The sequence below is a fragment of the Phyllopteryx taeniolatus genome, chromosome 13 (assembly GCF_024500385.1).
Source record: "Phyllopteryx taeniolatus isolate TA_2022b chromosome 13, UOR_Ptae_1.2, whole genome shotgun sequence".
Classification (NCBI taxonomy): Eukaryota; Metazoa; Chordata; class Actinopteri; order Syngnathiformes; family Syngnathidae; genus Phyllopteryx; species Phyllopteryx taeniolatus.
In genome coordinates this window covers 5,207,166-5,747,500 of record NC_084514.1, presented here as the reverse complement: position 1 = coordinate 5,747,500, position 540,335 = coordinate 5,207,166, and the positions used below count along the sequence as shown (strand labels likewise).

Here is a 540,335-nt window from a genome sequence, read left to right as displayed (position 1 = left end):
AATTCATACGCGGCGAAGACTCGAGTAAAATGTCTTGTGCGGAGCCGATTGATGACGTCATTGATCGGATCGGCGACATATGACATGAAAGCCGATCAGCATAATATGCTAATTATCGGCCGATACCGATAACACCGATCAAATCGGCGTTAAGTCTAGTAATATTTCACAAAGTATGACACCAAAACACTACCATTTCAAAGTCATCTTACAGCATTACCATTAAAAACAAATGGATTACAAGATGATTTGATTTTAGAAAAAACTCACCCAATGTGTGTACATGCTGTGAACCCTCTATGTAACTTCCACTAACAATCAAGGCTAAACTTGTTTCTCTCTGACATACAAATATCATATTTCAGTTGATGCATCAACTATTACTACCAATTACTACTTTCAGGGCTTTGAAACCATCTTGAGGTATCCAACAGGATTATAGAATTGAGTTTTTCAGCAAATACTGTAGCTGACGATAGATTCCTCACACACATTAAAAACAAATGGATTACAAGATGATTTGATTTTGGAAAAAACTCACCCAATGTGTGTACATGCTGTGAACCCTCTATGTAACTTCCACTAACAATCAAGGCTAAACTTGTTTCTCTCTGACATACAAAGCTCATATTTCAGTTGATGCATCAACTATTACTACCAATTACTACTTTCAGGGCTTTGAAACCATCTTGAGGTATCCAAGAGGATTATAGAATAGAGTTTTTCAGCGGATACTGTAGCTGACGATAGATTCCCCACACATTAAAAATGAAACAAAAAAACGAATACGATGATTGAATAACAAAATAAATTACACACCGATTCTACTCAATTATGAATGACTGCTCAAACGATTAACAAGTACTGTTTAGCGGTTACTAAATAACATACTACACCTGCACATGCCTGCCTCTAAGATCCAAGCTTCAACTTAAGTAAAAGTTTAAGCGCCTCTCGGTGTTCGTTACCTTTTTCACACACTCCTCCTCCTCCTGACGCTTCTCGTAGTGCGAAAAATCGTCAAAGATGGAGGTGGTGTGTTTGTAGCCGGCGATGATCTTGAGCACCTGCCGGGCCTTGTCCAGCGGCACCTCCTGCGTGTCCCGAGAGTTGGTCACCGGCTTGTTCTCGTTGTTCTCCAGCCGGATGTGTCTCAGCTGACTGTTGGGAACGTCTTTGACAAAGATCCAGCGCACGTCAAAGCGCCCCTTCCACTTGTCCTGTGACCACACGCCGGCAGACGTGTTGTAGTCCACGGCCGAGCGCATCTCGGCCACGCCGCAGAAGTGCCCGCTGCCGTTGACGCTGAACAGGAGGTAGAGCGGCCCCTTGGCGCCCAGCGAGCGGTATGCGGCGTCCAGCCTCTTGTTGCCGTGCTCCGTGCTGCACCAGATGTTGTACTTGATGGAGCGGTGGATGTCGTCCTCCGAGTAGCTCTTGATGATGAACACGCGGCCTTGCTTGGGGTTCCAGTCAAAGTCCTTGGGGTTGTAGTTGTTGACCATACGCAACTTCTCTAAGACTGGGTGGGGCTCAGAGGGCACCCCGGGAACCATGCCCACCCCGGAGGAGGCAGGGGGCGACTGGCCCGCACCGGTCCCGCCACCATCCCCAAATCCATTGGCCCGGTTCCGAGGGGGCACCCAGCGGGTGGGCTGGGCAGCCTGCTGCTGTTGACTAGGCAGAGGCAGGGGGCCCTGAGACGGAGGCGGCTGGGGCATTTGAGCCATGCCGGGCTGCCCACTCGGCGGTAGCTGATGCTGCCCCATCTGGGAGACTGGGGGTACCAGCTGTCCATTGCTGAGGGGCATCTGTGGGTTCCCTGCCGCCATACTTCCAGGCTGGGGGGACGCCTGATTGGGTGGCTGCCCATTGCTGGGATTTGGGGGCACCTGCTGAGGCGTGACCGCTTTGGGCACGGTCCCCTTGTTGTCCCAGGTGCCGATGTCCATGTTGTGTTTAATGGGCGGAGGTGGCAAATTGGCCCCGGCCATGCCACCCTTGGTTTTCAGCTTGGGCTGAGGCTTAGCTGGCTTGCTGGCGATGTCTGCCCACGAGGCAGGCTTGGCGGGGGCAATTGAGACAGGGGGCATGCTCGGGGGTCCTACAGAAGACACTGGGCCAAGAGGACCCCCTCCAGGTAAGCCAGAGCCGACCACCTTAGGAGCCATATCCCCGCTTCCCCCAGGAGATGCAGCCCCGATCTTTAAACCAGCCATGCCCTGGTCCAGGCTGTTCATACCGGGCGCCTTGTTTAGGGGTTCATTGGCAGCGGGCGCAAAGGGGGACTGTCCATCAATCATGGCACCTCCCAGGGAGCTGGGAGCGTATGCGTAGCTGCTGCTGTAGCCGGAGCTCTGCGGCGTGCCCGACTGTCCCTGAGAGCTGCTGTTCCCCCATGCCGAGAAGTCGATGCCGCTGGGGAAGAAGTTGAAGCCGTGCTGGCCTAAGAAGGGGTTGCTTCCCAAGGGGCCCGGCTGCCCAAACATGGCATCCGGGAGGTAGTGGGGCTCCCCGTTGCTTAGCTGTCCATAGGAGGCCAGGTAAGGCATAGGAGGGTCCCCGCCGGTGGACCATGCTGCCTCGTTGAGGGAGTAGGAAAATCCTATGGAGGGGCTGTAATAGCTGGGCATGTAGGAGTCCGACATGGCCGTATAGGCATTGCTCTAGAGGGAGAAACAAGGTGTTTCAGTTACATTTGCTCATCGCAATAAGTCATTGGGGTTGACGTGAAGACTTGCTGTACAAATAAAATGTTTGTACAGTATGCCACAATACTTAAATTCCCAATACTACAGAACTACAGACAAAAACTAAGAACTGGGGTTAATCCAAGCCTGATAATTAAGTACACCTTTAGAATGCTAATCAGTAGGCATGAATTTCAATGAAGTGAGTCTCCAACACACACTGTCATTTGCAAGTAGCAAATAAAAACTTCAATAGGTTCCTTATGCCACCTCAGATAATGCATGTTTAATGCTACTTTCCAGGCTTCTGGGAAGTCTGAAATATTCCACCTCAAAGCGTTCCAGTCAAAAGTAAACAAAAAATAATAATCTGACAACCTAGATGAACATGTCATTTTGAACTGTCATGGTGGAAACACAAAGTTGAAATACAATATATTGTATTGTATTGCCATACATCCGTTATGCAATTGCTAGTATGTATATCATCGCTGTCGGACGGAAACCTTGTATGTCCAAATATGGTCAATTTCTTTTTTTATCCATAAATGGATACTATTAGTCTGTCCCCACTTCATCAGTTATTAAGTCCATGAGCCATGGAGGTAAGTTTTGTGGTCAAAGTGCAGAGGTTCATATTCACCCATTCACACACACATTCATACAACAATGGGCAGCTGGTGCCATGCAAGGCGCTGCCAGGCCCAATGGGCGCAATCAGACTATCGTTATATTGTCTGTCTACACCATTTGAGTTTAAATATGTTGCTTAAAGATGTGATTCTCAACAAGTGGGTTGGGACCCAAAAGTGGGTCGCAGAGACATTTTTTGCTGGACAGTTAAAACTCATTGTTTGGTCTGCAGACTACATTTCCTAAAAGATGATTGATGTTGGATTTTCCTAAAAATTAGAGATCAATGCCAATATATTTTTTTGTACATGCAGTTATGTTCATCCTCAGTTTCTTAAGAAGGTGCTTTGAAAGGCACTTTAAACATCTAAGCATGAGTATTATTTAAAAAAAATATATAATATTCATATGGGTGGCACGGTGACCGGTTAGCATATCTGCCTCACAGTTCTGAGGACCCAGGTTCAAATCCGGCCTCACCTGTGTGGAGTTGGCATGTTCTCCCTGTGCCTGTGTGAGTTTTCTCCGGGTACTCCAGTTTCCTCCCACATCCCAAGACATGCAGGATAGGTTTATTGAAGACTCTAAATTGCCCATAGGTGTGAATGTGAGTGTGAACGGTTGTTTGTTTAAATGTGCCCTGCGATTGGCTGGCGACCCACTTCAGGGTGTACCCTGCCTCTCACCCAAAGATAGCGCAGATGGGATCCAGCACGCCCGCGACCCTAGTGAGGATAAGCGGTACAGAATATGGATGGATATTCATGTTTTTTAAGGCTATTTTTCAACAACATCCTTCTTTATTGTTCCTATTGTCTGTAATAGTGGGTCATGACTTAGCAACAATGGAAAAATGCAGGTCCCATGGTGACAACAGTTGAGAACCAATAGCTTAAAGGGTTATAACTACCGCATTGTATGTTTGCAATAAGGTTTGGTTAAATACAAAACATGTTATTCTTTGTTTTATGGTAAATTTCACCAAGCACTAGACCTCTTTTTTGAAATAATTGTTTACTATCTGCCATTCTTGTGCAATGTCAGCTTCCCACAGTTGAGTTATTGGTGATGTTGGATTTTCAGTAGAAACCCAAAGCAAATGCATTAGGTTGCTCCTGAAAATAGTATTGTAATAGTATCCATGTTTCTTAAATAAGTTATCAAGTCTCAACAAGGACCAACAGTGCTTACCTGTCTGGCCTGAGTGCTCAGATAAGGCTCAAACTCATCATCATTCAAGGAATCCTTTTGGGTCACAGCTCCGTTTTGCACTGCAAACAAAAAAGGTAAAAATCAACATAAGAGTCTAAATTACATTGTTAATATTAGCATGACGGGACATTACAAAAAACTTTTCCTGTGGTAGTCACAATCTTAAAAGCTCGATTTTTGTGCATGGCTTACGTGACACAATCAGGATGTGAGTCATGTCATGAGAAGGAGGAAAAAAACAACATGGAATTGGATTTCTTCAGATCAGAACGGGGCATTTTCCAAATGTGGATAAAGATCAGATAGAAATTTCTGATATCTAACAATGTGAGTGCAGCATAAATGCACGGATCAAATATATCAGGATCAGATACACACCGTGGACCAGAGATTGGCATCATCATAATACACCTAATGGTGTCGTATACACAAGCCTGCGTCTGCCTCAAGCGCACAAATAAACAAAAAACACCCACTGTAAATCTAAACTACAGCAAAAGCAGAGGCAATTAAACATGGTCTATATATAGTACATTAAAGATGTGCCCATCATTTAATAAGCAAAATGATTGCTGACTGCGACTAGTGGAGTAATGTGGAGGTAGTCCTCATTTAAATTAATGGAGGGGAAGAGTCAGCCCAGGCAAACTAAACACTATATAGCCATTAAAATTTGTAGTACAGTATATAATCTACAATGAACAATTATTTAATTAACATTGGCCGACTCACGAGCAAATTTTACTGTTGTTAAAGATTCACATTTCAGCTGTATTGAAAATTTGGAAAACTATTTACTGTAGAAAGCTTTAGAAAGCCATTTCTTTAACTTTATGACATGCTGTTGGAAGCTCCCTGCACTTTTTGTTAGGATTTCAAAACAAAGATTTTTTTATATAATTATTTTAAAGACATTTTATATTTCCTTTTTGTTTTCTTTGTGCAGCCGGAGCTGGGCTTTGAACCGCCTTCGGTCAGTGGATGACCTGGTCTGCCAACTAAGACGCCCTACTGCTTACTACTTGGGTCACCAAACATGGTGCCCGCGGGCACCAGGTAGCCCCGAAGGAACACAGAAGGAGACCGCGGGCCTGCTCTTAAAAATAGCTCACCATGAATGGAACATTGTAATTGCCAAGAAATTTTGTCGAAGTGACCATTTGAAAATGTAAACACCAAGAGCTTTACAGAAATAAAGTGTTGTTGTTGTTTACGTCTTATACCTTGTTAAATCATCAGTTGATAGTTATTGTGCGAAATCATTAACATGATCAGTCTTCACAGAGCTGAGTTTCCATCCATCCATTTTCTGTAGTTTACCCTCAATAGGGTCGCAGCATTAAATAATAAAATATCATTAAAAGTTCAGCAAACTTATTTGAAAAGTATGCATCAAACTGGTAGCCCTTCGTATTAATCAGTACCCAAAAAGTAGCACTCAGTGTAAAAAAGGCTGCTGATCCATTGTCGAAAATGATTAAAAAACAGACATGTTCCAAATCTGAAAAGCTGTTCAATAAACATGTTTAAAGGCATTTAACCTTAGTTAGGTGTTGGGAGTTTGTATTCCAAATTTTGATGCCAATATTTCATTTTTAGGCAAATGAATAACATGTATATTATATTTGAATAGCTTCAAATATTGGTTATCGGCCTCCTTGACTACCAATAATCGGTTTCCGCCCTGAAATATTTATTACTTAACACCAACATTCAATATCTTAATTATCAAGGTTTTTGTCTTCTAGCATCTATTAGGTTTAAATGTCTTGATACCTCCTCGTTACTGCGCTGGTTGGTTGTTTCTATAGTATTAATACGAGCGTCTGTGGGTGTGTAATGCCGCTGTAAAGTATCGATCTGTCCATCTATAGATCAATCTAAAGTGCCACTTGAAGCCAATGTCTGGAAGACGTGTCATTCGGGGTTAACCTAGCAACCGGCTAGCAGGCTAAGCAAACAAGTGTCCCGAATGAGCGCCAAGGCAGGCTGCTTTTCGCATGCACTTCGCCAACCAGGCGTCCTGAGAGTTCTGTCACCTGGAGATTTTAAAACTACATGAATGTTATAAATGTGAGCTGCGGATTGGGAACGGTGTGGGAGACGAGTCACTCGCACACGTGTCATCGCGATACAAAGCCGAGTTGGATGCAAACGTGCATCATGTAGCAAACTTTCGGGGCTAAACGTTTAAAGTCGACTGGCCGTAGGCCTCATTTATTACTCCCAACGTTTGTAGCAGGCGTGTTGGTCAAGAATCCGGGGGGTGGGGGGATACGGCGCTTCAAAGCGACGAGCACACGTTAACCCGAGCTTTCAAGTCCATATAAGTGAACGTCTTACCTTTACTTGCTTGGCCTTTCGGTCTCTGGATTGGGTCCAGGTGATTCATGAAGGTTTGATTTATGAGAAGAGAGGAAGGGGAAAAATAGATGAAGAGATACTAGGTTGAGCAGTCAGTTCCGTTTAGCAGGTGGTCAAGGCCTACTTGCTGCTGCACTACTTCGCCACAGCCGCTTTTTTGCCTCTCGAGCTGCTGCTGCTGCTGCTGCTAAGCTATCCCTCGCCTCGCTAGCCGTAGCCGCCGCGCGATGCTGCCGACAAATTGCTTCACAAAATACCTCTCTTTACCTGTTCGAGGAGGCTGCTGGCTGACATGTCTTTTTATCCCCTCGTATATTACGAGCGGCAGGCTGGAGAATTTGGCGTAGCTAAGGGTGATTTGTTGAGCCGAGCGCCCCTGTCTCCCTCCAGAGCCTGCTTGCTTGGTGTCTACACAATGGCGGGCTGCACTTTGCTTGACAGACTTCTCAACATGGCTGGGCGGCCTCGTCAGCCTCGAGATGACGTTGAGCCAAAACGAACGAGCGCCCCCTACACTCTCGGAGGAACTATTAACAGGCGCAACCTTCACTCCAAGATGGCTGACCTCCTGTGGAAAATTCTGGAAAACATTGGATTTCAGATTTTTGGATGACATTCCAAATTACAAAATACAATTAAAACATGCCCATGTTTTATTTATTGATGCAAGAACACGCCTATTCGCCTGTAGCTGCAGAGGAACTAGTAAAGTAGCGGCCTTCATTCCATGATGGTCTCCAGTGGAAAATTCTGGACAACATAATTGTCTTTTCGATTATTTGATAACATTTTAAATTATAAAACAAAATAAATGTAACTAATGGTGTAGTGGTGCATTCACCTGACTTTGGCCCAGGTAGAGTGATGTCAGTTCCCACTCAGTGATGGTGTGAGTGTGAATGGGTATCTGTCTCTGTATGTGCCCTGCAACTGACTGGCGACCAGTTCAGGGTGTAGTCTGCCTTTCACCCGAAGTCAGCTGGGCTAGGCTCCAGCTCCCCAAGACCCTGAACAGGACAAGCGGTGTACAAAATGGATGGATTCATGGTTTTGAACACTCCCTTTTAATGACCTTTTTCTCTTTTCCCTCCCTAGTTTTGATGACCATTTTGCATATCAAATGCAACAGATAAAATAAGTTTATATATATATGTTATAGCATTAAATAATAGTCATACTTTATCCTTCCCACAACACAGAAATCCCCACACTGTAGTATTTTTATATTTATTATATTATTTATATATTAGTTGGGCACCATACATCCATCCATCCATTTTCTGAGCCGCTTCTCCTCACTAGGGTCGCGGGCGTGCTGGAGCCTATCCCAGCTGTCATCGGGCAGGCGGCGGGGTACACCCTGAACTGGTTGCCAGCCAATCGCAGGGCACATAGGAACAAACAACCATTCGCACTCACAGTCATGCCTACGGGCAATTTAGAGTCTCCAATTCATGCATGTTTTTGGGATGTGGGAGGAAACCGGAGTGCCCGGAGAAAACCCACGCAGGCACGGGAGAACATGCAAACTCCACACAGGCGGGGCCGGGGATTGAACCAGGGTCCTCAGAACTGTGAGGCTGACGCTTTAACCAGTCGTCCACCATGCCGCCGGCACCATACATATTTTTAGAAAAATAATTGTCAAGTGATATACTATGTCATAATGATCACAGTTTCTTTTTTCTTTTATACTGTTATAATACGCAAATGCATACATAAGATTGAAAACCAATGTCATTTATATATTGCTTCTTAAAATAGAAAAAACACATTTTACTTTGGGCTTCTTAATTTTTCCCCTTTCTTTTAAATCTTACAAAATGATTGTCAAGGTCAAATGATACAAAACTTCATATGTGAGGTCATATAATTTTTGTGAGGCTGTTGTCTTTGGGTTCTGTTAATTTAAAAGCCAACCATTTATGTATGAACTAACCAGACACTTCATTAGGTACACCAAAAAAGACGACTTCTTGTAACGACACGCCCTTGCCACAAGGTGGAACGCTTCCGTCATTATGATGGTAGCACTGCATGTCATTATGTTTCACCTCAATTTGTTCTTGCGCGTTATTGATAAGGGTGTATCCAGGCAACATATTCAGTTGCACTGATAATCTTACTGATATGGCATTCCTACAATTGTTAAACATGATGACAGATGTTCTCCATCCAGTCTGGCTGAGCTTTAGCTATTTTGCAAAAAGAATGGGCAAAAAAAAATTATACGCGCACAGCTGGGAAAGACAGACCCCAATAGACTTGCAGTTTTAATTGCAGCGAAAGGTGGCTGTACAAAGTATTGGGGCAGGGGGGCTGAATACAAATGTACACCACATTTTCAGATTTATATTTTCTTAAAATTTTAAAAAACATGTATCATTTGCATTCCACTTTACAATTGTCTGCTACTTTGTGTTGGTCGATCACATAAAATCTCAAGAAAATACATTAAAGTTTGTGTAAATTGTGTAATATCTGTAACTCTGAGTGTGGCCTGTTAAGGTTGGTGGTTGTGATGTCAGCAAAGATGAAGAAAAAAAAGAACAGTTCAGCTTGAACAATACCTCAAGTTAGTCGCCTTCGTGTGGCGTGACTGGGCGCGAGTTGTAGCCGATAGCGGCTCTTGTTTGAATGTATATTGCATCCATTGCAATTAAGCGGCAGTAATATTATTTGTTTTTGTAAAGGATGAAGAATATATGCCTGTGAGTATTGTTGTATGCTGTCTGTATGTGTTACTCCCATTTTTGTTCAAAGGTCTATGAGTACCATGATATCATGCTAGTTACGTGACTATGGCATTTTGCATTGTGTGTTAGTATTAAGCAAGTAGATTTTTGTGAGCCAAAGTTACGTGGTTTTGGTCGAACACACTTGTAATGTTTTATGTTAAGTTTTCCAGTAAACACCGACTAGGGAGTGGCAACAAACAATTCGAAGCAAGCACTTATCCTCTTCTTTTAACTCATTCACTGCCAGCCGTTTCCTGAGCAGGGAACCCCTCGACTGCCAGGCATTTTGTAGCAATTTCACTCATTTTTCAAGCCCCACAGAATATCGTGTACTATGACTATGTACACACCAAAAACCACCAAAAGAAAGATCAGACTCTCTTTTTTCATCAGAAAAAAACATTTGTCTCTAGCTTAGACCGTTCTTTAGTAATCAGGAGTCAAATATAGGCTAATTTCAGCCAAATCTGTTTCTGGAGGAAAAAAACTGAGAAAACAGCCTTTTTGTGAAAACAGAGAGATCAATCAGAGCAATGACTTTGACACCAATATTTTTTTTCTTTAGTGAAAATCTCAAACATCTGAACATAAAACAACACTGAAAAAGTACTTTTGAAAGTATAACTGTACAGAATTTACATTAGACAAAAATGCATGAACAAATGGGGCTCCCACACTTGTCCTTTTTTCCTCCAAATTCTCCTCTACCGTTTGTGCAATAGTCCTGGTTTTTATTACTTTGCGCATAAAATCTAGCTCAATGTTTTATCCACATCTAGATTTTATTCTTCTGTTGGCAGTGAATGGGATCTTGTGTGGTTGTCACTCTCCTTGAAACCAGTCGCAATCGTAAAGGACGTGCGACTTGCGGGTGTTGAATTCCTGCAAGATGGACGAAATGGAAAATTCAAATCAGTACTGGCAACAGATGTTACATTGTAATGTAAAATAGTGTGACTAAATTATGCTTTTACATAACAAGGATTGAAGGAGCGTGTTTGCGCGCTAAATGTAGCTAACGCAAGCTACAAACAAGTTACCTTCGTCTCCATATCACCCGGAGAAAGCTCCGAATGGAGCTCAGCTGCTTTCAGGCGATCCAGAGGCAGTTCACTCATCTAACGATTCCGGATCACATTCACTCAAATGCTGGTCGGCAGACGATCAGCTGGCAAGCCGCCGAGGAAGTGGCCATTTGGCCCGGCATTTTGCCCAATAGCGTTGCTACAAAGCGATCGCTCGGAGCATCATTCTGGCTCGGCGCATCATCCTTTATTCCCCCGCATGATCTAAGGCGTCATTCCTGTCAGTCGCAGGAATATTTTTCTTGCCTTCACGCAATAAATCTCTAGTACCGAAAGCTTTTTTGTTAGATTTTTTTTCATTTTGTCTTTTCTTTTTTCTGCCATTATGTTTGCCTTCTCTCATTGTCTCTTCGACCCCGCCGGCTCGCCCCCTCCTTCTTCTTCTTCTTCCTCTGCGGGAGGGACGTTTACCTTAAGGCATTGTTGCCATCTACAGGGTTCCAATCCTCATTGCAGTTATCCAGAGGCTCGACGATCACACATAAACTGTACAAGACCCTCCCCCACCCATCCCGTTAAAAAACACCATTGACATCTTTAGAGGCATTGTCAGGGAATAGATGGAGTCTGAATGACGTCTTTGGACGCCATTGGCAGGGAATGAGTTAAGAACAGTTCACTATCTTGCCAAACTGCTGCTTGTTGTGAAGTTTGCTGCCACCATGTAGCGCTCACAACTCAGAACAAAAAATTGTCTGAGTGATGGCTCCTTCCTTGAAAAACTCCTAAGTCGGGTCACTCATAAGTCGAGGTACCACTGTATATACAACTACAGGTCACAGCGTTCATAAAATGATGATGAATTACGCTGCTGTCGTCGGCATCATCAAAGGTGAAAATGTGGGACAAAATGTTGTTGCTGTAACGTTTCTTTACCCCCCCTCGTAGCTTCTGTATTAAGCGCTGCCCGAGGCCAAAGGTTGGTCAGATGGCATGCGACGAAAGTGCACCTAAGAACACATGACACAGGCCAGGAATAATCCCAGTCTTAGAGTCACACAAACACACGCTTCAAACCGCGTAGGGGTGAACAAGTGTGCACGTTTGAAAATTACATTGTACAACAGGTGGGGCTATTGGTTTTAGTTTGGAAAAAAGGTATGACATTGTATTCGCATGGAGCTAGCGCTGTTGCCCGGTAGCAGCAGCAAGACATTTGGACTTTGTGAACACGCTCAGAAGCACAAGCACGGCATGCATGTATCATATTCAGCCTTTCAACTCTCAATCACTTTCGAGAGCTCGACTTGTCCTCTCCCCCCAGAGGGCAGCTGCCTGCCTGCCTGCCGCGCAGCGGGACAGGTGACATAGCCCGGAGAAGAGCTGGCTCGCCACCGGCCAATAAAAATAACTGCAGGGCTCCATGATGTCACCCATGAGCAAACCATAGCTACGGCTAACTAAATACATTATTATTATTTTTTTTAATGTTCATACTTGCATAGCATCAACGCCTATAATAGACAGCGTGGCCCAATTACTCATGGGGTTTGTCATCAACTAGTGCCTGACTGTCAGCAACTAGTTTTACTGTGTTTCTGTCACAACACGGCTATTGTTTTACCTGTGTGCGCTCAGTGTTTTTCAATTCACTTCCCCACAGCTCCACACTGTCAGTCAGTCATACCCACTTCATTTGCTACTCTGCTCACCTGGGCACACAGGTGCTTCGAATCAGCAATCGGCCACTATTTAAGCCTCTCCAGTGCTTGCTCTTTGTCAGATTGTTCTTTTGTTTTCATGCAAGACTCTTCAGCGCTGTTCTTTGGATTGTTTTTCTTTTGTTGACTCATCATACATTTTACTTGTAATCACCTCAGCCTTCTGTCCCCAACTACTATTTTGGCTCTTCCTGGTTTCTGCCTGTCCCCTTGGCTGTTTGGTGTTGTGCAATGACATTGTAGTGCGAGTTTCCCTATTGTGCTACCAGCGGATTGTGAAACATTGCATGTCCAAGCCTCAGAACCATTCCCAAGTCTACAGAGACACTTGGTTTGCACTTGTTGTTATTGAACTGTATTACTACTCGCCTGTTTTTCTCTCAAACGGTCACAGCGGACATTAAAACACATTCACGGCCACTGACGGCCTTAGAAGTCAAATATCCATGTTAACTGGGAGAGCTGGCAGTGAATGAGTCTTATTGGTGACAGATGAGAAATTTAAATTGCGTGTAAACAGTGTCACAACATTGCATATGTCATGCCAAACGTAAATGCCATGTTTTATCACATGAATTTTAATAACAAAAATCTACCTTCTGGGTATGTACTGTACCTGTGGAGTCTGTTGCCGAAATACACAAGTGCAGTCAATGAATGGGGCTAATATTTCCAATAGTCTCTCAAATATCCACCTTCTCTCCTTTCTTCTCACCCATTGCCTGTCTTTGTATTATGAAAATATTGCTACAGTGCTCAGGGTAATCCGTTTCTTCCACGACAATTGTGTCATGTTTTTTGTGGTTCAATAAAATACTGTAACATACTATACGTGGTGCCTCATTGTAACACTTGGGTCGCAGTTTTTCCGTTGCACCGAATCGGTATGTGTGCAAGGATCAGTCGCATGCAACTGTAATTTGTTCAGGATTCTCCAGTTCAGTCACGTCCAGTCACATCACTTGGTGTGCAGCGGGCCCAAGACAATTAAATGCCTTGCCTCAAATGGGCATCTCATTTTCCCATCAGGAAAAGACAACTGAAATTACCTCGGTTAATACACACTATTGTTCACACATTGACATCAAAGATTAACAGTGCACCCCATTTAAATTCTGCTATTAACCAATGCAGCAGAACCTACACAGCCATGTAAATAAGTAATAAATGTGGTGCCTTGTGTTGTAAACACATCTGTCAGATGAATTAAAGTGTGTACTCTCATCACGTTGTATACGAGTTCCATGCGCAGTATAAAAAGATTGTCTTATTTTATGTGGAGACATCTTTAATGACAATTAGCGTTGCAGTAGAACTGTTTTGGATGTGATCGCTCCACAATGTGTGCATTCATGTTTACATGGAGCATTGTGGGCTATTTGTTCTACTCCTATTTGTTCCAACACCTCTAACAGTGCAGCAATCAGTGTGTAACATTGTGCGTCACAGTACTGCTTTTGTAGTATTTTCTTAGTGTCTGATGTCTTGTTCATGCTCACTAGATATGGATAAGACAGAGCTTTACATTATGGCGGTACATTATACAAATTGACAGACAGTTGTGCAACTCGACAAACTAACCGTGATAAGGGTGTACCGGTCTACAGGGATACAGTAAGCCTCCAGTTTGTGTTTCAAACAACCTAGTATTTTTTGACTGGCATATGACAAATTCTGAGGGCAGCCGTGGCCCAATGGTTAAGATCATCGCCTGCCACCATGGGGGACCTTGGTTCAAAACCCCGACTGGACCATCCGCCAACATCCCCCGGACTCATGGCTGTGGTGTCCTTGAGCAAGACACTGATACCCCAAAATGCTCCCCGGGCGCTTCAGCTGCCCCCTGCTCCAGTGTGTTCCACTAACATGTGTATGTGTTCACTGTGATGGGTTAAATGCAGAGAACAAATTTCGTGTGCATGCATGCATGTTCATGACAATAAAAGATGATTCTTCTTCATAGGCCTATTAGGAAGTTATCATTGAGCCCTATGGACTCTGCCTAGCAACAGGTGGCCATGGTATAGGGCAGTTAAGATTGAGCCCTATGAACCCTGCTTCGCAAAATGTGGCTGTGCAAAAGTGCAATGTGAAACATTGGCTGTAAATGAAAAATGGCCTTGGATCCTTCATTTTTGTTAGGTAACACTCCCTGTAAAAGGTGGCATTTTTTCACTGTTCTGTATGGCACGAACGCGTAGTGGAAAGACCAAGTGAACCTGGTGACTTTCCAGGTTCAGAGGTAGTAATAGAGCCATGCAGCGCCGCAATGCCAGGACAGGGTTGTCAAGTTTACCACCTGAAACACACTTCTCCTGACGAGTTGTCTTGGAAGCAATTGTCATTGTCCAACAAATATTTTATATGTCACACTAGTCATATACTAGCAGTGGTGGTGTGGTGATGCTGGTTTGGTTCTCCAGTCAATGCCCCGATACAGAGGTTCCACCAGTTCAAGCCTGGATAAAAGATTGTGGGGGTTGTGTCAAGAAGGGCATCCGGCGTAACAACTGTGCTAAATAAGTCATGTGATAGACTTGCTGTGGCAACTCATGATGGGACAAGCGCAAATAAACACCAGTCATATAGACTACTAATTATCTGATCTTATGGGATGCCTTGCTACAAACAGTAGTAGCATTATACCGCTATAAGTGAATAAAAAACTGATTTCATTTAGCTTTGACGCAATTTTGCAGAATCTCTGCGTGAAAGAGGCTATTGATTGACGAGTGGTGCCCTGCTTCTTTCACCTAAATAGGCTCCAGAAAGCCCTGCGATCCTGCAACAGGTAAGTGTCTGGAAAACCGCCGGCTGGATTGCTTTTACTTGATAGGACAATCTGAGTTGCGTTTTCTCCCCAAATCGGAGTTACTTTTCTTAACATTGTGCTGTCCACCAACGACTTCATTGAAAAGACTGTAGAGACCGCTTTGGCCACTTGCGCCCTCAGCCAGTTACCAGAGAGCGTGTGCAAACTAAAGCCGGAGTCTGATCTCACTGCCATACCTGGAATTCTGAGGCCACAACACCATGCTGCCCATGTGGAACCCGATCTGTCGTAAATCTTCCCTCTTTGACCATGTGACATGCCGGATTTGTGATTTCACCCCCCGTCAAACCCACCCCGCCCTCCCCCGGCACACGAAGCACAAATGTCAGGCAGGAGGGCGACAATTCCACGTCTTGAGTGCTCTTTCTGTGCACGTCGTCCATGTGCCTGAATATATTCCCCCTGGCCATGTAGCCATGATATCCTGGTGTGCATTTGTGTGAATTTGCAATTGTGTGTGTGCATAACTGGAGTGACCCAGGTCCGCTTTGGCGGCGGGACACTTTCAGTAAGGGGATGTCAGGAATGTGGCACTTGTCAGCCTCCCCTGAGGATGCTGTTAATTCACATTCTGTCCATTTCAAAGGGTTCGCCTTTAATAAACTGCAAGCATTCAGGGTATTTAACGAGGACCGGATTTCTTGTCTATGTCTTTAGCGTCCCTAACAACCTATTCCTCACAAAGGACACTAGAAAACAGTTATTTTGGCATTACTGTCTAATTAGCTTCTAATGCTAACAGTAACGGTATTTTACTAAAGCTGTCCAATTGGATGTTGAAGATGTATAAGTGCAGATTTATAAAACTCCTTTTGATAACAAGTGACAAACATATGGCAGCTAACCATATTCTTGTACGAGAAGCTCAAGTAGCAGCCTACATCTTCACTCAGTGTTCTTTCCAGGGAAACAAAAAGCAGCTAACTTTGGGCGAGAGGCGGGATACACCCTGAACCGATCGCCAGCCAATCGCAGGGCACATATAGACAAACAACCATTCACTCACATCCACAGCTATAGAAAGACTTCACTTAACCATATTTACATGCTTTCAAAAAGTGGAAGCAAGCCGGAGTACCCGGCAGTAAAGCCGAAAGAGAGATACGAAACCTGAACCTCAGAACGGTGAGGCAGATGTGACACCAGGCACAGAACAACTTAATAATAACCACAAAAAGAACTGGTCAATAAAGACTCAATCTTTGTATCCTATCAAGCCAAATGGAATGGGAACTAGACCATTTGAATAACACTTTTGCTCACTCAACCACATGGGCATGACATGGCAATGTTTTGGCTTCAGAGGTAGTCACAGATCCATAACAGAGGCACAGCAGTATTCCGTAATGCCGCGATAGGGCATGACACTTCTTCTGCCCTGTTGTGTTGAAAGCAACTAATAGTATAATAATATACATTGTGTGAGGGCGCACACAGTTGCGATTATATCCTGTTTCTGTGCAAAAGGCACAGATGATCATATGCCGGATCTTCTGTTAAGGCTCTCCTTCAATAATTTTGTGGGTTCTCTGTGTTCAAGAGATTTATGACTAAGCTCTGCTGTGTACACTCCACTGACCTTCTTTTATTTTTATTCAGCCATATTGTACTGAGCAGCCAGAGCACTAGTTGCCATAATTTCTATTTCTGTTTCCATGGTCATCATCACACTTTTCCATCTTTCCATAATATGCTTAACGATCAAAAGAATTAGGACAAAATAAAAAAAAATGAGTATTGCAGAAATCCTTTGCAGAGAATTCTTTGCAACAAGATTCAACAATCCCTTTTGTTAAAGAGGAGTCATTCAATGTTAATTCACTAATTCATTGTATGGAGTTTATAGTGGACTACATGGACGCTGGTGTCCTTGGTAAAATGTCCTCTAAAATGCATGCTAAATTTAAAGCAGGCAAACACAATTACAGTTACATATTTCTATAGCTCTTTATTAAAGCCCCCGTCTTCCCAATCTCCTGCTTGTCAGTCTGTGTGGACAATGGGGGAGTTGTCTTGGGAAGAAAATACCCGCACACTTGCCCATCACGGAGGATTTATCACCAACATTTGTGTATAACCATGAGAGAGGCCAGACCTGTCCATATGTGGTGGCCTGCATGTGTGTGCGCGTCTGTGTTTCCGATGACACAGCGGAGATGATTTTGAACAGCTGAAATGAGTTTGTGTGGACGCGGGCAGCTGTACATCTCTGTCTTGGACATATATATACACACACACACACACACACACACACACACACACACACACAAACAGCAGTGGAATCCCAAGGTCCGACCCCCTTGAGACTAAGCCAGACTGAGACCTTAATAAAGGCCTTGTTGTTTCAGGAGCTAGCTGGTTGGTTTCGAGTTCAGGCCTCTTCAAACACATCTCTCCAGTGTACTAGCATTTAGTTTTATTTTAACTTCGGATTTACAGTATTCTTATGATGATTGTACATGTTCTATAACTGTATTGTAAATATATTTTACACAGTCCGGTATTTCTAGTATGAACTATTAATGGTGGTTTCGCGACGAGAATGGAGGTCTAAATAAAACCGGGTTGCCATTAGTGTGTTGGCTGGCCTGCAATCCGCTGGATCCATCAGCCAATGGGAGCGTTTGCTCGTTCAGACTACTTTTACGAGGGGCGGGGCCTAGATGTGCAACAGGGTCACAGGGAGTGACGTAACCGCTGTTTATTTTCAGCATATAGGTGTAAATGTAGACACACGCACAAGCAAGCACACACTCAGCCAGACTATTGAACATAGTGTTCTTCATTAGCAAAAGCAGCTGATGCAATTACCTCAGCCAAGCTTTGTGCAAAGGCAAAAGTCATTGTTTTGGTTGTTGTTTGTTCATTTCATAGCAAGATTATGCAAAAATTACACTTATGATTTCCACCAAACTTTGTGGTGGGGTGGTGTATGCGGCAAGGAAGGATAACATTTTGGTGTCAATCCAAACAAAACTGTAGATTTTTTTAGATTTACATTTCAAAAAGGAACTTGCTCATGGAAAAACAGAGAGGCAAGCAAACAAAAACCTTTTTTTCCAAATACTTTTTTTCAACTTGCTGGATGATTTTCAATTTTTGCCATTTGAGTCACGAGGGCTTGGTTCCCCCAATGAGGGAGTTTGTCTTCGTATGACAACGACATGACAAGGTTTTTTAGGTAAGTCGGACGGCACTGTAACCAATGCATTAGTAAAGTCATACTAAATACTAAATATTTGCATGAAAAACACTTGGAGTCCATACATATATATATATATTTTTAAAAAATCAAATGGAAAAAAAGTGAGCATTGTCCTAACTGAGCATGCCGTGTGTGCGCTACTTATGTACTTTCCTAACCTCGAAACGTATGTCGGTACCATCATAAACCGAGAACCACATGTATTCTTAACCGCAAACAAAACATGTCCGTGGATCGACCTTGGTGAGTAGCATTCTGGTTTGGGATCTTTTGACAACAAACATAGCAAAGACGCAAACAAATGAGTGAAAGGTGTCTCGTTGGTGTAATGAGGGACCATCTAAACACGAGGTCTGTTGGTAACAAGGACCAGGTCAGGAAGTGGCAGTGAGAGACATAGGCAGTAATACACTCATTGCCACAAATACTATTAGTGGTGTCTCTTGCCTTCCGTCAGCTGCAGCTGTTGATCACGCTGGTGCAACATTGAGCGTTTTAGCATTGCATCACTCCCCCCTGACTTTAGCGCCATGCCCTCACTTAGTTTGCTCTTATATGGAGCCCCTTTTGCACACTAAGGTGGGCAAAATTTAGCTGATGGAACGACGCACAGCAAAATGGGATTCGGATGCACGATCGGTCTCAGGAGCACGTTCTGCTTCCTTAGCGTGGTGACAACCTGGCACCAGCTATTCATACAATGCATGTCACAGGCATAGCGAGATGTTGGTCATGTTCTCCAATGCGGGGGACGCAAGCAGGGGGACGATGTAACTTCCCAAGGAAGCTTGTCCACTGGCATACATCAGAGACATTCCACCTAATTTGACACTCGTCCATGGAATTCTGCACATTTTCCGCACTGTTCTCCAAGGCATTCTAAAGTGCCTGTCAAATAGACTGGCGTGCTCAAACGGCGGTGTTAAAACAAGGGCGATGGGACACTATTTATTAAAGCTGTCTTTTCCATGAAAACAAATCAGCAGTTGACCTTTTTTTTTTGTATGATTTTTATAATTGAGCGGTAAATGTCAACACTTGTATAAAATGTACAAAGGGCTTACGTGTACTTCATGTGTGTCATCAAACTCATTCTGTTTGCTCTGCTAATGGGTGATAATTTGCCATACATTGGTGCAGGCTGCCTTTCTCTTTCGTGTTGGTACAGTATGAGCAGTGTATGCAACCTATAGTTGACACCTACATGTCGTTCCGGGAGCACACTAAATACTTGAGATGGCTCAAAGGTTTACTTGGCAACCAATGGCTGTTTTAAGAGCGTGGATACACTTTCAGCTTGGACCGAGCGCAAAGAAGTGGCCGCAGTACACGGAGGGAAATAATGGGCTTGATCCGCGCAGTCCTCAGCTTATTCGATGTTGAGAACGTGACCATTGTGCTGGTATGAATCACCGGCTTAAGACAAGTGAGGATCAAGGTTATTATACAGGTAGTTAACGAAAACAAACCAAATTATGAAAACTAAAATTGAAAAATTTGCTATTTGGGCCCAAATGAACTCTAATTATAGTGAAAATGCCCATTGTTTAAGTATTTGTCAATCAATTCCATACATAATCTTTTAAGGTTAATTTTAAATGTATTTATTTTGGCTCGGATGGTTTTACGACAGCTGTATGGTCATACAGCACACCAAGGTTTGAACAGTCGTTTGGGAATTGTAGTTCACTTATTGTGTGTCACTTAGAAGCAATGGCATTGGGAAGCGCCATTGCCGCCCGGCGTGCGGTGCCCGTCAGTTGAAACACTCTTTCACTCACTTCAATCAACTGTCTATCGATCAATCAAATGAAATCATGAAATCAGCTGGAATAGGCTCCAGCACACCTGTGACGCTAGTCAGGATAAGTGGTATAAGATGGATGGATGGCTGGCTGGATGGAATTGAACACATTCAAGTTGAGATATAATTAAGTAGACATTTTTTGTTGACAACACATATTTTTCATTTATAAGTAATGTATGCCCTAATCCACCAATTAGGTAAATGTGGTCCCACTTAGTCATTTTTGTATAATTTTACAGTTTTATGAAATATTCTAAAGGAAAGCTATAAAGGTACTTTGATAAAATCCAGCAAAATAATATGTAAAATTGCCAACCGTAATTTTCACATTGGATTTCACACTGTTATCATAACCAATTGGCATTACAGTACATATTAAATATGAACAGAAGGGATTCATATGCAATCCGATGAGTGTTGGTTGGTTGGTGGTCCACAAAGTGGGAGGAGTTGACACAGAGATGTACAGGACAGTGCTACGTACCCTCAGCACCCAACACATATTGCTTCCGCAGCTGTTGTGGCACCCACACACACACTTGCACACACTTAAGTGTGCTCCTTGTGCAGTAACTGCATGTCCATTCAGGCTGCTGCTTTCTGCTCGACCACCGTCTACTCCGGTTGCCTCTCCAGTCTGCACACACGCACACAAACACACGCACACAACACACACAAAGTGGAATGTTGTCACCGTCTTGCTGGGAAAAGTGGCATTCAGAAGAAGAGTGAAGAAGACTGTGCTCATTTACCATGAGCTGTTTGGATTTTATGTACCCAGCCTATGGACATTACACCACATATGCAGCCAACGCTCCTGCTTTCATCAACACGCTACAGGTAGGACTAATTCTCATCACATTGGATTATTATTATCATTATTATTATTATACAGTAGATGTTATCTCTATTTATCTCTGGTGTGCACAGTGCATAAAAAAGTATTTGCAGGTTGTGCAGCAAGACTGTTGATTGTTAACAAAATACACTTCAGAGTTAATACTAATATATCAAGAAAATATACACAATACACCGAATGTGTGTGTGTCTATATATATATATATATATATATATATATAGACACACACACACACACACAGTGGGTACGGAAAGTTTTCAGACCCCTCTAAAATTTTTCACACTTTGTTATGTTGCAGCCATTTGTTAAAATCATTTAAGTTAATTTTTTCCTCATGAATGTACACACAGCACTCCATAAAACAGCAAAAAAAATTAATTGTTGACATTTTTTCTGATTTATTAAAAAAGAAAAACTGAAATATCACACAGCCATAGGTATTCAGACCCTTTGCTGGGACACTCATATATTTAACTCAGGTGCTGTCCATTTCTTCTGATCATCCTTAAGATAGTTCTAGTCTAGGTGTGTTTGATTATACTGATTGGACTTGATTAGAAAAGCCACACCCCTGTCTATATAATACCTTACAGCTCACAGTGCATGTCAGAGCAAATGAGAATCATGAGGTCAAAGGAACTGCCTGAAGAGCTCAGAGACAGAATTGTGGCAAGGCACACATCTGGCCAAGGTTACAAAAAAATTTATGCTGCACTGAATGTTCCTAAGAGCACAGTGGGCGCCATAATCCTGAAATGGAAGATGTTTGGGACGATCAGAACCCTTCCTAGAGTTGGTCATCCGGCCAAACTGAGCAATCGGGGGAGAAGAGCCTTGGTGAGAGAGGTAAAGAAGAACCCAAAGATCACTGTGGCCTGAGCTCCAGAGATGCAGTCAGGAGATGGGAGAAAGTTCTAGAAAGTCAACCATCACTGCAGCCCTCCACCAGTCGGGACTTTATGGCAGAGTGGCCCGATGGAAGCCTCTCTTCAGTGCAAGACACATGAAAGCCCGCACGGAGTTTGCTAAAAAAAACACCTGAAGGACTTCAAGATTGTGAGAAATAAGATTCTCTGGTCTGGTGAGACCAAGATAGAAATTGTTGGCCTTAATTCTACGTGGCATGTGTGGAGAAAACCAGGCACAGCTCATCACCTGTCCAATACAGTCCCAACAGTGAAGCATGGTGGTGGCAGCATCATGCTGTGGGGGTGGTTTTCAGCTGCAGGGACAGGATGACTTGTTGCAATCGAAGGAAAGATGAATGCGGCCAAGTACAGGGATATCCTGGACGATAACCTGCTCAGAACCTCAGACTGGGCCGAAGGTTCACCTTCAAACAAGACAATGACCCTAAGCACACAGCTAAAATACCGAATGAGTGGCTTCAGAACAACTCCGTGACTATTTTTGAATGGCCCAACCAGAGCCCTGACTTAAACCCAATTGAGCATCTCTGGAAAGACCTGAAAATGGCTGCCCACCAACGTTCACAATCCAACCTGACAGAACTGGTGAGGATCTGCAAGGAGGAATGGCAGAGGATTCCCAAATCCAATTGCATCATTCCCCAAAAGACTCATGGCTATATTAGCTCAAAAGGGTGCTTCTATTAAATACTGAGCAAAGGGTCTGAATACTTATGGCTGTGTGATATTTCAGTTTTTTCTTTTTGAATGAATCTGCAAAGATTTCAACAATTTAGTTTTTTTTCTGTCAATATGGGGTGCTGTGTGTACATTAATGTGAAAAAAATGAACATAAAATGATTTTAGCAAATGGCTGCAATATAAAAAGGAGTAAAAAATTTAAGCGGGTCCGTACCCACTGTATATTCACATCAACAGCACATCTGCATACAAACTGTATCAATTGTTATCTTCCTGGTCATGGGAAACTCAAAACATAATTTGATTCAAGCCTCCCCAGTCTTTCCACTCCTTAGTAAGGCCAGTGTCACCAAAAACACAATACATCTAGCTACAAATACAGGTATATCTTCCTACATTTGCCTATATAGCTATAGCTTTATACTTACAGACATCTCGAGATATATCTTCTACATACATCTCCATATCTTTTTTGCAACAAACATCTGCAGTTATACATCTTATCTACATATACGGTATAGCTATTTATCGTCAGACAACCTATGTACACACATGTATCTATACTGTATATATATCTAGTTACAAATGCCTGTATCTACATGTCTGTAGCGCGATATACAGTTTATCTAGCTGCCTACATGCTGTAAATATATCTTTGGATCTATCTAGTTATCAACATCTATATATCAAGCTTTCTCTCAAATATATCGACATATGTATTGAGCTATCTATGCATTATATAACTACACATCATTAGATCTACATTACAATGTCAATACCTAGCAGCCTTCATCCAGTATCGATCAGCCTACCTCTACACATATGTATACTGTACATAAATCTAGCTACAAATGTCTAAAAAAAAAAATCTATGACACCTGTCTCAACCCTCTTCCTTGATGCCAGACTCCTGCTGGTGTGAGCAGCACCTCACCTCCGTGCCGGGATTTTATGGACACTCCCAGGGGTCCTGAGGGAATGTCCGCCGTCCAGAGCACCGTCGGCAGATCGACGACCTCGTCCTCTTCGTCCGCATCGTCGTCTTCTTCTTCCTCTTCCTCCTCGTCTTCCTCCTATACGCCGGCAGCCCCGCGGCCCGACGAGGGGCCAAAGGACAAGCAGGAGGGCCCCGAGGCCGAGTACCTGAGCTCGCGCTGCGTGCTCTTCACCTACTACCAGGGGGACATCAGCAGCGTGGTGGACGAGCACTTCTCCCGGGCCCTCAGCTCCTACATGGACGGGGAGGGCAAGCGGCGGGCTTCAGAGCAACAGGTCGCCGGTACGCCAGGTATGGATGAGCGTTTGCTACATGTGGATTATACATTAATTGCAAAACGCTAGGGATCATAGTCAGGTTTTGGGTTAAATTTCAGGAAGCACAATAAAAATGAATACATTAAAATGCACTTACAAGTGAATTTAACTCCATGTAGAATAAATTCATATATTTATTTCTAAATACATTACACGTTTGAAGATAATAGCTGAAAATGTGTGCAAAGACTGAGAACTATGTAGAACAGTGGAGATATAGCATTAAACATTTTTCACCATTTCTGCATTCCTGATTTTCTGGGCGCAGCTAAAACGGCTGCGCAGTGACGTATTTGGACCCCCGGCATTAGTCCCCCCTCCCCACTATATAAGAACATGATGGCTGCTAGTTTAATTTGTGACTTTGATGACAAAACTATCTCAAAGAAGTGACAAAATATGTTTGCTATGTTTATTGACAGCTGCTAACCTATAAATGTGAGGGTGGGGGGGGGGGGGGAATACAATTCTACTGCGCCTTCTGGCTCAGAGCTGAATTATGGCTTTGGGGCCTCAACCATGTAGGAATGTCTAATCATAAGAAAGATGCTAGACAAAGTATCATTCATATTTTAGGTCATAGTAGTGGTATTTGATTGAAAGGTAACGGCTGAGCAGGGTGTAGTTTCAGCGTATTCAGTGGAGACGCCCACAGAGTTCGTGAGTGGAGACAAAGGTGGCCGCTGAGCGTCACCATCTGGTTGCAACAGAGATACAGAGAGACCGGAAGAGTCACAGAAAGGCATATAAATGGACGTCTTTGGAAATTTTCATGGATCAGATGGCTGAATGTTTCCATTCAGCTCCTTGCAAGTTGTGCATAAAGTGCAGAAACAAGCAGTGAGAGACATAGAAAAGTTTAGAGAAGGTCAGATTGCTCTACGTTTAGCTCCAAATGTTATAATGCATTTTAAGTTCATACTCATAATTCATCTCTAACTATAAAATATCCCTAACTAATAAATATCCATGTTGAATACTTTAACCTCATACGAGTTTTTCTGAAAATGTTGGCCCGTTTACAAATTGCACATCTTCCGGGGCGTGTTTTTGTCTATCTGTAAGGTGAGTCTCCTCTCATCAAGACGAAACCTTGCTGACTTTGCGGTGTGCATTCTGCTCTTCTGTAATCATTCTTGGACTTTCATCATTACGTTCTGTTAATTCACAATAATTCGATTTCCTATTCAAGGGTTGCCATCGTATGTACCCTTTTGTGGTGACAACAAGATTTGCTGAAATCATCTTATTTTGAGTGTCTGTGCAAATTCTTCCCCAAAAATTTCATCCATTTCCAATTTGTAGAACCTTAGGGGTTTGTTTTCATGTGCCTGGGAGGTGAGTCTCTTCCCATGAGGACAAAACCTAGCTGACTTTGCAGTATACATTCTGTACTTTTTTAATCCTACGGTTTCTCATCACAGGTACTCTGCTGTAGTGGCTCCCTGAGCCGAAGTCTCACACAATATGCTGAAATCTTGCCTACAATAGTTTTAACCCTAAATGTTCAAAATTTTGAGCTATCTTAAAAACGTTAGTCCCGCTGTTGTATCATTGGTGCAATGTTAAAAAGCCGGTCAGTCTGCATGCTGTCTTTCTGACCTCACTTTTGTAACGCGTAATATCAGCAGATTCTGCATTTGTAAGGTGGCAGAGTCTTCTATGTGGCATCTTTTGGGCCACACAGGATGAACATCAGACAGGTGACTCCTTTGGGGGGAATCTGCTTTTTGTAACTGTTGTGCCTTGGAAAGAATAGGGTGTCAGGGGTCAGAGGTAATGAGGGTCAGGGGAGCTGTAAGCAGTCCAAGGGTGACCTCAGTGACTTGATTGACTTGAAATCACAGCTGGACCCCCAAAACAATTTTTACACAATGTCAAGTTCCAGAGTCAAACTGTTGCCTTCCTTGAGCCTACAATAAACACAATACTTATCCTACTATATAAAACTAAAATAAACCAAAGGTACTCCCCCTTTGATGGTACCTGACAGAAGCATTGTTTTTAAGGAAGTCGATAGGCTGGCTGAAGCAATTCATTGTGCTTTTTTTGACGTCCTTAACTGTCATGCAAGTAGGACTGTAAAGATACACCAAAGTTAAGATTTGATTCGTATCTAGATTTCTGACCCACGATTCAATGCATGATTACATTGTTTAAATAAATAAATTCATATAATAAATATAAACTTACGAAAGACTCGCTCTTGACTTTGACTTGGTATTCATGAGACTTGATTTAAGTGACATTTCTTGCTTGTTTAATTTTGCAAATCGTCATTTTCAAAGTAATGTGCCATTCATTTTATCTTTGAAAGAATGTTATGTTTGTGTAGTGCGAGCGAAGCTGACAACCCACCAGCAGGCTATCATGCGGAGTGCAGAGGCCACCTAATATAGGTTGGTATAAATATAGGTTGAAAAGAATCACTGTATTCTGTTTCTATTTACGTATTACACCAAGTCCCAACTTCATTGGAATTGGGGTTTGTACCTTTTTAAAAACATATAGTTTAACATAGCTAAATAGAATGTTGAATATTAAACAGTTTTTGCATCATGATTAATTAATTGTGACTCCTTCCATTATGTGTACGTGCAGTATAATACAATCATGCAGACACAAACAAACGAGAGTTTCACAACTACTGGAAGTAGTAATAGTTTGTAATTGACAGTAATAGTTGTTGTTTTTTTCCACAGAAAAGGCCTGTGAGTATTGTTATATTACTTGTCTACAATGTGTTGATGCACCTGTAGTGTTCAAATATCCTTTGATTAAAGCGTTTGACGCTATTTGTTAGCCTCTATGGCAATTTGCATTGTTAGTTTGCACTAAGCTAAGCAAATTTTCCCAAGGTAAAACAACAACTACATTGTTTAAAATACACGACGTGTAATTCTCTTTGTTTTATGTTTACTTTGACAGTGAACTTCAACTGGGAACGGTGTTTAATTGCTTGAATCCTCTTTTAAGAATGGTTCAATATTTGCAAAAAATTGCTTATTGTGAAGTGAATTGAATTAAATTCTATGCCACCATACAGTGCTCCAATCTCAAAAAGTAAAAAAAAAATAATAATTAAAAAAGATTATTGCCCATACGACGGCTTGTATCTCGAAAAGCTCATAAGTCAAGTCACTCGTGTCTAAAGGCATCACTGCATCTTAAAAACATTAAAATGTTTAAAATTACAAAAAAATGTCGCAATGTTTCTGACCACACTTTTGTGACGCATCATGTCAGTATGCCTCACAACAGATGCTATGTTTGTACACAGCGCTCAGCACCCAGCCTCGCGGCGGGCGTATCCTCCTTCAAAGACGTCGCCCCCCACAATGGCCGCTGTCAGATTTATACACCGTGTGATCGGACACTACCCCTTGCCGTGCCACGCGGTGTCTCTTTTCCAGAGGAATATCTAAATATAAAAGTCTACTGGTTGAAACGTATAATGGCCCGCTGACATTCTGTCAAGGGCGAGGAGGAGGAGGAGGACAGGAGTGGCGAGGGGGACACAGAAAAAACAACAGGTGGGGGTGCAGGGGACTGAAGAGAGGGGCAGCCGGCGCTCGCACAGGGTCACTAGTGTATGCGCATATGAGTGTGTTTTAAAGCTTTCACGAGGGCCGAGTTGACATGGGTGTGAGAGATGTCACCGCAGACAGCGATTTAAGACTCTTTGGGCAGCCTCTAGGTCACAGTGTCTGCCTTATATAGATGGCATTCTGGGATATAGGGTCTCTCACTATCTCTCTACCCCACTCTCTTGCTCTCTCTCTCTACATTACATGTGGTTGTGTTTATTTCTGTGCCTTGCTGGAGCTAGCACAGTGTGACAGTATGATCCAATGGGGAAGATATCTGGGCAAGAGGGCTAAGCCGTCATGTGACTGCCATCTACAATTCGCCATGCGCCCGCTCCTCTTTTTAAGCCCCGTTTCCACCAGCCGCTGTAGTTCAGTTTGGACCTCTGCTATTTTACACGTTTCCGCTGTCAGTGAATGATTAGACAATAACTGGCTGTGGTTCAAATATAAAGACTTGGCTTATATAACAGTTGAGACTGCTTGTTCAAGAGATGTGCCCTTGAGCAAGGCATCAAACGCCGAAACCGTGGGTGGGTAACCTTTTTCGTATCCAATCCTCACGTCAGCTGTCAATTGCCAAACTCAACAAAGGCCCTCCTGTAAGAGAGAAAAGACAAGGAATATTCTGGAATTTCTGCTTGGACAAGGAAACGAAGGGGAGCAGTGGTGGATCAACAACCTCTTCATGGTGAAAATGAACTGTTAATGTCGCTTGTAATCCATTCAGCCATCCATTTTCTGTACCGCTCATCCTCACTAGGGTCGCGGGCGTGCTGGAGCCTATCTCAGCTATCTTCAGGCGGGAGGCGGGGTACTGGTCGCCAGCCAATCGCAGGGCACATAGAAACAAACAACCATTCGAGGCCTGGATTTGAACCCCAGTCCTCAGAACTGTGAGGCAGATGTGCTAACCAGTCGTCCACCGTCCCGCCTCGTTTGTAATCATGGAAAGGGAAGAAAAAAAAAACATCGAACCCGTGTTTCGCTCAGACCTCATCCTCCACACACACATTCTTCTTCCTTGTTTCACTCGCCTAAAACCGCCCGAGTCATCCAATCTCGACCCATCCAATCACAAATCACACTTGGACACCTTCATGGCTTCACAAACAGTCGGAACTTATAGAACTCTAGCAACAGACATGTAACATAACTGCATTCATTATTGCAAAACATCCCCTTCTCCTGGGATTTTTTTTTCAGAATTATATTACTGTAGTGAGTAGCGACCCTGCAGTCGTGTTATGCGAATTGGTGTAAGAGTTACTGTTGCTGTATAAGTTCTGCGAATCCGTGTCTGAATATGATTGGATGACCAATTTGAGGGGGTGCGCTTGGGGATGACATGGAGAGTGATCTTATGTTTGCAGGCAGAAGGCAAACAGCTACGTGGACAGCATTTCAACGACGTCATCGATTAGTCGACCTCAACTTGACTATTATTACCTTAGCATCGATGTCAACAAAAAATCTGAAGTCGTTCAACCTTAACTAAATATATGAGAGTCGGTTATTTATTCAACAGAGAATCGTCACTTTTGTACGGTAATTAGAATGGATTACAAAGACGTCCTTTAACATTCTTTGTTTAATTCACTGGTGGGTTATGCCGTCTTGCATTGTTATGAAGTCAAATCAGTTTACCATTTCCTATCATAGGAAGCTGATCTGAATTGTGTCACTTCGTACATAAATGTGACTTTATAAATGGTAAATGGGCTACAACTTGTTCTGTACAGTTCTTGGTCCTTAAAGCAATTTTACATGGTGACCTCATTCACCCCCATAGAATGATGAAAAGGAATACTATATAGCAGGATATATAGCACTGTAAAGTTTTGGTCAGTAAGACGACCACTATACCACCCAAGCCATGTTACCCTATATAAAGATAAACTAAGCTCCATAAGCTAAGTGAGCCATTGTACTGTACAGTAAGTTGTTCACAAGTATTCCACTGTGTTCCCTCCATCAGACACGCCTTCACCGAGCAGCCGACGAAGCTTCCCTCCATCCTTCTGGGACAGTAACTACTCGTCGCCTCAAAGCCGCGCACACTGCGAGACGGCGGCTCCTTCCTATTCCATGGACCCCTACGCCTCAGGGCTACACCCGGGTCTGCCGCACCCGCATGCGCACCCTCATCCGCACGCTCACCCTCACGCTCACCCTCACCCTCACTCCCACCCACACCCGCACCCGGCGGAGAGCTGGGGATACACCCAGGCTCAGGCCTACGGGCCCCCGAGGCCTCTACATGAACTGTACTCACCCTCCGCACTGGAGCCCCACTACGGGCCCCTGCTCATGCCCACCGTGCGGCCGGCCCACCTGCCCACCTTGCCGAGCCACTACGAAGTAAGCAAGCTGGAGCCCACGGCCTCCTGGCCCGGCCTGCTTCCCCCGGGGGACGTCAGCCAGACACTGGCCCTCAACATGGATGCGGGTAAATGAAATAGACAGTTTTTCTCTTTTAACGTAGCCCTTTACGGGGGTCCTTGGCTTACGAAGGCGTTCCGTTCCGACAGAGGCGATGTCACTTAAAGTCGAAAGGCATCGTAATCTACCACTAACACAGTAGTAGTCATAATTACAGTCAATATTTGTATGAAAATCTAGGAAATAAATATAAAACAATGAAACATGAAAAACAGTAAGTACGGCGGTAAGTGTGCGTGCCTTCTTGTGACGCTACACAAATTAGTTCATTGCGTGCATTCGGAACTTCGAAACATGATATGTCAGTACCGCCATACACGAGGACCCGCTGTATTGGGGAAGGAACCATATTTAGTGACTTTTGTGAGTCTTCAAAAGGGACCAAACACACTGAACTAATAATGCTTGCAGAACTACGTAACTAGTCTAGCATATTTTTCCCAACAATGTTGGCCGTGTTCCCAATTTGTACATCCTCATGGGCCTTCCGACTTTAGAGGTTGCACTGTATTTAAATAAGTGCCCTAAACGGTGTAAGAGAAAATCCTTGATTAGACATCATAATAGCAAGTAGCCTCTCATGTATATTAAAGCTGAAAGGTCCCATAGAACTTGTGAGAGCACACGTGTTCGTTATGTTGACAGCGCTGGCTCGGGAGCGGAAAGGGAAGCAGGAGATCTTCGCTAGTGACGTAGATAAGCTCGAGAAATTTGAATCACCTGATTAACTGAAAAATGTCTGGAATTCAGGAAGGGACGATTTTAATTCATATTTCACATGTTTACTGAGGCACAATAGAGACAATATTAAATCCCAAATACTAGAAAAAGTTGGTTTGGTCAAATATGGGGCCTTTAATGTATATAAGTGTGTACACGTGTAGTGGTTATTGGAGAGCAAGTCGTGGTAAAATATTTATGTGATATTTCACTGACAATATTGATTGTATCACAATACAGCAATAAACGATAATCGACAAATGCGGGGGAAAAAAGTAACGCTTCATCTTGACAACGTTGTTACTGTAGCCTCTTTTCCCGAAACAATCAATCATGAGCCTGCAATGGTGAAGAATCAACACAGTAAGACACGTTTTCATTGGTTGTTGAGCTGTGTTCACAGTACACGGAGAAGAATAAAGGGGGTCCTCGGTTTATGATGGAGTTCCGTTCCATTCCTGAGGACCGATGTAATCCTATTTTTTTGTTTGAAAAACACTTATAAGCCATAAATATAAAACAATCCAATGAAAAACAGTAAGTATGTATCGTAATAACTGAGCATGCCTCATGTGTTGCCGCTGTGCAAAATAGGTAAAAAAAAAGAAAAAAAAAAGTTGTGCCAACAGTAAAAACATTGGTAATAGAGTTTACCTTCATATGCTGCCTGATGACCAATGCCGGTTAGTTGCAAAACAAGAAGCCCCTGTAAAGAAATGTACTAACATGTCAAAACTATCTCGGCTTATAGTGCTTGGAAGATGGACAGTGATCATATCGATATTCTATTGATACTTTATCGCATAGGTCTCAAAGGCCCAGCCAATGGGAGAGGGATGTTTTGATTGGCCAGCGTCTTATTCTAACCATAAAATGAAACGAGGACAACAATAGAACATTACCAAAGAGGATTATAAGAAAATAAGTCATTTTGTGAAATGTATTCCAATGGTCTTGTGCTGGAATAGCAGATCACATTTGCCAGAAGTTGGCGGACTCCATGCAACACTGATGTGAAGCAGTTCTCAGTGGTTATACAAGTTTTTAGTTCAAATACTTTGATAGCACAAATGTTTGAGTTTGTAAAGAAAAATGCAGACACTACTACTTTAAAAAAATGTCTACTATTCATTTTTCTCAGAAATAACAAATTGGATTCATTTTCCTACATGCTTTCATTTGAAATAAACTGTTCAGTGTTGCCAATGCATTTGCATGTCTGGAAATATGAGCGCCCATAAGAGTTTTGAGCTTTACTCACTTTTTTTTCCCTTTAAACCGATGTACATATCGCTATATTGATATTTGTTAGCGTGCACTCTTGCGTATGCATTGACTGTCCATCCCCCACGCACCATTGTGGACTAACACATGCACCTTCAATGCACCAGCCAACACTTCTTAAAGAGAATGCTTGTCTTAAATAAGCTCCATGACAACGTGTGCACTGCTGTTTGCTGACATACTTCTAATCACTGTTTCTCTATTTTTCTTTCTCAGGCCTGCAGCAGCACAAGAAAGGCAAGGAGCTCTACTGGTTCTAATTAGGCCCACAGTCACACTGACCACAGCCAATTAGTCCCTGGACCTTTTCTGTTATTGAACAACCGTTTTATCCCATGCATTAAAACACACACACAAACACACACACACACACACACACACGCATATGAACGCATGCACACACACTCTCCTGGCCTCCCCTTACAGGATGCAGCCTGGCTCCAGGTGGATACGAATGCACCATGGAGATAACACATAATCTGGCCCGCCTTCGCCATGTCCTTCTCCCGGGGCAGACCCTGGCATGGGGGGTACGCCATGTTGGACCCAGAAAAACAGACTTGAGCTGATCGAGGGATGGACCTGGGGGGGAGGAGTCGTTCCAATGTGCCTGGTTATCTCCATTTCATGCCTTTTGTTTGTCACTGTACCCATCCAAAAAGTCATACGAGAAGATGGAAATTTTTACTTTGTGACTGACGGGATGGTGATTCTATTTATTGGTTTTTTGTTGTTGTTGTTGCATTGTTTGCTTTATAGGCCAGTGCTTCTGCAATGATTGCGGTTGGGTTTCTTGTGTTTTTCCAAAGAGATGTGACAGAAGTGACCACACACAGTGTCGTTGTTGTTTTTGTGGCCTTTGCGATCCACTTGAGGGAAAAATCATGACAACAGTTTTCATCCATCCATTTTCAACACGGCCCATCCTGGTTAGGGCCACGGGGCGCTGGAGCCTATCCCAGCCGACTTCGGGCGAAAGGCGGACTACACCCTGAACTGGTCGCCAGTCAGTCACAGGGCACATATAGACATGGACAACCATTCGCACTCCCATTCACACGGTCACTGAGTGGGAACTGAACCCACCCTGCCCGCACCAAAGTCAGGCGAGTGTACCACTACACCATCAGTGACTGACAACAGTTTTTTTGGGGTAAATTTTGTTCCTTGAATTTGTCACTTTTGATTCTCCATATTTTTAATCAGGACCCTCTCTTGTGTGTGTTGTTTCTTTCTCAATTTATTTTGTGTTCAAAAAGATTGTGATGTCAATAAATATTTTTAAGGTAAAGCGGCACATTTCTCAAGTGTGTTCAATAGGGGAAGGGGTATAATAAGCAATTAATTGATCATTAAGAATTATGTAAATTGTGTAGAATTGATGATTGATAAATTGCGAGCAGGGTTATAATATTTTAGTATTTTGCATTATAGTTAGTTTCTATTCCATTTGGACTTTTTTTCAAATTCAGTTAGTTTTAACTGTTTTTGAAGAATTTCTTTGTCTTTTATTCGTAATTTATAAGCTTCATGTTAATTTATGCGGCACGGTGGGCGACTGGTTAGCACATCTGCCTCACAGTTCTGAGGACTGGGGTCCAAATCCCAGCCCCGCCTGTGTGGAGTTTGCAAGTTCTCCTCGTGCCTGTGTGGGTTTTCTCCGGGTACTCCGGTTTCCTCCCACGTCCCATAAACATGCGTGGTAGATTAATTGAAGACTCTAAATTGCCCGTAGGTGTCAATGTGCGTGCGAATGGATGTTTGTGCCCTGCGATTGGCTGGCGACCAGTTCAGGGTGTACCCCGCCTCTCGCTCGACGATAGCTGGGATAGGCTCCAGCATGCCCGCGACTCTCGTGAGGATAAACGGTACAGAAAATGGATGGATGGATGTTAATTTAGTTTTTATTGTATTTTTTGCACGGGGTGTTTGTGGAGATAAAAAAAGGTCACAGTAAATATTGTGTAATAAAAACTCAAGACTCCACTGCAGCACATGCAACAACACTATATTATATCGCAATATTTTCACCTCAGCTTTAATAAAAAAAAAATGTTCAATACATATTCCATGCGTGGGTTTAAATCCGGCATCGCCTGTGTTGAGTTTGCATGGTCTCCCCCTACTTGCGTGGGTTTTCTCCGGGTACTCCGGTTCCCTACAACATCCCCAAAACATGCGTGGTAGGTTAATTGAAGATGAATGTGAGTGTAAATGGTTGTTTTTTTTTATATGTGCCCTGCGATTGGCTGGCGACCAGTTCAGGATGTACCCCGCCTCTCGCCCAAAAGATAGCTGGGATAGGCTCCAGCACACCCTCGCCCCTTGTGAGGATAAGCGGTACAGAAAATGGATGGATGGACATATTTCATGCTTTTATTAGATGCTGGAGGTGTACCTCACGTTGTGGACATTTCCAATACTCCATCTGCAAAATACAAAACACTTGTTGTATGAATTACAGTTGTCCTAATACAAAATGTAACAGCAGTAAAGTTTATTCCTAAATTTTATTCAAAATACAAAATATTGTAGTTCTTGAGCACCCCTTAAAATGACTTTTTTTGTCTTGTCCCATCCACTTGGTGACCAACCTACATAAATAAAAGATACAAGTTCGAAAAGTAGATTTTAAATCATGATTTTGTTGATCTCTTATGATTGTAAATTAAAACATGTTGTTTTAAATAGTAGTAATTGTGCTCTGAAGTTGTGTCTGTCAACACTGTCTAAAACCTCGGCAGCTATTTAGACTGAGGAAGAGGGGAAAAAAATGATCTACATGACTCAGCATCCTCAAGCTAATCCTACGGTAACTCTTCCTTTTTTCACTGATTTCAGCTGAAATGTATTTCACTCAAACCAACATGACCGTGTTAATCATATTATCAGAAAGAGACATATTGAAAAAAGTTGTATTTCAATTATAACATAGCTAAGTTTGTACTTGACCAGCTAGCATAGTAGGTAACACAGCTAGCATGTATTCTTGATTAAGGACTCTTAATATTAGCACTGACTTGAAACCCCGATACAGCAATTACAGTGATATTGAAATTAAATTAGAAGCCAAATAAAATTTAAAGTTCATTTATTTAATTGTAAAGGATTTATTCAGCAATATTTTCTGTAACAGGGTCGCGCCAAACACAGCACAACAAATAATACCTCATAAAAAGTATGCTGTTGGTGGTTCAGCAAGACAAATCAAATTACGTGATGGTTTATTACCAGTTTTTCTTGAAAACACAACCCAAAAAAAAATCAAATAAATGGTTAATATTTCAAAAATGCTGTTGCCTAAATTGGCCTCCAATTGCGGAATGACCGTGCCTATAGAGGAGCGACAACAGCTCGCAACACAGAATTGGCACAGGTGCCTCTGATGAAGGCTGCCATGTGACTGGTCCCGCTTCAAAAGGCCTTCCATTTTGAATTCCTGCTTGCATTCGCACTTTGTCACCTATAAAGTGGCAACGAGCGCCGAATGCCAGCTATGCGCAACCGGAGAAGACGCCGTGCATGCCAGCTATGCGCCCAATGTTGTTGTGTTATTGATCCGATAATCAGATTATGCACTGAGGTATGCCCGCCTGGACCACTGTCACAATTTAGCGGCTGTTATGTGTGAATCCTACCCCGCTCACCAGCATGCATTTAGATGCAGCCAATTATGTGATTCGCTCTAAGCTGGGGAAATACGTACAGTAATGACATTAAAAGAGTTTACCATCACGGGCCAAGCATCTTTTTAGGCTTGACACGGGGCTTGAGGTTTGTACTTTTCACACCGGATCCACCAGGATGTACTTTGCTGTTACAATGCCCTCACAGCTATTATCACATTATAGCAATAAACACAACATGGCATCCATAACAGCTATGTTTATTATGTAACCCAGTGGAAACTAAATGAGTACAACATATTTTTGGATTGAGATTGTCCTGCAAACACACAGAAGATGATGTGTCCTAATCATTTGCAATTAAATAATGAATGTGGTATTATTCAATTATGACTTATTAACACCAAACCAAAACTGTACAATTCTGCCCTCTACTGCTCGATTTGTGCAATTACAATAGTACATCTCGCGCTATATATACCAATGTTTGAGAAACAACAACTCCTATTAATGATCATGTAAATCGGTAATAATATGTATATCTACGGCTATACATTTGAATACCCGATTGCATATGGGGCTAGAGCAACGTTGTTAAATTATAAATTTGAAAATATACTTTTCCATTCTTTAAAAAAGATGTATTGACAAATAAAATTGTATTGGCGCTTAAATAGATTGTATTGAAGAATAAAATATTTGTAATATTATTTGGTCTTCAATGCCAGTCTTTCCCCCTTCTTCTCAACTCTTTTTCAGTCACACTGCTAATTCTTTTCTTCCTCTGTCATTATGTTTTGATTTTAGCTTTAAGTTTGTACTTTTTCCTACCCCTTTTTTGGGTGAGTGCAATAGAACAATTTTTTTTTAATTACATTTTTAATTTTGTTTGTTTTGTTTGGTCTTTTGATCTCAACATGGAGTTGACTCTCATGTCAACAGTTCGGAGCACACTAAACTGAATGTCTGAGGTTTTAATAGGGCTAAGTCTCATTCAAAATGCTGAGTAACATTGCTGTCATCACGTGCACTTGATGTGGTACAACTGCGTGTGATTTCAGCCAATTTAAGTGTGAGTGGAAAAATGTGGGGTGTCCTAATTTATTCCTCATCACATATTGCACTTTTTATTTTATTGCTTTTTTTTCAAAATGTTTATATATATATATATATATATATATATATATATATATATATATATATATATATATATATATATATATATATTTGTTTATTTTCTCCAGTTTTACTTGTTAGATTTCTTGAATCTCTCAGTGTCTTGATTTTTTTTAAATGAAATATCCATATGATTCAATTTGTTTAAAAAAAGAAAAGAAAAAGGACATGTTTTCGTAGGGTGTCCTAAAATGTTCACATGTCTGTAAGTGTACAGTATAAGGCAAGAAAACGAGACAAAGCTGGTTTAATTTGCTGCTTTCAATTCTGGGAAGAAGGATTAGTACATAATAGTTGCATGCTTGAAGCTTGAAACCCACAAAGTTAATGTTTCATTTTCACATTTACGATCCAGTTCTCGTGACTGTCATGTGGATTTGGGAAGAAACATATACTATTAAAAAAAAAAAAAAAAAAAATGTATTTTGCACACCAGTAAGCATTTTGTTGGAAGATTTTGTGAATCCTGCAATTTTTCAACATAACCTAAACTCTATACTGTAAATGTTCTTTTTTTTCCCAGCTGACAGAAAAGCTTTTACTATTCTACTTGACCCAATTCAATAGATGATCTGCCTTTTCCATTGATTGTAAAGTCTTTATAATGTGGCATCACAAATAAAGTTAACTATATATACTATATTGCAGACCGCCCTTTAATTTGCCTCTTACGTGTTCTATGGTCTATTTAATGTTGTCAGATGTACGCAAAAGAATTTATATATATATATATATATATATATATATATTTGTTTGTTCTACTGGACGTGCCCTAAATTAATATCCCCATAGAGTCGTACAATTCAGAATTTGACCAAATTTTTATAGAGAAAATACACCTCTAAAATTGCTCAAAAATTGCACAAATTGTTGTCAAGCATTCCTCACTGCACATCTCAAGTATGTTTTTCTTTTTTTCTTCTTTTTCTTTTTGTTTAGTCATTGAATTAGTGATGAACTGTGATTATAAAACATTTACTAACTGTAATGTAACTAAATTCTCAAATGTCATATAACTATATGAGAGCCATTCCACTGAATCGGTCCCCAGGACATAAAATGGATAAATGAATGAAAAATGTAACTACAATTGTTTTTTTTTTTTTATTAAGCAAAGTGTTCTGTACATTCATCTGTTTGCATAATGAATAAATACAATTTAAAATATTAATATAAACTACCTTGAACATTGGAAAAAATAGCATTTGTTGCCTGCCAGGAAGTTGCAACACTTAGATCTTCTGCAGGCCATGGAAGGCCAAAATATGTTGACTTATATGACTCTGTGGTTGATACATGGAAAGGAAGTGAATGATAGTCAGCGAACTGACTGAAGAAGACAGAAGCATTAACGGATAATGGCAACCAGCAACAGAGGAAGACGGAGGACTATCTTGTTGAGTTTAGAGTTAATATAATGTGTCCAAGTCTTGCCACAAAATACAGTAATTGCTAAAAACCGCACACCTGGGTACCCAGACTAGCCAATCAACGGTCATGGTGAATGGTCATCCGTAGTCAGGCACACTAATGCACTTGAAGTATCGGTAAAGGTAAAAGTAAAGGTATGCCATTGTCATTAACAAAAATGGTAACATCGTGCTACTAATGTGAGGGCTACAGACGATCTGTGGCGTGAGCAATACTAGCCAGATAAGCCAACGAGCCTAGCTACACACATACTTTGGAGTTGGACTTTTATGCCAATTTGCAACTTAATGATTTAAATGGGCGGCACGGGGACCGACTGGTTAGCACATCCGCCACACAGTTCCAAGGGCCCGGGTTCCGCAACTAATATTTGCTCAGAAGCAATACAAATATAGACGCCGATTATTATTATTATTATTTTTTTTCTGCCGTTCATTGGTTCTCAATTCTGAAAGCGTTTCATGGGAACAATGGGGAAATTACAACTGCTTTTACAAAAACTGAACATTTTTGCGGTTAAAGAGTCACACGTAGCCGTAATGAGCTAAAGTTCTGCTGACTAACTAGCTTCCCAAAAGAATTGCATCATAAAAAAATAAAATAAAATCAGTTATGAAGCACCATTTCCCCATTTCAATGATTGACTGTGCAACATTTTACAGGCTGCTGACAGCCACCTGACTGGACGTGCTGGAGGTCATATAGGGAGTCAGCTATATAAGAAAAAATAGCTGCGATCAAGTCCTGCAGTGCCTACAGCCTTCGACTCACTCACTCACACACACACCGATACTGAAGCAGGTAAGTAGCTGCAAAAACACATACGCAAACATGCAAATACACAACTTCTGTGCTGTAAATCACATCGATGAGACGAACATGAGATGATTCAACGTCTTGATTTAAATTTATGGCATGGCTCGTCAACTAAATTTAGAAGGCTTTGCTGCAAAAGATATTTACAATCAGGAGAAACATACTGTATAATTTTTATTTTATGATTCATGTTATGAAAATAATGTGTCGTAACACAGGGCTTATCCACTCTTTTGAAACTGAGAGCTACTTTCTTGGGCGCTGATTAATGCGAATCGCTACCAGTTTGATACACCCTTCTGAAATAACAAATTTGCTCAATTACCTGTAATTATATGTTATTAATAATTATATTCATTTATGTGAAGACACTAATCATGTTAATGATTCATCACGATAATTATTAAGGATGTACCGATACCTGTATTGGTATTGGTGCTGAGACTGTATGTCTGTACTGTACTCAGAATTGAAAAAAAAATGCTTTAATACTATCGATACACCGATAACCTTTTACTAAACTGACATCAAGCGGATGTGGACATACCGCAACTCGCAGTCCCCGTCGCCGCCCCAACGGGAGTTCATCATCCACTTCGCGGGCCGACTGATAATTATGCTCTGCAAAATGGATGATGAACTTTGGGAGCAACACATTGTGAGTTTGTGTTTGAATTTCATGACAGACGAGATGAAACTGCTGCTGCTTGCGGCTGCTTTTCTGGCTGTGGCCAGCTGTGCGAGCATCTCTCTGGAGGATCTGGAGTTCCATGCATGGAAGCTCAAGTTTGGTGAGGCACCAATTTCACTTTGTTTGATGTTCAGCAACCTTGTTTTTTTTAATGAATTTTGAAAAATAAAAACAAATAAAAAATGAATGAACGCCAAAATAAATTTCCCTAATGTTAAGATATGGGGTCCTCAGAACTGATTATAGGAACTCTTCATCTTGGCCGAAGATTAGGAAATTAGAAAAGTCAAAGGACCAAAGATGATTTGCAAAAGACAAATTAATCATTCGAATAACTGGATATGATTAGTTTACCGGAAAAAGCGGTCCCAAAGCCAAACAAGAACAAGATTGTGCTCCTTCCCAATCCATAATTTTTAATGCTTTCTGTATTTTTATGTTTATACCAATTCACAAGGGTATCTACAATACGGTATACCAAAATTGTACAATAGAACCAAAACAGGAAGTTATCGCCTGCAAAAGGTACTCTTAAAGTAAGATTTTCTACATTTACTGTAAAAAAAAAAAAATAATTTGAAATCAGTACAAAGCAGCAGTTGGGCAGCACCCCGGAATACAATATGGTCAAGTTCCAAGAGTCCACTGTATAAGGCTTTAAAAATACCCATGTTCCTCATGGAAACGGCTAGATTCATCAGTAAGTTTTTCTTGTTCTAATTGGCAGGTAAGTACTACAGCTCTCCGTCGGAGGAGTCTGTACGCAAGACCATCTGGCTGAGCAATCGTCGACTGGTCCTTGTGCACAACATCATGGCCGATCAGGGCATCAAGTCCTACCGCCTAGGCATGACCTTCTTTGCCGATCTGGTAGGAAAAACTAGCTAACAGTTTCAAATGGCGTATCGTCTTTACTGAATTCTTATGACTAAATGACTGCTAAAAGTGTCCCTCCTGATCAGGAAAACGAGGAGTACAAGCGGCAGGTTTCCCAGAGATGTCTGCTGCACTTCAACAAGACTATCCCTCGGGGCGGTTCCACATTCCTGCCACTGCCCCATGGAGCTGACCTACCACGCACTGTGGACTGGAGGAACAAGGGATATGTCACTGACGTCAAGGATCAGAAGCAGTGCGGCTCTTGTTGGGCCTTCAGCACAGTACGTACTATACCTCCCATATTGCCTTCTGATGAACCATTGAGGATTAACTTTATTCTGAAATGTTTGTCGCCTTGTTCAGACGGGGTCTTTGGAGGGTCAGACCTTCAGGAAGACAGGGAAGCTGGTGTCTCTGAGCGAGCAGCAGTTGGTCGACTGCTCTGGCGACTTTGGCAACACGGGATGCATGGGAGGCCTCATGGATGACGCCTTCCAGTACATCCGGAGTAATGGGGGGATTGACACGGAAGAGTCCTATCCTTATCAGGCTGAGGTAAACAAAGCAGCTACATTAGCCAGTATCCGAGACGCAACAGTAGTGCCAGGATTTAGTCACCTCCACCTTTCATACACCAAAGTGGGACATTGCTGTGTCTGCTTTCCACTATTTTCTTTCACACAGCCAACATCCCACCTCAGTTATGCCTCTGTTACTACCTCGGATGCTTTGAAATTCGTGGGTCTACTTTAACACCCCATTTCGTCTCTGTATCTCTTACACATAAAGGAAACTTCAGAGTGACGTTCTTGATGAAAACACACCTTAATGCCATCTTGTGGACTTCCAAAGACATAGCAGCAAAGGTTTCTTCATTTAAAACTCATGCAACATGAAGTTACAGTAGATAACTCCTCGGGATTTCCCAAACTATTTGTTTTTATTGGGTCACCGATTATCAGAGGAAACCTTGGCTCATACCAATTTGAAGGCAAGATACTCATCACGCCTAGTCATAGGAAAGTAATAGTAGGACTCTTCACCAATGTTTCTTGAGACAGCAAATGTCCCTTAATGATTCAGATCTTTAGATTTATAAGTCTCCCAGTTTAGATGTTCTGGGCACTGAAGTCCTACCAACAGTATTTCTCACAGCTGGCCTAGGAATGCCTTGGTAACCCTCGGTTGAATTTGAGGAGGTGGCCGGAGCCAGAGATGTCTGGGATTCCCTACATTGCTATTTCCCCCCCCCCCCCGCAACCTGGACCCAGATAAGCCGAAGAAAATGGATGGATGATTTAGATAATGAAAATGTTATTTTGTTTTTCGATTATCAACAAATTGTCCCTTGTCGGCTTTGGGTCAATTTTCGATTCATACATCATTGATCAAGCATGTGTCCCTCGTGCTGTGGGCAGTAACTGAATGCAGTCATTGGTTCCCTCTCTTAAATAGGATGGAGAGTGTCACTACAACCCAGCCAATATCGGCGCCACATGCACAGGTTATGTTGACGTGAAAGAAGGTGACGAGGGCGCATTGAAGGAGGCTGTGGCTACAGTCGGCCCTGTGTCGGTCGCCATTGATGCTTCACATGAATCTTTCCAGCTTTATGAATCAGGTGAGAGACACTCATGTTATCAAAATGATTAATAAAAAATACTTACAGTCGATCTTTGCGTTTGTTGACAGGTCTGTATGACGAGCCAGAGTGCAGCAGCTCTGAGTTAGACCACGGAGTGCTGGCTGTAGGTTACGGCACTGACAATGGACGTGACTACTGGCTGGTCAAGAACAGGTAAACTCCTCGACAACATTATTGTTACGTTGAAAAAGGCTGTTTGAGACAATGGAAGTGTGTTAAATGTTCAGCGAATGTACAGTACATACTTCACAACCAAAAGAATGACAGCGGACAAGAGCGCTGTTTTTGCATTTGTGTTGCTTTTATTACACTGTCCATGAATATGGATCATTTCAAAAATGTAATCATTCGTCTGTCAGGGCAAAGACACATTGAACGTTTTCGTCTTGCGTCTTAATGGAAGTTGCAAAAACGAGCAAATCCTTGTTAATATCCATCCATTATCTACAGTACACTGTTTATCCTGTTCAGGACTCATGTAAAAGACAGTCAATCAAACGATGTTTATCGTAAAACATTTGTAGTAAAATGCATCGCAAACCTTACCTTTGATGAGTACCCGTTTCAGCGACTAGTAGTGTGAAATGCTTTTTTTTTATCCTTGCCCTGTTATAGTTCGGTTTCTGGACCCCACTTTTTTATAAATGTTTCTTGAAATTATAGGTTGTATAAGTTTTTTTTGTCGTTTCTGCTGCACAATTCGTAAATGCTGCTAAAATTACCGCAAACTCAATTTGGATGTTGGTCTTCAAATATTTTATTAGAGTTTTAAACATTTACAAACTGCATATAATTTCGCCTTGGAACCAATGTGAAATCAATATTATGATTATGATCCTGTTTTGCCTACGATAGCAGCATTGTTAATTGTGTATTGTTTTCTAGCTGGGGTCTACAATGGGGCGACAAGGGCTACATCATGATGAGCAGGAACAAACACAACCAGTGTGGAATTGCTACTGCAGCTAGCTACCCCTTAGTGTGAACAGGTTAGGAGGAAAACCAATCCCCTTTCATCTACTCTTAAGAGGTTGCACGGAATTCATTCGTTCATTGACTGTGTTTTGCATGTTGGATTCACAGGGCCAGCCAGAGCCAGAGGACGAGGAAAAACTATGGCATTAGACAATATTAATTTTGATACCAAACTGGTATTTTTCTATTTCTGACCTTTTTTAAAGGAAGAATGTAGGTAGACAGAATCCAAAAGATAATGTATCAAAATAAAGGAATGTGGTTCATAAACATGTTTTTTTTTTTCATATTACAAAATATCAAACTGATTACCAGATGACCTCATGCAGTTGCGATTTTTGTTAAATATCCAGATCTGTTCAATGATTTGTGTTTCAGTCCATTTTTATATTTCAGTCAAGATAAGCTATGACTAGTTTTTTTTATGGGTAATTCAACCAAACAGCGTCAATAAAAGTCCTTATTCTCATGGTACATCCCGCCTGGCATCACTCATCTGTGCCCTGTTAAGTTTCTACAAATAAAACTGCAAAGCCTGAATCATTTGTGATGGCCAATTGAGCTTAAGTGCCTTTGATTTTACTGCCTGCCAGCAAAGTCAAGTGATTATCAGACGACGCACACGATGTTGCATTTTTGAAAGGCTGAAGTGAAAAAAATAATTACCTACCAAGTAGGAGAGGTTTTTCTTCCAAGTAATGACACATAAATATATAAGTTACAATCAAAAATAACTCTGTTCCCCCTAAAAAGGCATTTTTTTTTCTTATGAAAGCATAATTTCTCAACTTGTGACCATCACAAATCAGCTAACATGACATAGAGTTTGCCTGCCCATGACCTGGCAGCGAGGCTGTGCAAAGATCCACCATTTTCAAGCAATGGGTGGACTACACTAGGGCTGTCACTATTGAATCTTTTTTAAAATCGATTATCTTATAGATAATTCGTCAGTACTCGAGTAGATGCCGCCTCACCAAAAAAAAAAAAGAAATTCTGCATTTTATTCTCATTTATGAGGGCTGGGCTATCCTTAAACTGCATATGTTGGTACTGAGTATATGGTATAAACTTCATACAGAATTTGAGACTACAAAATCAACCTTTGCTAAACGTTTAGAATTTGCGATTAGTATTAGTGCGCTAGCGATTACCATATTATATTTAAAAAAAAAAGCTATCTACCATTCATCTCACTCATACATCATGTTATATATACATTATACATCTCAAAGTGTCTTAAAAATCACTTACAGATGCTCCTCTGTCGTTTTTGACAATGTTTTTCACTGGTCAAACAGTGCGTCCGTCTGTAACAAACGTCAGTGCGGTAAACACGGAAAGGGGCTAAATGGTTCCGGGGGGTGAAATTAGTTCCAGGCGGCGCAAATATGCTTTTGTTAATACTTTTTACTGCTTCGAGGCAGAGATGTTTGCGTCTACCATTTATTGTGGTCGACTCAGCGGATTTTTATTTTTTTCACAGCCTTAGACTACACGGAAACACGCAGCAGAAATTAAGTGTTGGAAGCAAAGATTAGTTTTAGCTACCAGTGTTATTTTCCGATAAGCAGCATGTACTTGATTGTTCAGTGAAGTTGTCGAAGTGGGGGCTGGGGGGAGGGTGTGTATTTGTGCTTGGTGTGCATACGCCACATGTGCAGATCTGCACACAAATTCACAAGTATACTTGTGGCGGCTTGGTGAGGAAGTGCTGCCGCCACGAGTGAAAATCAATCAATCAATGCTTTTGTTGTCTTTATGAGGGCAGTTCCCACTTGCATTTTCACACTCTGGGCTCAACAAGTATCCACCACCTAGCTCCGTCCATAGTTATCATTCTCCATTCTCCTGTTGGCACACTCTGCTATAGAGGGGGACATGCACCGGACAATGTGCCCCCTTAAAACTGACTTTCAGCAAGGCTCTAAAAAAGGGTCGAAAGTCTTCTATAATTCTTGATCCTTGGAATATGGCGGCAAAGCATAACTTGTGTCTCAGTGAGGCGCCTCAGTTCCTTGGCAACAAGATGGCAGTAAAGCAGTGCTTTCATAAAATGAAGAAAGTTTTTCAGCGAATAATGAAGGATAGGTTTCAGAAAAAAAAATCTGTGCGCTAATGTTGAACCGCAAATATGCAGTGGTTCATTGTATATCATTTTTTACTCTGTAGCCCGAAAACTGCTTCTTAATTTTCGCAATTTATTTTAATGACCAAATTTCGGCATATGCAGGAAGTGCTTGTCTACAAAGTTTGACGATGATTTAGCTTTGGATTGTTTGGCCTTGGTAGAGGTCTACATTCTACTGAGCTCTATTCTAGTTTTGTCATCTTATATTAGGTGGGTGACATCTTTAATGACACAATAAAGTCATTACTGAACTCACTTCAAAATGTCACGTCACGTCTGCTTGCGATATGATTGTAATGAAAGTGGAGGCAATGAAAGTGACAAACGAGGATGTAAAATGAATTTAAGCAGCTTATTTGACAAAAACTGTTTTACCTTGACACCTCACTGTGGCTTCAACCTGGATGAGCCAAACAAAACAGAGCTCATCGGGGTCATTTTGGGGGTAACTCTTGTCAGTCAAGTGTCTTAAAAGCAGACCTAATCATATTTTTTTTCAGCAGCCAATTAGGCATTAAGGAGGGTGTCACTGATCAGCGGTTTATTTTGGGAGAGCAGAATGGATGACATTAGATCGTAACTGTGAAAGGAGGCAAAGACAGGAGGACAGAAGGAGGGAGAAAGGCAACCACCAGGCGAGGCTAATGAGTCAGTCTTTCTAAATCTTTGTCAAACCACAAAAGCCAGGTTGGTCTCATAAAAAAAAAAAATACAAAAAATCCTCAATTTGAATCACTTCAGGCTTTCACAAAGAAAGCCAATTCGATGTGGTTCTTTTGATTCAGAGAATAACCATGCGGCGGCAGAGTGGAATTGACCCCCAGCACAGGGGAACACAAGGTGGGGTTTGTAAACAAAGCCACTGATCAGAGATCAGAGGGAGGAGCACTGATGGATACATAACTGGAACCAAAGGCCATTTTATAATGCCAGTAAAATATATTATTTTCCATCTATTTTCCGGCTTCAGAGGTGAGTCATTATTATCCTCATTTAACACCCCCCCCAAAATTGAGATTTTCACATTTTTCATTTCACTTCATATTCATTGTATGAAGTTTTGTTGTGAGAAATGCACATTCATCAAGCTTCCACACTTTTTTTTTTTTTTTACTCAAATAACTTAAAGCAAACAATGTACATGGAAATAGCAAAATATGTGAACTTGCTGACAGGCTGGACCTTTTTGGCTAATGTTAACATTTAATGAGCACACGTGAGACTTTCACATACAGTAGTGGTGTATGTATATATATATATATATATATAATTTTAATTCTTAAATATTTTTTTATCTAACACTATACTTTAGCTCCCCACAAAGTGCAATAAACCAATGTTTCCGTTAGATGGCGCCACGTGACTGCTAATAAGGAGCTGTTGTCTCTTGGCTTGGCTATCATCATTGAAAGTGCAAAGTCAGACAGTTTGCACCAAAGGCACCTTCTTGACTCATATTCTGACATCATGGATGACGCAGGTCAGAAAACAGAATATATGTCTGATTTTCGAGGCATACATGTATTTATTTTTGGGGGAATGTGGAATTGTACTGCTGCAATGGTCCTCAATTTTTTCCTATTATTGTCCAATGTTGTTTTTCATTCCTATTTTGCTGTGTGAACAAGTAAAATCCTGCTGCTGAATCAATCTATCAATTCCGTTGTCCCTCGCCTGCTTGATCTCTCCATCCTCTTCCTTTAGCCAGTTACATTTCTGGGGCAGTACACCTGCCTCTGAGAGGTGAGAGAAATGGGCACAGTCTGAGAAAAAAAAAAAAAAAAAAAAAAAGAAAAATCAGCTCTGGAAAGGCCAATTCCACCCCGACAAAGCACTTTGCATGTCATTGTGTTGGAGATTCACGCTTGATTGACAGAATGGCTTGTAACGAGCGCTGGCGAACAACATGTGGGCAAAATGGAGACGCCGGCTGACTCACCCTGATGGGTTGAATCACCGGCGAGCCAAACAAATAGACGCACACACACAGACACACACACACACACATATATATTAAAGTACAAAAACACTCTCTGGTGAGCCTTTAACAGTGCAAAGGTGTGCAATCACATTAGCATGCATGCAATGTCCATAGATATTCACATCTTCAAAGTCGTGCCCCCCCCCCCTCCTCACCCCCATTTTATGACATTCTGACTTGTCTATGAAAGTCACAGACTAATCATGAAAAGAGCCAATTCTGTGTGTGTGACACGCTTCGTGAGATCACTGTCAGTAAAACGTACGGCGAAAACTAGAACAGTGCTTGATGCAGGCCCAAAGCACCCTATCGCTAACTGAAACAATCACTGTTCGGAAAACACACATTTTCCCTTCTTTTCTCCATTTCACTGTTCTGTATAAACAGTTCCGACATGACAAATAGTTGAGGCTGCAATTTTCCACCTTTGGAGGTACTATCAGAGACATAACAGAGCAGGGACAGCACCGGTGTGTAATGGAATTCAGCTGGGCCGACATTCCAATTACCCGATAAAAGATGCCATATTTTTAGACTTACACATATTGTCATACAGTACACAATTGGATGTTGATAGTGTCACGTATCTTAGACAATTCTCCATTCAAAATCAACATATGATTGACCCCGACAGATTCTGTAACTAAAGGCGTCGTCCTAGTGTTTTGTATCACCAGACAACTGTTTCTCTCAAGACATGACCTTTCCTTGTGCAGCTGCAACCCTTGAACAGATGTGTTTGCATTGCATGCGTTTGACCTTGTTGCCGACTGACTTTCCTCCATTGCCTGACCCATTTTCTCACCTCCCTCTGCCATCGATAGCATGAGCTAATAAGGCAATTAAAGCCTAATTAAAGGAGTCTTCAGACGACGCTGTTTGTTTGTGTATCTTGCAAGGTCTCCCTAAATCTCCACGGACCGACACAACAACGTAAACATCAGGAAAGGCTTGAAAGTTCATTCTTCCTTGCCTCTCACTTCAAGGTTACTGCGTGTGTGTGTGTGTTTATCCAAGCAGCCCACTTGTTGTTGTCCAAAATCAAAGAGCTCGGTGCATGATGTCAGACAGGTTACCACTGCTCGCCATACTGAATCAAAGTTGCAGATTAAAATGCTGATCATTTGTTGAGGAGAAAGATTTGTCTATGGATTTATGCATGTCGTTTTCATCGTGTCGTGTACTATCACAAAGTGCATTTGTACACCGAAACAAAATCTTTACCCCAGAATTAGAAGGCCCTTACAATCCATTAGCCTTGTGATAATTACAAGAAACTCAATTAGGAGGAAGACCACGGCCAAACTGGAGGACTTAAGCTGCAATGCTGGTAAATGGATTGAGAGTTAATTTAGTGAGCCGTCAGTGAATGCGGACGCTCTACCGTTTGCAGTCCCGATGCCCTCGCTTTGCTTTTTAAGCGTTTCAATTAAATAGATGTGAGAGTGGAGTAACATTAACAACTGTTCATTTCTGTCTTTTCTTGTATGCCAGTTGTCGGTGAAACAAGTATCAGGAGCTCCATTTATGACTATGAGCAGCCGCCGCTGATACATTGTCGGTATTCGCTATCTGAGCATTCGCGTCTTTTTGGTGGGATTTACGTAGATCATAGCAGGGTACAGAGAAAAGAATGAATGGAATTGAATATCCACAGATCTGAATCAGACCTTTTCCAAATGCGGGTGGAAATCAGCTCCACAAATTCAAATTCTGATCAGACAGTCAAAGTTATGCTGTTATGCCATAACAATCGGAGAATTTCACATTCAGAAGAAAGGGACAAATGAGCTGTCTCAGAAACTTCTAGTAAGGAAGAAATGCAGCGTGATACACAAGGAAACGATTACATCATCTCAACTAAGATCGGGGACATACAAACTGAAGTGGCGGTAATGGTGATATAACTCAACAATCGGTCGACGCGATCATAGAGGAAAGGAAAGAGTCCTGCAGTTGATTGAGAAAATTACAGATGCTCTGTTTCAGAGGAACAAATGGTATATAAGAGTAGGGCAAATGATTACAAAAGAATACATTTGCAAGGAGAGAAAAGGGAGGTACAGTTGCTGGCTGAAAAACGCGAGATGCTATTGCTAGGTGAGGCAAGAGAAAAAGTAATGTGCGCTGAAAAAAAGAGAAATGCGAGCAAGAGAGGCCCCAATACGAGCAGAAATGGAATTTAAAAAAAAATGAATTTGAATAGAAATTAAGGGAAGCTCGATTACTCAAAGAAACACCACCCTACACAGTCTAATGGCAAAGCAAATTGAAGCACCCATCTGAAAACGTCTCGCCTGTTCATTGAGCTAATGGACAGCTACATATACAATTACCCCGACTGAGGATGATGCATTATCTTTTCTTTCATTATTGTTTACTTTTAACATTTGTGGGTTTGTTTGTTTTTTGCTTTTTTTTTAACGTGCCTTTTGCGTACATAAAGCACCATCCGTGAGGTAGATCAAACAATCCAACCTCAAATTTCAAGGACAATTTGGCCCACAAGTGAAGCTGAACCTGAAGGAAAACAAGCAATACATGACGGGAAAACTAAGCAGCCAAGCAGAAAGAGTAACATGTTACGTTTTTTTATTTTTTGTGGTGAAGTTGTTCCCTGAGTTTCTTTGTTACTTTGAACTTTGCTTCTCCGGACTTTGCTGATTTAGTGTTTTGATTCTATTAGATACTCCTGCCTTGCCCTGCTTCTTTGCAATTGGGTCCTCCACCTTCTCCCTCAGCACCACATAAACCTGCAAATTGTGACAGATGAACCTAAAAAGGAATTTGAAGCCCAAAGCAGTAAAACCTCAAAAGTAGACATGCTTTACTGTGTTTAAATTTAATGAAAAACAGCAGGTCCTTGTCTAAAGGATTGAAATCAAATTATTTTTCAACTAATTTCAACTAACTGATCAAGCTTAGGTTTAGCCAAGGCTTGCACTGGAACACTTCCAGTACATTTGAGTGAAGATATAAGCTAGTGCGAGTTTGTTCGTGACTGTGTGTGTGCGGCGGGAGGCGAGCGTGGGTGTGCACCGTGAGACCTGCTGCTGTGACTCCTTCGTCCGGGTGCCCGTTGGAGATGGAGCGAGCCTCTATGCCTGACTCTTCTTGACATTTCTGTGAACCAGAGCGCTCAAGCAGTCCTAATTTTTTTTTACAAATCATACAGAGCTACAGCTGGGCACTCGACTTTATCACCTTGATTGGCAATTAGCTAGTAAATGATCCAATGATCAATTCATTACATGGAGAATCTCTCTGAATGTTCTGTCCCAAGTTCTGTAACTGACATTGTTAACGTCTTCAGACCGCGATCTAGTTGAGACTGAAAGGACAGCGCTTCTCCTGGTTGCAGTCTCGCAGTGCTCTCCATTTGACCTTAATTGCTTCAGCTCTTTAAAAATTCCATCCAATAGACACAATTCTTAAGTATCAATTAGGGCTGCAACTAATAATTATCTGTCAATTAATTGAAGAATTGGATTAAAAAAAACCGTTTTATTTGATTTATCTTTATTTTAAAAAAGGACTACTTCTAATTGACTGCAGAAAATGCACAAACATAAATTGATTATGATTCAGTTAATGGTTTAGTCTGTAACGTCAGAAAATGGGCAATATTGTTGATCATTGTTTTCCAGCGTAAAAACAGATGTTTGCAAATGTCTTCTTTAGATTAAACACAAAGATAATCAGTCTGCTTTGATGGAGGATAAGTTAAATAATGTCTCTAAAATGATTCACCGATTATCAAAATAGTTGGCTATTAATCGATTAATTCTTACACCTCTGCTATTGATTAATCGATTACAATGCTCATCCTTATACAGAACTAAAGTGGAAGCCCTGTAGTCACTCCCAAGGTCTTACAATTTCGAATTCAATGCAAAGTTTCAAGAAAAGTACACGTCTAAGGTGAGGTGTACTTCTGTACTTTGCACGTAGAACCTCCAAATATCAAGCTTCAAAGATAACAATTTTTGGAGTTTGACACTGATAGTGTAGTGGTCCACTTACCTGACGCGCCTGACAGGCAGCGTGGGTTCATTTACCACTCAGTCACGGTGTGAATGTAATATCAACTCTCAATTCTTCTATCAAACCTTGACTTTCCATAAACGTTAAATGTGAGCACATATCTGCTTGTTTGTAGCCATCGCACACAAGTACCCCAAGTGACGCAAGTAGCAGGTTTTGAAGATGTGGTTGAGGCAGAGTAGCTCACATTCATGTTGATATTGTCAAATATTTGCGTTAAAAACAGGCTAAGTGCTAACAGGCCGCCTGAGAAGTAACAGATGCTGGACAAATTGTTACCATCAAGCGAAGCTTTAAGAAATGACGTGCTCATAAATCTGGGAATCGACTTTCCGGGACATTCCCATTAACCATAAAAACAGCTACGAACCCTTACTAATCAATATTTCATGCTTGTATATAAACAAGAATTAGACTCCTTTTGCGCACCGCTGGTGATAAGTAGTCACTGAGAATTGCCTCGTTATTTTACAATCATTCCTACATCACCTGGCATTTATGTGTCTGCTCCAATCCTGCTGAGTAGGTATTAGCGTGTTCCTCATTACTTTATAATTGCTGACTTTTTTTTTGCTCCCTCAACAGGAAATGAAAAATGCTGAGTAGTCGCCTAAGCGTGGATTAAGTGTCACTCCTGGAAGTCCGATAGCCGGCCCTCCCTTGGGTCTTTTTTTTAACTCTCAATCTCTGTTTGAGCTCTCAATTAAAGGACATACTGTATGCGGCTCTTTAGTAGCGACATTCTTAGCTGTGTTGACAAGATTGCTTATTATTCTGTGTCCGGGCAAAGAACCTATCAATTTTAATCATACTTGATCCTGTATGATCAAGTGCACCTGGGTCAAATGGGCAAATTTGTTTGTCATGAAGGCAATTAATTTACATATAATGGGGAATGGAGACATGTTGATATATGATGATTGGCTCAGTTATTACATTTGCAAAGATATTTTATTTTTATTTTTTTAACCAGATCAATAACGTAATAACCAGCCAATAACGTTTTGGGCCAAAAGTTATTACATTATAGGTTCAGGGCTTTTATTACATTGTTAGCCAGTTATTACGTTATGGGCTTCTACTTGTTATTACGTTTTTGACTCAGTGACACAGAGACTTTCATTTTTTAAATATAAAATGTTGACCCGCTATATCACGGTTTGTTATTCGCACACTCTCGCTTTTCTGCAGATTTCTTTTCCTTGACAGCTACTATATCAATCTAAACCCTTATTATGTATTACTACATTTAAGGTATAAACTATTCATATAGGCGATTCTAAAGATTTTGTAGGTTCCTAACCATGCAAATAGGGTCTATATATGTATATTTGACATCAAATACTGGACCAATCAAATAAAATGGTATCCATCTCCAAAATATTTCAGCGTAAATCTGCAGCATCACTTAATCAATGTGTGCTAACCACTCGTACACCGTGCCGGATGATTTTGACTGACATGATAAAAACATGTCAGATTAATTGTTTTTATTGGCACTAGCAACACATCTAAGTATAACTGACCCTAATACAAATGAGAATTACTTCTCTTGTACGTAAAGGTCATATGTGTATATTAATGAGGAATTTTAATGAGCTCTCTGGTGCTTGCTAATTAAGCCAAGTCAATGCATGTGAGGAGGGACAGATGCAAAAAAAAAGTGTTAATAATTGTTCATATATATATATATATATATATACATATAAACTCTCGCTGTGATCACATAAGCCTCCAGGCAGGCCTGGTGCGTTCAGCAAAGGCCAATCAAGCCCTCACACAAAAGGGCGCAAATTAGCATATTCACAGGAACAAAATGGCTGCCTTAATTGCAGCCGCATTGAGGCTGCGTTCTTCACGCCTCCTCGGCAACCTTTTTCCCTCCATCATCAGCCTTCTTTTTTTGTGTGTTATTCTTTCGCATTTCACTTTATTCCTCCTCCAATCACTCAGTCATCAGATGGCTATTGTGTGGACGTGGGTGGGGGTGCGAGAGCTTTTCGGGCTCAAACGGAGGCTGTCATCATCATACCGCAGCACACAATGACAAAAATATCAGGCTGGCACTTTTAGCTTGTCAGTCTTTCTTTTTTGTCGCTACTCCACTTTGTACATTATCATCGTGACGCTTTTGTTTGTGCGTTGATGGCTTTTGTGCAAAAATTCGTCTTTCAGACCACTCGCATGTCAGTCTACAGTTTTTTCCTAATTTGTTCTCCTGTGAGCCAAGGAAACATAGCAGTAATTTATATTTGAATCCAAATGGACAAACCAACTTTGGTAGCCTTTCTACTTTATGCATGTGTTCTCAAAAATGTTTCAAATAGTAATTTTCTGAGTTTAATGTCATAATATATTATACATACATACATTTCACGTTAACAAGTAGCTTAGCCACCAGTCGCTGTGTCTGCACCGACTTGAGCAGTCAGACATCTTACTGTGCGTCGTACTGTGCGTTCGCTGCCATCATTGCAAACAATGTCAGCGCCACTGTACACTGTCACCGTTTCTCGTCTGCCATTGTTGCTTGCAGTTTGTCTCCCCTTGCAGTCGCTGAGGTGTCGCCGACGTTCGCATCGTGCCGAAGATGTGACGGCATCAGTCACACTTGTGTTGTAAAGGGGGAAGCACAAGGAGGGAAGGAGGCAGAATGGGAGGAGGGGGAGGGGGGTGGGGGGGGGGGGGGGTTGTAAAATAGTCCCAGGAGGCTTACACAGTTGTGCGTCGGAGATAAGCCGAAGCCTTGACTGCTTTGAGGCGGAATTTCCATACAGTCGGAATACTCGATGCGGAGGGTTCTCTGTAAGCTTAAACCACTCCGTACATTCATTCATTCATCTTCCGTTCCGCTTATCCCCACTAGGGTCACGGGGGTGTTGGAGCCTATCCCAGCTATCTTCGGGCGAGAGGCGGGGTACACCCTGAACTGGTCGCCAGCCAATCGCAGGGCACATATAAACAAACAACCACTTGCACTCACATTCACACCTATGGGCAATTTAGAGTCTTCAATTAACCTACCATGCATGTTTTGGGAATGTGGGAGGAAACTGGAGTGCCCGGAGAAAACCCACGCAGGCATGGGGAGAACATGCAAACTCCACACAAACGGGGCCGAGATTTGAACCCCGGTCCGCAGAACTTCGAGGCAGATGTGCTAACCAGTCATCCACCGTGCCGCCACTCCGTACAGTTACCCAAAAATTACAATAGTTGGTATTATTATTTTACTTCCTAAACTAGAACCTTTCACCACGACGTATCACGTGTTTACCGGGTAAATGGCTTGAATGATGATTTTAGCCTTCTTCACTATCACCGTAGTTTAAATGCGTGAAGTGACAGTCGAATAGAAGATGTTATGGGCACTAAATTGCTTGGAAGGGAGACAGATTCAAACATACACTCACCTTAGGACAACAAGGAATGAAATTTAGCCACCGGCAAGTGTTTGCATAAGAGACAGTGGACTCGATCGGCCAGCTGTTTGGAGGGGGGGAAGCAAGCACCCCTAAAGACAAAATAATTGTAACTCATAAGGCAGCAGTACATACATGACACTAACGCTAATCTGTCCATTTTACAAAAACTCAGTGCTGCTCTGCTTACCTTTTGGTTTCGACATGACAGCTAGGGATTGAGGAATGCGATTGTTTCTGCATGTCAGTGTTTCAGACAGTGTAGTTTGGCCTTCGCTTAAAAGTGGCTGTGGAGCGAGCTGATCTGGTCGTTGGCTGAGAAACCTGGTGTGGGTGTGGTTATTATGTAAATTAGCCCTACTGTTATGTAAAAGTAGGATGTGCAGATCGGTTTGCGCACAGACGCATTTCATGTCATTTAGGCAGATAAAATATTGATTTGGTTGTTTCATTTAACACTTTAACAGTCAACTGTTTGCAGGGGATATGGACCGAGCCCAGCTGCAAAGAGCGAAAAGTGATGCCCACTCAAAAAAGGTTTGTAATTGCTTTTAGATGCCACAAGACGATATCAAAGATATTTTTTTTCCTATGAGACACGGCTATGTCCTGATCAAATGAAGCTCCTCTACTCACTTCAATACAGAATACAAAGTGAAGTTCTTTGACCCCAAGATGTTACAAGGATGGCGCTGAATGGACATTGCTTTGACCTGAGCAAAACAGCGAATAGGTGAGTTTTCAGCAAATAAGCAAATTTGCTTATAACAACCCATGAATATCCATATTATATTTGTATACAAACAATTAAAAAGTACATTTTCCAAAGTATGTCCCTTTTAATCAATTGTAGTGCATTCTACTGAGTTTACTCACTTGCAGGAGGTACTGTATTTGGCGCCTCAAGCAAATATTTAGATCTGCATTGATTTGTTGGCTGATGTGCCTTGTACCACTTGGGCCCTATTTGTGTTTTTAATTTTAAAAAAAAATGACTTCCTGCTCCTTTCTCCCCGCCGCCATCGCTTTGTTCCCGCAATCGCAAACTCCTGCGCTAATTAAAGCGACATGTCACATTTTTTTCCCGCTAATGTCATACAGCCGATGCTCAAACGTGGATTTCGGTGGTGCGTTGACTGAGTGCTAAATATGCTCCCTCTGCTTGCCTCATAAAGAATAAGCGATTCAGTGTGCTTTGTTCCCTCTGACACTTTAATAGTGTGATAAATTTGGTTAGGAAGATGTGATTTTTAAAAACAGCCCGAGGATATTTACAGCGTTCTGCAGCAACGCGAGTTATTATTATGGATTGCAAAGAGATTTAGTGGAAAACAACAACAAACGTGCCGTAGCTGTATTAAATATGAGGCTGAATTAACAGCGGTGCACTTCATACATCTTGCAGATACATCTCAATGTGTTCAGATTGGAAGGTCTGCACAAATAATGGCCTCTTAATTAATAATGCTTGACGGGTCTTCTGGTGGCAATCTGAAGGCTCATTAGAAGACGCTAACTAGTCCCTAGCAGCGGAAGATGTTGCTCTCTAATAAAGAACGTACTAATTGGCTGATTACATTCATAGGCAAAGCTCACCAGCACCCAGCACGTCGACCTCGTTTAAGAAGGCCGCCGTTTAGAATGCGGGTCGTCAAACTGGGGTCACGCTATGGGAGGCCTGTTGTATTAGGCTGCAGGTCGAAGTGCCCCAATTGAAATTTGGGGTCTACAGGGAAGAGTGAATGGGCAGATCTAATTTGTACGTTTTTGCTGCCCTCACGTCGGCACATATCTGATTTTTATGCACATTTGAAAAAGGCCTTATTCCAATCTGAAGTTACCTGATTCGATGCATTTTGTTTTTTGTATTCACGTTACCGAGACGCATATTCCAATTGTGCCACTCGAGAGCAAAAAATGAGAATTGTGTCACTTGAGCCTTGAGATAACCACAAGCTGGCAGACGTTTTGAGAATTTATTCATCGAGAAAAAGCTTCATTGCTATAGAACAGGGTGTCCCCTCAAAAGTCACTATGCTGTTCTTTTTTTCCCATTTTGTTTCAGATATCATTTGGACGGACTTGTGGCAATCAACATTTGGCAACTTAGACTTTGCAGTTTTTTGTAAGCATGACATTCCCTTGCCCATGCCTCGCCAATTGAACAGTGTTGCAAATTTATCGCATGGCAAGATGTTTTTCTGTCCCCGGCTGTAGTTCAGCGCCAGTTTGAGAAGCTTTATGGCCATCACACTGCTCCAACGCGTACAATTCACACAAAATGCCAAGTTTTTTTTTAAAACAGGACAGATCTGTTCTTGACAAACCTGCTGAGGAAAAACACCGAACTACTGGAGCAGGTGTTCGCGCAGCATCAACAAAAGATCACTTCATGCTTTGGAGAGTGATAAAGCTTTACCCATAAAAGTTTTTGAGCATCATAAACCTCCGCTTGAAGACACTCCAAACGTCACTGTGAAGGAGTAAAGTCGACGAGAATAGAAAAAAATTGAAACTGGATCTTCTGACTGAGAGGCAGACAAACTAAACCACTAGGGAACCGTGCTCCCCGTTTGTAACCAAATGGTGCCAAAACATAGAAAATGGGATATCATTTTTGGTCTGGTCCACTTTAGCGGAATTTCAACACTCTTCTCCAACTGCTCCTAGTTGCAAGCTAAATAAAGGAGAAATGGGATGAAGAGGTAAACTACATACAAACAAAAGAAGAGAAAAAGGGAGAGAGGAGTGCGGCTGACCTGAAAGGAAGTCTTTGACAGGGACCCACGCGGCAGTCAGCAGAGGTGTACGACTCTGACACCAGAACTGAGCGCACGGTCATCCATCACCATGGCAACCCAGCCTGTCAGCGCCACAAGCTTGGGGGATGTGGCGGTGGTGCCGGGGCAGATGGGAAGGGAGGACAGGACCCAGTATCCTCCTTCAGCGCCGGTTTTGAGGCGGGGAGGCGAGACGCAGGCCAGCATGAGAGTGCACGCACACACACGCACACACACACACACACAAGGTAAAATAGGGGCTAAAATGTGTGGTGACCCGCGACCTTCACTGTTTCTGTGTCCACTCCACAGACACGCCTGTCTAGAGGAAGAAGTGCAGCACATCCATCATCAGAGGCCTCATGACTCTGCTGGCGACCAAAGTTTGGCTCATGTGCATGTGTACGTGTGTCCGTGCACATGTGCAGTGCTGGGAAGTGCTGAAGTAAAAATACTTCCTTACTGTACTTTATTTTTTCAGGTACTGAGGATTCATTTATCTGACAGCGTTTTACTTTTGCTCCCTACATTTTAAAACTGATATCTGTACTTTCCTCCGCGGATTGCTCCTTTACTGTAATCATGGGATTCATCATTTTTTTTGTAACAACATATTAGTGTGAAGTTCAAATATTTGTGCGATTAAGAAAATATATATAAAGTATAAAATAATAATTTATATATATATATATATATATATATATATATATATATATATATACACTATATTTGAAATGGAAAACAATTTTCTATGTGTATACAGAGCCAAAAGCCCTCATTAAAAAGTTGTCCATGGCGAAGCGATGACTGTATATATACAGTACTAGTCGCTATACTGTTCTTGGAAATCCATTTGGTCATTGTTTTTGTTTGTTAACATTTTTTGGTGTCCCTTTTATATGTAAAATTTTATTTTTTTCAATATTTACATTTGTATTCATTTGTATATATTAAAATAATAGTTATTTATTTAATAGTTTTTTTTCTAGTTTAGAAACTTGCATTGTAGTGTCCAGTATTTGTACTCACAAATTGTCAGAATATCCTACATGAGGTTTTAATTATCTTTCTGTTTTGGAAAAACAGTTGACTTGTTTGAAGGTAGGTCGGTTGAGCCTTCTGTCTGTATCCAGAAAGCAATTATAGTGCAATCCATGTTTTTTTTTTTTGTTTTTTTTTTACTAGGATAACTATTTCAAATGTTTTAATCATTACCATGACATTTGTATTGATGTATTAGTATAATATACTTCTATTTTCTCTTATAGTTTAAAATTGTGACTTTTCTTATTGTTATTGTGATGATCTTTATCCGTTGTATTGACTAACACAAGCTCATTCACAAAGTTATATACAGAGCGCACACATGAGTGAATCTCAAACTATTTCAAAAATCCCATTAAATGACTATGGAGAATTTGCTCATGAAATACGCAAACAAATGTAAACAGTTAGTGAGTAGACAATTCAGTACTGTACTGCAGAGTAAATAAGCAGAAATGGCATCACATGCAATTAGTAAATAACACCTTATCTGTGATTCAACTGTTCATGAAACGTTATTGTGGTTATGGCCACGTCTCTCAGGTGCATCACTTGTTTAGTTTTTTTGTTTTATTCTTTTTTTTTTTTTTTTGCTCATGAGTAATTGCATTTGTTTCATACAGAATAAACAACCCCGCACAGCATTCAATTACTCCTGTGTCAGATGTGCTTCTGTCACAGTAGTGGAAGGGCAACACTTCATTTCATTTAGATGCAGTAAGTCAGTGCCGTTAGATTGCAAAGGGAGATTAAAATGTAACTCAGTTTGTAGTCTGTGTGGGAAAAGGCAATCATCCTAGTGTAGTGCAACACTGTGATATTGATATTGCAAGAGAGCAGCATTCACGTCATCCTCCGGGATGGTTAATATACTGGATGTGCTGTTCCAGTCAAGGATCACTTTCAGGACCCCGTTCTCAAGGTCCCGCCGGACCGGATTAAAGTAATTGATGGAGGCCACTGGCCAGCGGATGCCGTGGAAGACAACAAAATGAGATCATTACTATAATTATCTATAATTAATTCATGGAATTCAAGGGCTGTATCAAAATTGTCTTACTGTGTCACTCTAATGTAGCTAATTAAATTAACGCAAATATTATAAATAGGGAAACATGTTAGAATGTTGTAAAACAGGGTGTGAAAACATATTTGGTGAGTTGCAAATTGAATGTAAATACTATCATGAGCCTAATAGCATAATTGCCACCATCAGATTTTTAACATTTTCAGAAATGCATACAAACCACAATAAATTCAGCAAAGAAGAAGAGTCAACTTGCCCCAATTCAACCTTTGCGGGTTACTATGGTCTGGATGACTGAGAATATATACCAACCTAAAAAAAAACAACAACATCATTTTTAGCCAGCACCAGGGGCGATTGTAGGATCAAAGCTTTAGGATTCCTGTTAGGGGTACTTCAGCACCCCTAAAAATAGGCTAGAAATGCTTATGGTAAGCACGTATTTCTTTTTGAATGATACTGTGACAGGAAGTTAAAGATGACTTGGGCAGTTATACTATTAGGCAACCGATATACAGTGCTTAACAAATGTATTAGACCCAGAGGTAGGTAAGTAGCTCAAATTTGTGATCAAGTAACAGTAGTTATTTTAGAATAATAAGACTCAAGTAAAAGTCAAAAGTAGTCCTCCAAATAATTACTTGAAGAAGTAGTAAAAGTCAGTGAAAAACAAAAAATACTTAAATATTGAGTAACTGGTGACTTTTCTCTTGATTTTTTTTTATTTTTTTTTTATCAGAATATAAGTATAAAATAGGAATGCAAGATATTACCCAACAATATCACTTTAACTAAAACAATAACAAATCAAATCTTTATACAATAACATTGATTCAGGCAAATTCTTTCTTCCTTTCTTTTTACACTTGTGAAACAGCACAATAACTCACGAAAATTTTGCAGGCAATAACAAAGATAACAGTAGCGAGCAGAATGTAGCGCTACATAATGGAGTCAAAGCGGCATTTCTTTTTAGCAGCAATACTCAAGTAAAAGTAAATGTGGCATTAAAATTACTCGGAACGATCCTAAACTGCTTGTTATTGAAATGGAAGAGGAAGCCGTAATGATAAATGCTTTCGCTAAATGAATGGTGAGAAACACAGCTGAAAAGTATTTCTTTTGTACTTACTGTAAGGGCACACATTTTGCTTTTCCTTTGTCTTTTTGTGGCCTTTTTTCCAAACTACAGAGCAGGCTCAACAACAAACAGAAGAACAAGATATGTGCTTAACCTTTAAGTCAAGAAGAGCTATTTATCGCTTGCAATTCAATGAGGGAATTGCTTATTGTAGACCTATCGTTGGGAGAAATAAAGGGAATGGGGATTGTTGCTATCGGTTGAGTTGAGTCACCGATACTACAATCGGACGGGAGGGGGGAAGGTGGAGATAAACGAGAGAAAGAAAAGAGTTTGGAAGTTAAACACGCTGCAAAAGTAGATCACAAGCCCTGTGGAGATCCTCCCAGCAACATCTAATGATAGACTAAATGGCTCTTCTGGAACACTGCTTGTTCCAGCACATTTCAACCTGCGTCTGCGACTAGAGCAGTGATGCAATCGCAACCATACAGAAGTGTCCTTTTTATCTGTACTTTTTAAGTTTTTTTTTTTGTTCTTGTTTTTTTGTGTCCCTGTGACCATTGCACTTTGACACACTTTGAATTGCAGGATCTTGACAAGTCTATCATACTTGAGTTAACTGTTCAGAGCACATTGTAGCGCATTTTCCTAACAGAGCAGGAGAAATACTTGACAGTCCATTAAAACTCTTCACAAACTCAACAGGCACCAATGAGGCTCCATTACTGCAAAACCAGACTAAAGGCCGCCGCTAATTTTGCCTTTCTGGGCGCTGCTCGGGGATGCCAAGTAGCACATTGCTGATTGGCAGGCTAATAAATACAACTTTGGAAACCAGGGGTGGCCAATTAATTTTCCATGGGGGCCACATGAAAAACTAGAACGGTTGTCAAGGGCCACGCCAACATGCTAATGTTTTTATGTAAAGCATTACATTTTTTTCATTTTAATAAGCTGCTACTCGCGTAGACATGGTATGTATTTTTTTTTTTTACAATTAGGAAACATAAATTTTCAACAAAATTAAAAGCAATCATCAAAATCACATAAACACACATAATTGCATTTTAAAACTATTTAAACAACACTTACAAAAATAATGTCTAATATGTGCATATTTTTATCCAACATTTTTAGAGTGATGATGTTTTGAGCACCAACCTATCTCATATTAAGCATTTGGAGTCGGAACTTGACAGTGATATACAGTGCATCCTCGATTTAACATGCTAATGGGTGGAGGGGTCGTCCGTTAAATCAGATTGTCTGTTAAATTGAAGCATTTTTTGTGTGGAATAAAAACTTCATTACATTAGAAAAGTATTGGTTTGTACCTTTTTCGTGGGCTGAAAACACCCAGTACTGTTCAAAATTATTGTAAATAAATATTTTTTAAAAAAGCTTTAAAATTGCTTGAAAAGTTTTAATATTTATCCAAACTCACTGGTGCAGGAAAGGGGTCATTTCGCGTTTTAACTGAACAGTATTTTCTGTTCGTTAAATCCGAAGTCCGTTAAATTGGGGTCCGTTAAATCGAGGTTCCACTGTACCGTACAATGAGGAATTATAATACACCGATATGTACTTTCTAGGCATAGTGCCCTGCACTGTTCAGGAAATAAGAATGTTGCTCGCATTCTGTTGCCATTGTTGCGAGTCTCTTCTTTTGAACAACAGCCGCTAGAAGTCACTAAATATAGCACAAATTTGTAGTTAGACCACTCTTTTCTGAAAGATCTGCCTCAAGGATCAAATAGAAGCTTCAAACGGTTGTCACATTTGTGACGTCGGCAAATTTTGTGAGAAACATGGTTGTAAACCGCGTATTTCCGCGCTACAACTGTGATTTTCATGATAGACCACCTTAAAACCCTGATACAATACACATACATAATGAGATTGATTGATTGCTCTCGTTGATAATTGCAACCAAAATTAAAACCACCTCTGACTATTCCTGGGAGTGATTATAATTCTTTTGGTATCAGCATCGTGGGCTAGGTGCTGGCTGAAAAGCTGCGAAGAAAGTATACTGTTATTGCTGCATTAGTATGGTGCTCACATCCTGCTGATACACTGCTAATTAGCCTCAAGCTCAGAATGGGCACGCTTCCAATTAGTGGTCGATGTGCCCTTTTCAGTACACAACAGTCATTCCCGCATGCGCGTGTGTGTGTGTGGGTGTGGGTGTGTGTGCGTGCAGTGACAAGCGGCCAGAGTGGTGATAATTTGTTTTTGCTTTTTGTTTTTCTGGACAGTACAGGAATAAGAGTGTCTGGGTAGCAGATTTAAAATAAATAATGATAATACAGTGAGTGGCTCTAAGACAAGGCCCATGCAAACCATGCAAATCTTTTTCCAAACTATTTTAAAAATAGTGGGGAAAATTGTTCTTAGGCTACTCATTTAGAATTTTTCAAGTGTTGATTATCCATCCATTTTCAGAGCCGCTTATCCTCACAAGGGTTACGGGAGTGCTGAAGCCTATCCCAGCTATCTTCGGGCAGGAGGCGGGGTACACCCTGAACCAGTTGCCAGCCAATCGCAGGTGTTGATTAATTCAATTGATTGTTATTTTTTTTTTACTTTTTTTTTTTTTTTTTTATTAAGATAACATTCCTTTAAAAACTGAAACTTGGCGGTGCCACAGCTTGATAAACAATAAAGTTAGGACACATTTTTTAAATAATTAAATAATTTGAGCTGAGTTCATCATATAATATAGCATTTTTCTTTTTAAATCTGAGAATATTTTTCCACAAAAATGAATAAATAAATAAATACTAATGCAAGAAAGCATTGAATGTCTCATGCTGTAGGCTTGAGAGCACCAAATGCTAATTAAAACACTGCCGGTACTGTTAATAAGGGTTAACGATGACAACGCGTTTAACTGTGGAATGTTAAAGTATTCCAAATATAATTGATCTCAATGGGAAAGTTTGCTTTTAAAGAAAGAAACACCGCCGCGACCCAAAACCTCCAAGGTTTTCCGAGGTTTGCGCCTCTTCTTCTCTTTTCTCTTTCTCATAGGTCAGCTCATTCGTCTTGAGGCCTTCTGAGATGTCAGAGCAGCGCGTGGCTCAATCGATCAGGGAGTCCAACTGCCCTTTATGTGTGTGTGCGTGTGTGTGTGTGTGTGTGTGTGTGTGCGTTAACGCGCATGCAAGAGATCTAAAGGATTTTCTTACTCGAACAGACTTCACATCACTTCTTATGCTCGTCTATTGTATTGAACGTTCTGATTCTTTTCCAGTCCCATCATCATCATAATCATCATCATCATCCCATAATTCCTGGCTTCCTTTTCCTGGGCTGTGGTTACATATCTGCCTTATGTTGCTTTTACTTTGCTGTCAGCTATTTATCTACAATGCATATACAGTAAACCAAAAATATGACTGTTCGCCTATTGCAGATGCAGTGCATCGCGGATTTTTTCTCATCATATTTACATTGCTGATAATTCGCCATAGCATGGGATTTATATTTATATATGGATAAAAAGCGCATTCTAGCCTAAAACATGTAAAAAAACAAACGGTAAAAAAAAATCATTAAAACACATGGCAAAAGACCTGTAACAGGAGAGTTAAAAAACTCAGTTGTGCTGAGCACTCAGATTTCCGAGTGACTTTGAAAGCGTCGCTCCTCGTTGTGTGCGTACAAGCCGAGTGAAAGTTTGTTGATGGCGGACATCTCGCACAATAACCGTGTTTCGTTACTTCATCCATAATTATCAGATAAATAGGCTAACGTCTCACCGTGTATTATTGGAAGACGTTACAAAACTTAATGCCAAGCTCTACAAAGCCGTCCAAACAAGGTACCTGCCGACTGGCAGTTAGCGGCGGAGGAACATGTTAGCATTAGCAGCTAGCAATACAATCGGCATCAATTTTAATGGTGAGTACCTTACTTTTATTTATTCATAATATTGTGTATGTTTAAGAGTATAGGAAATATTTATGAGTATAGTAGAGGTTAATAAGAATGTAGGGAAGATTAATAAGTGTTGGGAATGGGGGAAATTTGGACAGCTTAAAAATATTTAAAAGAAAAAAAAGGACATGGGTGCTACATCACGGAATTCACTTTTTGCAGGGGTGGTCCGGAAGCTAACGCCCCTCCGTGATAAACGAGGGTTCAAAGGTCCGAGCTTATCGAGACAGAATTTCATGTTTTCCATGAAAATACACTGGTGTGTAGCCTGGTGACGCTGCCCGTCAAAAGTTTTTGAAATACTGAAACAACTTTTTCTTGTCTAAACTATAGTTCTGATTAATTAATTTAATATTATCTTAATTTTTTTTTTTAATAAAGACATTTCCAAGTGACCCCAATCTTTTGAACGGTAGTGTATATATATCAATGGTAGACCGTCAAGGCCAGAAAGACCTTATCTGCTGTCCGACATTTACAACCTACATTGTAATTTGTCCCATATATTCATTTTTTTACAACGCACTATTGTCTTCATTTCGTAGCAATTTTCTTGGCTGGACTGCAATCATCTCCGACTATCATAACACTGGAACATTTCAAGCCTGAAAGCAGCACTGGTTCTTACCACAGCCTAACTGCCAATTCATACAATCAGAACGTTTACCTGGTTGTTTGAGTTCACTCTTGATGCACGAGCACACACTCAAGGGATTTGTTGGTGTAGAAGTCATTAAATAGTCTGTTTTTCAATACATGTTCCCTTTAAAATGTTGCAGTACAGTTTGCTTAATTTAGCCACTTATAAAGACATCGTGATGGAGATCTGAAATGTCACTGTGGGTTTATTTTATCACCATTTTGGGTGAGTAAGGAATATTCATGTTACGATGAATCAAAAATTGTTGCCATGCTCTTTAGTTTGTGCTTCGACTTTTCTTAATTTTGTTTGCATGTAATTACAGCAGGGAGGCTTACAGATTAGGCAGGCAATATTTCCATTTCCCTCTTGCGTCACTGTGTTTAATGAACATTGCAAATGTTTAAGATATTCATTATAATAATGCACACTCATTCGCTGTCTGGTTGTGTGTGGCTCATGTTGGTCTGCTTATCCCTTCTGCAACCTTATACAGTAATACCGTAAGACAAGCATACTGCACACACACTGTAGCTTCTGTCACAGCCTTCTTTGTAATATGATAAATAGATGAGATCGAGCATTTTGACGTTAATGCATATTGATGATGATACATGTGAGGTATAACTAATCATAATAGTACAACTGAGCTTTAAGACTACAGTAGAGTTGAATATCTTAAAGCTTGTTTAATTTGAAGGTTAACATTTTCAATAAAGATACGCCTTGAAACGTGGTACAGATTTTTGGAAGAGATGTATGTTTGACATCACAGCACACCTCACGACACCTCATTTCAGCCAGCATCGAAGGTTGTCACTACTTTCAGTGTATGATCGTTGGAGGTGATGGTCAGTAGTCACGTAGCAGAAGCGTTGGTTCTGCTGGTTTTCTTCATCTTAATTCTTATTTTTCTTGACTTAAACTTATAAACAAAAAGACAAGTGTATGACTTCAGCTTACTTCCTTGACAACAATCCATTAAGATGCGGATTTGGTGGCATGTTGTGGTGTATAAGAACATTTCAGAAAGGCTTAAAAAAAAAAAAAGTGTAAGGAGGTGGGTTTTTTAGTGAATAGCTGGAAAAGGGTACTGCAAAAGATGCCGATAATGAGCAACCTTTTGTGAATACAGGACTTTGATTTGCATATTCTGCAACTGGTGTCTTACATTTAAGTCCATCTGTTTGTGTTGTTTGGCAAGAAGAAGCACTGAGTGAAGATGTCGACTGTAACGTGCAGCTGTGCACCTTGGTAATGTTTTTACACTAAATTAATGATGGATTTCATGTTATACTTGTGTTTAACAAAATGATTGCAAATATAATTGAGCTCATTGGGAGATTTTGCTTTGAAAGTCGACCAGTTTGACGGACAAAGCTGAAGTACTGTAAAATGAATGTTTTGGAATCCTTGCACGGCGGGTCATGTTTGTACATTGTCACCAACTGTCATAAGAACAACTCTCTGGCAACACGTTGAGCTGATTGCCTCTCATTGTGTCGATTTGAAGCCCATCCAGCAGCAGATGCACAGTAAAACAAACAAACAAAAAACTAACTTGAAATAACTGATTTGAGTGATTCTGGCGCCTTGGCAAAAGCTAGGCTGCCACTGAGTGCTTCCCAGATTAGAAATGGGGCAGGTGATGAGGCGGCAGGCAGCTTTTTCACCCAGCAAATCAGTCTGAGAGGTGCAGAAAATCAGTGTGTGTGTGAGTCTCGTGGCGTAAATCACCACCGCAAATGAGAGCTGCTGACAAAGCGCCCGCTGGATAGTCAACAATAATAACACGAGAGAGAGAGAGAGAAAATGAGAGGCTACAAGAGAACAACAGAAACTATAAAACATGCTCCAGTATTTCACTAAATGCAGTTCAATATTTTTGCTAAGACACATGAAGAAATGCAGTCTGGCCAGTCACAGGACAGAACAATGCTCTAGAATTTGATTTTATGGTTCTTAAATTAGATATATTTTTGCTCTTTTAAAAGATCACCTGACATTATTAACTGAGTACGCTGCTGGCTTGTTTTATCCCCCAAAAAATGGTCAACGAAGTGATCTTAACGCTATTTTAAAAAAAAAAAAAAAAAAAAAGAAAAAAAAAAATCCTGTTACTGTAAATTACCAGTTGGTATTTAAAATTGTAATTTCTCAGTTGTGGATGCAACCTTCAGAAGCACACTGTTACTTTCTGCCCCCCCAAAAAAAACGACACGTCAGGCATAACCAAACCTAGCCCTAACCTGCTAGATATTTGAAAATTCCACGTTTTCTGGGAAAAGGGGCAAAAGCACTTATTCACAGGACATTTTCGGACCCTTTCAGTCAAGCAAAAAAGTCCAGGTAGACATTTTGAGGCTTAGGTGTTAAAGAGGTGTTAAAGAGGTGTTAATATTTCTCCGCCTCACGTAGCGTAGCAGCAGTCACCAAGGGGTGGGGTCTTAAAGGCCAATTAAAGCAGATGACCGCCGCCCTCAAACCGTCCATCTTGTGGTGCCTGTCCGTTGTCCATTTGCTTTTTGCTGCAACTCCAGCATGATGACAATAGAGGCACACTCCTGCCAATCACGGTCAATCAAACTTACCGTAATTTCTCGTGTATAATGTGCACCCATGTATAATACGCACCCCCAAAGTTGACCGCAAAATTCTGGAAAACCCTTCTACCTATGTATATTGCATTTTTACAATGCATGATTTTGCTTCTACCCATATGATCGAAACATGAAGTATTATCTGTATTTTGTTACTTTTTCAAATAATTATTCTGAAGTTAAGCTCTGTATTTGAACACGTAATACTTGATTTTTATTTACTTGCTGTTATTTAGAAATTCACAGCCCTACTTTTATTTAGTAAATGAGAAAACACACAGCTGTGCTCATATGTTTGATTACCCAGGCAGAATTTGTAAGATGGGTACAATTCTTTAAAGAAAACCTGAAGGGCCAAGCGAAACACACTTAATTTTATTTTAACGGGATTCAAATTAAACTGTCAAGCATCTCATAAAAGCATTATCATTGAACAAAACATAACCATCCATGCATCCATTTTCTACCGCTTATCCGAGGTCTGGTCGCGGGGGCAGTAGCTTTAGCAGGGATGCCCAGACTTCCCTCTCCCCAGCCACTTCATCCAGTTCTTCCAGGGGGATCCCGAGACGTTCCCAGGCCAGCCGAAGGATGTAGTCTCTCCAGCGTGTCCTGGGACGTCCCCGGGTTTTCCTTTCGGTCGGACGTGCCCGGAACACCTCACCAGGCAGGCGTCCGGGAGGCATCCGAATCAGATGCCCCAGCCACCTTATCTGGCTCCTCTCGATGTGTAGGAGCAGCGGCTCTCCTCTGAGATCCTCCCGGATGACCGACCTTCTCACCCTATCTCTAAGGGATAGCCCGGACACCCTGCAGAGGAAACTCATTTCGGCCGCTTGTATCCGGAATCTTGTTCTTTCGGTCACGACCCACAGCTTGTGACCATAGGTGAGGGTAGCAACGTAAATCGACCGGTAAATCGAGAGCTTCGCCTTTCGGCTTAGCTCCTTCTTTACCACAACAGATCGATACAAAGTCCGCATCACTGCAGACGCTGCACCGATCCACCTGTCGATCTCCAAAACATAACCATAAATAAATTTAATGATGGTTGTTGTTAAGTCATCAGTTGTATTCAAAACAACAATATTTCACAAATTCTGCCTGGGTATGTAAACTTATGAACACAACTTTACATATATGCACTCATGCGTACCCCTGTCATATTGGAATGAAAGTGTAGACTACACTTTTTTCATAACCTCTAGGTGGCGGTGGCATATTAGAATGAAAGTGTACACCTTTCTCATAACCTATAGGTGACGGTGGCAGATTGGAATGAAAGGGAACACCTTTCTCATAACCTCTAGGTGGTGGTGGCGGCATATTGGAATGAAAGTGTACAGCTTTTTCATAACCTCTTGACGGCGGCATACATTTATACAATGTGAAAAGTTCCCCCCCCCCCATTTTCCTCTATACCCATGTATAATGCGCACTATTGACTTTTGACAATTTTTGGGGGGGAGAAATGCACATTATACACGAGAAATTACGGTAATTGACTTTCCCACGATAAGACAGCTTTTCAGGTGAACATTATTTCACCGTCTGTTATTGTTAGAAAGAAGAGGAGGAGTGAGGAAAAAAATCCAGTCGAAATGTTTAACCTTTCCAAACACTTGCCTGACTCTGGAGCGGATTGCACCTCTACTCTAGCTTTTGTTTATTCTCGTCTTCTTTCTGTGACTGTTGGTGGGGGGTGGGAGAAATGTACTTTTTTTCTTTGACAGGAACCCCACAACAACTGTCAGAGACATTCAGCAGCAAAAAAGAAAAATGCAATGTCTGGAGTTGAGGGAGAATAAAAACAAAATATATTTTGTTTTCTCTTGCTGACTTGGGTATGGACGAGGCATAAAACAGGAAGCTGTGACAGAACTGGGCTGATTGAAGGTTTGGGGAAAAGGCATTTCTTGGAAAGCTCCCAAATAATATTTTAAAATAACATTTAACAAGGGATTTGAAAATACATTTAAACTTTTAACCCCAGCTTAGTCTCGTCTGGTTGCCCTAACATTTGCTCACCTCTCATTAGAAACAAAACATTATCACACCATATGGTTCTTTTAGAGCAGTGTTTCCCAACCTTTATTGAGCCAAGGCACATATTGTATATTAGAAAAATCTCAGAGAGAACACAACCAAACAAAAATGTCACAAAGTTTATATCGGTCGTTTTCATATAATTTCATTGAAAAAAGAAGACATGGCCGACTGAATTTCCTTTTGAAAGTCAATTACTTTTATTGATGTGTATTTGAATTATTAGCAGTTGTTGTCCATCAAAAGGTCATAATTGTTTCTAAGAAAAAGAAATTTCTAAATATTTTTCAAACATTTAATGCCAAAATGTCTTTATCGTCAGGTGTCTGAAATGAAGTTTTATGATTTGAAACATGTTTTCTGAAGATGCTAATTACATTTTGGGATAAATCAGATTTCCTTTTACAAACAGTCCTTCTTTGTCACTCAAGCGGTCTTTACTGTTAATGCCACTGGAGAGAGCCTCATTATGTTATTGCAATACACCAGAGGGATCTGTGAGCTGAAGTGCCAGGATGAGGCAACCATTTTGCATTCACCATTTTCTTGCATTTTTGCACCAAAAGTAATGGTTATTTCTGAGATATGAATGAGTATGTATGAATTTGTAAAGTGTTGGGGCTATTGCATGTCTTGACCATTATCAAAATTGTGTAAAGACAAACGTGTAATGGGTTTAATGAGTTAAGATAATGTATGGACTTGTATCAGCAGAAAGGCAACGCATGTAAATTGTGAAACTCACACGGTTTTTACGAAGCGGTTTGTCTTTACCGTTACGCACTTTTGTCTTCACCATTATAAAAAGTGTATTTCAATGGACCACGTCTATTTGCCCTGTGAATAAGGATTGCCTTTACTACGAATCCCTAAAATTTGGAATCATCAATAACTTTTTAAAAATAGGACATGGGTGCATTTCACATGTGCGTGTGAGCGCATTCGACAAGCGTGTGTATGACATTGAGTCGTGCGTATGAGAGCGTTTCACTAGTGTTTATGACAAAAAAGTAGTTATGAGGGAAAAACTTAAGCTTTCTTTAGTTCAATATTGTGTATGACAGCCTTGTAGTAGTCTGCCACCTAGTGGCATTTAATTGTTCTGCCTTTCACTGTATGTCACTGTTATAGAGGAACAAAGATATATCAAGTGAAGAAGATAAATCATTTTGAAATGTTTTTGAAACGTGAAATTGGATAATTTCCTGCTGTGCACTGGTTGCGAATCACTGTTTTAGAGGTTTTCTGGAAAATTAGGTTTCAAAAGTCAAACAAAATTGTCATTCAAAACCTGTCAGACTTCAGCTCTGTGACAACAACAGCAATTAAGGGAAAACGGATTATGTAAAAATATTAAAGCTATTAAGTAAAACCAAACTTTGTATGTATCTTTTTTCCTGGGGTGGCAGCAAAATAATGGCATATGATTTAAATAGCATGTATGTAAAACCACAATGGCTAATATCTTGTATAAAAAAACATCACCTATACAGTTATTTAAAGTTTTATGATGGGGACAAAGCCTGGAACAAATAAATTCACTTTATATTATTTCCTGTGGGAAAAATTGGTGTTAAAATGAGAACAACTTGAAGTCAAACAGCATCACAAGCATTGGTTACGTCCCACTTCAGAGGTTCCACTGTGATTTTGCTGCAAGACTTTAGACATGGTGCTACAATGCAGATTAAATCTAAAGTTTGGTTCCTTTTCACAAGTGCAAACTTGTTGGGCCCGTTACGGGAAGCTGATCCATGCGGGCCTATCATGAATGACAACAGAAAAAGAAGATGATGATGAAACAACACGAGGAGACGTTGTGGCACAGTGGGAGACAATGAGATGAAGACGAGGCAAAGAAATCAAAAGTCGACTTGTTTTTATTATGTATGAGAAAATATGTGGCACAGAGCTGCATTTTGAGGGCTCATATTTCCCCAAAATGGTACAGAAGACATTGTTTCTCCATTGCCACGATTCCATCATGCCGTAAAGTTCAGTTTGAATCATCACAGTATGGAAATGGAGAAGGCGACATAAATACAGTGGGGCCTTTTTTAGTGTCCCCCTACGTCCCTCTTCGGGATGCATCAAGGTTGAAGGCTGGTTCTGACAATGGTGAGGAGTCAGGGCCAGGAAGGCCTTCACTGCTAGCCTGAGCAATATCAGAAGCACTGACCTGCATTTACAACCTGAATTTCTTCCATGTAATTGCAATAATTCATTACCAACAGTCTGTTCTGTTCATTTCGGAGCTTGGATGTTCTGCTTCCAGTGTGCCTCTATGAGCTGCCATGTCAATCTAATCTGCCCAAGGCCTTAACCAATCAGATTTCAAATTCATCCTCACAGGGCCAGATCGCTGGCTCTTGACATCAGCATTTTCCCATTCTCTGATTGGTTGGTCCGAGCAAGTCAAGTTGGACTACCTAAACGCCTGTAACGATCTGTACACATTACATTTAATAATCGGTTATAATGTGTGTGTGTGTGTGTGTGTGTATGAAGTTATTTACCTTAATGTTGATTCAGAAATGCCCCAGATGATGTACGTGGCATTTAATTGCGTTTTTGTATAGTATTGTTTTCTATACTTGCGATCTAATAGTGGTGGTATCGACCATTTCGTAATGTTTGGGAAGAGGAAGCACCAGGGTACTTCCAGGTGGGAGAGAAACGAGAAGCTCCCGCTGACCTGAACTGAAATAACGACAGCAGCTTGTGTTTGGAGCTGGGCCGCCAGATATACCCCAAAAGGTTGAGTTTCATTTTTGTTTTTTCAATTCAATTTCACAAAATCTAACAGCGGAACCTGTGGAGATTCAATTGAGTGGATGTAAATAGTTGCACAGAGACGATCGCAAACCTATCCAGGGACAGACTGGGAACCGTACCTACATCATCGAGTTTGTGGAAGGAATTTTCTCACAGCAGCAGGTATGTATAAAATGCTTAGTTGGGTTGTCTTTGAGTCATTTAGCAAAACAAAATGGTTAGCCTGCTAGCTAACGGCAGCTCTTCAGTGCTCCTTCCATTTCACTGTCAAAAAGAGCATCTGTGCCATTAATTAAAAAAAATACAAAAGTCAATTAGTCTGTATGTCTTGAATTTCTACCATGTCTATTGTTTAATCGTTTTGAAATGTTCATTACAGCTGGCGTGCCGTCTACTTTCCAAGCAGTTTAAATCATGTCAAATCTTTTCGACTGACGCTTCACACATGCAAACTACGGCAGTAGAGAAGAAGAATCATCATACAAACCATTCACCCTTTTTTTTGCAATCGCTCTGTCTGTAAGGTTTTGTTTGCGAGAGGTGCCATCGTCATGGGTACCATATGCACGGCCCTCCACTGGTTTCTGATCAAGTGACAAAAGCCATATTTAATGAAATAGCCCGAGAAAAGGAAGCGTGTATTGTGTATTGCACTCTTCAGGTGTGGCGGGTAACCTGCAGATGGAGTCGGACCATACCAGCCTGCAGACCAGCTGCTCATCCACTGCGGGGAGGCCTCTCAATCCCTCTGCCGGTTCGCTCATGCCCTTTCCACCACTTTCAGTGGTAGATACAACCTCACCAGTCCCTTGTCGCTACAACCAGAGAGAAGAAATGTCTCAGAAAAGGAAGGGGTAGTGTATAGGTGGGGGTAGCAGAAGGTTGGCGGATAAGGCGCAGGTAGGAGATGGCGATGTGATTTGTGACAGCGTGATACTCCCTAACACGATTTCGCCTCCACCGGCCTCCTGCTGCGTCAACAATAAGCTCCTGCCGGTTTCGATACGGCATCGTGAGATTTTCTGCTTTACCTTTCCTCCACGTACACCTCCTCGCTCACCACTTCTTCACGCATAACACCTGCCTTCATGTCGCTTTGTTATTTTGGTCTCGTTAATACACTTGTCTGTCCGCCTGTTTCTTTTCACCCGCAGCCTTGAATTGCAATCTACTGCTCGGAGATACAGCATCAAATAGAAAATAAAAGTGCAGAAGAAGAGATGAAACAGAAGAGAAATGAGTCTGGAAGAAGTCTTGCCTCATGGATTTTTAAAAATTCATTGCAAAGTGATGACAGGCTAATATTCCTGGTGGTAAATTGATCAAACTGGTCGCCTGAGAAATGTGGCGTGCTTGCAGAACAACTGTAGCCAAACAAAATGATATTTTAAGGCAGACTCACACTTCGGCTCCCTGAGAATGTCACGCCAAAGGTGCTGAAACAACAAAAATTGCACTATGTTGAATCCTCATGAAAAAGTCCCTGACTCTGAACATCTTTTGTAGAGAGTTAGTAATCGGTGAAGAGTGGTGACATTTTCAAGACAAACATTTTTTTTTAGGTCATCATAACATTGTAACAAAACATCTGTAAATCTTCAAAACCCCTCATCAAGAACTTGAATTAGGAGTCTTACTCAATGGGCTTTGTTGCTAATTAAATTTTGACCTTATTACTTGTTGCGTTTAGGTCAGTTGCCACCAAAAACTAGATGAGCTGCTCACAAAAAATAAGAGAAAAGTTAGGGTAAACCTAAAATGCAATTTAACAGGTGAACCTCATTTGACCCACTCCCCTCATGCAGGAGGCTACGGAGCAGCCCATGTTGGACCACAAAGCTGAGGAAAGCTTCATCCCGGAATCTGTGAGACCATAAAACTCAACCAGTCGTTTGTAGCCCCAACATCAGCATTAATTGCATGTGCTTTGACAACTCTCGTTTTCTATCAACTAATCTCAACCACTACTTGTAATCAAATCCCTAATGTTTCATCTAAATATAAAGGAGTCATGTCAGTGCCCATTAACAGCAAGGAGTGGCAACTATTTAGCCTCTGGTTAAATGTGTCTCGAAGCAAAGTTGAATGCAACTAGAGGCCGCGCATCGCCTGACTGACCAGTCGGGTTTAGCCGACCGTGAATGACGAGCCATCAGCGTGAGGCCCTCTAGACTGGCAGATGCTAATTTAGGTCCATAATGATGCACGCGCGCAAGCAACATTTTAAAATGTTTTCATTTTTGGGCATTTTGCATCACTTCAGGAAAAGACATCAAATTTCAGGGTTGAGAAATGACATTCATCGCTGGTCAGGTCAAATTTGATTCCAACAGTATGTAAGCGTTTAAGACGCTAAGTGAAGCTTATGCAGGGATGAGATGCTCATCTCTCCATATTTGCGAGACGTGAGTGGACGGATGGTTGCACGCCTCCTCATTTGAGCCTCGCGTGTCTCAGGATAACAGCGGACCACAAGACCTTGATTAAGAAAAAATAAATCGGTCAATAGCATTGCTTGAAAAGCCGCTTGCAACCTTTTGTTTAATGACTCGTAAAAGTCGTCGTGACACCAGCTTTCTAAGGCTGCATTTATATTGATTTGCATTTCCAATTTAGTGCCTATATACGATTTATTTGACCATTTACTTAACATCAACATATTCAATATGTTAACCCTCAGGCCTTGTTTGATTTTACCACCCTTTCAGCTTGTTCATTTCTGACCATGGACAGATGTCATTTTTAAGATTTCAGAGGATGTTTTTGTTCTTGTCATTAGTATAAAATATTTTTTTAAATAACTTCAATTTTCAGTTTGTTTGTACAATGCAGAGATTATAAAAATACCTCAAAGATGAAATGTGTATATATTCTCTCCACCGTTTTTTTTGTCCCTGTTGCTAATAGTACAGTCTTTCCACAGCCAGCAGAGGGAGCTTCCACTTCTTAAATTCAAATGTAACTCTTCTTCATTGTCAGCAGAGAGCTCCACTTCTAATCAAAATTGCCTCATTGCATTGGATTGCAGTAAACCATATAACACAGAGAAACAAAGAACATCACATGACATTGCTTTGTCCAAAAAAAATGGAAAACACTAATCTGTTGCAAAATACCCAAATTGTATGATTCAATCCAATAATTAACTAGACATTAAAAAGTCAATTTTGCAAAATTTATCAGAGATTAAACTGACTTGTTGTAATTTACGCTCACCTTAAACCACCCAAAGCACAACTCTTGCAAGTCATTTGGAGGAGTTCACATTGGCACTGCACTCTTCACCTTCAAGCGGGAGAGCCTTTGAAATGAGAGGCTACTCAACCATGAACACACGCTCACCTCCAACCCATTAACAAGTCCATTTAATTCATAACACAGGTGAACAGTGAGGCACTTCTATTAAAATTGGAAATGGCATTGGTGGAGGGGAAAAAACAAAATCGCATTGAGCCGCCAGTGGCGAGAGAGAGAATGTGAGAGACATTTGGTGAAGCATAGCGAGGGTTTTCAGATGAGGGGGGACTTCACAGGTAAAAAGAAGTAGAAATGTAATTTTTAATTTTTTTTTCAGATGCAAAAGGTCACACGGCGAGCGGTACAATGAATGCGCCACCGTTGGTGATTGCTTCACATTCATTCATTAACAAGCCTACCGTGCTTCGAGGCACAAAACTGAAGATTAGGAACCTTTTCCTCTGCCCGCCTTCTGCTCACCGCTTCTATTTTTTATGCTCGAGGCACACGCCATCCTGTTTCATTATTTAGTTTCTAATTAAAGCACCTGCAGTTATGCCTGGACTGGCTTCAGTGTTCACTGGACATCATATCTCCCTGTGGTGGCACTCAGCGGCACAAGTCAGTCTTCATCTGTCTTTGCCCGAAACTTTAAATTCTCTGCCCGAATGTCATCTTTGTAATAACCATTCTTTTTCTCTCGGAAGTGCCATTAATCCGTTATAACCGCCCAATTACAACCGACAATCTTTTGAACATGTTTTAAAGTAAGAAAAATAGCGCTCTATTGTATTGTAAAGTACTGTATGAAAACATACACTAACAGTAATTCATAGAATGTCAAGAATTGAGGGAGCAGTCTAATGCATACATATAATACACTTCGATTTGATGATGAAACACGAAAAAGACGGTCGCAATTAAGCTGCAGTAATAGTCTTTTTTTTTTATTTTTTTTTTTTTTATACAAAGCATGATAACGAATATATGCCTGTGATTATTGTTATTTGCTTTGTATGTCTTGTACTCTGCATTCCAATTACCAGTTGTTTAAGGGTTTATAACTACCACATCCCTGCTGCTGTGACTTAGCTCTGGGCACTGGATGGAGTCAATGTAGTCCACATTCCACACTTGGCTGATGCGGCCCAGTTTCTCATTGCCCTCAATCTCCACTTGAAACAAATGTGACAAAGTGAATACAGAACACCGGTCTTTCTCCTAAATTGTTGCTGTTTGTTAGATAGAATCGCGGTTTGAACTGAGACGTTCAATGCGCTGTGACTTTTGCAGTTTCTATGCAGAAAAGGGGACAAACCAAAGAAAGTAGAGCTCAGCCAAGATCGTACTCCGTAGTGGAAAAGCTTTCTCCCAACACGTTCAAGGTAGCGAAACTTTGTGTCTTTTGTTCAGTCCTTTTAGACCACACTTTTACTCTTAACACTTGAGTCAGCCATTCTAATAGTCCTTAATAATTGTCCTTTATTGAACAATGTCAAAACTTAATGTTGCTTTCCGAAATTGCACTCTTTAAGTAAACTCCGATTGAAATGACAAATACATTTAATTGTACAACTACTGAAATACAGCGGTATATATTTCTAAATTATTCCTATAAGTTAAAAAAAACTTTGTTTCAACCATAATTTGATACACTGTCGCCGCCATGTTTAGCGTGCGCAAAGAATTCTGGGAATGATGACGTAGAATGGCTGTTGTAAAATTGTTATGTTGCTGCTCTCTGCGGAGCTAAGCTAGCCACTTGCGAACAACTTTTATGGTCAGTGAAAAGAGTTAAAAATGCCCTACTGCGCCGCTTTGGGATGCAATTTCCAATCATGGCGGAATGCAAAAATGGAGGTAAGCCTTCATAGCTTTCCCAAAAAGATCAAGTTGAGGAAACGGTGGGAGGATGTTGCCGGAAGATTGTTCGAAGCCCTTGATCGCCCCCAGCTCACGAGCGAGCTCACCGGTGTGTCTGGGTATAAACAACGGCAAATAAGTGTTTGATCAGCATTCCTCAACTTTCTCAGTCTTTTTTTGCCACCTGTCCCAGCTTTTTTGGAACATGTTGCATAAAATTCTAAGTTAATGATTATTTGCTAAAAACAATAACGTTTATCAGTTTGAACATTAAATATCTTGTAGTGTATTCAATTAAATATAGGTTGATTTGCAAATCATTGTATTCTGTTTTTATTTATGTTTCACACAACGTCCCAAGGCAGCACGGTGGACGACTGGTTAGAGCATCTGCCTCACAGTTCTGAGGACCGGGGTTCTAATCCCAGCCCCGCCTGTGTGGAGTTTGCATGTTCTCCCCGTGCCTGCGTGGGTTTTCTCCGGGCACTCCGGTTTCCTCCCACATCCCAATAACATGCATTAATTGCACATAGGTGTGAGTGTGAGTGTGAATGTTTTTTTTTTTTTTTTACTGTGAAGAGCAACATACAGTAGGGGTCAAGAAACAATCCATTCAGGATAGAAACATGAAATTCTCAGAGACGATTGACTTATCGGCATTTGTTTGAACCAACCAACTGGCCAGTGGGCACAGTTTCACAAAGCGCGACACATTCACGGATCAATGCATCATGTTTGGATCGTGCCGAGTGTTAAATGCTGACAATGTATCCATCGATTTGGCTCGTTCTGTCGGCATCGATGAGTTGAGCAATGGGAAAGGCAGCAGTAACCTTTAGATCAGGGAACGGGAACCTTATTCCTGTCAGTTTTTATAAAGTCACCCAATACATATATATATATATATATATATATATATATAATGAGTATTAAATGTGTTTGGGGCTTCTTAAGGGTTACTCTGAGATTTGATTTAGGACCCGTTACTGCGGTGCAAAATCTTGGTTGAAAGTGGCTCGGAAGTCTGTCATGCAAGTCTCAAGATCCCAAACCCGAAAAGACACATTTTGGTTTGGAGCAGTCATTTTACAGTAAGTTTGCCAATTTGAAATTGCTTTCTTATTATTCTTCAGCCAAATAAAGGCTGTCTGGTTTAATGATAATAGTGGCCACATCATCCCTCAAAGCAATGTTAGCTACAGCCTTATGCAAATATGCAAACAGAAGATCCAGGTTTCTGTGGTGACGCTTAGAAAAATGATAATCGGGCGCCTCAATAGATGACAAATGATTGCTAAAATGAGTAGTATGTGTCGAAAAAGAAGGACAATGTGTTTGCATGTTAATCCAACAGACAACGCTTCTTGAGCCACATATGACCGATTACCGGTAAACAACATTATAATGGACTGTAATTAGAATACAAACAATCTGCTGAGTTGACGAAACACAGATGACTTGAGCCGAGCGCGTTTCCGTCGTGCCGTCCTGGCATTTAATGTGCTGTCGCATCACCTTCCGCTAATGAACTTAAGCATTACCGCCGGGGACGTGACCAAACTTGATAGCCAGCTCCAAACGAGCACAACCGCAGAGGAGGTGGAAAGGTCACATGCTGTCCAAGAAGCTCACTAATGATGCCACTAACTGCCTAAATAAAGGCGAACGGGGGAAAAGTGCTGATGTGGATGGTGGAATAAAACAACAACACAAACTTGCCATAGCCTCCAACTGGGTCATCTTATACGCTGACTCTCACCCCTAATTTTCACTTCCAGTAAAGCTTCATTGTATTTTCTTGCACTGTAGTTTTCCTCCCACATCCCCAAAAACATGCGTGGTAGGTTGATTGAAGACTCTAAATTTCACGTAGGTGTGAATGTGAGCGCGAATGGTTGTTTGTTTCTATGTGCCCTGCGATTGGCTGGCGACCGGTTCAGGGTGTATCCCGCCTCCCGCCCGAAGATAGCTCGGATAGGCTCCAGCAACCCGCGACCCTAGTGAGGATAAGCGGTAAAAGAAATTGGATGGATGGATGTAGTTTGTCTGCAGAAATGACAAATGCTTCATAAGTGACAGCTAGTTCATATAATATGGCGGTGAAGTGCATGCCAACTCAACAATGGTCACAAAACCCCCACATTTTAAAGCCATTTAAGCCAATCAGGAGCCTCGAGAAGGTCGTCCCATAAAGACCTTTTCCCCGCGTTGTCTCAACCTTTGGCAATTGCGCTGATGCGACCTCTAGGAAACAAACAGTTCCATGTCGTTTGAGCAAGGCAGAGCGATTGAGAAAACAGGGTAAATGGCCTTTTTTTGGTTTGTTTTTATATATATATATATATATATATATAAAAGAAATAAACCACAAACTACATGGCATGACTGTCAAGGAACAATGGGATTGCCCCTATTGGTACGCATGGTACAGGGAAAACGTAATTTTACTTCTGAAAGCCCATGCGACATGACATGGCATTTTCGATTGCCTGTTACATCGGGGACGTGGCGCTGTTGTTCACCTGCAATTCAAATTTAAAATTGCAACAAAACGAGTTGCTGACTCAGGAGTCACTAAACTAACCAATTTGCAGAACCCCGCACGCTGTGCGGCAGTTCAGTCATGTTCAGACAAATGGCAATCAAAAGCCATACATGAAGTGATGTTTGGGGAAGGTAACAAACAATGCTGCATTAATGAGCAAAGAAATTTGCAGCAAAAAAAATCTGTGAAAAGGATCTTTTTTAAGAATCTAATCGAGAGCGCATTTTCCCATCAATGGCCAGTCAGTGCTATGGGAGCTTTTGTTTCTGTCGTCCTGGCAAAGCGTCCTGCCGGCGGCGCCTGATGGGTTTGTTCCGCCGCGCATTCATTACCCCAATAGCACTACCCTCCGTCTGCGCACCCCTCTGACCTCCTTCCGTTCTTCCTCTTGGCTCCCGTTTGCTTCGGCTGGTGTGAAACAGGAAGCGAGGCGCCATGCGATGCGGGCGAATGTGATGCCAGCTTGTACGCACACACACCCACACGCACACAATGAAATGGGCGCCTGCAGGGATCTGAATGGCCTCTCAGATGCCCACAAAAAGAGACATGGACCCTCAAAAACACAACGGCCTTCTCTATTCAAACATGCATGACATGCCAGCAGTGGCCACCTGCCCGTTTTACACACACACACACACACAGACACACACAGATTAACAACATTTCCATTCATTTCAGTGTGGAAAGTAGATTTGAGTAAAAGTTGAAACCACTCTAGTCGCAAGGGTAGGCCACATGCCTGTTGTCATGGTAACAAAAGCAGGACTCACCATTGGGCCACTTGCATGAGACGGGCTCAACCCCTAAAAATGGGCTAATTTCAACAAGACAAGAAATGTGGTGTACGATAATTCTATACCCTTGGGGTATTTTGACAAAAGCATGTCACAGAGATTTTAAATTGTAGGGGGACGGATGCAAAATATGTCTCAGTTAAAAAGATGCTAATCGATTTTTCCGAGCCGCTTCAGTGGCACACAAAGCGCATCTCAATTTGCACAGCATTTAAAATGTCAAGTTGTTTGTACGTTTTCAAAGCGAAGCAAACCATTTGCTTAATTTGCTGCATGCTCTTTTGGACACGTCGAGGAAAAAAATAAATAATAAATCAGGCTGCAAATATGAAGCATATCTCTCTATATCCATTTGTGTCAACCTCTGCTTGATCCTTACACTGTGTGTGTGTTTGTGTGTTTGTGTGCGTGCGTGTTTATCCAGCATTTGTCAGGTCCAAAAAGCAGACTCGTGAAGATTGATAGGGGTTATATTTTGAGAACACGTCATTCATCAGAACTTGACAAATCCATATCTGACACAAAAACAAAAAAAAAACCACCATCGCCACAAGCAGCCGTGTCGACCCTGGATGAGTGTGTTTTGTTTCTGATGAAATCTGAGGCCCGTTCGCGTGTGTTTGTGTGTGAGAAGACAGGCTGCCAGTGTGGTCGGGTCTCCGTTTGGACGCCAAGGCGGATTGACAGCGGTGGATAGGACAATATTTATCTACAACTCGACTGAGGAAAATAGTTTGTCCCCGGAGACATTTTCATCGATTGCAACATAGATCCTCCTACCCCCACTCCTCCTCTAAACAACCCCCACCCTAATCCTATCCACTGAAAAATGACTAATCTCATGACGGGTGTTCTCCGTCTGGGTCAGGATGTCATTTCGACTGAACAAGATATTCTTACTTTCACACAAAGATGCATTTTTACAGTTTGGAGTCAGTCCCAAAATCCAATTATTATTATTTTTTTAATCACATAAGTCCTCCGTTAAAACTAACCAAAACAGCAGCACCGACCAAGGCACACAATGAATCTCTCACACTTCACAGGGGATAAGAAACGAGCTGTGCAACGACTAGCAAAAATCTGCGAGTATTTGTTTCCCATCCTGAGAAGGTTTGTAATTGTCTATAAATTCCACAAGATTGCGGCAAAGCACTACATATGTCCAAATGAAACTCCTCAACTCACTTCAGCATACTACCTTAACACCAAGAGGCCACCAGATGGGGCACAAAAACAGTGATTATTTCAGTATATAGAATACATTCCCAAACAAATCTGGGAATTTGTGAACTTCGAATATGCGAGGGTTCACCGTATACTGCTACAAGTAATTTCATATTACAGTTGTGACTTCCGATACAACTCCAAAAACTTACCTCCCACGTATCCCCATTTCCCCATCGATTTGAATGGAAATGTCATCAATCCTTTTTAGCAACAGGTGTTGCATAAATATTGATGTTTTGGGGCGCGACACCACTTCTTTGTTCCACGCAGTTCATAATAGCTCATTTTATGTCCTTTTAAACTCCGCTTTCACTTGAAATATATTTGAAAGTACCTGATAGTATTCAAAAAATGCATTCGTACAAATAAAGGCCTCTGCTCAATAGCCTTGAGTAAATATCCCCCTCCCAAATGAATAGTATTGCAGCATCTCTGGAAAAATAAAAATTGTGCGTACAAATGTTAATTGGGCATATTTTCACGTCAACGCCATTGCTTATTGTAGATGTGTCAGTCTCGTGTTAGGCTTAGACACATCTGTTCGTCGAGTCGATACCTCCCCAGGAGGAACGTATCTCCCTGGACTTAAAGGTAAATTCCAAACAGATGTGGCCGTGGTCGTGTGAACATAAACCGGTTTGATGAGACAATTCTGCAAAAACGTTTAGGGCGAAATTCTCCAAACAGTTGAATGAATTCATCTGTAGCCTCAGTAGATTTGCTATGGTTCCAATGTTCTATTCCTTTGAAGTGTATTGAAATCCGGATTTTGTTTGCCAAAAACCTAATGTTTCTTCAGTGACTCATGGGGAAGTATCTCAGGGTAGAGGTGTTGTTGTTTTTGCCGCTACCGGGGGGATTCCCAACAAGCACCACTGCAGGCCCATCTGTTCTCCATTGGTACGCTGACCCGCACCGCAGCTGCCCTGTCACGACGTTGTTATTTAAAAGGTACAACGCGACCCGCCATCTGCGCATCCGTCACCCGTGGCGCTTGACTAAAACGACGGCAGTGTAATAAATGTTACATATATTAGTAGACAAAATACGTCTTGAACCGAAGCTTCTGGTCGCTTCCTGATTGGCTCGGGTTCCGTTTGACGACACAATCACGGAGTCCGAGGCTCGGCCCGACTCTGTGTTGACCGCGCCCGAGGATTTGCCAACGTAAATACTGAACAGCTTGAACATTTATGCTTATCCTCTGACTCTTATTGTACGCCACACCGCAGGATAATCGCTCAGGGTAATCTTTCAGAGACATCAGATAATCGAGCCTCTGGTGGTTTTGATCAGAAGTCGGGGAAAATGCTCCAATATGCCCCCATTATCAGTGTGTGTGTGTGTGTGTGTGTGTGTACCCCGCTTAACTGTGAACAAAAGTACTTGGACACCGCCACAACGGTCTTTGGACTTCTCTGACCAACGTCACCGTTTCGAAAAACAACAGGACAAAATCACACGCAGAGTTAATGATTTGATGCTAGCCGAAATGAAGTCTAGTGAGGTCACACTCGACGGCAGTTTGGAGCATATTATTCTGCGAGAGTTTTCCTCCGACTCGAAATTGTACAACTTTTGAAGCGTTGTGACTTCGAGGCAGCTTTGTACAAAGTATCTGGAATGTGAATGTCATGGCCTCATTTGACTTCAATGCAACACTCACTTCGTCTCTGGATGAATCGCCACAAAAATGTCCTCATCCGGGGGGGGGGGGGAACAGATGGAATAAAAATGAGGCACTGTTTTCAATGTGCTTTTCCTTTCCTTTTTCTCCACCCTGTAACAAATGATTGCTTTTTATTGTCTTTCTCACACCATTTCCCTTCTTGCCTCCAAGTCATTGCTGAACTAAACTACCCTAAACGTCATTGGACTCAAATAATCAGTGACTGATTAGTGAGCTGTGAGGTGAACGCGCCTGCCCTTGGGGGGGTCTCCTGTCTGCTTATTTAAGGCAGCTTTTTTATGTTTTATTGAAAGGTCACTGGCGGCGTGGAGACGACTCTGAAAAGGAGCCGTTGTGGTTATCTGTGGAACATTAGAGGGCATGAATATAGATTTTATTTTCATTCTTTCCACCTCGCTTTGTGTGTGTTTGTGTGGGTGCGGGAGTTGCTGTGTCTGTGTGTGTTTTGCTCTGGCTCACCTTCTCTTTCTTTCTGCGTCCGCCCTTGCAATCATCACAGCCATTCATATCGGATTTCGCTATTCTCTCAAGGTGACGAGGGCAGGGCACAAAGAATAAAAGGCAAAAACAAGGAAACACAAACAACAACAAAAACGATATTGGCTGTCTACTGGTAAAAGAGAGACAGCGGTGGCAAAGAATCGACGATTCTTTTTCCCGCATTGATTTCTGACGACAAAGGTGGCGAGTCGAGGAATACAAGGTGAAAATAGAGACATTTTCGAGCGAAACGTGACGACGGCAGTGGAGCGAAACCTCAGCGGGCAAGGGGGGACCAGGGTCGAGAACATGTCGAAAGAAAATTCACTGCACTGAATACCCAAGAGAAGCCATTGTGTGTTTGTGCATTCTTCAAACCGACTGGAGGCCTTCTGCGAAGGGCTCAATAAGGAGTGGGAATCGATAGACGCGTCTTCACAAAAAGAAGAACCTCGCAATGCCACCTTAGGTTTTGCTGTACCTTAACATTTGAAGAGTCATCCAGAATATCGGTCATCAATATGCCCCAAGGTTCAAACAAAGACCAAAGCGTAACTCACACCACCAATTGAACAGGGAAATAATACGCATTTTTTAAATTATTATTATTCTTGCTTGTACATACATTTAATTTCAATTTGCAGATTTTTTTATTTTTTTTTAACCTACCTTGAGTGTGTAATTTGCTGAAAACTCACCTCTTTGCTCTTTTGATGCCAGGCCAATGCAATAAAAGTAGTGCTTTGCCGCCCTCTCTGTGGCATCTACCTATTGAGGCAGGGTGCCAATTACTGACCGATTTCTCATTCGCGGTAGGGCTGGGGAACACTTTATACATGCAGTTGGGGCTCTGGTAGGGCTAAATCTGGTAAATTCTGCCTGTATTTCTGACTAATTGGTATATTTCTCATAAGATTCCCAAAAATCATTCTCGTAAAAGTTTGACAGTTTTTCTCCATACATTATGATTTTATTCTCACAAAATTAATATTTTTCTTGTTGTTGTAATATTCAAACTTTGTTTGTCTCATAACAATATAGCTTTCTTTTGTCTTTCTGCTTTTATTTTCTTTACAGGCACCTGCTTCCCCCCATGTGCTGGGCTTTGCTTCCACAAGTAGAAGCCACTTGCCTAGCCACAACGCCCTAGCTTCACACCTGTTCTTCAGGAGCAGTCGTTTGCAAATTCAATAATAATAACAAATAATGTATTTCTTTTAAAGAACAAAAATATGGAAGCTGAAGAAATTTGATCTCAATTTCTTGTTTACATTTTTAATGCACAACAGGGTTAACACTCCTGTTATGTTGTGGATCCATCATGGAAAAATAGAAACTATCAAGGCTTTCTCTTGACTAATTTTAAATCCATCAGTAGACAATTTGTTCAGGGCATGTTTTACTTTTGTGAGCCAAAACATCTTTTGGTTTTAAATATTGGCTTTTTTTTTTTTTTTCACAGATGAGATCATGGAGAAAAAAATCAGTGACTTCTCGATGCACTTGGACTGCTTTGATGTCGTCGTTACTGGTGATGAAAATTGGCCCGTTTCTCCGTGAGTTGCTCCGCTCACTTTCACTGGGAGCTCCCCAGTTTAATTGCAACCGTGCCTACGCTTCGAGCGCAAAGCCATCAATAACCATCCTTGTAACACGAAGACAGCCCAGATACAAATCACATTTGGACAAGAGGAGTGAAGGTACATGACATTTGGTTAAATATGCTGCATTTACTAGATGGAACACATGTTAATGTTTACTCAGAAACAGGTGGGGAGGAAATGGAGTCCGGGGGAGTCATTTCCCATCATGTCCAAGTTATTGATGACCCTCAGCCTGACTGGGAAGCCTGCTAGCTGCTTTCCATTCAGATTCTCGATTCCACATTCAATTGAAAGCCTGGCGCAGTTCTTCCTGGTGATTGGGGTTGTTTTTACAGCGTCTACCTGCATCAAACCTTTTTAGTCCAACATTTTCGAGGCAGTACATTTGCATTTCGATGCTTTGTCAGAAAAGAGCCAGGACGGGTGTCACAAAAGATATATTTCAAACACAAACTACAAGTTTTCCCCTTCAATGTAACACCTGTAAAATATTTAAGCGTGACCTCATCACGATGCAGCCATTCAACGTTTTCCACATTTCACGTATATTCATGTCCTCCGTCCATTCATTAATCACTGCCTGCCTTCCCAGTTAACATGGATATTTGACTACTAAAGCCGTCAATGGCAGTGAATGTGTTAAGCAATGAGGAAAATGATGAGACTGAATTTACAGTGTTGACATATGGGGCAATACATATAAAACCAACAATTACCCTATTTTCAAGTTACAGAAAAGAGATATAAGAATTATGAATCCAATTTAAATATATAGAACCAACAAATTCATTATTTATCAAATGAAATACTTGATATTTAGTTTAATTTTAAACAGCACAAATAATGTGCAAAGTACACAATGATATACTTTGCCACAGTATTCAAAAGCTGTTTGAAATTAGAGTTGTTGTGCATTTCTGTTAGAGGTGTTATTTTGTGGAACGATTACGAAAATGATCTGAAAATGTGTGGTTCATTTACACTTTTTTAAAGTATGTTTAAAACTAAAGTACCGGTACTAGAAAAATATAGGAATTAGTCATAAACAAAAGAAATTGTAATATATATATATATATATATATATATATATATATATATATAGTCACTGTGTTAACTTGACTATTGGGACAACTTTGTGCATTGAGTCTGTTTTTCCTTTATTAATTTAGTTGTGAAATGTATATAGTGAAATGTTGAAACTTGTCTGGGATTACAATTCAATAAGATTACAATTCTTTGTGTTATTCCCATATTATTCTTTATTCCAAAACTTTGTGCTCATCAAGTTTTAACCGTCAAGCATACAAGCTCACCTCCATCCACTGCACTTTTTCTCCAATGGAAGCCATTACAGTGACTTTCTCTAAGCGCTTTAGGCTAATTAATTTATGGCGCAGCACTGTGACATCCTTTCAGCACTTACAATGTGGTCAAGTCGCTTCATAACTCAGTTCATTCAGTTTTTTTTTTTTTGTATGCCTCTGTGGGTAACCACAAAGCGGCGTTTGCTAATGTGTGCAGGATGACGGTTTGAGCAGCATAACTTCTCTCGCGAGTAGTCTTGAATCATATCGCATCCAGGCAACTGAAGTGTACTTCCAATTGATCCGATCTTGTAATAGTGTTTATCGTGAAATTATTATTTACTACAAAGAACGTATCTTTGTTCTTTTATTTAGAGATTTTTGTTTGGTGGTGTAGTGTCAGATTTGTGAAATGTAAAATATGTGCCTTGTTTGAATAAAGGTTGGGAAACGCTGGATTAATTTATATTAGCAAAACAATCATATCAGTGTATAGAATTTGGCTGACCCCAGGTAACAAGCTAAAGGCTGAAGGTTTATCCTCACACTCAAAGGTACCTCACAAATCTGAGGTTATGAAAATGTTTAAATCATGAAAGAAAGATTTTAAAATCAGATTATTTCCCATAAAATGTATTTATTTCTCATAATATATTTTTTTAAGAAGCATATTCTAACACTATTCTGGTCAAATTGAATTTTTCCCTCACTTCACTGTAAATGAAAACTTTATTCCATACTATTATAACTTTATTTCAGTAAAATAAATGTTCTTCATTCTCATCAAATAGTGAATTTACTTCCATACAATTACATTTTTCTCCAATTATTGCATGTTTTATTTTTCTTGTAAAATTGAGACTTTTCACCGAATACAACTTCATTCCCATAAAATGACAACTTCTTTTCATGTAACCTTATTCCCTATCTTCATGGCCGGCGTAAATCCGGCACAGCGAGCAGCGCAACTATGCGCCAGAGGTGAATTGAGCAATTTTGGTAATTTTGAGGAGAGTGGGCAGGCTTTACCACTGCAGGGGTGTTTCCAGCTGATTTCAGTCACTGCCAATCAAAATGGCTCCTCTCATTCCCTTTAATGTGGCACATCTGACAGTCTCAACGGAAACATCTCTGTGCGCAAGAGGACAATGCGTAAGCGCATTGTCACTTCCCTAGCTATGGTGTGGCAAAAGATGTAACTATTCGCTGCCTTGGACCACTTGCTGCTTTTGTAGCTAGCTCTCGCCATCTTTGTTGTATTAATTTGCGTTATAGAAACTTTCTCCCATTTATTCTGCGGCAGTCGCTGTCCACCTCAGCGATGGTTCCTTTTCGGCTTGGGTTGTGGCGTTGCCATGAATATCCGTGCAGCTCCTCGGGGCTAGGCTAATGGTCGCCTCCTTCCGTGAAGAGCCCTACTAACTACAAACTGTAATTGGTGAGTTTCTGCACTGTCAAACCATGTGAGAAGGTGGGACCTCGAGGAGAAACAAGAGTCTCAGTGTAATGGACAAATGCATGGCGACTGAGGTAATGATATTTTGAAATCACGGCCTGTGAAATAATCAGAGCATGTTCTTTTAATGTTATAGTTGCCATATTGGGATCATGTATCCCATCATGCGGACGTTTGCCTTGTTTGTTGTGCAGAGCGCCGTCCGCAGACTCTGCGGTAATTAAACCTAGATGGAGCCCTATCACGTAAAGCTGCTTATGTTTAATGCAGTCGGCCACGCAGACGGACAACGGGGACGGTGGCAGGGGGCGGGGTGGGGAGGGCGACATGGCATGCAGCCTTTGCACATATAATCCCTCCACCCTTCCCCCGCTCATGTGTCCACATGACGGAAGGATGGAAAGTAGGTGTGGGCTTGTGGAGGGGAAGTTGTCACGCTGTGGCATTCAGAGAAGTTAAAAAGCATTTGATCGTGTGTGTATGCGTGTGCGTGTGTGTGTAATTTCCAAGAGGGATTTGGTTCATGGCAGATAGACTTCACTGGGCAAGACCATTGTGTAAAACGCTCTGTGTTGTGCAGATCAGCTACAGGAAGTAGCGGGACACACGCCACTTAACTGACTATCCACACACACACGCACGCACACACAGAATGGTGTGTCAAATACAAAAACAGGTTGCAAGAGTAGGCGCCTTCATGTGATAAAATATTTGGTTTACATTTGATGAAGCAGCATGTGGTTCATCACCAGAGGGTATTTCATACGCCAGTGGTTCTCAAACATTTGACCCGTTTTTAGGTCACGGTTAGAGTTACATTGAGTACAGTAAGGCAACAAAATGTAAAATATGAATTGGTGTCAAGAAAGTATGTTGAAGTGATCCATCTCGACTGAGAAACGAGCTTTTTATGTTGGGAGGGGGTTACGTTCAGCCTGGGTTGTTTGTGGAAGTTACAGAGAATCTTTTCTGCATGTATATCTTTGTGCACATTTCTGGTTCATTTCTTTTTACGCAAAACTGTCAACCATTTTTTTCAAAGAGTAATGTAGGATGCGTTTGAAGTGACAATAAAGGGAAATCTCACTAATCCATTCCAGCCTCCCCCACCCCAAAAAAGAAAACATTTTTGTAATGTATTTTTTAAAGGAGTCTTCTATATCCGAAAGCAATTGAAATCTAATGCTTGAGAGGAATGTGATTTTCTGTGCATAACACAAGCTGGAGTGAAGCTGAAGCTCCTGTTATACTTTAACATACTTTAAAAATAACATTTTTTTTTTTTTACTGAGGTGTCTTTGATGCTGTGACCTTCTTTCACTTTTTAGGTGGAATATTTGATATTCCTTCCCCAATGCGTTTGATCTGTGAGCTCAGTGCGGGGGTTATTAGACTACCCCAGGGATCAATAACACCCCGCCTGGTCAATTCATTAGAGGCGGGCAGTCATTAATGAAGCTGTCCTGGCCGTCGGAAGACAAGAATTAACAGTTAAAAAGAGCGGTGGGAAAATGAAGGCGGGCGGCTCGTGGTGGCGAAACGTGAAGCTCGTCGGCGAGCTGACGCATCCTCGAAAGGGGCAAGGATGAGGAGGCTCTGACAGGTTAGCCATTAGCGAGCCCTTACCCTCTACGTGTGTGTTGTGTGTGCGTGTTGCTCTCTAGCATGTCCTTATTGTCTTCTGTCGTTCTTTGATGCCACATGGAGAAAGAAAAGCGCTGATCATGATCAATAACCTCTGCAGCCTTTCCGCCGCTGACACTGCAGTGATCTTAACCTGCTGTAATTGGTCCGAAGCCATGAGAAGTGCGTGTAAAAATGTGCAGCAGCTTTCTTGACACTTCTACACGAGAGCTCCAAATATTGTTGGAAAATCCATCGCAGACGTTGTGCAGAGGTCATAGGTTGCTTTAACAGAGGTGCGAGAATCTGCTTATGCAAAAAGCAATTAACTTATGTTTTCTCCGGAACACTAATTAAGGATTTATTAAATTCACTCAGACAGGCTATTGATACAGTTAAAACATCTTTAGTTCCTAATTTGATGGAGACAATTATTATGAGGATATTCCTGGCCCAGGTCAAATTGTACCCAGAACATACTATACAGAGACGCCTTGCCTTGAGATACGGATGATTTTTGGCTTTGACTTGTGAGCACAACCTTGAGACATGAGCGCTGTATGGTGGCAGTGACCTCATCTCACTTCACAATAATCAGCAGTTTGGCAAATAAAATAATCATCAAAAAAGAGCCCTCGAGCTGTTTAACGACACTAGTTACTGTGAAACTAAACATAAAACATAGAGAATTACACGTCGTGTATTTAAAACAACCACAGCGTGACTTGAGGAATGTCCACTTAGCCTAATGCTAACAACTAATGCAAAACGCCATTGACACGCTAGCATCAATAGTCAGGGTTTTAGACGTTTTTCTTCGTTTGTGTACGCATGACTGTATTATACTGCCTCCTGTTGGCCGAGGAGCATCACAATGAATCGGATTGCTGCATTAAATCATGATGCGCAAACTGCTTACTTCTTTACATTCTATTTAATTATGTTATTACTCTGTTTTTATTAAGTGCAACATTATAGAATGCTATTTTTTCTTATTTAAAAAAAACAACAACTGTTTGGGAGCATTGGAAATTGATGCAGCGTGCCAATGTTTAAATAGAACTTATTGAACTGTTGAATCAAAAGGGGGGGGGGAAAAGCATCACTGCTGTGCACCAAGCATTGTGCATCATTCATTGACGTCAACACGGCCACGCATCTCCTAAACACGTGCTGGTTTTATGTTAGCACAAAGGTGCGCGCGTCAATGCTAATACATTAGCATAAAGCTGAAGGGATCCAAATTACAGGCCCTTTCAAAGCCTCCCCAGCCAAACTGGGGAGAAATTACGAGGTGGCTGTCGCAGAGGGCTGACGCCTGCATAATTGCAGCGCGCAGCGTCGCTTGGCACGCCGAGGAAGAAGAAGAAGAGGAGGAGGAGGAGGAGGCTGCGATGCGTCTCCGCTGATTGCTGCTATTTAGCACCTCCATCGTGATTGCGCTCACGCCGCCCGGGTGACAGGTAGCGGTTAATCCTTTCACGTGGCTCGTTTATCTTTCCTACGAGGCGGCCGCATCTTGTCAAGTCGACGCAAAGTCAAAGTGCTTCATTTGGGCTGTGACAAAAGGAGTTGAGCCACTACACGAGACTATGGCTGCACACGGGTAAGCCCACTGGTGGCAAGTAGCAAAGTACAAATGCATGTCCATTTTGTTCATTATCCGTGTACGCATACAGTACTATGTTCCAGGTCAATTTTGACCTGGGCCAAGCATATCTTCATAATAATTGTCTCTATCAAATTATGTACTACAGATATTTTCTAAATGCCTGAGTGAGATTAATCAATGGATGATGAGTGTTTTAGAGGAAACATAGCAGGTACTTGTTTTTGCAAGTGCAGATCTCGCGCCAGTGTCAAGGCACCCTTTGACCTCTGTATGACTTCTGTTCCTTATGTTTAGTATGTACGATCATTCTCATGCTGTTTCACTCCGAGTGTTCCGAGTCCCTAATGACCTTTCCAAGACCAACCGGCGCATGATTCTGCAGCAAATGTGGTGGAAACACAGACAGTTCTTAGGACTGTTTCGTACTCCTTCTTGAATGCTGTTACCCATTTAAAAAAAAAAAAAAAATTAAAAATGTACAGTTTCATGATTCCCACCATTGACACCATTTTTTTTTTTGATTTAACACACAGTAGTAAATGTAAAATCCATTTTAGTAGACACGGGTCTAATTTGTTCATCAAATTAGTTTTGTTTGTACAAAGACAATGACATTTTTAAAATGTTGTTTGTGTGTGTGTGTATTTTAGGTCACTTTATGAAAAGTCAAATTTCAGTTTTCAGTAAATATCTTCCAATATATGTAATATATTGAGAAACAAATTTACTGGTTCTTTAAGTAGATTCTTCAGGTTTCTGTACTTGAGTATTTATTTTTTGCCAACTTTTTACTTTTACTCCCTACATTCGAAAACAGAATCATGTACTTTCTACTCCTCATTTTGTCAAAATGGGCTTGTTGAGTTTTTTTTTCTCTCTATTTTTATGCAAAATATAAAAAGTAAATTTTCCATATTATGTCCCCTAAGATTCAACCAAATTGATTGGGAGATTGTTCATCATTGCTGCAAGATAATGACACGAAACCCACAGTTCATCAGGGACAAGAAGTGGAACACGCTAAGCCAATCCCCAGACTTAAACCCAATAGAGCATGCATTTTCATTATACAAATGATGCAATCTTCAAAGTTGCCTGTCAGATCCAGATGAAAATACCTTGAGATAAAAGCGGAAATGTTCATCTCCTGTCTCATATTTTAATGTCCCAATTTTGTTCAATAAAGAAACGATTCAGGTAACAACACTCTACGAGCTCAGTGGTTGGTTTCTGTGACGGCCATGACGCCAGGTACAGACTTGAACTTGAAGACATAATCCCCCACGACGGGATAAAGATGACCGTATTTCCATCCACTGATACCCTCGGGAGGGTCTCATCAGTATTACACAAATAGGACGATTCGGGCTTGTGTGGATGGAAGGGACCATTGGAGGATGGCAGCACAATGAGACAGGATGGAGCTCTAAGTGCTGGCAGAATGTTTTAAATAATAAAGGCACAAGGGCCCTCATGAATAGACTATTATGGGGCTTTTTCACTCTGTGCCTTTTGCCGGTGATAAAATCTTTTTTTCCCCTGAGGAAATGAAAGGAGACAGAAGTCTGTAGGAATGGGAGCAGTACGGGCTCGTCGAACTTGCACTTTTGGAATCTGAGGCCAATTATGTGACTGAATTGAGCAACTGCTTCCAATTTAAAGGGTATACAACAAATGCAATGTTTACAATTGTTGAAGATTTGGAAATTTTGCCAATGTTTTGAGTACAATATTTACCACGTTTGTGCATGTGTGTTTGCATCGGCAAACTGAATGTGACCGACAAAAACGTGGACAACTTTACTATTAGACTTTTTTCGTTTTTTTTTTTATTTATTTTTTTTTTATAAATAATATCCACTTACAGCCCATCAGTATTCCATTCGAACCCCCGTGAAGACGGCAGTTGGAATGAGACCTTTACTGTGTGAACATCAAATTTGAATGTTTTTTTTTAACCTCGTTAAAGATAATAATAGTAATTGATGATGAAAATAAGAGTAGAGACGCTTGGATGCTTAAATGTCCTTTCAGAGTTTTAGCAGAATTGCTCGAATGAAAAAAGAAAAAAAATAGAAATAGGGAAAGAACTACCCAGCTCCCAAATAAATCTATTAGTTTCAAGTAAATAAATAGCAAAACAAAAGCAGATGCAGATGCACACATTATATATATATAAAAAAAAAAAAAAAAGATTTAAAAAAATGGATTTGGAAAACCTCAAACAAACAACAACAAAACAAACAAATTAAACGACAAATAAAAAAGATAAAATAATAAATGAAAAAAATATTTTACATTTATTTTCTTTTTAATTTCAGAAATGTATATCGAAATATATGTATATATATATATATACTGAAATGAAATATATACTGTGTATATATATATATTATATAGATACATAGATAGATAGAATTATTGACTAATTTAAGGATATACAGTAATATAGTAAATGGGGAAAATCATGTGTATCCAGTATGTAGCAAGCATTGCAATCGGCCTGAGTCTCCATTCCAAAAGTTGTCCTTCCGCTCACCTCCACCCGCACTAAAGTTCAACATTTGCCGACTTGATAAGCAGCCATGATGGACTGTGCGGCGTGGCGGCTCGCCAAAGCAGCCTGTTTATTTATAGCCATCAATATTTAATTGAGTTTACTCTAATCTTCCGTTAGCGCCCGCACACGACTCTCCGCTCGCCCCTTCAACTAGGAAAATTAATTGGAGTGCAGATACTGTAAGGAGGCTGGTTCTTTAATTGTTCTGGGGGAGCAGGTAGCGTCTTGAGTGTGGATGTGCGCGTGACACAAGCCCACGCACACACACACACACACACACACACACACACACACACACAGTATATAACATTCCTTATTTGAGGGAGTCCCTCATTAATGCATACACAAACTCTTGTGACTCGGTTCGTTTTTTTCCTGCATAATTTCTACTACAATTGTACACAAAAGCTAACTGGCCGTCTGTTCAAAATAAAAATAAAAATAATTATGATTATTGTTTTATTATCGTAATTGTGAAGCATCAAAAAGTAATTGAAGGAATAAAACTTTTTTTTTTAATAGCTTCATTAAAAATACATAGAACAAAAAAGCAATTGAATGAAAAAGATATTTTAAAAATATGTAGAACATGAATAAGAATTATTGTATAAAAAGTAATTATACATTATAAAAATATAAAACTATTTAAAAATAATAATAGAGTACATACATTTTAAAATTAACATTTTCATTTATCGTGGTCTCATTTGAACAGGGGTGTGTAGACTTTTATTATCCACTCTAGCTCCCCTTTATCTAGTAGGAGGGGAAAAAAACAGCGTTCAGACATACGGACATTAAAGACTTACATGCTGAGTCCGTTTGAGCCCTGTCGCTAACCAAAACAGCAACACGTAAACAGTCTTTAGGGTGAATTCAAGTGTGGCATCGATGAGCATCATGTAAACAGTGTTAATGATCTAACATTCTTGTCTATTTTCCCTCTTTAACGACGAGCGTGGTTGCGCCACAATGTTGTGTGCGTCCACGTTGCGTAAAGCGACGCACGGGTTTTTGTTCTACCCATTCTGCCTCAATGCTTGCTGCTTCTCCATAAGATTCCTTTTATAAATGCTGTTTTTAACGCCACTGTCAGCACATACAAACACTTGCAGCTGCCACAGAGTCAAATAAACAATTAGGGCTGTCACTATTGAATATTTTTTTTTCGAATCGATTAGTCTATCAATTATTCCAACGAACAATCTGATCCAATTTTATTTTGCAAGCGAGTGGAGTCACCTGCCACCATACACTCGTATCTTAAGGCAGCAGCTTTTATTCAGAAATAGGGCATACGTACACGGAGCTTTGTGCATTTAAATTGATGTTTTCCTACTTTTATTCAATCAGCGAATGACTGTGAGAAGTCCCGTTTTGAAGCTTTGGTCTCCAGCTTATAAAGATAATAACGGTTTGCCTTTTCAAGTGTTGAAAATCAATCTTATTTGGAATACTTTTGGGGATAACACATCCGCAAAGACTCTCCTGATGGAAAGTATACAAGAAGCCAAGAAGCTTTGTGTGCGGTGATGATCGCATTCACGTTGTTAACCCGGAGGCCTCGCAGACGCCAGACTTATGCGACATGTTTTTTGTGCGTCGCTTTAAGGCGGATAACAATCCATTAAGGCGACAAGAATGGAGGATGTGAGTGGGAAGAAAAGAGATGAGAGAAGAAGATACGTGCAGATTTACAATCCGAGATGGTGTGCGTGAAGATGTTTATTTTATTTTTTTTTAATTAGAATTGTATTAAGAGTCTTTATATCGTCTGCTCTAAGCTGCCACGATCAGCATAATCCCTGTCCAAACAACACATCATCAATCTGCACCTCTCTCTCACACACGCACACACGCACACACAAAAGCCTGATGCCAGCGAAAGGAGGGAAAAGTGCACAAATGATTGAATTTAGATTAGCGTGGCTCTATTTTAATGGCTTTCAAGTAATACCACAACGCAGCCCAAGGCTTTTACAACATTCTGTGCGTGTGTGTGTGTGTGAGAGAGAGAGAGGGAGAGAGAGAATTATTATTATTATGGCATTCATTTTTTCTTTTATTATTATTATTATTTTGACTATTATCATCATCATTTTACTTACCTATTAATTAATTAATTATTCCGATTTTATCTTTATTTTTAGCATCCGAGTGCTTAATATATTGTATTTTTTTTATTTTAATATTTGATTTGTCTTTTTGACTCATATTTTTGATTTTCTACATTTTTCTGTACAGATTACAAAAAAAATATTATTTTCTATTGATATTTATTCAGTAATTGTTTCTAAATATTTGATATCTTGTATTTTCTAACATTGTGTGCATGTCAATTTTGAAGAACTTAAAAACTATCCATCCATCCATTTTCTGTACCGCTTAGTGAGCTAAGGTCGCGAGCGTGCTGGACTCTATCCCAGCTATCGTCGGCTTCATTCATTCATCTTCCGTTCCAATTATCCTCACTAGGCTTACAAACTAGATTCTGATTATGATTATTATTATCCATTTTCTGTACCACTTATCCTCACTAGGGTCGCAGCTTTATAATTCTTATTCTTATTATTAAATGCGTTACATTTCTGAAAACACCAAAATTAGATTCCTCACAGCAAAACGTCCCATTTATAGTTATAGTAAGAAATGGAATACAAACTATTTAAATGGAATTTTAGCTCTGATGCACACACACACACACACACACACGACAATAAACCTTTTTTTTATTTCACCAGAAGGTCAGTGAACAAGTTCTCTGCATGCACTGTAAAGGCCACTTTAGTGTCCAACCCACTTCCGTCACAGCTTGGTTACTCCCCTTAAAGGGCATTTCACGTGCATACAAACAAAGAAGAGTTTGCAGTTCAGTAATAAACGAGGAAAACGTTCGGTACGTCCTTATGGACCAGGATCGCTGTCTTTCGGTTTATCAATTCACTTTGAATTGATGCTGTGTGTGATTGTGTGCAGGCAGAAGTGAGGTAATATCCAATCAATGTTGTGCGCCGCCCACTCACAGTTGTAATTGTATCCGGGTTCAAAGTGCAGCTCACCGACCTGGTAAAAACATGTCCAGCGCCTCCTGCCATTTGATTGTTCTGCCTGGCATAGATAGAAGTAAAAAGATAAACTATTTGAAGCATATGGGTCATTTTCATATAATTTGATTAATAACGGTAAAGAAATGAAATTGTCCTGACACTTTCACAAATTATTACATACCTCAGAAATAACAACATCTAATTTGCTGTCTGCTATTGCATTAATGCATAATGGCTGCCACATTCTGACACTTATGATCACAGAGCCCTCTGGTGTATTGCAACAACAAAGAGGCTCCCTCTGGTGGCATCAAATGGTAACGACAGCTTGAGTGACAAACAAGGACCATTTGTAAAAGAACAACAGCAGCAAAAAGGACCTCTGAACACACTAAGATGCATTTGTGTTTTCATGGAAATTAAGCAAATTATTATAAAGCAATAGGGGGTAAAAAAATCCTACTGTACATATTCAAAAATGCAACTTGCATCTTCAGAAAACATTCATTTGCAATACATAACAAAGGCACGGCCTGAAAAGTGCGAAAAATACTTAAAAAAAAAGATGAATACACATATCAGTAACATTGATTTTCAAATATTCAAAATTCTGTGGGCTATGTATTGACTGTTATTTCTCAAATTATGTAAATGAGCCATCGAAATAATTTTGGGACCAATGAAGCAAGCGCTAGTAATTTCCCTCAGTACAGTGGTTAGGAACCACTAGCGCAGACAACAGAGTTGACGGGAGATGTTGAGCAGAGTACAAGTTGAAGTCGAGTGTGATAAGAGGTGGCATGAACAAGTCCTCTGTGGCCTCTTTCTCGCCGCGAGCAACGATCTCTTTTTGCCCTCACGGAAGAAACAGGAAGAACGTTTGTGACCATTAAAAGGACAAACAAACGATAACCACACACTTTTATCTCTGGGTATTTACCGGAGCTAAAATGGATGCAAAAATGTAATGTGAAGCGAATTAGTCGGATGAGTGTACAAAACTGTGGCCATCGTAAAACCTTTACCTTAACAGTTTGAAGTTACACATTCAGAGTGTGGAAAGAACGTACCCAATGTTCATGAAAAAAGATGAAAGCCACTCACTCACACTAGGGTACAATTTAACTTACACTCACTGACACTCTCTCTCACTCTTTCCCATCCAGTTGTTCCTCACCTTCTTGTCGTTCTCGCCCGAGTGGGAGCTCATCAGCCAAGTGCAGCAGTGACGTTACCCACTGACAAGGCAGCTGCTGCTCTTAATTACTGCACAATCTCCCCTCACTCGGCTAACGCCATTGCTGAGTTCCAATTGACGGGGCCGCCGGCTTCAACTCGACGGCTAATGTTTTGCATCAGCGAGGGGATGGGGATGGGTGGGCGTGTAGGTGGGCTGGGCAGGGTGGCGGTCGGATGGGGGTTGGGTGCGACAGCAAAAGAAGAAAGAGAAAAGGGAAAAAAACACACAAAAAAGTGCATAACTCTCTCCCAGATGGAGTGTGTTTGCCAGATCACTTGTTGCTAGGCAGAATTCAAGGGGCTCAACCATAACTACCTCACAGACCGATGGAAGATGGCTGTTTGAATGACAAATACGTACAAAAACAGCACTGTATGTCAGATGAAACAATAACTCCTCTGTATTAAATATAAAACACGTGTTGGAAAGAAAACAAAAGGCTATATTGTTGTTAATTGTTTGTATATATTACGGATATTTTTTTGGGGAACATATAAATCTGTCTGTCACGGAAACCTGTGGTTTATACTGTAGCGATAGTTTTGATGCGTTTTTACAGTATGCAGTGGTGCCTTGAGATACAAGTGACCCGACCTGGAAGTTTTTGGAGATAAAGCCATTGTTCTGACGATTGTTTTGCTTTGACTTGTGAGCACAAACTTCAGATATGAGCAAGAGTATGGTGGCAGATGACTCAATTCAACGCACTTCACAGTAAGCCGCAATTTGGCAAATATTCTCCCAAAAATGAGGCTTCAAGCTGTTTGATGCCACTCCCAGTGAACGTTAACTGTCAAACGAAGCATAAAACTCGAATTACACATTGTGTATTTAAAACAGCATAGCCTTGCTGCCTTTTGATAAAGTATGCTAACAGAAAATACAAAATGCCATTGACAGTTAGCATCAACAGTCACAGTTTTAGAAGCAATAGATATTTGAAGTGTTATACTATGTGTGCTGTATAAATAAAGGTTTGCTTAAATGATTGAAAATGTGCTTGCAGAAAAAAAAAAAAAAAAAAAGTCCCAGCATTAAAGGTGGTATGCAAATGGTGGTGCCACACAAAGACAGAAAGAAACAGCTGCACTGTGATGAATGCCCTACATTCATTCCACAGGAAGCTGGTTCATCTGTCACCACTGATGCAACCCTCCCAAACACACACGCGCACACACAGCTGGTCTCGGCAACAAACGCTCCTTTGATGCGACTTCCTGGAGGCCAAACCAGCCATCAACATCACTTCCTCTCGACTTTCTGCTCTCCCTCAGTTCTACCCCCCAATTCATACATGACATTAACCACCCCCTTCGTAAGACATGTATTAAATATAAAGTGTGGAGAAAGTCAACACACGCCGACCAAAATATCAGGAAAAAAACCCAGCAACAACAAGAAAAAAACTAGAAATTATGTTAAATATATTACCCTGTTCAGGAAATTAAATTACATTTTTAATTAAAATAAAAAAATATAAGTCACTTGCAGGAATGATCCAAATGTGTGTTTTTTTTTTTTTTTCTTTGCAAGTGCACTTGCTGTGCATCAACCCCATTAAGGCCACCTCATAGATTTAAAAATAATCAAAAATAAATAAAATAAGTTTTTCTTCGATATGTTTCCTCAACTCTCTCTCTCTCTCTCTATTGGACACCCTACCCTAATTAGTGGCCAGTTAAAGGCTTCCCCCATCTGGAGTTAAGTAAATAAACAGCCACAAACTTGAGCATAGGTGCTTGGCCATAGCCTGATGTAATTTATAATGAGCCTGTGTCATAAATAGAACTTTTAAGAAAGATGTTCTCTCATTTCGTGTTTTGTGTAGATGACTCACTTGGTACTTCCAGACCCCAACTCCAAAATCTTCCCAGAAGAGAACGCCTTGGTGTCCCAATCCTCTTTTTTTCCCTTTCTCATCAAAATCCAAGGAACAGCTGTTACAGATATTATCATTTGTATTATTGTATATAAGAATACAGATGTGTTCATATGAATATTTCGGACTTACTATTATTATATTATTATAGTACTATATTGATGTTAAGGTTAGCATGCATTAGAGATAGGAGTAGGTTACGTTTTGCTCCTTACTACTGCTTTTCAAATATGTAGAATTTTACTTTATTTTTTGGTCAAATCTTTTTTTGTTGTTTTTTCACGTTCAAAAATAGAACTCACTTCAATTCAGTAGTTTTGCCCTTGTCATGTATGATAGCTTAACTTCTATTGGTAAAAGGGGGGGGGGGGGGGGAAAAAAAAAAAAACTTACATTTTTGAGTCTTATTTTTTATCCAAAACAACTTTACATTAATTTCACAACTATATACTCTATTAGAGTTGCACGACATATCGTTTTGACATCATCAGCGCAATGCACAATAGTCACATTGCAGGTTCAGCAATGTAGGAGACAAATGAACTCAACGCATTCTCATCCAAATTCAAGTGTACCAGTACTTGAATTGTACCACTCTACCTCACCTTCAAAGACAATACAAATGTTTTATTTTTCCACAGTGGGTGTGTGCAGTTTGATAAATAGCAAACAATTCTTCAAATTAGAGGCAAAACGTTTCTGCTTCAAGCTGTTCATTTGTCACTCCCAGTTGCAGTTTACTATAAAACTGACACGTAACAAGTTTAACAAATGTCTGCTATCTTAATGCTAACTTACACAAACGTGAAAAGCTATAGACACGCTAACGGACATTAGCACAGATGTTATGGTAATTATAAACCAAACAACACACGAGGACACGGGAAACAATTGGACGCCTGCATGTATCAGAATGCAATGAATGTAGGTTGGAACAGATTACTTTTGTGGAGACTTCCGGTATATTTTGTTAAAATGCATAAAATAATGAAAAAACAATGGACAGTGTTAGGAATGTGCTAATGGCTATACACAGTACAGTATAACTGGGCATGAAAATAAACAACTATAAGTCTGGCAGGACTATAAACCTGCTCAACACATTTAGATAATGGTAGAGTTCACACAGGCGGCACGGTGGACGACTGGTTAGAGCGTCAGCCTCACAGTTCTGAGGACCCGGGTTCAATGTGGAGTTTGCATGTTCTCCCCGTGCCTGCGTGGGTTTTCTCCGGGCACTCCGGTTTCCTCCCACATCCCAAAAACATGCATTCATTGGAGATTCTAAATTGCCCGTAGGCATGAGTGCGAATGGTTGTTTGTTTCTATGTGCCCTGCGATTGGCTGGCAACCTGTTCAGGGTGTACCCCGCCTCCTGCCCGATGACAGCTGGGATAGGCTCCAGCACGCCCGCGACCCTAGTGAGGAGAAGCGGCTCAGAAAATGGATGGATGGATAGAGTTCACACAAATGACTCAGTATACCTCTGTGCTTAACTGAGCAGTTTTTTTTAAAATTATAAACTGTCCAAACAATGAATCGGAGCGGGAAAAAAAATGCCTGATGGTTTTCTAACATCACGAGTATGTTATACTGTCGGGCAAAATAAAAAAAGTGCTTTGAATTGACTTAATTTGAACATGTACATCGGTCGCACACGATTAAAATACGTCAAAATGACAACTTTTTTTTTTTTTGCAGAAGTGGGGTAAATTACATCGCTTTACCCCTTTTCAATCATGTGCAACCGATTGACGTATGTTCAAATTAAGTAAATTCAAAAGGGACCCCCCCCCCTGTATGCTTCATATTAAAATATTAATTTGTTTTTAATTTTTAATTGAAAAAGAATTTTTATTCGCATTGGCCAATGATTTGATGGTCCCAAATGCACATCGCTGTAAGATCAAAAGTATGCATCTCAAAATGTATATTTTAGCCAAAACCCCGGGGGAGGGGGCTTTATTCGAATAGATTTTGCCAATGACTATATTCTGTATTGAAAATAAAAATGCAATGTTGTGTATTGATCTTCAAACAAGTTTTTTATTTTTTGTATTTGTTTGAAAAGCACCACTAATTAGTTTTTGTAATTTTTGCTAAAACACTTTATAAAGCTTTATTTTGCCAATGATGAGCCTCACTACTAAACTTCTCTGTAAAATAAAATACATGCATCCTCAAATTGTGTTTTTCTATTTCGGCCAAAGCTCAAATTATTCGAATGTTTTTTTGCCAAATACTCTTTAGTCTGTATTAAAAATAAAATGCATTACATGAAAAATGCATGTTTAGTTCAGATTTTAATTTTTTTGTCTGAAACAAAAAACAATTTATGCACATTCATTTTTGCCAAATATCATAAGTACTAAATATAAAATACATATGGTCACTGCCAAATGAAAAGCATGTATTTACGAATGTAGATTTTGCTTTTATTTTTTATTTTTGCAGCTAAAATTAAAATCTAACTTGACTTGCTAGCACTGCACACTTATTTCTGCAGCAGTGAACTTTAACATTTGATTTCCTGCTGGTTGCAGGAAATAAAATGACCTACCTCTGAAGGCCAAAATGTCACCACGGCGTCACAGAAAGACAAAAAATTAAAAAAGCAAGCAGTCCAGTTGAGCAGTCAGACGTAAGTCACACATGATTCTTTATTGCACACATTTTTTTCCCTTTTTAGTTGTTTTTTTTGGAAGGGGGGGGGGGGGGGGGGCTTGAGGAACAAAGTGTCATTACATGTTTACCTCCTCAAAATTCCCAGATTAACCCTTCTACGGTCAAAACAACAAAAACAAAATGCACTACACAACTCAGAAAAAAAGATTTTAGTGCACCGCTATATGGATAAGGAACTTACAGTAAATACAGTATATATCATACTAGTATAATAGTCAATTCTACTTTTAATGCATATTAACACAGTTGAAAAATTAGGAAAAAAATCCAGTGGGGCAATTTCTTTTCACAATTTCATAGCATTATTATTATTTTTTTTTTTGTCGCGTGCGACCAACCTGCCGTTGAACTCAGTGAAGGAATGTTTGTTAGCCAGGCACAAGGCAAGATGGACAGGTGGGAAACGTTAGTACGTCAAAAAGACACTCAATGCGCTGAGACGCGTCTTTTTTTTTTGCAAAGAAATAGCGGCGGTACCCCATTGGCCGATGACGGCATACCGTGGTCCAATCAGAGAGAAAGTTTAAAAAAGATAACTTCTGTGCGCGTCATTTAAAAAAAATAAAAATGTGTCATACCCCACGAAAACCTTTCGATGAGTTAAAGGGAGAGAAAGGTAGCACTTGAGCAATTTGGCAGGAACAAGAAAACATCAGGAAAAAGGCACTTTAGCAATACTTTTGAAGAATAAGGCAGCTTTTCAAACATTTTGTGCTTTGGAGGACAATTTGATGCTTAAACGTAACAACAGTGACTGGACGGAAACCTTTAACATTCAAGGTCAAAGTTCTGCAAAAGAAATACCATATTTCCTCCAATAGCGGCATTTATTTGTAGAAACAAACATGCTGCCCAACATAAAGTTTAAATCCACCTCTTTTGTTTGTTTATTGACAACAGTACTGCACTGTGGCATGAGTTTCCGCCACAGGGTGTCCGGGTTCTCCCTTAGAGATAGGGTGAGAAGCTCAGTCATCCGGGAGGATCTCAGAGTAGAGCCGCTGCTCCTCCACACCGAGTGGAGCCAGATGAGATGACTGGGGCATCTGATTCGCATGCCTCCCTGGTGAGGTGTTCAGGGCACGTCCCACCGGGAGGAGACCCCGGGGACGACCCAGAACACGCTGGAGAGACTACATCCTTCGGCTGGCCTGGGAATGCCTCGGGATCCCCTCCGAAAGAGCCGGAGGAAGTGGCTGGGGAGAGGGAAGTCTGGGCGTTCCCGCTAAACCGACTGACCCCGCGACCCGACCTCGGATAAGCGGTAGAAAATGGATGGATGGATGGAGTACTGCACTGTGGCATGTTTTTTGGTCAATTTTCTATGACAATTTACACACTGTGCGTCGATGAAGCTACACTGTTTACTGAGTTCAGTGTCCAGCCTACACACCATGTGTTGGGAAATTGGGGGGTTGGGTGATGTTTCCCGTCAAAGGCCCAAAATTTGGGGTTATTGCCTCACCTATTGTACTTTTTCTTTTTTTGGTAATGAGAAAATAAAGAGGCCAACTATGTCTGCCCCACAGTTGTGGGGTTCAGGGTTCGAATCACAGCTCCTGTGTCGAGTTTGGAGTTTCTCTCCATGCTTGCCTGGGTTTTCTGCGGGTACTCCGGCTTCCTCCCGCATTCCAAATACATGCATGCATACATTGTGCCCTGCCATTGGCTGATGAAATATTTCAGGGTGTACTCCACTTCTTGCCCAGAGTCAGCTGATAGAGACTCCAGCTCATTCTGGACCCTAATTAGAACAAAGGTTATAAAAAATGGATGGACTGCAGGAACAAAAGGTGTTAGCTAGTTAATAGTGGTCAAGCCACTATTTGAGGAAATATGGCATTTAAAAAAACAGTAGCAGGTTCGTGCTTACTGCCACAAATCCAGTTCTTAATAATTCACTTAATTTTGCAGATGTTATACATGTAATCCCTGTTGTGCGCTTGAGGAGGACAAACTAAGCAATCTTTTTTTTTTTTTTGTCGTGAGGATTTAACCCAAAAAGTAAAATGAGGTAACAAAATCTGTAGGCGTCCCTGGCAATGATAATAAGGATTAATAATGAAGTTAATCTTTTCCCGTGTGACTCGGTGACAATACGTAGAGTGGTGGAGGAGGAGGAGGAAGAATTAAAAAGCTAGGGATGACACAGCAGTAGAATGACACACTGGCAGTGTTTGAGACAAAAAAGAAAGAACAAAAAAACTTCCACTGAACAATAAATACAAGCTGGAATCCATAGTGGGATTTTACAATGGAAGAAAAAAAAAAATGGTCGTTTTGTTCCCAAAGTACTTCATATACTGGCACATTGGTTGAAAGCTGGGATTGGGGAACCTACAGCCTACATTTATAATGTATATTTGTCTATAAAGAGTTTTTATCTTCAGGAGTCATTTCTGGTCAAGCTCTGACCTCGTAGAGCTGAATCATTTAGCACTTTGGCTTTCATGGTGATTCAAACCTGCTGCCATGCTCTGCCAACACGCAATGGCAAAAACTCAATTTCATCCATCTGTCGAGTATATGCGGCTGAAATTTGGTAGCAATGGGACAAAGTTCTCTAGAGCAAAATTGTCTTGGAAGGACTGCTGGAAATGGCCAAAATGACCCTACAATGGTCCCTTCGAAACCACATCGCTGACTTCTAGTGTCTTTTAGGGCATGGGTTCTTGAGACTTCTTTTTCTGGGTCGACTCATGATAGACACGTTGACCAACTTGCACGTTCCGAAGGGAAAGTGGCTTTAGGGGCCACTGGTCTGAATCATGTGGATCCCGACCACCACCTGAACTGAGTTATTACAGTTAACACAAACTCAAATTCTTCACAATTTAGCTTCGTCCCTCTGTCTAGTATACGTGATTCAAATTTGGTAGCAATCTGACTAAATCTTTAATGTAAATCCGTCCTTGAAGGACCCAGGAAATGGCCAAAATGACCCGGAAATGGTCACTTGAAAGCAAATTGGTACTCCTTCTGTCTTTTCAAGTATTGGTTTTTGAGACGTTTTTTCTGTGTTGACTCATGATAAACATGCCTACCAAATTGAATGTTCCTTAGGAAAACTGGATCCAGGGGCTTAATTTCCCAAAATTCCAAAGAACGCGAGGCTCCCTAAAGGTATTAGCTCTTCTTTCAAGAATGCGAATGATGCAAAGTGTTCAACGGACAGAAAACAGCTGCAACGCCGGCATAACAAAACTCCTTTTTAATAGTTTCAACACCGATGACGAGCTGTTCTGCTATGTGAAAATAAATTCTTTGGAGATGACTGTTTCAGGTTCGGGGCTATGCGGTGTTTGAGAGTTTTAGAACAGAGAGAGTTACTAGCGAGCTAGTCACTGTCTTGCCGCCTCCGCAGGATTGTGTGAGACACAGAAGGACAAAAAACCCCCCCCAAAAAAACCCCCACAAAAACAAAAAAACAAGAGTGGTCTCGAGTAGAGAGACAGCAGCGGTGCTGTTGGCAAGGGCAAAGGTATGAAGAGTGTCAGCAGATTTCACGTTTCAGCACAGAGGTGAGAAAATGCGTGAGCAGGAATGAGGGACGCTTATCAACTCGTGCACTTTCCAGTTAGATGGCATTGCTGTCTTGGTGAGTGAAACCTGTTCTCATGGCAATTTAGTAGGATTTCTTTTGGATTACAAATTTCCCCATGCGTAATAATGGAAACGCAACAAAAAGCGATACTGTACCTTCACTTACGACTGCCCCAACATGTAGCCAATGAAATAAAACTTTTAAGTCAAGGTGCCACTGTATCATGAAATCAGTCTCAACTTTGGCCATTCTAAAACTTGGAATCACTGTCTAATGCATTGAGTAGTTAAATAAAATAAAATAAGGTTAAACAGGGAGATCTGAAATAAAACATGGAGAATCCTTAGAGGAATGCTTCTTTTGCTGTTGTGTTAAATCTTTTGGGGTCATTTTTAACATTTTACCTATTCATCAATGAGGATGACCGTGTCAATAATGTTTGGCAAAGAACATTTTTTGGTCGAGTTAAGTGTCAAAATACATAAGTCTACTGTATATACAATTAACCTTTAGAAATAGTGACAGTTAACAAAAAAAAACTACATAAACATTACCATCGATGAGGTCCTCTTCGTCATTACCATTTCCCCCTCATCATTAATCATATGTATATTGTACCATATCCGACAAATATTTTGGTACAGTTATATCTCAAAGACGTTATACAATGAATTGCTAGACATTGTAAAACTTGACCGATGAAATACGCATCAAGCTTGCCCTCTGGTTCTAGTAACTGTATATGACAACATCATGAAAGGGATTCTTTTTCCGCTGGTGTGTTAGGGATGCTTGTTTGACTTTCGGACTATATTATTAAAAAAATTCAAAATAATAATTCATCACCACATCCTTGCTGGATTTATTTCTGTGTATTCGATTCTTGTGTGTTGAATTCAAAGTTATAGTAAAGCGCTTGCATTCCGAGGGTCAACTTCACAACTAATTTCCTCTCGTCTTGCCTATTTTACCCCCCCTAAATTCAGGATTTGGGCTGATTACAGTATATTAACAACTGTGTGGTAGGGTAACAAAAAACATTTGTCGCACATATTTTAGGTCAAATTCCGAAACGCTTTGTTGTTTAACTTTGTATATTTTGCTTCTTCTTGGAATTTGAGTTTGACTTTCCTGTAATTCTAACCTTCCTCTTGTCTCGCCTAATTTATTTTTCTCGGATTGGCGAATCTTGAGTTTTGCACCAAATGACGCTTTTTTGCAGTTGGATTCTGAATTGTCCAACCAGCAAAGGATTCAAAGTGTGGCGCTTTCGGGGCAAAATATAGCATGGGGTCGAAAACAGTCCAGATCATAAAGTAACATTATATCGTTTCATAAAATTTCCTACAAAAAATTCATGAGAACACGTCAGTGTGTGTGCACGTGTGTGTAGCGTCCATGAGTCACCAGTTGTAATTAATTCTGTTAGTCCATGAACCAGACCGAGTCAATACATTCATGAGACTTGGTTAAAAACACAAGACAAAAATATCAGCGCATTAGTAAAATTCTTACTAAGAATGTTTTATTAAAATAAATGCCAAGAGGTTAATAAGGAGAAAAAAAATAATAGCATACACCATGTAAAACTAAATGGCAAGCATGTAAAAATACTTATGACAAGAGAAACTAATAAAAGTAGCTCATGAGTTAAACAAGCTGGGCATGAAAAGAAAATATAACACTTCCCGATTTGTAAAAGTGAAGGGGGGGTGCAGAAGGGAGGGGAGTAGGGTGGGGGCGGGGTCATAAAAAAAGCACTCAGAAACATGATTAATATACAGTACATATAAAATGAGATTAGAAAAATACATTATAAACCTGTAACAATGGCTGTTAATTACATTATCATACATGTATAGTAGGCAGGCCAGAGAGAGTATGTTTTGTTTTGTTTTTTTCCCAAGCTTTTCACCACCTGAATGTAGCACGTAACATTGCAGAGGGACTTCTCATAATACTGTCAAATGCTGTACAGCCATCTCCACTTATATTGCATTTCTTTTTCCCCCCTAAATAATAATATAAGAGTAACAATAATAAGAGTAACACTGAAAACAAAAGAAGAATTTTCATTGACCTTTTCGGCATGATGAGAAAGCCATGAACGAAATCGCTAAATAGCTGTTTCGTCCTTCTTTTATTGTTGTCAAATCGCAGTTGGTTAAACAAATGCTGCTGAACTTGAACTTATCATAAATGTATTTTTCTCAGCTCATGATGCATACTGCTGCATTGCTACTATATCGACAGCGCCGTTTTGTTCTATAGAAAGTTATGGCGCGCACACAAAAAAAAAGGCAAGAAAATACAAATAAAATTATTCCGATTCTGAAAAATCAAGGAGATCAAAGCCTGCTCGCACAGCAGAGTAAAGGGCCATCGAGTAAAAACAAAATCTCAGGAAGACCAAAAAAAAAAAAAAAAAAAACATGGCACATATTTAGCTGAGTCAGCTAATTAGGGTTGCATAGAGTTAACGCGGGCTACCGACGCCACGCCACGCTCCGCGCCATCTTGGGTGGGTGCTGGAATTTTTTTGAGATGTTTTATTTAATTTTTTTAAACGGAACACTTTTCGGAAAAAAACTAAAACCACTCTCGATAAGGCACTTTGTTTTTATTTGAATCCTTCCTTTATTTTTTTTCTTTTAAACACGCCTTTCCAGTCAAATCCAGGCCAACAGCACTTCCTCACCCACTTGTTTTTTTTTTGTTTTATTGTCTTTTTTTTTAAATCAGATTCTGTATCTGCAAAGTATCAAAAGCTAAAATTGACAAAAATAGATAAAATTTTTTCCTCTACTCCAGCACCCTGTACTGTAAAATTATCAATTATTTTTGTTCGCTGCTGTATTTATTTATATATGTAATGGTGTTATATACATTTGTGTGTGTGTGTGTGTATATATATATATATATATATATATATATATATATATATATATATATATATATAAAAAGACGCATGTATAAAGCAATTTGAACAGGCAGGCATGGCTTTCACATCCTATTTTTTTTGTTCTTGAGAGAGTTCAACGAAAGCGCTCAGAAGGTATGCGAGAGATGTGACACATTGTGGATGCGCTTTCACGTTGGCGTGACACAAAATGGCCAACTGTTGAATAAAAAAAAATAAAATAGGCGGGGAGAGGCCCTTCATTCCTATGAAAATCCAAGGAGTCGTTTTAGTGTTTTTTTTCCCTCCTCTGGAATGAAAAACAAAGGTAAAATAAAGTCAAAATGCTAACTGACTGGCTTTGAAGGCAGGCACCACAAACTCAAACCTTCCAAACTTTTTAAAACAGCCGTCTGTGTGAGGCAGATGCATAATGGCAGATACTGTATATCATCATAATAGTAGTAATACATCATCAGAAAAACCTTTGGCTAAATATGCACACATAATACTTTTTTTTTTGTTTTTCTTTTTGATCACAGCTCAGTGAACTCATTGAGATCTAGTTTGTTCTAAATGCATCAGGCACTGTATTGTGGCTGCAGTGTGGATGGCAAAAGCCCCCTAAACACCCGCCTTTCAATGTAGCATTTCAAGAAATACAACCATTTAAAAACAAAAACAATAAAATCAAAAACAAAAAAGCACACGCGCATACGTAAACCCTTCATCCCAATTTACGCCCATCCCCGCCTTAGGTTTAGTAGCCTGCTTCTTTCTGCGTCAATTTAGTAAAACAAAACAAAAAAGTGTGAACAGAAGAAACAAAAAACAGAAATTGTAACCCAAAAAAAAAAAAAAAAAACCCCAACAAAAACAAAAGCGCATTGTTTGCAATCCTTACAGCCATGCGGTTTTAAAACAAATCAAGACAGAAAAGCTGTTTGTTGGGCTGGGCCAGGGTAAAAGGGCAGCACACCCAGAATGTGTCATAATTACAAATCATGATGACAAATTAAACAAAGTTAAGGTGAGTGTTTATGTTCTCGTTCCTTCTGTTTCTTTTTCTTTGGGGTGGGTGAGTACTGGGGAAACCACCCCACCGACTATTTTTCTTCTTCTTCGAGGGGCATTGTCATTCTAAAATCAAATGTTTAGTGTCCACGTGTGACATAAAATAGTGGGGTGGGTGGGCCGGTGGGTTCTCTGGTTGGCATCTTATTGCTATTTAACATCAGTGCACATGTATGATTTAACACCATAAATATCCCACCTGCGATGTATGACTGGTGAAGAAAAAGAAAGAGAAAGAATGGGAACGGAACTCAATGAACAGAAGAAAAATGAGTAGTATACAACTTTATGTCGGTGAAGTTTTTGTTCGTTTTTGTTGACGTGTTAGGGTTGGCGCCTCCCTTCTCTTTCTTTCTCTCTCTTTAGTCACTGGGTGAGAGAGGCTAGCGAAAGGCAAATTACCAGTTAACTGATCAGCAGGCAGGCTGGGGGCGGCTCGTCATTGGGTGAAGAGTTCAGAGGTCAGAAGGTTCATGTTAGTTGCCGGTGGCGGCTATAGGTGGTTAGGAACAAAAACAAAAACAAACAGAAAAAACAAAGATAGAAGGGTATTAGTGTCAGCAGGAAGAGACTGGAATGACATCATTTTGAACAATAAAAATGAATGCAATCTCTGATGTGTGGACCCCCTCCCCACTCCCCCCCCACAGCCTCAACCCCATAAGCAGCGGTTGGTTGTATTTAGCGCCCAATGCCCCGCAAAACCAAAACATAGAAGCAAAAGAGATGGACAGACAAACAGAAAATAAACATCTAGTGTATGAGGCCATGTCCACACGCAAACGGGAAAATTGGCATGTGTCATTTCAAATGTGCGCCTTGAAAACGTGTTAATTCTGATTAATAACGTCACAATGAAAGAAGCGACACTGCACTGCGTGGCCAGCTGTTCGTTTTGAAGACAGAAAATGCCCGATGGAGGGATGGAGGAAGATTGTGTTGCACACCAATAAGGCATTTCATGTCAACCATCTCGCAGCGAGCACAGAAACCAGCGCTAACGTTAGCGTCAAGCGTTCAGAGGATGAGCAAGGCTAGTTTGTCTCAATAACTGGCTGAAAGGAGAGACGAGAGACTTAGACTGAACAAAAATATAAATGCAGCAATTTTGTTTTTGCTACCATTCTATGTACACAAAATGGCATTTTTCTCTCAAATATTGTTCACAAATCTGTCTAAATCTTTGTTAGCAAGCACTTCTCCTTTGCAGAGATAATCCTGATTAGACAGCGTGAACATTGCACAGGTGTGCCTTAGGCTGCCCACAATAAAAGGCCACTCTAAAATGTGCAGTTTTACTTTTTCGGGCGGGTTCCCGAAAACCAGCCAGTATCTGGTGTGACCACCATTTGCCTCGTGCAGTGCAACACACCTCATTCACATAGAGGTGATCAGGTTGTGTTGGTCCACTGCTCTTCAATGGCTTTGCAAAGTAGATATAGAATAGTGTATAATACTTAATTTAAGCTAAATTACGTGCCAATAGAACAGGAACATTTAACTTTCTTGTAAGAAGTAAACATAGCAAGCCTCAACCCCCCCTCGATGTCTTAAAACTAGTCTATTTATACTACTTCCACCTACAGAATTATGGCATTGCATTTTTTAAGCTTAGTCATAACCAGTTTAAAAAAATAAAAAGTTATAATAGCTTACTATGATTTTTAAGGGGGAAAAAATGCTTGAAGCAAGTCAAATGCTCCGACACAAAATCTGCCTGGTGAGAACAAATATCTTGGGAGACAAACAAGAGGCATATTTGGCCTTGATTTGAAACATTTCATCTTCATGTTCTCAAAATATCTGTGGACATGTGGACATGGCCTCAGTATATTGTTTTTGTTTTGTTTTGTGTGATTAGTGGAGTAATAAACTAAGGTTACGAGACTAGTGTTAAAAGTGCAATAAAAGCCAATCGACCTTTTATCCGATTTGTTCTTTTCCTCTTTATTTAGCAGTATACTTTTATATAATATAAATATACACAAGAAACATAAATACATTTTGATATAAAAAAATGTTCCAATATAAAATGACAGTACCTCGTGTACAGGTGAAATATTAACATTATATCTCACGGTACACTGGAGGGAATGCAAGCGACCTAAAGCTATAGGGCGTCTGTGTGACTTGTACTTCTGTAGAAAAATAAATTCCTCCCCCAAAAATAAAAAGCTCATATTTCAGAGGAGCATGGCTACATTGCTCTCTGGGACGCAGTAAGGAATTACTTCCTTTGCTCCTAGTGAGGCCCGGAGATGCATTTTAGGTGCCAATCTCCCAATCAGAGGAATGTCTCATATCATTGCTTGCAAAGTACAACCTGTACTGGCTTCACAGCTGCATGAACCAAAAGCTGCTACGATCACTTTTTGCCTGAGCTTTGAAATATACACAGTGCACATATCATTTAGTAAAGGGCTCATTTGCAATATAAAGGCATTTTTAATAGGGCTGAACAATCAAGTCACATTTCCTCATACGAGTCATTGTTTACGTGCTTCAGTACGTGCTGATGTTTTGGTTAGCAACCGAGCTTGGAAAATTTGTGTGAGAATTGATCTAGTAACTGCTATGTGGTGTACTACGTAGGCAGGAGACATCCTGAGAAGGGACAAAAAAAAAGGCATCTGCAGAGGGCGAAGGTGCTCATGACGAGCGGGGCCTTTGTATGTATAAATACATTTTCACAAGAATATATGCAGTATTTTCATAAGATCTATAACATACATATATTTTTCTCTAGAAATAGTGCTACTCAAATAAAATTACAATAAAATGTAAATTAAAAAACATACATACAGTGTGTGTATATATATATATATATATATACACACACACACACACACACACACATTGACCCATTTATCAAGCCAAACTTGAATTTAAAATAAAATTAAAGCACTATTAAGACGGGGAAAAGGCAAGCTGGGCGGAACGAATACCCTACAATGGCCGTGCACAACACTGTGGAGAGTCCACACGTCAGTCAGGTGCAACGCTAATTATTGAAGAGGTACGATGTAAACCTTGGTGGGTGCTCCCATTTGGATTAGCAACGGAGTAAAAAGAACGGCTATTTATTGTCCATGTGTAAACAAGAGTCAATGAACTCGGATTGAAAACGCTACGGTAAAGGTAGGCCGTGGAGGCAATTATAGGAGGAGTCTATTTAGAGCAGTGATTCCAACCTTTATGGAGCCAAGGCACAATTGAAAAATCTCACGGCACACCAACAAACAAAAATGTCGTTAAAAGTGGATACATGAATTACTGTATGTACGTCCTGCCATCTAATAGAAGAGCAGTTATTTGTTCTGTCTGTCACCATGCCTCACTGGCATAAATAGGTAAACAAAGATACATTCTTTCTTGTAAATAAATAATTTTTTGAGGAATTAAGTAAAATTTGATATTTTCCCACAGCACACCTGAAGAGAACACATGGCACACTAATGTGCCCGACACACTGGTTGGGAATCACTGATTTAGAGTGAGCGGTCATTTTTTTTTATGAATAAAATATTTTTGAGACAGGGCGTCACTAGTTGAGGAAATGTATCTGTCTGATTTAGCCATCTTAAAAATGTCTTGTGTTTTTGCACGAGCTCTTTGTAAGCTAAGTACTGAATGTAAACAAAACGTGCACGCCACAACGCACCATGTAGCTGGTGTGTGGACATATATGGGTGCGGAGGGGGGGAGGGAGAGAAAAAAAAACATATACAATAATACAGACAATACAATAGAGATTCCCAACTAAGGCATCATCATCAATGAAATGCATCAATTGATAGCAGAGTGTTGCTAAGAGACTAAACTGACCTCTGTCAGCGGTCACAATCCTTTGGTAAGGATGGACCCGCGTGTCATGCCGTCTCACTTTAGTAGCCATTGCACCTAGATTGTAACAGGTCCACAAGGTTAGAAACCATTCACTTTCAAAATTCACATTATTCATTTAACCGTTAGCATAATGTTGGGATAATACAACAATACACCGGATAATAGCACATATGCACATCACACAGCTTGCACAGAAAATACAGTAGAACAAAAATACACCTATTTTGAGATAGTATTCAAATATGCATAAGTTAAGTCATTAAATTCCACAGTGCTCAGAATTCTTGAGGGGAACCCCCTCCCCCTAAAAAAAAAAAACAGGGGTAGGTGAGGGGTAATGGCTGCCAGGCTGTCTGGGGAAAATAATGTGATTCTTCCCGTGGGGTCCGGAGAGGGGATTTGGAGAATTTTGTCTCCTTATTTTCAGAGGTGGGCAAATCCAATACAGCTCTGATGGTAATTGAATAGCGCCAGACGCCACCTGCCTCTTGCCGCATGCATTCATTCCTATGCCGCCATTTTCTCGCGAGCCAATCAGCCCAACTGGGGGCTGTTTCTTCCTGTGCCTCGTCTAACAAACAATGTTTGTGAGGCGCTTTATGCTCAAATACAGTGGAAACTCTTAAGGCGTACTATTAGTAATTCAACGATTTTTGATACAAATGCATGCAAAACTTTGGATTCTGACCATTTTGTTTTTACTTTGTCCTTATATGGATTTTTTTTCATTTAAAAAAGATGGACCAACATCTTGGATGATGTCACAGGAGATGCCACCATATCACGAGACCTCAGCTGGTGGCTGGTGCTGCTTCTTCAGGTAACAACAATTTAAAAGAACCTAATGTCTGCATGTGAACAATAAATTTTACATCAAGCAAAACTTTGACGTCACGCAAGACATCGGCATGCATCACTTAACCTCAGCTCAGAAAGCGTCAAAGGATATGGTCCAGATTGCTTTTTCTGTTTTTTTTTTTGTTCTTTTTGAAAAGCTTCACAAATAATAGCTTCACAAGACCTCAGTTCAGTGAGCATACAAGGTTCTACACCAGTGTTTTGCTTTTTATTTGTCTTTTTGGCAACACAAAATATGTTTATCTGTAAGCCATTTATTCTTAGGGGTATTGTAGGAGGGGTTTGAAATGATAAATTGTTTTGGGATCATAGTTTCTGGTATATTTTCAGTTTGAACTACTGATATAGGCAAGTAAATATTTTGGAGGGCGCGTCAATCCGTCGCATTTTCTTGCTATGCGCAGCGGGGATCTGTCAGATTACTGTACTTGTGTATGGAAGTTAATTTTTTACCCATTAGAAAATTGGTTTCGAACTTCCAACAAATTAGGTTGACCACCATCCCTGAAGCAATTGAGTTGAACTTGAGAGCTTCCACTGTATTACAAAATGTAACGCATGCAGGGCTTAAAACACACACAAAAGGCAGGGTGTGTGTGTGTAAAGAAATTAAGTGTGGTGAGTACTGGCAAATATCTTTGCGGCCACCTACACGACTCTGAAGCGCCAGATGGCCTTGTATTTCCCTGCTGTCCAGGAAGCCAATGGCGGCAAGATAAAGTAGTGGCAGGAGGCGGGCACATGGAAATGTGTGAGAAAGGCAGTGAGCGCCTTCCACAGGGTCCCCGTTTTGCTGAAGGCACCGATCGATAGAGTGAGTAAATAAAATGCACTAAGTCGGTGTAACCCTGCACGTTAAAAGAGAGAGATGCTGCACGTGACTACCAGAGGCTGGCGCAGCATGCACAGGTTAGCTAACATCACGCTCTCACAACATCACAAGTGTGTCAAATTAAAGCAAGGAAAAAAAAAAAAAAAAAGACTGGGGATTTGTCATAAGGTTTTTGTTAGCATTCGGTGTTGTGATTATTTAACGGATGCTCACTTGTCTCTGGTCAGTTAAAAGCACCAAAGAGAATGCATGTAATATATAGGCCCTCGTAGTGAACTGGACTACCAGCACTGAATCGAGGGGAAGCTCTGGGATTCACGCAAACCCCAGGTTCACCAGGGGTGAAGCTGAGACAACAAAGGAAGGCAGAGGGAGAAAAAGAAAATAAAGGACGACTGGAGGAATTTAATGAACATCCCCAGTGGGAGTGACAGAGGGACTATCTGCAGGCATCAAGGCCTGCCTGCAGCACAGAAAAATCATTTCAGAAGCTGCAGAAATCCGAAGGGATCTACTGCCAAACTGAATATGCCTCCAGGCCAGTGCATGAAAGGGTTAGAGAGCGAACTGCGTGTACGCGAGCTTGTTTCTGTCGGGCTGCCTCATTTCAGACTCTGCTGAGTCCACCTGTGTAAACCTTGCAGAGTCGAGGCAGTGTGTACCTGGAAGCGTGGAGAGAAATTTAACTGTAAAGTAACCTGCTAGTCAAGAGGCTAGCCATTCCCCTCTCCTTCATGTTTAATCAAAATATCCACATTAGCCACAGAGCTTCACCACATTCATCCACCCTGACAGTGTGTTTCGTTCCTCAGGTGGACACCACATATTTACCTTTCAAAAAGTCCTGACTGTGGCTCATGGAAGCAGTGTCCAGCACCCCGAGACCAGGGTAAAACAAGCTGCCCTCCTGTCCGGGCTGGCCAAAGTGGGCCGTCGTACCTGCCGTAGTCATGCTCCCCCAGGCTCGCTTACCTAGAACCCCACTGTGCTCGATGGGGTACTCCAGCAGGGAGGTGGGTGCCAGGGCGTACGGGTAATCGTAAGGGGTGGTGTAGATGAGCCCGGCGTCCGGCGTGGGCGGCACCAGAGTGGGGGTGCCATTGGGCAGCATGGCGGCCATCTGAGTGGGCCGGATGAGGTTCATGATAGGGGCCCCGGCAGGAGTCTGGGGCCGGAGCGCCTGGGGCGGCAACACCTGACCTGTGGGTGTCGCTATGAGGCGGGGTCCCTGAGCGGCCGCTGCCGCCGCTGCAAGAGAGAACGCAAGGGTGGCTGCCATAAGCGAAGAGAGCGAAGGACAGAAGTGGAAAGAAGACAGAGGACAAGAGGTCAAGCCAAGTGGCGTTGATGGTTATCACAGGTGAACAGTGAAGAGTGAAAATACAAAAGGAGGAAAAAAAGAGAGTTGGCAGGTAGAGAGGGGGGGAGGGGGTGGGGGGCAAAAGGTAAAATTAGTCCATGCAATGATCATGGTGGTGAACCACAAAGCAAAAAACAATAAAAAAAAAAAAAAAAAAAAAACACCCTCATACTAAAACAAGCTTGCCGTCATCCCAAAGCAAAGCATAAAATTACCTTGGCAGCAGCTCAAACATTTACTGGAAATGGCACAAGGAGTGACGTGAACAACAACCATTTGAATTGGTAACTTCGCAGAGGTGACACACCAACACCACAAGGACTGATAATTACGTATAAACTCTTGGGGATTGATTGAATGTTCACCGCCGGGGGTGTCAAACTCATTTTTTTGCACGGACCGCATTGTAGTTATGGTCAAAGGGCCAATTATGGCTGTGAACCATATAAAAGTATTGCCTCATCATGTACACAACAAATTAATTGATAACTATTTTGGAAATGTGAAGTCATATTTAATAATAATTAGTTCAACTATTGCTCAATTTATTTTAAAAAGGGGTTTGGTAATATCCACTTGCAATATGTCAACATTAATAAAAGTGAAGACAATTTACAATTTTGCTCCAGATTTTTGTGAGAAACGAAGAAAACGCACATGATTTGCTTTAGCAAGCCACATAAAATTATGTGGCCGCCTGGATCTGTGCTCTACACAGTTCATTTTAGCGCTGGCGTGTTGAATTGGGATGCACCCAACCCTATACATGCAATCACATAATGACCACTGAAACATTTTTATACATTTGACACATACAAACACCAAATGCCATACAAAGTCTGAATTTGTATGTCAAATTTGGCTGGAGTTAATTGGTGCATCCCTAATAAAATGCTAAGAATCGTCACATTTTGCAAGTTTCTGTGTGCTACATCGCATAAGCGTCCCACAGACAAGTCAATCGAACGATACAGATTGCGTCTGTGTTACTACTAACGACGGGGAAATGAATCGATTCATTGCTCGTTCTGTCAATTCTGTGAAATTGGTTGTTGACTAATCGTGACTTAAAGCAATTGAGGCAAAAACATGTTGGCTGTGACCAGCAGAGATGCTGTTGATTAGTCTCAACTAGTAGTAGGAAGTTGAGCTATGTCCACGCAGCAAGGAAGGAGAAGTTCAGAACATTCAGTGTTTGATTATCCCATCCCATTAAAAGTGATATTTAAAAAAATAACAACTGATTGAAGGAAATTCAGTAAAAGTTCCCTAATTACAGTATAATTTTTTATCCATCCAAACATTTGGTTAAATTTAACACTGAAATTATTTGAACAGAGGTTGCGATCACAGTGACAATGAACACAATCAAAGCTGAATGCCAAGTGCACATTTTCGTTGTTAGACTGGTTATTTGATCTATGGATGCTTCTTCCTTGAGCAGATGTCTGAACTAGATGTCAACATGCAGAGCTTGAGCAAAGTGAGCTCCAGCGGTGTGCTGCAAAGTTAAGAGCAAGTGGATACCAAGCAACCGTGGCTGGAGGAAGAGGATGGATGTAGAAAGGATGGATTGATGGGAAAGTAACATGGAGGACAAAATGGAGGTTCTCCTACTACTCGTGGTGGAGTAGGTAAACAAATTATTTGGTCAGCTTGAAAGGTGTGTGCTCGTGGATACATATATGATGAAACAGCCCATCGGACTAAACACTGATTACATGGTGGTAAACACTGTTAATTAATAAGAAGTCAATTGCGTTAATGGTCTTAATTAAATGTGTAGCATGCAGTTAAAAATATGTGTCCTATAATGAAATGTGCTATGTACGTTAGTGGTGTTAATCGTAGTTCACTTACGCGCTTTGATGTTGTTGTCTCGGTATGTCCCGTTGAGAATGGCCAACTCCATCAGCTGGATCTTCTTCAAATTGTCTTCGCCCTCCGCCTAAGGAAAAAGCACATATCAATCAATACCCGTCGACTATAACACATCATCGATTCACTGACTGTTAGGAATTCTGTCAGTTCTTCCTAGTTTGCCGTCTAAATAAGAACAACATGGCGTCAGCTCTTGGGAAGCTGAGGTACCCTGACGCAGACCTCCACTTTGGCAAAACATCATTCGGCTCATGGTAACACTGATGTCAAAACAGGAGTTCAGAACAGTCAGAGACTCACCCATACCATTAAAAAAAGAGCAATTAATTGATTAAGAATGATTTGGTACTGATTGTTGATTCGTGTTGTTTTTGATAAGAAAATGTGGCAAAATGGAGTGCACTGCTTGGCTTCAACCAGCAGAGGTCTTGTTGATTCAGCCTCAACTAGTTCACCATCTAAAGAACAACAAAATGAAGTCAGCTCAGAAGGTTCAATGCTCAGAGATTCTCCTACACCATTAAAAATGTTCCAAAAAAACAAAACAAAAGATGTATTAAAATCAGCAACTTTCCCCACAGTCCTTCAAAGAAATTTTGTCAAACACTTATTCCTGTAACACGGCAATTTCAGCAGAGGCTACATTGCAGGCAAAGCAAAACATTTACCATAGCAACAATTTTACCAGCTTGCATGTGTGGGGGTGGTGTTTTTATAAAAAAAAAAAAAGAAAGAAGAAAAGCTAGCCGATGTCACCTATTCTCAAGAATAGGATTGATGAAATGAAATGAAGATGGGTTAAATGTTGCGTGCTTTGTACTGTAGTGAAAATGCCAAGAAAGGCATCAAATTGTATAAATGCATATTCATATCCGCATATCAGAAGGATAATTGCAGGCATTTTCTTGACTCCCCTGTGTGCAATCAAATGCGCAATAACCAGCCTGGCAAACGTCATCCCCGTCAATTAATATTTGGATAAATAAATACAAAAGTGGCAGCCACTTTCATTACGGCTAAATTAGGCGGCCCAAATTATTCACAGAAAGAAATTAAGAAATTAAGATAGCGCCCCCCTCCTCCATCCCTGAAAGATCCCACGCACACCGCCTGTTCCCCCATCAAAACTCAATTTCCCCTCAAGCTGCTGTACAGTACTCAATAACCGTGTTGACACACAAGGCTCAGGCAGGTAGTACATCTTCATTTAAGCAGGGGTCAGGGTAAATTACTCGCCAAAATGGAGGGTGTGGTGGCACTTGGCTGACCCCTGGGGTGATGTATTGATACATCGTGACTTCTTTAACAAATGCGTCATCGTTTAAACTTCTTTAAAAGGGAGGCAATAAGCGAGAAAGCATAAACAGTCAAGAGTAATCATCATTTAATCCCACATCTAAATGCAATTGCATGCTGTGAAACTGGTGTGAGTGAATGCATTCATGACTGTGCTTATTCATTTGCATGTAAAAACATCACGTGCCGTCGCAGTAACACTCTTGACGTGAAAGAAGCGGAGACAAGCAAGCAGACTTAATTCTTGGACTCGCTAACACTTGGGCAACAGTCTGCTGCTCTAGTGAGGCGCCGATAAGGAAAGATGGGGAATAAAAGGAGGAGGGTGAAGAGTTAAGCTTTCCCCTGAGACTCCTCTTGAATGCAGCAACACTGAGTGTGAGCAAGTGAGTGTGTGCAAGGTTAAGAAAGAGGAAAAAGTGACATGTTGGTCTCTCGACTAAATATAAGGGAGTGAGTAGTCACAGTTGTGTGTGTGTGTGTGTGTGTTTAGTGGAGCAGCACTTCCAATTAACAAGACAAGAAAGTTCCAGTACAGACGACGACTCACTCATTACCCATTTCGTTCCCCAAGGGCTACAACTTTTTAAATTCTGCAACACTTTTCCCTTTAAAGGTAAAGCGAACAACAGGAAACATACATTAGCAGCATACATTAGTTGAATTTAATTACGATCGAACGCATCACAAAGTGGAGGCATGCGTGTCAGTTTTAAATGTGGATGGCAAAAAAGTTGGCACTGGATTAATCAAAAATAAGGGGTGTACCGGGCGGCACGGTGACCGACTGGTTAGAGCGTCAGCCTCACAGTTCTGAGGACCCTGGTTCAATCCCCGGCCCAACCTGTGTGGAATTTGCATGTTCTCCCCGTGCCTGCGTGGGTTTTCTCCGGGCACTCCGGTTTCCTCCCACATCCCAAAAACATGCATTAATTGGAGACTCTAAATTGCCCGTAGGCATGACTGTGAGTGCGAATAGTTGTTTGTTTCTATGTGCCCTGCGATTGGCTGGCAACCAGTTCAGGGCCTCCTGCCCGATGACAGCTGGGATAGGCTCCAGCACGCCCGCGACCCTAGTGAGGAGAAGCGGCTCAGAAAATGGATGGATGGAACCCTAACCCTAACCGGTTCAAACTGAAATAATAGGTATTGGACAGATAAACCTAGGCTCAGGCTATGTACTTTCCAGTTGAGAACACAAAACAGGCCGCAATAGAAAGAACAAACACATGTAATCGGTTTTACAATAAATATGCAGAAATAATTCAAACAAACTGGTACAAACTTTTCTACGAGGTGTGTCAGAAAACCTCCAGGACTGACTACAAAAGTCATATTTCAAACTCAAACTACATGTTTTCCCCTTCAACGTGATGATGATCAACTAGCACGTCTACAAAGAGATCTTGCGGCGTTTGCTTCATTCAGCACACGAGAAGAGGCAAGAGTCATCTCAGGACAACTGGTGTTTGCTTCATCATGAAAACGCGCCTGCTCACAATACCCTGAGCATCCAACATTTCCTGGATGAGAAGAACATCACCATGCTGGAGCAACCACCCTACTCAACCTCCCTACTCACAAGACCTGGCTCCATGTGATTTTTTCCTCTTTCCCGGGGTCATCCAGGAGATCTGTTTTGAAGACGTGGACATCAAGAAGGCTGTGACGACAGAGTTGCGGAGGAGTACATGAAGGCGTGGCAGAGATGGCTGGGACAGGGTGTTACTCCAGGGGGATAACTTCGGAGGGGAAACCTCGTAGTTTTGGTTTGAAATATATGTTTTGTCAAACCAGTCATGGAACTTTCTGTGGTTTCCTTCGTTTTCCTTGTATAGACATCACTCATGGTACAGTATCAATACACCAGCATCAAGTATCAATACCACTGCTGTCTAGGGACGGTGGATCGTCTCCCGAGAGCCAAATATAATCTTGCCCAGGGCGCCACATGGGCCATTCTGGCCATTCATAACCTTTAACCATTGTATGTTGGTACAGTCATAAACCTATAGAGTTAATCGTACCAAATAGGCATGTACAATTGATGCCAACATGGACATAGTGCCAGCTACAGTATGTTTCCTAGTTATCAGCATTCTACTCAGAGACTAAGAGGTGGTGTTTTACATGCATTGTTGACAATAATAAACACAGCGGAGTAATTGAACAAGGATCAGGTCATTTGCTAACAAAGTAAACCCTCAATGAAGAGCACCCCAGCCCACCAAAGAATCATTACTAATTACTTTTTGTAACCCTTGAAGTGCACATATTAATTAACAAGCCCAAACAACCGCAGCCTAGAACACCTGGAAGACTGCAAAGTAGACACCATTTAATCAAAATTCATTATCTTTGCACAACCTCGAAGACTAAACCACAAATTATAGCAGCTGCTTTTATGTCTCTTTTAAGATGTATGCGAGTGTTTAAGCGAGCTCAGTGACAGGCTGCAGCTTTGAATCAACTCACGCTGGGATATGGATGTTTGGACTGCTAGTATATGTGTGGTGTTAAACGGGCACAGATGAAAACAAGGGTGGCACCATTTGCTCTACTTTGCATAGGTGACTCCTGACACTTAATAGAAGCGTGTCTAGGATAAGGCGGGTTTCCTGCTGCATGTACACCCAGAGCAATGCTGCTGATTGAAGCCCATCCTCACACAAAGGCAAGTTTGTTAGTTAAATCCCCCAACCACCTTCTTTCTTTCTTTTCTTTTTTTAAACATAATTTGACCCATTCACCACTGCAACATTCACATACCTCTTAAAAATGGTCTTTTCAGCGGTATTCCTTGAAAGCTCGGTGAGTACACCTGGGAATGTAAATCTTTCAGTTTGCTCGAGACAAGAAAGATGACAGCTCGGCAATGTCTGCAGACATCGACTGTAAGATGTGAGTGAAAAGCACAGAGATAATACCAGCATGGACTGTTGGGAGCGGAGTTGGATCGTTTTAAATCATGTTGCGAATGCTTCCCGACCACAGATGCCGCTTGGATCAATGTTTGATGAACGCCATCAGGGAGCACAGTTTAACACTTTAATCTTGCCACAATTAAGAGACTCCTCGCCGTAGATTCACCAGCTATAAAACATTAATGCAAAAAGGAGTGTGTGTCTGTAATGATCTGCAAGTGGGAATGCCCAAGAGAGCAGTAATGAATAGCAGCTAGCGAGACAGACAGATTAGAGGAGGAAGTTTTCCTTTCGTATTCCTTACATGCACACATGTATGCATGTATAAGCAACCCTCTCTCTTCCCTCTCCTGTCCATCACTGGAAAAAAACACCACTCAATAAAGCTGCTCTATCCACGAGAATCAGATTCAATCAATGAGGCCTATTTGTGCGATCAGCAGAGCGGTAAAAGCTATCAGGGAGGAGGAGCAAGACACACGGAGGAGGAAGAGGAGAGGGAAGAGGAAACTGAAGGTAGACAGCAGTGTGATCAGATAAAGTAGGTTAGCAATGTCCCACTGCCTTCCTGACAACCTTGCAATGAGGTCACACCATGCATGCTAAATTGTCATTGTGACTCCTTCGCACTTGTGTTTTTTGGACATACTTGGCAAATAAAGATGATTCTGATTCTGAAAGATACCTTTGTTTGAATCAATCAAAAAAAAAACTATAGCAGACAAATTGAGCTTATCGTCGTGGTCTGATGACAACCATGTGTGTCACCTTTATTACAAAGTGATAGCTATTATTACAACGACTTGGCACCAGAAACATTCATCTCTTTCTTCATAGCATTATGTTGGTACGTGGACTTGTCTGGAATGTTCAGAGGGGCTCAGGTTTAGGAGTAACGAGACTATTTCACACAGAGATCCTGAAAAGCTGCCACATCAGAGCTTGGCATTTATCCGTCTTTGCCTTTTATACAAAACCTGGCGAAAAGCAATATTGACGCAACGGTGTGCTTCCCACAGCAATCAGATAATTACATGATGTCTGATTTGATTTCCGGTTGCCCTTGCAAACAAGCCCGATTCCGCCTGTGTTAAGGGCATGACACAACAGCCGAAGGTGGACTATTTACCCTTTTTTCAATTGCCCTGTCATTGTTCATACATAACACTCCAAGGAAAATGTGCAATTGGCTTTTGTCTTTAAAGCCTTGAGTCATCTTTGTTAAAGTAAATTGGGGGGAGTATGTGTTTTGAAGGACCGTTTGGGCATCCAATGGAGATGCTTACAAAAAAAACATAACACTATACATAATACACAATGACCAAGATTTTCATTAGTTGTTTAGCTAATTAATTTTAACAGTACATGCATGAGAACATTGAGAATCTCAACAGTACAAGGTTTCACTAGACAGCAACAGTACGTCGTTGTCAAATAACTACACGACAGAAATACTAACCCCTTTACCTCTCAGTAAACATTCTGAATATTTGCCAGTATGTCAGTAACGTTTTGATTTTGTCAGGAACTCAGCCAATCGATTCAATGCAACTGTTACACAAATGTAACAGTTGGATAGTGTAGCAACAGGCCTAAGACAATACCCTACACATCAGAATAACGATAGAAATGATAGATGGTTATATATCGTATGGTAGATGTTTTTATGTTACGTTACAATATACTGTATATTGTGATATCATACAGCTCTAGGCCCAAGTGAACTTGGTGTGCAAAATTTCCTCTCCCGAACATTTTCGACTTAGCCGTACCAGTGAAACATACGGCAAAATACAGCGAAATCGGAACAAAATGGAACAGATTGCTGGCTGTCTTTTGAGTGTTTATAGAGTTGCAGTCTCTTTCGCGACAGGAGACCAAGGGTCCAAGGGGGTGTTATTTTTTTAATTATACAACCGAAACAACAGTTCTATACGGCAGCACATCTTGGAGAGATTAAATAACGGGTGTGGAGAGAAATGCCTTGGCTGGAGTAGAAAAACAGTGAGAAAGTGAAAATGATGGAGGAGACAATGCAGGAGGAGAGTGATACCTGAAGAGAGTACAAGACAGCGCAGTGAAAACCAATTTGTCTGCTCCCTCGTGGTCTGACACTGGCGGAGGCTTGCTTTCCGTCACTGGCCTTGCTGCCAGTCACTGCCAATCCACACACACTTGACTGCATGCACGTAATCTTGGGCCTTAGCAGGGACAGGGTCAGCCTCTCCAAACCGGGACAATTACCTTAGAGGTAAACACAGCCTGCCCCGTGTGCCTCCTGGGATGCAGAGTGAGGTGGAATATGGGAATGTGTGGGGAGGGATGGTTCTACAGGAGGGAGGAGTGGATGACTTCATGTGCTGCTGATGGGTGGAACCGGTAGCGATAACAGCTGTTCCCCCCACCACCCCAACCCACCCACAAACACTCACACACCCCTGTTTCCCATTTCGATTTGGTCTCTTCCCAAACTAACATCTGGAGGAAAATGATTACTCCCATCACGCTGCCAAGACGACTAATCAACAATTCTACATTCCACAGGAAAAGTGGCATGCTAAAGGGGGAAGGAAGAAATGAGCACTTGTAATGGGCCTCAAAACATCTCAACACCAAAATAAACAAAACGACGAGGCTAATCAATTTGAGGCGGCTCAAGAAAACTCGCAGGATGTCTCGTGGTAGAAACAAAAACTGGAAGTGTCTAACAAACCAGACCCCTATTTTTTTTTTAATTATTATTAAACTTTCACTGAAACCAAAGTACAAATACAGTGGAATAACATAAAAAAAGACTGGTATTATGTAATCAATGAGGGTCCTCTATTTACGAGGGAGTTTCATTTCAACGTCAGCAATGTAACCCGAATTTGGCACATTATAGTCTATTACAAACCTACGCTAATGCAGGAGTAAAATCATAATTTTAGTAGGGCTGAACGATTTGGGAAAATAATCTAATTATGATTATCTTCCTCAAAATTGCGATTGTAATTTAATATGCAGTTATTTTTTCCAGGTCTTCTCGTATTTTTCAACAAACAAACAAATAAATCTGCATTAAAATAAACAATAACAGATTTATTATAAATTGTTCTTATAGGTTAGGCCAGAGTTTGACAACATGCAGCTCCAGGGGCACATGTGACTTTCACTCGAGTATTTAATTTAAATATGCTTTTACTTGAGTTTGTTCATTTTTCAAATGTAATTCTAAATTTGAAGATTATGGTGATCTTGTTATATAAAAATAAAAACATTTCATTTGCTTTCACTGCTGATGAGTTTGCCTATGCCTAATATGTGATCTTGTGGTAGAATTGTCCAACATCGGCGACAAATATACGTATATGGGAGCACTGTCCAAATCCGAATTCGAATCAATATGGTTTATTTAACATGTTTTAACATGGCCAACCTTTCATGTTTCATGAAACATGATATGTAAACGTGGACTGCACTTCTTAAACACTGAACTGATGCATTTTGACTGACCACCGCTCGAGTAGCGCTTACACTGAGTTTTTAACCTTGCCAGGCGCAAAACGTCAAACACAATAGATATTCGCCTCAATGTCGCTACCCACACCTAGCATGGTAGTGTGTGGCAGGCTTCAGAGGTTTTGACGCTTTGATGTTTAGTGGAGGCCCGCACTTCTCTTGCAAAGCTGTGAGCTGGATTGAATCATATCTGCATGACTGAACACAATCTGTATCAGTTAACAACTGCAGATCAGAGTCTCTTAGGCTAAACTCTGGAGTCCCTCAGGGATCAATATTAGGCCCCCTTTTATTTAGTCTTTATATCAACGATTTGCCCACTGTTTGTTCTGAAGCAGAGTGGGTAATGTATGCAGACGACACGGTTTTCTTTGTTCATGGTCGCTCCAAAGATACCGTTGCTGCTAAACTCACTAATACAATGTCCTGTGTCACAACTTGGTTGCAGGAGTGCTGTCTACAGCTAAACGTTTCTAAAACTGTAGGCATGTATTTCACTAAAACAAATAGAGATCACTGTGACCCCGACATAAAAATGCAAATTGTCAGCCAATACAAATATCTTGGGTTAATAAGAGATTCACAGCTTTCCTTTAAAGCCCATATTGACAAATTGTGTAAAAATATCAAATTAAACCTCGCAAATTTTCATGCAATTTGAAATGAAATGTCAACTGAAGCCGCAAAAATGTACTTGCATTCAATGATTCTTAGTCACTTTAACTATTGCATAACCAGTTGGTCCTAGGCTGGTCAGAATGCAAAAAAAACATTGGAAGTTTTGTACAAACAAGTAATTAAAGTGATGGATAAAAAACCAAGGCACTATCATCACTGTGCAATTTTTAAAAAATACAGTCGTTTAAACTGGGACAGTTTAAATTTGATTTATAAAGTACTGCATGATTTGGCTCCAGCTCCTCTGGCTGAGTTCATCAGCCAAAGAAACAGCTCTGAGCGTGTCACTCGAGGCCCTGTCAGAGGTGACTGTCTCATTCCTCTGCGCAGGAGCACTTTCAGTAAGTCAGCCTGGTCAGTGAGGAGCGCTGGTGAGTGGAACTCAGTACCTGAGGAGCTTAAACTGCTTAGAACATACAAGGCCTTCACAAAAAAACTGAAAATGTGGTTAGTTAACACCTATAGCTGCCAAAACTAAAAGACAAGTATGTTATGATGTTTTTTTGTTGTTATGATCAAATGATTTATGGTTTTAATCTCTCTTAATAGTAGGGTAAGTCTTTGATTATGTATCCTGTATTATATTGTCTTGTAGATGTATTTTACGGCTTTTTTACATCATGGCCAGGGGACTACAGATGAAAACTAGCCTTCTGGCTAATTCTGGCTTTTCTAACCATGTGTATTTCATGTGTTTTATGAAATTGCATTATCCCCTTTCAAATAAACTGATTAATAATAATAATGGATGTAGCTCAGCTTCCATTTGTTGATACCATGCTGTACTTCTTTAGACAGCAAACTTGTTGAGTGAGCGCCTATTCCTTGCAGTCAAGTAGTGCACTACGAATTGCCTCCATGGCTTCAAGACAAATTAAACATCCAATTCCAAACAATCCACAAAATTCTTAATCAATGAATCTATTATGTTAAAATCAAGTGCTTTACTTACACTGCATTCCAAATGATATTGTTCTCTGATTTTTGTAAATGGTTGATACAAATGGCAGATATTGTGCAAATGTCATTTGCATAATAATTAGGAACCCAGTGTATATTACCTCGCATTTAACCATTGACATCAACAAATGAATGGCTTAGGGGTGGCTACCAGCAGCTGGGGGATTACAGTCTTGTTCAAGGACATTTTCACACACAATTACCACACAGATTAACAGACAACATGCTTTATCTCATCACACCGACACATTTCTATTACACTAAATGTACCCTTCAAGAGTCAGTGCAAGAATATGCCTTTTAAGGCCAAGAAAATTGACTGAATTGCTCTCCCAAAAGTCACCGCAATCTTGGGCAACTCTTGGCCGTGACTTCCTTCAAATCGTCACAACGTTCCCTGGCAAAGCCTCTTTATTTCCCCTTCGCACCTTTTGCTCGCTTCCTCAGTCCGAGACAGCTCTGTTAGCGACGAGTCATGCTAAACCGCCAACACCCTCGCTCATTAGCATAGACGCAAACCTGACTCCAGTCAGATTATTACAAACACTTTGTGGCTGCTCCTCCCCATTACAGTCAATCAAATGGCTTAGTGAAGTACTGTTGAAATTCAGGAGTTAGCTCTCATGGTAATACTTTAGTTCCTGCTAAATTACAAAGCTTACGAGGTCCAAGGCATTTAGCAAAATATCTGTCTGATGCAGAATCTTTCATCTAATAGAAGTGCCTTGCCTCGCCTTCCACAGTTTTGTTTGCAAAAATATACTAGATGTGGCTTTCATCAAAAATATTCCCAGGACTAAAAGGGGAAAAGCAGAAATTCTGAGTGATGTTGTTTATTCTCAAAGCGGGCTGGCATTTCATGTAACATAACAGCATTAAGAGTGGATTAAAGTCCACATAAATAACCTTGAAAAATATATACAGATTTAACATCGAGATTATTAAAGCTTGTGGAAATGCATCGGCTTTGACAGATGTAGCGGACTAAGAGCAGGCAGGATGATGCAGTTGTACAACCGTGTGTTACAGTGTGTTGTACAACCCAACAAGCAACTGTCTCTCGTCTTTTGTTCCTTGTTGACCCCTTCTACCCCTTACACCAAATTCGTACCCTCATGCGCTCCCTGATTTTTTTCTCTCCCCTCCCTTCCCATTTATCCCTTATTCGACCAGGCTGCCAGACGGTGTATTGTTCTGTCACTCGCGATCCTTTAATGCCCTCCAATCGAGCGGGGAATATCTTGAGGGGATTTGGCTAGGGATGATTTGGGGGGAGCTTTAAATACTGGCAGAGGATTTGCATCAGATTGTGAGATTCTGACTCAGAGATGATCACCGTAGCTTTAGCGAAGGACAGAAATAAAAAGTACCTCTGGCAAGATGTGAGACTTGAATATGGAACCTGGTCCTGTACAGTCAAATCAAAAAATGAAGTCTCAACTAAAATTTTTGAGACACTTTCCTGAGACGCTTAGTGATACATGGTACAGTAAAATACATTAGGCGCAACCTTTGATTAAAAAAACAAAAAAAAAAACCGTAGAACTTGAACATTCATGACTTCAAGAATACCATTTATCTGTTAAATGCTGATATTTCATTGACAGACAAACGCCTCAAAACCAGTTAACACAACTGTATGCATTACACAAAATCTTCAAATAACAAAACTTTGCCTTACATGATTATGGAAATGAAAGGACAGTAAATGGTGGTTAGCACGTATGGCTCAGATCCAGGTTCAAATCTCAATTGGAACATTACGTTATTGAAGACTAAATTGCCCATAGACGTGAATGGTTGCTGAATGGCGAGCAGTCAAGGGTGTACCGTATTTTCACGACCATAAGGCGCACCGTATTAAGTTATGGGGTCTATTTCTGTATTTAACACATGCATAAGGCGCACCGTATTATTGGGCGCAGGCATGGTAAAACATATGCTAGCTTAAAACATACAGTAGCATGCATGCACGCTAAAACATGTTTTTAAAAAGGCAGCGGGAGCAAAACTGAGTTCGGTTGTATTATTTAACAATGTACTCACGTTATTTTTTGATCAATCCTCTTCCACAAATCCATCAACTTCCTCATGTTCTGTATCCGAAATGAACAGCTGGGCAAGTTCTCCATCAAACATGCCAGGTTCCATCTGGTCATTGTCAGAGTCAGTTTCGTTGCCGTGCGGCTCCTCAGAAATGATGCTGGCTTTTACGAAAGTTCGAACAACAGTGCAAGCAGACACGTTAGCCCAAGCATCCACATTCCATTCACAAATTGTGGCGTAACTCGCCCGGCGCTGCCTCCTAGTCTTAGTAAAGCTGTGTTTGCCATCTGTCATCCATTGATCCCACGCCACTCGCAACTTCCCTTTGAACGCCCTGTTTACACCGATGTCCAGCGGTTGGAGTTCATTAATCCATTGCTCAAGTTGGTCTTCCAACTCGGGCAAACTCGCGGAAACTCAGCTTCGTCTTCTTGACTTGGCGAAGCTTCTTCCACTTGCGAACCATGGATTCGTTGATCTTGAATTCTCTCGCGGCTGCTCGATTCCCATGTGCCTGTTCCCAAATAAGGCACCCCGTCCATTTTGGAGAAAATTTAAGACTTTAAGGGTGGCATGCCCTCTCAAGGTCGGTGATGAGATCCTGCCCCAAGTGGAGGAGTTCAAGTGTCTTGGGGTCTTGTTCACGAGTGAGGGAAGACTGGAACGGGAGATCGACAGGCGGATCAGTGCAGCGTCTGCAGTGATGCGGACTTTGTATCGGTCCATTGTGGTAAAGAAGGAGCTAAGCCGAAAGTCGAAGCTCTCAATTTACCGGTCGATCTATGTTCCTACCCTCACAGATGGTCACGAGCTGTGGGTCGTGACCGAAAGAACAAGATCCCAGATACAAGCGGCCGAAATAAGTTTCCTCCGCAGGGTGTCCGGGCTCTCCCTTAGCGATACGGTGAGAAGCTCGGTCATCCGGGAGGATCTCAGAGTAGAGTCGCTGCTCCTCCACATCGAGAGGAGCCAGATGGGGTGGCTGGGGCATCTGATTTGGATGCCTCCCTGGTGAGGTGTTCCGGGCATGTCCCACCGGGAGGAGACCCCCGGGACGACCCAGGACACGCTGGAGAGACTACGTCCTTCGGCTGGCCTGGGAACGCCTCGGGATCCCCCCGGAAGAGCTGGATGAAGTGGCTGGGGAGAGGGAAGTCTGGGGGTCCCTGCTAAAGATACTGCCCCCGCGACCCGACCCGGATAAGCGGTAGAAAATGCATGGATGGATTTAAGACTTTTAAGTGCGTCTTATGGTCGTGAAAATACGGTACCCAACCTCTCACTCCTTTGCTGGGAGAGGCTGCAGTTACCCGCAACCATAATGAGTAAAAGCGCGATAGAAAAATGGTTGGATAGACCAATAAATGAACATCTTTTTTTAGTAGGGATTATTGTTTCTTGATGGGAAAGATTATGCAAATAAACAATTTAAAATTAACCATTTAACTTTAACAATGTTAAGTGTTTAAAATTAAAACCCAAGACTCCTGATTCAGACTGGCAGTTTGCACGGACGTGTGAGCATGTGTAGACCTGTGGTCTTATTACTTATAATAATAAAATAATAAAATATATAATCATAAAATATTCCAATAATTTGTGGTAAAGTTTTTTTAAACTTGTAAACTACATGTAAACTACATGACCTAGAAGAAGTTTGGTTACATGCTAGATTTATCAAGGAAGAAGGTAAAGTAGAATCTTGTATTTCTTGGGAGTCCCTCAACACTGAGGTGCCCAGACTTGGACAAGAATGGAGTTTATCATCTTTTAGCAAGGCACTTGGATTTACTGTAGGAGCTGAATTATATCAGCAGACTTTAGGTCACCCAATGCTAAGCTCACGAATCCTATTTCCTTGCGTGAACACTGCTAAACACAGTTACTGCGGGTGCAGAGATCAAAGTGTGCTTCCATGTGTGTGTTTACACATTGCAGATGTTAAAGCTTGGCCTTGCTAAAACAAGCTACCCTGCACGGACAATCTGAGCTAAAGAGACCATGGTTATTGCTGTGCCTGTGAGGATTCATTGCCCAAATTATGATTCCTTACAATGAGTGTGTTCATATATATATATAAAATGTGTGCAAATACTGTATATATTCACACACCAGCTTTTCGTTGACTCTCTGTAAAAGGGATTAGGAGGACCTTCAAAGCGAGGCAAAGAGATTGGCTAAGGGGCTCACAGGGTCCCCTCTCATGACCCCTGGAGGACCGTGGCAGATTAAAACAGCCCTGGCTTGTTACCAGCTTCCTCTAACTGATATTTGTATTGCGGCACTTCAGAAGGCCTCTGAAAGACAAGCAGGCCAGGTGGATTAGGAACTTTTTTTTCTCTTTCTTTTTTACCATGATGGAAGGCACCGGTTTGTGGTTCGGGGCTCAGAGAAGGAGTGTGTGAAGAGAAATTAAGGGGACAGTGCGGCAGGCGAAGACAATTTTGCCTCCGGTGCTGAGGGTTTGTGTACATAGAGCACATACATATTCACTGGGGGAATCGTAGCTGACTTGAAAATCTGAGTGAAAGAAATGGGGAAAAGAAGCAGGACTAATTCCCTTGGAGACCTGATGGGAAAGATCAATTTGCTACTCAATGACAGTTCAAGGAAAAACAAGGAGCAAGAGGAAGTATTAACTGCTTGGATTTTGAGTATGCTTCATCACCGAATAAATGATTGTGTTGGAGTGACATAAATACATAGATTTCTGGGAGATATTTGTGGATGTTTTGCATCTGGAGATGTGGTTCACTTTCCTACAAATTGGTTCACCACTCATAAGAAGAATGAGTGATGATGACGCATTTTGGCACTAAAACCCCATTTTCCAGATTTACACTAGTTCATGAGCGGACTCTAGATCACGTCAAAAAACAAGTGCCCCCTAAGGGAGATGCTTATGAATGGTTATGGCCTGTTTGTGGTTGCAGTAAATAATTAAGATTTTCCAAACAAAATATACATACTGTATGAAGCAAAGTGGCTAAACATAATCAGATTTCGAATGGAAAGGTGTTCAGGGTTATCGCCACAGGGGTACAGTCTCTTAAGGGTGGGAGCCACCTGTCTGCACCTCAGGAGGCCATTAAAGCTCGATACAAGCAGGAATGGGCAGATGGAGAGTATGGTGGGAGAAATAGCAGGAACCATTCCATAAGCCAAGACCACATCAAGTCCCTCCTGTTGGATGTGGGCTGGCAACAAGGTATTGGCCAACATGCAACTAATAAACTCTGAAAAACATGTTTGTAGTTATGTTTTTTTTCCCCCCACACTAAATAAATGAGTTGGGCAGGCCGCCCAGGTATACCTGTATTAAGGGCTTCGCCAAGTACGCTTGGCTAAATTGATGTAAAAAATGTACTCTTGGGCATCAGTTCTTATTTCCAGGTATTGATTTAAAAAAACAAAAAGTAAATAAAAGTAAATAATCACCAAACACTACTCACATGCTTACCTTTTAAAATTTACACTTCAATTATTACTGGCAAAGTTTAACTTGCAGAAATGCTAATGAAGTGCAACCTGCAAAGATGAAGCCCCCCCCCCAAACTGATACAGTTCAGAGAACCAACGTTTTGGGGGAAAATACTGTATGCCTAACAACTTAAAAGCATCATCATGCTTGATGTTACGTGATACTTCAGCAAATCTCGTGAGACTTCAGTGTTTTGCTTTTTCTTGGACTTTTTTTTTGATGGGGAAAAGTGTGATAGAAACTCAATAGGAACTTATGATTTAGGGATAAAATATTGTTCTTCCTTGTCCCTTCAAGTTTAGTTTTATCATTCAGTTGGTAACTGCTTCATACAGTTGTTTGACAGGAATGGGAAATATTTCTTTAAAACGTTGCCTTAAGGTTTTACAATGGTGACACTGAGGCCAGAAAAAAATATTACATTTCCTATGGCAATATTTGTTTTAAATGGCAACAACTTGGAGGTTCCAGTGTTCTACATTTGTGGCTAATTCATATTATTAAAACAAGACAAGATCTTGGTGTTTAACATTGCGTTTCAATCACAATAGAAGATTTCAACGCATGGCTCGTCTCATATATGACCTCTAATGGGAAGGCTGGATAAATGAGTATCATAATGGAAAGAGGGATGAGGGTTAAAGACAAGAGGGTGGCTGGGGGGTAAAAAGATTGCGCTGCCTACGACCGTTCGAGACAAAAAGGCCGCAACAAACAACTACACACTAGGATGTCACCGTGACTACGCCGTGGTTAGTATAAAAGGAGGAACACTTCATGAGAGGTCTCAGAACCGAGAAGGCAAATTAAAAACATAATTAGTGCGCGCGTGCACGCATACATGTCTACTGTGCCTTACCCATAGCCTGTTGCTATCCAGGGAGGTATAAATCACCTTAGGTTAATATGATCCAGCACAACTCTTATTAGCCTGATGAAGGTTAATAAAAGTCTGGAGGGAAATGTGCTGCCAAGTTGGCAGAAAAAACACCAACCCGCAGTTTTGGTCTACTTGAGGTCTCCATAGTCATCAAAATGGGATATTAAAATGCATTTCAACGTGTTCTATATTACTGTAATAAACAATGGGAAACACTAAGAGTTGTCCTTTCAGTTTATTCCTTGGCAAGATTGCATAGAACAGACTGCAGAACGCAGTATACAAGGTCTTCTGACTACCACTGACGTTAACATATAATTGTTTACAGTTCGGCGCCACAGTAGTTGAGTGGTTAGCACATCTGCATCACAGATCTGAGGTTGGGGGTGTGAATCTGGGCTCCGGCCTTCCTGTGTGGAGTTTGCATGTTCTCTGTGTGCTTGCGTGGGTTTTCCCCGGGTACTCTGGTTTCCTCCCACATGCCAAAAAACATGGATGTTAAGTCTCATCTAAGACTCTAAATTGTCCTTAACTATGAATTTGAATGGTTGTTAGTCTATGTGCTCCCTGCAATTGGCTGGCTACCAGTCCAGGGTGTACCCACCTCTTGCCCAAAGTCAGCTGGGATAGGCTCCAGTTCACTCGAGACCATAATGAGGGTAAAGCGCTATAGAAAATGGATGGATGAATGTTCATATTTATGTGGAACACAGAAAACAGCTTTGGGCGGTGAACCACATGCTTTATGATTAATCGACAATTCCACAAAAAAACTCATACTTTTTAATTATTTAGTTTTTGTAGTCAGTTAAGGCTGATACACCTACGGTATATGAATTTTACGGCAGAACAATACACAAGACCGTCACCCAATTGACAGTTATCTTTGATTCGACTGATCAGGGGTTTACAAGGTGAACAATGCTTTGCGTTATTTGATGTGATTCATTGCACTTGTGGAAAGGTACTGCGAAATATACACAGCCTAGCTTTTATTCAATTGGATCCCGTTGGGTTATAGGTAACGAGCGAGAGGGCCTTTCCCAAAGATTTCCCATTATCATTTATCATCAAACAAGCATAAACCTTGACGTTAGCTCAAGTACACTGTGGTGTATAAAAAAGCATCTTCACATTGAGGTAGGGATAAGCTAGAAAATACTTTAGCTTCAATGGGACCTGATGGGTTTTCCCTCCTTCTTATGGATAAGACAATAAATATCATGCATGAGGTACATTAAGAGTAAATATGGGAGAATGACAGTGATGGCTTGGACCTAAGAAAATAAACCTCATTAACTGGGGAGGCACACATGGATGGATGCGGCCAGATGGTGTTGTGTACTCATTTGTCATACACCGCTGACAGAGGAGGAGGAGAGAATGAGAGTTGAAACAGAATAAAGACAAAACCCGATTATTGAATAAGAATGATCAGTGCGGACTTGTCCGTCTAAATGGGGAGCTATCTATTTTGTAGTATTTACTTTATGAGACCATGTCTGTGATGCTAATAATTCAGTAGATGTACTACTCAAGCATATTTGCAAGTACAAACACACATTTACAGTATCTTAAACTGAGGCTATTTGGGCTACTGAAACACTTGAAATTCTGAACGACACTGATTTATCTCCAAAGCGTAACAATTTAAATCTGTCAGTGTGCAAAATATGCTGCACTGTGAAATTGTCTCCAGGGCAACATGTTTATATTTACATTTGGGGATTTATGCTCTGTTCCTTTACAAAGCAAATGATATGCTTTATTCTTCATATCAACATTAGACATGAACATAATGCAAGGGCCAATGGCACACATTGATGATTTCAGTTTAGGTGTAATGTGATATTATACTTAACCATGTTTTTTTTATTTTTATTTTTTAAAATGCCTTTATTTTAGTGTTTTACCACTGGAAGCAGAGCACATCTATCCCAAAACAGTGGAAGCTCTGAAATTGAATACCCCTGTAAATGCTCCCAAAATCTGGGGATCAGACTTGAATTACAGACAAAAAAGATAAGACGTTTGCAAAAAAGCCAATGAAACAGCATACTATGCAGAGTTCATTCTTTTTATGCTAAGGTCTTTACAAAAGAAGCAGCAGGCTCGACAAGACGTGTAGAAGACGACAAATTTTACCAGCTCCGCTGCCACTGATTCGCGAAAGTTAACGTGGAGTGTTTTGTTGTTGTTATGCTTTACAGGTTTTCTTTTATTTTTACACTGATATCACTATTCCTCAAGAGGGTTTTGTTGTTTTTAAGTTTTACATTAACATTACATAATGCCTTTTTACACATATGTGAGCGTTAAGAATGTTATCGTTGTCGCTGTTGTGTGGAAAGCTATGTCTATATTAGCTCAATTTCATCTTTTTTCAAAAATAGATGCTATTGTCAGTCCCTCCCCAAAAAATGAACCAATTGATAGTGTTTTCTCTTTAACTACACAATAACCCCAAAAAAGTCCAATTTTTTAATTTTCTGAAAAATAATGTATCTGGAATGCAAGGATTCCACCCGACAGAGACAATATTAGTTACTAGAGTACCTAAACAATTAAAAGGTCCAGCATGCTCACGACCCTAGTGAGGATAAGCGGTACAGAAAATAGATGGATGGATGAGTGTGACAGTTCATTTTCCATTAATTCTTTGGGAATTTTTGCGTTTAAAATCTGAACATCAGCGACCTAAGAGTGTTCCACTGTAATTCACCTACTTACCCAAATGAAAGTTTCCGTACATTTTTGTCTGTACTTTAAAAGTACAGAATGGCCTCAGGCTATTATTCATCCACTTGCTATAGCATTTGTCCTCTTTGGGGTCTCTGGTGAGCTGGATCCTAATCCCAGCTGAGTTTGGGCAAGACCTGGGGAACACCCTGGACTGGTTGCCAGCCATTCAATGACAGGGTACGTACCGACAACAATTCACACCTATGGAAAATTTTGTCTTCTATGAGCCTAACATGCATGTTTTTGGAATGTGGGAAGAAGTAACCAAAGAAAACCTACATAAGCATGGGGAGAACATGAAACCCACATCAGAACTGCACCCCACACTGTGCATCTACTGGTCCACTGGGCTGCCTTCAGCTACCATTAGTTCAAATTTAGGGGTAAGGTACTCCATCGACTGCCTCATTTTAGACTCTGAGTCTGTCCTGTTGTTTTATATAAGCATTTGAGTGGAGGTTACCCAAAGTGCAGTGTGCCTCTGGTTTGTATGAGGGCCTCAACCAAAGACTCAAATGATGAGCAGGGTAATTTAGTCTAGTGTGTAAGAGGGTGTGTCTGTTTGCATGTACACGGATGCAGGTTGAGCGCCTGCACAGTGTGTGTGTGTGTGAGGGCTGGATCAGTCGAGGAAATCCATACTTGAAAGAGTGGCTGTAACCATGCTCTCCCACCCATCTCCGACTGCTCCCGTGTGTGTCTCATCTCGCAGATGTTATCCCGACTCCAAGTTAATGTGGGGGAGAGGTTCCAAAGTTTACAGGACCGAAGGAGCAAAAGACCTCGACACAGGGGAGGCTCTACCAACATACAATCAGAGTTCTCCTGCGCCGTGAGACTTACTGATTGACAGGGTGTTAAACAACTGTCAATGTAATGTACATTCATTTGGTTAATGTACCCTGATAACATTCTTACTTTGGCTGCAACGATCAAGTATTTTTAGAACTGTGTATTCTACTTAATATCCCGTCGATTAATCAAGTAATCAACTAAAAATTGACTTTACATTAATAAACAAAAAAATGTGCACATGAGGTGCAGGTACTATTTTTGTCTACTTGTGGTCGCCATAATCACGTTCTACAGTTCTATCTGTACTTTAAGTGTGTATGGCTTTAAAAGACAGGACCTTGCCTGGTGAGCGACGTGGGAGCTAGCGAATGAGAGAGTAGAGTTGGCTGCCTGTTAACTGGTTAACACCACAGCCAGTCTGCATGGTGAGTGGCTCACGTGAGTTGTGGTCAACAGCAGCTCATGTATGAATTTTCTTATTACTTGTCCGTTATCTGTGTCTAACCTTGACCACCTGCGGGAGCATTACATTACGTTATAAGGAACTAGGGCAGGCTTGATTGAATCTAACAATCTAACAATATGTATCCTTACGTTGGCAATCGTACATGTGCTGCTGTGGTACACATTAGTTTCCCTGTTAAGTGTGAACCGATCCCAAACTTCAGACATTGTCTTTTACGGACTCTTGCCTTCTGGCTTGCCGCCATCGCGCCAATTAAGTTCTACACGAGTGGTGCTTGCAGCAAGAGTAACATTAGTCCGTGTGGGAAAGTGCTTCATGTGAAGCTTCAAGTAAGAGATTTTACTTGGACCTTTATTTGAAATCAATGAATCTAGTTATTCAATTAATCGTCACAGCCCCACATTTTTTGTTTTAAAGTAGGTAAAAGACGTTTTGCATACATCAGGTGATCCATTTACATTGGGCATTGAAGAACTTGCTTAAAAAAATTATCTTTATGGCCGGTATCTTCGGACAAAAGTTCAAATAGATGTACATCATTAATTTAGATAAATATGACATGATATGTGAACGTGAACAAAGCCTAAACATTTGCTATTGTCATCTTTGGTGGCTCTATGGTGACATCTTGCATTAAAGACGTAGCTGTTTAAAGGTCCTACGTGTGCCATGTCACGGTGCCCTTCGCCGTTCACCCGATGTGAGCAGGAAGCGCTTTGACCTGTTTTGCCAAATGTGGAAGTAGGTTGCGCATATACCAGATTCCTCCTGAATGGGTACAGAAGGAGTGACGATTCTTTTTTATTCCATCTTAATTTTAGCTCAAGCATTGACTAAAAAAACTACAGGGAAACAGGAGGACAATGTATTTTTTGTTGTTCACTGAAAGGGAATAAAAACACCACCTCATTTTGCTTCTAGTCTGATTTTCCTAAAGGGGATTTTTACACTGCCAGATGTGGGGAAGATGCCCTTCATTAGTATAACGACTATGTCCCAATGCTGCCCTTAAATCCAATTCAGTTCGGCCTGAAAACCCCCTTGTGACGTGTGTGAATTGCCTTGACAAAAATGTGGTAAACCGGGTGCATGGGGGGGGGTTGCAAGTGGGGATAAAACACACCAAGTGAACATACAGGGACATACAGACACTTATTCTGAGTTAATAAAAGAGCAATTTACATTTGACACAGTGTGGGCTTATGGGGTAACATTCATTAGGAGCCAATCATATATCTTTAATATGGATTCATAAGACAGGTTTACAGCAGCGTTAGTATTTGGATAAGGGCTGGATAAAAAACAAAAACATTCTAATGCACTATGTACTGTTTGGCTCATAGTCATATGTCATTGGAAAAATTAGATTTCATAATATCTTATGTTATCATTTTTAATACAAGATTAATGTATATTTTTCCATTAAATTAGTAAATTTTTTGGGATAAAGCATTTCATTAACATCTGAAAGAGAAAGAAGCGACTTGTCTTTTGTGGAACATACATTTTAAAATTAGATCCAAAAATGTTAAATGCTTTATTTAATTTAGAAAAATATATTTGAAATTTAGAAATATATCATTAATGTCTAAAAAGAACTAAAAATGCAAGATTTCATTCATGTTGGATGACTGTGATGTACCAGTAAATACACTGAACAAAAATATAAACGCAACACTTTTGTTTTTGCTCTCATTTTTTTGTGAGCTGGACTCCAAGATCTTTTTCTACATACACAAAAGGCAATTTCCCTCAAATATTGTTCACAAGTCTGTCTCAATCTGTGTTAGTGAGCATTTCTCCTTTGTCGAGATAATCCATCGCACCTCACAAGTGTGGCAAATCAAGATGCTGATTAGACAGCATGATTATTGCACAGGTGTGCCACAGGCTGGCCACAATAAAAGGCCACTCTGAAATGTGCAGTTTTATCACACAGCACAATGCCACAGATGTCGCAAGTTCTGAGGGAGCGTGCAATTGGCATGCGGACTGCAAGAATGTACACCAGAGCTGTTGCCCGTGAATGTTCATTTCTCTACCATAAGCCGTCTCCAAAGGCGTTTCAGACAATTTGGCAGTACAACCGCAGACCATGTGTAACCACGCCAGCTCAGGACCGCCACATCCAGCATGTTCACCTGCAAGATCGTCTGAGACCAGCCACCCGGACAGCTGCTGCAACAATCGGTTTGCATAACCAAAGAATTTCTGCACAAACTGTCAGAAACAGTCTCAGGGAAGCCTATTTGCATACTTGTCATCCTCATCGGTGTCTCGACCTGACTGTAGTTTGTCGTCCTAACCGACTTGAGTGGGCGAATGCTCGCATTCGATGGCGTCTGGCACGTTGGAGAGGTGTTCTGTTCACGGATGAATCCCGGTTTTCACTGTTCAGGGCAGATGGCAGACAGCGTGTGTGGCGTCGTGTGGGTGAGCGGTTTGCTGATGTCAATGTTGTGGATCGAGTGGGCCCATGGTGGTGGTGGGGTTATGGTATGGTCAGGCGTATGTTATGGGCAACGAACACAAGTGCATTTTATTGATGGTATTTTGAATGCACAGAGATACCGTGACAAGATCCTGAGGCCCATTGTTGTGCCAGTCATCCACAACCATCACATCACTGCAGCATGATAATGCATGGCCCCATGTTGCAAGGATCTGTACACAATTCCTGGAAGCTGAAAACATCCCAGTTCTTGCATGGCCAGCATACTCCCCGGACATGTCACCCCTTGAGCATGTTAGGAATGCTCTGGATTGGCGTATACGAAAGCTTGTTCCAATTCCTGCCAATATCCAGCAACTTCGCACGGCCATTGAAGAGGAGTGGACCAACATTCCACAAGCCACAATCAACAACCTGATCAACTCTATGCAAAGTAGATGTGTTGCACTGCGTGAGGCAAATGGTGGTCACACCAGATACTGACTGGTTTTCTGACCCCCCCAGACTCCTACAATAAAGCAAAACTGCACATTGAGTTCCTTTGTGGCGTCCTGAATGAGTCATTGATGTTCTCTTGTGGTAATCTTTGTAGGCCAGCCACTCCTAGGAAGGTTCCCCACTGTTCCATATTTTCTCTATTTGATGTTAATGGCTCTCCCTATGGTTTGCTGGAATCTTAAAGCTTTAGAAATGGCTTTGTAACCCTTTCCAGACTGATAAATGTCAATTTATTTCTTGACTGTTCCTGAATTTGTTTGGATCATGTCATTTTGTTGCAGCTTTATTCGATCTTTTGTCCGATTTGATTCTGTCATACAAATTTCGAATGATTTCTTAATTGAACAGGTCTGGAGGTAATCAAGCTTGGGTGTGATCAGTTAAAATTAACCAAAAGTTGTGATGAGCCACAATTAATTCATGATTTAACAAGCGGGTAAATACATTTTCACACAGGGCTCGGTAACTTTGGAATAGTTTTTTTTTAAACTGAATTTTCCATTCACTTGGGTTATATTTGTCTAATATTTACATTTATTTGATTATCTTAAACATTAAAGTGGGGACACTATGCAAAAATATAAGAATTTGAGAAGGGGGCCAATACTTTTTCACGGCAGTGCACATCTTCAATGCCTTTGTCAAGCTGTAAAATACAAAAAGTGCATTTGCTAGAAAAATGCCAGCTATTTTTGTCATACTTCATCTAGATAAGTGTTATGTTTGGAGAGCCGTCATTAACTTAAAGGGTCACCAACGGGGGATTTTTGTGTGTGTGTGTGCGCTGTGCATACACATGTATGTGTGAGTTTGCAGTGACTCATACAGCAGTCAACTGTCACCGCAGAGGATTGCTTCATTGTTGCATTTGTGTAGGCACACACACATTTGGTAGTGTGCGCACGTGACAATGTTCAACTGTGTCAACATCTTGTGTGTGCATACAGGCTGAGGAAACAAAACAAGTGCCTAAAGAAATAACTGGCGGTCAGGATGCAGACAAGGAGTACTGACAAGAAAAAGCACATGAGGTGACTTACATGCTGTCAGGGATAAAGGGAGGGGATAAACACCACGGGAGCTTTTGTGCACTCAAGCAAAAAAACAAACAAACAAAAAAAAACAATAGTAGAGCCTACTAAAGGTTTATTAAAGTCAAATCAATTATGCTACCTAACTGTAATAGGTGTTGATGTGCACAATGCATCCTAATGGGCATCCTGCAATTGTTTTATGATAGTGTATACTGTATGTACCATTCAGTTTCCAATAATAGTCATCTTAATTGTAACTATCCATTGAATGATTTTGAATATATGTCATCAGAATGGGGGAAAAAGGGACAATTTTTGGTTCATGTTTACATCAAGCAATGTATTTGTACTAATACACAAAATCAGATTGTGATCCAAATAAAACTGACTGAAAGTGACCAAACACGAGTTCATTGTGACCTTTTCTCTTAGTCTCTTCTCTTGCACTTAGCGCAGTAACAAAAAGATCTTAAATGGTCAATGAATCAATTTCACACAGTGCAACGTAGAAGTAAAACTAGAGCGCTTAACTCCACTCCTAACAATGAATACCTTTGTTACTGTAACAATCTTTTGGGTAATGTAGTTCTCTGTGTGTTGCCTAGAAGCAATGTCATCGGGCAGTGCCTTTGTATTGCTGCTTGATGAGCATGGAGGCATTTGGTGTAGCTCCTCTTTTGTCAATCAACTCACCCCGAAACAATAGGTAACTGTCTCTTTTTTTGATTCATGTATGAACAAATAAGTGCTATACCACTGGGCTTAAAAGGTTTTAGTCCCCCCCCCCCCCCCCCCCTATTCTGCATTTTTGCAGAATCTCAGCACGTCTTTTTCACACCGCCAAACAAATACAAAAAATAATAATTGTGTAATAAAAAACTGAGCTATTGCTGCTCCATTTGCTAATCTTTGTACCTCAGGATTATTTTGCCTCAGTGACATTGAAAAATTTATAAAACAATTATGATCTTTTTCACCCAGTACTGATCAGCTGAACATTACGTGATCGGCCCTAATTTCTGATCACATGATTGGATGGGGACAACGCTGCTCTCCACTAGTGGTTCTTGGTTTATGACCACTCCGACATACATTATGTAACAATGAACTAGTTATCGCCGTACTTACTGTTTTTCATTCTTGTTTAATATTTAAGGCCTACGAGTGTTTTTCATGAAAATATTTACTGTAATTATGACTTTACTACTGCGTTAGCGTAGGTTAAAGACTTGGCGCATTCCAACTTGGGTACAAATTCCCCATCAGTCTGATAGACGAACGGCAATTAATCCAATATATCTTGCTCTGCCATAAAATAAAAAAATAAAAACATTCTATACAAGTTAGATGCCTTTGCCTTCCTATAAAGCAGAAAAATGTCTAAAATCCAAATTTCTTCACTGCATCAACCTTGTCATCCTGGCACTGACTAGTCCCCGGCTTCCCGAGACCGCCAAGCCCCCAGTGTGGTGCCACCTGATGAGAAATCTGGGCCTTCAGCTGCCCCGTCCACCTGGTCACCGCAGTCAGCAAGGAAAACACTCGACGCCTGCCAGAATAGCGGCGGCAGCTATCGGGGGAAGTGGAGATGGAATGTGGCAGTCATAGCGGGCGACTGCCGCTAGCGTTGCTCCCCCCCCCCCCACACGGCCAAGCTGTTTCCATGGTCTATGTACTCGTATGCTCGTAAACAGGATGATAACAGTGAGCGGTGTACCATATGTAGTTCTGTTTTTCAGACCAAGATAGCTAAGAATAGAAGAGTGTTCTACTCAGCATTGTGTCACCTTGACCACAGCTCTTGATCTTTAATGAACCCAACAGGCCCCAAAAAAAACACGTGTACTTACAGCTGGTACGAGGAGCTTCTTCACCTCCTCCACGGCTCTCCTCATCTTGATCTCGGCTCTGGTCTGCGTGTCTTCCACTGTGATCAGGACATGAAGGTCTTCATTGAGGTGCTCCCAGTTTGGCTTTCCTCTGTTCTGCTCCTCCTGGAAAGAGACAAAATGCGTAAGTGAATATGACAGTGCGGTGCTGGAGCACCACGGCGGCGACAAACACATCACAGGACGACGTGGTCCTGTGAAGAGAGGTGGGATGACAGGAGTACTCCTTCAGTCAGCCATTAAGACTTTGCTTTTAAGCGACACCCTTCTTTAGTAGAACACTCACTTAACGGAGACAAAAAAAAAAAAAAAAAAGAAAACGAAAGACGCGATGCCCCGCAGCAATTAATACCCGTGAAAAATTAACGGGTCGAGATCTGAAAGATGGGTGAAGCCTTTTTATTTTATTTCTTTATTTTTTTAACTTAATGTCATCGAAATTCACGGACTGCTCATTGTGCATCAGTTTTTTTTTTTTTGCGAACAATGGTTGCTCCCATGAGTATCCATGTAACTCCTTGGGGGCTAGGTTTATAGACACCTCATTCTGCAGACTGGACATTCTTCGACTTTTACACACTATATCCTCCTGGCTTGTTGCCATCACAGCAACTTATTTCTACACAGAACGGTGAGTGAGTCTGTAGTGCGAAAATGTGAAGCATCAAGGCAGAGATTTTGCTTCGTTTTTTGTAATCGACTTATTCAAGTTACTTGATTAATTGTTTCAGGCCTAGTCGCGATTACTCCAACAGCATAGTTAATTTGGTCAAGTGTAAACCCGATCATCCAAACACTAGTGTGTACTAAACAAGCAGATCGAGGTAGGTCTACAAATAAAGTAGAATGCAGTTGGGTGCAAACAGTGTAAGGAAGGAATTCACAAACGTTAAGTAGCAAATTGGAAAAAATATGTGCACTATGTATCTTCATTTTTGATTGAACCAGAGTAACAAACTACAACTTGACAGGTTTGAATCGGTTAAAACGAAAAACGGTATGTTTCGCCAACTTTCAATTACCCTAATGCTGTTTTAGTCTAGCCCGATGGCAAAATTTCCCGAGAGCAGTTCGGTTCACTTTAGCTTTACTCTATGTGTGAATACTCCACAGACTAAAGATACAGTACCGCCGTAAAATGATGAGTGAAGAGGGAAATAAACTATAAAGTAAATATAGAAACCAAACAGTGTGAACACATGCACGTGTTACTCTATGACGCTGTGTAAAATTCAGATGCTATCAAGAATAGGAGCAGCTCACCCAGTCAATCTCTAATTGTAACAATTATCGCCCCAATCAATCCAAAGCAGCATCACTGATCGCGGCTATTTTTCACCATTGTGCACCCCACAATCCATTTTGGCAGTGGCGCCCTGACGTGATTTCAATTGAGTCGTGGAGCGCCAAGGAGAGACGCTTGGAGCCGAGTGCCACCCACCTGCTTTCTACTCCACCGAGAGCTGTTGCCATGGCAATGCTCTTTACCACTCACGCTGGCACGTACGCACAGAAAAAGTTCAATATCCTGCTCTCGTTTTCCCCTTTTCCACACATGGTCTGTTTCTGCGCTCAGGCCAATATTCCACCATGTCTGTTTGCTTATGGACCATTAGGGGATAAAGGGGCAAAGGAGACTCAGCATCTTCTAGACCAGACAAGGAAAAGCACAAGAGCGTACTGCAATTACTCTCCATCAAATACAGTCCTCGCGCACAAAGTCAACTACAATCTTGAGTGCTGTGAGTGTGTATATGTCAACCAAGGCAATGTCACAATGTGCCTTCTGACAGAACGTCACAAATGTGGTTGGTCGATTCAAAGGAAGAACTTTCGACCCACTGGGGAGACGCTGTACACTACGTGGTGACAATTCTTCACTTTGGAGTTTGGTTGGTAATGCTCGAGAACACACAAGAGCGTGCAATTCAGCCCTTGCTATTACGAGCGAAGGTTAATCCTACAATGGATTTTGGACTATGTGGCCATAGCAGACATGCGCCATTGGATGAATGCAATGGTTCAACTCTGAACAGTACTTTCCCCCCATTGAGCCAAGCGGCTGCTCTAAATTGGGGCTAAATGTCAACGGTCTAAACAGGAGTAGTACAAAGCTGAAGGGTACATGGAAGGACAATAACAAGCCAAAACCTTCATGTTAACAAAGGAAAATACATATTACAAAGACTGAACTTTCCAAGAAAACAAATATTTTTTTGACAAAATTAATCACATCGGTCATTAAAGGTCAGGGTGCAAGGATTTTATGGCGGTCAGTTAAAATTCATATTTACATGCAAATATATTTTGTAATACATACACGTAATTTCCAATAAGTTGTCAACCATAGACTGGCTAAAAATTTGGTTTTATTGCACGCTCTTGAACATTACTGATTTTGAGACAGCCTGGGTGTAGTTACTCTATACACCACAAGGGCTACCGGAAGTGATGTAACGTTTGTCAATCATTAGCGTGATGGACTTACTCTGAATGGGGAGCTATATTTTGAAATACGAGCAGGAAGAGGATTGAATACATAGGAGCAGGCTGAAAGTGGAATACAGCAGGGTGAATGATGCCCCATTCTGATATTGTTTATAATAAAATACACAACAGCCTTCCTTCATTCGGCAGGACCAATGCGACCGCCAATCCACTAATGAGGCGCATTGGGCGGCTTCGCTCAGCACCAACACTCCCCCTGCCCCCGGCAGTTTTCAGCCACAAATTTAAATGTCTTTATTGTGACAATAAAAAGGCGTTCTATTATAGGACCAGTTTAATATAAAACACAATTATGTATGTACAATATGCATAAGTAAGGGGTCCCTGCTCCAGCTTTCTATCAGTTTGGCAGTCTGGAAAACATTGAAGACCCGATATGAACCATTAAAAAATGATGTCGGTATCGATTTGGAGAAGCAGCAAGATAATGGTTATTGGTGGAAAAAAACAAAAAAACCTAGTTATCATGCATCCCTGTATTGAACTGGGTGTTTTTAGCCCACAAAAAAAACGACCCCTCCCTACTATTTGTCTTTTCATTTGATTTTCTAATATACTACTATTTTCGCTTATTGTCTGGAAAAAAAAAAAAAACATCAAGACGTTCAATCTTGAGGTGACAATGTTGCACGACTCCCACAGAATGAGGAAAAGCTGGAGTTTTAAGATACTTATTAGACAGTTCAAGTGTCCAAGAGAGTTTATGAATTTGTTCTTGAGACATTTTCATCACTTTAAACTGGTTACTCATGCAACAAAATAACAGAGCAATAGCATTAATTTGTGAAAAAATATGAAATTGAAGATATTTAGACATAAGGGGTTTCCCCCCCGACAGTGACAATTTTCTATTTTGGTCCCTTTTCACACAGTCCAATGACCGGTAAAAAGCAGTGAACAATCCGGTTTGGCAATGTCAAAGGGGCTTGCAAATAGCTGTAACAGCCCCTATCCCAGTGTACATCCAGGGAAACAAATCAGAATCAGAATCATCTTTATTTGCCAACTATGTCCAAAAAACACACAAGGAATTTGAAACAAAGCTTCAATTTGAGAATTGTTTTCACATAAGCGGTGGAAGTGGTCGATTAAATAAAACATGAAATTCAATTGCAGTTGTAACTGTTTGTTTGCATCAAGTGAAAACTGGAAGACGTAACTTTTACCTTGCTGTTGTTTGGACACCAATGATAAAAAACGACTTGGCGCGCTAGCTTCCTCCCTTTGGGCAGCTTCTAAGCACATGACAAGAATCACCAGCAACAACAACCTAAGAAGAGTAAGCTATCACATACAAGAGACTACCGTGTTGGTTGCAAAGTGACCGCTCTCTTAGGAATTGGTGTGTCACGCGTCCTGTCTGAACAAATGTGTCACACAGAAAAAGGTTGCAAGGGGCATTTGATCAGTGTTAAGTGTAATCTGCGGCTGGGTTATTATCCTTTAATATCTTCTGCCTCCTCCTATTTAAGGTGGACTTGACTATTTTACCAACAACGGCAAGTCAATTAACACATGCGCACATCCTAATCACTTGATTAATGAGTTCTGATCTAGACTCCCTAGGCTGTATTTACATTGCATGTGCCGTACTCTAACTTGGGTCCAGTTCAAAACTCACCATAGAAATGATAATGTCCGAATGCAGTGGCAATTATACAATATGACGGGAGAATATTAGGGTTCCCACACCGGACATATTAGGTCAGGGACAAGAAGGGTAACTGTCTTGCACACTAGCCACACGTCTAGCCTGGAAACAAAAACAGTGCACCTCAGCTTCTGACTAGCAGACGCTGAAATAAAATACTAAAATACCAAACTGTGACTTTTTGGCATCCACTTACACCCCTGCCAATTATTCATTTCACCGCTATAACTAGCTTTCAGAGGGCAACCCTTAGTACAATGTTGCCTACGATGAAAACAAGTCTGACCCACCTGGTCTGTGCTTTCGCTGTAGTTTGATTTAGCACAGGTAGGCTGATTTTGAAGATGCATGTTGATATGTCACTAATCGCCGTATTTCGATAATGTCACGCTGAAAGCGTACATGCAATGTGTTCGTTTACACTGCGCGGCAGACACTTTTAAGTCACCCAGTCTTCAAAATTCCTACGGAGTTGGCACATCCTCACACCTTAAAGAAAATTAAGAACAAAGGGTGTTCATAGCCAATACAGCTGGTCCTTGGTTCACGATGAAGTTTCGTTTTCAGGGCAGTGATGTAAGCCAAATTGTTCGTATTGTCCTGTAATGTATCACAAACCAATGCTAACAAAGTAGTACAGTCATTATTTATAAATATTTATACCTTTAGGCCTACTAATAAAAAAAGTAAGTACAGCGATAACTAAGCTTGCCTTTTTTTTGCCAAATGATAAAATATTCTTACACCACTTTTTGCACTGTTCATAACCTTGAAACCTCGTAGGTCAGGCTTGTCGTAAAGGAGGCGGTCCTTAACGTCAACTTAAGTCCTTTTCTTCACATTGTGTAAACAGCTTGAATAAAATTGAGAACGATTTAATCAAAACCAACTATAAAGTGACACTTACAAATGCTAAAGAAATATGGCTTAAGACAAGAACATTTCATTTGTATTTGGCAGGCAAGACAGATAGTATGGGTGGAAGGTGGGAGCCAAAATTGTGGCTTAAGAGAAATTGGCGAAATAGCCAACTTAACAAAGGTGTAATATTTCAACATTTGTTTGTTGGAAAACTAAAGTGAAGACAGTCCTATCCCATTAAGTGACTTTCATCAGAAGGAAAACAAGCAATCGTGGAATCCAGAAAAGTACGCATAACCGCATTTTCCCCTTCATCCCCATTTTCTACCCGAACTGTTTTTCCATCTCTCGCCATTGTTCTCCACTTGCCCATGATTCACTGCCTTCCTATCTCTCTCTCTCTCTCTCTCTCACTCATACACACACACACACACACACACACACACACACACACACACACCCGTGCAAGATTCAGTGAACCCGACTGCCGTCAGCCGGCGTGGCCCAGGAGCAACCAGCTGAATTATTGAGAGCATAAAAGTGCTACCGCTAATGGATCCTGAATAAACACGCTGGCTAAAGCTGCTGCCACGGCTTCCTGAGTTGCCACGGGGCATGAACCGAACAATACGGGAGGGTTGAGGATGCGGCTATAGGAGGTAACTGGCGGCCGTGGTTTCGTCAGAGACTGAGTCGTAATTATGTGACAACTTCAAAGACTCTTGTGGTTTTACTGACAAAACCCCTCTGAAAAAACGGATCAAATAAAAATCTGGCAGACCTTTGAAAGTTTAAGCCATTCTCGTGTCAAGAGACGACACGGTTGTCCAGGCGCTAATTCAGTCAAGCCCAAAATTTCAGAATCACAGAGTAACTTAAAATAACGGTAAAATTCCAATATTATCCAGACAATGATGATATCATGATAAAGCGGTTGAACGATAATTAAATGGAAATTCTCGGTAGAAATTGTGGTAATTACAGTTGGTAGTTGACAGGTTGGGTTGCTAATACAGGAGGTCCTTGGTTTTCAAAGTAAGACATTTGCAAACATCAGCTTTTAGTTTGGAAAACAATGATCAACTTTTTTGCCCATTTTCTGACATGTTACGGACCAAACCAGTAACCTAATGAATCTAGGGCTTCGGCGGGGTCGGGGGGGGAACCCTGCTAAGTCAACTTAAAAAATAGGTTGATGCAGAATTTCTGCCTCGAAGCTCCACCGGGACCAAAAAGAAAATAAATAAAAAATAAAAATAATAAAGGGTCCGCCCGAAACCAGTGTTTCACAAGAACATTTATTGCAAACGGACGCAGTGTTGGGCCACACATAAACAAACAAAAAAAAAAGCATTGCCAAAAACGACAGAGGAGCATTAGTAAGGGATTTTTAAGATACTATTACGTGTGAAAAGTACATATAACATGATGGATGAATGACCTGAATAGTAGTTATGTTTTTTAACCTAAAATGGTAATCCTAGCATGCTAATGCTAATCACGAATGCTAAACGTTTAGGAAAGGCTATTTTTGTTTATGCCATACACTAAGTACCAACATATGTGGTTTAAGGATAGAAATCCAGCCCTCATAAATAAGAATAAAATGCATGTTAGTAGTAGAAAAAAAAGTTTGTATTTTGTATCTTGGTGGTAATTACTCGAGTACTTCAAGATATAGCTATATACTCGGTACAAAAAGATTTGATCGTGACAGCCTTACCTGAATCGTAATCAATTTATGTTCTGGCATTTTCTGCACTGTCAATTTATAATGATGTCCTGTTTTTTAATCAATAGCGATTTAAATATGTTTTGTATCCATTCATTGATTGAAGGAAATTATCGAGAGATTAATCATTATTAACAGTTGTTAGTTGCAGTCCCAGTTTTGTCCAATCTTAGGTTCACCCTTTTGCTGTTTACTAATATCAATATTGTTGTCCATATGGGGCTCTGTTGTCTCTCATGAATGTAAGAGGTGCTCTCCTAAACTTGATAATTAAAAAATGTGTGGAGTCTAAATAAATTGAAAGAATTTTGCGATATTGCCTTACAGTGTAGCAGGTGTGTTGTATGATCCCACGTTGAAAAAGATATGCAAGTTCAACTAACAATGATGGATTGGTGGGTTCAGTCGGTTTTAATGGGATGGAAGATTGTCTCTTTAAATTTGCCAGTGCTGTATTGAGTGTAATAAAGTTGCTAAAATGGCCTTTGCAAAGGCTGTATCTCAACCTTCCATAACTTACATCCTATGTTGATGATGTTTAGACGGAAAACTACAGGAGGTACTCGGTGACCGAGTACCATTCCTACGGTGACGACAACCTCAATTTCTACCTAGGTTGGAATGTGCCTCAGGCTACCACTAATGGATCTATTAATTAGCAATCAATTCCACAAATACACAACAGAATTAGAGACGATCAATTAATCGTTTATCATACTCAAAATGACAAGTGAAATTCTTAGTGCTTAGTTCTATGTGAATGTAGAGTTGGAAAGGATCTTGCCTGCCAGTAATTCTTCTATAATTCTAAAGAAAGCCTAACATGTGACTTGCGAAATCCATACACATCATAAACCAAAATCGTAAGACACAGAAGGGCAACGAGAAGTTAGTTTAATTAGATAAGACAGGGATCCAGGAATGTGGTGCGCACTGGGAATTGTGTATGCGCCAGAATATGTTCACTCCACTCAAACTACTTGTGGATCTAATTGTGACGAGAAAGCAGAGTGCCCTTATTGTCTCCTCTTCTAATGAACATACTCCATGGGAAATGAACAGAGAGAGAGAATTTAAAATAAGAATAGGAGGTTTTCATGAAAATAAAAGAACAAGGGAGCGAGAGAGAGAAAATGTTTGCCGGGAGCTTCTAAGATTGTGACTCAGCCTAAAATGTGCTCGTCTGCAAGCATGAATTGTTTGTGTAACGATGCACTGTGGACTTTGTGTGTGCAGATAAGTTGTATTCCCACAATGAAAAGGGATAAAATACATTTCCTTATGTAAATGTAATACAATAAATAATCCCTGGCTGACAGCTGCAGACCAAAGAAAGAAGACAGATAAAATGCAGGAGAAGTCTAGAATGGATGTATCTGATCATAGCACGGTATTTACTAATCCCAGCGGAAAGATTTTTTCCATCACAAATACCGACATGACTCCTTCTAATAAATGGATATGATGCTGATACCACATCATTATGGTGAGGTATTGTCAGGTCGTTTGCCTCTGGTCGAAGAAGTGAATGGGTAGAGTACATTACTTTTTAGAAAAAATTGTGGGGAAATAGACTTTAGGAGCGGTATTCCCCCAAAACCTGAGGAATATTTTACATCTTGCAGATTGTCAATCACGACCCTCTCCTAAAATCCGTGTACTCAGCATTAAAGCTGGAGTATGTAACATTTTTTTTCTTTAAAAAAAAAAAAAAAAAAACGGCAGTTCCACCCAAGCTCTACGAGAGATGACACAATGCTGATTAAACCTATCAGCTCCTCAAACACCGGTGACATTCCTTGCTTTGGTCTTAACTCAACTCACTTATATCTCAAATTAACTTTCCCCATTGAAATGAATCGAAATGCCATTAATCCGTTCCCCCAAAATTTGCAATATGTTTTTCAGCAATAAAAATAGCACGCTATTGTATTGCACTTAATAAAGATAAACAGTAAGAAGAAGCATTATGTCCAGCACTGGGATGCAAAGACGTAAGCACACATGGCATTAGCCTTTTGTGCCTCCAACCTCAACTCAGTGGCTCCAGAAATAGAGGCTGCCCCTGGCCTTGGCCGTCTGCCTGCTTGCCTTACTACGACTGCCTCCTTTTACCTTCCACTGCACAGCATTTTGCAAACAGATCACATGTCAGCATCCAGCCATCAGGCATCCAAATGCGGAGTGGAGTTTCCACACAGCAACGAGGATGCTTTCGTGTGAGAACAGACCGGGGGAACTTTGAAATTATTGCATCATACCTCAAGGAATCGTGACCTCAAGCGCCTGCACAGAGCAATAATTAACGCAACATACATTTTTTTTTGGGCGTAACAGATGCGGCGAGGGAGTGTGCCATGAAACAATAATGGGGTTAAAATATACTGTACCAGTATGTGCTTACCTTCTTTTTGTCTCTCATTGAGCTCTTGCCTCGCACCATGATTTTACATCCCGTTTCTGCTTCCAACTGTTTGGCCGTGAGTCCCCGCGGGCCGAGGATTCTACCCACAAAGTTATACTGCGAAAGAAACAGAGTGGGAGAGAGCAAAATGTATAAAAATATGGAACAAACCTCAGAAACCGCGAGAAAATAGATAACTAATCACACTTCGGCACATCTCGCATTGTACAACGTAGAATGCTCTACACCTTGTATACGATGAAACCCTGTTCGTTTATCGAGGGAACTACGTTCCCGATACACTCTCTATAGGGGAAAATCCGCAAAATACAGAGACAATATAACAGTTTTTGAAACATAATTCCCCCCCCCCCCCCCCAAGCGCTTTCAACACATTTAAACTCATTTAAATATGCTCTTAAAACACACAGTAAATGTATTCAAACACATACAAATGGAAGCATAAAATGTATAAAAATACTGTATGTATTGTAGCGTCCGTTTTACATAAGTGCCTCTAAGAGGTGGGGCTTGGTGGGTGGCGCGTGACGTCGGCGAGTCTGCGTGTGAGTGTCTGGGCTTGAGCAGTGACCGACAGCAGCTCCTGCTCCAGGCTCTCCTTTCCCACATGCGAGTGCATAATAGCAAGTAAGTATACAGTAAAAAGCCATAAAATTATCACAATGAACTGCAGGATTCCACGGTATAGCGGGGACAAAAGTAGACGAGTTCCGCAAAAAAATCTGCAATATAGCAAGGGCTCAGTAGGTGAACCACAATATAGCAGGGGACATTTTGTCAGATTCCCATTAAACATCATAGCTTTATTATAACACCTGGCCCTCAATTTATGGCTGTACTGGTTTTCCGAGGTAATGAACGATGCACAATGAAGGAGTTTGCACAGTGGTTATGCAGCACAAGAAGGCACGCTCACTTACTGCCGTACTTGGTGTTTTTCATTTGATTCTTTTATGTGGCCGAGAAGTGTCTTCATATAAATATTTACTTTATGTATTTATTAATGTGTTAGCATTGGGTAGCGATAGACTGTACAAACAATGATCCACATACAAATTGGATGACGTCACAGCTATCGGAACAGAACTCAGTCATAAACCGAGAACCCCCTGTATATTCACTCAACCAAACGCAATACATGCACAAATTCAAGAAAAGGTGACCAAGGAGTCTAGTTTTGCCACGATCGGGCGGGAGAAGTGAGTGTCTTTAAATCCAGGTTACAAAATTGTGGAATTCCCTTAAGCACAAGCAACATCCAACATCTGCCATGTCGACTTTGTCACCCGTTTAGCAGGAAAATGTCAGCTTTTACAGGCAGTGTAAAGGGGGCTTGTGACGGAAACCTGCACAGGGGTTGTAGCTGCAGAGGAGTTCGGAGGTTAGCTGAGGTTGTGTGCAAATAAAATGTCTTATCAAGGACTCCTTTTGTTTTTTTGAATTGCTTTGTGACTGTACGAAAAGGAAAAGGGATAAACGGAGGTAATCCCCTCCACTTGGAACTGCCTTCCAATGGGATAAAGGGAAAATGTGTTGAAATAATCCTACAGGGTTGTCTTCCAAAATTAAACGGAAAGAAAGTAGTGGAGAGGGATGCGCTGTGATGCATAAAGATAAGATTAAAATTACGATATGTGAGGCGCACATGTTCAAATGTGATGATATTGCTTTTAGCGCACAACTGCGGCTCGAGGAGTGTAAGTTTGCCAGGACAAAGACGCCAGTGTTCATCTCCAACTACGACGATGAGCCTTGACACAGACGCATTAAAATCGTAAAACACAAGTCACATGCGCTTACTCACTCCGCTGCACCAGTGCCTCTGCAAAGTACGAGAGGGCCATCAACGAAATCACGTTTAATTACACGGGGATTACACATTTAAAAGGACCATGTAAACAAACACAAGGACAGGGGGACAGTCAGGAACTCCAGGCTGCCATTTTGAATGGGTCTGGCTGGAAAGACGCGCCCCACGGTATAAGACATTCCCTATTTTAATCGTCGTGGTGACTAATGTAATGGGATATTTATGAGCGGAACTGCCTGCTGCAGGATGCATGGGCACACTGCCGAAAATGTACAGTGGCCCCCACTGGAGTCTTTGGAAGAAACATGCAGGCACAAAACATGACTCAAACAACATGAGAGATCAGTCTGGATCATAAATTACCTTAAACACGGGTTGATTCTTTTGGTTGACTGACACATAAATGCTCTGCAAAGTACTGTTTGTTGACAGTTTATGAATTAAAAATGTAAATTGATCTTTGTTGTACATGTATGTTTTAGTGGTCCACACAAGGCCATACGCGTCAATGTGATAATGGTTTCCTACGACAGACGGTTACAAGTTGTTCATGCACATCAAGCTTGTAACGATGTACCGTATTTTCACAACCATAAGGCGCACTTAAAAGTCTTACATTTTCTCCAAAATGGACGGGGCGCCTTATAATGTGGCAAGCCTTATGTGTGCACCGAGTTCCAACATCTATAAATGTTGTTGTGTGATGAGCACTCCGCTTGACTTTTTTTTTTTTTTTTGCATTTCCTGCCGACACGCTCCTTACACAGAGGAAAAGCGGACATGGCTGAGGACAGGGGAAGGGTGCGTGAAGGAGGATGCTAAAGCCACACCCCCAGTAGGTATATAGCGCCGGGCTGTGTATTGTGCAAAACAACATCAGTGTGGCTAAAGACCCCCGAAAATGGCGCCTACAAAGAGACACGCTTACGAAGCACAGTTTAAGCTGCAAGCGGTCAGTTACGCGGAGGAACATCGTTATCGAGCAGCCGCAAGAGAATTCAAGATCAACGAATCCATGGTTCGCAAGGAAGCAGGAAAACAAGCTTCGCCAAGTCAAGACGACGAAGCTGAGTTTCCGCGGGAAAAAAAGAAAACCAAAACACGGAAACAAGGCGAGGTGACCAGAGTTGGAAGACCAACACGAGGAAGCAGGAAAACGAGCTTCGCCAAGTCAAGATGAAGCTGAGTTTCCACGGGAAAAAAAGAAAAACAAAACGCGGAAACAAGGCGAGGTGGCCCGAGTTGGCCCGAGTTGGCTGCTCAAAAACATTACGTTTCTTATGAAAGGATTTCAGTACTCTTTTCATCAAACAAAATAATGGTGCTCGGCTGTTGTCTTCACCGCCAAGTGAGTTTTTGCCTATGAAGGTTTGTTCTGAATCAAAATACGCGTTTTGAAGGACAGTTTTGGTGCCCTTCGAAGATACTCGTAAAAAAACATGACGTTATAAAACATGTTTTCATTATTTGTTGGGCTACATGGTTTTAGCTTAATTTTATAACATTGTAAAGACATTCAGCTTTTGTCCTCAGAGTCTTGGCTTGCGAAGCTGTGTTCAGGAGTGGAAGTCTGTATTTTGCAGGACATCTCTGGCATCCAATGGAGGTGTTTGTTCAAAACATGGGGTAATAGAACACATGTTCATTGGTGGTTTAATTACACGGGTTGAACTTGGTTTATTCATAAAAAAAATAACCACATCCTAAGCACCTTATGATGGGTCTTTGCCTGAGAAGTTTTGGTGACAAGTGGAAGTATGTCTTGCCAATGGAGATACTTGGTAAAAACACACAGTTACAAAACACATTTTGGTTTATCATTGTTTTAACTTGGCTGATAGATTATTGAAATAACAGCAATCATCTCTTGTCTTCAACGCTTTGAATCTTTGCTTGAAAAGCTGTAGTCTGAAGCAGAAGTACGCATTTTGAAGGACATTTCTGGTGGCCAAAGGAGATACAAACGTGTCAAAATAATAATAAACATTTTAATTGGTTGTTTTTCTACATTGCTTTAGCTTGGTTTATTAAAACAAAAATAAGTGAAAATCAGCTTTTTGAGTCTTTGTGTTGTGGTCTGAAGTAGACGTTATTTGAAGGAGAGTTCTGGTTGGGATTTGAGATACTCAGAAACATGGCATTACAAAACCCGACTTTGTTGGATGTTTAGCTACATGGTATTAACGGTACATGCAGGAGCACAGAAATCATCTATTAACGTCAAAAAGGTGGAGAGGAAGTAATTATATTCCCTATCCATTCGTGATAAAACAAATTTCCTTGTAGGATGTAGATGGCTGTATCGATGGCGAATTTATTTATTTTTTTTAAAAACATACAAAACACGAATATATTTATTATCGGAATCACATTCGCAGACCACAATATGGATAAACTATGTGTTGATAGGAGTATAAACTGGAAACAGTTCAACAGATTAACGTGCCAAAAATCAAAGTCACAATGAAAGAGCAATTCAATATTTTTTTTATGGCAGCTCCTCTTGCTCCCAATGACAATCGCCGCTCTCCGAGGACACGGATATGTTGATGACAATTGTAGTTGACAGTAAGCCTGTCGCTCTCATTAACATATTCATGAATGAGAAGAGCCGAGACAAATAAAGAGTGAAAAGGTTAAGGAGTGGATGACATGCAAGTGCTAAGGTAAAAGACACTAATATCTTTGTCACAAGCAGTGGAGAACTGTTGGAAGGAAGGAAGAAAGGGGGGGGAAAAAAGAAAGAAAGAAAAAAAGAATGTTAGCCCAAAGCCACCGCTCCATTCTTTCTGGCGGGTGTGGGCCAGTGTGTCACGTGTGTTTTTATGGAAACACATACTTGCTTGAGACATGAAACCAACCACAGATGGTGGAAAAATCCCTCAAATGATAGATTCTTCTTGAGACATCTGAATACAAATTTTAGAACACTCTCAATCAATCTTTGCGATGGAATAAAACGTAATTTCGCCTTCAATGATCAGTCTCCCCGAACCAAAGCCTTGACAATTTGCTATAAAAGGTGCTTTCCACTATATTAAAAAAAACAAGGAGGAGACATTGGAGAAGCTTGACCTTGCCAGGAAATCCCCTCATTGCAGGCAGAAGAAATATGATGGATGCAGCTCCCTCTTTATTACATATCAACCTTTAACGATTAGCATGACCTGGATGACTTACAATCTACACATTAAAGTCTACTTGGTACTGAGCAGGTTAACCTCAATCAAGTAAACCAGATTTCAAGTAAAAAAAAAAAAAAAAAAAAAGTATTTTCATGCCCAGTTATAGTGTAGTACATCCAGCCATCAGCACATCCCACGATAATTACTGGCCCAATACCAAGAGCTGTATCATTCAGAGGCACGCTGGTCGCCATTGGCCACCAGCCAAACAGCTGATGTTGCCTTACGCCTCGTGACAGTCATGGATCTTTTTTCAAATATTCTTCGCATACGACACCAAAAATACCCAATATCCGCAGTAAATTAGCATATAATGTAATAGCTAAACTTTACACGATCAGGACTTTTGGGGCCGATCACAGAGTTTAAAAAACGATAACCGATCACCGATCTGATCACAAGATGGAGCGATGTGTCTATTTAAATGACCTGTTCATTTACTGTATATACTTGTGTACTTAATTGCTCAAAAAAAAATATTTACAATAAATAATGGATCTTTGTTAATCTATTTATGCCAGTGAGGCATAGTGATAGAACAAATGAATGGTCTTCTATTACATGGCAGGAAGTACATACAGTAATTAATGTATTCAATTTGCGTGACATTTTTGTTTGTTGGTGTGCTGTGAGATTTTTCAATTGTAAAATATGTGCCTTGGCTCCATAAAGGTTGGAAATCACTGCTCTAGTCAGGTCATGTATTCTAATCAGTCAGGTCAAACCAACATTACAACATGACAGAAATAATGGGTGCTAACTTACTTTAATGAAATTATTTTATTGTAATTAAATTACTTCACCCACACCGAAACTTTAGAGCATGAGTCGACAGAACGGCAGCATGTTTACGCACAACCGTTAGTGCTACGCTACATAACGTTCTGTAATGATATTTTATTTTTCCAAATTAGAAAGACTTCCGTGAACTTCAGATGAAACTGGTGGGGTTCCGTACCGCCAACAAGGCTAAGAACCACTTATTTAGAGGGTAAAAAAACAAGTCTATTTGAGTAGACGCAAGTGGGAGACACACCTGGGGATGAATTGATCCACGGCGTCTATCCTAGCAAAGGCCACTATTTGAGGAACTACATCAAACCAAAGTAAGCCAATCCCAAAGTCATTTAGTCACATGTAGACGGTTGTTTTTTTCCATTTCGAACAAAATGTTTTTATTCATCCACATAAAAATGCATTTTGTTAAAAGCAATAGGTGGCACAATTGCGGTCATTTAAGGACATCAGAAGCATTTGTTGAAAATTAATTTAGGCAAATTGACGAAAAATGGGATTATATACAAGCATATCCTGCATTGTGCCCTGAAATTGACTTGACCAGTCCAAGGGTATACCCCGCCACTTGTCTTAAGTCAGTTGAGACCAAAAAAAAAAAAAGGATGGATGCATCTAGAATATCACCTAACAGGGAGTTTTCCCAAAAAGTATGGTTTCAGTGCCCTAAAATGCAGTTTACATACCAAACCGTTTATAAAGAGGTTTTGAAGAAATGCCAGGTTTTGTGGTGTGCAGAAGCCCAAAAGTGTATTTTTCCAACACACACTCACAGTTTCAGCTCTTCTATACACGTATAACACCAGGATCATAGTGGACCAACGCTTCCCCTGTGCGCCTTATCGTGAGTTCAAAGTTTTCATTGTTTTCCAAAACATACAAATACAGAAAAGCGCCTTGGTGTGCATCTAAAAACCACGGGTGTGTGTGTGTGAGACACAGTCAGACAACACACACCAGCACACAAAGCCCCCTTCAGGACAAGGGCTTACAATGACATTAAAGGGACTTCTTTTTGGAGCCCCAGTTATCGCTACACCACAGGCGGGTTATGTTGTGTGCATATCTATGCTTGTGCCGCTGTGTGTTTGTATGTGAAACCACAATGTGGCATGAACTCTTGCAGACATCTACAGCCGACTGTCACTCGTGCATGTGTGTGTGATGAAACAATAGCAGTTGCATCAACAATGTCCGGAGACGCAGGACAATTGTTGCGTTTGTTTGTGGCGGTGTGGAGACAGGAAATGAGATCAAGCTGAGGGCTCTGGGTATGTGCGTGTAAGGCTTAAGGGGCCGTGCGGAGAATACCAATGACATATTAGCTGGCCTTGTGGGTTTATGGAAATGAGGACTGCTTCATCAATGTATCAGAGCAAGGTAAGATTGACACTTATTCCCGAAAATGCCACCTCTCTTCCTTTGTTTCTTGTCTTAATTAGGGCTGCAGCTATCGAACATTTTTAGAATCAAGTATTCTACCGATTATCCCAGCGATTAATCCCATAAAAGCAGATTTTGCATCATTAAAGACAAACAACTGTGCATTTAGTTTTGTCCACTTGAGGTTGCCAGCCTCACATTCTACTGTCGTATCTCTAACTTTATGGCTTTAAAGGCGGGTCCTGGCCTAGTGGGTGATGTAGACCTCAGTGATTGAGAGTGACGAGTTAACTATTTTACCTGTAAACCAGTCTGCGTGTTGACAGACAAGGGGTGAGCTATGGCCGCCAGTGTGCTTATTACGTGTTTGTTTTTCTTAGTTTGTTCAATAAAACGATTGAACGTGCATCTGCAAATATGTCGATCTTTGACCAGTTGCATTCTAACCTTTATACATTCTCTTGTGGTACAGATTGCGCTTATCTTCCTTGCTACGTTAAAACTGATCCCAAACTTTGGAAAGTCTGTCTTTTACTGACTTTCCTCCTGGCTCGTCGACATCTCGCCAACTTATTTCTACACAGAGTGGTGCGTGCGACTGCAGTAACAGTCTGTGACGAAACATTTTCCCTGCGAAGCTCTGAGGCAGAGATTTAGCTTCGACTTTTTTTTGTTAGTCAAATTATTTGAGTTGTTTGATTAATCGGTATTCTTTACGTAATCATTTGGCGAAAGCAACATTTCTGAAGAGGCCACTGACGTAACATTTACAGTATTAAGCTAGTCTTATTTTATTTGCGCAATTCATGGATTTAGTCATTTTAAACTGTATAACCTTTTGGGCGATTACCAGTAGTCTTACTTTTAACCTGCAAGTGGAGTGACTGGGTGTGTCTGAGGTTCAAAGTTTTTTCTTTAGCTGTCTTTAATATTTACTGTTTTTAAAGCAGAATTTTATTTTTGTATGGCCCATTGCGTTGCACACAAAATGCAGTGAACGGTCATCCCCTCAATTACGTTCAGCGCTGTAGATTCCAGCCCAAAAGTTCCTGAACCTACCCCACTAAATGGGTTTTGTTTTGGTCTCAGAAAATAACCCAGCAACTAGATAAAGACAATATTGCTTGTGGTCCAAACCAATATTGGTCCTCCAAAAGTTTCTAGCTCTAGGGGTAAAGTTCATGCCGTCAAAAGTTCGTTATTCAAAAATACTACTATATTTGATGCATTACTTCTGCCAGTTCTGTGTAAAAATCAACCAGTGTTGTTGGAATTCTATCAAACTGTTTTATTTTATTTTAATTGCCATTTAGTTGGTGACGCCAAAATATTGAATTATAATGCATGATGCTATATATTATTATGTTCCAGCCATCTTTAACTATAATTGATGACCCCTCATCAAAGGAATCTCTTTTACTGATGCCGCCAATCTATAGTTCAAGGTGGAGAACAGTGTTGGAGTCAATACCTGGAGTCATCTAAACACTCACACCACAGAAGCTCACACGCCACCTGCTGGCTGCTTGCCTTCGGTCGCGCATTCATCTTTTGAGGCACGAAACCCAAAATGCACAGCGACTGGCACATTTCAATAGGACAGAGAGGAAAATGGAGATGAGATATGGGCAAAAACTGCAGCAGTGTGCCCTATATGAAAGGTCTAAGGGCACGAGGACCTGTATGATGGTACAAGGTACAAGGTAAATTTTGTTTTGATTCCACCGGTGACATTTTAGCCTGAAAGCCCTGTAGACTTCAAAGCTCTCTTTTTTAGCACATCCAGCATTTAGCACCTAATCCGTGGCCTCCTTTGATAATTCTGTTTGGATTTATTGTGGGGTTGCAGGCAGAGTGGAAATAGGCAGGAAAAATGGAAAGTGTTCAAGATTGACATCGGCTCAGGGTTCAGAGCGAAGAAGCGAGCAGAGTTCACCCGCTTAGCAAACATTGACACTAAAGGAAGAGTGGGAAAAAATATGAAGTAAGAGAACTAATGTTGAACCTTTCAAAAGTCAAAACTGTATTAGACGTTTTTTCTATTTTAAAGATGGGCATATGCTTAAATGTGACTTAATTCAAACTCTTCTTCGTGTCTGTACTGGACAGCCAGGCCACATTATTGTCTTTCTCATCAGATTTCTGATGAACCAGAAATCTTCATCGGGAGTGACCAATCCTCCGTATAAATTGCTCAATTTACGACTCATGCTCAGACATGGAATCACCTCGGCTCAAATCTTAGTCGACTATCCAGATCATTCTATCCAAATTGAGTGAAAGGCGGATTACACCCTGGACTGGTCGCTGGTCATCGTGAATAGGTTATTCATCCCACAGCACCTGCTTGAAAGTCAACTATCTGCCATAGAAATTCTGCAGCCTCTCTGGCATTGTGCAGAGGTGAGATGTTAGGCAGTACATTTGGAAGCCTGGTAATGACTTAAGGGGGGGGTCAGAAGGATACCAGGTGCCAGTATGATAAGAGATGACACCCCCCATGGGAATGAGCTTAATGACTCTCTCTTTCCTGGGATGTGGCTGAGTAATTTCGCAGCAGAGACGCAACAAGGTGCAGGACATCCAGTCTTCTACAACCAGGCTTCTTATGTTCCCCCCCACTTTGTGCAATGCGGTACAAAACGACTTTTGAGGCACCTCAGCTGAGTTTCCACAATCTAAACACTGACAGACCACTTAAATTTAATGCAACTCTAGTTATTTCAATTGGTGGATACTGTATGTTAGCATTATTAACAGCACATATTCTATTTTAACTGATATTTTAAGGTTTTGTGTCCCACAATCTTTTGTTAGGAAAACCCAATACAGGAGGTCAATGGTAGTGTCGTCACAATACCAAAATTCTGACTTTGACACCCGTTTAAAGTACAGTGAACCCCTGTTATTCGTAGGCGATAAGGACCAGGCAATATCGCAAACAGCAAAAATAAAACAACGCTAATAATTGTACTTAGTGTTATCCATTGAATTGATTTATGGTGTTTTTCATACAAATATGTAATTATGACTTTACTACTTTGTCACTTACATATTATGGTATGTTCCGATTTGCATACAAATTACTCCGCCATCGGAACGGAACTCTGCCATAAAACGAAATCCCCCTGACCTAACATTTCTGTCATCAAATTTGAATGATTTTGAGGGGAAGCACTAAATCCTGGGATATTGTCAGCCTTCGAAGGATGCAGGCATTGAATTGGCGCTCTTATTTGTGTATTATTTTCACCATTTGGACAAGGATAATTTAGTCAAGACGCCCCCCCTTCAAGTGTACTCAGTTATTTGCTGCTTTAGATTGTTACACTACTGCTAAGGTGATCAGTGTATGTGTACTATAACTGCGAAGGACGGAACGCAGTGGAGTCTGCACAGTATTTTGAACCAAGGCGACCTGTCTTCAATCCAGCTTGACATTCAGTGATCGGTTAATACATATACAAAGGGAATAAACGGGTGCCATTTTTAAAGATGCCCATCCTTTCTGATGCCTGAAGGTCAACGTAAATAACGTGCCGATCTGTCATCCGGTTTGCCCGTGTGCACGCGAGTGTGCGCTTGGAAGAGAAGCGGCACCACAGCACCAGATAGCATTTAATTGAAGGTGGACGCTATCAGATAGCCTGTGACTGAGCTGTCAGTCAAGATGCAGTCGCCACGGTGATGCTCGACAGAGCTCTGTGCACTGCTGACGGCACTGGCAAACGGCTGCCTTTTAAGTATGGGAGATGAGAGAGATGCATGACCAGACACAAACAGGCAGACTAGGACATTTTAATTACGTACAATTAAATGATATGCAGGTGGGAAGCACAATATTATATGTATGGTGTAAAACGGACATTCAGTAGAATCTCCAAATTTTGTATTTTTCCAAAAGTAAATACTGTAAAATTAATTGATTCATTCCAGGCTCAGAATGTTGCCGTCATAAAACATTTGGTCAATGTTTTAGATATCATTTTGACATTCCTGACTGTCTGACAAGTATAAAAGAGAATTTAATTATTATGTAATGTAATAAATAAAGCTAAACTAACATTTTCTGATGCACCGAAAGTTCAGCGGCCGAAATGTTTCACCTGAAAATAGCCCAAAAGTGCATTTTCTGTTTCGGACTGAAAGAATTTTAACATCGAAACACACATTCAGAACAAAAATAAATGTCTATATAACAACAATAATTCAAATTTGCATGTTGCAATGGGAACCGCGTGGCTTTATCGTCATCATCCTAGCGGCTAGACCAACCTGCAGCATCGCTTTGGTCGTCTAACCTTGCTGCTTTCCGCTGTTCGGCTGCTAATGTAGAATGCTTGTTGCAAGCTATGTATATGCGCCGCCCCAGCTAACCTACAAGCTACAGCTAACGTGGCTAAATATGATGCCAAGACGCAGATGCGAACGTGGCTAAATATGATGCCGAGCTGCGGAGACGAGCCGATCAGATCGGTGTAAAGTCTTGTGTTGAATGAGCGATACTGTTACCTAAGTGGTGTTTTACAGGTATTGTATAAATGTTACATGTTGTATAATTAGTGTATTTATGTTTTGAACTGCATTTTAAATGTATTTGTCTAATTTGAATCAATTGCTCATTTGGTTATGGGAAACCACACCCTTTCCTATATTCCATTTTCAGACCTTTATCACACGTTTCCATGGTGGCATTGAGATTTGCTGACATTTCGTGTGACATCACAGGCAAGGGTGGTTTTGTGGACTTTTCATCATATTTTCACAGAAAATGTATTTTGACCTGCAAATTGTTCGACTTAAGAGTTTTTGACATATACTGTAGAAGTCCTGTACAGCACTCAGGCCCTACTATGACATTGGAAGCGAGGACACATGGAAAAGATGGAAAAACAACGACGACGAAGCTTTAATTTAATGTGAGTGAGACGTCATAAATTGGCGTACTTATTCCCCAGTGTTTTTCCCCCAACGGGCCTTTAAGGAGGGGAAATCTGGTGAATCAGATGGAAATTTGAGAGGTAGAAAATGTTCCCTGGTCCAGGCCCAATCATCATTACCATTTCCTCAAGCACTGGCCAGATGGAGATAAGAATTTTCTGCTTTTTCTCCACCATTTCGGACCTCTTAATTTTCACCCTGATCCATAACAAAACAGAACAAAACAAAAAAATTCGAGAATACTGTACATGGCTAGTGCACCTGTGGAAGCTCAAGTTTTTTTCCCCCTCTAAGAATAGAGACTAGAATTCCATTAAGACCTACCGCTGATTTCCCCTGGTTCCAATCACCACACCTATTTATAACAAAGCTATCTGTCATTTTCTCTGTTCTTGCAGACATAACGACCACACGCGAGAACTAAAATAACTGTGACAAAGTATCCGAGATATACATGTGCCATTCCTGCCGAGTTGTCTGTCCTTTTGAATAAATGTGCATGTCTGGTAAGGTCATCACTGAATCATCTCAGCCACCAGGGGGGAGCCTAATTAATTTAGTAGCTTTCCTGGCAGCTTGTAAACACAATGCTAACTTTACGGGCCCTGCTCAGTGCAGTGCAGCAAAGGGGAAACGCATGACGGTCAGCTGAGGACCCGAAGCATTTAAATAGTCACCTCTGTGTGAAAGTCACGCAACGTGCTTTTAAACCTCCCCTTCCATTAAAGCACAAAGTCACAGTCTCAACCCAACTCAACAACAGAGAACCCCCACTATTTGCATGGGGATAAGGACTGACCCCTGCCACTAATGGCGAAAATCTGCCCGTAACGCCCAACCCAAAAAGGTTCATAATTGCATATTGATGCCACCAGATGCCACTTTTTCTAGTAGACAAGACTATGGCCCGACTAAATTAAGCGCCTACCCTCACTTCGACATAGTTGCTTGTCCCCAAGATGGCGTCAAAGCAATAAAAGCAAAGCAATATTTTTTTGAGATGTGGCTTTGGCTATAGCACAAAAACTGGGTATAGGTGGGATTTTTTTTTTGTGAATTACAGAGGGTAGCCCCCCATCCATCCATCCATCCATCCATTGTCTTCCGCTAATCAGAGGTCGGGTCGCGGGGGCAGCAGCCTCAGCAGGGAAGCCCAGACATCCCTCTCCCCAGCCACTTCCTCTAGCTCTTCCGAGGGGATCCCGAGACGTTCCCAGGCAATCAGAGAGACGTAGTCTCTCCAGCGTATCCTGGGTCGTCCCCAGGGACTCCTCCCGGTGGGACGTGCCCGTAACACCTCACCGGGGAGGCGTCCAGGAGGCATCCTAAACAGATGCCCGAGGCACCTCATCTGGCTCCTCTCAATGCGGAGGAGCAGCGGCTCTACTCTGAGCCCCTCCCGGTTGACCGAGCTTCTCACCTTAACGGTAGCGCCCCCCCCAAAAAAATTAATTGCATAAGCAAACTCCAGAATGCCAAGCTGCAAATATGTGGCGGCTCATTGTATAAATTATTACACACACACACAGTACATTATTACATTATGGTAGATTGAATTACATTATAGTGTATTATAACTCTTCATGGGGGACTTTGATGACCAGTGCCAGTAGAACCTCCAAATTTCAATGTCCTAAACAGGTAAAATTTGTTGGGGAAAAAGCCAAATAAATATTGGATGTTTAACCGTCGGCGAGTGAGCATCTTAAGATTTTGTTCGACTTTTTATTCAGCTTTTAATTGTTGATATTGTCACGCTAGTATAACAGTATAACAGGCAGACTGACAATAAACTGAATGTACATTGCTAAGTCGGCTGTGTTTAGTCTTTTTATGAGGGGGCTCGCTTCGTAGGCAAATGCAATAATCAAACATCCAGCCATCCATTATCTGAGCCGCTTATCCTCACAAGGGTCGCGGGAGTGCTGGAGCCTATCCCAGCAGTTTTGGTTGATTATTTTTTAACTTGACAGTAAAGAGTAGTTTTTGTTGTTGTTGTCTTATAAGATAGATAGCAGTTAACATATTAAACTTATAAATATCCCAATCCAATCCAATTTATAAGCCACATTAAAAAGTTGCTCAAAGTGCTGTACATCAGAGGATCTAGAATATAAAAAGTAATAAAAATATAACAATAATGTTAACAACTTGCAGTGACCGTACTCTTGATAAAGGTTTGACAATGAAGTCACTTTGGAATTCCATTGTTTCCTATGGGAATAATTGGTGACATAATCGGCGGCATAATCAGAGGACAACCAGCATTCCTACACCTTTAAGGTTCTACGTTATATTCTATGGCGGGTCCAGAGGCTAAACTAATTCAAGCCAATCCTCAGGTATGCCTTTATCAAATCTCTCAATAGAATAACGCTGCCCATGCCTGGCTGAGGCCATGCGTTTCTCTCCTTAATGCTTTTTGTCCTTCATCAACTCTGCGTTTATTCATTTCCTGGAGCAAGCTGCTGGGATTACAAAGAAAAACATGGCACCACCTCTCGATGCATACGCCCAAAATTTGATGGATACACATTGCAGACATTCCTAAACAGCACCACCAACAATTCGATCCCCCCATTCTCATCAACAGCCTCAGCTGGTGGACGGCTTAGCCCCAAACCACAATACAAAAGATGTCGGTACTTACGTCTGGGTACTCTTTGACAGGCACAAACAGTTTTTCCTGCAGGTAGACCATGGGTCCCATAGGCTCGGGCAGCTCCAGGGGGTGTCTGTCCACAAGGCCATTGACTGTGTCGCTGTACATCTGTTTGCGTACTCTGTTGATCTCTGAAAAAAAAACAACACACACAAAAAGAACACCCCATGGTCAGTCAATGGGGGAAATTTTTTTTACAAGTGTCTATTTTTTAAATTGGTAATTGATGTGTCACTCGTATTGATTTTTAATTTTTTGCTTTGAGGCAAAGTGTTAGGTAAAGCTTGTTGAAACAAAAGAAAAACAGTTTGACAGGAGAATAACCAAAGTTGGCCTGGTTTTAACAGCTAGCAATTATTTAGAGAAGCAGCTGTACATAGTGGAGACAAGAGTTGCTGCATAATGAGAGGGTAAAAGGCCACGCAGTCCAATAGCAATCTGCAGGGACAGGGGGCAGTTTATGTGAGCGGGTCACAGCAGGGCGGAGGATCAATGTCTGCGGTTGCAACACCCATTACTAAGTGACACAAATTTTGGTCACATGCGCTAACTTGTTGTGCCGCCATTTAAGCATAGGTGTCAAACCCAAGGTCTGGGGGCCAGATGCGGCCCACCACATCATTTTATGTGGCCCGCGAAAACAAATCATGCTCATCAACTTCCGTGATTTTTGCTAAAATCTGTACCCAAATTCCAAATTGTCATAATAAATTGTCCTGTTGAGATATTGCATTTTTCTGTTACCAAACCCTTCTTCTACAGTAACTTAAACAATACTTGAACAAACTATTATCCTTGTATTTTGATTTCAAAACTTGTTATCCCTCAATTTGTTGTGTAATGATAATAATATGTTTTGGTGACGATTAAACATTTGTATGGTTTCACTGTTCTAACGGCCCTCTGAGGGAAATCATAACTACAGTGCGGCCCGGGACAAAAAAAAACATAAAAAAATTTGAGCTGAACCATCAAGGATGTATGCAGGATTCTACATAGACTTGAATTATCACATGGAATCACATTAGGGCGGTTGGGAGAGCTCTATATTAAAACACCACCAGGGGAACTTGACACTTGGCTATAGATAACATTTTAAAAGTACCTCCTAGTGGCCTCCAAGTCTTAACCTTGCACTGGAACACATTTAGATGGTGGGTCAGATCTATATACAGTACAGTAATTATCCCATAAGCAGGGGGACACACGGGGAAAATGTTTAAAATAATTTTTTTAGAACTCCTTTGTATGGATGCAATTATATAGCTCAATAATTCCCCAACAACTAGAGGAATTACCCACTGAGTTACTTTACGGGGGGAATTCCTGCTTCGGACTGTGTGATTGATGGGCTTGTCGACACACGACGTGAACATCTGGCCTACAGTTCTGGCAGACAACACCTTTGGGACACATCAGTTTTGTGGCTCGGACCCTCCCATAGAGCTCATCACTCAAGTACACCAATTCGCTCAGTCATTAAAAAAAATTAAAAATGAAATTGAAAAAAATTTAAAAAGTCATTATTGTAGAACTAATACAGTGCAGACCTCGATTAAGCCCCAGGTATCCTACCTCTACAAGGTAACTTAACTTCAATTATCTTTTTTTCCAGGGAATTTTTTTTTTGTTTTGGTTCAGTTGAAATAATGCAGATTTATAGCTAACTTTCTGCACCTGCTGACTAATTTCAGAGCCTGGGTTACCTCAGTTTTCACTTTCCTGTCGTCTGTAGCAAAGTCCTATATAAAGAAATACTGGACACTGTAAACTCCTCGCAGTGCTCTGTCATTGATTAAATCGCCGTCACGTGGTTCATGAGCACCATTTTGTTACCCAGCGTTTCCACTTTTATATAGCCTACCATCGCTAGTAAGAAAATATTGTAATGCACTTGCAAGTGATCAAGGACAGATGCACTTGGTGCATTTTCATTCGCTTTATTGAACAAACAGTACAGTAACAACAACAACAAACGCGTAATACTGTACGTGCATATACAAGCAGCCATGGCCACAACTGGCCATAATCACGCTAACAACCTGTTGATTGCCGGGTTATTAACCCGGCAAGCAACATGCACACTGGCTAACCGGAGCTAACAACAGCCAACAACACTCAATCGCTGACGCACATCACTCACCAGGCCAGGTCCAACCTTTTAAAGCAACACCCAATAAAAGTCATAGATCCTACAGTGTAGAATGTGAGGATGGCAACCCAAAGGGGACAAAAATAATACCTGCACCTCACATGCACATTTTATATTGGTATTGTTGTTTAATAACGCAAAATACATTTTTACCTGATTAATCAGGATAATTGGTAGAATACTCGATTCTAAAAATATTCGATCGCTAGAGGTAGAAAACTAGTTGAGTCTGAATTAATAGGACATCTTTTCTAGTTGCGTTCTCGTAGTGGACACATTCTAATGCGATTAACAATTAATTCCACTGAAAGACCAGAATTCAGTTTCAGTTAATGGACTAATTGCACTTACTGTTTTTAATGTGATTATTTTATATTTGCAGCTGAGAAGTGTTTTTAATACAAATATTTACTGTAATAATGACTTTATTATCGTGTCAGTGAAAGTTAGTGATTGACGACTGCGCGTTCTGAAATTCAGATTCCGTTGACATTGTAAACCAAGGACCCCCGGGCATATGTTCATCTTCAGGACAAAATTCTATGGTTTACAATTGGGTACCAGTCCAAGGTTTGCAAAATTATGGACGTCCTTGTTGAACAGATTTACGACAGGCCTTTCCATAAAACAGTCGATTGCAGAGTGGCGAAATGACAAAGCTTTTGGTGGCTGTTATGATTGATCGGCGCTGTGCACACGATGGGACAGATGTTCATTCGGCGCTGCATGTTTGTAAAAGGCGGCCCACTGCTTCTTCCTGAAATAAAACGATTCAAAAATATTGGCAAAGAGGAAGCAAAGCAGATGTAAATAAAGTGATCTGTAAAATTGATCATAAGCAGGAACATTTTAAAATGGTTTTATATGAACCTAGAAAAAGCAAAGTGTGAAAACAACCACTGGCACCCCTTTCCCATCCTCCCTCCGCCCCCTATTTCTATTTCCCCTTGCTGAAATGCCACATTAACATAAGGGGCCGTGCTAGGCTATCAGTGGGGACGTGTAGCATTTGACAACCACTAATTTCAATGCAGGGAGTCCTTTCTGAAGCTCACCGAAAAATTGCCCCACACCTCGCCAGAGTGACAAAATCATTTGTCTAGCTGTCCGGTGTGGCAGAAAAGGCTGATTGTGCGAGAGAGATAAGGGAGGGGAGGGCCGAAAGCCGCTATCTTGGGAGAAGAAGTGACAAACAAGAGACAAAAGGAATATTAACAGACAAGGGCAGGCCAACGAATGTTCTTAAAACGATGGCAGCAGACGGCAAGATTCAGTGATACCTCAATTCTCAAACACCTTAAAGCATTAAAGCAGGGGTTTCAACTCATTTCCTTTCCTCAGAGGACTGTTATGACTGTGAAACCATAAAAATATTTAATCATCTCATCGTACTACATTTGCGCAACAAATTAATGGATAACTAATTTTGAAATCAGAAGTCAAGGATAATAGTTTGTTGAACTATGGTTCAGATTACTGTAAGGGGTTTGACAATAAAAAGAAATGCTTGCAACATCTAAACATTATTTATTACATGACAATTTCAAATTTTCTGAGTGAAAATGTAGACTGCCACTGTTAGCTTCACACCTTGGCTAACTGCCGATTGCATCTAATCTAAAGTTCTCAGTGGTTTGTGTGTGTGTTACGTTTACGTTTACTTTAGCGGTACATTTTATATACAGTTGTACCTCGACTTAGAAGCTGTTGCTTGGCTGATTTTTTTTGCCTTGTTTTGCTGGTGTTGATTTCAGTGAATGAGTGACAAGCAGCAATTTGGGAGATAGCAACCAGTTCTTCAAAAACAAACAAAAAAAAAGGTGACGTGAGCTTGCTTCAAGCTGTTTATTTCCACTCCCAGTTGAGGTTTACTCTCAAACTATACGTAAAAAAAACAAGAATTACACAATGTATGTAACCAAACCGCACAACGTTGCTTTATGACGGTCCGGTAGCTTAAATCTAACAGACAATGTAAAACGCCATAGACAGGCTAGCGAAACTAGCATGAATGTCGTTGTAATTATAAGCCTTTAACAACAGATATTTGAACACAAATGGTGAAGCAGCAAATGCAAGCAATAAATTTAACAATACTCACGTGTATATTTCTTATGCTTTGCGAAAAACAAATAGTACTGCAGCTTGGATGCGACAGTCAGTGTGAGCACCCTCAATTCTATAGGTCTTGTATGTACGTATGCGTGTTTTATACTGCCCCCTGGTGGTCAATGGGCACACACCAACAGGAGCAGCATAATGTCCATTTAATTAAAGCATGAAATTATGATGCAAAAACGTTGTAAATTCTTTATATTGTATTTAATTGTTAAAAATGTAAGTTTTATTAGGTACAATACTTCAAAAAACAGTTTTTATTGTTGCTGTTTGTGGGCGGGAGGAGGGCGGGGGACAACATTTCAGTAATTTAAAAGGGGAAAGTTGATTTGCGATACAAGTGATTTGAGTTTCAAGCGTGGTCACAGAACGAATTCAACTCGTAAGTCAAGGCACAAGTATATGTGCAACAATGTTTAAAACAACTACCCCTCAATCTTCATTAACAGTGTGTTACATCTATTACTGTCTGTACGGTAAATAGAGGTTTTATAAGGAACAGGTTTGGACTTGAACTAATTATTCCAAATATAATTGATCTCAATGAGAATTAGTTTACAATGCAAACTAATTGGAAGCAGGACAAATACTGTTCCTAGTTCCTACTTTGGAAGTTCTACTGTACCATTATGTTACTGACCGGTTATTCCACTCAGCAATGTGCCACCGTCATCTGCAAGCTGACTTGGCAAACACATTCGTATACATACTGCTTTCCTGTCAAGAGTTGACTGTTTAGGTAAAAAGAGGGATGCAAAATGCATACAAAGTCCTAATTGTCCACTTTTCCTCAGACAAAAGGAGAGGAAGAAGGGAAATGAAAATCGTCCTTGAGAGTGGGTGAAGGGTAGAGAGGAAGAAGAAAAGAACTGCTGAGCAAGCAGATTGCAGCTGTATTCACACTTCATTCCCCCCACACCCCTCAACGTCTGCTAAAACTGCTCATTTTATTCTTATCTTTTTGTTTCTCTCAATTACTGCCCTATCGCCTCTAATCTGCAGTGACAAAAAGGACGTGCCAGTCTGTGGATTCAATCTTCAATGATGCGGTTTTATTTTCTTAAAACCGCATCATTAAAAGCACTTGTACGCCTGTGTGTAAAGTGATTTTTGGCAGTCAACCATTGTGAGTATAAAGTATTTTGTTTAATCTTGTGATAATAAACATGGCCACGTGGGTGAAAAAAATTTGAGAGGCTGCAATGAGGATGGAAAAAGGAATGAGGAGAGAGAGAGAAAATGGGTTAGGGATACTGCGTTGTGATAGAATTGGCGGAGGAGAGATCAAAGATGGAGCAAGTGAAAAAGTATTACAAAGGTAAACAAATTAAGTCAGCTACACTTGAATAAATGTGACTTCCAATTTAGAGCACAGCTTTCATTAAGACTAAATTAAACCCTAGCAGTGCACGTCTGTCCATTCTATTGCAGTACGATTAAAGCATTTTAAACATCTATCCATCCATTGTCAGTCTTCAATAACCTACCATGCATGTTTTTGGGATGTGGGAGGAAACCGGAGTGCCCGGAGAAAACCTACGGAGGCAGAAGATGCAAACTCCACACAGGCGGGGCCGGGGATTGAACCGCAGTCCTCAGAACTGTGAGGCAGATGCTCTAACCAGTCACCACCGTGCCGCCATTTTTAAACAACTTTTTAAATTGTTCTCCATTGTCTCCTGTGCTGTTGGACCTTTGCAATTAAAAAAGTAATAGAAAAAAGCATCTCCATTCAGCAGTAGAACCCTTTAAACGTGTACTTCCTCTTCAGATCATACTTCCTCCATTCATTTTTATTTTTGAAGCCACGGGACTCAGAAGACTATCAGAAACCACAGTGTTTTTTTGTTTTGTTTTTGATAAACCAAGTGTTGACAATCTTGGATAATGAACTTAGATGATTGAGGATAACCAAGTCTGATTGATTCTTCCAGGTCAAAAACCGATGGCTAAATTAGGCATTCAACTACGAATTATGCTGATGTTAAGATGAACTTTGTGCCGTTCTACCTTGCTACCCATCATTACAAGCTGAGAGGAACACAAATGACGCAAAGTATCAGTTTGTAAAAAGCTACTGCAAACATGACCAAGTGCTGTATGGCCTCATTCGAACAGATTTTACGCAAAAAGTTTTCGATACAAACAAAAAAAAAACACAGTGATGGCTGTAAAAAGATCACAATTATGTTTCTGGTGGTAAAGCTGTCTAATAACTGCCTGCGGTGTGTTTTTTATGACATTCTTGGCTATGAAACACGTTTTTACGACGCCTGAAAAAATAATGGCATTGTCATACAAACATCTGTCATCTTCTGAAATTTCTGAAAAAGAGCCAAAAGCTATAAAACGCTTTTTGTGCGCTTATGCTTGAGCTTCAGATATCTTGTGAAACTGATGGCATGGAAAACAGTCTGAGGTCAACACTTCAAAGTCAGAATGCTGGAATTAGTGTACTCTCAAGACTCAAATCTAGGGACGGGCAAATTAATAGGTTAATTGATCGTGTAAGAACAGGGTCAATTGTATGAACTGATTATTAATCGTGTCTTGAAGCAACTAAGCAAAATAGTGCTGTTGTTTGAAAAGAGACTAAAGAGATAAACCGATTTTAAAGTGTAATTACTTTACGTACTGTAGTATTTGTGTGTTGCCTTCGGGGGCATAGCCTCGTGAGTGACAGTGGGGGCTGGAGCGGGTTAGTTCAGTGTGTGTCAGCATGAGTTATGGTCTCCAGCAGTTCCTTGCAAGTGTTCTAATTTTGTATTTGTGTGGTTGACTATTTGTCCCATTCAATAAACGGCTAAAAGTGGATTGGCGGCTCTGGCTCTCCTTGCCCACATACGAGGGCTTTACCGTTCCTTAACTGCTCTATTTCTTTTCACTTCACTCAAGCGGCGGCATCTCTGAGGCTCACTCGTAATTAAAATTTTGGCCCGAAACAAAAAACAAAATAATCGACCACGAGACAGCTTTTAACTCGAAATCCCCGTATGTCAAGGTAACACGATGCAAGCCCTCAGTTTATGACAGTTCCGACACGCGGTATCGCATGGCTCCTAATTAATTAGTTTGCGCAGAAGCATATGAGTACGTCCTCATGCGGCACAAAGATTGTATTTATTGTTTAACAAATGTCTTTGCTATACAAACATCAACTGTAATTATGACATTACTCCTGTATTAGTGTATGTTAGACTATGTCATGTTCTGACTTGCATACAAATTCGTGTGGCCACTGTAGAAACAGTTCTGTTGTAAATCAATAGATCATTGATTTTGTGAGGTAAAATGTAGTCAAATGCCCATCCAGAGTTGAAACTATTTTGCCATGCCTATACTCATGCTTTAAAAGGGTAACGGTACAGTGGAAAGGTTTGAGACACGCCTGTTTAAAAAAAAAAAAAATCTAGTCAATCACAGACACTAGTGAGGAACAAGCCTTTTCACTTAGAAGTTGCGCACTTTCACCGCCACAAGTCTGGCTACGAGAGGATTGGGATGTTTAATGCATTGCCGCGCTGTTATTCGTGGCAGGGACGACTATATCCCAGACAACGCTCTACTTGAACAGTTTATGGGTTTGACGGGCCGGGCGTGTGAAAGACGGGATGTTTCTTTCTTTAATGCAAAGAGCAGAAAGGGTAGTGTATGCACTGGTGGAAGTGACTGAGCCATGAAAACGTATGTATTTCTGGGGCTTATCATCCAGTCACAGCTGCCTCTTTCTCTCTCCATCCAGCCTCTCTTTATAAGGTTTTCTCCCACCCTCGTGCCTGTGTCTTATTTTTACTTGCCAATCTTTGATTTAACAGTAGACCAGACGCAAGCCTTTGATGTTCACACACAAACTATTTCAGGGCCCTTAATGAGTGTGATGTACCATCGGCGTCGTTAAGATCAGCATATGTATTGCTGCTCTTACAAGGAAAATCCTGTATTAGGTTGGAAAGTTTACATCCCTGAATTTTGCCTTCAGAAAAGTTTGCGTTCGCGAACTCTGATGCCAACATACTGTGCTAAAAGACTGTATTTTAGCGAGCAAAGGCTTTGTTGACACACATGACATCAGTTATGTGAAGTTGAACTACATCCACGTTAACTCCTCGGGGAGGCGTTTGTTTGCTCAATATGTCACTGGTTTCAAAAGTCCAGAACATTCAGCAAGATTCTCCCACCCTATCAAAAGTAATATGTAAAAGTATAATGAATGATGGAACGCATGTAAGGTTGTACCATTCGGAATTCAACCAAAATCTTGGGCAATATGTCCCTCCAAGTTGCCCCCAAACTTTGGATTTCAAACTGCTGTCATGCAAAATCGCAGGCTACCTCAAATGATTAACACGGATTAACATGGAAAAGGTTCTGCCTCAACAACGAGCAGACTTCATCATCCACTTTGCATAATATAACAGTTACCATCCGTGTTCACTTTAAAGTCTCCACACGGCTGACGGGGCGCCTACTTCACCTGCCTGAAACGTTTATGTCAGGCCAGTAAAGTGGTAGCTGTGTTGCAGTATCGAAGCATGTTTTCCACCGAGTACAGATGCACAGTATCAACACTATCCAGTTTCAGTTTCATACCAGTATCAGTGCATCCCGAATTACTACTAATTGTACGAATCTGAAAGTCAAACAAATGCTCGACCAGAACGGATTGTATTAGGCCGTAGGAGGTTCCGCTGTACTTATTTCAGTGAACATACACAAGTATGACTGTGACAGACGCAGCTTTGCTATACTGATTCATCCGCAGAGTTCATGAATTCAGACATGATGTGGGTAGAAGTGCTATCCCCTCTCCAGATGGAAAGGTCTAAACGCCTCTAGACTGAAATGACAGTGCACTTTGTTGGCATATACGCGGAGAGATTTATGATGCGTGTGCATGCAACTGTGTGTCAGGGATTCTCCAAAGTCATGCTGGGTGAAAAGCTCCAACGTCAGGTCTTTAAGTACATAGGCCACTAAATAAAAGACTTGAGTAACAAGGTTTCCGTATGCGCTCCTCTGGGAGCAAGGTGAAGAAAGTAATAACGTGGGTGGGACACAGCAAACAAGACAAAGAGGAAGTGCTCTCATCTGGCCTCCCTTGGTAATAAATGGACGCTTTGGAAGAATAATGCCAATAGCAATCAGATGTAGCTTCATTTTTGTGAAACTATATAACGGAATTTGCATTGAGTGTATACAAAGCGGGTGTGTGCATGCATATTGCAGCCAACTAGTCCCAGAAAGCAGCACGTTACGCTCAGTGATCATCAATAATGAGGCTGAAGCAGGCCGAAAACACACACGCAAACACAAACACACACCGACGTACAAAACACTCCACTTTGGTTCAGCTACAGTTCAAGCAATGCACTGGAATGTGCACCGTGGTACCAAATTAACTAAATGTAATATATATAAAAGCAAACACCCAGCTTAACATTAAAACACCCACATATACCAGCTAATGAGCTGTTGTGTTTGAAGGCTGGAATCCCCCGGGACCGAAGCCAACAAAAAAAGTGCCTGAGAGAAATATCTGTTAAACAAATATTGCAGCAAACGGGCAGGAAATAAAGAGTCACACCTCATTTCTTACTCGCCTCACTAAGCCAGGCCTCATTGTGAGTCTGGTGACACAGAAACTGAAGGAAAACAGATCAAGACAAGGACACCCATCTGATTTCTATTATAGCCTCTTTCTCACAGAGATCCGGCAAAATTATCGCACTTTTTACACAGAATATTGTAACACAGCAATCATAACCATCGTGCACAGTATATTTGAATCTAAAAAGCTAGTTTATTTTTAGCCTTGTCGCGTGTCTTTTGACACGTAGTACTGTAAATATTTGACGGCCAATAAAGTTATTTTTAAAAAAAATTATAATAAACATGTCGGCGGTGTGGAACAGACAACACGTCTGAGACAGACAACACGCAATGCCCGGATCAGACTACAAGTCAAATTTGCTCTTTCACGATTGCACTATTCTGATAACACCGCATCCCGTTTTTTCATCGATCATTGGGCTTTATCTTGTCAACTCAAATGCGACCGGATACACTCGTTACCGTGGCGACGACAACAACAGTGAATCGTGCCGACTGAATTATAAGAAAAAAATGGGGGGAAACGTGTGCTCGTGGCTAGTAGAGGCTTGCTTGAGGTATGTTCCCGTACTTTTAATACGATACGGCTCGCAAGCAGGCAAACAAAACGTTATGTAGCCTAGCCTAGTAATTTAATTACATTAAGTTAGCACCCATTATTTCTGTCATGTTGTAATGTTGGTTTGACCTGACTGATTAGAATACATGACCTGACCAGAGCAGTGATTTCCAACCTTTATGGAGCCAAGGAACATATTTTACAATTGAAAAATCTCACAGCCCACCAACAAACAAAAATGTCACAAAACGTGGATACATTACTGGATGTACTTCCTGCCGTCTAATAGAAGACCGTTATTTTTTTCTGTCTGTCACTATGTCTCACTGGCATAAATAGATGAAAAAGGACATTATTTTTCCATCCATCCATTTTCTGAGCCGCTTATCCTCACAAGGGTCGCGGGCGTGCTGGAGCCTATCAGCTATCTTCGGGCAGGAGGCGGGGTACACCCTGAACTGGTTGCCAGCCAATCGGAGGGCACATACAAACAATTGTAAATATATATTTTTTTTAGCAATTAAGTACAGTAAATGAACAGGTCATTTAAATAGACACGTTGGTCCATCTTGTGATCGGTTATTGTTTTTTGAAACTCGCTGACCGGCCCTAAAAATCATGATGGTGTAAAGCCTAAAGGCCTCTTTATACCCCCGCACCCGCATTGCATCACGTGACCGACGAATTGGCCCGCGCGGCCCCTCTGCGCCACTTGATGCGCACACGGCAAAAATTGTTGCTGCACGTAGAATGCCGCGTAGATCATTTCTCGTGATTGGTCCGTTTTAGTCACATGCTGTGATGACATACTCAGCGTGCGTCTTGGTTCTACCTACCATCTACGCCCGCGCCTTCTTGATCGATTTTGCAGCATAATTAAACGTATCATCTGGTCATCTAGGTCCATTTGTTCGAGCAGACGCTGTTCCACGGTCGCCATTGTTGTTGCTTTGTTCGTTGTTACGGAAAGGAAAGTAAAAACAGCTACTGGAAATGACCAAAAAATGCAGAGGAAACTCCACCATGTGGCCTCCTAGGCAATACCAGCTGTAGCGACACCCCCGACTTGGAGGAGAACTGCAGTACTTTTTCAAAACTGTGCGCGTGGGTTGCGCTCGAGTATAAAGGCAAACTGCGTGCAGGATAGCCGCAGTGACGTCAGCACGGTCGCCGTCCGCGCGAGTATAAAGAAGCCTTAATGGTGACAACTACAGGTAGGAAACAGATGAAGCTGTTGACTTTGCAAAACACTTTTGCAGTTAGCATGTTGTCATAAATAATGAAGCAGAATCATCAAGATATCCGCCTAAAAGGTCAGCGGTCTGCTGAAAGACTACCCTGGTTGCGTATCCAGACAACTATTCAAGTTATCAACAAATCCCAGTTTTGTTTAGCACTGTTTTAGGGCTGTAGCTATCAAATATTTCTGGAATCCATTATTCTACCGATTATCCCATTGATTATTCGAGTAATTGGATAAAGAGAGATTTTGCGTAATTAAACATACTGACATATGCATCTGAGGTGCAGTTATTTTTGACCACTTGGAGAGTTCGCTGGCTGTTAAGTGGCTAACCAATAAGTCAGTCTGCATATTGATTGCATAGCTGTCCCTCGTGTATGAATGCGTTTGTTTTTTTACCATTTGTTCAATAAATCGATTGAAAGTGCACAGTCGGCTGTGTCTATCCTTGACCACATGCTTGGGTATTAAAGTGTTTTACCTAGCGATGGTAGGGTATATCAAATTAGCTAATATCGATACGTTATCTTGTGTTAGCGATTATAGGCATGTTCTGCCACATATTCCAGAGAAAATTATCCCAAACTATGAAAATTCTGTCTTTTACGGACTCTTTCTTCTTGGCTTGTTGCCATCGGCCCAACTTCTCTTTCGACAAATTACAAAGTAGTTTCTACACAGAGAGGTGCATGAGTCTGAGTAATAGTCCATGTGGACAAATTATCAGTACGAAGCTTCGAGGCAGAGATTTTGCTTTGACTTTAGTCTGTCAGTAAAATCGAGTTATTCGATTCACCGTTTCAGCCCCATTGGCTGTTTAAATCATGATTATAAACCAAACCTTCCCGTTTACAGTCTTGCGACCCATAAGAGAAGAAAACAATCTCACATGGTTTGTTGTGACGCATTTTGGTCGTTTGGATTTTCTACATAATGTGTGAAATGAAACCAAATCAGGTAACGCTCGGTTGGAATACTCATCCATCAAAGTCTATGTGAAATTGGATGAATTGGATTGAGTTGTAAACATCAAGACGTCGGGCGTCGACAATTTGTTCGCCTGTGACTGGCCCGCAGAGAGAACGTCTTCGAAAAGCAGTGTAGTGTGTGGGTGTGATGGCCTGGCCCAGAAGAGCAATCTGCAAAGTCATTAATCATAGGCTGTAGTAAATGCACAATTTCTGTGGGTGTCAGTGTGAATGCATGCGGGATGAGAAGGTGAAAAGGCACCCGGATTGTCAGATTGCGACTGCGCTACAGCAGTGTGCCATGGCTTTGTCGGTGTGCTGATTAAACAAAGCCAAGCAGACAGACAAGGAGAGGCACTGGAGGCAAGGCAAAGATGATGAAAGACAAACACGACATGGTGAAATACAGCAAGGATAGCGCTGAAAAAAACGACATTTAAGAGCAGTGGAAACTGAAAACAATGTGTATTCCTCAAGAAACTGCACAAATGAGCCTTTATTGGAAATAAGTGCATGTCTTGTGTATATAATATTTCCAATGCCTCTAAAAATAATTTAAAAAAAAAACACTCTCCTTGCCACTCACATTACTGTTCTCAGCAACAAAACAAGAGCCTTGCCATCAAGACCCCACACTAAAATTAGCACTCATCACATTTGATGATGTGCACACTCTCTATGGGGGTTGAGTTCTGGCAATGAAGGAGGCAGGCAGCTCAATGAGCCATAGGAATGCCAGTTTCATGGACTCAGTTGGGGTCTACCATAGACTGAGGTAAAACTGTCAGGGAAAGCCGTCTCAACACTGAAGTGTGACATCATACTATCTGCCGAGAAAGGCGACAACCATTATTTCCCGTTGCAGGAGGGACGAGGGTGTTGGGTTCGACGTTTTAAGCCTCCCAGAATTACACGCCCCTACAGTTCTTTGACCTTTACATTCTCATACAATTATAGTGGAATTTGAAGTTGAATTTTGAATCCAACCGAAATCTTCTTGAGATGTATGCCTCTAAAGTTGCATTTAAACTTTTAAGTATGAAAATACTCAAGCCCTAACAAATACCAGCGTAAAGTAAGCCTCAAAACATTTATTTGGGGTGTGCCTTTTGTTTTTTCTCTGGCTTTTTTTAACTGCAAAAGATGGACCGCCATAATTTCTTCATTCGTCAAACAAGAAAACGTGAGACGTGTGAAGAACATTTGCAAAAAAAAAAATCCCCTTTGGACTACGCTACCGTTTAACACTAATTAATATTAGCATTAACATAACAGATTGGCCACCAACTGATTATTTCCTATGGGAAAATAGTTTCAAAATCCAAACAATCAGAGGACGAGGAGCTTCCAGGACTTCCCTTTCACGTTTCCTGAAAAATTGCTACTCTTACTTCCTTCATAATTACACTGTAAATTTGAACAGAACTAATTCAGTTCAGGCTGACGTGTTCAGAAAATGCAGCACATACTGTATATCCTCGGTGCACCTTTATCAGTTGCCAAAACACGCAGCTCAGCTCAAACGGTAACGCACAACAAATGCAAACTCAGGCCTCCTCCTGAAAAATATAGATCATTTATTTCTATGCGAGTCAGCTACAGGGGAATTGTATGTAGTCTGTAAGACTTGTAACTAGAGTAGTTGTCATTTCACCTCAGACACATGTAAAATCATAGTGCTTTTGAATTGTTACTACTCGGCTTTCCACAATCAGGATTTTTTGGGCCGATCAGAGAGTTTTAAAAAAACATAACCGATCACAAGATGGAGCAATGTGTCTATTTAAATGACTCGTTCATTTACTGTATACACTTGTGTACTTAATTGCTCCAAAATTATATTTGCAATCAGTGATGTATCTTTGTTCATCTGTTCATGCCAGTGAGGCATAGTGACATTACAAATAAATGCTCTTCTATTAGATGGCAGGAAGTACATAGAGTAATTAATGTATCCACTTTTTGTGACATTTTTGTTTGTTGGTGTGCCGTGAGATTTTTCAATTGTAAAATATGTGCCTTGGCTCAATAAATGTTGGAAATCACTGCTCTAGTCAGGTCATGTATTCTAATCAGTCAGGTCAAACCAACATTAAAACATGACAGAAATAATGGGAGCTAACTTACTGTAATTAAATTACTTTATTGTAATTAATTTACTTGCACACCAAAACTTTCGACAGAACGTCTGCATATTCGCTTACAACCGTTAGTGCTCGCACTAGCTTGCTAGGCTACATAAAGGTTTTGTTGCCTGCTCTGGAGGCATATCATATTAAAAGTACGTGAACATACCTCAAGCCTTAAATGAACGTCCTCTCCCGAGCACTGGTCACCACCAACACACGTTTTCCCCATTTTGTTCTTATAATACACACGACGCGATCGAATGTTGTCGTCGTAGCCAGGGTAACGAGTGTATCCGGTCGCGTTTCAGTTGCCCAGTGATCATAAAAGACGGGATGCGGTGGTATCGGAATACAAGATTTTATTGCAGTAGTCTGACATAGAGCAATCGTGAATGACCAAATTTGTCTCGTAGTCTGATCCCGGGCATTATGTGTGGTCTGTCTCAGACGTGTTGTCTGTCCCACACTGCCAACGTTTTTTTTTTTAAATAACTTTATTGGCGGTCAGATATTGACAGTACTACATCAAGGCTAAAAAGAAACTAGCTTTTGGATTCAAATATACCGTACACGATGGCGACGCGGAGTAAATGTCTTTTGCGGAACTGATCAATGACGTCATTGATTGGATCGGCAAATTATGACATTAAAGCCGATCGGCATAAAATGCTAATTATCAGCCGATACCGATCAGGCCGATCAGATCGGTGTAAAGTCTAGTTACTACTCCAAAATGATATTCACTAACTTTACCTGCCAGTTGAAATAGGAAGACAAACAAAAGTGAGGCTAAAGTTGAGAAGCTCTACACACACATTTTCTTGTTTGAACCCACTTCTACTGTCAATGCTCTTGTTGATGTACACACAAAGCAAAAGCAACTAGAAACAAACCTGCAGCCTCGGGCATTTCCACTTTGAAAAAGACCACAATGGCTATGTTAAATAAAGCACAGGATGCAAGCAGTAAGCCCCGCCATGTGATGTGACAATGTGTGATAAGGAACAGGAAGAATAACAGGATGAAGACTCAGGATGCACGGTGATGGGATTGGAAGAGCAAACTGTGGTTACATTTTCTGTAGGCTGAACTAAAGCAGCAAACATTGTTTTCTGACCTGTGGCACAAACACGGAGAGGGCCCGCTGAAAATGGAGACTTCCTTTCACTAGGCCAGGGGTTGGAAAGCCGTGCGCCATATGGACCCCGTAAGAGTATTTGGTGTGGCGTGGTGTGCAATTCTAAGGCCGAGCTACTAGATGCATCCCAGTTGTAACAAAGACTGGACATGGTTTGGGCCCCTTGGTCGAACAACAATGGCCGGAAGGGTCGAGCAGTCAAAGGGAGAAACGAGAAGGGGGGGAGGAAGGAAAAGCTCAGACTGTGGATGCAGGTGGCGAAGATAACAACTCTGCTTCCTGTCCGCACCCCAGCAACAACTGAAACCACCGTCCTCACAATGACGTGCAATGGGGAGCATCTTTTCACATTCGCCACCGCAGCCTACATTTTAAAAAGCTGTCGTCTATACTGTGCAACTCCAGACTTCTCGGTGGCTGTAATGAAGATTACAAAGTGGGAATCTGCCAGAGAAGTCATGTTCATGAGTTTTTCTTTGAATCCATACCCTTCGTTTGGATTTACACCTAACAAAGTTTTGGAGAAATTAGTTTGGTAGTTGTCGCAAAATCTGGTTGACACAAAGAAAAGTTTGTCTAGGTATCTGCAACTAATTCACCAGTTTTCCATTCAAGAGGCACTAGTGTTTAATAGATTGTACAAACCCCAATTCCAATGAAGTTGGGACAGTGAGTACAATGTAAATAAAAACAGAATACAATGATTTGCAAATCCTTTTCAACCTATATTCAATTGAATACACTACAAAGTCAAGTTATTTAATGTTCAAACTGATGAATTTTGTTTTTTTGCAAGTATTCAACTAATTTTGAATTTGATGCCTGCGTTTGGGAACCCAGGACACAAATTGTTGAAGCTTTTTAGGTGGAATTCTTTCCCATTCTTGCTTGATGTACAACTTCAGTTGCTTAACCATCCGGGGTCTCCGCATTTTGCGCTTCATTTTTTTTGTCACAAGGCTGAGGCTTTTTTTTTTTTAATAAGTACTGAAGGTTTTTTTTTTTAAACGAGTAAGAGTGCAGACGTAGAGTATCGGCGGCAACACCTATACTGGTATCCCTAGCTACAACCATACACATTCAACACTTGCATCAAAACAGGGGTTCAAAACATTCAGAGATTGTCCGATCACAACAAATGTTCTCTAGTGTCTAGTGACACTATACTGTATTCCATTGTAGCATAAATGTGGTATCACTGAGACAGCGGTTGGTAACATTTAATTGTAATGCTTCGACAAATAACGTGAGCAGCCTGCCAAAAAGTGCAGCACTGAGAATGTGAGCAAACATGACGGAATGAGGAACGAGTGCATTCCCTTCATCCCCTCTTATTACGAGGGAATGAGGTCACTTGATTACTACGCGAAAGCTTTGATGCCAGAAAACCGAGACAAAAAGCGAGCGATGCTGCTTGCACCTCTAACTTGTTTCGTTTTAAGTCTTGTGTTTTGTGACGGATACAAAGCAGCACGATATAGCAAGGGGAGACATTTGTTCCTGATTAGCGATGTGAACCGCCACCCAGTGACATATGAAAGGATGCTGACGTTTTTGTGGCCCCAATCAGACAGAAGACAAACAGGGTACATCACAAGTGTCTGCTAGCTCTGTGTTTTGCCCTCCCACACCCCACATACGCATGGCCTCTTGAGGCCTGAAGCTCCTGTCTTTAAGTTCCAGTGTAACAGCTAGTTGTCCTGGGGCGTCAAAACACGCATTACAGCCTTTGTTCGTGTCCTTACACATTATGATACAGAGAACCAAATAATGTCGCCATAATTCTACATTGACACACTACATAATAATATGAAATGCTACGTCTTAAAAACTAAGTATGGTGGTAACTGAGTGTGCCTTCTTGTGCCAGTGATGACGTATTCTTACGCAACTGTGCAAACGAGCTTATTCTGTTCCAGTCGTAGCTCTAAAACCTTGTTTGTCGGGGACTGTTGCTAACAGAGGACCCCTCTATTTATTACCTTTTTACGGCCCCCAAACTTAAGCCTTAGACAAAAATATCCCCAAAATAAATGAACCTAAACACAGTGAAGAATAATTTCATCTGAGAGAAGACTGAGGGCACCAAGACAGAGACTAATACTAAAGTATAGTACAGCAGCTTTCAGAGCTAATGCGTAAGCTAATGTTAGCATGTGTGTTGACTATGATAATATGCTCAGCCAATTAGTAGTGCGGTACTAAGACAGTAGCTGGAAAAGTGTAAATTTGGGATGCCCCAGTCACATTTTTATGCACCTGAGTCTGAGTCTTTGATTTTAAGTATCTGCCGATACCGTTCTATTCATTTATTTATTTATTCAACTACCAAAACGCAACTTAACCGGAAAGAACAACTCAAAAATTAATTAGTAACAAGTAAAATAATATAAAAAATTAGGGGGGGGGGGAATAATAATAATCAATAAATATTTAGCATTTAGCAAATATAAATAATTTTGGAAATCCTAATTGATGTAAAACAGGAAAAAAATATGTCTGATTTCATGTCAGACAGTCAAGGGGAAAATGACAGTATATGTTGTTCGTGCTGAGCGCGCCTTAGGAGCAGTGTGGTGCGATGCATGCATGGCGCTACACATTTGCAGTACGCTAAAAAACAATTGAAAAAGAACGTCATGTTAAAACAATTTAAGTCGTTTTTAATAGATTAGGAAGAATATATGCCTGTGAGTGTTCTTATATTACCTGTCTGTGTGTGTTACAACACACTAAAAATACCCCGAAAAGTTACATTGTTTAATATAAGGTAAAGCTATTACTGCTCCATTTGGCAAGACCTTTGTACCTTTGGATTATTTTGTCAGTTTGTGACATTTAAAATGTCAGAAAATTAATAAAACCGATTATTTTCACCCGATTTTGAGCAACTGAACTGTGATCGACCCAGATTTTAGATCACGTGAAAGGATCGGGACATCCCTAATGCTAATAAGCAAGTAGCGCAGTGTCTAGACTAGGAGATAACACACATTGGAACTAGGGTATAATATCCTAGAACAGGGTCACTAACATGGTCCACGCGGGTACCAGGTAGCCCCAATGGACCAAATGAGTAGCCCATGGGGCTGTTCTAAAAATAGTTCAGTGTTTGGACATTGTAATTTCCTTCGAATGTAGAAGTCATCATCGTCGCTTGTCCCTGCTCTTCTCTCTCTACACGAACGACTGCACCTCAACGCACCCGGCTGTCAAACTCCTGAAGTTTGCAGATGACACCATTGTCATCGGCCTCATCAAGGTCGGTGACGAGTCTGCATATCGACAGGTGGTGGAGCGACTGGAGCTGTGGTGCGGCCGATAAAACCTGGATCTGAACACGCTCAAGACTGTAGAGATGATCGTGGACTTCAGGAGGGATCCTTCGCCACAGCTGCCCCTCACGCTGTCCAGCTGCCTTGTGTCAACCGTCGAGACCTTCAAGTTCCTGGGAATTACAGTCTCTCAGTACCTGAAGTGGGCGATCAACACCAACTCCGTCCTCAAAAAGGCCCAGCAGAGGATGTACTTCCTGCGGCTTCTGAGAAAGCACAGCCTGCCACGGGAGCTGCTGAAGCAGTTCTACACAGCGGTCATCGAATCAGTCCTGTGTTCTTCCATCACAGTCTGGTTTGGTGCTGCTACAATGAAGGACAAACTCCGACTGCAACGGACAATCAAAACTGCTGAAAGGATTGTCGGTACCCCCCTACCCACCCTTGAGGACTTGCACACTGCCAGAACTAAGACAAGAGCGTGCAAAATCCTCTCGGATCCTCCACATCCCGGTCACCGGCTCTTCCGGCTCCTTCCCTCGGGTAGGCGCTACCGATCAATGCAAACTAGAACTAGCAGACATTCCAACAGCTTCCTCGTGCCCTTTGCACAATGGTCATTGCACCGGACTATTGCGAGATTAGCCATTCGAACTGCTCTAAGTGCTAGAGGACGGCATCTTTTTGCACAATTGTCAAAAAAAAAATTGTCCCGGCATTACCAGATAACTAGCAACCCTTTATTGCTCATTGACTGTTTTTCTCAATGTCTTTATATCTCAAAATTGTTCTCATTCAATTGACTCAGTTTTGTCTTGTAGAAGGGGTCAAAAGTACAGTTATAAAGTCAAAAAAAAGACACGATGAAAAAAGAATCATTTTTCATGCTGAAGCTTTCACCAAGTATTTGCACACAAGGGCTTTGCAAATCCGAGAAGGAGCCTGCACACAAGATAGCAGACAGCGTGTTGTTCTCGAGCAACATTTAAGCCTGCGAGTGAATGTGTCAAGAGCCACGCGCATCCCTAGCATCCCGGAGCACAGGCGGGCGAGCGCTTGGGCTGATGCGAAACGACAGGCCACGTTGCGGGCCTTTAACGTCACCACTGGTCCTCACATGGACATGGCGAAGGCGCCTCAGGGCGAAATATCTCGCACACAAGTGGAGAAAAGGGGGTTGCAAAAATAAAACATATGGAAGGAAGAGGGCAAAATGAAATGCAGAAGAAGAGATGAAGAGACAGAGGAAGGAAGAGGGGATGCAAGCCATTATGGTTAACGTATACATTTTAAAACAAAGACAAAGCCAGGAAAATTAGTCATCTTCTTGGGACTGTGATTGTCTGAATTGGAAAATATGATGACAAGGACAGAACATGCCATGTGTGGAGTGGTACTGTGCCCATCAACAGGTTCTAGAAAGTAAAGGCATGGGAGGCATGTCAACATGACAGGGTAAATACAATCTAGAAGAAGGTGATGGGGGAGAAAGACGGATAAGAGGTGACAGCAAGACAAAGAGACAAGTCCATTTCCAGAAAGACTTTAGCACCTTAAGGTGTCGACAGCATCTGGCACCTTGACAGCTTGCACCAGCAAGACCTGTCCAGCCTTTAGCTAGGCGCCATCACTGGCTGCATGTACCTCTCTCTTGACAACAGTTTTTTTTGTGTCGCTACAGTGGAATCTCGACGCAAAATTGTTTCAAAATGTGCCTTAAATGTCATCAAAATGTGACATTAGCACATCAAATGTGCTGACAGCTCACAACGCAAAAACCTCATTTCTGCTAGCACCAAAGGATTAACCTGCGTTTTGTCTTTTAATTTGGCTTTTTACAACATTTTGTCCGAGGCAAATAGACACCGTATGAAGTAAACAGGCTCATGTAAGGCAGGACCCCTTTTGTTACAGACTCTTTCAGTGTCATGAAAAAGTAAACATTTAAATTGTATATGACAGAATCGTTTAACTATAGCTTTTCCTAACATGCATCTCCAAGGAAATATTTACAGTAGACAGTCTGGAACAGATGTAATCAAAGGCAGTCTGAACTAGACCTGCCAAAAGTTTTGTTTTTCCAGCGCCTTTCAACTGCCCTCCCCCATGAAGCAGGGTGAACATTAGGGGTTAGCATGGGACAGCGAACCCTCGTTTTGTGACATTTTTAGTGCGTTTTTGTGCATAAAGAGAACAACTTTTTTTTCCTTTCTCCAAATTCTCCCTTGTCAGCAAAAATTTACTTTAGTAGTGTACTGAACAATAACTTAATTCAAGTTAAACAACTCTTTTTAATGGTTAACTGCCTGTTATTCTTTAATTGTACACAGATGGCAATACAGTAGTATAAAATATGAACAACAATTCAACTTTATTTATCGAGCACTAACAAGTTAAAACATACAAACTTGTTTAAAAAAATAAGTGACAACATCAACCACGGGAAAGGGTTGCAAACGTTCCCCAATAAATTCCCCACTGTTTTGCCGAGTCATATTGCATCCCTAGTGTCTGAGTACTTTTGTCCAGCTCTGCAGAAATCTGTGTCATAAAAAATAAACCCACCACTTTTATCCGACAGAATAACTTTATATGTAGCTTGTCCTAACATGCACCTCCAAGGAAGTATTTACACCAAACAGTCTGGAGGAGATACAATCAAGGGGAGCCCATACTATCCATCCATCCATCCATTTTCTGAGCCGCTTCTCCTCACTAGGGCCGCGGGCGTGCTGGAGCCTATCCCAGCTATCATCGGGCAGGAGGCGGGGTACACCCTGAACTGGTTGCCAGCCAATCGCAGGGCACATACAAACAAACAACATTCGCACTCACATTCACACCTACGGGCAATTTAGAGTCCCCAATTAATGCAGGTTTTTGGGATGTGGGAGGAAACCGGAGTGCCCGGAGAAAACCCACGCAGGCACGGGGAGAACATGCAAACTCCACACAGGCGGGACCGGGGATTGAACCCTGCTCCTCAGAACTGTGAGGCTGACGCTCTAACCAGTCGCCCACCGTGCCGCCACAGTCCATACTAAAGTTTGTCTTTTCTGGTGTTTTCCAGCAGTCTGGATGCCATGTGGCACCACGCTGCCACTCACAGGTCAGCCTTGGTACTATACCAGATCTCTGGTTTGTGGGAGGAGACTCGCAATTGTCGGAGGAGATATGTATGTGTGCTGTGTTGGTCATCGCGTATACAACCTACGAAAAGAGCAGCAAGCACACACTCATAACCCTAATGCTATTTTTTCCCCCTTAACACGTGTGGTGTCTAAAAATCTGCACGTGTGTACCCCGCTTTTGGAGACGTGAACTGGTGATGGTTCAACTGAGTTGCGCAGTGACGTGCCGGGCTCTGGTAGATAGACATCACTTGTGTGCAGGGACCCACTGCAGTGTGTGTCTGTCCCAGTAATACACAAAAAAGTCCATTGTGTCTCTGTCATTGGTAGAGGGGAGGAAGGCTGGGACTAGGGGGTGGCGTGTGGAGCTGAGCATGGGGTCAATAACCTTCCCCATAGCTAACAAGATGACCTCATTCACATCACATGGGAGGAATTCTTCCCCCCTCAACAACCACAACCAGCACCACCACCACCCCACTGTTCTTTATAATACTGACTATCTTCCTTCCCCTGACACGCCCTTCCTCCTTTCAGTGAGAACAACCCATCAACTGAGTAACTTGGGCTAACTAACCCTTTCATAAAGAGTAGCAGAAGTTGGCTTTTCTTTCGACGTCACAAACGGTGCTAAATACGCTCTTTGTTTTTCCAATTAATGCCTCATCGTACAAAACCTTCCTTTGTTTTTTCTGGCACTATAACACCCCACCACCCTCAACTACTGCGTTGATAAGGACGGGCAGACCTCATGACGACAACCAGCGAGACGCAACAGCAGCTCAGAGATAAAACTGCCATCTTGGCAGTTTTTAACCGATAACGGATGGAAAATGCTTTCTGTTTTTTGGGAGCCTGAAAACAGAATTTGAAAACGACAGTGTGATGTGCATGTGTGTTAAGCATCGTGTGAGAGTCCCTCAGGTAAACCATGGTACAAATGGGAACACTTTTATAGTATTTCTCCTGCAAAATGTACATTAATGGCACCACTACTTCGACAACGTATTTAAACGATATCTTCCAGGAAGCAACTGGTGTCCATGTCAACAGTGAATATTTTGTCATCTTCAGTTCAAACTACTCAACAACGCAAATGGAGAAAAAAAACGTATTATTTAGGTGTAAATCTACCTTGCGTGGTCAGTTTTGGAACGTGTCATACACAAATTTTAATGATATGAGCATGATGTTTAGCACGGGGCGCAATAAGAACTGGTGTAAAACATAACATGCCTGTGCTTTGCTGCCATCGCTGAGGCAGAGAAGACCCTGTGTTGCTGCCACTGAAACATTGCTGACTAAGTACTGTACGGGCGGGACAGTGGATTAATGACCTAAGTGAACAAAGTGTGTGCAATGGGAGAAAATCTGCACACGCTTCCCTCTGGCGACCACTGTAAGCGGTGTGTGGTGGTGCAGGTGTTACACTGCCACAAATCTAGAAATAAATGCTGGACTATTTAACAAGCATCTTAATCAAAGCCTTGCAGATGAATTACATGGGCCAAAGCATTGGGAATCCTGACCATTACACCGACAGTGCATGAACTTTTTGAGCATGTCTAATAGAATGTTTGTCCAGTGACCCAGGAACATTTTAGAAGCTCTTGCATTCAAAACCATACCTTTTATGACCTTGCTTATTTTTATAAGCACAGCATTATCCAAAATGAACATGGGTATCTAGTCCAATCCCAAGAGATACTACTACAGCACTACAGTGAAGAAGAAAAAAGCAACAACTCCACCATCATGCTGACTGGCTCCTTGGCCTGGACTGAACCAAACAATACTGTCAATTCCTGGCTTTCTAAGAACCGCGGGTAGTCAGTCAGTCGTCCTCGACGCTGAAGAGCCATTTCCAAGGTGGCAGTTATGCTAGAAAGACTTTCACACACTATGTCAATTTCATTCAGAACAACACTAGGGAAATCTAAACAGACGATGCCGAGATGCAGTCATTGCTGAAACAAAGGCTGTTAAATGGAGACTGCCTGTGGTAAAGTTAAAGAAATAAAAAAAAAATGTTTAAATTCCATTTTCAACAACACAGTTTGAGTTGGAGATGCAAGACTATTGTTTGGAAACAACTCAAAAACAATTGCAATGGGGTCTGAGGGTTTTGGGTTAATCCAAGCATGGAATGTTATTAGTAAATCCAAACACAGTCAAAGAAACCAGGACAGGCTTTGATTAAAGCAAAAACATATAGTATTGACTGAGTTTATGATCTTGATTGATGGCAAAATTGGACTGACAGCGGTACCAATTGCATCGAAAGTAAAGCAACGGATAGCCCCGAGCAGAAAAACATGAGATGTGACGCAGTCTCACAGATTTGAGACAAACAGCTGACAGCAAGGTTAGAGTGTGCAGCGCTTCATATTCGGATGACAGCGAGCTTCAGAGGAATCAAACTGATGCACGTTCAGTGGCCCCCATGGAAGAAGGTGACTTCAGCCCTGCATGCTCTCACCAGGCCTCAAAGAAACAACACGAGCGGCAGAGGACAGGTAAATTATTCATCTTTGATTTATCGGCCAGCTGAAAGCAAGTGAGACGCCACAGCAAAGGCTTCCAAACCACAGAGAGGCCAAAGTAATAAAGGGTCAGGACCGGGATGAAGTGAGATTCACATCGAAAGTATCTGCCAATGTAAAAATTTAGAACCATTAGTGGACTTTTAAGTAGCTAGGAGTTGACATGCTGTGAAACAACACACATATATTTCAGCGTACATTAAAAATCCAAAGAGAAACCTGTCACGAAAGAGAGCGCAGCTGTGCAAAACAAACAAATATGCACGAGGTTAAGCAGAAATTCCTTAGCTGGTTGCCAAAACCCGTTTCCTAGTCCTCCACCGAAAGGACACGGAGAAAATTAATGCAGCCAGTGTGGGCGGGTAACAACGAGACAAGAGTGAGCATTCAGTTATTTTTTCCCCCATGCCTCGTTTCTGGGATAAAAGGGGAGGAGGCAGGAAGCAGGGCCAAATAGTGTGATTCATGTTTTACTGAATTGTTACACACTAGTCTCTTTGTGACTTAAAAAGAAACAATGTTATATGAAGATTTTAGGGGAGTGACTATAATGAAATGAAGGTGGGAAGGTGGTCCCAGTAGTTCCAAGAATAAACAACTTGAACACCAGATAGCATAGACAAACAAACCGGTGGAGGAGGGGTCGCTTCATTATGAAATCTTAATGACTCAAAAAGAAAATCCTAGCGACGACACCGCCTCGGTGCGAGTGGGCGGGCGGAGAACAGGAGTCGCTTGTCACACAGCTGGCTGTCTCCAGCCCATCTTGAAAGAGGGAAAACAAACCACAACTTATTCTGAGTCTCACATTGTGTAATTTCCTGTAGGTGTTTTTGCAATGAGACGCAAATAAAAACGGAACAATATTTATTTATTTATTTTTATTTTTTTAAATCATGCTGACATAACGTGAGCCAGGGGCAGAGGGTGGATCTGGGGATTGTGGTGAAGGCGTAAATACAAGTTGTACTCTTGTAGCAATATTAGACAGACGGATGATCACAACATTTACTTCAAATTCCTGTGCAGAGAGTTAGCCTGATAGTTGCTACGCTTAAAGCAGGACAAAGTTAGATGACGGCGACGCTAGATAGTAAGCCAGGCAGTCTGAATGACGCTCAGAGACAGGAGGCGGCCGAGCAGAGGCGGCGGTGATAAGGAGGCCCCGGCACTCGTGGGATTGAAGCCCGAGATAAGAGCCCGGAGCTGATGTCGGATGACTTTATCACATAGCACCCGCTGGGAGGTGCCATTGCTGATGCCGGGGCTGAGGGTGCAACTGGGGCCAGGGTTTAGGGTCAGGGATGACGGGCCGGAGCTCAACCGGGCCATGTGGTGAAGCTCAGACCCCGAAGGCGAGGGCAAAATGCAGTCCTGTCTTTACCAGTACCAACTATATTTTAATTACACTAAATCGTAGCAAATGTGTCATATAGATTTTCTGTTTCAGAAAACAGAACTCCTGCTCTTGTTTTGTGCATGGTTTCCAAATAGGCAAAGAAACAACAGGCCCTGCTTAGTACTCAACAGCATACTGTTATCCAACTGAACTTGGAATGGTTTAGAAATCCTATAATGCGGAGAATTGACCTGAAATTCCAAGGGAAATGGAGTCCTAAAGCAGAAAGAGAGACCAGAATCTGGGATGACAATTGCTGTCTTTCTTTCTAGTCAATATATTCTTTTTTTGGGTTTACTTTGGTTTTATGTATACACGCTTCCACAAGGGAAACATTGAAAAGCAAAAAAGGAAAACAGAAACCATGATAGAAGAACTTAAAAAGGAAGTCAAAGCAAAGATTTGCTACATGTTTTTTTTACTATTAACAATCATACTTGTGTGCTAGAATGTTACCCAATGTATTAACTTTACGGTGCATTAAAGTCTGCAGCTTTTTACAATCCAACTTACGAACTACTTGGGGTTAGGAAGGCCACTAAGGTTTTCTTGTGGACCACACTTTGAGAAATACTGGTAACAAGGCAACACAAGCAGCCAGAACGAGAGCAGCACAAAGCCTCCATATTCGACTTCCTCAATGGCAGCTCCGGCTCAGCAAACCGGCGCACAGAATGGCTCTCGTTAATTAAATCCCATCTTATAAAGTGGTGCTTGGGGAAAGGATGCGGGGGAGGGGGAAAGGGGGCTTGATGGCGGATAAAACAGGTTTCAACTTTGCGATGACGGCAAGGCAAAACACCCCCGATTGACTCATTTTGTCAGCGTCTACCGATGCACTAAGCAGCGCAGTGCTCTATCATAATAGATACTGCATTGATTGTGTGTCAGAGGTCAGAGCAGGTCTCGTCCTGTGCCGAATACACACAGTTAACCTAGAAAATGTGCTCACTCAATCGAGATGTAGAAAACAACAACGAGGTTGGAGCCAGATGATGGGACTAAGGGACAAGTTTATAACACTAAAGTACTGGATGAAGTAGAACATTGTCCCGTTTGTCCAAGTCTCAAAACAAACATTCCCGAAGGAACAGTCTCCATCAAAAGGCTTCATGGTGGACAGGGGACCCTTTGTCCTCTAATTGCTGACAGCTCCCCTAGGGAAAGTCAGAAAAAAAACAAGCAGACACAAAAGTGGAAATGCAAAGGCGAACATTGCGCTGCAGCGGCCTGTTGTGCGAGTTGACAATGGCCTGTACAATCTATTAAACAAACAAATCTAAAAAAAAAAAAGCCCCTGGGGTGTGGTTCGCTTTGATTAAACAAATCAATATCAATGTGAGTCTTCTCCCTTATGTTTTGCTAACTTACAGCATCCTGCTCTTCCCAACATTTCTGCCTGTTATATGGGCTGTCTTCTCCTGCCAAGTGAAAATATAGTGAATTGAAGCTGCTTCTTGGCTGGCAGGCTGTAATGATAAATAAAAAAAACTTCCATAGCAGGTGTCACCTTGGGGAGATGAACAACTGAAACGCAGGGAGAAGGGGGCCCTTTCAAAGGGGGAACACGGGGCTGTCAATCTGCCACAATGACCTTGAGGCATCACATACATGTCAGCAACAAAATGGGTGCGCATGGACGAGCGTCCGCTAGAGCGGGATAGGAGGGACACCAAAGCGGGGTCTGCTTTCCTCCCCTCGTCATAGTAGCAGCTGTGGAGGCATGCACTAAAAAAATTGGCCGGGCGAGGCAGGGGAATTCACGCAGCTGTCAGCCAAGCATACATTCAGACTTACACTTTCAGAAAAAATATCCATAGGATTTAGCTGTAAGTGGTGAACTGGTTGGTGCTCGAATATTAAAAAAAATACCTAATCGTTTCACCATGGGCGGGGTCCTCCTTACATCATAGCCGTGGCTTGTGAGCGAATCCCTGCAAGTCACACCAGGCCGGCAAGCCCCCCGCCCCGACGACGGGGGCAAGAAAAGCAAACAACCCCTAACGGGATCCAGACGCTCCGGCCTCCTCAGCAGTGGGGTGACTTTCATAGCGTGCACACGCAATTTCTGGCGCTGGGGTAATATTTGGCCCGGTGCTGTGGAAACCCCTCGTAAACTTCAGCACGGATCCAGGGGGGTGAAAGTAAGGCTTGGGAGTCACAAATGTGGCATCATTTATTTCTTGAACATGGTTGAGGAAAACTTTTGGTGCATTTTGTTCCTCTAACAATATAATCGGGTTGTAAAACTCAGATCAAACTTGTATGCTTAGCTGCTCAACTACCAGCAGACACCAATACTTCAAAGTTGTTCAAGAGGACAGGGTCAAGACCAAAGAAGAACTCTTTTCAACAACTACCTGACGGATTTGGGAGGTTTTAGATTCTTGGTAGGAGGCTGAGTCCGGGAAATTATGAGCCACATCTGGACATAGTCATCTGTTTCTCGAGAAATAGGACATGGGAGGTCCGCACCCCTCCACGTGCTAACTGCCTGAGAGTGATCCAGATTGTTCATGGTACTTGTTTTTTTTTTGGGGGGGGGGGGGGGGGGGGGGGGGTCAGATAACAGGTTATGCTATTTGGGCCACAGTAGGAACAACTGGGGACACTAGGCCAACTTCATACAACAACAACACCATGTACAGACAACTTTCTGTTGTTTTAGTCGCCAACAACAACAATAATAATAATAATAATAATAATAATAATAATAATAATAATTGGAATGGAGCATAAACATTTCCAAGTATCACTATACTAATAAAATGGTCAAAGTATAGCCAGTAGTTCTTGATTTGAGTAAAAGTAGGTTTGTTTTTGTATTTTTTATTTTTTTTTGCCAAAATCCAAAAGTGTGCATCTGGAAGCCAATATCTTGAGTCATTCTTTAGGCTCATACTGTAACTCGTTGGCAAACTGAATCAAATCCGTAGACAATTTATCAAGAGTTATGTGCGGGTTTCGGCTCATCGCCACAAGTTTACCGATTCGACGCTTGATTCTCTCTCAATGGTAACTTTCTAAGTAAACTTGGTAACAAACCACACAAGATCATCCATCTATTCTCCATAACACTTATCCTGTTCTGGATCATTGGGAGCTCGAGCCTATCCCGGCTGACTACGGGACTGCACTGATCAGCAGTCAATCGCAGGGCACATAGAGAAAGACAACCATTCATGCTGCCGAAATGTGAGTCAGGCAAGTGGACCACGACTCCATCAATGACTCCCAAAAAAATAATAATAATCATACTTGCAGGTAAGAAAAACGCAAAACAACTAAGCTTATACCTTTGTCTCTGAACATTTTAGGACTGCAGTGATAACTTATACTTCCTAATGCATAATATGTAATTTTGTTTGTGCATGAGACCGTAGAAAGTTTTTTAATTTCGAGGGTCGTGGCCAAAAACATTTAGGTAAAGTCAAGCCTTTCTATGCTGTCGTACTTTGAAGGCAGGCAGTATTAACCTTGTTACATTGCACAACACATGCATTCAAGCATTACCCCCCCCCCCAGAAGGTCCACTTCTGTAAGTTTTGCTTATCATCCGTCTTTCAGGGAGACGAGAAATCTGTGCAGACCGGTTTAGCAGCAACATACTCCGGCACCTGCGCAATCCGAAACTACGAAAATATGGTGTGTGGTTTCTGTGCTTGGTGGCGTACACAATAAAAGGAAGAAAACACTAAAACGATTTTGTGTATTTATATCGTGCGAGAACGTGAAGCAGTTCTAATTCCAAGTATCAAAGTCCAGCGTTGTGCTTCACTCACGAGGCGGCTGTGGCGCTCTCTAGTGTCCCCAGCTCGGTTACATAAAACCCGCGCCGCCCTGCCTCTCACACCGGCTTAGGTTGTTGATACTAACGACATTGAGGGGGCAATGATCCCAAAAAAAATAAATAACAGAAAATAGCACAACAACTAGCCAAGATAGCAGCCAGGCATGTTTTAGTACGACACACGCGGGGAAAAAAAGCGACGTAAGGGGGGTAATTTTTATTTCGACAACCAGCGTAACGAAATGGAAGAAATAAAAACAGAAGTGAAAGCCTTGCTTGCTTTCATTTGACGTCGTAGTTAGAGGACGAAGGAGGGTAGATAGACAAAGGAGAAGTTATGGAGGCTTGGACTGGCCATTGTTTGGCCAAGACGCACACAACATTCCTCCGCGGCTGGAGCTCGCCCGCTGGGCAACAACTCTACCGGCCTTCCGAACAACTCCGAAGAACAAGTAGAACACTTGGGGCCCAATGTGGCTCGCATTGCCTGTTGTAACGAGTTTCATTAAAAAAATTTAACTAAATTAAAAAAAAAAAAAAAAAAAAGTAGCTAAGTTTAGGGAGACTGGTCGAGTGTCGTGGTTAGCTTGAAAATGTGGCTAGTCCCCCAAAAGCTAAAACTAGTGGAACATGTGCAAGCAGGGCCCCGGCTCAATCAGTACCACCATCTTCTTAAGCGGCCCAAACTTCACGTTAAACTAACTCTGGAGGCCTTGTTGAGTCACAACACGCGGAGGGTGGCGTGTTTTTTTAAAAGTCTTTCAACCCGAGTGAGAGAAAGTTTTGGTCTAGTCACAAAGTCAACAGTACTCATCTCAGCCTCTCGGATAAAGACCACACACTGGCGATATTTCTTTAGAACGTGTTGCAATTCTGGTATTAAAAAATAAAAATAAACGGGGGGGACGTATGGTTAATATGAGGTGAGTGTACGCTGCGTGGTCACCCGGCCGAAGAGGTGCGGACCCCGGACGTCGCCTGCCTTCCTCCCCGGTAGCACAACCACCACCACCACGCCGCTTACCTTCATCGAGAAGCCGCTCGAGGTGCGTGAAGATGCCGCAGAGATTGGGCAGACTGGTCATGAGCTTCTTCTCGTTCAACAATTGCATCAAATAGTCGGGACTCGGCCTCGGTCGCTCCTTCACTTCGACCTCTCCGACCATCATCTTTGCGGCGGGGAGAGCGGAACACGAAGCACCGCCGAAAACAGAATCCTTCTTTTCGGGGGCGGGTAAGGGGGTGAAACGAAGAAAAGACAGAAAGGGAAAAAGAAAAAAAAAAAAGAAAAAAAAACTTGCGGCTCCCGAGCCTTCGCTTCCCTCCTCTCCTCGTGAGCACAACACTCTGGAATAGCCCCCCGGTTCCCGAATTGTTGAAGGTTCGGTGTGTTCGTCTCGTTTGAGCGGCGGAGGAGGCAAAAAAAAAATCAAAACAAAACCCAAAGCGTTATTTCCTTTGGCTCGTGGAGACTGTGTGCGCTCTCTCGCTCGGGGACGTTCGATTCCTCCACTGTCGGCGCGAGGGACTGTTCCGCCGGAACGGGTCCGTCCTTCCTCGCCGACGATTGGTCAGTGTACTTTCATTGGGCTAATGGGACAGCCAATGAGGATCCGCAGCTGGGTCCATAAAGGCGGGACTTGATCTTGGTGAGGAATGATTGATAGGAACGAGGGCCAATCGCGCGTGCTGCGCAGGAATGCACAGCATGCCCCTGAAGTGTCAACAAAAAAATATAAAGGAGGGGCCAAAATTTGGTACTGTTTACCCTTTAAAAACGTTTTATTACATTTACACTTATTCCTTACAATTACACTTATTTAACAAAATGGTATCTCCTACTTTCCTACTTAAACATTGCAACATTCCTCAAAACTTTCCAGAATACTGTGACACCCAGCACCACAATATTTCCCATCTGCATCAATTTCAATGAATTCTCCCCAAATGAACTCTGTTAGTTTATAGCAGTAGTCAAGCATAGGTTGGGGTTCCAAAATAGGTTTGGTGGAAGGTTCAGAGTTTCAAAATAAAGTTTTCAAGGTACTAGTACTTTTAATACGTAAAATGTCAATTAACACAATGACAGATAATTGTGAAGAAATACTTTTCTTTCTTTCTTGATGCACATGAGGAGTCACCATATGCGTCAAACCGCCACAATGTAGCGCCAACTACTGGCGAGGAGGACTTGCTCAACGTCAGATATATATATTTTGCCTTAAATTTCGGTAGCTGGTATCAACAGCCTTCACGAGTACAAATACCTTGAAAAAAAGGCCTCTATCGGCCCAATACTGATACAAAATAGGATGCGTAAATACTGATACCTGGTATCAGTATTTACGCATCCTATTTTTGAGACAGGATGAAGGCAGTATTAGGGTTTCAAAGCTAGGTTTTTAGTCAGGGTGCAAGTTAGGGTCTAGCCTGGGTTATAGTTTGAAGTTAGGGTTCAGGTTAGGGTTTCTAGCCAGGGTTAGTGGTTTTAGCCAGGTTTCAGGTTTCAATTTAGGGTGTCTAGTCTGGGTTAGGGTTTCTAGCCAGGGTTTAGGTTTCAAGTAGAGTTTCTAACCCAGGTGAAGATTTGTAGTTAGGGTTTCAAATAATGGTTTCAAGCCAGAGTAAGGGTTCCAAAATAAGGTTTCAAGGCAAGTGTTGGGATTTTTATGGGATGTTGAGGCTTTTAAAGAAGGGTTTCAAGACAGGATTAGGGTTTCAAAGATGGGTTTCAAAACATTCAAGCCAGGGTTAATCTTTCTAAGTAAGGTTTCAAAATATGGTTTGTGGTTAAGATTTCGAATCATGGTTTCAAGCCAGCGTTAGGGTTTAAAACAAGGGTTAAGCTTTCAAATTCGGATTTCAAGTTTGTGTGTGTGTTGACCTGGTGAATACCCTAAAAGTGGCAGTGAGCCTCTTCCCGCTTATTTCCTTCCTTCCAAATTAATTGAAAAAAATTAAATTTAAAAAAAAAAAAAAACACACACATATATATATATATATATATATAGACATAGATATGTACCGGTACCTACTTTTGGCCCACCCTGTACTTCTCTGCACTTTGTTTGCCTAGAGGAGCAAACAAAGACATGCTTAAAAACAATTTTGCCAACATAACTACTGTTAAACATTCTAAACGTTATAAAACAATCATGAAACATTATCTTTTGTTATCCTATGTTTCTTGTGTTATCTTATCACTTCAGTTGGCTACATACAAGGAAAACTACAGTAATATAACTGTTATCTGTGTTTTTGTTTTTTTTAAGCCTCCAATTTGTCTTCGAAGACAATGTAATAAACCGTGCTTGCAATTCGTAGTCTTGGACAGCCATTAGAAAATATCGCCGAAGAAATTAAGCTTTGGCTCGCAGACAGCGCAATATCCATGATCTATGATTTATTTTCTCAACACAAGATGTCACCACAGAGCCACCAAAGATGACAATAGTGTGTTCAGGCTTCGCTCATGTTCACATACATAATATCATATTTGTATAAATGAATTAAATTTTGTCCTAAGACACCAGCCACAAAGAAAACAACATTTCTGCAAGTTCGGCTTCAAACAATCATTTTATCAAACCGTAGTCATGCTTGTTAGCTTAGCATAAACAGGAAGTCCACTAACCTGTTTTCCAGATTTGGTCACGTGACGTTCCACATATAGCGGGTTCATATGGAAACAACCTTTTTTTTTGCCAAGTAAAAAACAAAACATTTGCCTTTGGTGATGTGTCCATGCACTACATACACACACTGGCATTATTAAGCTAAAAATGCTTTTGTTGTCTTCATGGGCGCATACTTTTTTTCCCCCCACTATAGGCTCTGCCTACTCTTGCAGTAGAAGCCGCTGCAGTTGGGGCTCTGCCCCTGGTCGTCATGGTAACAAAAGCTAGACTCGCCATTGGCCAAGTAGTAAATGGGCCAAAGTATACGGTCACCTACTTGCACGCCACAAGGGCAGGCTGATTTCAGCAAGAAGAGAAATACGATGTAAAGTGGCTATGATTCTCGATCCCTGGTGTATTTTGACCCCCCCCCCCCCCAAAAAAAGCATACAACTCCTTTAAGACTTTCTTTGTAACCGAATTGTAATTTAGTTTGTCTGTGGATTGAAGTCTTATTGCATGCGTTGAAGGATTGCCGAGAATCCCACTCCGTCAATGTGGTTGACCCGACGAGGCCCAATCAGGAGAGTGTTGCGTCACACCATGCGAGCTGTCAAAGTGCTCCCTCAGCGTGATCGTAAAAACACATTAACGCGATTGTGAGCTGTTATGTCTTGGCATGAACTTTTACTTAATGCCGAGAGCCTAGCCGTCGCGCAAGGTCACCCGCGCTGTCCTCCGAGTAGCCGATCCGGCGCGATAACGCTTACGACTTGGCAGCGCCACGTGCCCATTTGGCACTCCATTACATCTTTTTTTTTTTTTTTGTAGAAATAAATCTGTTTCCATTGATTTGGATGGAGACGTTACAGGTGGCCATTGCGTTAGGTCGAATTACGAGGACAAATATGACATCGGCATGTGCGGTCCACGTCCTAACGCGACGCCTATTGTTACCCAAGACTTGTACATCTTGTTATCTGTCTTGGGACCCATTGATCAGCACTGCCGTAATCAATAGAAACCTTTTCATCGTCCTGTCCTTGGGAGCACCTTTCTACATATCCGCGGAAGATTAACATGCCTGATCAATGGGACACACGTGAAAAGAAACACCGGGTACCTCTAGTTTCTCACACTGGAAAGAAACCATAAGTGGTAAGATGGCTTTCATTTACGTTTCTTAGATGACATACTGCATTTGATCTGACTTTCTTTGTTACTGTTTACATGCATAGAGGAAAAATAAATATTTTGGGCCAAAAACATGCCGCAAATAGTGGCCAGTCACCTGTCGATGGTTAGAGGCGTCTATTAGGAGGGGAAGGTCTTGATTTGTACACATTTAAAAAATAATATTAAACAATATAGTGCCTTGACTTGGAAGTGCTCTAATTTCTGAGTTTTTTGAGTTGCAAGTTTGATTTATTGGCTAGCGTTGCGAGCCACAAAAGCTTTAGATACACTGGTGCTTGGGTGGAAGTCAAAAAAAAAAAAAAAGTATCTCAGGTAATGTAATTTTCTCACATATGGGCAAGGAGAGTCACAGTCACTGATGAACTTTCAGCTCTTTATTCAATGGGACAAACAGTCAAACACACAAATACAAAATAAGAACGCTCACAAGGAGCTGCTGTAGGCCACAACTCATGCCTAGACGCTCACACGCAGACTAACCGGCCAACACGACTCCAGCTACTCACTAGGCCACGCCCCTTATAGAAGCAGAGACAACACATGAATATAGTGTTCCCTTGTTATATCACAGTTTACCTATTGTGGATTCAGTGCATTGCAGTTTTTTGTTTTTTTTTAGATTCATATCATGCATAATTTGCCATATCGCGGGATTTTAGGTGTATTCTGTAAATATTTATGTGCTAAAATATATGCTTCCTGGCATAAAACATTAAAAGTGGAAAAAAAAAGAAAAAATCATGAATACACATATTAGAAGGAATTAAATGTACGTAGTGTACTGTACTACTGTGCATTAACCAGAAGAGTTTTAAAGGTGTTTAAGAGTATAGAAAGTGTTGGTAAGAGTATTGTGGAGGTTAATAGGAGTGTGGATAAACGAGGGATTACTGTACTACAACAGTACGCAGAGTGATTACACTTTATAAAATCAATGTCTCTGTTTCTTTACATTCACTTTTATTGCATTTTATGATGTTTTTAACACAATACAGTGCTTTTTTTTTTTCTTATTAAAAATGTGACCAGAAAATTGTGTTGGGGGGGACTGGAATGGATCAATGGCATTTTACTTCATTTCAATGGGGAAAACAGATTACATATACGAGTAAATTGAGTGACAAACTTGGTCACGGAATGAATTAAACTCGTAAGTCAATGTACCACTGTATTGTGCGTTTACCTTGGGAGGACCTTTCTACATTATCCCCTGAATATTAGCGTGCCTGATCGGCATAATAAAATAAAACACTAACTACCTCCAGTTTCTCACACTGCGTGTAGAAATAAAGCACACCGATGGTTTTCATTTAAGCAGCTGTTGGCCGCCTAAAAAAAAAAAAGGTGGGTAGGATCTGGTTAAATCCGAGCTCCCTGCTCTTAGGCCTCATTCAATTCGTCCGCTTGCTGCTCGCCTGCTCGCATTTTTGTGAGCGTGAGCCTCTGCGCCACCTCCGTGAGTGCTCCAACAGCTGCACTCTGACCCTTCTGGCTTCAGCTTGTCGCCATTGTGTTGATGGAGGCTAAGTTTGAACCAGAGTGGCGCTAAAGTCATCGAACAAATGAAGGGATTCGGGCGGCACGTTTGGATAGGTTTGTTCTGAATCAAACTGAACGGGCCGCAATGTTGTTACAAAGTTGCCTTAACGACCGTGCCGGTACTGCTACGACGCCCTTTAACCAGTGTCTGCATATAGCCAAGGTATGTTATTGCTGTAATTACCACTGAGCTTTATTTAAGCCGATATGAACAAGCCTGGCTAGAAAATGATCACACGCTTTCTAAAAGGCTACACAAATCGTACAAACCTGTGAATATACAGTAGTATACACCCCTAAGTGAGAACGTCTAAATTGTCCCTGAAGTATCCTTATTATTTTCCAACACTGCTAGCACTAACCCTCTTTGGATGCCCCACAGATGTCCAGTCGTGTTTAGGTCTGGAGACATGCTTGGCCAGTCCTTCACCTTTATCCTGTGGGGAGCTGCAGTTTATTGACGGAACCATGCATGCCACCATGTACTGTGACACACCGAAGCAGATTACGATCCCCTCCGTTCGGAAACTGGGCCACAGGGCAGTTTTCCAACATGATGATGACCCCAAACACACCTCCAAGACCACCACTGCCTTTCTATCGAAGTTGCTGATAAAGGTTATGACTGGGCAAGCATGTCTCCAATTTCACACTTGATGGGTGGGAAGGCACTCCAGAGACCAAACTATTTTTATACAAGCAATTAAAAAAAGCTTTTTCCATACTATTTCTCTTCTAAGTGGAGATAACACAGCCGATAACTATAAACTATAATGATTAGTGTATTGTTAAGAACCTCACGGTTTGATTCGATTACATTCAATTCGATATTGATTCAAATGTGTTGATGTCGATACAGTAAGATTTTTTTTCATGCCCAGTTGAACATGCCATAGGTTACCACACAATTTTGAGGAATAAAACATCTGGGGGGAAAAAAAATTGCACAATATGAACTTATTTGTGCATATGGAGTACAAAAGCAAAACACATAGCAGTTCTATACAAACAGTGAAAAAGTAAATTTCCCTCTGGACATTGTGATGAAAATAAAAAATTCAGCCTGGCACATCTTACAAAAGATCGTATTTGTGTCTCTTTCCTGTGTTCCTGATTAAGATTAACGCAAAATGACCCCAATGGTCAGATTTAAAAGTTGAAGGTCCTGACTTTCCGCCTCTCGGATGTGAATCGATTCACATGATTTGCTGAATCGATAATGAATTGGGGAGGGGAATATTGCGACGCATCGACTAACTGATGATTCTCCCTACGCCTAAAAATTATAAGTTTACACGTACCTTTTGTACTCTTGACATCCAGCCTGACATCCCCCAATCCGTACTTCTGTGCAAAAACAGTGTCAAACGATTGAAGTCAGTCAAGAAACAAATCGAAAAGTTCTTGCAGACACCCGAATGCTTCGTGTGTGTGTGTATGTTAATTTCTTTTTCTCAATTTTAAAAGCAGCACATAAAGTCACAGACACATTGCATCAAACGGAAGCTGACATTTATTGCGGGCTTTGAAAATGGTTTTGGTTCATATCTCTAACGTTCCGCGTGGTCATTTGAACCTTGACACGTGCAGGTATGAGCTGAGACTCATACATCTTCACTGTGTGTGTGAATACACAGTGACAGGCTGACAAACTTAAATGTGTGCGTGTGTGTAAACAGAAGTGATATTTATCCCCACTCCTGCCTTTGTGGCTTCGTCATTTTTAATAAGACCCTTTCTATGCAACGATTAATCCAATTAAGATCCAGATAATTAAGGAACATGCGTTGAGGCTGTTAGCTCCCTCACAATGAGCTGACTAAAGTGCCCTGCGTTCTCCACTGGAAGCGTGCCAACGGTCCTGGTTGGCTGGCTGTGGCATGCCTCGCGGTACCAGCCAGTGCTGCGGGACTCGAGTCTGTGACGACGCTTCTGATGTGACGCTAGAAGAGCCCAACAGGCACATTTATGAAAAACAAAAACAACAGCTTTTTGTTCTTTTCAGCTAAGTCGTTCTGCAACAGGATGAGGCAGAACAGTCCCAGGCCAGACGATCAGGTACACACAGCTCAGTAAACTCAGAAACGCAATGGAATTGATTGACTTGACAGATTGCGTTTGCATTGGATATACTTGTTTTTAACAGAACATTTTAACATTTTGTTGCATGGTTGCTGCTAGTTTACAATAATATAACAATAATCCTAAGCGAGGGCCCATTTACAAGACCTAACCAAAAACATGTCTCAAAAATGTGTGTTTTTTTTTGTCTTCATTGTACGTCACATGTAAAGGGTACTTAAAAAAAAGTGCAGAGTATCTTTAAAAAGGGCCAAAATGGCCAAGTACTTGCCTGTCATACATATAAGATTGTTTCCAGTGGATTTGGAAGATTTTGTGTTAAATGCAGTTTCTCTTGAACATAAATGTTAATGTACTGTAAAGATTGCCTCAGCTTTTGTATGCGAACTGGCTCTCCAGAAGCAAAAGCTGCCACTTCCATTCGCGGGTTGGAGCGGGTGGTGCCGAGCGTAGTCTCGAGGAGAGAAAGAGAGTGGGCTGGGAGGCTTCTATCCATCACGTTACATTTGACACTTACCCGCCGACTGGATTACAGCGTTGAGGAAGGCCACATATGTTTTCAAGTTGTTGTTGGAGGGGGAAATCTCCCCAAAATATAGCCTTAAATTAAGTAACATACTCCTCATTTTATTACTATCTTTTTTTTTAAGACCAGCTTTTGCAGTGAAGCGATTCAGCAAAAAAAGGTCTTTATTTCAGTTTGTTTGTGCACCCGTTTGGCACTCCCAAAGACGTGACACAACAGGGTGTTTGTGAGTGATAAGACCTGGAAGAGGGAGCTTCCTCATTGATCACGCATGTCCAGGGGAAGATTGACCCGGCCGTGTGCTCTGCAATCGAAACACACACAAACACACACACACACACACAGATAAAAGAGGCATTCACAAACACTGAGTTTGTGAATTTGTGCATTTATTGATATCTACGAACAAAGTCCCCAAATAGTTTCCATGGTGATGAGACGGCGAGAATCTCGGACAGAGAGCGAAAGCTGCAGAACAAGAAAGAAAAGGGAAGGAAGCGATAAATGGGAAGACTTTAGTTGCTGACTCTGCTTCTTCTTTCTGCAACTGACGCCTTCTAAATCCCAGCTCTGGCTGCACCACATAAACAACAACAACAACAACCATGTTGCGTTAGTTGTCGCCCGCTGCCGGACTTGCCTCCATAGAGAACCGCCATCCATCTGACTTACTACCTCAGACAAGGAGGTTTTGTGCTTGTCCATTTTTAGGTTGCATTTACATGCCTATTATGTTTTTAAAAACTTACATACAGATTCCATCTTGTCAGTAGTATCAGAAAAATTCTGTCACATTGAACCCATCCTTCTTAAGTCCCGCATTCCTTCATGGAGTGATTGGCCACCATTTCAGGCCCGGGCCGTGCCATCTTTGGCCACTTCAATTATTGTAGTAGCACAAATAATCTTTCAAAGCAGGATTTCGTACAATATATATATATTCAGAATATATGCAGTATTTTTATATAACACATTTTCTTTTTCTAGAAATAAAGTGATACTCAAATTAAAACATAAAATAAAATTTAAATTAAAAAATGTATATTATATTATTATATATACATTATTTTATATTATATAATATTTATTATATAATATTTAATAATATTATTTTATATTATATAATATTTATTTCTAGATGGATATATAGTGAACATTATTATTAGATATTGTTCGATGTTTTCGATGGATTCTCATTGAATGATTTCGGCAAGGGCCACATCCAAACTGTTTTTTTTTTACATTTTACATTAACATTTAGTGAATGATCGCAGCAAGGGCTAAGCGCTTTTAAAAAAAATTATTATTATATTTTAATTTTAATTATGTTTATGTAAAGTGGGGATGCACGTTTTTTCTCTTGCTAACATATTTTATATGTATTTAAAAAATATATTTTCTATTGTTAAAAGTGGAAATGCACGATTTCAGTTTTTTTTTTTGGTGACATTTTCCTTAATTTCTCAATGAAGGATTTATAGACGGACCAAGAGAAAAAAAACCCATTAATAATTGGTGTGGAAATTGATGATATGATATTTATGCATTATCGTATGCTTTCTTTATTAGTGGGACAGCAACATTTCTTTTCAATTTGCTAACATTGGGCCATTATTATTATTTCTTTCGAACATTTTCCCTCTCAGTATATTTCTGTGAACACTGTAGGAAACTTAGATGCAAAATTCCAACCCAAAAGTTTGTCCTTGGCAGAGGTCTGCAGTGTAGCGAGCGCTATTCCAGTAGTTTGTTCACTCTGCTGAACACACACACCAGACAAATATTATATTAGCGCTCTCTCTCCTCTCGTGTGATTATATTCTCTCGCCTTCTTTGTCTTTTCTCTACTTTTTCCTCAATCTCATTTTCTCCTGCGTCAACACAACGTTATCAACGTGTTTGGACAGCTTTGGCGTCTCCGCCGGCCTGTGACGACGGAGAAGGATAAACTTGAGCTTTCAGGAAGTTTGCCGCGTCTTCATTCCCGAATGACTCCCGTCAAGGGGATTCGGGGGGCAGTGGCAGCTGTCGCGAGTGCTGGGCTCGCCACGCTAATAATAACCCCCCCCCCCCCCAGCTAAGTGAGGGGCCCCTGCGTCGTCTCGGCTCGACCCCCGGAGTCCGGTTACAATGAGGAGTGAGGATTAGGCCAGGTTGTGGATTAGGGAAAGCTATTTTACCCTTGAAAGGACAAATAGGTGCACTCGCTGATTGGAGGCAACTCTTGGAAGTGACTGGACACGAAGCTCCTGGAAAACAGTCATGTGATTTTCCTCTCCCCCGGAATCCAGCGAGTGGTCACTGGCGCTCCCACACGTAATACTTCCGCTATTTTTAACTGCACCAATGTATGTATGTTAGAGTGTGAACGGATTTGGATGACATTTGGTGTGTACTTTCAGTGTGGCCCAAGGACGAATTTATTTTGGATTCAGATTGTTTTTGTATGCACCTAATCCACAAACTGGAAATTTGGAGCGCAGCTTCGGTGTGACCCAAAGACGAATTGATTCCTTTTCAATGAGGATCTGGAACGGGATCTGGATAATCTGTATTTAGATCATTTTTCTACGGAATAATCTAAAAAAGTTGAGAATGGATCAGGATGACATTTGGTGTGTCGCTTTAATGTGACCAAAGGACAAATTAATTTAAGGGTTTGGATTGAGAAATTTGTGCGGACACCAAAATCTGGATGCATTCCGATGAAATTTGGGGTGTAGATTCGGTGTCACCTAAAATAAAAATAGGATCTGAATAAGATGGATTCACATATTTATATATTTCATCAAGATAACTGCAAATTTGGGGTATACTTTGGGTGTGTAGCCCAAAGACATAGACTTACTTTAGATCAGGATCTAGATCAAGATTTGGATTCAAATAATGTTTTTGTAAGGACATAATGCAAAATGTTGTACCGGTTTTGATCAGATTTGATGTGTAACTTTGTGTGACACAAGGACGACTAGACTAACTTTTGATCAAGATCTGGCATCTGTTAATTTTTGTATGGACGTAACTTAAAACATTGGACAAATTTTAATAACATTTGGTGTCTGCTTTGGTGCGACCCAAGGGCAGATATTCATTTTTAGATACGGATCATCTGGATTCAGATTATTTTATATGGACATAAATCAAACATAAAGATGGATCATACTACGGATAGAATCATAGTCTGTATCCATGTTTTTGTACAATGTAACACAAAAGGTTGTATTTAATTCAATGTCATTTAGTGTGTAGCTTTGTTGTGTCCCAAGGACAATATATATATATTTTTTTTTAATGGAACCTGGTTAATCTGGAGATCACATTTTGTTTGTATGGAAATAACTAAAAAAGATTTGGATGACATTTGATGTTTAGCTTCCGTGTGATTGACTTTGGATCAGAATCAGGATTAGAACCGCAATTTAAGCATTTCAATAGCATTCAGTGTGTAGCTTTGGTGCGACCCAAGGACATACAGAATTACCAAAGGATCGAGATTCAGATTGTTTTTCAAAGGAGACACAAAAAAAAACAACATGTTGAATCAAGAGTTTTTATGCTGATTTCAAGATCATACAAAGCCATGCTCCAACCCCACTAATGGCACCGGGCCTGTCACGAAAACAAAAACAAAAACAAAAAACCTTCAACTGAGATAATAATGTCTCATCTCCAACAGATATCATGCGCTGTTAGGCAGCAGAGCGTAATGCTAACCCCTCAAAGCTGGAGGAATCGTGCACACTGTATAGGAAACGCATTCAATTCCTGGAGTATGCTAGGCCACCCGCAGTCCAGAAATGATACATCGCTCATTATGACTTAAAAAAAAAAGAGGTCACAGTATTTTATGAGGCGTCCTGATTCGCATGCTAACTTTGTTTAGCGGATAGACAACACTTTGTGACTCACTGGTTGTTTTTGCGTCAGTGCTCTTTCGAGTCTGCAGGTTTGGACCAATCATGCATCGATGCCTCTCGTGGCCAACTAACCTCATTGGCTGCTCATTTCACTCTGGTTACTTGCATGAGCAACTACAGCTCGCTGATGTTGTTAGGTGCTGTTTGACACGAACGTGTGTGTACGTGTGCGTGCAGGCATGTATGTAAAAGCGTGTGCATGCTCGTGATGCGTGGGGAGCTTATCCGCCGTTGTCCCTTTTCCAGGCGGCCACCTTCTCGTAATGAGCCGCACTGGCCTCCGCGAGAGGTCGAAACGGACACAATTCAGCATTTAATGCCCATTAGTGCCTGTGATGTAACCTAATTGAGCCATCAGACTACCTGGCCCTTTAAGTGGACGACACTGGAGGCAGTATCTGTACATTATGGCTCTTGTGACATTGAAAGCTAGCAGATGGAGTAACTTTAAGATGTTAACTGTGAACAAAACTGCCTTTTTTTTGTGAGGTCTACAACATGTCCACCCTCTCCCCTTTACTGACCAGACAAGCCTGTGGCTCACTCAAGTTGGACGGGTGAAGAGGGACGTCATTGATACAGTTCCATGCAACCGCAGGCTAGTCAAAGTTCGACCCGCCAATCAAGTGAGACACTGCAAGCCTACCAAGCGGTACCCTTCAGTTTGGTAGTGTATGTATATTTCGGCATTTTCATTCTTTTCTGCAGTTCTTGGAATTTTTGGGCCGCAAACTGACACGTGGCAAATGGGTGTACTGGTTATGATCCAAGTTTGTGCAATGGCTCTGACTGATTTCCAACATCTTCACAATTGCTTGTTTTACTACTGTAGACAGGTCTCCTGTCTGTGATGTAGTACACCAGTGGGTCCCTTCTTTTTCAAGGTATTTCAAATGGTTCGACTGGCTCCAGCAAAACTGATTGGCCATCTATTGCCAGCTTCAGAATCGCTTGTTTTTCCAGATTGGTTACACCTTCACACTCGTCCTGATGTTGTCTTCATAGTCAAAACCCAAATTCAAAACTGAACATAGACATTCAGCACAATTAATTTGTTTTGTCAAATTCCAGAGTGGCCTTCTTTATGATCTTGCATAGTCTTATCCTAATCGTCTTGCTAATCAGTGTTTTGCATCTTACTGCGTCTGTACTTTTGTTCATGACCTTCTCTACTTCCCTCCTTCCCTCGGGAGGTTGTTGATGATGTCAGTCTTTCTTTAAAGCTTTCAAAAAGGTTCCTTTTATCAACAGTAGTTGTGGTTTCTTTCTTCTTCACGGCATACTAAATGGTCGCATTGCCCAATGTTTGCGCAATGGCTCGGATTGATTTTCGATCTTTGCTTCCAATTGCTTTTTTCCCCACTCATAGACAGCTCTCTGTTTTTCATGTTTAATATATAGACATGTAGTCGTCACAAGCAAAACCCAAAATTGAGTGAAGACATTCAGGACTATTTATTTTGGGTAAATTCCAGCCTGTTTTTTCTTAATCTACTTGCTAAGGATCTTCTGGCTATTCCAATTGTTTTTGTTTTTGTTTTGCAAAAGTGCTGATTGATTTTCCATCGTCTCTCAACTTCACAACTGCTTGTTTCTCAACCATAGGAAATCCTGTTTTTCATGCTGGCTATAGTGCTCATTAGTATAAATTTAGTGTTCACAGACAAAACCCAAATCTGAAACTCAGCGCTATTAATTGTCTGAATAGTCAGTGTAATTATTTCATATTCATCTTTTGATGTCAAACCCAAATGCTTTCAACCCGCAGTACACTGTTACAGTACTTTTAGAAGGGAATGTATGCGCACATACTATAAGAGTGTGTGTTGAAAATCTTCCAGGAAACTTCCACTGACATTGTACAACGGTAGAAAAGATAGTAATTGTAATTCTTTAGAAAAAAGGCTGTGGCGTGTGAAGTTGAGAGGAAGTCTCCAACAAACTGTTGTTTTTATGAGCGCGAGTTTGTCTCGGAATGCTGAGGGCCTTCCCAGGCCTGCTGTGACAGGCTCCGTCTCCACCTGGCTGAGTGACAGAATGAGCGCAGTTGAGACAGCACAGTACGGCAAAAGAATAGTGTATAAAATGTATAAATGCATGCACAGTACATGAATGAAGTGAAATCACCATGACATGATCTGGCCCACTGAATGTGAAAAAACATTTTAATAACATTTTTGTATGTATAGACCTACAGAGATAAGGCCTTTATATGGTTATTGCATAGGTTCAGGACTGTATAAAAATCAGGTGCATAATCTGAATTGGGAATGTTCAATTCTTTTGTATGATAATGTAGTAGGATATTGCATGAAAAAAGGATGCGCGTTCATTACTGGACCACAGGACAGCTGCCTTCACAAAAACTGTAACAACATACATAAAAAAAAGAAATAAGGTCAACATATGCTGACAATGCCCAATTTTCACCATAAGAATTTCAAAAAGTACGAACTTGGTATTTTACATTTAGTGCATGTTATTGTCATTTAAATCAATCAGTGGGGGGGGGGGGGGGGGAGTAAAGTAACCCTGAAAATATGTCATTCTCCCCTAAATTCAATGTATCAGGTTTTTGTACAAAATGCAGTGGTACCTTGAGATACGAGTGATTCAAGATACGACCCATCATTCTGCTGAATTTTTGCTTTGACTTGCGAGTGCAAACTTGAGATATGAGCGATTTATGGTAGCAGTAAACTTAATTCGCCTCACTTCACAATAAGCAGCACTTTAACAAATGGCGAACATTTCACACAAAAAAAAAGATTTCAAGCTGTTTAATGCCAACCCCAGTTGAATTTTACAGTCAACCTAAGCATAAAATAAAGACAGTTAATTACATATTTATGTAAAACTACCACAGGTTTGTCTTAAGAAAGTCCGCTAGCTTAATGCTAACAAACAGCGACCAGTCAGCATTGACAGTCGCAGTTTTAGGACCCCTTAGGAAATGGATATTTGAACGCATATGGTGGAATAACACATATAGACAGATAATATAACATTACTCACAGGCATATATTCTTCATCCTTGACAAAATATTACTAATATTACAGCAATTCACTGAGTGGTAGAACAGCAGAAGAATAAGTCTATTCTTCTTCGTTTGTTAATATGACTGTATTGTACAGTAGTGCCATCCAGTGGCCAAGGCGGGCACACCAGAAGGCGAAGCACACTGATGGATGAATCATTAGATCATGAGGCACAAACTGCTTATTTTATTACCCTGTGTTTTTATAAAGTAAAATAGAATGGAGTGCTATTTTTCCATTCGAAAAAAAAAAAAAAACCCCAAAAAATTCCAGGAGGGTTACGGTTGAGGCTGGAACTGATTAATGTCATTTCCATGCATTGCATTTGGCAAAGATGAATTGCGATAAGAGTGCTCTAAATTAAGAGCATGGACACAGAACAAATTAACACCGATGTACTACAAAATAATTCTCAAAGTCTGCTAATGAAAAAATAGATTTGAATAAAAATAAAAGAAAATTGTGCCCATTTTACACAGCATGGTGCCTACTCAGTTTGCAATGTACTCCATTATCTACACTTGCAGCGGTCCGTTTTTTTTTTTTTTACTACCCACAATCTCCTCTTGAACAACATTTGTCTCCCGAGAAGTATATACAGAAGACCCTTGTTCCCCTCCATTGTCGTTCATTGTACTAGCAGGTACTATTTTAAAGTAGAAAACCGATTGCTCCAGACCGAGCTGAGTTGGTATTGTGCAGTGGAAAAGTGTCAGGCCCACCTAATCCCGCCCCCAACCCGGTCACCCTCAGTTAATCATGCAGGACTCATAGGTGGGCACCATGTACTTGATGTTGATGAATGCGTCCTCTCCACCGTAACGCTCCAACACCTCCAGAGTCTCCTGAATGAGGTCGCCAACGTTCTCTCTCTTCTGCTGGCTGTAGTCGATGCCGTCTCCAGAGTTGACTACGGAAAAGAGAGTCACACACGTGACACACTAAAACATGGGCATAACCTGCTACCTGAATATCCACATTTGGAAAAACTGACATATATCATAGAAGACAATATCACCCTTTTTGTCACATTGGCAGTGATATATGCCCACGCTATGGCATTACCACCACTATCCTTCACCTCAAAAACAGCAGAGCCAGATTAGAGTTTGCTGATCAACAACTAAAAAAGTCCAATTCTATGGACAGATGAGACCAAGATCAACTTGTAGAGTGATGGAAACAGAAGCGTATGGAGAATGAAAGGAACTGCTCACGATCCAAAACATACCACCTCATCAGTGAAGCATGGTGGTGGTAGCATCATGGCGTTATGTATTTACTTTATTGATGATGTGATCCGAAAAATATCATTACAGGTTAAAGAGGCTCTACATACTGCTGCATTAACCATTGCAGAAACATGAGGGTGGGAATTGTGTGAATCCACCATACAAATATTATTCTGCTTACTTTTTTTTATTTTTTTTTGACATTGTACTGCTTGCACAATTATTCAACAGATTCAAAACATTCTAACTTTAAAGGGGCCATATTTAACCAAACCAACTTGTTCTAGTATTTGGGATGTAATATTGTCTCTATGGTGCCTCAGTAAATGTGAAATATTAATTAAAATCGTCCCCACATTCCTAACTTCCTGATGTTTTTCTGCTGAGAGGCCTGAAATCAAGTCATCAGAATTTCTCAAGCTTATCTATGTCACTAGCAAAGATCTCCGACTTGCCTCTCCGCTCCCGAGCCAACGATATCAACATAACAAACACGTTTGCTCTCACAAGTGAGTCTTCTACACGTAGACGACCAATCAGAGGAAAGGGGGCGGTCTTAGCCAAATATGGACAAAGTGGATACAAAACTGGGTCAAACAGAAGTAGCTGTCAGAGGGGCTTTTTCTGGACACGTATGACAAAACCACGATGTTTTTTTTTTTTTTTTTTTTATGAAATTGACCCTTTTATACGAAGCCCATTTTAGAGAGTCACTTTTCGGGGGTCTAAACAGTCAAAATACTTTCTTTTCAAAAACATTCGAGTGAAAGAGACATTCAGCAAAAACGTTCCGCATCGTTCCAATTCAAATTTGAAATTGTTCAGCTCATTCTGGACATCTCGGGTGCTAGTTTTCACATTTCCCAAATTCCCACATGATTTATTATTCCACATTTTCTATCACAAGATTCCAAAATGAATGCAGATCCATCCATCCATCCATCCATCCATTATCTGTACCACTTTATCCTCACAAGGGTCACGGGTGTGCTGGAGCCTCTCCCAGCTATCTTCGGGCGAGAGGCGGGGTACACCCTGAACTGGTCGCCAGCCAATCGCAGGGCACATACTTTATATATTTACCTTCCCCATCCACATTTCATGATCGATTCAACCCATTCCAACTTCCTTTCCAACAAATCTTGGGAACTATTTATCACATTCTCAATCATTTCAAAATTTCACAATCAAATTCCCAATGTTACATATTCACCTCCTCCTTCCACATTTCTCAACCGATTCCCACTTCAAGTCTCACATTTTACATTTCAACAATTCATTTAATTCCACAGCATTTGAGTTCAGCATTCACACACCATTTCCAAAGAAATTGTATTCTCTAGCTACCAGTGCTGTTCATTTGGGGCAGCTGTAGCATAAATCCTACTTTGGGTTACATTTGTTGTGTCAGGTTTTCTGTCACTGCTGGATCTCTGTATGAAAGAGATTTGAAACTAAAATCCAAGTCTACTTTCACTCCCTCCATCCACTTTGCTACTTTTATTGCTGTGGCCTGCTTGGATTGTTTTGATGCTATTTCAGATTGCGCTAACTAGCGGGGCGCCTCCAGTTCAAAAACACACACCACCGCGTCTGAGTCGGGGAGTTGAACGACAGCCCTTCCTTAAGAATGCGTGGCCGCTCGGTTCTCCGAGAGCAGGTGGAGTCATCTGGCAACAAAGGGGGGGGGGGGGGGGGGGGGGGGGGTTGAACGTGTCAATGAGGATTCACGTGGCGATGCAGAGTTAAAAAAAAAAAAAAGGAAAGGAAAAAGCCATGTGGTTTCATGTTCGCTCTTCAGTGAAGTCTAATTAGGAGCGGCTCCTTTTTCCACATAACAGGTGTTTTTCATCTCTGTCTGTTTTTCCTCTCACTTGGGAAAGATATCACTTTTACTGCAAAAAAAAAAGGGAGATTAGCATGGGAAAGATGCTTTTTGACTGGGATGAATGAGTGTGTGTGTGTCGATTCGTCTCTATAGAAACGTCAGTGTTTCTTTTGTTTTGAGGCCCAGCACAGTTGCATGAGATTGGCATTTTACTATGCTGATAAGGACACTGTGTGCATGCGTGTGTGTGTGTGTCTGTCTGTGTGTGGTGCGTGCGAGTGCGTGTTACTGAAAATGAGGAAAGAGTGGTGAGTAGCCTAGGCTGGATACCTCTGGAATGTTTTTCGATAACAAGTTCCCCCAGCGCAGTAGAACTCTGTTGTGTGTTTAACTAGTGTGTGTGTGTGTTTGTGTGTTCTGTGTACGTATCCCAAGGGAGGGACGCTTCCTTGCTGTGTTGTGATTGGCCGGAAGCAGTGTATCGTGTTCCTGCCCAGCCCACAAACACTCTCGACCAGTAGTGTGTGCGTGTGTCTGTGTGTGTATATATATATATATATATATATATATATATATATATATATATATATATATATATAGGAAATAGGATAGGATACACACACACACCCACACACACAGTCCCCTACAAAAGTATTGGAACGGCAAGGTCAATTTCTTTGTTTTTGTTGTATACTGAAGACATTTGGGTTCCAGATCAAAAGATGAATATGAGACAAAAGTTCAGAATTCCAGCTTTTATTTCATATGGTATTTGCATCTAGATGTGTTAAACAAGTCAGGACAGAGCACCTTTTATTTGGAGCCACCCACTTTTCAAGTGAACAAATGTTTTGGAACAGACATTATTAAATTGATTTAAAGTGAAAAATATTTCGGCGGCACGGTGACTGACCGGTTAGCACGTCCGCCTCACAGTTCTGAGGACCCGGGTTCGAATCTGTCCTCGCCTGTGTGGAGTTTGCATGTTCTCCCCGTGCCTGCGTGGGTTTTCTCCGGCTTCCTCCCACATCCCAAAAACATGCATGGTAGGTTAATTGAAGACTCTAAATTGCCCATAGGTGTGAATGTGAGCGCGAATGGTTGTTTTGTTTATATGTGCCCTGCGATTGGCTGGTGACCAGGTCAGGGTGTACCCCGCCTCTCGCATGAAGATAGCTGGGATAGGCTCCAGCACGCCCGCGACCCTAGCGAGGATAAGCGGTACGGGAGATGAATGAATGAATAATATTTCATATTTTGTGGCAACATTCCAGTTTGGGGAGGCTGGAACGGATCAATGGCATTTCCATTCATTTCAACGGGGAAAGATCATTTCAGATATGAGTGTCTTGAGTTACGAGCGTGGTCATGGAACAAATTGAACTCGTATTTCAAGGCACCACTGTACATTTTACACGACAAATTATAAACAAAAGTCATGGAAAATAGCGACAACTATAAACCCTGTTGCTACAGACCGACTTCTTTTCTTGAGTGGACATCTATTTTTGGAGGCTTGTATGTTGTTAGCGTCCACAGGCTAACAGCTGAACTGCCGCGTCCTTTGTACGCCGGGTGTAGATGTACTCGTATCTGCAGGAGACCTCATTAAACTCCTCTGTCGCTGACTCCCGGCTAACACCAGAGCGCTAAATTGAACCCAGCCGGTCCTTTCGGGAGCCATTTACACGACATGGTAGAAAACAGGGGAAAAGGGTGTCGTTTTTGTTTATATGATGTTTGAAAAGAATGTCTCAAAGTAGACAATATTGAAGACACTATAATCAGCCCCTCGCACATCCTGCCCATAAAAGTCATCTTTTTTTCCCTTTTATCAGTTCTGTATTCAGCAATTATCCTGTGTGTTAAGAGTGATTTTTTTTTTCTTCCTGAGCTGCTTGGAAAATATCTCGACTTACAATCTGAATTTTTGCGGTATACATGTACAAATAAACTAGCAGCTACTAGCCAGGCATGAATATTGTAGCGATTTACTTACTTTGGCAGGTCTTTGTATTATTTGTATCGTTTTGTCAATGCTGTCAACTGTACGTGAAACATTTTCCTGTTTTATTAAATCATTGCGTAAATCGACACGTTGTCAAATGTTTTAAAGAGCAGAAACTAGAGGAATGCGTGAGGAATGTGAGAGGAGGGTTTCTTCAGAAAGTGTACTTCAGCTAAATAACCTGTCATTCTCCCTTTTAGTCTTCTCACAAAGCAAATTTTTTCGACCGCTGTTCGTCTTTTCTCTTCTTTTTCAACTAGGAGAGAAAGTAAAGGATGGGGGTCCGGTCCAACTGCAGCGATGTCACCTCGGATTGGTACGTCAACCGGAATGTGTCATAATACATTACTAACCTTCGCTAACAAAGTAGAGTAAAGCCCTAATTACAGTACATATTTGTATGGCAACCACTGATAGGCCATAAATATAAAACAATCAAATGAAAAACAATAAGTATGGCTATAACTGAGCCTTCCTGTGCCACGTGACCATGTAGTCTTATGCCAACCAACAAATGAGGTCATTGTGTACCATTCGTACCCTCGAAACGTCCTGTGTCAGTGACTTTATTAAACCGAGGACCCACTGTAATCTGTATAAACTGATATTAATAAAATCTCCCACCATGTAAAGTAAGGAAAAACGCCTGGACAGGAGTCCTGTGAGGAAGACGAACCGGTCGATGCCGACGAGGAAGAAGGATCCTGCGCTCTGTGACATTTGCGGCGCGAAAAGCAGTCGTTTTGTTTTCGTCTTTGGCGATAATCCCTGGGATTCCCGCGTCTTTAGCTCGTCGATACAGCGAGACAGAGAGAGGAAGGTTTCGCGTGACATTTGGCTGTTAATTTCACTCCACTGACGAAAAGCATCAAAGCCAAGGTCTTTGGGAATGGACGACATGCAAAACTCCAGGCAGTGCTCCTCTTGAATCCTATTTGGTCATGTCAAGACTCTGAACAAGGCCTTGGTGATTATACCACTGTTTCCCAACCTGTATTGAGCCAACGCACGTATTTAACAAAATATCATGGAACACTACCGAACAAAAATGTCATGAAAAGTAGATACGGTGAACCCATGAGTACAAAAATAGAAAGAACCGACGAATAATTGATGGAGACCCAAAAAGGGAAGTAACTGCATATAGATGCCACAAGTTGGCAGTAACGCACATTAGTTTCTAGTAGACAAGACTAAATGAAGCGCCTGCCCTCACTTTAACATAGCATGATGCCACAAGATGGCGCCAAAGCCCAATTTTATATGCGACATGAGGTTGGACCGAGTGCTAAAACAGCGAATAGGTGACTGTCGAACAACGAATATGCGTGGGTTCACTGCACACAGGTTTATTTTGTACCTTCTGCTGTCTAGTAGAAGAGCATTTCATTGTTCTGCCTGTCACTAAATGTCGCTGGCACAGAGAGAGATGAACAAAGAATTTATTGGCAGAAATTAAAAATTAATCTACCGACCACTTAAGTGAATTGATAACTTGCCAGGTTAGTGTGGGTGTGCATGCGGTTAAAGTAAGCGTGACATTAAAGCATGGCTTCAAAACAAACGTCCGACGTGCAAAATAGATAATGTTTTATTGTTTTATTGCCATGCAACAAGTGCAAACTTGCTCTCCCTCCACATGTGGTGGACACATAAATAGAAACCAATGTGAAGAATTATGCATTCCATTCCCAGTCTAACACGAAAGTAACAGACATCGGTAACTAGAGCTGCACACTTACACACGCATTTGTACAAAAAAAAAAGGCCTCTTAAATTGAAGTCTTCTTCATGTACACACCTGGTATTCTCTTGAAAAAAATGAACAAATATAACAGCTGAGTTTGATTTGGGGTTAGTCAGAAGTTCAAATGGGGGCAAGGTGTGTGCTGACTCTCAATTTTAGTTTAAATGTGATTGGTTAATTCGAACAGAGCAGCATCCCCAGTTATCCGAGGGTCTGCACACGACTCTTTATCTCAGTTGTTTATTTTGAATTCCCCCCCGGAAAAGATTTTTTTTGTATTTATACGTTCATGTAATAGGTCACAATAATGGTGGAACAAGTATAGAAGTGATTTAGTCAAACGTTTTTTGATATCACAGAAAAACTGGCATTTAAACATCCAGGAACTTCACCCAACCATCTTCCAGATCTTCGACTAGCTCCTGCCAGAGATGAAGCTGGGTTTATTAGTCACGTGCGGTTCTCCTCCAAGGGACTCAGGTGACATGCACACCGCACAGGATTTGGCGAGTTCAGCTCCGAATTCCCGAGCTGCTTCATCGTGGTGTCAGCCAAGCGGGCCATTGTTTCTAATCAACTTAGCCTCGACTGTGGAAGTTGCGGCTGGAAGCAGCTTAGGGCGGAGGCCTTCTCATACAATAGCCTCTTTGATGCCGCAGAGAATCGCTGATTGCCAAGAGCTTTGCGCATTTCTGCTCGGGGTTCGGTCTCGGAAACGAGGAATGCAGATTGCGAGAGGACGGACCAGTCGGAGTTCCAAGAATACTTTGAGCAGGAGGCGGGTTTGGCCGAGGAACAGCAGTTGTGTTCTTATCGCCAGAAAACACTGTGATAGCTCAGCATGTCTCCGCACTGCTCAAGTCGTGCTCTTAATACTGTTTATCAACCACACTGGCCCATCCAACATGCAGCTTCGACTCCCGTTTGTAATGTTTTCATTTGAATCTTTTGGTCATTCTTTTTCACGTTTGTTTGTTTGTTCTTGTTTCCCATTGATGAACAACAAACAGATAGTAGATTGTCACACTACAGGAAAAATAAAAACTCTGGACCTCCGAATGCAAATGTGAGGGGAGCTATTGTTGTATCATTTAATTCTTCATCTTCTTCTTCTTCTTATTATTATTATTTTACAGGTATTCCTATGTTTTTATTTATTATTTAAAATATATATTTCTTTAGAATATTTTTGGGTTGGTATTTAACACTTATAAGACTTCTTTTTTGAAGGCTTTGGAAATATATCATCATTATCCTGATTATTTTCTTTTTGAAACAAACATTGATTATATTACATAATAAAAACAATTCCCCATTTATTTATTCTTGCGATAAAGTGCTTTGAGCTGGGACTTTTGTTTGATTTTTCTTTTAATATTTAGAATGCTCTGCAATTATGTCGTTAATATTCAGATTTATTCCCAGAACAACAAATGTATTTATTTATTATTAAACGTAGAGTACAATTTTATTCATCATTTAGTTATTTTTTACATTTTTTTAAAATGTTTGTTTGATAAAAAAGGGCAACTTCATATCTTTATAACTGCTACTGTATCATAAATTAAACATATTTATTTAAGTAATAATTCATTGTCATAGTAATACCATATTAAAAATAGGGATATTTATGATGATAATTTCATTTAAAAGCCCTGATGTTGCACGTGCGTACATCCAGGTTTATAGATTAACTAGGGCACTTTCTTCATCCCGTCAAGGACATCAACAAAATTAATTATTGAACTTGTCCTGATATTTCCTTTTTTCCTCCCACTGTTATTTCCAATATTGTATCCCAAAATGACTTTTTTAAATATACATTTTAGGGCAGGAAGTAATTTCAATTTATTTCAAATTAAAAAGCATTCAGTGAGTGTTTTCAAGTGATCCAATCTGAGATATTGTTGATTCATGCCAGGCACAGTTTGGAATTACAGCACATACTTTAAAAAAAAAAAAAAAAAAAGCCAAACTGATGTGAGCGCAAGCAGGAGCACTTCAGAATCCAGCAGGTCAGAGCGGCTGGAAAGGTGGATGGACAAAACAGTCCTGTGTGGAACTTTTTTTTTTTTTCCATTCCACCAGCAATACTGATGGAATCAATGATATTAAGTATAGAGGAGAAATGCACAATGCTTTATGAGTTGAATTCATGCCAAAAATTCGTTCCAGCCCCCAAAAAACACAAATAAATTGTTTTTTAATGAGAAAAAAAACAAAAAACAAAAAGAAACACTATACAATTTTAGCGGCGTTTGTAATTGAAAGACAAAAAGTTGCAGCGGAATGCGCGGCAAATTTCAATGTGACAATGTCAGAAACCGGTGACCAGAAAGTGTGAACACAATCCTCCCATCGTGCACCCAGATACAGTGGATATAAAAAGTCTACACACCCCTGTTCAAACACCAGGTTTTTTGTGGTGTACAAAAAGGACACCAAGATCCTTTCAAAACTTTTTCCACAACTAATGTGACCTATAACATGTACAATTTAATTTAAAAAAAGAAGAAGAAATATTTACAAGAGGACATCGTAAAAATGACTGAGATAATGTGGTTGCAAAACTGTGCACACCCTCATAACTGGCAATGTGGCTGCCTTCAGAATTAACCAGTCACAGTTAAACTCATGTTAAATGAAAGTAAGTACACAGCTGTCGCCATTTAAAGTGCCTCTGATTAACTCCACATGAAGTTCAGCTGTTCTGGTAGTAGTAGTAGTATTTTTCTATTCAAATCTTATAGCACGAGCCATGGTCCGCAGAGAACTTCCAGAGGGATCTCATTGTTCAAAAAATATCAGTAAGAAGAGTAAAACAAGAATTTCCAATACCTTAAATATACAACACCAAACATGTTAATGGTGGAAAAGGTTTTGAAATATTTATCTTGGTCTCATTTTATTACACACAATTCCATCCATCCATTGTCAAGCCCGCTTATCCCTGTTAGGGTCGCAGGGTGCTGGAGCCTATCGCAGCTGACTTCGGGCGAAAGGCGGACTACACCCTGAACCGGTCGCCAGTCACCCGCAGGCCACAGTTTCACACAATTAATTTGATTTATTTTACTTCAAACAAAAACCTGGCATTTTAACAGGGGTGTTTAGACTTTTTAAATGCACTGTATATGCAGCCTCTGGATAAAGCTCTGTGGTCATGGATGGATGGATGAATACATATCACGAGTCCACGCAAAAAAAAGTAGAGCTCAAGAAGCCATAAATAGAAAGACATGGGAAGTCTGCCATTTTGGTTACGAAGCGGCCATTTGAGGCTCCATTTGGTTGTTAATTAATGTGAAAACAACCGACGGCAACCAGTGGTGGAGCTCGCCTTTCCCGCTGTCTGTCGGCGTCCATCCCAAGCCCGGGAGGATGGTGGGTGCCTTCTTGTTGTCAGCGCTGTCACATGTGAGTCAATGCCGTCAGATGCGATCTCATTACGCCAGCTAACCTCAAGGTTAGCAGTGGGCTTGCGGGCGAGTCACAAAATCAATTGCCGCACGGGGGGACGGGCGCTAAAGGCCACTGCTGCGTTGCCGTGCGCACCCCCCAGACACGGGCCAAACAAATGGTGGGTGCGCTACGAAATGCTAAGGGCTAACGCAAACATATTTACACAAAGTGTAGATAGAAGGGCGTCAAATACTCGTGCATAATTAAATATAGCTTTAGAGATATTTGGAGGGGGATTTACACTAGGTGTGGTAATTCACTATACTATATACTATAGTTTGCCATAACCATTTTGATAGCATCACAAAGTTCACAAAATATAGAACAAATTACTATTTAAACCAAAATATGAAATAATGACGGGCCCTTGCGCAGCTTTTTTCATTGGCAAATCCTCGAAAGGATCGAACTTCGATCCCGTTCTCCGTTCACATTAGACGGCGGAGGAAAAAAAAAACCTAAGAATTAGCTCAGCAATTTCATCACCCATCTGTCTCGCATAGTTGCTCTCGATTGGAGCTGATTTGGGCGAATTCTCTAGTTGGAGTTCATCCAAGTTCAAACCCAGGGAATTTGGCCAAAATGGCTGCTTCAAACCAAAATACAAGTAGCTGACTTCCTGTTCAATTTCAGGCATGGGTCCTTGAGACTTTTTTTCTGGATCCTGTTATGGCATTCAACACCTACAACTGATAGACTACAGCGACCTAGGAAGGGAACTCGGCGGTAAATGGAGAACCCCCCTGTATACCGCTTATGTTGTTTAAGGCTTACATACTGTCCATTTTCCATGTACGCACAGTCTCTCCCACGTTAATTTTGACTCGGGCCAAGAATATCCTGAATATAATTCTCTGTATCAGAGTACGGACTACAAATCTTTTCAAAATGTATTAATAACCTGTCTGACATTAATAAATGGATGATTCATCAATAATCAATGTTTCAGAGAAAAGGGAATGTGTATTTTTCACAGATCAAGGCAACCGCTGACCTCTGTATGACTGCTGTTTCTTGTATGACCATTTTTTTTATGCTGTTTTACTCTTTCACAGTTTCAAGGTTTCCCCCGTCACCCTTCAAAGACCAACAGGGACATGATTTTGTGCAAAATGTGGTGGAGACAGTTCTCGGGAATGTTTCAAGCTCCCTCTTGAACACCATGAACTCCAGCTCATGGAAAATACACAATACTCACACTTCGTAGCACCTGTACAAAATGATATTTTTAAATATGTAAATTTCTGCGTATTTTGTCCTGACATTTAGGTTATTTGTATTGTTGACAAAAAGTGCGGAAAGAGACACATACGGTGAATAGAAAAGAAGAAATGCAGAGAATGTGATGAAGGTTCTTCTAAAAAGGAGTGGGGAAGCGAGCTTTGGATGACACCTGTAAGGAAATGCAGAAAGCAGATGGCTGAAGGCGGACTGACCCCGACAGGCGCTCATCATCGTCGTGGCGGGGTACGTCTCGCCAGGCAATCACGCTCCTCTTCTTGGAAAAACTGACCGAGGAAGACAAAGAGGAGCCGGACGAGTGACGCAAACCCACCGTGCGATCCCGTTAGACGAATGATTGGAAGTGACACGCGCGTTTAAATCAAAGCGGAGCGCTGATGTCGGCCTTGAGCGAGGTCGGCGTCCTCGCGCTTTCTTTTAAAATCATTCAAGTAACGAGATGGCGGAAACATCAACGCAGCGAGATGCGCCGATTTAGCTCCTCGCGTTTCCCAAAATGAGGTTTAGGGTTAGGTTGGAGTGAGGGTGCGGATAGGGGGCTGGCTGACTGGAAGGTGGTTCATTTGTTAAACCACTTTCTCTTTCCCAGTGTGGTTCTTGTACGAAGTGTGTCTGGAAAGTTCCAGGATTGGCATCACAAAAGATTTCAAACCCAAACTACGAGTTTCACTAGATCCTGTTGCGCTCGATTTGTTTAATATGTGATAAGCGGCACGAGTTGTGGCATGACAACTCCTGCCTGCTTCAACATGACAATGCAACTGCTCACAGTGCCCTGAGCATCTGACAGTTCCTTTCCAAGAAGGACATCACCTTACTGGATCAAGCTCCCAACTCACCTGACCTGGCTATGTCTGATTTTTTTTCCCTCGTTCCCAAATTCATGGCGGAAATATATATGAAATATATCTTTTGTGACACCAGTCGCAGATCGTTTCTGATACACCTCACATGCCTTTAGCCTAGTAAAGTAAAATAAGAGAGCTTCAACTAAATCATTGGTTGTGGTGAAGGAGATGGGGTTAGGTGTGCCATGGAAAGAATCGGGTGTGGGTTTGGGGGGTTAAATGTGAGACTACAGGAGCAGACAAACAGAAAAAGGGCCAAATATCAAAAGAAAACCGAAGAAAAAATTCCAATGTTTAGGGTTAATGTTCTAAATAGATTAGATTTGAGCTAGGGTTAGATTCTGGGTTCGTTGGGTGATGGTCAAGGTTAGGGTTAGGGTACAGTTAGGTTGAGGTTTGGGTGTCAGGGGTTAGGGTTTTGCCATTGGATATTTTGCTGTTGGAATAATTACGAGTGTCCCGGAGACTTTTTCTAAGTGGAAATTGTGTCGTTTAAGCTGCTTGTTTACATGCGGATGGATGGGTTAGGGTACGGCTAGGTTTAGGTTAGGGTGTCAGGAGTTAGGGTTTGATTATCTTTAGGGGGTTAGGGTTAGGCTATGGTTAGGATTGGGGGATTATGGTTAAGAGTTACGGTTAGGATTAGGTTAGCCGAAAGCGATGGCCTGCATTTAAAATCAAAGTGGGACATCGGCCTCGAGTTAGGTGAGCGTCCTCACTTCTTTTCAAAGTCATTCGAGTAACCGGACAGCAGGAACATCAAAGCAAAGCGGTGCGCTGCTTTAGCTTCTCCCACCCAACCAACCCCCCCACCCTCCAAAACGATATCATTACTGCACACTCTCTCTTACTCACACACATGCATGCGCGCGCACACACACACACACACACACACAGTTACGTCCATTGGCAGATATGGGCCTTGTGCCTGGCTAATAAAATCACTTAAGTCTTCATAACCACTTTAGCCTTGGAGGCTACTGTCAGTGTGCACACACACACGCGCACACACACATAGCCCACCCCTTCCATTAGCTTAATGAAGTGGCCGTAAGATGGATGACATGACATCACAGCCACCAATTACCATTTCACTCCTTTAAAAATAAAACCCCAAAAAAAAATAATAATAATTCCACTAAAAGCTGCACCTCCCCCCTTCCCCCAACCATCCAGGACTCTCTGCACCAAAATGGCTGATGACTATTCCAGACGCAAACCCACCCCACCCTTCAAAGACTTTTATTGGTCTGGTTATTTATCCCTGTAATGCAATTGGCTGGAGTGGATGCCTATGGACGTGCAGGCATACTAAATCATAGCAGGCAGAGGAGGAAAAGCGGTGGGCTTCAGGGAGAGGGGCATCCGTGTGATTAGCACAAGTTGTGTTCCACAATGACAAAGGCACACAGAGACTCTGTCTGCATTTAGAGCAGGAGGTTTTCACATGACAAGTGCATTTGCAAATCAGTTGGAATTAAATCGTTCTCCATATTTTGCACTTGGAATAATTACGAGTGTCCCAGTGGAATGTTCCCAAGTGAAAATTGTGTCATTTAAGCTACTTGTTTACAATGGCATGTCGTTTGTCACCCTTTAGAAGGCAAGGAACATTTTTGATAACTTAAACGTCGGTAGAAATGGACACCACACGTCTCATTAAGGACGTTTTCACAATGATTGTTAAGCAGTGAGCCTCAGGGTATTCCGCATGGCAGAAAATGATTGACTGCTGCTGACTTGAACTTGAAAACCACGACAACAATTTGTTGTGTTTAAGGGTTGCACCACAAGATAGATCCCAAAGGTTTTTTTTTTTTTTTTTTAATTTAGGTTAAAAAGAAAAATAAATAAATAAATAAAAAGGAATCAAACACAACTTGTGGTTGAGGAGGATAAATCAACTGGATGTTGTCAATTGTTGTGCGGCGAAAATCGCATATACTGCCCGGTGGCGTAGGAGCTGCTTCGAAAGGGATATACTGGGAACCAAACCTTCATCACCCGGTCTGTGAAAGACATTTTCTCACAGATGAGTATGAAATGTTTGGTTTGGTTGGGTTTGAGTAATTTAGCAAAACTGAATGGCTAGCATGCTAGTCAATGACAGTGCACTATCCATTTGACCATCAAAAGTACACAATCACTGGACTTTCGCTATGAAACACTCTTTGGCAAGACCTCTTTTCTGCTCACCATGCATACCATCACCCGCACTCTCCGTTCCAGCAGTTTTATTAACCCCTTCGTTCCCAAAGTCCGCAATAATTTTGATCAATTTTCCGCCCCAAAAGACTGGAACAGTCTACAATAATAAAGCTCACCTATCACCTGAATAAATAAAGGCTAAGACAGTAAAAACATCTGTGCAACAGCAAAGTCAATCACCAATTGCCAGTCCCTAAATGACCATATTCGCTATGTCCTCATTTCCACCACATTTAATTCTGAATCTACTTCTAAGTGTTAAAATGCAAATGATGCCACGTCTTCCGTCTCCGCAATTTACCTTACATAACATCGTCTTTTCGACTTGACATTTCACACATTCAAACTATGGCTATTAAAAAGAAGCCTAAAATCATCATTCAACACATTTGTTTTCTTCTGGTTAAATGCGATTGAATAGCGAGTAAAGTGAGTTTTTACCACACAAATGTAGGTGTAACTTCATGATGAAATGTTTTCACTACACCAAAGGAGATATTATATACATATATCACCACATACACAGACAAAAAGCTATTCAATACACATTTTTTGACCTGCTGTTTCTTTATAAAGTTATATTGGCAATGACTAACTTGGCATGCCTTTCCTTTTTTTACATTTTCAGGAGCCCTTCCCATTTTTATTTGAACGTTCTCATGACCATCTGATTTATAACACACAATAAAATATTACAAATGTAAAAGATTATATTAAAAAAAAAAATAATAATAATGTGAGGCCAGACTGGCTGCTGTTCAGCGGTCAGTCTTACTCAAGACCACGTCCGTGTCAGTCCACCCTGCAGTGGAACACAAGAGTGTTTATGGCTGCAAGGACAGGCGTTCATAAATAGTCAGTGCGTTTTACAGGCGGCCGCGCGGCCCGAGGGCCTGTCAAGGTTTAAGAGAACCCGGAGCCGTTAAAAGAGGGGTGTTTAAGTGTTCCATTTACATAAAGAAGGCCGGCGCGTGCGTCTGGAGCTCAAATGGCAGCGCAACACAAGAAGCTGTGGACCGTCACTGCTGAGGATGAAAGACAAACAATTATGTGTTTAAACACTGTCTTAATATAGTTGACAAAACAAATAGAATAAAGAGAATGTGAATCATCACTGATTCTTAATTTGTGTAAGACTAAGGAATAACAAGTGGTTTAATTGGTTGTCTTTCGAGCTAATAAAAAAAAATGCCACATTGTATATAGATCTAAATCTACATTTTGAAAAACATTTATATTCATTGTAATCGACAGTCTTTTTTGTTGTTGTTTTTTTTGGGCTTAAATGAAACTCAAATTCACAGAAATTTTGTTTGATGATAAAAAAAAAAAAAAAAGGCCTCATCGTACAGTTCCTTATCACTGTTGTTGTTTAATGAAAAGCATATAACTACCTCCCTTTAAAGAAAAAAAAAGTTAAAAAAAAAAATATTTCTTTTGTGTGTGTGTTACACTTAAAATGTATTTTTTTTTTATTACTACAGTATGGTCATTCCTTTTTTAATTTATGTTTTTTGGTTACATTTTTTATTATTTTTATGATTTATGGTTTTAGTTACAGCACATTTTAAAAATGTATTTATGTTTTTCTATCTTTTGTTGAATGAAAAGAATGCAATATTTATTTTGGATTTTTTAAAATGTTTTTATTTATTGTATTTCATATTCTTTTTGGGTTACAATATTTAAAAAATATATATTTTGTTTTTTAATTTATGTTTTCTAAGGGGTTACATACTATTGCTGCTCTCCGTTTCTGTTCATGCGAAAGACAACACGTCAAGTCGTTTTTTGTACTTTGGAGCTAAATATTAAAAATATAATTTCTTTTCTTTTTTTGTTTCTGATTGACGCTGACAGGTTGTATAACTTAACACAGCTCCCAACCTGCTGGATACATTATCCCATGTAATTGCGATCTGTGAAATGCTAATTATGCAGTGGTACAGCTCATCTTACATAAATGTCCAAAACTTAACAGCTATTTTAATAGTGTGTTTGCACTTTATTTATCACAATCTTGTGAACGAGGGACTTTGATTTAGATCTCCTGTGCTTATTAGTATTAACAGTTGGGAGTAATGTGATTGCGTGTGGGAGGCGGAGCTTGCAATGCGCTGGTACAGCATTAGCACATTTGATGTGAGTCAGACACAAACACACACGCAAAAATACTGGCGTGCACACACTCACACAGACACACGGACACACACATGCTGTCAGCAGCCATCCAGCATCACAAATACTGACTCATTATACGCCAGAGGAGAGAAGATGACAACAGCGGCCAGCATCAAGGGGAAACGAAGCAAGCCAAAGGCGCGTCGGGGATTGACGACAGCTGGACACAAACCACAGAATTACATCCATGATAATGTGAGGAGGTTTGCAGTAGGGTTAAGATGCTACAGCTAACCCACGCTGCACTCCGTACTTCAGTTTTTGGAGCACGGTGTGGCACGTTTTCGGTACGTAGATTCCGTATTAAGAAAACATAAATTGCCTCTCAAAATCATCTCTTAATTTTCCTTATTATAACTATGTTCAGGCGCACGGTGGTCGGCTGGTTAGCATGTCTGCCTCACAGTTCTGAGGACCCGGGTTCAATCCCCGGCCCCGCCTGTGTGGAGTTTGCATGTTCTCCCCGTGCCTGCGTGGGTTTTCTCTGGGTATCCCGGTTTCCTCCCATATCCCAAAAACATGCGTGGTAGGTTGATTGAAGACTCTAAATTGCCCATAGGTGTGAATGTGAGTGCGAATGGTTGTTTGTTTATATGTGCCCTGCAATTGGCTGGCAACCAGTTCGGGGTGTGCCCCGCCTCCTGCCCGAGGTTACCTGGGATAGGCTCCAGCGCGCCTGCGACCCTTGTGAGGAGAAGCGGTTCAGAAAATGGATGGATGGATGGAAATATTTTCAAGTTACGCGTTATATAAAAACAACTTTGAATGGTAAACTGCCTCTCTTTCCTTGACTAACTGTAAACAAGGGTTTCTATATTTTTAGTGGCCACGGGTGTCCAAAATGATTACCTCTTATAAAATAAAACATGCCTTTGTTAATGGAGTATTAAATGATAGTCATATGTTAAAATCCCCCACCCCCACTCAAAAAAAAAATGTTTTACAGGCTGCTAAACAGCTTGGCAATAATGTTTTCTTCATAAAATGTGACGTGTCCCACCACGTTTTGGAGAATTACGGTCTTGGATAATCCTTTCAGTATTTGAAAAGGCGGACTTTTACCAGTAAATTATGTTCTTCAGCCATCCCCTAATCGGCAGAAGTGATATAATGCTGACTAATGTCGAAGATGTACTTCATGAGTAATCTTTCCCTGAGAAACCTGACATGAATTTTGGAGTCCATAATGCACTCAGCATGTACACCCAAAATGTTTTTCAGAAAAAGAAATAAATATTTTGAACATAGATTAAATTATCTGGATAATTTAAAAAGGGAAATTAAGGTGTGTAATTGAATTTCTTGTCAACTCAGAGACAGGCCCAGTTTAGTGGTACTTCAACTATAAATACTGTCAAATGAAAGATTTAATGGATACCTTTTCTTCTATCATGAGATAGAGTGATAGCATAAGATATTCAGCAAAATGCTGTGCCTTTCATCCAAAAAGGTCACCTGACATATGTATATTTTATTGGTTCTAAAAATGTCTGGTAAAAGAAATCAACTCTGCTGGCACTTTTTTTTTCGTGGCGCTGAAACTAACACAGGACAAAATAATTCCGATACCGACAACGGAGTCTTGAATGAGTCTGTTTCTCTTCACTTTCTTCTTCTGTTACCGCAGTCCTTCTTTCCAAAGAAATTGTCACAAAAAGCCAAGAACAAGCAAACACAAACCCAGAGTTAATCCTTTTGTGGTGGCTGATATGAGGTGGCAACCACACACCGGTAGCACTGTCTGCCTCATTACTCCTGGCCTGTCCTGTGACCACTTCCTCTTCTTCTGTTCTCTCTTTCTTCTTCCCCTACCACCATACATTTTTTTTTTCAGAAAAAGTGTTGCAAAATGCACATGAAAGAGAAAAAAAAATGCGTGCATTGCATAGCCATTTCCACCAAACACTGCCTGGCTCCCGACTCCTGTCCTGTTCTGTTCGGTGTCCGCTTCCTCTTTCTGTGTTCTCCCTTTCCTCTTCTCCTTTCACCATCCTTCTTTCAGAACAATTGTCAAAAAAAAACCAAAAAACAAAGAACACACATACGCAACACATGACGCAGGTTAAAATGAGGTCTACATAGGGGACATCACGCGAAATGTGTACTGCATTTCCCCGGAAATTGTGGTTGAATTCACAGTCCTGAGTCATAGTGTTAAAAAAAAGATATCTCTTTAACAGTGTCAATGTAAAGCGAACGGCTTTATCGTTGCAATGGAAGAACATTTGATATAGCTCATTAGCTTGTGCAGCTGTATCCAATAGTATGGCCAGAAAGAGTATCAATTATATACTCCGATAATTCAATTGAAAATCAGCTCAAGCCAACAAATTCCACCAGTTGCTGCACTAAAGGGAGAAAAGGGCTACAATTAATACAGAGTGACAAAAAAAACAAACAACAAAAAAACAAAGAAGTGCTTCTTTTTTGTGTGTGACGCAAACTGTGTCCTATTTCTGCCACTTCCTGCGACAAGAAAGGCTGGTTTGAAATCACCACCTGGTGAGCGGAGCGTGGACAAATTTAGAACATACGGCGACAAATTTCATCGCCGAGGGCTGGAGTCACATATGAAAAAGCCACCATTTGCCAAAGAGACGCTCGCATACGTTCCATTGTGTGCGCTAATCACTGTGTGTTTGCTTTATGAACAACTTGACATAAATGACGCAAGCTCTCAATGAGGGAGACTGTTTCTGGAAGGTTCTCCGGAGCTTCGTCACATATGTGTGTCCGCAAATCATAACCCACAGACAAACATTTGATGATGGCGGCAAGGGTGGTTTTTCTCATGAGAATTTAGTAGTACATTTTATAGTTAAACATTTTTACCATTTCCCAGCAGCATGTTTTCTAAGAAGACAACTTTTTGTTATTGCAGTACAAAATTAATCATTAATAATAATGAATAATAATTTTAAAAGCAGCGAGGTTCACAAAGTTATTGCTTTTAAATAAAATTTGTTGTAGTTGTTGCTTTTAAATAACATTATATCTAGCGATACGACTGACACAACTTACGAGTTATTCGAGAAACGAGCCAGCGAGTCGTTCAGCCAATTTTGTGCTTCGACTCGCCAGCGCAAACTTGAGATGTAAGTGCTGTATTGTGGCAGTGAACTCAGGTCACGTCACATTAAGAGCACTTTGGCAAATAGTGAACAATTCTTCTTCTTCTTCTTACAAAAAAAAAAAGAGGCTTCAAGCTGTCTAATGCCACTCCAAGTGGAAGTTTCCTGTCTAACTAAACATAAATTAAATAATTACACCTTCTCTATTTAAAATAACATAGCCTGAGCCTTTCAATCCGCGAGTTTAATGCGAACGCTTATCAGCGTCTATGTTGCGGTGCTTGTACCCTATAAACAACAATTTGAAAATAAATGGTGCAGCAACATGACAATGCACTGACAATATAACAGTACTCACATTAAACAAACAAACAAAAATACTCACATTCACGTATCCTCTTTTGCGTAGAACAACGAATATTAGTACAGAACTGATAAGCTGAGCGCAGAGGTGAGGCATTATTATGTATGACACATGCCCCGCTGTGGGATTTATAATAACGACTCAATGAACAGCATATCCATCTGTCCGTTTTATACTGCGGTATCGGTATTCTATTTAATTATATTATTGTGTGAACGGTAACAGGTGTCCGCCATCTAGCGAATGAGCATTTAATCGTTCAGCCTGCCCCTATACAGCACCGGTATAGATAAAGATATATTATTTTCAATTAAGTGAAATTAGAACATTTCCAGAAACACACCTGTTGATCATACATGACACACTAATGTACCACAGACAGCGGTTGGGTTATCACTGGTCTAGCTACACTCTCCGCAAGCCGAACACGGCAGCCATAACAACGATAAGGGGGGGGAGTGCAAAGCGGGACGGTTCCGGTCCGATATTTTGGGATCCCTACTTCCTTAGAATCCCTGAACTATTACGTGGAAAGGCACCGTTTGTGATTGTGGCTGTGTTATCTACTCTGAGGCTATTTGCCTGAGAGTAGCCATGTGACACAAGTGGGGGGCGGATGAAGGATGGTACCGCAGAAACGGACAGTTTTGCTTGGCTGACAAACTAGGGCGAGCGAGCGACAGAGAGAGAGAGAGAGCAAGAGAGAGAGGGAGAGAGAGAAAATGTGGGAGGGAGGTTAGAAGCGGACTAAAAAGAAGGTGCGAGGGGGTTGGGGGGGGGGGGGGGAGGGTGAACGCAGATAGGAGGTAGTGCAGTCGCAGCTCGCCAGAGGACACAATTTACAGCACCTGTTGACTTTGATTGATCAGAGGCAAAGGAGGCTGGGTAATGGTGTGTGGTCAGACACTGAATGGAGTGATGGGATAGAGGAGATGGTTCCAAGCAGAGAAAATGGAGTGTGCGCGGGAGCAAAGGCGGGATTTCGGGCTTGGCGAGTCTAATGAAGACAGAGTGAAGCGAGAAAGGGAGACAAAAAGACTTTTTTCACAGTTCCCAAAATATTACAAGATCAGAGCTCTAAGAGTGTGCCTTTCACACTCAATGAGGCCAATGAGGCAGGATCATGTGTGATTACGCTTTCACGAAGCGATACAGCATCCCACAATCAGTAGGACGTCGGTTTCTGTGTGCCTTCGTTTTCCTATTGATTCGGATTTTGCTGACGTTGGGCGTTGCAATTTTGTCCCAATTTTCATACATCGGCGTGGTTAACATACAAAAAAAACCCAAAAAAATCCCATCTGCCTTTTGCTCGTGACTCAGTCTGCCTTTGTTTCTTGTTAAGTGAGTATTATTGCGCGTTCATCCCAAGTATTTCGTAAATGGTGTAAAAAGGGTTACACCAGACAGCGAGGCGCTTTCCGCAATGCAAGCTGTTACTCGGGCAACGTCGGCGTGACACATCCTGTCACACGTCGGAGCCGTAGAAAGTGTGTTCTTCTGGTGTGCTTTTATTTTGAAGGCCTTACTTTTAACACGTGTTGCTCTAACTTGCTCGAGTGTTGCCAAGGCAGACCAAGAGAGTTGTTGCTGCCTTGAGTTTTTAATAAAAGCTTGTATTGAGGAATAGACCTTGCCGTCTGTTAGACCACTTTTTACACAATACGTCAGAAAGTTTTGACTGCCAGCCATTTGACAGAGAAGGCGAGAAATATGAGGAAATTCAAGAAAGAACCTGTAGCAAAGTACGCAAATTAGCTCCTTCCTTCCCCCCTGCTTATCGTCTTCCATATGCCATCAATAGTCGTCAATAAAGATGAAGTAAAAGTCATGTTAAATGTTCAATTATCCACTTCAATAGTAATTTAGTATATTTATCTGAAACCGTTTTTTGTAAGTAAAACTTTAGTTATTCTCTAAAAAAGGTACCAACTCAGCCTCTAAATCCCCATTTGTTATTCGTGTTGACAGTAACGAATAACTTTCCAATCAGAATCGAAACGTTCCTATCCATGCTATCCCGAAACACAGCGATGTCATAGTCCAACAAATGAAAAATCCAAATTGATTCTTTGAAAACTATCTAGCCACTTCTCCCCTCGGAAAGTTGTTTTCTTTTTGTTTCAAATAGCTTACTTTTAGCAGGATCCATCGCTGTGCTGTGGCCAAAGGTAGAACCTGGGTTGGTTTTGCGCTTGTATCGATGCTGTAAATCCTTGCTGCCTAGGACCAGCTGCCTCCTTTCTAGCTAGCTCGCGGTTAGGTCTCGTCGTCACCCACTATGTCGGATCAACTTTTCCCCATTCATTCTGCAGTGGTCGTCGACCTCCTCGGCGATGGCTCCCTTCCTGTTTCGGTTGTGGCGCTGTTGTGCAGCTCCTTGGGCTCAGCTATCAGACGTGGATTTTTTTTTTCCTTTTTGTAAATGCGGCGTGGCAGTTTTTGTCGGGATAAAGTAAGTAGTATAATATTCTAAGATTTATTGGTTCAAGATTCACTACCGATTCGTGCACAGCCCTAATACAATGTATTTTTCGTTAATATTTTTGGGTGTCTGGAACAGATGAAATGGATTTACTCTATTTCCTAAGGGGACTATTGCTTTGGTTTTCATACGACTTGGTTTTAGTCAGATTTTCTGGAATAGTTAAATCCCAAAAACCGAGGTTCCACTGTAATTGGATCGGAACAAGCAGCTACAGTAGGCCAAAACACACGTTCAGCGGATCACAGAGACTAACTGGACATGTTTCTGAAATCACTCACGAGGCCACGTCCCATTTAAATGGCACACAGCACAGGCAAATCCAGCTTCGACGGGCGGCCTGAAAGGAGGTATAGAACCCACATAGAACCCAACAAACTGGGGTGTGCCATTTCACACTGCCACCTTCCCACTAATGTGTCTGCCACTGCCTCTGTTCTGCTTTTGATACTACTGCCGAAACCAACAAATTCAGAGGTTAACTTTGACCCCCCCCTCCCCTTTCCATGTCAGTACCTATCACATCAGAGGGAAACAACACACTTTAATAGAGGAAATATTTATTTGTCCACTAATGGGAGTGTGTTAGGAGTCCATCAGTGGCCAAATGAGATCAGTAGCTGACCTTCCTGCCCTGAGGCTAACACACTGACTCTACACACAACCTGCACCATGTTTCATCTGCAGGATGACTCCATGTACAGGGGGTTCAGGTGTATCTGTGTGTGTGTGTGGAAGCAAGCAAACTCTTATTACCAGGACCAGTGTCCCACTCCAGCGCTCCATCAAATGACTCTGCTCGTCATTTGCACTCATCTCTCCTCCCAATCTCTTGCGCTCTGTCCTGGCGGGATCCACCAAGGAATCTCCTCACGGAATCACACACTAAATCACCTCCCCACCTAGAAGACACCTTGGAAAAACACTCTTACTGTTAGGGGGGGGAAGGGCGGGAGGGGTTTTCATTTCCGATCCAAATGCACACAGGGCGAGTCTGGCTGCACAGCTGTGCTTTGAGAGACAGCCTCACCAGGAAATCAGCATTCCTCTTGTGTGCATGCCTCCGCTTTGAGAGTCAGAATACCTGCTTGTTTTTCACCAGTATCTTTAAAAAGCGTATCAATTAACTAACATTAGTAACAGAAAAGGAAGACATAATAGTTGTGATATTGTAATTGTATTTTGACAGTTTGGGATTCTTTTTGTAGCTACCGGCGTTTAAGGAAGACATTGACTAAAAGGAATTGCCTTTTACATTATTTAGTCACTCATCAAAGTCCGGCATGTACCAGAGTATTGAGAACCAGAGTATGCAGAGAAAGCTGGAGTATCTGGAGAATACTAAGAAATTGTAGTTGATGACACATTGTGTGTTGATACTTTGGTATTCATTTCTGGATACATTTTTTGACAGTGGCCTTGACTGTTTACAGTCTGTACGGATATTTTAAGATTACATAAAGTGTGGGTGTTCCACCCAAGAAAAAATACATCAGATGTATTATTGAGCTCTTCAAAGCTATTCCTCCTCCTCCTCACTTTCCTCTGCTTTCAGTGCAATCAACCCTAGACTTGAGAGAGAGATAGCACACTTTTTTTTCTCTCTCGCTCTCCTCATGTAAACTTCCATCTTGATCTATGTTTTATGTCTTTGCCGGGGTGCATGAAGCTGCACTTCTACACAAGACGGATAAAGTTACAAAATCATCCTTGCCCGAGGATGACAAAACGGTGACTTAATCGTTGGCGTCGCATTGTCTATTCTTCAACACGCTCATTTAGACAGTCGCTCTTTCCTCACCGCTGCTTATCCTTGGTGCTACAAATGGAGTGCGATGACACTTTTGTGACCTCACACAAGTGATCGTCAACTTAATCCCACCCCGCGTGGGATGAAAAACTTCACCTCGTTAAACCGTGCAGTTTAAACCTGAACAAAGTGCTTCTGCTGGGGAATGAGTGAGTGCATTGGAGAAAGAAGGAGTTTTGTCAGAACCCAAGAATTTTATGTATTTATTTTTTTTCCAAGAGGGAATAAAAGAGCAATAGTGGAGGAAATGATGTTGTTATAATTGGAATGAATCAGCATTTCAGAATTGCAATGGAATCATTGGAATCTGGGTTTATTACTACATTTTACTGATTAGCCGTGAGCAATAGATTCCATTTTCTGTGCTATCATTATTATCCCATTTTTCGTCCTTGCCATCACTGATCCCCTTCTGCTGTGGCATCGCAAAAAAAAACCTGAAAAATCCAAAGAAAAAGCAATTTTGGAGTTCGTTCTTCATATGCTCACCGAGCTGAAGACTTGCAGTGTAGACCTCTCCCATGAGATAGTTCAAACTCCGGGTTTTGGAGTGACTTAAGACAAAACCATAGTACATGGAGAATATTGGAGGACAGTGATCCTCATTCATCGTGGGACCTACAGTCTTTAAATACGCTGTGTGAACATTTATGTGGCTATATGTGCAAGTTCTGACTTCTGAAGAAAGTAAAAAAAAAAAAAATAATCCATCTCCCATTATTCTGGCATTTAGCAAATAGAAATAACTTTGGTAGTCCTAATTGACCTAAAACAGGAAAAGTTTAGCCTGTTTTCATGTCAGACAGAGATGAAAAAAAGTACGTGTATTTTTATACAAACACGTGTGCTCTCTCTCACAAGTGGGTCTTCTACACGGAGGCAGGCAATCAGAGGAAAGGTGGTGGCCTGAGCCAAATATGGACAAAGCGGATACAAAACTGGGTCAAACAGAAGTAGTTGTCAGAGGGGCCTTTTCTGGACACTCGTATGACAAAACCAATGTGTTTTTTTTAAATTAAATTGATACTTTTACACTAAGTTCATATTAGAGAGTCACTCTATGGAGGTCTAAATAGCTAATATACGGGACCTTTACCATCTGGTTTCATATGCACGCTCCAGACCTTCCCACGACAGATGAAAATCAGCGATATAGAAAAACCATATCAATTATGTGTTTTCATGGTTTTAGCCCTAGAACACCCCTCCCACACGCTTGGATTGTATTTTACCCTTTGAGACTGAAAATGTCTCTTTTTTGTTTTGAAAAAAATATCAAACCATGACACTAATGTACCGAACTGAATGGTCAATTTTGTATATCGTTGCACGCCTAATACGCAGTGTTTCTGACGTCCATAGTCAATCGCACTTGTAATAAGTATGCAGTCTGGCATGTAGAAGTCAACTAAACTACAAAATTCAATAAAAACGAATGAATACGATCCTTTAATCCTATGATGCAATAAATTATATTTCCTGATCAATGGTTATCCTCATTTTTCAATCACTTGTAACATTTGTAGGTGGCGTTACCAAGAACACACACACGCACACACACATCAACTTTCGCGCTAATTCTTCTCGTATCTGGGAAATTTGACTTGAGCGATTCCACTGGATGGCCCCATTATCAGCCACACCTCATGTTTAAGCAAAATCAATGAAGGCTATCACCTTTTTAATGTATAATTATCTCCAGATGAGAAGAGTCTAAGCACAGAGGCTGATTAGTCATTTGATGAGAAGATCATTTATGTAAATATTTTAAAAAAATAAATAAAAAAAAGCACTACTGCAGCCCCACCTCGGCTGATGATGAATGTTTCATTGGTTGCTGTCCAATCCTGCCTCAATATTCATTATGCATGTACTGTACTGTACATGTGGATTTCAGTGCCTGTTGAAAATCATTTTGATTTAAGGGAAGTGGTATAATTACACTCGCAGAAATAAAGTGTAATATTTATGTAAAGTTATGCACCAGATGTTTCTACAGGAAGTTGAATGTCAAGTATAACTGGTTAGCTGGTGGTTATGCCAATGAAAATATAAAGTCACACACCATGGCGTTTGACTCCAGTTATCTGGATAGAATATCATTACATGGAGATAATGGGCTACAAAAATCATCCAAGCTGGGGTTAAAAAAAAGACTGACAAACTGAAAAAAACAACAAAACTGACAGTTCTAGTTTTAAAAATAAAATAATAACAATAAAATCGCTACATTATGATCAAAATGTTTGACTGCGGTCCAACTTTCCACATCGGTCTGCACACGCGCCGGCCCTTTAAAACCAAGGTATGTACCGAACTGAGAGTTTTGGCATCCCCTTTCATCTCGAGCCATTAACCGCCCCCTGAGGTCAGCTAAGGCTACAATGTGGCCTGTGATGAAAACAAGTTTGACACTCCTGAATTGTCAATGAATTCAATGTTGTTGGCTGGCTAAACGATGAAACCAAACACAACACACACACACACACACACACACAAACTCAGACAACCATTTTTTTTTTTCTGGTCAAAAACCAATCATCTGAGAATTGTTGCTGCCCGAGCGCTGAATAGAAACACCCAAGGATGTGAAGGCCAAACTTCTATGTGGCTCGATCAGTTGCTTAGCCGCCAGAGACCAAGGCTGAAAAGAGCAACGTCTCCAGACAATATCAAGAACTTATCAGCCTAATATGAATCCTGCCCCCTATGACTCGTGCCTCGATCTCTGCCTCTCAGCTAATGTTTTAGGCGTCCAAAGGAGGCAGGTAATGCAGCTGATTCGCAGCCTTTAACTACCCCTCCCTGCCGAATCTCGGGCCAGATAATGGGCTGCAGATTCACAAATCAAATTTAGTACAGGGCTACCTTGACTTACGTGTTTCATTTGTTCCGTGACCAAGCTCGTAACTCAATATACTACAAAAACAAATATGTTTTCCGCATTTAAATGAATTGAAATTTCGTTCATACGATCAAGGCCAGCAAAGAAAAGTCAATCCATCCTTCCATCCATCCATTTTCTGAGCCGTTTATCCTCACAAGGGTCGCGGGCGTGCTGGAGCCAATCCCAGCTGTCATCGGGTAGGAGGCGGGGTACACCCTGAACTGTTTGCCAGCCAATCGCAGGGCACATAGAAACAAAAAACCTTTCACAATCACATTCACACCTACGGGCAATTTAGAGTCTTCAGTTAACCTACCATGCATGTTTTTGGGATGTGGGCGGAAACCGGAATGCCCGGAGAAAACCCACGCAGGCACGGGGAGAACATGCAAACTCCACACAGGCGGGGCCGGGATTTGAACCCCGGTCCTCAGAACTGTGAGGCAGACGCTCTAACCAGTCATTCACCGTGCCGCCACCAAAAAAAGTCATTTTTTTCTTTTTGTTACGTTTCAGGGAATTAGCACTTTATTTTAAATTATAAATATAAAACATAAAGCATAATAAAAGAGAATGTACAGAAATAAACTGTTTTCCTAAAGTATAATTAGGCTAAAGGGCTCACACACTCGCTGTAGTATCCGTTTGTCAACTAGGGGTTGAACGACAAGATTTTTTGGTTTTTGACTATAATGCCATGAAAGTCGAGTTGAAGTCGATCAATCAATGACATCATTAATACTTTTCCAACACATAACAGTGTCTCTCAAACTTTTTTTGCACTATGGACCAGTTTCATGTAAAGACATTTTCGACAAACTGGAATATAAATAAATTTAAAAAAAAAGGACTGTCGCTATAATTTGTTTTTTTCATTTGAGCGGCAGCATATCTGAAACTAACTTGTAATTCAAATTTTGGTCCGCAGCATAAAATAAATAAATAAACAAACGAAAAAAATCAACAAAGTAAAGGCTTAAAAACTCAAACGGGCATACTGTACGTACTGTATGTCAAGGTACCAAAGTAGTAGAAAGTGGACAGGAGCCAGCAAGTCATGAAACGTGCCTACGGAATAATCAACGGTTGAAATCAATTTGTTCGACGTCCAAGAGGAGGGGGCGGACTACAGAGGAGGAACGTGGGGGGCGGGCACTCTCGAAACGAGCGTCCATATCTCAGTCAAACACACGACAACAAGCAGAGAGCCTGCTGTAGTCGGCACAGAGATGCCCGCGAGGACAGGGACACGTGCATTGCACAGCGGTTCATCTTGTCTCTGCCAGATAGTTTTGGAAATTACTTTGGGTTTTTTTCTGTCAATATTTGCTTATTTTATTCTGTTTATTTCACATCGCAAACAGGATGAGAATTTACAATACCCGATTCCTCGCAGAGTGCACATTGTGATTCTGTACGTTAACAAAAAAAAAAAAAATGGAGCAGGAAACTGAGCACATCCCTGTTAAGATATCAGAAATAAAAGGGAGCAATTTCATTTAATATTCTTAGTTTCGGAAAGGCATTTAATGGCTTACTGCACTCCAATGGAGCAAATGACAAAGGAGTAGAATTACATTTTACTTGAAGAAGTGGAAGCAGGCTGTGCCGCCCGAAGAAAAACTGTTTCTACAATGACACCTATCAGTAATATAAGAAAAAATAACTGATGTTAGTTATTAGAAGCAAACAAATAAAATCTTAACAATTACATAGTGTATGTGGACAAAAAAGGGCACGAACAAGCTGAAAGGAAAAATCCAACAAGACCTGAGGGTTAATAACAGTCTCCTTTGTGTGGTTGGACTGTACTGTGTTTTTAGTTTTTACGTGTTTAGTATCAAACACAAAGAGACGTGTGAGAGTGGTAACAAAACACTGGCTAAACAGATTAGTCAGCATCGTGTTCCTCAGTTTGACAAATTAATTTCCGTAAAAATGAAACGAAGGAACGCTCCCCCGAGAATTCCACAGGAAATTAAAGATGTTTTTTTCCCCTTTATTCATTGAAATAAAAGAACAATGCAACAAAGGCAAATTGAATCCAAATCAAATAAACATGGAATTAGCATTGGAGCGATGTGGAGCAAAGGCGGGCTAATAGTACTTTTTTTTTTTTTTTTTTTTTTTTTTTTTTTTTTTTTTTTACTGCAGGCAAGTCAATAAGAGGAGCGCATGGGAGGGAAAAGTCAACATCATCCAGACGGACAAAAAGATTGATAAAGAGGGAATAAGCGTGCGTGGCGGACAAAGGCGTGAGGCGGTAGCGTCCTTGTGACATTTACAGAGTGGACCATCACTCTCGGCACGCGCTTCTTTTGAAAAGTTCACGCCGCTGTCGCACAATACATCGAGGACATTTGCTTCCCCGTGTGAATGAGGGCGCAGCACCCTCGCATTGGCACACTATATGTCTCGTGTGGCCACACAATGTCAACAGCTATCGGATAGGATGGCAAGGCGGCCATTTATTTGGGGTCCAATAGAAAACATCCCGGATTCAGTCTGCAGTTATTCTTGCACTTCCCTGCTTAAAAGAGAAATATTTTCTTCAAACAGTTCTTTGGTGTTTTAATAACATGTCTGTGACAAGCTTTTGTCAAAATAGAGAAATTATTCGCACAAGTCACGGTTCTCTATTCAGCAATGACCTTTTTTTTTGTACGGAACCTATCCCCACCTATTCACTAGAACACTCACCCTTTTGCGTTTTTTCGTGCTCTGTTTAAAACACCCGAAGATGCCACCAAAGCCCGCTCAAAGCAGGAATTGGTGTCAAGGAAGTATGTTGAAGTGATACATCTCGGTGGAGCGACAAACTCTGTATAACTGGGAGTAGCTAATGTTTGCATTTGCACACCCGTTTTTTTCAAACTCAAATCTTCAGTATGCCATTTAGGGTAACGTAAGAAGAATTTGAATTGTTTTGGGATCAACCATCCATCCATTTTCTGAGCCGCTTCTCCTCATTAGGGTCGCGGGCGTGCTGGAGCCTATCCCAGCTGTCATCGGGCAGGAGGCGGGGTACACCCTGAACTGGTTGCCAGCCAATCGCAGGGCACAGAGAAACAAACAACCATTCGCACTCACAGTCATGCCTACGGGCAATTTAGAGTCTCCAATGAATGCATGTTTTTGGGATGTGGGAGGAAACCGGAGTGCCCGGAGAAAACCCACGCAGGCACGGGGAGAACATGCAAACTCCACACAGGCGGGGCCGGGATTTGAACCCCGGTCCTCAGAACTGTGAGGCAGACGCTCTAACCAGTCGGCCACCGTGCCGCGTTTTGGGATCATAGTTAGTGTTATATTTACAGTTTAAACTTTTAATACAGGCATTTTAAAAAATGTTGCTTGGGGCGTGATTTCTCGTGTATAATACGCACCCAGAAAGTTTTTACAATATGCTTATGTAAAAACATGCAAACTCAACACAGGGAGGCTGGAACCTGGATTTGAACCCACAACCTCAGAACTGTGAGGTGGATGTGCTAACTAGTTGGCCCTTTGCTGTACACGATATTTGAATTGAATCTTTATTACTGGTATTATTAATTATTGTCTTTTTTTTTTTTGCTATAGTTAAGCGCATTGTTTATGTTCAAACTGCATAATACTGCAGTGGCTTACAATGAGATTAATAAATATACTTTTTAGAAATAAAACCACTGCCTCGTCTTTTTGTTTAATGAATACTTAGGCCTACTATGCTATAGTATTTTATTATTATTATTTTATTATGGTGATACTTGGAGAACTAAGTACTTGGTGTGAAAAGTTTGAGAACCACTAGCTAGTATAGACAGAGTTGTTTGCGCGTCACTCTCCAAGGCCGAGGGCGACGTTTTATGACAAATGATTAAGTGCGCTCTTGACCACTGGTAAAACAGACGCACTGATTGGATTCGATTGCAGGAAAGGCTGTAGTGTAAACAACAGTGATTGCACATTATTAGTAATGTAATGTCCAGGATTAAGAATGTGTGTGTGTGTGTTTGTGTGTGTGTGTGTCTGTGCGTGCGTGCGTGCGTGCGTGTGTTTGCAAACAGTACAAAATCAACTCGCCACCAAGGTTAATGTACTGCTGATCGACTCATTTGGTCTATTTGACATAAATTTCCATTAAACCTCAAATAAAGCAAATCAATGCATTCATCATGTGGCAGAATAACCAAAATGGATTCACAGTGTTTTGGAAAATAGCTCTTTATAGATACAGTAGTATTATTCATGAACAGTAAGCACATGCAATGCTGCGGACTATTTTTGCTGCTGTTAACAGTCACTTCCGTTCCTATTATGCATGGTAAAGTAATCTGTTGATTTCTAATTTAGAAATGTCTGTTGTCACTTCACTGCTGATAGCTGGTGTGTATTCTACTCTCTACTGCCTTTATATAGACTATTTACATACAATGCTGCTGACTATTCTTGCTGGTGTTCACATTTAAAACCATACGCAATGACATGACCTCAGTCGGCATGACTTCTTCAGCTGCTTTGTGACTTTTTGGTGTGAAATTTCGTACCTTCCTGTGTGGCCTGACTGTACCGTTGTTGGCTTTCTTTTTAGTTTGTGTTTTGGTGAGAGTTAAGTAGTAATTCGGACAGAAAGTTTATCGAGTGAACTAAAATGATTAAAATCAAGTTGGAATTTGACAAAAATAATTCAGGGAAAATACAGTAAGTCGCACAGAGCGGAGCCTGGATTCAAACCCACAAACTCAGAACTGTGAGGTGAATGTTCTAACCACTTGGTCACAGTTAAAAATATTAGTCAAGAAACTCACTGTACTATTCATATTGCCTGTTTTTTCAATTGTTTTATGGATGGATGGATCATTCTGGACATGATTGTGATCAATATATATCCATACTTTTTCACATCACATAGCAGCTGAGCCTTCAGTGTGAAAACTGGATGTATTTCTCCTTTTTGGAGGGATTTCTTGAGCGCCAGTGACTGCAGTGCATGCAATTAAAATGAAAAGGTAAGAGTGAGGCACACACACACACACACACACAAAAAGGCTTCTTTCCTTTTTCTCCACGCCTGACAGTCTGAGAGTCTCTGCTGTTGCTGGATGACATCGAGGACGTCAACACCTTGTCAGGTGTGTACCATGCAGCTCTTTGGTTCCACTTGGTTGGTTTGCACGAGCACACAAATACACACAGGTGCACACATACACACACGCACACACACACGCATGCAACATCCCACCGCTTTGGTTTCTTTTCCCTTTGACCACATTTTCTCTCCACAAATGACTGATTTGTATTGATGGTATTTTTTAATGTGCGTGTGCAAATACATGGAAGTCACCACAAAATGAAAAATGCCAAAGAAGAATAACTAACATAGCAGTACAACAATAGCTCTAGATCCCTTTGAGTTTTTGTGCCTTTTTACAAAATCAAACAAATTATTATTTTTTTTATAGCCAAAGACTAAACTGAAATGTATAAGCCAATTGTTTAAAAAAAAAAAAAAAAAAAGCCAATGAACAAAACCAGGAAGCAGAAAAAATGCTAAAATAAAGGTAGTAACAGCGCTAAATATCGCTCAACAGTAGGATAGTAGTAGTATTTTTTTGGGGGGGGGGGGGGGGGGGGGGGGGGGTAAACTTTTAACCAAAAGAACAACTAAAAGTTTTCAAACTTGAAATCTCCCAACTCAGTGTCACCCATCAGTCCGGTCTATACGGTTCCAATTTGGTTGCAATCGAACTCTTTTGTTTGTCTTTGCCGCGTCGTTGGAAAGAACCTTAAAATGGCCGCTACAAAACAAAGCAGCAGAATTGCTGTCATTTCCAGCGAACAGTATGTAAGGTCCAAGACTTATAACTGGTATCATATTAATAATGTCTTACGTTACTGATTTATAACAGTCAGCCGACCGCCCTGTGTTTTTCCGCTGAATCATTGCACCGAGCGACGTCAGCTCTTTAAAAGCTGAGGCAATCAGAGAGGTGCTGGTCGTAAAAGAGAATAGATGAACACCCCATCTTTCAAAAAAAAAAAAGAAAAGAAAAAAAAGCCGTTTGTCGGAGGAGGCGGCCCTCCATTTTGATTAGCTGCTTGACTACTATATATATATATATATATATATATTCTCCCTATAATTGAGGTTGAAACCTCGTGCACTGTAATGGGGGGCTTTCCGGAACAATCTCTTTTCCCCAAGTGACAGCCTGCTATGCTTGCCGACAGTGAGTGTGTTGCAGCTATCAAACTAATCACCACTCGTTTGCTTTAGAATAGAAGCAACCCCCCTCTAAAAAAAAAGTATTTTTGTCACTATCTCGCACATCAAAGACGCTTTCTTTGTTGGAGAGATGCAAGCTTTGAGATGTTACGCTTATTTTATTCCCAAATTAAAGGTTTGTTAAGAATTCGCCTTATCTTGACTTCATTTTAATCTTTTCTTTTTCATGTCGCTTTCACGCTTTTCCCTTTTAATGATGCCTTACAGTATCTGTGGTATCGTGATAAGATGCTTGTGCACGAAGCAGATTAAAACGTCAATAACTTAAAGTGATTGCGAAAGGCCCTAAAAGCAAGCGGTAATTAACGGGTTTGCTCAATCTCATTTAATGGAATATTAAGACATGACCAAGTTTCGTATATGAAACGACAGGCTTTTTGTGTGTGTGTGCAATAGGCAATACCAAAGAATCAAGGATGAATTCAATGTACAAAGAAACCCAAAACTATTTACTCACTATAATTAGCAGGAAAATTGCGTATTTTTTAAATTGCTGAAAACGTTTTGTTTTGATGAACTAAGATAATGCTACTCTAATAATGAAATACCCTTTTTATGTCAAGATATAAATGTATAATGTCTGTTTGTGACATGAGTGAAGACATAGACTGCTATGTTAGTTTATTGCGCTAACCATGTTGCGATAGTGTACAATATTATAGAGTGCTATTTTTCCTTATTAAAAAACAAACAATATTTGGCTGGAACAGATTAATGGCATTTCCATTCATTTTAATGGGGAAAAATGATTTGCGATACAAGAGTTTTTGGTTACGGGCTCGGTTACAGAATGAATTAAACTTCTTCTTCTCTCCCAAGGCAGCACTGTATATGTATTTGGGTGCGCATGTATATACAGTATGCGTGTTTGTGAGTGTGTTTAGTGTGCACAGTCCAACACTCCAGAGGCTCATCAGCGTGTGCGAAAAGAACGCATGGAAGATAAGCGGCTGCGACCACCGATCGAGTCCTCTGCTGTTTTTCAAACGACCGGGGAGGAAGAAGAAGAGGATGCAAACGTGGTCGCCGGGAGTGGAGTAAAAAAAATGCCAAACGCTGTCCGGCATCCAATTAAGTGTCATGACACACACAAAGCTTCAAAGGACACGTCACACACACATAAAGCTTGCTAAGAATTCGGACACTGCATGGCTGCGCAATTCCGGAATTCTACAAGAGACACACACAAGTAACAAGGTGGACAAAAGCACATGTGTACAATATGCATGGATGTCCACCATGGCGCAAACCTTCTAGGGGGTGGGGGGGGGGGGGGGGGGGGGGTTCTGCCAGTACAGAGACTAAGTGCTGCCAAAGATGGTTGGTGCCAGTTACACAGTCAGTTTACATCTAACAGTGGACATCAGATTGTGCAACGGCATAACCCTAAGAAAGCCTTTATAAAATAAGTACAATACTTGACTCAGATGTTTTAAACATCCACTACAATTCTAAAGTTTGTATGGCCTTATTTTTTAAAGTAAATTACTATCTATTGTCATTTAAAATATTTATTGTTAATGAAAATGATTTATTTTACATAATATTTAAACTGGAGTAAAAAAATATATATTATGATAAGATGTTCATAAGTTTAATAATTATTGGAATATTTATAATAAACATGTGGCTCTATCAATATTTTTCATATTATTTTGATATTTCTCAAAGATTTTCATTAAATCATTTGAATGTGGCTAGCTTAATAGCATAATTGCCATAATATTTTTTTATTTACTTTAACCAAAGGAATAAAACAAAAAAAATACCAACATGCTCACTTAAAATTGCTTTTTCTTGTTTTCCCAAAAAAGTTCAATGACAACTCATAACTATAACTATGTAATTAGGATAATGATACATATTAAATAAATGTGTATAAATGTATTATATTACTACTTTTATTAAAGAATATATATCTATATGTATGTATATATATATATATATATATATATATATATATATATTACTGTACTGTAACTAAATATCATGAGATTGCCCATATACATATTATATATGTATTATATGTGATATTTACATTTTTTAAAGTTATTAGATCATTCATTCCTTCAACTTCTACCACTTGTAATTAATTGATTGAATATAACTCATTTAATGATTTAATCACTGGGAGAGCTTTTTGTTCTTTAAACTGATTGTTGAATGCAATTCATTTTCACAATATTTTTTAAATTATTTTCTTAAATACATTATTCTTCTGTAATATCCCTGAGGAGCTTTTTTTCTGTATACTAAGCTGCATGCATCAAACCACAAAGAGACCATTCAATGTCATGCTGGTAAGTGACTGTGGTTTAGTGCTTTGCTCAAGGGCACCCCGGGACGCAAATGTGGTTGTTTGCCTCATAAAGATTTGACGAGGACGACCTTTGCACTGAAGCAGAGTAGAGTAGAGTAGAGAGTGAGAGTATTCATTGGGCTTAGAAGGGATGCTACATGTTGACACAGAGCAAAGTGCCACGCTCAAACCTTTGCCTTTCAATGCCGTGAAAGGAAGAAACACCAAATGGAGGAGAATAACCGAGATACGGACGCAGGGTCACCGCTGAGAGCTTTTTTTTAGCACAATGCAAGCAAACATGGAGCAAAAACACCAGGACCCACTTTACACTGCGCCAAATACAAGAAATAAAAAGGTGTCGAGACCAAGCCGGAAATTTCCTGGGCCGCCTCCTGTTTTAATCCGAGCCGGGATGCAAACAAATGCAGGTGCGCATTTGTCTGAAGGATTGGTTGCCAGGAAGATTGTGACACATCAGGACCCTCTCCCAGCTGCCCTCACTTTAGCCTTACAAGTCAGCAACAACGGCTAATTACCTCCACTAAGAACCTTGACTTACAAGTTTAATTTGTTCCGTGACCAAGCTCGTAACTTAATTTACTCATGTCCAAAATACATTTTCCATTTGAAATTAATTGAAATGCCATAACCTGTTCCAGGACCCCACGCTCCCCAAAAAACACCATTTTGCTGTGTTTTTATTGTACTGTAAACAAAGAAAATAGCACTGTATTGTATAAAAAACACCATAACATTATTAGCGCTTTGATAACCTATATGTAACGTGAGCACATTGATGGGAATAATATTGACATATACCTTCATATCTGTGGATGTAAGATAAGGCATAGATCTTAAAGGCATTCTCAAAACTGCTTGGTGGAAGATGAGGTACATCTGTGATGGTTAGTCCTGTAAACACCGTGTGTAGAATAACAATGTGGGAACTTTGATTGGGGGGCGGGGGGCTCAAATTTGGCCACATTAACGGTATGTGTATACCTTGCTTAACATTTACAATTGTTAGCCCCGGCCGTTTTCGGAGCAGATTGGTGAGGGGGGGGGGGGGGGGGGATATCATAAATCACTCTTAACACACCCCACACCAAAGGATAATCACTCAGGATAATATTTTAGAAACATCTGAGAATCGGGCCTTTGCAGCCAGAAGTGGGGCTAAAATCCTCATATTTGGCCCGAGTACTGGTATGGATGGACAACGCTTAAGCTAGTTAATTAGCAGTCATCTGCAAAAATACTTTCCACAAATCTCAGTGGGACAGTCTGCCATGACAGACAATCAATCGGTCAGCCAATAACGTTCTACTAGCCACAGTGATACACCCCCTCCCTATTTAAGGCCTTGTTGATGATGCAATCAGTGTCAGAGTGTCGGACAGTCATATATGCAAGACGCTAAAACACGACCCAGTGAGAGTTCTGCCTTATTACATTTGCCCTTTCCTGTCCATGTGGCTGTTGGGGATTCTGCTACGAGGTCAAGAAGGAGGAAATTTCCCTGTTTCTGCTCTCAGTGAATCATGGATTAGGACAACAGTGAAGTCTGAGCATTTCCTGACATACTAACTGTGGATTACGGAACATTGCATCAATTTGGTCCAAGACAACTTCCCTATCTTCGAAGCCTGACCCTCTCGACTGTGAAGTAAAATACCCTGTATCCTGGCTTTGAATTGACCTGTCACAGTTGATCTTAAATTGATTACAAAAATCTTTTCTGGTGGTTCAGTGTTTTGCATTGAAGTCCTTCACCACACTCACCTCAGTTGGTTTTAAGTTTTTAAAGTTTGGAGTTCAGTATTGTTGAAATTCTGCCTTTTTTTTAAACTCTTCACTCCATCATTGTTCCATTTGTTTGTTTTTAACTTTCCCTTACGTGGTTTGCTTTCGCTTGCACTTGAACCCCCCACCTCCCCTTTTATCACTCTAGTGGGCCCATGCACGCGAGACCTGTTCCTTTTATGCGGCGATTGCACAAACGGCGTCCTGTCATAATTAGTGTGGAATTCTAAATGAGCTTATCAGGTCAAAAGCAGCTTAGTCCTTCAGGACCCTTAGCGGGCTGGAAATTAGCCACGCTCGCTCGCAGCCATAACACAGACGCCCCTGCATGCGCAACACGCCGGGGTACTTTACCGAGCCGCATTCAATAACAAACACGTACAAATAGGATTAACCCACTTTGTATAAGACAGTTAGGAGGGGGAAAGAAAATTATTAATGTGAGTGACAACAAAGAAAGAAACAGAAGTGATGTGTAAGGATGTCAGGGTGATGAATGAGCAAGTTACTGGAGGGGGGACAGGGAAACAAGTAAAGAAATAAAACAGCTCAGTTGAGTTTTTTTTAGGGTACATTGATATCCAAACAACCTGACTCTATCCATATCATAGCAAACTGAACTAAACAAGAATATCACCGTACCAAGGGGAGGAACTAAAGCCAATATAAAAGAAAAACTGTGACATAGCGAACTAACCTAAACCTGATTCTAGTCATACGGTGGTGAAGAGAACCAAGCCCAAACTAAACCAGACTCTAACCATACCATGGTGAAGCGACCTAAACCGGATCCTATTTGTACCACGGTGAACCAAATGGAAACTAAACTCAACTCTCACCATGCCATACAAAATCTAATAAAACCATACTGTGGTGAATTGAACAAAATCTGAACTAAACTAGACTAACCGGGGTGACCTGAACTACACTTGACATTAACGAGACTATGGAAAGATGAACTAAACCAGACTTTAACTGTACCTTGGGGAAAACGAACTAAACTAGTCTAAAACCATAACATGGCGAACTGGAGTCCCACAATACCATGGTGAACCTAATTCAACTGGACTCTAATTGTAATGTGGCACACCAAAGTAATTCATTTTGTGCCGTTTACAACCTCTGACAATGGAAATTTAAAAGGTACTGTGATGAACTGATGTTGAAATAAAGAATAAAGGAATAGAAGAAATCACTAGATTTGCAAATGGAAAACGCTCTTTGCACACGCAAAAAGTATGAAGGCTTTTATACAAAAATGGACGCAACGTAATCACCAGAAATGAAGTCACTGGAAATAGTGACTTGGATACAGTGTTTTTCGACAACAGAATATGTTCTACATGAGTGTTGCTGTAGCCAATAAAAATATGCTAAAAGCCTGGTGATGCAATAACCCAAAACGAAGTACTAAGAGTTGAAAATTCAACCAAAATAAACTGAATAAGACAACTGCTAGAAAATATCCTCAGAAATCTCTCAAGAGGACTTCAGTGGAAAAGCTCGTCGGGGGCTTGGCAATAAACCACTTTATCGTCTAATACCCACGCATACCACTAAAGCTAATTTCATCATGTGACACCATGCTGTCACCTTCATTTTTTTAAAAGTCAAAACCTGCATCCAAGTCAGCGGCTTATTTCTTGTGTAGTAATGCTCACGGTGCCAAGATAATTAGGTTATGTGTCTTTATGTAAGCGATATTTACATATTAACTCCGGAGCGTTCCCCTCTGCTTCTTTCTTTAAAGCAAGAAAAAAAAGCATGAGACTCTTGCTGCGGACACTCAGGTAATGAAGTTGTCTTTTTTGCTATTATCATCTTGAATTTTCTCCGCTCCTTGTTTCATCCTTCACTAAGCACATTGTAAAAGCACTTAAATCCTCAGTTTCGAGGTAATAAAGAAGAATTGACATAAACACAGAACAGGCGGCTGTTACGGATTTAAAAATGTTTCGGTCTTCCTCCCTAGGTTTAAATAGTTCACAAAACACACATTCGGGACACAATGGAAGCTTTTCCTATAGGAAAGTAAATAATCCATTACATCACTCAGGACACTCAGCAATCTTACCAATATATTACGATTCATGTCAAGTGAAAGTGCAGTGTCAAATAAAAAAAAGGTCTATTATGAAGAAAGAAAGGTGATTTGAATCGTGAACATACCACTCCAAATTTGTAGTTTGAATTCTTTTTTATCTGAACTCCCGCCAAAATGTTGTCAATGTTCGCTTTAGCACCTAAAATGTTCGATTTATCCGTTTTCATGTTCGCAGACGTCCATCTGACTGTCAGTTTTTCCGCGACACGTTCAAAGCCAGGAATAAGCTCAATTTCATAAAATCACAGCTCCTGTCTGGACGCCTGCCTGTCGAGAAGATTTCAATCTTTAATGTGGCTAATGTCAGACACACAGAGCGATAGAGAGAGAGAGCGAGCGAGACAGCGGGTCGAACATGACGGGAAAAAAATCGACAATGACTGGATTTGAGGCGGCAAGCATGAGAGGCGAGGCGGGAGAGAAGGGAAATGTCACGGCCAATCTTTAATGAAGGGCCTGGTGGGAACTTTAGTCAGATAAATTATTTAAAGGCTTTCATTTATGCCCCCCCCCCCCCCCGCCCCCCTCCCCCCTACACCCCCCTTAAAAAATAAAGTGTGCAGCTGCGATGATGTGCACAGAGGCTGGGGAAAGGTCAACCGTGTGTTGGGAGCGCTTCATTAACCTCCCAGCACCTCCCCGCCTCAATTATTTCTGTCAAAGAGCACCTAAAGGAGGGTTGGCGGGCGTGAGGAGATATGGGCTGCTGCTGTGGTTTGAGCTGATACCGCCGGTCAGGAGACAAGAGCTGAGGGGCCTTCGCTCACCTTATCCGGGAGCCCGACAGCGTTCCGGTACAGGTGCTGTGTTTGGGAGACTTGAGTCAAGACAAAACCCCTGGAGGTGCAGCAGCTGCATGACTGAAGCAGGCGGAGGGGAAGATGGTATATGCCAAGGCCTGAGGAGTTCTCAACTCTTTGATCGTCTGAAATGTTTTCTGCTACCATCAAAGCAAAGTGATGCCAGGAAGTTGGTCTCGTCCAGCGACAATGTAAGCCCCCCCCAGTAAATTTTATCCAACCCCTGTCACATTTCATATAGAGTAGCACATACTGATGGCTAGCTAGATACTTTATTCGTCCCATGAGGGAAATTAGATCGCCTTTCCCTATGATCAATTTTTGTAAGATTCTCACTGACATTTACAACATACATTTTCACCATGACATCACACCTACTTTCAGTCATTTAGATGTATTTGAAAGCAGAACAGGAGTGTTTAGCAGTGTTTAGCACATTGACCTGACAATCGAGAGGTTCTTAGTTCAAATCTCGGTTTGCACGTTCTCCCTGTGCTTGCATGGGCTTCCTCGCATACCCATGTGCAAAACATGCATTTTAGGTTCATTGAAGACTCTATATTGTCCATAGGTGTGAATGTAAGAGTTAATGGTTGTTTGTCCATATATGTGCCCTGTGATTGACAGGCAACGATAGATTTTCTGCCACCCGCAAGTATCCTGGTGCTTACTTTTTACAAACCTGAAATTGTCTATTGAGTGGTGTAAGGATGAGCGTTTGGCTAGTGGCTGGTGGTGTTTATTTACAGATGGGGGAGACATTTTTGGTAATCCTTTAAACACCGGATAAACTAATCAGAAGAGCACAACGAATCAGTTTTAAGGACCATAAATGCCTTTACCTGAGATGCTCAACCGTTTGGTAGACCATGTTTTTAAAGCAATGATGTCACATACATAAACTTCACATTTTGTTATTGTAGAACTAAAACAAACGCGTGCTGTGGCACTCTACACAGGGTCGCTTAGCTGACGGCATGTTGTCCTTTAGACAGCAAACCAACAGTGCCTCTGCTGTTTATAGCCAAGTACTGCAGTCCATTAATTCCACACAGCCAACAGGATTCTTAACAGTCAATTAATGAATAATTAGACCAAATAATATATCTTGCATTGGCACTTTCGAGTCCTTCAGCCTCAAACTTCATTTCCATAAAGAGCTTCTTAATTAGTGTTTAGGTTTTTAGCATGAGCAGGAAGGCTGCTTTGAATGAAGCATTCGCACACAAAATACAGTTCTTTCTATTATTTCACAAGGAGCTTGTTGCTAATCTAACAGAGCTTTGATCAAAAGATCACAAATATTCAGATTTCTTGGCTGTTGAGAAATGGTGCAATGCTTTTTTATCACAGTATATCAGGACCTTTAATGAGTGTGTGAACGGTTTTAATGGAAATAGCCCTGATTGAGAAGCCCTGGCTGGAATAAATACATAGAATTACCTTCTTAAAGACATACTGTATATCTTAAAATGAAGGGATAACGTGTTCAGGCTGCGTACTAATTTAGAACCATGCATTGTTAGAGGAGACATGATTTTTTAAAACAGTTTTAGGGGCTGACCCGTTCTAATGCTGGTGAACCAGCCCTCATCGTGCCCCATATATTGTTGTGCCAATGATGAGTCCGATTTTCGTTAACATAACGACTGAGGGTGCAGCCTGAGCTTTGCTACTAGAGAGGCTTCATATCATCTCACCGTCAGGTGTATGCATAACTCTGGGGTCTATCTCGCTGGAAAATGTGCACTGCAGTCGGCCGGAGGCAGATACCAAAGTGTGGGGGGAAAAGCTAATCACCAAAGGACAATAAAAGCAATACACTGTGTATGTGGCTCATAGTGTAGACACATCATCAAACAAATGGCGCTTGCGCGAAGCCACCACTGGCTAGTTGTCCAAAGACTAGTAGCAGCCGTCATTTGATTGTGGAACTGGATCTTTGCCCAGCCTAGCGGATCAAGTCTTGGGCCATTATTAGGTAAATTGACCCCGCTGTTATGACACAGTAAGGCGGAAGTGCAGAAACAGTGTTTTTCGAAAAACACTTACCCACTTTCGAAAAACACTTACCCACTTTTTGCTACTTACCCATAAAATGTATACATTTTATATACCTTCCTATGTTGCCGACTTCCATTCCGAGCTTTACTTTTAAACATATTGCTCTTTTAGTGAGTCTGAAAGATAAAAATAAGCCACAAGGTTCTAGAGCATGGAGCAAGAACTCATGGCCTTGACAGCTTGCTATCATCAGTGGAAAAATGAATTCACAAGTTTATCAAGATATTTTGCAGACGAACTTGAGGCCATCTGTCCAACAGTTGAAGCTCAAAAGAAGATGGGTGTTGCAACAGGACAATGATCCAAGACACAGAAGCAAATCAACAACAGAAAAGCTTCAGAAGACAAAAACACGTGTTCTAAATTGCCCCAGTCAAAGTCCTGAACTCATCCCGATTGGGATGCTTTGGCATGATCTCAAAGAGCTGTCCACACAAGACATTCCAGGAATCTTGCTGAACTGCAACAGTTTTGTTAAGAGGAATGGTCCAAAATTCGTCATCATCGTTGTGCACGTCTGATCTGAAACTACAGGAAACGTTTGGTTGAAGTTATTGCTGCTAAAGGAGGCCGGTCAACCGGTTATTAAATCTAAGGGTTCACTTAATTTTTTCCTCTGTGTTCTGTGACTGTTTACATGTTATTTGCTATAAAAAAATATAAAAATATATAATTGTTTGTGTGGTATTAGTTTGAGGAGACTGTTTTTCTTCTTCTTGTGAATTGGATGAAGAATTCCAAAGGGGTCACATACTTTTTCCTCCCACTGTACAACTAAAGCCGGCACGGTGGAAGACAGGTTAGCACATCTGCCTCACAGTTCTGAGGACCAGGGTTCAAATCCCGGCCCCGCCTGTGTGGAGTTTGCATGTTCTCTCCGTGTCTGGGTGGGTTTTCTCCGGGTACTCCGGTTTCCTCCCACATCCTAAAAATATGCATTGTAGGTTGATTGAAGACTCTAAATTGCCTCTAGGTGTGAATGTGAGTGTGAATGGTTGCTTGTTTATATGTGCCCTGCGATTGGCCGGCGACCAGTTCCGGGTGTACCCCGCCTCCTACCCGAAGATAACTGGGATAGGCTCCAGCACACCCGCGACCCTAGTGAGGACAAGCGGTACAGGAAATGGATGGATGGATATATAACTAAAGATTTATACAAGTGTTTCATTTCACACTTGATGGGGAGCAAGCACTCCAGACACCAAACTAGTTTTATTCAGACATTAAAAAGTCAATTTTCCATAATATGTGGCCTTTCAATTATTTCTTTGAGTGTTTCCTGGTTTTGTGACTGCGATCCTCTCCGAGTGAACAAAGAGTAGACTCATTATCCCAGCAAGGCATTTGCTGACTACTTTGTCTCCTCATTCCTGGGTTAAGGGGCACGTGTTAACCCATCCTTGCGCTTGTAAAGGAAGTAAGAGGCAGCCAGGGATGCACTGTGATGTGTCAGCGTGAATCCTCTGTTGTGTGTGCGAGGGGGGTGGGGTGGGGGGGGGGGGGGGGGGGGTGTGCTATTTGTCTCAATCGGCCACCGTTCAACCGGCAAATGCCACACTGTCTCTGGCCTGCGCCCACATCAAGGAGCTGACTCATAACACTGATGCAAAGAGGTGTCACACCGTGTCAATCCTTTTGGACTGTCGCCTGTCTCTCTCGAGGAGTGCACTTCATCAGCTCTGACCTCGGATAACCCCCTGCAAGCGGCCTCTGGGTTCCCAGTACAGCTTGGGAGGAAACTGTCCAAAAAGTTAAAAACACCAATGCATTTGGTGGGATGCTGGTGGTATGTCAGAAAGCTATATTTTGCTACAAAAACAGTACATCAGAAGGGGTTCTAAATATATAAAAATCAAACATTTGCTGTGTCATCCAATTATTATGTAAATTGTCAGCAAATAAAAAATGTTCATTGATATACAACAACAAAAATGAAGCATTTCACTGTTTCACTGTGCTTTTATTGTATTTGAGGACTTTTTCAGGTGACCGTGCTATGGGTCTCATTTTTAGTCAAATATTTCTGCTTGTAGTACGGTGCGTCTGTAAGTGTGATGACACAGTGTCCTAAAGCGACACAAGTGTCGAAATGTTGGTGTGCGTTGTGATATAAACTTCTCATTATCACACAGTTATTAAAAATTAATTTTGGTATCGAATATTGAACTTTGTGTCTCTGCCCTTGTTCCTCAACACCAGTCCTGTGGTCCCGCTAGTACGAATATTTTAAGACTAGCAGCGATCGCAACAGCTACAGCTAGTGAGGCTAAATGCTATTCTCATCCACCACCAATGTGTATTTCGTAGTCTTAGACCCAGAGAAATGTATAAAGACTGTGTCGGCTTGTTGGCCGAACATTTCACTGCACTACAGAGCGTTATAGTCCGACGACAGCAGCAGATGGGCGAGTTGAAAGTCCTCTGTAAATTGGCCAATTGGAAGAGGAGATGGTAAAAGACATGATTAGCGATATGGAGTAGTTAAGTCAACTTATTGACGAGTTGACTGACCAGTTATACCTCTAATATGTTTATACAAAATGTACAAAAAAATTGGGGTAACCTAAAAAAAAAAAATCTTCCAATTTTTCATACACAATTAAATAACACAAAAGTCTATGAAGACATCCCTATTTCCTCAGAAGCGAACGGTAATTATGCATGTCAGCGCAATGGAGCACGCCAAGACGATGTGTTTCAGGGAGACGTCTGTGCTAAGAGATGATTTAAGTGTTACAATGGAGGGGGGGGGGGGGGAATGTGAAAATGGATCTTGATGTATTTAGGTCAATTTCTTGTTCATGGCTATTATTTGGTGGATTCTATTTCTAACACTTCAGAGTGGTGGCAGTAATTAGAGGCTGATAACGGACACTTTTAATTGCTGTAATCAAACCGATGAAGTCAGGACAACAGAAGAATTTACGGATGCTGAAACTTTGGCGAGACCCTCATGGGTGCGTGCAGCACAGCATAGGAATCGCACAACACTTATTTGTATTGAAATGAATTGTTTGAACCACGTATGCACGTGTCAATTGCTTTAGTGCGTTTTTTTTGTGTGTGTGGACCTGACAGGAGGCTGCTCAATCTCAACACTCCCTTGACTCAAGGCCTTTGCTCTCCCTACACAAAGTGTTTATTTCTATCGTCCATATTTATTGATTTGCTGTGATGCTCCCTCACCCCCTGTGTGATTTACTGGCTATACAGTAAACTCGCAAATAATACACCACCAACTATGATCCCTAAACAGTTTCATATCATTTTAGAGTTAAAAATAAATGGCTAACACATGATTTGCTTTCGAGAAAAGATACCGGAAGTGCGCATGTACATGCTGTAACTTCCACTAACAACCCAGGCTAAACTTTGCAACTCCCTGACATGAAAAACTCTTCTCTCAGTCAAGATGGAGCACTTCAACATATTTTCTTGACACCGTGCCTGCGGGCATCTAGTAGCAACTTAGGGCCTTTTAGAAAGATTATGACTTAAATATTTTTTCAACAAACATTTGGTGATAGGTTTCAGAGAAAAATGTATGAATTTGAGAAAAGTATACAGTAAAAATTGATTACTGTATTGTAAATCCATATGCTGTTATGCTGCACGAATGAAATGTCAAATGATTTGGTAGGTGCTGCTGTTTTGCTTAGCAACATGGGCTTAGCAATTCATTTTTAATGTCCGTGTGGGAACAACATTGTCAATGAGCTTTTTTTTTTTTTTTTTTTAATGGAATAAAAGGAAGCTTCTATATGAATGAGACATTTATTCGTCTTAAGAGTATGGCGACCCCGACGTTAAACATGAACTCACATCGCATTGCATTTATTTTACTGGAATGCTAGTCATTGTTAAAGAGGCCATCTGTTTGGGTTAGCAACATTACTTCAAAAGGCTCATCAATTTTCACTGCAATACCAGTGTGCGAACAAGAGCATCTGAGCTCAGATAATTACATTTGCTACCTGATTGTTTTCCCTGATGCGTCTATTTGATAGAAGCATTTATTTGTCTTAGTGCGATAACACACACGGCAACAATTGGTGCATGGCGTCTATTAGAGGGATGTCTGCTTTTTTTGAGGGAATACGGTATTAACAATCGCAGAAAAGGAAAACTGTTCCTGTAAAATGTGATGTGACAGAACTGGTTGAAGTCAGATCTGATCATTCCCATCCACCAAGGCTCAACGGGCTGGGAAAGAGCCATTAAATGGAGTGACACAAGATCTATGCCGTAAGGCTCGACAAAACCTGAGACGTGGCTGCAGCGAGGCTTAGCCGTGCTTTGGCATGCCAAGCATCATCTATGGATCGCAGCACGTCTCCACTGAGTGCTCTTTAAAGGTAATCAATAGTCAAGCTGGCTCCTGATGGCTCTCACTCATTACAACTCTTTAATAAAAGCCCACCCTGCGGTGACTGCTGCTTCGGCCAGAATGAACACACAAACCCACATGGACACGTGGCCATATTGGAAACCAAATATCTGTTTACACGCACAAATTGGTGGAGTGGGCGTCATGGCTCGCAACCATGTAGCTCAATAACTATCATTTTTATCGGATGCAATAACATTATTCATTCATCCATAAGCACTCTGGCACGTCAGAGGGGGGTTGGGAGAGCTCAATATGTGCATCAGGTTTTTTTTTTTTTTTTTGATGGAATGTTGAGTTGAAAATGTGAGGAGGGTTCGGAGTAGAGGTGACACGTGCTTAAATGCTGCGATGAATGATCAATGGAGATTGCACTTAACAGCGGCTCCCAAGACCAAAATGTCTTTGTTGCGGTTGTGCCTGTTGAAATGATCTACGTTTGTAATAGCAGGAGCTCATATCTCATATAACCTTCACTAACATATCTTATTCCTTGGATAGGTTTTTGCTCTATATCCTTGTAACAATTGGAAATGATAATTCTCATAATGATGACAATGATTTTTTTTGTTGCCAGGACAACTATGGTTACGGTTATGCTTATGGTAGGTCAAACTAATTTGAAACAGCATCAGGCGAATGTGAATATATCTGTGCGCCATCAATTTATGAGTTTCATTTCCAAAAAGAAGAGCAACGGATTTTTCAATATCTTTAAAAGAAAGGATTTCAGCTATTAGATATTTATTTGTACTTCAATGAATAAACATTTTTCTTTATTTGATAATCTTACATTTATGGGGCAATTTAATTCGAGCAGTTTGCGTTTATGTTTCATTTCAAATATATGAAATCTGTTCCATTCAGCGTTGTTATATATGCATTCCCCCCCTAAACGTAACAAATGTGTACTGAACCATGACCTGAAAACCATGTAGCCTAGTGAACTATGAATTTTGGCATACCATGACTAGCGACGTGACAAGATTTAAAAAGAATGACAGTCTGTCAAAATTTGTTGCAATGGTCACTTTAACCTGAGTACAACACACTAAGAATTTCGAAAATCAGATGATGGGTTCAAGAGAAATGTATTTTTTTGTGTCGGAAAAAAATCCCTTTTAGGGGGACGTTTTTTTGTGTGATTTCACCTATAGAAAATCTGATCAAAAACACTTTCAAATTAGAGTAAAACAGTATAACTACATTATTTCTCAACCTACTGTATCTCCTTGCCCATTTGGTTTTGTCTGCTTCTCGAGGAAGCCTTTTTCTGATTGGCTGACAAATGTCAGTTGAAAATATTCACCAATAAGCTTGTACGGGCCAAAAAGTCAACACATCAAAATTATTGTGAGGTTTCAAAGTGTCTCTTGCACTAAAAACTCAAATAGCACAAATGGAACTTTATTTGTAAAAAGAGCTGCAGAATAGGTCGTACTTTGGTAATCATTTTTTAATTTGTTATGGAGGATTTTAGAGACCTTTTATGTGCTCATTCCAAGAAAATTCCACAAAGATGGCGGCTACTTGTCGCGCTACCGTTTCACCCCTACTTGCTTATAATCAGAAAATCCAATTCCATTTCTTAAATATGAACTACAGTGCTAAAGGCTTAGCCCAACACCAATTTTAGGTTTTCACAGCAGTCATTTTTACATGCAATTAGCAGGATTATGAAAAAAATACGAAAAACTATTTTGACAAAACTTTGTAGCGGGGTAGTGCATGGGCTGAGCAAGAACCCATTCAATTTTGGTGATAATCTGGATAAAGATGCTGATCTCGAAAGTTATGTTCACGGTTTGTATGACAATGGCATCAGTGAAACTGTGCGGCATTTGTCCTTTTATCTTCACACTGTAACATTCAGACTGATGGTGGAGTGGTACATTAGCCTGACTCGGGTGCAGGCAGCGTGGGTTCAGTTCCCACTCAGTGACGGTGTGGGTGTGTGAGCGCAAATGGTTCTCCGTGTCTATGTGCCCTGGGACTGACTGGCGACCAGTTCAAGCTGTATTGTACCTTTCGCGCGAAGTCGGCTGGGATAGGTTCCAACACCCCGAGACCCTGAACGGGATAAGCGGTATTAAGAATGGATGGATGGATCGTAACATTTATCCAAAATCCAAAGTTGTAAACACGCATTAGCAAACTTGCTCAGTGATTTTCACGCTGCAGCAGCATCGACGATGGCCCCAGATGTGTCAGGTGCAACATTGTACATATGATGCGCTCCAATGCAACATCAGCTCACTCTGTCACCTCTCTGCTGTGAACTTAAAATAACCCAGCGTCCCCTCCAGAATGTACAATATTATCAAAAGGGATAAACACAGCTGACCTGATAAAGTTGTTCATCAAGTAGAAATATACCATGACATAATCTCATCCAAATGTATCAGACTGGAAGGAAAAAGGGGTCGTGGGTGTGGACCCTTGATGGGAAACTGGAACTTGGGACTGGCACAGGGACAAACTTTTGTGTCCAGAACATTGCCAAAGTGCCCTTTAGCCCTTTAAACTTTGACTTTAAAACCGCAGTCCTCGCCAGTACCTTTCACACAGAACTGCGACATGATGAAAAAAGCTGGCTTTGACCGAAAACAATGCCAAGGGGACACATAAGCCCCATTTCTACAAAGTTTAAACACAGACCGACATCCATGCCAACGTCTGGTGTGAAACACTTGCCGGACAACAGCAATTGGGAATTGCTTTCAAGACCACAATACCAGAAGAGTCTTAGCTGTTAAACTTTGGTTTTCACTATCGCCACTATTCCCCTTCTGTCCCAACTTGCATACTACAGTACCTTGGGACCAGGAAATTTGGCTGTTGACGGCAACATCCAATTTCGCGTCGTTACCTTTCACACGGAACAACGACATGGGGAAAAAAGCCGGCCTAGATTGGGAGTGGGAAAGGGGTTGTACTAGCCAATGCTTGACACATCATTGCTAGTGAAGCCACAGTGACCACCATCAGTGCTCTGAAACACTTGAAACACTTGGTGAGAGAGAGTGTGTCTCACATTTCAGACAAATGTGTGTTGGCATGTATCCTTTCATTCGTCTCGCCTGCAGGTCACTGAGCTGTTTTGCTACTATTAGAAACTATGAAAGGAAATGTCAGGTCTGGTTTCTAAGCATTGTGTTCTTTCCAAGACAGATTTAAACAAGATAACGGCGCTGCTGTTGCAGCAGTCTCAAACAGCATGTTTGCCACTCCACTTGGGGGAGGTGGGGGGCATACTTAAATGTTTCAAGCGCTCCTTGCCTTGAAAATAGATGTAGCAAGAAAAGCATGGCGTAGCATATGAGAGGCTGGCCATGTGCGACTTCCCATCCTCGCTGGCTAAATATTTGATAGGAGGTTAGAGGGACTGAATGCCGGTGGAAGCTCCTTCAGGGGTGTGTAAAGTGTCCATCCAGGCATTCGTGTGAGGGCTGAAGGTCAGGATGTTACAAGAGGTGGCACAATGTGGCGGGTGAATGATTCATGTTGGCCAGGTCCACAAGAGAGTCGCCTTATGAGTGGTCTGCAGAGGAGAACAAAGAGGCCGGCCTTTTAGCGATACCGGCAGAGGCAAAAGTGGAAAGAAGGTAGGCTGCGCTTACGTAGGATGGAACAAAAGAGAGGGAGGAGGCAGGACGAGTCAAAGTGGAGACAAAATAAAAAATGAAAAGCTGATGTAAGAAGCATTTTTGGATGGATCTCTGCAGAGGAGCACACTCTTAAAGCCATAGAAGCCTAACGCTTTCTATTTCATCAGTTTTTTGAAATGTATTTGTCTAGTTTTAAATTATTTTAACGCTTTAAAAGAGGTTGAGAAAGGCTGCTGGAGATTCCCCAGGCGTGTGAAGTGGACACACTGATGTCTAGACCCTTGAAAAGGGGCCCCAGACTGAGACTGACAGACTGAATAAGGCTTCCTGGGATACCTGTATTTGTTAGTGACGGCTAAGAAACAGCAATGGAATTGGGGTAAAAACAATCCAAATTAACAGCACACCAAAACCCTTTTAATTATTGACGATGTGAAATAAAGTATTTGCGATGCTAAATGGCAGAATCACACATCACTGTGACTCGGTTCATTTCTAAACGCACTCTGTTAGGAGCTTTTTGTTTGACTTTCCATGTGTTTGCCACTTGGGATTTATTAAAGATGGGCTCGCCTTTTATTGAAGCCTATTTAAAGGGGACCTGTGATTATGCTTTAGTCTTCTTTACGCTTCCCAGCTTTGCTGTCGCTCTGATTGCAGCTCGTCAATAGATGTACTCATCCCCTCAAGGTGCAGGGTTCCAGTGAATGCCTACTGAACATACAATAGCTCGTTTAAGACTGCATAGCGTAAGAAAAATGCTCAGTAGGCGTTCAATGCCGCTATTGTGCTCGGGTCCCAGAATCGCGATTGACAAATTAGGACAATAAGTCCTCTTACAGGGACCCAATAGATCTTTATTGAATCGCGACTGTATTATTGATTTGGGAACCATTAGAGACCAGCGCATAGCGCGAGACACGCATCGTGCCACTGTATGAGGTGAGTAATGATGTTATGTTGAGGAAACAGACACATTTAGGGATATAGCGTCGATCAAAATGGCCAATAATCGCCGCAATAATGTTCCTTTAGATTTTGACGATGCAGCATGCAGAGGTGGCAAAAGTACTCACGTTGTGTAGCTACTTAAGGAGAAGTACAGACACTTGAATAAAAAAAAAAGCCTTGTACAAGTAGAAGTATAGATTTGACTCTGAGTTAAATAAAAGTAGAAAAGTACACTGATAGGCACTCAAGCACCAAAGTAAAAAATTATTTTTACTATCAGTTACAGCTGCTATCCGGTTTGATAACTTGCTCCTTGGAACCAGAACAACAACTCTTGATGTTTCCAACAGCAATATAGAAAATACTCCTACAAAAGCGAGAGGATGAAAATGTACGGAAGAGATCCGCCGTTCGACCTGCAATGCTTGTGACCATAAATCCTGCTCCTAACATGGTCCTGGGTGGTCCATCATAACATCTGTTTTAGTAGACGGTCTCTGTCGTGGTGCCAAATGTTTAATTCATGTACCGTCGTATATGGCCACTAAACACCATTGTCGCAGTGACCTTTTGACTGCATAAGTGACATTGCACCACGTCGTCCTTTAAATGCAAAAGGTTCGTCTTTGTCTTTAGAGTGAAACATGCAAAATCAATGGATACGAGGACTTCATGATCATATATTTTATTCAGTATGTCACAGAATACTGGGCGATAGATAGTATTCTGCAATGACGATATGATAAGTGTAATGTAGATTTAGCAACGACTAGAGGAACCCAAGTTGGACATGGGACAAGACTCATGAGGACTTACTGTATGTGCATTAAGGGGCTTTTTAGAGGAAGGTGCAGGGGTCTCGAGAAAGGAATGCGATTCAATTACATCCATCTCATATAGTGAAGACCATGACAGACTCTTAAAGACATGAGGGGATGGGGTTACGTCTATGTGATAAATAGTCACGAGAAAAAGTATGTGAAACGTTTGGATTTACGTAACTGGATTTCTGCATAAATCGGTCATAAAATGTAACAATAATAGGCAAACACAATCTGCTTAAGCTGATATCATACCATTTTTTATTTTTTATTTTACATGATGTGAACATTCACAGTGTAGGGTGGAAAAGGTATGCGAACCCCTTGGCTACAGTAGTGGTATTTCAATGACAGTTAACAATTGTGATTTTTGAACACTTTGTAAGCTATCTTTCATATACTTGCCGATTTATACTTTTAGTATACTATACTTTTTTTAATCATTCAAATTAGGCAGCGCTGTTTACAAAACTCATCTCTGTGGTATGTCAAATTTATTTGAAATATTATTTTTTTTCTTAACAGGGTCTTTAAATAGTTGACTGCTGAGCCGTTGCTAACCAAAAACAGCAGCACTTACTGAAGCACCTTTTGGCTTTGAAGTCGTGTGTCATCCCTCTGCGTTCAGACTGCAAATTAATCACACTGGCCGCTGGCGAATTCTTTGTCGCTTGAAAGTGGCTCTGGACCTTCGGCCAGCCTAGCTTCCGAGTCATGGACTGAAAAACTTGGCTTGGGAGACCTTTATTATGCAAATATGCCCCGCTGTTACATCATAGTGTGGCGGAAATGCAAAACAGGTCGATCACAGACAGAACGCACTTCCACTCCAGGGACCCAATATTTGCATACAAGCCATTCAAAAGTCACATTTCCCTAATATGTCCCCTTTAAATGGACTAAATTAGGCATGGGACAGCATGACACTAACAATCAGCGTCAAATTCTCTCTTCGGGAGCCCTTATGGGACGATGATGAGTGGCCCCTACGCGAGCCAGCGTGTGGAGGTGTGTCTTTACGGAAGCTGACAAGGCAACCTGGAGCAGGGTGCGAGCGCTGATCTAAAGCAGGAAGGGCAAACTGTCTCAGAACACACACACGCGCACACACACGCCACAGCGCTATTGCTAGCTGCCCGCAGAGATGTCACCCATGATGATGTACTAGGGAACCACACACATTCATAAATAAACAGGCATACATGCCGACGTTGGTCGCAAAACTCTCAATGGACGAATGGGTGTCAGAGTAGCCGCCGTGGATTAGTGACAAACTGCGTGAGCCTAATGGAGATTAAAGGCAATGGCGAGAGGAAAAGTACCCTCAACTCCTCCACTTCAGTAATAGACCACCACGTCTTGGATCACAAGGAGCCACGCTCATTATAGTCAAAACTCTACACACCCCAAAAAGAAATTCCGAGACCTCAGCATCAAGGGCTTTACTCTTTGTGCATGTTTTTTTTTTGTAGTTATTCAGAAAGAACTAGGTGACCTTAAGAAGATGAAACTAAGCAGGTCACATGAACTGGACTCACTTTTATAGCCACTTGTTCTAAAAACTGCTTTAGTTGTTTTTCCATCTTTTTCCACTTACAATGAAGGAAAAAAATGAAATGTAGTAGTTTTGTTGTTTTTACATCTCAATATGAACATGGTTAACTTCTAATTTACACTTGTGTGGCAATTAAGAATGCTTAAAATGACATAGTAGAGTTGTATTGCTGTGACCTAAATACAGTATTAATTGTGGTTATTTTTTTACCCAATGAAAAATGTAGTTTTATTGCTTTCATTCATATATTATAGTGGTTAACTTGTGTGACAGTTCCGAAAAAAAAAGTGTATTTATTGTTTGTACAGTGGTACACGGGCTCACTCTAGTTGTATGTAAGAATCACTGAATTTTATTTTCAAACTGTGCATAATTTTATAGTGGCTTACAATAATATTAAATATACCTTTTAGGAATAAAACCTGTGTCATTTTCTTGATGCACACTTGGGCCTGTAACTATATAAAACTATAAAAAACTATCCACTGATTTACTGATGTGTATTGAGGCAGTGTCTCACCGCAACTTCACAACTTTATTTCCTTAGATGTATTCTATTAAATAAATGAAGATTACAAAGAGTTGAAAGTGAATTGCCAGGAAAGAAAGTAGCATAAATCCAACAGTCGCAACGTTGTTTACCATTTGTCCGTTGAGTGAGGGGCTATTTAATTGTGCTGCTGGCCTGCCTCCACACGCTGCAGCATGCAATCAAAGTAGTGCTTTGTCGGGCTTTCAAAGCGCCTGCACACAGACACCACATTCAATTTCATTTCAAGTCTGCTCGCTGCCAGCCTCGGTGCTCTATTCCCCACTCTGCTGCGGATGTACAAATTAATGGGCGCCAAATTAAAAAAAACACAGTCAAACAATCCTCCTAAAGAATAAAGAAGAAAAATAATACAATAAGATGTTATTTGGAACTCCACTGTGAAAAATGAGGCACGTCCATTGCAGTCTGCCCGGAGTGAAGCGTCCAAGAGGGTCAACGCAGCCAAAGTGTCTACGCTCAGATTATGCATGAATCTGCCCGCTTATCGGCTGGCCTTTAAATTGAAGCCGCCAAGGCCCGAGGGATGCCGCTCGTACCTGATTGGAGGCGGCGGACCTGTTGACCAAAGAAATTAAAAGAGTTGGTAGGTGCGCTGAGCCGCAAGGCAGCGACAGTGAAGGGAGATAGTTGAGGAAGGGTTGATAAAAGCGCACAACTTATTTCTGTCTCTCCCGGGCTCGGAGCTACCAGAGTTACTGCCACATCCCTCACTCATGTCCCTGCCGTCTTCTCTTGTTGCTGTGTTCTTTTTTTCCCATCCTTGTTTATCCCCAGGTTCAAACAGGTGTTAGTATTATCTTGTGTTGTTACTTTATGGTCTTTATCCCAATGTTTGTCAAGAGATTAAAGGTTGTTGACTTTTGCTACTGCTGTTTGCGCCTTATATATCCCAGGGTTCCCCATACTCTGCATGGGAATGTTTGTACACACGCTTTACGCACATTTCTGGGTGTACGCCGGCTGGATAAATGAGGCCCCAACAAGTGTTGTTGTTGTCCTTTCTTGTGCTCTTTGTTTTTTCTTTTGTTTTGCTTTTTGAATTGAAATATAATACATTTTTGCTGGTTGCCATTCCCAAGTTCCCCAACGAGGTTCCAAGAGATGCTCTTGTTGTTGTCTGTTGTTGCTGCTGCTTTTAGTTTTCCCCTTGTTTATCGTGAGGTGATCCAACCAGGTTCCAACAAGTGTTGTTCTTGTCTTTTTTCCCTCCATTTTTAGCCCGGAGTTTCCCCGAAGGGTTCTGACACATCGTTGTTGCTTTTTGCTCATTTGTCTCTTTGTTTATCCACAGGTTCCTCAACTGGGCTGCAAAAGGTGTTTTAATTTTCTTTATTATTTTTGCTCTCTCTTTTCTCTTTGTTCCCCCAACCATGCACCAAGTGATATTTTGTTGCTGTCTTCATTTTACTTTCTCTGTCTGCACCAAATGAACAAATGATTTTATGATAAATAAAAGACAAATAGACAACCAGAAGAATATTCCCGACATGACTACGCTGCCAAACAGAAGTGGTTAAAAAAACAAGAATTGATAAAACAAATATTTTCTTTTAAGCTTAAGAAGAGGGGAAGAAAGTCATTATGTGCTGCCAAGCATGCTAACGTAGGGGGCTAGCTAAGAAGCGACGAGCGATGTATTACCTGGATTTCATCTCTCCAGTCGTCCCTGGCCTTATGGCTCTCGGCTTCTTGCAGTATTTTAACGGCGGAGGGGAGTGTCGGCGGGCCGTGATTGCCTGATAGATAGATATCTCCTATTGGAGAGGGGCGAGGTGGAAGAGGCGACAGCGGTTGAGGATGAGGTGTATGTTTTGTCATCCGCGGGGACAGGGGGGCTGTGCGCGTCTGCGGAGGATGATGGATTACATGGGGGGGGGGGGCCACGGGTTTATGTGTGTGTTTTGCACAGCTGTATATACGTGTGAGTTTTGTGCGGTTATGCGTGTCCGCACACAAAAGAAAGCATGCGAGAGAATTAATTTTTCACGACAGCGGCTGGTAAAGGTCATTAAATAAAGCAAATGTGTTTCTAGCAAACAGCAGGCCCAGTTTAAGGATGCCAGACTTAAGACTTCAAGGCAACTTTGCTCCGATTTCAGAGATTTGAAAGTAGCCTCACTTCACTAATGCCGGGCTCTCTCGAGTCTCTGACCAAAACTACGCCCCTCGCTAACGTGTGCGAGCACAATTCTCAAATATGGCCTTTCATAACGGCATCACCAAAGTGCGTAGTCGTGATAAATAGTCTGGTCGAACACATAACCGGATTCAACAAAATAGCAACGCTAGCCATACTAAGCTGCTACGTTGGAAGCATGACTCATTCGTAATGAAGTGTTACTATAACATTAAATGTTATTGGGTTGAAGTTTTATTTTTTGGAATGTACAATCAATTAAAAATCAATAAAAGTTGAAAAACTTACCTTTGAAGCCGAAATTCCCCACTGCTTCTGAATCCTCTCAGCTTCTTCTGTTTACTAGTCTTATGCCTAGTTGTTGGCAAACAAGGGATGGTTGTTTTTCTTCGGTCACACTGTTTTTTTTTAAACAAATTAGAGGTACAGGATGGGGCCAGAGAGGGATAATTTGTTTTCAGAGTTCATTTTACTAAGGTACTATCGTCAGGTCATTTTGAAAGAACTGTGATGCAGATGGAGCAAACACAATGTAGCATTTTCAGTTTAAAATGTAACTGTTTCAGTTTGTATAGAAAAATAATTTTAAAAAAAGCCTTATGTTCTTTTTCTTCACTTTCGGTGAAATGCAACTGTAGCTTGAAGGTGGCAGCGTTTATCAGTACAAACTACCCCAAATCTACTTTATCTATACTGACGAAAATGAAAAGATAAATTCTTATTTTTCTGGTCAAAATTCACCAACAATGTGGATGATTTTTTTTTTTAAGGATAATCGTAGGCTTTCATTTCAGAAAATGTAATTTAAGAGACTTTTTTTTTAAGAAACCATGGTCACCCTTTAGAGCCAATGCGCCATTTTATTTATGAAGACATCCAGCGTAGGCTGGGAGTGTACGATGCGCTGATAAAGAAAAACGCATGGGCGAAGACAGAGTGGCCGACCCCGGCATCGCATCTGTCACCATCGGAAAAACCTCACAAGTCGGACGTGCACAGAGAGCTACTATCACTTGCTCTGTGTGTGTGAAATGCAAGCGGTTGAGACTTTATCATAGCTGACCACATTCCTACAGCAGGAAGATAAAAGAACTCAAATGAAACAGATCACCCCGTGTTTCTCTGTGCCTCCACGTGTGTGTGTGCGTGTGTGTGCGTGTGAGACTATGTCAGTGATGAATTGGGGTTTAAGGACCAACACCTTCCAGATAAGAAGAGAAAACCGCCACCGGGACAACACAGCAAAATAAATACAATGTCCAACGAGCCCTCTCTGTAAAACCTAACCTTGTTGAAAGCATCCGTGAAAAAGTAAGGGATGAACACGTCGTTAATAAGATGCCCTTATGTCCTCATAACAATTAAAACGGCCACTGTGTTTTATAAGTGATTTATTTGTTATCGTTGCAAACAGTTTTCAATATGCTGAACATGACAAAAGAAAACAGCAAAGAGGAACTTGAGAATCAGTCAACAATTACAAGGACAGGGGCCAAAAATCTCAATGAATGGAATAGAAAATGCCAAAACCCAAGTTGTTACAAGACTAGGTAGGAACGGAGTAATGAAGCCTCGTTTCCATCCATTCCATCCATCCATTTTACGAGCCGCTTCTCCTCACTAGGGTCGCGGGCGTGCTGGAGCCTATCCCAGCTGTCATCGGGCAGGAGGCGGGGTACACCCTGAGCTGGTTGCCAGCCAATCGCAGGGCACATACAAACAAACAACCATTCGCACTCACAGTCATGCCTACGGGCAATTTAGAGTCTCCAATAAATGCATGTTTTTGGGGATGTGGGAGGAAACCGGAGTGCCCGGAGAAAACGAATCGAATTACGAATGTCTTAACACAATGTAGTCTTGTAATGCCAATATAGTATTTTGACAGTGATTCTCTGTTGATTCAACAGACAGTAGTATGCTTAGCTCCGATGGTTTGGGTGAGATCATTTGCAACCTTTTACAATCAAAACACCCAAAAATAATAATGATGTTACGAAACCGAACAAAACCGTGAGGTGGAAATTCAAGCCAGTTTTCAGCTTGTTAAATATTTTACCACAATCTAAATGACTGTATGAAATCAAAATCTGTATGCAGGTAAATGGTTAATGATTAGTATGATGTGTGGTCTGCAGAATTTCAAAGTAAGGGTGCATTGATCAGGCATGTTGTTACTGTGTTGGGGAAACCACAGCCCGCAAAAGTATTTGTTTCGACCCACCATCCAGTTCTAAAAACAAACCTGCAACTCAACTAATACATACAATACTTTGACTGTTACATTTATTGATTTTTTCAGAAATTTAGTATGCATGGCCCTCTGATGGTCTCTGATAAGAAAAAGGTTTTCCACCTTCTCTAAATTAAGAAATGTCCATCAATTTTAGCAAGTGATCTGACATCAGGGCTGTTGTAACCTCATACAGTTACGTACTCCAAATCCATCTTACAAAATGTCAAAGTGATAAAATTGTAACCATTCCAAAAATTAACAGACCAATAAGAATTCAAGAAGAATCACTTGGAAAGTGAAACTGCCAACTTGTAAACAAAGGAGGCTCTGATAGAGATTAGGCGGTCTTAAAATGCTTGCTATGAACGGCACTGAAGGCTTTTCTTGACGGAAAGGATGTTTTTACTTTGCTCCACAGTAGCATCAGCAAGCGACAGATCATAGATCATTTTCAATAATGTCAACATTGGGACACCTATGCATTAGGGCTATAAAGTCAGAAGACAAAGCATTTCCGTTCCCCAAGCTCTTTAACCCTTAAGAGATTCTAGGGACATAGTGTGCTGTTCATTTTATTTGTATTGATTTTTTATTTTTTTGTATCTTCAAGCCATTTAAATGAATACAGGTTAAATTTGCCTGAGGACATGGTTATAAGCTAGGGATGATCAAGTACTCATATTCTTCACAATTCTGGGGCTCTGGTTTCAAATCTCCGCTCTGGCCTACATGTATTGGCTTTGAGAATCCTGTCCATGCTTGTATGTATTTTCTCAGGGTACACCGCCTTCCTTTTACATTCCAGACACGTGCATGTTAGGTTCATTAAGTCAAATTATCAATAGGTGTGAATGTGTTGTTTGTCTACATGTGCCCTGCGATTGGCTAGTCCAGGGTGTACCGCCCCTCTTGGCTAAAGTCAGCTGGGATACGGTGTCTCTCATAATTGATTTTAAATCATGGCATGAATGTAAAAAGAATGTCTTTCATGTCCAATTTGATCATTCTTTTCTCTCAGAAGTTCTAACAAATTTAATAATAAAAGTTGAGAATTCCCAAAATAGAATTACAGATGTATTTCAGGCTGAAGTAGTTCTTCAGACGTTTCTCCTTCTCCTTTATTTTGTGTATCTCTGCTTTACTCCACAAACTCCCCTTTTCCCATCTCAGGATGACGCGCAGCAGATGAGTACCTTCCTCGTCTGAGCTCCAAGGAAGAATTTGCCGGATGAGCGAGCACGTCTCTCCTTCATAGGAAACGTTGTTGCATTTCATTAGGGCCAAGATTCATCACAGTAAGCAAACAAGAGGAGCGTGCAAATCACACCGGAGGAATTCCTATGCCATCTTCGACGCGTTTCTCTCATAGCGAATGCACGGAAAGGCGCAAAGCAAACAAAAAGCAGCGAGAGCTGATTCAGGAGACAACAGGATACATCAAGGATGCGGGTGCAATGTGATTGCTTATTATTTTGCTTTTCAAAATAATGCATGAGCGTTGTCAGTCGGCTGCCTGCAGTTAAACAGCCCCCCCCCCCACTACCCCCCTACCCCCGCCCCAAAGAACAATAGAGCTGTTCCTGGAACTGAGGGGCCGCCAGTCTGTCCTGCTTATCGATGGTCTGGTTCTCTGAGTGAAAGGACACTTGAGAGTCTGTTTTTGGCGATGGATTAGGGTCCAGCTCTGACAGTGGAAAAATAGCAGCGATAAGGCCCCTATACAGGCCAATTTACAAGGTCACAACCTTGTCTTAGAGCGGGAACGACACTGTCGGAGTGTGTGAACGCGGCCTAAAGGGATCTGTCCCGCGATGAGATGCCAGTGATATCTGACTGTAGCCCTGACCCCACAGCAGTGGTTGTCAGCATATTGATTCATAGCCTGAACAACAGAGGAGGAAAAGGGAACGGGTCAGGGCACGGAGCTGTAAAAGAGGACAGAGTGCTATTGTACGTCTTATTCCGTGCATGTGTGAAAGAATCCAGCCAGTGGCTGGTGGGCATTGTACACAACGCTCAGGCCTTGCTTGACACTGAAGCCAACAGCTGCATGAGGGAGAACACAACAGCTGCATTCATGACAGATGCACAAACACGTCTGCGCATACTGGACAGTGGAGTTGTTGTGGCTCAGGAGATTAGAGGAATGCCATGCAAGTTCTGGGAGTCCGAATGTGGGAGAACCAAAGGGATTAGTTAGTCTTCGAGCGTTAACAATGGCTGTGACTGTTTTTGCGAGAGGCTGCGCACTTGCTTGTCCTGAGACGGCCGGCCGAGGGTGGGATGGAGGTACGGGTGTGTAAACGACAAAAAGGTAATTTATGGACTTCGATGCAAGCTTTGATTTGCATGTAATGAAACACAGACAAAAGGAGGGAGGTGTATCTAAAAAAACAACAACCTTCCAACAAACCTTCCATTCATATATCCTAAAAAATGTAAAAAAATCATCGAGCCATTGAACTGACCAACCTTTCATTCATCCACTGTCAAACATTAACTATCAGTCCAACAACCAGCTAACCTTTCTTTCTTCAACACTTTAACCCTAAAACTAATCCTAACAGTCTTTAACCCTCAAATTACAGTATGTGCATCCATTAAAGAACGAATCATTCACTCATCCACCCTTCAAACCAAAAATCCATGCATCCGTCATCCACCCTGTAAAACGCGTCAAACAAATGTCATCCAACCACTTTTCAAATCGGGCAGTTCATCAAACCCACCAACGTTTCAGCCATCCACTTTTTGAATGCATTCATACATTGAACAATCAACCTTCTATCCGGGAGTCACTGATGGTGTAGTGGTACACTCGCCTGACCTTGGTGCAGGCAGCGTGGGTTCAGTTCCCACTCAGTGACGGTGTGAATGTGAGTGCGAATGGTTGTCCGTGTCTATATGTGCCCTGCGACTGACTGGCGACCAGTTCAGGGTGTAGTCCGCCTTTCGCCCGAAGTCAGCTGGGATAGGCTCCAGCGTCCCGCGACCCTAACCAGGATAAGCGGTGTTGAAAATGGATGGAACCTTCTATCCAATATCCATCCAACCAACCAACCTGTCATTTATCCACCCTTCAACACTCAAATCCATCTATCCATCAAAGCAACCAACCTTTCAATTCATCCACCATTGAAGCCTAGAAACCACCCATCAATTCATTAAACTCACCAAACTTCGATACATATCCTTTTAAGCCTCAAAGCATCCATCCATCCATCCATCCATCCATCCATACTTTTATCCACCACCCTTCATTCCAAAAATCCATCCATCAAACAGATCCACCCTCAAATCAAATCATTTCCATCCATCCACCCGGTATCATCTGTTGTTCTGGCAACGTCAGACTTTTACGCACCATAAACTCGACCTCACACTCTGACCTTGTTTAGCAGATTCGGTTCTGTGCTCTGGAAGTTACACAGGCCGCTCCCCGGCCAAAACTGAGAGCGGTCAATATCACGGACGCCTGCCAGGTGAGGTCTGCTCAGGTTTAATTGATGCACAGTCGAGCGGGGGAGGCAGGAAGAGAGGCCGGCCGGTGTAACTATCGGGGCCGGGCTAAACTATTCCTGGTGGGGTTCACTTGGCCAACTGCTGAGCCTGCGTGCCGGCGGAATAGCTCGTGCTACAAAATGGTTCAGGGGATTGATTTGACAGCTAATTTACCGAGAGGATTTGCATAAGGCCTTGCGCTAATAAGGCGGGCTTTTCTCTCTTCCACCGCCCCCCGCCCCCTTTGTCTTTCACAGCTATCTTTGACGGCTCCTTCCTTCCCTTTCAACAAATAGTAACAGATTATGTATGCGAATTAGGAAGACAAGAGATTTAAATTGGATATCGATTTAGGGAATAAAGCCTTGTGTCTTCTCCTGTTAATGCTTGTGTTTAAATGATTGATTCACAATGTCACACTTTACATCCTAGTGACTGTGCGTCGAGCTGTGTTTGGGGTCGGCGCTCTGTATTGAGCTTTTTCTGCTGCTAAATACTCGCATCACCGACACACAAAGAGACCTGATGACAATCTCTCTGGGTCCTCATGCGAGCCAGGTGGGGGCTTTCAGAAAGGACAAATCCTCGACACATAATACAGCTGGACTCCTTACAGAAGAGACAAAATTGTGATTCTTATCGCTGAGTGGGTGGGCGGAGGACCAAAAAAAGCATTCTCTCTGTATCGTACAGTCAGCCCAAAGGAAACATTTACCATTTACATAGAAGTACCAGAATTGAGTTGTTGTGTGCATAACATCTGATTTAACCTTGTCACATTTTCCCATTCTGGCATACACACGCTTGGGAAAGGGAACGCTCATCTATCAGTATGGGTCGGTAACTCACTGTTCATGTTCTTGAAGATGTTGAGGATGGGCAGGATCTGTCGGTAGTAGGGCACCAGGGTTTCTCCCACCGTGTCGCCGGACATCACAAGATGCTGCAAAACTTTCAGGGTGGTGCAGATCACCTGACGGTTCCTAGTGTTTAGGGCATCTGGAAGCCAGAAGTCAGATATTGAGGTCTAAAAGCAAAAGCCTACAAGTTGGACCAACAGTGGAATGCCGTTGAATTTGAATAAAATGTTCAGGAAAAAAAAATAAAGCCTGGACGTTCACACAAGACCAGAGTTTGAACTGCAGTCTTCCATCAGCGTATCACAGAGGAACACAGCGTACCTCACGACACCTCAGCGCTGAAGAAACGTAACAATGTTTGGCTTTTTCTTTGGCTTTTTTCTGACAAGTCTTCCCAAAGAAGGGCTAGTCTCCAAAAGATCTTACACAAAGCTGTAAGACAATGAAGTCTGACAAGGAAGCTTGTGTTTTGTTTTGACATTTCACATTTACAGTGCTTAATTTATTTTGATAGCGATAGACTTTTACACTTCACATATACAAATAGGAATGTTAACAAAATGTGCGATGCTCATCAATGACACAAATCACCTTCAAACGTCTTCATCCATAATGTTAAGACCCGGTGTTTTATTGCTTAACTTATTCTTACACCATTTTGTTTTTATTTTCTGTTGTCATTGTAGGGTGTTTGTGTGTAGAATATTGAAGGGGGAAAATTAATATAATACATTTTGGAATAAGGCTGTAACACAAAATGTGGTAAAAGTGAAGCACTGTGAATACTTTACACTGCTGTTCTTATTGTATTATTGAAAATGGTTATCTTATTTTTGCACATGAATGACAGTTATGCATGCTAATAACCTGGAGAGAAAAAAAACGCATGTACAGTTAGTATATGTTTCTGGAATGGATTATCTCACTTTCCATTATTTATGTGAATTTTTTTTCTTAATCGAAATCCCCAATACAGACGCTTACTCTAGCTAAAAGACACACTCCCTTCCCATTTTCTTTGTGGCTTGTCTGCAATCACTGATACCAAATCCACTGGGGAGGCCAGCGCTAATGAGAGCCAATCACAGAGCTATTTGGCCTTCAGCTACACTTAACTCCATCTCCAGCTACCCTGGAGAACAAAAGGTGGTGGAAGAGTCCAAGGGCGGAAAAGATCACGAGCGACAAACCCGGTGAAAGAAAGTGGGGAAAACAACTAAATGTCAGGGGAAGGCATATAAAAGCATGTGATTGACAGAGAGGGCGACGGGTTGGAAAACAACCTTTAAGTGCCAAAGACTTACATGCTTTTGTTAATATATATGTCCTACATTATTACATTAGGTGCGGGGCTAAGGACCTGTTAAAATTGTCTTTCTGAGGCTAAATAAATCGGTATTTTGAGGGCTTTCCATGCTCAAAAATTCTCCTAATCTGTATCCGTGTACATCTTAGTTAGTAAGGGTGTAGTTTCTGAAAGGGACTTAAATAATACAGTATAAAGATGCTAAATACAAAATAATCACTAAAAGTTAACATATTATGAAGATATGGGGCCAGTACCGGTTCTGACAGCACCACCACAACCCGGCTCGGGCCACCACTCAGAAAGGGCTTCAAGTTGGACGCTGTTGTCAAAATATTGCATTGTCATTTCATGCACACCTCTGCGCAGAGAATCTACTAGTGCATCAGACTACTTGTTCATGCGTAGTGTGCACGAGCTGGAAATGTATTAGGGCAAGAGAAAGCATGATAAAATAAAAAGTCAGGTCAAAATCAGATCGATAAAAACGGGAGTAAACCGAATAAAATGTGTGTGAGGAATATGGTATTTGCGCGAATAGATACCGTAAGATAAAGGCCTAAACATGTAGTCACATGACCTACCACTGACCAAGCGGCCTCCAACATACAAAAGCATAAACGCAATCATCAAATGTCTTCGCTCTTGTGGACTGGATTGTGGAGTGGATGATGGAGAGCATTTTAGAGGCAATACGACTATTTTTGTTGCTACTGCTGGGTACCTTGCAATAAATAACCGCTATTTTCTACCAGTACATGTAAATATTTATGTAACAGCAATTGAAGCCACCACACACACATATATACACACACACATTCCTGAAAGGCAGTATGCAATGCAATATATCATAATAGAAGCAAAAAGAACAAAAATAAATTAAGCTACAAAATTATTCATAACCTGGACATTTTTTCAGATAGAGTGGATTTGTTTTTGTTTATTTGAACATCTTTTATCTGGAAATGAAGTTACATGACCAACATTATTGGTCCCCTTTCAGTGTTCAACATTTGGACAATGAAACGTGAAAAGTGGAACACAATCTGATCCAAGTTCCAAGCTGTTCTCAATTCTGCGTGATGGTCTACCGAAACCAAGTTCGAACTTTCTGGCTGTAATTCCAAAAGGTAAGTTTGGTGCAAACGCAACACCATCCCTACAGTGAAGCATGGTGGTGGCAGCAACCTGCTTTGGGGGTTGGGGGTTTATTTTTATTTCCCCTCTCTAAAAATAAATTCATCGAGTTATACAGGCTATAAGGAAAATGTTCTGAATTGATTTACCTTGGTCTCTTTTATATATCGTAAAAACCTCGCATATGAACAAGGGTGTGTCAACCTTTTATATCCCTATGATTGATTGGGAACCAGTCCAGGGTAAACCCCGCCTCTCACCCAAAGTCATCTGCTTTAGGCTCCAGCTCAACCTCGACCCTATAGAGCAGGGGTGTCAAACTCATTTTTGTCTCGGGCCGCATTGTAGTTATGATTTCCCTCAGAGGGCTGTTAGAACAGTGTTTAACAACATTCAATAAACGTTTGGGAACTGAGGACACTAATTGTTGAAGCTTTGTAGGTGGAATTCTTTCCCATTCTTGCTTGATGTACAACTTCAGCTGTTCAACAGTCCGGGGTCTCCGTTGTCGTATTTTACGCTTCATATGGCGCCACAAATTTTCAATGGGAGACAGGTCTGGACTGCAGGCAGGCCAGTCTAGTACCCGCACTCTTTTACTACGAAGCCACGCTGTTGTAACACGTGCAGAATGTGGTTTGGCATTGTCCTGCTGAAATAAGCATGGGCGTAAATTGAAAGAGACGTTGCTTGGATGGCAGCATATGTTTCTCCAAAACCTGTATGTACCTTTCAGCATTAATGGTGCCTTCACAGATGTATAAGTTACCCATGCCATTGGCACTAACACAGTCCCATACCATCACAGATGCTGGCTTTTGAACTTTGGGTCCACAACAGTCCGGATGGTTCTTTTCCTCTTTGGCCCGGAGGAAATGACGTCCACAATTTCCAAAAACACCAAAAATGTGGACTCGTCGGACCACAGAACACTTTTTCACTTTGTGTCAGTCAATCTTAGATGAGCTCGGGCCCAGAGAAGCCGGTGGCGTTTCTGTGTGTTGTTGATAAATGGCTTTTGCTTTGCGTAGTAGACTTTCAAGTTGCACTTACGGATGTAGTGCCGAACTGTATTTACTGACATTGGTTTTCTGAAGTGTTCCTGAGCCCATATGTTGATATCCTTTACACATTGATGTCGGTTTTTGATGCAGTGCCGCCTGAGGGATCGAAGGTCACGGGCATTCAATGTTGGTTTTCGGCCTTGCCGCTTACATGCAGTGATTTCTCCAGATTCTCTGAACCTTTTGATGATATTATGGACCGTAGATGATGAAATCCCTAAATTCCTTGCAATTGTACGTTGAGGAACATTGTCCTTGAACTGTTCGACTATTTTCTCACGCATTTGTTCACAAAGAGGTGAACCTCACCCCATCTTTGCTTGTGAATAACTGAGCAATTCAGGGAAGCTCCTTTTATACCTAATCAAGGCACCCACTGTTCCCAATTAGCCTGTTCACCTGTGGGATGTTCCAAACAGATGTTTGATGAGCATTCCTCAACTTTCTCAGTCTTTTTTGCCACCTGTCCCAGCTTTTTTGGAACGTGTTGCAGCCATAAAATTCTAAGTTAAATAATTATTTGTTAAAAACAATAACTTTATCAGTTTGAACATTAAATATCTTCTCTTTGTAGTGTATTCAATTAGATATAGGTTGAACATGAGTTGCAAATCATTGTATTCTGTTTTTATTTATGTTTAACACAACATCCCAACGTCATTGGAAATGGGGTTGTAGCTTTGAAATCAGAAGACAAGGATAATAGTTTGTTCAAGTTACTGTAGAAGAAGGCTTTGGGAACAGAAAAATGCAATATTATCAACATTATTTTTTATTATTATGACAATTTGGAATTTGGGTACACATTTGACCAAAAATCATGGAAGTTGACGAGCATAAATGATGTGGCGGGCCGCATCTGGCCCCCAGGCCTTGAGTTTGACCCCTATGCTATAGAGGGTGAGCGCTAAAGGGAAAGGATGGCAAGATTGACCGATGTGTTTGTCTAGTTTACAGGCGCTGTTTGCCGAATATTCGCATGCCGACTCTAATCCTCAGCGACTGAAGACGAGCACGTCATTAATTAAGACTCGCTGGTGGGGAGCGTGGTTGTAATAGAGTTGCAAATCTCCGTCATGCTGAGTCAAAGCCGGTTGATGCAAGGCAGCACATGAATGAGGCAAAGGCCAAACAGGTCAAGGTGCTTGGGGTCCATAAATGACTATATAGCGGATTGCAGCAAATAGTGTCCTCCACTCCAGATGGGTGGATGTGACTATTATATTGAAGTTCTTAATGTTTATGCAATTATTGGAAAAATATTAAACAGACTGGGTAGAACAAATAAGTCGCATAGCTCACCGGAACATAAACATACCGTTGACACACGCAACATTGTGAAGCGACCACATGTCAATCATTGTTTCAGTTAATAGTGTGTGGTAACTTCAGTTCATTTGAGAGACTGTTTACATGTTGTAGGTGATGCTGTTTTGGTTAGCTAAGGAATTCAAATTGATCCACCATTTAAACTTTCCTTTTGAGAACAGTTGCATCTATGAAATGAAATAATGACATGTACCGTATGCAAACAAGGGACAGGGACCTGTAGTTGAGATTTATTCATTACTAATTGTGGCATGGCATCTGGCCATGAAATATGGACGCACACAACATGCCAGTCCCCTGGAACGCTAATCATCTTTGAAGACACCATCTCCTTATAACGTAAGATAATCAAGATTTAATACTGCACAGGGAAGTTGATTAGAGACTATATATGTAATTCGGTAGATGCTGCTGTTTTGGTTAGCATTAGGAATCAAATGTGCATAGAGGTATTCTCTTAAATGTCTCTGTGTAAAGAATAGCGTTCATGAACTGACCTGTTTTTTTTTTCATAAAGGAGGCATATACAGTGGTGCCTTGAGATATGTTTAATTTATTCAGTGACCACACTAGTATCTCAAATCATATTTCCCCATTGAAATGAATGGAAATGTAATCAATCCGTTACAGCATCTCCAAAAACACCCGAAACTTTTTTTTAAACATGTTTTTTCATAAGAAAAAATGCATTTAACAGTACTGTACTGTACTGTAATGTATAAAAACACAGTAATAAGATTTGCTCTCCACATAACCTGCAACACCTGGAAAATGTGAGCGCCAAACACGACTACACCTGATGTATTGTCCTTCCTTGTTCTTGTTCTTCTTCTGTGGGTTCTATTTGCAGTTGGCAAACCAGCTTAATGGCACATTACTGCCACCAACTGATATTGTCCTTCCACAGCAAGGAAACCAATGTGAACTGATGAACGACAAATATTGGAGGAAATACGCTCTAATCTGGCTGCACACAACATTGTGGATCAACCACGTGTCAGATGCCGTTAAAGATGGCATCTTTGCGTAACGCAAGATCACTGTTAATACTGTGCAGGGAAGCCATTGACAAACTCTTTGGGTACCTAGGTAGGTGCTGCTGTTTTTGTGAGCAAAAAATGGGCTCCACAGTTAACTCTTGTATGTGTCTGAACAATATGTCTATGAACTGAAATAATTATTTTTATTTTTTTTTTTTACAGGGAAAAGACTGTCTATTTGAGGTGGATCTAAGCTATGGACAATACTGAGTGACTGATTCCATCGCACTGGATGCCATCCCACCACCTCCTCGGCATTCCCACCCTCATGCCGGATGGACACGCGTGCAGATATCTGCCATTGTCATGAGAAGGTGGAATGTACGATGACAGGAGTTGGAAACCTACATAACAAACAATAAAATTCTAATTACCAGCCAGCGCAAACAATTTTCCCTGCTGTGACATTTGGACCACAGAACCGTTCAATTATTCATCAGCATTCTCGGCTTGCTGGAGGAGAGGCCAAAAAAAATGTAGAAAGTGGGGGGAGTAGGAGGGTACTGATGTATTATTGCTGCTATAAAACCTCTGTCTGGACAAATCTGAATAGCATAATCGAGCATTCACACCCTGTTTCATATTTAGAGTGAAAAATAAAACAGCAGTGACCTTGTATACAATTACCAGGCGGTGGGGGGAAAAAAAAGACAAAATAAAAATCACAAATAAGGTGTCATTCTGGGAATGATTTAATAATTCGATAATTTGGATCAGCGCCAAATTACAATTTAGTAGACCCACCTGCTGCTGTACATATATGCCTTAATGGTGTATTGACGATTCCTCAATTATTCACAAAGATCCTAATCATCTTAAAAATGAAGAAATATAGGATCTGTACCAAAATATATTGCTTTCTTATCATTCTTTCTTGTGAAAATTGCTTTCGTAGCTTGTTTGTAATCCTGCAAACAAACAAATGAAAACATAACCAACCTCCTAGGTCGCAGTTGGAAGTTGTTTATTTTGTCTTTTGATAATGAAGCCAAAAAGTTAACCCTAACCTAACCCGTTAATGTACACAAAATGTGTCTAATATACTATTACTGTAGCATAGATCACAGTGTGGAGCGACCATGCGTCAGAGTCGACTGTAACTGTAACAGTAATCGTTAAAAGATGCCGCCTCCGCGTAATGCAAGATCATCGTTAATACTGCACACTTTAATTCATCTGAGAGCCCGTTTATCTGCTTCAGTGCTACTGTTAGCAACAGAGTTGCTAACGGGCTCAGCATAGTGCTCTTTAATGTCCATGTGAACAATAGTGTTTATGAACTAGAATAATTAGAGTCACGACCTGTTTTCATTTACTTGATTGGAAAAGGGTCTATTAGAGGGAGACGTTTAGCTTTCGAGAACGGGAGGATGCCTGCTGGGATACATTGTGGTTGACTACCATCACGCGTTTCAAGATTTCCGGGGAAATGGCTACATTATTGCAGTTTTAAGGCTAAAGGAAGACGTACGGCGGGGGGAAAGTGGAGTCTTGGAGAATTCATGATACTGTAACGCCAGGCAGAGTCTACTTCATTGTGTATTCTCACCGGGTGACCTGCATTCATCATCAAAATTCACCAGAGCCTGACGCGACTCGTGGCTGTGCAGATAAGAGGCTGGCAGCCACATTGTAGGTGTAATAACGTCAGCGGAGGCGAAAAATATATATGTTGCCATTTTGGACTAGAGACAGGCTTTTTCCTTTTTTGGTATCCTCCTTTAACCCCCTTATAATTAATCTGCAATAGGGACACGGACTGCTGCCTTGCGGATGCAAAAACTAGACAAGATTTTTTTTTTCTTTTTTAATAACTCGAAAAGTTAATAAGGAGTATGTAATTTAAAATTCCATTATCAGTGGAAAGTATGGCTTTTCACCAGCAGCAGTCACCTTTGCTCAGACTCCCCAAATGTAAACGAGCAAAGCTGCTGAGGGCTTTCAATCCATAGACTAATGTGTGTGCAAAGTGGGCGCATCCAGTAATCTGAATATGTGAAAAGATGGCACATTAGCTACTTTATGCCACATTAGAGAGTGCCGGGATCACATTTAATGTCACAATTCAGTGTTTCATTATGGCAGTGCTGATTTTTATGCCAAGACTGTCATCACAGTGCATCTAACGCCCAAAGATGGTAGCGATAACTAATATTTTCTGGAAAAATATGCTACAAAAATAAGGTTGCAAAGGGGTGGAAAATTTCCAGTGAATTTCCAGAAAGTTTCCAGGAGATTTCCATGCGAAGTTAAGCTCGGGAATTTTGGAAAGCTATATTTAAACATAAATATAATTTTTTTTTTTGTAGTTTTGTCATAAGGAGACAAATGCCAAATAATAAAATTAAAAAACAAGATGACCCAGGGCTCTGCACTAACCTTTGCACTAGTAGCACTGCTGCGACCAACTTTTTAAGTTGGCCTGCCGGACTTTACAAGGTAGGTGCGGGCTAGCTAGCTTGCTCACCGGCGGTCCAGATGAGTTGACAGCTCACACTTGTCATTTAAAACGAATAAGTAGCGGGCCAGTATTAAAACAGGTAACGTGGTGGCCACTGGCCAGACACAACGGCATACTACCTGTCTGTGGCGTGCAAATGTGGTGCGCGTGTACGCGACGGTGCCGCAATAATAGCGTGTCCTATCTGGAAGAAGCAGTTAATTATGTTGCAGCAGGCAGCCGATCAAATTGCAGCATTTGAACCCAAATGGGATTCTTAACAATGATTGAGACCGCATCAGAGCGCTCGCTCGCTGTCTCTCTCTCTCTCTCTCGCTTTCTAAGAAGACTTTCAACCATCACGACAGGCACGTGCGCAAATGAAATTTTGAATCGCACAAGCTGAAAAAAAGGTCGGATAGGCGACCGGTTTGGTCGCAATCTCGAGCCCTGTGACCCAAATGATGCTTGTTTAAATAGCATTTAGCTGAACAAATAGTGGTTAATGGCTAACATGAAAAAGACCAGAAAAACTTGCCAACGAACAGCACGATTTTAAGTGCCCAACTCGTTTTATTTTGGTTTTGTCATACAGTTGTTAAGTCCTCTTAAAACGTGTGTGATGTGCTTTATTGTAGTTTTACAGAAGTACCTTAACTTTTTCGGGATACAAGCTGTCGCTCCGCTGATTTTTTTGTCTTGATTTGCGAGCCAAAATCTTGTGTTATGAGATCTAAATTGCGGTAGTGAACTTCAAAACAGGCAACAGTTTGGTGCATTATTAATTCTTTAAGCTCTTTATTGCCAATCCAAGTTGAAGTTTTAACATAAACCTGGGAGAATTACTCGCTGTGTATTTAACCAAACCAAATAATTTGCAAAAATTCTGCTCGCTTGATGCTAACACACAATGCAAAATGCCATAGACAGGCTTATTAAAATAGCATCAATGTTGCGGTAGTAATAACTCTGTAAACAATGGATTATTTGAACCCAAACAGTGCAGCAACAGATGTAGACAGACAATACAGCAATTGTCATGGGCATATATTCCTTCTTCTCTATAAAAAACTAGTGATAAGTGGCGGCGGTGCCCTCCAAAAGAGACATTTTGGGTGTACTAAAATAAAGAGCTGGATCCCGACAACTTCTTTGTCCACCCAAGACGTCCTCCCCTGTCCAGATAGCTGTATTTTCTCTTTTGGAGGTCTTCCACCTTGAGACGTGACCTTTCCTTCTGTCGGACAAACTCGAGTGTGTACGCGTGGAAAAGTAAACCAGGCGCGCGAGGCGACGACACGGCTAAAAGTAGCTGGTGGCGCTATTGGCAGTAGATTATCGAGCGTGCTTTTAGAGGCACCTTGTTCCGGCCAACCCTTGGGGTTGGTGTAAGAATAGGAAAAGGTATGACCGCTTCGCCGGCTGGTGTAGTAATGTTAGAAGGCGTCGTCGCAGTGTGAATGTATGAGACGGAAATAATTCCTCTTACTTTAGATGCATATAAGAAAACTATAACAACATGATTTTTTTTTTTTTTTTTTTTTTAGAAAAAACTCACTTATTCACTTTTTTTGTTCACCATATGATGGCATCTATATGTAGTAACAGCTCCTTTTGAGGGGCTGTCAATCATTTGCAAATTTCCGGTGGTTCATTGTAGAGCGAGATTTCACATAACGTCTCGTGCGACATCGTGCATGATGGCAGTTCAAATGTGTTTGTGTGACTTCTGGAATATCTGTTGCAAAAAAAGCCAAAGAAAAAGCCAAAAGTGCAAATTGAGCACTAATTAATGTTCACTGATCTGAGTCATGCTGAGGTCTCGCTTAATATGTCAAAATCTCGCATTTTTTATACAGATGCTAACGTAATTAGCATGCAGCTAAAAGTAGCTAATAGTAGCAAATGATTAGCTTGAAAATGCCCAGATGCTTGTCAACAAACGTCACATTCTTAGTCTCTATCATGTGCGGGTAAGTAGTTTAAATGTATTTTTTCATTAGTTTCTGCACATGATGCATTAACATCATATAGGCATCTAGTGCTAATTGCAAATTATGAAACTTAAAAGAGAAGCTGCGACAAGAAACTAAATTATAATACAGACAAGTGAACAAAGACAAGTTGTACCACATGACACTAAATGGGGAGATAAGAGTAGCGCAAAGATTACTACTCTGTCAAACAAAATATTAATTTCAGATCCGCCTTAGACGAGAGTAGGCTGATTAAAGGGTAATGCAACGTATCAAAACAGTGAATAATTGAATAGTGAAATGCTACATTAAAGATGCGGTAAAACTTTAAGAGGATAAGAAGACTGTCAGTCAGTCATGAAGAACTAATGATATATATTATACTTAGGCAATTTGTTGCAAGATTCACTTTGATAGGAATTAGTGTTGTGTGTTTGTACTGAAATACAGTACAAAATACATTTTACATGGTCTAAATGGGTTAATTATGGAAAAGGGAAAATCAGTAAGCAGATGGGACTTTTCAAACTGTAGATTAGAGGTGGGCAATCTACAGCCTGTGGGCCTCATATGGTCGTTGAGAGGATTGGTTCAAGATTGGAACCGAGTTATTCGAGTTTTGTGATTCATTGTGAATCCTCCAAATTTGCATACCATATTTGTAATCAAGCATCATCCATTTGACTAGTCACCAAAAAGTCATTTGTTCAGGTATGATTGCTAAAAATGGCCAATGTGGTAATATGGCACCTTCAAACCAAAATGGCCAACTACCTAATACATGTGTGCAGTGTCCCGTGCCAATGGAACGCATTAGTGATGGTTGCGAATATTTTCGTGTTTTAATGGTGAATCCTCAAATTTCGCCGCCAAGCCAGCATATGCATTTTTGCCGAATCTGGTTGAGTTTGTTTTAAAGAGCCCCTAATAGGCTAGCTAGTAAAGAGACAGTAAGTTCTTCTGTGCTCAAGCCCTATCATAAAATCTCTGACAAAGCAACACATTAAACCCACAAATGCTTAGATTACATAATAATAAACATGTATTACAGTAGCCCCTCCCTGACTCACTCTTGATGGGAATGATTAGCTGCGGGATGACGGGCTGAATCTTGGGTCCGCCGTGCTCCAGCAGGTCATGGATGCCCTGGCGGGCGAAGAACTCATACGGGTGTGCCGTCTCGCATAAACCGTCGAAGAGCAGAGGCAGGAAGTGGTGATAGTCCAGCTTCTCAATCTCCACCTGAGGGGGGACATTTTTCAATTGTAATACTTCATGTTTCAGACCCACCTGCAAGATTTCTCCACACGCTTTCATAAAATGTACACATTGTTAACATATTTACACACCCAAAAAATTACAAGTCTGCATGTGAGTGTCTGTGTGCGAGCTGTGGAAAACAGCAGCTGAGACAGACCGACAGATATGCTTTTTGTTGAAACGTCTCTCACCTCATCAGTACGGCACTAATATCATTTGCTCTATGCAGAGGATAAAAAAATATATGACTGTGAGTACAGTTGTGATATGTCTACATGTGTTCCTGCACCGTTTGTGTTTAATCCATTGCTTGTTACCCCCTATTTTGTACTGGCAGGTTTAGCTACATGCACCACGTTGCACCACAACAACATTGGCAAATCTTTTGAGACTATAGATAGCCAGGCATCCACGCCAATCACAGCCTGTCATGTTTGCCCGTTTCACCCCCCGCGTTGTCTCACGACCGTCCAGTTTTGTCCATGGTGGCCCAAAACGGGGCTGCCATAACTGCCGGGAACTGAAAACGTAAACGTGGCTTTACTTAAAACCTTGCCTGTATGGTTAATAAAGTGTTACGATAGCGACAGTTTGACTGTGAAACAGATTATTTCACTTTACATTGTTTTCTATGGGGAACAATATGAAAATGTGAAAAAATTGATAAGATTGTCTGTTAGTTGTAGATGCTGACACATCAACATATGCGCGACATATGCACACACTCTGGCTGGAGCCAGCTGTTCAGGATCACCACACAGAGACATGGCCTCACATGATGGTGTGAGCTGACATTCTAACACCTGTTTACACCATTTTACCAGACTGACAGAAAGGATAGAATAGCACAGAATAAGCCTTAATTAGTGCCTCAAAGGGGAAAGTCCATCTCGACAGCAACAAAGTGAACAGTAGTCCCATACAACAATCAAAATATTGAAGAATCAAAAATCCAACAATATCTTTGTAGATATTCAAGCAATGAGACTGAGTAGAATGAAAGCCAAGTTTTACGGAGCAAAAAAAACATGGACCAATAAATACTATGCTATGCACATGTGAACGATAAACTACATGAAAAATAAATACTATAGCCTATATGCAAATCTGAATGGCAAACTGGACATAACTAAAGATATACAGAAGTATTGTCAGCAGCATTGTATGTGGCTAGCAATGGTGATATAAATCATAAACCATAACAAATAAATTCATGAAAAAAAACAATTGATTGCTGAAATACATGACCTAGTTTACTTCCCACACTGCTCCTCTCACCAATAATGGTCCCTTTGCCCTAGTTAAAATGAGTTTTTAGAGGAAGTGATGTCGTTTGAAATGTCACAGTAATTTTGATGCGTCGCTGTCTCGGAATTTTGTCCCATAAGAGCGATTGGTGGATATTTTTCCACTGAAGCTTTTCAGCCAATCAGAGAAGGGGTTCCCCGAGTTGCAGATAAAATGAGATGCTCGAGGAGATAAGTTGAAAAATAATTAAAGTTTTAGTGTTTTACTGTAATTTGGGGCCGATTTTTGACCAGATTTTCCATAGGGGATATCACACAGAAACATTTCACAAAAAGGCAAATTTTTTCCGACGCGAAAAAAAATCTATTTCTCCATAACCCATCATCTGATTTTAAAAAATATTGCTGCATCATACTCAGGGTGAAGTGGCTGTTTCAACTATTTTTTTATATTTTGGAGTTTTGGGAAATGCTGTCACGTGGCTACGACTATGGCTACGATGCATACTAAGTGAATGTGAACAGCAGCAAAAGTATTCAGCAGCATTGTGATGCATGTATGTATGTATATATATATATATATATATATATATATAGTCTATACTGTATAAGGTATAAGCAGCTGAAAATGCAGAGACACAATAAGGGTTGTTGATGAAGACCAGCGGTAACAGCTGCACCAAAGTCTTTGAACGCAGCATGAAGAAATAACCCGAAATGTTAAATGTGTCAGTACAGTGGGTCGAGTTACCGAGTGTGTATTTTTAACGCGGCGTCAGCTGTGGCGCAGCGTCCCAGCGGCACAATTGTTGGGCGCAAGGGTTAGAGGTGGAAGGGCGGATGCTGTTCGTCATGTGATGAAAGGCAATCCCTCTGCTGCAAAAGCAAATAGCCCCCCTTGAAGACCCAAAGGACAGCTGAAGCAGCCATGAGGAGACACACACACACTCACACACACACATTGCCTGCAGGGTCACACTGCTCCGTGCTCAAATGTCACCCAGGCAATGACGCTTTCAAGTCACCGGGACTTCAAAAGCAGGGCTAGACATCCTCCCAGGCCCCTTCCTCTCCACCGTGAGGGTAAACACAAGAGATGACGGAAGGAGGCAGGACGGAGAAATGGCAAGATGACACTGACTAATTGCTTTGAGGCGATTTGCCGGCCAACCTTGACCTTTGTCTGCGCTTGGTCGGGATCGTCATTGTCAGTCAGAATCAGAACAAAAGCAAACATGAGTCCACATAGTAGAAATAGAAGTAGAAGAAGTAGTAGTAGAAGTAGAAGTCAAAGAAGAAGAAAAAGAAGAAGTCTGAAGTCTCGCTCAGGGAATAATCACAAAAAACTTTTCAAGAGCCCATCATTGGATTTTCATTATTTTTGGTGTGTTGTACTCAGGTTGAAGTGGTTTTGGGGAACTCTTGTCACGTTGCTAGTACCAGATTAACAGCATTTCAATTCATTTCAATGGGGAATGTTGACTTGATATACGTCGTAAAATGAGTTACGAGCTTGGTGACGGAATGAATTAGACTTGTAAGTCAAGGCACCACTGTACATTTAAGGTAGCATTTCCCTCGAAAATATTGGTCAAACTCCAACTTTAACATGCTGGAAGGTGAGCTGAGTTGCGTGTATTGTCTTGTTACTCATCATCAGGCAGTTGTAGCGAGCCTTTGCTGTATAGTGCCCTAGCCGTTCATTTAACACTCACGGCGCATTAGCGGGCCTTACATGTTTAAATCTCGGCTAGTATGTTGCACAGCTGCCACACTGTAGGAATAATTGCTCGGGCACCTTCTGAAGACACCTCTGGAGCCGGCAATGCTCTTCATCAAAATAACATAAACAATCCACTTAGGGAGCGTGTGCACATTGGAGCTGGCATGCGGACGCTCGGCAAACACCTTCACACACTCAATCAGCGGCGTTTGACGTCTGCGTCTTGTATCCGCTATCGATCGCTCGCTACGGGTTTGTTTGTCTTCAGATGCCTGCGTGAATCCTCCCTCGGAGTCCAAGGGAGTCAATGGGAGCGCTGCAGAGGCAAGTACCAGCAATTAGCCTTTGGACACACACACACACACACACATACCTACACACGCACACTTGCAAGTGTGCAGTGGTCAGCAGGGAAGGACGTGAAGCAAGCCCTTTGCTTCTGAGATGGAGGCCGTTGGCAGCCACCGGAGAGCAGCAGGATGCCACTTTAAATACACAACGGCTGGACATGATTGTGTACAGAGGCGTGTGTGAATGTGCGCGTGGGCGGTTGAATATGCAGCGCCTCGTCGCATACTCGCGTGTGTACGTGTTTGTGTGTGTGTGTGTGTGTGTGTGTGTGTGTGCGACCATGCGATAAGCTGCCGGGCTGCTTTGCCCGGGTGGGCGTGAGTCACGTCTGTTAGCTAAGCAGGCTATGTGGCAGTATTGAAAATGCAAAGAAAAACATGAAAAATTGAAACATGAAAAATACTAATGTGCGTGTGTTTGCATGAGTTTAGTGTGTCCCTGGAGTAATTGCTACAAAGAGCCAACTAACGGAAACATACAGCAGAAACTTCAAATGTAGAACCCAGTCCCTTTCAATGGCGCTTGTTGACTTCTATACTCCAGTAATAGGGACAGAGCCCTGCCGCAAAGAGCAAAACAAATGAGAGGAATTGACTCGCTCCTATGTCCTGTTGACCCAGGAACTCTTTCATTCACTTTCCTTTATTTGCTATGAGGGAAATAAAATGTGTGAAATCCCAAGTACACTCCTACTGAACTCATACACTGACGTATGGCATGAAAAGACGCATAAAAAGAAAAATGCATCGAAAGAACATAACAGAAGTGAGGCACGAAAAATAACAAGACGTACACCACACAGATTCGCATCAGTCATCAGCGTTGTGTTCTTGAGAAAACACCGATAAGAAGCGTTGACACTTTTTGGAAACACGGAGTCACTTTCTCGAGGCAAGTTCTGTTCCCGAGTGGGGAAATATGAGAACTTGGTATTACTATCAGTATTTTTGTGCCTATTTGACAGTCGTTGTTTAACACCCAACCGGAGTCCTCATTTCAAATCACTTCTAGAAGAGCGCATGATAACTTGATTTGATTGGATACCCAACATATGGTTGATGAGACAATTTTTAGGCTTTTAAAGGTAACATATTACGGCTGTGAAAAAAGTAATAATAATCGACTAACTTGGCTAAGTTAACTTTTTTTTGTGTGTGTGGTGTTTTTTAAATTTTGCCCAAAAACTTGTATCATTGGGAGGTTTGTTCAAATACAAAATGAATTAAAAAAGGAATTATATTCTGATGGTTGATGACTTGAAAATGATGCCAACTGTCATTTGTATTAACTATTTTAGACCAAAATATAATTTGCATAATAATTTGGAAATCAGTGCAAATTACGATATACTGTTTATCGTTATATCCCACAACGCTAATCCAGTTATACGAGTTATTCAATTAATCGTTTAAGCCTTAGTTGCATGGACAGATTAGTGTTAGTTTCTGATAAACGGCAAATCACATCACAGCCAGAAAACCCTGTATGAACTTTAGCTATGTGCTGTCAGCAAAAAAAAAGAGCAATGGGACTGATCATTCAGCAGCATCCCGCAGCAGGCATACAAATTCAAACAACTGAAATGTGTTTTTATCACTGACTGATTAGAGTGTCTCCCTCACAGTTCTGAGGTCCAGGGTTCAATACCCAGGCCCGCCTGTGTGGAGTTTACATGTTCTCCCCGTGCCTGCGTGGGTTTTCTACGGGCACTCCGGTTTCCTCCCACATCCCAAAAACATGCGTGGTAGGTTAATTGACGACTCTAAATTGCCCGTAGGTGTGAATGTGAGTGCGAATGGTTGTTTGTTTATATGTGCCCTGCGATTGGCTGGCAACCAGTTCAGGGTGTACCCCGCCTCCTGCCCGATGATAGCTGCGATAGGCTCCAGCACTCCCGCAACCCTTGTGAGGAGAAGCTGGCTCAGAAAATGGATGGACGGATGTATGGATGTGTTTTTATCATAAAGGTGAGTCCCTTAAAATAGGGGTGTTGACCATTTAATTTGAATCCCATTAAAATCAAATTACATGTGTTTCGCCTGGTCCTTCATGTTTTCTTTCAGGAATTGTACCCATCTTACAAATTCTGCCTGGGTAATCAAACATATGAGCACAACTGTGTGTTTTCTAATTTACTAAATAAAAGTAGGGCTGTCAATTTCAAAATAAGAGCCAGTAAATTAAAAAAAGTATTACATGTTCAAATAAAGTGCTTAACTTCAGAATAATTCTTTGAAAAAAACTAACAAAATACAGATAATACTTCATGTTTTGATCATATGGGTAGAAGTAAAATCATGCATTGTAAAAATGCATTATACATTGGTAGAAGGCTTTTCCAGAATTTTGAGGTCAACTTTCGGGGTGCGTATTATACATGGGTGCGTATTATACACGAGAAATTACTGTAGTTCTTTTTCGTTTCAATATGTTGCTGACGGGCTAGTACCCTAAAAATACTGGCATTTCATTTTCCCATTGTTGCCACCCATAGAGTCCACACTAGTAGCTGCAGCTTTCCCGCTACAATCTCAAAAACATGAGGAAAAACGTTGCTTGAATGGTGTTTTTTTAAAATGAGGAATTAAAACAAAAACGGGACTTTTGTCCTTAATGTGCAAACAAAAAAACACGCAACACAGTATGACAGGAACAATTGATAACTTTGCATTGCTTGCAGCTCTGGCTGGCACACTCACGCAGCGGCCACGTGCCCGCCTGGTTTCATTCTGAGCGAAATAGGAAATGCAACAACAGGTGCCTCAGCTGGTCACATTCAATACTACAGTTGATTTACTGTATATTCTAGAACACCAACATCGCAGCAGACTCTACGATGTGACTGTTGCGCACACATACATCGCGATGATGATGCCCTAAAAAGCAGTTTAGAAAATATTTTCTTTTTTTTTTAATTGCACTTCATTTTTAGAATCTGTTCCTGAAGCCATAAACTAAGGAAAAAAGTTTTTTCAAAGTCGGTCGAGTCTTAAACTAACACTTTTAAGGGGAGATGACTTTGCTGCAGGCTTGATCTATGTAAGTACTGCAGGCTTGATCTATGCAAATGCTGCATTTACACAAAGTGTCAAAAAAAGTGCGATTAACTGGGTGGTTTCACAGCTTCTGTGTTTTTGGAAAAATGGGGGATGTAGTTTGTCCCGTTACAAAAACAAGACGACACACATTTCAAACTGTCTGTGAGGCACTAAATCGCTGAGTTTTCATTGTGCAGCACATAATCTGTGCAAACCTCAGTAACACAGGACAATTGGAGTCTCGAGCGGGTTCCTGATGGTGACAGTGATTGAAAGGAGCATAAACAAGAGGTGCTTTGGGGAGGGCGAAAACAATGACTTGTAATGCTAGAAGGGGAAGAAGAAGAAGGTGAAGTGAATGGATGGATTGGAAAAAAAGACGACTGTCTGAAATCCTGCTCCAGTTTTAAAGGTAAAGTTGCCAAATAAAGATTAGGACTCCTACAATGTGTTCATTGTGTGGTGGTGTGAGTTACTGTGGGGAACCTTCTACTACTGAGATGGAAGTAGGCCAGAGTATGCCATGTAATTTACAAATGTGAATTGCAAAGGATGAGAAATTGCCCAATATACTTGCATTGCATCACATTTGCCCTAAACTATTACTAAAGTATGCTCTTCGCGGTCGTCCGCATAGTGATTTGAGTCCCTCAAAAATCATCAGGCACATCATTGTCTACTAGATGGTAAGCAATGAACTTGTATTAGCTGTGAAGTAATCGTATGTTTTTGTTAGCTGCTTAACCAAAATACTGACATGAGGCCAAGTCACTATCCGTGGCACATGCAAGCTTAGCCAGCTCAGCTAACAAGGCTAGTTACGTGCCACCTGGTTGCGACACTTGTGTAGGCCTAAGGCCGGCCGATATGGCCTAAAATTCATATCACAATTTAAATTGAATCCCTGCACAGTGACGGTATATTTTGTGATATAAAGTTAAGTGTAAAAATTATAATAAAAGTATTTCTGATTGGGATGTAAAGTTCTTTCGCAAAGCTCAGGTTGATGAAAAGAAAATAAGACAATGGCAAGAAAACAAAAATATATAATGTAATAATGAGAACATACATTGCGCAGATCCCAAAACTTCAAATTAAAATTCTGCACTCCATTGTGCAAACAAATACAAACAACATTGCTGTTAAGTGATCCACTTTTGCTTGTGTTCGCGTCCATCTTCCTTGTGTCACTTTGATATGGCAGGTAAAACCTTCAAAAGACACATGGTTTGCACAAGCTTCTATCCCTCTATAAAATGTACTTAAATTCCAATAATATTTCTCAGACCAAGCCAAGGTACTGTATCATGTGACATGGATATTTAGTATGGAGGAAGAATAGCAAGGGCTGTAGGATAAGACCTTGAGGGACACCAGTGTTACTACTTGGGATGAGCATGGTAATCAATTCATTGATGGAAAGTGGAGCTACATTCACACAGACCTCCGGCTTGGTGGCAAAAACAAAAATCCATCAGGGAGGTTATTGCCGTAGCTGGCCAGGTAGCAGCATGATTAAAGGAACCACACCCCATGATCTCAGGTTCCACTGATAACAGCTCAACTGCCGAGCCTCGACAACACACAGGCTCCGGTGTAATCAAGTCAAAGAGTGAAGCGTAATCAGCATTTTCCCCTCCAATCAAGCCCCCAAATCACTGCCTCTAATCCGCAGCCTGCCATTGACAGGTCTGATTGATACGAGGGCTTTTGTTATCTCGCTCTGGGGGTCTAAGGGGAGCACGACAATAAGCAGAGACACAATCGGCTTATCTGCCTTTTCTACATTTGTTACCGGCGCTTCCCGAGTAGAGCTAGATGACTTGCGCCTCACAGGATACGAGCGTGGCCCGCCTCTCATTTATCATACGGAAGAATTAAATGTGGACACGTCAAAGTACTTCAGCAGACAAGGGTCCCTGCGGACGGATGATATTTTTCCCAGTTAGCGATGGAAAAAGATGATCCATCACTATTTGATTGTGACGAGCTGCAGAAGATGTCGCAAGTATTTGTTTTCCTTTGGCACACACCTACTGTGTGGCTAGCAGGGGGGGGGAAATTCCACAACAACAAATAATATTATACTGTATGTACACAAGCTGTTTGTTTACGGTAGGGAAGAAGCATTTACCAATAAGATGTGATGAAATTTAAGAAGGGTTAATATTGACATTTAAAATTTGTAATCTTTACCATCGTGTTTACAGTAGGGTCGCTGAATACTGGTGAAGGAAGAAGACCCTACCAGAGAGAACATGACTCAAACAGTGAAGAAGAGGATGTATTCATGTAATGAAAGAGAGCCTTGGTCATAGTGATATTCTTTTTTTAACAACAAAGAGAACTAGGGCAGAATTGCGGGCGTATTTGTAAGACTGCAGATGCAAAAGTAATTGAAGATTACTTGAGTTGTCATGTCGAATCTTTTGAATCGTCCTAGATGGGGGATACACATACGGATATTCGTGATGAATTTGAGCCTGATTCCCCCTTCTGAACAAAGTCAGGAAAGACCTGATTACCTGATTAAACCTCTTCAGCGTTTACGATCTCAAGGTTGACTTTCATTAGTCACGTTGGGAACATTTTCAACGAGCAACTCAGTGTATTGGAGGTTCCATTGCAAATCTCATGAGGCGTCCGTATATTTCAGGAAACTTCAGTTAGAGTGTGTCAAGGATTAAAAGTCTGTGCTATTTCTTTGGCTTTTTTGTGTGTGATTAGCTTTTCATTTTATGTCTCCACAAAAGGGTAACCACTGATGGTGAAAAATTTTGATGATGCCCAAAGAAGCATAAATGGCTCTTTTTGCGATGATATACAGCACATGTTCCTGCGTCTCAGTACAACGTGGCGAGGTCAGCAATAGAAAAAAAGAAGAGGAGTGTAATGTACGTACCTCGACTTTAGAGGTTCCAATGTAGAGAATGAAAATAATATAATAGAGAATGTACATCGGATATAATACAGACTTTCGAACAATAAAGATTTCATACTTCGTTGACATTGATAACCTCTCACTTTGTTTATTAGTAAAATACTTGAAGAAACCTTTTTACTGCTTCCACAAGGGAGCGCTTATTCCACACACAAACACCGCTGAGTTACATGTCATGATGCCAACAGAAAACTATCTCGCAGAAAGCAATTTTGGGGGGAAAGCGCCACTCAGAAATATGCTTTACACGATCAGGATTTTTGGGGCCGATCACCAATCTGCGAGTTGAAAAAAAGCCGATAACCGATCACCGATCCGATCACAAGATGGAGGAATGTCTATTTAAATCACCTGTTCATTTACTGTATATATATATATACTTGTGTGCTTAATTGCTCAAAAAATTATATTTACAATAAATAATGTATCTTTGTTCCTCTATTTATGCCAGTGAGGCATAGTGACAGACAGAACAAATGAATGGTCTTCTATTAGATGGCAGGAAGTAAATACAGTAATTCATGTATCCACTTTTTGTGACATTTTTGTTTGTTGGTGTGCCGTGAGATTTTTCAATTATAAAATATGTTCCTTGGCTCCATAAAGGTTGGAAATCACTGTTCTAGTCAGGTCGTGTATTCTAATCAGTCAGGTCAAACCAACATTACATGACAGAAATAATGGGTGCTAACTTACTTTAATTACATTAGTTTTAATTAAATTAGGCGGCACGGTGGGCGACTGGTTAGAGCGTCAGCCTCACAGTTCTGAGGTGCGGGGTTCAATCCCCGGCCCCGCCTGTGTGGAGTTTGCATGTTCTCCCCGTGCCTGCGTGGGTTTTCTCCGGGCACTCCGGTTTCCTCCCACATCCCAAAAACATGCATTCATTGGAGACTCTAAATTGCCCGTAGGCATGACTGTGAGTGCGAATGGTTGTTTGTTTCTATGTCCCCTGCGATTGGCTGGCAACCAGTTCAGGGTGTACCCCGCCTCCTGCCCGATGACAGCTGGGATAGGCTCCTAGTGAGGAGAAGCGGCTCAGATAATGGATGGATGGATGGATGGATTAATTAAATTACTTTAACCACACCAAAACTTTAGAGCATGATTCGACAGAACGGCGGTATGTTTACATACAACCGTTCGTGCTACCACTAGCTTGCTAGGCTACATAACGTTTTGTTGCCTGCTTGCGAGCCGTATCGTATTAAAAGTATGTGAACATACCTCAAGCAAGCCTTAAACCAACGCCCTCTCCTGTCCTGAGCACCGGTGACCACCAACACGTTTCCCCCCATTTTGTCCTTATAATAGTCGGCGCGATCCACTCTTGTTGTCGTCGCCACGGTAACGAGTGTATCCAGTCGCATTTGAGTTGAGAAGATAAAGCCCAATGATCGGAAATCGGGATGCGGTGGTACCGGAATACAAGATGTTTTTGCATTAGTCTGACGTAGTGCAATCGTGAAAGAGCAAATTTGACTTGTAGTCTGATCCGGGCATTACGTGTTGTCTGTCTCAGACGTGTTGTCTGTTCCACACCGCCGACGTTTTTTTTTTTTTTAAATAACTTTATTGGCCGTCAGATATTTCAATACTATGTCAAAAGACACGCGACAAGGCTAAAAATAAAGTAGATTTTGGATTCAAATATACTGTGCACGTTGGTGACGCGGAGTAAATGTCTTTTGCGGAGCCGATCAATGACCGGCGAATTATGACATTAAAGCCGATCAGCATAAAATGCTAAATATCGTCCGATACCGATCAGCCCTATAAAATCGGTGTAAAGTCTACTCAGAAATGCTGCCCTGTGAGCCCACACATTTTGCAAGTATTAGAAACTGCCACTGTTCCTATGGGAAAATTTTCAACCAGCAACCTGGAATATATTGTGTTCAACTTTAGAGATTCCACTGTAAGGAGCAAAAGCTATCGCAGCAGCAAATTTCTGTCTGTAGCTTTTGTTTTATTTTATTTTTTGTTTTTTTTGTTTTGTAATTTTAGGCTATGGCAGAAGTAACCATTGAACCATATACATAGAAACCTGTCTGTCTGTTCAATACATTTGGATGTGGTTGCTGACTAAAATATGGCTAAATTGACAACTACAAATTTAAAAAAAGAAGAAGAATGGAATAAAAGTGAGCTACATTTAATCTTCATGTGACTTGGCTCCTCTTTATAACAACTGAGAATGTTAAAAATGTTCACGTCAAAAATTGCCTGTACAGTTAAGAAAGGTTTTATGGTGTCCACAGTTTGACCATGAAACAGATAAATTCAACTTCCATTATTTCCTATGGGAAAACATGTGAGTGTACTGATTACACGGAAAACAAAGAGAAAAATGCTTTTTCAGCAAACAGGGATAGCCGGCACCCCTTTGATAAATCTCACTGGCACGGCTCAAAACATACAGAAGAATCATCATAAAACGTTCAAACAAATCTGCTCATTTTCAACGTCGCGGGTGATGAACGAGGCCCGACGATTTTGTGCCCAAACAATGGCGACCAAGACAAATGTACGCTCTGTTTACGATAACGTGGCAGATTTTCCCAGGCCGAGTGTGCAAGGGGCGGATATTACAACAACGCGGGGGTGGGGAGGTGAGGTGTAAGTCCAGAAGAGACAGATCATATCCACCCCACTATATATCATTGTAAATATGTCGTTTTCATAATACAGTGATGTGCATAGGAAGCATTCAATCAATCAGAGAGGCAGCTTTTGGGCATGCTACAATGAACCAGCGAGCAAAACGCAGCGCTACTTTCTAGGGCAACAGTGTCTGTGTCCAGCCCTTAATGGGATGTTCTTGTTCTTGCGAGTGGATGAGCCTCATCCTGTGTTCTGGACTCCAGATCAAAGAGGGCCTGCACTAGAGCTAGCAACAATTCACGGATGTAAGCGACAGCGAGGGGAAAAGACGGTCCTCAAGATGGGCTTGGCAGAGGGTAAAACAGAAGCATGGAGGATCGCTTATGGAGCACAATTCTATTTTAGTAACTATTTAGGTGGAGGGGGTGGAGGGGGTAAAGGGGAAATCCAACTGTAAATGACCACAATTATCTTGCCAGACACCATACAATTTAGGAAGATATGGATTGGGATTGTATATTTTGCCCTGCATTCAGGTACTACTTTTAATGATAATTACTAAAATGCTTTATTGTGAGAATGCTCTTGCGTAGTGAGTAGTTGAAGTTGTAGCTCCGTTTCTATCTAATTGCTCAGTTCTTTTTATTTTTCCATGGTGGTTACTCTTCTAGTATAAATGTAGTCCATCCATCCATCCATTTTCTGAGCCACTTCTCCTCACTAGGGTCGCGGGCGTGCTGGAGCCTATCCCAGCTGTCATCGGGCAGAAGGCGGGGTACACCCTGAACTGGTTGCCAGCCAATCGCAGGGCACATGGAAACAAACAACCATTCGCACTCACATTCACACCTACGGGCAATTTAGAGTCGTTGAACCCGGGTCCTCAGAACTGTGAGGCTTACGCTCTAACCAGTCGGCCACCGTGCCGCCTATAAATGTAGTCTTCACAGGCAAACCCCAAACACACCTGTCAGTCACATGTTCCAGTACTTTTGCTCACTTTGTTCTAAGTTGTGTATCCGATCCAGATGTAAATACTTGGAATTAAAAGCTGAAATTTTGATCTCTTGTCTTATATTCAACATTTTCAGTTGACAGCAAAAATGAAGGCCTCACACTTCTAATTCCTTCAGAGGAGAGTGGAAACGTGGCTTTTGAGTTAAATACATGGTAGGTAATGGTGGTGCTGATCTAGATGTAAAAAAATGGTTGAGAGAAGAGTATAAGAAGACAGATTTTCTGACAGAAACAAAAAAGTGCATGTGAAATGGACACCCACATCATCCGGTGACAAGAATAAAAATTGATGATAGATAGTGTCTCCATCTCACCATTCATCATTGTCCTTAAGCCCTTGACAAGAAAGATCTAAAAGTCAAAAAAAAAAAAAAAAAAGGCATTGTTTCAAAGAGCTGACTTTTTGTATGTGACGGCATTTTTCCAATGAGATGAAAGGTTGCTTCAGAGGATCTAAAGCCTTCCAGACACCCATTTAAATTGAAAGACTCATGACTAACCGCCATCTTTTGCGATCAACATTAATAGTGCAGAGCCAAGTAAAGAAATGTCTTCCTAGAATGGCACAATTTGATCCGAGGCTTGCAGACTGAAAGAATGAGATATGACTGGAATAAAAAGGTTACTTCTGGAGCGAAACATGAAGGATGACGATTAAAGAGATGTATAGCTAGCAAGGTTGAACAGGACCAACTAATAAAACTGATGAGTTGCACACAAAGTAGAAGAACAGATATTTTGGGATATGAAAAAAATGTTTGAACAATGTCAAATGAGACTAATAAGTTGAATAATTTTGTCACACACATAGCATATTGTTTTAATTGCCTCACTTCTGTGGATTCAGTTCTTACTCAGTGACATTGTGAATGGCTAGCTGTCTCTATATGTGCCCTGTGTTAGGCTAATGACCAGTCCAGGGTGTAGCCCGCCTTTCACCCGAAATCAGCTGGGACAGAGTCATGCTGCCAGCAACCCTCAACATGATAACAGGCCCCTCAACAGGTACATAAAATAGAGTTGTCCCGATCTGATCGAGCGATTGGAAATCGGAGTCGATTACGTAATTTGCAGCTAAACGGTATCGGCCCAAAAATATCTTTTTTTTTCGGTCTGTCTGTCTGCTCTGCAGCAAAAGTGCTCTGCAGTGGGCAGTGGCTTCGTACCCCAAGACTTTTGCGCTTGTCCACAGCTCGTTAAGAAAAATAGGGTATTGAGTGAGATGTGGAAACATTTTGCTTATACGCCCGAACGTTGGGGCAAGCCAAAAAAATAAATGCTACAAACTAACCACGAGGGAACAGTATGTCAAACAGCTTGGTGAGCTGCATCGCCGCATTTGAGAGAGCGTCAGGTTAGCGACACAATGTGACACATTTAAACGACTAAACTGCAAACAGAAGTCTAACGCGTGTGAAATATTTCGTGAACAGCAAACTTGATTGCATATGACGAGGCCATTTGTCTGTAGTGGTGTTTGTCGATAAGCTGACTCGAGCACTATGTAACCAACTACGCAGCTGCATTGAATTATACATTTGATTAAAACACGCTTCTAAACCACGATGTAAATGTACGGACTCGGTTCTTGGCTGATACTCAAAATCAAATGACTCAAGTCAGACTCGGATGTAAAAAAAAAAAAATGTCATCGGGACAGCACTAATAACATCATCAGTTTACGATATAATAATTTGCAATGTGATTAAGATGTAATAACGAGATGCAGTAACAAGAATAAAGTACTATTTGTAAAACGACATTTAACTTTCATTCAATGACTTCTTTCTGTATGATTTTCTTTTCCTCGCGCTACAGTTTTCCTTTTCATGGTGACCCTAATAGTCCTCAGTAAAAATTCCAATTATTCACACAATTATGTCGACGCATCAAAATGAGAACAAACAGCACTTTTAATGCAGCAAAAAGCCAAACCTCATATGTTTGTGTCATGTACTTGTTTGTATCACATGCACAGACTGTCTACAGATGTACCTGTACTTCTGCATACCATTCGCCTCTTGGAAGCCATATCTACATCCCGTCATCTTTGCAGCTACGTCTCCTGTCACTTCTCTGGCCACCAATTCCGGAATAATGTGTTTGGCCATGGGCCTTGCTTTGGCTTCCTTTCCACCTCACAGTAAAGGGCTTTACTTGTCTCGTTGCACAACCTGGCACAGGTTCCGTGTGTGTCAGCTTGAGCTAATTTGATGAAACACAACTCCATACAGGAAAAGGCACTCCGTCAGCAACACAAGGTGTTGTACAGAGACGTCTGTGCTACTTTGGAACGACATCCCAAGATTGTATGGTAATGCTGGTGCCTTGTTCATTTAGTTTTCACAGTCAAATTTAGTAAACAAAAAGCCTAAAGTTACACTCCCTCTAAGTCATGTTCACTTTGTTTTGAAGATGAGCAAAGATGAGGAAAGACCAACTTTGTTGAAGATGAAATTCAACTACATCGACCAAAAAAAAGCACTGTATCTTAATCGAGTCTGATTAATGGCAGCATGGTGGCCTCACAGTTCTGAGGTTCAGAGTTCGAATCTCGGCTGCAGCCTTCCTGTGTGGAGTTTGCATATTCTCCCTGAGCTTCAAGGGGTTTCTCTGGGTTCTGTGGCTTCCTTGTCCCACATCCCCTAAACATTCATGTTCAGAGTGACTACACCTCAGTGCCGATTTGAAAGATAATTGCCGTGAAAGACACAGTCTTCACGTAACGTAAGATCATATTTGATTACAGACAAGATGCATGCAGTAAAGACTCCACACTTTAATTCACGACAAACTGTTTTGATGCTCTGACAGGTGCTGCTGTTTTGGTTATTAACAAAGCACAAATGGCCTCAACAGTTTATGCTCAATTGTCCATGATGCTTCCCGAGAGGGGTAATTATCTTGAACCTAATGACAACCTAATGACTAATCGGGGGATGGTGTCTGTTTTTTGGAAATATAATAGTTCAGTTTTCGCTTTTTGACATTATAATTTATGTATCAGTAAGTGCAAAGTTAAACACCCACTGAAAAAATAAAATGCTGCATTTGTAATGACTGTCTATTCGATACCCTTCAAAACAAATACTTTTGCATGTTGAATTGCCAATACACAAGAAAGGATTACGTAAATCATTATCCTTAAAAGTCAAAAGCCCATATTTCTGCAAACAATATGTTCAACAATAAGTGCAAAGCCGAACATCCAATGAACAAACACAACGCTGTATTTTTAACGAGCGCCTACTGGCAGAACTGTCCTTCAAAAAAAGATTTCTGACAAGAAAGCTATATTTTCGCTGCAACGATTGTTTAAATTTGTAATTATGCTTAGTTCTATGCTAAATGTCAATGCAAGGATCTAATGAAATTGTTAGTGTTGGGTAAACATGTTTTACCGTTTACCTATTCATTGTTACACAATGACAGGGAGATGAACTCTTGGTATCTGTTCATCATAGGAAGCCATTCTATTCACTCAAATGTTCTCACTCATATATCCTGTGCAGCTAGTTTTTACACACATTTACATTAAGACTGCAAAGTGGATAGATAAAGTCTACAGTTTGAATCCTAAAGTATGGAATGGAAGGTCCAATGCAGGTGGGATAGAGATACAAGCACTGGACAGCGTCCTTCCACTTACTGTTATTGCACGCGTGTTGGCCAAACAGCAAGCGCCCAGCTCGGCTATTATGTTTGTTTTTCTTCATGTGCCAGAACAATAATATACACACGTCCACTTCCAGTATGGAAAAAAAGGAGTGCAAGGGAGGGAAGAGCTAGAAAGCAAGAAGCCGAACAGATGTAATTACAAAAGGCAATACAAGCTGTGTGTCTCCCAGTCTCGCTGACCCAAATGTAAGAAGTAAGTCAGAGCTTATCACGCCGCCACAGGATGGGCCCGAGCGTTTCCTTGCTCCTTTCAGACGCGACACTGGGAGGATGATTGCGCTGGAGCTGGTGCTTAGGCTCCAAGTGGAGTGGGCAGCAAATTTGGAAATTGCGGTCGAAATGAGAAATATCTGCTTGGGAGATTGGACATAGATGTGCGACACCAATGAAACACAGCCAGACCTCGGCTTTGCTCAAACATACAACTTGTATTGCTTGACTACTCTGGAATGAAGTTTTACAACCACATGCATGATCAGCTAGTGTATTTGTTTCTTGGCTTGGTGAAGCAGCATCCGACTCACGGCCCAAGGTTGTTTTTGTACTCTCTATTACAAATATCTGTCAAAGTTTGCCTGTTCGTGGTCACAAGGTGGCTCATGTTTTGTATTAGTGTGACAGTAGCAAGTCAGAAGACCTTGTATACCATGGAGCCAGAACACTGCCGCATTTTGGGCTTGAAAATATATTTTTCCACTGAAAGAAAAACAACAACAATCTTCAACACATTATTTTTATGTTTTTATGTTTTTTCAGTTTTCTGCTTCATGTCCAACTTTTTTACTAAGTGCTTTCATATTTCCGAGGGTCGTTGTAAACATCCTGGTTTTCACATTCAATTGTCTTTATTTGACTTTCAACTTAACCGCAAGGTTTTTCAATAGCAGTCTTCAGAGTTCCCCTTCATATCTGTCTTTTAGGATGTGTTCATTTTATTCAGAGTAGCTCAGAGTACTCAACTTCCTGGTTTTCAAATTGAATGTTTAGTTTTGTCTTTCAATTAATGGCAGTGCTTTGGTGTGTCGGTTCTTGCTAGGAGGGTCAGGACTAGGAGATTGAAACAAAACCAAGAACAAAATCACTGTATTTTATATATATAAACAGGTTATTTATTCCAGATTATTTTGGGATGAAAACAAAGAATGCATATATTTCTGAAAATCTCTGCATGAAAACAAAAATGTTGTTTTGTTTGTGTACAGGAACAGCTTAACTAATTTCGTGCGGTAAGGCAATCATTAAATTTTGGTGAAATTGTAATTACTACGGTCACAATCACTTAATTGACTAATCAACTAAAATAGTTGATTGTATGGAATTAAATATTCATTATTTGTATCGTGGAGCCATTTGGAGTGCATGACTTCATGTAGTGGAGGCGTTGTTGATTTAGTCTCAACTAGTTTGTAGCCCGAAGTCAGCTGAGATAGGTGCCAGCACACCCATCACCCTAGTGAGGTTCAGAAAATGGGTGGATGGATAGTTTGTTGCTCAAGAACCACAACATGGCGTCAGCTGTGGGAAATTGCGCTACATCCACACTATGACATGACACCTCCTGGTAGTGTGATTCTGCTTAATACAAAGCTTGTGTAGAATCCATCCATCCATCCATTTTCTGAGCCACTTTTCCTCACAAGGGTAGCTATCCCAGCTATCGTTGGGCAGGAGGCGGGGTACACCCTGAACTGGTTGCCAGACAATCGCAGGGCACATAGAAGCAAACAACCATTCGCACTCACATTCACACCTAATTTAGAGACTTCAATTAACCTACCATTTGTTTTTGAAATGTGGAAGGAAACCGGAGTGCCTGGAGAAAACCCACACAGGCACGGGGAGAACACTTCAATTCACCTACAATGCATGTTTTTGGGCTGAGGGAGGAAACCCACGCAGGCATGGGGAGAACATGCAAACTCCACACAGGCGGGGCCAGGGATTGAAGCCCGGTCCTCAGAACTGTGAGGCAGACGTTCTAACCAGTCGTCCACCGTGCCACCTGGTGTAGGATCAGACATTCAGATATTCCCCCAAATATACATCTACCAAATTGTGGCCTCTTTCTTGCGTGGGTTTCCTTCAGGTACTCCTGGTTCTTACCACATTCCAAAAACATTCAAGTTAGGTTTATTGAACATTCGAAATAGTCCTTAGGCATGAATGTGAGAGCGAATGCTTGTTTGTCTATACGTGCCCTGCAACAGGCTGCCGACCAGTACAGGGTGTCCACCACCTCTGGCCCAAAGTCAGCTGTGATAGGCTCCAGCTCACCCTAGACCCTAATGAGGATAAGCGGTGTAGAACACGAATGGATGGATGGATGGACAGACGAAAAGATGGACGGACAGACTGACAGATAATTTGGAGTCTTCAATTATCCGAACAAGTATGTTTTTGGAATGTACCTGTACCTGGAGAAATTCCACGCAAGCACAGGTAGAACATGCAAACACCACTCAAGATGACCAGAGCCAAGAAACCAATACAGAACTTCAGAACTGTGAGGCAGACGTGCTAACGACTGCGGAACTGTGCTGCCCAAGTGATTCTCCCATCCCAGAAAAATAATATTGCTTAATCAATACAGTAGTTAATTTTCCCCAGAGCCAAATGCCCATTCCTAATGATAGTGTAACAATAATTGTATGAGGGTTTATGTGCTGAATGCTATAGACTGAACAGGTCAGAAACAGCTTCCATACTTAGTATATTTTGCCTCCAAGATGCAGTGTCTACTACCCCTGCTGATTCAGCCGAGGTAAACACCAGTACGGCTGAGGGAGCAATCGGGGATAAGGCGAGCAGGAGAAGCCGGTGATGAGAGAGGAAGGTGGATACATAGCGGCCTTTGAATGAATTATGGTTCATATTACTTCTTCCCGCTTTCCAGACAGGGCCGTCTGTCATGGCCAGGAAGGGGCCACAGAAAGTGGGCTAAGTGGTCATGGCCATTTCTTTCGCCTTTCCAAGTGACTGAATGGATATTAGGATTTTGCAGGCTATTACACATGGTAATTGCAAAGCATATAGAGTATTTGGCAATTCTCTTGTCTGTTTTTATTTATTTTATTATTATTATTTTAATCCAGCACTTCTTTTTCCATAGATACACATTTACAGTATGATAGTGTCATCCTTCAAAGGGTGTTTGTGGCACACAATGGCTACCCGTGGAATTCATGTATATTGAATAACAGCATTCTACTAATTGCCTGTCTTAAACTCAACTTTGGCTCTTTAGATATTCATCTAAGCCAATTAAAGATGGGAGGCGGGCTAGGCATAGGGTGTAATCCTTGCTTGAATATTACAACCCCAATTCCTATGACGTTGTGTTAAACTTAAATAAAAACAGAATACAATGATTTGCAAATCATGTTCAACCTATATTTAATTGAATACACTACAAAGACGAGATATTTAATGTTCAAACTGATAAACTTTATTGTTTTTAGCAAATAATCATTAATTTAGAATTTTATGGCTGAAACACGTTCCAAAAAAGCTGGGACAGGTGGAAAAAAAGACTGAGAAAGTTGAGGAATGCTCATCAAACACCTGTTTGGAACATCCCACAGGTGAACAGGCTAATTGGGAACAGGTGGGTGCCATGATTGGGTATAAAAGGAGCGTCCCTGAATTGCTCAGTCATTCACAAGCAAAGATGGGGCGAGGTTCACCTCTTTGTGAACATGTGCGTGAGAAAATAGTCCAACAGTTTAAGGACAATGTTCCTCAACGTACAATTGCAAGGAATTTAGGGATTTCATCATCTACGGTCCATAATATCATCAAAAGGTTCAGAGAATCTGGAGAAATCACTGCATGTAAGCGGCAAGGCCGAAAACCAACATTGAATGCCCGTGACCTTCGATCCCTCAGGCGGCACTGCATCAAAAACCGACATCAATGTGTAAAGGATATCAACATATGGACTCAGTCCGTAAGTCCGTAAGTGCAACTTTAAACTCTACTATGCAAAGGCGGCTTCTCTGGGCTCGAGCTCATCTACGATGGACTGATGCAAAGTGTAAAAGTGTTCTGTGGTCCGACGAGTCCACATTTCAAATTGTTTTTGGAAATTGTGGACGTCGTGTCGGGGCCTAAGAGAAAAAGAACCATCCGGACTGTTATGGACGCAAAGTTCAAAAGCCAGCATCTGTGATGGTATGGGGCTGTGTTAGTGCCAATGGCATGGATAACGTACACATCTCTGAAGGCACCATTAATGCTGAAAGGTACATATAGGTTTTGGAGAAACATATGCTGCCATCCAAGCAACGTGTTTTTCATGAACACCCCATGCTTATTTCAGCAAGACAATGCCAAACCACATTCTGCACGTGTTACAACAGCGTGGCTTCGTAGTAAAAGAGTGCGGGTGCTAGACTGGCCTGCCTGCAGTCCAGACCTGTCTCCCATTGAAAATGTGTGGCGCATTACAAAGCGGAAAATACGACAACAGAGACCCCGGACTGTTGAACAGCTGAAGCTGTACATGAAGCAAGAATGGGAAATAATTCCACCTACAAAGCTTCAACAATCAGTTTCCTCAGTTCCCAAACGTTTATTGAATGTTGTTAAAAGAAAAGGTGATATAACACAGTGGTAAACATGACCCTGTCCAAGCTTTTTTGGAACGTGTTGCAGCCATAAAATTCTAAGTTAATGATTATTTGCTAAAAACAATCAAGTTTATCAGTTTTAACATTAAATATCTTGTCTTTGTATTGTATTGAATTAAATATAGGTTGAACACGATTTGCAAATAATTGTATTCCGTTTTTATTTATGTTTAGCACAACGTCCCAACTTCATTGGAATTGGAGAGTGCAGAATAAAGTGCAATGTCAGAGGAGGACCGGTTGTAGAATAACAGTAGTTCAGCTAATGTCTTGTAGAAAGCCTTTCTAGGTCAGGTTTAATTGGTTGCTTTGGTAAGTAACCCCAAAAATGTGAAGTTTACACGAATTATTGCTACTTATTGTACCAAATCCTACAAGATTCTGGTAAAAACAGACTGCAAAGTTACACTGTGAACAGATAATTATTATTTTTTGACACTAATAAGAGTTTAATGCTAACTCAAGTCAAATAAATTGTCTTTTTGAGGGGTTAATAAATGTCAAGATTCCACAAAATTCTGGTGAGAACAGAAGCCACAGTTACACTATGGTAAAATCGCATCATATTATTTTTATTACTTTTGGGGGATTAGTAGATTTGAATACTAATCATTTGGTCTAATAAATAGCCTTATCTGAGGGTTTACACCCTTATCAGATCATGACTATTTTTTATTGTATTATTATTGGTTGTTGTGTTGGTTGTGTAATTCTCTTTGTTTTATGTTTAGTTGGACAGTAAACTTGAACTGGGAGTGGCATGTTCATCTTGTTCACTATTTGGCAAAGTGCTGCTTGTCAAGTGAGTTGAATTGAGTTCACCGCCACCATAAAGCGCTTGTATCTCAAGTCAAGTGACTCGTATCTTAAGGCACCACTGTTTATGATGAACTAAAGCAGCAGCACAGTGAGGGAGTGGTTAGCACATCCCCCTTTTAGAGGTCGTGGGTTTGAATCCAGGCTCAGGCCTTCCTGTGTGAAGTTGGCATGTAATGCCCATGTTTATGTTGGTTTTCTCAAGGTACTCCAGTTTCCAATCATATTCCCAAAACATACATTTTAGGTTAACTGAACTGTGAAATTGAGCAAATGTGAGTGTGAGTGGTTGTTTGTCTATATGAGCCCTGCAATTGGCTGGCGATCAGTTCAGGGTGTACCCGCCTCTTGGCCAAAGTAAGCTGAGATAGGCTCCAACTCACCCGCGACCCAAGTGGGGATCGGCAGTACTGAAATGGATGAATTAACTAAAGTGAGAAAAGTTCATTTGGACATTAAAATGTACTTGTCCAATGCACTTTAGACGACGCATTAAAGGTCATCTCTGTTATGATCGAACTTTGGAAAAGGAAAGATTCTGAAATGCTGATGGAGTGCGCTCAACGCTGCCATTCATCAACATGATTAAACATCAGTAAAATCCTCAGCACAGAGAGAAGACAGCAGAGGTGCAGAAAATCTTTGTGATTCTTCTTGTCAAATTCAGCACTTTTTCCAACAATTAACTCTTGGCTGACCCACTAAAGAAGAATGGAGAGATCACCGACTTGATGAATTCTTTCACTTTCACTGAAAATACAGGGGCTGCACGGTGGCCTACTGGTTAGAGCGTCAGTCTCACAGTTCTGAGGACCCGGGTTCAATCCCCGGCCCCGCCTGTGTGGAGTTTGCATGTTCTCCCCGTGCCTGTGTGGGTTTTCTCCGGGCACTCCGGTTTCCTCCCACATCCCAAAAACATGTATTCATTGGAGACTCTAAATTGCCCGTAGGCATGACTGTGAGTGCGAATGGTTGTTTGTTGCTATGTGGCCTGCGATTGGCTGGCAACCAGTTCAGGGTGTACCCCGCCTCCTGCCCGATGACAGCTGGGATAGGCTCCAGCACGCCCGCGACCCTAATGAGGAGAAGCGGCTCAGAAAATGGATGGATGGATGGATGGATGAAAATACAGGGACATTTTGTAAAATCCAACTGAGAACTAGAATGTCAAGGCCATCATGGTCTAAAAACTTGCATCTCCACTTAGGATGACTGACTTTTTAACATAATGAGATTGTCTGTTAAAAGTGTTTGGCTAAGCAACCAATGAAAACGTGTTTTCATGCTATGCTTGAAAAATAATTTCCATTTGTCTTAAAAACAAGCATTTCTATTTCTGGTGCTGGTCTAATAACAGTTGTTAGTGGTGTATCTTTATGAGACGCAGTAAAACATTTTTTATTGCAGAAATGTGACAGACTGTTATCGTCGAATGATTAAGACCAATGACAACTCGAAAACAATCATCTTATATAACATTGGCGCCCAAAATACAGCCCCCACATGTGCCACATCTCCAGCCAGGTTCCTATTACACAGGCCTGATCCGTTCATCCATTATTAACTGGCAAATGCAGCTCGGGCCATGTAGGCCACTTTACAGCAGTTTAAAAATTTACTCACTACAACACTTGAAAATTCCAGACTATTTTGGCCGGTGAACTGACAGTGGAAAGGTGCCTCGCTCCACTGAATCTTAGGCGGATTTCAAATCACGGCATGAGGGCGTTAAATAGGTCAACGACTGTGACTCAGCATGTGCCCAGCAGTCAGTGAGTACAGTTAGGCGAATGTGTATAAATACTATAGTCTACCCTTTACTTTAGCCCTAACCCCTTGTCTAATCAACTCTAACCCAAGTGTTTATAGTATTATATAGTGTTTTAAGTCTTAACCTAAACTTAATTCTGATTTTAAACCTAAGAAAATGAACCCTTACCCAAATCATAAACCCTCAATAACCGAAACCCCAGCACTTAGTCTAACCTATTACCTATAAATCTCTGAGGCAATCAGATTTACATTCTCGGCACAAACCTGTAAAATAGGTCAAGGACTGAGACTTCTTACATGTCCAGAAGTCATTTCGCCCAGTTGGTCATTGCCTTACCTAACCCTAACCCCTTATCCCTAAATCTTACCCTAAACTTAATTCTACTTTTGAAGCTGTCAGGGCTGCTGTTTCAGCACCCTGAGTCCAGCCCTTGTGTGTGTGTGTGTGTGTGTGTGTGTCATGAGTGCTTTGCAGGCTTGACGTGTTGGACTCTAGCAGCTGCATCTTATCATCCTAATTACGCCTGACTACTCTTAAGACACTGTGGGACTCTAACCAATCTATAATAAACATTTGCTCACAAAGTACCCTCCCTCTCCTCTCTGCGTCTGGGTCCAACTCGCAACCTGAATCCTGACAAAATCTAACTAAACTAACCCTAACCCTGATCATAACCCCTCAATACCATAATTCCAGACCTTAGACTAACCTCAACCCTAATCCCAACACTACAACAAATAAGAGAGGCAATTAGATTGAAAATCTAGGCACATGACTGTAAAATAGGTGAACGACAAAGACCTTTTAGACGCCCAGTCATTTGCCTTACCTAAACAAAACCCAACCCCATAACTCCAACCATCACAAATACCCCGTAACCCATCCATCCATTTTCTGAGCCGCTTCTCCTCACTCGGGTCGCCGGCGTGCTGGAGCCTATCCCAGCTATCATCGGGCAGGAGGCGGGGTAGACCCTGAACTGGTTGCCAGCCAATCGCAGTACCCGGTAACCACAAACCCCAATACCAAATGTAACCAGAGAACGGAACCCATATCCACAACCATAATACTTACTTTCTGACACACTATTCCAAGATGACTGTTAAAATATTGAGATCAAATGCAGCTTTGATTGACCTTTTACAACGTTTGATGTGCTATAACTGGTCAACATACCCTCAGTGCCATGTAGATAGTAAAAAGTAATATTCTATTTGACAAAATTGATTAAAACATGTCAACGTACCCTCAGCGCCATGTAGATAGTAAAAAGTAATATTCTATTTGACAAAATTGATTAAAACATCTCCTTGGTTGATGGCTTTTTACTCCCAATACGGGCTCTCTTAAAGGTCATGATCCGAGATCTGAGGTGCCCCTTTTTAATTATATCTACGTTTGCACGGAGCAGGTCGAGCGTTCTGCCGCGCTGGTCTGCCAGAAGCTAGTCCCCTCTGACCCTGACCTTTTTGAATGCTAATAGAATTACAGCACAGTAAAAGACAATTACACAAATGCATACAAGGAAAATAAAACAGGCAGAGAGCTCACCAGAGTATAATTGCCATGATGCCCCTTAAGGTAAACACATGTTCCCACCATGTGTGTGTGGCAAAGGGTGACAAAAATGCAAAGGGGTCAAACAGGCAAGGCAGTCTCACTTGAGAATATTTTGTTAATTTCGGTTCATTTGAATTAGCTCTCCTTCCAGAGTATGCCGAGGCCAAGGGGTATTGCGGAGGGCCCCGAAGATGGGGGGATTGGCAGACAGGAAGAGACCACCAGATTGGCCTGGCGACTGATGTCTCCGATCAGCAGTCCCATCACGCACCCACCACACCGCTCTTCTAATACGCCACAAGGTAGAACATTAATTCACATACTCTCCAGTGGCGGTTATTATCTTCTATTCCCTGTATTTGTTTGCGATTTATTTCTTTATTTCTCCTCTGTCCTAGGTCTAGTTTTAATTAAATCATCTTGTTTTCTCACTTGAATTAAAAAAAGAAAAATACAAAATAAAAACGCAATAACAAAAGGTGCAAACTGACAGTGCTTCTGACTTTCTCTCTTCAGAGCTACATCCGCATGCAGATGCACAAAGCAAGTTATTTTACTCGGCTGTCAGTTTTCTCCTTGTGCAGTGTTTGTGGCTTCTGTGCTGCTAAAATTCTGAATTGGTTTAACTCAATACCAGTTTGCATTTTACACCGGAGTGGGGAACTGTAATAGCTACCTACCTATTACATAATAACTGATGATAGTACTTGTTCGCTCCACTACACTAAAGCAAATGTAATTCTGCAGCTTGGTGATGAAGTGCTACCTCCACGAGTGAGATTCACGGGGAAAATCAAGCAGCCCAGCAGCTGCTTCGCACAATTGTGATTGTGATCGCAGGGGTGAATATCTCCTTCTCTGACTGCAGCTGGGAGTGAGTCTCGGAGTCTCCAAGTCTTCAGTGACACCATGAAGTTGATAGTTTTGTAACCTATCGTGACTTACTACTATCTAAGTTGGCAACTGGAAATACCTTTAAGACCTGGGGCTTCAGCACACCGCGCAGAGGAGGGGGGCAAACCAGTGGTTCCACCAAAACAGGCAAATTTCGCCAAGGGTCTAAAACGGGGTGAAATGGGTGCTATAATTCTTGATTTGTCAGGCACCTTTGATGAAAGCAGATACGTCACAGATAAGTTATGAACACACCTGGGAAATGTAGTGTGGCATGATTTCCTTAAAGCTGTGAGCATGATGATCATGATGATGATGAGTGTAATTCGCTAGCTTGGTGAAGTGATGCCTCTACAAGTGAGAATCACTGGGGAGAATCAGACAGCCCAGCAGCTGCTTGAACGCAAGTGCGATTGTCTTTGCAGGGATGAATATCCCCGATTCTGACTGCAGGTGGGAGGAAGTCTCGGAGTCTCCAACAGCACCAGAAAAAGTAGCTATATTTGACACGTCAGTTTTTGGAAAGAGTCGCTACAGGGATCTGAATACTAGCTAAGTTGGCTGGGCCCTCACACCCCCAAGTTTATCACTGTACCACACACACAAACGCTCTCTGACGAAAACACACATTCTTAGCAATTTCGCTTCACACATCTGTCTATTATAAAATGTTCAGATTGGTACCAATCAGACAAATTATTATGCCAAGTGCCACCTATAAAAAAAAATTACTCTCAAAGTACCACCATTATGACCAACATTAAAATACAGAAGTGTACTAGGCCTTAGTGATCATCAAAAACAAAGCAGCGGTTGTATTCCTACAAGCTGTATTTAATATTGTAAACCACTGTAACATGCATGCATGGTGTGAACATTAACACTGTGCTTGAATATGGGAAAAAAAAATGAATTGTACTAGATGATTTAATTGAAAAAAAAATGTAGTGCACACAAAAGTAAATAAAAAATTGTACTGAAATAGTTATTGGACATTTTTTTTTTTTTAAATATACATTTTAAATGTAATGAACTTAACTCAAATACAGCTATATTAAATTTACAAATCTACTCTACTGGGTGAAAAAAGAAGTTTAAACCACTGTAACATTATGCACATTTAAATCAGTGATTTCTTCATGCACCACTAGAAAGAGCCCGTAAGTCAATGGCGGTACTTGTACAACACTAAGAACCGCTGATCTAGGTGAACTTAATTACTTCCAGAAAGTGAAGAGAAAGTTTACATATTAACCCTGACAATCTTTGTCCATTAAATTCATTGGAGTTTTTGTCGACTATAATCTGATTGTATTTGGTATATTTATGTATTTATGGTATTTTAGTTTAAATTACATTTTAGTCAAAAGACTTTGACTAAAACTAAATCATAATTCGCTGTCAAAAGTAACACTGCTTTGCACCGCATGCTCGGGCGCTAAAAATGGAGCTCGTGTTCAACATTGGAAGTACAACTGTATAAGCAATAATCACAATGCAGGTATAAAACGTCAGAAAGGCCCATGACTAATAACAGCGGGTGCACCGATGAATGTGCTGCAACGAGCTACAAGGTTGCGTTTGTGAAAAAATATCTGTGTGTGTGGTGGGGGGAAGGAAGAACCTTTGTAAGGATTTATGGCATTGCATGCTATTATGTGGCGGTCAGAAATAAGAAAAGCTCCACGCTACATGAAGCCCAAAGTGTTTTCAGAGCTGTCCCACTCTCTTTGCACTCGAGAGTTGACAAGTGACCTCGCTTATCCACTTCCTTTTGTTGATGGTGACGACTTCCTCTCCTTACGTCTGGCTGATCCCCCCAGAAGCACTCACAGTCGCCATTGCCGTGGCTGCACGAGGACAATTAAAAAGGTCAAAACGACGGCAAACGTGACGAGCCTGCCACTTCAAGTGCTCGGTAATTGGCTGGCGAGTGGCGCGCAAATCTGTCGGCGCTGCGGATGAAGCTACCTGCAAATGGAGATAAGTGCTGAGGTCTGGGACACAGGCGCCAAGAGGCTCTCCTCCTTGACTTTGAAGACAGAGGGAGAAGACGGAGCGCTTGAGATGAAGGAGCCTGAGTAGCACAATGGTCCTCAAAATCTTTAAACTAAGTACCACCTCAAAGAATACTTCCTCTTGCAAATAAATACAGTTTTGCATAATAAATCTTTAGGAAGTAGCATTCTTGACTATTTTGTGTATCTAGTTAAGAAAACAAGTTTATATATACATATATATATATATATATATATATATATATATATATATATACATAAAGTATTCAGACCCCCTTAAAATTTTCCCTAGTTATATTGCAGCCATTTGCTAAAATCATTTAAGTTCATTTTTTTCCTCATTAATGTACACACACACCCCATATTGACAGAATAAAAATTGAACTGTTGACATTTTTGCAGATGTATTAAAAAGAAAAACTGAAATATCACACAGCCATAAGTATTCAGACCATTTGCTCAGTATTTAGTAGAAGCACCCTTTTGAGCAAATACAGCCATGAGTCTTTTTGGGAATGATGCAACAAGTTTTTCACACCTGGATTCGGGAATCCTCTGCCATTTCTGCTTGCAGATACTCTCCAGTTCTGTCAGGTTGGATGCTGAACGTTGGTGGACAGCCATTTTCAGGTCTCTCCAGAGATGCTCAATTGGGTTTAACTCAGGGCTCTGGGTGGGCCATTCAAGAACAGTCACGGAGTTGTTCTGGAGCCAGTTATTTTAGCTTTGTGCTGAAGGTCATTGTCTTATTGGAAGGTGAACCTTTGGCCTAGTCTGAGGTCTTGAGCACTCTGGAGAAGCTTGGACAACAGAGTCAAAGCAGATACCTTAGCCCAAGCATCCACACTCCATTCACAAATTGTGGCGTAACTCGCCCGGCGCTGCCTCCTAGTCTTAGTAAAGCTGTGTTCACCATCTGTCATCCATCGCTCCCACGCCGCTCGCAACTTCACTTTGAACGCCCTGTTTACACCGATGTCCAGCGGTTGGAGTTCCTTCGTCAAGCCTCCTGGAATGATGGCAAGCCCCGAGTTCATTTGCTGCACTTGCTTTTTCACAGCGGCTGTGAGATGGGCGCGAATGGAGTCACAGATTAACAGGGACGGTGACGCGTGGAAAAAAACCATCCGGTCTCTTTACGTACGCCTCACTCAGCCACTCTCTCATTTTCTCCTCGTCCATCCAGCCATGCTGTCCTCAGTCACGTCCGCCTTTCCTCTATATAAGCAGCGTGTCGGCAGGAAATGCTCCCAGTCAGTCAAGCGGAGCGCTCATCAAAGTCACACGACAACATTTACAGATTTTGGAACTCGGTGCACACATAAGGCGCGCCGCATTATAAGGCGCCCCGTCCATTTTGGAGAAAATTTAAGACTTTTAAGTGTGCCTTATGGTCGTGAAAATACGGTACTTTCCATCCCCACTGTATATAAATATATAAATAATGCCTTTCCTATGGGCATTCAGAAACTGTTATGTTGAAAATTTCACACCAAAGCATACAGACAGACATATAGATTCGATAGAAAGACAGGAAGATAGATAGACAGATAGACATATAGATTAGATAAATTAGACAGACAGATAGACAGATAGACAGATAGACAGATAGATAGATAGATAGATAGATAGATAGATAGATAGATAGATAGATCACTAATAAACACCACGTAAAACAGTAATAATGAATTCTGGTGCAACAAGTAATGGCTATTGCAAACAAGGTACTTGCAGTATACTTGTGTGCCGTTACTCACTGTCATTGATGCACACAGCTGAAAAAACGTAATAATCCGGTGCACAGGCTACTTAACGCACTTCCTGCTCTCAGCCAGTGAACGGGACATCACTGTCCATGCACAAAACACGTGACCTGGAACGCTCGAATAACATACACAAATTAAAGACAAAAGTAATAAATGCTTAAAGCGCCAATCGTAAATTATCGGGATGAACCTATTTTCCCGAACAACGAATGACTCGAGGGGCTTTTCTACAGACTGTCTTTGATAAATGTTGGCATGGGGACAATTCCTGGTCTACAAATGCTGAACCAACCAAAACACAGAGTGAAGTCAACATTTTTCAATTAGGGCGTGCCACCTCGTCTCACGTACACAATGAATCGGCCAGTCGACTGCGCAAAAAGCCGATCTCATTATGTGTACCGCTGCGTTGTACTGTATGCTTTGCAATTTCTATGTGTTTCCTTTCCCATTGACCCCATGAGGCACATCTTGGAAGCCTACTTTGTTTGCGAACAAGTAAGCAAAGAGCTCCCCCTGCTCAAACACGTGCGACAAATATTGTTAGTCAACCCTTCCAGTGAACTGTGGGCAATTTCTCCTGACATGGCGGAGACGCGATTGCCGGGCTGGAGCTGGATTTCACCGCAGCCTGAGGACAGGCTACTCGTTCCTCCTCTGCCAGTCCAGGCGTTTGATCTGCTAACTTTGATCCTGCGCTGCGTAGACGCCTCCAATCAATTCGCAATGCAAGTGTGCCCCAGTATGGAAAACAGAGTATGATTTCCTATAATGCATGTTTTTTGCACTCCCATTTAGTTTCTCAAAACACAACATTGCTTTTAAAGAAGGATTTAATAAAGGCTTGTTTAAGTATTTCTCTCCCTAAGTAGAGTAAGGATGTAATGGTAAAGTAATCTCCCGCATATCCGCTGTTCACTATTCAGAAATTTACCTCGTCTCTTCTTTTTTTCTGTGGAACCTATTATTATTTGTATAAAACTTACCGATTTGCGTTTTAGTTTTTCTTTCTGAAATGCCCTAAAATGTCACAAGATGCCATCAAGGCCCTGTCTAAATAGGAAAGTAGTACTGTACAGTAATTGGTGTCAAGGAAGTATGTTGGAGTGGTACATCGACTGAGAGACAAGTTTTGTTTGTCGGGGAAGACCACAAGTAAGTTTCTCCTGGGTTGTTAGTGGCCTTACGAAGACTCTTTATGTACATGCACAGGCTTTTGTTTTATGGCTAACTAATTACATGCCTAGCCAGCGTTAGCTTATTTTTACACTAAACCTAAAAAGAATGTTTATACAGTTAATAAAGGTTTAATGACCCCGGAACTGATTATTTCTACTTGCATTATTTCCTATGGGAAACATGGTTTCACTGCCTCATAATGAGGTGTGCAGGGTCCATTTTTTAAAAGCCACTCAAGTACTAGAAATAGTTCTCAGGAAGGAAAAGCAGGACTCGTTTCACTTTTCTCACTTTGGGCACAAAAACAGTGACAACAAAGTGTTCAAATTTAGTGTCTCATTGCATCACAGAGGAGAACTGTGGGGGTGCTGTCGGTGCGCTGAGGCAAGGCCTTCAGGCTCATTATTCATATTTCAGCTAATGTGGGATACCAAAATAGAAATCGTGAGTTTCCTGGTCTCACACACATACACATACTGTGAACACTGTACACACACATGCAGTCTTTGGACTGGATCGGCATTATCAGAAGGCAGTGCTACCTCAAGGCAACTAATTGGCCCCCTTTCTGCTCATCCCGTGCCTTCCCTTTTGTGCTCCTAAAAAGGCCTGCTGATCCTATCTGAAAAGAGCTGGACGCACTGCAGCCAGCACTTCACGCAAATACAAAGAACATTCTCTGAAGGAAATCAAAAGACAAGTCTCAAGTGTGTGTGTGTGTGTGTGTGTGTGCGTGTGTCCGTGCATGTGACAGAATGAGGATGAGTTGAAGAGCACAGTCATAGTGCAATCTGTGAAGGACGCCTACTGCATGATGTGTGACGGAGAGGGGGGCTACGACCCCCACCCCTCCCACCGCCGCCACTGTAAAAACTGATTGAGGAACACATCACTTAGAGCTGAGCGCTGCCTATTCCCAGCACTGTGCTTCATTGTGTGTGTGTGTGTGTGTGTGTGTGTGTGCGTGTGTCCAGAGCTTTACGAGATTTTAGAAGGGACGCAGTGTCTCCCGACTGTCGCCGAGAAACTGCTACCCTTGATTATAAAAGAGCAGCGTCGCGCTCACTCCTTCTCCTTCTTTTAGTCCTCCATCCATACCACAGAGCCAATTTGCTAATGGATGCAGCAACCTTGTGATTTATTGTTGTTCACGATATGCTAGCAGTAAAACACGCTGAATGATTTAACTTTGCAGGCTAAATTTACACTTGAAAGCCGGCCCACTCCGGAGAGAGCACATTAGGAATATGCAAACTTGATTATGCCGAGTATCTATTTAGTGGCTTTAAATCATTGCGGTAGCACTCGGACTGATACTGAAAGACCTTATAGATTTTTGTTGCGTGTGCTCTATTTGTGAATTCACTTTCTGAGATGGAAATGCAAAGTGTTTGTTGCTGGAAAAGTTAGCTAAAGGTTAAACTCTCTCATTGAAAGAACTGTGTATGGTCAATTGTGTTCGAGTTTGGAGGTACTTCAGCCCATAATACACAATAACATTTTGTGTATTTAGCGTAATTTCCATTATTTATCCATCACCAATTCACTCGACCTTATAGTGAGGTGTGCCCGGTCCATTTTATACAGTCACTTCTGTTCCAAAGCCAAAACTGCAGGGTCAAAGCAACTCACACAGCGCATCTCATTCAAATTGCCGTTTGTCCCTGCCCGCTTTGCTCTGCTGTGCTTTACTGGCGCTCAGCTGCCACAAGCGATCAAGCAAGAGCTGGAACAAGTGACTCCCTTGCCCACACCACAGTGCAAAGCTTCATTAAAGTATCGGAACCAATTTTCCATGCTTTTCCTTTTGTGGGGGGGTATTGTTCGAAACAAGGGGCATAAAAGTCTGTCAGGGCTTCATTTGGATGATATATCGTACAGAGCTGCACCTGCCTCTGTGGTGTGTGCCAGGGCTAATGGCAGGATGACCCGCAACGGAGCTCATTGGGAGCCATGCAAAAGGTGGGGGGTGTTGCGGGGGAATGGGACAGAAAGTGAGCGAGAGGATGGGCAGCGGGAAGGAGATAAAGAGAGTTAAGATGGGAGGAAGAAAGAAACGTGTGGCAGTAATTGTTCTTGCTGTGATAAATGGTGTCTCGTTGTACAGTGGCTCTCCATGTCCTTGGGAGGCAAAGAGATGAAGAGGAGGAGGAGGGAGGAGGACAAGCAAAGTAGCATTTAACTCGAGCTTGAAGCTGTCAACTTTTTGCAGGTCTACAGTATGTGTGTGGCATAGCATGGGGAGGAATAGAGAAAACTAATTTTTAAAAAAGCTTTTCAGATTGGCAAAGGGGGGTGGGTGCCGTAAACGCGTCGCCGACATTTTAGGTTTTTGATAACAGTCACCTGCACCATAGAATAAAAAAAAAAAACACTGCTAGAAATAATCCACAAACTAAAGAAAATGTCATGAAAGCGTAATAATCTACACAGTCGAGAAAAGTCCATGCCCTGTCCCAGACTGCTTCTACACGTCAATGTCGCATTTCTTTGTTAGTGTGTTATGGCAAAATGAAGCCACATAGTCGCGAGCATCGTACATTATAGTGCTGCTGCTGCTGCTGCTGCTGCTGCTGCTGCTGCTGCCGCCGCCGCCCTTGGGGATGCAGCTGACAGCAAAGACACCTATCATAACACCGCAGTAATATTCGCTTGACAACGCATACGCAGAACAATTTGTGCCCCCGGGGGACACCGTTCGCTGCCATTCCACAAGGGAGGAACATCTTATCGCTTAATGTATCGCTTTTTCTCCACACCCTGATGTGACATTTGTTTAGGTTGATTTGTTGAACTAACGTGGTTTAAACAGTGTGTTAATTATAAGCGAAACAATAACAGGATGACTGGAGCCGGCAAGGTCATTTACTGCTAATAACTTGTTAGATTGGACATGCATTGATGTTTTCATCCAGTGAAGAGTTCATACAAAAAGTAATGAAATAACAATAGGTGGAAATACATGCAAATGAAATACAATAACCGTATCACTTTGAAAATGAAGTACGGCTGCAATAACAATTTAGCAAAACAGGTTATGATGAGCCAGTAATGTCTTGATGAAGCAACATGTTATTCAATGCCCAATGTTACTAGCGCCGCACTCTGTTCCAAGTAACTGTCAACTATTGTATGTTTGCGATCACAAGGCAGCTCTTGTTTAGTACAAATGGGACAGCAGCTGTCAGAAGACCTTGAATACTGCTTTCTGTGTGTATCCTCTGTACAATCTCTTGCTCTTCCTTGCAAGGTTATTCCTTGATGTAAATAGATATAAGGAGAGATGAATAGATAAGAGGATTTCATAATCCATCCATCGCGGGTGCATGGATGGGTGGATGGATGGATGGATAGATTAATGACTTCATAATTCAGCTCATTTTCTATAGCGAATGAATGGATGGATGTATAGATAATTATTTAAATGACTTCATAATCGACCCATTTCTTTCTTTAGCAGATGGATGAACGGGTGAATGGATAGATGAATGGCTATATACAGTAGATGGATATTGCTTAATAATCAGTCCATTCATTTTCTATTCCAGCTTTATGGCTGGAGGGAGGGAGGGAGGGAGGGAGGCAGAGAAGGATGGATGGATGATGAATGAGGGATGATAGATAGGTGACTTCACAATTAACTCACTCATTTTCTGTAGAAGATGGATGGATGGAGGGAGGGGGGAGAGAATGACAGATGGATGGATGGATGGATGGATGGAGGGAGGGATGGACAGAGAGATGAATTCACAATCACTCACTCATTTTCTATAGTGGATGGATGGATGGATGGATGATGGAGAGAGAAAGGGAGAGAGCGACAGATGGATGGATGATGGATGTATGGATGGATAGACATAACTTCACAATCCATCCATTCAATTTCGATAGAAGATGGATGGATGGATAGGTTGTTGGATAGGTAGGTGGGTATATGGACAGATGGATAGATAGATGACTTCATCAGCTGTTCATTGGTTTTCTATAGTAGATGCTTTCCCGACAAACGTTCAGTCGACTGAGCTATGTAGGTGTCTTAATGTGCACACATTCCATCAAGCGAACATCCCTTATTTAAGAAGCACATTAATGCCAGCAGCCCAGTTAATTGGCATTCGTGTCAGTTATGTTAATTGGCAGTTGAGTCATGTTGCACAACAGGGGGAAATATATATAGACGACGAGCGATAACAAGGAAGTGTCACGGGAAATAACTTAAAGGACCGCATCTCATTTCATTTAGAGTCATTTTGTTAATTCACTTCAGTTATTGATAATAATGTAATTAATTTTATCTATGGTGAGATGGGTGCAGTGCAAACAAATGAGTAACAGTGTGCGTGTGGTTTCTTCTGCTTCACATCATTTTTTTTTTTTTTTTTTTTTTTTTTTTACTGTGAGAGACCTCAAGCAATGACAATGAAAAAAAATGGACGAGTATGTTCTTACCACTCTTATGGTGTGTCATATATTGTATATGATCAACACCACACGCATAATCGTGTCTGTTGTAGAACCGGGACTGACCTATGAGAGGCAGTACAGTGGCACAGGGCAGCATTTTATGTGGCCCGCAAAAGCTACCTTGACCTTGTTCAAAACTAGATAAAAATAACAAAAAAGGCAGGTGCAATAATGTATGGGGTGATTATTTGAGTTTCTACAAAGAACATAATTAGGTAAACAAAAAACAATGTTAGTGACTCCCACTCTAGCCATATGCCTACTCCGTAAGAAAATACAGTGCACCCAAGCTTTGGCTTGGGGACATCGTTGCAAGCCATATGTTTAACTTCTTCTATTTTTAACTTCCAGCTCATTAAAACAGCCTCTCTCTCGCCAAAGCAATAACAAATGCCATTGTTAGTGTTTTTGAAGCACAATAATTTTCACTGTTCCAACAGTTAATGTTTTCTTGGTCTGCATCCTTCATTTCCTATTGATGTTGCACTTTTTCTAATAAGAAAGGATTAAGCTTTCATTTTAAATATCATTACATGTGTTCTGTTTACATAAAACACAAGCAGTTTGTTTTACATTTTGTTCCCGAACTGTACCCAATGCAAACGTTGACCTACAAAACAAAGTACTGTTTGTACCAAATCTTGATTTTTGGCGTACCATTGCACCCCTTGCGATACTGTTATTTGGTTTCACCGTTCTAACTGGCCCTCTGAGGTCAACCATAATGACGATGTGGCCCGTGATGAAAAGACAGCGGGGTTATATGTTCAATATAACCTCTATTTGTGTCTGGCAACAATGCGAGCTTCAAGGGGCTTCCTAATTGGCTACTGATCAGTTTCACGTCACGATCAGGGCATCTGTGGCTCCATCGAACTCTTTGCGTCCACACACTTCAGGATTAACATTTACTATCGTCGGTCCTGATTGGTTTACAAGCAGATCTGGGTCCACAGGATAATCGCTCAAAATAATCATGTACAAAAATCAGACAATTTGGCAAGGAAAAATGCTAAAAGGAGAACTAAACCAAAAAATGTTAAAAACAAGAATACACTGTACAGTATGTGCCAGCACTAGTCAAAACACAGTACTTTTACACAATGAATATTGCATTTGTGAAATAAGAATTCAATAGTACTTTGACACGATTAATATTGCATTTGTGAAATAAGAATTCAACAGAATAATTAATCAATGTAAGGCTGGGAGCCATGTTGGGCGAAATCATTATCAGCTGCAGACTGGAAGTGATGTAGACGCAACAGCAGCGAGTTGCCTGATAACATAGCGTACCATTGTACCGTGTCGTTGACAAAATGCTGAAAGCAATCTTGGGTTTAGATTTCCTTTAAATTAAGCCCGATTTTCGGTATGTGTGTGCCCCGGCTTTTGAGAAGGGCGCAGTGGAAATGTAAAATAGCATGCAGTGCCTCGCCTTGCTTGTGACACACGTTTATCATTGGTGGCCTTTCTGTGCCGCATACACAAACACAGATTCCCAGGTGTCCCCGCCACACACACATTTTCCACTTCCTGTTTTTACAACAGCGCATTCATTTGATCACATAACCTCCCCTCGCCTATCCCTCCTGTCCCCGCTGGCCTTGGGAAGCCTCCACGGCAGGCAGAAAGCAGGTGGATAAAAGAAAAAGGTTAGACTCATTATACAGATTAAACCTGTAAATGCCCTGTCATTGGCGTAATCGATGTGCCACTCCATTGCACTGACTTATTGATTAATCTCGTCTGGGGGGTCGGAAACAGTGCATCATTATAGCTCCACCAGTAGGGACTGACTTTCCGTTCAGAGGCTGGCTCCGCAAGAGGCCTCGCTGGCCCTCAATCTGGTAGGCGGGTGACAGATTCAAGAAGTGTGGGGACACAGCGAGGAGCCAAATTAGCTTTAATGCACTCAGGTACTGGTCTAGCTGGAACACCATTATCCCAATAAATATCCAGTTTTTGTTTTTTTATGATGGTGGTGGTTAGGCAGCCTATTCCGACGATAATTCGGTAGGATTTTGTATGAAAAACAATACAGTGTAATTAGCGAGACTTGTGCTATAGCTCAACTTCCCATAGTTGGTGTCATGCTGTTGCTCTTGAGGCAGCAAACCCGTTAAGACAACATTCTTCAAGTAACATTGCAATTGTTCTCAACTAAATATGCCTTTATTCTCATTACCTTGAGATGTCTTTTTGTATTATGACTATTTAACGGAAAAAAATAACTGTCCAACTTCTTTCGCATTATAATACCATTCATCTAAAAAAACCAAGACTTTATTCTCATAACTTTATGACTTTTTGTCGTAATTTTACTATTTTTTTGTTCGTTTGAGACAACAAAGTTGTTGAGACTAAACCAACAGCACCTATGCTGGTGACTGGCTCTCGCTCAGCATCTACATTTTTTTTGGTGTTTTTTTTTTTTTTTTTTTTTGCTAGTCAAGCCTGTATTTCTTTTGTGATGCCACTACAGAAGTGTAATAGTTAAGGCAAAGACAAAAAGTGATTGCAAAACAGGTTTTTTTTTGTTTTATCTCATCTTCCAATTGACCAAATTACATAGGACGTTTTGACCTGCCTGTTCTCTGCCCTCGCCAGACCATAACGCTCTGTGAAGCAGCGAAATGTCAAGGCAAACAAGGCGACAGGAAAAAGTAAATACGGCTCCAGCTTCGTCGCCAAAATTGTATGTCGGATAATGAGCTGACAGCAACTGTGTGAGAACGAGAAATATTCAGATCACAACACGCACCTAGATGACAATACATTTCGACAGACACTGTGTCGTAACACTTGTTGCAGTACAGCAATAAGGCTGTACTACGCTACAAGAGTGTGGCAACATTTTACGGTCCGTGGTGCAAAAAAAGATCAAAACCGCTGTACTGTGCTGAAACATACTGTGGATTTACTGTAGGTATGGTGACAGAAAAGGTCACTGGACATGATTCATTCATTTTCATCCTTGGTGATTCCCTTAAAGCATTTAAGCATTTAGCATGGGAGCTCTGACGTCTTAAAGATCACTCCTGTCCTTATTTTGCAAATCCTACATTTTCTTTCACAGACAAATACAGTATTTGATCAATTTAGGATCAAGTTTGGCTGCTGTGAAAGAAATCTATTTAAAACTGCCGAAACAGGACACACCCACGCATCACCATAAAGGAGGCCAATTTGTGATTATAAAATAACACTGCTGCCCTCTGTCCCCACTGCATGGCTCTGACGGGGGAGGTACCAGGTGCACCCTTGGATTAAGAGAATAATTGGATTGAGTAAATGGATGCGTGATCGGCCAAGTTCGGGAAACCGAGTTTGAATGTTTATCATGTTGTTCAGCTGAACACTTCAGGGAATCTTTGATTATAATTAAGGCAGATTACATTCTTGTAAGACCCTGTGGATCACGCAGCAGAAACAATTCGCCTCAATTTAACTGTCTTGAACGACTTCTTACTGGGCCTTCATTTGGAAGGGAGATGTGAAAAATAGCTAACAGCCAAGTGTTGGCCGGGGAAGCCACTGTGAAAAAAGGTAAAGGTATGAGGCAAAAATGAGTGGAATCTCGAGCCTAACGCTAAGGGGCAAATCTTTCATGCAAGGCGGCTTTCATTTCAAAGTGACACACCTTCCCAGAGGCACAGCATTCTCCATCCATCTCTACTTCACTGGTCTGCTCACAAAAACAACAGGAAAGAAAAAAAAAAAATATCAACATGGCCCCTCAAGTCTGAGAAATATGTCATTGGTAAATAGCACTTGACGGTGAGGGGCACTCAGCTGTGGTATTTGTCACAAGGGTGACAGTTTAGGATTGCTCGCCCTGCTCCTGATTTATCAACTAATTTGGAGGAAGTATGTTATAGACGTAACAAGAAAACCTTTCTGAAATCTATTGTACCATTAGCTGATAAGAGCTTTGATTAGATACTGCATCACTGGTTGTCTGTCTCCATGTGCTCTGTGATTGACTGGAGACCAACCCTGGGTGTGACTGCCGTTCACCTAGTCAGCTGGGCTAGGGTCCAGCTTCCCCCGAACCCTGCACAGGATAACCGGGATCAAATGGATGGCAGTGAACTATCCGATCACTTCACTGGACATTACGAAACACGTCATCACATAGGACTGCAACATAGCTGAGGTCTTCTCAGACACAAAATGTCTTTGGCAACTCCAGCCATTGGAAGCAGAGAGCATTTTAACACCAATAAGTTTATCCTGACACAAAGTTCACACTAGGTCACCTGTAATGGAGAAAGATTGGACTTTAACCTGAAAGAGTTTTGAAAAGGTCAAGGATTTGTGTTCATGAAACCACGTCATCAAAATGCAGTGGTTCACAGAGCAGACTTGCGTCCATACATTACCTTTTGCCCCTTCTGGTTCAAGGGGGAAGCGGGGAGGTCTGGACTACCTTATCTCCAGCCACTTCCTCCAGCTCCACTGGGGGAACACAGAGGCGGTCCCAGGCCAGCTCTGTCCTTGGTGTGCACTAAACCCTCCTTCAAGTTGAAAATGCCCAGAGCGCGCCCCCAGGGATTTGACAAGGCGGCATCCAGAGCCTCAACCGGCTCGTCTGAGCCCCTCTTGGATGATGACATTTCTGAGCCAAAATACCCTGTGAAGGAAACTCATTTCCACCACAAACCATAGGAGAGGATGATAATGTAGCCAGCAGTAAATCTTTGCACTTTGCCTTCTGGCTCAGCATCACCACGACAATCTGGAACAACAACCGCATCCCTGAATCAATGCCTACTCAAAGCTCTATTCACAATTGCCCTGTGTTTAACTGGCATCCAGTCCAGGGTGTAATCTGCCTTTCAAATCAGTTAGTATAGGCACCAGACCATCTGTGACCCCTCTCTAATCCCTAAACACTCTTCATGAAGACATCTTGCTTAGTTCTGATGAAATTGACTCTATAGGGCCACCATTTTCACAAGCTTTCAGTCATCAAATCCCTACATAGTACTTATATCTCAAAGGAAATTTTGACTAGCTACATTTTGATTTCTTGAAGTAACCGGTGCACCTAAACTTAATTTGACCTGTTGCCAAATCTATGGACTAACCTTGGGACAGATATTGTGCCAGTGTAAGTGTACATCTTATCACTGCAAGAAGAAGAGTAAGCTTCAACAGTGTAAGGAGCCACATTAAAGTGTCCATCATTCACCATTTTTTGCTCACCTTGAGAAATGGACGGAAACAGATGACCGGGAAATTGCACCCTGTCTGACAAATGACAGGATGGCATCGCGCCGCGTGCTGCCCACCAGCAAATCTGCTGCCACTGAGCGAAAGGACAGAAACAAATCGCCTCCCGCCGCTCCAATTACCGCGCACGCTCATCTCGCAAAATTGGTGACCGCCGCCATCTCCATAGGAATGGAAACACACCCGTGTATGAAGGCGTGTGATGGGGTCAAGGGTAAGATGGCATCTCATTCCAATCAGCTTTCAGCCTTAATTGGTTATCTTGCTAAAGTGGGAAGCCATCAGACGGGGGGGACCGGTGCGGTTAGGACATTGCTGTATAATTCAAATGGCTAAGTGGTAAATGACGGTACATTAAAAGCAGAAAAATACGCCATTGAGATACTTAATATTCTAGGGCTACAGAGCCAAGGGTTTTCTAGACAAGATGGGTTGTATTAAAGCTCTAAAATAGGGGTGTGGTATCAACTACCATCTTAAGTTACTTTCAGCTATTACGGTTAATATTACAGGTAATAGAAAACTCACCCCAAACGAGAAATGGCAGGCTGTCTGCTCATTGGTCTAGCGTCAAGTCTTGACAGGGGAGGGGCTATTGACATTTTCGCACCTTATCTCAAACTTTACCAGCTGCATTTCAATTAAATCCCGATAACATTCATTCCTAACATTCATGCCTCGAAACTTTATACTGTCATTATACACCACAGAGTCTTAAGATCAACAACAATGCGCCGCTGTTTGACAGGGCCATTTCCCGGTCGACTGATGGATTAAAATGAATTGTGTCATAAATAAACCATCACATAGAGCCATTATAAGAGACTGTCTAAATGATAGCTATTTCCTCCGAATGATGGAGGCAGTGGAAGGAGACGTGAGATGAAGGTACGCGCCATTGTACTTTTTCACTTTCAACAGAACGTCATATTTCACTTGGTGACCCATGAAGACTAATAAATGGTTTCACTTTTTTGTCACAATCGAATAGAAAAGGTGACACAGCCTTCATGCCAGGTGGGAGGGGAGCGGGGATCGACATCGCACTAACACAGCAGTATGAAATGCAAGGACGCCAAAACAATCATAATAGTCATCAATGTACATTGTTCATTTCCTCAGACAGTTTATAAATGATAGATACAGGGTGACCTCGGGAAGAAAGAAAACAGGTAACACGAAACACATTTTTCAAGGATCACTGTTTGCAAATTGCAAATTGTATTATTATATTCTCTTAAGCAAATTACACTGAGGTTGAAAAATGCAAGGATATTATGATTAGAATGGGTGCAAACTCTTGGAATGGAGCTAGATAGCCATAGTCCAAGATACTGAAAGTAGACCAGACCAACTAAATCAAGAATGACATGGTCACCAAAGAGTGGACTGCAAACGTCCTCTGCATAGCCTTTTGGCATAAAAAGCATAGGGCTGTTCCCTACAACACGGTATTTTTCAAACAGGTACAGCATTGGCACTTTGGTAAAGTCCTACATTTGGAGTGCAACGTAAACAAATAAGAGCAGTTGACTTCTGCCGAGGCAACGTGGGTTCAATTCCCACTCCGGACAGTGTGAATGTTAATCGTTGCCTTTCTCTCTTGGTAGGCTCCAGTTCCCCACCATCCAGAACAGAATAAGTGGTATAGAAAATGGATGGATGGCAGAATTTAGTAGACAAAAATGTAAGGCTGGATTGGCAAAAAAAAAAATAATAATAATTATGTAAAACTAGAGGGAAAAATAATGAAAGACTCACACGAGAAACAGATATATATCACAACATAAAGCCCAGTTCTCTGACATTGACAAATATACCTGAGAGAACACTACTCTAGCTGTGAATTGCTAATGAAATATTATATTAGAAGAACTGTTGGGTACATGTGGGTAAAGTTAATGATACAGCGCTGATAGCTCTTGGAATCGTGAATTTTGTCAAGGGACAAGGCATATACATTCACCATTACCTTCGTTCACAAAGCAGCGAGCCAATTGTACAATATCAGATGAGATATTTTCCAGTCACATTAACCTGTAGCCTGAAACAATACTGTGGCCAAGAGAGGGTCTTTGGCTTTCAGAGTCTGACGTACATTCTCCACGCTGTACATGCCTCCAGCGCATTGCTTTGGTGGAGGCCAAGGTTCAAGGAGGGGGCTGGGGTTGAGGCCATTCCCAGAGAGCTCGGATGAGAAAGTGATGTGCCGCGCCGTAGATCACAATGTGTCAGACCGCAGACTAACACTGGCTTATTGGGAAGCCAGCACGCTCTATTTAACCTCAGAGGGCATCCAGACCCACACACACATATTCACACATACAAACGGCCTTACAGGATTCCCTTCCACACTAGAGTCACTCTGCATTATCAGCCTAATTGAGACAGCTTCTCCCAAGACTTGAGAGGAGCTGAATCGTTACCCACCAATGCATGTAAAAGACTACTGAATCATGCTCTTGTGTGTATATTCTAGTCTCCTTGTTTCCTCAACATTCCCTTTTTCTCTCGTCTTTTTTTTCCGCCCACATGATGGCAGCTCACTGAGTGAAATACACTGAGCAGTCTCCATGCTGCTGCTAATTGCAAAAAGAACGTGATCCATGGTTTTTGTTTCTCTTCTACTGCAGAGAAGGAACTCCCAAACTGTGGCCCACCCAAGGGTGCCTTCTACAGGGGGAAACAGGGGAGTTCTGCTGGGCGCTGTGCTTGCTCGGTTAGGATGTTCAAAGGTGTGCATGGCTTAGTAGTAGGAAGAGTGGTGAAGGAAAGTGAGTTCTACAGTGGACCAGATATTCCCAAAATGGGGGTTAGCGACCACTGCACCAAGCGGTACGCAGGATTAAAACTGTAATGGTGATCTGGTGTGATAAAACGTGTTGAACGTGTCATTATTATACCAGCCTACCATTACACTACAGTTTTAGTTCCATCCACCCCCGGGAGGGAATCCCTGTTTCTTAGTATAGAAGGGATTGTGGTACAAGAGTACAAGAGAATGGGAAAAAAATGCTGATGTGTAGATGTCATGAGGCAAGCAGGGTTGTATGGGGCGGAGATTGAGTGTGGGAGGAAAAGGTAAATCCATGACCTCAGCTATTCCAAGGGCCAGCCTGCTCAGAGCTGACACGGACTTCCAGACTGCAGCCGGAGGTCGTCTCCGGGAGGCCAGGCGAGTCGGAGCAGCCGTCATGTAACAAGGCCGAATTAGCAATACTGCTGTGTCAGGTCGGACCCGGATTGAAGCCGGAGTCGCGACTTCCTTGCTTTTACTTCCGCTCATCCATCTGAGCACAAAATTACAAAGAAAGAGAGACGCGTGGCTCGCCCCAGTGTGTGCACGCCCTGAAGATGCTGCAGGATGGATGAACACTCCGATATATTCTATTTTCTCTCAAGACTTAATGCAAGTACCCAGCAGATGAGGTGAAAAAAGTCAGTTGGTGATGGCAATGCGGGGTGCTTCTTTCTGCTTCTTTTCACATTCTCACTTTTTCTTGCTGTTTTTCTTGTCCGTCCACACACACACACACACACACACACATCCCCTCGATTCATTCTCCTTTATCAGTGGCAGGCTGGAAACAGCTTTGAGATTAGCCAAAAGCCGATGCGAGGTGTGCTGGTCGAACACCCACGCAGATTAGTCATTGACACGTTTGTCACTTAACAATGCACCTCAGACTGGAAAATGAGGGGTGAAACAAAGAGACGATTTGCGACTCACGGACTATTTAATGGTCCAAATCCAGATGAGAAAGATTTGTACTCTAGTGAGTTCAAGAGATAAACCCCATAAAACTGTATCTTTCTAAAGGATCAAAACTCCACAAGTGTGTTTCATCTTTTCTTGAACTTTTTAATGATGCCAGCACAGAAGGGTACCAATAATGGAAATTAAACTTGCTGCATCATGGAAACGGGTCTGGCTGCTCAGTAAAATATGAGCAAAACAATTGAATTAATTAAAGCTGCGAAAAGAAGGGGAACTGAAGGCAAGTATACGGCGTTTGAAGGATATGGGAGTGTGGGGGGTGGAGTGAGTTCATGTGCACGTTTATGAAAGTAGATGGCGCAAAGGAATAGCTTCAGGGCGTGGCCTTTTTTGAACACACTAGATGTTTGGTCAAGCTCTGACCTTGTGGAATTGCGTTATGATGTTCTATTAACAGTCGTCATACTCAATGAAATTCAACTAAATACTGTCAAGTGTATGTAACCAAAATGTAGTAGCAAACGGGAAAAATCTGTCGAAAAAATTAACTTTGGAGGACTCATTGAAATTGACAAAATAACCCTAAAATGGCCGCTTCAAACCAAAATGACAAATCTGTATCTTTTCCAGGATGTTTTTTCTTTTTTTTTTTTTTTTTTTTTTTTTTAAACTGTTTTGTGAGCTTACTAACGATAGAAATGCCTACCACATTTACTGTTAGTGAGTGAAAGTGGCTGCACTAAAAATGAAAAAACTTGAGCTAATTTTGGTTGGGTTACGCCCACAGCCCCAAATAAAATATGAGAACTATGGGAAAATTGCCTCAAAATGGCATTTTTTAATAATAATAAAAGCATAATGGCTAATGGCTGACAAAGAAGCTTGCCTGCAAACTGTTTCCTTGTCCCTTCTCCATGTCTTCAAACGGTGAGTACAATTACATTCACATCCAAGGACAATTTAGAGTCTTCAATTAACCTAACATGCATGTTTGTGAAATGTGGGAGGAAAGAAATGTGCAAACGCCACACAGAAACCCTGGAGCCCGGCTACAAACCCACAACCTTTGAACTATGAGGCGTAAATCTTCTGCTAACCAATCGCCCACCCTGCCGCCCAGTTCTACTACATTTTACAATAGTTGTATTTAACTTTACTACACAGTGTTATATTTCCTTTACACTTGTATGAGGGTTAGGAATTTTAGAATGTTACATAAAACAGCGCCTACAGTTATTAAAGCTTTTATGATGGCGGCGAATCAAGTCTTAATACATTTTACGTTATTTCCTATGGGAAAAGCAGTTTTGAAATTAAAAGTTGGCTGAAGTTGTGCTGCAGTTTAACTGCAGTGCTGCACAGTGTTACTAATCCGTTTCCTCTCTCGTGGAGCTAAGCCAGGTAACCAAACATGAGAAATGCTTTATATTCTGCTGTATTTAGCCACACGAGTTATTTTGAAAGCCACGTCAATGAAGAGAATGAGTGTGAGTTCTCGGTTACCTTTTAAAATGGCTGCTGCTGCTGTAAGCGAATGACTCAACTAGATATACACACTGTATCAAATGAGATTCATCTGTAACCCAATCAAAATATATAGTGCAGTGTTCCCCCCGCTATGCTGTGCTGCACCTTTTGTGCCTCCACTATTTTGCAGATTTGCTTGTGGAGCGTATCTGTCTGTAGCAACCACCCTATATTGTGAAATTTTGTAGTTTATTGCAATCTTTTTTTCTGGGTTTTTACAGTATACTTACTGTAATGCCTTCCCATGGGGAAAAAGGAGAGCCACAGTTGCCGATGCACTTTTCAGGTGTTTATTGAACGCCTCGAGAGCAGTTAAACATAAACACAATGAGCGCACTCACCGTGGAGCTGCTGCTGGCCCCAACTCATGCCCATCACTTCACACGAAGACATGCCGACATCACACGCCCCCCTGCCAGGCCCCCCGTCTCTTAAAGGCATAAATATGTAATTAACACACAGATTATACATTTTTGTGGGTTCAAATATCTATAGAATGTGTTTGAAAAGTGTGTTTTTGAAAAAGGGTTCACATCCTTTTTCCTCCCACTGCACTCATATCAGTAAAATGAATTGATTTTCACAAGAAAATGCAGTGGGGCATGTCTTTACCGCTAGTGCAAGTCACTCCTCGTGGAGATGTTTAAAAAGGGGCTAAAAACATTTCTATTTATAAACGCTTACTAGCGTTTTAAACTCCACTCTTAACCCTCTATAAATAAACATATACATATATGTTCACCTATAGCGGGAGCGTCTGGAATGTATCCTCTATGATGAATAGGTGTTCACTGTATTGGAACGTGCAACGGCAATAATAAGCAGTTACTGTAAAACATCTGAGTGTGCCAATCCAAACTGAGCATCATTACCTTGGTATTATCAGATGTGTTGCTACAACCTGACTTTGTGACTGTATAAATGTGCTATATGCTACCCTTAGTGTACAAAAACTTGTCTTCCTGTGCATTGAATATCTCTCTCCATTAGGGCAGCACGGCAGATAAGCTGATAAATGTGCAGGCTACCATTTGAGAAGCGCAGCAGCGGCACGCCGTACCACACGCATGAAACCGTGTTTACCCTCATTGCATCAAATGCGCACGACACTGAGCTACTGTGAAATAACCCCAGTGCGCTCCTCTTTTACATGCTTGTTTTCATCCATTCTTGGATGTAGTAGCATAAGGGGGTTTTGAGACTCAATTAGAATGCACAAGGTATGCTAGCCTTATGACTCGTGATGCTGTGTGGTGTCACTGTGATTTGTTAATTGATTTGTGATTTGCGGTGTCACTGTGATTTGCTGTGTGGTGTCACTGTGATCAATCATGTGATTTGTTGTGGGCCGGATACGTCTCCCAGCTATGGGATTTGATGTTTTTACGGGCTGACAAGTGTGTTTATTAATCACCACACCCTCCGATCTATATTCCACTTCACACGGTATCACAATGCCCCTCATGGGTGAACGTGTGACAGTTGATATGGAATATTAATGTGATTTGTTGCTCCGCCAGGTCCACTGGTCTGGGCTCCGGATCGTCTTGCTGTCTGATCCTATTGGCTGGGACCTCAGAGGGTACATAAAGGCTGAGGAGCTGCACACTCAGGCCACCCTTTGGGTACTCATGTCATGGGAGGTGTTTTGTCAGTATTTATCACACGTCTCTGTGTGGTCTCAATGCCTGCTAGTAGGGACTTGTGCTGTTGCAGTTCATATGGGACAATATGTGGTCATTTCCGTCTTATAATACCAAAGAGAGGTCAAAGCGACTAGTAATAGGCAGAATAGTGGCTCCTTTATTGCCACGGTGGATGCAAATCACCAGCTCGAGGTCTACAGCAGCCAGCACTACTGTTTTAAAATACAAAAAAATCAACATAGCTATGCATACAATTAGCTTGTGGGAAGTAGTACGAAAATGGGGACATTTCTATGTAAAATCAACTCAAATCAGAATCTGCATGACTTAAAAAGTTGACGTTTAAAAAAACGAAAGCAGAAAAAGACAAAATAAAAAGATTGACCATGGCTGGAACCCCCAAGGATGCGCAGAAAAGCTTGGGAATTCCTGATCTGTATTATTGGGAGGCTCGCCCGGACATCCCATCCACCTAGTAGCATCAACGTTCACAGCCACCTTTCACAGTAGAGTACTGAAATAATGAAAACTTAAGAGAAGTTTCCTTGGGAAATAATGAAAATAGAAATAAATAGCATTCAAATTGTATCCCTTGTCAAATCTTTTTAAACTGCCCAGGCAATGTAACATTACGCAACATTGTACATCGTACACAGTAGAATTGTAACGTTCCCAACAATCATGCGAGAGTAAAAAGAAGTTAACTGTTTCTATGAGTAAAACAGTAAAAACCCTGAAAGACAAAGCGCAGTCACTCACATTTTGACATTCTAAATCACTACAGCTCTAAAAATAAGTTAAATGTATGATTAGCGATGCATCAATATAGATACTAGTATCAGTGCCCATACTGTACATCTGTACTCGTACTCTGACTGGAAAAAAATGCCTACCTACAGTGTGAAATGTCACGTGAGGTACGCTGACAAGCTTTTGTGCGACTTAAGTGGCATATCTGCTTGTTTTATTTTATCCCCGTGTACTAAACCAGGGGATTGGGGACATGTTTTTCTGTAATACCTGGAACTAAAATTCACTTAACTCTAATTTATTTATTGATCTTATGGTCATTAGCGTATTCATATTTCAACTCCCATCGTTAAGTCTTTGACGTTTATTTCGACTCGGGCTTATTATTTGTTGTGGCATTTTAATAGGTGAGACAATGGTTTGTTTACTCTCCTTATGCTGTGTTATTGTTCAATCTTCTCTCCAATGTGGTTCTGCTCCTTTGCATCCCACATTAAGGTTACTTTTTCCAATTTAATAAACATATTTATTTGAGTGATGCAAATGCATTGCTTCATGTTGAAGCAGTTGTGTGGGGTACAAGGAGATTTATCGCAGCTCATTGCTTACAGATGTATGCCAACTACGTATAAATGTGCAAATGGCCCATTCGTCGAACGGTGTATTGCATGCTTTGATAAATATAGATAGTGTCCCTGCAGAGGCCTGTTTTTCTCTTTTCCAACAGCCCAGCTAAAACCAACACACGGAGTGTTTTCTATTCAGCCACTTGCCTTTTTAAAATGCACTTCAATCAAGAGAATGGCTGCAAGTCCTCTACTCCATTTAAATGTTGCCTTTTCGAGCGGCTTCTGCTGTGAGTGAACTAGACGAGAGCGTGAAGACGTTCAATGTATCTCATAAGATTTGTCCAATTAAACCAACAAAATATCATCGCACCTAAGTGAATGGGGCGCAGCATTGAGGAGACTGCTCTGCCAGCTCAATTAGCTATTGATCAGATTGCTGGAAATTAATGGAAATGATCAACAAAAAGGGAGATAGAATCTGCATACACCTTCAGTGGAGGGGCTTTGTTTGTGTGACCAATATAGTGCGGATGGCATGCAACAGCAGCCACGAGAACAGTTTCAAACCTGGATTTATTCATATTGTTTAGGTCAAAGTGTATTAATTAAGAAAATGATATGAAAGTCTCAAAGGTTATGAAATGAGCAAAGACTAGTCAGAACATTTCTTGTTCTTTTTATTTCATTTATCCAACAGTTCCTTTCACACAGGTGTAATATTCATCAACAATCACATAGTTAGCTGCATGACACCATTAGCTCCCTCGACGAGTACACCTAATAAAATATTTGTTGGAAGAGACAAATGGTTTCAACACAACAGGGCAGGAGAAGAGAGTGTCGGGTGTGAAACTTCCCACGCCCTGTGCCACCTTTATGCGATTCCAGACATTGTCCCGCCTCGGTTATGGCTCTGATACTAACTCCAAAGCTAGGACATTTACCGGTCGACTTCAAACTCCAATCTGTGTCAGTACCTTTCAAAGAGGACAGTGGGATTGGGATAAAAAAAAAAAAAAAAAAAAAAAAAAAAAGCAGTGAAAAGGTTCCTTTGACAGCCATACATGCCCACTTGGCCATGGAACAGCTGAGCAGCCAATTGGCCCTTTACTTTTGGTCCCTTAAAAAGTAGGAGACATATATACAAACTGTTGTAATTCCTCCACCGTTCACCTGATTTGGATGTAAATAACCGCAAATTAAAGCTCTACGTCGGCAGTTAAGGCCCATTTTTGTTGCTTTCATAATAAATTTACCGCGGTGGTGTTCAAAGACAAGAAAGATGAGAATCGTGTCGACATCACAATATTTATGGACCTGACTGTATGTAGCAGACATTGTACTGCTTAGGGTGGATGGGTTTTAGTCGCAAACGCCATGCCATCGTTGTTTGAATGGAATCACTAAGCCTGCAGCGATATCGCCACAGCGTATGTTTTTTTTGTGCAGGACAGCACAAAAGAAGAATACTTACATTATCAGCATAAACTCATTGACCATATCATGAATTAATACCCCTGCGTTCTGAGCTCTCAGAATCTGATTTGAGAATACTTGCATTCAGATGAAGGTGAGGGGATGTCAGAAGGGTAAGAAATGAAACGTTCCATTCAAACAACGACGTTTGTGACTGAAACCCGTCTACCATTAGCAATACAAATAATTTGATCCCTGCTGGAATCTCTGCTACATACCGTTGTAAGCCGAGTAACAATAAACATCCTCTGTATTCTGTGTATCCTCTTCACTCAAACAACAGGGTCTTTGGCAAAATGGTGGAAGCAACTTTCGCGATTATAGCGACTCTGGTGCAAAGCGGTACACAGCAATGCTCATTTGAGCCACCTACCATTTTATGGAACTTAAAAGTACCCCTCACATTGCATTTACTGTTTTTTCTGCATGCACTACTTTTTCTGTCTGTTCATTTTGCCACTGTTGCGAATGGAAGAGGAAGTTTACTGGAAACTAACATTGTGGATCACTGACCGAGTCGTTGCTGTTCATACAGTACAAAGTAAAAATGGGGGGAAATAAGGCTGTGAAAAGGCCTGCTTTTACAGTCGGTGTGAAAGGGACGTACAGTATGTTTTTCCACAAGAAAAGGTAATGGAGCTATATAAATGTATTCTTCTATAAGCAGCTAAATAAAAGAGGTGATAGCCTGGTTGTGTCCAATATACGTATAAGTACGTGAAAGCAGAAGACATTGGAGAAAGTCTAGTAAAAGGCTCCTTGGGGAAGGGGGCACTGTAAGACATAGTTAGAAGGAATCAAGAGTCGGCCTCTGGGTAACCCTCTTTGAATATGCCTGCTTCCGTGCGTGTGTGTCCAAGCATACACATATCTGATCACTCTGTGCAGCCATCAGGAACCACATTATTCCCCGGTACTTTGTACAGTGCATTAATCACAGGGACCCTTGAGCGCTCCTTGGGATCCAAATATTCTGACCTTGAGGTTGCGAGAAAGACATTAGTCCTGATCCATTCAAAGTATTGGAGACAGGGTGGGCGGCAGAGGGAGGAGGCGGAAAAGCTTTCAAGGTAATGAAATTGTACCATAATTTAAAGGAAAAGACTTGCAGGGACAAGCCTGAGCCGGAGTTAGGGTGGGGGGGGGGGGGGGGGGAAAGATTAAATTGGATTTTTCTTTTTCCTTTATTTTAAATTATGCGTAAGTGCACGAGAGGAAGGGTGACTTTTCCTCTTTTTTCAAACAAAAGCATGATAACAGCATTAACATCCAGAATGAATCGAATCATTTCCAATCCAATTAACCTTTGACAGAATGGAAGAGTGGCCGGGAATGAGAATGGAGATTTCTAAGAGGGGCCGGAGAGGGAGGCAGCGCAGTACAAGGAGGTTTGACCTGTAGGGACTTTTGGGGGTCGACTGGCATCGAGTCCAACACAGATTATTAAGAATAGTTTTTATTATTGCAGCTTGAATTAAAAACAAAATATCATGTCACAGGAGTAAAGTTAGAGTCGATTAGTGCATTCATACTAGCACGCTGTTTGAATCAAATTCAGAATTGATTTTGTATTTTTTTGTAACCGAACTATCCATCCATTTTCAATACAGCCTGGAGTAGCAGCCAGTCAAGTTTACAACCCATAGAATAATCTGGACCAGATAAAAATGAACTACAGGTGTGAATGTCTCTTCCTTGAGGTGCACATTGGACTCCACACTAACTATACCTATCAACTATATTTATTTATAACATTTTAGAACAGGGTACAGACATGTTCCCAAAAAGTACAAAACATGACAAGGGTCGAAAAGATTTGGGTACCCTTGAAAGTGCACCAAAGGGTGCAATGAGGATGGAGGGTAGAGACGAGAACGAGGAGCTCAGAGGACGGCAGCATCCTCTCCCTCAACTCCCTCCTTTTGTCTGTCGCGACCATTCTGACTGATCGTCGAAGTGGTCCGCAGTTAACCCCACTTATTGGCGATGTTGGCTGCCGCACCCGCTCTCCCCTCCATCTATCCATTTCTAGTCCTCCCTCACTGGCTCGCACACAGCTGCAGCCGGTCCATCAAGTTAATTAAAGGCTCCATTTTGAGCTGGAGCCTGCAAGCAAATACGAGTGCCAATCAATAGATCTCGGGCTTATTTTGTGGGAGGGCGGGATGCGGCTGAGTTGTAGCCTTGGCAGACAAGCCATGTCCCTCTCGGTCTGTCCTCTGTCTCTGTCTAATTTTGCAGCCAACCCACCCCTCGTACAGAGTCTCCTTCCCTCTCCTGACTGTGTTGGCCATCCATCACTTTGCTCTCCTGTCGTACTCCGAGCTACCCACTGTCTTTCCCATCTGCCTATGAGTAGTCGCACCTCCCACGTTTCCCTTGTGCGTTGCCATCTGCACAGCGGTGTCAGCTGCACGAAGGCCGTTACCGTGTTTGGAGGCAGCTGGCACTAACAGCGAGTCCAGAGGGGATGATGCGAGCTTGGGGACCTGATAAGGAAATCGCCATACAGAATGGGAATGACCCTTGATAGAAGACTGCATTAAAAAAAAAAAAAACATCACAATAAAGACCAGGATGTATTTTCATATGTTTTGAGTAAAATGTGACATGCTGGTTGGAGGAAACGTCATCCCCGGAATGCCACAGCAGAAAGTTCACAATTAAGGAGCATTACTGGTAAGATTTTAGGATAAGGGGAGAAAAAAAAAAAACATTGTATGGGTTCACATTTCCAAGCCAGGACCAAATAAGTGAAGGGCTGTATATTGATCCACATAGCAATCTTTAGAAATAAAAGCCTCTTCACTGAGCTTCCATTTTCTCCCCGCCGAAAAAAATAAATAAATCTGCTATTGTCTCATGCCACAGCAAGAGAGCGGGGCCCACAGGCTAAACAACCATCATTAGCGTCACGTGGTGTTCGTCTGCTAAGAATTGATGGCAGCGGGTGGCCCTGCTCAAGATCACCAGACAAGTCCTCTCTGCTGGATACCTCCATTGCAACAGTCTCTCCATTCCTGCGGTTACATCATCAGCATGGAGTGCGGCGAAGCTCATCGGTCTTCCCGGCGACCGTTTGACAATTCCCTCTCCCCCTGGGGAGGCTGGCGACCCGTGCGGGCCTTGATAGCGAGCCAATGTTGTTGGAGGGCCCACCCCTGCCACCCCTGCCACCCCTCCTCCTTCGTTTTCCTGATAGTACGCCTGGTGCTTTCCCACTACTCTGATCTACACTCCCTCCTTCCTACACCTCTCACAGAAAGCCCTGAGGGGATTGTTCGTATTCTCTCCTCTTATTGTGTTTTCTTTTTTCTTTTTTTCCCTGATGACACAGAACTACAGCTTCCTTGCTCTTTGGAGTATCCATCCAGCATTCAGCCAGGGAGCTGGTGAAAACGCATGGTTAACCCCATTTTATTTTGTCTATTCAAAGGTTCCCCCGACAAAGCTCGAGCGCTCACAGCAGATAAAAAAAGTCATTCACATGGAGTAAGAGAGGAGGTATCCGAGCACTCAACATGAGTAGTAGAGTGGGTCATTTGAAGCAACGAAAGAAAAAGGTATGGTACTTAGAAGGAACAGTGAGGCACTAACAAGTATGCACAACCATATTGTGTACATTGAAAACAATATAAGCGCTTACAGGGCATCTTAAGGTGGCCTTCTCTACCCACGAAGGAGCAGTGCACCTCTCCCCGTGTATGGTCCTGCCGCCTGGTATCGCATACAGCAACGCTCTTGAGGAGACACATACTCTTGTATCCTGTATGCTGGGAGACACAGCGAACTTCTGGCCATCGCACTTACCTGAAGAACTTCTGCTGGTTGCAGATACCGCCTCATCTTATTACTAGTGACAGTGCTCCTCTTGCTCCTCCTCAAACAAAGAAGCAGTACACATCTGGTAAAACATACTCTTTCACGCGCTTGACACTGTGTGCTGGGATCCGGCAAACCTTTCGGCCACAGCACCGAGGGATGTGCCACCCTGGAGGTGCTGCACTACCTGAAGAACTTCTCTGGGCTGCAGACACTGTCTCCGTTTCTGACAATTGGTCTGTCTCCTAGTATCGCTTCTACACTATTGACACTTACGTGCTGGGGATACATCATGCTGTGTATGGATGGAGAGGAGCTGCAGTACCTGAGCGACTTATGTGGGAATATCTTGTTCTCGTAACATTATTGAGAGAATACTTCATCATTTAAAGACACGTTACACTACAAATATGCAGTAGTGCTCGTCCATGTATACTACAGTTGAAGATTTATTGGTGGATAAATGACAGATTTGTCCACAGAAGCGTTGCAGCTGCGAATTGACACCGGTGCAAACTGATTTAAGGGAGCTGTGGCACGCAATATAGCTGTCAAGAAAACAGGTTATCAACCGCGAGGTGCGCCATATCAAAATGCAAATGGTGGCAAGGTGGATCGAGAGGAAAAGAAATAATAGCTATCCTCCGATGCTTTTTCCGTATTGACCTCATCTCTCTTTGGCATCCCTCTTTTATTCCGTTTGCTTCCATCTCTCAGTCTCGTATCAAGTACGCGCTCCCTCATCCTTTGTCACCCTAACCACCTCATTTCTCAGTGTCCCCTCCCACCACCACCTCCACCTCTGCCCCTCCTCCTCTCCAACTCTCACTCTGTGTAATTCAATCATCACGAGGAGATGGATATCCATCCCGCAGGAGCGCTTATGCTCTCCATTTCCTAAAGCCCTTGATCAGATTAATTGATTGAAAACCCCCTCCCACCCCACCCCAACCCCCACGCACGCACGCACGCACACACACACACATACGACAACAACTGCCACCACATCTCTGCATCGCCTCTGCCAACTGCGGCTGTGGTGGCGTGCTTGGAAATCAGGTTTGCATTGATATTTTTTTATGAAATGCTGTTTTGCTTTGCCCCAGACAGACCTCGTAAAAGCACAAAAGGGCAATACATAAAATACAAGCGCTAGGGGGAGGGAGGGGCTGTTGGAGGGGAGGGAGCGGAGATGGGCCTGCAGAACAATCCAGATTTATAAAGCAGACAAAACAACAAGCGGGAGCATAGAGACGGAGAGATGACACGGAGATCAGGGGACAAGATGAAGCAGATGAGGCGATCAATGAAATGTAATCAACAAGGCTATTTTGGGGGCATACCGCAGGGGGTCTCCAACCAACAGGCCACACAGAAAGAATAAAACCGTGTTCAAATGTTTAGGGACATGCACATGTCAGGTGATGCATATACTTTGGCTGGATTTACTCTTCACATTTAAGTGCCCAGGTGTCTCTTGACAGTCTGTTTAGAAGTGTTTTCACAAACACCAAGCAGCGACAACACGCAAGTTGACAATACAGTAGCCCCTTTGTCACACCGTCTCGTCTCGGTGGCATCAGGCTTAACAAGAGAGCTGGCATTTTTTAACCTGTACCTTTTGGACGGAACTCACCAAAGCAGGACAGTGCCCTGTTCTATGTGCATGCATATTCACCCAGCTACAATGGCTACACGCATTCAGATAATTGGATGTGTCGCAACATCAGCATCAGCGTACGGGACAGGAACAATTGCTTTCAACACAAAGGGGCATTGGCAGTGCCTCTCAGGTATTATTCCCTTATACACAAGCAGAGTTAAGCCTCTTATACAATGTCAGAAGCCAGCAAATTTGCTAGTCGACTTCCTGTAGCGATACCTTACACAAAGGACAGCGAGCTGGGTAAAAGCCATGAAAAGGCCAGCTTAGGCATTTTTTTAAAAAATTAATGAATTATACAAGTATCAAATTCTGTTCGGTGGGTCTAGACTGACTCTTCCTACTATTGGGTTAAATAAAAGGGATCACCAATACTCCACAGGTCACCATCAGCAATGGTCTTCCCGACTTGTTGACAATGGTCTTCCTTCATGTTCTCGAGCATACCAAATTTCTATCGTAGTCCATATCATAGTCTATGGCTATGCCCTTGTGTAGTTCTGATATTCCACGGGTAGAGTATTTTTGATGTCTGCACCATATTATTTGTGTTGTTTTGCTAGAAGCATGTGCGTGCATTCATTAATCAGCCTATTTTGGATTGCCGGGGTACATCTGGTCTGTTTATGCTGAAGAAATCTGATTCATATCCACATTTTGATGATATTCAATTTGATGTTTAATTGTTTTTTTGTCTTTGAATTGTGCCAAAATTGTGCCACTTGAACCCATCCATCCATCCATCCATCCATTTTCTGAGCCGCTTTTCTTCACAAGGGTCGCGGGAGTGCTGGAGCCCATCCCAGCTATCTTCGGGCAGGAGGCGGGGTACACCCTGAACTGGTCGCCAGCCAATCGCAGGGCACATATAAACAAACAACCAGTCGCACTCACATTCACACCTACGGGCAATTTAGAGTCTTCAATTAACCTACCATGCATGTTTTTGGGATGTGGGAGGAAAGCGGAGTGCCTGGAGAAACCCACACAGGCACGGGGAGAACATGCAAACTCCACACAGGCGGGGCCCGGGATTTGAACCCCGGTCCTCAGAACTGCGAGGCAGACGCTCTAACCAGTCGTCCACCTGGCCGCCGCCACTTGAACCAAATAGTCTAAATCTAGTCTTTGTGTATCTGTATTAGCACAGCAGAAAGTGGTGCGGAAAGTGGATGCCAGCCTCTTAGGCAACGCCGACCTCGGCTCATCCATTATAACTGCGAGGCAAGCGGCTGCCATGTCAACGGAGTGCCGAGTCCCTGTGGTGTTGTCACTCTCTTCCTATACCTTCTCTGGCGCCTCCGTTTCCCTCCTTCTCTATTTGGCACTGCGATTACTGTGCTCTTCCAGGCCCTGCCTTGACATAGGGGCCAAATGCATGCACACATTTACACAATTGCACAGACACACGCACACACATCGTCGCTCGTCTCTCTTATCTATCTACCGCACATGTTCTCTATACTTGTAAGGCTTTTACCTGAGCGCGCCATTACAGTGGAGGCTTTTACCTCTCGAGAGCCAAATTGCCTTTCAGACACAACCTTTCCGTTTTCGACTTGCCCTTGACATTTAGTTTGCTTGCATTCCTCCGCGTACTTACAGACTCGCACGAGCTATGAAACCCACACTAAGTACAGTAAACTGCAATGTGATGCATAATTCGCTGTCATTTAGCGCTCATATATTTTTCTGTTTATGAGACACGGCAGCTTATCAGGAGCAGTTGCATCGCGGGGCATTTAATTGCTACAAGCATCTGATTAAAAACAGAGAGAAAGATAAGAGAAGATGATAATATTCCAGTGTGGCCTTCTGTGAATTGAGAGAGGAAATATTTACGACATGTTGTAGTCAGTAACGTATGCCGCTGCACCCTGCTACTCGGAAAGAGAATTGCGATGGGAGAACAAAGGGTACAGATTGCCATGAGAATTTCCTAAGATTTTGTACGAGTAAAACATGGTAAGAAGTAGAAAACTCACTTTTTGTGGGTGTGCTGTAAATAAGCTTGTTTTTGAATTATGAATAACATCATTCAAATAATATACAATATACTAGCCAAAACCAATTGAACTTTTGCAAAATCTTTTTTTTAAGGCAAAATATGAACACAAGCCGTTCAAGGATGCTGGTAAATGACTGATTGGTTTGCATGGAAATCCAAATTTATACCCCTCAAAAATCCTAGTAAGATTGTAACATTTATATCTGTTGCGTGTGTAAAAACAATAAATATATAATAAAACCCTCACTTTTGACTTTAGCGACGATTCAAAAAGGCCCAAGTGTAAAAAGAAGTTCAACCACTGTTACAAAAAAGAAAACACTCTACCTCAACTTTGATACCAACTCAGGGCGTATGGTGAAGCTTGAGTCTTACTGCCTTGAAATTGCGTCCGCTTACTTTGCGTGACTCGCAATATATATTGCCTTAACAACACTTGTCGAGGCTTCGATTTGAATAAGTGTCGAAAAAAGGCACATAAAAGTAAATGGTGGGAGAAAAAAAGTGAAAATAAATTGTCGCCTGGGCTGCGTCTGACATGTTCTTATTAATCTTCAACGTCGAGGTCAAGCTCTATTCCGTCTCTTCTTTGTCCTTCGCTGTCGGTGTTTCATTCTATTGCCATCTTTTCTTCGGTTTCTTCTACAGTTCAGGTCTTCCTTTTTTTCTGACTTTATTTGCCGTTGTGGCACGTATTGATTGGATAGAAGAAGTCTAAAACTAGACGCTAAATGCAGGAGAAACGATAATTAATATATGACCTAGTAATAGGAACTGGTTGAAATGTTATTATAGTTAATGTATTATAATTTAGTTGAGGAGCATAAACAAAAATCTACACACCGGTTCTTTTCCACTCTTCAAAAAACTCCTCCCCCCGCCCCGTCTTACTTTTACTCAAGACTTTATTTGCAGGGTGACTGAGCTCTCAGACCGGGATTGATCCGAAGCCGCTCTCTTGAACCAGTGCCTCGAGGGTGGCTCAGTGCAAACGCGCGGAAGCCCCTCTCTACTTACTGCTATCGCGGCTACACATTGTAACCACTTTGCTTAGCACACAAAACAGCAAACGGGGACCAGCTCTACCTGGAAGGCATTCATACAAGCCTGGAAGGCCACACAAATAAAAGCCGAGGTATTGAGGGGCGGGGGGGGGGGGGGGGGGGGGGGGGGGGGGGGGTTCAATAAAGGACCTAATGAGATATGACAGCAGTAACGTACAGCCGGTATCATATTTTCTTAGCGCCGTGCATGAACAAAGTGCAAAACAAACACATTACTTTTGACAAACGCAGGGATCATTTGAACACTTTGCATTAATAATTCATGACAGCGGCGACCCGTTTGTTCGGTGTCTCTGTTTGAGGCTTCGGAACGGAGGTGGAAAAGGGCAGCGTTTGTTTGATTCATGCATTGTTGTACACAATGACTGAACGTCATTATGATGGCGAAGTTATGGAATGGCTGGCAGCTTAGTGGGAGCTGAGCTAAAGCAAGACGGTGATTAGGAGAAGGCATCCATCCCACACAGGGAGAGCTATTCAGCAGCCTAATGGCTCTGTGGAGGCTTGCACTTTGATGCACACACTGTATACATACATACAGCACAGAAATGCATATACAATTACATACTGTGATTTATCTATTTATTTTGGATTAGTGGGCGAGTCCCTGCAGAGTTTGATTGATGGATTATCCGAGTTGTGCTGTGACACACAACGGGGGATTGGAGCGCGCTAATCCACACTGCCTCCTACAGGAGGACAGCACACATTGTAGCTTTGACTCTGTGACAAAGAGTTGATACTTGCAGCTGTCGACCAAAACAACGACTCTGATATAACTGGAAACAGAATGGATGGTATGCTGAATATCTGCTTTTGTTTTTGTTGCATCCTCTTAATTGGGCCTCCGCAGCTTTCATACTTGAACTCAAAAAAGCTTTGTTTGTGAGCCAAGTCAATGTAAAAAACTCTCCATTTGAACCAAAGTTGCCATTTATTTCAGCCCACTGAACCTAATTAACATGATAAGCCATGATTTCGAGGCTGCTGAGAAGTCGGAAATGCCCTATTTGGAGCTAATGAGACACGACCGGTGTTCCAGTAAAAAGTAAACAACAAACATGGCTGACGACTGCTGCCATGTAAATCAGAATTCCTCAGATCAAAATCAGTCTTCTTCCAAATGTGGATTCAAAAACAATATTAATTAGGGGTTGAACGATTAGCGATGTTTTGTACTCCACGCGAATGTGATGAAAGTTGAGTTGAAGTCGATGACTTTATTGATATTTTTTTTTCCAGCACAGTGCAGCGATTTCATGTGAAGACAGACTTTGAGAGACCGGCATAGAAATATAATAACAAATGATTCAAATAAAAGTCACCACTAGGCTGAATCTAGTCTAATCTCTACTTTGTGGGAGCCTGCATGTTTCTCTTCAACGAATCAACCAGTCGCATCTTGCGTCATAGCGCATAGCGTGTTGTAAAACGGGACCTCGTAGCCAGGGTCAATAAAATTAGGCATTTTCAATTTCACTTGTGCTTTTATTGCATTTGTGGATAAACTTGAACATTTTGCAAGTGACTGTGCTACCGGTCTCATTCTTAGGAAAATGTGTCCACGCATTTGTAGCGTTCGCCAGCCGTCCACTCTGACATCAGCGTCATGAAGTGACACGAGTGTCGCTTTCAGTATCGGAAAGCAATAAGTGTTGTGCTATGTTTCCTTATTGAAAAACACAATCACGAGGAGGGTGGGGGGCAAAGCTGGAATAGATTCATTGCATTTCCTATTCATTTGAATGGGCCAAGATGATTTGAGATCAGAGTGTTTTGAGTTACGAGCATGTGGTCACATAACGAATGAAATTCGTATCCCGAGACACCACTGTCTTGTTTCCTTGAGTGTTCTATCCAGTGTTTTCTGGAAGAGCGCACATGCAGGTAGTTGCAGTGACATTATGATATCGGATACGGGTCACTTGAGAAGACGTGCAAATAATCACACATCGGAATCCCAATGCGAGTGGTTTAGGAGCGTTAGTGTGCCTACCTTCCAAGCGATGCGGTTGCCTTTGGTGTCGTGCTCCAGTGCCATGGGGAACTCCCCGCGCTCATAGAACTTCCGAAACACGGTGGGCTTGGAGGGCCGCTCCTGAAAAGCCCCTGCCGGAGGGGGGCCTGCCACCTGACCAGACACGCAAAGCACACATGAATAAGAGTACAGCAAGCAGACTGAGCATGCGAGAGGCGTTATTTTATGAAATTAGAACTGACTCGCACGCTAAAATAGAGTCACTCCCACGGCTCCTTCTTTTGAGTAATTCAGGGGGGCGCGTGTGCATGCTGCTGTGCAAAACACTGGTAGTGCATGTTTGTGTGTGCATGTGTGTGTTCGCCCTGTAGCCAGAGGCATTACCAGAGGCATTGTTACCATCATCTTTCCTCTGCCTCTGTGGCTGGATATGTGGTATTACCGACTCACTGAAAGACAATGGCAGTCCTATCGCCTCTGCCACACAATGTATGCAGCTGTTAGGATTTATCCTGGTACAGCCTTCTGTTGCTTAACGCTGTAAGAATCTTCATTTTCATTTTTGTAATATTAATAAGCTGTAAACAGACCATAAGAGTAGTACCTTGAAAGTTGAACATTTTCAGGAAATTCAAAATATATGTATGCCTTAAGTCTGGTACCTTCCGTGACTGTTGTTGTGTATTTAAGTCAATTTGTTGTCTAGTAAACAAATGGACTATTATGTTAACTTCTTGCGTGAGCCAGCAACAGCGTGAGAAACACCACAGGTTGGAAGGCTCCATGACGTAATGACTGAATATTGGACCCAACATAGAACATTCCTTCTGCGCATCCCACACCATCTGTGTCGCACTCCCCACAACTGACAACTGATAGTTGCAGTCATTAATCCTGTCATTACCACCCATTGAGCAGCAGCATTTTTCGAGGAGCGGAAACAAGCGGGCATCGTTAGGGGTTAACAGCGATGTTCCACCGTACAAATTCACACGTATTCATTCTCTAGTGTTGACTGTCTGTTGCATAATCCAACACATACTTTATATTAAAAAAAGGTAATGAAAAGAAACCACCAGGATGATGAAAGGTATTGTAGCTTGAGCTACACGTCTGACAGTAGCAGAGGTTCAAAGCCCGAGTTTAAAAAAAAGGTTCAGAACGCCGCGGATTGCACTTCAGTAATTTCACAACCGTTTGGAGACTTTATTGGGCAATGCCGAGTAAAATGCAATACCGAATAAAATGTTGCAAGCAAATAACTCCTTCATCAACCTTTTTGTATAAATCATTTAATGTAATCTGTGTAGTAGACTTACGGTAGTTGCAGCAACAGTGCATGCTAACAAAAAACAATTTGTATTCTGAAGAGAATGTTGGATTTTTCATTTAAAGCATATGATTCGATATTGCTCGTCCCATGAAAAGACAATGCATCTTGTCAACATCAAGCGCAAGTGTTAAGAAACGAGTCATTGTTCGAGTCCCCCCCACCCCCTCGCGTTAAGACTCCAATTTACCAGCGCGATCTGGGCTTCCCAAATTTAGTGACATTCCTTATGGGTCATCAATTACAGACCATCAAGCAGCAACACAATTTCTTGTTCCTAAATGATTTTTTGTAGTCATAAATTCACGCTTTCTGTAGTCGTCGTCATTATCATTTCATTATCAACATCAATGCAGCAGTGACAAAGCCTTCACGTAGAGGTAACTACAACGGCAGTCAAGGCGTGCTGTATAGGGAAGCTAAAAATAGCTTAACTGAGGCAATGAGCGAGAGAGAGAATGAACCTCGACTGCACTGACTGGCTGAGTGGCTTTTATGGTCAAGAATGATGACGCTGCAGTCAATTCCGTGGCCTGTGTTCGTGGCTGAGGAATTACAAGCTTCATAGCTATTTTACTACTTTTTCATCGCTTATCCCCGCTGATGGAAAACACGCTGGCAGTCTGCAAGGGATTATTTTCCCAAAAAAAGATGATCACCCAGCTAATGATTTAGATTGCCATCACTATTAGCGTAAACAGAGTTGTTTGCAGGTATAGCAATTGTTGGCATTATAAACCACATTAGCCTTAAATTTGATCGTGTATGGACAGGCATTGATCTCTTACAACTGAATTCCAACTTGAATAGCACCCAGTACAACACAGACCGACACCAAAACCGAATAACGCTAAACTTCTTACTCATCTTCATAGCTTGCCAGGTAATACAATTGTCCTCCCATCCTGTAGGTGGCAGTAATGTGCAATCTGTCACACGCACACAGACAATTGCATAATCTGTTAGGTCAGTTCCCCACGTGGCCCCAATCCATTTGGACCGTATTAGTGAAATGTTAAGTTTATGTGCACCTTTTGCAAGACCTCCAAAAACGGCCCAGTATTTGCTGATAACTTTGTAAATTAACTCCATACATATGCACACCAATAGCTTGTCTTTTCCAAAAGTCTTTTTAACACACTTTGTCAGCATATCGGTGATATGTGAGTGTAGACTTCCGTGAGTAACAGGCTGATTTTACTTCACTGAAAAAGTTTCACGTGCAGATGACAATAACTTTCGGGCTAAAACATTGCATACATTCCAGTCCAGTAGTTGGTAGTCGCATACTACAGCCTTTTAACATAGCTCCCTATAATTTTGGGGAGAAATAGAAAAAGACAATTGTTAGCAAGCGCATTGGTAGTTGTTATTTTATATTCCAACAGTAAGTTACTGAGCCTGGGTGAAACAGTACATGTTTTCCTAGTCTGATTTTTTTTTGGGTACAGATGATTCGGTATGGGACACAGTTCCCACAGGCTGGTGGACTGGTGGACATGATTTTACTTTTGGCAGAATGTCAAACGATTTCAAAATGCATCGCGTCAACGTAAATGCAGTGCTGCACCAAAAACCCAGCGCAAGGAAAACCAATAGCAGATGCACTGTTCTGCATCGTTCATTTCCTAAAAGAAGACAAACTATTGAAGATGTACTTACTTCAACAAAAAGGAAAGATTTAAGCTCTTAAATATAAGTAAATATTTGTTTTATTATATTGAATGCCTCATTTTGTTGATTTGAGAATTTACTGCTAGCAGTTTGTAATTTGTAGTTTTTCCATTTTAAATTCATTAAAGTCATTAAAGCTGTTCCTGTTTTGTGTTCTCAAATGTGAACCAAACTGACCTTAAAACCATAGCATGTATCTAAGCACTATGAGAATACGTCGTCACATGGCACAAGAAGGCATTCTTCATTTAGCGCCGTTATCTACAGTTTATTATCGGACTGTTTTAGAATTATGGCCTAGAAGTGTTTATCAAACAAATGTTTACTGAGTACGGCATGTTCTGACTTACATCACTGCCGTAGGAATGGAACTTTGTCTGCCCTGTCCTCCCCAACATCCCACCGCATTGTCTTAAATAGGCAAAGACTTCGAAACGACAGGGGAAACAATGAACAGAAGACCACCAGAAATGTGCTCCTGCTCCGCGATGGAAGCCATAAACAAGCCTGTGAGGCGACAATGCAGAGATGGAGGTTGCGTAAGGCAATAACGGGAGGAAAAGACTGCTCTGTGTGCTTTTGGTGCACCCATCAGGGAGTCATAACAAGGAAGCAGTGGTCAGAGGAGCTCCGGGCTGTCATTTCTTTCCCTCGCCTTCACTCTTCCTCCAGATCTGTTTCCTTCCTAATGCTGTTGTCCGGCCCAGCTGAGCTCCACCAGAAGACAATTCCAGCTGCTGCGAGGCAATAAACGCACAAGCGTGTGCACCACACATGCTGAGCCCACCGTGGGCAAGCTCCCGCAGAGGTGATTGAACAGCGACGGGGGTCTCGCACTGCTGTCATTTATAAAGGTGTCATCATGAGGAGAGTGGGGGGGGAAAAAAGAGAGATGCTCCCACTAAACCACATTAGTATGGCACCTCCATAGATTACCTGCTTGGAATTGAGACATAGACCGAGGGTGGCAGTGGAAGGTGAAAGAGGAAGGCGGGGGGGGGGGGGGTGAAGATAGGACCCCGATAGAACACAGAGAATAAATTGGTAAGAAATGTCAAAGAGAGAACAAAGATGCCAAGGAGCGAGGAAAATGAAAAATGGAGATGAAGCACAGGTGACGAAGAGCTGATAGCGAAGGAAGCAAGAGACAGGGGAGACAAAAGGTTGTGGCTCATCAATTCTTGAGGGTGAGTTCAACGTAGACGATCCATCACTGTACTGGACCCTCCGACTGGTGAGCTCACGCTTGCTCATCTCACCAGCTCGCTCCGATCTCCAGCATCACCCCAAAACACCTCAGCCAAAAACATCCTCCTGATGGATGCGTGGTGAGGGTCTGCCTTGCAAATGAGGCCATGTTAATCTCGCTCTTCATTTCTGTCCATCTCTCTTGCTCTTTTGATGCAATGCCTTTGCATGGCAAACAGCCTGCCACGTCGCATGGGGCGCATTGCGTCACCTGTTTTGCTGACAGCAAAGGGGGCAGGCAGACACCCGCTCGAGCTTGCTATATTTCACTGGCGTTCTCGGTTGAGAGGTTATTGAAATCTGCCTTTCCTGGGGGAGGGAGCAAGGTAGGCCAGTCATGGAAGATGGAATAGACAGGCCCAGGCTTTTCTGATAAGGTCAGCTTGCACAGCATCTTGAACAAGCAACAAATTAGCGTGCTTTATTTGCGGTGGAGTGGGCACCAGAGCACTGGCGAACCTGTTCTTATGAGAATAGTATTTTGTACAAAAAGTAATGTCGAAATTAATCGTTTGAGTCACTAGGCGAACTTCTAGAAATGCAACATTTTGTGTTTTTTGCACGTCCATGATCACTTGTGTTTACTTCTCAACACCTAGAGCAACACAACTAAAATAAAGTGGAAGGATATCATTACTCAGTTTAACAAATTAGACTATTCTCATCAGACTTTAGTGGGATTTTGTACAAGAAATGATGATGGGTAGGATCTGAGCCATCAAGTTTTTGAGCAGAAATAACTAGCTCATAGAGAAAGCGGTAAAATAGCAGAAGCGCATGTTGGTAGCCATATTCGTGGAATGTGTTTTTGGTTTCTCATTGTAGGGTTTTATGCTGAAAGATAGCTCAGTCTCAGTTAAAAACAGTGATTCAAGATTTCTACTAAATTCTCTTGAGATTTCAGATCTGAGGAATTTAGACTGTTCTGCCATGACATGGGTTCCTTGAAAACGCTATTTTACAGTCAATAGATGCTAAGTGCTTGATTTGCCATTCTTCTGAGATTTTAGTAGGATTTCAAACAAAAAGTAAGCAGTAACAGTAAAAGACAATTGTGTGGTTTTGGGAGGGTGTTCATATTACATCAAGTTTATTTATGTAGCACTTTTCATACATTAAAAAGCATTAAGTGCTTGACAGAGATTAAAACAGACAATTAAGATAGCAAGAAATATACAAGAAGTTAGTTTTCTACGCAGACTAGTTCAACGTTCAGTTCGCATTCCAAAATGACCAAGTTCAGTTCATAGTTCATAATTCAAAATGTTCAACTAAATTCACCAATCCAAAAATGAACTACTTCATAGTTCTTTTTTTGTTTCATTTTTTCAATACAGTATGTTGCTGACGGGCTATTCCCCTTAAAATACTGGCATTTCTTTTTCCCATTGTTGCCACCCATTCAGTCCACACTAGTAGCCAGCTGCAGCTTTCACCCTATAATCTCAAACACTTGAGGAAAAACATGTTGCTTGAATAGTCTTTTTTTTTTTTAATTGAGGAATTAAAACAATTATGTATTTTTGTCCTTAATGTGCAAACAAAAACATGCAAAACAGCATGACAGGAACGATGGTGAAAGGACATGGATGACTTTAGTTTCCTCGCAGCTCTGGCTGACTGTATAAACAACATATTTATTTTATCTGTTCTTATACTGTATTACAAAACAAAACAAATTCCATATCATGACAGTGTGATCGTACAGAGTTTTAACAAAAGCATCCTGAAACAAATAATACATTTCCTAGTTATCAATTTTTACAATTACAGTATGTACTGTATGACAAAAGAACCACAGAAGAATACAATCACTCCCTTTTACTTCGGGTTCTCACACAGCTGTGACGAATGAATGTTATCACACAAGCCTCCAATCTGGTCTTAAGTCTCAATTTGGTCTGAACTTCTCAAACTCTTTGTCTTTACTTGATCTGTATTTATGTGGTTGTGACTAACATTTGCAAAAATAAAAGAAAGTTTTTGCTGCCATAATGGTGTCAGTTTGCTGTTGTTAGTTTGCACAGAGACAGAACCTCATGTAGCCAAAAATGTTTGTACTATTTGATACTCAATTATGACAAGAACAGTTTTCTATTTTCCAATGGCCTATCTCAGGTAGGTCAAAAGGAAGGAAGCTCTGTTACACAGCTATGTCCAAACAATCAACCAACTCCGTAGTTTTGCTTACTCATTACCTCTGCAGGGCAACAGACAAGGCTGGCTGGTGGGAAGCTGATCTCTTTCAGTAGAATAAATCTGCGCCACCCCATTAATCTCTCATGACTAAACAGCATGAAATGCACAAGTCTGGCAGTGAGCTTTATTATGTGCAGAAATTAGCCGCGTTGTGAGGGACAAGGTCGGATGCGAACAAATGAGAAAAGAGCTCTCTGTGGCTCATTTTATGCAGCGATCACAAGGCCAGACAAAACAGAGGGAGCACTTTTGCAGTTGTTACTGTGTCAGAGGCTTTTGGATCAACAATATCGCGCACACAAGCACAAGGGCAGCAGCGCCGTTGGCTGTGAAAAGTGACGACAATGCAACGCAGCGACACCATCGCGCCCGGTGTCACTACAAAGGCACAAGGATGAAACAGCTGACAGCTACCTGCTATTGAAGACCTTGAAAGAAGGATTGCTTGAAAGAAAAACACCAGCACTTCAAGGCTTGTAGAACACCCCCTCTGTTTCCCCATCTCCTCTGTACAGTTTAACACCATCCTTCTGAATAGCGAAGACATGGTGCGATAGGAAGAACTGTATGTAGTGTTTTAAAAAGACTAGTCTAGTGTGCAATGTAGCACAGGAATGAGCAAGAGAGACTGAAAATGCCCTCAGTATGTTCTATCTTTTCTGTGTGGCCCACTTATCAGATAGGCAGCAGGGCAGTCGTGTGCTTACAGAGCCCCATTGGCTGACTCACATCGCCAAACCACAGTCGAGATGATGGCATGCAGTGAATCAGCTCGCGTGAAAGAGGAAGGAGGGAATACTATATTAGTTCCTACTACTTGGACAGCAAATGGAGAAGCACGTGGACTGACTCAATGAGGAGGAGAAACTTAAGGTAGAGATAACACTCGAAAAGGTGTTCGCCACTCACTTCAAGTCAAATCCAAACAACTCAAACAACTGGATTTTTTTGGTTGTTTGTACACACACAGGAATTAAAAATGAACTGTAAAACCCAGTTGAGTTGAGTTGCCAACCAAATCAATAGCACCTACCGAATTATGTAACACCAGTCTCTCAGATGAGTGATTTGAGTGTGGGGTCGTACTGCATGTTTTAAACGAATTCGCTGCACAGTAAGAGCACATGAAGATTAGCGTTTGAGTAGCCAATGACGTGTGGTCACTCCACCATGTTGATGTTCTGACACCTTTGGTTGCTGAAGTTGTCTTGTTTTACAATGCTTGCAAAATTGGTTTTTAAACCTTATGCGGTGTTGTACACAGAGCCATGAACAGTAGGGTGCATGTACAGTGGGTACGGAAAGTATTCAGACCCCCTTAAATTGTTCACTCTTTGTTATATTCCAGCCATTTGCTAAAATCATTTAAGTTCATTTTTTCCCTCATTAATGTACACACAGCACCCCGTATTGACAGAAAAAAAATCGGAATTGTTAAAATGTTTGCAGATTTATTAAAAAAGAAAAACTGAAATATCACACAGCCATAAGTATTGAGACCCTTTGCTGTGACACTCATATATTTAACTTGGGTGCTGTCCATTGATTATACTGATTGGACTTGATTTAGGAAAGCCACACCCCTGCCTATATAAGACCTTACAGCTCACAGTGCATGTCTGAGCAAATGAGAATCAGAGACAGAATTGTGGCAAGGCACAGATCTGGCCACGGTTACAACATTTCTTTTTGCTGCACTTAAGGTTCCTAAGATCACCGTGGCCTTCATAATCCTTAAATGGAAAACGTTTGGGAGGACCAGAGCCGGTCGTTTGACCAAACTGAGCAATTGGGGGAGAAGAGCCTTCGTGAGAGAGGTAAAGAAGAACCCAAAGATCACTGTGGCTGATCTCCAGAAGTGCAGTCGGGAGATGGGAGAAAGTTCTAGAAAGTCAACCATCACTGCAGCACTCCACCAGTCGGGGGTTTATGGCAGAGTGGCCCGATGGAAGCCTCTCTTCAGTGCAAGACGCATGAAAGCCCACATGGAGTGTGCTAAAAAACACCTAAAGGACTCTAAGATAGTGAGAAATAAATAAACATGTTGAATCATTCCCAAACAGACTCATGGTTGTATTAGCTCAAAAGGGTGCTTCTACTGAATACTGAGCAACAGGTCTGAATACTTATGGCTGTGTGATATTTCAGTTTTTCTTTTTTAATAAATCTGCAACAATTTCAACAATTCTTTTTTTTTTCTGGCAATATGGGGTGCTGTGTGTACATTAATGAGGGGGGGGGGGGGGGGAAATGAACTTAAATGATTTTATTAAATGGCTGCAATATAACAAAGAGTGAAAAATGTAAGGGGGTCTGAATACTTTCCATACCCACTGTATGCATGTGTGGTCAAGAAAGAAAGAAAGTAGCACAATCTCAAGTCGTGACTGTTAGAGAGAGCAGTGATGCAGTGCATTGTCTTTCCAGTCCTAAGCAGTAACAACACCGCGGGGTATTAAAACACTACGCTGGGCCATGAAATTAATGAGACACACCAGAAAAACTAAATCTCTGACCTGCTGCACTTGACACTTCTACTGCGGCAAAGGGGAGGAAAATAATAATAATAATTTACACGCTCTAACGAATTTCATTCTCTAAATAAGTAGCATCTCGTCAATAAACATCATCATAACTGCGTTTAAGTTATGGCCACACTGCCTGTTAGAATATTAATGTTCCTGCAGTATGTGACAGCAATATTTGCCTGAGAAGGAGGCTCGGTGTTGATTTGGATAAGGAGGCTGTAGACATTTTTGGGAAAATATACACCAAGTCCACTTATACAGCCAAGTCTGATTTATTAGGTCTGAATTAATATATACATTTCATACTTGCAAAGCCTCATTAACAGTAATTACCAGTTCCTAAAACTCAAGAATATTATCCAGTGGTTGGGTGGGTATTGCAAAATGAACTCCAGGCCAGTGTCCAGTCACGTATACAATATGACTTTCTATTCCTAGGACTCGGCCTTGGTGCCTTGAAGGCTTCTCTGTTGGAAATTATGCTGAAGGTTCGCCTTCAGAGAGAGCGGAGGAGTACATCTGAAATGTGACCTTTTACTTAAATCAAACTTGGCCAGACCTACACTGAAGGTTACATCCCAGCTCTGCTCGTATACACAGACGCATTGTATCTTGTATTACACAATATGTAATATGCTTTCTTTAAAAATGTGTCTATCTAGGAGCAGAGGCTAATCTGTTTGCAACCAATTCACAACGGTACCGTATTTTCACGACCATAGGGCTCACCGTATTAAAAGGCGCAGCCTCAAGTTACGGGGTCTATTTCTGTGTTTAACACATACATAAGGCGCACCGTATTATTGGGCGCAGGCATGGTAAAACATACGCTACCTTATAACATACGGCAGCATGCATGCACGCTAAAACAATGTTTTTAAAAAGGCAGCGGGAGCAAAACTGAGTTCGGTTGTACTTTATTGAAGTATTTAACAATGTACTGTAATTTTTTGATCAATCCTCATCCACAAATCCATCAAAGTCCTCATCTTCTGTATCCGAAATGAACAGCTGGGCAAGTTCTCAATCAAACACGCCAGGTTTGAGTCAGTCTCGTTGCCGTGCGAAAGCTCGAACAGGCATCCTTAAACCATTCACAAATCGTGGCGTAACTCGCCCGGCGCTGCCTCCTAGTCTTAGGAAAGCTGTGTTCGCCATCTGTCATCTATGGCTCCCACGCCGCTCACTTCACTTTGAGCACCCTGTTTACACGGATGTCCAGCGGTTCGTCAAGCCGCATGATAGCAAGCCCCGAGTTATTGCACTCAGTCGAATGGTGACTTGAGACGCTTCTCCCGGCTGTTCTTTGCTCATTACTCCATTGCTCGAGTTGGTCTTCCAACTCGGGCCATCTCGTCTTGTTTCCGCCTTTTGGTTTTCTTTTTTTCCCCGAGGAAACTCAACTCCGCTTCTTGACTTGGCGAAGCTCGTCTTCCTGCTTCTTCCACTTGCGAACCATGGATTCGTTGATCTTGAATTCTCTCGCGGCTGCTCGATTTCCATGTTCCTCCGCGTAACTGATAGCTTGCAGTTTAAACTGTGCTTCGTAAGCGTGTCTCTTCGTAGGTGACATTTTCGGGGGTTCTTCGCCAAACCGATGTTGTTTTATACAATGCGCACCCCGTAAATGCTCCCAGTCAGTCAAGTGGTTAAAAAAAAAAAAAAAAAAACGGCGCGGGGGCATGGGTTTAGCGTCCTACTTCACGCACCCTCCCCTGTCCTCAGCCACGTCCGCTTTTCTTCTCTGTAAGCAGCGACACGCTTACACAGCAAATGCTTAAAAAAAATAAAATAAATAAAAATAAAAGTCAAGCGGAGCGCTCATCACAAAACATTTATAGATGTTGGAACTCGGTGCACACATAAGGCGCGCCGCATTATAAGGCACCCCGTCCGTTTTGGAGAAAATTTAAGACTTTTAAGTGCGCCTTACGATCGTGAAAATACGGTATTCATACAACCACGGTCTTGCTCACGCTGCATTCAAATTGGATTTATTAGTCAAGCTCTACTGTCCACGCTGTCATTTTCAAATGATCAGGTGAGATTTGGTTGGTTACAACTAACCTACCTGTATGGGTAGCTATGGTAACAACATAGGTGTCAGTATACAAGGTGACAACAGCTATTACAAACACAAAAGTAGAAATGGTGGGGAAAACACCAATACAACACCCAGCCATGCTTTTTTTTCAGGTTGCAATATCAAGCGAAAACTGTTTTTTGTGTTTTCGATGTCAATATGGTCAAAAGTTGTTTTTCCTAATCAGCTGTGTTTACGCGACGACAATTGTGTGTCTGCTGGTCTGTCTCTGCCTCATGATGTTGTAGGCGTGCAGCTTTGCAAGTGACGTAAATACTGCTTTGATATCCATATTTCAGACACCTGAGCGGCCAGACTTAAGATGCTTCTGCAGATGTTTGAACACAAATGATGTTTGCAGAAGTGATGGGCGTTTGAGTGTATTTCCTTTATATACTACTGAGAAAATGAATGATCAATGAATCCATTAATCTCTCTCTAAATGTTCTTCTTCTATGCCAGTGACCTATTGAGCACAATTATGCTCCCTGAGAGAGTTGTACCTTAACAGAGGTTTGCCTGGATTTAGCTCAACATCCATAGTTCACATCAACTTTAATTACATTCTCAAGTGGTTTGGATGTGACTTCAGGTCATTTCTGCTGTTTAGACTACATTCAATCAAGCGGGAAATGACCCAAATCAGATTCAGGCTTAACAGTGTGAAGGCCTTGATGTCTTCCAGAACAATAAAACCAAAGACTGTCTGTCTACTTTTGGATGCTCACAATGCTCAGATTACTAATTCATCCCATTGGTTATAACAACAAGGCAGACAGGCTGATTTGGTTTGGAAATTGTAAGGATAAAACTACAAGAAAATCCAATGCAATGCAAGCAACCAAAACATACAAATCTGCTTTTGCTCATTTGAATGTGACATCAAATACGTCTTGATCCAAAACTAGTGGCACAGCTCCCAATAGGGGGTGTTCCAGGAAATACGGTACACCTTATGAAAAAGGGCTTTGTTGTTAGGACCACCTGCAGAGATCATGCTCTAAATGATGATCCACCCTTCAGATTATCCCGACAGATGAAGAAAAAAAAAAAAAATCTACAATTTTAGCTCCCTGGATGCTTTGAAAAACAGAAAGTGTCTCCAATGGATAAGACGCCAAACTGTGCTTGTTGTTGTACCTCTTGCTTTTAGCACAAGAGAGGAGACACACATCGAGATGCACTAACTAACAAATACAAACAAGCTTAAGCAAAAATGTGCTCGGTGCACTTTGTGCCAAGAACTGGCAGCTTTTTGATCCGATTAATCCAGGGAGAGGCATGCATGTCAAGGTCACTGCAGGTTTGCGCTGGTGTCATCAATCCCTGCTCCTCCAATTCATCTATCTCGCCATCCATCTATTCAATCAAGCCACCCCCGTGTGCAACTCTTTGCAATACATTGCAGATTGCCAATGTTCTGACAGTAAAAGAAGTGTCTAGACTATTTGTATGAGCCTTTGTTAGCCTCCTCTTCTATCCCACACCTCTAATGACACGAATAAATCAAGACTGTGTGAATGAGCACAAGTCGATCCGATGTATAGCAGGTAGCACATTTTTATCTTTGACATGATACACAATTGACAGAAACCTATTTGACTGCATTTCCTTACTTGCCTACAGGAAGAATACCAATCAATGAATCAAATAAATTATCTCTGACTATTCTGAACTCATATTTCCATGCCAGTTGTCTAATTGAGCAGAATAATGCAGAGTTGTGCTCAGGGGTGTCGAAATGGGGGACAAATATGCGTTGAGAAATACTTTTGGAGGGCGGCCTCCATGAGGGTGCTGTATGGGGGCCCAGAATCTAATCTGGTGCTACACCCCAGGTTGTGCTATGGCAAAGTGCTTTGAGGGTGTAACTCAACCTCCCATAACTAACAGTGTGTTGTTGTCACCGAATCAACCGCACCTCAGCTGCTAACATTAGCTAAAACACTTACCCGCGACTTGATATTGTTATTTATTAACATAAGCTAATGTCGACATTTACAAATAAACTTGCATAATAACGTGACATACCCGTGACTAGTCCATATTATTTGAAAACTACAATCTCACCACGTGAGCAGAGAGGTATGGAGGTGACTGCACACTGCACGCGTACCCGTCTCCAATTGTTTCAAGACATCTCGCAGTTCTGAGGTTGTGAGTTCGAATCTAGGCTCTGGCCTTCCTGTGCGAAGTTTCCATGTTCTCCCTGTGCCTGAGTGGGCTTTCTCCGGGCACTCCGGTTTCCTTCCACATTCCCAAAACGGGCATATTACGTTAATTGAAGATTCTAAATTGTCCTTAGGTGTGTGCATGTGAGTGTGAATGGTTATTTGTCAATTTGTACCCTACAATTGGATGGCATCCAGTTCTGGGTGTACCCCGCCTCTCGCCCAAAGTCAGCTGGGATAGGCTCCAGCACACCCACAACGCTAGTGAGGAAAAGCGGCATGGAAAATGGATGGACGGCTGGATGGATGGATGGTTCAAGACGCAATCAAATTAATAGCCAATTCCCACCAATCAATAATCAACCATAATTTGTCTGGCTTCCGTGCTGCTGTTTTGTTTAAATGGCAGGGACATGGAATAGGAAGACAAAATCCCCCCGAGAATTTGCCATCTTTGGAGATAATATCTGAGCCATAACAGAGGTGGGATGCTGCAAATTTCACCTGGCCTCACCAGTATTCGCCCGGCAACTACTTCATGCGCTGGCATTGACGTCATTTAAAAATCTGATCGCAGGACGTTATCTTGTGTATGAAAGCGAAGTTTAATGAAGTTTGGTTTGAAAAGCAACATCCATGAATCATGAAAGTAAAAAAGTTAAGAAGAGTGTTGCATCACTCTTCCTCTTCTGAATCATATTCACTTTCCAATACTCATACCCAAATTTAACCTAATTTGCTCATGATAAATTGGACTCAGCTCTCCTTGGGATGGATTTTTCTTTTAATCTTCTATCTTGGAGGAATTGTCAATGTGACACTGACCCCTCATACTCCTCAATAAATCTCTCACTGGCAGAGCATCTACTAAAATGTAAATGGGGAATGGCTAAGCCAACCTAAAAAAAAAAAAAAAGTGATTTTATATTCTCGCATATAAAAAATAAGTCTGACACATTTTCTTGCATTAGCACCCACGTCAGCATCTGTGTCACAACCTCGCAGAGGCAGTCAGACAGACAGGCCAGGCAACGTCAGTTAGGTTTGACAAGACCAAAAGAAATGCGTGTCAAGAGTGGCAGATGGAGCGGTGAGCATCTGCCACAATGCTGAAGCACTTGGCTGGAATCAAAAGGGAGAGATGAGGGCCTTCAGACGGACATACAAAGCCATGTCTAAGACCAGGCATTCGCCGCGGTTCGGGTCCAAGAGGTTACTTCATCTCTCCCTTTGTTCTCCTTCACCTGAAAGGAAGAGAATTGAGGCAAATAGTCAATTTGTGAGGGAGACAAAAGTAGCAGAGGAAAGAACGTGAATAAATGTGCGGAGAGAGAATGAGTCAGGAGCAGGTTGCCTGTCTCCTCCTGCCATGGTGAGCTGTGTTGATCAAACACTTGTAAGGAGAATTTGCGTCAATGTTTCCGGACAGCGGAGGTAATGAGTAGAGGTAGTTGAAACTAAAAAGATGCCAGGCCGTGATGTAGAACGTTTCCGACAGGATTCTGTGTACTCGTGTCTCGCAGCCTTTTCCCTTTCCTACCGTCTTGAGGCGAGGCTCCTTTCAGCATACTTTATATAGTGCAGGATCCTATCGCTGATTCTGAATTTGCAGAAATCGCTTCGGGAATGTGGAGTGTGCTGTAATTGCAGTCTTCACAAAACAACAGTTCCCGGAGTCACTGATGGTGTGGAAGTTGACTTGTGTGCAGGCAGCATGGTTTCATTTCGCATTGAGTATGAATGGTTATATCCCTCTCTATGTGCCCTGTTATTGACTGGTGACCAGTTCAGGGTTGCCCAAAGTCAGTTGGTACAGACTCCAGCTCCCCATGACCCTCAACAGGAGAAGCGGTATAGAAAAACGGATGCATAGATCACATTCATAAATGTTTTGTCATGAAGTGGACGAATGAGCATGTCATCTGACACCAACAATCATCACTGACGTTAAGGAAATTATAGTATAAGGAATGTCCTGCAGAATTTATTTTCAAAATGTGATTTACAAAATTTCTGTAATTAAATACTGCATTTGTCTCTGCGCCGATTCACAAAATTCCAAAGTTCAGCCTCATATGATTGCATTCACAGTCCTTTGAACAGCTCTGCATAGTTAGGACGAAAAAGGCCACCATTTGGCACGTTGTGACTCAATGTCAAAGTGTGTTTGTCAGATATATTGATTTTTCTGCTATTGGTTGTCTGGCATTCAACACTCAAAAGGATCCCATCTTCTCTAGTGACGACAAGTAAGTAATACTGATTGAGGTCAATGAGCTTCAGATGGTCTGTTGTAATGCATCCAACCATACAGCCATTTTCTATAGCACTCATCTTGTTAAGGATCACGGTACTGGGTGGAACATATCCTTGCTGACGAAGGGTGAAGGGCAAACTACACCTTGGACTGGTCACTGGTCAACAGCAAGGTGATTGTAAATGGGGCACGGAGTGTAAACTGATCCTAACAAAGCAGCAAAAATGTCAGCAATGCATACCGCCATACTAATAATGGACCTGTGACCGATTATAAAGAATGTTGTTAGAGAAAAGTTTGTAGCGGTTTTAGCATTTCTGATTGATCCATTGGGTGCCCTGCCAATGTATTAACAAAAAAAACAAAACGAAAAAATCTGCCTGAAGGTATTATCAAGTGCTGCCAAGTGGTGAGATGTGCCGCTGAAGTGCTCTGGCATCTGCATATAGAGAGGGAGAGGAGTATGTGCTACATATTAATAGTATGGAACAAAGTGAAATTACGTTTGATGAAAACTGACTTAATTAATCACAATACAAACACTGTCAAGTGGGTCCAGCATATTAACGTTGACTAAATTGTTTACTACATCGAGTGGAACAAATCTGAACGTTAAGACAAAATACGAGCAAATTGTCTTGACAAAGACGAAATACAGTGCAGAAGGTATGCCTATTATGGTCTTTCATGAACAAGGTTGTCAGTCGTGTGTTGTTATAATTAAGTGTACATATCGGGCATAGGCTACACGATAATAGGATTCTCTTAAAGTGCTTTATCCCCATTGTGACACATTTGACACCATGCAAACTCAACAGTAGTTCTGCTGTGTTTCTTAGCCTGGAGAGACACTAAAAGGTTCAAGTGGCACCATTCAGATTTTTTGCACTGAATCAGATATCCTCAGCTTCAAATCTGGCCTCTTCCAAATTTGTATGAAAAAAATATAATTGAATAAGCGTATACAAACAGATCAGATTTGTACTCAATGCAAGCCTGATGTCATCAAAATACGCCGATCAATATCAATCTACCCAAACATTACAGCTGTGCTAATTAAAATATAAAACACCTTGGTAAATCAAAATAACAGTAAAAGCTTAGACCATTATACTGTATGTGGTCTAAATATGGTATATTAGAGCTTCATGGAACATCCATCCATCCATCCATTTTCTTGGGTGCTTGTCCTCATCAGCATGTACAAAGGGTCCTGGGTTTACAACGGAGTTCCATTCCTACAGCAGCGACTCAACCCGAAATTGCACATAAGTCGAAACAGACTGTAGTATACCAGTAACCTACGCTAATGCTGTGGTGAAGACATTATAACAGTAAATATTTGTGTGAAAAACACAAACACAAACCATTAATATAAAACAATTAAATCAAAACAATTACAGCAGCCTTCTTGTGCCAAGTGACACCGTGTTCTTACACCGCTGCACAAATTAGATCGTAACTTCCAAACGTCATATGTCGCTACCGTTGTAAACCCAGGAGCCCCTGTAGTTGTTAACATGCTTTTAAAACGTGTTCACATGTAGGTTGCTCCCAGCGGTTCCGAAAATGTAAACAGTATTATTGGATACGGGTCACTTGAAAGTAATAATAATCGGATACAGGCCATAAATCGGAATCGGGTAGTTGGCTAGAGCTGTGTTTTAAAGCCAGCCTTTGGTGCATGAAACATATGCCTAAAAAATGGAAATAAAATGGACTGCTCAGCATAATTACTTGGCTTCTAACACCAATCCCCCTTAAGCGCAATAAGACCCCATTGGCTGACACCATATTAAGCAAATTGATTTCAAGGTCATTGTCATCATCAAAATACCTTACAGAGACTCTAAAGTAAGAGCAAACACACTGATGGCTCCCATGTGATCCGATTCAAGACTGACAAGCTCCTTGATGACGCATAGGTCAACACGTCCTTTGCGTTGGTTAGCACATGACATGGGGCTAATTAACTCCAGAGTCGAAAATAACGGCTCTGCGAGGGGCAATAAACATTCTCCATTAAAATACATTTAATTAGAATGCAGGCTATAAGGCCTTCAAGGAGAATGGAATAAACACAAAGGCCAGTGTAATTGTCCGGAGAGCTCTGAGGAAAGCAAACACAATAAGACACAATCAGCCAAGCGCTCTGTAAGAGGTCACGCTACGGCACATTTCTCCACAGTATTTTTACGAATTGGGTTTTCCGCAACTATAGAAAAGGTCACAAACATATTGAGACAGTGGTCCACTTAAAGTGCACACCAGCAATTAAACGCTAATCTATATGTTGACACCTGGTGAGGGGAGACTGAGGGTTATACATGAGTCTTGTCATACAAATGTTGAAGTATAGGGGCTTTGTTGTCTTTTTAGGGCCCCAGTTAACAAAAAAATAATAATTGAAATCCTTCAAAAGCTCATTGAAAACTAGTTTTGGGGGTTGCTGTTCTGAATAAACAGGACCGACAGAACAAGGGGATAAAGTAGACCCGGCAATTTTCTGCATTCAGAGGTAGTAACTGATGTAAGGGGATCATGAGGGTGAAGATTAACACCTAACATGGCGCTGTCCAACAAAAATGTCATACTTCACACCAGAAGCTGACATCATCATGCAGCTAACCATCTCATTGTTGGATGTCAAATCCCACACTGTTGTTGCCTAGTTATTCTGCGTTGAGGACAATGGTAGTCAAATGCTGGGTCTTCTGCTAAATAAAGTCGAAAACATGCTTGTAATTTGGACTTTTATTGATGTTTTTTTTTTTTTTTTACATTTCACATTAATTGACAGTAACTGTAATGCCAGATCTGATGAGAATTTAACCTTTTTAACACGACTCATTTATAACTACTCAGGGATTATACATTATAGTAAAACAAATTTCTCATCTTAAAATACATTTTCTTTCTTTTGTATATCTGGGTGTTTTCCGAGTATTGTAAAGGATAGGCAAGAATAAGCATTGTGCTTAATAAACCTACTCTTATTTTCGATCAATGATGAAAACAAAGTTTAAGAGCTTTACATGGTATTCTTGATAACCAAAATCAGTGGGAATACAATAAAGCTTAAGCATGTCAAACAGGATATAAAGTACTCTGGAATCAGCTACAATTTTGTCGTATGCATTGAATTCTTCAGGCAATATACCTTCGGTGTTATCAGGCATTAAAATTAACAAGAAATTGAAGCAGCAAGGGTTTCATTTTTTTCCCATGAATGTATTCCTTATCCTCTTCGAAGAAGTACTACAGATAATATTACTGCGGCTTACTGAGCAGTTGTGACCGGTTCCATGTATATGTCTATATTATACTGCCCGCAGGTAGGCAGAGCGCACACAACAGAAGCACCACAATGTCCACTGAATTTCAGCAAAACGTGAGACAAAAAGTAATTCTTGTGTTTTGTTGGAGTGACGCCACTTGCTATCTACAGTACTTTTTTTCCTATATATCTGGTAAATTACTGCTAATTTTCCAACGCAACGCGGCCTCCGGTTGGCTACCTTTAAGATGTTCTACTCAGAACTTCCTTCTTAGATCGCTACTCCATGTCACTACAGAAGCTAGCTAGCTCCTTCTCCTAGCTCCCATGGCTAGCTCCTGCAGCTGCTAGCTGATAGTATCTCCAGAATTCCAGCACAACGGCCAGCAAAACAAAAACAACGCCCGGTGGACTACACACCCACTATTAACCAATGACTTGATTCATCCAACGCTGTGGACTCCGAGGGGAGCACTCGTGCGTGATAAAAAGCACCGCAACGAGAACATCACTCTTCCCCTAGTCAGCCATCGCTCCATGCTGACTGCTTTGTACCTGCCTAGTCATCATCGCAGGATAGGGCCGACGTGGCACCCTGACGCAGCTGTAAAACTGCACTATTTTCAACACTTGATCACCGTCTTTGTTCTTTGCTAACAAGAGAACTTGAGAAATGCATGGTGAGAAAGCAACATGAACGTCTGTGTACGCACACAGCAGAACATTTCTTTGAAAAACCTAATAAAATATAGAAAATACTTCATCTTTTGAGCATGGATACCAGTAAATCGATGGTGAATACTATACATAGGTAGAATGGAATTCCTGATTTTTGGGGTGAGTATTATACTTGAGAGCGTATAATTATGGTAATTCTGATCACAGCCAGTTTTAAGAGTATGTGCACATTTGTGCAACCACATTATCTTAGTTGTTTTATTATTATTATTATCATTATTATTTAGCTCCCCTCTCTAGAAGCTTTCATTTTTTTTAGTCGAGTTGTACAGGTCATAGGTCACATCAATAGTGGAAAAAGTTTTGAAATTGTTTATTTTGGCCTTTTTTTTTTTTTTTATCACAAAAACCTGGCATTTTGAACAGATGTGTGTAGACTTTTTTTCTACCACTGTAACACTATGCAGGTGTTTGCACTGACACCCCCAACCTGCTGTTATTTCTACCACCTTGGTAGAAGAAGCCACTGGCACAGTGAATAACGGCTTTGTTCCTCACACTGTCTGCAACACAGGGTGACGACCTCCCCCTGGAATATAAACTGCATCGGTTTCTTCTTTTTTTCTGTGAATACATAGGGGATGAATCACTGGGAAAAAATGGCTAAGACTTTCTGTGGCCGGTGTTAGTGATTCAATTTCTATGGCCACAAATACTTTAAAGTATAATAAGCCTATGCTTCAAGTCCCCGTAGCCTTTCAAGGCTTGAAATGGCCCTGTCGTAACCTACAAATCACAGCTCGCCGCAAAGCTGCCCTCTCCACGGCGATATGTCAGCATCCACCAGGGAGGGAAACAACACAGGGGCGGCAGATATGAGGAGCAAGCCCCTGAAAAACCTTTTTTCCCCCCAGGATTTAGCCCTTAGTGCATAAGCATTAATCAAGTTGCACAAGTGGCAGATCCTCACAGGAGATGGTGAATATCGAAGGACTTTGTGAGGGCCTTCCTGTTGAAGGCTTTTGATAATAAATTTGTTCACGACAATCAAAAAAAAAGGGTGATACTTTTATTTTATTCAACACACAAGTCAGTTTTAAGCAGCTGCTTTGTTTCTATCAAACATCCTTTTCTCAGAATTCATTGAATAAAGTACTGCTCAGCATACAGCATGTATTTTGGAGTAATTTCCTAAGTCTGTTCCCGCTGACTCCCTGTTACAATTCCTGTTGGCTCTCTGCTACTGCTCTCTGATTAGAATACAGTTACAGAGAGGAAAATGTGTCTTTTCTGTATTGTATGTCCTAGGCGATTATATGATTGAGATACATTTCAGGTTGATTACGGTGGTCAGCCTTGAGCATATTCACGTGATCAAACATGGCGCAAATGTGCATGAGCTTTTCCCACTCCACTTTTGTTTGTGTAGCGTGGCGCAGAAAGAATTTGTCTCAGTCTGTGGCTACAGATCTAAATTGAAAAGTATTCATTTTGTTTTATCTGTAAAACACAAAAATATAACATTTGTTTATGTTTGTGTGAACAAAACAGTGGGATTTCTAAAAATGCCCCTGACATGGATGAAAATGTATGAATGAATCTGTTTAATTCTTATTCCATGAATGCAATATCAATCAGAATAGTGTGTTTAGCCTACTTGTGGCACATACAACATATTCTTGTGTTATATTTTTTTTAAGTTGAGTTCTCCTTTAGCTTTAAACCGTCATCGTTTATGATTCGTCCCACACAACTTTAAGTGGGAGCTAAACTCCCTTTTTTTTTTTCTGCAAGAACATTTTGTATGTGCCAGCACTAGTCAAGTCAAGGTATTGTGATTCATCTTGCGTTCATGGAATAAGAATTAAACAGAATGATTAATAAATCTCCATCTATCTCAGGAGGAAGCCATGTTGGACAATATCAACCTCTGCTGTCGCCCGAAATTAACGTCACAATTTCTCTTGCTCGTTGCTTCGACTATATGCGGAAGGTCACGTAACCAAGCCAGGAACAAAGGTTAGCGGACTCCCTGTGTATGCTTCAATAACGAGCATAAATGAAGGTTGGTGACATGATGGTTTGATCGCGGGCTTGCTCAAATTTTGTTCATATACAGTATATATATATATATATATATATATATATATATGTCATATATAACAGAGCGCAACACAGTACCATTTTGTGGCCTACCGCAAATTTGAGTGCCCATGACTTTGTCACCATAAAAAGGTGAATGACGACAAGTAAAATGGCTTGTGAGCAATGTCAAGGAGCCTGACACTCATACTTGTCTATGAGGGAATTCATGTGGAAAAGGAGTCAGACTTTTACCAGAAGAGCTCAATTTTGACACGCTCAACCGTGGACCCACAAACAAGGGTCACCTGAATGGAAACTAAGTACACACAAAAAAAGCTCCTTTTGATCAAGCTTCCGTGGATGAGAAATTATGTGACGTGAGATTATAGCATGTGACCCAGATATGTAAATACTGCAATCATGTGCACCGTACACCAACCACTCTGTACCCTTTCATGTTAATGCAACCGCTCCAAAGTGTTAGCGCAAATATTTGCATTTTCTTCTGCATGTGGCTTCAAAAGGTACAATTTTGGGGGTGATATTGAAAATCTCTGCTGTATTGCATATTAAACCAAATCCTCCAAACACACAAACACACACACATATATTCTCAAACACTGATTTTACACCTTTTTAATTGGTCTTCAGAAAGAATAATGTCGTTGCATGCATCTCCACTATGTTTGTTTTTTCATTGTCTTAGCTGAAACACGATGGAAAATCATTGTTAGTCCCCAAATAAAATCGCATTTGGATATATACGCAATTTATGAGCAAGCAACAAGAAGGCATTTTCCATCTTGAGACGAAAGAACGCTGCTTACCTTCATTATATGCAGTCACTACCATCTTATGTGAGCTTTAATTTATCCTCAAATGTTATTTACAGGAGTAACACTATCGTATGATCAATTATGATTCTGCTTTTCCTCATTTTTACCATTGTCTCTTTTGCATGAATGGCTAAAGTCTAGCTTCTTTGGCTGATTGATTATCGAGGATAAACATAGTTGGCAAAGTTGCCCGAAAAGTGAGATTAAACATCCTTTTGTACGTCTTCAAGCTGCATGTTGTTTTTCCTTCCCTGAAAAACGTCACTTCATAAGTCTACTTCCACTTGAAGCTTAACAGGTGAACTAGTGCAGGCTAGTGCTAACGGCTAATAATGCTAACGTCATTGGCCACACGAAACGACGACGTCACTCACCACGGAGTTCTTCATGGCAGCCTTAACGGTAAACGCTTGAACGTGCGGCGCTCCTTTACTCCTCAACATGTCCACAAGTCGGCTGTTTTTCTTCTTCTTTTTTTTTTTTTTTTCCTGGCTGAGATAGTTTGTTTGGTTGCTAGGCAACGTTTTACAGACTCCACCGGTGGTCGCAGCGCGCTTGTGCGTCTGCGTGCGTCGGCAAGCCTTGTTACCATAGCAACCGGCCAAGCAGTACCCCTGCCCAAAAAATACAAAAAGCAAAAAAAAGCGTTGCAGTTAATCAACAGGAGTCCTCCGCGTTAATACGTGTATAATAGGTTGCACTTAATTATTCAACAGTGGCGTTTTCACGCTCACAATACAAATTAATATACAGAGCCTGTTTATTTTTTCTTTTTTTGCTGCAATCATTAGGATGATTTATTATATTTCTGCCTAATGATTATAATCATGGCAGGTCAGTGTGGCGAAGCAGTTGTAGTGTGTTTGCATGCAAGCATTTACACAAGGCGGGTCAAATGATTTGTTGGATCACTCCACATGCTAAATGAATGTAATAGCTCATATTAAAAGTCAGCATTTTTTCTTTTTTTTTTTTCCCCCAACAAGAGGTGAGCACTTAACTGAAGGTGACCCAGCTTGGAAGTAATCATCATTAGTAAACGTTGCAACGCGTTTTATTTCCTCCTTCTCGTTTTTGGACCAGTACCAAGGTGTTTCACTATGGGATAAAATGTATATTGCAAATTTTTATTTCTTAGTTGTTGTTTTTTTTTTGTATGCATTTTCAAAATAGGCCTAAACGTTAAACCTATAAATCCGTTTTGACATTTCTTACCTTGGAGCAGACAAAGGAGAGGTATTCGAGGCATTCGGCTGACTCTGTGGACTGCCGCATATTTATCCAGAGCATTGAATATGTCAACACAAACAATGCCTAAACCTAGGATATTGTCATTTATGGTCACCGCTTGAGACATCCTGTGTAAAACAAAAAAAACACTGTAGACATTTAATATTTCCACAGTTGCTTTGTTCCAGTCTCCTGCCATAGGGCTCCGCCAGTCACCTGAACCGTAAGGAAATGCTTCGACCTTTTTTTGCCGAATGCGGAAGTTGGTTGCGCATAACCCCTATTGTCTAGTTAGAAAACACCCGGAGCACTGCATCATTCCAATTTACGTGGCACTCTTAATTCTTCAATATTTTGTTTTGCCTCAGGAGAACTTCTAGGGTGAGCTGGTGCAAGTGTTATTAATCGCCAGTGCACAGGCAATTTCTCTAAAAGCCCCGATTTGTTTTTTATGGCTCCTCGGAGAGTGGTGGGTACGGCAGCAACGGGCGGGAGACTGTAAACAAGGCATGCGAGGAAGAAAAGTGATGTCCCTGTCAGCAATCCGGTCTCTCTCTCTCTCTCTCTCTCTCTCTCTCTCTGCTTTCCCCTCAGTGGATTACCAAGAGGAAGAAGGGAGTTTTCAGAGAGGCAAACTGGAGCGTCAGCATCCTGACTTCAGCCGGACTGAGGAAATTATTGTTCAAACGGCAGCGCATTATCTCGCTCCCGTCAGTGCAGGCGCGCAGGAGGCCTTGCAGCAACAGCGAATGAAATTCAAAGTCGATAGAATTTTGCATGCCTCTCCAATGATGTGCGCGCACGTGGGAATTTGTATGCGAGCGGATGCACTCTCATGTCAGGTTCATATCTAAAAATTACACCGTTTCAAGGACACACAAACACCGTCAGAACTGATTTGTAGTTTAAAAAAGTAGCTTTAATTCCTTTTAGGATCATATGTAAACATAATGAATTACATTATTAAAGGTGTCTCAATATGCTGATCAGGATTTGCCATGTAAAGTTTACATTTCTACTGAAAGTGCAATTTGGATCAGATTTATATGAAACCTGGTTTGACATTATATTCTCATGCAGTATACAATAGAACAAATTTGCACAAAGTTTTAATAAATGCACGATTCTCTCTGTTGAATGGCATTTTATGTTAAATTTCCATGACTGCCAAAGATGCAATCTGGATCGGATTCAAATGGCTTGACATGGGATTTTTCCTCTATACGCATGATAATGACGATATAAGCCTCTGGACAAACAAAAGGGATTTCCCATGTTGAAATTTAAAATGCTGCCAAATGTCCAATCTGGATCAGATCCTCAGGAAACCTGTTTTGACATTATGTTCTGAAACATATTGTTTTGTGTAAATTGGATAGGTTTGGACAGAAAAATATGCCGTGTTTTCATATTAGCTTTACATTACTGCCACAAACACAATGTCGAACAAATCAGGATTAACCAGAAGTAAACAAACAACTTGACAAAACGTAGATACAAGTTAAGAACATTAAAACCAACCCAAACGTAGACCATATTCTGATGATTACATGTAATTTCCCAACATCTGCAATGCAGCTTCACGGTCATGATGTCTGTGGTGTGGCTAGATCCTCAGTCTATCAGGTGGACGGCATGAAAGCTCGCCTGCCATCGTTCACCGTGTGGGGAAACCGCAATTATGATATCATTGGAGCAGAAGCTTGTACCTACATCACAGGGGACCCAGAGGGAGCGGCAGAAGAATCTCAGCAGGAAAAGGGATAGAGGAGATTTTGCTGCAGAGTCGCTTGTGCCCCCAATTACCACAAAGAAACAAGGCCAGCAGCCGTTAGGTTGGAGGGAAATTGGAAATTGGCCCGGGGGCTTGTTGGCTTGAACAGTGAGCTACACCAAGTAAAAAAGGTATATGACAGGCATAAATGCTATTCGAGGGGAGATCAGAATAGCAATTTACAGATGAAGACACGTACAATCTGTCCAAATTTTGAACCACAGCATAAAAATGTCATCTTTGGGTTTCGTCATTGTGCACGGAAGAGGCATACTATTAAAGGAACAAATTAACTTTATAGTTTGCAGCACCTTTTCGTCCAATATGTTTGTTTAAAGAGGTTGCGCACACACACCGATATTTAACATCTTAAAATCTCATCTTTATGTGTGTTCTTAGTGCTCTTATATGCGTGCGCACTCGAGATGGTCAACACTGCACACCACACACATAACGATATCTCCACCCACAATCACAAGTCTCCTCCGTAGTAGTACCAAGAATGACCCTTGGGAGGCAGCGTGGTAAAATAGTGAATAGATTTAACATTACGATTATTAAGAATCACTCTTAACACACCTCACAGCACAGAATAAGCGCTCAGGCTAAACTTTCAGCGAAATCCGACAATCGGGCCTTTGCTGACTGATCAGACTGGGACAAAAATGTTCAAATTAGGCCCAATCATTGGCACAGTATTTGTGCACCCCGCTTAAAACTAAATGCTTGCAACACCCACGTGTTTTACCGTTGTGTGATCGTCCACCTACGATTGTATTGTTTGTTTGTAGAAAACATGTTTTGTGTTTTCTGACAAGAGTTTTGTGAGATTTTATGCAACAATTTAACAATCCACTTCACCCCATAGCATATACAGTTGTGGGGAAAACAAATATTAGACCGCTCTTGTTTTCTTTAGTTTATTATTTTTAATGCCTGGTACAACTATAGTTGCATCTGTTTGGACAAATATAATGATGGCAATAAAAATAGCGCATAAGGGTTTCATTTAAGAGTTACTATCCAGCAAGCCATTTTGCATGGTTTTCTTGGTAGTAACCAAAATCGCTGGGAAGACAATTAAGCTTAAGCATGTCAAATAGTCGTTTTTGTTTTGTTCTTTGTATTTTTCAGGTAACATACCTTCAGTGATAAGGAACAAGGTTGGTCTAATATTTTTTCCATGACTGTGAAGAATACAGAAGATAGTTGTCACATGTTGGACACAGACAGTACATGCCAGAAATTCCTGCAACCCTACCGACCAGCTCTCTTAAAAGTCGCCACACTGTGTTTCTTGATATCTTAAAGCCCTGGAAATTCTTTTTACCCTACTTCTGACTGCTACTTTTTAATATTGAGATCCCTCTGATGCTTTAGAAGCTATCTCTAGATCACATGGCTTCTGCTATAAGATACAACTCAGGTACGTTTATGCTTCAATGCTGTAGATGCGGCGCTTCATGAGTTAATATGCTGTTCTGGCTCTCCCCCGGACATCTTTTTGTGACGCTTAAAAAAACTTTCGGTTTTTATTTATTGATGGACCTTATGAAAATAATATGCCCCATCCCTGCCAACCTGCTGTCAATATCCTGTACAGTGATTTCATAGCAAAATCTAGTGTTTTCATTGCAGCAAGGGTGCTTTTTCTTTGTGGAGTGTGTGGCTTGCGGCACCACTTGCAATTGTCTCGGCGTCGTTGCAGGGGCTGTACACAGATTTTGTTTTGAAGCCTCTGGACAATTGTCAACTTCAAACATATTGACTGTAGCGTTGAACTTTGTGTATGATTTTCTACTAAATTATTCTAAATTGCTTGTATACTGACATTTGGGTCTCTGGAGTGTCTCTGCACACATTAAGCATGAAATTAAACACCGGGCTGGGGGACGGCTGACGGAAATATCGCCTATATGAAAAAAAAAAAACCCCCATGGAGCTTTGCCATGCTCCATGTGCAATCGCACAGTCCGCACATTGTCATTTACTGCCACTGGGCACCTCCAAATGCAAGCTCACTCACTCTCCCCGTTGTCATTGGTTGGACAGGCCCCACCAACTCGTACATCCAATCACATTCAGATACCTTCAAGGCCTACCAGACAGTCGGAACTTGTAAGACTCTTTCACGTAACACAACTGCAGCGTTGCTACTCGCTACAGTATACAAGTATACAAAAAATAAATAATACAAGAGAAGGGAAGGGCATTCAATTATGTATTGTAGCAAACCTGCAGTTGAGTGATAAGATTTGACTGCCTGAGAGACCCTCAGTGTGTCTGATTTGTGATTGGATGAGTGAGTTGAGGGGGTGGGGCCAGTGGAAGGACGTAGAAGACTGCAAACGTGTCTACTGTCTGCATGATGAAGGCTGACAGTGGAGAGTAATGCCAGTTGAATGTTTTCGTGGGTGACATTAACCGATCATTTTTTATGAAAAAGAGGTTATTTATCAACCGCTACAGTATATTTTCTTTTTTTACTGTTACCAGTGCTGTTTGGTGAGTTTGCTGACAGTTGACGTGAGAGTTTAGGGCTACTCAAGCTAGCGTTAGCGGATGGGTGTGCATATCACTTGCTGCTAATACTAGTTTAGAATTATGGTTTGGATAATTATCTAGACTTACCCGCAGCTGATCCTAATTAGATTTTTTTTTTTAAAACAGCAAAAAAACACACGTAACTCATACTGCTGGGCGCAAGCAGTGCTAGTGCTTAAAATCAAAGCGACAGTCCAGCACTATATTCCTTGTCTGTCTTAAAAAGTTCTTAATGCCAAAATCCAGGTTTGCCTCTGGATGTATACCGGTGTACAGCACCATCCTCTCAGTCTGTCATCATTGTCTCACCTGTGAAAGCAGCAACGCTTAGCTGAGCTCACGAGTCTCGAGCTGGCACAGGCAGAAAAGATCCTCAGAGAATCCATTCTTTTCCCGCAGCATGAACCACGTCCTGTTCGTTCCCTTTCATTCAACCCTCGCTCTGTCCTTTGAGTGCTCCTCTGGGTAAGATCAGTGTCACTCCAATGAGCCGAAGAGGCGTCACCTCGTCGGCAGGGTGTGGTATCGCCGAGACCTTTCCTCACCCTTGTCAATATGCTCAAGGTGCAATCAGGAACCACACCGGAGCATTATCAATCCCACAAAATTGCTGCGGAGAATGGATCCTCCTAGAGTAGAGCAATAGAAATAAGGGCAATCCTTTTAAAACTCATTCGCTACCAGCCTTCCCAGTTAACATGGATATTTGACTTCTAAAGCCGTCAGTGGCAGTGAATGTGTTCAATATTGTAGACTTCTAAGTTGGGAGCCTATTAAATACAGTATAAAAGGCAGTGGAACACACACTGATGGTTTAATGTTCTAGCTGGGGGACTAGCCTACCTATTGTGGCCATGCATCAGTTGTAGGAAAATGTTATTTACATTTACACTAATGCAGTGCAGATGTCCTCCATCTGTACTTATACCTTTTTGCCCACACTTCTTTTACCATTGTACCGTTTCCAAGTGGAAGCCATCTTTGCACATCATGTACATGCACCGACTGATTGTATTTGTTATTCTACATTATTTGATATTCTTTTTCTATTTTCTATACCACATACAGTATGTACTATACTTTGGGCAAGGGGGGGGGGGGTACATCCTGGACTGGTCTATAGTTAATCACAGGGCATACTTCTTATATATTCCCCTAATACTCTTCTATTGTTCATGTATACTTTGGTACACCGAGTCATTGTAATACACCAAATATCTTGCAAGGATCAATAGAGTTCTATGGTACCATTTTGCAAGTAACCTTTTGAGCTAGGGTTAAAGTTTCATGGTAGGGTTTCAAATCAGAGTTTGACTTTAAAGTTGTGCTTTTTAAACCGAGGTTAGCATTTCAAACAAGGAAAGGGGTTTCAATCCATGGGCCTCCAAAAAAGTGGTTTTAAGGTCAACTTTGGTTTTCAAGTTAGGGTTTCAAATGATGGGTTTCAAAACCTGGGTTAGGATTTAAAACAAGGGTTATGGCTTCAATTTAGGACTTCAAGTGTGGGTTAGGCTTTAAAAGCCTAGGTTAGGGTTTCTAATTGGAGTTTGAAGTCGGGTTTAGGATTATTAATCAAGGGTGTAATTGGAAAGCTTTTTTGTTGAAAAAAGCTTGTCAGACAAACTGTAAATGACAGAAACAGTCCAAACGACTCCAATTACAATTTACTCCCCCCCCATTTTTATTCCAAACATTCGTCTCTTCCTCGGGTTTGGGGGAGATCCGGATGCACGGATGGCTTTAAACGACCGGGCAGTTGGCAGGAATACTCTGTATCAGCTTCGCTCACAAAGCCGCAGCATATTGATCTTCATGCATTATAGAAGCAGCTCTGAGGCCAGATGATATTGGGGAGGCATATTTGCTACACTCAGCGAATGCGCATAACATGCCCGCTGGAGCACTGCAGCAGATAATCAGTCCCAGTGATGAACATATGGATGATAACATCGAAAATGGCGGTGCAGCACTCAGGTTGCTTATTGTTTACACAATAATATTCGTTACTGCTAATGCACTTTTATATCCTCCCTTGGTTGATTGGCACTCCTGACGCTGCTTATCCATGTGTAAAGAGAAGTGAACCACTATAATAATATTAAAATAAACTAAAAGTACTCCTCATTTGAAAACGCCTGATTGTAACGGATCGGAGGGAACAGGAAATCGTTTGTTGGGAGATTCGCCGTTCATTTTCATGCTGGTCATTAGCCACTATGTTTTAAGCTACATGAGGTTTATATTAGCAACATTTGTGTGACAGAGTTCCGTCAGAACGACAGTATAATAAAAAGTAAAACTACTCATCATTTGATGGTGAGTTGAGTTGGAGCCATAAGGCTTGTATCTCAAATTTGCGCTCGCAAATCAAAGCAAAACAAATAAAAATAATAAATCATCCGAGCAACGAGTGTATCTTAAGACGGGTCACTTGTATCTCAAGGCACCACTGCATTAATATCAGCAATTATATATATTTTCAAAAAGTGCCATCAATTACCTCTGTTTTTCAACATTCATGGCAGGGCTCAGTCATTGGTTCTATTGCTTTCAGCTACATGCCATTTAAATTAGCGGCATTTGTGCATGCAATCAATAGTATGACAGATTACCATCACAGGTTTTTCCAGCCTGAATCGTCACGTCCCGGTCGCCATGGCAACACCTCAAACCTCCGAAGAAAGGAGCCACGCCGTCACCTTTGGGTCGGTATCACATGACCGTGAAAGTGTGAACAGTGATACCAGTAAATCCAGTGGGGCATGCCAAAGAGCGTAGTGTCAGTGGGGGTGGGAAAGCAAGTGCAGCGAAAGGGAAGGTCATGAGTCAACGTGGTGTTATGTAGCTGTCCAAACACTCCGTTTTAAGATGTTGGGAAAGCAGATTTTCAGGTATAGCTACAGGGTCATGTAAAACTATGTCTTTAATAATCACTTAGGATTAACAATATTCAAGAGATATTTAAACAAACTAATATTTAGCACAGGTCATGTTGGAGGATACAATATGCAGTATATTATATACTACAGACAAAACATTGACATCCAGCTTTGGGGTAAAATTTCGGCATGAATTTAAAATGCACTTTAAACTTTAAAGGCGTACTTAATTTGATTTTCTCTGAACTTTTGAACGTGCGTGCAACTATTCAATGTTTCAGTACTTTTTAGACAACTTGCTGGTCTCCAACAGATAGCTGAACGGCAAGATTCACAACGGGTGTTGGATCCATGAATGGACCAATACATTTCCAAGATGTCCACTTGAATGCCTTTCTGTGAGCCTTCCAGTCTTTCTGCAACTCTGTTGCAACCTGATGATGACACTGTGACACACTATAAACTCAGTGGCCACTTCCCTGAGAACAACCTAATTCATGGTGTCAAACTGGTGGTCCGGGGGCCAGATCTGGCCTGCCGCGTCATTTTATGTGGCCCGCGAGAGTGTGCGTCGACTTTGTGTTTCTTGCTAAAATACCAAAATTCCAAATTGGCTTCACTTTTAAAAATATTGAGATATTGCAATCATTTTTTTTGTTACCAACCCCACTTTTAAAATAAAATTGACTCATACTGTAGTTGAACAAACACTTTTTACTGGCTATTGATTTCAAAAGTAATTATCCATTAATTTGTGTATATGTAATAATATGAGGCAATCATACATTCATATGGGTTTGCAGCCATTACGGCCCTCCGAGTGGAACCATAACTGCGATGTGGCCCGTGACAAAAATTAGTTTGACACCCCTGACCTAATTGAAGCCTCGCAATGGTGAGGTAGTGTTGATTGTTGAGGGGTTATACAAACTAGTCGACTTTACTACTCCCTAATGACGTTTCGAGCGTGACATCGACTAGTGCTGCTTCCAGCAACACCTGAGCGTGCCAAATGAAATCCATCCATCCATCCATTTTCTGAGCCGCTTCTCCTCACTAGGGTTGCGGGCGTGCTGGAGCCTATCCCAGCTGTCATCGGGCAGGAGGCAGAGTACACCCTGAACTGGTTGCCAGCCAATCGCAGGGCACATAGAAACAAACAACCATTCGCACTCACACTCATGCCTACGGGCAATTTAGAGTCTCCAATTCATGCATGTTTTTGGGATGTGGGAGGAAACCGAAGTGCCCGGAGAAAACCCACGCAGGCACGGGGAGAACATGCAAACTCCACACAGGCGGGGCCGGGGATTGAACCCGGGTCCTCAGAACTGTGAGGCTGACGCTCTAACCAGTCGCCCACCGTGCCGCCTCCGAATGAAATCAGTTCCCAAATTGATTTAAATTGTCTTCTATATCAGAAGATATACAATTTGTACATTTTTTTTTTTTTTGTACAATACATCACTCCGCCAAATCTGTGATGATGACGCAGTCATGTTGGGACAAGGTGGTCATCCACCAACTGTCCGGAAGTCTCTCTAGCCATCTGTTTTGAGTTTGTTTTGGAGCATGTACTAATCACCCAGTATGTATGAACAGTTAAAAAGGGACCATTTCTGGAGAGAAATCCAGGGATAATAATCATATGAGGGAACGGCATGCTAATATCAACTGATCTTCCCCCACTAGGAGAGATTCAAAGGCATCCACAAAACAAACTTTAGCCGTAATTAGACGAAGGCGTCTACATCGCAACTGGCGAGTTGTGCCCTCTAAACACCCTGCAGTTTTGCTTTAGAAGATTCCGAGTGAATTCAAACAAAGCTAGGAGCAGCTCTGCGGGCATGTTTTCCGACAAAACATAGCCCGTAACGATACAGCCTACTGGGTGAAGGGGCGTCCCGGTTGACTTGAAAGCTGCTTTTCTGCACACTCAGCAATAGAAAACTTGAAAGAAACGGACCAGACCAGTCAGTGGGAATCAGCGTTTTCCTATTAAACAAACAGCATTATTTACATAAAGACGGGATTGATGCACTCATCTGCGAATTGGCCTCTAAAAAACAAACGACAAAAAAGAGACACACCCCCAAAACGCAGACTAACCAACCACAGCGGAGCAAAGAGGAAGTCTGTCAATTTCCTTGTAACACTCTGTTAAATTTGAGATATTGTATGATTGTTTTAGATGTATTTTTGGATAAAGCTCTGCAGTCAACTGCATCCCTAAAAAAACATCAGGCACACATTCGTCTGCTTTAGAACTCAAAACCTAACTGCAGACATAAATTTAGGCTGTGAATTAAAGGGAATTTTACAATTTTCAATATCATCGATATCACATTTGTTAAAAATGACCGTAGTCCATCCATCCATCCATCCGCTTCTCCTCACTAGGGTCGCGGGCGTGCTGGAGCCTATCCCAGCTATCATCAGGCAGGAGACGGGGTACAACCTGAACTGGTTGCCACATTCACACCTACGGGCAATTTAGACTCCCCAATTAATGTATGTTTTTGGGATGTGGGAGGAAACCGGACTGCCCGGAGAAAACCCACGCAGGCACGGGGAGAACATGCAAACTCCACACAGGCGGGGCCGGGGATTGAATCCCACTCCTCAGAACTGCGAGGCTGACGCTCTAACCAGTCGGTCACCGTGCCGCCTGACCGTAGTTCATTATTAAAAATTAGTGTAGATTAGTAAAATTATGTGTATATATATATATATATATATATATATATATATATATATATATATATGTATATATATATATATATATATATGTATGTATATATATATATATATATATATATATATATATATATATATATATATACATACATATATATATCATCCCTCCTTGGCCCCATCTTATACCTCTAATTTAATTTTTAAGAAACCACCACACCCAAGGAAAAACAACCAACCAGAGATAGAAGGCATGACAGACAAGGTGTCAATCATTTGCCATGCACTCGCGGGCATACTCATAACGAGCACACCCCTGCAGCCTTGCGCTGATCTGTTACTTTGGGCTTCAGGAGCTTTGCTTAAATTGTGGCAAAATTTCCACCTCTGGAAAAAATAAATTTGCAAACAACTGAGCATAAGTCTAGCAAACAGAAGCAGAGTGAAGGGACCTAAAGCAGGTGAGAGGACGTCAAATAATGGTATGCTTTTGTTATCTTGTTAACCAAAATGTTAACCCTATGCTACCCACAGAAGGCCTATTTTCAATGCACTAACTTGTTATGGCACTAGCAAGTTGAGCCAGGTTAATTATAACCTCATCTGCCACCAGCCAGCATGTTTTGGACTCTTCATCTGCACAGAAGTCGCAATTAGCGACGAGCATGACCGTCAGTCGCTTTGCCTCGAGGGAAGTGGACCAGGAGCGTGGACCCTGTCCGAGAAAAAACAATAACAGACTGTGGCACGATATGTCACACTTAAAGACTACAATGTTTTTAATGAGGAGCGAAGGGATGTGGTAAAGCGAGGCGACTACCTTGGAGAGTCGCATTGTTAATGGAGGTCAGCGTGCACCAGCCTGTTGTGTGTGTGTGTGTGTGTCTTAATGCCAGATGAAAAGTGATGGTGGGAGTACACCTCCAAGGCCTATCTTGTTTCCTTCCCCTGCCAATGTGCTCACACGGAGGTATGAGTGACGGCAGAGGTGACTTCGACTGTCTGCGGCGACTGTCTTACACGTGTCTTTCTTGTACCGTGTGGATGTCGTCTGTCATTTGGAGGCGGTGTTTTGCCTGAGAATAAACAAGATCATACTGTACGTCGGCTTAAGTGAAAACAAGCGGGGACGAAAAAAAACCTAATATTTCTTGTTTGGTCTTTGATGTGAATGAGGTCAATATACACATGAATGCATACAAGCAGTTCAGACCTACAGTATTTTGTTATTGTGCGGTCAGAATATATACTGTACATTATATTTTTTTTCTTCATAACATGCATGGTTAAAGTGCAATAAACAACAATAAACCCCTCACTGGCACTCTTACGCCAACTTTCGGTTGCTATTATTAAAACATCTGCCATAAAAAATAAAAAAAAAACAATTAAAAAAAAAACAAGGGAAGGATGCGGAGTGCGGCAGTGTGCACGTCGGGTCTGGCTGAGCGAGCAAGCTAATTAACTTGAATAAACATAAACATGTAAATTGCAAATGTGCTACTGTGAGGATCTAATTAAAGCCAGTGGAATGTTAAGGACCACATTTCAGATGTGGAACAATTTATGACTGGGATACATGTGCACTAGTTTTACCTCTGCACGGCTGCAGAAGTTTTATGCAAGGTAGTCTACTTTTTACAGCCATGAGGAATTTGGTGTAGAAGTGCATAGAAAATTGGACACTAAGCGGCATTTCCACAGACTTGTACAAAATGCGCCCACCAAAGGATAACATCTTTCCGCCAACAGTCATGGGTTTCGTCCTCCACCAAAAAACAGATTTGGCATATTTCCCGCGCTGACCTGTGAGAGGCAGCCTGATTTCCTCAATCAACACAGAATTCAGTGAACAGGATACCCGAAAAAGTATCAAGAACCCATGCCCCTAATTGAAAAGCAAGATCTTGTTATTCATTCATTTGGATTTAAGTGGACATTTTAGGGTAACTTTGGTCATTTCCAGGCCTCTTTCAAAGATGAGGCTAAAGCTTTGTTGATAGAATTCATTGACAGAGCAAATGGTGCTGGTCCACTGAAATACATTTCTTGCGTAACGCGAAGGACAAAAGTGGATAACAGTAAAGACATAAACAGCTTCAAAGCAACCATGTGAGTTGAATTTACATTTGTTGCCCCTCAAACTCTGCAAATACAAATGCATAAATGATCCTAACTACTCTTTAAACCCATTACATTCTTGTCTTTATACGTTCATAATAATAATAAAGATGCAATTGTTCTGACACTTTCACAAATTTCACAAAAATCACAGAAATTTAGTGGGGTATGTCTTTACCGTTATTGATCAAATGATATCAACATGACCCATATACTGGAAAGATCAGCGGCACTAGATTGTGAGTGATTTGAATTTCTTTCTTGAGGGTCAGGGTAAGAGTCAGGAGAAAAATTCCCCCGATAAGCCAGAAAGCTCTGACGGACACAACACGTTTACAAGCGGCTGTAAATATTTCCTGCTTAATATCGTTTCATCCCCGGCTTCACTCATCCCTCCCAGCATTTTGCACTTTGTTAGCCCACTAAAAGTTGTATACGCGCACCAGAGACAGGCGCTGCGTCCCTTTTTGCAGGCGCATGAGTGACGAGCCACAGTAAACAAGCCTGAAAAAGGCAATAAATAGAGCCAAGTGGTAATGGCGGCATCAAGTAATGCTTGAGTGAGAGCTGGCGGGATGCCGGAGAGAGTCGCTGCTGCCTCATCCACGTTCTTGTTCTTTACATTAAGTAATAATGAACGATTTTGGCAGTATGCCATAAAATAAATTATAAACTTAATAATAATAATATTTCAAGAACAATTCAATAGAATTTTTTTTTGTAGGAAACGGGGTAATATTTGATCACGACCAAGTGATGTTTCCATCGATTTGTGCATGTCACGCGTCTGTAAAACGGCTCTTCTAATTAAATGCAGTGGTCCTTGTAAACGCCAGATCGGAATCGATCACGTCACGTGCAAACAGTTGACCAGAGATCTTCAGTCGGAATGACGAAAAAGTCTGCATGTAAACCCGGCTTGCGTGCTCCTTCTGCTGTGAGCGCCTTGGGCACCAGGGAGCACTATTTGCCAAGACATGCATAATACACAAAGAAGCAAATAGTTGTTTTTTGCAGAGGATAAAGAATATTTGACTTTGAGTATTGTCATGGTGTCTGTCATCATGTGTTGCGCCACCGTTTGTGTTGAAATAGCCGTTGTTAAAGGGTTATAACTACCGCAACATCGATACTAGTCTCATTTGCCTGTCCATAGCATTTTTTCATTGTGTGCAAATTATGTGGTTTGGTTAAATACATGACATGTAATCCTTTTTGTTTTATATATAAATAAAATTGACTTACTTACTTATTTATGTTTCACCTTCAATGAGGAATGACTCACACATGACTCATTGAAGAAGCAAGCACTTGGCATCTTTTTGAAAGATTCATTCACCTGCTGCTTGTTTTGAATGTCGCTGCCACCCAAGGTCGAGCTCGTATCTCAAATTTCTGTTCGCAACTCAAGACAAAACGAAGCGACGGGCTCATGTCACGAAAATCTTAGTTGGTCATTTGTAACTCTAGGTACCATTCTACGTTTACTGTAGAGTATTATTTTAGTTCTTTTCTGTAATACTTTTTTCCCACTTCTCTGTCTGTCTCACCGTCATTCATCGATGTGAGAAGTGAGGTTGTTATCCTTATTGACTATTTCCTGGTCGCTAACATTCCCACATGCTGCCGGGAGGTCATAGTGATGCAATGACAGTTTCCCTAAGCATATTTGTATTCATTGCTGTAAAGGGGAACATACTGTGTTTTATTGATTGAGGGAGGGCAAACGGACGTATACATTATAAGACGATCAAAAAAAAATTAAAATGATATATATATATATATATATCACTTCAGGCTGTGTTGTTTTCTTCAGATGAGTGAAGAATTTTTTTTTTTTTTTTTTTATGTTTTCGTCTTCTGCTAGTAGCGCCAGGAGCCAATCATTCAGCTTTACATATTCATCGCCCGAGTACAAAATAATTTATTACAACAAACAAGCTATTAATAAAAAATCAATAAGAGTCCCCCACACGTGCTGTGTGCAAAAGCGCTAATGAATTTTTAAAAAGCTCTTAGATGAAACAAAGTGGAGAACAAAAAGAAGACAGAGCTTGATGGCTCAAAAAATGAGTTTTTGTCTGCATCTCGTAGACAGGATGAAAGGATGAATTATTTTGTGAGTGTGTGTGCATCAGAAGGAAAAATGAATGGGAAAAGCTATTAGAATGCATGTTTATTGCCCCCCACATTGCATTTATGGCTGTGTTGATATGTGTTAAATATGTACTGATGCATTTCATATCACCGGGCCTCATTTCCTTTTATTTGACCTTCAAGTGCCTTTTTTGTTACTCTGCGAATGCAATCAGAATAAATACATTTGTCATATTTGTAAAACACTTTTATGTTTTCACACTCCTCCGCGATAAAAGGAGAAATTTGATTTACGGTGTAAATTGGATTGAAATTGGGACTTTTATAATGTAATGCTGAGATGCATGTAATAAATATGGTAGGAACCTTTTTCAGTCCTCCAAGGGCAATACAAAATTGATGAAAAAATTTTTGCAACGCTCAAACAAATATATATGATGAACATTTGTGCGTTGAATGTTTGGGGGCTTTTTATGTTTCAATTATATTAGGGCCAGAGCATTAAGTGTGCAGAGTAAAAAAACAAACAAACAAACAAAAAAACTGCCTCTTCAGCCAGTTTCACTTGGCAACATGAAATGTAGTTGTCTTGTCTAGCATGAGAAGACTCACAAAAGACTCTCAGGAACGCATGCCCTAAAAGATAAAAGAAGCCTGCCATTTTGGTTTGAAGAGGCCATTTTGATCATTTCCATGCTTAGTTCCAAAGACAAAAATGTTGTCAGAATGCTACCAAATGAAAACCTGCATACGAAAATGATGGGCCATGCTAAATTGCGAGGAATTAACAATTGTCTTTGTGTGTGGTTTGATGACTCGCCATAAAACAGGAAATACTAATCCCTGATCCCACTTAATCAAGGTCAGACCCATTTCAGCGCCCGAAGCCAAATTTCCCTGAGTGTGTGTGTGCACGTGTGTATGCATGTGTGTGCGTTGGTGTGATCCCAAAGTGGTCCAAAGAGCGCCCCAGTACTGAAGGGCACATTGAGGTGGCAGTTACGCTTGGCTGGTCAGCCAGAGCGGCAACAGGAAGAAAAATGACCTCCCACTGGGTCATTGTGTGTGTGGGTGCGTGTGGGTGCGTGTGTGTGCGTGTGTGAGTGAGTGAGTGAGTGAGTGAGTGAGTGAGAGAGACACAAAGAGAGAGAGACAGAGAGAGAGAGAGAGAGAGAGAGAAAAACCCTTTTTCCATTTAGGAATACAGTAACCTCCTGACCAAAAGGGTCACTGTTGCATTAGCTTTAATTTGGACAAGACAGCTCCTTTCCTGCATATATTCAAAACTTTTGACAGTCGTTTTAGTTAGAGGTGAGACAAAATATCCATCCATGCATTTTCTGAGCCGGTTACGCGGGTCGCTGGAGCCTATCCCAGCTATCAACGGGCAGCAGCCGGGGTACACCCTGAACTGGTTGCCAGCCAATCGCAGGGCACATAGAAGCAAACAACCATTCACACCTACGGGCAATTTAGAGTCTTCAATTAACTTACCATGCATGTTTATGGGATGTGGGAGAAACCCCACGCAGGAACAGGGAGAACATGCAAACTCCACACAGGCGGGGCCGGGTACTGAACCCCGGACCTCAGAACTGTGAGGCAGACGCTCTATCCAGTCGCCCACTGTGCCGTGAGACAAAATATCGATACTGTGATTTATGGTATCATTACTTACATCATTAGTACGGATGTCACTTTTTGTCCTCAATCCGTTGAAAACCATAAGACAACTTGCAAACTTGTCTTTTGTAACCCAATGTCATTGATGCCCATTAGAATTGCATTAAAACCTAAAAAACCCCAAAAATTCTGGACTAAGAGGGGATTTTCGGAGTTGGTTCCCGCCAAATTCTTCTTAAAGAAATTGAATAAAACCTTTGGGAAAAAAAATAATAAATAAATCACAAATGGGTGAATCCGCAGGTGGCGAACCGCAAGTATGTGGGGGTACAGTAGTTTTATTTGAACCTGTCCAACTTTTTGGAAGATTTATGGTTGCCTTACATTTACTTTTGAAAGCTTTTTGTGAACAGATGACTTCCATTTGGATCTTTTGTTTGTGCTTGAAAAGAAGGAGCACTGAGTGAAGCTGAAAACTGCTACCACTATATGAAGTGCTATAGTACTGATTAGTAAAGATGTCATTGGTGAGTTTTTTCATCTCTACCCACCCACTGTTGTGTACCTCCATCCTACCAAACCATTAGCTGCTCGGTCTTAGTTGAATTCTACTAAAGCGTCTCTTTTACGAGCTTGACCTTCCTTTGTCTCAATCAAACCCCAAGGGAGTGTACATCATGCAACGCATTTTCTCCGAACTAGATTTGCACGGTCCTCAACAGATACGAGGAGCATGCAAACAAACAGAAGTAGAAGCACGCAGACGGGGGAAGAGTGCTATTGTGTGAGGATTGATAGACTCCATATCACCAGCTAATGATCTCCCCGGGGGTACGGGCGGGAAACAATCAAACCGGTCTGACGTGACGGTGTCACCTACCCCTGTGTCACGCCGCCGCCGCCGCCGCCGCCGCCACAACCGCATCTCACCGTATCCTCTCTCTCCTCTCTGAACCACGTTTTTTTTTGTTTTTTTTTTGGTGTTGTCCTTCGGGGGAACACATCGATTCACCTCTGTTTGTACTGTGTCGCCCACACGCATAGGCCATCGAGCGTCGCGTCGAGGTACGTTTGTTTGCCAACTCGATTTTTGGCTACGTCCTCATTCCTCACCAATGGGATTCCGCGACATCCATTCTCATTCCTTGTGAAGAAATGGTGCTTAAAAGCATGAGAAATTATAGGAGATTTCATGTGGCAGGCTTTGCAGGCATAACAGGAAGTTCATTTGTTTGAAGCCATTGTCGGCGTTCTGTACAAACAACACAGGGAATTGGTTCAGTGGGTCATGCCGAGGACATAAAACGCACAAATCAACCATGACCACTACTCACACAAAGTACCTGGTTTGAATTGATGATTTTAGCCTTCTTCTGTAGCACTGTAGTTTGAATGTGTGAAATGCCAGTCGAAAAGAAAATGTTACGTGAGGTAAATTGCTTCCAAGAGAAACGGAACGCCGGCGGCCGCAAGTTATTTCAACGGGTAAATTGATTAAAAAAAATAAAAATAGATGTGGTGGAAATTCAGGCTGATTAGGTGACAACACAACCAAACATTTCATGCATACTATAACTGTGAGAAATTATCTTCTGCAAATCCAATGATGGAGGTTTGGTTCCCTGTCTGTCCCTTTAGAAGTGGCTGCAAAACTATTTACCACATCCCCTCACCGTTCCTCCTTACCCAAAGGCTCCGCTGGATTTATTTTGGATTGTTTTGAAAAAAAATCGAAAAATAACCTTAACCTTTTGTGGGTTATAATTGTACCTGGTGGAGCAAACTGCCACCCGGAAGTACCCTGGCAATTGTTTACAAAGATTATTATTCCATCCCAGATGCATGAAAGTCTGCTATGTGAATCACTACACTCCGAACGGTCCCACTTCTAGTAGCGAAAGAAAAGACATCATACTTGTCCTCCTGCCACGGCATCCTTAACTTGTGACTCCTGATTTCATCTGAGGCGGAAAAGAAATGAGCTTTTTTCGTGCGTATCTCGGCAATTTTCAATTTATTCCCAAGATGTCTAGACTGTCGTCCTCACCCTCGCCTCACCTCACCGCGACTCTCAATCAAATGTACACTGGCGGGTCTTTGTTTTGATTGCCATGCGACCTTCCTATTGTCGACTGGTGATATGAACCCATATCGGCGTGATGGGTGCAGGTGAGCCACAGCTGTAGTGGTGGTGAGTGTTTAGATGCGGGCGGAGCTGTGTGGTGGTGGTGATGGCGCTGGGGGTTGCAATAGCAAGCAGCAATCTCTTTTGACAGAATTGCACCGCAGATAAAATGCTGCATTTGAAAAGATTGGCGCTTATTGTGATGTTTTGATATTATATTACTTTTTTTTTTTCTTCATATCATCCCAGGCATACTTTTGTCTGTTCCAAAGGTAGCTATTTATTTTTATTATCCTGCCCAACCCCCCCCCCCCCCCCTCCCCGCACCCCTAATCTAAAAAGAGATTTGATTTGTTCCGTGACCACGCTCATAACTAACTTAAACATGCGTATCTGAAATCATCCTTCCCTATTGAAATGAATGGAAATGCCAATCCATCCCAGCTTCCCCAAAAACAAAATTTGTTTTTTAATAAGCACTCTATAATATTGGACTTCATTAAAAACATACTGTATAGTAATAACAGAATTCAATAGAATGTAAAAAAAAAAAACCCGTTTTTGAAACATTTTGTTGCTTCAATTCAATGGACATTGTCCTGCTCCTTCTGGTGTGTGCGCTTTGGCCACTTGAGGGCAGTGTGATACAGACATGCGGATATACATGGAGCTGGCCAAAACTCCTCAGTAAGCCACAGTAATAATCGGAATCAGTCATTCTTCGCAGAGGATAAAGAATGCATGTCAATGTATTGTCAACATGTGTTGCTCCGAAATTAGTTTTCAAATAGCCCTTGCTGAACATTCTATAACACTGATGGTATTTTTTAGCCATCTGTGACGTTTTACATTGTTTGTTAAAATTAAGCTAAATGGACTTATCTAAAGCAAAGCTGGTGGTTTTATATATACGTGTAATTCTCTTTTTCTCGTTCTCTGATTAGTTCGACAGTAAACTTCAATTGGGTGTGGCAATAAAAAAAGCTCCAAGCCTCTTTTTGAAGACTCATTAACTATCTGGCAAACTACTGCTTGCTGTGAATCACTGCCCCCATACATTGCTCGTATTTCAGATTTTTGCTTGCAAGTCAAAGCAAAACAATGGCCGAACGACACCTCATATCTCGAAAAACTCGCAACTCGGGTCACTCACATCTCAAAGCATGACTGTAAATCAATTTATTCTGTTGTTAGTTCCTTAATGTCATCTGCATAGTCAGTTGAATCCTTGAAAACCCAACAGGCACACTTTGGTCTGCTCTAAGGTAAGCAATGCAGCCCACTTGTAATATTTATGAAATAGTGCTGTGCTGTTGTTAGCTCATTAATGCATCAAGCCAGTTAGTTTAACCCCTAAAACAAATCAATAGGCGCAACTTTGCCTGCTCTAAAGTAAGTGATGTATTTGTATTATTAGTACAGAGTTCACTCGCTATATCGTAGTTCACCTATTGCAGACTCCGTGCTTTGCTGATTTTTTATTGATTTATTTATTTTTTTCATATTCATAGTGCGCACAGTGGACGACTGGTTAGCACATCTGTACCACAGTTCCGAGGACCCGGGTTCAAATCCGGCCTCGCCTGTGTGGAGTTTGCATGTTCTCCCCATGCCTGCGTGGGTTTACTCCGGGTACTCCAGTTTCCTGCCACATCCCAAAAACATGCATGGTAGGTTAACTGAAACCTCTAAATTGCCCATAGGTGTGAATGTGAGTGCTAATATATATATATATATATATATATGTGTAAAATCGGCCCACCCACCACCAATCTTTATGGCTCTCATACTTTCACACTCCATTTTACTCGCAGGCTCCGCTCTCCCTACTGCGGCGCTCTCTAATGTCGCCCGCTTACACCCACTGGGCGACGTAATGGCAGCCATCGCTCACTTATGGGGAAGAAAAAGTGACACTTTGTGCTCTCCGTGTGTTGACAAACGATTGCGCCTCCTACTGTGTCAGTGGGTGCTGCATTTTTCGATGCTATTTTGCTAACAACACTTTTGGGAAATAAATGCACCTTACGGTATTTGCTATGCCTGCTCACTGGGTCTGCAAGGACGGCAGATTTGCTCGATCATAAGACCTTTGGGATGTTTTAAAGGGGACATAAAGGGGACTCCTCAAGCATTATAAACTGTACAGGTGAACTTAGTTTGACCTTCTCTTAGCTTTTGAATACACCTCCAACTATTCAATATTGATGTACTTTCTGCACAACTTGCTGTTCTTTGTCAAGGAGCTGAATGGCAATACTCCCAACATGTGTTTGATCCATGAAAAAAAGTACAGCACCCCCACCCCCGATTTCTGTGTCCATGAACTGATCAGCAAGGCAGGGCGAAGATCCAAAGCCACTTTGAAGTGACAGTCAAAGTCTGGAACATTAAGTATACCCCACGATAAATGGGGGCTTCACATAGGTTTGATCTCAACCCGATATATTGTGCTTATTAAAGTTCTGTACTTGACGACAATAGCAGTTGACCTTAGACTTTTGTCAAAATCGAATTCAAATGCTTGACACGATCACAAAGAACAACAACAGCAGCAGCGGGCAGATAGGCAGCAGGGACAGCCCCGAGCAGGAATGTTGTTCATAGGTATGATTCGGCAATATGTCTGGTTCTCTCAATTAGAATATTGTCTGGCGCTGGGGGAATGAAGCGCAGATGCTTATTTGTGTAATCGCTTTAACTGAGGTTACAGCCCCAGAGGTGAGTGTGTGTGTGTGTGTGTGTGGGAGGGGGGTGGAGCGGCAGACGTTCATTACCTCTATTTAGAAAAAAGACCGGAGACCTCATTACTTAATTAGTTGATTGTTATACTTTGCATACCGACGCTCTCCGTAGAGTCAACCTCCGTTTATCGTGGTTGATGTTTCAGACACACCGGAGAAACTGTCCAATTGTCCAAAAAGATATCACCTCAGAGCCACCAAAGATCACAACAGACGGAGTTTAGGCTTGGTTCGTGTTTACATATATCTTCTATCACATTTGTATACATAAAGGATATATATATATCATATATAAATATGTGGTCGCTACTACACAGATTTTACCTATTGCGAGGGTGATCCGGAATCTAACCCCCTGCAATAAACGAGGCATTACTGTACAAGTAAATTGAGTCACGGAATCATTTCAACTCACAAGGTCAAGGTACCACTGTACAGTTAAAGGTTTTATGATGATGAGTTTGACCCGGCAACTTGTTCCGCTATTTCCAACAGATAAAATGTGTTTGACCTTGTACTGCTTGTGTTCATATTTCAACAACAAAAACTCTATTGAAGCAAAATGACCATGTGCTGCAGTGTTGTAACACCTGGTGGCTCCTGACCGTGTGATACATGGAGAAAAACACCAGCAATAAGCCCAGTAAAGCTCACACATCGGTCCAATTGTACAGTGACCTATATGAAACGTGGCTTCTCATCCCGCATACCTGTGTTCCTTCCTCCGTGTTTTGTTTTTCTCTCCACGTCAACTACATCTGCCCTTTAAATCTCCGTCTCCAGGGTAACCGGAGCAATAACTCTGCCACCTGTTAAGTTCAGCGGCACGGGATCGACGGTTCACCTGCAATCACCGCTGTTTTAACTGCCCCCCATGGTTTTCATCCCCGCAGCATCTCGGCGGGTGGCTCCCTTTTAATGGGACTAAAACCTATTGTGCTCGCAAAGCAATCAAGCTGCAAATTAGCGTTAATTTTAGCGCTGTAGCTGTTCTATTTGTGCATTCTTTGCCTACACTAGTAGGACACTACAACTCCAATTCCAATGAAGTTGGGACGTTGTGTTCAACATAAATAAAAACAGAATGCAATGATTTGCAAATCATGTTCAACCTATATTTCATTGAATACACTACAAAGACAAGATATTTCATGTTCAAACTGAGAAACTTGATTGTTTTTAGCAAATAACCATTAACTTGGAATTTTATGGCTGCAACAAATAGTGTATTATTCACTATCCAGATATGCTACGAGTACTACTAGTGACATTATACAATTCTACGACTTAACATCTAGTGCTTCACTTACTAGTAACATGTAATTGTCTTACTATTATGCCAAAGTTGTCCTAGAAGAGTGCAGGAATTACATACAGTAGTAGAGTCGAGTGTATTCTGCCGAGCACACCAGATGGTGTGTGTGTGTGTGTGTGTGTGTGTGTGTTGTTGGTGACCTGCTGGAGCCCCACAGTGCCCGAGATTGTGACTGGTGTGTGGTGACATAGTGGCACAGCGGTGTCCGGCTGCGGGGTCGCGGCAATGGGGACAACGGGCACTTTCTTCCCTCAATTGTGACAAATCAGATGTGACAGGATGGCTTGAACGTTACCTTTTTTCGCTCTTTCACCCCTCACACAAACACCCGCAAGAGAAAACACAGACTAAAACAGAGTTTTGCAAAGAATATACAGTCACAAGAGCATGCAGTTTGTCCAGTTTCTGCAGAAGTGGTTCTTATGGTTTTACTTTTATACGCAACTTTAAGTGTAATCAGTTTAGCTTTGACAATGAATAAGACAAATATTCTTGGTAATATTTTGAGTTTTTGCAGTGTAATGAGGATAAACATGGATGGGTGGATGGATATTTTGAAAAACTGGCTTTTTGAGTGCTTGTACAGTGTTAACCTCATATTCGCAATTCGCTACTTGTGGACTCACCTATTTGCAGATTTTTGGGATGAAGCTATCCTCCGTTAGTTATATGCTGAAAAACTCACCTATTACCTGGTTTTATGCGCAGACCAAAGTCCAGTCTCAGATAATAGAATTTCTTTGATGCCATTTTGCAGCATCTTGGTGCCAATGAACTATGTTGAAGTGCAGTGAGGAGTTTAAGCTGGATACTGACAATATTGAGTAATTGTTCAAAAGGCTTTCCATTAAGCGTTTATTCCATATCATAGATGTCCAGCTGAAGAGCCATGTACTAGTGCACTCTTTTTCATCACTAGTTGGACAACTTTGGCATACTAGTAATAGAACGAGTACTAGTGAGGCAAAACTGAGCACCAGTTGGCATGTGCTACTCGTACTACTCCTGACATAACATTCTACGAGTTAATGCTTCACTAATAGTACTAGTAGCGCGCAGATGTAAATTAGTGCATTTTTTCCTCACCAGTAACATGTACTGTAGTTGTCCTACTAATATACCAAAGTTGTCCTATTAGTGTGCAGAAACGTCAGAGAGTATTGGATAAAACATTATTTGAGATCCTTGATATCCATGTACTAGTACACTCTTTGTCTTCACAAGTAGGGCAACTTTGGCATTCCGGAAGGACAGCTACATGTTACTAGTGAGGCAAAACTGTGCACTAGTTAATAACTGCATGCTATTCGTAGTACGAGTGACAACATTTTACTAGTTCACATCTTGCGCTTCGCTAGTAGTACTAGTAGCGCACAGGTGTCAACTAGTGCACAGTTTTGCCTCATGAGTGACATGTAGTTGTCCTACTAGTATGCATAAACATCATACAATCGTGGGAAAAAAAAGTTTTGACTCAGACAGTCATTCTACTAGTGCGCTCAATTGCAATTACTAGTGAAAGACCGTACTAGTACATGAACACTAAGCTGTATACGGAATAAATGCTTAAACGAAAAGCCGTTTGAGCATTTATTCAATATCCTTGATATCCAGGCCAAGGTTCATGTACTAGTACATTCTTTTTTTTCACTAGTAACCCAATGGGTTAGGCTCCAGATTCTATAGGGGAACATCCTTTACCGCCACTGCCCCCCATGCATGACTCACCAAGTTACCAAGAGGGCCACTTTTTTTCCGAGGACTCCTACGTTCGTAGCCCTCTGATTTCCTCTCGCTCCTTCCACCAGATTTTAGTCGCCCCACGTCGTCCAGCCTCTCAGACAACTCCGCTGCTCACTTAAGTGCATTTGTAGAGCCCCCCTGTCACATACACTGTATATTTTTTTCACAGGCATTTCAAGGCACTTTTCGAGAGGCCGAATGAGCGTTCACCAGGAGGCATACTGCGCTCTGACATTTTAACATTCTTGAATGTCTCATGATCCCTTGAGCGTTAAAGTGCACTTTTATTCTGAGATGGGTAAAAAAAAAAAAAAAAAAAAAAAGTCAGCACTTTTATAGACTGAGGGGATAGCATTCGCAACACCGAATAGCAAAATACCTTGAATTGTGATTCAAATGGAATCTTTATCAAATGTTAGGAGGTAGTGTTTTCGAGATTAGTCTTTTGTTTGAAGTCGTGTTGAGGCTGTGTTCACACTTGTCAGGTTTGCTTTGGTTACAACTCGGGATGCACCGATATCGATACAAGTAGAGGTATCGTACACGTTTGTACTCGTACTCATACAAAAGCTCCGATACTACGACACCGATACTACTTTATCGGCCTGACATCGCTCTTCTGAGCATGCGGTGTGCGGTTTGGCAGAAAGCGAACAGTTCTTCAAAAGAGTCCAGTTGTGCTCGCGTCAAGACGTTTATTGACACACCCAGCTAAATATTACAGAAAAAAATAACACAAAATAAGGAGAATTCCACGTAAATACATAGCTTTCTTTTACAAAGGTCCACAAGCTAGATGCAAAACATCGTAGACAGGCTAACGAATTAGCTTCTATAATAAACCTTTAAATAGTGAATATTTGATTGCCAAAGTTGCAGCAATATATACAGAAAATTGGGATAACAATACTCACATGCATGTATTATTTCGAGTTACATTACTGCATGTCTACTTTGTGTCTTTTAATCAAATCTAGGTATTCCCTGCATGCATGTACCAGACTGCCCCACAGGAGGCCAAGATGCGCACAACAGAAGCAGCACATTTACCTTTCGGAGACGTACCGATACTTGGAGGTAAGCACGGATGACAACACTAAAGCCGACTGCAAATTATGCTGTGGAAAATTGCTAAGAGTAAACAGGGAAGCCTAGCACTCAACAGGTGCAATTTCATGAAACATCTGAAGAAATTCAGTTGGAGACTTACCTTGCTTGGGTGTCATGACATCCCAGTGTGCCATGAGAGCTCATCAGGGGTGCTGCGGGAAAGTATCCAATATCATTTAATTTGTCTGACAATACATACTGTACAGTATGTATTACAAATATATTTTAGTTAATCTGTCTATGCTGGCAATGTCTAGTGAAAGGCAGAGCAATTAAATGCTCTTCTATTAGCTGGCAAAGGTACAGTAAACCTGTGAACATTCGCATTACGAACATTTCAGATATACAAACATTTTCTTTTTAGTTAAAACATTTTCTAACAACACTACACATGCCCCCAAATCAGCTGGGATAGACCCCAGCTCACCAGCTACCCTAGTGAGAACAAGCGGCATACCGGAGAAAATGGGTGGATGGACTTTAGCAAATCCGAGTTCAAATCGTCAAGGTGTTTAATCGATTGCAAATGGACTGTTCTGGTTGTCTTAGAATATGTTTCCTCTCTCATCCGAGCAAGCTTCACCAGTTCATGCATATAGGCTCAGTAGGACAGCTCTAGCCTAATTTCTGCTGTGGAGACTTCTTTTATTTTTTGAATTTTTCCCCAAAGTTCGAGGCACACCCCATGTCAACTGCCCCAAACTGAATGGCATCACTCTTTTGGGATGCAAAATGAAAGACAGTCGTGAAGAAGCACTGAAGAGAGAGTTGTTTGGGTGGAATCACCATTATTAATATTCCATTCAGTTGGAAAAATAAATAAATAAATACATACATACATAAATAGTTGTAGTGGGTACCGTTGTTTGTTAGAGGCTAGATTATTGAGTCTCCAAACGTTTCTGAATTTAGAGTTGCGCACCTTCAGTGAAGTACGACGTTGTGCCGCAACATGCTGGGACCTAAATGCTGTCTGGCACGTTTTGGCACAATGTGGTACTTCACTCAAGGTGCACAATTGTGAAAAAAGGTTGCTTGAAAATCTGCGATATACCGAGGGCGCAAGGTGAAAAGCTCAAGCAAGTAGTTATATTATACAGAAGACAAAAACACAGAAGAAGAAAAACTGCAAACAAAAGCACCTTACAAAATCCTTCAATCCATTACAGGTTTTCTTCTATCTTTGACGCAGTGTTAGTAAGTGTGTTAATTCCACCTGCACATCTGCTCAACCACGCAAACCCTCACCGGGGATAGTGCAACGCTGGGAGGTGTTAATAATATTTAATGTTAAACACCATCTGTCCACCGCGCCCGCCACAAATACCAATACGGGAGGCAAACATTGCAATTAACACAGCCAAGATGTCAGGAACGCCGCCGACACGCCGAGGTTGCCCAGGTTCGGAGAAGGAGGCGGAGGAGCGCTGAAGTGATGTGAGCAGAGATGACTTTTCTCATCTCGAGGGAGAAGAAAGTCCTTATGGCCCCCTCTTCTGCCCTTGTTCCGTATACGTACCTCCATCTGCCTTCATGTGATAGCATCGCTAATATCAGTTTTGCTTCTACGAGGGCTAGTGTGAAAAATATAGGCGTTATCGACGCTTGTCTCTCTCAATTTGAATATTTCATGTGCAAAAAGCATCCGTCAGGTGTATGTTTATTTTCCATCCTAACCCAATGAAAGCAAATTGGCTCTACCTCATGCAGCTTCTTGCTGCAGGGATGCTCCGTTTGTGTTTGGGAAACAGCGTGATGGAATATAGAAGAGCATAAATATAAAAACCGAGACATTCATGCACTGTAATTAACACCTAGACGGTGACTAATGAGGCCGCATTTGCAAGTTGAATTAATGGGTGGAAAGTTTAATCATCTGCAGTCGTGTTTTTTTTAGATCCTTATCCAAAAAGTTTGCTCCTTGCTTTAACGGCAACACAAGTGCAAATGGTTACCTCAACGTCCATAAAATCATCTTGATAGTTTCCACTCTGGATTTGAAACAGATGATTAGATGTGAGTCATTGAGATCGTAGCGAACAGTGTCAATTATGCATTGCTTTATGCTGTAATGTGGAGCTGCAGTGTTGTTGGAGGCGCAGATTAGCGTTAGCGCACAGCGTTATTAAAGTTAGCTTCTGGTAACCTGTAAGTAGAGACGCTATACATTAGTACCTTGACTTACGAGTGCCGGGTTTTTCAAGTTATGTGCCATCACTTAATCAATTATTTATTTATTTTGCTTTGTGTTGTGAGCCGAAATTTGAGTTACGAGCGAGCGTCAGAAATGCCGCTACTTGAGTGACAGGATACAAACAAAAGGAGAGCTACAGTAGCCGAGGTACTTTTAGCCATTTAATAAATGAGAAAAACAGTTAATTAATTTAAAAATGTAATGACCATTGAATGATTAAAAAAGGGCTAAAAAGGAATACAATTACTGTACAACCACTATTTGGATCCAAAGTTATTCTTCAGCACAGCCTATTTATATTTTTCCATGAAAAGCAACATGTGGAGTCCAACATGGCTCTCTTTCAGGTCCACTGTCATTTACTCTTGGTGCACTTCCATTGAGGAATCAGTATCAAAATACAATATGTTAGACATGCATTCAGACTCACACATAGGCACAGCTTGGTAGCACTTATCATAAAATACGGGATAATGTGCCACTCTTTTGTGTGCTTTCATGTTGCCACTAACATGATACAGCTGATTGAAGCACATTCACAAGCCACACTTGCCCTTTTGAATCATTTGTCATTCTTAACTGTAACATTTCCTTTTAACATCACACTCTCAAACTCGACAAATCATTTATAGGCTTGAGCGTCGCCAGTCCCTCACAAATGTGTTTTTCTTTTCTGCTGTGGATTATTGGAGTGCGTGTGCATGGTTTGACACCAGAGGGCTGTTCGCCCACTGCTCATTGACGAAACTGTCATCTTCTCCACGGAAAATCAGATTTTAAGAGGAATTGCTATAAACCCACTAAAGCAATAACAGCCATCTACTCCGTTTTCAGCCACATAAAAACACTAATGTTCAGTTTTGTGCTCTGTGCTAACATTTTATGATACAGCCAAAACCATCCTGTTCTACACTTTGATGACTATTGATTTTAGGAATGATGTGCTTCTAGCTGAACTTAATTGACAACGACGTATTTCAGTCGTCACTCTGACACTAATGACTTTGACCTTTAGTTGCCAAGATTGCATTGCTGGAACACAAGGGCAACACACTAAAGGGAAACACCTTGAGCCTCATGCCTTACTGTAATAAAGGCCTTATAGTCACATCCATGTGGAACCGTAAGTAGATTATGTATTCGCGCTTCGCTGCTCACAAATTCGATGATTTTTGTTTTTTAACCTAACCTCTGTTATTTGCTGAAAAACTCGCCTATTTGTAGTATTTGAGCTCAGGCCAAAGCCCTGTCCACTATAAAAGTGCAATTAATCCCCACTGTTTGCGGGGAATAGGCACGACATAATTGACGTCCCTCGTAAAAGGTATTTATAAGTCTGTATAGATGCCACAAAATGGCAGCAAAGCTCTCAAAATGGAGAGAAACTAAAGCACTAACACAATCCATCTAGCATGTACACAATCATCAACCCATGTAACATAAACGACTGTATTAAGTATTCAACACAAACCCCCTTCATCTGAGGTTTATTGATAGTTATAGGTAGCATACTAGCCTAAAAAATACACTAGCACAAATGATGTGACATCATACATGGGCAAACAAATATGCTCACTACCGCAATGACATCATGAAACTCACCTTTTGGCATCTACACGCAATAATAAATGTTAGGGAATACAGGAAAATTATAACGGCAAAGGAGACTACACGGCTATTAGTAGCTACATCAGGACACAAGCTGAAACATACTTTCAGTTTCACTTGACGGTGCACGAGGTGCATTCAATGATTGCCAACAAAACAGGACATTTAAAACGCTGAGCAAAAAAACGTTTATTAAACCTAACAACCGCAAGATTCCACCAGATGGCGACAAAGTAATAATTGTATTGCTTTGGCCTAATAGATGAGATTTTCAGTAAAGAACAGATGATAGGCTCCCAAAAACATCTGCATACGTTAACTGTGACTATGCTCGGGTTCACTGTATAGCGTTGGTGCCATTTTAGTGCCAAGGAACTATGTTCAAGTGAGGGGAGGAGCTTCATTTAGACAGGGCATCACCCTGTCTAATAGAAAAGCAATGCTTTGCCACCATCTTGTGGCATCTATAGGCAATTATAAACCATTTGGGGGCATCAATGACACGCAGATTTTTGCTATTGGACCGGGTTCCGCCCCATCGCTTGCAAATAGCGGGGCTTCACTATGGTTCATCCTTGAAATCTCACCCAAAAGCTGACTTTTTGTGAGCTGTGTATGTTAGCTACTTCACAAAGCAGTCGACTGATCTGTGCCAGAATAAACGAGCTATAGGTGAGAAAGCATTCGAGGTGAGAATGAGTCAGAACGGCACTCTGCAAAAGCAGCATGACCTCCGCCTGAGGGTTGGAGGTCCAAGCTGGAGAACAAAGGAAGAACGCGGTCAGAGGCTGAGGGCGGCCTCTGACCTGATGTTCAAGCCCCTATAAGTTAATTAGCCCCCTTTTACGAAGCAGATGCTTATAATTAAATGTACATGCGGCGGTGGAGCGCTGGATGAAACAGAAGAGATCTGTCAGGAGGCGTTCAGCGGCCGTCAAAAATGTCATTAAGAGAGACAATAAGCAGGAGGGGGTGGGACTGTAGATGATGTTTTCCACGTTTCCACTACACCTTTCCCATCTGTTTGTTGCTGTGCTGTCTCAATCACATTAGAAGCGTGTTTGTTGTCACTCGGGGTGGACCTGCTCCCTCTGGAGAAGATGAAAAGAAGGGCTGGACGTAATTCGAAGCAGCACCCCGAACTTGAACTCGCCGAGGTAAAAACAACATGGCACTTCCTTCGAGACGCTCAGGACGGTTAATTATCGCCGGGAGCTATTTAAACACGCATCTAATTAAAACAAATGGAAGTGGGTGACGTTTGCAACTCGCACGCTCCGACTCGGGCGGGATGACGACGCGTGCAAATGTCATCGTGCTTTTGCCGTCAGTCGTAACAAACAACAACTTCATTTGCAGCCAGGTAGGCCTACAAACAGGAGGGCGCGCACATCATCACCAGCCAATATCAAAGGATCTGACAGAGACATCTAATTGCTGTTATTTCCCATGAGAGAGCCATCCGTCTTGTGCAACTAAATGAACTTGAGCTGCAATCGTTCGGGAGCGGGGGAGCGTGTGGGGGAGAAGTGCACCTGCAGGAAACCGCATTGAATCATGGAGCCGCTACTTTTAAAGGAGACATATTACGACGCATTTATCACAATTTCAAACAGTGAATAACAAGTGAATAAATCTATTCCAGGCTCAAAAACATTTACTATATACAGGCAATGCCCTTAATCACATTATAACATTCCTGAGTGTAGTACAAGTATGGAGAGAAGCTTACCACTGCATGATAAAACTAAAGTAAAACGATTTACCCTTTTTAAAACATCTGACAGATATTGATATTTAAATTAATGAAGTGGCTCGTATCGGGACCAGCCAGACGCTTTCCTGCGTCGCAGTTCCATGTCCCGGTTCTATGGTTATCGTCACGGTTTTCTTTGCCATCGCTGGTCTCCCTCTGCAGGGAGAGCACAAAAAAAGCCAAACAAGAAGCTAAGCACATTTGTGGAATTCATCTTTTAGTACATCTCACGGGAATTTGCTTGTACAGTGGTGCCTTCGAGATACGAGCTGTCGATGGGACAATTTATTTTTTTTTTGCTTTGAGGTGCGAGCCCAATCTTGAGGTAGAAGCGCTGTATGGTTGCAGGTGACTCAACTATCTTCATAACAAGCAGCAGTTTGACAGATGCAATTCGTAAATATTCTTCAAAAAAGGAGGCTTCAGGCTGTTCATCGCGGTCACTGCCAAACTAGACATAAAAGACAGAAAATACCACGTTGTTCATTCATTCATTCATCTTCCGTTCCGCTTATCGTCACTAGGGTCACGGGCGTGCTGGAGCCTATCCCAGCTATCTCCGGGCGAGAGGCGGGGTACACCCTGAACTGGTCGCCAGCCAATCGCAGATACCACATTGTGCATTTGATAGAAACGTTGAAAAACCGCTACTTTCGATGCTAACGTTAGCATGTCAACGGTGTTTTGCATTGTTTGGTAGCATTAAACTAAGTGGAGTTTCCTAAGGCAAAGCTATTTGGTTTTCTGTTTAGTTTAGACTTAAACTTAAACTCTTTTTTTTGACTAATTGTTCAATATTTTGCTAACTGCTGCTTATTGTGAAGTGATTCGAATTGAGTTCGTTGCCACCATACAGCGCAATTTGTGCTTGCAAGTCAAAGCAAAAAAGAAAAAAAAAAAACATCCGATTGACAGCTTGAGTGTCGTCACCTCTGCTTATTGCCCAGTTGAAAATGGTAGACTACCAAAACTAATCTAAGCAAGTGGCAGCGCTTAAAAATCAGGATAAAATGTGACAATGGGAGAAGCTCGTGAAACACGGACGTGTCCCGGGATCGGTCGGGATGCTTGGCAAGTATGACGGCGCTTTAATGGGCCTCATTAGTAACACCTGTGATTTCCCCCTATTTCACGTATAAACGGTGTGTTGGCGAATGAATTGCACCACTCTCCCCCTCTTTTGTCCCGGATCAGAGATTTAATTAACTATTGACCGTGCCACCAACAGAAGGAGATGAAAAGAAGTGGACTGAACGCTAATGGCCTGAGAAGAAAACGTGTCCCTCCGAGTGTTCCTCCTGCTTCCTTGGCAGAGTTTCAAACCTGTGAAGAAGGGACGAGGCGGTGGGCAGTGCCAGGACCCCCCTCCCCACAATAAACAAACAAACGGAAAAAAACATACAATGCATTTCATGCTGCAAACACTTAGTACGCGCAATTGTTTGTTTAAACCTGGATAATTGAATGGGCATCCGAGATCCGGCAAATTCAGAGCAAAGATGAAAACTCTATGAATATGGAAGAATTTGCCGTGGCGCTACGACAAGCGCAATTAGCATAATGGCGGGGGGTTTGCAAAAACCCAGGTAGAACACACACACACACACACACCGGATGCTGCATGCTAAGTACATACACCCACTCACAAATAATTGCTCGTGTATATGCAGCCAGCATGGAAATGTGCTCCATTGGGGGAAGTACAGGGCTGAATGCCAAAACCGCTCATTGATTTCTTTTCAAAAACATAATCATAGTCGGCAACACGGTGACCTAGTGGTCACCACGTCTGCCTCATAGTCAGTAATCGTAGTCATTGCGATAGTCAATATTGAATGGATTTTGTTGTTTTTTTTTTGTCATAAGATGTAAGAGCAGTTTTGTTGCTCATTTTTATGCTAGGTTTAAAGTCGGAAATGACAAAATCAGACAAAACTCCCAGCCAGTTTCATTATATTTGCATAAACACAGATAAAATGGTTCAACAAAGGAATTGAAGCGGGCCTAGCGAGCCCAGAGGGTTTAAAACGCGTGTAGTGAGATACAATGAGATACTTTTATAGAGTGTTGGAATTACTTGTTCAACATTTTCAGGGTGTGCGTAGCATGAAAAAAGGTTGGTAATAACTTATGCCACAGTTTTTTTCTCCATGCCTAACACGATAGAAAAAGGCGAGCAGAATGTATTAGCATATGTCGTCATCACACTGCTATGCTAAACTAATGCATGCACGCAGATCGCACGTTTTTCTCTTCAGGCGGCAGAATAAAATGCTAGACGGAGATTTCATCTTGTGCTTCTTCATATTCTAATGACAAGTGGTGGGGTCGGGCCACCGTGGACTTAAAAGTAGGGCAAATATGCTTGAGAGAGCATCGTGAATATCCACACATGATGGGACACTCAGCTGGACTAACAAACATGTGCAGTGATTCATTTTTTTGCAATGAACTCAAAATCAGATTTTTGGAGTGTGGAATTATGCTAACTAATAAAAAATAATAATAAATAAATATATATATATATAAAACAAGTATACATTTCCAATAAACATTTAAGTATAATTTTTATTTGTTTACAGTTACGCTAATACTTATGCGAACATACTGATTCAAATTCAACATATAAAAATGTTGCTTATTGAGTGTATTTAATATTTTAATGGGGCAGCACGGTATATATATATATATATATATATATATATATATATATATATATATATATATATATATATATATATATACATATATATGTATGTATATATATATATATATATCTACACTAATTTTTAATAATGGACTACGGTCAGGCGGCACGGTGGCCGACTGGTTAGAGCGTCAGCCTCACAGTTCTGAGGACCCGGGTTCAATCCCCGGCCCCACCTGTGTGGAGTTTGCATGTTCTCCCCGTGCCTGCGTGGGTTTTCTCCGGGCACTCCGGTTTCCTCCCACATCCCAAAAACATGCATTCATTGGAGACTCTAAATTGCCCGTAGGCATGAGTGTGAGTGCGAATGGTTGTTTGTTTGTATGTGCCCTGCGATTGGCTGGCAACCAGTTCAGGGTGTACCCCGCCTCCTGCCCTATGACAGCTGGGATAGGCCCCAGCACGCCCGCGACCTGGAATATTTTAATGTAAATCTAGTCAATTTCTTGTTGGTGTAGTTCATTATTATTATTATTATTATTATATTTTACTGTACTATCCCTTTAAATTTGGATAATTAATTCAATTGTTAATATTATGTTACACTGTATATCACTATTAAATCCATTGTGACTGTGATTATAATTAATAAATTATTATGTATCAAACGGATTTAATAATTAATTGGTTTGAAAAATAAGATCTTAGAAAAACGACAAAGCTTCCATTAATGCAGCTGTGCGTCGCCATCAGCGCGCTCATAACAATCAGCAATAAAATCAACTTTAAGAGCATGTTAAAAAGGATTAAACCATTTGTCTGGCACGAGCAGCCTCGTTGCCATTTTATTGTTTTGCGCACCGATCAACAAATCTATATATTATGAGCTATGCTCGTGAAAATGTACATGCAATACTAACAGCCAGAGGATATGCGCTGTGATTGTGATCAAATAGACAAACAACCATCCACACTCACATTCACGCCATGTCTTCCATTCCACACCTAACATGCGTCAAACCTGGATCTCCTGGCGGTGAGGCAGATCAGCTAACCTGTTTTTCTTGTTTTTTAGATAAAAGCCATAAATTGGGAGTTTTATTGCTTTGACTTATGAGCGCAAATTTGAGAAATGAGTGTTATAGGGTGGCAGTGACTCACTTCACAACAGGTAGTAGTTTGGCAGACGGAATAAGTCAATATTTCAACAAAACAAAAAACAAAAACACTGCCCCCAGGTGGCCAGGGTCTCAGAAAGACAAAATGAGATTCGCTGCTATGACTGACAGCTAACGTTAGCTTTCATCTGTTTGTTCAACATTGTCGCCACCATTTCACTGAGTTCAGACAGCAGAAATGACATAAATGGAAGGTATTTGTTGTTTTACCAAGTGCTTCTCCTTATTATCACATTCATGAAGTTGCATAGCAGATTAGCGCTGGTCTCAACCGGTACCAACGGAAAAAAATACAGAGTTCGGCCAACACTGAGACCGAGACAAAACCAAGACTTTAGAAAGTCGAATCCGAGACAATTCAAACCAAAACCATTTCTAAATATGACACATACTGGATGTGCGTGTGCGTGTGTGTGTGTGTGTGTGTGTGTATGAAACGGTCTGCGGCGCTAGTTTGATCGGAGAGCGGGTTTATATTGAATCTTCCGTCATACAGTATACGAACGCTGATCATCCCCAAATTAACATTAACGACTGCGCCTTTGCCAGGAATTAAAAACAAACAAAAAAATAGACACGAGAAGTTTTCAGTTGATGCACATGTACCGTGAAGTAGTGTCTTTAAATATCACTACACTGACCACCGATTTGAAGCCAAGCTATTCCTGGAATTTATGTGCACCAACCCGGCCGCTGTTGGTCGATTAATCTCCACTTTGGGAAATTAATTTAAGGAGGAAATTATAAAGGAAAGTTACTAATGAGACCTCCTTCCACTTCCTCACACTCTCTCTTTCTTACAGGGTATCTCTGCTATTTAGTCCACTTTTGGGCGATGTGGTTGAAAGGAAATTCCTGATAGTGGGATTAGCAACAGACAATGGAAGCGCGGCTCATTCAGCGTAACTTTGTAATTGTGTTTTTATTCCCTTATCTCGGCAGCTAAATTGATGGTCATGCACTTACAATTTCCGCATCTCTCGTTTCATCGTTTTCACTAAAAGACTTATTTTAAATGCACTGCATGATCAAAAGTATTGGGACTCCTGGATGTTACCTACAGAAAGTCTAAATATTTGAAAATATTAAGTTCTGCACTTTTTGGGAAAGATGTCTAAGGAAAAAAAAATTATATTTGCGAGGTCAGGTGATTACAAACATACACTTGGTTACAGCTACTTGCATGCAAAATAACCTTGCTCAATGAGCCACATGCTGCTTCACATATCTGAACACAAATACAATGTTTTCTGATCACATCACACCGTGGCACACTCGTACAATTATTTAACTAGACAGTGACCCTAAAACAGCTAAATTCAATTGTGAAGCAACAATGAGATAGATTAGATTAGATAGATAGATAGATAGATAGATAGATAGATAGATAGATAGATAGATAGATAGATAGATAGATAGATAGATAGATAGATAGATAGATAGATAGATAGATAGATAGATAGATAGATAGATAATTGGTGACAATAAAATGGTGAAAACCAACAAATTGTGAAGTTTGAAACTCAGTCAGGGCCATTTTACAAACATTGACAACTGCCATTCAATACCCCTTGTTGAAGGGGTGATGAATGAACTCTAAAAACATATATTTTAAAATGCATTTCAAGTAGCTACTATCCATTCAAATCTTTAAAATGACCTTGCATGCAAAAAGGTAAAAAGAAAAATCTACATAGTCAACAGGGACCTGTTTTGCGCTGGGCTTTATGACACAGTGCCATAAAGTGTGTGTTTTATAAGGCCTTAAGCTTTATGGATGTTAAGAGTCATAGCGAAAAGCCAACAGGATCTGCTCGCAAAGCTATTTTACCTCGCCGAGATCCCGCAGTTCAGTCGTCTAAGATAAACACCAGACGTGTCACGTGGGGTGGGGTGGGGCCGCTGTTGTCAAAAAGCCCGAACGCAACCATTAAGCGGTGGGCGATGGATCCAATTGTGTTGGAATAAAGGCCAGCCAATGTCTGTCATTCCTCTCAGCGCGTCACTTAACCTGTGTAAACACCGCTCAGAATAAATGAGCATTATCTTGGGACGCTCACAGCTGATGGAAATAACCAGGAAAGAAAAAAAGCTTCCACTTCCTGGAGGCCGGCGTTAATGAGAATTGATGTGTGTGTGTGTGTGAGTGTGTGTGTGCGTGTGTGTGTGTGCAAGATGAACAGTAGGTGACTGCAGAAGATGGAGAAGGAAAGTGAAAAAGGGGTGGAGATACACTTGATAAGGTTTCTATTATAAGTATGGGGAGAGGTGTGTCTCCAAATTATTTACCCAAATATATCTGCAATTTACACTTGTTTTTCAAATCCACAAATATATCAGAGATTTACATGCGTTTTTTGAATGTTGTGTGTGCACTTATCATGACTTGTAATTTGTAAATATTCAATTCTGCTTGTGAATTGTTGAAAGTGCGTTTGTGGATCAGCGGGCATACGCATTTATTTTTGAGACATCGTAACGCAGTTTTCAAGATATTCACACACACACACACACACACACACACACACACACAAATTGAGAATATTCACAGGTGTGGGAAGGCCCGTCCTTCCACCCGCTAGGCCAGGGGTGTCAAACTCATTTTTGTCACGGGCCACATCGTAGTTATGACTTCCCTCGGAGGGCCGCTACGACTGTGAACCCATATAAATGAAAGATTACCACATATATTCTAATTACATAAAGTATACACAACACATTGACAAATAAGCAGTTTTGAAAACAGAAACCTTTTAAAACATGTTTTTCAACTATTACATTTCTTTTCAAAGGGGGTCACAAAAAAATGCTTGCAAATATCTCAATGGTATTACAACAGAACACAATGAGCAATTTTGATTTGCTTTCGCTGGCCACCTAAAATGATGTGGCGGTCCGGATCTGCCCCCCGGGCCACCAGTTTGACACCTGCCCGCTAGGCGGTTGTGTTGTTGAACCATTTGTGTTCGTTAAAGCACCGCAACATACATGCTAATTAGTGTTAGCATTAAGCTAATGGGGGAATTTCTTTAGACAGTTGTTTGACTGTTTTAAATAAACAGGGGTATTTATGTTTAGATTGACAGCAGGCCCTCTATTTTCGTGACTCGCGCAAATTCGGCCCAGCGTGTGGCGCAACTACGAAGGGGGCGGGTTGTCGTAATCTCGCAGATTCGCGCAGCCGGTTTTTTTAACAAAAAGGGCTGTCTGCGCCAATCAAAGCAGCTTCATTCATTCATTCCCTTTAAGTGAGGCGCAATAAATGTACGATCTCGAATGCCTGGAGAGAGCCATCCGTGCGTGACGACATTGTCACTTGGCCGCCGGCCTTATGAAAACGGATGGCGGACCCCCATCCTAATCATCCATCTTCAAGTCAACCACACAATGTCGTGATGGAGTACAGGTGAGAAGTGACAGCTTCAAGCATCGTCCTCTTCACTATGCCCCAAGGATGTCACATTGGCTCCCTCGGCGGATGGATGGCGATGAGGAGAAGATGGATGAGAGGAGACAATACCTCTGAGGACCGTGAACCCGCTGACAATCTTACTTTGCGGAAGGCAGGTTAGTTTTCATTGCACCTGCCCGTCAAGTACGCTGCCAATCAGCGTATGTAAATGTTGAATTAGCGAGCACGTAGCCATATATATATAGAAGTGCTAACAGGTAGCTTAGGTCCTCCTGTCTCCGTATCCCGAGTGTAAATCAGAACCTTAAGCAGCCAATATCCTGAGCCAGCCCCTACGCTCCCTCTTATCTCCCGAGCCGTATATTGCCTCTTCCAAGCATCAATTTCTCCGCTTCCCCCCGCATGAAGATGGCCTTTTATTGCATTGTGAAATGCATGAAAAGGGCAGAAGGGAGGACATGTGGATGTATTAGGAGGAAAGTCAAGAGAAACCTTCCGTTGAGTGAAGCCTTTCTAAAAAATAATAATAATAATTCTAAAAGTGTGCTACTGTTTGGGCCAAAGGTTGTTTGGAGTTTTGCATTCAACTCGTTTTGTTCAGATGGAAGGATTGCACTTTGAACTCCCATTCAGCTCAGCTTTAGATCCGTTGTCGTATTGTCCGCAGGCCAGTCTAGTACCCGCCCTCTTTTACTACGAAGCCACGCTGTTGTAACACATGCAGAATGTGGTTTGGCATTGTCTTGCTGAAATAAGGAGGGGTGTCCATGAAAAAGACGTTGCTTGGATGGCAGCATATGTTTCTCCAAAACCTGTATGTACCTTTCAGCATCAATGGTGCCTTCGCAGATGTGCAAGTTACCCATGCCATTGGCACGAACACAGCCCCATACCATAACAGATGCTGGCTTTTGAACTTTGCGTCTATAACAGTCCGGATGGTTCTTTTCCTCTTTGGTCCGGAGGACACGATGTCCACAATTTCCAAAAACAACTTGAAATGTGGACTCGTCGGACCACAGAACACTTTTCCACTTTGCATCAGTCCATCTTAGATGAGCTCGGGCCCAGAGAAGCCGGCGGCGTTTCTGGGTGTTGTTGATTAATGGCTTTGGCTTTGCATAGTAGCTTCAAGTTGCACTTACGGATGTAGTGCCGAACTGTATTTACTGACAATGGTTTTCTGAAGTGTTCCTGAGCCCACGTGGTGATATCCTTTACACGTTGATGTCGGTTTTTGATGCAGTGCCGCCTGAGGGATCGAAGGTCACGGGCCTTCAATGTTGGTTTTCGGCCTTGCCGCTTTCATGCAGTGATTTCCCGAGATTCTCTGAACCTTTTGATGATATTATGGACCGTAGATGATGAAATCCCTAAATTCCTTGCAATTGTACGTTGAGGAACATTGTCCTTAAACTGTTCCACTATTTTCTCACGCACTTATTCATAAAGAGGTGAAACTCGCCCCATCTTTACTTGTGAATGACTGAGCAATACAGGGAAGCTCCTTTTATACCCAATCATGGCACCCACCTGTTCCCAATTAGCCTGTTCACCTGTGGGATGTTCCAAACATTCCTCAACTTTCTCAGTCTTTTTTGCCTCCTGTCCCAGCTTTTTGGTTAATGTCATATTTGCTAAAACCAATAAAGTTGATCAGTTTGAACAATAAATATCTTGTCTGTGTAGTGTATTCAATTAAATATAGGTTAAACATGACTTGCAAATCACTGTTTTTCTGTTTTATTTATGTTTAACACAAGGTCCCAACTTCATTGGAATTGGGGTAGTACATTCCGTGGCGTCAGTCAAATTCAATTTGACTTTATTTTCTATAAACTTTATTTTTCTGGTTTTTGGGTGTCTGAAACGGATTTATTTGGATTTACATGATTTCTTATGAGAAACCTTGCTTCAGTTTTCATACAATTAGTTTTTTAGTAAGATTTCTTTTGAACGGATTAATCATGAAAACGTGTGGTGAGGTGTCATTTAGACAAAAGCAATGCTTTGCCACCATCTTGTGACATCTCTAAGTAATTGCAGTACAGTGAAAGAATTTTGGGGCTGGTGTCAGTTACTCTTTTCTTTATTTTCCTCCACCTGGCAGGACTAGGTCCCTATCCCCCAGTGAACAGAGAGGACACCATACACGCAATTTTTTTTAAGTAACATTTCAACATTAGTATACACACACTTTTACAGTGTTCCCTGCCTATTAGCATTTGGCCACTTGTAAATTCACCTATTTGCAAAATTTCTTTGGAACTTATCCCCTGTTCGACACTGAAACACCTTTATAAATGTGTGTTTTTGAGGAGGGTTAAGTCATTTCCACTCATTTCAATGGGCAAAGTTGATTTGAGATACAAGCAATTTGAGTTACGAGCATGGTCACACAACAAATCAAAAGTCGTACGTCGAGGTACCACTGTACAACCCATTTTAGCCCCCAACCCTCAGTTTTAGGCAACCCTTGATAACATCACCACAAAGTGGCACACATCCACATGCTGCGAATGTCACCGTACAACAATTCTTCTTCCACAAAGAACCAGGTTACAAAGGTTTCCATATGGAAAAAGCCCAGCCATAGAGATAACATATGTTCCCATCATTTCCAATATGAGATGTGTTGTGCATGAATGGCCTTGATTCATTTTGTCGCGTGGGGAGTATGACAAGTCGGTGTGCAAAATGTATCATTTTTTAGGAGTCCATTGTGAACGCAACGCCAAACACAGCGTTGCCGTCTTTGCGGGAATAATGAATGTTGGGGTTGGAACACTACAGCTGGTGAAATTACTAAGGCTATTTTTCCTGCTGAATTACGACGGTTTCATTTTCTAATGAGGAAAAAAAAAAAAAAAAAGAACAGTTTGTATGATTAATTCCATTTTGCTCTCCCAACAGCAGAGCAGATTGGCACAGCCTGTTTGGATCCTGGCGCAATCTCCATAATCCGCTGCATGTTATTGTTTGAGCCGCCATTAGACAGCAGATTGAAGACATTTGTTGAGCGCAATCCTACAGTTTACTGAGAAGAATATAATCCAAGAATAGGAGTTTTTTTTACACTGGATCCAAATTATGCACATATTAGGCCACTACCTGTAGCATTAACATATACAGTACTGTATATTCAACTGTAAAAAAAAAATAAATACACGAAAGCAAAAGAGTTACCGTACTTTCTCTGATTTTGCTATTTATAGGTACATTATTAAGTTTGCGTAAAATGAACATTTTTGTTTTGGTCTACGAGTTTAGTACTGACAACATGACTCTCAAATTCCAAATACAAATATTGTCACGCAGAAAATGAAAAATGGTCAAAATTCTCACAAAATATTCATAAGCCTCGTGAGATTTCTCGAAGTCTTGCAAAATATTTAGAAGTCTCAGGAATTATAATGAGGTCTTACGAGATTTACCAACACCAAATGAAATATTTTCAAGTTTCTCATGAAAGATTAGAAATTCTCGAGAGAAGTGTCATGGAATAGTCTAAAGTCTGACGAAATGTTTTGAAGTCTCATGAGATGTGTTACAGTCCCAGAATATTCTGAAGTCTTAAGAAATATTTTGAAATCTCACAAGATTTGTCAAAGATTCGTGAAATATTCTGAAGTCTGGTAGGCTTTGCCAAAGTCTCAAAATATTCGGAAGTGTTTGTGTTTAAAAGTGTTTGGCACTAGATATCGCATTTGATCACTTTTAACTGCTTTATGCTTTGTGCTTTAACCTTACTGACAAATTCACATCATTTACATTCAGCGTCATATTACAGAGGTGTAACCGAAATTTGAATCGATTCTAATTTGCATGGCGGAATCTTCACGCTGTTTGCGTCGCTTCATCACCACCACCCAAGCTCCCGACACCTCGGCTCACCTCGCGAGCACACAGCAGTAACAATCTCATTTACCGCCCCATTAATCACTAGAATTCTCGACATCGTGTGTGTGTGTGTGTGTGTTTGTGTGTGCGCGTAAAGCAGAGAAGCTAAGCGAGGCGCGTGTCAGTGACAGTGAACCTTCTTTGCATTATAAAAGCACTCAGGCTGATGACTCAAAGTGAACATGCAGGTCCAACATAAATTATTGGCTGCGCTTGTTTCCATTAAGTATAAGGATGTGACTGATTCAGCCAACGGACATTGTATTTCACTGATTACATTTATCAAATATGAATGGATCGTAAAGGAGGAGAGCGGGTAATTGGGGGAAAAAAATGTCAATCTGTTTGTGCTTAACATGGAAATAAATATGAGCCCCCCCCCCCCCCCCCCCAAAAAAAAAAGAATCTGTGAATAGGTGAATTCACAAATGTTGGGTGTTCACTGTATCTTTTAACATTCAACTTTTGTCATTTCTTAAAATTTTAATTTAAGGTAATAAATAATAATCTGCGGCACGGTGACCGACTGGTTAGAGCGCCTGCCTCACAGTTCTGAGGACTGGGGTTCAAATCCCAGCCCCGCCTTTGTGGAGTTCGCATATTCTCCCCGTGCCTGCGTGGATTTTCTTCGGGCACTCTGGTTTCCTCCTACACCCCAAAAACATGCATGGTAGGTCCCCTTGCCGGACTTTGGATTTCAGACCGGCGAATGAATTCCAGCTCTACTTTTAGATCTCTGATGCACCAATTTAGCAGGAATACAGTATGAAAGGTTTCACACCTACAGTAAGAAATCGGTGTTGGTAACATCATGTGGTAGTCGTACACTGCACAAAGCGGATGATGGACAAACTCCAAATTCTCCAAATGATCTTGGCTCTCGACCTTCAGTTTGTAAATCTACACAATAGATATGCACTTTTTGTCCGTTTCTGTCCATCGAACACACCTTGGCACTACAGGGCCGGCCTTGACCTCCCCGCAGCCCTATGCTAATTCCGCTAATGGGCCCCCTTTAGCTGACCAATGAGCCATTTCTAGAACCATTTGTCACACCTGGAATACTACTTCTTCCGCTGCGAAGCTCTCTCATTTAAAACACTGTGTCGCCTCCTTGTCCTAAAGGAGACTGGCTGAAGGCTGTTACTAATGCACAACAAATAAGTGCACATTGGAAGCTGGCAGCGAAGGGGGCAGGAGCTCAGAACAAATGGCAACGAATAAAATCTCACAAGCAACTAGGCAGACGGGAACAAAGCACATAAAACAGAAAACGATAAAACTGCAACAAAAAAATAAATAAATAAAACAATTGACACCAAACCAAAAAGTGATTTGAATTTGTAACACTAGAATTGTAACTTTTTACACCAAGCACCACCTCAAAAAATACTTGGCTCTCCAAGTACCACTATATTAACCACCATTAACATACAGTAGCCTAGTAGGCTCCATCGGTGAGGCGAAAATATAGGGGAGGGGGGGGGGGGGGGAAACTGTACTTAAATAATGACTCAATGAAAATGTTTTTTACATAAAAGTTAAATAAAAAAATGTACCTAAATAACCATTATGAAAGAGTAAGTGCAAAAGTATTGTCCCTTGAAGTTAAATACAACTGAAATGTACTCAAGAAGGGTAATTTACTGGATTCAACATTTTTTTCAAGCCACTGTATTTATTATATGATGCGCAGTTTGAGAATTTAATTCAGTGATTCTGTCATGTAACCAATAGAGGGAGCCCACGTACCACTAGTGGTACTTGGAACACACTGCGATAACCACTGGACTATATCATTACTTCAAGCCGAAAATATGCCACGAACTATGGTCCCAAAAGACTAATATAATTTCAAACTCATTTTACAATATTACCCCTAAAAATGTATTTGTGGAAGCCATTTGGCTTCCACACTCCACAAAGACTCTTCGGAACTCCACAAAGACTCTTCGGAACAACCCAAGCTACTTTGCTCCCGCCACGATATATATAGCTTGTCTCTCAGTCAGGATATACTGTACTACTTTCCTATTGCAAGATATGTGGGAGATTACTGTACACAACAACAATTTTTATAGGGTTTCTTAGGACAGCAGTGACTTAACGCGCTGTAGTCCAACTTGCAATTGCGCCAGAGAACCACAAATACGAATGAAGGCGCCCAAGTTTTTCAAGGTTGCAGCAATTTGATGTTGCGCCCACCCAATCAAAAAGTATATTGGTATCAGTGATACTGGGCCTGTATTTACTTGTGTGATTCATTTTGGTCAAATTTTAATACCTCAGGGATGTTTGGCTTCCCATCAAGATTTGCATGTATAAAGTGTATTTTTAAAAAAAAACAACAACAAAAAAAACATCTCAAGTCATGTCCAAAGTTCATTTCAGACGCAAGGACACGCGCAAATGTTTACGTGCGAGTTGTTTTTTTCCTTCCCATTCCCAGGCCTGCAGTTTATCTCACTTTTATCCGTGAAGGAAGTTGTTTTTTTTTTGGGCCCAGAGCCAAAGATTACCAAACAGACGCAAACAGAAAAAGATCCACTGCCAGATAATGCGTCAACACCGCAAACATCAAACCAAAAGGAAGTGGTTTACAAGTTTATTTTCCAGAAACGCACAAGTATAGCAAATTATTGATCTGGAGATCAACCCTATATGATGCATGTACACACACAAACACACACACACACACACACACAGATAATCTTACACTTAAGACTATGTGAGTCCCGGGATGCTCATGTCATGGAAACAATGAGTCTTAACCCGGGAACAATGAGTCCCTGCAACTTATCACCACGGAATACAGATACAGTAATCCTACGCTATATCACGGTTCTTGCTTCGCAGTCCTGCTATATTGCAGATTTTTACTACAGGTGTTCCTCTATTTTTTTATACTGTTTGTACAATATTTTTGTGTTATCCATTGCTCTTGTTCCGTCTCAGTATATTGTATGTGTTTAGGCCAGTCATGATAGCAATTTTTTAGGACGATATATTTTCCCCAAAACTATCACGATAAACAATAGTATCAATGATGTTTTTTTTATGCCACTGATATAATGATATTAGAGCGTAATATTTCAACAACATCCTTTTTAAGAACAATTTACTTTTAATTCTTATTCAAGTAGCATTGAAACATTGACATTTCTAATGTGGAACAGTAAATAAATATCTTAGATCAAAAAATATAAATAAAACAGACTCAGGGTGTGTTCCTAAAAAATTCACTTCTCCAATCATTAAAATTTGGTACAGAGGTATAAACAGTCATTAATGCCTTAACAGGCAATATACTGCCAATCAAGTTACCAGTTGGTTAAGAAAAAATGCCGAGTAGTAACATTAATAAGATCACAACAAGTAGATCAAAGCAACCTGTTTTGATTCAAGATTTGTACTAATTTCAAAAGTCTGCAGCCTTTCTTTAAATGCTCATTTGTTAACATGTTCAATGGCTGCGTCTAATAACGCTATACTGTATATAATGCCAGCATATGGGCGCCATATTCACGTTTGTATTTGCATTGTTCGGCGAAGGGTCCTATAATTGCAAGCTGACAGGAAACAAGAGATGTCCCACCGTCTTTTTTGTTCCCAGCTGAAGAAATTGGGTGGGATGGTTGCATTTAAAATTATATTTTGTTACTTTGAGGTTGTGTGTTGTCTGTGTTGCGACTTCACACAAATTCGACATACCAGCTCGTCGGTGTTAGCGGGATAGGTCGCGTTTATCTGGCTTGAAACCAAAATGTTCCCTCATCGTCACATTGGCATTAGGCTTTGGAACTAATTCCATTAACTGTGCAGCTACTGGCTTGCTGTCAGAAAACGTACCTTTGATTACCCGAGCGGACATGCGTGCGCACAAAGGCATGCACACGGCCAACAGATGGAGGGTCCCCGCTCTTCACTCTCTCATTGGTTTAGAGAGTTGTGTGTCTGCTCTCAAGTCGCAGATATGTTGCCCCCAAGAGGGGGTCACAGGGCGGGAGCACTGTGGGGGGTGTCCTGCCTAAAACACAAGTGGGATTCATAATAACGTCTCAACTCCTCTCTCGGCTCATCTGTATGCAACTATATGAGTCGTTCCACACAGAGGATAAAGAATATATGACTGAGCGTACTGTTATATAGTCTTTCTACATGTTGCACCACTGTAGTATTATATCATTCTCCTGAAAAAAAAATGTCAAAAGATGACGACGATATTCGAGTAACATTACAACTTTTTTCTAAAGAAACTTTTCTCCTGTACGGTGAGCGGAGTAATGCCATTCTAGTGATCTTTGTACAGGCGGAGAGTGTATTTTCCTTCCCTCTCTCCCGACCTGCTGTAAATCCATTTGTTTCAAGGAGACTTATTGGAATTAGAAGAGTGTGAGGCGGGCTGACAAAGATCAAGTGAGCGAGAGAGCTCGGGGGCCCGCGTGCGCTCACGTAATAGCTAAACGCACCTCAGACACGTCGGAGCACGGAAAGACTGAGATGAGAGGAAGCGAGGAGACAAAAAGCTGTTCCCCACTGTAATTACTTTCATTTCATGGCCTCTCGCACGAACACACGCAGACTCATTAGGGTTATTGCTCTTTGGTACCGCCTGTAGAGATCGCAGGTGCGCACAGAGCCACAAATAAATGAACTTTTCATTATGGGCTCTATGCCTCTGTCTTACCAAGGAGTAACAGAGCCACACTGGAAGAAAAAAAAAAAAAAGTCCAAATCTTATGTCAATAACAGCTGTAATTTCTTGAGAACATAGTAACATGGAAAAGGTCATTTAAAGATTTTTACATTATCAGGAGACTGAAAGAGTAGTAAAGGTGCCAAAGGTCATTTAAAGATTTTTACATTATCAGGAGACTGAAAGAGTAGTAAAGGTGTCATATTTGACCAAACCAACTTTTTCTCGTATTCGGGATGTAATACTGGCTCTATGATGCCTCAGTAAACATTTGAAATTTGAATTAAAATCATCCACGCATTCCAGACGTTTTTCTGCCGTGAGGTTCAGGTCATTCGACTTTCTCGAGTTTATCTACATTACTAGCGAAGATCTCCGCCTACCTCTCCACTCCTGAGCCAGCGCTGTCAACATAACAAACACGTGTGCTCTCACAAGTGGGTCGTCTACATGAAGGGATACCTGAAATGCACAATTGCAATGGGATGAAAAACATTGATAACCACCTTAATTACACCTTATTAAAATGATGAGATATGTTAAAGAGACTATGGGGAAAAAAATAATAAATATTATAAAAAGTGATGGTGTCCCTGATAGGAAATGTGTTCCCAAAACCTGCGCTAGAAGAAAAGAAAACAGTGGAGGTCTTAAGAGCCAAAATATGGGACCTCTAAAACAATGAAAACATTATTTTGAGGCAAATATCAAAACTTTACAGTTTTCTTAATAGAAAAATATCACCATTATTATTATTATTATTAATTATTATTGTTGTTGTTGTTTTTGTTGGGAAAAGAAAAAAATAATTGTTGTTTGGAAAAAGTAACATTTGAAAACAAATTTAATAATACAATGGGAAAATAATTTTTGGGGGGAAAAATGTAAACTTACAAGAGAAAGAAGTTATATTAATAGTAATAATAAAATAAAAAGAAAAAAATGTGTTCAATAAAAGTCACATTCCAAAAAAAGGTCAAATAGGATAAAAATATATTTTTTTCAGGCAAAATGTGCAACATAAGAAAAAAAGTGAAAATTCTCATCCATCCATCCATCCATCCATTTTCTGAGCCGCTTCTCCTCACTAGGGTCACGGGCGTGCTGGAGCCTATCCCAGCTATCATCGGGCAGTAGGCGGGGTACACCCTGAACTGGTCGCCAGCCAATCGCAGGGCACATACAAACAAATAACCATTCACACACAGATTCACACCTACGGGCGATTTAGAGTTGTCAATTAACCTACCATGCATGTTTTTGGGATGTGGGAGGAAACCGGAGTTCCCGGAGAAAACCCACACAGGCACGGGGAGAACATGCAAACTCCACACAGGCGGGGCCGGGGATTCAACCCCGGTCCTCAGAACTGTGAGGCAGACGCCCTAACCAGTCCTCCACCGTGCCGCCGTCAAAATTCTCATTGTTAGGAAAAAAAAAGTTGTAATCTTATTATAGAAATGCTCTAATTTTTCAAGAAATAAGTCTTTTTTTAAGTTTTAATCTAACAAGAGAAGAGTATGGTATTGAATTTTAATTATTGCGTGTATTTGCATTATTTTCTTGGTAAAGGCAGAATTTTGATTCCACCTCATCTTGTGTCCAGTGAGGAGACAGAGTCAAGCTTGTACCTACAGGAGGTTCAAATTATTGATGGTTCTACAGTGTTGCATGCAAGGACACCAAGTTATGACACTTTATATCACCTCTGTCACTAAGGCCGTTCCGTTAGCAGTGTGTGACATCCCAAGGCTTCCACACCTTGTCCCCGCCATCGTTCAAAGTTTTCCCTCTCTTGCGGGTTTTCACTCGGGAGATGAATGCCGATATTTAACGGCAGCTCGGAAACGCCATCAAATGGTCCTTGAGTGTCAGACAGTAGGCACAGAAGCTCAGCGGAGAAAGAGAGAGCGAAGAAACGAGAATGGGAGGCGGGAACGAGATAAGAGGGTTAACAAAGAGGCTGTCACGAGAAGGAGGTGCTTTTTCATTGTCTGGAGCATTTAATGAGCAGGAATTAAACAATGACAGCATGTAATAACCTGCGAGCGGCGACTGCGTCTGCTTAGTTGATACTCGGCTTGCTCGAGCGCACATGCGGGATGCTCATTTGCAGCCTTTAATAGACTTGAGGGGCTTAAAAAAAAGTAGAGAAAAAGCATCACACATTTATCACCAGGAAACACATAAACAGGATGCTGCCTTTAATTGTACTGTTTCCACAAAAAGTGGTGTTTACTCAACTGCAGATGGGGCAGGCCTTTATTTGTGCAAACCGTATTACCAGTATACTGTAGAGTGTTCCCCCGCAATACTGTAGTTTATCATTTTTTAAAGCGCTTTTTTAATGGGTTTTTACAGTATGCTGTGGTGTCTTGACTTACAAATGTAATTAATTCCGTGACCATGTACGTAACTCAAAACATGTCTCAAATCATCGTTCCCCAGTGACATGAACTGAAATGAATTAATCCATTCCAGCCGCACAAAAAAGAGACGTACAAAAAAAAATTCTATAAGAAAAACAGCACTCTCCAGTATTGTACTTTACAAAAACATAACATAATTAAATAGAAAGTAAAGAATTCAACAGTTTGTGAATCATGATTTTATGCTTTAATGCCCATCAACACTTTACTCCTTCTGTTGTCTTCTGTTATGATTTGACCACCGGGGGGCAGGATAATAGACATAATGCATGAGAAGATGGTCACAACTACGCAACTCGGTAAGCTGCAGTAATGTTTGTCATTTTTTGCAGAGGATAAAGAATATCCAGCATGACTGTGAGTAGAAAAAAAAAAAGCCCAATGTTTCTTCAATAAAGCCTTAATATGATGAGGGAAAACGTGGGCTCTTTCAAGAAAAAAAAATACTTTTTAAAAAAAAAAGAAAAGAGAAAAGTAAATCAGCTTCAGCTTCCTCCTACATGTCAAAAACATGCATGTTAGGATCATTGACCAAATTGTCCATAGAAGTGAGTGTGAGACTAGTTATTTGTCTTGATGTGTCCTGTGATTGACCAGCGACTTTCGCCCAAAGTCAGCTAGACTAGATCAGCTCACCCATGACCCAAATGAGGAGAAGCGTGATAGAAAATGGAGGGCTAAATGGAAGTTTAATGGGAAACAATATTTAAGTGATTACATTTGATATCAAAAGTGCCTTATTAAAAGGTCTGCTTCACTGTGTAACCATTTCATGTTCCATTAGATACTACTTTAGTGAATTTTGGCTTTGGTCCATTGATGAATGATTATGGTTAAAAAAATAAAATGAAAAGTGCGTTGTGCGTTATGAATCACCAGTCTCTCTTTTTAGTGGAATAAATCGCACAATAAAAAGAAGAGACTGTATGAAGGGGTTGACTTTGATTCAGCATCACAACACTCACTCCATCAAAAGTTTATTCGAAATCAGGAAATGCTTACTAAAGAAAAGTTGCTGAAAATTACACACAATTGCATCCACCCATCCATTTTCTATAGTCTATCTTCTCTTCATCATGATCTGAAGCCTATCTTCGCCAAGGTATCTGGTCGCCAGCCAATCGCAGGGAACATATACAGTCGAGAAATAACCATTCACATTCACGCCTTTGGACAATTGTGGAGTCTTCAATTAACCCAAGAAACATGTTTTGAGGATGTGATGTTCAAACAGAGATTCTAACCCAGATATTGTGATGGTGAGGCAGACATGCGAACCCATAGCCTAGCACATTACGTACCAGCTATTGAAAAAATATAAGGCCTGGCAGATGAGGCAAAAGTACTCACACTCTGTACTTAAGACTTAATACTTTTTTTTTTAATTCAATCGACTACAGGTTATAGGTCACATTAATGGTGAAAAGTTTTGAAATGATTTATCTTTTTGTTAAAACAAAAACCAGCCTTCTCAAAATATCAACACGCCTTCCTTTATTCTCACGCATTTTGTTCTCTTTATTGCAATCTGCTTCTTCCTTGACAATCACAACATGTTTTTGTGGTTCAATTAAACACAAATAAAATTCAGTACACTGTATGTAGAGCCTCAAAGCCGATACTGGGTTGCAATTTTTACGTTGCAGTGTGTCGCTAGATGTGCGGTGCTCAATCGCTTGCTGTGCGGTAAAGAGTCTGTCAGCTGTAGTTTTTTTCACGATGGTCCACCTCAGTCTCGTTTGGCCGTGTTGCTTGGTGTGTGGCGAGTTTAAGACCCCAAGACCTCATTCAATCAAGATCTCAACCATGGTTGATGTTACCTCTCTCTGTTTACATCATTTTTCTATTGTTTTGTCATTCGTGGAGTTGAAAAAAGTCTATTATGACAACGTAAGGAGTAGAAAGTAGAGATATGTTTTCAAATACAGGAAGTAAAAGTCAAAGTCATCTGAAAAATAAATAATAGTAGACCACAGGTACCTGAAAAATCTACTTACAAGTTACTTGAGTACAGTAACGAAGTATTTGTCCTCGGCTACTTTCCACCAGTGATGCCCAGCTGCATCAAACGCTCCGGCAATGTGTGAAATTCCTTGTGATGTCATCACGTTACTGAGCGAGCAAGCCTCTCACAAACAACCTTAGCTCACCACAGTGTGCTGATGAGTCTCATCCTCCATGTCTGATGCTCGCTGAGCAGTAAAACGGGCTCCCCCCATTGGTCGCCGCGCATTCTAGCTGATTCCAATTAGATGTCGGCGGTCAATAATATCGCCAAGCCACACTGCTTTCATGCCGCAGGAGAAGAAGAGGAGCGGCAGTGAACAAAAGGCCCCCATTGAGGAAGCTTCTCATCTAGGGAGGGAAATCTTCACCGGTGAGCATGCTGGGAAAAAGACACAAGGAGATGATGAGGCAGAGCTTGTCGTCCATTGTTGGGCTTGAAAACTGTGATTGGACCTAAAGAGCAAAACAGTAAGGCCTCATCTGTTGTTCTCGGCGGGTAGCCCCGTAACATTTTATGTTCTCCATTTGAGTAGAAAATTACCAGTTGTGAGGCGGTCGGGCGCCAGCAAAAACAAAAAAATAAAATGATCCCAAACATCCATCCATCCATTTTCCACAGCGCTTGTCTTCATTAGGGACAGCTGGAGCTGGAGCTGGAGACTATGCCAGCTGAGGACTGATCGCCAGCCAGTCACAGGGCAAATGGCTTTTTCATGTGGCCAGATAATCCTGTCTTTGTCTGGAGATTTGGTGAAGCAGCATGTGGTACATTATCCAAGGCTACTAAGCTCTGTCCCACTGTAACTGTAATTGTTTATGATCACAAGGCGCTCAAGGTTTAGCATAAGTGCGACAGTCAGAAGACCTTGAAGAGAGGACTTGGTTGACGAGGTTCCCGACATACCAGCGGACACTCTGTAGTATTATACTTAAGTATATGTTTAAATACTTGTGAAAAAAAGACTGGTAAAAGTAGTACTGATTCAACTCTTGCACTTAAAGTAAAAAAGTACAGACTGAAATATACTGAAGTAGAAAAGTACAAAGGAATTGTTACCGTCAATTACATACAAAATGATTTACATAATGTTATTATGTATTAATTATTATGTAATTATTTACATACAAAGTGCTCGTATTTGACAAGAAAAGAAATCACGTTTTAATAAACCAAAAACTAGCTAGCTAGCATTGGGTTAACTATGCTATCGAAACAGCGTGTCCCCATAGCTCTGCTGACATTGTGAACAAACTAACAACAACAAAAAAACTAAATTAGCTTAGATACCAACTTTAAAAAATGACATCTTTTAATTCACCACAAATTATTCTTGTAGCTGACAGCATTAAACAAACATGGATGGGGAATATCTTCTTTTCTGAATGAATTGCGTCACTGTCGTTAATGCTCCCCATTTCTCCTTCCTCCATGTCGCTGCTGTCACAGTGGTGCCTTGAGATAAGAGTTCAGTTTGTTCTGTGACCTCGCTTTTATATCAAAACCCTTGTATCTAAAATCATCTTTCCCCACTGAAATGGATAGGAATGCCTTTAATCCATTCCTGGCTCCCTCCCAAAGGAAAAAAAAAAAGCATTTTTCTTATGCGCTTTTTAATGAGAAAAATAGCACTCTATAATATTAAATTTCATAAAAACATACAGTAATGACAAAATTAAAGTAAATAAAAAATAAACGTTTTTTTTTTTTTTACTTTCTCATTCATTGCACATAGTGCTCATTCTGATGGGCCTTCCTTGGACACCTGGGGATAGTACTATGGGTTGATGACATGGTGGTATACAATTTTTTGGGTTCAAACCATCATGTCATCAACCCGTAGTTATGCTAGTTATCAGTTCTTTTCCGGGTTTGGTCACGTGACTTTCACCATGCAAGCGGGAGAACTGTTTTGACTTTAATTTCGGTCGACAGCAGAGGGAAATATTGTCAAACATGGCGGCCCCCTGAGATGAATGAAAATTGATGAATGAATCTATTTAATTCTTATTCCATGAATGCAATATCAATCAGAATACTGTGTTTAGACAAGTGGGGGCACATACAATGTCTTATTACTTAAAACAAATTCATTTAGGGTTTAGTTCCCCCTTAAGTGGTTGTAAAGCTAGGACCTCCTGTAAACGTCTCCTCTGTACAAATTCTCCATTTTGCAAGGAATAAACTAGAGAGACAACTCTTGGTCTTTTACAGTGTCCATCCATCCATTTTCTGAGCCACTTCTCCCCACTAGGGTCGCGGGCGCGCTGGAGCACCCTGGACTGGTTGCCAGCCAATCGCAGGGCACATACAAACAAACAACCATTCGCACTCACATTCCCACCTATGGGCAATTTAGAGTCTTCAATCAACCTACCATGCATGTTTTTGGGATGTGGGAGGAAACCGGAGTGCCCGGAGAAAACCCACGCAGGCACGGGGAGAACATGCAAACTCCATACAGGCGGGGGCCGGGGATCGAACCCCGGACCTCAGAACTGTGAGGCAGACGCTCTAACCAGTCGTCCACCGTGCCGCCCTTTTACAGTGTATTAGAAAATATTGCCACAAGTGTGAAAGAGCAGATGTTGGGAATATCATTAAAGTATATGGACTTCAACATTAATCAAATATGGATGGCATGTGTTGTTGCCTCACAGCATGAAGTCAAAAGATGCAACAACATTGTGACTGCGCTGAAACGGGTCAAGCGGAGTGCAGTGGCTGTGAGGTCGGAGGTGCATAAGTGAGGTGATGCAGCTTGTATGGAAACACACCGCCCCCGAGAGAGAACGTGTCTTAGCGTGGGCGAATGAGAGCTTATCGTTCACCGTTAATAGAGCAGTGCTTTGACACTCAGGTGATGCCAAAGCAAAGCATTCTGGGTGAGGGGGGAGTGGGGGGAATATGCAAGACCAGGTTATCTGCAAACAACAAAGTGGAAATTGGGAGTTTTTGTTGCATTGTAACATTATCACTGTAGAGGGTATTTTTGGCAAGGAGGGTATCAAAATAATGGCTGCCGTGGCACTGTTGGCAACTTGGCACACTACCTCGGAGTATGAAAAAAATGTGAGCGTGTGTGTAGAACCTTTACAAAGAATGATCTCCACATGAGATGTTCAAAAAGTTGGTCAAGGAAGAAATGTGTGTGTACATTACAAAAATTGGACTAAGTGACAGCAAAATCAACGAACAGTCACAGACTGAAAGAAACAAGGGAACTAAATACAAGCTAACTGATGAGACAACGAGGCACACATGGACAAGACACAAGTGACTGGAGGGAGCTAATTGGTGGAACAGGGCTAACGAGAACAGGCGGAAACAAAAACCTAACGAGCAAGACAAGATATAAACATGGGTCACAAGAAAAGACAACATGAAACAAAACTAAATATAATCTAAACAAAAACAGATCATGACAAATTGGTCCACTTACGCCCATCAAGACAGCGTGTGTGTGCATGTCTGTGTGTGTGTGTGTGTGTGTGAGAGAGAGAGAGAGAGAGAGAGAGCACTAAACGGGTGGCTAATGTGAGCTCCGAGGCAGAGTCAGTGACTTTCTACTCCTGATAATCTGGATTAAAAACCTGTGGGACAGCAGCATTAAACACTGCTGGTTGAGCAGCACACACACACACACACACACACACACCTACACACACACAATTGATACTGTGTGTATATATATGTTTGGATATATATATATATATATATATATATAAATGGTTCAAAGTGGACGGGCCCAGATGGGGTATGAAGTTTGATTGGATTGTGGTCAAGAGATTTTTCTCTTAAACTGAGATTACTTTGCCATCCAACATTTTGCAGGGAAATCCCAGTGACGGGCAGTTTTGAAAGACTTCTCACCCTACCTTGCAGCTTCGGTCTTTTCTTTTTTTCCCTTTAACTTTGTTATTAAATCCGACTGATTGTGTTTGCCGTTACCCCTCGATAATCCATTCATCTCTCTTCTGTTTTAATCTATTCCACTGTATTTCAATCTGACCTACGCTGATTATTTCACATGATTTGTTTCCATGACCAATCTATTTGGTTGGGTTTATTTGGGGGAAATGTCAATGTTTAGTATTGAGTTTAATTCATGTTTGAGCTCGACCCTTCTGTCCATTTTCAGCAGCGTTTGTCCTCATTAGGGTCGCAAGTGAGTTTTGACATCCTGGAACCGCAAGCCACCGAAGGATAATTAATTTAGAGTCCTCACTGAACCTAACATGCTTGTTTTGGAATGTGGGAGATTCAAACCCCAAAACTGTGAGGCAGACACGGAACCCACAGCTACACCATGCTAGTGATCCCAAGCAAACCTGCCATATTCCTATCAAACGTTTGTGTTCTGAAACGTTACAAAACAGGCTGCTACATGTGATTGTCTTGAGACTTGAAGCACAGTAATAGCAGACATTTTCTTGACTCGACTCTACTGTGAGCAATACAGCTTTTCAAAGATAGCTTCTTTTTTTTTTTTTTTTTTGTAGCCAGTGTACTAATCTCGGTATTAGTTGTGTGCAAGTAGGACTACCCGACACAAGATAAGAGCGCACAATGGGTGGCGACAGGAGATGTGTGACAATTTTGTCAAAAAGCCTCGACGGGAATCCATAATGTTTACACTGGGACCACGGGACTGACGCTCTCCCCTACACCAAGATCGGGCCAGCTGAGTGGGTCACTGATTATCTGTCAGATGTGCGAGACCTGAAGGCCAATGAAGTCACAAGATAGGCCATTTGATTACATGCATCCCAATGAATATTTGCGAAGAGTTCTGAGTCCTGATGAATGGTTGAATGGTAAAACAATTTGTAGCAATTTAGTACTTTGCTGGTAAACATTTAACACATCCACAGAACACAGTATTGTAGAATGGACAAAACAAAGAATACAGTGTTCCCTGATTCGCTAATTTTTTTGGAGGAACTCATTGCTTGTGATTCTTTGTAAAACTCCCCTATTTGCTGTTTTTGTGTGCTTTCTAAAACACCCTAAGATGCCACAAGTTGACACCAAAGTCCTGTCGAATAGAACACTGAGGCTACTTTTCTTTTTGATGGGGCTTTTAATGAAAAAAATTTAAATGTTCTATAAGACAGGGCTTTGGTGCCATCTTGTCTTCAATTTTAGCCTAGGAGGCCGAAGAAGTTATGAGCTGTCGCCACATATACACACCAAATAATCTGTAAACCATTTCTTTTTAAGGCTAATAGTTGAAAGAGGAGATTGAATTGAAACTGTTCTGGGAACATAGTTTGTGGTATAATTGATTCTTTTCCATCAGTAATTGGCAAAGGACACAAAAATAGTGGTGCAAATACCTTAGACTGTATTTCCACAAATAATGGCCGGGGCCATTTATATACTCCGCTGCAGATTAGACTGTTATGGAAAAAATGCAGTCCAGAATCAAGGCATACTGGGCGGAACATAAACGAGGATTTACACAACATTGTAGCGACCACATGTCAAGAGTCTACCAGAAGGCTAATCGTCATTAAAGTGTCGTAAGATTATTTTTGTGTGAAGACATGCGATAAGACTACACTTGCTGTTGTTTTGTTTCTTATGAGGAAAAGCCTCCTCTCAAGGCGCAAAAGTCTTTTTTTCCCTATCAAATACTAGGAGTCATTGCTACGGTGTGCATGAGCTCAACACTGTATTATTTAATAACTAATCTGTAAAATAAAAATTTGCACTCTACCATCCTCAGCCCTCATCTCTACCGAAGGACACTTTCTTGATTGATGGCGGTCTGTACGCTGGCTAAGAGGCTGCAGGTGGAAACTGTTATCAGGTGAGGGCCGCAAGATTACCTTCAGCAGCTTTCCCGTCTTAAATCCTCCTAGGACACACAAACACACACACGTGCACACACTGCAACGCACACTAACTCATCCAGATGTTGATAGACAGCCACACAATTGTTTTCTCTTTTGGTTCCACCATATATCTCACTCTGATTTGTCTCTTTTTGATTTCCTCCAGGTCTGCCCTAAGTCAACAGCTTCAGGTCAACAATGTGAAAGTGAATGTTTACACAAGAAAAGAGCCTGCAACTCTGCTTTGGGAGCACTCCTTCCCATGAATTTATTTTAGGATGCAGTCAGTGTTCTTTAGCAAACATGTTGTATGTAAATGTTAAGAATCTTTTAAATGTGAGCATTAAATGCTGATACCAGAACATCATATTACAGCCTGAGGGCTGGTTAGAATTTAGCCACCACTGTTATAAATGTTAAGAATCTTTTAATTGTGAGCATTTAAATGCTTATACCACAACATCATATTACAGCCTGACGGCTGGTTATAATATACCCCTAAAGCCTAACCTTAACACCTGACTACAACCCTAACCCTTATGCTTACCCTAACCCTAAACCAAACACCTATCCCTTACCCTCAACCTAACATTAACTCTAAGGCTGCTGCATATAGAGTGACGCGGGTAAAAGCGACTGCTTATATATATTGCGATAGCAACACTAGTTGCTGACGGTTGGCTACTCATGAAAAATAGTTGAAGAACCCTGCACACAGTGCGACAGTTCAGTTATGTTCGATCGCACCGCTCTGTGTGTGGGGGGGGTCTAACACTACTTCATACATCTAACCCCTAACCCTAAAGCCTAACCTAACCCATATGTCAAACACTCTAGCCCTAAGCCCTAAACATAAAACCTTACCTCGAAGCCTACCGTTGCCGCTGGCTAGCGGTAACGTATCGGAGACTAACTCATGAATAAAATTTTCACTCGCAACACGACGGTAAACTTGTAAGTTGCTGCACTCTTAAGTCAATGTACCACTGTAATTAATTGTAAATCTTCTCCATAGTTGAAGAAGAAATGTTGTCTTAATCCCATCCCCAACCTCAATAAGACAAAGCAGTGTGTTAACGCTTGTGTTTGAGCAGGTGTAAGTGACTTACCAGAGTGGCTCGTGCAAGGTCGCCTTAGGCTACAGTCCGAAACAGCGAGATGATTGCGCGAGCCAGTTTGCAGGAAAAGGAGATAAACGCAGCAGAGTTGAAAGACAAAAAGCGCCGATCACTGCTGAGTTACTATTATGGTGACTGCTTGTGGCAGTGGAAGGACGGGTCTTTCCCACAGTAGTTCAAGACAACGAAAAAGTATTGAAGACAGATGGCCTGCAAAAGAAGCAAGCGGTACTTCATGGAGTTCTCAGCCAAAGCTGAGACTGTGCGTGAAGTTAACGCAGAAAAACTGCCCAAATGTAATAATGTTCATTGCTTTGTCATGACTATCCCAAGTAGTGTTCAATCACAGAACAGTACAGAAGCTTCGTTGGATTTCAATGGTACATTTTAGGATTTCTTTGTGTTTGATCTATTTGAGCTGGTTATTCAGAGATGTTGACGGGACTTTTTTGTTTCATTTTTAAGCTATTCTGTTGTTAGTTCTTCAATGGATAGAGCTATGCAGTCACTCGAATAGTCAATTGAAGCCCTTAAAACTCAATAGGCATACATTAGTCTGCTCCAAGGTAAGCATCAGAATCAGAATCATCTTTGAAAGGAGGGGGTTCACTGAACACTGAGCCTCCACTATTCGCAGATTTTCACCTATTGGTTGGTATGATTGACGCCCACCCGAAAACGTGTTTTTCTGATAGACAAGGCTATGGCCTGACTAAATGAAACTCCTCCCCTCAATTTAACGTAACACCAAGATGGCACCAGATGGCGCCAAAGGAATAGTTTCATATTAGACGTTTGGCCTGAGGGCAAACTCAGGATAGGTTCTCCTGAAAAACATCAGCGAGTAGGCAAATGCTGCACCGGCAATATGCGTGAGTTCACTGCATATCCTTCTTACATTCTCTAGTTCCATTGCAGTCCATCCGTCTGACGGTGGAAAAGGACTGAACATAAGGGAAGAACAGACCCCGTGCAAGACCAAAACAAAAAGTCAAAGGCAGGCGGAGGAAGACGGAAGAGGATAGGATGAAGGGCGGCGCGGAGCCATACGGAGTGACACATTTGGAGGATACATGAGGCAGTTATGAACCTATTTAGTTTCTCCTACAGGGGCACCCGAGTGTCACTAATGGCCAAGCAGGGGCTGGTAAACACATTTCTGTGACGGCGCGACACTGCCGAAAAAACAAATTAAACTCTCTTCTCTCATTTCACACCCTCTCAACCCCTTTCTCCCCACCTCCCTCCATTACTCATTTCTTTTCCGCCATTCTGCTCTTCTCTCCTCTTTGCCGTTTTTCTTTAGCCTCGCCTTCATTTTGCTTTTTTGTCTTCTGGTCATTTAGCTCTCGTATATTCTCCGACTGGCTCCTTTTCAAAAAAATAAAAATACAAAACACAAAAACAAGGCCATATGTGCAGGGAGAAATCACAGTAGTCTTCCTGCCCAGAAAGTGGATGGTTGGCCAGCATCACGGTGGGATGGGACACGGCGGATGGGTTCTGGCCGGATATAGTTGGACGACAAGGCCAGAGTAATGAGGCTTGTGTTGATTCTTGTACACAATGGACGTCTGAGTTAACGGCACTGAACAGGACAACACAGTGCACAACAGTGACATACTACCGCTACAGTTAACCCACGTTCACACAGGACCCTAAAACGCTAGAATTCCCGTAGGTGTGAATGGTAGCATATTTAAGTAGTAGTAGTTTTCAAGTAATTGCAAGTAATCAATATTGACAACTTGAATGAAATGGTACTTGGATTATGTTACTGACTATATTTTTTTAACTGGCAAAAAGTAACTGTTCCAAGACACTTACTTTTTACCAGCATTAAAGCAACCCTCCCTACTCTGTATTTAGGACTATAATTACTTTCCATATACATTTGTTTAATTCTTTTTCAATGCTCTTCTTTTTTTACTGAAATTTTAAACTTAAACTTAATTAAACATGAAAGTAAAAAATGTTGTCATTAGTCCATCCAGGTTGGTGTGAAAATCAACAGTAAATATTGTTGGAATACTGTAGTAAAATATTATCTAACAAGAAAAAAAAACATTTTGCAACAATTTACAGTATATTGTTGATTTTCACAACTGTAAGGACTGATAAAAACAAATGTTTTAATTTGAATTAAATTAATGTTAAACAAAGTTTGTATTCATAAAATATAAAGTGAACACAAAAAATGTGCTTCGGAAGAAATAATCCTGTAGCTCCTGAAAATACAAAAATGTATGAATTAAAAACAGAGGAAATATTTAAAAAAATATTTGTAACAGAATAATAATGCATGGGATACATTATGATATTCCAGAATTCAATTATGCTCCCTACAGTGTCTGGCCATTGACACCACTGGACAGTATTCTGTGGAATCTCCTCCCAACTCGATTGGATTCAGTTTCGTCTATAATCAACATGTTCTGAGCAATGTCGCGCAAGGCCTGCAGTGTTTTCTCATTAGTGAGGCAACATTAAATTGCCCGATCTCACGCGCCTACATACATCCAAAAGAAAAGAGCATATTAATGTGGCACTTTGCTACAGATTTCTTCACCTCAGTTTAATTTAATCTATCCATTAAACGCAGCACACGGAGAGTTTCATCTTATCTTTGTTTACATAAAAGTAATGAAGTGGATGAAGCCTCAGGCCCAAAAGATTAATTCAGATTGCTTGCGGAGCCTGATCTTTACATGTAAGCGAGCTGCAACACAAAATGGCCGTTGCTGCAACACCCTATTGTTGCTCTGTGCCATATGACTGTTTAGAGCAGAGGTTCTCAAACTGGTGTCCCCTGATCCCCTGGGGTCTGCGAGCCGTAGCTTGGGGATCCCCAAAAGTATTTGCGATAAATTATTGTAGCTTTTTTTTTTTAAGTCCATACCTACATATTATTAGCCAAACAGCCTGACTTGCCTAAGGCCCATCCAACACCAAGCAACACGGCCGGGGAAACGGGCTGCCACAAAGACATGTTGTTAGACACATCCAAGTTCGTCTGCTTTGCCGTTGAAATTGTAGACTTCAACAGCACAAATGGACCATTATTCAAGATCAGTGTGGGCAGTAGATTAGGTCATGTCCTTTAGTTAGCAATTATTTTTTTCATGAATTTATTTGTTATGGAGAATTTTAGAGTCTTCGGAAGTACTCATTCTGTTTTTTTTATTTATTTTGTGGAAAATTCCACAAAGATGGCACCTACTTGTCACATTGCTAATAAAATCGTCCGTTGACATCAATATTGTAATACTACAGTTTCATTGCAACAAAGTAGGTCTTTGTAGTAGTTTTTTTTTTTTACTCAGAAAAATATGACTTAAATCTCATGACATTACAATTTTTTATTCTGTAAGAAAAAAAAAAAGTGAATTTGTTATAGTTTCTTTCACAAAATTATTATTATTATTGATTATAAAGAATTATCCGATGTTAGGGGTCCCTGAACCCAAAAAGTTTGAGAACCCCTAGTTTTGAGAATGACCAAGCGACAAAGGAGCGATACCGCATAGCAAATTTGAAAGGGCTCACTCATGTGAAGCCTTGTTTTGATGCCGCATTTACATTACTGCTCTTCATTCAATCTCCCTTTTTTCCACTTTTCCTCACCTTCTCTCATCACATCACACCCCACTTGCATTCTGTCATCGGGAAAGGTTTAAGAAAAATGTGTTTAGCACTTACAGAGAGCGCTTTGTGTGCATGCGTGCGTGTGTGAGCCTGCATTTAGTGAGGTGACACTCAATGGAGGGTGTGCTACTACTGCGACTCACACCGATGTTAGAAGGGCGTCACGGGTCACGAAGTCATTAACTACTGGGTAAGGAGAAAGCCGCTCTGAGCTCGCTGATGTCATTAACACTTATGTTGAGAGGGTAGATGTGTTAGTGTGTTGACATCAATTCTTTACAAACACATTAGAAACCTGCAGTTTACCTGCTGACACAATGACGTTCCTCAAAAGTAAGCTGGTTTGACTTTCAGAAGAAGCCTTGAATCCTAACTTTAACTCAGATTCCAACTCTAGCTCCGTAACATAATCCAAGTCCAATACCTCCTCGCATTTGTGAGGTCAAACACTTATGTTGGACGATAAGGCCTGGCTCTCGCTCTCCACTCTAATTTAAAAGGTCTGGTTGCGGCCAGGACTCTGTCCTCAGCCCCTTCTTGTTCTAACATGACTGTGCACCAGTGCACAAAGCAAGGGCCATAAGGACATGGATGAGAACGTTCGGTGTGGATTAACCTAACCTCAACCCAATATGACACCTTTGGCACGAATTAGAGCGGAGATTGAAAGCCAGGCCTTCTTGCCCAACATCCATGTGTGACCTCACAAATGCACTTCAGGAAGAATGGTCAAAAATTCCCATAAACACACTGTGGAATGCCTTCTTTGAAAAGTTGAAGTTGCCATAGCTGCAAAGGTTGTAATGGTGGATCAAGAATGGGCTGTCACTTAAATTCATATGTGTGGCAATATAGTGTATAATTGGTGATTCATGGCTCAAGCACCTGTTGGGAATTTTGCCGTTAAGCTCCTTGTTAGAAAACATTAAATTGTGCAAAAAGTTTTGAAACATTGAACAGTTGGACATATGTATTTAAAAGAAGCTCAAATTAAGTTCACCTGTAAAGGTTATAGTGTGTTTCACCTTGAAGATTCACCCAAAAATCATTGTGAATCGTATACATTTGAGATTCCACTTACGCTCCGTCAGTGTTTCCCTTCTCCTATTCGCTTTCACGCACGCCTCCAATTTGGGGAATAGTAGAAGTGAAAACAATGAGCTTTATCACAACAGCCGCTGAATTCACAGAGATAAGAAAATTCATTAGGCGCTCGCTTGCTAATGACGTACGAGGAGATGAAATTACGGCAAGGACAAAGAACGACAGGAGCAGGGGGAGAGGAAGCGTAATGTGTGGGAGGAAATGTAACACGGGATGGTATCGTGGTGTGCCAGCTCGAACGGGCCCGACGACCTCTCGGAGTCGGAGAATTAACACAGGCTTCGGTTGCTTTGTCGGCACCCTTGTCTCTTTGCCTTTGTTTTGCAGTTTGCCTCTCGCCTCCCTCCTCGTCCTTCCTGTCCGTCTGATATTTCTCGCCGTGGGGGAAATCGAGGTTGAAAGTCAAAGTGCGCACGCTCTCGTTCTCTTTCTCGGCTCGCCGCTCGCTTGCTTGCGTGGCGCGCCCAAGGTTGCTCCAAGCGTGCGACTCCATTAACTCGGGGAGTATTGTGTGTCATTAGTGTGCCGTCAGAGATTATCCAAATTTCTCCTTTTAATTTTATTTTCACAAAAATCATGACTATAATAGTAAATGTTTACTACAAATAATGTATCCTTGTTCCTTTACCTCTGCCAGCGATGTATAGTGACAGGCAAAACAATAATACAAGCAATTCCAAACATTTTAGGGGAGGCGTCAATTAGTCGTGGTTTTTCCCTATTCGTGGCAGGGCTTGGTCCAATATCTAGAGCCACTGTACTACAAATTATGAATTTTTGTTCATCGACTTAGAGTATCTATGCTAGCGACGTATAGTCACAGGCATAAAAATTAAATGCTCTTCCACTACATAGCAGAAGGTACAATTAACCTGTTTATCCACCTGTTGCCATTTATACAACAGAATAATAGCTTTGTGTTCTAAACTAAATTGGCTCAGATTTCCCGCTAAGTAATTTTGTGAGCAAATTGAGACGACCTCCACATCATTTCGGTCTTTATACTTGTTGTGATATTTTAGTTTGATGGTGTGCTGTCAGATTTGTATTATATAAAATGTGCCTTGGCTCAATAAAGATTGGGAAACACTGCATTAACTAATAACCCGGGGCGGTGCGGGGTTGGTTCTACCCTCTGCGAACGTAGGCTAGAGGCTGAAAAAAAAACTGTGGGGAGTGGAGGGTTATTATCCATTGATGGTCTGCAGATTCATCTGTGACACATGAAACATAATCCCAATGTCAGATCGTGCTTAACATTTTCTCCGACACGAGTGCATGCACATAGATATACATGAGTACTATCTGGTGCCCGCTCCGCGGCCCTCTGGCTCCCATGTTGGATTACCCCCACAGTGTTTACCTCTTTGCAAATCCAGCAGGCAGCTTCTGATAGGGGCCATCTGTAATCTGAAGGTTATATTTGCATCGTGTGCGTGTGCATCTGTGTTCGGTAATTTGTCCCCCGCTCAACGCTGGGACGGTATCAACTTCCCCGCGACATCTGTTCAACACGAGGCTAAAGCCAGCATCTGTACAGTGGATTGTCGGGACGATGCAGGCCGCACAAGTATCGTCCTGACATCAGTGCGTACATACACACGGAACACTGGTCCATTTATTAGGTACCTACTGTTTACATTGTTTTGATAGACCGTTGATCTGTTTAGTCCATTTCTGGGTTTTTTTCACTAAACAGGAGGTCCTTGGTTTTCAACTGTTCTTTTTGTGTGTGTGTGTGTGTGTATTTGCTTCTGTGCTTTTTTTGTCCTTATTCAATCATGCTCTTAGAATGCTAAACGTTGGACGGCGTACAGTGGTCCCTTGAGACACGAGTGGCCCGACTCTCAAGCTGTCATTTGGCATTTTATAGGGGCAATGAACACAACCAGTGGCGGTTCTATGCAGGGCTATATGTTTTGATATAGTGTGAAATATCTTAGAGTGCTATTTTTCTTATTAAAAACATACTAGAAACACAAGCATTTTTGTTGAATGTTTTTGGGAAGCTGTAATGGAATTTCAATGGGGAAAGATGATTTGAGGTGTTTTGAGTACGAGTATGGCCACGGAATGAATTAAACTCGTATCTCAAGGCACCACTGTAATGAGTGTGAAGTAAGTATGTTGAAGCGATACAGCTCGATGAAGGGATTAACATCTTTGTGTTATGTCTGTAAGAGCATGTATTTTGTTTGGCAATTGCATTTAAAAAGAAAAAGCTCTCGTGTAATTTTAATGCTTTAATTCTGAGAACAACCGAAGTTGCCCAATGAAAATGAATTTGCAGTTCAGCCCGTTCAAGGAGGAATGATTTGCATGATCATGTCAGTTTTGTGCCACAATGAAATATGACACAGAGCACAGTGCCTTTTCCTGCCTGGCACAGGAAGCGCCCATCTGGAAGCGAATGCTGTCTGTCCTCTTGTTGTTGTTGTTCCATGCTCTTGCAATATCTGGTGTCACACTGCCACTCGTTTCTATGCAGTTATTATTTGGGAAGCGCCAGACAGGGTGAACGCAGGGACATGGAGGGGAAACAGTTGTCGTTAGTTTAAAATGTGGATTAAAAAAAAATTATTTGTTTTTCTGGCCTTTTAGTGCATACGACAATCGCATTTTAAAGCCTGGAAACACAAAGATTTAAAAATGTGTCTTAAAGAGTACTGTTGAAGTGTAGCGTATGACTGTTTTTTAAATATACTCTATATACCGTATTTACCGTCCTGGGATGTTTATTTACTCAACTGCAGATGGAGCGCAGAAGTGTTTAATAAGAGGGGTTTTGTCAAACACATTTTTTGGATCAATATTAAAGACTATTACCAGTACCAGTATTACCTTTTTAATAACCTCGCAACAAAGCAAAAATCTGCAGCGAAGACTTTCGCTAACAAACCAGGCTAAACCTATCTCCTGCCTGACATTCTAACATTTTAGAACAGTGAAGATGTACAGGACTACTTCTACATATTTCCTTGATACTAATTACTAGTCTACTTTGCCAAAAGCCAGGGCTTTGGCACCATCTTGTGATATCTTATGGGATTTCAGATAGAGCACACAAAACGGTCTTTCAGCGAAAAATACGAAAAAGTACGACGTAAAAGAGTGTCTTCTTGTGCCCCGTCACTACGTAATCTTACGCCGCTGCGCAAACTAGTTCACTGTGCGTCTTGAGACCCACACTGACAGCTACCCAGACGACCGTGACGTCCGCCTGGAGAAGCTGAACAGTAGCCCCTACTCATCATCACGGCAACTTAAGGAAAGGAATTGTGACTGGATGTCATCCTTCCTCATGTGTTGCCTCTTCACAGAGAAATGACTGCAGCCCCCAGTAGACCTGATGATGCTCACATCATCAGGTCTTGTGTGACACTTGTCAAATGTGTGCTCATTTGCTCAACAATGTGTTGGGTAGGGTTAAACAACAATAACATGACATTGTTATCAGTGGTGGGAAGAAAGAAAGTACAAATGCTTTGTTACTAAAGTATATCGGCACTGTACTTTTTTTTTATTTTTCTGACTAATTTTTAATTGTACTCCCAAATTTCAAAACATCTGTACTTTCTACTCTTTACTTTGTCATAATAGACTTTACAACCTACGCAGATGACGACACAATTTAAAAAAAGACGCACAAGAATGATTTGTCGCTAATGCGTTGTCTTGTGCTAGTTTAAAAACATCCAGGTTTTGGCATTCAAAAATTATCCGACTAATCTGAAAAAACACATAGCCTACAGCTAAGGTGGATGTTTTCAGTTGTTATCATTAGCACATTTAGCATTTTTTTGTTAAATCATTTCACAACAGCAGAGCTATGGGAACACATTGTTTAGATAGCATAAAAGGTAAGCTAACGCTAATAAACTCTTAAACGACAAATGTTAACATGCAATGTTCTTCTCAGTAAAAGCAATATGTAAGTCAAGAGGGAAACTAGTTTGTGTGAAAAGAAGTTTCGTAAATTATCAAAATACGTATTCCATATAAGGGACAGTAAAATATGCAAGTACATTTCCGTCTGTACTTTATTTTTAACTTTTACTTAAGTACAGGAGTTGAATTATTGCTACTTTAACCACTCTTTTTTTATTTATTTTTTTACACAAGTACCTGTACTTCTACTTAAGTACAGAGTGTGAGTACTTTTGTCACCTCTGATTATTATGAAGTAACATGAGGTTAATGAAAACGACACATTTTTGACCAAAAAGCTTTCTATTTACTATAGAAACAACAAAACAGAATTGAGAAGAAACACTCTCTCCTTCAGGAAGCCAAGCAACTCAGTGGAGGCTGAGAGAAAGGTAGCGAGCGCCTTCTGGTGGTTAAGTGTATATTTGCTTTGTAAAAAGAACATTTTTGATGTGGATTTTTTAATTAGTTATAATTAAATCAAATTTTAAAAAAATAAAGTGAAGAGATTTTTTTTTTCTTTGTGTAAAACATTTTAGTTATTATCTGAAAACACCCCGCATGTTACAGCCAGGGGGCAGGTGCTGCACCCTGCAGATAATAAACATCGTTTGCACACGTAAAGCATAAAATGAAATACATCATTTGTTCACACACGCTGCTTTAATGATGATTTGAGACGCAACAGGCATGACTGTGGCACATCTGGGACAGGCAGAATAATGAACGAAAGAGTAATGGGTCATGAAATAATGATGTAGAATAATGACTCCACACATGTACACGTTGCACACACACATGACAAATTCATGATGACTATTTATCTTTACTTCATGCTGTGATATGTTCAGTTGCCCCCCCCCCCCACCCCCCCCACCCCCCCCCCCCCCCCACCCCCACCCACTCCACCCCCGGTACGAACAAGTTCATTAGGAGGAAGTCACGGCCCCTTGGTGAGCATTTTATTGTTTTATAGTCTGGATTCTCTCAGCATGTACAAGCAAGTGTAATAACGTAGCCATATGAGCGTAGTGACAAATTAAACGCCTACAGCCAGTGAAAATGGAAGAAAATATGGAGTTACCTCATACACCTTACAGTTAAAATAGCTTGTGTGTATCTCTGAATTTGTGTCCATTCATTCGAAAAAAATGCTCATAAATCATGCATCTCAAGTCATCTTTCCCCATTCAAATGAATGGAAATGCCATTCTAGTCTACCAAAAAAAATCCACCGAAAAAGTTGTTGTTTTTTTTCAAGAAAAATAGTACTTTATAATATTGTACTTTATCAAAACATACAGTAATAACATAGTAAAATAGAATTTTGAGATATTTTTTTGCTACAATTCAATGGACATTGTGCTGCTCCTTCTGGTGTGGGGGCCTTGGCCACCTCGGGGCAGTATAATAGACATACAGAAATACGTGGAAAAAAATGAATTCAAAAAGCTGCAATAAAGTTGCGCGCGAACCATAAACCGCAATATACCGGGGTAACACAAACTTTTTGATACTCGTTGAATAGATCTCTGCAGTCTTGTGAGTTTATGGGAGACTTTTAAGGCATAATTTCCGCTGAAAATATAGATTTAGTTTTAAGACATTTTTTTCCCCTTTCTCCACATGGAGTACCTTGGGTGTAAAAACATGCCACTTAACCTGACTTGTCAGCTTGACTTGCCTAAGGTGCGAGTGTTGGATTCCAGCTGGTCAACAATCTGTGCGTTCCATCGCAGTCTGAGCCCGAAGGTGACCACATGCGGGAAATATTTTGACGGCGAGTGTGTCGAGTGTGGTGATGATAAGACTTCTCCCGTGAGCGCTGACTATTAAAAGTTGACTCAAGTCTACTTTTTACTGGCCTCCAGCTCCTGACTGCATCTGCTGGAACTGACGGAACAATTTAAAAGGTGCAAACTGCTTGATTTTCAGGATATTTGGACACCAGAACAAGGATTTTTAACACAAATGTTCAAGACATTAAAATGATTATTATTATTATTAAATTGTTAACGTGCTATCAGTGGCGGTCCTAGCTTGAAGGGTATTTTGTGTGAAACCCCCCTTTGGCACCGCCACCCCTCCATGTGAAGCCGCAGAGGGCTCACAAGACCAAAAATTGTCACTGTGTGCTATAATTTTTCATCCTAGGGTTTTTTGACAAAGTCATGTTATAAGACACCTGCAAACTGTTTAAAATTGTGCAAATAAATTGTATATCTTTAAGGTCATTTTTTTAATGAAAATGTAGTTTGTTGGAATTTTTAGATTCCACAGTACTTTTTTAAACAGATTTTTTGGGGTGCAAAAGGATCCCACTTATCCGGACTTCTCAGGTGTCTTGAATGTACCTCAAAAGCAAGACACCAGTCGCAGAATGTCCAAAAGTAAAGTCCATTGTCTACAAAAACCTGATCAATACTGGTCGAGAGGCCTATCAAGCCAGCAGTTGTGGAAACAAAAACAGGTAATAGAACCCTAATAAAATGAAACCAATGCGACGGCTAAACTTTGCTTAACTGGCAACTGTTTCCAAGTATGATGACACTGAAACACTTGGTGGCTAAAGTACGTGAAGAATGCCGGTGGACTACTTGGGCAACGCTGGAGTCATTCTACTTTCATAGTGACTGCTTACTTCTCATGCATATTCCTCATCTCATTCTTTCAAAAACGTGTCACAAAAAAATAAAAACATGTAAAAAACACACTTGATCCTTTTGCTCGCTTAAATAAGGTCTAGTGAGGTCACATTATCACAACTCTATGGGCAAAATCTTTACAGTTATTTCTTCTTTTTAATCACATTTTTCGGTCAAACACCATTTTTCTGTTGACTCGTTTGATCAGGGAACATCTGTAAGGGAACTCAACACTTCCCCTCTCGTCCCTTTGCCTGTCTCACTTCCTCCGCACTTGAACTTTTACTTTTACTTCTCTTACTCACTTCTGAGTGACACTTTCAACAGCATGACTCGATCACGCAGCCTCTTCTTATGCTTCGTGTTCAGCACAGGTAATAAGGCCATTTAACATCATCATATAATATGTAAAAGAAGTTTTTCCCAAAATATCGAATAATAGTCTTGCCTTTGTTATTTCCAAGCCATTGACCAAATAAGAATTTATTTCTTGAAGTTTGTTAATATTAACAGTTTTTAAAAAAAAAGTATATTACAATTTAATGAATGTAAATGGTTTTGATTTTTTGGGTGTGTCAAAAAGATATGACTTGATTCTCGTCACGTTAAGAGATTATAACTGAATTATCACATTACAATTTTATTCTTATACTTGTAATATTACGAACACATAAGATTACAACTTTTCTTATGGAAAAATAGACAACTAGTATTAATATTACGACTTTCTTCATGTAATATTAATATCATGCATCATAACAGTCAAAGGTTTTTGTCATAAAATAATGACTTTTTCTAGGAAATATGAAATGTTTTTTTCTCTCTTGACTAAAGACAATGTTTTTTCTCATCGTATCATGACGTCATTCTTTTAACATTGTGAGTTTTTCTCAATGTATAAATGTATTTTCATGTGCCTTTTCCCCCCCTTGGATTTTACTATCATTTCCTCTATACTATACACTATAATCGCAATTTTGGCATTGGCCCTTTGAACTGTGATTTTTACCAATGAGCCATGTACTGCCCTGTGCTTGTTTTCCTGTACGTAGCTTACAACTTGGTTCAGGTGGTAAGTACCAAGCTCCAACTGACAGTCAGACCGGACTACCCGGTACCAGTGGGACAGAAAGTCAGCCTGGACTGCAGCGCACCAAGTTGGCCGGCCTTGGACAACTGGTACTGGCAACGACAGGAGAAAGACACATGGGAGCAAGTGGCCGAGGGGACCAATCTTACCCTGACTGAGACACACACACACACACACACACGTGTACATATATATTCATTTATTTAATGACACATTTATGTATTTTACATTATTTTCCAATTTCAGTTGCATCAGATAGGTGTGATATTATGTCCATCCATCCATTTTCTGAGCCGCTTATCCTCACTAGGGTCGCGGGAGTGCTGGAGCCTATCCCAGCTATCTTCGGGCACGAGGCGGGGTACACCCTGAACTGGTTGCCAGCCAATCGCAGGGCACACATAAACAAACAAGCATTCGCACTCACATTCACACCTACGGGCAATTTAGAGTCTTCAATCAACCAACCACGCATGTTTTTTGGGATGTGGGAGGAAACCAGAGTGCCCGGAGAAAACCCACGCAGAAACGGGGAGAACATGCAAACTCTACACAGGCGGGGCCGGGGATTAAACCCCGGTCCCCAGAACTGTGAGGCAGACGCTCTAACCAGTCGTCCACCGTGCCGTGATATTATGTATTTATTTTTCTTATTTTTTTTACATTGTAAAATATGTATTTATTTATAGTTTTTTTTTTGCATCACAGGGGCGGTCTTCCGCAGGCCGAGAACAACGGACACCTGTACATGAATTACTCAAGCACTAACCTAGCCTACACAGATCTGGATCCCACACGCATGACTGCGGAGAGCACATCCTCAGTTCTGCCGTGAACATCTGATTAGGCAGATAGAGCAACTGAATGTGGACTCCAACTCACACAATCACCTATAAAACCACTAGTTGACTATCTGTAGTCCACAGGGTGTGCTTACTGCTCGGTGAGATTGTCACTATACGGTGACGAAAACACACCACAAGCAACTCAAAATAACGTGCAAGACTCACCATCTTCTCAGAATACAATAAAGCAGAGAACCCACTGTTGTTTTTGTCACTGTGAATAATCACCAGGGAGCTGAAAATGTCACAATATCAGATGCCCGAAGGGAACACGTAACTTTGACAGAATTACTTCTGCGTCCTCGCACTTGACTGGTGGAAAATGCTGTATATTTTATTGATGCCATGTCAGAAATAAAAACATTAAAAGGCACTGACTGCATTACCTAATTAACTGACTACATTGTTTGTTGTGGAGTTCTTTTGGTGAAAATAAAGAGTCAGACTCGCAGAGAATCTCACAGACTTCTGCTTGCAAAACTTCTTCTTTTCTGTGCGTACTTCACACAGGAAGCCGGATTGATGCAATTTAGTCTTCACATAAAAAGATAAGCAGTAGTCAGAAGAAACAAGGTCTTTTCTGCTGGCCTAAGCACTAGCAGAAGCACTGGCCGACATTTACAACCTTAATTGTTATGTTTGTTCCATTCAATTGTACTAATTTATTCCCAACAGTGTATTCTCTTTATTTGGTACCATTTCATTTTACAAATGGCATGGACAGAACAGTCACTGATGGCGTAGTGGTACACTGCCTGAGCTTTGGTTCAGTTCCCACTCAGTGACAGTTTGAATGTGAGTGCGAAAGGTTGTCTCTCTCTATGTGCCTTCTGTTTGACTGGCGACCAGTCCAAGGTTGTAGTCAACCTTTGACCTAAAATCAGCCAGGACAGGCTCCAGCCCAGGATAAGCAGTCTAGAAAAATGGCTGTATGGATGGGATAGAGAAAACATGATCTCCTGGTGTAACCCGATACCGTTTATTATGCCACTTCTTGGGTGTGTTCAAGTCAAAGCAGCTCGGGCTAATGGAGCTCATCAGGAAGTCTCTGACTGTGGTGTCGGCTGTCCAAAGAGATCTGCGAGGTGACGGTGTGGGAGCAGCTCTCGCCCTTCACCAGCCTCTTCAGATGAGCCATGATGAACCGTCGAAACTTTCTGGTGGCGAAACAGTACACCACCGGATCCAAAATGCAGTTGAGACCCATGAGAAGCAAGGTCAACTGATGCGCGTCGTTGAGCGTCTGAACAGTTTCGCCATTCCAGTCCACGTGGCCCCACCCCTCTTGGATCTGCAGTACCGCCAGCGTCCAGAAGCCTTGGACCACGTGATGAGGCAGGAAGCACAGGACGAATACGCCGACCACCGCCATAAGCATCTGCACAGCCCTGCGTTTCACCCCTGTAGGCCTCCTGGATGAGGAGATAGTCATGTTGGACTTCCTGGATAAAACCGTTCCGGACTTTAGCTCAGAGAGAGGAGCGCTTTGGGAGAACAAGGTTCGGGCGATGAGGAGGTTACACACTACCACGAGCGCGAAAACGACAAAAAACATTACGATGATTGCAAAATGCGTGGCGGCCACCACTCTTTTGGACGAGTCGTCCCCATTCTGGTAGCCTTCGAAACAGCGGGTGACGTTCCTGTCCTGGTTGGTGCCTGGACTGGCGAGAAAAGGAACAGCCATGGAGACAGTCGTCAACCAGATGACAACACAAACGGCGATTCCGCGGCGCCTGTGGTCCGACGAGGCCGCGTCTAAAGGCCGGGTGACCGCCCAGTACCGGTTGACACTGATGGCACCAAGGAAGAGGATGGAGCAGTAGGTGTTGATGAAGAACAACGAGCCGGTCAGTCGGCACAGAAAGTCTTTGTAGATCCACGTGCCTTGGCGGCTGTAATAGCCAATCCAGAAGGGGAGGGCACACACGAAGAGGAGATCTGCGATGGTCAGGTTGGTCATGTAGATGCGGATTTCCCCCATGGCTTTGGCTTCTCGTAGGCGGCGCAGCACAAACAGCACATAAATGTTGGCAAAGAGTCCAAGGATGAAGATGATGCCATATGCTGTGGGGAAAAGCTGATAACGAAAAGGCGAGTCCAGGAAGTTCGAGTCATTGGTGGCCGTAAACGGCAGAATCATGACTTCCGCGGCGCTTTCTGTCGTGGAAAGCCATGTTTCTGTCTGTGGGAGACAAGACACAACCCATTGTAACAACAGAGATTCACCACACCAAGCAAATTGTAAATGACGTCAAAAGAAACAGAATGATTATTTATTTACTATGATGACTGGAGGGAAAACTATCCCAAAGTCGTGGCCTTCAACCAAAAACATAATAGACCATTGGAACTCAAAAACAATCCATCCTGCTAGGCTGAATTTAAGATTGCTTCAAATTTCAAACACATTTTTCCCATAAGAACAATGGCAAAGCCAAAATACACTTAACGATGCATTAAACGGACCGTGACTACATACTATTTTCATTATGGTCATTAAGGAAATTACATTAACACCCCTGAAAATGTTAATTCAACTTTAACCTCACCCTCCAAAACCAAAACAGATACTGAGCTGTAACTACTCGCATTTTGTCAGTGACACTTCATGTAGTTTTCACAATGGATTATATAGGTCTATCCATCCATCCATCCATTTTCTGAGCCGCTTCTCCTCATTCGGGTCGCGGGCGTGCTGGAGCCTATCGCAGCTATCATCGGGCAGGAGGCGGGGTACACCCTGAACTGGTTGCCAGCCAATCGCAGGGCACATTCAAACCAACAACCATTCGCACTCACACCTACAGGAAATTTAGAGTTGTCAATTAACCTACCATGCATGTTTTGGAGATGTGGGAGGAAACCGGAGTGCCCGGAGAAAACCCACGCAGGCACGGGGAGAACATGCAAACTCCACACAGGCGGGGCCGGGGATTGAACCCCGGTCCTCAGAACTGTGAGGCAGACGCTCTAATTACATAGGTCTGTTATGTAAATAGTGCACGTCGGCACAAACGTAAGACAAGACGTAAGCAAAAGTGAAGCAATACATTAAATAGGAAGTTTTACCATGGTTTCTCGCATCTGGCGGCCCTCTCGTGTCTGCTTATATTTCAACTGTGAAAGAAAGAGCGTGTTAAGCGGAAGTCAATGTTGGGTGTCTTCATACAGGTCACTGAGTCAAGGCGCAAACATCTTTCATCAATATGTGTCAAAGAAAACATGCATTGCACAATTATTTTGTATGCTTCTGGTTAAAGTTCTAAGCATGCTTTTCCCAAATATTTATGGTAGTTTTAATAGTTTTTCAACTCTAATAAAAACTGCCAGATGTTAGACGTTAAATGTCAAATGTAATCATAACACTTAAATCCTAAAATACATCCTGAGCATCTATTGAGGTTATAACTTGCCAGAAAATGGGATTTTAAGGCACAAAATATGAAAGTCACATTCAAAATTGTCTTGACTTACCACGCGGTGTCTTCTCTGTGTGTTGTCTGCGTGTCTGGAAGTGTCAGTGGGAGTCAAAGTGAAGGCAAGCGTCAAGTATCAAAAAGAAGGAGGTGCAAACGTCTTGGGAAATCCCACATGGTGTAACAATCCTGTCAGCCAAATTGAAGAAGACACGCCCATGCTGGAGAAATCTTGGAGTTTTACACTTACTTCACATTGACGTATGCCTTTTAATTAAGTCATTGTGTGCTGTTTTACCGCAGTTCTATTTTACTGATCCTCACATTCCTGAATATCAGAGATTTCCCAAACTTAAAAAAAACATGGGCCTACAGCATTGATACATGTTATATTTGAACCAAACTTTTCTGGAAAAAAAAAAGGCTTGGAGTTCAAACCATCATAATGCATGATGTCACTCAGTAAGCATTTAAGGATAACTCTACTGTTTTTCCTTTTTTCTTATGCTTTGTGTGTGTGTGTGTGTGTGTGTGTGTGTGTTCTTCTCACCACAAGAGCATACCTACAATGGCAAAGAGGGGAAAGTGTGATGAAAGCAAAAGTGTATGGCTGCGTATGAGCAATTACTACAATTACAAATAATAATAAAAAAGAAAAACTCTCAATAACATGCTAAATGCTCAATAGCATGTAGCTGAAATGTAATCATGCTAATAACTAGCATTAAAATTATCAGAGAAGCTTATCAATAAAAGTAAGTTTCTACTTTTATATAACAAAACTGTACTTCGAAGAGTAGTTATAGTTTTACTTAGTTTTACTATATACGTGTGGTAATGTTTTACACTTCCGTCATACAGTTAGGAACATTAAGCTCTTTCTTGAACCATAATCAGTCAGATTTTCTAAACTCTACTGAAAGGAAGATCTGTTTCTTATTGTCTTTGGGAACGTTGGGGAAATTAAATGTTTGTGTTGCGCCATTTCCATATTTGGTGGCATGTGATGAATTTGGTTTCCATTTAGGCCTACTTTATATAAAACAAGAACTTTGGTCTTTCTCACACTTTTCAAGACACTTAAAAGCTAGTATAAAACACACGTTGACATCCTGTCAGTTTCATTAAAATCAAAGTTAATCTTGTATTGAAATTGAACAAATTTGTCCCAAATTAACACCAGTTTCACACCATTAATTAAATTTGATTGTTCTTTAGAAATCACAATTTCACATTATAATTATCTTAGCTTTTACAGCCCTTACGCTAAAAGATCCTTATGGAATGTATTCTATGTAGAAGAAGGTTGCAAGTGTTGCTTTCTAACCACTAGAGGTCAGACCAGGCCTGTCAAAGCAGGCCTCGCAGCTCTGCATGAGCATGTTTCTGTTCAGACAGAGCCTTCTCTTCTCTTAATCACAGTGTCAAGCTTTATTGGTGCAATTAGCTTGCCAATCAAAGCAAGAAAACAACAACTCTTTATGGTGGCCGTGCCCTATATGACTACCAGACATTTACCATTGCTTTCTTTGCAAATGCTAGGGAAAGAGAGCTTCAATGATTACAATAGTAGCTTTATTAATACCATTTGCACAGATTTTAACCAAGTCGACGTGGTTGACAAATCTGTACACGGACAAACCCACCAAAGACTAAAAGCCTTTGGCATGTTAGCCAAATTGTGTACACAAGTGCACTACTCTCTAACTGAACATGCCACGAAAACCGTGGCTAACCATCCCACATCTGACACCCATTTTCACAGAACTCTGAAGACTAGTACCCTCAGCCCTCTATCTATTGGCTTCAAACTCGTAGACTGAGCCTGAGAGCCAGGTCCTTTGGTATGGTTATGCCACAGATGGCCTCATTGCGAAACCATCCCGCTTCTGACACCATCACGTACACAACTGCAGAAATTACATTCTCTATCACACTTTTGCCAGAATCAGTACCCTCAACCTAGATGAGAATCAAGCCTGTTGAGTTGAATAACCTGTACATTGACCACGACACGAATGAGCCAGGCTCCTTGGCATAATAGGCAAATCTTGTACACAAACATACTACCGTCCCATTCAGGAGGCAGGCACATGTGCCACATAAATGCCCAATTCCAATCCTCCTAGTGCCTCACCCATTGTCACAGGACTCTGAAAAGTAATACCCTCACCCTGGATTAGAATCAGGTCTATTGGGTTGGAAAACCATGTACATTTGAGTGAGGCGTCATCAGTTTACGTGTGCTCCCAACTGGTCTCCAGTCGAACCATCCCACTTCTGACACCATTTGTCACAGGACTCTGAAAAGTAGCACCCTCAACCTAGATTAGAATTTCGTCCACTGGGTTTAAAAACCTGTCACCTGTCGCAGTCGTCCCAACTGATCTCAAGGCTAATGTTCCACTTCTGTAATCATTTTTCACAGGACTTATCATGTTGAAAAACCTATACATTGATTAAGACATGAATGAGCCAGGTGTCACCTGTTGCAAGGGTCAGCCAAACTGGTATTAAGATTAAGATTCTATTTTTGACACCCTTTGTTACAGGACTCCATATGGTTGAAAATAATGTACATCGACCGTGACACAAATGAGGCAGCTTTCTTCCAACTGGTCTCAAGGCTAACCATCCCACATCTGACAAAATTTGTTGGAAAACTATAGGGATATTTGGTGCAGATCCGGAAAAGCGTGATCCAGGATTCTTACAATCAGATTTAATGGTCAATCAGTCGACCCGGTTGGTCGATCGGACGGTCGGTCAATCGGTTGAAGAATGGAGCCAGTACGTTTTTAACACCAATCATCCAAATTTAGAGGGTTGTCTTAAACAACAAAAGCTTATGCTTAACCACCAGTATGCTGTTACATCCATTCTCTCATCTCATCTTTAAAATTCTCATCTTTAAAACGTAATCAGATTAAAATGGGGAAACCATGATGGGCTGCAACGCTACACAGTTTCTCCCATGTAGTTTAACTGTTAGCCCAGGCATGCAGAGACGGCAAAACGATAGCTCCTAGCACCTTAACAGCTTTTTTTTATATAGGTGAGCGTGCGTTCGCCTTAAAAGAGCTGTGTAGTCAGAAGTCAAGCATTCCTTTAGGAGACGGGAAGGGAGGGAGCCACATGTGCAGAACGCTTCATATCCCGTTAACACTTTTTTTTTCCTACTCCTTCGCCACTCCGCCTTCGCTAACATGGGTGACAAAGATGGGTGTTCTAATGAACCTGTGGTATTGGCCCAGAACATACTGTACATATCACCTGGCACAGCGCTCTAATGTAAGATCGCTCTCAGGGAGATTTACTGCATGCCAAAGGCTGAGTTTTGAGGAATGTCCCCCCACAGTGAGAAATAGAAGACGATGGGAGGGTAAGCTCAACAGGCTGGGGCATCTGTACTTCTAAATAAGATGAGACTTGACAAGTGGATGTTGTTGTTTTTTTTATGTGTCGATCAAAGCCTGTTGGAGCTGCCTATCTCCTGGGACTCCCAGTGGAGTTCCAAATGAATGTACAAACACTAAGAATCAGAATCAGAATCAGAATCATCTTTATTTGCCAAGTATGTCCAAAACACGGCGGCCGACTGGTTAGAGCGTCAGCCTCACAGCTCTGAGGACCCGGGTTCAATCCCCGGCCCCGCCTGTGTGGGGTTTGCATGTTCTCCCCGTGCCTGCGTGGGTTTTCTCCGGGCACTCCGGTTTCCTCCCACATCCCAAAAACATGCATTAACTGGAGACTCTAAATTGCCCGTAGGCATGACTGTGAGTGCGAAAGGTTGTTTGTTTCTATGTGCCCTGCGATTGCCTGGCAACCAGTTCAGGGTGTACTCCGCCTCCTGCCCGATGACAGCTGGGATAGGCTCCAGCACGCCCGCGACCCTAGTGAGGAGAAGCGGCTCAGAAAATGGATGGATGGATGGATGTCCAAAACACACAAGGAATTTGTCTCCGGTAGTTGGAGCCGCTCTAGTACAACAGACAGTCAATTTACAGAACACTTTGGAGACATAAAGACATTGACAAAAAACAATTGTGCAAAAAGATGCAGAGTCCTCTAGCACTTAGAGCAGTTCGAATGACTAATATTGCAATAGACCGGTGCAATGACCATTGTGCAAGGGGCGCTGAGACTTCAAGGAGTGTATGCAGTTTAAAGTGACGAGTAGTGCGATAATCTGGGACAATGTTGGTTGTGCAAATGTTACAGATACTCCTCAAACAGTGTGCATGAGTGGCCAGTATATGCAAATAGTGCAGCATGGCGAGACAACTACAGCGAGTGCACGAGTAATACATAATTGGCCCCACAGAAATGTGACAACGAAGTCAAAAAATTGCCACCATGTTGTAATGGAATTGTAGGTCAGGTGTTTAAGAAGTTGATCGCAAGAGGGAAGAAGCTGTTGGAATGTCTACTAGTTCTAGTTTGCATTGATCGGTAGCGCCTACCTGAGGGAAGGAGCTGGAAGAGCTGGTGACCTGGGTGCGCAGGGTCCGAGAGGATTTTGCACGCCCTTGTCTTAGTTCTGGCAGCGTACAAGTCCTCAATGGTGGGTAGGTAAGTCTCGAAGTGCTTAGAGACTTGGGGACCATAGGGTTGCTGGTTCAAGTCCCACTACAGACCAAATCAGGGCTGGGTGGAACACGTACAACCAACACCCTCTTTGTTGTCTCCCTAGTAAATGTCAATGCTAGATCCTACAAGTATGCTTGCGTGTGTATATTTACAGTATGTGGTCATTTTTCAATATGCATTAGGGGCAAATGTGGCAGTGACTTCCATGATCCAACAAATGGCGCTCTGGTAAAATAAACATTACATTTATGCATTTTATATTTAACACAGAGTGCTCATTAAATTGTTACATTAATGTGTGTAGTACACTGCAATGATGATTTTTGCTGTAGGGGCAAGTGTGAAAGTGCCCAACCATCTGGTGATGTGGTTTAAAAAAAATAATACAATATATATATATATAAAAGGTGGCACAGTGGTCGACTGGTTAGAGCATATGCCTCACAGATCTGAGGACCGGGGTTCAATCCCCGGCCCCGCCTGTGTGGAGTTTGCATGTTCTCCCCATGCCTGCGTGGGTTTTCTCCAGGCACTCCGGGTCCTCCCACATCCCAAAAATATGCGTGTCAGGTTAGGACCGGGGTTCAATCCCCGGCCCCGCCTGTGTGGAGTTTGCATGTTCTCCCCATGCCTGCGTGGGTTTTCTCCAGGCACTCCGGGTCCTCCCACATCCCAAAAATATGCGTGTCAGGTTAATTGACAACTCTAAATTGCCCGTAAGTGTGAATGTGAGTGCGAATGGTTGTTTGTTTGTATGTGCCCTGCGATTGGCTGGCAGCCAGTTCAGGGTGTACCCCACCTCCTGCCCGATGATGGCTGGGATAGGCTCCAGCACACCCACGACCCTAGTGAGGAGAAGCGGCTCAGAAAATGGATGTATATATATATATATATATATAAAATTTGGTATTTATTTTATTGTGGGTTTATATTTCATGTAGAGTAGCGATAACACTGCATGGACAAAAAAAGTGCATGGACAATTTTTATTAGGGGCAAATGTGTCAGCACTGTACATGAACCAACAGATGGTGTTGAGGTGAAAAAAATGCTTACTTTTTGCTGTTCATTACATTTATGTATTTTATATCAACACAGAATAGCCAATAAATTGTTAAAGTGGAACAATGGAAATTGTCCAATAGGGTCAAAAAGGTGCCCAATTAGAACTGCAGAGGCTTGCGATCTTTGTCCTTTTTTTTATTATTTTATTTTTATTTTAGTATTTTATATTTACTACAGCCCGCGACCCTAGTGAGGAGAAGCAGCTCAGAAAATGGATGGATGGATGGATATTTACTACAGGCAGTAAGTTAATGAGGAAATTAATGTGTGTGAATATCGGTGACAATTTTGCTTCCTGGGCAAACGTGACATTGCCCCACCATTTCCAGCAGATAGCGTTATTTATATTGTACATGGGTTTTTGTTTTTTTCAATCAAATGTTACATTTTATACAGAGTAGTGATTTTTCTGTGAAATTAATTAATATGAGGCAATTTTGCATTGGGGCAAGTTTGGTAGCGCAGGCAGATGATGTTATGTTTTTAGTTTTTCCAATACGCATATTGCAGTTAATATACGTAAAACGGTGATTTAATTATGGAATTGATGTGTATGCAGCGCGGGCATCTTTTCATATGGGCACAGTTCCCCACCACTGTCAACAGATGGCTCTGTGGTGAAAATGATCATGTTTGTATTTACATTAAGTATTTTATCGTTAATACAGAGTAGAAATTCAACTGTGAAATGAATAAGTATGAATAACGTTTTGTCGAAGTTCATAATCTTTTGGGAGAGTATTTTTTGAGTGTATTTCAAACTTTCTCTGCCAATTCTCCCTGTTCTTTCCCTGCGGTGTGGGACAAAAGAAAACTGCCTCATGAGGGTGCAGAGCCCCATAAAAACGATTAGGTTTAACAAATTCTTCCTTGTAACTAGTAGTACCACAAACTATACCTGTAATGTAACCTACCAATGTTTTTAACGTTTAAAACATCACTAGTGTGAAACATTAAAAATGGACAAAAACAAAGGATTGCTCTTTCAATTTTCTAACTCAGAAATCATCCATTTTTATCTCCATAATAAGAGAGGCGCATGAGAGCAACAATTCAGGCAGCGATGCCAATCAGCGATGCACACAATGCTGTAACTCTTACTCTCTCTTACTGGATGTCTTAGGATAAGTGCATGTTCCCGGACACGACATGCTGCCCCACATTTGGACTCATCTGGGTTATATGTGTTTAAATACCGGCCATAACCCGCTCTGGGAGGACAGTGAATTAAGCACATTAATCCTCATCCTCACATTTAAAAGAACACAAAGTAGTAAAGCTACATAAACCATGTTGTAGCGTAAAGTCTGTCCTTCATTGGTTTCAGTTCTCCCCTTGCCTTATTATGATGTAGTCATAATATCATCAGGTAACGATCCACTCACTGGACTATTGACTGTGTGTAATTTTAGAGATGTGCACGGGATTATGGAGATTAGTGTGCATCTGCAGTGTTTGCAAGTGGCTCTGGATAAGATAAAAACGCCTCCTGTGTGAAACAGAAGAAAGAAAAAAAGAAGCAGATGCACATGGCATGTCCGTGCTATCAACAAACTTTTCTTGGAACAGAGTTGATTATGTTGGCTGGTGAGGGATGTTTGCAATTAGGAAGGATGTTGGCTCGAATGCGAACTCTTCCTGAATCAGGTAGTCCCTGCAGTGCACAGTGCAAAGCGGACTACGTTCCCTTGAAAACATGTTGGCGCTTTGCATCGCACTCTGTATGGTGCATTTGCATTTATGTCATTTGATATATGGAAGCCATTTATCCAGATGACAGAAACATGTGTGTGAACGTTCCCAGGACAGATGGAACATGACAGATATAAACAGTTGTGTGAAAATATTCAAGTCTATCTTTGGCGATGCAGCCGAACCGCTAAAGACGCAAATGTCGTACAGTTCTGGATTTTACATTTCAGGAAAATGCACTTCTATGGTACACAATTTAGAAGTTCCAATCATTGCCATGCATAACAAACATCATGAGACAAATATACACCTGAAGGTACATTAACTAAAGCAGGGTACATTACAGTATATAGGGACAAAGCCCTGCCGCATAAAGTTAAAAACCCCATAAAAATACCTGTAAAAATTATTACAATGTTCCGTATTAATATTTACAGTATATTAATTAGTTTAAACCATAAATATAACACAAACTATGATCCAAAACATTTTAATACCATTTCATGCTCTCTCTGAAAATAAATGGTGCACAGATGATTTGATTCATAAAAACAATGCCTTGCACAGACATGCACATGTGGCAAAGACTGTCGGTAACGTCTAACAGCCCAGGCTAAACTTATCTCCTCCTCGACATACAAAGATCATAGAACAGTCAAACTGTATCACTTCAACATAATTCCTTGACATCATTTACTAATTACCTACTGGCGAAGGGTGTTGGCACCAACTTGTCGCATCAAAGAGCATTACAGAAAGAGCCCAAAAAATATGCAGCAATTCCGCAAACAGTTGAGTTTTTCAATGAAAACCTGAAGATAGGTTGCAAAGAATAAAACACAAATAGGCGAATTTGTAAATAAGGAATCGGGAATAGGCAGGGTTTCATTGTACATGTATTTAGAACATCTTGACTTTTTGTAAAATGTGAGATACCACACAAATGACGAGGGGGAAAAGGGCAAGAGTGTGCTTCTTTTTACATTTGTATGACAATGAAGGGGCCCCTTAAATTAGACTATTTTGACTGACATTCTTTACACGTGCAGCACGGTGGCCGACTGGTTAAAGCGTCAGCCTCACAGTTCTGAGGTGCGGGGTTCAATCCCCGTCCCCGCCTGTGTGGAGTTTGCATGTTCTCCCCGTGCCTGCGTGGGTTTTCTCCGGGCACTCCGGTTTCCTCCCACATCCCAAAAAACATGCATTCATTGGAGACGCTAAATTGCCCGTAGGCATGACTGTGAGTGCGAATGGTTGTTTGTTTCTATGTGCCCTGCGATTGGCTGGCAACCAGTTCAGGGTGTACCCCGCCTCCTGCCCGATGACGGCTGGGATAGGCTCCAGCACCCCTGCGACCCTAGTGAGGAGAAGCGGCTCAGAAAATGGATGGATTCTTTACACGTCTGTCTTTTGGGGACTACCAACAGGTCTCAACAGCTGACATTTTTAAAATGCCAGCTATGTAACAGAAAAGTGCATATTATCTAAAATGGAGCGGGTCTTTTGCAAATGTGCAATACAAAATAAGTGACAGGTCACAACTTACATTTGCATTACGCCTTTGCCAAAATAGTTTTTGCATATCAGTGGCAACAGTGGTTAAGTTATTCTTACACTGCTTTTTACATTAAATCTTACCATACAGTAAATAAAGGTTATTGATGGCCCTAAGTAGCTTAATCCTGTACTGATTACTCCGATTTCCATTATTTCCTAAGGGAAAATCCTGTTTCAAAATCAGAACGAATATGAGGTTGTTGTTCTTGTTAGATAGGGTCTCCTATGTCAGAAATCTAAAAACATACTCGCATATTGTCATGCTTTCCATGCTGGTGCGTCCATGCTCTGTTCACACTGGCTTCTGAAAAGTTGCACTTTTGTGTTGACGTCTTTGGTATCTTACCCACTTGTAGAGAGGATCCACTCTGTACTGTACACCGTACATCATACTCACCAGAGATATTGAAAATTAAATGTGTGCAGATCAATACAGACGTATTTTACTATTTGAACTTGGCTGTAAATAGTTTACTCTGACCAACCTATCATAAGATGGAAAATGCTGACATTCTTGTGGGCCAGCTAGCTGGCACTGTGAGGCGAATATGGAACCTTGATTGGTTAAAGAAACAGTCCCACTGCTAATATAGTTGAAGTTACATTGGCCCACACTACAGATTCTAAAAACCCTGGGCAGGTTAGAGTGACATGGCAGCACATTGATGCTGACATCTGATAAGAATTTTTTTTTTTTAATCTAACATCCAAGGACACTTACTTGATAATAGACCATTTGGGAATAAATGAATACAATTCCATGGAACAAACACACAAATATAAGTTGCAAATGTAGGTCAGTGCTTCTGATAGTGTTCTGGCCAGCAGAAAAAGCCTTCTGGCCCTGACCGTCCACCACTGCTACCAAATATATACTGTGTGTGCATCACTGCATATAGTATATTATTATATTTCTGCAGCCCTGTTATTCATCATAACAGAAGATTTAAGCAGAGTGGGGAGCTTAAAAGGAGATTTGTCTTAAGCTTACATCAACAACTGCAATTCCAAACGCAGCTTTAATGCAGTTGTAGATGTTATTCTGGCTTTGTAGTGCACAATAAAGCCAGTTTTATCGTGCCACAACTTGCTCCGCACAGTATTGTGTCTGTATGACAGGAAATATGCCACATTGGCTGTGCTCACCGGCTTGACTCACTTCTGTATGTGAGTGCGGAGGAACCAGAAGGAAGGGGGGGGAGAGAGGCGTGACCTCGCAGCCGGGGAAGGGCGTTCTCTTTGCGGTCACAGCCATCCCGAGGGGTGGGTCCTGCTCCGGCGAAAGGAGGAGAGAAAAAAAAGGAAAACCCACCTTTTTCATTGTTGGGGACGCGGTGGAATGTGATGGTTTGATCTCGAACGGACTCGGGAAGGGGATATACGAGAGAAGAGCTTTCGGGTGGAGGAAAAGGAGGAAAGAGGCTCCGCAGGGCACAGAGAGAGCGGGATGAACTTGTCTTCTCCTCCGACTGGGGCCGCATGAGCAACACTCCAGCCGCCGGTGGCAGCTTTTTGTGGATTTACCGCTCTCTCTTCCCGACTTGACGACGGAGAGCATTTTAAGGTATAGTCATGTCCCGTTTTCACCGAGTTGTCTTCACGTTTGTGTGACCGGACATGAGCTAACAGGAGCCGGGGCGGCACAAGTGTTCAACTGCGGCAAGTTCCCCCCCCCCCTCCTCCTTCCTCCTTCCCCTCCTGCTCCGCTTGCTTTTAGCCAAAATGTAACAGCTCAGGTGCTTCGAGGCGTCGTTAAATGTTACCGCACGACGGCTTTAACGCACATTCGGCGGTGTGTTTGTCACATTTTGAGCGCTTTTAACAAGTGACTCACCGGGCCAGCACGACGGACAGGTCTCTCGGTTGAAGTGGAGAATCTCCGCGAACGTGCCAAAACTGTCTGTAGCTTTTAGGGACTGCCAAATAACGTCTATAAAGCCGCTTTCAACTTGTTCTAATGGTTCTAAATGTTCTGATAACGAAGCGGGGTTTTTTTTTTTAAATGAAGGAAGGGCAAAAATTAGTGTGGTTGACACGCAGTAAGCTAGCGGCTGGAGACTTTGTACCCGGGCCAAGTGTTTGTTTGTGAAGGCTTGTCCGTCCGGGACGCAGGCACGTAAAAACCGGCCAAAATGTTATTTTATTTTTTTATTTTATTTGATTTTTTTTAAATACGTTGAATTCCCCTAAACATGTAGGTGTTTTTGTCATTTCGAAAAGCGTGTTGCTAGAAAGTGCTGGCTTTATTGTACAAATCACAAAACAACAGGAAGCTGCCACACAGCTGGGCTGCATCATGTTGGACAAGCAAAAAGTAAAAAAAAAAAAAAATTGAATTAATACTTTTTGTTTTCATTTGGTCTTGATCATTAATGCAATTGTCGGAGACATCATATCTTATTTTGATAGGATCAAATCATAACAAAAAGTTTTCTCAAGGTACATTTCATGAGGACCCGGTTTAATTTATAAGCTCTACCAGAACCTCATTTACCAAGTATTTCTATGAGAAATACTGTAATTAGGAAGGGAAAAGTCCCCTTGAATAGGTTGAAAGCTTAGACATCACAAAGACTGTGGGGTTTCCAACTGTCTCTCTTCCTCAACTGGCAAGATTGGCTACTCGAAAGTCGAACATAATACATTATGTGATGCTTGCTGATCTCAAAAGTTGTTCAAATTTTACACTGTAGCATTGCTAACGTATAAGGTATATAAGTATAACTAGAATGTTCATCACTGTATAATAAAACTACAGTGGTACTTTAAGTTTTTAGAGACACAAGTTCAGATGTTTTTTTTTTTTTTTTTTTTGCTTTTACTTGCAAGTGAAATTTTGAGATAAGAGCGCTGGATGGTTACAGCAAACTCAACTCATGTCTCAACAAGGAGCAGATGGTGAACAATTATTCCAAAAAGCGGCTTAAGGTTGATTATTGCCACTCCTAGTAACGTTATTGTCAAACGACACATAAAACAAAGATAATTAACAGGTTGTGTATTCAAAACAACCACATCATTTTGCCTCAGGAAAGTCCAGTAGCTTATTGCTAACGCACAGTGCAAAATACCATAGTCAATCTTAACAATAGCATCAATGTCACTGTGTTATAACCCTTTAAGCAACGGATATTTAAACACAAACAGACGGACAATATAATACTCACAGACATATTTTCTTTAGAAAATACAAGTGTTTTGGGTTACCAGAGTGGTCATGGAATATATTGAACAAGTAAGTCAGGGCACCACTGCAATTAAAACTAAAATAAAGTAAAACTGCTCTCATTTTGAAGACCCCGACAGACATATAATGACGAGGGGACGGAAAGGTGAATAAAGCTTTGTGATATTTTATTAATTTATGTTGCGATTCTGATCAGTCATGTCACAGTAAGTTAAATGGGACAAAGGATACACGACGAAATATCTCAACTAGTTTGCTCTCTAAAGAAGACCAACGCGGCCAAGTCAGCTATGGAAAGTGGAGCTACATTCACGCAGAACTCATCTGGGCAACGTGAGTCTGACTGCACAATACCACACAACCACTGAAACAGGAGTTACAGATTCTCCCATCACATTTAAAATAATGGTGGTGTTTTAAAAAAATTATAATTAATTGGGCCCCTATTTTTCCTCATTGTAGCTCAAGGAAGTCTCATCAAATGCCTGATGAGACTCCATGTGAGCTGCCTTACTAGGAACCCTTTAAATCTGTTGGCTGTATTTTTATGCACACGCACACGCACACACACACCAACAAACACACATTTTTTTTCATTATAGGTGTTGTGCCGTAGTGCATGGCGCATGCATTGACCCAAGGTGGCTAAAGGCAAAACAGTACAGTCTGTGTTCTGTGCTACCAATAGACGACTGTGTGTCAACGGTAGAATAGGTAGTTGTCCCGGTTGGAAGAATAATCTGCCAGGTGGAGGTCATAAAAAAAGCAGTATAGGGAGTGACAGAGGTAGTGGGAACCTGCCTTGACCTGTTTCCAACATGAAGGTGAGCAAGAAGAAGGGGAAAAAAATCATTCAGGATTCTGGAAAGGTGGCTGTAGATCACACCTGCTGAGCCACCGGTTTGAAGGCCTTCAAATCTCCCCTTTAGCGTTGATATACAGTATTTGAGTGTGTGTGTGTGTGTGCGTGCACGCGTGTGAAAAGGTTTCCAATTGCTTCCTGGCATGAGTTATTACATGTGGAGGTTTTGAAGTTAAAGAAGAAACCTATAAGGCAAATCAAAAGCAGTGGCAAAATGATCCATGTGTCTCCCGTCCAGCTGGCTGTATTCAACTTCAGTAGATTACCGTGACGTCGATGACTGAAAATCTACACAGATGCCCAGTGACACACTTTGACATCGGGCATGAGTCCCCGTCCCCGACTACACAGTATAACTTGAGCACCTTCATTCGCATCAGTGCTTATTCTGATATATCTGCCACTGAAGGTTTTAAACAATGATTTCGTGCGATCAACTTACAGGGATGTGTCGGCAGAAGACAAATGTTAGCTGAAGTAGCACCTGTCGTACACCTACAGCATTTGAGAGCAGAGACCAGGGATTGTTTTTTCACGATTTTGAAGCCTCATTTTAAATAATTGATTTCTTTTTTTAATTATTCCAATTTGGCAAGCTTGTTAACATCACTCTTCTCTGTGGTGTGTGAAATTTAGAAGACATTGTCACTTTACAGGGACTTTAAACTTCACACCCTTGTCTGTTTGAGACTTTCGACTTGGCAATTCAGTAGAGATAGATGCCTTGAATGACCTTGTTCTCTTGATGTTTGACCAAAAAGACAAAAAGTTTGGACCACGTCCTGGTCCAGGAGTCATCGCTTTCCGCGCAAAGAAATAATCATACCCCTCTCTCCTCTTTGCCGTCCTAAACTATGCCTCGCGTGATTGGTTTTCCACTCGCCCCGTGACCGCCCCATGAAACTAGCAAGCACTGCTTTGGGTGAAACCAAAAACTAATCATTACGGGTGTACAATAAGGGTAATTATCAGACTAGGCTCTCGACCTGAGGGATTAAGAGTGGCTAAATGACTGTTCCTGGGGATTAAATAAAAAGTATTGAGGCTTTCTGCCTGGGAGAATCAAAACGCTGGGAATGTCCAACCAAGCTTGTCAGCGGTAGCGTTACCGCTAGTCTGAACATCAAGGTTTATTCACAGAGCCCCCGCTGTCAGTGGAGCACGGTCACATTAGTGTGGAGTTACAGCTGACGCAAATGTTGCAAGTGTGTTTAAAAAAAAAGCCTGGAAAGTGCTTTTTTTGTTGTTGCTGTTGAAACCTAACCGGAAATTATTATGGTGAGACTGGTGATGTTAACCAATAAAACAAGCAGAAGTGTCAGAGTAAGGGGTTTGTTCTGTAATAAATGTGCAAAGGTTGTCATATTCTCAGAGCACATGCAGCGTAACCTTGATATTAAATGCAATGGATAGTGCATGGAGAATTCGGAGCGGATGGTGTTGATTATTTTTAGTGGTGGACCTGCTTTAAGGCCTGCTACTGTATACAGTGAGTAGTGTTTTACACATTACAAAAAGAGCTCCTTCTTGAAATAGCACCCATGAATCATGGGCTCTCAGAGAAAGCTCATGTGCGTCCTTATTCAAGTGTGTGTTTTGTGGTAATGCCATAATGGGCTCAGCATCCGGGATGGAGGCCACTGTTGACAATGTGCAGGACAGCTGGAGTCGTTGTCCATTAGCAGACCTGTAGGGAGATAAAGATTATTTGGATGTACAATTTTGCATAGTTGAGATTTTCTTTCTGATATTACAACTTTTCTGTTTTTATAAGCAGTATATTTTTAGGCTTTCAGAATCTGAATCAGAATCATCTTTATTTGCCAAGTATGTGCAAAAAACACACAAGGAATTTGTCCCCGGTAGTTGGAGCCGCTCTAGTACGACAACAGACAGAACTTTAGATTAGTTAAGGCTGCAGCACCCCCTGCTACTTGGAAGAGGATAATTACTCGTGCACAAAATGTTGCTTGATTGAGCGTCAATCTATCCTCATCTCCACTGTCATGTTTCAGCCTGGGAAAAAAACAAAGCCAGCTTTTCATTTGTAAAATTGTGTGAAATATTTTCCTGCAAATTCTTGCTGCAGATCCAGGATAATTATCGTTGTGAAAACTCTGATCCACAGAAGACGATTTGACCGCCACCTACAGAAAATAAGTGTTGGAGCTTGTTCATGGTACTATACTGTAGCTGGGACAGATGCAAGAGCAAACTCCAAAGCCATGAGGAATCTAAATAGCATTTCCTCACTGTTTGGGCGTTTTGTTTTCATTAATAGGAAAAAAACTTAACTGTTTGAAGTAATAGCCATCTGTGTAAATCCTACATTTTCACAAGAACACATTTTTGACTTAAGTTTATATCTCTTCCTTCTGCCAGACTTCTTTATCAGCTGTTGGCCAGTGACACTCTTGTGATTTCAGCTGGACTTCAAACTACTTGACTTCTGTGTGCGATTGCGAGTATTTGTCTGCGCCAAAGCTCTTTTGGAAGGTGCTGCTCCCAGCCATGTACATCTGTCATCAGGCACTAGGAGCTAAGATGTCAGTCACTCAGTAAGCAGTCGCCCATGAGTACATTTCAGCTCCGAGGTTTCACACACTTTTGCTCAGGCTCTCATTAAATCCTCACATTCACGCATGCACATGCACACACACACACACACCTACACGTACAGACACTTAAAGAATAATAAACTCTGTGTCTTACAACTGTATACCTACGTTTGCACCCCCCTGTATGTGCTCTCACCATTTAAAAATCCCACGTTGACGCGAGAATGACTCGTGTTTATACAACACCTCCTGTGTGTGTGAGGGTGAATGAACCCCCTCTTGTTAGTCCCCCAAAGCGTGCCAAACAACCTGCTCGCGCCGGGCAGTGCCGGTGGGGCATTGGTCTCCCTGTGGCGTTTTGGTCAAGGGAGGCTTCGCCACTGGTGTCCTGCAGGAGCCCAAGCAACCGCTCCATCATGGAGATCAGCACTGATGATTACTGCCGGTACACGTTGATGCGCAAGTTCACCACATTGAAACGCATCACGTTGAGGCTTGGCTCAGGTGGTAGAGTAGCTATCTCCCAACGTGACGTTGTCCCCTGTGACCGTGTTAAATTAAACTTGAGCTAAAAGTTAACTCAACCCACACTTTTTCCTGGTGCTGTGGCATTAGTGTATAAATGAGCTTGTTAACCTTCTTTCCATAAATGAGGTAACATTGTAAGGTGCTTTAAGTGATTAAAGGTAGGCAAGCGCTGTAAGTGAAGCTCATTTACAATTTTATCTATCTATCCATTTTCCGTACCGCTTATCCTCTTTAGGGTCGCGGTTGAGCTGTAGCCTATCCCAGCTGAACCTGGGTGAGAGGCGGGGTACACCCAGAACTGGTCGCCAGCCAATCGCAGGGCACATATAAACAAACAACCATTCACACTTACATTCACACGTACGGGTAATTTAGAGTTTTCAATTAACCTACCATGCATGTTTTTGGGATGTGGGAAGCAACCGGAGTACCTGGAGAAAATACACGCAGGCATGGGGAGAACATGCAAACTCCACACAGGCGAGGCCGGATTTGAAACCAGGTCCTCAGAACTGTGAGGCAGATTTGCTAACCTGCCGGTCACCGTACCGCCCTTTACCATTTTTAACTTTTCGTATTTAAGATGATCATTATGTTGGTAATAAACTAATCACTGGTACTTCGTAATATTATTGACATATAGACCACCTAATGATTTTATTGTCGTATTATTTAATTTGAATAAATTTTTTTGTAATTGACTTTTTTTGTAATTGACTTGCTGAAGCTATAGCAAACTTCATTGCATGCAGATCGCAGGCTAATTATTGCTGTGCGCTTCAGACCTCGGCTGCAAATATGCTGACTATTCTGAGTCATCAAGTTTAAGGAAAATCATTTGAAGCCTTCATTTGAAACTTGAAACTCCTGACACGGTGCCTCACTCACTGCTTAAGGGGAATATCCTTGTGTTCCACTGGGTGACATGCAGGCTAGCCTTTCAACTTAGCAATTATTTGAAAGACATACTGTAAGCTTTCATTTTCAATTCGAGAAGACTCCAAGTGATTTTCCCCATCCTTTGATTTAGAGAAACAAATCTGCATGAGGTAGCAAGTTGTTTTTACGTTTGTATACTTTCACCGGTATAACTCCAAAATGACTCCACTGGTGTCCTAAAAATGTTTGAATGGGTGTGGCATCAAATAAGAAGCCATAAAGGTGTGGTGTGCTACCTGATGGACTGGAGTGGAACATTATTGATCACAACTTGGAAATTTACTACCATGGGCGATTTGTTTTTAAGGTTAATTACACCTAGGTTAGGTTTACAAACAGCTCAACTGTCCTCTGCAGCCATTGCCGTTCTATTACATCTATCATTACGTAACGCTAGCCATCAAGATTGGAGGTAAGACATTATTGGCACGCCTTGGTGGAGGTCTTTTGCTATAGATAAACAACTATGTTATAATGGTAACAGTACGATGACAGAAAATGTAGCCAAATGTAGGGTCTGTCCATATTTCACAGCAGTTTTTACACGAACTGGCACTAAACGGACGTCTTCTGTGCTTTGATATAACCATTTCTCGGGAATTATTCACAAGGATGTAATGGTGACCTGATCCAGGCTTCTAACCTGCTTCCTAATACCATATTTCAGGTAATTTATGAACACCATTTACTCCCGTTGTCATTCACAAACCAAGGCACTACTATCCTGCTGTGGACCATGTGAAAGTTCGTGAACTATAGCGTGTAACCCAAGAACATCATCATCTGGTCTTTGTTTAGCTTCCCTACCATCCATCGTTTTCCCAATCGCAGGGGAACAGAGACGCAGTCAGTGACAAGTCCAAAGATGCCACGCTAGAATGGTCTTCATTATTTGTGGTTGTGTTGCCTTATCATTAGCATGTGTTTGACATTTTTCCCGGCTGTTCCGCTGCTTCCTGAGGTGTCTGTACTTTAGCAGTCCAGTCTGTGGTATAGCTTCTGTTGTAATAATGTCTTTCGGAGAGTCTTGATTAGTCTTTTCAGAGTAAAACCTCACTTATGAGTCATGGTTGGAAGTCTCGCCTCTTTATGGATCAGCAAACAGTCATAGCCCATGTGCCAACACTCCAAGAGCGGGAATCTGAGCGTCATGAGGTCAATACACTAAAATGGGACTGCTCAGACAGCTATCCTGATAGATATCCTGATAGCTCCGTGTGATAAGAAGTCTAATGTATAATCAGGCCGATTCCAAATCTACCTTTATGGTTGGAGTTTGAGCCGTGAAGTGACAAGTAAGATTTCTCCCTTATTTTGTTTTGTCTTTTGCAATTCCTTACGGTTCAGTGTGAAACATGCTCTCTTATTGTATTCAGAAGAATTAAGTTTCCTTCTGGGCATTTTGTCGTCACACGTGACTTTTTGTTTTCCTTGGACAAAAAAAAAGTACCAGGATCTCCAGTTTTTGTTCTGACATTGCACAGGCTACGTTGTTTATGGTAGAGGGAAAGAAGGAAATGGTTTTCAAAAGCATGTAGGAGGCACAGCGAGGCAGCAAGCGGGAGGCGAGAGAATGGATGTTTTGACAGTGGGTGCCCAGTTAAGACATTTCTTGTAAATTCCTCTGTCTAACTTGTGCTTTTTTTTTTAGGAATGCTTGAATTGTGTCTCTTGTGATTGCCCTTAGAAAAATGGAGCCCCTATTTTTCTCGTTCAACCCCCCGCCCCCTCACCCCTTCCCAATTCCCCCGCCCTTTTCTTCGCCTACTTGGCCCAGGAGTATTTTTGGACGTTAATGAAAAGAAATCTGAACTGCCTACCCTGAAAAGGCATGTCTGGGTCAGCTGGGTGGAAACTTGCGTTAATAATGTTCTTAACATTGTCTGTGTCATCCGTGTGTTGTAAATGTGCGTGCTTTTGGTGAAGCGTATAGTGCAAAAATGTTGTGGGTTGTAGGGGGGAAACAGGGTGGGCTGTGGACCTAACAGGGCTATATCTTCTTTAAAAGAAGTGGGCGGGGGGTTCAGGGGAATATTTGGCATATTTCAGGAGCCTTTCCAGTCTGGTTCAAGGTGCATTCTTCCTGGAGATTTTACCAAACTGTCAGACATGGACGGGAGGTGAACATCATGCTTTTCTTCCTAACGGTCTTGTGATCCCGATGATGATGATTCAGATTATATTACTAAACTGAGAAGTTTTATACGCAGGGTACAGGGTATAGACTTAAAATATCAACATATTTCACTAATGGATATATTCTTATCTGCCTGTTTCGCATTGGCTTGGTCAGCCATCAGCGCGCCTGCAATCGAGGTCAACAGCCCCCTTCGTAAGATCTTTGGTCACGAGAAAAAGCCATCAGACGTATATATAAAGTTGAGTTGAGTTTCAACTATATTATTACATGACATTTGAATTATGGAAGGCATTTAAAAAAATAAAAAGCCAATAGAAAACACAATGTTACCCTGGTGCAGATCGAACCTATGCTTGCAAAATCATGAACAGTGAAAAATTGTTATTCCATTCTTTGAATCACGCCATTTGTCTGCCCCCTGGCAGACTGGCTTGTATGAGAATAGGACCGGAAATGACATGGGCTGACTTAGTTACTTCTATTAATGGGCGTGGGAGGGTTTTACAGTAACTCCGTTTTACGTTATTGGTAACGGGGCACGGGAATTCGACGCCCTACCTCTGCAATATCTTTTGCAATGTACAGGACCCCACCACCGCATGTCACGCATTTAATGAGAGTTAACGGCAAACGTCTCAGTGCCCTAAACCAGAAGAGATGTCATAGAATGAGAAAAACAGATATAAACAATCAAATTTACTGTACTCATAATTAACTCTAGATGAGTCAGATAAATAGTATAAAGATATACATATAATTTGTAATGTTTTTAAAATGTAGTAATATCTTTCTTTCATGTCATTCACTTTTGTCCTTTTCAATTTCAGTCAGCAGCAATGGGGCGGCACCCTAACGCTATTGACCAGCCGCCACAGGTGGCCATTTCTATTGTGCTAAAACTTGGAGGACTTATTATATAAAACACTCAACTGAAAGAGTTAATCCATTACATTGTTGCTGGTCGTCATTATTTCTTCGTGTTTCCATCTTCTTCTTTCAGCTCGCTGCCTTAGTATCATTCTGTTCCGTATGACAATCACGGAGTCCTTGGCTTGGATGTTGACCGCACAGAACAGGACTTTTGATTGCAAATATTGAACTTTTACAACTCTTGTCCCAGATTGCATATCGGTGTGTGTAAAGTCACTCTTAACACACGATAAACTGTCAGCATAATCATTCAAACCATAAGATAATCAGGGTTTTAGTGACTTTGTTTAGAAGGGAATCGGGGTGAACATGTAGATGTAGGTTACCTTTGTGTGTACTACCTGTTATTAAAACACTAAATAATCACCTTATCCCACCTACATCGACCCAACATGTTGTAAACCTAAGCAACATCCATAAAAGGCAAAATGTTGACCCAAAGTTCTTCACCAGCAGCTGGTTTTATGTGTCTTGGATACAGACTTCACCATTTTGATTGTTTTTGTATCGAGCACTATAATATCTTTCTTTCAACATGCCCTCCCATGACTTTAGTTACTGCTTCGCTCCTCCAGGATTTATGAGGCTTTAGTCTGTTATTTGCAGTCAGTTGGACACTGACTAACGCGACAGTGGTTGGCAGGAGTTTGTTGTGGAAGTCAGAACCGTTGCATGGCTCAGCAGAAGTCGAGTTCGTCCAGAGGCCATGAAGCAGTGTTTAAGGCTGTGCTAGAGATGAGTGGGCTGACATACACTTGACTCGCGATGTCTGAAGTTTTTTAATATTTTATAGTGTACAACAGAGACCAGTGAATGTCATTCACACAAGTGTTAGCAATAAAAAAATGATCAAATAATCCCGTTTTGATTTGGGGTAGATGCTTTTTATCCTCAAACGCTGTATCAAAGTGCATGCTCGTGTTTGGTCTGTCTGATATCTTCATCTTTTGATCTCAAAGGAAAAATGTAGGATGAGTATGCCACATCCAATTACGTTCATCCTTTGAATAGAAACCATTAAAGTGACTCCAAAGAGCAGCTATGTTTGTGGTCACTAAGCACTTTTATTGCACCTCTTTTTGAGCAACACATTAGCTGTAAAAATCTTTTGTGTATTTAGAAAATATAAATGGCCCTAAAAGATAATGAGAGGAAGAGATGAAGTGATGTTTAATTAAAATAGCCCCTTTTCCCAGGAATGTAGTACTAATACAGACAAAACATTATGCACAGTAATAGTCAACAGACCCCCCCCCCAACCCCAAGTTCTGATAAAAAATAAGCATGGGCATAATAATCGATTAATTGAGGGTTAAGAATTCCAAGTTTGTGTGGAATTGATTGCTGAGTAATTGTCTTGATGCAATTGAGGCAAAATGGAGTGCACTACTTGGATGCTGATTCGCAGTCTCAGAACATTTAGGGAGTTCCTCCCACCCCATTTAAAAATAAATAAATAAATGAATAAAATAAAATAAAAATGAAAAATACAGTGGTGCCTTGAGATACGAGTGACGTAATTTACACATTTTTCTAAGTAGGATGATCGTTAGGCAGATTTTTTTGCTTTGATTTAGGGGAATAAAATTAAAATACTGTACAAGCGCTGTGGGGGCAGTGAATTCAACTCACTTCACAACAAGTAGCAATTTGGAAGATAGTGAACAATTCAACAAAAGGGCTTGAAGTCTACTGTTAAACTCAACATAAATTACATGAATTACATGTATGTTTAAAACATTCACACAACTTTGGCTTACGCTAGCGTACAATGCAAAACGCCATAGAGGGGCTAATGAATTGCATGGATAGTCGCAGTCTTAACACTTTAACCGATGGATATTTAAACACAAACAATGCATCAACCCCCGCGCACATCAGAAGGATTTGCAATGAATTAATCATGATGCACAAACTGTTTAATTCTTTACATTCTATTTAGTTATCATTACTATATAAAGTACATATAATAGAGTGCTATTTTGATTTTAAAATCACATTACAAGAATGGAACGGATTAATGCCATTTCTATTTCATGAGGGAACAATGATTTGAGCTATGAGTGTTTTAAGTTTCTGAGTGTGGTCACGGAATGAATTAAACTCATATCGGAAGGGACCACTGTATCTTAAAAAAAAAAAAAAATGGAATTGATTGTTAATATTCCCTATAGTTGATCAAGTAAATTCAGTTGTGCATCAATATAGTCACTCATCTTTTCATACAATTATTCATACATTCATTCATCTTCCGTTCTGCTTATCCTCACTAGGGTCACGGGCGTGCTGGAGCCTATCCCAGCTATCTCCGGGCGGAAGGAGGGGTACACCCTGAACTGGTTGCCAGCAGGGCACATATAAACAAACAACCATTCGCACTCACATTCATACCTACAGGCAATTTCAAATCTTCAATCAACCTACCACGCATGTTTTTGGGATGTGGGAGGAAACCGGAGTACCCGGCCGGAGAAAACCCACACAGGCACGGGGAGAAGATGCAAACTCCACACAGGCGGGCCTGGGATTTTAACCCCGGTCCTCAGAACTGTGAGGCAGATGTGCTCACCAGTCGGGCACCTTGCCGCCTTCATACATTTAAACTTACTTAAATATAGTCATTGTCTCTTTATGGAATCTGTGTTGATAGTGCTGCCCCAGCCCATTAGCTTCATTAGCCCTGTGCTATATTGAGTCTCTTGGATGACTTCCAGAACTTGGACCTTCACATGGTCTTCATGAGTTTATAGCTCAGCTAGGTGAACCGTCCGAGGGAGAAATGCAACATACACTCCTGTCCAGGTCTCGGATCTACAGGGCGGTTATCAAAATAAAATTCCTTTTGCAGATTATTTTACTTGTGATCAGCAAATATACATGTTCTTAGGGAGAGGAATGCTGGGACGCTATGGCAACCTGGCTATTAATCACTTCCCTGTCTTCTTTTTCTCTGGACTGCTGCTGCTTTGTCTTCTGTTATTTTTTTTCTTCACCTCTTTGTGGACCTTGAACATTTCTCCAGTTTTCATGGAATTGTCAAGTTGGTCCATCGGGTTAACAAGTTCAAAACAGTAAAGGAAAAAGAATAAGGTAATGGATGGGACAAAGACTGGGAATCATAGAGTAACTCTTGCTAGAATATCATTAGGATCCGATAGAGTGCAATAATCGATACAATCAAAGTAATTTGTTGTGTGGACTTGATTGTTAATGAATAATGTTTTGAACTGAAGTAATTGCGGCAACATTGAGTGCTTGAATGAAACCAGCAGAGAGACTGTTGATTCAGTCTCAACTAGTTTACCATCTTAAGAAGGACTACAGGACTACTTACATCCAAGACAAGTGACTAAATATTTAATTTTTTGCCCAAAATGTTTGTTTTTGCACATATGCTTACAAAAGGTAAAACAAATGAAATGTTAACAATATTAACATAAAATACAGTCATTTAGTCATTAAGGTTTGTAAACCTGGGTATGATTGTTTTGTAGTCTCGTTTCAATTTCTACAGTTAATGTCAATGCAATTTCATTTGTGGAGTGCCCCCTTCAGTAACCATGAATCTTTGGGATTACGATGCCTTTACCCGTCCCAATCCTTTCTTGATGACCTAAACACCATCTCTTCATATGAAATCAGTGAGAAGATCTTTTCCTGTCTCAATTATGAATTGGCTAACTTGACACAGCAAGTTTGTTGCACCACTTTAGTCATTAGCCATTAGGAGTGTCCTTTACAAAATACAAAAAGAGAGTCTTATGCAAGTTATTATGATGGAAAGTATCTGTGAGGAGTGTATCTTCCACCAGCAGTTTGTCTTGGACGCTGTTGGATACGCTGAAAAGAGGAGGTCTGTCTGGCAGACCCAAAACCACAACACAAACAGCTCATCAATGGCTCACGAGACAATCCTCAAGCAGGTATCAGTGGTCCAAAAATAGCAACACAATAAAATGACTCATAATACATATTCTTGTCTTTTCTTACTTTATATAACAGTCCCCCTATTTGGGTTGCGAAACTTATTGCTGTAATAAAACATCTGTTTTCTTCTTTCTACATTCCTCCATCAGACCATGTATTGGCATGCCTTGATTTATGCTCTTTAAAGAGGCAGCGAACAGGCCCAAAAAAATTACACGTAAATTCGACACACCACAGAGAAGAGTTATGTAATGTTAACAAGCCTACCAAATTTGCATGAATGAAAATTTAAAACAAATTGCTACGTATATAAAATCAGGTTTCAAAACTTGAATAATAAGGGCCACCTCTCAGACGCTGTGGGCGTGTTGAATGGATGCACCAAAAGGAATCAAACATACTGACGGGTACGGGTGATAGCTTATACAATGTAAAATCACATTCAAAATTGAATGGTTATTGTGGAGTATAATAATAATAATAATAATATAAAAAAATAATAATAATATTGTGGACTATAATAATAATAATAATAAAATAATAATAATGAAAATAAGCACACAAGTCGATACATATCTGCAAGTGTTTACATTTTCAAATGATCACTTCAACAACCTTCCTAGGAAATCACAGTGTCCGATCACTGGTGATCTTTTTGTAGAATAGGGTTGTAGGCTACTGATGTGGTTCTTGGGGACCTGCAGGCACCATCTTTGTGACCCCTGTCCTAGACTGATCCCTAGCGAATTGCAAGATCTTGAGTGGGAAATCTACCATGTCAGCTGTATGTCCACCAGCTATGTGAACCCCTACACGTCCAGTGGCTTCAAAGACGTCACTTGAGGAACTTTCTTTTCTTTCAAAGCAGAAACTACTAGCATTGGTAGTCATCACCTTATTGACTGTTGGTACTTGAACAAAAAGAACCCAGGCTAATACTGTATATTTGGATAAAAACAAGTTAATGATTTACTTCACTTTATCCTTAGCCACCAGTGATAACACTTGTGGAGCTGCTAAAGGAATATGTGCTTATGTGGACACATTCGATCCCAGGAGCCTCACAGGAATCCCATAACACTCCCAGGTCCCTGAGTGGCTCATTTGTGCACTGTGGAACATTGTGGAATACCAGGCATATTTTATGATCCAACCTCAGCCCGTTTCCTCCCTTTCTCCCAGCGTCTGGGTTTATTTGTGAAGCCCAGCCACTTTGGGTCCCCCTCCTCTTCCCTTCTCCCTTACATTTCAGGGCATCTATCCACTTTGTCCACTGCATGTATGCACAAATATGTGAAGGAAAGGACTTTAGAAGATTGCTCAGTTCGTCAGCTTGTTCGGGTTAGCGATATAGTTTATTGTATGTGTGTGTTCCTGCAGCGGTGACAAGCAGGTGTATACAACTTATGTTGTGTTTTGACTGCCAGGTCAAAAACGGATACGAATCGAAGGCTTCTGGTTCTGGTTTTCTACCATCCACATTTTTTTACTGCATTGTGTGCCTCAACTGGCGACAAAGTAGTTGGCCACATTAAGAATTTAAGATTTATAGTCCATGTTATCTGGTAGTTAAGGGAGGTATTTCCTCGTTTGTCCTGTAGGCTTAAATAAAGGGCATAAATTAGCTTGGACTGAATGTGTTCCACATGTGCGACAATTAAATTAGCATGACTCATTTTTGGACCATTAATCATTCTGTTGTCTACACTGTAACTTATAAACCTAAACGACAACTCAGTCGTCATAATTTTCTTGTTGTTGATTGTGGCTAACCGTAGTCCTTCCTTCTATTTGTGAAACATTTGTAAGAAGGCTTGATCTGGCAGAGAAAAATGTTAATATTTGTACGTATCTTTCACAAACATTTGTATGGGCCACCTATGTGCCAACCTCAATATTACAGAAGATCTATCCAAAGATGCATTGTAAGTTACACATTAACTCTTTCTAGTTTAATCGGTGAAAAAACATCACTGTAGTCGTAACTGTCTTACTATTGAATGTTAATTCGTTTGTAACTAGTCTTTCTCTACTATATAGTGCTTCATCTTTCATGCCCCCGCTATTTTTGAAAGTGATAGGTTTTTATTTTATTTTATTTTTTTTTAACAGTAGGCCTATACTTGGCGGCACGGTGTACGACTGGTTAGAGCGTCTGCCTCACAGTTCTGAGGTCCGGGGTTCAATCCCTGCCACCGCCTGTGTGGAGTTTGCATGTTCTCCCCGTGCCTGCGTGGGTTTTCTCCGGGCACTCCGGTTTCCTCCCACATCCCAAAAACATGCATGGTAGGTTAATTGACAACTCTAAATTGCCCGTAGGTGTGAATGTGAGTGCAAATGGTTGTTTGTTTATATGTGCCCTGCGATTGGCTGGCAACCAGTTCAGGGTGTACCCCGCCTCGTGCCCGATGATAGCTGGGATAGGCTCCAGCACGCCCGCGACCCTAGTGAGGAGAAGCGGCTCAGAAAATGGATGGATGGATAGGCCTATACTTTGCATATCTGTTGTTGACCAATACTGGCCACTCATGCCAGAGTAGCATCTGCTCAATTTGCACACTGATTGAGGAGTATCTGCAACATTTGCACAACCAACATTGTCCCAGATTATCGCGCTACTCGTCACTTTAAACTGCATACACTCCTTGAAGTCTCGGCGCCCTTTGCACAATGGTCATTGCACCGGACTATTGCAATATTAGTCATTTGAACTGCTAGAGGACTCTGCATCTTTTGCACAATTGTCCAAAAAAAATAAATAAAATGTACCGGCATTACCAGATAACTAGCAACCGTTTATTGCTCAGTGACTGTTTTTTGTCAATGTCTTTATGTCTTAAAAGTGTTCTCTATCAATTGACTGTCTGTTGTCGTACTAGAGCGGCTCCAACTACCGCAGACAAATTCCTTGTGTTTTTTGGACATACTTGGCAAATAAAGATGATTCTGATTCTGACTTACTTATTGTAATGCCCCGCATGTGAGAAAGGAGAGCCACAGTCGCCGATGCACTTTATTGAGCCCTTTATTGAACGCTGGGAGAACAGTAAACCGCATAAACACGATGAGTGCATTCACACAGGAGCTGTTGTCCGCCACAGCTCAGACCCAGACACTCTCACGCAAACTTGCCGACGTCACACACTACTCCACCAGTTTTCTTATGGTTTAATGTCACAAACTGTAGTCGTGCTATTCCTTTGAAACAGTGCAAAATATTTGTTAGACATTCCGCAATCACGAACGAACAGCGCTTTTATTTTGACATTTGCGTGTCTGTGTTTCCCACGGATGTTAACAAGCACAACTTATTGGCCAATCCGAATATTACAGAACATCATTTGACCAATGCCTCACAAGTTAACAACTAATCTTATGCGTTTTTACAGTCATCATTTCTCTTTTTTTTTTTATTGTAGGCAAATGTGTGCTCTTCATTTTGTGTGACACAAGGAAAATAAATTCTCCTACTTCTACTACTGCACATTTGAACATTACAAAACACGTTCTAGCAAAGCAAAGAGTATTATTTAACTACCGATATCTACGCATTGATATCTTATGTCAGGATGTGCAATTCAAACAACTAGTTTTGCACACAAAAACGACAGCGTCACCTGGTGTCATTGTTTTCTTTGTCGTTTAAGCCTGTCAACAATGTTTTCATCTTGTTTTAGCCACCCTGCCCCTGTCATTCCATGTGGGCCTCCCTTAAGTTCCTATCCCTCTCTACAGGTGTGTACCGGGCTGAAGAATGCTGCTAAATTAGCGCTTTATCTCTCCGTCGAGTGAGCGGCATCTGCACTCCCAGGCATGCCAAGCATTTCAGACACAATTGGCCTTAAAAGGAAACAATAGCAGCCTATCAATTCCGCTCTGCCAGTCAAAGAATGGCTAACTCCCGTATGGGCAGGGTCCGGCTCGCGCAACAACAACAGCACAAGGAAATGCTTGGCAGCTGAACTTTGAAACTGAAGAGAAATGGCAGATTGCTGTTTATTTTATAGGAGTAGACATGGGTTTAACCTCCAAACGTTATTTTAAAGGGTTATTGAGATTTTCTTTTTTTTTTTAAATTGAAAGAAACACAACGAATACCAAACAACGATTGCACAAATCCTTTCATAACTACCGGTACCAATTGGGAAAATGAAAGCTTGATCATAATGCAAAGGAATGCAGTCAGACGATAACAATTTGGGTGGCACCTGAGAAAGTGAAAAAACATTTTAAACATATTATTATTATTATATGGTTTCATATGATTAATATCTGATGGCGTTTCATTTACATGTATTGACATCTTATCATTAAAAAAGGTGACTTATTGTAGATACTGCAAAAGTTAATTTTCTATTACCAGACTACCCTGACTCCAAATCCTACTTTGCTTACTTGTTAAGGTTATGGGTAGTGTAGCAGTTCACATAGCTGACTTTCATGCAGGTAGTTTTGGATCAATTCCCGGTCAGTGCCTCAATTAAGTTTACCCTCGATTAATTGGCTACTGCTCCGGGATTTAGTCTGCCTCTCACCCAAGAGTGCTCCCATGGGCTTCAGCAACCCCGAAGAAGACATAAAATGGATGGGTGGATTTCTAGCAAGTGGTACAGTACAATTTAGCTTGTCTCGGTACAATATGGAAAAATAAACCTTGATCTGACATTGAATGGTTTGTTGGCGGGATGGCGATCGCTATGGAAACTACAGTACGTTAAATATCCTGAAAACGTATCAGTACCACAACATTGAATTCAACAATGTTTGGAATCTCGGCTCAGGTGTCAATCCTGTGTGGATTATGCATCTTCTCTCACTACTTGCGTGGGTTTTCTCTGGGTAGTCCGGCTTCATTCCGGTGCGAATGTTTGTTTATGTGCCCCAAAGTCAACTGGGATAGGGTCCGGCACACGCATGACCCAAATGAGGAGCGTTATAATAAATTGATGAATGGACGGTATAGTACTATTAGTTTTGTTATCTTGACTTTGGTGCCAAAAAAAATGCCAAAATCAGAAACCTTCACAATATTTGACAAAACCTTCACAGAGTACCAAACCGTACTACTTGGTGGAAATGGAGTTTTAAGTATTTTGATGAATAAACAGATACATTTCCTTGTTCCAGTACAGGTAACATTAATGCTCAGTTAATCTTTTCTTGATATTATTTTCAATGGGATGGGAGAATGTTTGCGAATGTTCTGAACTCCTCTTTCAAGGCCAGTGTTGTATTGAGCATCATAAAGCTGACTCAATAGTGCCTCTGCTGGTTGCATTGCATTTGACCTTTTTTTTTTAAAACTGAATTGTTTATGTTGAGGATTTGACCACTTTAGCCCGCCTTGCATTTGCCAACTTGGCAAATTAGACGATTTCTGTGTAACCAAGTATTACTGTTGCATAAATAAATATAATACTCTCTGTGTAGCTGCGCTGTGAGTATGTGTAGCGCTAATATGTTTTTGTGGAACAAGGAGAGCTCGAGGGCTGTTAGTCATTAGATATCAGGACTGGTTCTGCAGGTTTACAGTCAAGTTGGAAGAGGTGAATGGTTTTCTATCTGACAGCTTGTCGACGAAATTGTCTCTCCACCTCTCTGCTGTGCCGGAATGCAAATAGCAGCAGGAGGAGGAATGCTGTTCAACACATGAGAAATCAACCTCTCTAACACTCACTCTCTGCTACGCTCACCTCCTCTTTTCCTCCTTCTGTCTACGACATTTCTGGACCTCGACTTCCTGTCTCTCGCCGTCCTTCTCCCCTCTGTGCTTGCTATTTCTCACCCTCGTCTTCGCTTCTCACAAGGCATCCTGTCCACTTTGTTTGACTTGAGCATTCCTTTCCTCCCTGAGCAGACAAAACAACCCCAGACCACTCCAAGCTGCAACCCCCAGTGTGCGCACTCACACACACATCCTGTTAATCACTCAGGAAATGGGTGCCCATACAAACAGGGCCAGCTTGGCCAGTAGAGCCCCGGATGGAGTTTCAGGCCTTGAAAGTTTCTCCAGCGGAGGAAATTGAACATGATCTGTCTCGTACCTCTTCTTTCGTTCACTCTCATTTCCTCTTTTGTTTTACTCAGAAAATGGATGGACTCACTATGTCGCCATGGACGCTTCTTTTCTGTGCTTCATTTGAATCCAAATATTTAGCTTTAAAATATCCACCTTCGAATGAGGTTAGTTGCTGCTTGACAAAATTCAAATGGCGCTCTCTGTTTCAGTTCAATGGTAGGTTAGAACAACGTGTATGTTACATAAAATTCTCCTGATAAAGCTGTACAGATAAAGTACAAATTGTGCCCGATTCCGAGACTGCTCACTCAATTTTGAATTGTGGCCGATTTCAGGTCAAGTCATTGGTGGTGCATTGAACAAATGTGCAATTGGCAGTTTCTAACCAGGTGTATCACCATCGGCTGAATACCCCCCTCCCCTTTATCCGAAAAGGAAAAATAGTTTTGGGGGGGTGATTTTCTTTTTTCTTTTTTTTTCTTTTTTATTTTTTTATTTTATTAATTTGTTTTTAAAAAAAAAATTTTTTTTTAAATTATTTTTATAAACATCACATTAGGAGTTGCATGTTGTTCCTTAAAAGTGACGATTAACATTATGGGTCTACAGATGGCGGGAACATCTTGATTTGTTTTGACAGTCCTGCCAACACCTGTAGGAGTTAAATGGTCTTAAGGACATCTTGCACTGCACTTCATTGACCAACACATTCAGTGTGAATGTGCAGCAGTGCTGCTACTATGAAACGCCACGCCGCATCAGCACGAGGTGAGCGTCTGTGGCAAATGTGCTAGAATTGAAAATTGTTCAATTCGGCGACAGTGTACTATTATGACGAACAGCGCATCCAATTGGAGAAGTAGTGGCGGAGTGATTTCATAAGGACGAAAGATTTTGGCAGAGTTGTACAGTAAACGTCATGGCTCTCTCTGGTCATGTGCCATTCTGCCATAGTCTCAAACATGACATTTTTTCAAATATGAACTCTGAGCACCACTTTGTGGCACAATCTATTAGTTTGTCTGACATTTTGAAATGGTTTACTCATAGTTACACTTTTGAACACATAAAAGAACATTGACTTTTGAACGATTTCATCTTCATAATTTTGGACTTTTTATGGAACATTTACTTATCTGGGTTGACAAATGAAGTGATGGTCTAAATTGCATATTTGTCATTAGGTCAACATGGTATGGTATGGTGGTTTTCCACATTCTGTACACATATAATGCAACAAGCACATTTTTAAATTATGGATTTACATTTCATTTGTTATATTTCTTTTCATTTTGTTTTGTTATCGTTTCATTATTTGTGTAAAGAAAAACTATGTGGTTAATTCCAAAATAATGATCTATGGTTTTAATCCACTTTTTTAGAGGAAACATCCAAGGGTCCTGTTGAAGCATTCGTTCAAAATTAAGAAAAGTAATCAAAATGTTATCAAATGTAATCAGATATACTGTATTAATTTGTGAAAGTAACTGAGATAGTTACATGACTAGTACATTTTCAACAGGGTAACTTGTAATTGTAGATTTGCAAAAAATCTTCTCAACACTGAAGTAAAATGCCCCACGTTGAATGCCACAAAAAAAAATTTGTGTAAATGAACAGCCAGAACGACACTGTTTCCAGTGTAACATGGTGGTGTGTAACATTTCTTCAAACCGCTCCTAAATGCCGCAAAATAAGCATGACACCAAAACATTTCTCTAAATAATTAAAAAAGGTATATCTGGCCTTTTTTTAAAACGCATCCGTGACAGACATGGCAATATAAGAATGAATTATACACCCAGAATGATAAATGTGCGGGAATAAATCTTTACAGCATGTACAGACAGGTTCAAGATGGGATAGTCTCTTGGGAAACCAGACTGTACAGGTACTAAAATATGTAACTGTACCAGCACTTGTTGGTTTTTGACTAAAACAAAGTCAAATGAGACTCAAATGTTGAAAATGAAACATGAAAATACCTCATTTGAAAGTCTCCCTACAAAGAAAATCAAGCCAACTTTTAGCATGCTGGCAAACAAAATGAGATTTATATGATATATAGTTGTCTCTATACTTATTCCAGGGCAAATGTAATGTTTTAAGCTTTTGTCACAACATTATATTGAATTCAACCACCATAGAATAATGTTATGCAAATGCTTTTATATGCATTGGCAATGACATTTTGCAAAAACCCAAAGGCAGTTATCAGTAACTCTGTTTATTCTGCTTAGCCTTCCTATAGCTGGCGTCATGTTGGAAATCTTTTAGCGAAGCAATTATTGAGACTGAATTAACAACGCCTTTGCGGGTTGCAGACAAAGAGGTCCCTTCAGTAATGCAATTAATCAAGTTGATTCCACACAGAATTCTTAATCAGTTAATCGATTAGCCTTAATCCTGCTAGGTTTTTGCAAGTATATTCGTTAGAATTGCAAAGGTGGCGCAGATGGGATGCATTTATTGCATCAAAGAGTTCTGCTTGACTGTTTATAAAGTGACTTTTGGCTGCAACCTGTGTTTTTAGTGAACAATTTATCAATGTACTGCAGTGTTTTATCATGCAGTGTGGAAAATCCCATTTTGGCGCAAAGTTTCTCATCAATCCGTTGACATTTCGGATCCATTTTTCCACACAAGTCGGATGCAGGCAGGAAATTTGTGTGACAGCAACACCAACGTGGCGGTTTTGGTTATGAAAAACAGTACTTTGCAAATCTCCCTGCAGCCCCCCCCATGTAGGCTCTAATAATCGCTGTCACGGTTTGATTCATGTCAAGTGGGTTTTGGAGAGTGTCTCACACTTGAGAGCCACAAGAGTAACACGAATATGCCAATAAAGGAAGAAAAATATTCAACTTGGTGTACCGAGCATTTATTTTTTATTTTATTTTTTTATCACAAATGCCAAATATAATAATAAGGTCTCATATGTAATTATGTGATATTGTGGCTCTCGTTGTTAGCCAGACGTGTTTTTGGTAATAAAACTTCAAGCTTGAACAATCCATCTGATTTGCTGTTCAGCGCCGTCGTAGCGTGACAGCATGAGCTGACTCAGCAAAAAAAAAAAAAAAAAAAAACACCCAGCTGCTCTCATTGGTGTAACATGATGGTGTTGAGTGTAGGAGCAACCAGATGCCACCATGTTAGAATGAAAAAATACATCAATTCATACAGTGGATATCACACATGATGAAAGTTGGATATCCAAGGTCCTGACAGCATTTTGGACAAGCTCCAAATTTTCACCACCATTTTTTATTTTTTATTTTGTATTTTTTCCCCCCCCCACTTAGTTTCATTGAGCTGAAAATTTTGACTTTGCTATAATTTGGAGTGCTTCCCTCTGCCTCCTCCTTCTCCCTCCATACTCATCCTTTTAATTCAGTCCAGCTTGCTGTCTTAAATCTGGATTCTCTCTGCTTAACCAAACATATGGAATGCTACTGTAGTGGAATGCCTGTCTTCTGTGCCGTCTGTGTGTGTGTGTGTGTGTGTGTGTGTGCGTGCGTGCGTGTGTATTTTGAAGCACTCGAGAGCTTCTTGGGTCATTGTTGATGATGATGATTATGATAATAGTGTGTGTGTGCGTGCGTACGCGTGCGCCGGTGCCTCCGCAGAGAAGTGAATAGGGCCTTGTGTTGCCATGGCCAAACATGGCTTGTCTGCTCATGCATGAGTCTATTGCAAAGCCCACAAAACGCGTATCCACTCCCGGGATGTTAGCTTGACTCCTCACCATCACATATCCCTCATCCACTCCACACTGAGATCATTGTCAGCCCCCAGCTGAAGGTCAAACACAAACGTGAGCAAAAGGTGCCATTTTGAAAGCCTGATAATTGCACTTTTGCTAACCACATTGTTTGTTTCCAATTACAGGATGGAGACTTTGGGAAGAGGAGCTTAACATGTCAGAGATGAAGGATGTGTCTGAAATGTGAGTTTTATCTCGTTCCACTCATCTGCAGTTCATTAAGAACACTTTACATTTCAGAATTAAACTTGCTAGATACTGAACCCCCGTCTTTTTGTGGAATTGTTGCCTCATGCTCTTCCATTGACGCCCAGTTCAGTTTACTTTGCTGCAACATTTGTTTAAAAGTCTGCAAGTGGAGAACACAACTAGCCGGCTTCTTACTCTTGTCTGCTGTTGTTATGCACAACAATTTTCATGGGTAATGAAGTACAGTAGGTACCTAGTAACCATGTTTAAATTCATGATAGGTGGAGGCTTACCCATTTTTATTTTTATTTTTACTTTATAATTACTGTATATAGTTAAAACAACCATTCACTCTTACATTTAAACTGACTGATAATTTAGAGTCTTCAATTAACCTAACATACTTATTTTTGGAATGTGGGAGGAACTCTGAGGACCCAGAGAAAACCCATGCAAGCACTGGGAAAACATGCAAATTGAGATTCGACCCAGAACCTCAGAACTGTGAGGCAGACGTGCCAACCACTTTCCACTTATGCACTGTGCTACTCCGGATTACAGTCCCATCAAAGCAACTTGAATGGGAATAAAAACAGAAAGTATCTACCAAGATAAAAGCAGTAACAGCGCGAAATATGGCTTAACAGAAGCAACACTTGCCCGGACGGCAGTCATCTCCAACCATCATGACACTGAAACACCATTTCTTTAGCCCGCAAAATAGTTCAGGTTGCCTGGGACTGGTTGCAGTCAAGTATTGCACTTCATTTTGGCTGAGTTATATTGAGCAAAATAAATAAATAAATAAATAAAGTTTCTCTCGTCTTTGTCCTCTCCTCTGCTGCAACCGTGTGAATGGAGAAGCCAGGGGTCCACTTCACTGATCTGTGTGTTTGTGTGTGGGGGGGGGGGGGGAATGGCCAGGCACTCGGGCAGAGTGCAAAACAGACACACAGGTGCAGAGCGACCAAATCTCTGCGCATCGAAAAGTGAATACATTGGTTACATCTTGACCAATGTCGATTTATTGGTGGTACGCTATAATTAGCCCACTGATGAATCGGTCGGGCTCTAAATGGTACAGTCCACCGCTGAATCCAAATGGCACCCTCCATCCATTAATGAATAAATCCATCCTCTGAACAAATATCACACCCCATGAAAATAGATTATCTATTTTTAGTACTTATGTTAAAAGTTAGGCCTTGTTGGAGGTCTCCCCTCTATTCTTCTGTGTCCATTTTGTATTGAGGGACATTTTCTTTTTCTTTTTTTTCTTTCTTTTTTTTTTTTTTTACTTTGCCTAAGTTTCTCTTAGTCAGTATCTAAATTCCACATATTTGCTTTGACCTCCTTTGCACATCTATACCTACTTCCTCTTCATCCTCCTCCTCCTCACTTCTTCTGCGCTTCCTTTCTCAGATCTATGTGCGAGTTTGTTTCCTGTCAGGCACAAATGCCGGCGCCAAACTTCCTTCCCATAGCCTAGAGCTGCACTCAGGAGTGGCACACTCTACTGTATTTTTCAACCACACTGTACTGATCAGAGCCCTAATGTGTCTGTTGGTGTCAATAAGGCCAATATGGGGGCCTCTTCCCTTTTATATGAACTGTTCTGGATTCTCTTAGCTGAACACATAACAAATACATGATGAGGAGCTGTAGGCATCGTCATCCTCCCCTCCCTGGTGCACAAAAAGCCTTATACCTTTGTTGTAAACAGAACACGCTCTGGATCAGCTGTGCCATTCATCTCAGCTGTCAGCACGTAAACATTTCTCGTGGGCCCCGATAAATACAGTGATTACATTTTCAATTAGGGTAGTTGAATTAGTCACTCAGCAGAGTGGGGACCTCCGCCAAGGTTAAGACGTTAAAAAGAGCGACTTTTCTTCTGTATGTTGGCATTTTACTTGCCGGTTGACAGAGAATGACATAAAATGAGGGGAGCCATACCATTTTGGATTCCACGGGAGTGTCAAACAGTTAACATGATTCAGACAACAAAAAAGACAAAAAAATGCATCGTACTTGTCTTTGAGATAACGTGAGGAACAGATTGGCAGGACTCCACCATCGGGATGGACGTAATAGTTAATTTATCATTAAGGAATTCGGTCTTTTGTGTAAAATCCATTTCTTATTTTGAGTTCAAAACATTCAGATAGCCACTCTCCTTGGGGAAAAAATATATTGATAAAAAGATTTGATCAATTGTTGATTTTCCCCATAGTTGATCAAGGAAAGGATATGGTATCCAGTGTAAAGACTTTAGAATTGGAGTAATATGCTCTGACCTCTATGTTCTGGTAAGACACTTTTCTGTTCCACCATGTGTTTTGGGTGGATAAACTTGAGGACTCTGACCTCTACCCCATCAAACGCGTTTGGGTAGAGCAAGAATAGAGATTGCAAGCCAGAGTTAATAACTTTAGGCCTCAAAAATGCTTTTCTGGATGACTGACACACTACAAAATTGCAAATTCCATTTGCACTTCTGGTTGGTGTAACAAACCAAAACAAAAACAACAGACGATCAAAACAGTTCTTCTCTTCTTACTTCTGAGATGGGCCTAAACCTGAACAAAAGTCTTGAAATGCTCCTGTTAATCAATCAATCAATCAATCAATAAATCAATCAAGGGTTGAGCTAGAGCCTTGGTTCTCCTTGAATCTTAAATGTTTCATCTTGACAAAACGTTTTAGACAATCGTATATTTCCAACTTTGTGGGAGCAGTTTAGCGAAACCACGTTTTTGTTCCAGTATGTGTTTGGTGTGGATAAACTTGAGAACCCTGACCTGACCAAACACCTTTGGGATGAGCTAGAACAGACATTGTGAGCCAAAGTCAATCATCTGTGGCCTCAAAAATGCTTCGCTTGACAAATAGGACAAAAATTCCCACGCACACACACACACACACACACACAAAAGTCTTGTAGAAAGTCTTTCCCTTTGACTGTTTAATTTATTTCATTTCCTCCCAATAGGTAAAACAAACCAATAAACCTACAGACAATCATAGCGGTGCTTGTCGCCTCCGTGCTTTTTGGATAGGCCTAAACTTCGACAAACATCGTGGGTTGCTCCTGTTAAATAATGAATGAATCAATCAGCACTTGAGCTGGAACCTTGGTTCCCCTTGAATCTTAATTTTTCATCTTAGCAAGACATTTTGGACAACTGTTTATGTCCGACTTTGTGGGAACAGCTAGGGAACGCAGTTTTCCTTTCCACAAGGTGTTTGGTGTGGATGAACTTGTGAACCCTGACCCCTACCACATCGAACATCTTTTGAACTGAGATTGTGAGCCAAAGCTTGTCACATTTGGCTTCAGAAATGCTCTTCTGGTTGTATAGGACAAAAATCCTCACAGGCATTCGAAATTCAGGGGGCGAGCAGCTCTATTTTCTTCCATTGACGCTTTCTGTCGGTGTATTGGAGAGGTGTCCCAATTATTTAGTCAATATTGTTGTCTCTCCTCTGACGTACGTCATCAATTTTGCCTCCTGCAGCCTCTCCTCCTCCTCTTCTTCCCTGCCCGTCGCCTCACAGCAGCCGCTTGCTGCATTCCTGCTGCAGTAATCCACTCAGGCATCTTCCTACTCTGCATTCTGCGGGCTTGCTGCATTCTCGCTCTCTCTCTCTCTCTCTCTCTCTCTCTCTCTCTCTCTCTCTCTCTCTCTCTCTCTCTCTCTCTCTCTGACTCCCTGGCCTCCTTGACTGCGTTTGCTTTTTCTCGTGAAGCCGCAATAAACATCTGACGCCAAAGTACAGGGAGGGAGAGCAGTAAATGAGAGGCAGCCACGTGGAAAGGGTGTTAAGAGCTGTACGTCTCGTTAGTGTTGTTGATCCAAGCATCATGATGATGATAAGATTTACAGAAGTTATTGGTAGGGACTGACAGTTGCCTGAATTTCCTGTGATGAACTACCTGTACGGTGACAATTAATTGTTGAATAGGTTAATATATATTACTACATACTGTATCTTCAGATGGGGCAATCTCTGAATATTCTGAACTTCTATTTTCACACCAGTGTCATACTGCGCTGATTAATGCTAGCCGAAAGAGTTGTGCCATAGTGCGGATGAAGCTCAACTTCCCATAGCTGACGTCATGTTCTTCTTTTTTTAGACCAGTGGTTCTCAAAGGGTGGTGTGCATATCACTGGTGGTCCTCAAGAAACCCATTTAATATGGTGTTTGAATAAAGATGCAACTTTTCCTTAAGGACAGGGTGGAACAGTTCCATTGACACAAAATCATATTACAAACATAAAAAATGTGACGTATTATTTGTTAGTTTGCAGGCAACATTCTGATTCATAGAGAACACTTAAACGTCCTCCGTTTTAGACATGCACCTTTCAATGTTTACACGAGAACGGTAAATAGTGGATGATTTATTTTACATTTGTGCTCGCTAATACGACAATTTTTATTGAGCTAGCTAATTGTCTTTTTTAAACCACCTTTTTAGTGGACAAAGCCTCAAGCTCATGTTAAAATGTCACTTATGTACCGTGAGTGCGGAAAGAAGTTAAACTGTTGTTAATTGTGAAGACAATAAAACGTAGTAAGATTTGGTTTTGGACAGTTGTTTTGAGTTTTACAAACTTTTTTTAACGCAAAAATGAAAATTTTTCCTGCCTAAACATTGAAGGTCTGAGGATCTAACATGCACTATTGGAATAATAAACACACTGACTGGTTTTGAGTATTTGGAGAGTTAGTGGTCCACCAGCACAGCTAAAAACTAGTTGAGACTGAATCAACAGCTGCTGGTTGCAGGCCATTGTGCCTCAGCTTCTTTGAGACACGATTAATCAAAAATATATTTTACATAATTATCAAAATTATTTAGCAATTAAATAATCGATTTATGATACCCATCCCAAGTTTTCTCGGCCGCCATTCGAATCAATTCAGTTTCAAAATGGGATTTCTGTCACACTACATTTGAACCACAGATGTACATGACACTTGATTTACTGGCAGTTCCTTCACACTCAGTCTACCAGCACATCTGGGATGAGTGTGCTCAGAAGAAGGAGAAAAACGAATGTGAAGTAGCTGTTTCACCATAAATCTCTTTTTGCACTTCGATAAGCCTGTTAATGCATTTGTACGCTCAATAGCAACTGGTTACTTTTTCCTTTTCTGGCTGGCTTGCCTCACAGATGTCACTGACACTCTGCAAGCCTGTTGTGAAATTCAAAATAAAAGTGAGCATGATCACATCACCGTTCAGCTAGAATTTGTATGTATTTGCGTATTTTTAATGAGTCCCTGGCTCAGCCCTGTCTGTGTGTCTGACTCACTTGTAAATCACACAGTGTGTCGACTCAACAAGTGTCATCATGTTTCTATGTTTTCTTGTCTGTGTCAAACTGTGATGCAGCATTTTTTTTTTTTTTTCCACTTCACACTTGCAGCAGTTTAACTGACGTCCGCTGATAACTGAGTGCTTAATCAGCACTCACAGTAGCAGTAGCTTTAAATAGTTTGCCAGTGGTAAGAGTAATGTGGAATAGTCATAATGACATACAGTATTACATCACAAAAATGCTATTTTTTATTTATTATCATCTTCGCTCCCAGTCTGTGGTATGTATTTTTTAAATAAATGTCAATCATCATACCTTAGAGATGGTTTACATTTCTTTCATTGACAATGTGGAAACTTTAAATTGAACCAGTCATTTTGTGTTTTGTTTCTAAATACATTAAATATGTTGGAAGGTAAGTGCTGAAAACGGGTGCAAAGACTGAGAACAATTTAGTTGTGAATCGTTGAGATGTAGCTTAAAACTGTTTTGCATCATCTCTGCTTGTCTGAGTGTTTGGGCGAAGCTAAAACAGGGTTGCGCTGGCGTCACCAGGGAACAGCATGAGTCGGCCCTCCCCCACTATGTAAGTAACGGGCGCCATCAATAGCTATTCGCAGGAATTGTGAGTTACTTTGTAATAATACGTTGGCCTATTTCTAGCACCACTACATTGTCCAGTTAGCCATCAAGCCATGCCTACAACCCGAAAAATGCATCTTACATTAAGTATTTTGTGATATTTGGGCTAGTGTCTCTATTGTGGTGACCCCGCGCAGCTCACGCAGCGAGGTGACAGCAAGTAGGACAGCTCCACTGCAAAGTGGCCTGCTACTAACTGCTAGGCTAGTACTTATTAGCCATTACTGGGCTCATGAACCAATGGCGAACTGGCGTTGGCTTCATCCAGTTCTCCACAGCCTTGCTCCATGCGCCGTGCATAGATCCACACAACAGACACACTTAAGGGAAAGGTAACTGTTTATTACGTTCGGTAGCTGACGAATTAACAAGCTAGCAAGCTAAGGGTCTCGCTTGACTGTAGCGGGGTTGTCCAAAACGCCAGTGCCTCGCTCTGAGTTGTTGTGTGTGGGTCTCCCCACAGATCAGAGACATGAGAAAATTAAATCTTTATTAATAAATATTTGTACCAGAAAAGGCAATACGGAATAACTTAAATCCTTTTCCTGACCTTTATTAAGCCTTCCCGCCAATATTGCACTTTCTGAAATAGTATCACAGCCTTAACGGAACTGGAATAGTAGGTGTGATGATTAACACCTCTCTTTTCCTGCCCTCTTGTGTTGAAACCAATTGCCCGCATCTAACCTCGTTCCGGGATGCGGTGTCGCTGTAAGAGGGCACACGTGTACTTCACCGCTGTTAGTACTTCAGTATTAGATTTAATGACAAATATGCAATGATACTTCCGTTTTAATTTTTTAACATTCTTGCTCGGGTTATAAGTGTAAAAGGGGGTTACCCACTGTAAAATGTAAAAAAAATGACAAAACTCCTGGAACGTCACTTATGCTCGTGGTACAAACTTTGCAACATTAGAGAAGTATTTTTCCCCAAAATGTTGGTCCAATTTATAGTGACACAGGTTGTAAGAAGTCTCGCTCTATCTTTGCCAAAAACACGTCCACCTCAAGGAACGAGCGCCGTGAGTTTCGCTATCCTATGTTCTGCTCAAATGCACGGCAGCCTTTAAAGAGATTTAGATGACAGCACAGGAAACGACAAGCTGAACATTGTGTTGCCGGTTTTCACTTTCTTAGAAAAACTGGAAAAATGCAGGCCGAGCACCAGCTCGCCACCATCTTGTGGCTTCTTCCATTGCTGTGCCAGCATCTCTCTGCACGCGTGCACACACACACACACACACACACACACACATTTGCATGGACAAACTGGCAAACATCCCACACATGAAGATGCGGTGGAGGTTATTTTGCTTGGACTCTTTATTAACCGCCATCTTTTACGCAAAGGAGTTCGGAACCCATACGTTCCTAATGTCAAGTGCAAGAGACTAGATTTTTTTTCCTTTCCCTTCTGCCTTTGGTGGCGAGAACAGAATGTACGAGAAAGCCAGCAGGCAAGCAGGAAGAGAGTGGCTAAAGTCTTAATGATATGTTGTGTGATTGTAACCTTAGTGTGTGCGTCTGAGAGCAAGAAACGCTCGACTTTTCAATAACTTTTATTATCATTCCCCCTCCGCTTGGGAACATCAATATCCGATCCATGGTATCTTTTATGTGTTTTGATGTGTCAGAGCCCAAGACAGTGTAATGTAGCTAAACATACTAAATTTGGAATCATGGTCTAACATTCCACCTACAGCTGGGGAAAGCAATAGCAGCACTTTAAGCCTGCGGATGTTGACTTTTCTGTTACCCGCTCACTGTTGAAATTACGTGTTTTGCTGCTGTCGATTTTCTTTTCCCCCCACCTGTGTTCACAGTGCAAGGAGCTGAGACGGTTTACTATTATTATAGCGTGAGAACATTGAACATCAATAGTCATACACTCATTTTAAGCTGCAATTTAAATTAACTGGCTGCAGATGCCGCAAATGTCAACACGACAACAATACAACCCTAAAACATGTTTTTACACATTTTTTTCTCAAGACTGCGTGGTTCCACTTGTCAATATGATCTAGTCACATGTAACTTTATAATAAAACATCTTTCTAACATTTCATATTCACTATTTAAGGATGACACATTGGCCCAAATCCAGAGGCAAGCATTTAGTAGGGGTGAGAATCACAGAGTATTTCACGATAAAATAATATTTTGATCATTCTCTAAATACCGAATTTAGTAAACTCCTGCTGCTCGCAGGGGATAGGGCTCGAGCCCTGCCGTGAATAAGGAAAATCTGCGAATAATTACCGCCTCCCTTCAAAGAGGTTCGTAATTGCGTAAAGCACTTAAAATGGAGAGGATCATAAAGCATCAACACCATGCATCTAGCATGTACACAACCATGAACCCATGTTACATAAACGACTATTTTGTAGTTCAATTTTTCAACACAAACCACTTTCACATGAGGCTCATCGCTAGTATTAGCTAGCATACTAGCCTAAATAACAGACTAGCACAAATTGACATATCACACACAGCACGTTACGCAAATGGTATGAAGTCATTAAACTCCTCTTTTTGCATTTACACAATAATAAATGTTAGGGAATACTGGCAAATTGTAATGACAATGTAGATTACATGAGTAGCTGCATTAGGAGTGCAGCAGAAACATACTTTCACTGTCAGTTTGACTGTTCATGAGGTGCATTCAAGGACTACCGACAAAACAAGATATCTGTAACACAGACGAGAGAACACTATCAATGAATTAAACCTAACAATAAGTATAAGTACTGTAAATATTTTCTTTGCTTCTTTGTAAACATCTCACAAAAGTGAGTACATCCCTCACATTTTTTGTAAACATTTCATTATATCATTGACAACTTTTTCACTTAGAGGGTGTACTCACCTTTGTTGCCAGCTGATTAGATATAATTGCTGTGTGTTGAGTTATTTTGAGGGGATAGTAAATTTAAAAGGTTATACAAGCTGTGCACTCACTACTTTACATTGCAGGAAAGTGTCATTTTATTCAGTGTTGTCCCATGAAAAGGTACTGTATAATAAAACACTTTTGTGAGATACTGCGTCGAGAAACACTCTATATAAATATAAACCCAATTCATTATTATTAGTAGTAGGCGTTGCACCCATGGGGGATGTGGGTGTTGCGACACCCACACTTTTCATGGTACACCCCACTTTTTTTTTTTTTTTTTTTTTTTTTTTTTTTTTTTTTTAAGATAGCGTCGTTGGCCATGTCAAATGTTTTAGTACATTCCGCAGGCCACTTAAAAATGGACGGCGGTCCGCAAATTGCCGGACTTTGGACACCCTTGGTCTAAGCCATCAAACTCTCCCTTCTCCCGTCATGAATGCAGCTAATGAGGGCCCAGCCCCGTGATAATCATGCCTCAGGTATGTTGATTGGTTTGGCAGAGGTGGGCCCTTGCCAGAGTCGTTTTGCACGCGCCGCTGCCCATAAAAAGCGCCCCCTCGGCCGTGCTGGTGTGCGTGTCAGAGAGAGATGCTGGGGAGAGTTGATGGAGGGAGAAAAGGAGGAAAAGATGCCTGCAATGAAAAAAAGGTGCGGGGGGGGTGCAGTACAAGAGTATTTGCAGTGGATGTTGAGACATCTTAATCGATTGAGTATTGATTCATAGTCAGGAGACATAAAGACATTGAGAAAAACAGTCACTGAGCAATAAAGGGGTGCTAGTTATCTTGGTAATGCGGGTACAATTTTTATTTTTATTTATTTTTGGACAATTGTGCAAAAAGATGCAGAGTCCTCTAGGAGTTCGAATGACTAATCTCGCAATAGCCCGGTGCAATGACCATTGTGCAAAGGGCGCCGAGACTTCAAGGAGTGTATGCAGTTTAAAGTGACAAGTAATGCGATAATCTGGGACAATGTTGATTGTGCAAATGTTGCAGATACTCCTCAGTCACTGTGCAAATGGGGTAGATGCTATTCTGGCATGAGTGGCCAGTATTGGTCAACAACAGATATGCAAATAGTGCAGCATGGCGAGACTACTACGGTGAGTGCACGAGTAGTATATAATTGGCCCGACAGAAATTTTTCCCACAGGAAATAGAGTTAGAAATAATAAAAACACAATAACATAGGTAAAAAAAAAGAAATACTCCATTAAAAATTGTGAAGATGACTAGCAAAAGTTGTAATGCAGCACATTTGTTTAAGATTCTTACTTGTCACACTAGTGTAAAGGCCTTTTCACACTGCACTTGCTCAGTATTAAACGCCCCCGCATCAAAGGCAACGGCGACGGCAAAGGGGGTGCGACCATCCCCTATTTGGAAATAGTGTCGTGACAGCCTCGAAGGAAGTCGGAGGGTTTCCCTGCTGAGTGGACCGCAAATCAGCAATATGTATTTGTCATCGTTGGGAAGAAAGCCCTAACTTTGCTTATTTTAAGGAGCGATGAGGTGATATAGCAGCAAGAAAAAAAACAAAGGGAATGAGAATATCCCATACTAATTTCACGGCAACATCTCGGAGGTAAACTCCTTCGTGAGCTATTTAGTTCCAGTAGGAGCGCTCCGAGGTATATTTTAGGCTGAGCAGGGAGCTTTGAAAGGGAGTTTGAAAGCCTCCCACAGAAACTGTATATCATTTTTCTATTGGCCCAAAGTTCGGGATAGTGGGACACCGCAATTATTATGCCTTCCTCCATTTCCCCCTTGCCATTTATAGTACAACTCTAGCAAAATAACACTCAGAAATCACTCCGGCAGCCTCTCTTCCATTGGAATTGCTTTTTGACGTCACCGTGTCAAAGCTCAAGAATAGACTTTTTTATTTTTGTATTTTATTTTTTTTTATTTTTTTCAAAACGCGCTGATGCCTCCTCAGCACACACACGAACGGGAAAGTAGAGGTTGTCAGATGCCTTGCCAAGTGCAGTGTGAAAAGGCCTTAAAAGGAAGTTAATCACTGGAAAATGAGTTAACACTACCACAACTGATAACAAGAGCTGACGCTTCAGAGTCTTGCTGGAGTCTTTGAATTTTTATTTTATTTTCATAAGTCCCCTGGTTGAAAAAAGTGTTGAAAAAAGCCTAACAAAAAGCAAAACATGCACAGAGTTAATCCTTTGAAGCTGACTGGACCTTAGGGGTTGCTGAAGTTTTGCTGGTATGCCAATGACATGCATGGTGGTGGTTCAAACTTTGACATTTTGGAGGCACATTTGTCACCCAAACATGACTTCAGGGGTATTTGATTGTAGAGTGATCATCAAAGCAGAATAGTGGTAAGCTTAGGAGACTTTTTTTTTTTTTTTTGCCAGGGTCAAGGTCATTATCATGTGGCGCATACATTTTCCAAAAGCTAAGATTAGAAAGTTGCTTACCTCAGGTTATATTTGGATATTCAGAGAAGCCAAGCTTACTTCCCAGCGACCACCTCACCAAGACAACAGCGGAAAAACAGACATACGTCTCAGTCAACGCGTCAGTGTTGGACAAGCCTATGCAAGACACTGATGTTATTGACTGAGGTGTTTTGACGTCAGTTGGCTAGCTGTCCGTCCAACCTTTTCCCCCTTTGTCTTTTTTCTTACCTCTTCCTCAAATCCACTGTGCGGTGTTATTTCCTTTCTTGCTTTCTGCAGAGTGCCGTGCTCTAAAACCGCCAGACCTCATGAAAGTACGGAATCATTAGAATAAAAGGCTCTCTGCATCACTGCTCTTTGAGCTCACCATTGTGCTTTCAGGAACGTAATCGGTGCCAGATTGACAATTTCAAAGTGCTTGGTTTTGTGTTCAACAAGATGTTTAATAAATTGTGTGGCAAGTACTTTTTTCCACACCAAATGAAACAATGGAAAGTATATAAAGTGAGTAAACCATGATGGCAACCTGTCGTGTCCCATGATGTGTGTTTACTGCAGTGCTTGATCTTTTTTTAACATGGTGGTGAACAGTATTAAAAACTACATCAAACTAACAGTCTTTATTTGTAGTGGTTTGCACCCTTTGAACACGAGTGAGGGGAGACACGCAGGGGAGCTTTAGGAGGGGTCGATAAGTGATGCAGATGTTATATCCTACCCTCAGGCTGATCTCCCCTATGGTCAATAGCGGCGCCTGCTTAGCAAAATGAAAGGGAGAATGAGGGTGGTAATTGGAGCAGGAAAGCCCACCACCTAAATCATGCATGAGACAAAAGCTCAGACTGTTTGATTTATGGAGTTTCTGCTGACAGGCGGCCTTTTGTGTGCTACTTAATCGGTGTCATGCTTAGGTCTGCATACTGGGGACGTATGCTGTGTGGAGGTCGTAGCATCTAATGATGCCCCCTTTTCCATCAACCAAACAAAGCAGACATGGGGCACTTGAAATGAATCGCCAATTTTAGGACTTCGGACTTGCTTGGCTAAACCTTAAGAAAGACTCGACTTGACTTACGCTGCATGACTTGACAGCTTTTACATCTATCTGTTTACGTTTAAAATTCTGCATTTTCAAGACCCCGTCTCTCACCTGAAGTCAGCTGGGATAGGTGCCAGCACACCCCTGACCCTAGTGAGGATGAGCGGTTCAGAAAATAGATGGATGGACATTATCTTTGTGCAGTAATCATGGAGGGAGCTGCGAATATTGTTCAATTTGGAGTCAAGGATTATGTGAGAATGGCATCATGTAAGATTTTCAATTTGAAGAGACGCAACAACTCCAACTTCAAATAATAAAACCCACAAAGACAGGTAAACTATGTTAACTTCACAGTTTAGCTGGTCAAACATTAACTAAGCTTCATATCGGTTATGCCTTTGACTGAGGACAAATTAAAGTAATAGAAAATACAGAGACTGGTTGAGGATAAGCGGTACAGAAAATGGATGGATGGTTTTGGACCAAAGACTAATCGTGAATATGTTACTACAGCAAATGAAACACAAGTGTAGATACTGAGTGCAAAGTGGCTTGTGTTGATATATTATTTTGTGAAGATTGTACGACATAACATGATTTATGACTTGACTCGACTTGCTTGTAATTTAGTGGGAACAGCAGTGTGCCCTGTGTCCTCTTGAATAAAATATCTCCTTTCTGTCCATTGTATGTTTGAATTTTATATTAGTTACAAATCAGATCAGATTTCTTTAGTCTGAAATATTAATATATTTTCATCAATTTGTCTTTCAGTTATTTTCCAGCTGAACTGTAGGTTATAGAAGACAAAACTGCTCTCCAAAAGTGAAGCCAAAATGTTTGGATCTTCCCCAGGTGGCTTGTATTAGATGTATACATTCTACCAGGGCTTTGAATTGCAATAACACCAATGAAACCTTCAACTAGCTTGTAAAATGAATTTTTATTTCATGATTCATGCTGGTATGCTTAAAGTCAATGTTGTTCGGATGGTTATAAATTTTGGTAGTTTATTACACAATGCACCAAATGGTTACATTTATTTATTTATTTATTTAAAATAGTGGCATTTTGTAATAAGTGATGCAATCTGTAACAATTAATTACAAAATGAGATTACATATTGCATTCAAAAATGTCATCACAAAATGTGCCGATATAACCTCATGATGCAAAAGTTTATTACATAATGCGCCATTATTTAAAAAAAAGTTTATTACATAATGCGCCATTATTTAAAAAATGTGGTTCTAAAGCGTGTTTCCCACCCACTGATGCGTTCAACATCTTGGCAGTTTCCTGTGTACTATTTTGAAGCAGACTGACTTGACTCTTGACAACATGGTCTCAAAGTACCTGTCGATAATGTCCATTGATGGGGAGAGGGCTATGATGTTGACGTTGCTGTGGTATAGGATGTGTGTTAGCGGAGAGGGGTTATTTTAGAAAGGCCAGTGTTATTGAGAAATGCCGATGTCAGCAAAAACGCGTAGGCAAGCAGAAATCGATGTTGGGCATTGCAGCAGGGAGACGGTGTGTGTGTGTGTGTGTGTGTGTGTGTGTGGGTGTGTCTGTGTATGTGCGTGCGTGCAACCTACGCAGATATGTCCAAACCCCCATCCACAGTTCCTTGAAAGGACAAATCAAGGTGAACAGTGACCATGGTGGCTCAATGACAAAGGAAAAAAAATTGTTATTGCACCGTATTGTTATAGCACATTCTTCACTCGGTGCACTCTCACTTCACATGATAATAAAAACAAATGCTGATGGAAAAAGTTGTGCATGGCATTTATTTTCCTCCACTAATAGTTTTTGCTCCATTTTATTTATGTCCTTGGTAGTTGCATAAAACAAATCATTAGTGCTTAATGTGTTTTTAGTCCAGCTCTCTTATCTCTCGCTCTTATTGTATTGCCTGCACCCCTTATTAGACTACCAATAACTGTCATTGACTAAAGGCTTTTTCATCTCTCCCTCCCACAGATGACAGATTCATCTTCTAAACACCAAGCTGACAGAACGTTAAAAGTCTTACAGCACCACTTGTAAAAATCACAGCGAGACAGATCACAGATAGATTCAAGCCACTTTCACGGCGGCCTTCGTCAAACATTGAGCTTGCCTTGATATCAACGCAACACAAATGTGGACCTCTGCAAACGCTCAAATAAGCTGAAGAAAACAGACGCTAGAAACACAAAATAAACTTTGTAGCCATGTCTGACGTGACACATCGCCACCTGCGGCACAAACTACAAAGTCTCAGTAGACGGCTTGATGAACTGGAGGAAGCCACTAACAAGCTACAGAAGTCAGAAGATGAGTTGCTCGACATTCAGGTTAGTAATGGTTGACTTTTAAAACGGTGTTTCCAGAACATGTATATAGCAGAGAAATAGTTTAATCAATGGGTAAACTCTCCCCTACAGGACAAGATCATCCAGGCAGAAGGCAGCAATTCATCTTTGCTTGCTGATGTAGAGGCCCTGAGGAAACGCCTCTTGAAAATCCAAGGTAAAGATGAGGAGGTACGCAAAGCGGAAGACCTCTGCCGTACAGTGAGAGAGAAACTGGAAGAGGAAGAAAACCTAACAATGGAGCTCAAGGCCGAGATTGAACATCTACAGCGGAGGATGGCAGAACTGGAAAAACTGGAAGAAGCTTTTGGTAAAAGCAAGTCAGACTGTTCTCAGCTCTGTCTCAGTCTCAATGAAGAGAAGAACCTAACCAAGAAGCTATCAACTGAGTTGGAGGTCCTCAAAGCACGTTTAAAGGAAATGGAGGGGTCTGAGGTGAAACTGGACAAAGCAGAACAAGCTTTAGCTGCAGACCTAGACAAGCTTAAGGGATTCTGCCAGACCTTTGAGAATGAACATAAGAGGATACGAGAGAAACAAAGAGAAGATGAGAAGCATATTCTAAAGCTCACAGAGAAACTCGAGCGCCTTGGCATGTCAGTAGAGCCTGGTCGTGCAGACTTCATGAGGTCAAGAATTGAAGAGGAGCTGTCTTCCACAGGCATCCACACCAGTAACTTGACCGGACGCAAGAAGAGCCTCGACTACAACATTGGCTTGCTGAATAAATCTGAGAATCAGAAGAACAGTGGTATTACAGGGTCACCTGAGGAGGACAACAAAGTAAAGGAGTTGACACAGGAAGTTGAACGGCTTAAGAACCGCCTCAAACAGCTGGAAATTGTGGAGGATGACCTCAAGAGCTCGGAGTCAAAAAATGGTGAGCTTCACGAAAAGTTCCAGATGGAACGCAACCGGGCTCGCCAACTGAGCGAGCAGGTGGAACAGCTCAGGACGCAGCTGTGTAGTAAAGGTGTAATCGGCGGCAACGGAACTAGTAATGTGGATAAGCAAGGCAAAGGAAGTACTAACATCTGCCCCAACACTCCTGCCAAGCACCTGGAGAATGGCAAAGCGGAGAAGGAAGAGATTGTGAAGGGAAGTTTAAGGCAAGAGAAGCCTAAGTATCGGAGTGCTGCATCTGTCACAGAGGCCAGCTCGCCTAAGCACAGGATCAGGGAGTTGTCTCCTCAGCATAAGAGAGAAACCAAGCTGAGGACCAAAGAACTCAGCAACTCAGAGGAAAGTTCTGCAATGTCTATTAAGAGGACCCTCAGTCCTGCACACAAAAGTAGGAGGACACCCAAAAACCCAAATAGTCTTATTTCATCTGATAATGGAATAAAAGAGATGGTCAGAGGCACTGAGGAAAAAGCATACAAGGGAGCCATGTACAGCTCTTTAAATACACCCTTCAGTGATATTAAAAAAGTGTCTGTTCTGAATCGCTACCCACCAGCAGCTAATGACCAGAAGCCACTGAGGATAGCTCACAGGCAGAGTGATGGGGAGAGCAAAAAGAGCAGAATGGAAAAGATTTCTAAATTGTATGGAGGCAGTGACAGTGAATCAAACAGCTCAGATGTTGTGCTCGAGAGCAGTACCACTGCACTAGAGAGGGACACAGAGCTCACTTCAGACCAGGAATCAATAGACCCAGTTCAAGATTCTGCATCTGCTGCCTCCAGCCTAACCAAGGCTAATGGATCTTACAAAGCTTACAGATCCAACGTCAATCAACTGCTGCCAAATGACCAGGGGTCTGAGGGTCATTCCTCTGCTTCAGAAACAGAGTCTACTGGTTCAAGGCCCTCAGAACCAGAGACTGTAAATGAAATGACTACTACAACCCAGAGCAGTAGGACTGCAACCTCTAGATATTCCCATGTCAAGGACACTTATTCAGAGGGCTCCTCCTCCAGGAGCTCATTTGATGAAGAACTCCACAGCAGACCAAATCTAGCTGAGGGAGGCGGTAACACTTCATCTGTGCTCGAAGTCCAACGAGTTTGCAGTCCACGTGAGGCACTTTGGTCAAAAGCGGTAATCAAACCCGCCATTGTTGAGATCGACAAGAAAGAAATTATGATTTCAGAGCCCTTATCTGCCAACGGCAAGCCCAGGATATCCACCAAACCCATGTTGACCAACACCAGTAAAATGACCAGCAGTATAACAATTTATCCCAACGACCCAAGCTCCTCCAGAACCAGCAGCTGCAGCAGCAGTGTGTCCAGTGAGCCCTTGTCCGCCAAGGAACGCCACACATCCACCAGTAACTTTCTCATAGGTAAGGTCTCCATCATTTAAAACACTTGATTACGTACCTGCAGCCTTTAGTATAACCACAAACCAACATTCCCATTCCCAATTCAAAATCTGTGGTGTTTTATTAGACTTCTTTAGAGGGTGAATTATGAGTGTTTAAGTAATTGTAGTCTTAGTGTCACTATTCCTGTATAAAAGTACTGTGGTACCTCAACTTACGAGTGCCCAACTTCTGAGATTTTCGAGTTACATTCCGTCTCTAGGTCATTTTTTGCCCTTTGTGTTGTGAGCTAAAATTCGAGTTACAAGCTAACTTCGAAAAATGAGAACACTCACAAGGAGCTTCTGTCAGACACAACTCATACCTAGACGCTCACACACTGACACTCCAGCTCCTGACATCATTTTCCAGGCCGTGCCCCTAAAAGACATACATTCAAGACACAAATGCTGTACTATTGTACATACAGTAATTAGGCTTTATAAATCCAGTGTATTGCTTTACGTTCTCTTTTATTCCTTTTTTATACAATAAATTACTTCTGCTACTTGTTTAAAAACAGAAAAAAGTGGTGTTTTTTGGGGAGGGCTGGAATAGATTAATGGCATTTAAGTTAATATCTCTGGGGAAAATTGATTTCCTCCTATGAATAACAACGTGACGTGGCAAATCTTGTCATGTTGCTACTATGTGCTTAGATGTCTCATTTATTTACGCTTCTTTTATTGGACAGGCCCTAGTAGCGAACACCATGGCAGCATCTCAATCCCTTACGAAATCTCCATCCCCAAGAGCGAGATAACGATGCGGCCAAGCCAGGACCAGGAATCTGGATCAGATAACCAGAATGATTCCTCGTTCAAGTCCAGGCTCCACAGCACCTCCAGAGTGGAGACGGCCATGAGGCACACGGCCTACCAACGAAGCAACTTTAGCCGCCAGTCTCCAGACACAAACTCTCCTGACCTCAACGACATGGATTCGGCCTTCGAAAGCTCCAGTAGCACCGCCACCTTCACCAGCTGTCAAAACCAAAGTCATAGGCAGCACTCCCTGGAAGAGCATTTAGTAGACATGAAGAATGTAACTGTGAGAAGCACCTGGAAGAACAAAGACATTGCCTCTGATGATAAGGGTAGACGAAGAGGGGGTGGAAGGGGTTCTGAGGATGAGGCAGAAACAGCAACAACATGGAGGGCTTATCTTGCAACAACGGTTGACTCTGACGACCCTGTGAGCCACGGACCAAGAACTGGCGGGATTGTTTCCACTGCAAAGTTAGCCAAGCCATCCCCTGCAGATGTAAGACAATTTACAAATGACAACATTTCAGACAAGATGGTAGTTGGTGTTGCATGATTCCTTTGTGTTGTTGCAGATGTACATACGAACCATTGACAAAGAAGCTGAGGAATCGGCGCTCCATCGTGGTGGAAGCGCCAAGTCTCCCTCCCATGAACTAGGAGCCCTGGGAAGGACCGTGCCTCATGCACCTGTCACTTCTCAGTCCTGGAGCCGCTCGTACTCGCAACGACCACAGGTACAACTGATGACTCTAGCTTCTACAATATGCTGCTAAAAATACTGGTGGAGACAATGTCTTAGATTTTAAAAAAAAACTGTACATTTTGCTCTAGTTTCCACCATTTTGTGGTACTGCAATTTTAGCTCAGTAGGCCCCAGTGCTGCGTTCCCACACAGCACAAACAGAAAAGGGTAGGACAAAAAAGTCACAGAGTGTGGAAATGAACAAGCTATTAACAAGTGGAAAAGAAAGCTTGAAAAACCTCAAAGAGAAGAAAATAGTTTTCCTGTATTTATATGCGCCACCTGCAAGATGTGTGGCATAAAAAAGTCCTCTATTTTTTTGTATTTGTGGTCTTGCATGCATACTTCCTTCTGCCAACTATTGCATCTAGTTTGACTGCCTATTTAAGTTTGTATGGTGAATTTGTCCAGAGGTGAAGAGTGCAGATGTCTATGTGTATATAATATATTACCTAATGGCTATAGCAACTGCTTATCGAGCAGGCTCCTTGGCTGTAATAACATGTCATTGTGTCAGATTGATAAAGTAGTAGGCTGGGCTGGGAAAGAACCTTGTGTTTCCTTGCCCAAATTAATATCAAGCAAACATAAATATACAGTACTCTGGAAGAGAACCACACATCAGACTTGGTCCAATTTGTACATATATTTGATTGAAGAGGAGGATTATCCATTTTTGGATGTTGTAGTATCAGAGACACTGTAGACGGATTGTAACTGAGGAAACGCTACATTCAAATCTTTCAGCGAACAAACATTTCACACATTAGCACATTGTGCATGGCAGGGAACTGGCCTCCGAGCAGGATTACTCACCCCGCCAGCCAGTCCCTTGTGGAAATGCAGAGGTCAACGATAAAACCTCTCACTGAACCTCCAGTCATTCAAAATGACACTTTCCAAACCCCAAAAAGGCAGGCGCCTACCCAATTATGGTGTTTTGGTTTAAAATCGCATCATGATGAAACTACGGTGCCAATCATAGATAGTGAATCCCAACTCAGACGAAGTTTAACTTGAGAGAAAGTCTGTTTACACGAGCCATGACTTCGTTATCCATAGGTCCTCAAGGAGTACCTAGAACCTTTGGATTGCATACCATGACAGGGGTGTGTACTGTTGAAATACTGGATAGTTGTTGGTTAGTTGCAGTAGATGTTTCTCCATAAAAGACAGTACTTAAGTGAACAATCCTTTGTCACATGGTAAAGTGGTACAACAGAGGTTGATATGAGGTCAAGACATCAGGTCGTATGTCAGTCTATACAAAACATGCTAAACAAACATTTTTTTGCAAATCACCTAAAGGCAGAGTTTTGTATTACGTTAGATACAGTTATTCATGGGGCCTTCCGTCCTTACAATGCATTAGTTTCCTTTGAATTTCTGTCAGTCTCCTGGAAGCTCAACATAGCAGGACCACCAGAAACCGTGGGGGCAGTGTTGCGATTCAAAGAGGTTCCTGCCTTGAAGGGTTTACAGGCTCACAGACCACCACAACCGGCTGCTACGCTTTGCCTTCTTCTTAATATGAACATTGTTAATACCTTTGGTTGTCAAAAACTTAACTGACGTAACGTAACTACTTCGTATTTGCGGGGGAAATGTATATACAGAGCAAATTAATTGCAGGACAAGCAGTGATGTTTATGCTGTATGTACTGAGCATAAATGAGCCCAAACCGCAGGACCACGGTACTGGAAACTCAGCTCAGCTCTGTCTTCTCCTGCCAGATGACTAAACTAATTGTCAAAGGGACTTCTCCCCTCTCAATTGCTTAATGAAGTCAAGGACCAGTATAGAGTGATAGGAAGCGTAACGCCCACCTCCGTATAATTGGCTATTTAAACCTTGGAAGGAACATTGTGGAATTGACTCTTCTATTTGTGGAATTCTGTCATGGTTGGGTCCACATCATCTTCACTAAATGGCCTTGACCGCAACTCTTTCATTAGTTGGACGCTGACAGACACATCGTAAGAGCCTTGAGCCAATGTTTTCTCTTTCAGTTCGTCTCCTCTTTTTGACCCTGTCTAATATCAGTCATCCTTCCACTAGATAGGTTTTCAAAAACACCCCCGCCACCCCACCACCCCGTCCTGCAGCTCAGATGTGGTCATTCAACAATGACCTGATGTACTGCCTGCCTCCTCCATTCAGTGTTTAGTCAGTAGTGCATTTGGGGAATTTCCTAAACCCATTTGCTTGATTCGCAGCCCCGATGGAACCTTGTTCATCTTGATTTTTGAAGCAACAAAAGTGGCCACTTCATTTGGATAGCAGCGGTTAGCGATACAAATTGACCAGACTGCAAGAAAAACACGGTTCAAATGGTGGTCATCGTTGGTCTTCTCTGCATTTCTTTCATTGCGGCAAATAATGTTTGGCTTGGATTGCCAGCAAATTTTCAGTGGTCTGTACTGTGTTCATTCCCAAGAGGTTTGGATAAATACAGCTGCAGTCACGACAGTGGGAGGTGGGGGATTAGTGTGTGATTGCAGTGTCAAAGGTTGACAGTGGAGGCTTGTATTTATTATGAGCGTGCATGTAGACGCCATGAATGCGTCCTAAACTGGCTTGATTGGTGCACAATAAGTTGGTCTAAATCAGTGCAATTCTATTGTTCTAGACTGAAGACAAGTCTGTACATTTATTCTTTTAGTTGAGAACCAAGGGATACGAAAATTGCAGATGTCAGCTTGCTGTAGACCAGATGTATCCAACAAATCAATTGTCATTAAGAAGGAGACGACACCCCATTGCTTTGAGTGGCCTGCAGCCAGCCTGACCACAACAATCATTGATTATTGGGGAAACTTTTTGTCTTTTTTTTGAACCTCTGGTCTGTGCGGATGCAGCTTATTTTGCCATTGCTGACGTCATTATTGTTCTTCTGTAAACAGATCGTAACAATCAATAATCCATTATTATGCCCATAACAAGTAATAATGTTGCCATGTCAGCTTTGTATTCAGAGCTGCCACTAGCATAATACCATGGTTTATGACGGAGTGCTTGTAAAAATATCACAGCCTCACTTGAGTTCCTATTTTAAAAATACTTTGTGGTGTTGGCATTCCTTTAACTTTAAACCCAAGTTTATATGGCTCTGAAGACTGCAGACTTTCAGCTTGTCTCATAGAAATAAGAAATTCAGTAAGCAGAACTAGTTATATTTACAGGACAAATTCAGCACTGGAAAAGTCTTGGGTCACTTCCTTTCTCTACTCGTTCTAGAGATGGGAATAATAATAGCCGTAAGGAAGAACCCATACTCTTCATACAACCTGTCTTTGTCATCCTCCGTGAACCTGGAAGTCACCTGCTAACTAACAAACAGATGAACAAACAAACAGAAATATGACACCTGACTCTACTGAGTGACATTCAAATTATACTGTATATGCTTATTTTAGTATTTTTGCTAGAATAGCCAATTTAATGGAGCCCGAGACATTCACAAACCTCTGCACTTCAGCGCTCTCTTTAGCCATTGCTCCACTTCTCATGGTACATGAGCTCACTTAGGCATCAGGAAACCTCATCACGCTTTCATGAATATATGTCATTACAGCTAATGAGAGAGACACCAAAAAGATCTCGTGTTGAGTCTAAAACCAGAGGTGAGCTCTACTGTATGTCTAGAATACGACTTGAGTAGCAGACCGATGGCGGGCCGGACCGCAAAAATAGATTCAAGTTCGCTACTTTATAAACTTTCATCCGGACAATCAAGCGTGATTATCAATTTTCCGAAACATGTCACCTGAATTCTAAAACATAGTGTATTGGAAGAGGTGATTTAATAGTTTGGCTTGGCAAGGCAAAGCCATTCGTCTAAATTTACATGCAAGACAAAGTGGCGACGTAATTGGTTCTGCAGACGCTTCTTTCTTATATCTGCAGGCAACGCAGATTACGTGACAGTTACGAGCTGTACATTTTAAGTATACACCCTTGAATGCCTCTGTACTAGAGCAGGGTTTCCCAAAATCGCTTAGGCTACACTATGTTCCTGACGGCCACGGCAGCCCAGTTTACCCGAAACGTAGTGAATCATGGGATTTTAGCTGGGGGGGGGGGTGACAGGCTGCGTTGGAATGGGGCTGCTGAGTTTGTTGCGTTAAAACTGTCTTTTTTGACAAATTAAACTTCTCGCTGGACATCCACAGCAATCGTGGCCAGTCACATTTGCCCCCCCCCCCCCCCCCCCCCCCGCATTATCTCCCAACCATCCAGTTCTGTGAGTCTGTGGCCACCAGAAACATCGTGTGAAGGTTAGCGTGACTCCCCAGGACCAAAATGTACTTAAAAATATTGTGTTGCCTGAAGATCAATATACTTGAGATAAACCAATGATAAACACTGTAGAAAAAAATAAATTCACCACTACGACTACTACAAGAAATGGGGTGCCTGCTTCAAACAGCCTACAGTATTTTACATTTGATCCAATAAAACCCATTTTAGGTCTCGACCCTCAGTTTGGGAAACCCTGATTTAGAGCAGTCTGTCAATTTCATGCTTAATAAGCCGGACTGACTTTAGTGTTTTCTTTTGTTGCCAGACGCAATTTCCTGCTTAAATTTGGCGTTTCGTAGCATTCATACACAAGAACAGGAGCCGCTATGTTTGATAACGCCAGAACTTCTCAGTGGCTTTACTCTGCCGGGATGCATTGACAGCAGTTAGAGCGGGCTGACATTCCTCTTACCCAAATATTGGGTATGTTCTCACACTCTGCAACGTACTTTACTTTCGCCTGAACTGAAAGAACATTTCTTTTGGACGATGTGACATTTTATTGTAAAGTAAGGAAAGTATGCTTCTCGCCGAGCTCTAGTGAGCAAAATCTTGTTCATTGGAGTGCCAGGGTGGCAGAAATTGTTTGACTCCATGCAACACAGATGTGAAGCCGTTTTCACACTGCAGAAACCAAGACCAAATCTCTCAAATCAAGGCAAACTATGCTTGTTCTTTGTCTGTTAGGAGATTTCCTCTTACCAGGCAGTTTTTGTGTAAGATAATTTGACTTGCTTCAAGCATTTTTTTTATTCCTTAAAAATAAGCTGTTGTAACTTGTTATTGAGATTTTATTACTGGTTGTCAGAAAGTTTAGCCTAATGGTGTAGGTAGTATAAATACTACTACTAAATTGTTTTAAGACATTTGTGGGAGTTCTTGAGGCTAGCTATGTTTACTTCTTTTACGATATCTTACCATGTGAAATTTTCCTGTTCTGTTGGCAGATAAGATATCGTTGTGTGCTGTGTTGGTCATCATGCAATGTAATCACATGCCGTTTTTTTTCCCCTTCATAAGTGGGGTCTTTCGCAATTTTAAAAATCAGTGAAAATATAAAAAATTGGTATTAGTGTACCCCACTTTAGTTCCGTGATTTACAGGGAAGCAAAATCTTCCTAGCATTTTTCATTTTATACAGTAAAGGTTTGCATTTATAGTAGCAAATGCAGACCCTACAACTTTTTAACAGCCTAATGTTCCGTTTTCTTCCCTTTCTATTTTAAGGATTGACGTTTTAAACACACAGCTTATTATTCCGAACAGAACTGTGAAAGAGCTTGTTGCAGGCAGTAGGAAACAGTGTGAAGCCACCTTGGCTCACAGCTTGCTGACCATAGAAGGAGAATATTGCCACCCTAATGTTTCCTCCCCCCGGTCGACTCGAAGCAGGAAGTGACCGCAACCGGCACGCCCACTCTGCAGGCTTGACGGGTGACTTATTTCCTGTCTGTTGCTCTCCGAGATGCAGCGAAAGCAGTCCAGCGGGGCTCTAATCGAAGCCAATTAGCCCAAATGCCAATTAAAACGTACCTCCCGAGCCAACAACTCCGGCCCACCAAATATAATTACAGTGCTGGAAATGACTGTAAAGGTCTCACTTTGCGACTCGGTCACTGAGGTTGTGAATGTGTCCTTGTACCCACTAATCTCTTAGCTTTGAGGCATGTTTTTCTTTTTTTGGGGGGTTGAGGGGGTTGTTTCCACAAGGCTGAACTTTTTCATATAAGCTTGCAAGTATTACATCCCCACAGAATAGAGAAACTACACTCCCAAGAAAATGTCTGCAGTGGAACCTCTTACACCAAATGCCCCTGAATGAAGTAGGACTTCCAACAAAAAAATATGGCTTTTAAAGTCACCAAAAAAAACATTTAATAATAATTAGCCTTTAAAGCACTGTCACGCATAATGTCGCCTGAGACCTCAGAGATGCATCTGCACGTTTTACTTTTTCTTTGGCTTTTTTTTGGTTGCATTTGCATGAGCTTTTAAATAAAATCCTCTGTTAGCCTTTTATTTTTGAGGGTAATGTAGGATGAGTGTGAAATGATATTAAACTGTTTCGGTATACAAGTTTGCGAAATATTTACAGTTTTTAAACTTCAAATATAGAAAATTATTACAATTTCTTAGAGACGAGCATCCGTTATTTATTAAAAAACATTTCGCACTGTTGCCCGCACGGTTGAGTCCCTCTCCCCCACAAATTATTGCTTGTTATCAAACTTAATGGTGACTGCTTTGTTTGTTTTTTTCAACATTGTGGTTAACTTGTTTTTCCACTCAGTATGACACGTCTGCAGCACAAATCGGCTTCGCCTTCACTTTTATGAAAGAGTTGTGTTCCTATGACTGCAACTTGAATTTGTATGAAATTCAAAATGCACTGCAGTCTGCAGATACAAGCCACCGATACTTAAGGCAAAAGTAACTGGGTCATGCTCGCCAATAGTTGCCACAACACTGCGGCGGTTTGACACATTGGCAAATCATCATATGTGTCAGAAAGAAACAATGGACTTTATTTACAATTGTCATTGTGTTGATTGAAGTTTTATATATCAAAAGTACTAGTGGTATCGGTACTTGATAAGAGTGAATACTCGCACTGGTATCGGTCTGAAAAAAAAGTGGTATTGACCATCCTTAATCATGAGATTACAGTAAATATTTGGATGAAAAACACTTCGAGGTCAAACCGTGTCTTCTTTCTCTTACACATTTGTGTGAACTATAGTATAATTGCGCACTGTACATCCTGTGATGTGTCAGTACCATGGTAAACCGTCTTCCCAGCGGCTAACCTATTTTTTTTTTTAAATACTTTTTTGATACTACTTTTTTATATGAATAATAAGAATGTTACTTGTACAGCTGTTCAAAATGAAGGCCATAAATAGCTTTAAAATTCACACTTTAACCGCAATTCAAAGGTCTTTTAAATGCCATAGACACAAACGAGATTTCATAAAAATGTCAACTACTGTATTGTACTATAAGCTTGAGCACTTATCACCCACTCCTGGTGGTAATATTTAGTGAAGGGGTCTTAAATTTGATTCTTCAAAAGGTTATTTAAAAGGCTTAGACAGTGAACCAACGCATATTTATGGATGACGTGGAAATGACGTTGATTTGGGGGGGGGGGCCTATCCATTTTTCGTTGAAAAACACGCAGTATCGCTGTTTTTAGCACTCATTTTAAAGCATGTCTAATATAGAAATACTGCTTAGGCGCCATCTGGTGGCATCTTTGTGTGAAGCAGCTATGTTGAACTGAGGGGGAGCCTCATTTAATAGATTTGACTGATTTTTTTTTTGTTTTGTTTTGTTTTAAAAAGGGAATTTGCTCCCATCTTGTGGCATCTTTAGGCCATTACAAACCTTTTTTGTGTGGCCTTAAATCCGCTCCATGTGGAACATCACGTGAACGATGCAGAAAAACGGGACAGCTGAGTTTCTGTGTATGCTATGCTAACGAGTATAACTAGAATCGATGGCATGGTTGTTTGAAGTCGAACTTGCTAAACTTTTGTTTTGTTTATTGCTGGTTACTTTGGACAAAGGTCAAATACCTGTATATCATGTATTTATATAAATATGATCTGATGCATGTAAACCCGAACGAAGCCTAAACATAGTGTCGTCATCTTTGGTGGCTCTGTGGTGACATCTTGTGTTTTAAAAAGATAATGTAGATATTTAAAGTTCCTACGGGTGCTTTGAAACAGTCCCCTTTACCTGAGCAACGAGGAAGTGCTTTTACCCGTCTTTCCGAATGCGGAAATAGGTTACGCATATAGTGGATTACTTTTGGATTTTCACGGTTTTCAGCCTTATAACGATGGTGATTGTTTGATTTATATTTCCATTCCCAGGGTGCCAACGCCGACAACGTCTTGTGGAGACAGCACCTCTCTGCCACAAACTCGTACGATCGGAGCGCCAAGACGACGGGGATGTCATCCAGAGGGGAGCAGTGGTCCAGTCGGGGTCAAGCGTCGGGAAAGAGCGGCGCGGGGAGCCGGGTGTGGAGCCATCGCCAGGCTGAACATCATTAGCGCAAGCTAGAGGGAGGGCAGGTAAAAAAGAACACATCTTCACACAGAAGTGATGTGCAAACAGTTCACACCGCTGAGGGCTACATGCAGAACAATAGAAAAGGAGGAAGACAATTGACATCTGGCCAATTTTTCTTTTACTGCTGAGTGCAAACTTACAAGCCCTGTATGGTGGCAGCGAACTCAGTTCAACGCACTTGACAATCAGCAACGCTGTGGCAAATAGTGAGCAATTAATCAGAAAAAAAGGCTTCAAGCTGTTTGTGGCTACGCCCCTTGTGGTTTACTGTCAAGTTCAACAAAAAAAACAAAGACAATTACACCTTGTGCATTTCGAGCAACCAAACAACTGCCGAAAGAAACAGCCCGCTAGCTTAATGCTAACATACAACGGAAAAACGCCATTGACATGCTAACATTGAGCATCAATAGTAGCAGTTTTAGAACCTTTTCAGCAACGGCTATTTGAACACAAACGGTGAAGCAACACGTAGACAGACAGCATAATAATACTCAGACATATTCTTTATAGTCTGTGACAACTGACTAATATTACAACATCTCACAGAGTCACTTACAGTAGTTGTAAAGCTATTCTTCTTGCTTTGTGTCTGCATGACTGAATTCGACTGCGCCAGGTGGCCAAGGCGAGCACACGTGAAGGAGCAGCACAATGAATTGAAGAAAAACATGATATGAAAACTTTTGAATTGTTATTACTCTGATTTTATAAAGTGCAGTGCTATTATTCATTGTCAAAAAGAAACAAACACAGAACAAAATAGTTTTTTGGGTGTGAGGCAACACAGTAAATAACAAGATCAGTTTCAACCAAAAATCTGGAAATGGATGAATTTGCGAATGCTGAACCTCAAATATGCGGGGGGATTCTCTGTATTTCACATATTTACAAGGAAATGGTTAGTCATGGAATGAACGATGAGATTTTAATGTTTCTTGAGGTTTTTGTTTTTGCTTCTGACACTTTTGGATCATTAAAACACACCCAAGATCATTATTGCAATTCCCGATGAACAAATGGCAACAGTTTGATTCATTCACATCACATTATTTCCTACGTGGGAAAACAAATTTTTAAATTAGAACTACTTGGAAGTCAACCGGCTTCCCTGACTGTATCCTGTTCAACTTTAGAGGGTCACACAAAAATAATGGGAAAATGACATCAAACAATTTTTTTTCTGTTCATGTTTTTGTCTAACTTCCCCATCTTTCTTTTTCCAACAGATGGCCAGAGTAGGATTCATGCACCACCATCTCCAGCACACTGCAGCTTCTAGAACAAGCAAGAAAACGATCACAGCCATGGTAAAAAAAAATAATAATAATAATGTATAATGTATAATAATAGTAATAAAATTTAAAAAAAAAAAATTTAAAAAAAAAAAAGGAAAGAAACTTAACTGTAACCTTGAATGCACATTGAGATGTAAACATCTCCTATTCCTCTCCTGCCCGGACCATCGTGGAAGGGGAGGACCTCGCCGCCGCACGAATCCTCTTCTGCTTGTTTGGATGTATTATAAAGTTACCTAATAGTCTTGACAAAGAAGAGGCTCCTGCGAGGGCCGTATCAGTCCCGTCACGTCATCTCACAACAAAGTGCTGCGTCGTGCCGATACTTGACAAAGGATGCTGACTTTCAGTGTGACCCAAAAACAGGAAGCAAATTACTCAGTTCTGGAAAGAAAAACTCATTTTCACTGCGAGACTGTCTTGGCTTGTTTGGAAGCATGCCTTCACACACACGTGTACACACTCTTAATCAAAGGGTTGGGGAACCTGCAACCTACAAAATGGGACAATATCATCTGGTCCGTTCAATTCTGAAGACCTCAAAGGAACTGCTCTAAAGCAGTTTAGGTTTAACATTTAGGCCATAATTGTCATATTTAATAATATTTGTCCTAAAATAGGTTCCCCAACCCTTGCTTTGTAAAACCACTGGGACCGTTTTTGTGCTCGGTCATGATTGCGCACGGTAATTTGCTTCCTGTTGTGTTATCATTTTTCCTTAGTTCTTTCTGCTTCCTCAATCAAATGCAATGAACATGTAGGGGAAAATAAGAGTTCTTTTTAATTATTCATATAAAAATTTCCCATGGTGCTTTGTTTTCTTTTGAACTGTCGTCGTTCATGTGTTTGAGAGACCCGGGTTACCAGCTGACAGTACTTTGCACATCTTCGGTGATGGGGGCGCAATCGGACGGCTGGCCAAATTTGGAGTTAATGTGAAATTTGATTCGACAAATTGATGTGGAAATCACACAAGAGTGGCAAAAGTTTTCTTTTCTTTTTTATAAATAAAAAAAGTCCCGCATCTAGATGTATTCCTAACCAATCTGAGAGGTTAGCAGGATCCTTTTAGAATGGTGTATTTTCTCAAAATTGCGTTGCAAATAGTGAATTTCCCAGCCAGAAATGACCCCTTCAACAAGCAAACATGTGCTTTAACGCAGCATTTTGGCCAGGGCATGAATCATTCATGCCATATTATTGTTGTGAGATAAAAGAACATTTACTGGACATAGCAGCGGCGGCGGGGGCGCTGCCATAGAAATACTAGCCACTAGAAACCTCACAGACTTTTTAAACCCGGCGATGAAATGTTTGATCCTTGCAGCTCGCGACCAATCACCATAATTCAACTTCTCAAAATCCATCATTTGGACACAAAATAGCTTGAGTTTACTACTGTCTTTCATTCTATTCAGTAATTGGTTTGCTCTGGTTTGTAATCAGCTAAGTTGTCATTACTTCTGGACATTGGGATACGGTAGAGAAATTGAGCCAAGGTTTGTTTATTGAAGGGGGACACCACCTCCCTGATGGATTTCAAAAGTTTTCTTTTTTTTTTTTTTGTTGTTTTTTCTAAGCTTCCTTTAAAGTTGTCCTCGAAAACCAAGAAAGACCACAATGTCCTTTGGATTTTTCCGTCAGAAAGGGTGTGGCAGTGCCTTCATGGCTCCTGGATCAAGGAAAATCCAAACCCTAAGACATATACTTGGGATCTATGGGTGCACACGCCAAGATGTGATCCTCTAGTCCCTCTTGGCCAAGCGCAGTTTTCCTTTCGAGGGTTTCCAATCGCCGCATCCCATTCCCACATTCCTCCAAGACAAAGCTTTTCCACTTAAAGCGAAGACCAAGAAGCCGTCACTGGATAACGGCAAACGGCCCTCTCCAAGGTGAACGTTCGAGACGAGGGCGTCCGCCTTCGTCAGCGACGTCGTTATCTTGCTAAGCCGCTACGACGATGTTGACGGATTTTAGGTCTGGTGGGTGACATCACTGCTGGGTTTCTTTTAATACCAACCTGGTGACACTCATTTCCACCTGTTTTGCTTAGCCCAATAAATTAGCATCTCGTGTCAGTTTGGGATTTGGCTAAGGAAGAGCCCCGCTACCGGTTTTCAAAACTTCATCTGTCAGCTACGCACTTGACCATTCTTCACTTCATCTTCCGAAGGCGAGTAGCAGCATCCTGACAAAGCCTGACCGTGTTTTGGCCATCACTGCACAGCAACAAAAACATGAACGTCCTTCACGGTTCTCCAGGATTCACAGGAATTACAGTCTTAACGTTTTGTAGGATTTCTTTCAATGGCAACCTGGTGACACACTGTGTGTCCCCCCCCCCCTGCTTTGCTAACCAGATCCAGATTTTGGTTCGTAGCACCTTTGTGACTAGCATCCCTCACACCTTAGGTTGCACTTTGCGAAAGAATTTCTCTCAGGAAGATCCCAGCTACTGGAAAGTTGTTGTTTTCGTGACGCCTTTCGAGGTTATCGAAACTCCCTTTGCCGTTCTTCCAAAAGCTTGGGATACCATCCCGACAAAGCCTGACGTCCATGTTTTATTAGTTGTCCAAAAATTCTCGAAAAACAATGTTTTGTCTTTCTTTCCAAAGTATGACACCACCGGGCCAGTTTTTTTTTTTTTTTTTTTGTTTTTTTTTTTTTTTTTTTTATTATGACTAGCCTCCTGGTGACATCCTGAATTCCCACCGAAAGATTTGCATCCCTCGTACCTTACGTTTAGGATGGACTTTGATCACAACTGTTGGAAACTTTGTGACAATGCTTAAGGTTTTTGATAACTGGCCATTCTTGGGTAAAACCCACGTCCAGGAACATCACGTGAATCGTTTTAATCGTAGACTGTAGAATTTCTTTCGATAGCAACCTGGTAGCACTTGTCCCTGCTATGTTATGTTTTAGGGGTATTTGTCTTAGGAAGATCATGTTGGAGGTTTCCCCTTCTATGCGCTTGTTGCCTTACAAGCATCCAGAAACAAAGCCCAATCGCAGCGTTTGTGCGTAAGTTAGCTTCGCCCAGAAATCCTCTTCTGGCATATGTACAAAGGTTTTTTTATTTCGAAGTCGACTTCAAATGTACTGGCTTTTACACGCTCCCTGTTGTCCTTTACGGCCTCCATTGTGAGACGGGTCATGGTGTTACTGGGTAGAGTAATCTGCACTTAACCAGCACTTAACTTTAAAATCTGCAATGGATTATTCCCCCCCCCCCCCATGACCACCTAACGCCCCCACCACCCGACCCCCCTTTTTTTTTTTTTTTTTTTTTTGCTGGTCAAAACCTGCTTTGTGTTCCTTTTTTGCCTTCACGATGCCACATTGACCCACCAGAGGAGTCCTATGGGGAATGAGTTGTGGGCCCCCTCCATCTTCGCCTGTGCCAAAATCATTCCGTCATGTTTGTAGTCCAGATGGATCTCCATTTTATTTCTTTGACAGAAGAAAAAATAGATGTCTTATTTTGGAAGCTGATAGATTTTATTTAAGGTAAAAAAAGAAATAAATAAAAAAATGTGTAATTTTGTAAAGTGGGCCTTATTAATGGAATATATATTTGTCCATCTTGGTTTTAAGAACGATATATATATATATTTTTTGTTGTGTTATGATACACTCCTGGAGAGTTTTTGTGTATGTGTTTTGTTTAAGTACATTTCTCACAGTCTGGGGGCGGGGGGTGGGGGGGGGGTCCATCCATTTTGGCCGTTATATTCAGGGTTTGTGCGTCTTCTGCTGTTTGTTCTGCCAAAGAAAGAAGCGTGCACACAAATGAGAATTTTAGAACCGTACAATCAATCAAACGGAGGGGCAGAGGTTTTGTGACATTTTCATTATTTGTGTAAATTCACATCATGTGCAGACATAAACATGTAATCACAATAAAAAGGCTTTTATGAGTTTGTATGAGCCGCCAAAGTGTGGAAGGGACGAGGCTGCTTATGACTTCTTTTTTTTTTTTTTTTTTTCTCCCCCTCCCACCTTTTAGAATTAATCCATTGTGCATGTTTTAACTTTCCTGTGGCATGTAGGTAAGCTGCCAACTGTACAGCAGACCATATGTATTCTAATAAAAAATAAAAAGCAACCCATTTGTAACACGCTGACTCCGAGCAAATCTGTGCTTTTTAATGCCTTTTTCTTTTCGCTTTGGCTGGCAGGTTTTTGGTTGTGGAATGCCGAAAGTCAGCGGTTCACTTTTGTCCAATGCAGGTGTTCTTTTTATTCCCCTACTGGTTGCTCATTTAGTCTTTTTATGATAAACCCCTGATAAGTACAGTAGATTACACGCTGTGTACATTAGCAGTCATCCACTAGTTTAAATGAAGATGCGGTATATTCAATAATTTTGGGGAGTAATTTTTTATTTTTTTAATTGTATTCTAAGCTCATTTAATTGTGATCAAAACAGGTCGATGAAAGGATTACCAGATGTGAAAAAGATACACATTTTTAAAAATACTTCTATTAAACCGACAAATAAAACCCATTGCAGAATAAATGGTGCAAGTGTCGTAAAATTTGCTTTATTCAAATGAATAACATCGTATGTGGGCTGAACAGTTTGCTTATTGTAATATTAAACAAATATACTGAATGGTGAACAAGCTAGTTTATTTTTTTAATTACAGCCCCTGATTGGTATTTTAAAAAAAAAAACAATCTATAAAAATAATTATTTTTACTTTAAAATTCATTTTGTATGTATTTTTACAGTCAGTTACTACTTAACTTTGCTGATTGATTTAAAATATTTCTTCAAATCAAATCTTGTGAGACTGAAGGATCAACTCCAGTTGTGCTTTGCTTTTTCTTTGGCTTTCAAAATGCAATGAGGTGACACTACGGCTTGCTCTGTAAACACCTTCTCTGTTAGTAGGTGTCTTCAACCTGTACTTGTATGTAAGCCGCGACGCCCAGTTATCTATCACTAACATAGTCATAAAGTCGTAATCACTGGAAATATTTGTGGGCCATAAATATAAAAGTTGAAAAACAACTATGACAGTAACGTAGTTTGCCTTTCTGTGCTACGTGAGCACGTATTTTTATGTCTCACAGCTACTAGTTTAATGTGCACTGTAACCTCCAAACATGTCGAAAAAAAAAAAGTTTATTTAAAAATACATTTTTTAAAACATGTTTAAAGTCAATATTTTAAGTTAATTTTTTTGGTGTATTTTCTAATAAAAATATTTAGGGCCTTTAAGTTAAAGTTGAAAAAGTCATTAGATTAAAAAAAATATATGTAAAAGTTGCACTTAATATCTTTCATTCGTACATCAATTTTAAATGAAGAAAATAAACCAAACAAGCACATTCCAACACCTTCTTCCATCTTGCCATTCAATTGCTCGAGGCTAAGTGACTCTCTTTAGTGTGTTTTTATGTTTCAAAATGGCTGTCTATTGTCATACTAGAGCGGCTCCAACTACCGGAGAGACAAATTCCTTGTTTTTATGACTTAGCAAATAAAGAGTATTCTTCTTCTGATATGTGTGTGTGTATATATATATATATATATAAAATAGTAGTTCATAATGCACCATTTTAAAACCTGAAACATCATACTAGAAGAGCTGAAATTTATTTGGAGTCAATCAGAAGCACTATGAATGATGGCAGTTGTATGCGGACTCCACTTTGACTGTGATTGGTTAATTCTGTTTATTTTTACTTACCCAAAACTCAGGCGTTTGAACAGGGGTGTGTAGACTTTTTATACCCACTGTAGCAAACTGAGATTTTCTAGTAGCCATTATACACAGATGATTTTAAGATGTAGTTTCATTTTTCTTTTAATTAGAAAACAAATAAACAAAAGTAATGGCGAACATGATGCAATAATGTCAATGCCCAGGACGTTTTTGTCATACAAACTTTACTACACTGCAACCTAACTGAGGAAGCGTCCAGCTACACCTGATTGGCATTTTTAGTGTGAAGACTTCATTTTGGCGGGATCACATGTATAAACAGATGAAGTGAGTCTGTGCTTCAAGAATAAAGACAACCCCTCCAAAGTCTCATCTCATCATCGAGGGCGATTTTCAATTGGAATGTCGACAACCGGCTCACATCCGGGGAGGGGGGGGGGGGAAAAAAAGGTCTTTGGAATCGGAGGAGGAAGATTTCAGACGGTGGTGGCGGCGGGCTGAGCCTGAGGCGGGTTGCTGGTGGCGGTGGGCGTGGCCTGCCTAGGGAGCGTGTACATGGCGCCCAGGAACTGGTCGGCGATGCGCCCGGCCTCGCGGAGGCCGCTCAGGAGGGCGCCGTGGACCGTGGCCGGGTAGTTCCGGATGGTGTGCTCGCCTGCGAAGAAGAGCCGGGGAACGGGCTGGAAGGATAAAGCCCAAAAAAAAAACAAAAAAAAACTGAATGAGAACTTGAAAGAGCTGCAAGCCATGTGTATCATTAGGTCTTTCCATTTTCAAATGGCAATGCAGCATTACTTGATCTACCCAAAAAGAAAATGTGAACTTCGCACACAAGTCAAGGCACCGCTCGACCGGAATTTTGGTGTGTGCTGACCTGCGAGGCTCCCGGGATGGCGGGGCCCGGCGTGATGGGCTGAGCCATCAGGTCGTAGTCGTTGCCCGAAGAGCCGGCCGCCACGTACGAGTAGGAGCCCCGCGCCCACGGGTCGGCACGCCAACGTGTCACCACGGTCTCCTTAGGCTGCCGCAGCGACAGGCAGAGTTACATTCCAGACGCGGGAACTTCTGCGTTGGCGTTAAGAGAGCAAGCTGGTTCTACCTGAGGCACGGCGCTGCTCCCGAAAATCCCCTTGAGGATGGCGAGGCAGCGTCCCACGATGACGTCGTCGCTGATGTTCTCCATGATGCCGGCCGCCTCGCCCGCCATCAGAGCCAGCAGGATGGGAGCTGATGATGGGGCGAGTCACATGGGCAAACATTTAGTATTAGGCACCCCAGTAAGATTAACAGTGAGCTATACATAGTCAACTAAATTATTGTCAATCATATAAATTAACATAAGAAAAATATAATTTTTAAAATTATAGATGAGTATTAATCCGACATTTACTTATTTTTTACATTTAAACTTTGGGCGTGTTTTTGAAAACAAACAAAATTGTTTAGAAAATATTTTTTTTTTTTTACATGTTATTTTGAAACAGATTTTTCTCCCTCGCCTCGAGTAACAAAATCCAAATGTAATTTGGATTGGAAAACATCTTTTTGTTGTTGTAGGAAAAGTAAAACACATACAAAAATCATTATTGTTGCATTTTGCCAAGTTGACGTCAGTATCACGCGGGACTGACCCCCTTGCAAATTTGACTCAAATTGTTTGTCACAGCAAATAACAAGCAACGGGGAGACTTGTCAGTGATTTACTGGCATTAAATCCGCTCCTGATGAGGAGTCACCTTTGTAGAGGTTCCAGAAGAGGAAGAGCTCGCCCCGACTCGCCGTGGTGGAGCCCACGTGGCCGAACAAGTTGACGCTGGGGTCCCAGAACACGCGGTCGAAACACAACACCACCTGACAAAAGACCGAGGGAACAGTAAGTGGCGATTAGGAAAAGCACGGCGGGTTCAGACGGGACTCCCCAGCCGCTGGCGGTGAACACTTGAGTGAGCGCCCTCTGCTGACGACAGCGGGCTTTGCAGCACGTTGCATAATAACGCGCTGCGGCAGAACAAGCAGGAGAGGCGCATGTCCACACACACTCACTCTCACGTCAACAATTCAGGATAAACATATAAGCGTAATAATAATGGCATCATGTTGACAATGAGTTCTTTCCTGATGGCAGATTGCTGCGTTACGTCTGCGTGGACGTTCAACATCAAGGTCAACACGACAAAGACACTGCAGCAAACATCGGTAATGCAGCGCTTGTGCGACCAAGCACTCCTCTCGTCCTTACTTATCTGCTATAATGACTTTTATTGATCCTCCCTTCCCATTTCTTTTAACATATATGGAAGTAACCTTGCTAGTAATCCTGCGATGTGGTTTGTGAGAACCTTTATCCACTTGACCAGCACTTCGATCTGTGCTTATGTCGTATCGAAGCGACGATCGTTTTTTTTTTTTGTTTTTTTTTTGTAATAATGAATTCCAGCCTCGGGGGCGACAGAACACACAGATTACATTTTGGAAAACGATATAAGCTTTGTGTCTCATCGCTCCTTCTTTTATTTGGCTTGGAAGTGTGCCAACAAGGGGAGGGCGGGGTGGATTCATTTGTCTATTTTGTTCAATTGACAAATTGTATTATCAATGTGGGGATGGGGGCTATTATTTTTTTTTTTTAAATCTGCAAATTGGTGAATGTGCGCCTGCCCAACCGCGGGTATGCAAGGGTCCACTGCACACTCTAGCTGGTGCACCCACTACACTTTTGCTCATACGCTTAACTCTCCCGCACACTACGCACCTTGTTGAGGTTTCCGAATCCCATCCTCTGTATGGCGGACGTCTTCCACTCGGGCAGCGGCGGCACAAACTGCACGGCGGGCGGCTGCTGCTTGAGCACGCCGAGCGGCAGCGTGCACAGCACTGCGTCACACTTGTAGATGAACGTCTGCGTCGCTGAGCGGGTGTTGACGGCGATTACCTCGCAGCCTGGAGGGAGAAGGGGGGGGGGGGGGGGGGAGAGAAAAAAAAAAAAAGCACGTCAACGCTCTGTATCTTCTGCAATTGCAATTCGGATGGAAGAGACTCACCAGAGGCCGTGTACCGAACCTGCCGCACGGCTGTGTTGAGTTTGATGTCCAGGCCTTCCGCTAGCGCCACGGGCACGCACGAGTAGCCGTTCCTCACGGTCAGGTGGCTACCGGTGAACTCAAAGTCGTCGTCCTGTGGACGAAGTCCCGCCTGAGCCCGGAAGTACGACGGCGTACGACACGTGAAAACAAAGATGTACCTGATCCCAGTGTTTGAGAGAAAGGGTGGAGAGGGGCGTGGCATTGGCAAACTCCAGGTTGGCAAAGTGCCAGTCCAGTATCTGGCGGTCTCTGGAGGACAAGTAGACGTCACTGCAGACACAAGAGGAAAATGGAGATGATGCTGGCAAGTTTTCGATTAATCGTCGCACATCCAGTCTAACCCCCCCTCAGCTCATCAGTACCGCATTAATATTAGTCATTCTTCGCAGAGGATAAATATATGACTGAGTTCTGTTATATTGTCTGTCTTCATATGTTGCTGCACCATTTGTTCTCAATCCGTTGCTTAAGGCGTTGTAGCACCGCAACGTAGACGCTATTTAGCATTAGCATTAAGCTTAAATACAGACGGTGTAATTCTGTGTTTTATGTTTAGTTCGACAGTGAACTTCAACTGGGAGTGTCAACTAGCAGCTGAAAGCCTTTTTTGAAGAATTGTTCACTTTTTGCCAAAGTGCTTATTGTCAAGTGAGCCGAGTTCACTGCCACCATACAGCGCTCGTATCTCAAGTCTATACTCGCAAACCAAAGACAAAAATACCAGCTGAACGACTACTTCTATCTTGGAAAACTCGAGTCACTTGTGTCGAGGCACGACTGTATTAGCTCATGCATCCCAACCAAGCCATCCACATTATTTCCTCATACAGCAGTGGCCGCCGCTCTAATACACGCCCTCCCTCAACTAATTGGTGGGTGGATCGTCCACTTGAATAAATGAAGACCCACCCCATTAACAGATGCCTCATTTCTACCCCCAAAAGAATGGGTAGTGCACCCTGCCTTTACTTTGACTGATACTATCGTGTGATTTTTTTTATTTTGGTTTTCTTTCTCGGGAGCAGACATGGCAACTGTAAAGCTGAATGTGGTATTTGAGGGGGAATACATGTTGTTACTAGTATGTTTGGGTTACTCGCTCCTTGTGTGCAAATGGCACATGGACCAAACAGCAAAAACAGAGACAAATACCCATTTGGCATACCTGGGTGGGTTGGCCTCTAGCTCCTGGAGCTTCTCTTCCAGCTTCCCCTGCTGTTCCTGCAACTCGTCGTACTCCTGCATAAACCAAGATGACATTTATTATTATAGTAGACAGTAAAGCCCCACTATTCATGGGGAATCAATCCATCAAATTGTATTTATATAGCACTTTTCATAAATCAAAAACAACGTAACCCGAAGTGCTTCACAGAGATAAAAACAGCCAATTTATAGTTATAGTAAACTATAAATGTAGCACAGACTAAGATCCCAAAGCACTTTAAAATAATTTAAAATTCATCTTACATTACCCTTAAAAAAAAAAACAGATGCGCATGGACGTCTTCTTCCCAACCCATAATATTACCACTTGTTAGCTTGAGCTTTTTAATCGCCACTCAGCAAAGCAAAAACAAGCACGCTGTGGACTCGTGACTTCCGCTAACAACCCAGGCTAACTATAGTTCCTCCCTGACATACAAAGAGTTTACTCTCAATCGAGATGAATCACGTCAACATACTTCCGTGACACCAATTACTACTCTCCTATTAGCCAGGGCTTTGGCGCCATCTTAGGCCGTCACAGAAGGAGCAAAAAAAATATGCGGAGAACCTACAATCGGTTACACAGAAGAAAAAAAAAAAAAAAGAAAAAAAGCCAATTTGTGAATTTCGACTCCAGCTCACACACAGGCCTTAATGAGGACCACTGCTAGAGAAAATTGAGGGTTGGATGTATACTTAACTGCTTAGGTTACACTTGTGGAAAGGCTGTCACATATATATCTCCCATAAAGATTCCCATGGGCTGACATAGTGATTAGAACAACTCAATGTCAAAAGGACACCAGTCAAGAAGCGCTTGAAACTGACGTGTTCTTTCGGTGTTGAAGAATGTTTCGACGTTTGCCAATTTTGCCAGTTAGTGTACATTCCGCACACATGGCCCACTCGTGCGTGCGTGTGTGTGCATGTAAAGACACACCGAGGCCTTCAAGTGGCTCGTGTGGCAAAAGACGAATCCTTCACAGACACCAGTTGTGTATGAAGACGCTAAAAAAACTTCCTTCTAAAATACACACAGAGGTGATTTATCTTTGCACCCCCACCCAAAATCAAACTGCAAGCGCTGGTGCTAATAATACATCCCGTCGAAGCATTAAACCACTTAAACATAGCCTGTCTGGTTTAGTTAGATAGTTCCGCATTAAATGATTCCAGGACAGGCCATCCATAAAATATCCCTTGCTACCAATTATAATCTTTAGGAAATCTAATTGTGCCTCAAAGTAGCAGCGGACGTGTCCGACGCAGACAGGCGGTATGTAATGTAAAGCCGCAATGTTCGCTTGGAAACAGTTCGCTTCTATAACGTGAGTGCTCGTTCTTTGGCCGGAACATTGTAATTGAAGCCTCGGCCGAGACGTCTGAGTTCAAATGTCGCCAAGGAATCCATTGGCGTCGCCGCGCTCCAACAGACACACCCCAAAGTCTTGCCAGAAGAGTGGAAGCTGCTCTAACAACTGTTAACATGTTGTGTTGTCCCAATACTCCTAGCTCGTGGATCGGCAACCAACGGCTCTCGAGCCAAAAGTGGACCAGGAAATGTATTACAAGTACAGTTGGACATGTGCATTCAAAAGTTTTGAGTAAGTCAAATGAAGTTCACCTGTAAATGTTACAGTCCATTTGAAGTTTATCATGAAATGTCACCTGAAAGCCCAATATCCCTAGCTTTGTATGAGTAGTGTACGTCATTATGTTGTGCTTTGTGTGCTCACTTTGCAAAGTGATGTCAAGTCTCTGTGCTTGCTCTTCACCAGGAACTCGGCGGTGATGTCCCTGGGCGGTTTGACGTCGCTGGCCTCTTTGAACTGCTGATGGAGCTCCTTCACGCGCTCCTTGGTGGACACCATCTAGGGGGAGAAAAGACGACGGTAAGCGTCACATTTTAATTCCCAATAAAGAATCGTTTGGGTTTGAGAAGTTGCTCACCTTGTTGAGTAGATCTCGGAGCTCTTCTTGTGTCTTCACAATCTTGTTCCAGTGTTCTATCTGCTCATCCTTTACGTGCTTCTCCTGCAACCTACACATACAGACATAGCAAAACAGGCAGATTTCAGTAGATGACAATATGATATTGCTCGTTTCAGTTCAACTCAAAAGGTGAAACTCACACTGATTCATTTAACACATGGGAAAATATTTTTTCAAAAGGACAATGTCTATGTAATTTCTTTATCAATTTGTTATGTAATAATCTGATTTCTTGAGATTGTGGATTTGGAATTTTGTTGACTGTAACTCATTATCATTAAAACTATAAAAACTAAAATCATGAAATATTTCACTCTGAGTTTCAGTTTTTGATTTGAACTCCTGGTATATTTCTAATATTCGAATTCATTGAAATGCACTTGTGCAGGGATCTCGTTTCATGTGCATCCCGCGGCTGAGATGCACAAAAATTAGCAGGGATGCAAAAAGTACGTTCAATCTGCATCTTGGGATGCATGGCTTCGTAATCTGGCGCGCTGCTGGAAATCCGTATGATTTTTTTTGAGATGAGACAGGAGTCTAGAGCGCGACTAGAGTTCGACTAAATTACAGAGTCGCACTCTAGAGTCCTATGTGCCCTCATTTCTGAATATCCATCCATCCATTATCTGAGCCGCTTCTCCTCACTAGGAGCCTATCCCAGCTGTCATCGGGCAGGAGGCGGGGTACACCCTGAACTGGTTGCCAGCCAATCGCAGGCCACATAGGAACAAACAACCATTCACACTCACAGTCATGCCTACGGGCAATTTAGAGTCTCCAATTCATGCATGTTTTTGGGATGTGGGAGGAAACCGGAGTACCCAGAGAAAACCCACGCAGGCACGGGGAGGACATGCAAACTCCACATAGGCGGGGCCGGGGATTGAACCCGGGTCCTCAGAACTCTGAGGCTGACGCTCTAACCAGTCGACCACCGTGCCGCCCATTTCTGAATAATGCAGCCCAAAAAATAAAAATGAAAAAAGAGGGTGCATACAGGTGCCGAGTCATTTGTGGAAGAAAAAAACATTTCTGCGACTTGAAAGCAGACACACAATGGGTTTCATCGTGGTCTCTAAACCAGTCAGAGATAGTGAAGAGCGGGGACCCTCCGTCTGATTGGCCCTGCGTGTGTGTGTGTGTGCGTGCGTGCGCCTGCGGTTGAAATGAAGGCGCTCGGGTACACGAAGCCAAGTTTTTTTAGGGCGAGCCAGTAGTTGCAGTTACAGAAAGCTGAGCAGCATAAATGGAATTAGTTCCAAAGCCTAACACCACCGCGACAATGTGGGAACATTTTGGATTCAAGCCAGATGAACACTGACAAGCTGGTATGTCGGATTTGTGTGAAGTCGCAACAAAGACAACATTAAACCTCAAAGTCACTAAATCCATTTTAAACACAACCATCCCACCTAATTTCTTCAGCTGGGAACAAAAAAATAGGGTGGAACATTTCCCGTTTTCCATCAGCTTGCAATTATGTAACCCTTTCCCCAATGCAAATACAAACATGAATATGGCGCACGTATGCTCAAATTATACAGAGTATAGCGTTACTATTGTAAAGAGATGTAGCTATTGAACATGTTGACAAAGCAGCGTTTGAAGAAAGGCTGCAGACTTTTAAATAGAAATCTTGAATCAAAACAAGTTGCTCTGATCTACCTCCTGTGTTGTCATTAATGGTGCTACTTAGCATTTTTTCTTAACCAAACTGGATTGAAAGTACATTGCCTGTTAAGGCATGATTAATAATGTTCCCGTGCCATTTTTGTGAACAGAACCTCAGTCTGGATAGAATATGATATATTAGCAGTGTACTCACTGTATGACCACCTCCAGGGCCTGTCCCAAGGAGACAGGCTTGTTGTTGAGGAAGTTAAAGTCCAGCTGGTGGCTGAGGAAGGAGGTGGCCTCCAGCAGTCTGTTGAACTCCTGCTCCACCATCTCATCTTTTTCTTTGGGCACCTGAACACGTAAAAAACAAAAAGGATTAGTTTTACAAACACACCAGGCCATCATCGCCATCATTTGTAATTTTTTAATTTGACAGACACAGTTTCTAAAGAGGGATGGACATTTACAATTCATTGATTGCTATATAAAATGAACATGCAGTTCCCTGTTAACATACACGCCGTGCAGGGGCAGAGCCACTATAGTTCAATTAAATTATGCTGATCGAAGTCATAAACACAAACTACACATTTATTGAGCTTTGAGATCACTGAATGGAAATTATTTGAATATGAACAGCTTACAAGTCTAACTATTGTCCAAGTTAAAATTTTCTCTTGGGGAAACAATGACAAAAAGGTCTATTTAATATCAAACATGGTTGTCTATTACACAGTATAGTACAGTGGTACCTCTACTTACAAGTAACCTAACTTTTGACCCTATTTTTTTGTCTTTAGATGAGAACAAAAATTTGAGGTACGAGCGCTAGTAGCCGCTAAATTCATAACATCGAGCAGCAGTTTGGCACAGTGAACAATTCTTCAAAACAAAAGTCTGGAATTCAGGTACACTTTTTTGTTGTTGGTGTTGTATACAACATTGCTGCTGACTATTCTTGCTGCTGTTCACATTCACTTTTCTAAACATAGTACCAAGTTAAAATAGTTTGCCGTTCACATCTTCATATTTCGTATTGTTCATGTAAAGTTTGCAATGGTTGCACTGTTGCTGCTGCTCATTCTGGTCAGTTTCATAACATTGTACTGTCAATATATACAGATATTTTGGATTCTTTCATATTATTCTTGTATGTTGCATTTTCTCCAGTAAAACTGGAATTCCCCTATTGCGGGGCAAATGTATTGCTTATTCTATTGCAAACAGGAGAAGCCGGCAAACTAAGAAGGAAAATGGCGTTGCTTCCACAACGACATTCAGTACATAAAAGAAAGAATGGATGATGAAAGGAAACCAATACATACACTAGTGCACCGTTCACCCTTTAGTTGTTCAGTGGTTGGCGAAACAAAAGAAGGAAGGGTGGGGGGGTGGGGAGGAGAGAGAACATATTCAGTCAACAAAAGAAAAGCGTACATTTCATTTGTGATGCCTTAAGAGCCTCCAACCTAAACACCCTCTTTACTGAAGTCTCAGAGAAGACTAAATGACATTAGGCCATGTCTGTTTTGTACTCAGGAGCAGTTGTTTGGAGGTTTAATAAACCCACGCTCCATTGTGTTGATGTGGTTTAGGAATAGCCAGACAACTGCCTGAGGACTAAACGCCGAACACATCAAAAGAATACTCATTGACTATAAATATTTAATGCATCTGGTCAATTGCTGCGGTTAGCGGTTTTTACTCAAAGAGTGGCCCTCTGCTCAAATAGACATTTTGTGCCTTAATCACCTCCTAAACTAGAATAAATCAATGTTACACCTCAAACTTACACCTCCTCAGGAAACCGGATGACAGGTCATGACGTCGTCTTTACCACAACAGAGCAGACATGGCATCTGTACGGCTACAGTGGAATTTAACAAGAAAGAGCAATCCAAAGCTAAATTTGCTCAAGGCTATGATAAAATACATACAATAAAAAAATAACAATATACTTTATGTGCAGTTTTACTCAAAATTATTCAACCTCCAATAAGATATTTATTTACAAACTTACAGTAATTAGCTCCAATTGCACAAGACAACTGTGGTCATTATTATTATTATTTTAAAGGGCATCTATTGAAAGTTTGTACATTTTTTAATTAAAAGTAGTTTACAATGGTCTGAATTTGAGTGCAAGTATACATTATAAATACATAACATTTAATATTTGTGTGGGGGGGGGGAATATTGCGACAAAATCTGTTTCTCTGTGTGGTGTACAAAACAAAATATAAAAATTAAATGAAATAACATTCATTTAATCAAAACAAAAAAAGTAAATTAAAGTTAAAAATTCTGATTTTTGTTTTAATGCATTTAAACAAGTCCACTCCAATTGACACCTGGCACTATTTCTGCCACTATGTGAGGAAAATACAATATGCTATAACGTAAATTGCATGCACATATCTACAACTTGGCGAACTTGTGAAGTTTAGCAAGCCGTTTCTCACTTGTAAGCTGGTCATACTCACAGCCTGACCATTGGCTTCATACAACGGACACTTCTGTTTGATCTTGGCCAGCTCCATGTTAACCTGCTTACTGACGACCGCCATGGGATTCCCTCCTGAACAAGCATGCACACACGATAGATGCAATATTTATAGACAGCAGCTCCCTCTACAGGTTGACAGAAAACATAAAAATGGTTGAGTCATAAATACCCAGTCCTGTCACAACCATGGCGCCTAGATCTGCAACATAGTTGCCCTTTCTAAATGTGGCCACCCTGCCTCCAACGCGGTCCTACGAAAAAGATACAAGAACAGTCAGACTCAACATGTCAAACTCAAGAAGCAAAAGGTAATTGTGTAGCATACACACCCTGGCTTCTAATACAGTGACATCCATCCCAAAGCTCTGCAGCTGGCGGGCTGCGGCCAGGCCGGACACCCCTCCACCGATCACTATCACCTTTCCAGTCTTCTTGGCTGCAACGAGGCAAGTCAACAATTCATTCTTCATTCATTGTTTTGGAATGGGGGAGGAACCCCACACAGGCACGGAGAGAAAATGCAAAAACAGGAAGGCCAAAGCCCGGATTCAAAACTACAGCAGCTGAAATGCGAGGCGGATGTGCGAACCAGTCGTCCATCGTGCTGCACTTGGTGGTTTTCATTTTCACAGCAATAAAATGTTACATCATTGCCACCTCCAGTGGACAAAATTAGAACCAACAGTCACTTTTTATTGAAACTTTGCAGTTAATGAGTTTTACACTTGGCAAAAAAATCATCCCCATGGGCCGGATTAGACCCTATGACGGGCCGGTTATGGCCCACGGGCCGTATGTTTGACACCCTTGCTCTAATGTATTAATTACATTAAATATACTTTTTGTCCAACGTTCTTTCTACATTGTCTGAGCCACAGGCTTTGTTTTTTTATTCATCTCTAATTTGTTAGGTGTCAGTGCTGAATTGTTTAATAGCTTTATGATGCATACAACAGTAACTTTTTAAACTTCGGCATTTATCTAAAGGGAATTGTTTATTTATTTAAGTGGACTACACAGCTGATAATTAATTTGATGGTGTAAAAAGGTAAATGCACTTGCCGGACAAGACTTATTTTGGGGGGTTTGTTATTTTTATGCCACAAGTCAACTCACTAGGTAAAGGCTTGACCCTCTTGTAAATGCCAAAGTTGATAAGCCCGTGCCTTTCGAGGTAGCTGTGTATCCTGTGGACCAGCACAGCGTCACCTGAGACGGAACAAAGAATGTTAAATCACAACTGAAAACTATTATAGTTGCATTACTAATATTTGCCTCACTATTGTACGGAGCTTCAAGCTGCTGTGCGGTGGTCTCAAAGGTCAGCTGGATCTTTGGGTTGTCCAGCCAGAGTTGGAGCTAGTAAGGGGTTAAACACGGATGGAAATATGAAAGTCTAAATGAGAGGCTTTTTGAAGAGGAGGTCACGCGGGTATGGGTAGACTTACTGTACGGTTGCGGATGTAGAGGAAGACCTTCTGAGTCTGCTGCGGGCCGCTGATGATGTCGGGGAAGCAGGCGGCCTCCTGGGATGTCATGCGGTCGTGGGGGAGGCGACTCTGAAAAGCAGCGCCTTCCACACCTGATTATAGACATAGTCTGTTAATTCTTATCATTACAAAAATAACTAAAGCACAATGGCAAAACTTGGGTGTTTGGTTGTTTTTACGGGCCTGTCCATCTCCATTACGTGGCAGGCTTGCTCAAATGTAGAATATTTTATACATTTTATTTATTTCATTATACAGTCATTTACTTGCTTTTGCATTTGTATGACAGTCAAGAATGTTGAAACAATTAATAATAATTGCCTGTACAGTAAAAAGATACTATTTCAACTCACATTATTTCCACAGGCGAAGGGCAGTTCTTTAAAACGGAGAACAGACTCACCAGATGGTTCCTCGGGTTCACTGTCATTCTCCTCTTCTGGCGGAGGGGCTGGTGGCGGGATGACCTGCTTCCGTTCCTTCTCCGCCTTGGCGTTCCGCTCCTCCTCAGAGTAATATTCGTCCTCAGACAGATTGGCCAGGCTCTCGTCCATCTCGCGGTACTCCACCTGCAACAGTAGGCACAATAAAAGCATCATTAAAACCTGCATTTCTACAACACGGCCGCAGCCATTTTCACAACACCGCCAGCAGCACGCCTCCCGCTAAAATTCTAAAATGTTTACCTTTTGTCGCTTGCGTCGACTCGTCCTGCGGACTTCAGCCGAGTCCGGGTCCAGCGCGCCAGGGCCTCCTCCCCCTTGGTGAGGCAGAGGGGCTCCTCCCGACTCACCACTTGGGGACGACCTCTCCTTCTTCTTTACGTCCGCAGGTCCCGCGGCTGTGACTGAAGCAGCCGTCTGGGCATCAGAGCTCTGCGCCCTGTCGCCCCCCGCTGCACCTGCCGAAGATGACGAGGAGGACGACGAGGACCCGGCGTCTGATTTCTTACTTGACAACATGATGGAGGATGTTGGAGGCCTCTCCTGTGGTGGGGGGGGGGGATAAACTGACGAATTAAAGGCTCAATTTGCAATGTTAAAAATGCATAAAAATGGTTGTACAGTGAAACCCCGCCGATTTGCAGTTTCATTTTCAAGTTACCTAACTAACTACTATTCACAGAGAAATTCACCTACTCGTGTCTATCGCATATTTTTCTGCTTTCTATCATGCCCTAAGATGCCGCCCAAATGCCTGACTCCTTCTAAGGCTGTTCTAGCTAACATTGGCCACCAGCTGACTGTCGGCCGGCTTGACAGTGAACAGCAGCGCGAAGGGAGATTTCAGTCAAGGTTCCAAAGCCAGGCGAGGCTCCTTGTGGGGTTGATACCGGAGAAATCAGCGTGGTAAACTTCTCAAGATGATGCTGAGAAAGGTCCACATCACTACTGACAGTAGTGGAACTTAATAGCTGATCACCTGGTAACAGATTGCTGCTCAACAACCAGAATAAAGATAAAGAGCCATGTGTGATTAATGTATTTCAAAAAATGAGAGCATTGACGTATCACAGAGTCGAAAAAGTAATAAAATAGCTCAAAACGAAAACGCGGCAACATACACGTCAGCGTCCTCAAGCTTCCGGCGCATAGTTTCGATAACAAATCATCTGTAAGCCATTTATTTTTCAATAATTTTTTGCTCTGGGATGAATTTGAAATGATTAATATCTAAGTGTTTTAGAATCATAATTTAAATCATAATGTGTGTTAACAATAGGCACCAGGATACTTCTGGCTGGCAGAACATAAGTGACTACCACTGACCTGAACAAAAACTTGTTTGGTGTTACATTGTCTGACCCCAAAAGGTGAAAGTTATTTTTTGATTTTATTTATTTATTTATTTTTTTAAAAATCTAAATGAATCATGTCGAACCTGTGGCTGAGAAGAATAATTCGAGTGGCCGTCGTAAATAATTGCACAAAGAAGATAGCAAGAGAGTCTGATGGCGGAGTTCTGCCTACTTCTCAAGGGACACACTGGAAACCATATATAGACCATATCTACCATAGCAGCCTAACAGATTGGAAGTCAAACAGCATCAGTCACCAAAAGAACCAATTGGTAGGGCTTCCATCATGACCAAGGTTAACACATGTCCCTCAATAATCATGTTAACTATGTCTGAATTTCTACCACCTGTGAAATGTAAATTAGAGCTGTCGATAGGTCTCCCAAGCAGTTAACCTCACATACTTCCTTTTTCAACAGACACTTCCCACATTCAAACTATGGCAGGAGAGAAGAAGACTTGTCGTACCATCCTCCATTTTTTTTTTTTTTTTTACTACTGTAGAGGTGCCATCTGAGAAAACTGGATTTTGCCACCCAGAAGAACGTACAATTGTTCTATATTTCGGGTTTAAACTGTAAAATTGAGGGGGTCGTCCATTACTTGCTCATTTTTGCTGTTGGCCTTGGTGAGGGTTCACTGTACTGTAAAATAAAAAAAATGAAGCTGGTGACTGCTGAAATCAAAATAAACACACCAGTGCCCGCGTTATATTCAGGCTTGTGAAAGTATGCATATTGTGTAGTTAAAAGGAGACTTTCCAGATTCACTTAATTCTTGTGTTACAACAGGCTAATAACCAGCAAACGGTGCCCCTGAAGACGTCAAAAAAAGTCTGGATGGATTAAGTAGCGTTAATCGTGCGTGGATGTCATGGTTTTATGAATACAAATGGATGCTCTATGGTACAATAACCTTGTCTTGTTTTACCCATTTCTCCGTGCACCTGGTTATATCCATTCAAACACTAAGAGATGAAGACAGAACCAGAATAACAGTGTTACGTACAAATGTGGCCGTTAACAAAACATTCAGAACTAGGCTAAACTGCAAAACCAAACGAATTAGAAGTCATTGTATTTTTTTTATTCTTTTAATTCAAACGATCGCAACAATGTCACCGTCCATTAGGAACAATTAAGCTAGCTTGCGAACCAGACGATATCATTTGTTCATATTGACCTTCGATTGCATCTTAACATTTAATTCATGATCATATCACTTCTTAGTAAAACCAACTGGACTTCAAGCGTTCATTTTGTTACTTAAAGATCATATAAGTAACTCACCTTTGGGAAATATTAGCAGGCTACATTAGCTGCTAACAATGAGCCCCGGCTAGCATGATTCACATAACGACAGGTGCGACTTGTAGAAATACATTTTTAAAAAACTATCGGCCGATAATGTGGTGGTACTTGTTAGGCATATCGTCAACGACACCTTGGTATTTATTTGACAAATAAATATACGCTTTAATTATTCTAAATATGAATATTACCTCGCAATCCCCCGCAGATGTCAACACAAAGACTGCACAGTGCTGCGACCCAAACGCTGTTGTGAAATAACTCAATGCTGATTGGCGGCTCCAAGCTTAGCCATAACGTCACATTCATTTGATTGGCTAAAATATCTATCAGTCAAAAGCAAATCCGGAAACGTTTGCAATTTAATGGGACTGATCTCGGGTCTGCCGTGCGGACATCTGACGTCATAAAACAATAGGCGGGGCTGAAGAAAAGGGCGAAAAGGAGGAAGAAGACAGGTAAAGATGAGCACACCTATCCAAAAAATTCTTGTTTTTGTGTCGCTATTTTTATTAAGTAACCGCTAAAGTTCTTAATATGTAGATATTCCATTATTATGATATAATTTCCCCTGAGCGGTTGCATTTCTGTGTGGTCGAATTTACTTGGGGTCCGGCTACCTATTGTTTGGTGAGTTGCGTTACAGGAAGTAGACGGTGTTGTGTTGCTGTTCCTCGGTCTAGTAAAACACTTTTAAAGTGAAGAAAACAATACATATCAGAATTAAAAGATGGTTTGAAGAATTTTGACAACATATGAACACACTTGGGGTAAGATATACACGAAAATCCGACCATTACTTTGCTCCACAGTGCCAAGATAAAAATGGTAAAGGACGAGAATGAGTCGGCCAACCGGCCTGACAACACTGCCTTCACCCAGCAGAGGCTCCCAGCCTGGCAGCCCATGCTCTCTGCTGGGATCGTCATCCCCGGGTTTGTGCTCATCGGTCTGGCCTTCATCGGCATTGGCGTTGCCCTCTTCATCACCTCACGCAGCATCCAAGTACTGGAGGTAAGAGGCTGAATTTTAACAATCTGTGCTCTAGTATGTAGGCCATTTGTGTCCACCTAAAGGAAATAACATTTCCTGTCACTTTCTTACTATGTTTTGTGTGGGAATTTAGTACGCCTCTGTATTGCACTGAAAAAAATCTGAATAGGAATACATGTATTTTTTTAAATTTATTATTATTTTTATTATATAACTAGCTGTCTGTGACCCACCCAAAATGGGCTCCACGACCCACTTTTGGGTCCGGACCCACCAGTTGAAAATCACTGATCTGGGAGTCTTTATCTGTCTGCCTTATTGTTTTCTTTACTCAGGTTGCTGTTTTTCTTCTGTTATGTTAGCATAGCATAGCATCTCTGCTAGGATGAAGGGCAAAGTTTATAAAACAGTGGTGAGGCCAGCCATGATGTATGGATTAGAGACAGTGGCACTGAAGAGAAAACAGGAAGCAGAGCTGGAGGTGGCGGAAATGAAGATGTTGAGGTTCGCTCTCGGAGTGACCAGGTTGGATAAAATTAGAAATGAGCTCATCAGAGGGACAGCCAAGGTTCGATGTTTTGGAGACAAAGTTAGAGAGAGCAGACTTCAATGGTTTGGACACGTCCAGAGGAGAGAGAGTGAGTATATTGGTAGAAGGATTATGATGATGGAGCTGCCAGGCAAGAGAGCTAGAGGAAGACCAAAGAGAAGGTTGATGGATGTCGTGAGGGAAGACATGATGGCAGTTGGTGTTCGAGAGGAGGATGCAGGAGATAGGCTCTCATGGAAAACGATGACGCGCTGTGGCGACCCCTAACGGGACAAGCCGAAAGGAAAAGAAGAAGATGTTAGCATAGCATTAGTTATCATGTTAGCATTTGATAAATTGTCATTTAAAATTGTACCCTTCTACAAGGCAAGATGTAACATCCTTATCTTTCTGCCTATGCACTTTGTGTACTCAGGTTGGTGTCTTGCGACATCTCAGTTTACCAACTGTTACCATGATAGCATGTGATCAATTCTGATTTGTAATTGTACTCGACAACAGGTACGATGTAAAATCTTTATTGGGCGCCTACGTCGCTCTATGTTATTATACTAGATGTTATCATTCCATGAAATGACTGCTCCAGTGTTTATTTTAGCATCGCAAGCTTGGAAAGTATCCCCACACTCCTGACCTTACAAAGGTGTGGTGTGAGTAATGTGGTACCCGTAGTTCATCCATATTTAAATGTTAGCCCTTTGTTGTTTTGTCTTTCACAGCTTGACTACACGGGCATGGAGCAGGACTCGCCGTGCTTTAGGTGCTCGAACGCTGACTTGAGGGACTGTGTTTGCAGCATACGGTTCTCCATCAACAGCTTGTTTGAGGTGCCTTGGACTATTATACAGTGGATTTAAAGAGTGTCCACACCCGCTGTTCAAATGCAAGGTTTGATTTAAAAAAACAAATATTAATAATAATGAACAACTACATCTCCAAAGCATAATGCAGCTACCACCATGCCTCACTGTAGGTATGGTGTTCTTTTGGTGATGAGCAGTGTTCTGTTTGCACTTTGCAACAAACATACTGAACCTTTTGGAATTATGGCCAAAAGTTCAAATTTAGTTTACATTTTCCCACATGTATTTGGGAGATTTCAAGTGTACTTTTGCAAAATTAGCCACTTGATTAATATGGTCTTCACTGTGTTCCATAGTATAATTAATGCTTTGGAAAATCTTTTATTGCCTTCTCCTGACTAATATCGTTCAACAATGAGATCCCTCTGAGACTGATGAAGCTCGCTGCGGACCATGGCATGGTAAGATGTGACTACAAAAAGGGCCGGAAAAGCCTACTTGAAGCCTATTTGCAGTTAATTTGGCGTTAATCAGAAGCACTTTAAACGGTGGTAGATGTGTGCTGAATGTGATTGGTTCAGCCAGATGCACAGTAATAAAATGTTGTGTACACTTGTGCAATTACATTATCTTAGTTGTTAATTTTTACATCCCCTCTATATGTCCCATTAATGGTGGAAAATGTAGTAATGTTTTTTCTTCTCAGTTTTTTTACATAACAAAAACCTCACATTTGAACAGTGGTCTGTAGACTTTGTGTATATGTTGCTATCTTGCTATAAGTTAGCATGACAGCTGTTAGTACAGTACTACCCAACAACACAGCAAGGTGTAAAATCCATGTTTGCTTGCCTAAGTGCTTTCTGCACTCAGGTTGCTATTTTGCTATATGTTAGCATACCAACTGTCCAAATTCTATCGAATGGCCTTCCCACTTCTGACCTAGAGGTTTTTTATTTGTATTTTGTTGTCTCTGACAGGGGCCGGTGTTCTTTTATTACGGCTTGTCCAACTACTTCCAGAACTACAGAAGGTATGGAGTCTCCAGAGATGATAACCAGCTTTACGGAGACCTGACCTACTTCAAGGTGAGCTAAAACACTGTAAGGTAGTTTATTCACATTACGTCAGCACACCATTTCTTGGCAAATGGCTTGGATTTCCTGTCTTCTTTATCATTAGTTTATGAGTAAGCGAATTAAATGGCAATACATGATGTATGGTATTTTAGTAAGCATTTGAGTCTTGTTGTTTTTCTGGTCTTTTCCGAAGAAACCCTTTGATCAATGCGAGCCCTATCGATACGACAGCAACAACCAACCGATTGTGCCGTGTGGCTCGGTAGCAAACAGCATGTTTAATGGTATGTGCGGTTCATTCTGCTCCTGATCTCCTTTTTTCCTGTGTCAAGAGATTTCTCATTCATTCACGTTTTCCTTTGGTTCCCGGAAGACACGTTCACGTTGTTTCAGAATGTGAACGACCAGCAGGTAGTGGTGCCCTTGGATGGGAAAGGGATCGCTTGGTGGACCGATTACAACATCAAGTTCAGAAACCCCAGTATCACGCCCCTGAGGAACGCATTCAATGGTTAGTACTGTGTTCCCCGCTTAATTGTGGTTTATCGTTCGCTCCCCCGCTATTTTGTGAATTTTGTAAGCGATGTTTTTTGGGGGATTTAAAAACATTGTACAAAGAGAATTCCATAATGTGTATTTAACTAAACCACATAACTTTGCCATACGAAAGTCTGCTAGCTTAATGCTAACTCACAATGCAAAACGCCATAGATGAGCTAACAAAACTAGCTTAGATGTTACAGTACTTATAAACCTTTAAACAACAACTTTTATTTGAACACAAACACATGCAGACAGAGCATGCAACAATAATAATATGAATAATACCCACAGGTAGGGCCTGAACGATTGATGAGCCAGCAAATGTAATCAGCCGATATTAGCCGTTTTCAAATCAGCAAAAATCGGCCAATTTTTTGCCATTGATTTATTTATTTTTTTTTTTTTCCCCCCCAAACCCTTTTTCAGTATAGTACAGTGTGGCATACCAAGTTTCCACATGGAGCACATTAGGTACGCAACAGAAAATGTTACTCACTTGTGCTATAGTCACAAGTGTGCTGTGTAAACAAATACAGTGCAGCTCATATCATATTTTAAAACATAACTGATCTTGCCTACATGTTTAAAATGCCTTTCAGAACATCTTATTAAGACACTGAGGCTAAACATAACTGCATGTACAAAGTTTTATATCTTGGCACTGATCTCTTCATTTTAGGAAAGTGCAACATCAATAGTTTGTCTTCTCATTAGGAAATGAAAGGTGAAGACTTAAGCAATTATCACAGTTTTAACAGACTGAATGATACTATAAATCTTTTACTACCTGTCCGCAACCCACCCAAATTGGCGCCGCGACCCACTTTCGGGTCCTGAGCCACCAGTTGTGAATCACTGCTCTAGAAAATGGATGGATGGATGGATGTTTACTAATTGTGTTTTTATTGATGTGTAGGCACGGCGAAGCCGTTGTTTTGGTCCAGACCGGCTTACGAGTTGGACCCCTCAGACCCTGCAAACAACGGTTTCATCAACCAAGACTTCCTGGTGTGGATGCGAACGGCCGCGCTGCCGGATTTCCGCAAACTGTACCGGCGGATCACCGAGGGGAACTACGCCAATGGCCTGCCAGCGGGAAACTACACTCTGGAGATCGCTTACAGTATCCTTGTAGATGGAACAGATTTGGAATTGTTGTTGAAGGAGGTATGGTAGGGGTATTTAAGTTATTGATGTACTAAAAACGGAAGCTATGTGGCATGTACACTAAGTTGTAATCCTCATCCTTTTCCACAAAGGTGCAACAATTTAATGAGGTTGATACAGATCAGGTTGTTAGAGCATGCTCTTTGTACAGTGAAGAGATCCCACAAAACAGAGAGGTGTGCTCGTGAAAGTGTCATGTGACATGTTCCAGTCACAAGTCGGTCATCCTAACCCGTTTGACAGGTTGGACAATGCTCTGTTTTTACATAATTCAATGAGTGTAACGACTAGGGGACTTATTGAGTTCTTTGAAGTACATAAATAGCCCAAGCAATTAAGTGGAACCTTCAAGTTGAAAGCTCCCAAAATGGTATGATTTCTACCAAAGAAATAGAAAATATGTGCCTCCAAGAAAAAACAAACAAACAAAATGAACGGCATAGGAAAGAGTCTGGTTGCTCACTAAAATATTTATCCATTTTTGAAAAAAACTCCCGGGTGGTTTGCAGCCACTCCCAACCCTATCGCAGCAAGCTTTGGACGAGAGGCGAGGTAAACCCTGGCCTGCCAATCCCAGGGTACATAGTGTATATACAACCAACCGTTGACACTCACCTTCACACCAATGGGTAATTTAGGGTCTTAAATTAACCAAACATGCTTTTGAAATGCGGGAGGAGTCCTGAGTACAAGGAGAAAACCCATTTAAGCAATGGGAGCCGAGATCCAAACCCTGAACCTGAAAACTGTAAGGCGGATGTGCTAACCACTCCCACAACGTGTTGCCCTTGGTAAGATATCAGCAATTAAAATTGCACAAATTACCAAACTGATTATGCTAACTTACAGTACACCCTTACTAATTCCAGTGATACCAATAAAATGACACTAGAGGACTTTATTGTTCCGCAAACATCTTCCTATTCGCTCTCTATTAGTCTCCGTCAAGGTGAGTAGCTTCACGTACTTTTATTATACTACTTTCTTATATCTGTACAGCCAATAAAGTCAAATGGTACACAAAAAGTATAGAGTCAATAAAGGTTCTATGATGGCGACAATTTGAAATACAGTTGTGCTGTGATACGGGTTCAAGGAAAAATAGTTCAGTAAAAAAGAATGAAACAGTTTGTGCATCATGACTAAATGCTGCAATCCAACTCATCGTGCTGCTCCTTCAGGTGTGCCCGCCTTGGCCATGGGGAAGCGGTATAATAGTCATGCAGACACAAATGAAGAATAGTACTTCTTATCCTTCTAATACCTGTAAGTCACTCAGTAACAAGCTGTAATATTATTCATTTTTCATACAGGCTAAAGAATATATGCCTGTGAGTACTAGTTATATTATCTGTCTACATCAGCTTGTGTTCACTTGTAATTTCCGAGCTGGGGGAAAAAAAGGGTTTTATTGTGTATCCTACCGTTGTATTTCCTTAACCCTCGTCCACCTCTCAGACTATCCCGTGCTGAGCTTCAACGGCAGGAAGAAGGTGGTGTTCAGCAACGTGTCGTGGATGGGGGGCAAGAACGAGTTCCTGGGTATTGCCTATCTCGTGATCGGCTCGCTGTGCGTGGTCATGTCAGTGGTCATGCTCATCGTCTACGCCAAATTCAAGTTCCCCGAGGAGGACTGAGCAAGGCCTGAAGTTGAACTTTAACAATTTTTTAAAATGCACAATACATATCAGTGGACATTTGATAGTGGAAGATTTGGCTCTGCACAGTGTTTATTAATTGCAACTATTTGTGCTGTTACTGATGTGATAGCTCATAACCAAAAAGCCATATGGGTAATCATAACAATAACATTTATTCTGTACAGGTGCTTGCGATTTTACTCTGATGTATCTACTGACCAAAGCGATGATGGCAGACTTGCACAGAGAGACATTGCATTTAAGCACAGTATAGTCGCTTTATGCAAATTCTGCATTCCACAGGGTTTTTGTCTCAGGGTTATTGTTTTTTTCTCTCTGTTGTAGTTCTTCCGTTTTACACCATAGGATTACACCATTATCAATTAATAACCATATACACATATCTACCCAATTGGTTACATTCGTGCATAAACATTTAATAAGGTACACTGATTATTTAAATACAGGGAATTGAATTTTACTCAAGAATTTTCTGTACAGCTTCTTAAAATTTTTTTCCCCTTTGTGGATTGCCTCATGTTAATATTTATGCAATAAAACAATGCAAAAGCAGTCTGAAGCTTGAACTTCCTGTATCATTTGTCAACATGTTTTAAGCCTGTACATAAGTATTTTTTGTTGTTGTTTTTTTATGACTGCATTTAGCATCCAATTAGTCCAAATGTCGTGTTGATTGCACTTAAATATTTTGTGCTGTTTCTGTAGCCTCCTTATTCATTATGTCATACTATATCTTATGTCAAAATTTGTATATGCGTCAATACATTTGTGCATATATTTCTCCAAGCAAGAACAAACAAAAATGTTTCTAAAAAATTATATCTAGATAAAAAAAAAAAAAAAGAGGAGCCCAGAATTTATACTGCAGTACAGGTGTTCTCGGTTTACGATCTTTTGACAAATGAAATTTTGAGGTTAGGTACTTGATTCACGCAACTATAGAAAGTAAAAACAACTGCAAAGAGCAGCATTGAGGAGGAATTTAAAAAAGGTTTCAATCTAATTAAATACTATTATGAATTATAATCCACATGTTACGATGGCTTAGTAGTGATATACACACAAATATTTACTGTAAATATAACCTGACCTTAATATTGCATAAATTAGTGATAGATTACGGCACATTCCGACCTACATACAAATTTGTTGCCTCCGTAGTAATTGAGCGCCATCGTTATCCAAGGATCCATGTACAGTATTGAAGTCCATCTGTGCCATTTGAATTAGAATTTGTAACATAGTATTGTTTTCCAACATAAAAATTCATTTCAAAAGTTCAAAATTCAGTGTCCAAAATTCTCTGTATTCAGTTTAAAATTCCAAATTAGGACTT

At 41.4% G+C, this 540,335-nt stretch overlaps 9 protein-coding genes and 7 long non-coding RNA genes across 48 annotated transcripts in view; 9 read left to right on the top strand and 7 right to left on the bottom strand.

Annotated features, from left to right (window-relative positions):
• The window catches only part of ythdf2 (YTH N6-methyladenosine RNA binding protein F2), an 18,779-nt gene extending 11,372 nt beyond the window's left edge, over positions 1-7,407 (bottom strand). Inside the window, exons 1-4 of the mRNA XM_061795424.1 lie at positions 7,167-7,407; positions 6,879-6,903; positions 4,515-4,594; positions 969-2,666 (exon numbers count right to left, since the gene is read on the bottom strand). Of these exons, the coding sequence (XP_061651408.1) occupies positions 969-2,666; positions 4,515-4,594; positions 6,879-6,903; positions 7,167-7,193 (1,830 nt within the window). The 5' untranslated portion in view covers positions 7,194-7,407. The remainder of the gene's footprint in view (positions 1-968; positions 2,667-4,514; positions 4,595-6,878; positions 6,904-7,166) is intronic.
• Positions 7,408-17,987: 10,580 nt separating this feature from the next.
• Positions 17,988-33,339, top strand: vgll2b (vestigial-like family member 2b). 3 transcript variants are annotated; one of them, XM_061795891.1, is made up of 5 exons: positions 17,988-18,397; positions 21,010-21,068; positions 23,604-23,985; positions 29,577-30,047; positions 32,261-33,339. In XM_061795891.1, exons 3-5 carry the CDS (start codon positions 23,649-23,651, stop codon positions 32,302-32,304), a joined length of 852 nt encoding a protein of 283 aa, XP_061651875.1. In that variant the 5' UTR covers positions 17,988-18,397; positions 21,010-21,068; positions 23,604-23,648; the 3' UTR covers positions 32,305-33,339. The 3 variants fall into 3 exon arrangements, with proteins under 3 accessions (XP_061651875.1, XP_061651876.1, XP_061651874.1); XM_061795892.1 differs by lacking the exon at positions 21,010-21,068; XM_061795890.1 differs by lacking the exon at positions 17,988-18,397 and having other exon boundaries at positions 20,539-21,068.
• A 5,586-nt stretch (positions 33,340-38,925) lies between these two features.
• On the top strand, positions 38,926-43,844 carry ctsl.1 (cathepsin L.1). Its single transcript, XM_061795853.1, has 9 exons — positions 38,926-39,078; positions 39,780-39,884; positions 40,512-40,654; positions 40,747-40,944; positions 41,027-41,218; positions 42,119-42,284; positions 42,356-42,461; positions 43,194-43,297; positions 43,392-43,844. The coding sequence occupies exons 2-8, from the start codon at positions 39,785-39,787 to the stop codon at positions 43,291-43,293; spliced, it is 1,005 nt and encodes a 334-aa protein (XP_061651837.1). The 5' UTR covers positions 38,926-39,078; positions 39,780-39,784; the 3' UTR covers positions 43,294-43,297; positions 43,392-43,844.
• Positions 43,845-64,432: 20,588 nt separating this feature from the next.
• On the top strand, positions 64,433-87,291 carry LOC133487902 (uncharacterized). The gene is made up of 3 exons (XR_009791493.1): positions 64,433-64,702; positions 86,104-86,341; positions 86,406-87,291. It is a non-coding gene; the product is annotated as an uncharacterized LOC133487902 (long non-coding RNA).
• LOC133487903 (uncharacterized) lies at positions 71,887-101,281 on the bottom strand. Of its 3 annotated transcripts, XR_009791496.1 has the most exons (3): positions 100,925-101,281; positions 99,025-99,240; positions 97,510-97,908 (listed from the first exon to the last, which is right to left on the bottom strand). It is a non-coding gene; the product is annotated as an uncharacterized LOC133487903 (long non-coding RNA). The 3 variants fall into 3 exon arrangements; XR_009791495.1 differs by lacking the exon at positions 97,510-97,908 and adding an exon at positions 71,887-73,614 and having other exon boundaries at positions 99,025-101,281; XR_009791494.1 differs by having other exon boundaries at positions 99,025-101,281.
• Positions 101,282-108,698: 7,417 nt separating this feature from the next.
• Positions 108,699-201,102, bottom strand: qkia (QKI, KH domain containing, RNA binding a). Of its 6 annotated transcripts, none has more exons than XM_061795152.1 (8): positions 200,620-201,097; positions 169,529-169,671; positions 154,744-154,860; positions 145,549-145,692; positions 119,925-120,012; positions 117,677-117,976; positions 114,994-115,068; positions 108,699-111,661 (listed from the first exon to the last, which is right to left on the bottom strand). In XM_061795152.1, exons 1-8 carry the CDS (start codon positions 200,762-200,764, stop codon positions 111,645-111,647), a joined length of 1,029 nt encoding a protein of 342 aa, XP_061651136.1. In that variant the 5' UTR covers positions 200,765-201,097; the 3' UTR covers positions 108,699-111,644. The 6 variants fall into 6 exon arrangements, with proteins under 6 accessions (XP_061651136.1, XP_061651135.1, XP_061651134.1 ...); XM_061795151.1 differs by having other exon boundaries at positions 117,536-117,976; positions 200,620-201,096; XM_061795150.1 differs by lacking the exon at positions 108,699-111,661 and having other exon boundaries at positions 113,594-115,068; positions 117,677-117,952; positions 200,620-201,102.
• An 83-nt stretch (positions 201,103-201,185) lies between these two features.
• pacrg (PARK2 co-regulated) lies at positions 201,186-382,743 on the bottom strand. 5 transcript variants are annotated; one of them, XR_009791489.1, is made up of 13 exons: positions 382,071-382,727; positions 379,768-380,087; positions 375,126-375,268; positions 374,285-375,008; positions 351,563-351,697; positions 290,198-290,369; positions 278,825-278,974; positions 216,302-216,422; positions 208,797-208,860; positions 207,250-207,295; positions 203,230-203,288; positions 202,631-202,667; positions 201,186-201,309 (listed from the first exon to the last, which is right to left on the bottom strand). XR_009791489.1 is itself a non-coding variant. In XM_061795153.1 (10 exons), exons 3-9 carry the CDS (start codon positions 375,198-375,200, stop codon positions 208,815-208,817), a joined length of 939 nt encoding a protein of 312 aa, XP_061651137.1. In that variant the 5' UTR covers positions 375,201-375,268; positions 379,768-380,087; positions 382,071-382,742; the 3' UTR covers positions 207,215-207,295; positions 208,797-208,814. The 5 variants fall into 5 exon arrangements, 1 of the variants encoding a protein (XP_061651137.1); XM_061795153.1 differs by lacking the exons at positions 201,186-201,309; positions 202,631-202,667; positions 203,230-203,288 and having other exon boundaries at positions 207,215-207,295; positions 374,285-374,524; positions 382,071-382,742; XR_009791487.1 differs by lacking the exons at positions 201,186-201,309; positions 202,631-202,667; positions 203,230-203,288; ... (1 more) ...; positions 208,797-208,860; positions 216,302-216,422 and adding exons at positions 268,232-270,656; positions 271,743-271,855; positions 272,527-272,636 and having other exon boundaries at positions 374,285-374,524; positions 382,071-382,743.
• Positions 207,351-223,426, top strand: LOC133487901 (uncharacterized). 3 transcript variants are annotated; one of them, XR_009791490.1, is made up of 4 exons: positions 207,351-208,006; positions 213,001-213,145; positions 220,841-220,896; positions 222,687-223,426. It is a non-coding gene; the product is annotated as an uncharacterized LOC133487901 (long non-coding RNA). The 3 variants fall into 3 exon arrangements; XR_009791492.1 differs by lacking the exon at positions 207,351-208,006 and adding an exon at positions 210,268-210,872; XR_009791491.1 differs by lacking the exon at positions 213,001-213,145 and having other exon boundaries at positions 207,384-208,006; positions 222,687-223,424.
• Positions 255,956-285,492, top strand: LOC133487905 (uncharacterized). 2 transcript variants are annotated; one of them, XR_009791499.1, is made up of 3 exons: positions 255,956-256,353; positions 281,145-281,271; positions 284,874-285,492. It is a non-coding gene; the product is annotated as an uncharacterized LOC133487905 (long non-coding RNA). The 2 variants fall into 2 exon arrangements; XR_009791500.1 differs by lacking the exon at positions 255,956-256,353 and adding an exon at positions 276,984-277,956.
• LOC133487904 (uncharacterized) lies at positions 373,701-376,398 on the top strand. Of its 2 annotated transcripts, XR_009791498.1 has the most exons (4): positions 373,701-373,931; positions 374,047-374,107; positions 374,201-374,312; positions 375,735-376,398. It is a non-coding gene; the product is annotated as an uncharacterized LOC133487904 (long non-coding RNA). The 2 variants fall into 2 exon arrangements; XR_009791497.1 differs by having other exon boundaries at positions 374,047-374,312.
• A 17,262-nt stretch (positions 382,744-400,005) lies between the features above and the next one.
• On the bottom strand, positions 400,006-426,670 carry LOC133488036 (uncharacterized). 2 transcript variants are annotated; one of them, XR_009791535.1, is made up of 7 exons: positions 426,278-426,670; positions 425,727-426,115; positions 423,343-423,436; positions 423,007-423,163; positions 421,684-421,762; positions 420,454-420,631; positions 400,006-400,061 (listed from the first exon to the last, which is right to left on the bottom strand). It is a non-coding gene; the product is annotated as an uncharacterized LOC133488036 (long non-coding RNA). The 2 variants fall into 2 exon arrangements; XR_009791534.1 differs by having other exon boundaries at positions 423,007-423,436.
• On the top strand, positions 426,066-431,941 carry LOC133488037 (uncharacterized). The gene is made up of 3 exons (XR_009791536.1): positions 426,066-426,204; positions 431,466-431,549; positions 431,741-431,941. It is a non-coding gene; the product is annotated as an uncharacterized LOC133488037 (long non-coding RNA).
• A 13,344-nt stretch (positions 431,942-445,285) lies between these two features.
• On the bottom strand, positions 445,286-449,545 carry ptafr (platelet-activating factor receptor). Of its 3 annotated transcripts, none has more exons than XM_061795778.1 (3): positions 449,426-449,545; positions 449,021-449,068; positions 445,286-448,133 (listed from the first exon to the last, which is right to left on the bottom strand). In XM_061795778.1, exons 2-3 carry the CDS (start codon positions 449,033-449,035, stop codon positions 446,973-446,975), a joined length of 1,176 nt encoding a protein of 391 aa, XP_061651762.1. In that variant the 5' UTR covers positions 449,036-449,068; positions 449,426-449,545; the 3' UTR covers positions 445,286-446,972. The 3 variants fall into 3 exon arrangements, with proteins under 3 accessions (XP_061651762.1, XP_061651763.1, XP_061651761.1); XM_061795779.1 differs by lacking the exons at positions 449,021-449,068; positions 449,426-449,545 and adding an exon at positions 448,786-448,924 and having other exon boundaries at positions 445,286-447,360; positions 447,507-448,133; XM_061795777.1 differs by lacking the exons at positions 449,021-449,068; positions 449,426-449,545 and adding an exon at positions 448,786-448,922.
• Positions 449,546-459,535: 9,990 nt separating this feature from the next.
• luzp1 (leucine zipper protein 1) lies at positions 459,536-512,325 on the top strand. Of its 2 annotated transcripts, none has more exons than XM_061796129.1 (9): positions 459,536-459,835; positions 483,253-483,310; positions 497,643-497,998; positions 498,089-500,306; positions 501,019-501,587; positions 501,664-501,825; positions 510,018-510,221; positions 511,449-511,529; positions 511,750-512,325. In XM_061796129.1, exons 3-7 carry the CDS (start codon positions 497,876-497,878, stop codon positions 510,198-510,200), a joined length of 3,255 nt encoding a protein of 1,084 aa, XP_061652113.1. In that variant the 5' UTR covers positions 459,536-459,835; positions 483,253-483,310; positions 497,643-497,875; the 3' UTR covers positions 510,201-510,221; positions 511,449-511,529; positions 511,750-512,325. The 2 variants fall into 2 exon arrangements, with proteins under 2 accessions (XP_061652113.1, XP_061652112.1); XM_061796128.1 differs by having other exon boundaries at positions 511,694-512,325.
• Positions 512,326-517,318: 4,993 nt separating this feature from the next.
• kdm1a (lysine (K)-specific demethylase 1a) lies at positions 517,319-532,505 on the bottom strand. Of its 10 annotated transcripts, none has more exons than XM_061796134.1 (22): positions 532,395-532,505; positions 531,824-531,860; positions 529,783-530,081; positions 529,499-529,668; positions 529,054-529,187; positions 528,886-528,964; positions 528,722-528,814; positions 527,935-528,041; positions 527,775-527,856; positions 527,562-527,677; positions 526,425-526,442; positions 525,308-525,450; positions 523,438-523,528; positions 523,224-523,358; positions 521,444-521,517; positions 520,437-520,548; positions 520,237-520,369; positions 519,948-520,135; positions 518,932-519,046; positions 518,295-518,422; positions 518,070-518,216; positions 517,319-517,875 (listed from the first exon to the last, which is right to left on the bottom strand). In XM_061796134.1, exons 2-22 carry the CDS (start codon positions 531,851-531,853, stop codon positions 517,672-517,674), a joined length of 2,598 nt encoding a protein of 865 aa, XP_061652118.1. In that variant the 5' UTR covers positions 531,854-531,860; positions 532,395-532,505; the 3' UTR covers positions 517,319-517,671. The 10 variants fall into 10 exon arrangements, with proteins under 10 accessions (XP_061652118.1, XP_061652122.1, XP_061652123.1 ...); XM_061796138.1 differs by having other exon boundaries at positions 527,583-527,677; positions 529,499-529,664; positions 529,782-530,081; positions 532,395-532,504; XM_061796139.1 differs by lacking the exon at positions 531,824-531,860 and having other exon boundaries at positions 532,395-532,458.
• A 37-nt stretch (positions 532,506-532,542) lies between these two features.
• tmem30b (transmembrane protein 30B) lies at positions 532,543-539,565 on the top strand. Of its 3 annotated transcripts, none has more exons than XM_061796143.1 (8): positions 532,543-532,661; positions 533,016-533,217; positions 534,466-534,573; positions 535,530-535,637; positions 535,822-535,912; positions 536,002-536,139; positions 537,088-537,338; positions 538,520-538,757. In XM_061796143.1, the coding sequence occupies exons 2-8, from the start codon at positions 533,029-533,031 to the stop codon at positions 538,628-538,630; spliced, it is 996 nt and encodes a 331-aa protein (XP_061652127.1). In that variant the 5' UTR covers positions 532,543-532,661; positions 533,016-533,028; the 3' UTR covers positions 538,631-538,757. The 3 variants fall into 3 exon arrangements, with proteins under 3 accessions (XP_061652127.1, XP_061652125.1, XP_061652126.1); XM_061796141.1 differs by lacking the exon at positions 538,520-538,757 and adding an exon at positions 538,797-539,565 and having other exon boundaries at positions 532,545-532,661; positions 537,088-537,294; XM_061796142.1 differs by lacking the exons at positions 532,543-532,661; positions 538,520-538,757 and adding exons at positions 532,672-532,833; positions 538,797-539,565 and having other exon boundaries at positions 537,088-537,294.
• Positions 539,566-540,335: the final 770 nt, after the last annotated feature.

Bases quoted from the DNA above. Each gene is read 5' to 3' on its own strand.
- vgll2b (XM_061795890.1), top strand. From the start codon at position 20,982: ATGAGCTGTTTGGATTTTATGTACCCAGCCTATGGACATTACACCACA. The intron at 21,069-23,603 runs GTAGGACTAATT...CCTTGATGCCAG, and splicing joins CTTTCATCAACACGCTACAG to ACTCCTGCTGGTGTGAGCAG. The intron at 23,986-29,576 runs GTATGGATGAGC...TCCCTCCATCAG, and splicing joins ACAGGTCGCCGGTACGCCAG to ACACGCCTTCACCGAGCAGC.
- ctsl.1 (XM_061795853.1), top strand. From the start codon at position 39,785: ATGAAACTGCTGCTGCTTGCGGCTGCTTTTCTGGCTGTGGCCAGCTGT. The intron at 39,885-40,511 runs GTGAGGCACCAA...TCTAATTGGCAG, and splicing joins TGCATGGAAGCTCAAGTTTG to GTAAGTACTACAGCTCTCCG. The intron at 42,462-43,193 runs GTAAACTCCTCG...ATTGTTTTCTAG, and splicing joins TACTGGCTGGTCAAGAACAG to CTGGGGTCTACAATGGGGCG.
- qkia (XM_061795146.1), bottom strand. From the start codon at position 200,764: ATGATGGTCGGAGAGGTCGAAGTGAAGGAGCGACCGAGGCCGAGTCCC. The intron at 145,693-154,743 runs GTAAGCACATAC...GTCTCTTTCCAG, and splicing joins CAATGAGAGACAAAAAGAAG to GAGGAGCAGAACAGAGGAAA. The intron at 117,977-119,924 runs GTAAGTGAACTA...CGCTTATGGCAG, and splicing joins AGACAACAACATCAAAGCGC to CCACCCTTGCGTTCTCTCTT.
- pacrg (XM_061795153.1), bottom strand. From the start codon at position 375,200: ATGCTCTGGATAAATATGCGGCAGTCCACAGAGTCAGCCGAATGCCTC. The intron at 216,423-278,824 runs GTGAGTTACCGA...TCTTTTCCGTAG, and splicing joins CATCTTCAAGAACATGAACA to TCAACTCTGGAGACGGCATC. The intron at 208,861-216,301 runs GTACATGGTGCC...TTTCGATTGCAG, and splicing joins GACGCATTCATCAACATCAA to AGCACACGGCCGGGTCAATC.
- ptafr (XM_061795777.1), bottom strand. From the start codon at position 448,857: ATGTTCTCCCCGTGCCTGCGTGGGTTTTCTCCGGGCACTCCGGTTTCC. The intron at 448,134-448,785 runs GTAGGTTAATTG...TGTCTCCCACAG, and splicing joins ACATCTCCAAAACATGCATG to ACAGAAACATGGCTTTCCAC.
- luzp1 (XM_061796129.1), top strand. From the start codon at position 497,876: ATGTCTGACGTGACACATCGCCACCTGCGGCACAAACTACAAAGTCTC. The intron at 500,307-501,018 runs GTAAGGTCTCCA...TTTATTGGACAG, and splicing joins CACCAGTAACTTTCTCATAG to GCCCTAGTAGCGAACACCAT. The intron at 501,826-510,017 runs GTACAACTGATG...TTCCATTCCCAG, and splicing joins CGTACTCGCAACGACCACAG to GGTGCCAACGCCGACAACGT.
- kdm1a (XM_061796134.1), bottom strand. From the start codon at position 531,853: ATGGATATAACCAGGTGCACGGAGAAATGG. The intron at 527,857-527,934 runs GTGTGTATGCTA...TCTTTTTCGTAG, and splicing joins TCACTGTATTAGAAGCCAGG to GACCGCGTTGGAGGCAGGGT. The intron at 520,549-521,443 runs GTATGCCAAATG...TTGTGTCTGCAG, and splicing joins CTAGAGGCCAACCCACCCAG to TGACGTCTACTTGTCCTCCA.
- tmem30b (XM_061796141.1), top strand. From the start codon at position 533,029: ATGGTAAAGGACGAGAATGAGTCGGCCAACCGGCCTGACAACACTGCC. The intron at 535,913-536,001 runs GTATGTGCGGTT...GGTTCCCGGAAG, and splicing joins AGCAAACAGCATGTTTAATG to ACACGTTCACGTTGTTTCAG. The intron at 537,295-538,796 runs GTATCCTTGTAG...TCCACCTCTCAG, and splicing joins CACTCTGGAGATCGCTTACA to ACTATCCCGTGCTGAGCTTC.